Source organism: Sciurus carolinensis, chromosome 5 (assembly GCF_902686445.1).
Source record: "Sciurus carolinensis chromosome 5, mSciCar1.2, whole genome shotgun sequence".
In the NCBI taxonomy this organism is placed as follows: Eukaryota; Metazoa; Chordata; class Mammalia; order Rodentia; family Sciuridae; genus Sciurus; species Sciurus carolinensis.
Genome location: NC_062217.1, coordinates 161,075,918 through 161,652,633, shown reverse-complemented (window position 1 = coordinate 161,652,633; position 576,716 = coordinate 161,075,918). Strand labels below are relative to the sequence as shown.

The window sequence follows — 576,716 nt, the reverse complement described above, 5'->3', positions numbered from 1 at the left end:
CTTTGCCAATTTTTTTTTGTATGGGGGATTGAGCCCAGGAGCATTTAACCACTAAGCCACATGCCCAGCCCTTTTTATATTTTATTTAGAGACAGGTTTTCACTAAATCTCTTAAAATCTTGCTAAATTGCTGAGATTGACTTTGAACTTGAGATCTTCCTCCCTCAGCCTTCTGAGTCACTGAGATTATAGGCGTACACCATCTTGGGGCTCTTTGCCAATTTTATAGAATGAAATAATATTAAAGTATCATACTAATTTGTATTTCCCTGAGTGGGAGTCGAAAGTATTTTCCAAATTTTTTGTTAAAATTTTTCTTCTATCAACTTTTTGTTTATGAACTGTTCTGTTTTCTGTAGGCAGGCTTTTATTTTCATGTTTAATTAGAATACTTAAGATAAAATATCTTCACCCATATGGCATTTCAGATTATCTTATTTGCTTTAAATTTGATTGTTAGTGTTTTGAAATCTCTTTATCATGGAAAATTTAAAAATTTCCAAGGTATGACATCAAATACGCAACTCTAGAGAAAATAGTATAAGGAATCTCCATGTACATTACCCAATTTCAATGATTATGTGGTCCATCTTATGTCTTCTGTGTCCACCTTTTCCCTCTTACTCTCTCAAGTATTTTGAAGCAAATCCCAGACATCAAAAGACCTCATCAGTAAGTATTTCTGTATGCACATAATTTAACACCTAACAGTACTAATATCACACCAAAAAAATCCTATAATAATTCATGATTAAATATCAAATTAGCATTTGTATTTGGTGATATATATATGCATTTAGATATTCAGAAATTATTGGATTGTCAAGTTAGACTCATATAAATCAAAGATTTACCCAGTATCAACTTCACGATATAAGGCTGTCATGAGGCTCAGAAAGGAGTATGGAGTACCTCCAGGGATGAATTTTGAGGCTCAGAAAGGAGTATGGAGTACCTCCAGGGATGGATTTTGGAAACCTGGCAAAGCAATGGTCAACTCGAGGAAAAGTTCAAATGCCTGAGCTACACTGACAGATATTTGAGGAAGGAATGTTAAGGCAGAGGTTGAGGGCAAGTGAGCGTGCTGAAGTGGATATTCATTGTAGGGCTAGAGGATTCCGTCCTTTGATGGCTGGGAGGATGTGCCCTTTCCCAGGCCATTAGAATGTGGTGAGCGGGCGCCTGCACTGCTAATACATTCAGTGGCCTCTCTTTACCACAGAACTGGGCCAATGATAAGAAAAGATGTTTCAGGGTCAGGCTTGTTAGCATCCACAGGGAAGATGGGGCGCTGAAGTAATTGAGGCTAGGTGGTTTAACTACCAGGAGCCAGGGGGCCGTCATTACCTTAATGACTAGCAGTGTAGTCATTCAGTGTTGCACGGGGGTTTGACTGGCAAGGAGTTACGGAGGCAACTAGTAGAACCTGGTATCCCTAGGGACAAAATCCACAGGATGCCAACCGGGGTGGCGCTTGACGTTTAGAACTGAAAAAAAAGGCAAGAATGAAGGAATAATGTATGAAAGTGTCTGTCTCATGTCTTCTCATCAGAACGGACTGTTATGATATTCTTAAAATACTCTGTGCCAGTCACCCTGGTTTATTTTACTAAGGATTATGCAAACAGAGGCCTTCCTGTATAGCAGTTGAACATTACCTGCCTTCTTTTCCTCTGCATTCTGCTGATTCCCATCTTCAACTATTTGTTCTAAATGAACTTTGTTGGCCTCATCCATTTCCCACCCCCACAGTCACACTTTGAGCTGAGGTCTGGGGTCCTGGTAGGCTTCAAACACTGATGGAGCAGTCTCAAACCCCATGCTCTCTTGAAGACCAGACTCAGCACTTATCTCACTTGGTTCCCCCAAAACCCAACTCCAGACCTTTTGGTAAGCTACACAGATTTTGGTCAATGCCTCATATGGCCATCGAAGGGAGGATGACACAGCAAAACTCCATCAGCGTCCCACCTGCATGATCTAGAACCTGCCCACTTACGCTTCTTTGTTATTCTCTGCCTTGAACTGTAATTGTATAGCCACTTGGCAGTTCTTGAAACTTTCTGTGATCTGACTTTCCTACCTTTGCACTTGCTCTTTACTCTTTCTAGAATATTCTTCCTTTCACTTCCCCAAACTGGGTAATTCCTGATGGTCCTTCAGGAGTTACTGTAGCTTTCGCTTCTGAGCAGCCTCCCTCTCCCTCCCAGTCTGGGTTAGGTAGCCTTCCTGTGTGTTCCTCTCATCCTCTCCTCTGCCTACTCCTCATATCAGGCAGGGTTCTCTGGAGGCATGAATGACACACCCAGAGGGCTGAGGAGAGCAGCCAAGGAGCCATTCCATCCCTCAGCCTGATGGAGCAGGGAGACAATGGTATTTCTGACACTCTTTCAAGAGCTAAGGCCGTGGAGGAGGAGGAGCCCAATAGAAGTTACAGCCAGAGAGAGTCATAAGCACTGCCTGACGGAGGCTAGTCAGAACTGATGGTGGGTAAGTTATCTTCACTTTTCTCCCTTCTCAGTCACTCCCCTTCCATCCTTCCTCCAATATCCACCCACAGGCTGTACCTAACCAGAAGCCAAAGGGCAAAAACAGCCCTTGTCAGTCTGCTGGGGCACCAAGTTTGAGAACAAATGGCAAATGGACAATTGCCACCATATTCCTACTGTAACCCTTTGTCACCTGGAGGTATATTTGCTGGTTTGTTTATTTCAGCTCCTTAAGAATAAATGCTGCATTCCTAGGGTTTCATATAATGCCTTGTATGTGCAAATACTCAATAAATAAATATTTAGATCATGTAAATATTTAGATCATGTAAAACATCAGATGATGTTCTACACATCATATTAATCCTCATTGCCTAATGTATGGAGAGAAGAATAGAACTAACATTTCTTAAATAATGAATGAGAGGCTGTGTAGGCCTGGGTGAGAACACAGGCTTTGCAGTCTCATTGTCTAAGATCAGGTGGCTCGAACGTTTCCTGTCTGGATGACCTTGGGGAAGTTGTTTGCCTTTCTATACCTTAACTTCCCAATCTAAAAATGGAGGTAATAATAGACTTCACAGGGCTTTTGTGAGGATTAAATGATCTAAAACATGTGAAATGCTTCGAACAGTATTAGGTACACTGGAAGCATCATCAAATGTAAGGTTCTCACTATTAATGAAATTATAATGTAAAAATGTGAAGTGTTATAATCATTGGTGTTATTATTTATGGCTATGACTGTGATCCATCTGGAAGGTATTGAGGTGCTCCTCAGTCTTTTGCTGATAAAGTGTGGCAATGCACACATATATAATAGTATCTGCTTAACCTTGTCTCAAAAGGAAAGTGTGGTAGAAAATATATGAAAAATGACTTAGTGGTTTCCACATCCAGAGCAAAACTGGAAGCTGTAGGAAATATGTGGAGTTATGACCTTTGGGTTAGACAGACTTATGATTCAAGTTTCATCTCCCCCACTTACTAGATTTGTGATCTTAAGAAACTTTTTACTTCTCCGATCCTCAGTGTCTTCACCTGTTAAAACAGAGAAAATAGCATCATTTTTGTGGAATTATTCAAAAATTAAATGAGGTAAAGCATGTGATAATGCCCAATACCATATTTGGCCCCACTGTAAATATTCAATAAATTATTTTTTCAGAAAATAAATTTAAAGGATACTTTGTAGATAAGAAGAAATAAAACCCAAAAATAATTAGTCAATAACATCTGATTTAGTCAATAAGTAAATATCTACTATCATGGGCTCCAAAGTATGCTGCTGTTGCCTGAGAGCCAGGTCTACCATGTAATAGCAGGGTGACCTTAGATAGGTTATTACACCACTTTGTGTTCCACTTTCCTTATCTGTAAAATAGGGATAATAATAATAACTGTCTTATAGAGTTGTTTTGCAAATTAAATAATTTCTAATGGGAGAAATGCTTAAAGTCATGCCTAGCATCTGTATGTATTTAATAAGTTTAACTTCTCCACTTTTTCCTCTTTGGGGACTATTATTGTTTTTCTGCTATTTGATCAAGGCATTAAAATAAACCCTAGAAGAGATACCAAGATACTTTAAACCGTGCTACTGTCATTAAGAGGATTGTGGCCTTTAACCCAAGAAGCCCCTTTAATGGAACCACATCTGTGCTGTCCTTTCAGGTTGCTAGGAAGATTTTCTTTGACAACCCATAATGATAGGTAAGTGATCAGGATAAACAAAGCCCTGAGATTCCTGAGACGCGGAGGTAGAAAACCTGGTGCTTCCTCTGCACTCTTTGCTGCAGGTGAAGCTCAGGCCCTGGTTAAGAGAAAGACTGATCTTCCAATACCCACAGCCACAGAAGAGAAAAAAGAGTGAAGATTATTCCTGAAGGGGCCACAGAAGGTGCATCCTTACAAACTGCGTAAATGTAACAAATCGGGGATGAACAGCATAGGAAATATGAGCAGAGAAAATGGAAATTACATCTGCAGCAGGATCGCAGCACAGCAGCCCGACTGCACCTTGGCTTTACTGGCATGAGGACGATCAGTGTCACAGAGCCAGCACACCAGTGCCAGCATCATTAATTCATATTGCCGGGGCGTCCAAACTCTGGGGGGTGCTGCAGAGCAAGTTCAATTCCTAGCATTAAAATGAAAATGGGATAGAGAAAAAGGGTCACCATTTTTTTTTTCAAGTTTATTTTCCCCAGGAAGGTGAACCGTAAAGGAGTCATTTACAAGTCTCCTTTTAAGGAAATTAACAATCGTCAAAATAATGATAATTGCAGCTGACATTCATGGAGCTTTTGTCATAGTGGGTCATTTGAGACAGGTGGTTAATCCTCATTCCCTAAAGAGTGGAGAAGGAACAGAGTTAACATGTTCCAAGCACTGTGCTGCGTTCTTTTATACACACCCTCTCATTGAATCGTTAAATAGTCATATTTTCAGCTTTGGAAAAAGAAGTTGAGTTATTTGCTAAGGTAAATGGTAGATCAGTGGTTCAAATTTCGTTTTACCTGACCCCAAAATAGTGGAATCTTGTTTTTAACCATACTGTGTTCTTCTGATAACATTACAGAAACAAGTCCAAAGTTTATACCATTGCTACATAAAGTAGACACTGACATTTTTCCAGAGAATATTTCCTTTCTGCTGAGGAAGGCTCATTCTAGCCCTGTGGGAGCTACACACCTCCCTACCCTCTTCATTATACCATGGCCCTTCCCAAAATGAGGTTTTTCTTAAACTAATGCAATCAGCTGGAATACCCAGATCCAGGGTATTCCAGCTGAATTCCCACTGCAGGTCATGAATTCACTTTTGGAAAATTCTCTTTCTTAGTAAAATAGACATAGCTCTCTTTCCACGATGTAATTGCAATCAGGTGGATCTTGGTGTTTGGAGGCTGAAACCAGTCTCTTCACTCTCTGAAGGCCTTTTCTGAAGGAAGCATGGCTTGACCTTTATAATAAAACAATCTAAGTTTATCAAACTAAGCTAGGGTGGAATATTGCATTCATTTTCCAGGCCAATCATGTTTTGCCCTTCTCATCAACAAAAATTGTTTACTCTAATAGTAAATAACTAGGACTGTAGAAGTGCATGTTGGGAAGGAGGAAGAGTGTTCTACAAATCATGGTGCCTTTGACCTCAAGGAATTTACAGTGTGGACAGGAAGATAAGATACTTAAATATGAAAAGATGTCCACAAGCAAAATTGGTAGCCCCTCCACATCTTATGAGTTGACTGATTGTGTTCTAAAGTCCCTTAGAAAAGGAACGTGTGGAACTTGGAATATTTCTCCAAAGGAAGAATGATATCAGATCCTGCGGTTCCAAGTTTCATTCATGAAAATTTTTTAGCCGTGTAATGTCACAAACTTACACTGATGTCTGCCCTTCTTTCCAGTCTCTTGACTCTCCCCCTTCCTAGGTCCACTGTGCCCTGCTGACCTTCTTTCAGTGCCCAAGGCTCTGCCCTGCCGCAAGCCTTTCCCCCACCTAGTCCACCTTCTGTACTGCTCTCTCCCACCCGTTCCCATCGCACACCTTCACTAAGCCTGAGCCGTCCTTCTGCAGCCAGCCTACACATGACTGGCTCAGGCAGTGTTTTCTGACTCTCAGACCAGATCTTCTCAGACACCACCACAGCACTCCCCAGTGTCCTTTGTCGTTCTTATTGCACTGGCAGGAATGTCCTGTGTCTGTCTCCTCCCTGAGTCTCTTTTGTCTGCTACACACCAGGAGCAAGAAGCAGTTGGGTAGGCTCTAGATGGGGTTGTTCTGTGGGTAGGGGAAAGGGTGCAGGCAAAGAGCATGCGCGCAGTGGCCTCTCCAAGCATGTGACCTCCTGTCCTGGGGAAAAGGACAGAAGATCACACTCGCTCAGAGGCATCTGCTGGAGGCTGCGGCTGAAGCTTCCTCGGTACTGGGAGGTGATGAACCATGTCTGCCTGGTTAAAGCTGATCATTAATGACCCAGGGGCATTTCTTCTGCCCAAGGGTGAGCAGATGTGCACTTATCAGCCCACAGGGCTGATTTGAGTCAGCGAGCCCCAGATTGCTGCTCCAAGTGCTGGATAAATAGTAAGACCCAAAAGCAACCTCTTTAAACCAAAGCCATTACAAACAAGCATAGAACAGGCACATGGTCAGGAGTGCGGTGTAATAACTGGGTGCTGACTCGCTTGGAGATGGATTGGCCACATGGACTTACAATAAACCAGGTCATGTTTGGGTTTACTAGGAAAGAATGAGATGTGGGGGGCATGTCAGATTCCAGCGCGGCCTTAGGTGCCCTAGAATGGTCATTCTGGGAGAACTACTTGGCTAGCCATCCTTGAAATGCTTGGCTCTGTCTCATTCTTCCTGCTGAGGCTCTGCAGGCAATGAGGCACTGTCACAGTGAATTAGTGACTCCATAAACCCAGACTCTGTGGCTGAACGGCTGGGGCAAGATTTTCTGAAATCTCTTACATCTCAGCCGTCTTGTCTGAAATATTTACAGCGGGCAGACAATGTAGCAATTCCCGGGGACTTGGAAATCTGGGACGGAGGTCCAGAACAAGTCTACCACTGACCTGGGTAATCCTGGGCAAATATCAAGTTCCCGGAGTCTCCATCCTCTGGCTATAAAAGGTATCCAGTAAAGCCCTGTCAACCTCAGGGTGACAGAGTCAGGACACAATCCGTGTCTTAGTCACTGGTAAAGTCATAAACCACTGGGATTGTTTTTCAATATTGCTCCAGTTCCTCTTCTTTGCCCTTGAAGCCTTCTGGAAGGCTCTCCAAGAAACTGTGACCTAGCATTCAACTCGCATTTATTTGTTGAGAAGCGTCTGTAAATCAAAGGCACAAAATGGAGCTCTGTTAAAGGAGTCTTTCTGCTCACTGGGAAAGAACTATCTCAGGTCCAGGAAAGGGAGCTGAGAGGCTGAGGAGAACTTTCTGGCGAGTTTACCTCATCAACCCCTCTCTTTGGGTCAGGCACGGTGATTGTTTGAAGTCCCCAAGGTACCCTCCAGGAAATACTCAAGGTCTGGTGGGTCAGCGGTTTGCAATCATTTCTGGGGATTTCTGTTATTTTCGTGTTGGAAAGTTTTCCTTGGTCTCTGTAAGAATGGAATTTCCTATAATAACTGAGATGGGCTTGTAAGAAGTTAATGTCCCTGTTGCTGCTACTGCCAGAAAGATGGATTGACCCGGAAACCCACAAGCAAAGGAAGCTTTTATCTTTCTCTGAAATGGGGTCTTTTATAGAGGTTCCCAAATGCCTGCCTTGCGCCCCTCAAACATCAGAATCACTGGGAGTACGTTCTTAAAATACAGATGCCAGCGCCCCACATGAGATGTATGGAGACCTTGGAAAGGGGCCCAGGAATCTGTGTTTCCAACAAGCCTCTCGGATAATTCAGTTGCCCAGCTAGATCTGAGAGTATCGCATGGTGGCTTTCCCTCAGATGTCTAGTGCTTAAAGGAGAAAGGGTGAGCCGTCTTTGGAGTCTGGTGTAATTCGGGGCAGGACCCACAGAGGTGCTGAGGAGGCGATCCGTTTGACTTCCTTCAAGTCAATATTGTTTATGCGTCCAACACTTACTTAGAGCAGAGACATCTGGTGTTAGGTGGGAAGGCAGTGGAGAATGCTACCTTTGTCTGTTGCCTACTGCCAATCAGTTCTTGCGCTGAACTTGCAAACTTCACTCTATAACCACATATTGCATGATTCCATTTACATGAAAACCCTAGAGAGAGAAATCCATAGAGACAGGAAGTAGATTTTTGGTTGCCAAAGGCGGAGGATTAGGAGTGATGACCAAGGGAAGGTAGGTTTCTTTTGGGGTAGCAGGAATGTTGTCAAATTGTGGGGATGGAGCACAGTTCTGTGAACAAGCTTAAAGGCATTGAACTGCACTTGGAATGGGTGAACAGTATGGCATGTGAGCCGTGCCTTAATAAAACTGTTGAATGTTTCACTCTGCAAAATCCAGAGCCCTGTAGTTAACCATGCCCATTGGGTCTTATGAGGCGATTGAGCAGTTGTATGTTGTTATTGGGGGAACGGAGAATGAATCCATCTTGATTGGGACCCCAAAATAGGTGTTTTGATGTAGGAAGTGAATGGACACGTATTTCAGAACTGCAATAATATGCTCCATTGCAGAGGTGATTTTTCCTGTACCATTGACTTTCTTGAAACATGCTAATGTGCCTATGTGTGTGTGTGCGTGCATGTGCGTGTGTGTGTATGTGTGTGTGTGTGTGTGTGTGTGTGTGTTTCAGCATCCCATACAGATTTATTCACCTTACTTTAGTCTAGCTGTGATATAACCACATTTCAGAGATGAGATCATTTCCCTTCTCTAAAGTGATTTTGGGGCTTACCCAGGGCAAGTCCCAGGGGAAGGAGGTAAAATAGGGATTAACAGTTTCATTGGATTTATTCAAGACAGTTTAAGATGATGCTGGCTTTTCTGAGAGTCTTTGAGGAGACTGTTCCTCCCCAGAGATCAGGTCCCTGTAGGATCACAAGCGATCACCTGGCATTGTGCAGATAGTGAGAGCTTTGGCTACCTGAGTTCAAATTCTGATTCGCCCCTTTAATAACGTCACTTTACCTCTCTTGGCCTCAGTTTCCTTAGCTATACATTTGGAAGGTTGGAGCCTTATTCATAGTATGATTCTAAAGAGTAAAATAATAACCATATGGACCTTGACACAAAAATCTGCTCAGTAAAAATATAGCATATACTACTATTATTTAATTTCTCATGTCCAACATGGTAGAAAAATGGTTTTGGTTTCCTCGTTTGGATCCTAAGCTCACTTGAAGGTCCTTGGATGCCCACCACCTTGTAACACAGTGTCTCACATGCAAAAGCAAGGAGGGCGGGAGGGGAAGAGAGGCTGCCGGGGACACCCATGAACCCCCTGCCCAGGCACCTTTGCTAAGTCCCTTTAATTCTGCCCCCACCGTCATCCGATAGGTTACAGAAGTGAGCTCCCTGGAACTCCATGTGTGACCTCACACCTGCTCACCCCTTGTCCCCAGCCAAAACAGAGCAGACTAGGTAAGTCGCCCAGTCTAAGCTTGGCCAGTGAGGGTTTCTCTTTCTTCTCCTTCTGGGAATTTGTAACTGGGTCCAAGAGATTCTGGTGTGTGTCTTCCAGGGCTCTTAGAAAAATGATATGTAAACCTAATAACAATAGGCAGATATTTTCTGCTAAAAGCATAAATATAAGGCCTGTGGTAAGATGCAGGCATGAAATAGACACACTCTTGTGTCCCCCACAGTTGTTTGCAGTCTATGTAATTCTAGACAGCCATTCATAATACTCCTGAAGACTCTTCTAAAGCACAAGAAAATGTTTATACCATAATGTTAAAATAGGGAGGATAAGTCAAAATTATGTAGCCCTCACAGATTAAAATGTACATATATATGCATAAAAACTTGAAAGAAATTATATTAAAATGTCAATAGTGAAAGAATTATAGATGGTTTTATTTTAGTTTTTAATATTTTGTGACTGTTCAGAAAAAGTCTACATATGGGGGGGAGCGCAATATACATCTTCTTTTCTCCTAAAAATTTAGCTCCACTGGCCTCAGTTTTCTCAGAATCCCGTTTTGATATTTGATAAACTGACTCAGACATAAATGTTAATAACTTGTTAGTTTCCTAAGTGTATTATTATTTGAAAATGGGCTTCAAGCAGCAAGATTACTTCAGATAGTTCTCGATCACTTATCCCTTCCAAAACTAGGCTAAACAGTTCTACTTCTAAAAACCAAACATCCACAGTGATTTCCCAAGCTGTAGGAGAAAACATGATAGAATTATTTAAAACTAAAATTTTCTCCCATAAAATTTCCCTTGGTCTGCTACCAATGGGTTAATTTGAATATCAGAGGGTAAACCTTAGAATTACAGGGGAACTTTAAAATTATGCAAATGCACGTGCTCCATCTTCCAGAAATTCTGATTTAATTGGCCTTTGAACCCCTGGGCAGTGGCCCTTCTGGTGAAAAAGACTGTTTGGAGACATCGCCCTCCAGTGGCCACATTTGGTAACTGTTTAGCTGTCTGGGTTCGTTCTTGCTTCCCATTGTTTCTCTGCTTCAAGCAGGAAGGAGCTTGGAGACTTGCTAGTCAGAGCTTCCAGAGGCATCTGCACCCCTTTCAGCCAATGAGTGACTGGGTGTGAGCCTCCCCTTTGAAAGGTCCCTTGAGCTAGTTGTTCGTTTGCCCTTGTCTGCCATGTCAGCAACAGACTTTGAACCGTAAACCTGGGATGAAGTTTCCAGACTTGTTCTTAATTGTCAGGCGTAACAGTAGCAGATAAAAGCTGCAGAGTATTCTTATCTTATGCTGAGCTAGCTAGAATTATTCCAGTCCCTTTATAGAAACAAAACAAAACAACCCAGTCAATAGTTACAGGATATGGGAAGGAAGAAGAAGAGTGTGTAGACACATAGTCCAAGACTTAGCTTCATTCTGTCCCTTGTGTGGGAAGTCCCAGGTAGGTGAGACACCCTGAGGAAAAGTCTTCCCAGAGTGGACAAGAACAGCAGGCCATACTGAAACCTGGCGCCTGGAGCTAGTGATTGGAGAGACCAGTCTCCGTAAGCAATACCTGATAGTCCCTCAGATCTACTTGGGAAGCTTGTCCAGAAAGCTGCTGTCCAGAACCTGTCCCCATCACTACTAGAGGGCTCTAGGGAGTGGTAGTGGGCCTGCTATTGGTGCAGGGACTGCTGTATACCAGGTGGGATGCTAGGCAATATTCTTTCATTGCATCCTTACGACAACCCTCTGAGATAGACGGGAACACTAATGCTACTCAGGGAGGTAGTGTTAGGCCCCCCATGAAGCCCGGGCTGCAGTGCCACGGTGGCGGAGCTGATCGCAGGAACAAGTCAAATTCCTGAGCCCAGTGCCAAAGGTCAGAGCAGGGCCTGCCATGAGATGGACCTGGTGTGCCAAGTCCATGGAGCTCCTGGGGGGTCCCTCTGTTCTTCCTGAAAAAAAGGGGGATGCAGAGAGGATGCAGTGGGGAGAGGGAGAGGAGGCGGGCCCTGCAACTGGGCAGAAGGCTACAGGAAGTGGGAGTTTAGGAGACAAGAACTGATCGACTTGGGAGGAGTGGGAACTGGGTCTCCCCTGGTCCTCCTTCAGCCTGTTCTTGAGTCCCTTTCTTCCTTCTAGATCTTTTCATGCCTCTCCTTTCTTGCATCTCCCCCGTCCCAGCTTTCTGTTTCTCTTCTTCCTTCCAGGAGAGGGCTTCTCTTCCCTCACAGCATGCCACATACTTCTCCCGGATGCTAAGAAGAAGCAATCAGCCAGTTGAGTAATGGAAAACACCGAGATCAGATTCACCTGCAGTCGAAATCCGCACCCGCTTTGGCCTCGCCTGCCCAAGGCCCTTCTCAGCCCAGCGAGCTGAGCTCATCCCGCTGTGTGGAGCTGCCTGCAATTCCCTGCGGCAATCGCAGTTACCCGTTTCTCATGTTTAATGCAAACAGGCTTCTGAGACAGGAAAGCTTTCAAGATACAGCCTAAGATACACAACTGCTGCCCTTTGCAGAGCAGACACAAGCGTACAAAGCCGACGTGGGTTCCCCTCCTTACAGTAATTGTGTTCTCATCCGCACAGATGTAAGCAAACCATTTCTGTCAGAAGCAGAGAAAAATCCATATACAAGGGCCTTTGTGTCCTAGAGAAGTTTGGATCACCTCCATTTTTTCAGTCTCTTGATAATTTCAAAATGGAGAAATGTCACAATAGGTTAGGTTATAAAAATTGTAGTTCATTGTAAATGTTTATCATTAGCAAGTTCATATTTTTAATACAAAAGAGATAATGTGATCCAATTGTTCTAGCTTCAGCCTAATTACAGGATTCATACAAAGTGATCATTCATAGGGCGTTTAAGTAATGGGACCCAGGTATAAAGCTGCATTTTTAATAAATTATTTCAAACTTGTCAGTATATGACTCTTTTGGAAATAACATAAAAGATCTGAAATGGAAGTCTTTCCTGTGGCCACGTTCAAGCCCAGGACCTTGGTGAATACAGAGGCTTCCCTCTGCTGACAGAGGCCTCTTGTCTCCCAATAAGTTCTTTTTTCCCCATGGCCACCCGTTCTGGATAGTTCTGTTAGCATGTGTCCTCTGGCCTGTGTTAATAATGTGCAGATTCTAAGGATCTTATAAATACCGTATGTTTAGTCCAGCAGTCCTTCCTGGGCTATTTGCATCCAAGGCAGCACGCTGAGTCAATACATTGTGCAGTTCAGTTTCTAAAATAACGCTGCTGCTTCCTAGAGAAATGGCTGATTCTAGGACTGGGACAGGAAATAGACCAAATGAGCCTAGAGTTGCTGCTTGTAGTCCCAAAAAGTAAAGCCATGCTTAAAAGCATGTGTGCGCACACGCACCTATATTTATGAGTGTCAGAGAGCCAACAGAAAGAGTTTCCAATGGACAAAGCTGGAACAATATGAGCAACAAAATCAATGAGGTAGTACTGAATTGTAACCCAAAGTACACAATAAAAATCCCTGAGTCCATATTAATATAAATGATGGATGAGTTGGGAGGGGTCACAGAAAAGTCTCAAATAATTTATGTGGATCCTCCACCCTCAAGAAGGCAGAATGAATGAACTCCACTTCTGAAGCATACCCACAGTGACCTGCTTCCCCAGAGGACAGTACGGAAGGGGTGGGAGGGAAGGAGTTAACGATGACGGAGAAACCTGACAGATGCTGCCTCAGCCAGGGGATCAGGTCAATATCATGCTGAGGATTACTCCCAATGAGGTGATCTTCCTCCCCAAGCCCACAGTCCCAGTGCAATGGGAGAAAACATCACATTCCAGTAGAGGGACATCTGGCAAAACACTTGACAAATGCTCCTCAAAATGGTCAGGATCATCAAATATAAGGAAAGTCTGGGAACTGCCACAGCATGTTGCCCCCAGCAACCCCTCCTCAGAGGCCTGAGCTCCAGCTCTGCAGGCCCCCTTCCTGCCCTTCTAGCGTCTGATGATCTCAGCTTCTTCCCTTGGGAACCCCAGGTTTGGAGGTGGTGCTGCTTCCTGCTGCTGGTAGCTCTGGGTTCCCCTAAGTTCCTCTTTGGCTCATCCAGCCCTCTAACATCAAACTCCCTGGGTCAGTTCCTTCCATTGAACTGCCTTGTGTAGTTTCCATTTTCCTACCTGAACTCTGACTGATAATAGTGCTCGGTACCAGGAAAGCCCCTCAGGGTGGGTTTCAGAAATAGATTTGATTATGCCCTTAGCCTTATGTGCTTGGGCTGAGTCCTTGGTCAGTGGCAAATGCTACCCTAGTGTCTCACTGCATGCAGGAGGACATAGCAATTCAGTCATCACAGTGATGGCCAGGAGGAAATGTCTACTAAGACAGGTGGCTTGGGGACAGTGGAGTTTTCGTATATGCATTGAGAGTGAGAAGGACAATAGGCATAAATTGCTACCATCCCTTGGTTACACTTATCAGTAATCACACAACCCTTGGATAAAACTAGCTCAAGGTTTTAAACTGCTAAATCCAAGTCCCAGAGAACCAGTGACATTCTACAGCAGCCCTAAAATGATCCTTTGCATTTCTTCAGCCACAGGCGGGTCTCACACAGAAACACGACCAATATTTAATTGTGAGGGTCACAGAATTACAATGGAGGTTGAACTCCTAAGCTAGTCTTAACTCTCAAATGAAAACATGATTTGGGAGAGTGGGGCCCTGGGACTTTGGTAGACTCCCATGCAGTTGAACATCTTGAACCCCAGGCTGCCAGGCCAATGGGAAATTTTGGCCTCTGGACCTATGATTAGGGTCAGCTCTCAGCCTGCTCCAGGGGAGGCAAGTCTAATCTGGGAGGAATTAGCTTGGAGGTCAGGCTTTGGAGTAGGGGCTCTGCTATCCTGTTACTGCTGATGCCTTTGGGGGGCCTAATGAGATGGTTCTCAGGGGGTTTAACAAATATGAAGGCTAAAACTAACCATTGCAAACCCATTTCTGAGGTGATACTGACAGAAACAAACTGAAAGGGAATTCCTTCTTCCCTCCTATTTCTCCTTCTCTGTCTGGAAGCCCCCCTGTTGACAAACCTAGGGGAAAACTAGCTAGTGAAGGAAAGATTTTGTTTGGAGAATCCCAGCTCAGCAACACAAAGCAGAGCATAGAAGGGTGAATTTGGAACTGAAGGACAGTAATTTAACCCACAGAAGTTGGTAGAGGAGCCTCCTCCGGTAGAGTCCCCTCTACTTTTAAAAGTAACCCTTAAGGAGATAAGGGCTTTTGAAATTTCCTTTCCTTGCCAGTCATACAGGATTTAGTGTTATGGTGTAGATAAGAGGTGTCCCCCAAAAGCTCATGTGTGAGATGAAGTGAGAAACGATTTCATTTCAGAGGTGAAATGGTCAGATCATGACAGGTGTGACCTAATCAGTGGATTAGTCCACTGATATGGATTAACTCGATGGGAACTGTAGGTCAGTAGGGTGTGGCTGGAGGAAGGAGGACACTGGGGGTTTGTCTTTGGCGTTTATGTTTTGTCCCTGGTGAGAAGAAATCTCTCTGTTTCCTAGTTGTCATGTCCTGAGCTTCTTTCCTCCTCCTTGCCTTTCTGACTTGCTGTTCTGTCTCATTTCAGGTCCAGAGCTATGGAGTCAGCTGACCATGGACTGAGACCTCTGAAACTCTGAGCCTAAAAACTTTTCCTCCTCTACATTGTTCTTGTCAGGTCTTTTGATCACAGTGACACAAAAAATTGACTAAAACATTTAGTAAATATTTGTTGAACACTATGAGTGATGTTATTATACTCTTATGACAATACAATTCATTTTGGATCTCAGACCTCAATATTAATGACAATAGCTTTCAATTATAGTGTTCTATGTATTTAGTTAGAAAGTTCCTTCCAAGCACGATCATTCGGGAAAGTCCTATCAGGAGAGCAGAGCCTGCCCTTGTATAAGTGGAGTAACCTCTGGCTGTCAGTGGCTTGATGAATAGAGGTGCAAAGGCAGCTTAGCTGCTCCTATAAACATTAAAAAAAAAAAAAAAATCACTGGTAAGAGGCAGGGAACAACTTCCATGGCGATGTGAGAATTTCTGGAGTTTGCAGATATACAGTGCAGTGTCTTGAGAATCCTTAGTCTTTCTAAAACCAACCTAGGAATCTGTAGGAAAAACAGCACTTAATACCTATCCAGCATCTTTTTAATCATTTACGGCTGATTTCTGTTTTAAGAAGTTATTGGAAGCTGAGTGATTGATTATACAGATTACTGGAGGGAGGGCCAAAATACAATGATCTAGTATCTTCAGAAAATATAACAATAATAAGATGCAAAATGAGGAAAAAGAACTTTGAATAGCGCAGTGGGTATTATTTTATTATTTTTATTTTTAAAAAATATTTTTAGTTGTAAATGGCACAATACCCTTATTTTTTAAATTTTTATGTGGTGCTGAGAGTTTAACCCAGTGCCTCACATGGGCTAGGCAAGTGCTTTACCACTGAGCTATAACCCCAGCCCAATGAAGCGGGTTTTAAATGGTGTTGATATTTAAATGTTCAGCCCAGAATTATCTATGTCAAATTAATTACACTTCCATAGTCTTTTTCTTTCCATTGAAATAAAAATGATAATAAGCAACACTGCTGTGCAAGATATATATCAGTTTTGTTTCTTTGAAATACTCAGAACTCAATGAATATCAATTATATTGTATGTTATGCATGAAAAGTCTCCAGCCATTAAGAACCATGCAAAATTATTTTTATTTCAATATCAAATTCCAAAGAAAAAAGCCCAGAAGTTGCTATGCCCATTTGTTTTTATAGCTTTGATTTTTAGAATGTGGTTTGGGACTCAAATTCCAATGAGTTGCAAGTGTGCTTCCCAACCATGTTTTCAGGGAATAGTTTACTTGAGTCTGCATCACACTGGATTATTTTATGGAAACAAAAGCCTTTATAATGAAGCTTGCTTATTGTCAAGGAATCCAAAGCACATGGAGTACTGAGATAAAAGTTTAAGTGCAAAAGGACAGCAAGCAGACCTCCATGGATCCAGAGAAGCCTTTATTCTTTTGCGAACCTGGGCACCATTTGGGTACACTTTCCGGAAGGGAAAATGGCCCCCGGTTACAGGGGGGATTCTGGTTTTATAGGGTAGAGGATGATGATGTAATCATTGTGCACGTTCAGTTTTGACCATCAGGGGCTAGTTGTACAGGTTAAAACCAGACCCTGAAGAATGAGTATTCAAATCTTATCCATTGTCATTCAGGACTAGGTTGACATGGGGAAGGACAAGGTTTAGGGCCTGGCGTTCCATATCCACCCCTTTCCTTTAGGGCCCATTGTTATCAGGAATGTTCTGGGAGAGGTTTAATGTTTGACCAATTTCCTTTTGCACTTCCTGAGCCACACCATTCCTCCATTTTCTTGGGGAGTTATCTTATAGAAATATTATTTTCCATAACCCTTTAGTTTATATCCTAAAAGTAGGTTTTTTTCCTTCTCAGCTTTATCTCTGCTGGAACCCCAGACCAATGCAGCTTAAGAAAAAGACTAAAAATTTCTAAAATGGAATGGAAATAAAGATCACAGGATGTTCAAATAATCGAAACAGTCAACAAAGATTACAGAACCATAAAATACCCTGACTTGCCACTTGTTGGTAAGGGCAACAGAATAAAGAGATTTAATCAGAAAAGCATATTTTAAACATGAAAGGAAAATGCTTAAGGAATGGTTAGCTTGTTTCCTTGTAGAAATCTTCAGTTTGTGGTTCTCTTGGGAAAAATCTAATCAATTAAAGTCCTATATGCTGTTCTGCTTGTGAATGGAATGAGGAATACATTTCTCCTGTTATTACATAAATGAAACCCATCCTCAGGGCTTTGAAATATAGCTTTATTCAGACAACACTGAATTTGTGTGTCATCTCATCTTTCTGCATTATAGTAAAATCAATTTTATGATTCCTTTCTCATAAATTATAGTCTTGAGATGCTTTTGCTGTCTTCCCTGATCTCACAGGCTGGGCGTGTTACTTGTTCTTTTCTTCTGAACCCCTTCTAGCTCTTTGGCATGTGGCTGAATCCTGGTTATGGTTCTCAACTTTGGAAAGAGTGGTTGTGCCGTTGGCTGATTTGGATTCTCTAAACTAAGCATTATTCCTGAAACCATTAGCACATCACTGAAATGGAATATTTTGCGAAAAATTAATAGTGCGGTCACTGTGTAAACAATGCATATCACACCATGGGTACCATTAACTAACTCTCATCCTCACCTCCTCATGTGACAGCTGAGAGGCCCACGGTACTCTTCAGATTCCTGGCAGTGTGCTGCTGGTAGGGTCTACTTTCATCGAATGATTTGATTACTCAATGAAGAGAATGCCTTACTGCCTTTCTCTTTGTAAGGAGACTCCCTGTCTGTTCCTTGATACACTGCCTAATCTAAGGAGAGGGAAGAGCAAGGTCATGTGTTGGCTTTTCATCACTGTGACCAATATACCTGACAAGAACAACTTGGAAGAAAGGTTTATTTTGGCTCATGGTTTCAGTTCATGATTGGCTGACCCCATTGCTTTGGGCCTGAGGTGAGGCAGAACATTATGGTGGAAGAGCGTGGCACAGGAATGCTGCTCAGGACGTGGCAGCTCGGAAGCAGAGAACAATGTGCCAGGGACAAGATATAATCCCCAAGGGTATGCCTCCAGTGACCCACTTCCTTCAACCATCTGCCTATATTTGCCATCTAGTATAATCCGTCAAATGGATTAATCTCTGATGAGGTAGAGTGCTTGCCAAGCATGCACAAGACCCTGGAGTTGATCCCCAGCACTGCCTATATATTAATATGTATGTATATAAATTAAGCATTAAATCAATAAAGTAATATATGCTATAATATCCAATCGAGACCTAGACTCAGATCTTCCTTTTAGATAATTTGCAACTACTGAGTCCGATGCCACACCACCTGCATACTATTTCTCTGAGTGTCCACCACATAATGTGCACTGCATTTGTGTAAACACATTGCATTGGCACCAGGACTGTGACTTATTAGGGCTGAGATGGCTTCCATTTATTCCCCCAACACTTTAGCAACTGGTTCATTAAAAGTTCTCAATAAGTTTGTTGAATAAACAATTCTCATTTTATTTTTGGATGAAATACATGCATTATTTCTGGTATATGTTTAGAAATGATACAACATTTTTAGAAATAAAACATTTCAAATCACAATACTCAAACCGTAACAGTAGTTGAGTGTACAGGACGCAGGTATAGGTGGATCTCCCCGAGGTGGCAAACGGGGCCTTACCAAGTAAGGTTAGAACCCAGTCTCCCACGAGGCAGCCCACAGGCAACACCTTCCTTCGTTGGCCCAAAACCAACTAAAACATTGTTTCTTCTGTGCATCCTTCAGCATCAAACTGGTATGAGGTGCTTCTGCTCATTTTAATTTTGGGGAAAAGAGGTATAGCTCTTCCTCCAGCAAAATTTCAACAATTTTATGTGAATTCTTTTGAGTCCCTTGGGATTACTAGTTTTTTAGATAAAACACTGGAAGATATTTAACAGCAATTTGAACCAGGTTTAGGACTGGGAATTCAGTTACATATTCCAAAAAAGCAATTTTCTTTTGAAGTAGCTCAGGGCAAAGAGGATAATTTCAACTCTTGGGTGCCTAAACCCTGCCTCCTTTGTCCCTTCAATCTAGTGTCCTCTATTTTCATTCTGAGACTATTGTGAATAACACTGGCTGAAAAGGTTACTGGTGGTTGAGATTAATAAGTGGCTATTTTTCTTTCTGGTTATGTCATGTGTTACATATTTCCTTCAGTTTCCAATGAAGGGCTTGGGTTCATTCTCAAGAGAATGGAGGAAATCTACAGTCTGATTGTTTTAAACATCAGCTAAAAAGAAAGGTTCTAAGATGTGCTGGAAAATGTTAAGAAATAATATTTAGAACTAGTTGTTTTTCTCAGACTTCCTTTAGAGGAGTGATTGTTAAGGAGGCCACTAGAGGATATATGAGATTTACCCAGGGAAATTGTTGGGTTAGACTGACCTCCTCCATAAATATGGATGTATTTCTTTTTTCCTCTCCCTAGAATCAATACTGCAGTGACCCATTGATTGGTGTGCCCTATCCCTTTGTCAAAGGTGAGAAAAGTTAAAAATCATTGTTTAAGACTTATCAGTAGGTGAAACATTTCCGATTTGAATTCTGCAAAAATGTAAGACAATATTGTTTAAATTACATTATTTATTTATTTTTTGATTATCCCTCTTAGTCCTGCATGCATTGTTAGCACAAAAAGTTGAACTTGATCACAACCTCCTTTGAAGAGAGGGTAGGTACACAATCACCATCTGAAAAGCTTTTCCCTGGATGGCCCACGAAGTCCAGACCTTGATAACACTGTCAGTAACTTACACAACGTAGAAAAATGTACTAAATGTCCTCTGTTTAATGTAAACAAGGCAGGAGGCCAACAGAGTATTACAGTAACACTATTTTACAGGGCCCAGAAGTATGATTATCATGTTTTAACAGATCAAGTGTCACAATGACATGCATGTTCTGACATATTGTACGACCCAAAGTGTAATTACAATTTGTGGTTTTAGCACTTCACCGTAACTTCTTCGGTCAATACCTATGAGCTTCATAATTAAATGGTGAACTGTATAATTCAATCATTTATGGAAATGTTACCATGAATTTATGAAGAAATTCCATAATTTGTGCCCCGTAAAATTAAGTGTAACAATCTTTACACTAGCAACAGTGTAAGCAAGCTAAGGATTTTGGTCCTTATATATATACATTTATATACACACGTATATACACATATACAACACAATGTACAGTTAAACCAAAAAGCTATGAATCCCACTCACAGCTTCCATATTGCACAAACAGATGCATTATGAGAACATTACAGTTATGTGAGTACTACCATGAAATTGGCTAAGACAAATCTGATTCTATCAAGTAAAGAATGTGGCTCATAACCAAAAATAAACCCAACGACTATACTGTTAGAAAGTTAAAAATAAAAAAAGTGCCTACCTATTTATACAAAGATGAAGCAAGGTTAAAATGCAGTTTGGAACTTGGTGGCAATCAATGGCTGAGGTGGCACTTTCCACCCAACACAGTGCATTTTAGTCACTGTTGTGGTAAGTACTGAGTAATAGAAATATTCAGTTTCTGAGAGACAGTGAGAAAAAGACTAGTGTTGTTGTACTACGTTAACAAATCCAACTCACTGTGAGAACTTGTGCTGACTCTAGGTCTGAACTAAATATATATATATAAAGAAAAGAAGAAAAACCTTAAACCTTAGTTGATCACAAATAAAAGTCATCATAACTTAGGAAAATTATATTTTCAGAAGCAGCATATGTACATCAAATATAAGAGTTAAAGCTTTTCTGAGCTTGGTTCATGGATTAGCTATAAGGTCCCATTGTGAAATCAAGGATAAGAACATATTTGGTTTGAGACGTAATATCACTGCTACTATACCTATTAAGCACTATGAAAACATTAAGAAATATCTAATATCTCTTAATGCTTTATTTTAAATACATCTACATCAAAGTAGATTGTAACTACACCTAAAATGGAGATGTTGTTCTTTGAGTAAACTACAATAAATATAGCAAACTGAATGTTTTCCTGTCATTCAAAATCACTGAAAGAAAATCCTGCATGAAGTAACTCTCTGGCTTTTGTTGCTCCACTGTTTTACTTAATGCATTTTTTATGAGCTAAGAAAGATTTGCACCAAATTACAAATTTAGTCTTCTTCATTTGTGTAGCATGAATCAAAACACAGTTTGTAAAAATAAAAACAATTAAAAAAAAAAGAAATTTAGTCCTCTTAACAACGGTGCACATTCTAGAGCTGAGACTATGCATGATCATTTGACAGTTTTTTTCTTAATAATGAAAAGTAATTATAAAGTAAATCAGAAACAGTAATACAACAAAGTGAGCAGATCGGTGTAAAACATGCTTGTAAGCGCAGGGCCATGTGATGTGTATATGCAAACATCCTACATCAAATGGCTTCTCAAGAGGGTAGAGACACGTCTCTCCAGCTGGAACGTGACAGTCTCTCCTCCAAATATTAGCAAGTGGAAAGAGCAGAGGAAAGTGCTGCTGCTTAACATTTCAACTTAAACAAACAAAAAGCTTAAAAGCAACAACTGATAAGCATCACACAGACAGAATGGAAAGACACTAGCAAACATCAAGCTGTCCAGCCCACTGGGCGCGCTGTGCACAGCGCAGCTTGGCTAAGGGAGACACCCCATGTGCGCCCACTCCTGGACACCTCCAGCTCCCAGCTCCCACAATTCTTCAACATGTAAACAGGACATTTAAAAGACGACTTTGTTTAATCTCTTTAGAATCATTTCAGACAAACAAACAAACCAACAAAATGAAAAAAATGTAAACAGTAAGAGGCCATTGGCATTGGATTGCTAAGAGTTATCAGTTGGCTCCCCACCTGGACACTACCATGCACCTCAATAACAAAACCAAGTACAAAGCAATTCCATCAAGCAATTTCCAGAGAGGGAGGGAAAAAAGTTTCTCAACCCAGTCTGTGTTAATTTAATTAGTTTTTAAAAATATTATTTTAGCAAATGCTACCAATGATGAGCATATATATTCAATATTGCTGCAAAAATGACAATTTAAATCAACTGGGACCCAGACATGGAAATCAACCATTAACATGGCTATGTGCACAGAGGAGTAAAAGAATGTTTCTTTAAAAATATATATATATTATATTAATCAAGAATTTATCATATTAAATTGTTATTCTTAGAAAAGCTGAAGAAAGTTAATGTTGCTCTACACATTTTTATCTCCTATAATTAACTTAATTCCTTTGTTGGTTCCTGAATTATATTTTTTTTTCTCATTTACAGTTTTTTTAAAATATTTTTGCTTGATAAGAATCTTAACCTTAAAAAGTTATAAAATTAGTAATTTTTTTTGCTGCTTATGCTTATTAATCCAAAAGAATATAAGCATTTGAGTCCCAGAGAATGTCAAAATGCCTTGCTGCCTAAAAGGATATTAAAAAAACAGAAGTATCATCAAAGTCGTGACATCAGAAATTGTGCAGCTTTCACACAGTTGTTGGAAATGCTTATTTCCTGCAGGTCCCTCGACTGCATCTGGGTCGAACAACTTGCAATTCTAGAGAGAACTACTGTGATAAATAAAGCAACGAAAACAGTGTGCCGCATTTTATTGCGTGTTCACTTGATGGTTCTTAACAGTTCTGTGCAGTTTACAGCAGTTCTTGATTTAAAAAGGCCTTTCGTCCTCTCTTGGCTGGGTGGAACTCAGGCTTTCCTGATGAACTGTACACCATCGTCCAGATCCCTAGTGACTCAGACGCCAGTCATGGTGCGGAGGAAGCGTGGTATTTCACAAATGCGATGGCTGCCAGTTCCTTGCAGAACTCTTCTAACACAATCACACCCTCTAGCAATGTGATGTGGTCAATGCTAGAGAAAGCAGATGACAAATCGACACATCAACAGATCTTTACACTGTGTGAAATATTTGGATTGCTAAGAATGTAAAATCTGGACTTACATAGGGCCTTCAGGTTCCAAACCAAGCAATCGCTTTCTGACCAACAGCAGCTTGGGGGTAAAGTCTTGAATACGTTGAATTCGAACCATAAGGTCACCAACAACCTGCAGCAGAAACAGGGAGCTCCTGAAATCAACTGCATAGGAGTTCTTAGATAAAATCCTCCTTTCTTGTCACTAAATAGAGAACCCCAAATTTCACTACTCTGTAGCCATCTTTGATGAAGGGCCCATATTTGTTCTCTAAAATATTAAATTATATATATTGTTTAAAAGAATAAATTTATCTCCCACCCCCACATTCTGTAACAGTTCAGAATGTATGATAATCACTTTAAATCAATAGATACACAATACTCTTCATTGGGTGTCACTAACTACATACAGTGATATGAAGAGTTAACTGACAGGCTCAGCCATGCCAGAGAACAGAACAGAATGAGACTCACCCTGACGATTACAGAGAAGAGGGATCGACAGCCCGAGGCCAGGTTCACGTAGGGGTCCAAAAGGTACTCGTGTGTATGTGGATGAGGGAAGAGGGAAAGTCTGGACAACACTGAGGTCACCTGCAAGTTCACATCGTATGGCTGTGCAGGACAGAGAGACAGCTGGAGTGACATACAACATACACGCTGTGTACCAACATAGTTTAAGAGGGCATCAAACCCACCAATGTGTCATATAATATTAATTACAAACCACAGAGGACGCATTTAGTCTAAGACCAAAGAGAAGGTATTCATCTTCTTACATCTAGTCATATAATTTCATAAATGATATTCCCCACCTCAGATTATCCAATGATCACCAATTACCAAAAGCATATGTACAGTAAGATAAAGTCACATCACAGAGCCTTGTCAACAGAGTGGAAGTGGATGGGACAGAAATGGCTACTCGACGCCTCCAGGCCCTGAGGAGATTAGAAGTGCTGCCCGCAGATAAGGAGCAGCTCTCCCTGGAACCGTACACCGCCCGTACAGCTCCTCAGACACGGTGTGTACGTGATACACAACTTCACTTGAATTCTGACTGTTAATTTCCTTTTGTTTCTTTGTTTCAGCCAGCCTGAACGTACTTTACAGTGGGTCAACATCAGAGCAAAATGTCTGCTAGACAAAACGAGTTCCTGTTATTTGCTTTGAACTTCCAAAAGAAACCTCTTGACCCTTCCAGTTTTCTTTTTCCAAGGAGCCAAAAGAAACTGATTGGCTGAAACAGAACTGACCTGGATGAGAACCCAGGCCAGTGAAACAGAGATGGCATTTCAGGGAAGGGAAGGATGATTTAGGACCAAGTTTAACATCAGCAATGGGATCTGGATGCTTCATTCTTTGAGTCACTAGGGATCCGGACGATTGTGTACAGGTCATCAGGGTACATACTGTACATATGCATTTGTTACCCTTGATCGTAACAAATACCAATTAGAAGTGAATCTCTGGCATTTAGAGGAGACTCTGGACATGTGTCAGAAGGTATTAGGGACATTCTACTGAACACAGGCTTGAAATCCAATCTTCGTCTTTCTTACCACGAGAGTCTTGAACATGGATGTTTTATAAAAGAAGAAAAATTATCCAAGTCACTCTTTTTCAAAATGTAGCCTTAAGCAAGAAAAATGAAAGGAAATTTGTATTCCTAATAAAGGAGAGTCTGAGGATACTCTACTTGATAATATTTGTGATACAACAGTCTTCTCCAAGACTCACCTCAATAAACAATGAAGCCTCATTAAATTGTATTTTAAAAGGAACTATTAAAAGGAATTATTTATAAAAATCAATTAAAAGATACATTTGGTAAAAAGTGTAGACAAAATAATTTAAAATATAACAAGTCCAGAATTGTACATGATTCTTTATTTCAGGTAGTTAAGATTTTTATGTCACTAAAGTATGCCAATTACAGGTGTTTAAATAATTTGTCTTTAAATTAGGCTCTTTTATGATCTAGATTTTGTAATTTCTCTGTATGGTGCTACTTTGGTTTGTAACTTTATTTGAACAAAAATCTAGGTCTTAAATTCTTTAAGAATTTTAAGGCTGACACTGATTCTTTCCTTCTTTTTTGCAGTGCTTGGAATCGAACTCAGGGCCTTGTTTGAGGAAGTAAGCAAGAAGCACTCTACCACTGAGCAGAATAGAATTGTTTCCCTGTACTCTGAAGTGGTTGCTACTTTGTATTGGTAATAACCTTAAAACAAGTTCATATTTTGGGGGCTGATAGTAGTGTTTCTATCTTTTACTTAGGATCCCTTTTTTTGTGCTTTATACAGTATTCACCTGAAAGGAAAGATAACCAGATTCTCTGATTTGTCAAAAGAACTTGGTCTATTTTTGACTGAGCTCACATTGATTATAAAATCTGATATGTGGGACAATAATCTTTGACTTGAAAGCAGTTAGCCAGGTGCTATGGTGAATGGACTGTAATTCTAGCAACTTGGGAGGCTGAAGCAGGAGGATCACAGCCTTAGCAATTTAGCAAGACCTTATCTTAATGTAAAAATAAAAAGGATTGGGGATGTAACTCAGTGGTAAAGTGCACCTAGGTTCAATCCCCAGTACCAAAAAAAGAAAAAGGAAACGCACATTGCTGTCACCAGCAGTCAACCCTCTACCAAGGGGTAAACATGCAGACAGTCAAAATAAGATTGAAATCATTTCTAAAAATCTCAATTTTTAGTCTATAAATTTCTAAATATACCTGTTCTAAACAACAATTTATATTTTAGAAGCCTTTTAAATGGCTTATTTCATTTAAATTCTTGCAAGCAAATCTGAGGAGGAGGCTGGGACAAGCAGCAACGACCTCATTGTCACAGTAAGGAATGGGGGGGCGGGCAGTCCCGCCCGAGTCACACTCTCCATTCTCGGGGCAGGACAGGACTTGGCTTCCTCATCATCATCATCATCATCATCGTCATTATTGTTGTTGTTATGCTTTACATTCTGTTGTGGATTCAGCATTTTACTGTTTTAAAATCACCACAGCTATAAACAATACTAAATGTTTTTTATAGTTTTTTTAAAAGTTAACATGTGACAACAGGACAGTGTTCTCTGAACCCTGGGGATTCTGTAACTTCTCAGCTCCACTCGAGGACGTTGGTGCTTACTAACTACCCACACTGAACGTTTCGCCAGCTTGGTTACCCTGTGGAAATGCAAGGACACTCCAGTTCTCAGCAGAAAGCATTTAGGAAAGAAAGAAAATGAAACCAAACCAAATACGCTGAGCACCCTGACTCACAGACTGTCTTTGAGATCAGATTGCCATGATCTTACCAAAAAGACTTGGAAAATCAAGTGGTAAAGAACAACAGCGCCGGGCTGGGCTCTAGAGTTCACTGGCTCTAAGTCACATAGCAGACAACAGGGATTCCTTATTTATTTATTTATTTATTTATTTATTTATTTATTTATTTATTTTTGCGGTGCTGGGGATTGAACCCAGGGCCTTAGTGCTTGTGAGGCAAGCACTCTACCAACTGAGCTGTACCTCCAGCCCGGGATTCCTCATTTATGAAAGAGCTCTGGAACTCTGCTTGCTATGACATGGGGCGACAGGAGGAACAGCAGCTCTGGGGAGTGCTAAGTCTCAGGACAGTCTCTCCAGTACCTCCTTCTGTCACTCTCAAACCGGAGGAAGAAGCCCAAGTGTGATAACCACTTGGGGAATTTTTCAAGTCAGAGACTACTGTTTAAAATTTAGATTCTTTTTTTAGTGCTTTCAGTCAAAATATCCAAAGATCACTAACTTGATGCTGATTAATATCTCTTGCTTGTTAGCTTCATCAGATTCAAACTAATCCTGGCAAATTAGAGCAAAACCACAATCAACTGATGAATTCCGGCCACCCAGGAGATTTACACAGCTGGGACCCCAGCCACACTGACAAAGCAGACTTGGGCTGTCAGGCTCAAACAGTGAGACGCTAGAAATAGCACACACGCTATGAAGTGGTTAAAACAAGGACCTGGTCTCTTTTTTGGTAACTGTCGGAAACAGGTGTGACTGACGGTGCTAACCTAGTGAAATACTTCTTAAATTAAAATTTCTCTGACTTTCTGGTCACTGGAGGAAATGTGCTTGTGGAGTAAACTTCCCTTGTGACTCCCAAGGCTAACACAAATATTTAACTACAAGCCAAAAGAACAAGCACTTTGATGAACAAATTTAAAGATGGTTCTAAATTGGTTAACTCAACTTCTATGTGGAGGTGAGTATTGTGCCAGTTCTTTTATTTCAAGAGTGTCTCTATCTCAGTGTGGAAACTCTATTGTCACTGTTTGTCAGATAGGAAGCAGGGAATCTATAACCGGAATTCATTTCTCATGACAGTTGCAAGATACAGGCTGATGGAGATTTCCATCCACTTTTTAAGCAATTTAGTAAATTAACCTTTATTTCCCCTGTCCCTTATGAAAATGAGCATCATTCATAAATTCTTTGTTTGAAGATCCAAATTCATCATTTCACTGGGATCAGAGTGCTCAAGATTCTACTGAAATGACATATGGGGTCTTCTAAACTGAGCTTGACAGGTTTTACTCTCTATTTATACTCATCAGTTGTAACACCTAAAAGGCTAAGTTAGTAATAAAAGAAGTCACCACAACATGAGGAGCAAGATACACAATTCTGCAGGAGGCCAAGTGGTAGCCACTAGGCCATTAGCACACTCAATGCATCAGAAATTCGCCAGCTGTTGGCAATCAATCCACAAGTAAAAGTGATCTAGTAGAAAAACTAAGAGAATAACAGAAGACCTTAGCAGAAAAATCTAAACAAGGACTTGAGCTTGTACCATGGTTAATGCTAACAAAATAATACGAAGATTAATATTTTAAAATGTATTAGCATGGAGGAACTTTGGATGGTGTAGAGGAAAATGGGACGGGAGGGGGTGGGGAAGGAAAGAGAGTAGACTGAGACAGACAGTTTTACCCTAGGTATGTGTATGATTACATGAATGATGTGACTCTACTTTTTGTACAACCATAGAAATGAAAAGTTGTACCCCATTTGTGTACAATGAATCAAAATGCAGTCTGTAAAAGTAAAAATTAAAAAAATATATATATTACCTGGTCAAGAATTCGGCCCATTCTGTCAAATAAAACTTTCAAAAAATGACCTTCAAAGAAAGGTGCTTCTAAATTGCACTTTTCCAATGCTTTCGGAGACCCAGGCCACTCCCATCTTAAGCAGATAGCACAGTAGTCCCGGAACTAGGGGGGGAAAGCATTTGGATCATTAAAGAACTACCCAAAACTAAATTGAGATGAAATATAAGTGACTTCCTCAATTAGGCATATAAAGAACCATTTGAATGCAGAAAGTCACAGCGGGTGAGATGCCCTGGGGAGGAGGGAGAGATGATTCAGGAGACACCCAAGAAGGAGGGGCACAGGGAAGACTCTCACTGGCAGTCATGATGGTAGAAAAGGCAGAGTTTGACATTGATAAGATACTCCCTTTAATAACTGTGCTTATGCTCTTTCTTAAAGGATTTAACCCATTAGTTATTTTCATGGCAGATTTCAGAATTTTTTTTCTTTTAGTGCACCACAGATGTTCATAATAGCGGGTTCACTTTGACATATTCAAAAATGTATACAATAGTTTTCCTCCATTTAATCCTCAGACTACCTCCTCCCCTTACCCTCCTCCCCCGCATCCCTCTTCTCTACTCTATTGATCTTCCTTCTATTTATTTTTTAATTGATGCATTACAGTTATGTATAACTATAATTACGCTGCAAAGTTGTAAGAAGTGTAATATTTTAAATAGGAGGGGGGGCTAAACAAGTTCAGTAAAGTTGGAGATAAGATCAATATATAAAATCAGTTGTTTTCTAAACACTAGCAATGCCAATCAGAAAATGAAATTCACAAAACTATTTCACTTATGATAGCATTAAAAATAATGAAATGCTTAGGAATAGACTTAACCAAGGAAGCACATGACTTGTACACTGAAACCGGGACACACTGCTAAAGAATCTTGAAGAGAACCTGAGTAAATGGAAACGTATCCCTTGCTCCTGAACTGGAAGACTCAATACTGCTGAGGCAGCCCGGCTCCCCAGATGGATCTACAATCATTACAATTAGTGCAATCCTTACAAAATTCAGTGGTCTTTTTTTTTTTTTTTTTTCCAGAAATGGACAAAGTAATCCTAAAACTCATTTGGAAGTACAAGGTACTACAGATAGCTAAAATGATCTTTAAAAAGAATAAAGTTGGAGGACTCAAACTTCTCAATTTCAAAACTATAAAGCTGCAGTAATCAAGACAGTCCTGGGATAGGGACAGAAACAGCAGGACAAAACAGAGTTTTGAAATAAACCAGTGAGAGTCTTCCCTGGGCTGGGAGTGCAGCTCAGTGGGAGAGCACCCCTGCATTTAATTCCCAGCACCAAACAACAACAACAACAAAAAAACAAACCTAACTGTACATGTACAAGCTAAAACTATAAAACTCTTAGAAATTTACAAAAAAATCTGATTTTGGATTAAGAGATGATTTGAAGGCATGAATATTCAATAGAATATTTTTTAGCCACAAAAGAAAGTACTGATGCATGCGGAGACATGAATGAATATTACAAACACTATGCTAAATAAAAGAAGGCAGACATAAAAGGCTACATATAGTACGATTCCACTGAGGAGATGCCAGAAGAGGTAAAGCACAGGAAAAGAAAGCAGACTGGCGCTGCAGAGCGCAGGCGCGGGGTTTGGGGGTGGTGCAGTAGGTGGCACTGGGGGACGCTTAATTCAGTCAGGGTTTCTTTTTGGAATGATGAAAATGTTCTGAGATGAGACAGTGACGCTAGGTACACAACCCTGTGAATACACTAAAGTCACTGAATTGTACATTTCAAAATAGAATGATGGATTTTATTTTAGTACAAAATGTGTTAAAGGGGGAGCATTTCTTACATTTTTCAATGTAAGATGCTATAGAGAAGAAAGAAGAATGAGAGAAGACCATTTAAAAATTAAGAGTAGGTCTTGGAGGAAGTAGTTCTGGAAAGGCAGAAGGAAGGAGTGAGGGTTGGGCAGTGGTGGGCACGAGTGGCAGGCACTGTCTGCAGAGCAGCGTTGCTCAGGGGAAGGGGGTTGACGCTAACAGCCCAGGGCTGGGCGGGGGTGGGGGGTGGAGGGGGTGGGTAGAATTATCGTGCTATCATGTTTTGCATCAATAGGGGAAATGAATCCAGGTGAGATTTAACTTAAAGTGAAACAAACAAAATTAAGAGAGCATAGAGAAATCTTGAAATAGAGACCACAGTCAGTGAAATGCAAAGTAAGGTCACAAGTGGACTCCTCGATTTGGGGTAATCGCTGTGGGCAACCCAGCAATGTGACAAGGTTTGCATGCACACTTAGACCTCATTGCCAAAATTTGTTGTGACACTGACCTGCCTGTGAGCATCTCGGAGGTAGGTATCATATCCAGTGCCCTCAACATGGTAGGATGATTTTGCTTCATCCGGGACCAAACATAGAAAACTTGAATGAAAAAGACCATAATAAATTAATGATAGAAATACTCTCATAATCCAATAATACTTTCACATCTATTAAAGTATCCAATAATATCTTAAATTTATTCAAGTGTTAAAAACAAAAGGCAGCCGGGTGCAGTGGTGCACACCTGTAATCCCAGCATCCTGTGAGGACTGAAGTTCAAAGCCAGTCTTAGCAATGTTGAGGTGCTAAGCAACTTGGTGAGAAATAAAATACAAAACAGGGTTGGGGAAGTGGCTCAGTGGTTGAGTACCCCTGAGTTCAATCCCCAGTACCCCAAAACAGAATAACAACCAAACACAAATGGCAATTACAGGTAACTGGATGGAGTTGGAGAATATCATGCTAAGTGAAATAAGTCAGTCCCAAAAAACAAAAGGTCAAATGTTTTCTGTGATATGAGGGAGCTAATTCACAATAGAGGTGGGGCAGCTAGGGAAGAATCCAGTTATTTTGAATTAGGTAGAGGGGAGTGAAGGGAGGGGAGATGGGGGTAGGAAGGATAGTAAAATGAATCTGACATTATTACCCTAAGTACATATAAGACTACATAACCAGTGTTAGTGTACATCATGTACAACCAGAAGAGAAATTACACTCCATTTATAGTGTGTCAAAATGTACTCTACTGTCATGTTTAACTAATTAGAATAAAAAAATTTAAAAAACAAAAACAAATGGAAACTTAAAAAATAAAATTATATGCTGTCCTTATCTTGAATGAGATTTCCAATTTACTGATTAAATACTCATTCATTATTTAAAGTTTTATTAAACAATGATTAATTCCACTTAAGCTAGAAGTAAGCCTAAAAGGGACTTTTTTTTCTCTTTAGATTACAATGATATCTATTAATTTCAGGAAACTGGCTTTTAAGTAATTGAACTTCAGGTTTTTATGCACCACAATTTTGCATTTAAGCTGCATGCAATTTTTTCCTTAACCTAACTGTCGTACCCAGGCTTATCAGTGAGAGCACTGAAAGAAAGAAAGAAAGAAAAAAAGAAAGAAAGAAAGATTGCCACAGAAAAGGTACTCATAAAAACTCTAAAACCATGAACTAAAAACGAGGAATATCCCTAAGTTGAACACATGCTTAATAAACACAATTGTCAAATTGGCTATTCTCAATGTTTTTATAATTGGAAATTACTTAAAATCAAGTCATTTCCATATAAAAGTCTGGGGTGCTTTGAGGGCTCGTTTAACCACTGCTATTTTTGAACTTATTTTTCTATTAAGCAGAGCTGTTCTCTTGCAGCCACTGTACCCACAGGCTGTCATGTGCTGTACAATAAAGCAAGCAAGCTGACATGCCCTCTAAAGAAGACTGAGTTCTGAACATACTTCTGAAACAATCTAGGAGCAGAGTGAGTATACACCATAAAAACAAATACAAGCGATGCAAGTCAAATTCATACAGCAACTCACCTATTTACAATTTTATGGACTTCAGTTTTCCCATCGTTTCTGGGGTGGTCTGGAGTAGCAGGAGGTGAAGAGCTAAGCCACTCTGAGTTTGACAAAGTATTATCTGGTGGAATGTCAGTAAATAATGGATCTTCTTCCAGATCTCTACGTTTAATTTAATGATGCACAAAAAAATTATTCCATTTTTCTAAACCAAAGGGTTCTTTGCTAAGGTCTAAAAAAAATTACATAATTTTTCTAATACAGAAATTGAGGAATAATGTATTTTATCTTATTTGTTTGGGGGGGGGTGGGTTTTTTTTTTTTTTTTTTTTTGTCTTTTTTTTTGGAACTGGGGGTTGAACCCAGGGCTTTGTAAATGCAAGGCAGATGCTTTGCCACTGAGCTACATCCCAGACCTGGAATAATGTATTTTACAGACAAATTATCATTTTATATTAACAAGATCAAGAATATACTAATTTTGTCATGAGGGTTAATGAATGTCTTATAATTTTAAAGGATGGTGGTATCAGGGCACCTGGATTTTACTTTTAAAACTTGTAAGCTATTAGAGGTACTTTTTAAGCATAGGAAGAGAACTAAGATTCTGGCTCCAAGGTATGCCCAACTCACAGAATCAAACTCATACTTACACTGCTCCTGCTATTAATCCATTCTCTACCACATCTTTATCTTCTGGGCACAAAGGTTTATATTCTGTATAGTTTCTTTCTTCTAGATTCCTTAGAACTAAGTTATAAAGAATGTGCTCATTGGGTTTTTGTAGAAGATGTTCAAACATTCTCAATGTCATTATGCTTATCTGAAACCAAAGTTGATAAAAGCTGACTGAAAAAAATCTTCACACATACATTAAAATCAGTACTTCAAAGAATCCAAGCCCAATACTAAATCATTACACAGCTTACCTCATCAGATATGTGATCACAATGCTCAATTAACCTATGTCTTAAAGGATGTCTGCTAATTTCTGCCAGAGTTTCTGGTTCCCTCTGTTCGCCAAGGATAAAAACCACCATTTCTTGAAGCAACACATCAGAGGTTACTTGCCGAACAATACGATGAAGCAGAGCAGTTGATGTCAGAATACCTATCTCAGAACTGAGAATAAAAGGTTGTTAGTGGGCAGAAACGCCATAAACAGTGAATCTTTTTTTTTTCTTTTTTAAAGATAAGAGAGTACTCACGTTTGCATTAACTGAGGTTCCATAACACCAACGAAAAATCTTTCATGAACAGCTTTGGCAAGAGCAACAGCAGCAGTCTAGAATACAGTATGAGCATAATTATTTTTTAAGGGAAAAGAGATTGATGTGTCATATCAATAAGTCAGTTTGCACTCCCCATCTAAATTATTGTAGAAATAAATAACTTGCCTATCGACCAAAAACCTAGATTGTAAGTTAGTTGATTATTTACATTTTTTAATTTCCAAAAATAAGAGGAACATTATCCTAATAACCTTGGAGTACTGACATTTTCCCAAAAGGAGAACCAGTGGGAGTCACTGTTGTGAAGTTAGTTTGTTTAGCACCGTACTACAACACTGACAGAGACAGAAAAGGATCGACTTGAACTTGGATTGAGTCCAGAATGCAACACACACACACACACACACACACACACACACACACTTTTTAAAATTTTATTTAACTAAATATATTATCCTAAGATAATTAAGATCTATTTGGGATTATAAATTATAGATTCAAATTTTATTTAGTAAACGTACTAAAATGCCAATAAGCAACAAAAAACTTCAAACCTTTTGCGCTTCCTTAATGAGTTGATCACAATAATCAAACCAAGAAAGAAATGAAATTAAGGCTCGTTTTCCGGGGAATGCTGAAGCATCTTCTTTGTGACTGTACGAGTCCAAGCTGTGGGACATGGAAGAAACACAAGCCCAGCATCACCCAAGGGCGGGAGCCCTGTGCAGCACACGAGGGACACACGAAGGGTTAGAAGTGAATGGACTCAGAACACACGTGACGACATGTTCACGGAGGCAACACTGGGTGGCAATCCCAGAGGACTTAGGGCAGAGCCCCAGGTAAGAGAAAACCTTTTAAATCAGAGCTGTAAATGGTTTTCACTCCCAAGTGGGAAGGGAGAGACTAAAGCAGGATGGAGCAGGAGGAAAACCATTTAGACAGCTCCTCGTGCTTCTGCTCTCAGTCTGCCCAAGCCATGTCAGGGGGAGGGTCTCAGCTGCTGGGATGCCAGAAAGGAAGGCAACGGAGGATCTGCAAGAGAAAGGAGCTGCCCAACTGCTCTTCTGGCCTTAAAGTGCAATCCAGTCCCAACATCCGCCTGAAAAGTGGCAGAACATAGTGTGGAAAAGCGCACAAAAAACAAGGAAGGGTCAAACATCTGGAGAAAAATAATAAAAGGTAATCATGTCACAAGAGCAGGCTGTTCATGGGGGGGGTGTTATGCGTAGTTTTACTTATGCTGCTTTTTGCTTGTTAAGAACTTATAACATGCTCTGCAACATCATCTTATGAGAACCAAGTGGAAAGCCAGAAAGGGGGAAGAGGAGTGAAGATTGGAGCAGGAGGTATTCCACGCAAGCGGGCCACAAGGCACACGGGACTGCTGTAGAGGTTGTGCAAGTCACTTATCCAAAAGAGTCCTTATTTCAGATTTTTTTTGTATTTAACAAAGAGAGCCAGGTAAAGATACTGGGTTTGTTTCTTCAGATTTTTGTTTGTGTCCTGGTATTAGGACTTGAATCCTGTAGGGGCTCCACCACTGAGTTCCATCCCCAGCCCTGCTCATTTCTTATTCTGAGACAGGGTCTTGCTAAACTGCCCAGGTTGGCCCTGAACTTGTGAGATTACAGGCTTTGCCACAATTCCAGACCACAGTTCCTGGTCTTAATGTAAACCCTCAAAAACTGATCAGCATAATGGACCAAATAAAAGTATCTCAAATATGTAACAGCTGGACTGTCCCAATACTGACTTGTTACCACTGTTTGATAAATTTAATATGTCTCAAGAAAATACTCCATTTAGAGATCATTAGTTACGATCAAAACTAAATATTTTTATCATTGCAAAATAAGAACTAATCTTTGAATGTAGGTATAAGAAGTCACCTTTAGGGGAAAATACAAAGAATGATGCTTACCCCCAGTTAATTGCTTCCACGGTTTCAATATCTAACGGATCCACCGACTGAGGTAGGGCCTTGTACAGGGAGGCGAGCCTGTCAGTCAGGAGCTCGCACAAGCAAGTGCTCTGAGTAAGGCACTTGGCGGCCGCCGGCTCCGGCAGACTCACCAACAGCATCAAGCCCTCGCATGCCTTCACGGCTATTCGTCCATCCTACGGGAAAAACATACCCCTCCAAGTCGTGAACTAGATACGCATCAAGCTGGAAAAATTCAATATAAAAGGATTTGTGTTTTACATTAAAAGAAGAATAGATTGTTTTCCACTTTATTTATTTTTGTTACTGGGGACTGAACCCAGGGGTGCTTAAACGCTGAGCCACATCCTTAGCCCTTTTTTAATTTTTATTTTGAGACAGGGTCTTGCTAAGTTGCTCAGGGCTTTGCTAAGTTACTGAGGCTGGCTTTGAATTTGAGATCCTCCTGAGTTGCTGGGATTACAGGTCTGCAGCACCATGTCCGGGCGTTTTCTACCTTAAATGCATATTACTGTGATCACGTTAGGGAGAAAAAGTCAGGAGGATGACTCACAGGACTTCTGGTGAGATTTAACAAAGAATTCACTAAATTGTAGTCCTGGTTTGGACGAACAACAGAGGCCTCTGGCAGTGAAGTGACACTGAGGTCATCCAAGCTTGTGGACAGCTCATCCATCTGATGAGGGGGCTCCTCCTCTGACTCCGTGGGCTCCACTCCAGTGGCGCCACACAGCTCCTCTGGCTGACGGGACAGTCCTGTGTCAGCTGACAAGGAATCTTCACCTTTTAATGTGTCTTCTGAAACTACATTTGGTGCTCCTTTGGAAGCCAATGACTTCAACTTGTTCTGAAAAGAAATACATGTTTGATAAGGTTTGAATTACTAAGAACTTTAAAAGCCAGAAATCATACTTCCATGGATTTTTCTATAACTAATATGCCACATGTCTAAATGGCCATAAGTATTACATTAAATGAAAATATCCATTCTTTTTCTTAATTATTTTTAAATTTTTGGTGGTGCTGTGGATTGAACCCAGGGCTTCACACATGCCAGGTAAGTGTTCCACCATTGGACTACATCCCCCGCCCTTGTTATTTTCAGACAGGGTCTCATCAAATTGCCCAGGCTACCCTCCAACTGTGATCCACCTGCTTCAGCCTCCTGAGTAGCCTGGATTACAGGTGTGTGTGCTATTGCAGCTGGCTTGGGACTATAAAGAAACCATGTTTTAGATATAATTTTACAATTTTTGCATAGAAGTTAATGATACTCTTCATACTAACTACAAAATGTTTTACACTGACCTTAAGTAATGAAAAATATTAAAGATAACTATTTGTCCACAACTATAACCAACTAATAATAGTGTATATGTAGGGTTCAATTATAGTTAATTTTTTCCTCATCACTAGGCTATTGTAAATACAGTGTTTCAAGGTCAACTCTAAGATCGTGGGGTGGAAGATAAAAAATTACAAACAAAAATACTGCAAAGTTCAAAAAGTTCAAAGTTAAAAAGTTAGACTTAAGATTTCTACCAAAGTTCTCAAATTTTTCTACTAACTTTTTCCTTATACTTTCTTATCCTTCTGCTCTATAAAAATATTAGAAATCACTCAGATATTTTTATTTATATTTATCTGAGGATAAGAAAAGGTACTTGGAAAGTTGGTGCCCTCTCCACGCCCCCCTGCAAAAAAATCTTAACTGACACAAATTATTAGTTTCAAGGCAAAATATTATTTTCACTTGAATATAAGAGTAAATATCAAATTACACACACAGGTTAAAAGGCAATCACAAACAGCCACAGTGCATATATTAAAAGAAAACAACCCTCTAGAACTCAGTGAATACTCCAAAAATTTTGCCAGTTTCTTACAAATTCAACTGCAAATCATGGTCTTTATGAAAGTAAGACATTTCATTCCACCTAAAATACTAACAATATTGTTGGAAAATTGTATCAAATAAGAACGAGAAGCACAACCCCTCCTTATACCACTGTTTCTCAAAGTGTGACTCAAGGCTGTTAGCACTCTGGTCTTCTGTGGAGCTCGATGAAAAAAAGAAAAAAAAAAAAAAAAAAAAAACCAACAACAACAAAACAAAAAACCAGATTCCTGGGTCCTGACCTGCTAAAACTGTTTAGAGGTGGAATCAAGGAATCTGCATTTAGAAAAGTTCCCTAGGTGATGAGCAACTGTGCCCTGATTCTTGCACTGTGCTTCCACTAAGTGTCCCTTTCTATATAAGGGATCTCACTGGTCCCACAACACTTGTGGGCACATAACTGCTGACCCTCTTAAACCCAGACTCCCTCCTAAATCACGGATTAGCAATATAAGCCACCTGCTCATTATCTCAGGGCATCATGATGGAGTGTCAAGAGGACTCAAAGTATCCAGAACAAAATTACCATCTTTCCCTCAGAATAAGCTCCCGGGGTTCCCTTCTTTCCATGGGCAGCAGCCTGACGAGTTCAGGACCTCAAGCACTGAATCGCCCTTGCTCTGCTTCCCGCACCTTAGCGGTTACACAGCCAGGTAGTGCTTACCTCCAGGCCCCTGAAGTGCTAGGACCCCCTTCACTGCAACCCTCTGCTGCAACTGTTACAGTTCTTTTTAAAAACAAATAAATATTTTTTGTAGTTGTAGATGGGCAGCATGCCTTTATTTTTTTATGCGGTGCTAAGGATCGAACCCAGTGCCTCACACGTGCTAGGCAAGCGCTCTGCCACTGAGCTCCAGCCCCAGCCCTATCAGTTACAGTTCTTAGTGTGTCTTGTCTGGGTTACTCTGGCAGCTTCCAAGTTGGTTTCCCACTTTTCTCTCTCCTACCAAAGGAACCAACTCTACAAAATGCTGCCACCAATTTCTCTCCCTCTCTCTCTTTTTTTTTTTTGGTGTTGGGAATTGAACCCAGGGGTGCTTAACCACTGAGTCACTTCCCCAGTCCATTTTACTTTTTATTTTGAGACAAGGCCTTGCTCAGTTGCTGAGGCTGGCCTATCACTTATGATACTCTGCCTCAGAATCCTGAGTGGCTAGGATTACAGGTGTGTGCCACTGCGCCTGGCCTCAATTTCACTTCTTAAAGCACAGAGACTGTCACGTAATAACATTTTTGCTCAAGAATAATCGATGGTTCCCCAGTGTCCACAAGTAAGCACAAATACCCATCCTGACATTCAAAGTCATTGGCAGGTCCTAGCCTGTCCAGGTTATTCTTAGACATCTTAATTATACTGTTTCCGAACATATTTTTATTCCTTATGTTCACCTAGTTTTACCTAAACACTCATCAAGGCTCATCTCAAAGGTGACCTCTTTTATAAAGTCTTCCCTGGTGACCTAGAACAGATGTAATCTCTTCATCCTGTGAGCACTTAAGGAATTTAATTTGAATCTTTCTTATGATTCTCACCTTATTTCACCATAGATCATAATATATGAACATTGTTCTTCCCCTCTTTATCACACTGTAAACAACTTTGGGTAAAGACTATTTCTAACATACCTACCATATGTACGACTTGGTCCATAGTAGGTGCACGTACTGGCTGATATAAGTGAAAGAGATTTGACTTCAGGGGACACATGCTTGAGAACTGCAAAATATTTTTGCTACCATCTGTACTCAAAGTATAAAACTGCATCTTCCTAAAGATCCATTCATTCAACAAGGGTTAATTAAGCAGTTATTACGCACTGTCCCAGATACTAGAGAAGCCGGGGAGACGGAGTCCTTGTGCTCAAGGAGCTTATTGACCAGCAGGAGAATATGAAATGCACATAAATAACTCTCATGCTAGGAAGGCTGAAACAACTGACATTAAAAGCTCGTGAATAAGCCTATTGTTCAGAAAAGTGGAGACATCTACCACCTCAGGCTTTGGGGAGATATGTGCTGCATATTTCACCTGAAGCAGGTATGTCACCATTCTGAAGGGGTTCTCTGGAGTGAGGTTAAATTGGGTTTCTCTGAAGACGGGAACATAAAGTACATCTCACTGTTACTATGCACAGGCCTGCAAACTTCCTCTGGTTCTGACCTGTGGCTATGTACTTCTGAAACAAGTTTTAGAAATTTTAAAGAAGAAATACATCGAGCTTAAGTTTGGGGGAGAATTCATGCATCTGAAGTACAATCGAAGAAAACATTAGCAAAAATGAACTTTGAGAAGAAAAATCTCATACTCAGTCAAACTGACCTATTTATTATAAATATGTAAAAAACTAAAGGAACTGACAAATATTTAGGAATATGAAATCATAAGACTATTTGAACCATTTTGAAGCAAACTTGTAAAATAATGATGTACAAAATATTATGCCTATCATGAAAAACAGGAATTCACAGTCTTTAACACTACCTACAAATTAAAATTCATGCAATTTTATCCCTAAGTTGCTTACCTACCTTCAGTTAACAGTGCCTACTAGTGTCCTAAATTATTTCTTCAAAATGTGAATAGAAAAAGCCAGGTTCAGTGGCATAACTTGTAATTCCAGTGGCTCAGGAGGCTGAGGCAGGAGGATAGAGAGTTCACAGTCAGCCTCATCAGAAGTGAGGCACTAAGCAACTCAGTGAGACCCTGTCTCTAAATAAAATACAAAATACAGCTGGGGATGTGGCTCAGTGGACAAGTGCTCCTGAGTTTAATCCCCAGTACCAAAGGGAGAAAAAATGTGAATAGAAGGCAAATCCACACACACACAAATACAACAAAAAAACTTGATAACACTCAGTGCTGGGTGAAGACAGGGAACAAAAGGAACTTCCACATATTGTTGGGATGCAAGATGATAAAGCCACTTTGGAGAACACTTCAGCAGTTTCTTACGAAAATAAATATATTCATGTATGTATACAACAAATTAGCAATCCTGCCACTAAGAATATTTCCAAGTGAAATGAAAACCTAAATGCAGACAAAAATGTGTGTGTGAATGTTTGTAGTAGCTTCATTCGTAACTGTCCCAAGCTGGAAACTACCCAAAGTCCCCAACTGACGAACCAACAACTGCTTCACACAGGGACCTACTCACCTGAACAAGGGAACCAGAGTCTGGATGACGCTGGCCACCTGAGTCAAGGGGAAAAGCACGCTCACATGCTTTTGGAAAGAGAACTGTTGGGACAGAGAACAGGCCACGACCGAATGAGGCTGGGAGCGGAGGGGCTGCTGGCCAAGGGCCTGGGGGTCAGGGTCAGGGGTGACCTGGTGCCTAGCCTGTGGTGGTGGTTACACTACTTTAGGTGTTTGTCAGACTTACGGAACTGTACACCAAAAGGAGTAAGTTGGGCTGCATGTAACTTACACCTTACTAAAATCAAAGACAAGGGCTGGGGACATAGCTCAGTTGGTAGAGTGCTTGCCTTGTAGGCACCAGGCCCTGGGGTCAATCCCCAGTACTGCAAAAATAAATAAGTAAATAAATAAATAAATAAAATGAAAGACAGGAGATTAAAAAACAAACTAAAGACAAAACACCGTAGCCGTTTCTTCTAACATGTTCCTAAATGTTTTCACTACTGGAAACAAAGCGATCGCAAGCAGGGAGTGCACAAAACTTATTTTCTACTTTCAGACTGAAAGTGAAATCCAAAATACCAATTGATTTAAGTGAACTATGACGTGTTGGTTGAGGCTTTAAAAAGAGCACAAATTACTAGAGCAAACCCAACTGCCATACGAGGTTGGTGAGGGAACTGGTGATTTAACACAGCTTGTCCAAATCTGCACATGCCCTCCGTGCCCTGTGCCAGATCATCCACCACACGGGGGAGCAAGCCTGGCTGACCTGCCTGATCTGAACTTCGGTGACTTCTCCAACAAGCCACACTCAGGGCCTCAGGTGGTACCTGTCCAGTCCTGGTACTGCCCCACATATCTGGCTCAACCGCATTCTTTGAAAATCTTTTTCCCAGGAGATTTCAAATTTGAATAAACACTGATCTTAGATGAAAAACAATTCTATGAAGTGAAACAAGCATTCTGATAACTTGCGGAGTATAATTCCTCCTTAGATTACTCATGGGACTCAATTTTTATATGGAAGCATATTTGGGGTTCGAGAAGCATACCTCCAGAAAAAAGTTAACCAAGTAGGGATCCTGTTTCAGCTTCGCACACACAATGCAGAGAAACTGAATCTCTTCATTTTCCGTTGGTGTTGCAAGGACTTCACCACAGAGTCGAATTAATTTCTGTCAAAACAATTTTTAAAACTTTGAAAAAGTACACAAATAGCCAGTCATTTACTTTAAGGATATTTAAAATTTTCAAATAATGCAAATATATTGCATTATTTGGGACACTAACAATATTTATAATCACTCACATAAAAATAAACTAGTAGTAAATTTTTCAAGTTTGTTAGTCTAAAAATTTAATGAGGTACATAATAAACAATAATCCTCACAATATCATGGAGGTAAAGTAAAAAAAAAAAAAAAATTAATGGGGTTGGGGTTGGAGCTTAGCCGTAGAGCGCTTGCCTAGTATGTGTGAGGCACCAGGTTTCTCAGCACCACATATAAATAAATAAATAAATAAATAAATAAATATATATATATATATATATCCACTGACAACTAAAAAAAAAGTTTTAAAAGAAATCAATGTATGAAACTTTAAAAGAGAAATAAAGACACGAAATACATGTAATATAACTATATAAGGAAAACTCAAGCATTTGCTAATTTGCTTGTTAATTTTAGAATAATTTCCTTTATTGATTTTATTCTTAGAAAAATGATATAAATTAGCTGGGTGCAGTGGTGCACATCTATAATCCCAGTAGCTCTGGAGGCTGAGGTAGGAGCAAGAGGATCGTAAGTTCAAAACCAGCCTCAGCAAAAGCAAGGGGCTAAGCAGCTCAGCGAGACACTGTCTCTAATAAAATACAAAATAGGGCTGGGGATGTGGCTCAGTGGTCGAGTGCCCCTGTGTTCAATCCCTGGTACAACCTCTCCCAAAAAATAAGAAAAAGAGAAAACTAATATAAAATTATTTCTATACTAAAAGAAATCAAACCAAGTAATTTCATGCAAGGGGAACAACAGACCTGCACCGGCCTGTGCACGTTGATGTGTGGAAGCAGAGGCTGCCGGATTCTTCCCAGGAGCTTAGTGTAGAAAACCAGAACCTGCTGTTTCATTCCTGGGGGGCACTGGTTAGGAAGGAAAGCAAACAGGAAGAGAACAGTAATGCAGACCCTTGAAAGCCTGACACAGAGGGCAGGACGCTTGCGAAGGCGTTCCACCTCCAAAAGACAATGCAGTTGGCCACTGACTTTGTCAGAACAAAATTTTTAATTAATATTAATGCCTGGCATTCTAGAAATAAAATTATACAGTTGAGATCATAATATAGTGCAGGAGACTATAGCTTCATGTGATTACAAACAGCACAGTCAGGCAACGTCAACCCATAAATGCTGGGGTGACATAAAACGACAGGAGCTGACGCCCCGCTGGAGCAAAGGCAGAAGCTTCTGATTTACGCTAATGACAGGTAATCAATAGTGTTCTGTTTTCCTCACATAGGAGCAAGAATGCCTAATTCACATACGAATGTAAAGCGAATCCTATGTACACACTGTTGTAATTTATTCTAACAAGTTTTAAATTTGCTGCAAAAGTATTTACAATATGATAATTATAGGTAAAGAATATTGAATGAAGAAGATTTTGTAACATGCCAGTTATCTTAAGTATTTGCTGAAAAGTAGGTGAACCTAATGATCCCCCACACTATGGACGAAAAGAACATGAATCAGCAGCTTATAGGTTCTATAATTAAGCGGCTGATACTGCCTTCCATTTAAAATATGATCACAAAAAGAGTCTTTGCAAAGAATCATCATAGATGTGCTACCTGGAAATAGTATAAACTATAATCTTAAGAACAATTATTGTTTTGTTTTGTTTTGTTTTTGGTACTGAGGATTGAACCCAGGAGCTGAGCCACTGAGCCACATCCCCAGCCCTTTCTATTTTTTATTTGAGTCAGGGTCTCATTAAGTCGCTCAGGGCCTCACTAAATTGCTGAGGCTGGTCTCCAACATGTGATCTTCCTGCCTCAGCCTCCCGAGCCACTAGGATTACCGGCATGTGCTACCGTACCAGGCTACACAACAATATTTTTTAAGATAACAAGTATCTTGCATTATTCAGGTAAAATGCTGATAGTATTTATAATCATCTATTATCAAAATAAATTTGCTAGTAATATAATTATTCTTTGCTAAAAAATCAAATAATACTTTTCATGTCCCTTTCTCCAAGGACATGAAAAAAAGGCAGGAGGACAATGACTTACAGGTTATTAGGATTTGTGGTTTAGAAGACATAAACTGAATGCAGTTAACTTAAAATTGAAATGCATTATACACTTAGAAGGAAACTGTCTTCAATACTAGTCATAACTCTACTTGGTATTAAAGTGTGTCCACTATTGCTTCAGTTGGCCTTTTCACATATATTATAGAAATTCACGGAACAGAATCAGAGATTTTCAGAGTTAGGGGAGGCCCTTTAGCAATCACTTTCATGTTCTTAAAGAGGAGGAAGATTAACCAAAGAGACTTGCTAAAGGTCACAGGGTGTCAGCGACAAAGCTGGAATGGGAAGCCATCCCTCCTACCAACCCAAGGCTCTTCCTCTTCCCTCACACCACCACGTGGTCTGAAAACTGGTCTAAGTGTAGTTAGTACTGTGTGACTTCATGTCAGTCAAAGATGGGCCACATATATAAGGATGATCCCCATTAGCTTAAAATGAAGCTGAACAATTCCCACCTCCTACTCTTACTGTGCCTTTTCTATGTCCTGATCCCCAGCAGTGTGTTACAGCTGGTGTTGTAACAGGGCAGTAGCATGCTGCACAGTTTTGCAGCCAAAAGCAACAGGCTGGACCACACAGCCTCCCCGTGCAGTAGGCTAGACCATTGAGGCTTGAATGAGTAAACACGAAATCACCCAACAATACATTTCTCAGAACATATCCCTGTCATTAAATGATGCGTGAATATCATTTGGAAGTTTTGTGGCATAAAATGTTATTTACAGGCTAATATTAGCTTTGCAAAGATTTTTCAAAATTCATTAGGCCTAAAATTTTAAATTGGTTCCACTCATTTGTTCATTTAAATGTCAGCATAATCAGTGGCTTTCTCTTCCAGGACTGTGAAAAATAATTTTTGTAACCCAGTTGTCCCATTTGAATTGTCCCACAATTCTTTCCCATTTCCTTTGATTGTGAGCACACGGACTTGAGTTTATTTTCACGAAAATTTTACCTGGAATTCTAAGTGGCCCACGTACCAGCTATAGTCTGCAGCACTTGGGGAGCTTTGCTGTCTCGGAGGACAACACATTTGTACAGGCCACATGACGTTTATGTCCCACAATCTGGATTTAAATCCTACCATGTGCGATGTGGACCTCTATAATTTAACTGGCCACTTCTTTATCTCTAAGACATCACCGTGTGTATTACATGCCCAAGAACACATTGTGGAGCAGGAACTTACATCAGCTTTCCCTAAGGTGTATAACGTTTCCAAGATCTTGTGATGGAGCAAATATTCCATACATGGCCCCGTCTCTCCAGATTCCCGCTCGTTCTCTTCCTGAACCAGTATATCTAACATCTGTTCCAGATGGGACGGAATGTTCGTGTCAGTCACCGGGGCTTTGTCATCTGAACAGTAAAATACAAGCTCATTAAACAAATATTCAAACATTTTAAACTACGTATTTGCACCTAAAATAATCTCTATTTTTCCTTATTCCCATTCACCCTGAGAAAAATCTGAACTACCAACTTACATGTGTATATACATGTCTATATACATGGTGTGACAATCTTTGTGAGAATTAAGATGATGGTGTTCCATATTCTTATTCAACAACTCAATATTCTGAAATAAATTCTATCAGCTAATATTCATCCAATAATAAAGAAATAAGAGTAATTTATGTGGAAAATGGGAATATAATTGGTAAAATATTTGTAACACTAAAACTTTCTATGTACATGTAAATTACCTTTTCTTCCCACTTGGTTTAGAAGATCTGAATTTTAAGTCTCTTTGTGTAAAAACAGGTTGGCCTGGAATATTGAGCTGAGTAACCCAGGACATATGGAGATGACATGTTCTGTTTTTTTTTTTTTTATTGCTACTACATTACTTTGTAGCATTGGGAAGTCGGTCACTTAATGCCCTCAATCCATTTCCATCAAAAGGAAAGCTACTATTAAAATTTCTGACATCTCCTCTCATTAACAATAGCTATTCCCAAAGTTTATTTTTCAAAGTTGCTTCTTGGAATTCTTATTAAAATTACAGATTTACAAAAATAAAAGTTGAATATTTTTAACATATCACAGTTGGACTTGGTTTTATCTACCGTTCCATATTGCATAAGAATTAAATTTATTCTTAGTAAAATACAAAGCTTTATAGACCATTTAATATGAAATATATTAGGAAATGACAAGCTCTTACTTATGCCTGCATTGTCATTTACTTATTCCTTCTATAGTTTGTGCAACACAACCCTGGTAAGCTATGTATCAATATGTTGCTGCATACCTAAATACACATGGGTATGTAAACACAGGTAAATCATAATACTAAGCTGGATGGAGAAAATGGTGGAAAGAGAAGGGTTACCCTCCATTCCCAGGAGAATACATATATATAATTTGATATGGTATGGGGCAATTGTGAAAAGCACTTGGATTCAAATCTTGGCTGTTACTTTTAGCTGGATGACTTGGAAAAGATTATTTATGCCTCAATCACCAACTAAGTTCCATCTGCAAAATGGAACTAAAATGCAACATTATTTGTACATTTTCAGTGAAATAACATATGTCAAGTCCAGTGCCTTAGCATGTAGTAAAAATTCAAGAAGTATTAACTGATTAGGTCCAATTCTGTATTTTTCTAAAATGAGCAGCCTCATGCTAATACAAGATAATTTGTAAGTTTCCTTCTAATTTGCTTTCTAAAAATGTTTTTCCCTATAAATATATAGTATAAGTATACAAATACTCCAGGAAAGAACGAATGTTGAAGCATGATTTGATTATAGTTACTTTCGGGGAGGAAGTGACCAGAAAACCTTTTTCGTAATAAGAGAAATGCAAATCAAAACTACCCTAAGATTCCATCTCACCCCAATTAGAATGGTGATTATCAAGAATACAAGCAACGATAGGTGTTGGCGAGGATGTGGGGAAAAAGGTACACTCATACATTGCTGGTGGGGTTGCAAATTAGTGCAGCCACTCTGGAAAGCAGTGTGGAGATTCCTTAGAAACTTGAAATGGAACCACCATTTGACCCAGCTATCCCACTCCTCGGCCTATACCCAAAGGACTTAAAATCAGCATACTACAGAGATGCAGCCACATCAATGTTCACAGCTGCTCAATTCACAATAGCCAGATTGTGGAACCAACCTAGATGTCCTTCAATTGATGAATGGATAAAGAAACTGTGGTATATATATACAATGGAATATTACTTAGCCATAAAGAATAATAAAATTATGGCATTTGCAGGCAAATGGATGAAATAGGAGAATATCATGCTAAGTGAGATAAGCCAATCTCAAAAAACCAAAGGATGAATGATCTCGCTGATAAGCGGATGATGACACATAATAGGGGGTGGGAGCGGGGCAAGAATGGAGGAAGGAGGGACTGTATAGAGGGAAAAGAAGCGTGGAAGGGGTGGAGGGTGAAGGAAAAAAATAACAGAATGAATCAAACACTATTACCCTATGTAAATGTATGATTACACAAATGGTATGCCTCTACTTCACATACAGAGAAACAAGATGTATCCCATTTGTTTACAATAAAAATAAACTTTAAAAAAAAAGAAATAAATTAACTAAATTTAACATGACAGTATTAAAATCCTAGCTCTTGGGAAGATAAGATCTAGTTTCTGCCATCTAAACTACCAATGTCCGTGTGCCTCTGCACATGTTAACCCCTCGACCTGAAATGCCTTGTCTCTCCTGGCCACCTCACCAACTCCCACTCATCCTTTACGGTCCAGCCTGGTCAGACACTGCCTACTTCTCTTTCTTCCTTCCTCCCTCATTCTCTTTGTGTACCTGACACTCTTTTTGCCTCAGGCTTGTTATTTGTCCCTTACTGTTATATACACACTTATTTCTGCTACTAGATGGGGAAAAAAAACCTTTAAAGCAAGAACCTGTGCATTTCTTTAAAGAACTGGAGAAGGGGGAAAAAAATCACAAGGGCTAAGAAGAGTCATCTGAAAAGGCAGATCTCAAAAAAACACTCCTATAGATCTGTTTGCTAAACATCAAATGAGTTAAAAACTGAATTTTACATTTAAAGGTCTATATATTTTTCCTGTCGAATTTTTACTCATTGCATAAATATGAAGTTGTGCTGTAACACAGGGATGCTCCTTCTTTTCCACTGTACTGACAGCTGCTTTTGCGCTGTGACAGCAGAGCTGAACTCTTGCAAAGGAGACTGGATAGCTGACAAACCCTCAAGTATTCGCTCTCTGGCCCTTTACAAAAAGCTTGCCAATCCTTGACCAAGTTTATTCACATTCCCCATACTGATTCTCCATTCTTCCTACTCAGTGCAAAAACAGAAGTGACCAGAAAGTAACTTGCAGACTCCCTATCCAACCTACCCATGTGCTGCACTGGTCCTAGTTCTGCTTTCTCCCTGGTTTTGGCAGGAACCAGCCAGTGCCTGCTGAAGGCTGAGCATCCATCAGCACGCTAGATCCCACCCTCTTGCTGACTCAAGGTACTGCTCAGAAACCACCTCATCTGGCTCTTGCACCCACCTTGTCCTCTACTAGAATCTTGCCAAAAGTTCAACACTGCAATATCTTACATCTTTATAGAAACATAAAGCCCACCAGGAACAGTGGCGGCACACAGCGGCGCACACTGGTAATCCCAGGGGCTCGGGAGGCTAAGGCAGGAGGATCAAGAGTTCGAAGTCAGCCTCATCAAAAGTGAGGCACTAAGCAACTCAGTGAGACCCTGTCTCCAAATAAAATACAAAATAGGGCTGGGGATGTGGCTCAGTGGTAAGTGCCCCTGAGTTCAATCCCTGGTGCCAAGGGGGGGAAACAAAACAAAACGAAATAAAACAAAAAACCCCACAAACATAAAACCCTCTTTTGCTCCAATCTCCCTCTCACTTTATGTTAACACACCTTGAGAAAGCGGGTTTTCCACCCATTTTCTCAGTCCAACCAGGACTTCTCTTTCCTAGCTGCCATGAAAATAGATTTTATCAAGAACACTAAAGGATTCCATGTGGCTAAATCCAGTGACCCACTTTTCGTCTTCATTAGCCTGCCATCAGCGTCATGTGACAGAATGACTCCTCTTCTTTGAGTGTACCCTGCTCTCATGGCTGTCTTCTACCTCTCTGAGAAAAGCAGTTTGCTTTGCTGTTGTCCTCCCTTTCAAACACTGAGCCCGAAGGTGTCTCTGAATACCTTCTCTTTCATCTCTCCTTCCTCCCTAGATAATCTGCTCACGTGGCTGTAAATCCTACTGATATACTGATGACTCAATTTCCTATCTCTGGTTTAGACCTCCACTCTGAAGCCTAGATTCCTGTTGGAAATTGTCTACTTGATACATTCAACTGGGTATGTGAGGGGCATCTCAAACTTAACAGGCAGAGTGCTCCTCCAAACCTGCTCCTCCTTCAGAGCTCCTATTCTCAGTAAGTGGCACCTCAAATTTTCCAACTGTTTAGGCCCAAAACTTCAGTTACCTCTGACTCTTACATCCTCATACCCAGTATCCATCAACCAACCTTCCTTCAAAATGCATTCAGAATACGGCCAGTTCTTACTGCCTCCACCCAGTCTAAGCCACCATGATCTCTTGCTTGGACAATCCATCCCTGACCCTTCCACCAGCTGTACCCCATTGTCCCTTCATCTAATCTTTCTCACAGGCCAAAGTGATTGGGATCTGCCAAGCAGGCAGCCTGCTCCAGCCCCAGGGTCTGTGAACTTAGTCCTCTGCCTGGAATACTCCCCAGTTATCCAACTGGCTCGGTTTCTCACTCCTTTAAAGCTCAGATCACTTTGGATATTATGGCTTTCTCTAACCTAAAATAGAAAACTGCCCATTGTTACCCCAGGCACATACTTCTAATCCCATGGCTGGCCTCATTCTCCCCTTAATACCATCTAGAACGCTATGAATCTGTCCATTATTGTTTGCCTCCCTGCCAATCAATCCACAGGCCCTATCAGGACAGGGTTGTTGTCTGTCTGATTACTCTATCCCCCAGTACCTACAGCAATGCCTGACACATAGTAGATGCGCGAAAAGGTATTTTAAAGTGAATGAATGAAGATAAAAGATGAAGTAAAGGTAAAATTGTTTAAAGTTAAACAAATGTTGAAATTTTATTTTGAAATATATTTTAGTATTTCATAAATTTTGTTTAATTAATATCAGCATCATTCCTTACCCGAAGTCTCTATGTAGTAATGGGTAATTGCCTTCCAGTGATAAACAAAATCTTCTTGTAAAGGAAGAGAAGGAGCGAGCTATACAAACACAAAGAGACCAAACAATTATGAACATGGCATTAAAAGTTTCCCATAAAGTATAACTCTATGTGTTATGCAAACGCAGCTTAAATAGGGTTGGGCTTTAAATTGACTCAGATGTCAAAGAAACAAAATGAGTTGAATTCAAGAAATCAAAAATGATTTATTAAGAAAGAAGAACGTGGGGATATAGCTCAGTTGGTAGAGTGCTTGCCTCGCAAGCACAAGGTCCTGGGTTCAATCCCCAGCACCATCAAAAAAATAAATAAATAAAAAATAAAAAAAGAAAGAAGAACATCACATTTATTAACGTTATTAAGCCATACTATTTTGCTTTCCCTCCTTCCCCGTACATTTGTGGCTTCAAAAGTAATACGTTAAACCAAAATACACCAATATTCTGTACTGAGGGGTCAGTAAAATGAAACTACTGATAATCAGAGATCTTTGCACCTAGGACTTTGAAATACCCAATGGTAAAAAGCTGCTATGCAATTGTTACACATCACCACTATAAAAACACACAGCAAAATCAATGTCATAATCAGATTAAACTGTTCCCTACTTTCAGTGACATACCGATGCAAATCTTTTCGTTTAAGCCTGGATTAAGCAATGCATATTTTTAGCAAAATAACCACACGAACAAGATGCTACCAATTTAAATTCCACAAAGTCAAAGATGTTTTACATTTTAAGCTTTGAAATTCACTTCAGAAGTTTTTTTTAGACCAAAATTATATCCCTCAGTCATCGGGCTGTGAATGGACAAGCGTGCAGATGTGCACCTTCCCCAACCTCCTTCCTTGGACAGAGGGAGAGGGAGCGCTCGCCCAGCCTACTGCGGTCAGTTCTCGTCAGAAGTTCAGAGTCCATGCAACTTGGTTAAGAACAAGCAGCTTCTACTCTGGAAGCTGCAGGACGGCAGAGGGACCCTCCACTTCCACATGCTTCCTCCACCCAGATGACTAAGGGACTCAGGGGACTCCATACTCCTGCTTGTCCCACTTTGACTTCTTGGTGCCCTCAGCAGTGACCTCAAAGCTGACAACCCTTTCAAAACAATTTCTAAACTACTGTGCAAACTATAATTATTGGTCAAGGACATCTTAGGTATTTCAATCCAGAAGAGAAAACGAAAAAAAAATAGATATGAAAAATGCTCAGTAATCATCAATGCTAGCTCTTCCGCACTGAGCAGAACTGGGTTAAGCGAATGTAAACGTTCACCTCATTCCTCCCTAGAATGCTGTGAAATCTTTGTAAAAAGACTTTCAGAAAGGAGTTAAAGCCTGTGGGAGTACCGCACTTCAAGGGGAACGGGGAGAGAGCGCTTATGGGAAATTGAGAAAAAAACTGTGAAAATGGAATCATCTTTCTGAAACTTGCAGATTAAAAGGAAAAATTCTTTTAATGGACTCCTTGCTTTCACAATCCTCTTCAAAATATAGAACATCTCCCTAGCTTGTTGGACCTAGCTTTTCCAGACTACCATTCTACTGTTAGAATTACAAACAAGCAGAACAAGCAAATGGAATTCACAGTTTCAAGACCTGCATGTAGGTTTTGTTTTTTTGTTTTGTTTCGATAGCAGGAGTGCTTACCCACTGAGCCACATCCCAGCCCATTTTCTTTGTTTGCTTTTTAATTTTTAAAAATTTTGAGACAGGGTCTCCCTAAATTGCTTAGGGCCTTGATAATTTGCTGAGGCTGACCTTGAACTTGCCATACTCCTGCTTCAGCCTCCCCTAGGGATTACAGGCATGCACCACCCCATTCAGCTTAGTTTTTTAAGTGTAAATGTGGTGATGTGCTAAATTTTCCCAAGGAAACCTCTTAGGACTCTATGGAATTATAGCCTCCTTTTCCCAGCATTTCACCAGTGGGACTTGACTGTAAGTCACTAGACCACAGAGGTCTTACTGGATTTGTAAGATCTCTGCTGCAGGATACAGTCAAACTCAAAGCAGGATGGTGTTCAGTTACGTCCTGAACACCCGTCTCCCAGTGGGCAGCGAGCCAAACAGTTCTAAATTGTTAATTACTGAGATTACTAACAACCTTACTCAAACATGAGTATATGAGAATTGCTTGTTTTATCATTGCATTAAAATGTTCACACTCTGAGGCTGGGGATGTGGCTCGGTTGGTAGAGGGCTTGTTTAGTATGCAAGAGGCCCTAAATTCAATCCCACGATAAAAGAAAAGAAAAATCATGCTCTAGATTTTAAAAGAGAAAGAAATGTGTGTGAATCAGCCCCAGGAGATTCTAATTTAACTTTTCGACATACAGAGATTAAATGTTTAAAAATTCATGCACTTACTATCTGAAGCCATGATGGCCATGACCACCTAACTGGACTATGTCCTCCGGGAAGCCTCTCCCTTCGGCATGTAGGTGCCTCCACCACCCCGATGCTCTCTCCCAGGCCTATCCCACCTTCCACTGTTAATTAGCCATCTCCTCCCCTGGACTGAACGCCCCTCAAGGTTGGGATGGTGTCATTATTTTCATCCTTCGACCTCTGGTTTCCAGCTCAGCGATGGCACAGAGTAAGTGTTCAATAACACTGAATTGCACAGTAGTCGCCACCGTTTAATGAGAAGTCACGTGCTGGGCATCGATACAAAGTTTACACACACTATATGGTCTTCAATCCTCGTAGTAAACTCCCATTTCTGCTCAGACTCCTAGAAAGACCCAAATCCAGCTAACTGCCTTGTCCTGGGAAACAGCTTTTAAATAGAAACCCGGACTTTTTCCACAATGTCCAACACACAAAAGAACCTCCACTGATAATTCAGATGGCAATTGGTATTCAAAGGTCACCTTTGCTTTCACTGTCGCAAATCATACACATTCCACTCCCAGATCTTTTTAAATGTGTCTTCCTCCCCCTGCTTTCTTAATAAGCTTCCCTATCTTCTCCATAATCTAGCAAGTCTCAGTCCTCCAAACCTTCTCCAACTGCTCCAAAGTGCTTGTTCCTTTCCTTCTATAGACCTAGCTGGCCTGACCAAACAAATCCAAATAATAATAATGATGGTCAGAATTTATTGAGCACTTACTAGGTGCCAGGCACTGCACTAATAACTTCCTGTACATCTCATTTTAATCTTTTCAACAATTCTACAAAATGGATCTAATTCTTTCCATTTTATAACAAGGAAACTGAAACGTACAATGACTTTGTAACTTGTCCAAGTACAGAAGTATGGGACAGAGGCAAGGATGGCTCTAGGGATTAGGTCACATTCTTGTGCATTCCTTATACTAAGACTTCATTTGTGTATTTGTTTGGTTTCCCAAATCAGACTATGACGTACACCTGGTTTCCCTAGCACTGTGTCACGCTTTAATGGAGGCTCATAAAACATTCGCTGAATGAGAAAAGGATTGAGGTCAGAGGTCATTTGTTGGGCAAGAATACAACCAGAAAACACTACATGTGGCTGGGGATGGATATAGCTTGCTGGTAGATCACTTGCCCAGTATGCTTAAGACCTTGACTTTGAGCCCCAGCACTGAAAGAGAAAACATTATGTGTTTGATTTGAGGTTTAATTCTTAGCACAGAGTAGGTTTTTTATAGAATTGCTAGTCCCCAAAATGATCATCTATATTTATCATCTAAGTAATCATCATCTATAATTTGAAAACACTGCATCTGAATGCTGAAGGATGACCTCCATTGAATTCCTTAAAACAGATAAAACATTCTTCCCTGACGTTGTCCTTTATCCTCTCTGGAATAAATCTGTCCTCGAGGGTGGAATTCCTAGGAATTTAGGAGGAACTAGCCCCTGGCATTTTACCTAGGTAGGACCAGGCCCCCCAGCAAAGACTAAATTGTACTGAATGGAGAGTGTGTCTTTTTATCCTTTGGAAATGTTGTGCTAAAACTATCAACCTGGGAACTAACTTCACCACAGGCCTAACTTCAGACTGAGACATGTGGCAACTGACTAACAGAACATGTCCATTTCACAAGACTCTCCCCAGCCAATCATTTCTAAACTGAGGGAAGAATGTCCTTTCTGAGAAGGGAGACAAGAATCACATTACAGTTCTTGTTTTTGAGCAAGGTATGAATTTCTCTCCTACACTCCAAATGCAGTCTATCAGCTTAGTAACACATTTTCAAACACTAATCTTTGAAAATATCTTCTTTATAGTTTTCCTCTTTGTAAGAAGTTAACAGGAAGTGAGGAAAAACCATTAATTAAACAAGAAGGAGAACTCTTCATCTACCCTCACATGAATATGCATCTGCACAGCCTTGATCAAACTAGTATGAAAACTTAGAAAGTGACGATACAAATGACTGACAAAGCATTATTGCCCAGACTCATACAATGACAACTGAAGAAAAGGTCACATAGGCCTCCAGGTATAGGGTTACCTGCCACCTCCTGATATACAACCCTGATAATTACATTAGCTGAAATATTGCATCAGAAATTAAAAGGAGTACAGAGGAAAGCTAATGAACTGAGGGATGATAAGATTAGTTTTAGAGAGGAAAATATCAAGCAGAAAATACATGGAACTGATTCACTGGAAACTCCTCTTGGTTTATGAAAAACATTTTTCAAATTCCATGAGATGGCTTATCTATCATGACATATGAGTTCGTTCCCAGGAGAAAGTTAAAAGGGGGAAAAAAAAGATACAACAAAACATTTTAACAAGCTGTACCTCCTCTGGAAGTAAACTGGGTGGATGGTATCACAGCTGGAAACACTAGCACAGGGCAAATGAAACATCACCTTTCCAAGCTGATGCCTTACTTTGGAGGGGCAGGGGAACCGTAACCCATTCTAAGTTTTCCTCAGTAACCTGAGCAAAGCGAGAAGTGAGTGTTAAAGAGCCAGACTCACATAATTTATGTGGATAATTTGGTAGATGATGATATATACAATCATAAAAAGATTATGAGGTCAGAGAACACAGGCCTCGGGACAAAAATGAATGTTTACTGCAAGGGTTGGAAAGCCCTCTTTCTATGTGCTTATTTCTGTAAATAGCCTGATAAGGAAAGGATAAAAATCATGGAATAAATTTTACTCCCAAATACCTCAATATTTAGTTCCATTCAGTGTCAAAAGTTAATGGAGGAACTTTGGATCGTGTAGAGGAAAATGAGAGGGAGGAGCAGGTATGAAAAATGGTGGACTGAGACAGACGTCATTACCCTATGTACACGTAGAATTACCCAAATGGTATGAATCTACATCGTGCACAACCATAGAAACAAAAAGATGTACCCCATTTGTGTACAATGAATCAAAATGCAGTCTGTAAAAATTTTTAAAAGATAATAAAAAAAACTCTCAAAATCTATCACTTTCCTTATAAATTTTAAAATCTTTCACACAACTCTGTCTAAGGAAGTAAAACTAAAAGTTATGCCTAAAGTGTCCAACTGTCCTGTCCCTTCTGGGTAGCACTGCTCTTCATCCATGACACCTGCCTTTCTTGGTCTGATCTTTCCCCAAGAGCTTGTCCTAGAACTAATTAAACTCCACTTTTTGTTACCATAAAAATCATTTGCATTTGATTTTTTTATTTTTTAAAAGTCGTGTGCATTTTAAAGTGCTGCATCACATAACCTGAACATCAAAAGACAAAGCCATTTTTTTAAATGGGTGAGGTAATTGTTACCTCACAGAATGCATTATTCAAAAAGAGAAATTCTCCCAGAATAAAGTAAACAACTAAAGCAAAGCAATTGGCCCTTTTATTACTAAAACAGTGGCAAGCTGTTCTCTTGGGTTTCTTCTGGTTGATTTGTCTTTTAGGCTATAGGAATACTGTCCCTCTATGCTGGCGTCTGACTCCTCAGAGGAGGGCACAATTGCAGGATAGACGCAGAGTGTCCAGGAAGCGCATTAGACAAGAAAGGAAACAGATGGTCTCTGCCCGGTGAGCCTGGGCGCAGTGGAAGGCGAGCTCGACTGGACCTTGCCAAAGCCCATTGCAGATCAATCAATAAGGTGCAGCTGCGCTGGGCCGCCGGGCCTGGGCCGGCCACGGCCAGCACGGTTACGAAACTGGGTCTGGCCAGCGGCTTCCTCGCCAGGGTCCCCACGGCCAGACCACACCGCTCCCTTCCCACCCTGCACCCCGCAAACGGAAAAACAAGACCAAACCCAGCCCCGCCGCGTCCGGTCCTTTCTTTTGTCCTGCTCAGCGCTGGCCCCCTTTCCCGGGGGGTTAACGGTCGGGGCGCCCGGAGCCTCCCGGCCGCAGGTGCCGCCCGACTCCCCGGACCCCACCGGCGGGAGGAGCCCGCCAAGCCCGGCGCGGCGGGTCTGCGCTCTGCGGCGGGCAGGGGTCCCCGCCGGCCCGGGGCGCGCAGAGAGGCCGCCCGGGGCCCGGCGCCCGCGACGCCCCGGGCCTCCTCTCCGCGGGCCGCGCCGCGCGCCGAGCCGGGCGGGCGGGGAGCGTAGGCCGCCGCCGTCCGGGCTGCCGCGCGCCGCGGCCGGGCCTTACCGCCTCCACGGCGTGCTGCAGGATGGAGGTGAACTTGGAGAACATCCTGTCCCGGGACTGCAGCAGCCTCTCCCGGGACGACCTGGAGAGCTCCTCGATGCGCCGCCGCCGCCCCTGCTGCGGCTGCCGGGGCCGCTCCAGAGTGAAGGCCGGTGCGGGCGGCGAGCAGAAGCAGAGGCCGCGGCGGGCCCAACCCTGCCGCTTCGGTGTGCGGGCGGCTGCGGCGGCGCGGGGGCGCGGCGGGCGACTCGGGGGGCGTTGGGCGCGGACGCGGGCCCCGCGGATCTGCGGCGGCGGCGGCGGCGGCGGCTCGGACACGGTGGCAGCCCGGCTCGGGTTCCTTCCGCCCGTTCTGCCCGCCGCCGCCTGCAGGGGGCGCCGCCGCGGCCCGGGGAGGCCCCGGCCAGGCCGGCCCTGCGGCGGGGCGCCGGACGCCACAGGGGCGGGCGTGGGCCCTGCTGCCGCCGCCCTCCGCGGGCTGGGCGCGCCCGCACCCCGCGCGCCTGTCTCTGCTCGGCGGCGGCCTTCGGTTTTGTTTCTCTGGTGGAAGTGCAATGCCGACTGTGTAGGGCAGCGAGGCCATTCCCGTTTGTACACAGTGTTCAGAGGTTTGTCTTCTGGGACAGATTTGGAAGCCTGGTAAGAACACACCGTCCGGAAGCCCAACGGACAGGAGGGTCAAAGGCTGAGAATGTGAACAAATCAAGTGATGCAGGTGAAATGGCTTTGCTAACTGTAGCCATCGTTATTATTCATCAGTAAAACAGGAAGGCCCAAGTGGACAAGCGGTAGGATGGTTCAGTTAAATAAATATATTTTTTATTATTGTTATTGTTATTATTTGTAGTGGGAATTGAAGCTACAGGCGCTTTACCACTGAACTACATCCCAGTCCTTCAAAAATTTTATATTTCGAGACAACGTCTTACTAAATAGCCCAGTCTAGCCTCAAACTTGGGATCCTCCTATCGCAGTCTCCCCAGTTGCTGGGATTACAGGTGTGCACCACCGAGCCGGGCAAACATGATTGTTAGTTAGATGCAACAATTCAGTATAGCACTTTCGGTTCATTTGTTAGATCATACTGGAAAACATTAGTGAGGAAAAGAATCAGAAAGGATTCTAGGAAATGCCTAGGACTGATAATGGAAGCTACAATGTAAGCATTTAGGTGGCGGCTTCTCAAAATTCTGTGCCACAGTCTGTTAGTCAAGCTTTGAAGAAACAGTCCAGGCTGGAAAATTTTAGGTTGTGTTGATACAATTTACGAAAACGCCCATATCCTGGAGAGCTTTGTGTGTGCTTTATGCTAGTTTTGGTGTTTTACCAAAAGAAACAGAAAGTTCTTGATAAGGGTGGAGTAAATTTTGCACAACCACTGATGAAAATATGTATTTACAGTTGAGAAAGAGCAGAAAAAGTCTCAGCCATATGGAGGAGGGTTAAGGGGCCAGGCTATGGAGTTGGGTAGCCTGTTTAAAGCCCAACTGTCACTCATCTGGGACAAGTTTCTGCTTTGTTTTCTCATCTGCAGGAAGGGGAGAATTGCACCGACCTCATTGTGGAAGTTAATGAATATAAATCACTTCAGTAGTACCCAGTCCATAGTAAGAGATGCACGACTTTAGTTATTGTTAGTGAGAGTAATTAGGGGCTGGGGAGAGAGCTCAGTCGGTAGAGTGCTTGGGTTTGATCCTCAGCACCCAAAAAACAAAACAAAAAACAAAACAAAACAAAAAAAGTAATTAGCAAAATCGTTGAACCTAAAATCAAGATTTAAGGAAGAGATCTAGTCTTGTCTTCTTTCCCCCTGCTTTTGTTGTCTCACCCCTGCTTCACGCAAGGGCAGGTAAATCTGACCTAAAATTTCTGTAGTGAAGCCCCCAGAATCCTGGAAGGCTTCCTCTGTTGTTTGCTAAACACTGAATTGTTTTCCTTCCCCAATTCTGGCTCCTTGTTCCTGCTTCAACTAAGAGCACATTGTGTTTATTATTATTATTATTATTCACAAAGTTTAAGATGGTTAGTCATATTATTAACCATAATTATTTTCCTGGCCTAATTGTCACGCATTTATATGGCATTTTGTATTTTCATAATTCCTTGCAACCACAAATTGCATGGAGAGGTCTGTTTAAGAGGCTCAGAGTTGTTCCCATCTGATGCCTACCATTGCATTCTTGTTATGAGTGTAATATGTATGTATTATATAGACCTATTTATATGCATACATATGTCTATATTAATGTCAATACTTAGGGTAATGATTCATCTGCTTGATATCTAATTTCCAAGACATACGAGTTGTACTAGAATTGTCACCGAGCAGATATTCCTATTTTTTATTCTCATCCTGCAATGCCTGAGGTGACACTAACCATCATCATTAGCCCCTTTCCAGGGTGCATTCAGACCTACTTCAACCCAGTGTGATTCAAGAAAACACAGAAAGGTTTCCCTTAGCCTCCAAAACACTTAAGTTTGGCTTCCTGAAATTCCTTAATTACAACTTTATCCTTTATTCCTTTAGCATAAGCCAAATAAGAAGTTTAGTCCCTGTTAAAATACTATTGAGAGAGAACCCATTAAACTGTATCATTTATTATCCTGCAGGGTGAATGAATTTATGAAATTCTTTTCTAAAATGAAGTTTAACCAGCGAAGACAAAACCCTACAAAACTGAAGCCCAATTGGGGTGGAGTTGAGAAAAGAGATGAACACAATTAGGTGATACCTGCTTCCAATGTTTAGCAGACTTCTGGTTAAATATGTGGGTGGGGGCGAACGTTTAGCAACGTTCCCTCCCCCAAGCTTCACTAAAATGACAATAAAGAAATTTTTCAAAGGATAAACACAAAAGAACAAATAAATTGGGAGAGGAGATAACAGCAACAGAATTTCGAGAACTGGAGACTAGCTGTAAAGGGATCAACTGATGTGTCTGAACAAAGCTGAATCCTAAGGCAACAATACAGAAAGCCTGGAACCAAAGTAATGTATGGACATGGTCATAATCTCTAATGGCTCAGGATTTGGTGGCATTCAATACCTCTGAAAGCAGAGGTAAAAGTGGGACCAACACTAGCAGGATGGATTGAAAATTTGTTTGAAATTACACACCACCCTACTCTACAAGATTAGCTGACTGCCCCACTACCCCTTTCCTATCGTGGTATATGATCAGAGACTTGCTCTGGAGACAATCAGAAGTTGCATATGGATGGGGTGATAAAGTAAAAGTAAACATTGTGAATGTTGAGAAATATGTCCCCAACCCTCTTCCTCCTCTTGATCCCTCCACATAGAAGACAGGAAAGGTCTCTGGAGAATCTGAGCTAGAAAAGACCTAAATCTACGGAGGGAATCTGCAACAATGCCCCATCCACACACTCAGAGATTCTAATCAGCTTTATAATGCCCTCCTCCTAAACAGGATCCGATACCCTGGGGTCATCAAAAATTTGAGGAAGGCTTATAATATTGATGACAGAGACCAAAAGAAACCAACAGGACAGAGGGGGATGGAATCTGGAAGAAACACTTTTGCTTTCATTAATCTGTTAGGAAGAGATGGGGAATAAAATTTAGAAAAAAACAACAGCACTACCAATGACATTCTCAAAGAGAATTGCAGTCATAAAACAAGAATGGTGTGATATTTCTAAAAAGCAGCATGTAGAGAACAAAAAAGTAACTCTTAGACATCAAGACTATGACAATAAGCTGGGCATGGTGGCGCACGCCTGTAATCCCAGTGACTCAGGAGGATAAGGCACAGGATCACAAGTTAGAGGCCAGTCTAAGCAATTTAGTTACGCCCTAAGTAACTTAGTGAAATCATGTCTCAAAGTAAAAAACAAAAAGGGCTGGGGATGTGGCTCAGTTTTTAAGCACCCCTGGGTTCAATCCCCTGTATCAAAAAAAGAAAAGAAAAAATAATATAAAACAGAGGAAAATAAACAGTGTTTCCCAAAGTCTAACGTAAAAGTGATGAAGATAAGAACAGTGGAGGAAAAGCCATTTTAAAATTATAGGGCCTCTCCAGTGTGTCCAATATCCAAATAATGGGAGAGAATACAGGAAGACAATGTAAGAAATCATTAAAATTGCATGAATTTGAAAGACATAAGTTTCCATATTAAGAGGGTCCGTTAAATAACAGAACAATGAATGAAAACAAACTCACTCTAATGGACATTATTGTAAAACTTCAGAACACTAGGTTCAAAGAAAGATGATACTTCCAATGAGAGAAAACAAAAACAAGTGTATACAAAGAATCAAGAATTACAGTAGCATATCACTTTTCAGCAACAACTTGGAAAGTGAGACGACCTTGGGGCAAGGGCTTCAAAATTCTGGGGTAAAATATCCAACCTACAATTCTATGCTAAGACAACGTTAATCGAGTGCGAGAATAAAATAATTTATTTCAGATGTGCAAGATGTTGGAAGTTTTTCCTACCTTGAACCCTTTCAGGTAAACCACTGGGAGATATGCTGCAAAAAACCTCAGGGAATAAACCAAGGGGGAGGGCCCCCAGCTAGTCCAGGTGAGAGTCGGTAGCAGGGCTCCAGGAGAAGTTTCCTGAAGACAAAACTGGTAAATGGAATATCTAATGTGTCTGAGCAGATTTTTCCAGATAAGGGGAAAGTTTGATGTTGAATTAGGGATGGATACCAAGAAAAGAAAAACCCACACCTAGATCATTATTAACACCAAGAAGAATAAAATGTTTAAAAGAGTTGTGCAGGAACAGGTAATCAGAGTACCTATGGCACAATCATAGGTATCATTTGCACAACCCCTGTAAATAGTGAATACTGATCTGATTAAAGCTATAAAATTGCTATTGCCTCAGGAAGATGAAAAGATGGATATGCAGTGGGAGAGGACTGTGCAAAGCAGAGCTAAATCCTCCTCCTCTGCTTAAAACAGAAATATCAAAAAGTAGCCTAAGCATTTTTGTTTAAAAAGGAAGTAAATGGTATAAGAATGTCTTCCGAGTGTTGAAAGGGGTGGCCTCTATGGAGCAGGAAGTTGGGAGTTTTGGAGGAAGGACAGAAGTTTTCATAACAAACCTTATAAAAGCGATTGACGAAGCCATATGCTGGTATAACCCCAAGTTTGTTTGGCAAGCAGAGAAACTGGAACCAGGAAACTGTTTTTGATGCTTTTGTCGAAGTTCAGACAATAGAGTATAACATGGAGGAGTAACTAACCTGGAGGAGGAGGAAGAAGATGGTAGACTTCTAAGTTGAGGTAAGATCAACCAGATTTTGCAGAAGACGTAAGGCACGAACACAGGATGAGTTGGGGCTGTCTGGAGTTCCTGGATTCATTCAGGTAATAAGTTTGGATTAGGAAGTTTGGATTATAGGAACTCTGAAGAGCGAAAAGAGATCTGGGCTGCTAATAAAGATTTGAGAATCATCTCTTAAAGGTGACAGTTGAAAGCCTGCACATGCCTGTAAATCCCAGAGACTCAGGAAACTGAGACAGGAGGATCCCAAGTTCAAGGCCAGCCTCAATGATTTAGGAAGGCCCTAAGCAACTTAGCGAGATGCCTGTCTCACAGTAAAAAAATATAAAAAGACTGGGGTTGTGACTCAGTGGTATAGCGCCCCTGGGTTCAATCTCAGGTACAAAAAAAAAAAAAAAAAAGTCGGCAATTGAACTACAAGAATAAGATAGTTCGCTTATTGGTACAGTCAAAGAAAAAAAAGAAGACAGAATGGTTACAAACATACAAACTTGAGGACCCCCTGCATCGTAGGACTAGGAAATAGAAGAGAAATTCATTGAAATGAGCCCTCAGAGATGAGAGGTTTCAGAAGTTGAGAAGCTGAACAAGGGTGAATCAGCACAGGCCACGGTTTCAGCTTCTGGATGCAATTCTGCAGTTGCCACAGAGACAAGAAGGAAGCTGGTGGGTCTCAGAAGATTACATAAAAACTATTAAAACTCTGGTGTCCGGTGTCACATTCCCTGATGGCAGCTGCAGTGGGCACTTCTGTGTAAGCTCAGACTCACCTCATGGTGACAGCATCTTACCTCAACCCCACGCTACCGTCGCAGAATTTCTGCCACCGAAAATTCTCCGTGAGAGCCTGCTCATTCTGAAAGTATGATGGAATTAGCCCCCATTGGGGTAATTCTTAGCCAATGCGGGATGGAATGTGGTGGACGAATGCCCAGAGTCCTGCCTTACTGGCGGGCAATTCTGAGAAGCAGTTCTAAGAGGTGCTCTGAACCCATTTCAGGAGGCCCCAACCTACTGACTGCAGCGGGCATCTTTGTCTTCCCTCTTGTCCTCCCCACCTCCTCACTCCTGTGGTCTGAAGTGAACTTCTTACAGTCAGGTCTTTGTCTCCGGCTCTCCTTTCAAGAAGATCTGTGTCTGAGAGCTGGACTGGAAGAAGCTTAGAGGGGAGGCCCAGTGCCACAAATTGACTGTACCCCCTCCCCCTCCCCCAGCTCCAGAAAATGAGCAGCACCTGTTAGGGCCAGCTAAGCAGAAAAATCCAATATTATTGTGGCTTAAAGAAGTGCATTTCTTTTTCAGGAAAAGAAGTTTTGCCTGGTAGGCAGTTAGGAGCAGGATGATGACTTCCGGGAGCCACACCCTTGACTTTCTGCACCACCACCCAGGGCTGCCATGTTCAGGAGCACTTCATGGTCCTATGCAGGTGCTGGAGGTCTAGTTACCAACTGTAGGCAGTAGCAGAAGGAAGCAAGGAAGAGAGAGAGTACTTTTTCTCCTATAACAAATACTTTCTGAAAGTATCACACTTCTGTACATTTAATTGATCAGAATTTATTTGCATAACCACATTTAATAGTTAGAAAAGAAAGCTAGGGAATGAAATGTTTAATTCTGGGTAACCACCAGAAAAATAAAAATGCAAAGTATGACTCAAATTCAGTACAAGAAGAATTTGCTCAATCCAATGGAATGTAGGAAAAAAGAAAAAAGATACTAGAGAGGAAGCATGAAAAATAGAAAACAAAATAGGTTTTTCTGTTATAATAGTTATAGATTTAGTCACCAATTAAAAGATGAATAGATTGGATTTTAAAAATAGCACTATATTTTCTAAAACAGATGCATTTAAAAGGGAAGAGACATACTGAAATAAATGAATAGGAAAAGATCAGAGAAATAGGAATAAAATAATCAGGATAACAATTGTGTCAGACAAAATAGAATTGAAAAAATATCACAAGGGATAAAGAAAGATACAACATACTGGTAAAATAATCATAGATCAAGAAAACAAGGTTTGTGCTCATAAATATACTTATTGGTATAGACACAAAATATGTAAAGCAATAACTGGCAGAACTACAGGGAGAAATAAGTAAATCAACTATTGTACTTGCAGAGTTTACCTCTCACATAATCAAGCTCAGAAAATAAGCAGAGATCTAGGACATTTGAATAATGTGAGTAATAAGCTCCAAGAAAATATAATGGAGAGATTTATACTCATCAAAGAAATCACATTTTCAAACATATGTGGAACATTTACAAAATTTGATTTTGTACCAAGCAACAAAGGAAATCCAAGGAAGTTAATTCTGAAGACTTAACATTCATTCTTTAACCAAAATAATAGCCCAACACACACACACACACACACACACACACACACACACACATATACATGAACACATGATTGTATCCTAGTGAGAAAAACCAATAACAAACATATATGTAATAAAATTTCACATGGTAATAACGCTGTGAACAGGATGCCTGTGGGTAAGGGGATAAAGATGATTTGGGAAGTTTTATTTTAAACTAGGTAGCCAGGGCTCCCTCCAGGTATAGCTCAGTGGTAGAGTACTTGTCTAGCTGGGTTGGATCCCCAGTACCATAAAATAAATATTGTATGTTAAGTGACCAGAGAAATCTCTGGAGAGATACCATATGAATGAATGAAGGGACTTAGCTCTGTGGATAGGAAAGAGGAGAATCTGGCAGGGAGAAGAGCTAGTGCAAGTGTCTTCTCTTGGGAGAGTCTGGCTTATCTGAGGAAGGCCACTCTGGCTGGGTAGGCAGGTGATTAGGAGAAAAAGCAGTTGAGCATGCCCTTAGAGAGAAGGCCAAGGGTCAGGCCACATAGAGCAGTAATTCTGATCCCTCTCAAATCCAAAGGTTCTTTTTTAATCTAAAAGTATAAATGGTAATACATACACCTACTTATCTTAGAAAATGCCTGTAGGCCCTTTGGGGAACACTTGGAAGAAATTTTATAGTATATTCATGTGGAATTGTGGTAGGGTCTTTCCTCAAAAGAGTCTGTCCTCCCCATCAATCAAGAGACCCTGGATCCATGAGTTGCCCAAAGTGTAGATACTCGTTAAGAGGTCAGCCTAGACTGTAGACTCTATTGATGTGCTTTGGTGCAGATCTCCAACCATCAGACCTAGTAAGATTTTACTAGCATATCAATCTAGTGATTCTTCAATAGGCTGTCTGTTGTGGTTTGGATATGAGTGTCCCCCAAAAGTTCACTTGTGGGACAGTGCAAGAATTTTCAGAGGTTAAATGATTAGATTATGAGAGCTGCAATTTAATCAGTGGATTAATCCACTTAAACGGATGAACTGAGTGGTAAATGTAGGTAGGATGTGGTTGGAGGAAGTAGGTCACTCGAGGCATGCCTGTGTGGTTTATGTTGACACTGGTGAGTGGAGTGTGCTCTCTGCTTCCTGGCTATCATGAACTGAGCAGCGTTTCTTTGCCATGCCCTTCTACCATGATGCTTCACCTCAACTCAGGCCCCCAGCTATTGTCTGCCAACCATGTGCCATATATTGCACCTCTGAAACCAAGAGACAGCCTTTTCCTCCTTTAAGTTGTTCTGATCAGGTCTTTTGGTCACAGTGATGCAAAGTTGACTAACACCCTGGTCATCTGTATCATTCCTGCGTACATGATTTGCCAGACCAAGACATCCTGGTTTTACATTGAAGTAACTTCTGTTGCCATCACAGTGATTTCTCCCACCTTGCTTCTGGTGGTTAAGTGCAGCCACTTGGTCTCTATCCCTTCCTTTATCCCATCACTTCCACCAGAATCAGTCATCTGAATGGCACCTTGCGCACTGTTATCCCCCGTGATAGAGCTTTTCAAGGATGCCAGCGATCCCTTTTAAACACCTTTCTCATGGCCTAGTGCACAGATGCCCTCTTAGTTTTCTTGAAGGATGTAGTGGAGGATGGGCAGTGCATGTCATAAATGATAAATGAGCTTCACATTCTTCTTTTTAATCTATGTCTACATTCCTCCATGTCCATGCCAAGAATAGTCGAACTGGTCAATTTTGTGGAACACTGAATCCAAAGTTCAATCAATCAACCAAGCAGTTATAGGACTTCCAATCATACTAGCTCATGCATATGGAATCTTGAATTGCTTATAAATGCATTCATAAAAGTACGTGTGGCCTGATCTAATTTTGACTTGTTTCCTCCTAAGAGTAACACTCAAAAAGTCAACATATTTCCTAGGTTTTTAGTCTCTCTCAGAAAAATCTGGAAATTCATCATGTATGCCATGTCCTCCTGGGCTAAACTTAGCACTCGTATCTTGGAGCATATTGAGATCTGACTCTATGTATGAGTCTAAAGTCATTCGTGGTGGTCTGGGTGGGTCTTGAGGAGGATAGCCATCTCTCTGCAAGACAACTTCCCTGGGCAAGCTTATGCAAGATCTGTAAGCAAATCTAATCTTCTCAGCCATGGGAGGGCAGGCTGTTTTTACTGACAAGAGAGACTCAGAGAGGCCTGGGAGTTCAAAACTCACAACATTGTGCAACTCCACACAGGGGTCCCCATTCTGAGTCTCCGGTTTGCTCCTTCTCAATGTCATAGTACAATATAAAAGACATGGCTAACCTGTGAATTCAATTTATTATTTGGCAACCCAGACAACTAATTTTGTGTATGATTTTCAGTAAGTTTGCAGCTACAAATATCAGCCAATTGTTTTAAGGCTACTACAGATACTACCTAGTTCTTTGTGACTTGAGATCAGAGTTTGAAACTGATTTTATCATTTTCTTTCAGTATTCTGTTCAGTGCTGCTAGAAGCGGCTACTCTAGTCCACAGTTCATTACTACCATAGCAGTCAAGTACAATAGGCACTTCGTCCTCCAAGCTGCTGGTTTCCGTAGGTACTCCACAAGCAAATGTGGGCAATACTCCAAACATGCCTAAATTCCATTTTTGAGGGTCTACTTCCTGGGACCACTGTGACCCAGAACCATGTTGGAAAACAGACACCACATGAGTTTTCTCAGCAGAGAGAATTTAATGCCAGATATGTGTTGCATGGAGTTTGGAGTACTAGAAAAGCAAAAAGCCAACACTGAAGTCCAGAGGTGAAAATGTGCAGCAGGGAACAGAGGGAAGGCATTAGTGTTTTCAGAACTAGAGGCTGGGAGTAGGGCCCTGAGCGGGGGCTACGGCCCAACTGATTCTGAAACCTTAGTAGGGCATCTGAAGGCTAATTTTGAGAGTAGGAAAAAAAAAAAAAAAAAAAAAAAAAAGAACACTGGAGACTGGAGCCAACTGCTGCTACAACCAATGACTTTTTAAGGAAACTACCCAGAGCAGGACACAACAGGAAGAGGCAGTCCCAGCCACCCTCTTCTGCCTCACAATCTTCCTCTAGCACCCCCTGCTGGCAGAACCAAAGAGAGGGAGAGTTACCTGGCAAAAGAGTCCTCCACTCAGACAAAAGAGCAGAGATTAAAAGAGTGAATCTGGAGCTATTTAAGACAATCATGTGTGTTTGGAGCATAATTAGAGACTTAATTACAATAAAGGACATCATGAAATGGTCAGATGTTTATACTCTATGTAGAGTCTGAATGAAAGTGGCAGCTATACACATGTATATTCAGATACATTTACAAAACTGGGGATGCAAATAACCAGAGAAGTTGCCAAGAGTAATGTGATTCTCCAAAGTGGTGAACAACTTTTTGATAATATTCCAAACAAAATAATACATCATCTCCCTTCAGATTACAGAGTAGTGCATTTCTGGAAATTTTATTGCATATTAAATACTCAATTAATGGTAAATATGTCTGTATGAATATCTATCCAGAAATTTGAAAGTTATATAGGATAAGAGATAATTCCTACTTTCATGGAAATACCATTTATATTGCAGTGGGTGTAATACTGTCTCTGAATTCTGTAGCTCTCTACAAATTTTCAAAATACCTGCTAGGATAAGGTAATTATGATAGTATTTTACCATAGGGCAAGGGCATAAAAAGTTTGAATTTCATTCTGAGACTGGAAGCTATCTGAGGGTTTTTGCACAAAAACATCCAATTTGCATTTAAAAAAAAAAATCACTCTAGCTGCTTCTCTGTGGAAACCAGAGTGTGGGGAAGGCAAGAATGGAAGCAGGAAATCCAGGTCTGAGGCTCACATTATTCCAGTAAGAGTCAAGGAGACTTGAGTGGTGGAGGAAGTGGTGATAAGCCGTTGGTTTCTGGATATATTCCAAAGAGTGGACAGGATTTGCTGGAAAATTGCATGAGAATGAGAGAAAGAGCACAATCAAGAAGATGCCAAGTTTTTTTTGGCCTGAATAGCTCTGAGTGGCAGTGCCATTTGTAAATATGGAAAAATACTGGTGAGGAATGGACTTTTGAAGCAATCTGTAAAAGCCTGTAAATCTGTAAGATGCCTGTTAGGTATCCATGAGGAGATGCTGAAGAGGCAGCTGGATATACCAGGATAGGGCTCATGGGAGATGTCAGGGATGGAAGTATAAATTAGAGAGTAAGCAGGGAATTTTATATGCATAAACCTGGATGTGAGCAGAAACTGGGATGAATGTAGGTGGGGAGAAAGGAGTTTCAAATAAGGAGCATGGAGACACTCCAAGATTTAGAGACTGAGAAGAGGCAATGGTGTCAGCAAAGGAGAGTGATATGAAGCTAGATTGTTTTCTAACCATAATGCAATAACAATACCTAATGCCAAGTACTAGCTAAACACTTAATATATACTATTTTGTGTGGTGCTAGGGGTCAAACTCAGGGCATCATACTTACTCAGTGAGCCCTCTACCCCTGAGATACACCCCCAGACCCTGTACTACTATCTTTTAATATTAGTAATTACTACATGAGGTAGGTTATATTGTTGTCTTTGTTTAATGATGAGGAAATTTATGAGGAAATTTACAGTAGAGTTGAACTGATCCTACTAGACATTAAAACCAACTATAAATTTATGGAACTAGATAGAGGTAGGGGTTGCACAAGGCTGGAATATACTAAATACTACTGAATTGTTCTTTTTTTTTTTTTTTTTTTTTTTTTTTTTTTTTTTTTTTTGCGGTGCTGGGGATCGAACCCAGGGCCTTGTGCATGCAAGGCAATCACCCTACCAACTGAGCTATCTCCCCAGCCCGAATTGTTCATTTTAAAATAGATAAATTTATGTTATGTGAACTTCAACTCAAAAAGAAAAGAAAGTGGCAAAATCAAAGCAACAAAACATCCTGGTTATGCAGGAAGAGACTAAAAATCCAGTGGAACAATGCAGACTGCTATATGGGGGAAAAAAATCATGCTTGTTCTCCCCATTATACATATAAGAAATCAAATACCATGTGGCTTAGGACATAAACATGAAAGGCAAATCTGTATAGCTTCAATAACAGAGGAAAATATAGGAGAATACAGAGGGGGAAGATTTTCTTAAAGAAGGATCCAAAAGGTAAACCATTAAGAAAAATATTGAGGGGTTTGAACATATCAAAATTAATAATTTATGCTCAAAAATAGAGATCATATATGAATTAACAGATAAGTAACAACTGTCAGGAGATTTTCAAAGTCTAAAACTGGTCTATTAGTTTCTTTTCGCTGCTACAACCAATTACCACAAATGTAGTGACTCAAAATAATGAAGAAATCTATTTTCCTAATATTTTAGAGGTCCAAGGTCTGAAACAGACGTCACTGGGCTAAAAGTCTGAAAATGCTCTTCTATTCGACTATGAAAAGCATCAGTAGCATTATTAGTCTGACATAGAAATACTACACATGGTTGTTATGGTTTGAATGTGAGGTGTTCCCTAAAAGCTCCTGTCAGTGCAGGAATATTCTGAGGTAAAATGATTGATTGAATTATGACAGTGGAGACCCAATCAGTCCATCCTAGTTTGATGGATTGACTGGGTGGTAACTGTAGGCGGGAGGGGGGTATGCCCTGGAAGGGTGCATCTTCCCTAGGACCCCTTCCCTCCTTGCCCACTCTCTGCTTCCTGACCCTGCCATGAGCTGGGCAGCTTTCCTTCACTGGTTCCTTCTCCCATGATGTGCTGCCTCACCTTGGGCCCAGAACAATGGAGCCTGCTGTTTACAGACTGAAACCTCTGAAACTGTGAACCCCAAATAAACTTTTCCTCCTCTAAGTTCTTGTTGGGTATTTCAGTCATAGAGATGCACAAGTTGACTAAAACAGAAGTTGGTATTGAGAAGTGGGATTGTTGTTGTGACTAACCTGACTGACCATGTGGTTCAGAACCATTTGGAGCTGGTTGGCAGGAGGAAATTTTGAAAAGTTTAGAGTTGCAAGCTGGAAAATCTTCAGTGTGTTACAAACAGAGTTTAGTGGATGATTCCGGTGGGAGCTCAGAAGACCAGAATGCTGATAGGAATGCAGACCATGCTCATGAAAATTCAGAGGGAAATGAGGATTCTCTTGGGAATTGGTCTAGAGGTCACTTGTGTTATATTATGGCAAAGCACTTGGCTACATCTTGTCCTTGTCCTGAGACTTTGTCTGAGGCTAAATTTAAAAGTGATGAACTAATTAATCTGGCAGAAGACTGAAGGCAACACAGCAGGCAGTCAGTGGCATGGGTATTGCTGGCTGCTGTTAACCCGGTTTGCTGTGAGAATTTGGAGCAGAAAGCAGAACTACAGGATTTTTAAAACTTGCAGTTTGGTCAGAAAAGTTCATGTAAAGCTGGAGGAAAGGAAGGTGCATTGAAGACATTATAGCCCTTAAAGGCATTCTAAGTACTTTACACAGAGACAACAGGGAAGGTGCCTCAAGTGCATCTCAAGAATTTGCAAGACCACACCCACTACAGGTTCCAGGGTACAAAAGAGAAAATCCCTTTGATAAGAGATTATGAGTGTACCCAGCAGGTACAGGGGAGCCTATGAAGTTGTTTCATTATGCAGAGCCACCCAGGCACTCAGTGGCCACTGCAGTCATGATACATACATGTACTACTGTACCAACAGGCAACAGGCCTTGGCCTCATCCATGTGCTACTGGTTCTGCAGGAATACAGGATGCTAAAGTGAAGGGGTCATGAGGCTTCCACTGAGATTTCAAAGGAAGGCCTGGGAGGCCAGGCACAGTGTAGTATAGCTGGAATCCCCGTGGACTGCCCCTGAGAGGGCAATGCGTGGAGCCATGAAGTCGAAGTCAAAGCTGGAATGGAGACTCCAGGAATTAAGAGATGCCAGTTACATGAACTGTCTGTCAAGAAAATCTGCTGGCTGCCAAGACAGCCAGGCTAAAAAGAGCCCATGTGCATGGCAACCAGCAAGGTCAACAGGGTGGGGCAACCTAAGCCCTTTGGAAATAACATCATGTCCTAGTTGCTGTACACGGAGTTATGGGCAGCGTGTCAGGACCTGTTTGCCTGGCTGGGTTTTGGTCTTTCTTTGACCCCATCCCTTCTTTCCATGCCATATCCCTCCCTTTTGGAGTGGGACTATTTATACCACTGTGTATTGGATAGGTGTAACTTGCTTTTTATTTTTATAGGGGTTCACATAAGAATTTGCCTTAGCTCTCAGAGGAGACTTTGGACTTGTAAAATGCTAAAACTGTTTGGACTGTGGGAGTCTTGGAGATGATCTAAATGCATTTTATATTGTGAGATGGACATGAGATTTTGGGGGCCAGGGGTGAAATGTTGTGGTTTTGATATGTGGTATCCTCTAAAAGCTCCTATTAATGTGGAATATTCAGTTAAAATGATTGGATTGTAAGCTATAACCTAATCAGCCCATCCTAGTCTGAATGGACTGACTGGGTGGGCAGGTGGGCATGACTGGAGGAGGTGGGTCACAGCGAGGGTGCCCTGGAAGGGTATATCTTCCCTATGACCTTTTTGCCCCTGACTCCCTCCTCCAAGCTTCCTGACCCTGCTCTAAGCCTAGCAGCTTTCCTCCCTTCTCCCTTGATGCCTCACCTTGGGCCCAGAACAGTGGAGTCTGCTGTTTACAGACTGAAACCTCTGAAACTGTGAACCCCAGATAAACTTTTCCTCCTCTAAGTTGTTCTTGTTGCATATTTTGGTCACAGGGATGCAAAATTTGACTAAAAGGATGGTATAGTTTTTTATTCTGTATACCTTATATAGTAGAATATAGCATTATAATGTAAGAGAGATAAAGGAGAAAATATTTGCATTTAATGTCAGTGGATAAAAAAATTCATTACATAGTTAATATTAAAACAGCATATAATCATTTTTTTTGCTTTGTAAATAGTGATAACATTTGTTATAATTTGTTCAACTGTGAGAACTTTAACCTTATATATGAAGGAAACTGTGTGTGTCATTTAGATAAAGTAGGTAAGTTCATAAAGCCAGGTCACAGAGTAGAATATTTAGGAATTTCAGTTTAATCTAACTGTTCTGTCCCCTCCTACTTTCTGGGAGGCCATACATTTGACATGTAATCAATGAGATAATTTGCATTTTTATGCTGTCTTTGAAACTTAGTGTAAAACATGGTGAATATTTATCATTCAGGACTAGCTGGGATTTTAGGAGTTCAATAACCACCTGTGGCTAGTCGCTACTAGATTGGGCAGCACAGTTTTAGTAAGAGAAGGAAGTCGAAATGGGTGAAAGAAGAAGGGAATTACTGCAGGGAAGAGTGGGCCCTGACAGAGTCTTCATCTAATGGATTCTGTTTTCTGTGGGAAGTGAAAGAGCAAATGAAGATTTGTGTGTGTGTGTGTGTGTGTGTGTGTGTGTGTGCAGTTTTGAAGAAAGTGGGGAATATTTGAAATAGTCTTGGTGGAGTGGAGAGTGAGGGAGAGAGAGAGTGAGCAAGCACTGACGGGGAAGCACTTGCTGCCGTGGGGAGCTCTGGAATGTGAGGCCTGTTATGGGATTTTCTTCAGCAGCCTTCAGTAACCTGGTTGTAGGTAATAGAAACGCATAAGGTTGTTACTTGAAATCAGTCAGAATGAGAATTGTTTTCTAGGCAAGTGTGAAAGAAGGACTCTGAGACAAACGCATTGAGGCATCTCTTCAGAAAGTGGTTCCAATGATGGAGCTTAAAGTCTACTTTGAAGTGGAAATAACGGGCAAGTAGAAGTAAGTTGATACAGAAATATTCAATTGAGGTTTCGATTTGTTTTTAACCAGGATTGAACCCGGGCACTTCACTGAGCCACATCCCCAGCCCTTTCTAATATTTTATTTAGAGACATGGTCTTGCTGAGTTGCTTAGGGCCTCGCTAAGTTGCTGAGGCTGGCTTTGAACTTGAGATCCTCCTGCCTCAGCCTTCTGAGCTGCTGGGATTACAGGTGTGTGCCACAGCACAGGGTTTCAATTGAGTTTTCTGGAAATTCCAACCAGGTTTGGGGACCCATCTCTTGGTTAAAAAATAGGAAGACTAGAGAATTATGGTGAGAGAGTGAGGTGACTGAATTCAGTTAATGAAGGTGAATAGCGTTGGTGAGGACAAATCCAGGGTGTGGTGTGTGGGTGGGGTGGGCGAAACGGAGAAGCAGTCAAGGAACTGGAAGACCATGGGCTGGGCTGAGTCACCATGGGGACGTGAAAGTACTAGGTTGATGGCAGGACTTGGAGTGAAAGAGACAACCGTAAGCCAGGGGCCAAGCGACAGGGCGGGGCGGTGGGGTGGCCAGGAATGATGTGACAAAGAGCAGAGTAGTTGGTGCGGCCAAATGGCCGAAAGCTAAGAGGAGTATGACTTTTTACATGAGAGTGGGAAAGCAGGGTCTGGAGGTGGCACCTGGGAGGGAGGAGGGCACCGACCTGAAAGGTCCTGTGGCTCAGAGCCTTCACTTTAGAGATGGAAAACTGAGGAAGAGTGTGGCAACCAGCCTCTGAGATGTCCTCCAGAGCTTCCTGCTTGTGTGTCCACACTCCTGTGTTGTCCCCTTCCACAGAGCATCAGGTTAGTGCACATGAAGGGCAGAATATGGCAGAACCGAGGGCACGTTGCTTCTGAGTTTGGGTTGTAAAGACCACTGCAGCCCCTGTGCGGTTGCTCTCTCTCTAGGGCCACTCACTTTGGGGGAAGCCAGCTGCCATACCAGGAGCAACCCTATGGAAAGGCCCGTGTAGTGGGAAACTGAAACCTCTTACCAACAACCATGTTGGTGAGCAGATCCTCCAGCCCAGTCGAGCCTGCAGCAGGTGAAGTTCCAACTGATATCTCTATTGTAACCTCTTGAGAATCCCTGAGTCACCGGTGAAGACTCTGCTAAACACTCCTACAGAAGCTGCCAGATGATATGTTTATCATTTCAAGCCATTCTGTTTGGAGTAATTTGTCATGCTGCAGTAGATAACACTGAGTTTCTGCAATACACACAAACTCACAAAGCTAGTTAGCAGCCAATTTGAAGTGGGAACACAGGGCTTTTTACTTCTAAGTCAATATTCTGTTAGACCAATGTTCTATGTATTCTAGTGTATCTTGGATTTTTGAAACGGATATAAATGCATTCAGGAGGTGTTAATTATCTGAAAACATTTAATGGGTCATAGTTATTTTATTTTATTTTATTCTCATAGCAAAATAAAGTGAAAACAGGGTCATGCTTTCTCATAGACTATGGACTACAATTCAGGAGGGTAAGTATTTCCTGTGTCCCCACCAGATAGTGACACATAGCATTTCTACAGCATACTTCTGGTTTTTTGCCATGATTTCTGGAAGGATTAAGATTGATTCAAGTTTGTGTAATAGCTTAGTGGTAAACCCAGAAATGTAATTTCTACTTGGTTCCTTTTAACCAATTGACAGGAATGACGTAGTGTACGTGGTATCAGTTATGCCATTAAAATACTGCAGGATAAGCCTGACCTTTCTCTGCAGTTTATCAATGCCAGGGCCCAGCGCCTGCATTTCTGCCTATTACCTCTAAGTGTAATATTAAGAGAAGGGCAGATTGCCAGAAAGGTACTTTGTGACTTCCATTTTCATGCCATAGAGTCTGCAATTTGTGTGTACATGACTATTAGACCAGAGAAAATTTCTGTGACTCTCTGACTTATAATTTGGGTCTCAGGTTTTTTTAAATGTAATTATTCCATACTTAAAATGTTTTCCTTCACTAAGAACATAACTAGAAAAGTATAAGAGTAAGCCTGGGTTTCACCAAGACATGCAGTTTAAAAAAATTAACCTCAACCGAGTTCCTTAAATCTCACAAAAATTCAAATATGCATGCAATTACTCTTCATTATACTCACTAAGTTAATTCACTGTCATGTATTCTCAGCACTAGGGAGAGTCTTGAATGTTTTCCTGTATTTTTTTTTTCTCACTGTACTTGAAAATAATAGATTTGCCATCTATTCCCTAGTATCACTTATACTCCTGAGAGTCCTGAAAGACAATTTTCACTCCCTTGGCATTTTAGCACTTTCCTGGTTATAACCCAGCTAATTAAGTGTGGATTGAGCTTGTCTGAGACAAAATACCATTCCATATTTTATAATAAAAAGGCTAGTGATCAGTACATAGTTGCAATATTGCATTACAAAATTTCAACACTTTTTCATAATCAAATGAGGAAAACATAGACATGTGTCCTCAATTTCTGTTGGTACCAATTTTTCTACTTGCCTCATTCTTCAGAAAACTCAGATGCTCTTAAGGAAACTTAGGTTTGTAAATTCCTTTGATTTTTATAACTCTATAAATGATTTTAGTAGGAATTTATTCATTGAACAAAATTTGAACAGTATTAAGTGCCAGGTACTTTTCTGGTGTTAGGAATATGGAAGTGGATAAAAGTCTTGTTTTCTTGGCCACTCATGCTGTCCTGTGGGAAGAGAGTCAATAAACAAATAAGCAAAGAGATACATAATATTTCAAATGATGAATAAATGATATAATGAAAAAAATAAGATGATAAGAGAAAGACAGACCTAAATGAGCAGAGGATCGAGATATATCTATCTTATCTACATCTACTTCTTCCTAGCTATGTCTCTATCTGCGACAAAAGCACCCCAGAGGAACAGACAGGGGCCCAGGCAATTAAATCACAGTGGGTGAAGAAGCGGCCAGCGGTCTCGTGTGGCTGTGCCCGAGTCAGGAAAGAGGAGATGAGATCTGGAGGGAAGTTGCGTCCCGAGCATCTAATACTTTCTGGTGCTGGTAAGTTCAGTTTCACTTTGATCTCCTCTGGCTGCTGGGTAAAGAGACTGTAGCACTGTAACTGTGGAAGCAAGTAGAAGAATTTGGGGACTGTGTCGGTTCAGTGCCTCCAAGAGGCCAAGATGGGATTAGACATGCATGAGATTTATTAAGAGGAATGCCTCGGGGGAAGGTGCCAGAACAGATCTTGAGAGCCGTCTGGCTGCAGTGCAGGTCTGGGCCTGGTGAACACAGAAGGAAGAAGGCAGGACAGTTGCATGGAAGACTCTTAGACTGAGGTGCAGTTCTCTGAAATTTTGATAAAAACTAATGGGGTGTTATGTCTGATGTGTCAGGATGCATCCTACTGTCATGTGTAACTAATTAGAACAAATAAACAAAATGGAAAAACAAAAAAAAAAAAAAAACAAAAAAAAAAAACAAAAAAACCCAAAAACTAATGGGAATCCTTGAGCCAAAGATTCCAGGATTGGGCCAACTGTGCCCAGTGATTCATTCTTGGGAAACCTGAGTGCGAACACAGTGATGGATTTCAGAATGCAGCAACTGAGGCCACCGGTCACTATGCCCCGCACTGAGAGATTTGAGAGGGGCACTCAGGAGAGGCCATCCAGGAGACTCTTGCCATAGTCTGGGTCAGAGAGATTATGGTGACTTGGGTTAAGGAGGTGGATGGACTTTGGAGGTACGTTGCCATGGATGTATTTGGAAGCTTGAGCTGATCCTATGGCCAAAAGATTTGAAGTGGGCGCGAAAGAAGGAAAAGAGACAAAGGTACCTCCAAGGTTTTTTGTTCCAGGTAGCAAAAGAATGTGGTCACCATTTACTGAGATGGGGAAGACAGTGGAATCTTGAAGGAGGAAAATCTGGAGATCATTTCAGCCATATTTTGTCTGAGATGTTGGTTAGTCCTCCAGGTGGAGGGTTGAGAAGGCAGCTGAATATACGATTCTGGGTTCAAAGGAAAGGTCTACACTGGCAATACGAATGTGAAAATCATCAACATACACTCAGTATTCAAAGTCATAGGTTTGGCTTAGTTTATCTAAGGAGTGTAAATAAATGGAGAGCAGAGAATGAAGGCCTGATGGGGAATAGGAGTGGGGACCACAGAGGACTGAAAGCCAACTGGGAAAATTTTCTGGAATGATCAATTTTCAGTTATCTAATCAACTATTACACTTTCATAGCTATTAAATGAAAGCTGTATAATGTATTATTATCTGGCTAAGTGAACTAAATAATTGAGGAGAAATAAATTTCATAAGAATATTGACCTTTTTCTTAAAAAAAATTTTTTTTTTTGACAGATTCAAAACCTGTCCCCAACATTCACTGTGTGTCCTTGGTCAAATTTCTTAACCTCTACTGCTTTCGATTCCTCATTTCTACAACGGGGATGGTGGAACTGTTGAGAGGATTGGGTTAGGGCTGAAAATGATTGTTCTGACAGGCCCGGCACATGATGTAGTCAACACATGTTATATAGCACTACATAAGACTTCACAATTGAAGATCAATGTCACCGTGTCTCAAATTTTCTGACAGCTGCAAATAGGATGTAGGGTTTAATGTAGATCCTTTCAGATTTCGTTGCTCTAACTGGGATCTTGCTGTTTTTGTTTAATCCTATATTTCTCATCATGTTTCTTTTCTATGTTTTGAAATAAAAGTAGTTTTAAAACTCTGCACATTTCCTTAAAGTTTTTAAGTCAGTTACCAGTAGGGACTTTTAAAGGAGATCATGGTTTGCCAGAAATTTATTTAAATTAATAAAGAGAATTTAATAACAAGGACTCTCAAGCCGTTTTATGTTCTTGATATCCCCTTGAGAATCATATGAAGGCTCTCCTCCTGAAAATTGAACATGTAAACCCTCCCCACCCCACAAAACCTTTGATTAGAATTTTAGGGAGTCTGTGGATTCCTAAAGTTGCCCCTTGAGGCCTGTGAGGTGGCCATGAAGCCAGACCTTGAACTGGCTGCAGAGTTCACATTCTTGTAAGCTTTACTTTCTTCTTGATTCAGTAGCTCCACGTAGCAAGATCTGGATACATCATGAATTTTAAGTCACTCACATAATGCCAGTATGATAAAAATGGAGTTTCCTTAGAGAAATTTCAATTCTAAATCAATTCAGTTAGGGAAGAAACATGCATAATAGAGAATGTAACCTGTGTCGCCAGAGTCCTGCACTCAGAAGGGTCCCACGCTTGGGTGAAGGCTGTACTGTTACCATCCTGAAATAATTTTTGTTTTGTTTTGTTCTGAGGTACTGGGGACAGAAGTTGGGGGTGCTTTACCACTGAGCTACCTCCCCAACCTGTTTTATTTATTTTTTTAATTTTGAGACGGTGTCTCACTAGTTGCTCAGGCTGGTCTGGAACTTTCAATCCTCCTACCTCAGTCTCCCAAGTATCCAACATCACAGGTGTGCGCTCTTTACCCTGACTTTGAAATTCTTAATTTCTGAACAAGAGACTCTACATTTTAATATTACATGAGACCTCAAAAATCATATGGCGAGAATAACATACCCCCGCATACTCATAAATGCATAATTTAAATTCATAGGATCTTTCTCTCATTAACAAATAAGAATGCAAAATTAACTGAAAATAAAATATTTTCCAATGTGATTTTCAATGCAATGTTTTTATATAGGTTGTTTATTCTCACTAGTTGTTTTTTCTCCTTGAGGTAATGTATTACTTAATCTATTATAACTTTGACCAAAAGGTCCAAAGGAGAAATGTAACTATGTAATGAAATTATCATAAACAACTAAGTACATGTATATACTTCCCAAATAGCTGGAATTACAGACAAACCCGATGCTCTATATTCTAGGCCAAACAAACTCCCTAATTGCCACATTTAGAAGCTTGGATCTCTGACAGAGGCCAAAGAGAAACCATTGAAAGGTTTAAGTGCAGAGTATGGTCACCATTATCAGCTCAATTTTTAAGACTTGCTAGATTTAGCAAATAAATCTACAGAATTCCAAGTGAAATTTGAATTTCAGATAATAGTGAATAGTTTTATTATTTAATTTTTTAGATTTTTGAACTGTTAGATAAAATAATTAAAATTGTATGAATAATCTTTTAGTATAGATATGTCCCATGCAATATTTGGTACATAGTTATATTTACAAGGTTTTTTTTTGGGGGGGGTGGGTACTGGGAACCGAACTCAGGGGCAATCAACTACTGAGCCACACACCCAGCTCTATTTTGTATTTTATTTAGAGTCAGGGTCTCACTGAGTTGCTTAGTGTCTTACCGTGGCCGAGCCTGGCTTTGAACTCCAGATCATCCTGCCTCAACCTCCCAAGCTGCTGGGATTACAGGCATGCGCAACCACCACCAGCTCTTTTGTTTTTGATTATTTACGTACTTATTTATTTTGAGATGTGCTCTGGTCGTGTTGCCCAGGCCAGTCCCAAACTCCTGGATTCAACTAAGCTCCCAAGTAGGTGGGACTACAGGTGTGCGCCACCATGTCCTGCATCCTAACCAGTGTTCATTGTTAACTTAAATTCAAATTGATGTATTTTATCCAGCAACCTTACCACTCACTTCTTTATGCAATTCCTCCAAGTAGTGGGTAAATGTTATTTCAGGGCACTCTGCTCTTCTTGTCACCTGTAGGTGGCAGTCTAATCAAATAATTTCCTGGGATCTGGTTGGCAAATTCAAGTGATACTGTACACATTGAATGCTGTTGAATCCATCTACTAATAAGACTTTTAAAAGTATATAAATCAAATTTTCACAAAAGATAAATTTTGAAGGTGCTCCAAACTAAATATAATGCAGTCCTCATCTTTCAAACAGTTCAAATCTGCTTGTGGTCCAGTTCTAATGAGTTACAGTGCCTGTTATGCTTCTAAGATTACTTTGAGATATTTTGTAGTTGTAAATGATGTTGTAAATGGGATCTTTTTGCCTTATGTTTTCTTACATACTACTTCTGCTGAATAAGATAACTATTGATTTTTGTATGCTCTTTTTAGACTACATTCTATTAGTTCAAGTTGTATTACTATAAACACTCAGATTTTCTAATACACAAATTATCTCACAAATATATCTATTTTCAAAGAGCAATAACTTGCTTTCTTTCTACCTTAACTAAATTCTATTTAATGTAAGTATTGAGAAAGGAATATATTATGATTAATGGTCTTAAAAGTTATGTCTATCAATATGAGATTTTATATTCACTCAAAACCATTATCATTATAATTTAATCCTAGAACCCCAAGATACATCTATAATCTTGTTACTGAATTTATACATGAATAGTACAGAATTATTGAAATAGGGGTTCTAGTATCTATTGAATCTACACCTCTGACCCTATTGTACTAAGAATGTTTATTTATTTATTTATTTATTTTTGGTACTGGGGATTGAATTCAGGGAGTGCTACCACTGAGCCACATCCCCATCACTTTTTTTTTTATTTTGAGACAGGGTCTATTAAGTCTGAGGCTGGGCTGCCAAGCTGCTGGTGTTATAGGTGTGCCCAGAGATTGTTTCATCTTATCACAGAGATCTCTCTTCCTACAAAACCAAAGGCTAAAACATCCCCAATAGATTCCACCAATTCTCTACATAAATTATTCCAGTATTGCATACTGTATTCTAGAGAAAAATTATTATAATTCATTTTGAACTTCAATATGAGAACCTTTCACTTTTTATAGAAAAGTCACATCACTTTCTGGTGCCTGCAGTTATTCCTTATCTTTTAAGCTGTGACAGTGTACTTAGCACTATACAAACATGGGACACAGTCCCTACCCATATCTAATGTTGTGAAACCACCTAAGAATTAGAATCTATGAATGCAAGTTTTGAAGATAGCACCTTCAGGTATTTTAGTTCACAGATATTTTAAAGTGTGGATTTATAAGCTTTAAAATGGAATAAAAAGTTAAAATAATTTAGAAGTAAATTTCACGCTAGATGGCGCTGTTTGGTAATATGCTATTTCTGTTGAACTTGATAATGGTATTCTTTCTTACACTGCTGCATTCCAATATTTACTCAGTGATTTAGTCTCAGTGAAAATAATTGGAAAATACATAAAAGTATCAAAAAGAGGATAATCTATAATTTGATTTTTAGGTGGCTTAGAAATATTTATCTCTGTGGTCCAGGGAGCTTTTAATAAAGGATAAGTTGTAGAGTCAAACAACCTAGGCTCAGATCCTGCCCTCTTCACGTGTGTGACTACACTGGGGTAAAACTCTCAATCTCAATGAGTTTTAGTGTTATTTTTAATTTTTTAAAATTTGACTCCCTTTAGCTATTGTCATGCACTTCTTTAGGAAACGTGGGATTGACTTTCCTTTGCTACCCTCATTACTCTCTACTCATTGCAGTCTGGCTTCTGTCCCACCATCCAGAATGACTCTTATTGAGGTTACTGACAACAAGCAGGTTGCCAAACTCAGTGCACATTTCCTGGTCTCTATCTCACGCTCTCTCAGCAGCAGTGCTGTTCTGAGCCCAAAGGTATGGTATTCTCAGATAATTGTGTGAATTTCTTTTCAGGGTCCGTGAAGACAGGGTAGCTTGAAATTGGCCTTGGTGAGAGTATTTACACCATTATAACCAGCAGCTGCTACAAATCAGGGTCTTTCCCTGACAACCTCTTGTTAATTACTTACCTGCATTCGGAGGGACAGAGACAACCCCTGCCACTTCACAGAGCACTGTTTTTTCTTTGTCAGTTCAGTGTCATCTCCTGGTTTTCCTTCCATCTTACCTCCTCTGTCTTCGTTGTTGGTTCTTCCTCCATCCACCACTGATGTTAGCATTCTTCAGAAGTCAGTCCTGGTCCCTCTCCTCTTCCTTTCAAATACCAGTTTTGAAAATAATCTTAGAAATTTCCTTATATTTAAATACTAACCATTATGCTGATCAATTTCAGATTTGTATCTGCTGCCCAGACTTTTCCTCTAAGATGTGAACATGAAACCACTCATTTGAACTTGTACTAGATATTTTGTAGACATTTCAAACTCATGACAAAAAACAGAGTTCCAGACTGAGTTTCATAAACCTTTCCCTTTCTTATTTTCTTCATCCCAACATTTTCCATTTCAGTAACTAGAGCGCCATTCACTCATTACTGAAGCCGAAAACCTGAGCATCATCCACCTTTCCTTCTGTCGCTCATCCAGGTGTAATTCATTCATAAACTCTGTCCATTCAACTACAAATTTTTTTCTTTCTTTCTTTCTTTCTTTCTTTCTTTCTTTCTTTCTTTCTTTCTTTCTTTCTTTCTTTCCTTCCTTCCTTCCTTCCTTCTTTCTTTCTTTCTTTCTTTCTTTCTTTCTTTCTTTCTTTCTTTCTTTTTTCTTTCTCTCTTTCAGAAACAGGGATACAACCTAGGGTCTTGCACATGCTAGGCAAGCGCTCTACCACTGAATTACCTCACTCGTCCTTTTTATCTTTTTATTTCGAGACAGTCTCACTAAATTGCCAGGGCTGGCCCGGAACTTGCGGTCCTCCTTCCTCCATCTCCCACGTAGCTGGGGTTACAGGCATGCACCACCATGCCTGGCCCAGCCTCTCATTTTTATTCTCCATTTCTCTTCCCATCACATTTTGGGCTCCACCATCTCTCACCTCAATGACAGTAAGTAATCTCCAGACTGATTTCTGAACTTCAATTTTTCCTCCCCTCTCGTTCGTTCTCCACCTGTCAGCAAAAGTGATCACAAAACCTACATGAAATCACACTACTTCTCTGTTTAAAGACTTTAAATGGTCTTCCAATACATTTAAAAGAACCAGATTTTTGGTTTTTGACCTAGTCTCTGCTTACCCCTCCAACTTGAAGTGTGGTCGCTCAGCTCTTTATGCTCTGCTCAATCCATGGTGGTTGGCTGTCTAGACCTGGAACGCACCACACTTCCCTGCAACTCCCATCCAAAGGCTCCTGTCTGAAAAGCTCTTTTCCTTGCTGTTTCTGTGGTTAGTTCCTTCTATTTATTTTTTTTAATTTATTCTAATTAGTTGTACATGACAGTAGAATGCATTTATATATTTTGATAGATCATACATAAATGGAGTGTAATTTCTCATTTCTTTAATTACCAAATAAATTTAAATGTACCCGTTCCATTGTTCTTCATTTCATTTCCTTATCTCTTGATGGAATGAATGAGAACTTACCTAATAGGAATAGTAAAAAAAGTATTGAAAAGTTCTTGATGTGAGGCCTAGTGCAGAGTATGTATGGCAGCTTTCATTTTTTGCTACTGTTTTTCAATTAACTTACATTTTTAGCTATTCAGAGCTCTGGAATGAAGACTTGTGTTCCAATGGGGCACTACTGATATTCTCACTGCCTAATTTTACACTTGTAGACATATTTCAGCAGAACACCGCTCATGTTTATGCTTTCACTTACCAGTACGTGCTAGCAAGGGGAAAGCTAATACTGATGATAGGAATCGAAAACTTATGTGATCCAAATAGGATAAGAGAGAAGAGCACCAATAAGACTCTTAAGACATAAATACATTTTATTTTTCTCTGATCAAACTTCATACAGAAAAAGCATTATTTGGATATTGGCAATTTGATTGGTCAGACCATGCTGACAGACTATGCTGGTTATGTGCTTCTAAATTCAGTCACTTAGTTTGGTATTAGAGGGTTCTGCAACTTTAATCTTACATTAAAAATGCAGCAGCCTGTTTAGTGCAGTGGAGAAAGTGCAAAAGTAGAGCTGCATTCATTATTTAAAAAAAGAGGGGGTGGCTCAGGGAGTGAGTTCAACTTACTATACTAGGAAGAGTGCATTCAGGTATGCAAAAGTTAAACAGCATTGGTACTAGCGTGAGATTTTAAAATCATTTAAGGCATTTTTTCAAACATGTGTTGGTTGCTTCTCATAAGAAGTGGCTCCTACGCCCCTAACAGCCAGAAGCTCCCTACCAATGTGATCTTTCTGGAGCCACAAATGATGTTGTGCAGGGACCCCAGACAATTGCATTCTGTATTGACCCAAATTCTCAGTTTTGACCTCTCTGATTCCTGCTTAAGGGAATTAAGCAGAACACTCCTGATTTGCTTGCTCCATGATATTTTAACCTTGAACTGTGCCCTACCCAGTGTGCTCTTTCAGAGCAAGGGGCACCTCTAGACCTTCTGTGCTAGTCAGCTGTGATGGCTGTGACACATACCTGAGAAAAACTTAATAGGAGCAAAGACTTATTTTGGCTCACAGTTTCAGATGTTTCAGTCTAGGATGGTCAGCTGACTCCAAGGCAGAAACATGGCAAAAAGGTATGGGGGAGGGGGAGGGATGGGGGAGGGGGAGAGAAAGGGGAAGGGCTGGGGACAGGATATACGCTTCCAGGACACGCCCCCAGTGACACGCTTCCTTCGACCAGGTCCTACCGCCTGCAGTGTCCACTGCCTCCCAGCAGTCTATTCAGCTTTCAGTGAGGACAGAGCCCCGTGGTCCACTCACTTCCCAAAGCCCCACCTCGGAGCATCGCTGCACTGGGACCAAGCCTCCAACACGCGAGTCTCAGGGAAGACTTCATATCCCTGAAAATGAGCCCCAGCACCTCATTTTGCCAAGCAAGTCACAAAGTACAGAGAGGACAGACTCCAGAGGAAAAAGGTCTCTGACCCACTTCCTTCTTTCCCACAGAAAGTTTTCCTCCTGTTATGGTCTGGATAGGAGGCATCCCCTGAAAGCTCACGTTAGACAACGCAGGAATGTTCAAAGGTGAAATTACGAGGTCATGAGAACTGTGACCTTATCATGGATCGATTCTTCTGCTGGATTAATAATCTGAAGGGACTACTGGATGAAAACTGTGCAGGTGGTGCGAGGCTGAAAGAAATGGGTCATGGGGCTGTGCCCTGGGGATAGATCTTACCCTGACTTCTTGTGTTTTCTCTGTCTCTCTCTCTCTTCCAGATGCCATGGCCTGACAGCTTTCTTCTGCTACACCCTTCTGCCATGATGTCCTGTCCCCACCTTGAGCCCAAAATCATGAAGTAGACCAACCATGGACTGAACCTCTAAAACTGTGAGCCAGAATAAACTTTTCTTCCTCTAAATTGTTCTTGTCAGGTATTTTGGTCACAGCGATGAAAAGCCAACACAGCTTCCCTCTTGTCTACCAACTTCTTTTTTGGAAATCACATTGCATGTTCTCAAGGACACCCCATGTTCTGGGACGTATATCAAAACACCTCTTTCCTGAAAATGTTGGTGGTGAAGAGATAGGCATTGACTTTCCTTTGTATGCTGGAGTCTGAGCAGTGATAACTTTCTGGAAACACTGTAGCTACCGCCCTTTTAATCCGTGACTATCTAAAGAATAAGACTCTCGGCCTCACTGCAGGGCAGCCTGGGAGTCCTACTGGGGGGAAAAAACACAAACTTCATCTCCAAAATTTTATTTCTCAGTATCTTTCCTAGACATCTATTTGCAAAGGAGCATGAGGAGACACATTCAAGGACACTCAGTTCAGGGCTGTGTGTAAACAGTGATGTCAGAATCAAAATAAATGAGCAATAACAAAAATAAGAAATGGTTGACTATAATATACAGTATGGAATAGAGTCATACCATGCTGCATTCACAGAATAAAATGGAAAGATCTTCAAGACAAATCATTAAATGAAAACAGTAATCTATAGAAAAATAAAGCTTAATCCAGTTATGTAATGAGACATCTTTCTTTGTATACGTGTACACATACAAAAATGCATATATCTAAGTGAACAAAGAAAAAGCCTGGAAGGGTATCTATCTGCTATGGTTTGAGTATTAAATGTCCCTCAAAGACCCTTAAGTTAAAGGCTTGTTCCCCAGCTGAGAGCTCCTGGGATGTGGTGTATTTTAGAAGAGGCTAGTGGGAGCTCTTCAGGTAATTGAGGGAGTGCCCCCAAAGGGACTGCAGGACCCTGTCTCTTCCTTGCTCTCCTCCTGTGTCAGCTGTGAGGTGAGCAGTTTTGATCTGCCGCACGTTCTCACTGTGATGTGCCGCCTCGTCCCAGGGCCACAGCGGCAGATGAACTGATCCTGGCCTGAAACAATTTAAAACTGTGAGCCAAGAAGCCTCCATGAGTTGATTGTCTCAGGAATTTGCTGTAGTGATAGAAAACTGACCAACCCGCCATTGAACAGATAGTGATTAACTCCGGGAAGGGAAGTCGGACTTGAGTGGAAGATGGAGTGAAGTTGGCTTTTGCTCTGTTTCTGAAACGTGTTACAATGTGACACACTACTTCTGTAACTAAATATTTAAGAAGGAATGATGGAGGAGGGCCAGCAGTGCAGTGTAATGTGGCGGTTGGGTGCCTGGTCCCCGGGTTCAGGCAGCCTGCCTTCAGGCTGCAGCTGGCCACTTACTTAACCTCTCCTTCTTCAGTTTGTCCCTTTGTAAATCAAGAGTAACAGGCATCCTACCTCTGAAAGTAGTGGGAAGGCAAAGTAAGAAGATATGTTTAAAGTACCTGGCACCTAGTAGGTGTCATGTGTTACCTACCATTATCGATTGAGGAGAGAATAAGTTATTGGTGACTCCACTTTAATCAGAAAAGAATGGTTATTTCCTTCATGTTCTGCCACTAGTGAGACCTCAGGAAATGCACTTTAAAAAATCAAGGCAGAGGGAAATGAGGGGTGGGGGGGAAGGAAAGATAATTGAATGAGACAAACATCATTACCCCATGTACGTGCACGATCATGCAGATGGATCACTCTACTTCATGTACAACCAGAGAAACGATAGTTGTACCCCGTTCGAATACAATGAATCAAAATTTAAAAATCAATGTCAAATATTCATGGCGAGGAGGCTTCCGATGGTCCTGCCGTTGTTGAGTCACTGTGGCACAGCACACGGGAGAGACTACAGGCCCACCAGCATTAGCTGCTGGCCAGTGAGGCACAGCTCCCGCCCTGAAGGGCCCGTTCTGTGTGATGGGTGCGGTGGAGCGAGGAATCGAATCAGTGACCAGGTCATCCCAGCGCAGTGCAGGCCTCGGGATTATGCAGAACTTGGATGAATCTGCAAAGAAGGAGTAGGTGGGTGTAGGGCAAAGAAAAGTTCCAGAAGAGGTGAAGAATCCGAAGGATGAGGAAGGGTGAGCTATGAAAATAAGGAAGGCATGGCATTCCAGCAGAAGAAACAACAATCTATGTGGGGACTACTAGGAGGGGTGTTGTTGAAATGCAGAATGTGTATCCGAGTGTGTGTGTGTGTGTGTGTGTGTGTGTGTGTGTGTGTGTTTAGGTGGCAAATGGGAGGGTGAAAGAGGAGGATGGTCCGAGGAAGTGAAGAGTAACAGGTGTAGACAGGTAGTAACCGCCAATGGTGGCCTTCGTCATGCCACGTCAGTGTAGGAGGAGGAGCGGGAAGCCAGATGGCAGGGAGAGTTTGCTGAAGACAACCTGCCTAACTGAACAGATAAAAGGACTTCACCTGAGAAGTCTCAACCTGGACAGATAACCTTAAAATAAATAAATAAATAAATAAATAAATAAATAAATAAATAAATCCCAGGCTGAGGTCTGACTTCTGCTTCTAAGTGGGACACAGTAGACCCTGGCAGGCTAGTACTCTTGATGCAACAAATAGGGAATAAAGGGAGAAGTGACAGAAAGCAAAGCTTAAAAGAGACACAGAGCTGTGAAAGCAGTGAGCTCTATGTAAAACTCGAGACCAGGGATCTCTGAAATAAAAAGGATTTATTGAGCTGTTAGCAATGCTGGCCAGAAAAGAAGCAGGTTCTGGGATAAGTTTCACAACTACCAGCAGCAGAGATAGATAACAGTTGGAAATAGGTCCACTGGACCTAAGGAGCAAGAGTATTTTTATTATGAAAGTTTGGGAGGAAAAGTATAAATTGCTTGCTCTGAACCTACATATAGATAAGATAATGGGAATTGGAACAGGAGGGCAGTTGATGAGGAAAAAAATCTTATCAGTTCTGGATTGGTTGGGTTAATATTTGGAAAATTCATTACTTGTACTGATGAAAACCAAAGATTAAAAATAGTTAAAAAAAAGGATACTTTACCTTCAAAGGAACAATAATAAGATTAACTAAAGTTTTTTTTTTCTTAAAAAACAGGAACTATGAAAAATACAGTGGAATGAAATCTTTGAACTGAAAAAAAAAAGTATTACTAAATGGATTTGCTGTCTACCATCTCAAACTTGAGACCATTTGTGGGTCCTCTGAAACACTCTTTAGCATCTAGAGGCAACTGCCTCATTCCTTCTCTATATTACAGGTTGAGCATCCTTAACCCCAAATCCCCAAATCCAAATATTTTGAGCCTCTTGAGCACTGATGTGATGTCACTTGTGTTGGGTTGCAGCCCAAAAGTGGGTGCACTAAAAATATTGTATAAAATGACCTTTAGTCTATGAGTAAAAAGTGTATACAAAACATAAATGATTTTTTTGGTTGTTTTGGGTCTTATCCCTGAGATACCTCATTCGGTATATAAAAATATTCCAAAATCTGTGTGTGTGGGGGGAAGCCCCAAATCAAAAACACATGGTCCCAAGCATTTGGTATAATTTGAGGCTTCACAGTTGCACAACGTCAAGATCATCTAGGCCAGGTGAGGTGTGCTGTAGCTTTCTCCTCCTTTAAGGTTGCTCTTCCTCCTGTGTGCACTAGCTTGAATCTGCAATCAGTCATCACATTAATGTATTCCTTTCTGGAGCTGGTATTCCACTGATTATTAGCAAAGGCTCTGTCTATGTTAGGAATAGTATTTGTCTTTAAAAGCTTTTATTATCATTTTTGTAAAATGTAGTGTTTAAGTCTTGGTGATGATAGAATTTTTCAGCCTTTACAAATGTGAGATTTGGAGTTTCGTCACAAACTACATGTCCTTCATGTCTCTTAAGCATCTGCTGCACTGGTCCTGGGAGGCAGATGGAACCATTCAATGATAAAAGCATCCCCGCCACCCTTGGGTTGTGGGCTCCTTTTGGTGTGATTTAACTTATCTAAACTATGACAATGTGTATCATCAATAATCTCACATCCAATGTAAGTGAGGCAGAAAAGTGAGAACTTTCTCTGGTCAGTGTGCCGTTCCTGGTCTGGGTATACTGTTTGAGATGATCATCCAATCATTTCTTTTTTGAATGCTTTGTCTCTTTTGTGGAACTAAAGAGACACTGTCCAGCAGCAGATGAATAGTCCTTGAGGATTAGTAGCAACCAGTTGCCTCTCCTCTACCCTCAAATATTACACTGAACATCCACCCAGGCGACCTCTTTCCAAGCTGTTGGGTCCCCTGCATTTCTTTCTTTTTGTGAGCACTGGGTCCTGCTGGGTGCCTTTGGACTGACTCCCGCCAGGGACTAGAATCTGTTCTTGATTCCCTATGTTGATTTCCTTTGATGACAGAGCCTGCATTGGAACTACTTCATGTTTTTGCACTGCTCTCCCAAACTGCCGCCAGCCCTCGAGTCTAGACCACCATCCCTTCAAGTTCCACGTTCTGGATCTGAACTAGATTGCCTGGTACTGTTATGATGTTGTCTTTCATTTTCAGTATTTTTCTTAAGTGACTAACACCTCTGTACATTTTCTAGCATACTTCAGCCTATAACCCTCTGTTTAAAACTAATAGTTTCTCCATTTTGTACGCCGTCCAAATAAGTATTTATTGTTTTCTAAAGGACAGAATAGAAACCTTGAGAACCTAATTTGCAAAATATGGTATTATCAAACAAAGAAGTATGACTTACCTCCAAAGATTCACAGGAAACATGAAATCACTTACATTTATAAGAGATGGGCACAATGAGGAGGCTGAGATGAGCTGATCATAGGTTCAGAAGAGAAGCAGTGGATAATTAGGTTGGTCTCCTCATGCATTTGTTTAGAAGCTCCTTAGATGAACAATCAGACTCAAATGGGAATACAGAGGGGTGGGATCCACAAGAAGGACTCATTATTACAAATGGATTTCCAATTTTCCCAGCACTACTTGTTGAAGAGGTTGTTCTCCAATGTATGTTTATGGCACCTTTGTCTAGTATGAGATAATTATATTTATGTGGGTTTGTCTCTGTGTCTTCTATTCTGTACTATTGGTCTTCATGTCTGTTTTGGTGTCAATACCATGCCGTTTTTGTTACTATAGCTCTGTAGTATCATTTAAGGTCTAGTATTGTGATGCCTCCTGCTTCACTTTTCTTGCTATGGATTGTTTTGGTTATTCTGGGCCTCTTGTCTTTCCAAATGAATTTCATGACTGCTTTTTCTATCTCTGTGCAGAATGCCATTGGAAACTTAATAGTAATTGCATTAAATCTGTATAGTGCTTTTGGTAGTTTGGCCATTTTGATGATATTAATTCTGCCTCTCCAAGAACATGGGAGATCTTTCCATCTTCTAAGGTCTACTTCAATTTCTTTAGTGTTCTGTAGTTTTCATTGTAGAAGTTTTTCACCTCTTTTGTTAGTTTGAGACTCAATTATTTTATTTTCTTTGAGGCTACTGTGAATGGGATAGTTTTCCTAATTTCTCTTTCAGTTGATTCCTCACTGATGTATAGGAACACAATAGATTTATGGATGTTAATTTTATATCCTGATACTTTGCTGAATTTGTTTATGAGTTCTAGAAGTTTTCTGGTGGAGTTTTTTGGGGCTTCTAAATATAGACTCATGTCATCAGTAAATAGGGATCGTTTGAGTTCTTCTTTTCCTATTTGGGTCCCTTTAATATCTTTCTTTGGTCTAATTGCTCTGGCTAGAGTTTCCAGGACTATGTTGAATAGAAGTGGTAAAAGAGGGCGGGCATTCCTGTCTTGTTTCAGTTTTTAGAGGGAATTTGTTCAATTTAGAACCCTAACTCTCACCCTGCACAAAACTCAACTCAAAGTGGATCAAGGACCTAGGCATTAGACCAGAGACCCTGTGCCAACGGGAAGAAAAAGTTGACCCAAATCTCCATTATGTCAGTTCCTAAACTGAATTCCTCAACAAGACTCCTGAAGCACAAGAAGTAAAATCAAGACTCAATAAAGGGGATGGATTCAAACTAAAAAGCTTCATCACAGCAAAGGAAACAATCAAGAACATAAACAGCCTACAGCATGGGAGAAAATCTTTGCCACCTGCCCCTCAGATACAGCATTAATCTCTAGGATATTTAAAGAGCTCAAAACTCTTAACACCAAAAACAAACAAACAAACAAACAAACAAAAAAACAAAACCCAATCAATAAATGGGCTAAGGATCTGAACAGACACTTCACAGAAGAATATGAATGGTCAACAAATATGTGAAAAAATGTTCAACACCACTAGTAATTAGAGAAATGCAAATAAAAACTACACTGAGATTTTACCTCACTCCAATCAGAATGACAATTATCAAGAATACAAGTAACAATAAATGTTGGTGAGGATGTGGGGGAAAAGGTGCACTCATACATTGCTGGTGGACTGCAAATTGGTACAACCACTCTGGAAAACAGTATGGAGATTCCTCAGAAAACCTGGAATGGAACCACCATTTGACCCATTTATCACACTCCTTGGCATATCTCCAAAGGACTTAAAATCAGCATATTATAGTGATGTGGCCACATCAATGTTCATAGCAGCTCAATTCACAATAATTAAATTATGGAACCAACCTAGGTACCCTTCAACAGATAAATGGACAAAAAAAATGTGGTACATATATACACAATGAAATATTACTCAGCAATAAAGAAGAATGAAATTATGGCATTTGCTGCTAAATGGATGAAACTGGAGGCTATTACACTAAGTGAAATAAGCTAATCCCCCAAAACCAAAGACCTAATCCTTTCTCTGATATGCGGATGCTGACTCACAATAGGCTGGAGAGGTGTGTGGGAGGGATGGATGGAGATTTACCAGATTGTTGGGGGGAGTGAGGGGTAGGGAAAGACAGAATGAATCTGACATAACTTTTCCTATGTTCACATATGAATACATGACCAGTGTAATGCCACATCATGTACAACCACAATAATGTGTATATGATATGTCAAAATACATTCTACTGTCATGTATAACTAAAAAGAAAAAATAAAAAAAATTTTAAAAAGAAAACATAAAAAAGAGGGACTCATTATTAACCAAGTAGATAATTACCATTTGTTCAGTGGTCTATATTTAAAAGTTCTTTCACAAACATTATTATTATTATTATTGCACTTGAAATTTACAGTAACTTTGTATGGTGAATATTATTTTTATTATGTGCATTTTAAACCAAGCAAATTACAGGGAGCTGTTATTGAATATTTGCCATAGGCCAGATGATGGAGATCTATTTAAAATCTGTTATCTCATTTAACCCATAAAAGATTTCAAAGAAAAAGCAACACTTTCTCAGAGGAGGTGCCTGAGGCCCATAGGATCTGTGCCCGAGGATGCAGGAACAGCAGTGAAGATGGTGAGTATTTGAGAACCCCAAGCTCTTGGCAGAGAGTTTGGGGTTACACGAGTTGCCTGAGGTCCCCAGCTGAAGGTTCAAGAGAGGAATTATGATAATTTACTGTTCACTTTTTAAAACAGCTTTGTTCACCTACCACAGAAGTGACCTATTGAAAACATGATTCAACAGCTTCTAGTATATTCAGAGTTGTATTTTAGTCCATTTAGGCTGCTATAACAGAACACCATGGACTGAGTGATTTAACCAACAGAAATTTATTTTCTTATAGTTGTGGAGGCAGGAAGTTCAAGATCAACCTGCCAGCTTGGTTACTCTCTGGAGAGGGCCCTCTTCCTGTCTTGTCAATGACTGACTTCCTGATGTATCCTACGGGACCAGGAGAGAAAGTTGATAAAGCTTTCCGGTCTTTTCTTACAAGGGCACTAATGCCATCAGGAGGGCTGCACCCTCATGACCTCTTATGAACCTTCCAAAGTCCCCATCTCCAAATACCATCACCACATTGGATTTTGGTTGCTTTACCTATGAATTTGCAAGGTATACAATTCAGTGTATATCACCTTATCCCAGGTCAAGGACTTAACACTGCCTAATTAGTGGTTTTTTCCAATCCAAATTCTCTAGAACTGAATTAGCTGGACCTACCTCTGGTCCTCATTCTAGCAGAGACTGCTACCTAATTGAGGTGTTGTATGGTTTAAAGGAGTCTCTTGATTTTTAAAAACAATTTTTCACACAAGTATATATTCCTAAATGATATATTTTTCTAGTTTGTTTTGGTTTAATAATATTATGGTTTGACCACATTGTTGGGTGTAGCTATGGTGCATTGCCATTGGGAATGTCTGGTCTTCTAACATGTAACTATACATACCTTATATACCCCAAGTCTGCTTTTCCTTCCTCAGATGTGTCCAGTCTGGAGATGAGTTTGTTTAAGGGATTCTCTTTGATAGATCTGGCATTTCCACTGACTTGTCTTAGAGTTTACATCTCTTTTCTGAAATCTCCTAACTCTGCCTACGTGTTGTCAACATTTTCCCCTGCTGGGTCTTTTAAAGTATTGTTTACAGTTATTTTAAAATTCTAATAGTTCCAGTCTGCAGGTCAGATCTGTATCTGGTTCTGTTGATTTCATCTGGCATCATTTTCTTTCCTCTTAAAGAACTTTCTTTAGCATTCTCATAGTACAGGTTCCCAAAGTTTGTTGGAAAAGTTCTTAATGTTATTGAAGAACACTTTTGTGGGATATAAAATCCTAGCTTGACATTTTTTTCTTCTTTTAGTACTTAAAAAACTCTTCCTACTGTCTTACTTTATTTTCTGTTGAAATGTCTGTTCTTGTTCTTATCTTTTTGCTGGTGTGCAGTTTATTTTTTATTCTATTGGCCTTTATGATTTTCTCTTTATCACTGTTTTCAGTTGTTTGATTTTGATGTGTCTGGGTACACTTTGTTTTGTAAGTGGTTATATGTGTATCCTGTTCAGGAATCCTTGAATTCTTTGGACTTGTGGCTTTATCATCTTCCTCAAATTTGAAGTATTTCTCCCATTATCTCTTCAAGTACATCTTCTGCTTTTCCCCATTCTAGGGTTCAGATTATAGCTCTTTAGGCTATAATCTGAGAAGAGTTTCTTCTCTCCTTCCTTCTTTCCTTTCTTATTCCACTGATAAGAAGTCATCACTGATAAAGCTTATCTCTTTTCCTCTTATGAGGAATTGTCAAGAGCTGCCTGTTGTCTGATTACTATGATAGTTGTTTATGTACTTTTTTTTTTTTTTTTTTTTTTTGAGATGGGATCTCACTGCATTGCCCAGGCTGGCCTCAGACTTGCAATCCCCCTGCCTCAGCTCCCCAGTAGCTGGGATTATAGGTGTATACCACTATACCTGGCTTGTTCATGTATTTTACTCTAGATGTGGAAAGGCAAGTCCAATTCTTGTTACTTAATCATGGCCAGAACCTTCACCCAGTCTATAATTCTTTAAATCTCTACTCCATCTATGGTTAAATGCCTCTTTTTATTTCTAATATAATTCACTTATTCCTTCTCTTTTTTCCTTAATCAATTTCACTTAAATTTTTCATTTTATTAATCTTTTCAAAGAACCAATTTTTATACTAGTTTACCATTTCAAATGAATCAATAATTGAACGTATCTATAGGTAAACAGTTTTCCTTTCTCCTCATTCTTTCTTCTATCTTACACTTTTTAATGGGGGTAACTTTCCTTTATATAAAAATACTTACATATGTATGTACTTAAATATTGAATGTACAAACAATATAGAAATTACTTTAGTGGTGGACTCAATACATGTTTTAAAATATCTTTCTTTTGCCATCATTTTGATAGATAATTTGCTGTTTGCACAATTGTAGATGGACAGTTACAGGCTAAGAAGGATTCCATCGCCTTCTGCTTTTCATTGTTCTCTTCACATAGTCTGTTGTCAGTATGTTGTGTCTTTCCAGGCTATGACTTTTCTTTTTGGTTTTTAGATCTCTTTCTTTGTCTTTGATCTTGTTCAGGCTTTTGTTTTTTGGTGCCAGGGATTGAAGTCAGGGGTGCTTAACCACTCTGCCACATCCCAAGTGATTTTTAATTTTTAATTTTGAAACAGGGTCTCACTAAGTTGCTTAGGACCTCACTAGTTGCTGAGGCTGACTTTGAACTTGTAATCCTCCTGCCTCAGCCTCCTGGGCTGCTGGGATTACAGGCCAGCACCTCTGTACCCTGCTCTTTAGTTCAGTTTTGATATAATGTACCTAGGTCTAGATTTGTTTTTAATCATTTTTTGATACATATTATATTTTCTTTATCTATTTCTAAATGTAATATTATCAGCTGTTTTTCTTCAAATGTCTTTCTTTCATGTTTTTATTTTCTCTTATAATTGCTGTTATTTACACATTAATAATTTGCACATTCTCGTTCTATCCTCCAACTCTACTTACCTCTCTTTTGTATTATCCATTCCCTGATCTTTCAGAGTTGCATTTCTAACAATTTTAAAAAATATCTACCTTCAAGTTCACTACTTCTTTGTTTGGTTCTATTTTTCTGTTTTATCTATCCATTGAATTTTTAAATTTTGCCAGTATTTGAAAACTTTCTATTTGCTTCTTTTTGGAATTTGCTTGCTCATTTTTAAAATCTCCTGTTGGCTCAGTTTCATGATATGTATCCTTTGTTACTTTATATATTTTATTCCTTACTTCATATTTGTTATATAGGAATTATATCTGAAATATTAGTATCTGTATCTGCTTTTTGCTGTTTCTTCTGGTTCTCATCTAGAGTGGCTTATTTTCTTGTGTATCTGGTGATCTTTGATTATAACCTTAGTTTTGGTTGATCTTAGTCTGTGGAATCCTGGGGGTCAATATTGGTGTTATAAAATGGCCTTTTGGCTTGCTTTTCTTGGGAGTCAGATGCTACTACCCAGGGTCATTTTCATCCCTGTTAGGAACCTGAGCCAACGAAGCACCTCAGGTTTCGTATCCGTACCTTGCATGTTTTCTACATTCTTCCTTTCTGCTTGTTTGCCTCCTCATTGCCTATTATGTGACAGGCATTATAAAGGTATTTGATAAAAAATTAAGTAGCTCACTCTGCTTTTTTTGATTACTTGAAGTTATGCAGAAATAGTTTTCTCATGCTATTTGTGGAAAGTTTAGGTTAAAAATGAGAAGTGATGGTGAGTCAACAGCTGAGAAGTCGTGGGAGTAAGAATCAATACTCACTCATTTTAAAAAATTACTGAAGATAGAAAAAAATGGATGATCTGCACAAACTCTCTTTCTAGTCAAAGTTGAATTTTTGGTAAGAATCAAAAAGTAATTTATCTTTATTCAGACACAGATTAGAATGTTTCTTCCTTTGGGTTTATGTAAATTATTCTTTATAGTATATAGTATAGACTGTACTGTATTTTCTGACCTTAGAAAGTGGTACTTAAGTCTGGTGCAGTGGAACACTCTGCAATCCCACTGGCTGGGAGGCTGAGGCAGGAGGATTGCAAGTTCAAAGTCAGCGTTGGCAACTGAGCAAGGCCCTAAGCAACTTTGAGCGACCCTTTTTCTAAATAAAATATAACAATGTCTGGGGATGCTCATGGGTTAAGCACCCCTGGGTTCAATCCCTGGTACCAAAAGGCAAAAATAAAAGTGGCACTTAATATTTCTCCAGAAATGTCTTGCACTTTGCAGGTTGCTTTTACAATGACTTCTAAAGAATTCTATTATTTCAGATGAGACATTTGTTAGGAGCGTCAAGATACTATCAGGAACTTGGTTGTTATATGGTTGGAAGGATTAGTTTCAGACTTCTATGATTATAGAAAGATATTCTGGAATGATACAATTGATCCTAAAAAGGTATTTCAAAGTATCATCTCCAAAACATAAGCCATTCATATATATTTTAAAATCTGAACTGCTACTTAACCTGAGGAAGAATAAATCTAAGCTCATAAGAAAACTCTTTTATAACCAAAGATGATCTTTGATAATAAACTTACCACTTTCCAACCTATTAGTCAATCAGGTACCGAGAGCAGTTGTCCTTCAGTATCCATGGGGATTGTTTCCAGTACTCCTGAGGGTGGATGCTCAAGTTCCTTATATAAAGTGGCATAGTGACTGGGTATGGTGGCTCAGGCCCATAATTCCGGTCACTTGGAGGCTGAGGCAGGGGCAAGTTCAAGGCCTACCTGGGCAACTTAGTGAGACTCTGTCTCCAAGTAAAATAAAGAAGGACTGGGAATGAAACTCAGTGGTAGAGTGCTTGCCCAGCATGTGCCAGGCCTTGAGTTCAATCCCCAGTACTGCCATAAATAAATAAGTAAATAGTTATATTTGCATATAACCCACACATGTCCTTCTGTGTACTTTATTTTTTTTTTCACTTTCTTTTTTTTTTTATTATAAAATTGTAAACAAATGGGATACATGTTGTTTCTCTGTCTGTACATGGCGTAAAGGCATACGCTTCTGTGTACTTTAAATCATCTCTAAATTACTTATAATATCTAATGCAATGGAAATAGTTGTTATACTGGATTGTGTAGGGAATAATGGCAAGAAAAAAGTCTACATGTTTAGTACAGTTGCAATTATTTTATTTGAATATTTTCAACCCACAGTTGGTTGAATCCACAGATTGGAACCTGAAGATATAGGGAAGGCTGACTACACTTGCTGTGTGCCTAAAATATTGTAAGGTGCCTTACTTCAGACTAATATGTAGGAATATATTTTATAATCATCTGTGCTATTATAGGAATCCTAAGGACAAGAGTCAGAGCTGTCTGTACTTTATCTGAACTTCTAGTATGAGAGTTTAAGGACAGAACTATTGTGGCAGATGGAGAAAATGACAGGATGTTAATTACAAGGATAAAGGTAGCAAGGTACACAGCTCTAGAACCTCTCCCTGTCCCAGTATGGTGCCTAGTATAATATATGCTCTACAATGTACTTCTAGAACAAAGTCATTCAACAAGACTATCCACGTTCTTCGTGTTAAGGAGCTTGCGATAATTTGGGAGGACAGAAAACATACAACAAAATCATCAGGCAGCAACACAAATGGTTGTACTTTAAGCAGTTGTGTATTAAGTAAAAGTAAAAAAAAAAAAGGTTCTGAAAATACTTGCTACAGAAGGTATTGAGAAAAACGAGATCGGTATGAGTTCAAGTATCTGGAGAATATTTCATAAAGAGATGGTACATGAGTTAATTTGGGTGGGGAGGAGGCATTTGCAAGCAATCATGAGAATGAACAAAGGCAGAAGGCAAAATCACATGACATTATTGAGAAACAGAAACATAGTCCGTATACATTAGCGTTTGCTTAGGGAGCAGTCAGAGATGACACTGGGAAGGTAGGAGCGCATAGACTCCAGAGGACCCTAACATTTCAGTACATATAAGCTCCGCACTGACATGGGTCACGTCAGTCTTGTTCACTACTGTAACACTAGTACCTTTCATAGAGACTGGTACATAGTATATATTCAATAAAATATTGTTGGATTAATTAATTGTCTGAATGAAGACACTTTGAAATGTTGAAACCTTTTCTGGAGATCTGTAGGAACCCAGGAGGTTTTGGAGCAGGAATATGTCATGTTATAAATAGGAAAACTCTTCTCCAGGCAGTAAGCAGAATGAGGTAGAAAGGGGTGAAGGATGGGTGCTGGTAGAGCAGCTAACCTATCCCTGTAATCATCCTTTGAGGGAGAAGAATTAATAGTGAACAGGGAAGCGGCAAAGAGAAGTTGCTTTACTGAAGAATCTGAGTTATGATTTATTAGTGAATTTCAGGTCTAAAAGAGAGTGAAAGGAATGTCAAGATGGATAAACAATGAACTGATTGTAGTGGTTGGTATTTGAATTTGAAAATTGCTTTTCTCATTACTTACCTGTTTTTTTTTTTTTTTTCTCTCCCTAGCATTTCCTTCCACACATCATTTAGTTGGGCTTTCTTCCGTGGGGCCCAATTATCCACCAATTATTTTTCTTAGGAGAATTATATTCACCTGTTCTTTGAGTGTTTTCTAAATTCCCAGAGCTATTACACAGTTCCCATCGCATCGGGATAGCTTTGGGAGGTGCCTACATAGCAACGAACCAGACCACCTGCTGTGAGAGTTACAGAGGAAAAGAGAGTTGTGGGAGGCCACCTTTGTAGTTTACAACTCTGGCTTAGGTGGATTTTCTTATGTTGCCTACAAGCATCAAGCTCCAGTGGATAAACTTGCAGGGCATAGGATTTTTTCTTGTATTTTCTCATTTGCACCCTGACATTTAGAAGGCGTGGATTGGTTAGTGTTCACCCTCTTTAGACCAGGGCAGTCCCGACATCCGGAGTCCGTTGGTTCAAGAGCAAGACCTGGAGCTAGGTGGAAGGTCCCTGCGCGCCAGGGCTTCCTTCAAGGATCGAAGCTCTCCTAGGGCTGAGCTGGTTTCGCAGGGAGTCATAGGTCGCCCGCCCGCCGTGGGGACCGCCAAAGTCGCCTTTCCGCTGAGAGCCAAGCCCCACCAGGCGCCCGAGTCTACCCCTCCTGACAAGGGCACCGCCTGCGGGAAGGAACCGAACGGTCCTTTCTTGCATTCCTTCCCTGGGGCCGAGGCAGGAAGTTGGAAAGCCATTCCTAACAGTACCATTATTATTATCATCGAGGACCCAGGTCGGGAGAGGGTAGGACGCAGAGCCGGATCGCACGCCCCACCTCGCTCAGGGACAAAGCTCCGCCTGGCGCCGCAGCAGAGCGGGCGGCGCGTCCCCAGCAGCGGCTGGACCCGGGTGGGCCCGGCCGGCGGCCCCGCCCAGCTGGCCGCGAGCTGTCAACGCCGCCGCGCCCGGCGGGTCCCTGCGGCCGCTGCGTCCCCGCCTGCTGGTCGCGCCGCGCCGAGCCGGCGGGCAGGTGTCCTGCGGAAGGCGTCCCCGCGCGGCCAGCGGAGGCGCCCGGGGCGGCGGGCGCGTGTGCGCCGGGGCGCGCGGCGCGGGGATTTTCCTCCCCACGCCCTGCGCGTTTCTCCCCTGCCTTCCTGCTTCGGTGCCGGCCGCCGACACCATGTCCGCGAGAGGTGAGTGGGACCAGGTGGGCACGGCTGCGGACCCGGGCGCCGGGCCGGCCGGGGCGGGCCGCGCAGGTGCGGGAGGGCGAGGGCTGCGGGAGCCGCGCCGGCCCCGGCCCGGCCTGAAACTTTGGCAGCGGATCCCTGGGCTCTGGACGGCTGCGAGCAAAGGAAGCACTCGCCCTTGACCTTGGTCCCCGGATGTGGGCGAAACCCGGGCCGAGGTCGGTGCCCAGCCCACCTGTACTGGCCGCACGTCCCGGCTGGGCGGGCGTGGGGGATGGGCTGCCGCCGCCCGCCCTCGGGAGCCTTGGCGGGGCTGGTGCGGAGGGAAGAGGAGCTATTTTTTTTTTTTTTCTTCCTTTCTTGTTACCATTTTGCAGCTCGTTTATGGAAGGAATCCAGGGCTTGATGCAGCAAGATTTAAAGCCGCAGTATTTACACTCCATTAAAAAAAAAAAAAAAAAGTAAATTCCCTACCTGGACTCCCCCTTGAGTTAATCTCCCCTTCCTCTCCCCACACGTCTTTTTCTGGAGTAAAACAATTACAGCAGGTGAAATGGGCCGAAGGAAAAAAAATAAATCAGAATTGCTTTTCAGGCAAGAGTGAAGGGAATGTATTTCTTGCCATCTGGAGCAAGCGATGATGCTGGGAGAGTGAGTTAGTCATAGCTCTGTGGCTGCTACTATGAGCGAAATATTAAAGAGATCAAGTCATTGTGCAGCTTGCGAGCAATTAAAATGAAGTGCCTTGGTTGCTTTGCCATAAGCATTTAAGGAAAATATTGATTATTTTTAGAAAGTGTACTTTCAAAGCAATAAGTCCCATCCCTTTTGATACCCTGAAAGCAACTTGTAAGAGGAGTTACAAAGTTGTTTTTTAAACTCTGAAGCTTTAATCCTGCTTTGGTGGTGGGGTGGGGAGGGGGGAGTTTGGGAATTTAATAATTAAATTAATTAAGCGCTGCTTTTCAGAGGTTTATAAGGAACACTGTAACCTCTATCCAGAATGTTTCATTCCTTGTTAAGGAATCTGGTCTTTGTTGATTGTTCTGGTTGATTCCATACCTGGAAATGGGATGCTAAGGACTGGGTGAAATGAAGAATTCACATTGTAGACATGGAGCTACAGAGGTGACATGAGGTCCAGAGATGCTACTTACTACCTAATCATGCCCAATAATTTGGGCATATTAGAGAAATAAAAAGAGAAGATGAGAGGCATCTGATTGTAGGGGACTCAATGAGTCTGAATGGGATTTTCTGAGTGCCCAAGGGATTCCAGCTGTACAATCTCTTTAACTGTGTTTGAAGATCCAGACTTTCAGTTCTGACCATTGTCCAAAGTACAACAAAAAACATGTGGAGAATATCTGTCATAAGTTGTAAAGCTCTCTGGGGTCAGAGTCCACCTCCTATTCAGTTTTATACCACTAAAGCCCTCAGTACAAAACCTTGCACACCGCAGGAGCCAAGTGGCCGTGGGAGCCTTGGTGTGTCCTGGGAAGCAGCAGGTCTGTTAGGTGATGCCATCAGTTTCACTTGGTTTCTGGCCCCTCCTTTTATAGGGGCTTTGGTGTATCTGGGGATATTAAATGAAGTTGACCCAGAGATTCAGAAGGACTATAAGTTCTGAATTGGGGCTGTTTTCTTTAATATTTCTCCCTGAACCTACTTTCAAGCACGATGATCTGGAGTTAAAGACTTTTCACTCAGCTGTCCTGTTTCCCCTTTGAACCCATGTCAGTAACCTGGAATTTAGCAGTTTCAAGTCTGACTCATCTTTGGGAGTGGCAGGGGGCAGAATAATAATAAACATCAGTTATTGAATGCTTATTATGTGTTGGACACTTTGTGTTATGTGGCTTAATCTTCACAATAACTCAAGCAAGTCGATACGGTCTTTATCTCCCCATTTTACAGATGAAGGAATTGAGATTTTGAGAGATTATGTAACTTTCCTGAGTTTAAACAGCTGGTAAGTGGCAGATCCTGATTCTACTCAGTTCAGTTAGACTCTGACAGATCCTGTCTTGCTACCTCTATTCTTAGCCCTTTGAATATTATCTTAGACACCACAATCATTGATTTGCTAAAAAAAAAAGTGGCCTCTATGTGGAATTTAAAGGAAATAGCCTTGGTAAGTAACTGGGAAGCCCAGTACATTTAGGAACACCTTAATGGGTATTTGGGGGTGACAAAGTGAAGAGGCTGCTGATGCTTGATATTGTTATTCTGACATTCCCATTCATTTCCACCTGTTTCAGTTTTGAGGACCAGAAATTCCTAGATATTACCAAAGACTTTTCTTGTGTTTTTAGAAAGCACTTTATTATATGAATTTGAAATAATTCTAAATGTTTAATGGAAGATTGAGTAGAGTAGCTACTAAATTGAGTTTACTTAGAATAATGTCTCTTTTGTCATTTATTTTTTATAAGATGTCACAACTGAGCTTCACTAGTTTATCAATTCTGTGTCTATGCTCTGTGTTTGTACTCCTGAAAGCAGAGATAAACTTTTAGGATCAGAAAGTTAATGTGCCTACTTACATATGGCACTTATAAATAGGAATATCTTTAGACTCCTAGAAAGATAAATCCCAAGGACTTAAAAATTAATCTCTTCTTATTTATAATATCTAGGCTTATAGTTTATGGTAAAAGCAAAACAGTGTTTTAAAAAACTGAAAACATTGAAACCAGTTGGGTCTCATAAGAAAAGCAACTTTATTAAGAACGTTTTAGAAAAATATTCTTTTATTAATCTGTTCTTTAGATACAAACATAGAGTATTAAAATTTGGTTCACTATTCAAACTAACAATATAAAGTTTTTAGTTTTTAATTCCATGTTGGGGGAAGCTATGACATTCCATCTATGCTCTAATTAAATATTCTCATCAAAGACTTCTAGCTTCTAATTTCTACCACTGAGGCCAAAATGAATCCCTCATATCTTGATTTTTGAGTTGCCTGTTAGAGGAAATTATAACACTTAGAATAGTGTTCCCATACCTGGGGAGAATTGTTCAGGAATTCCTTTAAAAATGAAGATTCCCAGACCTCCTTCCAGATCTAGTGGATCATAAAGTCTGAAGGGGAGGGCCCCCAAATCCTTGTGTGAAAAGCTTTCTAGGTAATTCTAAGGATTAATAGACTAGAGTGGTATCCCAAAATTTCAGGATCATAAGAATCATCTGGAGAATTTATCAAGCATATTGATAACAAGACTGTACTTCAGAGCTACCAAATCATATTATTGAGAGTAGACCTGGGAATCTATGTGTAGGCATACCTGGGAACCATTTAATTAGACGTTATTTCTTCCAAAACTGATCATCTGGCAAGTTTTGAAAAAAAGCTGCTTTTTAAGTTATAATAGTAATACATTAAAATCTATTATCAATATATTAATATATTAAAGCTATATTAGCATACAATTTGCATATATTAAGGTTTTTAAATTGTAGTGTACTTAAAATTTAAACATAATAGAAGTGTGTAAAGTTAAAAATGAATGACATGTATGTATAACATGTCAAAATACACCCTACTGTCATGTGTATCTAAAAACAACAAATATAATAAAAAAGAAAGTTTTCTATTTTTATGCCCTGTCAATTTATCAAAGTAAATAATGGCCAATAGTATGTCCTGTACATCTTTCCAGACAGTCTCTATTTGTTAACTTTTAGTTCAATTCAATATATATTAAAAAACCTATTCAATGCAAGATATATGGCAGTTAACAAGCACTATACATAGAAAGGGAGTGCATTAGCTTTTCAGAAGCTTGAATCTTGGAAGAAAAGGTCCAGGAATGGGCAGAGAGTTCCATTGTCCTGGCAGGGAGGTAACTCAAAGCATATATGCTTGGGAAACATAGACTTTTCTATTTTTTTTCAGAACTTTCATAAAACTGGAAGCAAACTGAATGTTAATCCTTAGAGGAACAAGTGACTAAATTATGGTGCATGTATATTTACATATTATGGATGATATATGCAATTATTAGAAAGAATGAGTTCCATCCATGTGTTAGTCTGGAGACACAACCATGACTCATAAAGTGAAAAGAGCGAGTTCTAGAATAGAGTGTATGTGATATGTGATCCCAGTTTTGTAAATTGAGAAAAATCCCCATGTGTGCATATGTGTATGCCATGAGCACAGATCACAGTCATAGGACAGTATATGCCAGCCATTTAAAAGTGGTGACCCTAAGACAAGGGGGAGGGGAGGAAAGATAGCTGGCTTTTCTTTGAATATATCATTTTGGTTTTTGGTAGCAAGTAGGTATAGGTTTAATGATTGAGAGAAAAAATCCAATATAGGAAAAAATGTCCACTTTTTCCTGACTTATTCACTTCATTTGTTAGACTCAGGGACATAGACCTGCTTTCATTTATTCAATGGATATTTATTGAACACCTGTAAAGTGCTAGCAATTGGTTAAAAGAACCCAGTACAAACCTTAAAGGAGCTCTCAGTGTTAGGGAGCGACAAACAAATATTTATTAAAGGATTTGCTGAGTTCAGAGAGAGGCATAAGAGGACAGGGAAGGTGGTGTTCTGATTGGTCAGAACATAGAATGACACCTAACACATTCATGGGTGAGGACCACAAGATCAATTGAAGCTTCTTAAAGGAAACAGAGTTTGTTCTTGGACACTGAGTTGAACTTAGGCAGATGAAAGAGGATGGAATGGAGGGAAGGGCTTTCCAGGAAGGGGGCATGAAGAAGAAACAGCACCATGAGCTTGAGCCCAGGAAGCTTGTGTGGAGTGTGTCAGGGAGGGAGACCCAGACCTTTGTGGAGTCAGGAGGTGGAGTGTGCTCTGTGGGCACAGGGACAAGAGAGGGGTTCCAGAGCACAGAGGAATTATGCCAGTGGTAAGAGATGTGCTGCAGGAGGGAAGCAATGGATGAGAGGGTAGAGGGATGGGGCCTGGATCATTCAGCCTCGAAGAATGCAGGGTGTCAGAGGTGCTGGCTGCTGGCCCCAAACGTCCTAACTTTGGCATGAGGAATTTGGGTTGCTGACCAAGCTGAGAGGACAGGGCAGTTGTGGGCTGGAGGCGGAAGCCCTCTGCCGGACACTGGTTCATTTAGAGTGTCAGAGGCCCAGATTAGGACGCCAGGCAGAGGGATTATGGGAATCCGAGCCACACCCACTTTTTGCTGATTTCCTGGTTTCAGAGTTATAGCTGGCTCCACAAACCTGTGCTTTCTGGTTGGTAAAGGGTAGATTCTTGCTCTGCCTCATCTTTCTTCTCTCTCTTGCTCTGCCTGTAAACCTATGCCTCTTGGACATATCATTGTAGCTTTATGTTTCTTTTGTGGTGATGTGGTAAAGCTTAGTGCACTAAGAGTTATGATTTGGTGTGATGTGAGGGCCATTTTTTTCTGGCCTGTGTCAATAATCATTTTTTTTTCTACTTTAGTTATAGAACTCTCAAGCAGTTCATTAACCTGAAGAAAGGAAAAGATGTCTTTGAAAGCCAAGCATAGCCATTGTTAGTTTTAAAAAGAAAAAAGTTTCTTTTTAAAAGAAATATTAAATTAGCAATACACTACATTTCCTGGAAATCCTTTTTTTCATTTAAAATAAATGTCTTCCGATTCCATATGTAGATTTTTTTTACATGAGTTTTGAACATCAATATCTCACTTGTGGGACTATCATATGTCCCAGCAAAGGTTTGCAAAAGGTTGAATTATCCTCACATTGTGTCTGTGCACAGCACTAAAATGTAAAAAAAAGATATTTTGAATGATAGTTTGCTTGTGTCTGCCATTATCTAGTTAATCACTGGTTTCCAACGTGGTTGAGTAGAGAAAGGAAAAAGAACGGGAGTGGTCAGCATTTCCTCCTGGTTAAAGCAGTAATATCTGGAAATCTCTCTCCATTCATCCCATAGACATCCCATTGAGCTTTCCTGGACTTCATCATCAGACATAGTCATCTAAAATCCAGCTGTCAGCACTTGTTAAGTTTCATAATGTCACAAGGAATTGACAGACGCAGGTTGCCATCTCTGTACCAGTTTTAGCCCCTAAAACTCATAGCTAACCATACATAGCAGCTTGGGCCCAGAAGAACCTGCTTCTTACACCCTGTTCCTTAAGGACCTCTTGGGAGATATTTGGAAGCTCTGTGGTCTTGTACCCCTTCTGCCATCGGGTCCACCCATCTTGGTGACCGTGTGGCAATGCTAAAAAGGATACCTATGCCTCACCCCATGGGTAGGCAAGGCTTATGTTTCCTGCAAACTCCCCCTTTTAGCTTGTTTTCTCCCTGACTAGATAAGGTCTGCTTCTGCATTTGTGAGCTCCGCCTCCTCTAGAGCACAGATGTCATCATTCTGTCACAGACAGCAGCCTGGGGCCAAAACAAACTCAGGGCCCAAACCAGCTCATGTCCTAACTGAAAAGGACAGTGTTTTAAAGGTAGAGAGAGAAAGGAGGAGGGAGAGGGAGAGTGACAGAGAGCAAAGGCAGGGTGGGTGGGAGGAAGGTGGGGAGAGAGAGAGGGCATGAAAGCAATTGAGGAATTGATGTGCATTAAACAAGAATATTAATTTTGCCCCTAAAAATTGAAAATAGAGATCTTAGATTTGACTATAACTGAAATATTTGCTAGTATAAGTTGAATTAGTGCATTTTCTCCTTATTGAGATAGAAGTCAGTATGATTGCAATTCATGTCAGTTATAAAATAGACACCACAATTAAGAAACTATATGCTTTATTCTCTCCCCTGTCCTCAAGAAGAGAACTGACAAACATTTATCTGAAAAATTCTTAACAGCAAGGAAGATGACAATATAATGGACAGTGTTGAACTCTTTAATCTGTCAACCTTTCTCTTTGACAATCAATAAGCTAGTGTTTTTTGAACCTCTCTCCCAGAGTATCCAGATTAAATCCAATCCCAATCATTCCTGGTCTAAGGATGCTAATATGCTCATTAGTGAAGTCATTTAATAAGTATTAATTGAGTTCTCTGGAGTGAGGGCTGTCTTGGTTTGGGGGCACAACAATATGAAAGGGCATTAGAATAGGTGGATGATTGAGGCTGTGACCAGTTAACCAATCAATATCTATTACATTTAAATGTACGTTTTACTACATGGGAGGTTAATGCAGGAAAATCATCAAGTTCTAGGACAGCCCAGGCGACTAAGCGAGATCTGTCTCAAAAATCAGATAGAAATTTCAAGGACTCTGATGTAGCTCAGGGGTAGAGTGCTTGACTAGCATGTTTGAGGCCCTGGGTCCAAGCCCCAGTATCACAAGGACAAAAAATGTATATATATAAAAACATACTGTGTAAGTTATCATTCAAACAGGCCCCAGCTACTTCTGTCTAGGACAATTGCTAAACCTGATGGGACGCTGAGACAACAAGTATAAGCCAGAGTGATTCTAGATAAATCGAGACTGTGGTCTTTCTAACGCATAATGTTTCTAGTCAGCATACATTTTGGTGTTAATGTATTCTTTGACTCAAAAGAAAGAATTCTGGTCAAAAGCTGAATATCTGCTTATAGTATTTTCCACATGGTAGATTATCTACATCAAAATTCAAGTTTAAATTTGAACTTATGCTAGCAAATACTTCAGCTGTATTCAAATTAGGCTATTTCCTCCCTTTCAATCTAGCACACTTCTGGGCCACTTTCTGGAATGGTAAATTGGTATGCTCAAGTATAATTATTATTATAGACTAAAAACATGTAGTGTGAAAACAAACCCAAATAAATATTTGAAATATTTGTTTATTTTTTGGGAAATTCACATGCTGGTTTCCTTATAAGTTGGAGTAAGTTATCTAGAGAAAAACTATTCTGGGAAGGAAATGGTCGGTGCCTTTCGTCCTTCATAGTCATTGTAGGTCAGTGGTTTTATTTCTTCTAGTTAATTGTTTCAAAGCAGTTTTAAAATGTTAGTTTAATTTACCTATAGACTTACAACCTGATTTTCTGCCAATATGGTAGAGATTTATTGTATTATTTTATTGGGAAAATCATCTAACATGCATTTACCACCATTAGGGAATTGTCTATTAAAAAATAATTACTGAGTAGGAAAGTCCTTATTTAGTCGATGAATCTATAAAATTCTTTGTATTTTTGAGCCCTGACATTAAAATAAAAATGAAAGCAGAAATTGTGGGTCAAGCACTCAAAAATTATTTGCTGATTGGAGATCATATGATTTTAGTCTTTTGTTAGGTAATTTTTTAGATTTGCAGAAGGAAGAACTCTGCATGCATAATTATTATTATTCACATGTTCAGTAAATTAAAAGAAATCAGTCCTTTATTCTGTACAGCATGTTCTTTCTCTAGATCTTCAGCATTATTATTTATTAGAGTAATATTTGATGGTAGGCAAATAACTGCATTAGGGTCAATTTTTAGAAAGTTTTTCCTAAAGAAATTGCCCTACAGTATATTTTACTTTTTTTACTTTAGGCTGTGTCCAAGGTCTCAACGGGTGCTTTTCTTTCTCAACTTATTGGGAATTCATTTAAAAACATCCACAACAGGGAAGCCACCAGAGAACTGGATGGCAACAATGAAGGGAAATGAGGACAATGAGGTAAACAGCTATTTCTGGCTTTCAGCTCCAAATAGGAATGAACAGAAGGAGAGGAGTCCCAGAGTCTAGGGAAAGGAGGGGAAGCCATAATTTTTTTTTTAAAGTTAAAAAAAAAAAAAACAAACAAACCCAGCAACAACCAAACAACACACACATACAAATGTGGAAAAGAGATTCAGGTTGGCAATCTCTAATGGATTCCAGGGGGATGTTTTTGTTCTTATTGTTGTGTGTAAGACAAGGGAATCTTTATTTTGAATCATTGAAGCATTTGGGTAATGTGCATGGGCATAGTGAAGGGTTAGTTTTCTTACTGGTTCTTTAGATGTTTTATTTTAGGAGAATTTATTCTATGGTTAGGTGCTTTATATAAATGGTAGAATTGTAGTTAGAAAGAATGTATTCATTTGTCTAGTAATTCACTGTGTGTTTGCTGAACACCTACTAAGTGCTCTTAAGTGTTGAGGGGAGACAGCCACTTGCCAAATAAGCATATGATGGCCAGTGTGAAGAAGAAAGTACTATGAAGAAAATAAAGAAGAGCAGAACGGAGAAGAGAGCGTTGGAGAGATGAGAGGGCAGAAGGTGGCTGATGATGGAGGGCTTGCAGTGACATTTGGGCAGACACCTGAAGGTGTGAAGGAGTCCTGCAGAGATCCAGGAAAGCAAGACAAACAACACCAAGTCCTGGAGTCTGTCCTGCTTGCTTGGTCCAGGCCCAGAGTGGCTGGATGGGAGAAGTCAGGTGGAGAGGCATGGAAAGGTCAGAGAGATTTGAGGTAACAGAGGGTGTCAAGGTGGTCTCTCCTGCAACAGGAAACCCTTGGAAAGTTCTGAGCAGAGTTGGGACATGACTTGATGAAGTTTTAAACTACTGCTCCGTCAGCAACGTGGAGGGGAGCCATCAGGGGCAAGAGTGGCAGTAAGAAGATTATTTAGGAAGCCATCGTGGAGATCGTGAGAAGGGAAATCTGCAGTTTGGACCAGATGGTAGGAAAGCCAGCTGGGGAGAAGACACTGGACTCTGGAAATATGTTAAGAAATTGCTCATAGGCCTTGCTGATGGCTTGGAAGCATGGAGTAAAAGGAAGAGGGGAACCTTGGACACCTCCCATTTTTCTAGCAACTAGGAAGATAGCATGTCATTTCCTGGGATGGGGAAGAGTGTAGAAGGAGAGGGTTTGGCGGGGAGGAAGCAAGCATTTTGGACATATAAGTTTGATATATCTCGTAGCCTATTATGAGGCTATTAAGCCTATTTTATAGATATAAAAAACAAAGCATAGAGAAGTGAAGAGCCTGCCGGAGGTCATCAATAGCTGATACATTGTTGGATCTGAAGTTTCCTTTCAGGTCTTGTTAATACCAGAACATGTTCTCTACCACAATGCTGCCTCTACGCCAAACTGAAATTCAGGCCAGGAAAAGGGTACATCTGGTTTTCTTTTCTTAATTATTTATGATTTCTCATTATGGGATACTTTTCTGCATATTTAAAATATATTTTGGGTTTAAAAAAAAGTAATTATCACATCATTCCAAATTCTACCATTTATTGACATTATTATTGTCAGCTCTGTAAAAACACTGCTAAGACATGAAGAAGTGTGTTCTATGACTTTGGGGTTCAGTCCTTCATTGTAATCACTGGGTGCTTGCTGGGAACCAGGTGTGGGAGAACAAACCGAAGCTGTAGTACTGTGTGGCCAGCAGCATGAGGGTGTTGCATGTCACATGTTGTAGGAGGACAGAGGAAGGACACACGTCCATCCAGATTGAATATGGGGCAAAGGAACACTGGACAGAACAAGTGATATTTGAATGGAACCTTGAAGAATGAGAGAAATGTGCCAAATAGAAAAGTGTCAGAAAAGTATTCCAGGCACAGGAAACAGTATGTTTTTAGGACTTTTAAAATGGTAACTAAACATATTGAATATAAAGAATAAAACATTTGAAGTTAAATGTAACATATAGGAACAATATGAGGAAGATTTAAGTTATTGGAGAGAAAAAGTATGCTGTTGGATAGCAAGACACAATATTGTAAAAATGTTCTTTTTCCCTAAATCGTTCCATAAAAGAAATGAAATTCCGGTTAAAATGCCAAGATCTTTTTTAAGGACGTGGCAAAATGATACCATTACTCCTTTTACAAAATAAAATGTTTAAAATTCTAAAAAAATAAAGTGTAATTATGGGAGATTAGTCTTACCAGAGAGTAAAACATCTATGACAGCACAATAAATAGTTCGGTGTTGGAGAAAAATTAGAGTAGTAGAAAGAATGAAATCATAGTGAGCAAATATATGTATCTTTTTTTAATAGTAAACGTGGCATTTTAAAATCAGTGTGAGGAGAGAGATTATCCAATAAATGATGTTGGGACAAATGGCTAGTTTGAAAAACTATATTTGAATCTTATTCTTATCCATAAGTATCAAATAAATGAAACAATAGAAGTCCTGATGGCTTGGAAGAGTATCTCAGTGATAGAATGTGTGCTTAGCGTGTGTGAGGCCCTGGGTTTGATCTCTAGCCACACACACACACACACACACACATACACACACATACACATACACACACACCAAGTGCTAGAAGAAAATATGGGTGAATTTATAACCTGGCAGCCTTCTGATGTGCTAAATAGGACACAAAGCCCAAAAGTCACAAAAAAAGATAGACACATTTATCTACATGCAAATAAAAGACTTCTCTGTGGTTCAAATGCCACACCTTGCATTCTGGCTTGTAATTCTCAGGCCCCAGCATGGCTGGCTTGAGGGGGGTCACCTCCATCAGAAAAGTTCAGGCAGCACACAACAGGGCAGAGATGAGACAGGTGGGATCCTACCGAGGGTCTTTTGAAAGCTGTGGGATTGCTTGAACAGTTTTAGAGTGTTGTGGCCCACCTGAAGACCTCATTGAAGTTTTCCTCTCTGCACAAAGCAGACAAGTACTGAGGATGGTGTCTGCTCACCCTTTCTGCAAAAATGTATGGAGAGATTTTAATACCAAATGCAAGGGGTACAAATGACTGAGAGTTAGTGTTTGCCTCAAAGCATTTATAGCAGACTCAGGATGGATATCTGGAAGGGGAAGGCCTTGGTCATTCCTACTCTTTCCTACCTTCCAGAACATTTACACCCCTTCAGAAGGGCTGGCTGGAGACTGTATCATCACTTCTCTGGACAATTGTAGAAATGCCACCTAGTTCTGGATGACCAGTCATTTTCTTTCAGTTAACGTGGGCTGGTCCTGTGACACTGCCACAGCATAACCAGAGGAAAAAGCAGAGGCAGTGAGTGCATTTCTCCTGGGAAGGACTTTTGGAAAGAAGGACAAAGAAGCACTTGGGACTGGGCTGGACCTGGCGGGTTTAATTAACTCATTTATCTCAGCATTTTCTCCTTTCATTGCAAAGCTGTCTACAGTGATAAACACTAAAATAAGGATATTTATGTGCTGGTGTTCAGAACATTTGATTTAAGTGAGCATTCTATTAACATTCTTGGAGATTAGCCTGCCCTGTTCTCTGAATCCCTTTGAATAAATCAGGCCCTTGTACTGGAGGTTCTCTTTCTGCCTGATTTCTCTGCTAGCTTTGAACTTGGCCTATAACTCTGTTCTTCCTCTGAGAGCTATACTTCTTCCCTCACCCCTCCACCCCCAAGACTTTTCATCTTAGCAACTAGCACACTGAACTGCAGAGACATGGTTAGATGACTCTGTCTTTGTATAGGCTAATTCTGTGAAGCCAGGGTCCCTTCTAGAGAAATGTTATGTATATACAAGGACACTAAAATAGATTCATTTATCTGCCTATGGAACTAGCTGTGTACTTAAAAAAAACCCACTATTTTTGATTCATGCATACCCATGTTTATAGCAGCACAATTCACAACAGCCAAACTCTGGAACCAACCCAGGTGTCCAACTCTGTATGGATTGAATGCATAAAGAAAATGTGGCTTATATACACAATGGAACTTTATTCAGCCATAAAGAAAAATAAAATTATATCATTTGCAGACAAATGGATGAAACTTGAGAACATTATGTTAAGTGAAATGAGCCAAACTCAGAAGGCCAAGGGTTTTTATGTTTTTTCTCATATGTGGAAGCTAGAAAGGGAAAAGGAAAAGAAAAGTGGGGGTATACTGGGATCCCATGAAAATCAAAGAGAGATCAGTATAGGAAAGGGGACAGGGTAGGAGGAGGTGGGGGGAAGTACTGGGGAGTAATACTGGTCAAATTATATTGTTATAATTTGTGCATGCATGAGTATGTAACAACAAATCCCATCATTATGTACAACTGTGTGTGTGTGTGTGTGTGTGTGTGTGTGTGTGTGTAATGCACCAATTAAAAAACGTGGAATGATAAAAAACACTATTTTGCCTTTTAAATATATATCTTGAGATCTTTCTACAATAGTTCTTGCCAGTATAGTTCATTTAAAAAGACCATGTAGTGGTCAATCATAGGATTGCACCATAACTGATTTAATAGTCTCTTATTAATGGATACTTTTCTTATTTTTTTTTACAAACAGTGCTATATAGTATATCTTTGTGCATATACCTTGACATTTTTAAAGCATAGCCATACATATCGTTCCATAACTTTCACCTGATGCTTCAGAGATAATGGAAAGACAGCAGAGTCCAAACCTTTCCTTAAACACCCTCCGTGATCAACTTGCCCTGGGTTTGCTTCCTGCGCTTCTGCTTCCTGCTTTGACCACACGTATAGTTTCTGCCTTGCTGGGAGTAGCTTATTTCTTCGATACTGTAAAATGTTATAGGTGTTCCTTTTATACCAAGGGACAGACCACTTCTACCCCAGGGAATAAAGAATATTTATTTCCCCTTCACTTCATCTAAAACCAGCCTTATTACTTGATAGAGTATTATTTTTTCCTGAATGACTGACAGCAGAAAATCCATTGCTTTTAGGTCAAGACAATCACAAAAGCTGCCGATCCTGATATATTTTCCAAGGACTTACGTATTATCTTCAGTTAAAAAATGAAACTTGAAAATTAATTTGTTTAGAGGTTGAATCTAAGAGTCCCCATTTAACTATAATGCAAATGGCAGCTGCTCCACAGGAAGTAGGGCATTCTGGAAAAGCTGGACAAGAAGTTAGGAGACCTGAGCTTTAGCCTGAGTGCTTCTCCTCTAGCTGTGGGATCATGTGCACACCCTACAGAAGATCCCCTGTTGGACCCCATTACCTAGTCCCTATTTTCATCTATTCCCTAGATAATCTTGGAAGGCTCTTGTGTTACCAAGTCCTGAAACTGAAAATGAGTTTCCAGATCAGATGACTCAATTTCAGTTTGAGTAAATTCCCGTAATACTTAGTCTTGGCTGGAATTTCCACAGGCAGGAGCAGAGACTGGCAGCATCTTGTGGAATGTCACGGGGGCAAAGGGTTGGGGAAGGTGTTAACTGGCGGTCCAAGCCATGGCACTAACACTCTGGGTCATTTATCACTTTTGTCTTTGCACAATGTGATTAAATACATGTCTGGCTTCCTTGGAGAGCTGATGACATTTCCTTGCAGCCTGAGATGGTTTGGTATTCTCAAGCCAACGAAAAATGAAAATCTGTTTGTGAAAGAGAGCACTTGTAATTAGTGTCCTTCAACTCTTCCCCCGCACTTGACTTGTTTGTTGTCTACCATTGTTAATGATGCTTATAACATTCCCATCAAGGAGCCCAAACATAGAACTAACAGAGAGCTGATTTGCTCTTGGAAAATGTCATGATGTTCATTAAGTTAATTGGATGGATTTATTTAGAAGCATTGACTTATATAAGGCTTAATATAAGACTAGCATGAAACTCATAAAAGGATTCTTAAATGCCATTTTGAAAAAAATATGGAGTAAAAGGACTAGGAAAATGTCAAGATCTTCTTTGTTTTATCCCTTTTTCTCTTGCTGCTGTTTCTGGTTCGAAAACAAACAGAAACAAGTATTTATTTGTCAAAGAGGAAATGCAGATCTGGGGAATGAGGATTACCTACCTGGGTTCACTCAGCAGTTTGCCTTACAGTTCTTTGATTTTGCAGGAAAGCATCAATAACAATGTTTTCCTTTCTCTTCTTTTGATACAAGTGATAGTAAGGCAGATTCTCTACCAGGCACTTCTGTCTTTAGTGTTATGTTAGTCAGATTATAGCACACCATACTCATTTCAGGACAGGAATTACTAATAGGGAAGTCAGGAGAAAAGTCTCTTTCTTGTGCCTGTATTGGCTGTCTTTAAAATAAACAGTGATCTCTACTTTTGTATTATTCATTGTAGGAGAAAATATTTTATGAAATTGATATTGAGATATTAAATGAAATCTATCAAACTATGACTCTAATGCCTGCAAGGATATTTTTTCAAAAAATTATTTTTACTATCTCATTGTTTGACTTGGTCATAAAAAAGGGATGGCACAGCGGAAATATATTTCCTTTGTAGAATACTGGGGAAAAGATGTTTTATAGGAAATTGTCAAATGTAATATACTTTCAGCATTCAGAAGAATGCTTTTGCAGGTCAGGAACACTGACAAATACTGCTGTGCAGAAGGGATGTAACCAGTCACTTTAGGTTTGTTGAGAATATTAACAAAAAATTCTGGCTTTCCTAGCAACCTTTTTCAAATCCGTTTCCCAGTCTTTCTTTGGGTTTTGTGCCCTGGCTAAACAGGCTTATTCATATGCATGCATTTATTATGGGGAGTATTTCTCTAAAAAAGGGTTGTAGTGATTCAGCACATCACCAGACTGATGAAGACCCTTGTGGAGATAAGTTGACAGGTTTGACTTTACTTTGGGGAGCAATGCCCGTGGATACTGTTACCATCTCAATGTCTGATAATGTCTGTCTGCCTGGCACCTAGTACTTTGATTCCATAGGCACTTAGGAAGCACCTGTTCCCTTGGGAGCAGTAGTTACATAAAGCATTAAAAAAAGTTGTTTCCCATAGAGGTTTATGGGTGCTTAACTTTTTAATTATGCTATTTTATTTGTGTAAAAATTATATTTAGGAAATGTAAGTATGTAAAATAGAGCACATCAACTGGTAGGTGCTTGGGAGAAAATGAAGCAGGGACAGGGGATGGAGAGTCTGGGATGCAGGTGATCTTCTTTCCATGAGAAGATGACTGTTAAACAAAGAGGAGAAAGAGCAAGCGGGCCATGGGAGTACCTGGGTGAGAACATTCCAGAGGAATGGACAGCAATGCAAAGGCTCTGAGTGGGTGCACTTGGAGTGGTTAAGGCTCAGTGAGGCCAGTCGGAAGGGAGGTCAGGGAGATGGTGGGGATAGGTGGCCAGTCCTGTGCTGCCTTGTGAACCCAGGACTTTGGCTTTTACTCTGAGTGAGATGGACCCACTCAGCTCACTTGACCTGAACAGAATATGCCTTTAAAGAAAATGCAAGGACCCCTGACCTACAGCCGTGGGCTTGCTTATTTATACAGTGTTGGTCATCTTTGGGTTTCACTCTGTGTGTGTGTGTGTGTCTGTGTATGTGTGTGTGTGTGTGTGTGTGTGTGTGTGGTGCTTATTGTTTTAATTTGTGAATAACTATATGAATAAAACCTAGCTTTGTTAGATTTTGTAGCTAGCAAACAAAGAGTATATCCTGAACCAAGGGTCACTCACATTGTTGAGACAAGAAAGAAGCAAATGCAGCCAATCTGCAACGGGCAGTGATTGCCTCGTGTTAGGCATATAACACCTGATACAGTCTAGAAGAATAACTACCAGAGGAAGGCAAACCCCTTCCTTCTCTGGTTTCAGAGAGGAAAGCTGTGAAACGAGATAACCACCCTGCAGAGGGTGTGACCAAGTTTAGAAACCAAGATCTGGTGATATATCATTAGATTTTCAGTATTCCCCTGAATTTTAGAGTGGTATATCGATTAAATTATTAGGCGTTCTTAATTCTAGCATATTATTTGAGCCAGACAGAACTCCCCTGGGACAGAGATTACGTGCCACTGTGCCTGCTGTCAAGAAAACCTCAGCTGCTGTCCTTGCTTGGTCTTTTGCGACATGAACCAGGATGTTTTCTTTCTTTCTTTTTTTTTTTTTAAAGCGGGCAAAATGGGAGGGAAGAGATGAATTTATTGGACATGCATCCACACCAAATATAGCACAGAGGGACATACATAACAGACAAGACTTCCAAAGGCCTGGGGCTATTAAAATAGGCACTGATAAATGTTTTCATTGTTGTTTTTGTATCTGTCTCTGAATATCTGATAGTAAAAGCGTAATTGCAGAATCGAACTGCACTTTTGTGTAGATGGTATGTTGTAAACTGGCCAACCAGAGATGGTATCTAATTTCATGCCTGTTTCCCAGTATGTCTGCTTTTTCAGAACTGAAACATAATAAAATAGCCCACTTCGCTCAAGCTAGTTCATGATCCCATGAAAATGAGAATTATTCAAGTAGAAGAATCCACATTTACCCCCTTGCACCCCATCTTTTTGGTAGTTTAGCAGTTCAAGTGTGACCATACCATGGTTCCCAATAACTTTTAAGGAATTATACATAATGCATTTCCTAAATTTTGAGAATCCATACAGAAAGCAATTAAAGTGGTGGATGGGGTCATTTGTACGTATGGACAACTATTATCAATATATCCATCTCTCCCCTTTCTGGTCCTTTCCATATATTACTGTCAAATTAATTTTCTACAGCTTGACTAGGTGGCTTCCCTATGTAAAAAAGCTTCTAGGACTCACCATTGCCTCTTGAATTTTTTTTTTTTTTTTTTTTTTTTTTGGTTTGGCTTTTATTTTGATTCCTGTACAGTAGCATTCAAGGCCTCTTGTCATACATACCAGAAAGTTTTAATTTTTGAAAGTGAACAAAATAAGGGTAAAAATGAATTCATTGGACATGAATACTCATTGAGTGGAACAGTCAGGTGCACACAACAGCTACAACTTCTAAATTCGTTTGTTTTCTTCAGTTTGTCCTTGATTGTCAGAACTTTCCATGACCCCTCCACCCTACCCTGGCTTCTTGAATTGCCTTCAGACTCCTCTACCTCGGCATTCAAGGCTCTTCACCGCCATATGACCCACTTCCTTTTCTGTCTTCAAAACTTGCTCAAGTCAAGCTAAGTGGTTTGTCTTTTTCAAACTCAACTATGGTTTTGACTTTGTTTCCCATCTGGAAGGCTCTTTCCATTTTCCTTCATCAACTTCTGACAAAGCAATGTCTATTTTTTACAATTCATCTTATGTGCTATGAGGATCTTTTTCTCCTTTGGGGAGACCTGCTGTTTTGGAGTCCCTCATTTTGAGTAATAATCTTCCTTGTATTATAGAACTTCAGGTACTCATTTTATTGTGTTCTTTGTACTTACAAAGGAAAAGTTTCAGCTACCATTTCTGGAGTCCTCATTGTGTGCTAGGCAATGAGGGGCAGGATCACCTTGCGGTTAGAAGGTAGCTGGCTGGGTTCAAATTCCATTACCATCTCTTACAGCTGGCCACACTGGGTGAATGTCCTTTCCTCTCTGTGCCCATCCTCTGGTACATGAATAGCAAGTACCTCATAAGATTTTGAGAGAATTACAGGAGTTCAAACACAAAGGATTTAGGACAGTGCCTGACATGGAGTTAAACAATTAATATTAGCCAATTACTATTTATAACCATCACAATTCTTCATTCTGACAAAATCCTATGAGATTTATACTGTCCACATTTTAAAGATGGAGCAGAATGTCTCAGGTTAAGCAACTTGCCCAAGTTCATACAGATCGGGTATGGCAGAAACAAGTAGTCACTTAATAGATACTTTTTTGTATAAGAGTTATAAGGCAGCAGGGTAAATGAAAAGAACTTGGGCTTCTGAATTCAGATTTTTGCCTGGCTCCCTTACCAGCTATGTATACTTTAACATTTACTTAAATCCTCCTTGCTTCAGTCTCCCTGCTTTTGTAAAAGGGCTCTGAGAGTGGCAACTATTCCACAGAGTTAGGGGAGCAAACAAGCAGATTAAGTGAGATAACCAGTGTCAACAGTCTGGTGTATAAAAAGTGCTTAACAAATAGCAGTTCTTTTCCTCCCTTGTTATTAATATTTTAAGTTATTACCATTTTATCAGTCAAGTGATGATCTGGCAAGAAGCAAGATTCTGATTAAAACAGTGACTTCAACCTTTCAGAAACCAGTGCTGGCAGTTGTTACTTTAACAATGGTCATGAAACCTCATGTTCTATGTCAGTGAACATGATTTTGAAACTTGAAAATACCCTTTCTTCATTCACTTTGCTATATTGCCTGAAGTTATTGCGATAAAGATTGGGTCAAGTTAACCAGCATCCTATTTCAAAATGCAGTATCATGGAAAGCTCTTATTATATTGTTATGTTGTGTGCATGTATGAACGTGTAACAACAGGTCCCATCAATATGTACAGATGGAAAACCAATAAAAAAAGGTGGGGAAAAAAAGAAGTGACTTAATTTAATCTAATTGTTTATTTTTCTAACTTAGCTTAAGTCAGCCAGCAATGAAAGGGGAGAAGCTTTGCTTTAGGGAGGAACTTGAGGGGAAATCATTCTGAAGCTACAAGGATAGGCCTAAGTAAGAGCTGAAGGGGTGGAGGAGTAGAAATGAGTGAGAATGTACAGTCAAAACCATCCCCAGATCAGATGATGAAACCCTAAAGAACAGTTGACTGCAACACAACTTCTGGAGAAAGAGACAGATAAGCAAACAGGAAGCAAAAAAGATAACAGCAAATAGTGATGGGGGCCATAAAGAAAGTCCACCAGGGTTCTGTGGAAGATGGTGACTGTGTGGATAGGTGTCTTTGTAAGTGTTGGGGAAAACTGGAGAAGGAACCTGCAAGCTGAGATCTGAATGAGAAACAGCAGCAGCCACCTGAAGACTTTGAGAAGTGTGTATGGGACCGAGGGAACAGTGGTCACAAAGGTCCTGAAGCAGAAGGGGGTTTGGTGTGTTCCAGGAACAGAACAAGTTTCCGTGTGGCCCTTGAGTTACCATGAGAGGTAGGTGGAGATCAGGCAGGGTCTTACCTGCTCTACTGACAGTTTGATTTTATTCTGACAGTAATGAAAACCCACAGGAGGGTTTAAGTAATGGCATGATGTGATCCAATTCATATTTTAAAGCTTCACTTTTGCCATTTTTGGTGGAGTTGATAATAGGTAGGCAGGAGAGAAAGCAGAGAGAGCAACTGGGACATTTTTTCCATGACACAGAAGATCACGGATGGGGGTCTGGAGGAGGTGGGGCTCTAGGGGAAGGGCAAGCAAAGTTGTTGCATAATTTAGACGGGGAGCCAACAGGAATTCCTGGTGGGTAGATGGAGGCCTGGGGCAGAAGGCAGGGAGGGGACACTGTTGCTCTATGGCTCTGTCATCTGGCAGAGAGGGAGCTGGAGAGAGCAGGTTTGGGAGTCAAACTAACATCAAGAGTTCTGGATGCATATGCTAATTTGAGATGCCTCTGACATCCAGGAGCAGGTCAGGCAGGCAGCTGGCCACCCCAGGCTCCATCTCAGGGGAGGGTCAGGGGGAAGCTGTTTGGTTTTGGTTTTGGACAGAGTTCCTCCCACCTCTGCTTCCCAAATGGCTGGGACTAAAGGAATGTGCCTCTGTGCCCTGCAAGACAGAAGCTTTAAATTGGGAATTTGTCAGCATAAAGCTTGGGACTCTACCTAGAAAGAGCACATGATGGAGGCACATTCTCTAGTGTGATGCTGCTCAGAGGTGGCCCACAGCTTTGATACTGTGCCACAGCTGCCTGCTACTGTACACGCACCCAGAACTGGATAGTAAGCATTAGAAATGTCTGTAGCAATTAAGACAAATGATCACTTGCATTTTGTATGCCTTCTGATTTCATTGTTTTTGTAATTCATTTTTACTGCATTTTATAGTAGTAGTGGTGTGCAATAGATTGGAGATGAAAGCAGTTCCTGTTCCTTCTCTCCAGGTGACAGAGGAACTGCTCTGAAGTTTAGAGGTTGGGCAGAGGAGGAAGAAACAGATCCTGAGAAAACCTGGACAGAGGGAAAGAAGGAAAACATGACTTTATTTTTATTTTGAAACTGTAACTTGAACCCAGAGTATCTTACTCCGAAGCACAGGTGCTTCTTGCAAGTTTACACTGCTTTCTTCCCTAGGGAGTGACCCCCCGCCCCCCAATGAGGCCTGCGATGTAGCACTGGCAGAGCTGTGGTCCCATGGTGAGACTTTGACTTCTCTGTGCAGGTGATGGCTCTTGGTCTCCCAAGAGGCCAACTCAGGTTGCCAAGAGGGGCTGCGTTCCTGATGGCCCTGAGAAAATGAACATCTTCTTTCTAAATTTTTGTCTCACTTTGTCTTGTGTCCCCAGGGAAGTCCTACTTATGCTTTCTGTTTTTCATGTTTGTGAAAGTCCACCCTGAGAACAGCTTTTTCTTTTTTGTGCCCCTCCTTTTAAATGGAGGCCAGGCCTCGCCCATGTGGCAGCGCTGAGAAGCTCAGCCGTCCTTATCATGTCCCAGCAGCCACCCTCTGTCCTGTGTGTCAGCCCTTACGAATGGGTATCTGTGACAGAGGAACAGGAGGCAGCTGCAGCTGACATCCTGACTCAAGGTTTTCTGCCTTTAAATATTTTATCGACTAACTCAGTAACTTCCCTGGAAACATCTTGAAAGAGGACTGATTTGCTATTTAGAGGTTCAAGGACTCCTCGCGCTTTAGAGAAGAAAAGCACTTAAAGAGAGGACAAAGAAATTTAAAAAAATTATTACCCTCCACTTGGGCTGATTTAAAATTGAGTTTAAAAAGCAAATTATTTCACAGAAAGATCCAAGATGATTCTATTTAATTTATGTAAGAAATTTGGCAGTGTATCTGAGTCTGGCAATTTGAACTTCAAAAAGTACAAGTGGTTCTACCACTGACCTTTCATTTTCCTGAGTTCTAAAATACATGCCACCACTAATAGCTAATTGAGCCACTTACCCTGAGAATTTCCCCATTCAAGTACTCAGGGCACATTGTCTAGAGCCTAACAACATCTGGGTTCCTTTCCCTGCATCAGCACCAATGGAGTATGAACTCCTAGTACTAGAAGCTATTCCAAGTCCTCACTTTCAGGCAAAATTCCCACGAAGTGGCTTTGTCTAGTTGCTCCACTTATACCTTCACACATAACAATTTTAAAAGTATACAGCTTAAAAATAGTAGTAATAATGGTAGTAATTACAAAAACTAACATTTATTAATATACCACATGCTGAGCAATATTCTAAGACTTACACAGTTTAGCTAATTTGGTCCTCACATTAGTCCTTGAGATGGATAAGATTATTTACCCATTAGACAGATGAGGAAACTAAGGCACAGTGACATTAAGTAACTGACTCAAAGTCGCTGAATCAAGATGATGTTTGTTTTCTTATTCAACTTGCTGGTCTGAATGTTCTACTTGAGGCAGTAGGTGGTATGAAGGGGAGAGTTGATGATATTTTTGTCTACCTTTTTCTTGTTCATGGTTAGAAATAAATAATACCATGAAGGGTCACTAAGATCAATTGTATCTCCTCACTTTTTTTCCAAATTGTTATTGGTACATTACTATGGTGCATAATGGTGGGATTTGTGGTTACACACTTATACATGCACACAATATAACAATATATTATGGCCATCAGTATTCCCCAGTACTTCCCCTTTCCCTGCCCTTCCCCCTTCTCCTAGTTCCTTTCCTCTACTCTACTGATCTCCCTTCGATTTTCATGAGATCCACCCACCGTTCTTTTCCTTTTTCCTCATCAACTTCACATATGAGAGAAAACATAACATCCCTTGACTTTCAGAATTGGGCTTATTTAACTTAACAAAATATTTTGAGTTCCATCCACTTGTCTGCAAATGACATAATTTTATTCTTCTTTGTGACTGAATAAAACCCCTTTGTGTATATATACCACATTTTCTTTATCTGTTCATCCATTGATGGACACCTAGCCTGGTTCCATAATTTGGCTATTGTGAAATGTGATTCTATAAACATAGGTGCGCATGTCTCACTGTAGTAAGATGACTTTAATTCTTAAGGATAAATACCAGGAAGTGGTAAGTTTGGGTCACTGGGTGGTTCCATGCCTAGTCTTTTGAGGATCCTCCATCCTGATTTCCATATTGGTTCTCCTGGCTTTATGGTGGACAAATGTCCATAGTTTGTTTGTGGGATTTAATCATTAGAGATACTTTAGCATTTTCCAGTTAAATAACCGATTTTATAATATTTAAAGTGAAACTAGTAGAGAAATTAAAAATACTCAGAAGCTTTCAAAGAATTCTTAGTGAAGACTTTATTTTATAACACAAAATCTAAAAGTAGAGTTCTTCTTGGTTTATCTTAGAGTATTCCTGTTTCATCAGAAGGAAATCAGCTTGAGATTCAAAGTTAGTTTTCTGCCAAAGTTAGAAAATCTATGAGAATTAAGGGTAGAAACTATTCGCTCTGCCCTAACTGTAACTCTGAAAGTTTGTATTAAATATAGAAAGTTCATAAGTTGCGAATAGTGTTATGTGATTAACAAAATAGCAATTATAACTTATATTTTGTTATGGTTTTCTATAAATAACTCTCCATGTCTCTAAAAACTCTGCAGAATTCTTTTTATGAATGTATAGTATTTCTGTGACCAAATGTATGATCGTTTAAAAATACATTACTGTCTGTTTTCCTGAAAGGTTTTATAATTTTGAAATTCCACTAACTGTTTGTAATGGTACCCTTATCACTTCTGGATTTTTAACTTAAAATTATCTCTGTGAAATGTGGGGAACAAAAAGAATCTCTTTTTGATGGGGGAGGTACTGGGGATTGAGCTCAGGAACACTCAACCACTGAGCCACATCCCCAGCCATTTTGTTTTTGTATTTTTTTTGTACATTTCTGGATAGTGTAATTAAATCTCACCTTGCTCTGCTTCATCCCACCTGGAATGTAAATCATTCCTTTGCCCAGTATATCCATGCTTTATGGCTACCTACCCATTAGTCACTTAGTAACTGTTCGGTTATCAGATCAGCTGCCAAGGCATCACAGTGCTTGTGATCAGTAATCCTTGTTTTCATTAATAATGGTCCCAAAACACAAGAGTATCGATGATGGCAATTTGGACATGTCAAAGAGGAACCATAAAATGCTTCCTTTAAGTGAGAAGGCAAAAAGTGCAAAAAGGTATTTTGAGAGCACGAGAAAGAGACCACATTCATGTAACTTTTTTTTTTTTTTTTTTGGTACCAGAGATTGAACTCAGGGGCACTTGACCACTGAGCCCCATTCCCAGCCCTTTTTTGTATTTAATATAGAGACAGGGTCTCACTGAGTTGCTTAGCATCTCACTATTGCTGAGGCCGGCTTTGAACTCGTGGTCCTCCTGCTTCAGCCTCCTGAGCCGCTGGGATTACGGGGATGTGCCACCACGCCCGGCTCACATAACTTTTTGTACAGTGTATTTTTACAATGTATTGGTGCATTGTTCTATTTTATTGTTAATGTACTTGTTAATCTCTTCTCATACCTAATTTATACATTAAACTTTATCACCGATATGTATGTATTAAAAATTATATCTGTGTGTGTGTGTGTGTATGCGTGTGTGTGCGGGGGGATAGTATTTGATGCTTTCTGTGGTTTCAGGTGTCCTTAGGGAGTATTGGAACATATTCCCCATGAATAAGAAGGAACACCTGTACGTCATTTTGTGAGCCGTCTGATTTGGCAGGGAGGAGGAGGGCCAGGGGAATGACCCTCTCTTTCTCTTCTTAAAGATATTCATTATTTTTCTGATGTATGTTGTACACATTCCCGGTTATCAGCAGTGCTTTTGATTTTTGAATCTAGTGCTTGTTCATCACTTCCAAGGACTCATGTCAAGAACAGCCTGTCAGAACTCTTTCTACCACTGATGTTCAGTGGTTTCCACAATGCTTCATTTCCCCTGATTTGCAGTCTATAGATCACCCCTGAAATGCAATTTTTTGCAATTCAAAGGCCTGCTTCCAAGTTACTATCCCAGTTACCATATCTGGTCTATTATATACATGGTCCAGATGACTATTTCTGATAGTGTCCAAGTTACTATATCTAATGGCATATTGGCCGTTTTCCTGTAAATGTGAATTTGGGGCTGCAGTTAATTCCTTTCCCCACAGTTTTCCGTGCCCTAGGAGGATGTGTAGGAGTTGGGATTTAATAATGCCCAGATTTCCTTTGGGTAGAATAAGAACGACTTCCAAGGGAAGTGGCGAAGTCTCCTAGGATTACTTACTTCTACAAAGTCTGCAGCAGCAAAACACTAAAAATTTCCCTTAGAGAGTATAGGGAAGGCGTAAAACATCTGATCAAAATGTCCAGCTGCTCACTTTTGTTGTCGTTCTTGTTTTTATCTATGCAGCATAAGGGAATGAAAGCTTAAAGTGTCTGTTCTTACTAATTACTAACAAAATAGGTGTTATTAAAAATTTGAGTCACATATTAATATGTGCCAAACTTATTTAAGAATCACACAAATGCTTATTAAACTACCTATTATAAGATACACTTTATTTGTAGCCTGGAAACCCTGTTAAATAATTTTGGTGACAATTTTTTCTCTGTCTCTGGTAAGTGTACGTTATATATTCAAATTAACACCTAAAAATCAGTGCTAACAAGTTTGTGATTAAGAGTTGGTTATCCATGTTGTAGTTAAAGACAGGGATGCATCTGTTGTGCTGAAGGCCAGGACATTTATTTCTTCTTCTTACTTTATTTTTACTAATAGGAACAGGTCCCAGCAAGAAGAGCTTGGATGAGCTTCCTTAAGCCTGTGAGGCTATATTCAATTTATTTTCCAGCACTGAAGCAACGACCTAACATTGCCTGAATGCCAATCAAGTTGGCATTTGACCATCTGGATTAAAGTGGGAAATTGTCATATTCAATGGAGTCATGTTTTTGATGGCAAAGATGTCTTTAGTGTGTTCGTTTGTTATGTAATTATTTTGTTGTCTTGATTCTGTGGTTTCAGAAAAATCAAAAAATTATGATAAAAGCATTGCACGTATGGTGTGAATAGAAGTACGGAATGGTATTGAGTGAGAAGAAAGTGCCTTGCCCTAAGAGCTCCGCATCCTGGAAGCCCCACGTTTAAGCATCACTGCTGTTCTGGAGGGTAACACCTCAGCATCCTCACTGCGGTCTTCTCACTCAGTAACTTCAGAAGTCTTGCTATGAACCACACAGCTTCAGCACACGGATTCTGCCTCCCTTAACCCTGTCCCACCTTTTTGTCCAGGCAACTCTAGACACTGTGGCTCTCCAGGGTGTAAGCTGAAGAGCTGGGTGTGTCCCTCATCCTTCTTAGTCTCTTTACTCCCAGCTCTATCCCTCCTTTTTATATGATCAAAACTAGACATTTGCATTCTGATATTATTATAATGAAACTCGCCAAACTTTGTCTCTAGGCTTTTTCTGAACACTGAAAGCTGTGGTTCTCTCAGGAGGACGTTCAAAGTATCCAGAGCAAAGGGATTCTCCTTTCTTCCATTCTCCATTGACTCAATCACATCACCTTTCATCTGTTTCTACCCACATGACCTCTTTGTACTTTCTCTGTCTGTTCCGGAGATTGCAGGCACAATTTTCTTTGATATGGGAAGAAATAGTATTCCTCTGCTTTCTGATCATGCCACATCATTTGAAGGGAATCGCTTTCTCCGTCTTTCAAGGAACAGGTCCTTGCTCATGCTGACCACTCTAAATATGGCAAGTCTCTCTTCCCTCTACCATGCAGTATCCTCTGTGCATGGTGGTTTCCATCTCTTGTACATCCAAGTAAGAGTTTATTCTTGAAGGTATCACTTTATTCTTTTCTTTCTTTCTTTCTTTCTTTTTTTTTTTTTTTTTTGCAGTGCTGGGAATTGAACCCAGGGCCTTGTGCTTGCAAGGTGAGGACTCTACCAACTGAGCTATCTCCCCAGCCCCATTTTATTCTTTTCTGTTTCAAGATAAAATCCAGCTTTGGGAGGCTAAATGAGCTAGAGAAGACCCAGGTCCTTTCATGTGAAGTCACCAAAATCTGTGGGCTCTCTCTTAAACTCTGTTTGGTAGGATCTCTGCATTCTTTTCCTTCTTAATCCTTGAGAGTAAAAGAATTTGGGGGATTATTTTCTCTCCTTAATTGAATAATTGGAGAGGATAAAGTGTGGCTTTGGATGTTGTCCATGTCTCTAGTTTTCCCATGGCTGTCCTGTCTGGCTGTGCTTCTCCAGATGCCTCAAGTTCTCCATCTCCCTTCTAGAAAGCATAAATTCTCTCTTATTAAGATACATATCATAGAATGCTTGCCTTGCATGCACAAGGCCCTGGGTTCAATCCCCAGCACCATGAAAAAAAAAAAGATACATACCATAAAATTCACCATTTTACATTATATGGTTTGTGGACGTTAGTAAGTTTTTAGTAAAAATTGTGATATTTATAAAAGTTGGTGAGCCATTATTTGTGTGAACATGCCCGTGAGAAACCATTGCTCTCTGGCCACTGTCTCTTAAGATGGCAGACATTCGGATCTCTTCGAGTGTTCTCTGTGTTGTATGGCAACAAGTTTAGAGATTTCTTTACCACTGGGCCTTGGACTCAGTCTGTCTTTAGTTTCTTTAGTACATCATCTTGAGGAGTGAAATGAAAGTTCTTGAAAAGGTTTTCAGTGGTATTTGTTGACCATACCAGGTTAGAATCTTCCTTCGTTAGAGTAAGGACTCTTCAGCAGGACGCAAACAGGTCCATTTACGGCGTCAGGATTTGGGCCCTGGAGAATGGCGTGGTGCAGGTTAGGAGGGATTTGGAATTAGACCTGCCATCGTCTTGGAGAAGCGCTGAAGATAACCAGGTCTCAAAGGTCAATAAAAGGGCCTAGAGTTCAGGAGGTCAGAAGAATTCAAAAAGTGCTTCTCCCAAAGCCTCATCAGGGCCTGCTATCTGTCCCCCTTTAAATCCTGAGGATGCTGGCTGCTGTAACCACAGATGGATCTGGAACATGCTCGGCTGTCCTTTTCCTTCTAGAGTTGCTAGAACATTCAGGAACATGTACTTTGAAACCATTTTAGAGAGGTCTGATTTAAAGTTTTCTTGCACAAAGTTGAATTAAAAGCACACAGCTGTGAAGTAATGTTTCTATCTACTTGTTGTTCACTACATTTAAAGACATTCCATATTTTTAGACCCGTCAGGTATATTGCTAATCTCAGTGTGTCTCTGGGTTTGTACTTAGATAGCTGTATCTGGATGTATCTTTTATATTTTTCCTAGCACAAATATCTCCCTTATTATTTTTAACCCATAAATAGTTATTATCATCAGTTTTATTGCTTTTTAAGCAGGGACTGAAATGGCAGCTTAGAATTGTTGTTTTTTAATATACAATCCGGTAAGCCAACACGTTCAACTGATTCTTTGTCTTTATTTGGTTTGGCTTGACAATAAAACCCCGAATTGCAGTGAGGATTAGGCCACTATGGCCCACTTATTACATTCTTATTTATGAGGTCTTTGCTTAGTACAAGCAGTATCTGTGTTTTATCTCAGATCCCAGAGCCAGGCTATTCTTCACAGGTGACAGATGGCATAATGGTGGATCTCAAAACCAGAGCCTCCTGGGAGGCACTTCAGATTATGGAAGTGGTTCTAGAAAAACTCTACCACCTATAAGAATTCCTTTTGCAGAAATTCCAACCCTGTTTGTGGAGGGTATGTTACATGGAAACATCACTTCACCAGAAAGCCTAGATGTCACACTGGTCCACAAATGGCAATGCAGAGAGACCTGCTGGTCCCCCACCAGAAGAAGCAGTTAGTTAGATATTTTGAGAGCAATATAGAAATTAGCAATTACCCATCTGCCTTCTTAGTGATGGAGGCACACCGCTATCTTGTAATTAGTGTTTGGCCATTATATTCCTGTTACAGCTTTGCAAATACAGCTTTGACTTGACTGCAATAAGAATTTTACTAAGGCATTTTCTTTTTTCATTCTAAGACCAGCACATTTATTAATGTAAGCCAAAGAGCCATGGGATTTCCAGTTGGCTCCCAAATCCCTGGAACATATTAAAAGTGGGAACTTTTTTTTTTAAAATCTGTGTTTGAAAGAAATGAAAGACATAGTACTTGATTGACTCTTTTTTTTATTATTTTTTATTTTTACTTTTTATTTTGATTCATTGTGCACAAATGGGGTACAACTAACATTTCTCTGGTCGTACTTGAAATAGAGTCACACCACTTGTGTAATCATACATGTACATAGGGTAATGATGTTTGTCTCATTCTATTATTTTTCCTTACCCCCACCCCCTTCCCATCCTCATTTTCCTCTATACAATCCATCCTTCCTCCATTCATATCTCCCTCCTACCCCCCATTGTTTATCATTATCCACTTATCAGAGAAATCATTTGGTCTTTGGTTTTTTGGATTGGCTTACTTCACTTAGCATGATATTCTTCAGCTCCATCCATTTACATGCAAATGCCATAATTTTATTCTTCTTTATGACTGAATAGTATTCCATTGTGTATGTATACCACAGTTTCTTTATCCTTTCATCAATTGAAGGGCATCTAGGTTGGTTCCACAATCTAGCTATTGTGAATTGAACTGGTATAAGCATTGATGTAGCTGTGTCACTGTAGTATGCTGGTTTTAAGTCCTTTGGGTATAGGCAAGGAGTGGGATGGCTGGGTTAAATTGTGGTTCCAGACCAAGTTTTTCTAAGGAATCTCCATACTGCTTTCCAGAGTGACTGCACCAATTTGCAGCCCCAACAGCAATGTATGAGTGTACCTTTTTCCCTGACTCCCAAAGCACAAGAAATAGAAGCAGGGATCAATAATTGGGATAGGCTCAAACTAAAAAGCTCTTCCTCAGCAAAGGAAACAATCAACAATGTGAAGAAAGAGCCTGTAGAGTGGGAGAAAATCTTTGCCAAACACACTTCAGATAGAGCACTAGTCTCCAGAATCTATAAAGAACTCAAAAAACTCTACACCAAGAATACAAATAACCCAGTCAACAAATGGGCTAAGGAAATGAACAGACACTTCACAGAAGAAGATCTACAAGCAATCAACAAACATATGGAAAAATGTTCAACATCTCTAGTAATAAGAGAAATGCAAATCAAAACTACCCTAAGATTTCATCTCACCCCAATTAGAATGTCTATTGATTGACTCTTAAAGATAACTCAGGAAATCAATGCTCTTCAGACTGAGACCCTTTGGTGTCACCCCAAACACAACCCCTCTCCCTCCCTTCAGGCTATATTTCCACTGAGAATATAACAGTAAGGTTTAGGGGACTTGGGCCAGCATACTCTTGATTAGAAACTGTTGGGGTTGGGATACAAGATTATGTCTCATTTTTGTAAACTGTTGAAGTACCTAGAACTGTATTTTTCACATGAGAGGAAAAAATTCCAGGGTTGTACTTGCTAAGTTGTTGCGTGTCATGTGGTTTTGCAAACCACTTTAAATCCTTTCTGGAACCAGTGTAGGTAGTGTGTCAGCCCATAAAAACCATCCCAGGCAAGAGCTTTCTTAATCTTTTAAGTACATTGGCTTAATTATTAGATATTTGCTTGGCTTTTGCTAAATGGAAGGCATCATGTCAGGCAGGGTGAGAGACATCCAAGAGATCTCACTCTCAAGAAACCTACGTGTTGGTTGGGAAGAGAAGATTTAGCCCTTTTGGAAATTCAGTAATCCATGTAAAAAATTCTAACAAGGATTTGGTGCCATGGTAAGTCATGCCATTGATGGGCAAGCACGTGACACTCATGTGTGCCCCATGGTCAGGGGAGGCCTCCTTCCGCAGCGGTCGAGTGAGGCTCCATGGTGGAAGGATTTGGAAAACGGGTGTGAGGAGGACCCTCCAGAGCAGGAGGGTGGAGGAACAGAGTGTGACAGCTTGGGGAACAGAGGAAGTGTTTGGAGAAGCAGAAGAAGACCAATTTGATTATAATGGAGACTTTGAGAGGTGAGTCACTGGCAGGAAAATTGGAATAGTGGATTAGGACCACACTGCGGAAGGCCATGAGCGTGCTGGAACAGAGCCTTAGGAGGGTGCGGTGGAAGACCATGAGTGTGAGTTGGAGTTCGGGCTGCGGAAACGGAAACCAGTTAAAAAGTTTTAGAGCAAGGGAATGACATCATCTAAATGGTATTTTTGGAAGATTTGATGGGGAACAAGATTCAGGATGGATTAGATTAGTTGGCAAGAGGCAGGGTCAGGGAACTGAGGCAGAAAGACGGATTAGACTTACCGAATCCAATTATTAAAGTCGCGAGGTCCTAAGCCAGGTGTGGTGGTCACACCTGTAGTCATATCACTCCAGAGACTGAGGCAGAGGATCAGCTGAGCCCGGGAGTTGCAGACCAGCCTGGGCCACATAGCGAGACCCCCATGATATGCTCAAAGTCCTGAAAGGGAGTGACAGGTGAAAATGTAAAAGATGAGATACTGAAAACATTTTAGCAGAACAAATCAGCAGCAGAGGGGGTTGTTTCTGATATGGGTGATATTTGGCAGAAATACCTGCTCTGTTCCTTACTGGGAGCAAAAAGAAGATTGAGTTGGGATGTGTGAATCAATTTTCCCAGGCACCGCTTGTGTTCCTAGGGTACAGAAGAAAATGGGGTGTGACATCTCCAAGGGCTTCTCTCAGCAGGTTCCAGTTCAGAACATAAATAAATAACTTCAGCCCAGCATGCTACAAGAAGGCTGACTTTTAAATTGTTTAGTGTGGCTGATTAAATTAATTCCAGAGACTAAACTTTAGATCTTCAAAGGGCATGTTTTCACTTGGGTACAGCATCATAGTGACTGAATAACATATGATCAAGCCACATGAGCGTTGGGTTACAATATTTTTGTTCTAATGGGCAATTTTTTTTTAACCTGCTTTGTATTGCTGACCAGTTCATTTGAAGGATTCAGACCAGTAGCAGTTTCTCCTAGTCTTTAATTGGGGTCTGTTTCTCATTTCTCCCACCCTGGTCCTGTCACCTGTTAGTACCTAATCCACACCACCCCTGGCATCCCACCCCATCTCCTTAAAATACCATTGAGATCATATCAGTTTTTGATCAAAATGCTTCTAAATGGTTTTGTGTTTTGTTTACAGGGGGAGGGAAGACGGGTGAGAGAGGGAAGGTACTGAAGGATGAAATTGACCAATTATATTATATTGTGTGCATGTAAGACAATGTAACAACACATCCCACTATTATGTACAATTATAATGTACCTATAAAAATATTTAAAAGTCCAAACTGTATTACCTTATACTCATGACCCTCCACAATATGATCCTGTCTTTCCAGATGTCGAATCAATGATTCCAGCATCTTTTTAATTATTATATTTATACTAAATGAGCACAGTCTTATATTCTGGAGAAGATAAATATTAAATTGGGTTTATATCACCTGCCATTCAATTGGAGCCCAAACCAGTACAAAAGTTTTACTTTTATATTCTGAATTTTAAGTTTTTAGTTTTATGTTTAAATTTTATTCATCATAGATATTCCTGTATATTAATCAACACAGTGATCCTTTTTGATGACTGACTTTCTAAAAAATTTACTTATTGCTCTCTTGCTTTTCTTAAAAAATTTTAGCTGTCAATGGACCTTTATTTTAATTATTTAGATGTGGTGCTGAGAATTGAACCCAGTGCCTCACACATGTTAGGCCAGTGCTCTACCACTGAGCCACAACCCCAGTCTCACTCTTTTACTTTTTCCTCTCAATAATTCAAGGCAGTTTGTAATGACATATAAAAGATACCAAGGTTGCATAATTAAATATGAGTGAGGTAGAACAAAACATAGGTGTGAGTATTTATGATCCTAAATTAGGCAAAGATTTATTAGATACAATGCCCAAATCGCAAGCAACCAAGGAAAAATAAATGACATGGACTTCATCAAAATTAAAACCTTTCATGCTTCAAAGTATATTATCAAGAAAGTGAAAATAAAGCTGACCGAATGGGAGAAGGTATTTGCAAATCATATATCAGATGTGTCCGTTATTATTCAGAGTATATAAAAAACTTATAACTGAACCAAAAACAAAACAAAACAAAAACAGAACTACAGGTAACCTAATTTAAAAGCATATGAAGAACTTGAGTAGACCTTTCTTCCATGAAGATACACAAACCACCGATAAGTGCATGAAAAGATGCTTGACATCATTAGTCATCAGGGAAATGCAGATCAGAAGCAAAAGTCACTACTTTACACTGGAGGGTGGGTAAAATGAAAAAGACAGTTAACAGCAAGTGTTGGAGAGGCAACTGGAAATCAGAACCCTCAGGCATTGCTGGTGGGACTGTAAAGTGGTGCAGCCTCTTTGGAGAATGGTTTGGCAGTTCCTCAACAACCGAATGTGGAGTGACAGTGTGACTCAGCAGTCCTACTCCAAGCCATGTAGCCAAGAGGTTTGAAGACATACACATCTGTGCAAAAATTTGTACATAAATCTTTATAACAGCATTATTCACAATAGCCCAAAATGTGAACAACTCAGATATTCATAAAGCAATAATTGGATAGACAAAATGTAATGTATCCATGCAATGGTATGTTACTCATCAATAAAAAAGAAAGAGGTACTGATATGTGCTGCAATATGGATGGACCTTGAAAACTTTCCTAATGAAAGAAACCACATTTTGTATGAAATATCTAGAATAGGAAAATCTGTAGAAACAGTAAATAGAAAGTGGGCTAGTAGTCGCCAGAGACTGAAAAGCAAGGGTAGGGGGTGATGGGGAATGATTGCTAATGAATACAGGGTTTCTTTTGGGGATGATGGAAATGTTCTGGAATTAGTAATGACAGTTGCACAACTTTGTGAATATATGAAAAACTACTGAATCAGATACTTTAAAAGCGTGAATTCTGGCATGTATATTATATCAAAGTAGTATGTGTATTAAAAACAAAGTAGATGAGAGAGTTGTAACAGGCATAGAGATATAAAGTTGATTTTGGAATAAAACTATTAAGGTCCATATATTGCTATGGGTTGGTTATGAATGTGTAATTAATGGATCAGTTACATAATCCACAGTGTCATAAGTCCAAAGACTCAGGCTGTCATGGTGACAGAAGACAGCACACTCAGCAATTCCTCTCAAGGTGGAATTCTGTACTTTAGTATAGGAAACAGCACTCCAGCTATTTATAATCCACATTTTCTTTAAGGAATAATTCTTTGCATACATATTATTTTAGAAAAGAAGCATAGCTCACAGCAAAGCAACTTTTGTTTTTGAATGAAGAATGGGAAACCACTGAAATGGGTTGATTTTTTGGATGGAATGAAAGTTTACTGATGTAACAATGCCTCTGTTCTCAAGATGCTTATATTCTAATGAAGTGGGTTAGAGAGTAAGGAAAATTACTTTTTAATTACTAATTGTTTTACCTAATAATTATGCTGATGAACCTGAACAGTAGGCCACAGGCAAATTATCAAAAGGGAGCATTGCCCAGCAAGCTTCTGTTCCATCAAAATGGTGGCTTCTCCCTATTTTCCATGACATGCTGTACAGTCTTATTTTCTCAGGCTTGGGTTTATGAAACACCCTAGATTTATGTCCAGACTCCATTCCTGTGTCCTATGTCCTGAGGGCAGCTCTAGATGTTCATAGTAAAGGATTTAAAAACTCATTTAGCAGTTTCTGTTTCAGTTTGGGATCAGAATGTACAAACTACTACCAGATTTGGTCTCCTTTGAGGACCTTATGCCACAGATAATTGGCTCCGGTCAGGATAGACCAGAAGCCTTAATCTTTTTTAAAAAGCTGTTCATTTTCCTGGAACGCCCCATGCCACCCCCAGAGTTTGACAATGCAGGCAGCTGCAGAACAGGACGGCAGAGCCAGGCTGAATGGAAAGTCCAGTGTGCCTTGCAGCTTGGGGGACATCCGTACAGTGAAGCCTCTGGATGCAGACAGTGAGTGGCGTGGTGGAGTCACCCTGGGCTGACAGTTAGCCTTCCCACCTGCCCACTCTGATGCCTTGTCAGTTCTTTCTCTAAACCTGGTTTTCCTCATTGATAAAATAAGGTACTAAAAGCTTGAGGGTCAAATGAGGATTAAAGGAACGAAAACATGAAAGGCAATTAGCACAGTGCCTGAAAGGGTGTCACACAGAAAATACTACTGTCACCATATCTAGAAAGGTGCCTGAATGTGTTCAATAGGCAATTGTTGAGTGGATGGATGGATGGGTAGATGGATGGATGGATGGATGGATGGATGGATGAACTGACTCCTAATTACAGGTAGAAAACATTACTTCACAAACATTTTTAAATAAGAAATTTTTGGAACATAGAGAAAATAGGAAAAACGCCATGCTATATGGAATTTTACAGTTTTGCCGTATTTGCTTCAAATTTTTTTAAGAAACAAAATGTTACAAATACAGCCAAATTCTCTCACATGGTCCTCCTGAATCTCTTTAATCTCCTTTTACAGGTGGTAATTGATACCCTGAACTTAATGTTGCCACTAGCATGCTTTGGAGTGTCTGTCGCTCTGTGTAAGTGAATAATACACATTGATGTGTATTTTCACTCCTTATATAAAAGCATGCACACCTTGTTTTTTTTTTTTTTTTTTTTTTGCTTGCCATTATGCTTTTGACTTAATTCATGTTGATACATGTTATTATAGTTTATTCTTTTTTTTTTTTTTTTTTTGCGGTACTGGGGATCGAACTCAGGGCCTTGTGCTTGTGAGGCAAGCACTCTACCAGCTGAGCTCTCTCTCAAGCCCACAGTTCATTCTTTTTAATTTTTTTTTTTTTTAATTTAGGAGTCAGTGAGTTTCACTATGTTGTCCAGACAGGCCCTGAAATCCTGGGCTCAGGTGATCCTCCTGCCTCAGCCTTCTGAATAGTGGAAATTAGAGGTGTGGCCCACTGTGCCTAACTTATTCATTCTATACTCATTCATTTTACATAAGTATCAAAGACTTAGAGTTTTTTATGACTATCTCACATTTTAGTCATGTATTCAAAGTGTGATTTCTACTAAATGCAGATTGCTTATGTGTCACTGTAAAGTTGAAACATCATAAGCTGGAGACCATCTGTATGTTTTTCTTTGCTCCTCACAGGGGTTGTGTTTAACAGTTGGAGAAACTGAGGCCCCAGGAAATTAAATAACTTGCTCAAGGACATAAAACTAGTAAGTGGTGGAACTGAGGACTTGGAGTCTCTTGTCACAGGCTCTTGTGGTTGCACAGTAATAATGAAGGTGCAACTTAAATATCATCAATAGTTTTCCAGATGTAAAAAGAGAAAGCTATTTTTTAAAAACCAAAATTTTGAAGTAGGGGCAGTAGCAACTATCAGGCAGTTTTCAGGAAAAGGTAAAAGTCATAATTCTCCTGAGGATACTAATGTTTGCTTTTACTCATTAATCTACGAGAGAACCATGCAAATGTCATAATCAGTTCAAAAGAGAATTTTGAAATACACATTTCAGGCAGGGATGGAGGTGCATGCCTGTAGTCTCAGCGACTCAAGAGGCCAAGGCCAGAGGACTGCAAGTTCAAGGCGCCTGAGTGACTTAGGAAGACCCTATCTTGGAATAAAAAATAAAAAAGGGCTGGGGATGTAGCTCAGTGGTTGAGCACCCCCATTTGAAGAAGAGAGTGGGGGAGGGAGGAAGAAAGACACATGTCTAGATCAGAAATATTGAGATGAATATGTAAATGCAGACAAACTGATTTTTCCACAGGGTGGGAGGAAGATAATTGAATTCCTAGCAGACAAGACAGAGACTGCAGGCTGTCAGTCAGTTTCCTACACGGCAGGGAGGTACAGAAGAGTTCACCGACGATGAACAGCGCTAGTCAGAGGACCCTCTGGTGTCGCAGCATGTAGGCAATGCAGAGTTGCCCCGAACCGCAAGTTCCTTTCTGCACAATTTTTGTTGGCATGACAGACAGGCTGAGAAAGCAGGAGAGGTGTCCCCATGCTAGGGGGTGGTGGGGAAGGGAATGGGCAGGAATCAGCCAAGGATAGAGTGATGGTGTTTGTTCAAGGTTGTACAAAGTTCAGTGTGCACTCTGACCTTTTGCCCTGTCCTTTTGTGCTGGCCAGGCTCAGCCCCCCAGTAGAGCCCCACCCCAGTCTGTCCCCTCCCCCAGGTGATAGCCTGTCCTGTCATTCACTCCTGTTTCAACCATTAAAATTCACCTGCTCTGTATTTCATTTCTCAAGTTCCCAGCTTTTGCCCAGTTACAGATTCCTCTCTCTGACAACCTGAGGATTTCTACAGGGGCCTGTCCCTCTATAATTGTGTCCCTCCTGGCATCCACAGCCCTGGTCCTCTCCTGAGCCTGCCTCTCCTGTGTATTTTTGTGCTTTCTATCTGTCAACTTCTCTTCCTTACCAAAGTCTGGTCAGGCACTTAGAAAGAACTGAATAAGCGAGTCTGCCTCGGCTAGACCTTCCTTTATTTATCCAACCAAGATGTGCTGCGCTGCTCTGTGACCGTGCACAGCGCTGGGCGCTGCAGGTACAACAGCCCAACGGAGTCCCTGGTCTGCTGGTGAGACAGACATGTAAACAACCATTACCGTACAATGTGCCCAGTGCTACAGTTGTATGTACACATCACGCTGTGACTACAGAAGAGGTGGCATTAGTTCTGCTTGAACTGGATCTGGGAGCATGGGTGGAATTTTGCCAGAGAGGAAAGGAGGGCAAGAGCAATCTGGGTGCTGAGTCCTCCTGCCTGCTCAGGCCAGCTGGTGACAGCAACTAGCTGCTCCCCTGGCTCTGCATCTGCCCAGACAAGGACAAAGCATCATCTGCTCAGAGAGGCCTCTTGGCATCGTTGGGATTCCTGTCAGCAGAATAAGTTGGGGCAAAAGAAGTACCAGAAAAACAAATGTTATTCTTCCCTAAATTGTGTGTGTGTGTGTGTGTGTGTGTGTGTGTGTGTGGTGTGTATGTAAATAGTGTGTGTATGTAAATATGAGATAAGACTATGGATAAATAAATACTATTTTTATTTCTTAATTAAGGCTAATGGGTTCATTTAGAAGTTTGGATCTCTGGAATTTTATCAGGAAAAAAATGTGGCTAGACAGTGAACTCTGATTATAAGGCTTAAAAATGATCTGCTCAGGGTTAAGTTATTTCAGGACCTTCTGATCATGCTGGAAGGGTACCTTCTAGACTGATGGGTCTAGGGAGAGCTGGGACACATTGACCAGTCTCCTCAACTGAGGTGCTCAGTGAGCCCTGCTGGCCAGGCTGAGTCCATCGGCCACCATCCTAGGAGCTGTAAAAGTATTTATTACTGGGTTCAAGGTCCTTGTGCTGGCCCACTCCCCAGAGGTGAAGCTCACCTGTCAGGGGGTTACTGTTAACTAGGGAACCTGTTCCAAATGGCATCAAGCCTGTAATGTGCTTGGAAAAAAAACAGTTAATCCTGTAGCATCACCAGGATGGACTTTGAAAAGCTACTTGATCTATTAATAAACAGTGTGGCAATTCTCCTTATCTTAACTGAGCACAATTTCCAGTTGATTCCTTGAACAGGCTTTTATGGAATTATCTGTGATATTTAGTATGACCTAGATTTACCAGGTGGGCTGAGGTTCCTTAAGGAACAAAGAAGGGGCTGATGGGGGTGGTCTCAGATTGGGTTTGGTTTTAAGCACTGTTGGGAGGAAGTCTGTCATTGAGACACACCATTAGTTATCCTTGTTTATTTGCACAGTTGGAGTTGTGAAGGTCAAAGGTACATGGCAAGCCAAGGTTAGACACCGAATGGGAAGGTCAACATTTTATGTGATGTGCAGAAAGCAGATTTGGTTCTTATTTTCTTTAAGAGTAAAGTGTTCATGCTTTCTGCTTTAGATCAGAATGCTCCATTCCTTACCTTGATAGCTCTGTGAGGACTTTTGCTAAGAGGTCAGTAAGGAAGTTTCAGGATGAATAAATGTTATCATTGAAAGGCTACCAGAAATCATTCCTTCCCAAAGATGTCTCTCTGTATTTTCCCATTGGCCAGAGCAATCTGAGTCCTAGAAAACATATTTCTTAAGGAAGGGACATTAGACTTCTTATGTTCACAGATATCTTTTCATGGTTTAATTTGTAGGATTAATGATGGTAATTATTCTGAAGGAATGAGGAGAAAGCCTGTTTGGTTAAAAAATGGAGAGTCTGGAAATACTTAACCATGGGGAGATGAGATTGTTCAGAGGCCACCAGGATGCTAAAGCAGGGAGCCCCAGACTCCATCTGGAGCAGCCAGTGCAAAACTACCAGGTTGGTCCAGCAAATGACAAGAGTGTGCCAAACACATCTGTCAGTCTCTGCTTCTAATTGGCCTCTGACACAGAAACCTGGACACGGGGATGGATGCCCTTGTAACCACACAATAACCAGAGTTGTATGTAATGTGCCTGGTACCAGCCATTAAAGGCCACCAACCTCTTCCAATAGTTTAAGAAGGGGAGGAGTCAGTGGCCTTAATGAGTTGCTCTCACCTCGTGCTCTGAAGGTGGGTGGTGAGGTGTGAGGCTAGGAATGGGCATCAAGCTCAAGACTCACTACTGTGGCCATTTAATCAACTAAGTGACCTTGGCCAAGGTCTGTTAGTTCATATAAGAACTGAGATCCTACCTCTCAGGGTTTTTGTGGGTCTTTTTTTTGAGATTGTTTATGTAAATTGCTTAGTTCAGTATCTTGAAAACATTAGGCAGTAAAACATGTGTGTTTCCCATTTTATGGAGAATGCCTAGATACTTAATTCTCAGACTCCAAAACTACTGACAACATAAATTCTATCATTTAAAGCAGGGTCACCAATGGTCCTGTTTTTAATCCATTAGTTTCTCATTATCTTCCCCTCTTTCCATTATCACCCAGGCCATTCTTGCCAGTCTTCCCATGATGGTTGACCACTATTGTATAATAACATACAAACATGAACAAAAATCAAACAGCACAAGGAGGTGAAGCAGTAAGTATGTAGGCCTCAAGCATACTCCTAGAGGAAGCCATTGTCAATGTGTCTTATGTTCCTTCCAGAAATGTTCCCTCTATTTAAGCACATTCGTGTCTTGTTCTTTTCACAAGTGAAAGCAACCTATAATACTCTTCTGCACTTTGCTTTGTTATTGCTGCTGCTGTGTTTTTTAGTTGGCATCCATTTTGAGTATTACAAACCCACATTATTTGGAAGATCTTGGACAAACATGGGAGCTCAGGTGGCTCAATGCAAAGATGGATTTTGGTTAAGAATCTAGGACTTGAGCACCTTTAAAAACTGCAAGGGATTTAATTATATTCCTTTGGTTTCTAGTCTGAGTCCCCCTGGAAGACCTCTGGGTTAATTATGGGTCCCTGGGACACTTGGCAGACACAGCTGCTGCATTGCTGTTCCACGGAGGTAATTAATCATCTCGCCTGAATCAGGAACGAAAGCTCCATTCCTTGTCCTCATTACCAGTAGTTTTGGGAGAAGGAAATTTTTTTAGCAAAATGGAACCACATGTGATTCTTTTCATAATGTATAGCAGGTGATAATCAAAGATGTTTCCATATTGGGCTTCTCATCATAAAATAGAGGGTAAAAGCATGTGTATGTGGGAGGATCAGTGAATCATTTAATTCTTCAGGGCTGATGCCGGATAATTTGGAAGTTTTATTTGAAGGGACACTATGCATCCTTACTTCCCACTTACCTGTCTTTTTTAATATCACAAAATCCTAGGTTGAACAGATGTTGGTGGTCATCTATATTAATGAGTAATTTTATATACTTCTCAGTTGGAGGCTGTTTTTGTCCCATAGGGGATATTTGACAATGTCCAGAGACATTTTTGTTGATCCTACCTGGGGGAGGGGCTTCTTGCAAAAGCCAGGGATGTTGCCAAAGAGCCCACAGTGCACAGGACAGCCCCTCACAGCAACCAGTTATCCGGCTCAAAATGTTACAGGTGCTGAACTTGAGGAATCCTAGTTGATTGGACTAGTTTAATGATCTCTCTGTGGTTTTGGTTTTATTGTTTTTGTATTTAGGTGATGGGCAGGAATGGCCACCAAGTAACTGGTTATAAAACCAAAATATTTCTTAGGACCTCAGACCTCCCTTCCATCTATAGGAATCTCAGAGTCTCTTCACATCAGTAAAGACATCAGCACAGAGCAATTGACTTGTTCCCAACCAATGGCCATAGTATTTCTCTGGTGCGTCATTAAAAAGTCTATCTTAGGTGCTGTAGTATCCCCAGCCAGAGGTGTGCTAGGGGCTCAGTAGACATCGGGTGGGCGAGTGCCATGAGTGAGATGCTGTGACGCTATGACCTCGATGGAATGGGCTTGCAAGCAGTGGTCTGAGCAGAAGTTTGTAACCGTATATGCTTGTTTTTTTCGGTAAATATAACTTACTCAACAGCTCAGTGTTCATGCAGTGGCTGCCATTAATGGATCTCACCATCTCTCCTGTACTTTCCTGCTGTTTCTGTTGCTAAATAGTTCCAAGCAGCACAAGCAATTATAGAAAATTTTATACACAATTGGCAACTGGCATCTGTAGGAGCAGTTAGCATATAATGAACTCAGTGTTAAAGACCTGCAGAAAACCACTCAGGAGGAGATATCGTTTGTTCTTGGGGGGTTTTTGTGTTGTTTTTGCTTTGCTCTCATTTTTGTTTTGTTTTGTTTCTGAGTGGGGTCTTGCTAGATTGTCCAGGCCGACCTGCAGCTCTTAGGCTCAAGTGATCCTTCTGTCTCAGCCTCCAGAGTAGCTGGGATTCAGTTGTGCACCTTTCTACCCAGCCTGTTCTTGGAGTTTTAAGGGACTTGCTTTTCCCTTGGATTCCCAAATCTTTGCTCTCATTGAGACAGGATGATTTGAACTTGAGAAGTTCATGTGATCTTAACAGATAGTATCTACGTTCAAGATGAGGTTGAGAAAACCTCCCTTCCAAGTTCAGGAGGCAGTGGTCCCCACATGAGAGGGTGTTGGCACCTGTTTTCTTTTGGGGGCTGTGGGCATTTGTAATTTTGTCTCTTTACTGATTTGAGGCCCTTTTCTGTAGACCATTATATCTTTCCTGTTTGTACACATCTTTTTTAGCTGCTGTGGCTGCAGAGAGGCAACCAGAGCTGGAGAACCACTGGCCATAAAAGATAAGAGGATCTAATTTTTCTCACGAGGGGTAACATGTCCATGCCTGGAACGAGGATGGAAGGTTCTACATTCTGTCCATTTCTTTTAGGATAAGTACTTGGCTGACCTGGAGGACTCCAGATGATTGACTGAGACAGTTAACAGTGACTCTTAGGATGGGTGAAAATGCACTTCAAGTACTACCAGAGAGATTTTCTGCCCCATTCTTACATCCTTTGGTGGAAACACTTGGTTGTTTGGGCTGGTAAATAGAAGAAATGGGGATAGGCTGCCCTTCCTCATGGCTCTGTCTGATGGCCTTGAATTTGATTGTTCTGACCTGTGCAATCAACTCAGGTGCTGTCTGTAACATATTGATATTACTTATGTTTGTTTTCACATTATGATTCTGTTAATTTTCATATTTTGGGTGTGCAAATGAAAGTATTCTTGCAAATGAAAGTATGTGATTGAAAATGAGAAATTACTGTTCAGAAGGAATTTTTCTTTTAGACATGTATACTTGCATTTTCAGCTTAAATAACCAAGCACTGTAAGTATTATATGTTCCTATATGTTTCCTATGAAAGGGAGAGGCCATGATGAAGGCCAAGGTTCCAAAGAATGTCCTTGCGCCCTTGACCTCTTCCTTCTCCCTCTGCCCCTTTCTTCCTTGGCCATCTGACCATGGAAGTCAGGCAGTTTTAAGACCTGTGCCCAGGGACGCTGACTCGAGAAGCCTCGTTATCAGGGAGGAGACGTTGTTAGGAAGTACGTGTCTTTTAAGGAATGGAATTTGTTTTTTGTTTGGTTTTACCAAGTGTGTTCTTACTAGGGAAAGAGCAGAAGATTCCCAAATTCCCAGGTTTGTTCTTTCCTAGCAACTGATTTTGCTTGGAAAGAATTGAAGGAAAGGAGGTCGGATACTGATCTTAGGTGTGTTGTGAAATGTAATGGTGTTTGGCTAGCTAATTAGGAGGAAAGGGCACAGTTCCCTGCGTGGAGCAACTAAGACGACTGGAATTTTCGTTCTTGGCTCTCTCTTCTGACCCCCCTGGCCCTCAGCCTGTCTGGGAAATCTTTTTGCTTTTTCTTCCCTGCGTCAAATAAGAAAGTCTGTGCTTATATGAAAATGAGTTTATTAAGAGCAACACATTAAATCTGAGGACCTTTTCAGAGTTTTGAAACTTTAGATGTGGTTTCTGCTTTGGTTTTTGTGTTTTTCTTTTCTTTCTCTTACTTTCCTTTTCTTCTCTCCTCTGTCTGTAAGAGTTGACATTGGAATCACTTCTTGGCACAACAGGAAGTCGGAGGGAAGGAGAGAAGAAGAGAGAAAGGAAGAAACTGGAAGTTGACTTTTTTAAAAATTACAATCCTTCTTCTTTGTATTTTACAGGAACATAATGCAGGGTCAATTTGTTTACTTCTTGTTACAGCACATGGATAATTGTCTTCTAAGTGCTTTCCCTTGGTTTTCTGAATCTATATATAGTTTACGTAAACGATCTACGATTAACCTCTGGGCAGGCCACACAAACCCAAACCAACCTAGCCGCAGTGTGTGTAATCCCAAGATAAACAGAGGAGAGCTTTACATTCCTCCCTGGAGCTGCCTGCTCAGGTTACAGGTTGAAGGACAGCGCAACCTCAGTAGCACATGGTCACCGGACACCTCCAGCTCTGGTTTGGGAATCTTTCGGTAATCTCAGTCACAATAACACCCCATGTCCAGAGTTCCCAAATCTTTCTCAAGAGCAGCTTTCAACTCAAGTTGCCAGGATCACTGGCGTCTTTCGCTGCCCGTTGTTGACAGCCTCTTTTTTGAATGGCTGTGTTTGGCTAGAGACCCAGAAGCGCAGTAGCAGAGCAAGCACTAGATTCCACGTCTAGAGAACCGCATTCTGTTCTCAACTTGATTAGCCTGCTGATCTGCAGCAAGTCACCTAACCGCAGTGAACTTCAGTTTTCTCATCTATAACGTGAGATGTTAGGTCTGAGTCAGTGGGTGGTTGCATGATCTAAGTGAAGTTAATTAAAAAACCAGCTCCAACCCCGTGATTAATAAACAGGAAGCAAAGCTCTCAATTCCAGGCAAAGCAACATGGAAAGACCTCTTCAGAGCATACACAGGATGTTCTAGAAAGTAAAATGTTTGTGAGGGCTGATTACATTTATTGCTGTTCTGCTCTGGGCATCTCTGGGAGATGACTTCCAAGTCCAAGTTGATGTGTTGACCCTGTAAATACTGCACCTTCCCAGGACAGAACACAGTTAATGCAGACCAGGTTGAAGTTGGCTTCTCATTTTGTTCTGTGTTAGTTGTCACCCAATCCACCAAGTAAATCTTTAAAGGAGACTCAGCATGGTATTGATCACATGCTGTTGTTTGCACCTGGAAAAAGATGTATGTGAATTCCTCAGGTTTCTTTATTCTCTTCCTGAAAGGAGTGGGATTTTCTTAAAGGTATGCTGGAGAATGAGGCTGGCAGATTGAAGTGAGAAGCAAGTCACAACTCCCTGAAAGCTCTTCAGTGTTACTAAAATCAGACCAACACAAATGAAAATGTTGTGCTTTCTCTATGTGAATACCAGTGGCAGCAAATGTGGGGTTGGAAGCCTTTTAATTCCCCTCACTGGGTAAGAAAATCACTGAGGATGGCTTTTGGACAATCCATGGTTTTTATTTTCCCTTTCTCTTCATCTAGCACTTAGCTTTGATTTCTCTAGGATGCATAGTTCATTGCCAGATCTTATTACTATGTACTTTAAAGCCATTCTACCCTCCACTGTCTCTTGGTTACGTGGCTCCCCCCAAATGCAGGAGATTTTAGTGGGTTCTTAAAGCCAATTCATCAGAAAGTTGTTGTCCTGTCCTGGTTCCAGAGCAGAGACCTCAGCCTTGCTCTTTGGCCATGATTGGCAAGTACCACACATGCCCCAGGAAGAGGACTATGTGGCAGGAGTTGGCTTCCTGAGGGACTCTCACTCCAGGACAATGTCCCCTTGGCTGCTTTTCTGTTCTTCATTGAATCATGAGTCAGATATCAAAATGTGCTTCCCAGCTTTGATATGGAACTAACTGAGCAAAAAGATGTGTATTTCTTACAGGATGGAACTGTGGGGAGGCAGAGGGAGAGGATCTGATGGTCTGGAGTTTTTTATTTGTAACCAGTGAGAAGTACTTCTAGAAAATCATTGGCAGTTTTGCTGAGCAGGTTCAACATGACCCCCACAGCCCCAAATATTCCTGTGTCAGACAGTCTGCACCAGGGCTGTTCCCCATACCATTCAAAATTTTCACTAATAGCATCAGACTGGGAGCTATCATCCAGGTCTTCCATTTGCTTAGCATGCTTGTCTCATAACATGGTGACAGTTATGAGTAGAAAACTAAACCCAGAAAGCCAGCAGGGCTTTGGAGAGCCTGTGAAACAGAAGGCAGCCTTGGTGGAGTGAGTGTAGCTTATCTGACTGAAGGTATCCCAGAATAGGCTGCAGGGTTTTTTGCTCTTCAGTTTCTTATCTTCTACTTATATTGTGTTGGGTTGAAAACCATCTCTTACCTCTGCATTGCTGAGTTTAGGTCTTGCGAAGGAAATACGAAAGCTTTCAATTCTAGCACTAATGCGCTCCCTGGAGCACATGCTCCCTCTCATCCTGAAGAATCACAGGCAGGACTGATTTCCAGCCGCTGCCCTGCCAGCTCCACTCCAACCCTTTGCCCTGCTCTGTCCTCCTGGGGACTAACCTCCATGACTACAGCAATGGCCTCCTTCACTTCTGCTTCTATGGGGGTTGCTGACCTGAGGGTAAGAGGAGAATATGACTGGGGTCACCGTTGGTTGCCTGTTGATGGCCACAGGGCCTGACAAGTAGCCCTCTGCATTCATCAGATGCTAGTATCTTCTGATCCTTTGCCTCTTTAGGCCTCGAGTTAGCAATGGGTTTCCACTGGAGCTGGCCTCAGGGTGGGACGTGTCCATTGTGGGTTCCACCCCTTTGTCGGTTTCCCCTTTGGTAAACTTTTTCTCAACTTCTCCAGTTTGAATGTTCCATCTGTTTCCAACCAAGACCCTGACTGACATGCTGGTCTTGCCTCAGGGCTGACTACCCCTGGCCTTGGAGAGTCATCTGTGACTTTGAGACATGAGCCTATCACAGCTTTATTCTTGGCTTCCTCAATGGTCTCCTCACTGTCCCCACAAAAATGAACATCAAAAGACAGGGAAGGGCTGTGGTCAGAGAAGCTCTAGAACATACCAGTAGCCTATGGAAGCCCTTGCATAGCCACCAAAGGGCCATGGTAAGTTGAATTTCTAGAGGGAGTCAGGACAGCAGTAGCCCTTGCCTTGCATGTAGCAACCAGAAACAAGGTGACTTTTGCTCCAGTCGTTCCTGGGATTGAGGGAAATACAGGTTCTCAAACAGACAGGTTGTATAGGGGCTCACATCCCAAAAGGAGGAGGAATATCCTGAATATTTTCCTAACTGTGGACTAGCCTCCTTAGACCCAAATATAAGCAGGTATAGTTTATAGATCATCTCTGGGACCCATCAGATGTATTTGGAATTTTGGAATGGTGAGAGGCAAGCAATTGTTCCAGAACCTCACCCGTCCTAGTAATGGAATGAAGTACAAATACTTAATGTGCAACCGTGGACCCTGGTTCTACTTACCAGAAAACCAAAGTATGTGTTGTGTCAAGATTCATGATGATACAATTCTGATAGTTGCCAAAGTCACATTGAGTTGCTAACTTTGGTCTTTGGGGTAACTGAACCTTTAAGAGGAGTGGATGTAATGATCATTGGGTGTCCTTGGCCTGGGTATAGCGTAGATCTTAGAGAATCACGGGTTTTAGTTACACGACCATTTTTCTTGCTCATGTGAGTGTATGCATGTGTGTGTATGCATGTGTGTGCACACAGTAGGGACAGTGGCACGGACAGTTATTATTGCTATTCAGGGAGAGCTAGCTTTTGTGGAGGCTGAAGTTTATATAATCTGTGGAATTCTCTTTAGAAAATGTATGAATAATATTTAGGAAGGTTAAAATCATAACAAATCACAAGGTTTCAAAAGTGACAATCACCAATTATAAAATGCAGAAAAATAGCATTGTGACGTATCTTTTAAATAATACTCTCCCTTCTACATTTTTTTGGGGGGGGAGGTACTAGGGACTGAATTCAGAGGCACTTAACTACTGAACCACATCCTCAGCCCTGTTTTGTATTTTATTTAGAGACAGGGTCTCACTGAGTCACTTAGCACCTTGCTTTTACTAAGTCTGGCTTTGAACTCACGGTCCTCCTGTCTCAGCCTCCCAAACCACTGGGATTACAGGCATGTGCCACTGTGCCTGGCTTCCTTCTATATTTTTGTCAGCATGCTCCTTGATAACTTCTTTATTTGACATTACCTTTGTAATAACATTAATCACTAATTGAAATTTATTTTTTATCGCTGGTAACTGGGATATATAAAACAAGCAATTTACACACATGTGTGCTCACTACTACAGTTTTAGGTCTACAAATATAGGAATTTTGATAATGTCCACTTAACTTAGCCATTAAAATGTATGATGTATTTGTAATTTATCTGTTTCCTTATCAAGCATATTTATGACAGGAGAGAACTTCCACCCTGACAAGGTACGGATGGAAACTGAATCCTCTGCTTCTGATTTTGTATGTCTGATGGCTAGATTTTCCCACAGAGCATCTTTCTGCTTTGTTCACTTGAAACCTTCTTTTTCTTCTGGTGCTCTCGTACTCCAGTGCGGGATGCTATGGCACAACTTCTGATCATGCATGACTTCTGGTCTTGCATATCTGTGTCATGGCTCTAAGTGAGTCAGCATAGGAAAGACTAGGAATGCTCCTGGAAATCAGTTCCACAACATGCATTAATAGCTAATGTTGGGCTGGGGTTATAGCTCAGTTGGTAGAGTGCTTGCCTTGCAAGCACAAGGCCCTGGGTTCAAATCCCCAGCATTGCAAAAAAAAAAAGAAAAAGAAAAAAAAATAGCTAATGTTAACTGCGCATGGAAGGGTCCACAAACCCTCCAAATACGTTCCATGAAACCCCAAGCTAAATAGATCCTTAATGCAACTTCCCCTTAACCAAATTCTTAAAAAGTACCAAAACTCAACAAATACAAAGACCAGTGATAATTCAAAACTGACCTACAACAGGGGAGGTCAAATGGAAAGATCTGAAAGTCTTAAAAGATTATAATTTAAATATCTTATTTGGTACAAATTTTACTGATATATGATCATGCAAGTAAGTAATGGGACTTCTTCTAGGACTTTGAAAAGGATATCTGCAAGTTAGAATCTCTGGAGATTAGCCTGGTTCAGTGGTGCATGCCTGTAAGCCCAGCTACTGGGGGGCAGGGGGGTGAGGCAGGAGAATAGCAAGTTCAAGACCAGCCTGGGCAACTTAGTCTAAAATAAAAGAGAAAGGGGTTGGGAAATGTAACTCAGTGGTGGAGTGGAGTGCTTGCCTAGCACGTGTGAAGCCTGGGTTCAATCCCTAGGACTGTCAAAAACCAAAACAACAACAAAAATCCCTCACCATTGCTGAGGCTGGCTTTGAACTTGTGATCCTGAGCCTTTGGATTTACAGGCGTGTGCCACTGCACCTGGCTGAAATGATAGTATTTTTGATATATAGGGTAAATAAAATAGTTGGCAAAATTAATTTCATCTGTTTCCTTTTACTTATTTAATGTGTTTACTAGAAAACTTTAAATTACATTATGTAGACACATCGTATTTCTGTTGATAATGCTAGTCTATAATATGCTGCTTTATGGGCCTGACAGTCTATTAGTGATACTTTAAAGGCTTCCTGGAAATTTAGGGAGTGGTTTTCATTTTCAACAGTACTGAGCAAGGTTTAAAAACTTTTTTTTCTTTTTTAGTTAGACAAAACTGAAGCATAATGAATCAAAGTAGCAGCTCATTCTCTTTGTCATGAATGAGAGTCAGGATAACGAAACCCCTTGGGGAATATAACAAATCAAGCAACAGAACAAGTTGTCAGCTTTTAGGAAAATATTGCCCCCAAAGGTTATCTTTGGTAACCCTGCTTCCTCTTGCCACAACTCAGCGATTGCGTTGAAGGTCTTCACCGTGAGGCTTTGTGACATGGGTGTCCAAGAGAGGGACCATTCTTTTCCCCCTTTGGACCATAAGCCATACCTGGCTTCCTTTTCCAGGGGAAAAATATTCAGTGCTGGGGTTTGTAATTGCTTATTATTCATGTTCCCAGCATATGAAGTGTTGAGGTCACCTGTATAAATTAAAATGATATTTTAAAATAACTTTTTTTGAAGAGACTACGGCTACATTTTCTTAACCTTTTCTGCTTTATCTGCACTAAATTTTAGAGCTTGCTCTAGTTTTTGTGCCTGTCTTGGTGCTCAGCCCTTCTCACAGGAACTAAGTGAAGTTTTTGTGAAATGAGTAACTTCTTATATTTTCTTCTTACCTCTGTGTTTGCTTTTTCTTAATCCACCACCAACCCCTTTTCCCTTCATCCTTATTCACTCAGTCCAACCTCTACACTGGCTTTCAGAACATTCCTTCCATTTTCTGCTGTTCAAAGTCTGTCTTGGCCTCCTGATTTGCATCCTGCCCGCCGGGAACCCATCCCTCATGCACCACGTCATGATCCCCAGAGTGGCCCGTATTCGACTTTGGAGTATAAAATGAGGTCCCGCCAGTATTGTGGGATTTGTATCTTAACCTTGTGTCTCTGTCAACAAACTACACTTTAGTAACTGCTTTGAAACATGGCTCACGCTAGTTGGTTCTAGGCAAGTCCAAATTCTTGCTACCATTGTGTTTTGGCATTGAAAAGTTCCTACGCTCTTCCCTTAAAGGTTTAGCATAAATTTAAAAAATCCCTATACCTAATATGGCTCAAGGACATTTCTACCTGGAGGTCACGGCCTGGGCCAGGCACTTCTCTGGCTCCCCTTCGAGCTGATTCTGCAGGTACTTAGTCTAAGAACTAAACCAGACATTAGGGAAAAAAGGAGTCCCCTTCTTTGACTTCACCGTGTCATCTAAGGTACTGTCCTGAGTTTGGAAAGTTTTGGCACCACTACTCCATCCTTTGAAAATGTCTGAAGGCTGGTATCCATGAAAGGAATTGTAAAACAGCTTTTCCAGTTCAGCTTATGAACTATTCATGAGTTTGTCTTTGAGAATCAGAATACACTGAACTTGGACTTTGACTATTAGAGTCAATGATCCACTAAATCTTCATCCTCGGGAACAATCTGTGGATTCTCTTTGTAGCCACCCCCTGTAGCAAAGTGGACTTTCACACTGCTGGGCATGCCAGAAAGAAGACTAGGGACCCCACAGCTGCTCAGGAAGGAGAAGCCTCATCTGCTGTGCCCATTTAATCTTTCCTCCCCCCAGAATGACCCAAGACAGGCTTTGGCTGTGGGTCACTTGGTATATGAAATTATATGAAATGTAAGTAAGCTCTAACCAGTTTAAGGGAAGCTTAAAACCAGGCACTAGGAAATCTCTGCCAACATGTGATGCTTGTACTAAATTCTGGCTTAGTGGCTGGCCAAAGCAGATTTATTGATAATCTCCACTTATGAAAATATTCTACTGAGAAGCACTATACAGTTACTTTTTTATAGTTTATGTGGTAACAGTTTAAGCTCTTATTATTTCCAAATACCTTACAGATGCAATATGTGTGTTTGTGTGTGTGTGTGTGTGTGTGTGTGTGTGTAGAGGGAGGGAGGGAGAGAGAGAGAGAGAGAGAGAGAGAGAGAGAGAGAGAGAGAGAGAGAGAGAGAGAGAGAATCATTCCAGTCACTGAATAATTAGAAAAACCAAATCACAGAAATGTCAAATAAATTATGCTGGCAGGTGGCAACCTGAATTTAGGTGTAGAATCCCCATATTATTCCAAAGCTGCTCCTTGCTGATTTAACTACACTGATCAGAAACGATTCTTGTTTCATGATGGTATGAGTCTGATAACGTTTCTCTGGAATCCCATGACATATTAATGTACAAGTTGACACTCTTTCTACAAAGAGAATCCACAGATCTCTTAGCAAGTACATCAAGTTCACTTCTAGGGAGAAGCCATTGAAGTTTTCATGTGAGAAACTGATTCCCCAGTAGAGGGTGGTGGTGGACCATGCCCCCAGGCCTCGTTGGAGACCCTTCTGGGCTCTGTTCAAATGAATAAACTGATGAGTGGTTTTAATTGATTATCCTGTTCTCATAGTACTAATGAAAACTAAGACCAGATTCGACAGCGTTTATAGAGTGCGTAATGTGTGAAACCCAGGCCAGGTGTGTTGGAGACAACAAGGACCCTGGAACTCTGATCTGCTTAGGGGTGCATGATGTCCCCATGATCTTTAGAAGTATGGGCTGGGGAGGTAGACAGCTTGCACCAGGGGGCTTGATACTGCCACTGTAGGTGAAAGGATATCAGGATTATTTCACTTTCTCAGTCTCTGTTTTCTCATCTATTAAATGGGTATGATGATACCTGCCAGTTCTTTCAGCACTACTAAAAACTGTGGACCTGTGGGAAGGTACACCCTCAGACCAGCTCTCCAAGGCAGATGTGCTGCATCAAGCTTAGGTTAACTGCTGAATCAGCAGAGGGCAGACTGGGATTAGAGGGATGCAAGGAGGAAATGGCCTTTGAGTCAAGAGTCAAAGGTGAGCAAAATCCTTTTTGATCCTGGGTGGAAAGGATGTCTGTGAGAGAGGATGCAGGGCATTCAAGCTGAGGGAACACAGATAACTTAATTCAATTTTATTTTATTTCTAAGGTTGCAAAACTCATTCTACAAAACTATTCCACGCACCCTATTACATTTTACCCAGCATAAATTACATATAGGATTTTCATACAGGACTTACAAACATCTGAGTTAGTTCAGCTGGTACTGCCGAAGTTCATGTATTTAAAAACAATATGGTATCTGATAAAATTTCTACTTTTAAATCAACCATATAAAATAATTATTAATTTTTTTCTTCTTAAGAACAAGTGGTTTGGGAACGTCTGAATGTCTCGCAAGTGAAATCGTGTTACAATTTGGAGGAGCTGGTCATAACTACATAAGTGCTTCTAGCCATCTTGCATGCATGCCATTTTAAGAGCGTTTTCTTGTTACCATGTATTAGTTAACATAGCATTACAATAGACTATTGGTTAAAGACAACAAAACATATTGATATTAAAATACAAGTGAATCATTTTCATCACTAAAAATGTTTTAATTCTGCAAATTCTTATTCTCAAGTTGATCCTCACCAGATTTATAAATTTTGCTCATCTTAAAATTCTTCAGAGGTTCATGAGAATATCTGGTATTTCAAAAGCCAATATTGTTAAAGGTAACATATTCATGGGTAGCTACAATTTTTCTTTTTGATTATTTGAAATAAAGTCTTTGCCTTGCCAATATGATATTTAGAAGAAAAGCTTACAGTCAAAAAGAAAGTGAAAATAATAAGCATTAGTTAGGTGAATTTTTTCAGCTCAAAATATTGGAATTCTTAATGTCTGATTGTGTTGCTGTATTACAGTTAAAATTCGTGTACATTTTTACATTGCATGTGTTTGAAGATTTCTATAATAAAAGATAAACAAAACATTCTAATGAACCTCCCCTGCCCATCGAAGTTTCAATAATTATCAGCACTCAGCCATTCTTGTTTTGTAGAAAAATAAATTATTTTAAGGTACAATTGACACACACTGAAAGGTATAAGTCTTGGCTATGGAATTTTTACACTTGGATGCACCCATGTCGTCATCCCTGTCACAATATTGAATGTTTCCTTAACCCCCCAAATGCCCCTGTATCCCTTGACAATGAGTCCCCTCATCCCTGAACCTCCACGGTCCTAATTACATTTGCCTGTTCTCCAACTTCGTATAAATGGACCGGTATGTGTGCTGTGTTGTGTAAGGCTGCTTTTGCTCAGTGTAAGGTGTGTGCAGTGTATCTACACTGTTGTGTACTAGTTTGTTCCTTTTTATTGCTGAGTACTATTCCATTATTAGGTCTATCACAAGTTCATTATCCTTTCTGTCAATGGGCTTTTGAGTTGTTTATATTTTTTTAAAATATGAATAAAACAGCTATGAGCCATTTTGGAAAATCTTTTTGTAGATTTATGTTTCCATTTCTCTTGGATAACTATCTAGATGCAGAATTGCTAGGTCAAAGTGGAGGTATAAATTTAGTCTTATAAGAAAATATGAAAACTTTTTTTGAAACTCTTGTACTATTTTATATTCTCACTAGAAATGAGTTAGGGTTTCAGTTACTTCACATCCTCACCAACATTTGATAATTTTATTTGGTATAATGACATCTTATTATGATTTTAATTTGCATTTACCTGATAACTAATTATTTGAGGATTTTTTTCATATGCTTGATAGTCATTTACATATTAAGCTTCCTTTGTGAAGTATTCAAGTATTTTTCCCCATTTAAAAATTGTTTTTAAAATTAAGTCATAGGAGTTTTTTTTAATGTGTTCTAAATACAAGTTTATGTTTGCCTTATGTTTTGTGAGTGCTTTTTGCCCAACTTGAAGTTAGTCCACTTGTTTTCTTAACAGTGTTGTTTGATATTTAATTTTGATAAACTTTAATTTTTCACTTTTTATCATTTGTGATTTTTCTATCCTAGGAAAGCATTTCCTAACCCCAGGATAACCAAGGTATTCTATTTTTCTTCCTAAAAGCTTTATAGGTTTAGAGCTTACCTTTACATCTGTAGTCTATCTCAAAATAATTTTTGTGAATGGTGTGAGGTAGGAATTGAGGTTGATTTTTTTCCCCCCTTATGAATATCCAGTTGTTCCATCACTAGTTTTTGAAAAGATTCCCTTCCTTATTGAATCTCACTGGGGCATTTGTAAAAAAATCAATTGATAAATTATAAGTACAGATCTATTTCTGGAATTTCTATTTTGTTTCATTAATTAGTTTTCATTGTGCCAGTCCTACACTGTCTTGATTATTATGGTTTTATAGAAAATCTTTATGTCATATCATGTAATACCTTCATCTTTGTTCTTCTTTCTAAGAAATTGTTTTGGCAGGGCCAGGGATGCAGCTCAGTGGCAGAGCACATGTATAGTTTGTGTGAGGCCCAGGGTTTGATTCCCAGTACCAAAAAAAGAGTCTATTTTAAAATCAGTTTGCCAGCTTCTATTTAATAACACGTTCTTAGGATATTACTGGGGCATATTAAATCCATAAATTAATTTCAGGGAAATTAAGAATTTAATATTGAATTTTACAATCCATGGATATGGTATATATATCAGCTTATTTAGGTTTCTTCAGTTTATCTCAGCAATTATTTGTAGTGTTCTACAAAAGCGATCCCTAATGCTCGAATTCATCCTTAATACATAATGAATTAACTTATTACTTATGCATCTAGAACTTTATTAGCTCCATAGAATTCTTTGGTAGAATCAAGAATAGAATCACTAACCTCTTTGCTTAATTCTGTTATGGAACAGAGCAACATCTTGGAGTGCTATGGTGCAATGTCTTGTCCCATATATTGTCATTGACTCAGTCGAGATACCAACCAGTTCTGTCCCCTCAAGGACCCTGGTGTTGACCTTTTATAGCAGACATAAATGTTTTTAAAATTTTATTTTTCACGTCTGATCAGTATTACTGTGATTCTAAACAATATGTGTGTGCTTGTATTTCTTTTAACAATGTCTCTTAAATAGTACTAATTGCTTAAGTTGTATTAGTTAAATCAACTATCGATGTAGAATTACTCCTGTTTCTCTGACTTTCGATGATGTCTCCTGACTCCCTACTGTGGACAAGGGGGAAGTTGCCTCCCTTCCACCCGCCATCCTCCTCTTTTCCTACCCCCTCCCTCTTCTGACCACTGTCAGCTGCACCTTACTTTTTCATTGTCTAGGTTAATCTGTTTTAATCTCCTAAACTTCATGCTTTCTTGTGTGTTACAGGTTGATTTTGAGCTTAAAGGCCAATTGCTATGACTTGGATATGTTCTGAGTATGTCCCCCAAAGGTTTATGTGCTGGAAGCTTGGTCCCCAGTGTAGTGATATTGAGGTAGTGAAACCTTTAAAAGGTAAGACCTAGGGGAAGGTGGTTAGGTCACTGGGGGTACTTACTCTTGGAAGGTACTAGTCAGACCCCTATTAGTTCCCATGAGAGTGGGTTATAAAATAGCATTCCTGGCCCTCGAACCTCTCTGGCCTCCTCTCTTACCATAGCAACTTTTTCATATATGCTCCTGCCACTGTGGCACCATCTGTCATGAAGCTGTCACCAGAGGCTGAACAGATAGTTCCATCTAATCTTGAACTTTAGCCCTCCAAAACTGTACATTAAATAGACTTCTTCCCTTTATAAAGTTCCCAGTCTTGGGTATTTTGTTATAGTCACAGAAAACAGACTAAAACACCACTAGAAAACACTTAAACATTAAGATTATGCAAATATTCTTACTGCAGAAGTTGGTAGGGTGATTGGATATGTAGAGAAGGGATTATTCTGCTCACTAAATCTGTCTTGCTCTCAAAGTATGTACAAACATTATCAAAGCATGACCAAAGGACCCTTTTCTTTTCTTTTCTTTTTTCCCCTCAAAATTATATTACTTTCTAGTTTGCTTTATATTTAGGTCACAATTTTCATATAGAGATTTTTTTTTTGACATTTAAAATGGAAATGCTTTTATTGATAGTTCAGGGCTAAAACAGAAATAAGACAAATCCAAGAAAACACAGTGTGAAATTGCAGCAGCAAGGTTAATACTCTTCACCCTCATCCTTTCCCTCAGCACTATCTGCTCAACCTCCTCGTAATCTTTCTCCAGGGCAGCCATGTCCTCATGGCCTCAGAAAACTCTCCTTCCTCCATCCCCTCACCCACGCACGTGAACAAAGGCACGCTTGGCACACATCAGGTCAAACTTGTGATCCAGGCGAGCCCAGGTCCCAGCAATGGCTGGGGTGTTACCCGACATGCACACAGCTCGCTGAACCTCCCCGGTCTCCCCGGCACTGCAGTGGGAGGCTGGTAATTAATGCCAACCCCGAAGCCAGTGGGGCACCAAGCCACAAACTGGATAGTACGCTTGGTCTTGATGGTGGCAATGGCAGCATTGAAACCTTTGGGGACCACATCGCCACGGTACAAGAGGCAGCAAGCCATGTATTTACCATGGCGGGGGTCACATTTTGTCATCTGGTTGGCTGGCTCAAAGCAAGCATTGGCGATCTCGGCTACAGAAAACTGCTCATGGTAGGCTTTCCCCGCAGAGATGACAGGGGCATATGTGGTCAGCGGGAAGTGGATGCGGGGATTGGCACCAGGTTGGTCAGAATTCTGTCAGGTCAACATTCAGGGCTCCGTCAAATCTGAGGGAAGCAGTGACAGAAGACACAGCCTGGTAATAAGGCGGTAAGGTTAGTGTAGGTTGGACGCTCAGTGTCAAGGTTTCTGCGACAGATGTCACTGATGGCCTCAGTGTCTACCATGAAGGCACAATCAGAGTGCTCCCGGTAGTGTGGGTGGTGAGGATGGAGCTGAGGGCTCAATGCAGCTGTGGAACCGGGGGCTGGGTAAACGGAGGACTGCAGCTTGGCTTCCTGCCGTCATCATCAGAGAGCCGCTCCATCAGCAGGGAGGTGACCCAGAACCAGCCCCCACCAAGGCTGTGGAGAACCAAGGAGCCCTGAAGACTGTGCACTGGCCAGCCAGCTTGCGAGTTCCGTCCAGGACAAGGTCGATGATCTCCTTGCCAATGGCGTAGTGGCCTGGGGCATAGTTACTGGCAGCATCTTCCTTGCCTGTGATGCGCTGCTCAGGGTGGAAGAGCTGACGGTGGGTCCCAGTGCGAACTTCATCAATGACCGTGGCTTCCAGGTCTATAAACACTGCCCCGGGCACGTGCTCGCCAGCACCTGTCTCACAGACAGAGCCATCTCCTCCCCCAGTGCTCTCGTCACTCGGCATCTGTCCATCAGGCTGGATGCCACGTTCCAGGCAGTAGAGTTCCCAGCAGGCGTTTCCAATCTGAAACCAGCCTGGCCAACGTGGATGGAGATACCCTAATGCACGACGGGTTGTTGTAGGATCGCGTGGTGCGGGATGTGGCGAGGAGAGGACGACCAGGAGCTCCCGCTAACAGACTACTGAGGAGTTCGGGGGAGTAGTAATCTAGAGATTTTTAATTTACATAAACTTTTTTTTTTTTTTTGTACTGAACACTGAATCCAGGGACATTTTACCACTGAGCTAGGTCCCCAGCCCTTTTTATATTTTTGACTGTGAGATAGGGTCTTGCTAAGTTGCTGAGGCTGGCCTTGAACTTATGATCCTCCTGCCTCAGCCTCCGGATTTGTGAGGATTATAGGCGTGTGCTACTGTACCTGGTGGCCATAAAACTTCTAATTCTGTTTCTTCCAAGTTAAATGAACATATTAATAGCATCACTAAGAACCTATAGCCTCTTAAGTGTGAGTTGCTGAATGAAATCCACCTTCTTGAAGATGTTTCCTTAACATCCTTTGACCATGTTCAACTTTGGACCTGCTGACTTTTAGATCTGCTGCCTAGCCGCCGTTTCAGGACTCTCCCCACTCGCCTCCATTCCCATTTATCACTAAACTAATGCCACATTTTCTTGGAATCTATAGCTTTCTGTTTGGGGATGAATTTTCTTTGGGTTTGAATCAACATTTGTTTTCAGTAAGGGTATGTGAGAGGTCAATGGAATCCTTGCGTGTTTGAAAATGTTATTTTGACCACTAGGATGAGGGTAGAGATATACAAATTCAAAGCTGCAGTTTTTTTCTTTTAATGCCAGTTTTGAGATAAAATTCATAAACCATTACTATTCATCCATGAAAGTTACAATTTTCAAATTGAAACTGTTCTGAAATGTGTGAAGAAAAAGTTACATCATAATTTCAGTTACTATGCTTGAATTAATAACATACACACTATCAGCTTATGTAAAATACCACTTCAACTGGTCACTACTAAAATGTTAATGGTAGTTACCTAAATCCCTACAAAACGTTCAAAGGAATTTAACAACCTGCCTGAGAGGCTATCCACTCAAACTTAACCTTAACTAAGTACTAACATAAACTATCAAGAGTTAAAAGTCACAAGTTATTTTTAAAGCATTAAGATTTTTAAATACTCCAGATGGGCTATAAATTTTTAAATTTGCAAAGACATGATTTCCACAATGGCACATCTATGGTTATTAACTGGAGGTGATTTTATACTTCAGAAGACCTCTGACAATTAGAAATATTTTTGGTTGTCAAAACTAGGGCTGGGGGTTACTACTGTGATCTAGTATGTAGAGGCCAGGGATACTGTGATATACATAGTATGCATAGGAAAGATCTCCTCACAACAGAATTATCTGTCTCCAAATGGCAATGGTATCAAGGTTGAGAAATCTTATTTCTAAATCGTCTAAAACATGATATAATATAAAATGCCACGGGAACAGAAATTTGATAAGTTATATTTCTAACACATTGGTTGTTGTAATATTTATTCAATAATAACAAGTGAGCAAGAAGGTAGCATGGGTATAGCATTATGTGGGAGTTGAGAGAATTGGCTTTGGTATCAAAGAGACTGAAAATGGAACCCCAACCAATTCTGACAAGTCCAAGCCGAAGTTGTGAACTGTAAAAATAATATATCAGTAATACCTATCTCTTAGACTTGATGTAAGAAATATTAAAAGAAACAATGTTTCTAAAGAGGTTAACAAAGAGGCTAGGGCTCAGTAAAATCATAATCCATAATAAATATAAAAAAGAAAGTTTTTTCCAATATTGAACCCAGTATTAAACAGAAACTGAATTTCTTACAAAATCAGCAATTTACCTTCACTGGCCCCATCTTCTGGACACAAAATAGTTCTGTTATGAAATCTATCTATTCTAGAGTCATGTTCATTATCTCTCTGTGATTTAGAAAGTGTTTTGTCTTCATCTGACAGATCACTTCCACTGGAACTCCATGTTATATCTGTAGGCTCACTGGTATTCTTAGACGTAGTAGTTTTTTTCTTTGGTCTTGGAGCTAATTCAAGGTCCTTTTCTGTAAGAGTCACCTTTCCAGTCGTTAATGACTGAGTCCCAGGAGTGTCCTGAAATCCTTCTCCACACTTAAGCCATGCTTCAGAGAGGGAGGCAGCTGTTCCCACTGTCCTGAGACCTGTAGTGCACTATAGTGGCTTCTGCACTGTAGTGGCTTCTCTTCTGGAAAGGATGGATACTCTATGCCCCCATTCCTTTTTCTCTTGTCACTGTGAATGCAACCACCACGAGGCATCTCCACGCACGCTGCCTCCCTCCCAGTTTTTTTTTTTTTTTCCGGAAAACTTGAGAGGCTTTGCTTTGCTCTTTGGACATCAGAGTGCCTGCCGAGTCTCATGGTGGCCCAGGTCCTTTCCTTCCTGGGTCTGACTTGGTCTCTGGTAACTTCCAGGATCCTGTCTGCATCCTCAGAGTTCTGAATTGCCATGGACTATGACAGCTTTTCTCTTCAACCTGTTCAGCTCTCGGTTTTCTGTTTCCTTCTGAGGACTTGTGCTTTCCTTCAGGCTCAGAGAACTTTCTTTTACTATTTTCTCCCCTTACTTTCTCTCTCTTTTTGGAACTTCTACTGCATGGAAGCTGGGATGCCTCCATTTCACTTCAGTCTCTTTTCATAGTTTCCATCTCTTTATTTTGCTCCACTGACCAGGAAATTTCCTTGACTTTTTTTTTTTTTTTCTGGCCTTTTTATTGAATTTCTTTTTATTTCCATAATCAATTTTGATTTCCCCAAACTTTTTCTTTGCTTTCTCCTTTAATTTTTTTATTTCATAGATACAACGTATTCTAAAATACCTTGGGAGATATGAATTTGAAGTTTTATTAGAATCCTCTTGTTGCCTAAAATTGTTTTCTCTAGAATTGTGTGATTGTGCTTATCTTGGTTCTATTTTGAGTTTTTGTTTCCTTAAATGTCTGAGTGATCTTTACTTATTTCTTCTTCTGTTAATAGGAGGATTAACAAGGAGGTTTCTATCTGGAGATGAATTCCTTCTGTGTTCTGCGGGCCTAATTTTTCTCTGGAGTGTGTTGGTTTGTCTACAGAAGAGATTTGTAAAATATGGTCTTTTGTATATTGAAGGCTATATTGATCTAGAATCATTTTGACTTTAAAGCACTTAGCAGATACCAAATGAATGACTAAATGGTCCTTCAAACTCTCAAGGAAGATAATGGAATTTTATATTAATAGGAAAAGGCTTTGAGAACCAAGCTTAAAAAATGATGATGTAAAGAATAGCTGAATTTCTTAAATTGGAAATTAGGACTATCTAAATGGGGTGTTTATAGTTTTATAGCTTCTTCAGCTTATTAAACTGAATGAGGGGTGCGGGCTCTCTTTTTAATGCAGACCCCACTCTCCTCACCTCTGCCTCAGTGGTGTCAGGGATTAGATGCCCATAAACACAGGCCAAGTCCTTTCATTTTTCTTTTTTTCTGTGAGCATAGAATTTTTAATAAGGACCCTAGAAAATATAGAAGCCATTGGCACCCAGCGCGTGTGGAGCGAGCACCCCGCACGGTCTTGCCAGGCAGTTCCCTCCCGCCTGCGCCTCCTGCAGTGTGGCCTGTGCAGGGCCGCTGGCCCAGGCCCAGGGGCCGGCTGGAGGCTGGCTCTGCCTCCCCACTCTGCCTCCGCTCTGCGGCCGAGCACAGTGCCAGCTCCCGAGGGCGGGTCACGGTCCGAGCTCTGCACAGCAGCCTTTGCCCCGGGGTGAAGGGGACTTGCAGGCCACCAGACGCGGCCTCCATTCCAGTTTGCACTGTTCACGTCTCCGACTCAGACTGTTCTATAAGTGCCACTTGAATATTTTGAAAAAGCCGTCCTCGGAGTGGCCTTACGTAAGCAGCAGTGAGTGGGGAGCAGGGGCCGGTGGGCGGCGCAGGTGTCAGGGGTGAGGCTTGTTTCTCTGACCCCACAGACCAGAAGAGAAAAGGGAGGGGTGGATTTGGGTCTGACCAGGAACCCCGTTCCCTTCCTTCCTCCTTCAGAGAGCTCTGAGTCATGAGCCTGCGACATACCAATTATTCTGAGTTCTCTTTCCTATGGAACCCGCGCTGGACCAGAAAGCCTCTGTGTAGCCCTGGGACTTACTAATAATGGGTGAGAAGTTCATCCTACATTTGGTCTGGGTCAAATTGTGTCCCCCACGTCCACCCCCACCAGATTCATATGTTGAAGGCCTGAGTCCCACTTGCCCAGGATGTGACTGTATTTGGGGATAAGGCTTAGAAAGAGATAATTCAGTTAAAAGGGGGTCATTAGGATAGGCCCTAATCCAGTGTGACTGGTATCATTATAAGAAGAGGACATTTGGACAGACAGACACACACACACACACACACACACACACACACAATTGCAGGCACCAGAACCCTGTAAGCGATTCAGGACCGCCATGATGTGAGAACACACACCAGGGCAGCCATCTGCAAGTCAAGGAAACAGGAACCAAACCCCTGCCAATCCCTTGGCCTCAGACTTGTAGCCTCCAGAATTCTGGAAGAATTAGCTTTTGTTGTGGAAGCCACCCAGTCTGTGGTATTTTGTTGTGGCAGCTTAGCAAACTAATTCTGCTTCTTGGGCCAATTTCTGATTCTTTCCCAGCTACCCTTTGCCAGGAAGGAGGAGGAAGGCATTGACTGGGACCTGGGCAAGAAGCCCTCATTGCTGATTGTAAAACTGTTTCTTTGACTTGCCGTAGGTCCTGGGGCTACGAAGGAACAGTTTGAACTAATCTTGCCAGGTTCTGAATTGTGTGGCTCTCCTGCTTAGGTAGAGTCCGGGGGCTGGAAGTAGGAGACTCTCATAGGTGTGCAAAAGAAATATTGTGTAGGATGTTAGTTGAGTCATGTGGATAAGGACCAGTTGCCATGAGCAATGGCACAGTGCTGATAAAAATCTGGAATTTCTGGTTTGTCAAAGAGTCTGACATCCTAAAATAAGCTTTTGAATTCAGAGATCAAAATCAGAAGCCCCTTGGTTTGGTTGTGCAAAACTGCATGAGTGCAAGCCTTTCTGTCATACGTGGTTCCCCCCAGCCTCTCTGATGCCATTGAATCATCATGGACATTTCTAGCAGCAGAATAATTCAAAACGTATTGAATCTCAATGGACCCAGTTCTGACCCAAGACTCAGGTTAGTGACTTTATTTAGGTCATTCATTCTCTGTATCTCAGTTTTTCTTAGCTAAAAAGGGGGATACTTAGGGTTTCCCCACCTCACAGAGATATATGTTGATGTTGTAGACATGGAATTTGAATTTGTAGAAAGAGCAGAATTCAGAAAGTCCTCTTCTCATTCAACTTGACCTTGGGAAAGTGTCATAGCTTTTCTGAGTCTTTCTTCCCTCATCTATGATAGTAGACAGCAGTGGCTACTCCCAGGGCAGTTGGAGTGTTAACTGAGAGGACAAGGAAGCCCTTTGCATTAATCTTTGCATGTTTTGAGGGCTAAATAAGTGTCAGTCACTGGTGATCATCAAGATGATGAAATTTTTAAGTCATTGATGTTACTAACAAGAGGCATTGGTGGCTTTGGATACCTTCATAAGTAGTGTTCTGTCCCATGAGAGAAGCATCTGCTTCAACACTCCTGTTAGTTAAAACCATCTAGCAGGAGGGCTAATGGAAAGATTTGGTTAATGAATGGAGGTGTAATTGTAGAATGAGATCTTACTCCTTTGACCTACCAATGATCAACTCTCGGTATATACCATGAAGCAGGGTTTTCCAGCTTTACTGCACCTATAATTCCCTGGTCTGACGAAGATGAAGACTCTGATTGAGTCCATGGTTGTGGGTGCTGAGAGTCTGCATTTCTAACAGTGAGCATTACTGCTGCTCTGGGGCTGGGGCTCGGTTTGAGTAGCAAGACCCCAGTGTAGGTGGTTCCGAGATGGTTCTTTGGAAGAAGAGCTGATGGTGATTCAGATTTGTGAATTTTACTGTGCTGAACCAGTTATTATTTTCTATCAATTTACAGTAATGGTCAGAAAAACTTCATTTTCATCTAAAATTGGCTGAATTTTTGCTACTTTTCCACCCCTGCTTTTTTGTCTAATATTTAAATAATAATAACAAGGGAGAACAAAGAATAACAATGATGGCTATTATTTCTGTAAAGCATACTTTGTACCAGAAACTAGTTACTTAAATTCTCACGATACTCCATGAGGTAGGTATTATAATTATTCCCATCTTATAGGTAAGAAAATAGGCAAAAACTTGCTCACATCATTTGACTACTGCATGGCAAACCAGGACCATTTTAGGTGCCCTTTTGTCAAAGCCAAACTGGAATAGTTGGCCTTATCTCTCAGTTTTTGCTACTTCCATTTTGGTTTTCATCATGTTTTACAAAGTGCAGAGCTCACCTTCCAGAAGCCAGCGACTGTGGTGTTTATCCAGGATGTAATATGTGTTCATCAGCTTTGTGTTACTACAATGAAATACCTGAGGTAATGAACTTATAGAGAGAAAGGGTTATTTTGACTCAGAGTTTTGGAAGTTCATGATCAGTGTCCACGATCAATTGGTCCCATTGCTTTGAAACTCAGCTGGGCATCCCATCCCTGTGAGAGTATGTGATGGAGCAAACTATTCCCCAGCCAGGAAGCAAAGGGAGAAAGAGGAACAGCTTGGGGTGTCATCTCCCTGTTATGGGCACACCCCACCGTGCCCTGAGGGCCTCTACCAGGCTACCCCTCCTGAAGCTTCCTTCACCTCCCAATAGCACACCCTGGGGTCCCAGCCTTCAAAACATGAACTTTTAGGGGACATTCAACAGGCGAAGTGTAGAACAGTCCCAACAGACACCATAGGCTAGGTACTTGGTGACGTTTTGTGTGACCAGTAGGGCTGGGTCCACACAGTAAGCTCAGCGGTGGCTTCTTAAATAGCAAAAGTTTAAGAACAAATCCAGGAAGAGTGAAGGAGACAGATCCCAATGAGTGTTCACCTTTCCATCTGCTTCCGTCCTAGTTTCAGTGTGAATTCAGTTTTTATCAACCAAATGTTATTTTCTATTGATTCACCTTAAATTCAGAAATTTTTCTTTTTTTTTTTTTCATCTTACATTGGCGGGGCTTTTGCTACTGTTTGTCCCTAGCCTGTCCAGTACTTTTAAAAAGTTTAAAATAATAGCAATAACAACCACTAGCACCCCGGCCCTTCTTGCAGGGCTGTGCTGGGAAGAACTGTGGTGGACCTGAGCGCTGTGACCAACGGGCACGGACACGTCTGCGTCCGTCAGGGTGCGCCGTGGGGATCTTCGGAGAGCATGTGCAGCGGAGCGCATTGCTCAAGGCCTGTGGCTGCTCCAAAGTGCCTTGGTCATTCGCGTTCACTCTCGAACCTGGGTCGAGTCACTCTCTTTCTTTCTAAAATGAACAGACTGGGCAGGAGGGGAGTTCTTCTAAGTGTGTGTTTATTTTTGGCTATGGAGTCCTTTCTTCAGATGAAGGCTTGTTTGGAAGCCCAGAAAGTAAACCCTGGGGGTTGAAATTCGGCTGGTGTAGAACCCAGAACCCCCCTATCTCTCCAGGCCACTCACCAGTCTGTGAAAAGCCCCCATGTTTGTCCATCAGCTATAAAACAGCCTGCGTGATGGAAGGGCTCACCCTGGAACCTGTCTGTGCTGCTCCAAGGAGTAGCACACGGGTATCTGAAGGCCATGGCCTGGGAGCCATATTTGACGACTGAAGGCAATTTTGTCCTTGACCCCAATGGGCGGTCACTAGGAACCCTAAAAAGAGTCAGCAAGGCTCCCTCAGTGTTGACTTATTTTGAAAGGTTGTGTGTTGTTTTTTTTGCTCTATCATTAAAAATACCTTATCCTGGGCTGGGGATAGCTCAGTCGGTAGAGTGCTTGTGTTGCAAGCACAAGTCCCTGAGTTCGATCCCCAGCACTGCAAAAAACAAAAACAAAAACAAAAACAAAAACAAAAACCTTATCCTTTTGAATTTGTATTTTTTGACTGGTTTCCTCTTGAATTTTTTTTTTTTTAAATTTTTGACTGGTTTGTTGTGAATGGTTTTTGAGAAAGTGTGGAAGTTCACTGCCAGGAACAGTAGAAAGGGGTCTTTTTGTTGTTTTCTTATTTTTTGAATTTTTGACCAGTTCTATAACATCGTGGTGCATAGCTCAGCTCCCTGATGAACCCAGGAAATGTTTGGAAGAGATGGAAGTTGAAAGTAGGCAGAGATAAGAAGACATCAAGAGTTTCTCAAGTCAATAGAAAAGTCTTTGAAATAATCAGTCTGCTTGAGACCATAAGTAAAATGGTTTCTTTTGTCGGAGACTCCTGTGAATGTTTTGCTGTCAAGAAATTGTAAAGAAAACATTAAATTAAATTTAAAGTCCCCTCAGTTAAACTAGAGGATTGAACTGGAGTCCTGTGGTTTGGAATAGCATTCTCAATTCTCACTGAAATGAGGCACAGCTTCTCTTTCCGTGAACTTTGAGTGCAGCTTCCAAAGAGAAGTTTTTGGAGAAGTGTGAAAGGCACAGGAGAGATGGAATGACTTAGCAACATTTTCGGGGCAGGTATGTGTCTTCTGTGTGTTTCTCTGCTGTTTTCAAACCCTCCAACAACAAAAAAGTCCGAATAAAATGTAGCCCTCTGTGTACAGAAGCATCATTAAGTATCCCCTTCCTTCTCTGAGGGTGAAGCGGTGTGTGGAATATTTTGCAATTGCTGTTGTCCTACGCCACTTGTGAGCCAAATGAAAATGGCAATTCACAGGGAAGTTATAGGAATTCATGTTATAAGACGTCATTGTGATTTAACCAAATATTTGTTCCTCCTACAAGGAGACAAAAGTAGAATCCTCTTGTTTGACAGAAACCCTCTTCCTTTAAGATTTCATTATCACCTTTCAAAGGCTCTGGAACCTAGGAATCCCCCAATTTCCCCAGCTCGTTTCTGTCAGGTGAGTCTCTGAAGAGAATTGCCTGTGGCTTTGCGGGGAATGCAGAGTGTTTTGAATATTCCCTAACCAAGCTGCTTGGATGCCAGTGAGCAGCAGGACACAATTGATAATGGGGAGGAGAGAGACATAGAAAGTCCAGCACCGTAAACTTCTTAGCTCCTGGGCAGATGCTGGAAGCACCTTATGGCAGCTGCCAAGGGCATTCTTGCTTCTAGTTCTTTATTCCCCTGTCATATAAAACAGCTCTGACCCGGGGGGTTGGCCCACTTGGGTTCCTTCAGCAGAACTGCATAGAGAAGCTTTGAGAATATTGTGATGGACCCTATATCACATTTCTCTGGGGCACAATGATTAGCGCCTACATACCCAAGTTCAGATTCCAGCTCTTCTATCTACAAGCTGTAACCCTGAAATATATCACTTTCTCTTTAGGCTTAGTTTTCTCAGCTGCTAGAGAGGTATTAACAATGCCTTGACTTCTTAAGATTGTTATGGAGAGTAATTGAGAGAGGTAGGAAATGCTTTGCAGAGCACCTGAGCCAGGAGTAACTGTTTGAAAAAGGTTAGCCCCATTTTGGGGTGAGGGTGGCTGATGTTCCAGGGCAGCTTGAAACAGTGACCCTGGCAAGCATAAGATCCAGTGGAGAGTCTTGTGTCCTTGCTGCTCTTCCTCATCCATGTGGCTTCCCGTTTAGTATGGAGAATGCAGTTTCTGTGTGTTGGAGATTTCATCTCAAGACTTTTTTGACAAATACTAGGAAGAAAGAAAGAAAGGAAAGGGAAAAGAAACAAAAATAGGAATAGAGGAAGGAAGCAAAGGAGAGTTGACAGAGAAGGTGGGTGGACTGTGTCCTCCCCCATCTATTCTGAGGTAGATACACAGGTACTAATGGCCCATTTTGCAGATTTGGAAGACAGTTTGGTGATTTGCCCAGGAACACTGGTGAGCTGGTAGTAGGGCCAGGACGAGAAGGTGGGTCTTCTTCCTCCTCCCAGTGGTCGGTGCTGGATGGCAGCTCCTGCCTGAACTTGGCATCCTGCCCTGGGTGGTGGTCATGAAGGAGGGAGGCAGCATCCTTCCCTCCCTGCAGCCCTGGCAGAGACAGGGACCATCTTTGTAAACAAGATTCATTCTGGATAATCTCATGAAAACAGAATGTGACTCAGGAAAAGGATTTTTTTTATATAAATAATAAGAATCTCCCTACCCCACCCCCATACAGTCTTTAGTATTTCCAGTTTTTGCAAAAAGCATAAATAAACTCTAGGTCTATGTTAACTTCGCGTACTGCCAAACTTGTGCTTTGTATAACCCTATCATTATTTCAGGCATGGGAATGGCTTTGGCATCTTCTCTGATTTAATGACCCTCCTTGAGCTGTTTTAATATTCTTGACAGTTTTAGCATTCTGGGCACTGGCCCTGAATCTAACTGCTTGTCCAAGTCCTTGTTAGTGGAGTGACCTTGGACAACTTCTTCAACTCCTCTGTTTCAGTTGTCTCCTCTTTCAAATGGAGATGACGATGGTACCTGCCTCAGAGGTTTATGAGAAATCTATGTGGGCTGAGGTCGGAGTCACTGCTGGTGTTTAGCATGCATGAGGCCTGGGTTTCATTCCCAGCATCCAAAAACAAAGAAAGAGAAATAAAGGAAGGAAGGAAGGAAGGAAGGAAGGAAGGAAGGGATCTTTGTTCAATGTCTGCAGAGTGAACCCTAAGTCGATGTGATCTATGAATAATAATTAGGCACTTTATGAAGCTGAGATATTTAGTGACCTTAGGTACTAGGAGTTGGTAGTATTTTAGTAAAATCCATAAAATTTATTTTCTAATCACAAAAATAATTTCATGTAATCTTGCTGGAAATCATAAGCAGAAACTGCATCTTTAGCACAGAGATACTTGTGTGCTACAAAGATTGTTTCTAGTTTAAGCTTTCTGTCTTAAGGGTGGGGCAAATTCACAGTCCTTTTAGTTCTTGAAACTAATCTCTCTAACCAAGTCCCATAGCTGAGTTCTAATTGGGGCCCCTTAGCTGGGCTTATAATGGAGTATGATTGGAATACAGGTTCAAGGGAATTGACACATCAGTGCTAAACTTTTCTCCTGAACCTTTCTGGAAGGTCTAGAAGGTTCTTCCTTATTGAATATGACTTTTTAGGAAATTCAATTTGCATTTTCCCCAGTGAAATCATTTTTCTTACAGAATTCAATTTGCTTCAAGTTTCTGTCTCCTCTGCTTTGTTTAAAAGATGAGGACAGGGCCCAGTAAATGCTTCATTACCGTTATCTGCCATTTTTCACTCATGGCCTGTATAAGTTCCTGTAGGCTTCATCTCCTGTTCTGCAATTGCAAAGCAGACCTGGGCCTGGTCTTTGAACATGATCTGTTGTCAGGTATGCTGTTTGCCTGATAACATGGAAGCACCTGTGTTCCCAGGGCACAGTAGCATCACTGTAGCTATACACACCTGCAGACAGAGTCAGGCTTGCTGGGCTAGTATGACCATTCGACTAGGAAAACCTAGCTTGGCTCAGCAGTCTGGCAAGTTCCTAAATTCTTGTGACTTTCAGACTCCTCATCTTTCAAACTGTAATGTAAATTTTCTTTAAAATCCCTTTTAGCATTCTCCTTTCTTAGAGTAGATTTCTCCAAACTGTTTTGTGGTTGACAGTTATGCAAGCTCAGGGTTTCTTTGGCAGAATAAATTTGGGAGAGGTTTCTTGTGGTATTCATCTCTCAGCTACATGGCGTTCCTTCATGTTAATGCATATTGAGTCCATGATTGGGAAATCCATTGAGCAATGGCTAATCAATCCATTATCTCTGGTTCAATTAACAGAAGTCAAATTTGGAAGACTATAAACTCAGAAAAGAATGACTTTATTGGTAATAAAGGTTCAATATTGAATGGCTCTCTCCCAGGTCCTCCTGCCCCAGGAATGGTAAAGAACCAATGCTTTTAAACTAGAACCTATTTTAACCCCAGAAAATAGCTGAAGCATTACAGTAGTACCTTCTTCACCCTTTCATTTAAAATTATAGGAATATAATTAGAGATTTAAGCAAGTAGGAAAAACTGGTCCCGACTACATTTAAGTCAACAGGAATAAAAAGTGCAACTGTGAAATACTTCCGTTCCCCTCTTATGGTAAAAATTCCAAGACACCACCACCAACAAAATAAAATATTCAGGCTGAAATTTGGAGTCACTGTCATGAGAAAGCCAGGCACTGGGCGTAATCAGATTTCCATCAGCGCAACTGGCCTTTTGGCAGCCGCTGACACATGACGGGCTGTGCGGATGCCAAGCATTTTATCAATGAGTGATCCAGTTGTGATCCTTCGCCTGGCGCCTCGTCAGGAGCATGGTTGGCAGAGGCACCGAGTTCCAGGCCGTGGCCTGAAGTGGGGAAAGGGAGCACAGGGGACCCCCGAGTAGGGTTCTCCCGCAGAGTCATTTCTAAACAAAACTCAAAGAGAGGAAGAGAGGAAGCAGGAATCCTCAATCCATCCCATTTCATATTTAACCAGAGGGTTTCAGCTCGTCTTTTCTTTTTGTGGACAGATCATGGGCCTTGCGTTAAATTAACCTCTCAGAATGGGTGCTGTCCCTGCCGGAGGAGTCCATTGTTCTGCCCTCACACTTATAACAGTCGTGCCCGTGTCCTTCTCGGTCAGTACCCGTGGGTGTTTGTCCTGAGTGTCTCTTCCCATGTAGGCTGTGTCTTCCTAGCTTTTCCAGTGTGTGGAATCCCTGGTGTTCAGAAATAACTAGGAGGAGAACTGGATTATGGGTGGTGGGTGATCCAACTCGGCAGCAGGGCATTATAGACTAAAGGAAAAAATTGCCTCTTTCCTGAGCCTTTCTGGATGAGGTCATTGTTTTCAGACAGTGTGTACTTAATATAATATGGCTCAAAGTCCATGGCCTGTCTCATCCCAGTGCTTTGTCAGGGGCAGTTTCCAAATTTGTGATGAATAGTCAGGCTGATAGTAAAAAAAGCCTCTCCACGTTATAGCATTAAAAAAAAAAAATCCCAGTATTTCAAAAAGAGATAGTAATAGAAGCCCATCTGGTTGCGATGATCATTCATTAAGGAAAAAAGAGAAGGCATAAGGCTTGGGAAAATCAATTCTTTTCTTTGTCTCATGTGTTCGAGTTACTGTGAAATGACAGTGACCAAAATCTGGATTCTGGATTCTGCAGAATGGAGGAAAATCCCAGTGACATTCTTGGTGTGTTTTAAGAGCAGTTTCCCAGAAGTGACCAGCCATTTTCGGAGGGTGTGGTGTCAGTGTTCCTTGGAACTGGCAGGAGACGGGGTGGGAGGAGTAGGGGTCAAGGGTCGTGTAGGTGAGGAAGGAGCTGGAATCACAGGGGAAACTCCTCATTCTTCCTGAGCTGGCGCTGGCACACCCACGGAGGCACACCCCTCCCTCCAGTCTGACAGCCCACAAACGCCTGGCGGAGAGCCAGGCCAGGCCTTTCCTCTGAGGAGTGGATGCAGTCCTTCTGTGGGCCAGCCCAGGGGACACAAGCTGAACTCCTACAGCCTAGTGCAGGTTCATCCTGGGACCATCTGAGCTCATGGACTCGCATCACATTGCTGAAGACTGCAAAGGTTTGACCCTCCATTTCATCGGCTCTCTGGGGTGGACCCTGTTTCTAAAGATGACAAAAGATGTGGGAGTTTCCCATTGCACACAGTCATCTTATGCTTATTACAATAGGTTAACACGATAATCTATTTATGTGCACGATACTTATTTATGCAAAATCTGTGTCTTATATATCAACACGTTTGCAGATACCATTAATACAATGGGATGTTAAAATCGACAGGACTGTCTTGTAACAGGAGCCCAGCTCAGTTAACCAACAGCAGGTGGGTAGATCAGTCTGTTGAGCACTTTAAAAGGGATTAGCCTGAGTGACTGCACAAACACCTGAGATTGCATTTCTGGGCGTTTTGCTTGAGTTTGGATGCTGGCCCTAGAATGCTTTTTTACAGTTGTGTTTTAGGAGAGTTCCTTCCCCACTGAGCCTGGCTTCAGAGGTGCAGCGGCTCCTACTGCTCAGCATCCCCTAGGGCTGATAGCCAACCCCATGTTTAGCAGAAAGCCCAGAGGCAGCCTGACACAATCTTGCAGGCTGCTCCATTGAAACAGGGAGACTCGTGGTTGCTGCCGATTCTCTTGGTATCAGAACCCTTAAGATAAGAGAGTGTGACTTATTTTGGTTTCTGGGGAGCAGAGTAATGGGAAGGGGGATGAGCCCTGTCCCCGCTCTTCTTCACCTCCTATAGCTCTGGTCTTCTGTTCTCCCAGCGTCTCTAGTGAGCTGGGCTTTGCCTTCTTGCTGAGGACTTGGAGGCCTGGGGAGCCTGAGTCTGCTCCGCTTCACACGTATACTCCTGTCAAGAGGAGCGGAGGAATTCAAGGTTGGCCCACTCTGGAGATGATGAATAATTCATGGTGGCTTCTTGTGCCATAAAATTTTCTTCTGTAAAATGAACATTATTTTCAAAGACTGTGCTGATTTAAAAGTCTGATACTGTGGTTTTTGCATTCTTTATTGATCCCTCTTAGCTGTTAACTGGGAAGACAAAAGTTGACAAACATCAGAATTATACATACTAAAGCTGACAATGGCCCCATGTTGGCATTAGGCCAAGAGCTCTGTCCCAACTTTTTTCTTCCCTGTTCTTTCTAAAGTGTAACATCACTTGATGTTTACAGAAGATTCTTTGATGCTTTCTCTGTCCTCCTGGAAGATAGAATCTGAATTTTAATAACATTCTGCATATTCACTGGGATTCATTAATATGTTACCAATATCTCGAGTGGAAAACTGGGTTCTCTGATTTTCCTAAGTGAAAGAAGTCATAAAATTAGAATACTTCAATATGTATATGTCTATGTTAAAAATATAGTAAGACATTATTTTAAAATAAATTTAAAGTCCTCTGCTTTTCTTGTACTGTACAAGAAATACAATGGGATCTTCATCCTGATTTACAGGAAAGGTATGTCAGGTTGTAGAAAATCTTGCCTGACAAGAAGATTATAAGTAAACAGAGTAAGCCATACATCTGATTATATTTTTAGGGGTCAAACCAGAAAGGAAAACTATTTCTTTTCTCCATTTTTTTACTACTCTTCTTCTTCCTACCCCAGAGCATATTTTGAAGGTATTTGGAGTCTTTCCACTTGCTGCCAGCTGGAATCTACAGAAAATCTATCTCTAGAACACTCAACAGTTCACTTGAATCTCAGTCATAATTAAATTGGAATTTGGAAAATTATTTTGAGACTTAAAAACAGGCACACCTTATGTTTGAAACATACGGGGTTTCACTATTCTGCATTCGTTAAAAAGAAAATCTACTCTTCCTAGAGAATATTGGCAATACATTTTAATTAACTTTTTCTTTAAATATAGCCTTTGAAAGGATATATAATAAACAAGTCTGACCATGCTTAAAATTTATTTCTTATTCTCAGTAACTGGTTCCCTGTTTTAAGAAAAAAAAAAGATCTGATCTTCCTCCTGCTCGCCCATCCCTCCACTAATAAGGGGAGGTCACCCTGTCTCCCCGTCTGGCACACCTTAAAAGCATTTGCTAGTTAGATGGCTGTTGATTTAAGACTTTGATACAGTGATTCACTACCTTCTGCTCTGAAGGATATACTTTGAGCTAGTGTTTACATACAATTATTAGTAATTTAAGCATCTGAGATATGCTATCTTCTATTTTATACTTAAATCTGACTACTAACATGTAAGTCTCCATCACTAACATACTTTTAAGGTTGGGGCGAGCGCCAGGATAGTAATCAGAATATTGGGATTTAAAAAGACATGGCTAAATGTCATTCATTTCCAAAAGGGGGGAACAAATGTGAGGCGCTCATTCCCACTCCTTTTTTGGTTTCAGGCGAGAGAATGGAAATGCTGGACTGGTTGTTCGGCTGTAGGAGGTGACCCCAGCTGCCACCACAAATGAGTCTGTGACCAGGGGGGTCAATCAGCATGGCACGGCCAGTGGGAGGGGAGCAGGCACAGCTGAGCTGGAGCTCAGGGTTTCTGTGAAACAGCCAACAGTGGACAGGACTCAGAGCTGCTGAGTTTCATCTCCCCCTCAGTGATGGCCACCCACTCCCCAGGCTGGCCAGTGCACCAGGGTGTCCTGAAGACCTTCCGGGGACAAAACTGCACTGCCCGTCTTTTATGACATTTTGCTTGGGAGGAAGACCCCATGCCAACATGTGGATTACAAGATGGTGCAGAATGCACAGCTCTCGGTCAGCTTGCCCGTGGAGTGGGGGGCATCTCTCTGTTGACTATTTTGAAATGACTCGAACGGTCTACTCTCTTCACTTTTCACACCTAAGGCACGCTGGCTACGTGAACACCCGGATGCACAGATTTCTGAATCTAATCAGCTATTTCCCTTTTGAGTATCTCGACTTCACCCACGTCTTTCTTTCTTTTATTTTTTACTTTAAAGTTACTCTCACCATATCCTCTGCCTCTAACTGGTAGTTGCATCAGGAAGGGTTTCTCCCAGTGTGTCATAGCGTTCTCCCAGACCTGGCGTCCGGGCTGTTCATTAACATTCTGTTTGTTATCATTAACTTACCAAGCACCTTTCAGCAGGCGCATGCGCTTTTCTCAGTCCCACTCAGAATGAATCTGTCATTTAGAATTTATCATTTTGGACAGACCACTGGCTTGTATGGGCAACTAACCAACATGAGACAGTATGGAAAGACCACCTGGGCAGGGTGGAGAATGTTCTAGGACAAAAGATACAAGGGACTCAGTGGCATCATGAGGTTAGGATACTGACTGGGGAGAGCTATGGGCTCCTTGGAATTTAGGTGACCCCACTGTTTACCAGGGGCACAATCTGCCCATGGGTCCTTCTCACCATGGCTCCTCTTTGGGTGCCTCTTGGTCCCCAGGGACCCTCTCTGTCCTTCCTTGACGTCAGAACCACAAGGGATTGGGGAGTTCTTTTCCTCTGGCCAACATGAGTGTTATTGGTGCATTTCAAAGTTATTTCTTCTGATGTAAATATGAAGTTGAAGAAGGAAAGCATGATTCTTTTGGATACAAGGTACTTGGTTAAGTACTTGAGCTCTAAAGGTAGAGATTTGGTTCAAATTGGAGCTTCGATACCTACCAACCCTATAAACTTGGGCAAGTTTGAGACGTTCTCTGAGTCCATTTCCACATCTATAAAATGGAAGTAATAATACTATCAGCTTTATAGAGTATGAAAATTAAATAAGAACATCTGTAAAACTCATGGCATAGTGTTTTGCCCACAGTAATGAATGAGTAACATAATTAGCAATTCTAGTTCCATCTAAAAATTCTAATTCTTGCAAATTATTTGGATTGTTGAATAGCCCTTTAAAATTCAAATCTTTACTTTGGTTATTTTTATGTGTGATTGATTGATTGATTGATAAATCATGAAGAATAAACTTTGTGTTAGTCAACTTCTCATTAACATGACCAAATTACCTGACAAGAACAACTTAGAGAAGGAAAAGTTCATGTGGGGTTCACCATTTCAGAGGTCTTAGTACATTATCAGCCACCTCCATTGGTCTGGGCCTGAGGTGAGGCAGAATATTGTGGCCGAAGGGCTTGGCAAAGGCAAGCTTCTCAGCTGATGGCAGCCAGGAAGCAGTGAGAGAGTGTAAGGAACCAGCGACAAGATATGGTCAAAATCCATGCCACAGGTAGCCCGCCTCCTCCCACCACATCCCACCTGCCTACAGTCACCAAGGAGTCCACTCAAATTATTATAATTAAAGAATGAAAAAAGTCAAATGTATTGTAAAATTTATTTTAGAAGTCATCATTTTTTTGACCCTTTCCTCCTCTTTCATAATATCAATGATTTCTCTGTTTTTTAAAAATTTTTTTTATTATACTGGGGATTGAACCCAGAGGCACTCTACCACTTAGCTAATCCCTAACCCTTTTTATTTTTCAATTTTGATACAGGGTCTCACCAACTTGCTTAAGGCCTTGCTCAGTAGCTGAGGTTGGCCTCAAACTCGTGATCCTCCTGCTTCAACCTCCTAAATTGTTAGGATTATAGGCGTGTGCCATCACACCCTGAGAATGGTTTCTTCTGATGCATAACACATTGTGTTTTTAAAAAAGTTTAGAGTGAGTGCTGTTTTTAGACTTTGCATTTAATTATCCACTGTTAAGAGTTTAAAAGTTAAATCCTAACCTTCCTTTGTAGTCATAGGTAATGTCTACTGTAAGAAGAATATCAAGAGATGACCATGTAAGCATTTTATTTGAGAAAGATGAAATTAAGTAGCAGAACATAGCCAAACTAGTTGTAAGCATCTCCTCCTCTCCCTTACTCCATTTACATGCGCTGGGAAAGGGAGTGCAGTGCTTCCAGTGTGGCAAAGCCAGTGCCAGCCAGGATTAGCCTTCTGGCAGAGAGAAGGAAAGGGGAAAGGGGGTCTAAATCTTTTTCGTGAAGACTGCCAACCCAGCCTGTTCACAGTGTGATCCTTCCTTCTGGTCTTCAGCAGCATCTGGCACCTCCAATTCCTGGGCATTCCCTGGCTTGTCCACGGTTGACACCACCCCTCCAGGTTAAGTGTCCTCTTCTTCCTCTTTGGTTACACCATCCATTCACTTTCTAGCTTCCCAAATTATGTTGACAGCTCTTGTCTGCAGCTGCTCCTCCCTGTTCTCTTTGGAGTTTTGGGGAAGGCGCAGAGATAAACACAGGTTCAAAGCACCGTATTCAACCAGCAGTTCACCGTTGCTGCGGCTTTTAGTATTCAGTTGTTGTTTTATACTGTCTCACATTTTATTTCATCTACAACAGCAACATAAGTTCGTGGGAATTTCAGTCCATGATTTTTATACCTTTCAGAAATTTCAGTAATGAGCATGTGGTGTGTGCTTACTAAACTTTTATTGGTTATTTGATTTCTTTATATGACCTAGGGCATGGATATAAGGAGGGGTGATAGATTAGGGTCCCTGATGCCATCTACCCAACCTGCAATGCAGTGGCCTGAATGAACACTTGGGGCTCAATGGAATAAAAGTCTTATGTCCAGTTAACCTGAAAGACTAATTCTTAATTTAAAAAAGTGAAGAAAGGACAATTCTAATCCCCAGGGACCTTTATAACCAAACTCAAGGAATTGATGCACAGATGAAACCAATGAATAGGAGGCATAGAGAACATAGCAGACTTTCTCTCTAAAGGCTAAATATTTTATCCTTTGTGAAATAGCCTCTGTTGCAATAACCCAACTGGGATTGAGGCACACAGATAGCCAAAGATAGTACATATATGAATGCACATAACTGTGTTTCAATAAAACTTTATTTATTTACAGAAACAGGCAGTGAGTATTAGTTTACTAATACTGGCTTAGACTATTGAAAGAAATAGGAAACGGTTAGCCATGAAAGACTTTTTGAAATAGGAGCAATGATTTTGAAGGCAATCAAGATTAGTTTAGCTTAACAAGATATGTTTTAGATATCTTGTTAATCTAAAGAAAAAAATTGTGTGGTTGCTTAATAGGTAAAATTTCCAACAGATTATTGTAGTTCAGTCAGAATGAAGTTGAACTGTTGAAAATGCATCATTTTTCAAAAGTTTTACTTGCTACTAGTTATATCTCCTCTGAAATTCTGGTTGAATGCATGCTTGCCCAAAAATGTTATGTAGCAGGAGAGGAGAGAAAAGAATTTGAAATAAAATGAAAGAAATGCACAGTTAAGGTGATTTGATTTTATACCAGCTTAAAATTTTTATTTGATTGATATGACTTATATAAAGGAACTAAAGGGATTACAAAGAATGCTTCATTTTTAACTATTAAGAAATAAGATGCAGAACTCAAATGGGTATTTTTCTACCTCATTTATATTTCACTTAGATCTTTATTTAGCAACCTTTGCATGCTTCTTTTCTATAGTTGAAGATAGAAGAAAGCCTAGAATACTACCAAAAAAATTAAGATTTTTCCTAGAAATCTCTATTACTTGTTTGCTCAAAGTTAGTTTGTATCTGGTAACCTGTGGTTTGACAGATTTTGCTGATTAAATCCAGATACAGAAAAGCATGGAGTATGGTTTTAGGAAAGTTGTGAAGGAGGAATGCTTCTTAGAAAAGGGTGTTAATTCTATTAATTGTTTTTAAAAGATTTATGTTTTTCTCAGGTGTTTCTTGTTTGTTTGTTCATTTGTTTGTTTTTTTCTCCTGTTGGCAATGTCAAAATCCACACGAAGGGTAAAAATTATGCTGTTTTAGTTCCTTCGTCTCATTGTGATTTCCTGGTCTTCCACTATATACCACTCACTGAAGTAGGACCTGTGGATACACAGTGAAGAAGGTGCGTGATTTTCCCATTTGTGCAGCATACTCACAAAGGCAAATACTTCACAAAAGACAGTGTCCAAAAGGGCCAATAAGCATATGAAAAAAGTCTCACCATCATTAATCATCAGTGCAATGCAAATTAAGACCTCAAGGAGATACCATTATTCATCTATCAGATTGGTTAAAATTAAAAGGACTGACAATATTAAGTATTGGCAAAGATATATAACAACTGGGATCCTTCTTCATTGCCCGCAGGAGTATACACTGAATGAATGACTTTGGAAAACTATTTGGCAGTACCATCAAAACGAAATACACATCTACTGTATGCCTGTACCCTGCATTTGTGTGTGTGTGTGTGTGTGTGTGTGTGTGTGTGTGTATACACATGTACATAATGTTTTAGTCAACTTTTTCATGGCTGTGACCAAAAGTTCTGAGAGGAACAACATAGAGGAGGAAAAGTTTATTTGGGTCTTATGCTTTCAAGGTCTTGGTCCATAGACAGCCAATGTCATTGCTCTGAGCCCAAGGTAGGCAACTCATCATGGGAAAGGGCCCAGGGGTTTAGAAGGCAGAGAGAGGGACTCAGAAAAACAGCCTTTCCAGGGCACAACCTTCCAGTGACCCAACCCCTCCAGTTATACCTGACTATACTTCCCACCCAATCCATTCAAACTAGAAAAGACGGATTAGGTTAAAGCTCTCACAGTTCAGTCATTTCACTTCTGAATATTTCTGCTTTGGAGGGGGGACACCTCATATATAAACCATAATATACACATATGCAATCACATAGAACTGAATACTTGAGGTTTGTGATTTAGCAGTAGGTAAAGTACATTTCAATAAAAATTTAGCCATAAAAATGTAATGGATCTGAAGACCATGGGAGAAAGTTTTGAAAAGCCAAAGTTACAAGTTGCACATGTGATCTGAACTCCATTAAAAATTCATAGGAAAAAAAAGCCAAGAAAATCCACTGAAGAAAGAATAGTGGTTTCTGTATGGGAGATTGTATTTCCATTTCTCTATGGTTTTCAGTGTTTTTCAAATTTTCTCTAAAGAATGTGTATTATTTCTATATCAGAAAAATTGAAATAAGAAAAGTGACAGCTGAGGTGATATGTGATACTATTTGAGAGAATTATAAATCAGGTTGAGCATTTCAGGGATGAAATAGTAATTCAGAGAGGAGTGGCAGAATAAGGGAAGGCGTCCAAGAGAGGAGAGGGGACAGCGTTCAGGGAAGGGTGTGTTTGGAAGCTGCGACGGGGGCTGGTTAATGAACCCTGGGTGATGTTTCCTTGGGCCCTTGTTCCTCAAAAGTTGGCCTGACTCTGTTTCTTGTCTACTTTGAGGTCCTTCTGTGATCTTTCAGGAATGTTAGAGTGTTCTTAAACATGATGATCTCTCACACCATTTATAACTTTTATTCTTAAAAGTTCTTTTTCTAGCCTTTTACATTTTTAGGCATTACCATTTGCTCCATTTTCTATTTTGGGGCTGTCTCTTCTCCCTGGTGGTTCCATATGCCAATGTGAGTTTAAAAATTAATTGTGCCAAGCCATTCTCTCCTCCTGAAAACTAAATACATGAAAGAACCCGAGAAGCACACACACTCACACACTCACACGCACACGAGCTCCAAATGGTCCATCTGTCCTACTGAAGATGTCCACCACCCACTTCATCCTGGTGCAGGCTATTTTTGTTTGCTTTGTCCTGAGAACTTCTATATTGGAAGCCTTTAAAAAACAGTCCTTTGGTTTTCATCAGAAAACAAAAAGCAAAGCACTTTGTTCTCCTGTTTCATGCATATTGCAGGGCCATGCACAAAGAAATGTTCAATAAATGCTAATCAAATTGCCTTTATGAGAATTATAGTTGCTACTATATTTGGATTTTTCCTGTGTACATTTTTACTTATGAGTGCACATTTATAATTATGAAGTGGGTTGTGAGAGGAGAAATACTTAATATTCTTTAGAAGCCTATATTTCTGGGGATCTGTTTTCTACAAATCTGTATCTTCTTAGGTGAGTTTAATTACCAAAATTTCGAATTCTCCATGATATCCAAGGATAATTGAAGTCTTCTATGAGTTTTTTTTTTTTTTTTTTTGTCTGCTTCTCTCCCTTTCTTGACAGAGTAATAACATTATGCTGAGTGACAGGAAATTTTAATCAATAAATGTACACGTCTTCAGTTAGAATTCTAGGAAGTAGTGCTGCTGAGTGGGATCATTTAGTTAATGCAGTAAGCTGAGGGGCTTAAGTGTTTATGTGCAGAGGGTCAGTTTGAGAAGCTTTGAGGCTAGTTGAGCAATTTTAATATTGTCTCCAAGCTAACTTACATGAAGCTTTTATTTGAAGGTCCAAATTCCATAAATATTTGTGAAACATCTCCTCTGAAACAGACACAGAATATGACCAGAGACCAGTTACCTTTGCTCTCAAGAAGTTCACGGTTCAGGGATTTCTCTTCTCCTTCCTTCACCCTGTGGCTCCAGTCCTCACCTCTGGATGCATGGATGCTACCAAACCTACACCTCCATCTTGGACCTCTCTCCTGAGATCCAGAGCAGCATTTTCAGTTACCACTCCATGGCTGTTCTAATGACATCCCCAACCCCCTTATTATATCTGAAATTAGCTCATGGTCACCTCTTTCTACCAAAATTCATTCTTTCTCCTGTGATTCTTATCAAAATGGCTCTACTTCTTGATAATCAACCAGACTGCCATATTTAGGGTTCTCTTGGCTGTCTCTCTTTGCAGTAAAGGCTTATTTCCATCTTAGTAAGCATTTGTATCTCTTCATTCTGGCCCTTTGTCTATTGGAGTTACCTCCTGTCCACAGTGCTGGGCTCGTGAGTCCATGACAGAAAGAAGCAGCTCAGTTGGGTTCTGTATCTCTATGGGAGGATCTGAGAACTAGCCTGCTTTCCTCTTCCACTCATCACCTTGTCTCACTCCACTTGGCCCCTGGTTATCAAACGTCATCTGTCTCTCTTCCTCCTCGTCCTATGCTAAGTACTCTCCTTTCCCTTTCTCTTCCCAAATGCAGATGCACAATTGAACGTTTCCCCATTTCCAGCTTCCTTTTTGATTCTGTAATTTTAGAGATAGTTCTTGAAGTAAACTCCCTACCCCAAGTTCTGCCTCTTCCATTTTGGCATAGCTGAAGTCTACCCAACCCCAAATACTGTCCTCTAGGAAGCACCCCAAATCAATGCCTGCCCCAGTTGGTGACATGGTGTGAAATGGATGCCAAAGGTAAGCATCACACTTGCTCTCACTTCCTAGAGTTCATGGAATGAATGCTGACTGTGTGGAAGTAACACCCAGATTATGATTTATAGAACCTTGGAGAGCTATGATTTTTTACCTTGGGATGAATGTTAGGAGAAACCTTAAAGGAAAGATGGATGCATCTTCAAACATACTGAGAGAAGGAAGCAAAAGACAAAGGGCACGTGTTGGATGGTTCTATTATGTGAAGTTGTAGAATGTGTGAAAAGAGAAAGAAATCAGTGCTGTGGTTCTCTTTGGCGTGGGGTCCGGGTGAACTGGGAAGCAGCAACCAGGCATCCTGGGGTGCTAGCGGTGTTCTGGACTTCGATGGAGATGTGGGTTATGTGGGTGAATGCATTTGTTGAAACTCATCAAAGTGCATATTTAAGATGTATGCTTTTTAGCTTACATATAAATTACGTCTTAATTTTTAAGATCAACTTAAGGGGAAAAAGTACAAAGAAAAACCTATGGTCGTATTCTGCTAGCAGTTAAAGAGGAAAGATTATCTGGGCAGGTATAAACAAAATAAGAAAGTGGGGAAAGGAGAGGGCATGCTCTCGTGTGTATGGCCAGGAAAAGACGGTGAAAGCATGGCCAGTTTTGCTGTGGTTCATAGCAGATTAAAATCTGATTTTAGAAATGAGAGGGGATGAATCTTTTATGTGGAACCTTCCAATGCGTCTAAAAATCTTCCACTCCACTGCCTTCCCCCCAGTACCTGAAACAAGTCACAACTGTTTAACTTCAGCTTGGAGTGTGGCAGGTTTACAGTGGAAGTTTGATAATAGCAAATATGTAGATCCTAGCCTGATAGCCTGAAGGCCACACAGGATTGTGAGTCTTGCTTTGTTTTGTTTTGTTTTGCTTTGTTGGGAGGTGGAGATGTGGACAGTGTTTTGTTTTTATTAATTAGTTGCAAATGTTTGAAACTTGGGTGATTTCACATAAAAATGTGAACATCTGGAAATACCTGGCTTGCATTGCAAAACAACAGTAATTGCCTGGATCTGAGTAGTGACTCCTCCTTTTACAAGATTAAGAACTAATTTACTTTACCTGCCCTGCCACTCACAATTATCTCAGTCCCATGGGTATTTCAGTTTGTAGCCTCTGAGTTTAACATTGATGGAGCCCCTCCTTTGAATCAGGAAACATTGAGGGCTTTAGTGGATACATAGGGAGATTCTGTTATTACATCCATTTTACAGATGAGGTAACCAAGGTTCAAGAGGTGGAGAACTCACCTGAGTTGTCCAGCCCAAAGTTGCAAAGCTGGGGTTTGGACTCAAGTTTCCTCACCCCGGAACCTGTTTACTGACCACATTATTGTCGTTTTTTAAAATTTATCTTAGATTTTGGTTTCATCCACTGTTCTGGTTAATTGAGTTCTTGTTCGTTTCTGTGTGATTTATTTTGATGGTATAATTCCTTTTCTTCAAATTCCTGGTTTTATATCCCTCATAGTAAAAAAGAAAAAAAATTGCATACATATGTATATTATGTACTGATAAATAATACCCTTGTGCTATATTTAGATTATATACATTCCAATTCACACATGTATTTAAAAGTGCTAAAGAATGATATATGAAACCTAGAATTTTCTTTCCACACTGCAGTAGACTATCTTGTAGTTATTGCACACTCTGTTTTGGCAAACAACAGATCAGATGATGCCTGGACAATGATTCTGCCTGAAAGCATTTTCATATCAGAGACTGCCAATTTTGTACCCAATAAGCTGTCCCTTCCTGATAAAGGATGCAGTAAAAAGGTCACTATACCAGCTCAGATTATGGAAAATTCTCCATTGTTAGAACCAGTATTGTCTATCTGTAGCCACATTTAAAACACTGTTCTAAAACCTTCTACAGCTGTGAACTTCAAAATAGCCAAAGGCATCTTTTATTCATATTAAGGCCTTTGGTTTGCTTTTGGGAGTTCAGGTTCTTTTTAGACATCGAATTCTGACGGGGGCTTGAGTTTAGAGGGAAGCACTATTTTCCAGGTCTCTGTCTCTCAGTCCAAGATGTGGGGGCTTCATGCACAGTGGGATCTCTCATCTCCCAGGGTTGCTGCTATGATTAACAAATTTGTGGCTTTAAAGTACTTGGGCAAAAACAAGAGAGGCTGTGAATAATGAATCAGTGTGAAATGTACTTGCGGACACGTGCCAGCAATTTTCCCAGAATCCTAGTACTCTCCAGAGATAGTGGCAGTGATGTGTGTTTTGGAGGCACACTGTGTACTTGCACAAAGCTAAGGCCATATTCTGTCTCCGAGTAGAGTTGTCACATGTGGATGGGTTGGTGCTTCCACCTGAGAGCTCACTCATGTCCCCGGACCTCCCTCCACTGCATCTTTTGAATGAAGTTTTCTTTAGGAACATCCTTCTAGTGGGAACATTCTCTTTTGCCTTCCCTCCAAAATTTCTTGGTAACTTAGCCGTCAAGGCCCAGTCGGAACATCGTGTTCTCCGCAATCTCACCGGCCCCAATCTGACTTAATCTTCTCTTTTCGTGAACTTCCATCAAATCAGAGCATGACACTGAGGGTTAGCAAGGAAACATGTTTGACCCATCCTTTGCCCACTCCTTAGAGGTAAAAATACTTTTTTTGTTCATGTTATTATTGGAAATGGAAAGATGTAAAGCTGTTTGTGTAGCTGTTTGTGACACATAAACCATTATTGCAATCTGAAACATTTTCTCTCACGAAGAGAGAAAATTAATAGGGCCCACTGACCATATCCTCAAATTCTAAACAAACCCTCAACCGTTTACTGCTGGTTCTTCACACTGGGACACTATAGTTAGGCACCTCCATGCCTGGTCTCCTGCTAATCTACATGTTCTCTGAGAGTCCCTGGCTTATTCAGTGATAAGAGCACTAGCACTGTGCAGAGGCTGTAGCTCAGTGGTAGAGTGCTTGCCTGGCATGCTTGAGGTCCCAGGTTCAATTCCCCAGCAAGAATAAACAAAAACCCCCATAAAGACTGCTAACACCTGGCCTGTCACAGTGTAGACTCTCAGTATGCATTTGTAGAATGAAGTTAACTCACAGAAACAAAGGATGGGAGGAAAACAGGCACTGATTTTAAGCAGATCTCCTATTCTAGTCCTTGTCTATCTTATGCAACTCTTATGACCACAATCTATAGGAAGCTCTGTGAAGTCAAAATTTAAACTCAAAGGTAAATGATCTCAAGAAAAGAAGCCAGTGAGCAAGAAGCTCTGATTATAGTGTAGTCAGGAAGTAGATGATCCGGGGTCCTGGACATTGTCTAGTAAATTGACAGTGAACACGAGGTTTGCTGGAGTGAGTTGAAGCTTTTCTGTGTTGAGACAGATGAATTATAAATACTCCAAATTGTGCTATTGGAAACGCTTCCCTCTGCATTTTTCCTTGTGGGAGGGCCACAGAGGGGAAGCCAGCGCAGGCATCTCTGAGCACCTGCTCCCGGGTCAGCACCTCTGTCAGCGGGTGGGCAGGGAGTGCTGATGCTGGAGTTTCTGGGTCTATACTCAGCTACTCATCCCACCAACGAGGATGACCTGGCTCCTGATTACCAGTGCCTGGGACTGCTTCCTAGGACCACAGCTGGCGAGGGCCTCTGGGGCACGTGCCTACCACCTGGTGCCTTCCCATTAAGTGGCACTTAGATAAGCTCTGGCCAGGAGCCTGCAGCTGTACGTGCCACCGTAAGAGTGAAAACGTATAGAATGTGTACATTTCCATTTCCTAGTAAAGCATTAAACCATGGCTTTGATAAAGAGAAAACATATTTTGACCCAAATATTGGATATTCATATTTCACAGTGATTCTCACAGAGAATTGTCAAACTCTGTTCACAAGACATTGAGTACCTGGTATATACAGAGCCCCATACAAAGGAAATAGGATGACAAAGACAAGATTCTTGCCTTCCAGAAGCTTAGCAGCTGGCAGGGAAAATAAGACAGTCCCTAGGTGACCCTGTGACAAGGCAGGATATGATGGATACCATAGTAGAGCTGGTATTTGGGGAAAAAAATGGGAAGAAACTGATGTTAGTAAGAGTGATTTTGGAAGCCTTAATAGAAAAGGTAACTTTTGAGCTGCATTTTAAAGCAAAAATGAATTTTCATAAGATTTCAATGGAAACAAGATTGAGGAGTCTCTGGAAAAGAGAGAGATGTGTGGGAAAGATGGAGTGTTGGAGAGTAACGCCATGTTTTCAGGGTATAGAGAAGGCTGGGCCACTGACAGAGACCCCAGTCTGGTGGACTGCAACGTGTGGCTGCTTGAGAGTCTGGTCTAACATACGGGGCTGGAGCTCTGGAGATGCCTGTGACCCTTCTCCCAGCTGATCTCGTCTGTGGCTGCTTCCTTGAAGGCGTTCCAAGACTGCCTCTCGTTGCTATTTGGAAATCTTGCCTATGGAGAATATTGTCAGAGAGTAATTCGAGATGCTTGATGTCTGTTAAACTAATTATGCTTTGGTCCTCAGAGTACCTTGGTGCTCTCAATCTTGAATGCTCAGCAGATTTTATGTAGTATCTGAATTATTAATGGAGATGATATGGAAGAGGGGGCTTGGCTGCTTGTTCCGTTTTGAGCAGGTCTTGGGCGAGTGACATTACAGGAAGAAAGGCAGCTGCTTGCAGAGCGATGGACGAAGCAGGCCTTCCAGAGGAGTCCTGCCCAGACAGGAGCCTGTGCCAGTATGCCCAGAAAATCACAGCCTGCTTTGGAGGGATGGGTAAGACCCCTGAAACATTGGGCTTTGCCGAGAAGGTTCCCAGGGTTGACGATGCAGATGACCGGAAGGATTCATTTTATTTCTTGCTGGTGGCAGCAGGCAGGAGCAGCTGCTAAAGGGGTAGAACCTCCAATGGGCCAAGATGACATTGGCAAGTCCGATGGCACCCCTTCCAAGCCTTGCCACTTTAAAAAGGGCCTTTCTTTGCTTATTCTTTTCCACCCGCAAAGATCATCCTGATGATTGTGAGCAAAAATGCAGGTGTCTGGGGGAGGCTTGTTGAACAATTTTATTTGCTTATTTTGATTTTTAAAAAAATATCCCCAAACCAGCTGACCCGATTATCATCAATAAAGCCCCGGGCTAACTTCAGAACATTTCCTTGGACAGCCAGATTCCATAGGGATCTTCGTTTTAAGATGCTGTTTGGTCTCTGAAAGTTTTTGTTTGTTTGTTTATTTTTGTTTATTTTTTTTTCCCTTAGCAAGGAGTAGGTAGATCTTAGTAGATGATTTAAAAGGAGAGGAGGTCCCTTGTCTGGGAAAAAAAGACCTAAATCAGCATTACATAGTAAACACAGAGTGGGTAACTGCTATGTGGATTGACCTGTGATTGATGAAAGAGCAATATTTATGGAATCCATCCGAGTGCTGTGCAATCCCCAAACACAGTCCCCTTGGCTCTGGGTTGGATTCATCTCATCAGGTATTTATCAGGCTCCTATAGTGTGCAAAGTCAGAGAGCTCAGGGCTTCTTGGTGCGGCCTAAAGCTCTTTGGTGAATTTTCTGGCCCATGGTCTTTTTTCATAGTTTATCAAATAACAGCTTGTTTAAGGTGCGCTGGGACTGGTTTTAGCAGGATTAGGAACTTCCTAACTGATCGAATATTCAAGCTAGCAAAATCTCGGTTGAGGGTTCAACATTTGTAATCATCATTAGCTTCGTAAGGTGGAGCATGTGGTATCTCGTCACACAAACCCCACTGTGTGCCTCTGTCATTGCCGGGACCTTCACCCTACAGCCCTGTAGCAGGAGCGGTGTTTGTGCAGCAGGGAAGGAACGGGGTGCACTGATGCTTCTGCGGGGTCTTCTCACACTGCTCTCCTGGGGGAAGAGGCCACTGGCGAGCGAGGCTCGGCCTCTGCTGGTTGTTTACCCTGACCTGCGTGGAGGAGATTAAGCTGAAAACTCTAGGCACCTGGGAAGTGGAACGTAGTTCACAGGTACCCTGGTCTCTGCTGGCCCCAAGCCCCAGACAGCCAGCATCTGGACTCTCCCCTCTCTCTATGGACCAAGAACAGCATTGACCTATGTTGTCAGCTTGTCTTTTAAAAGCACACAAAGCCTTGTTGTCATCAGCCCTCTTTAGATCCACCCTTAGTTTACTTTCTACCCTGATGTAAAATTCTTGAAATGCATCAGACTTTACCCATTTAATCCCGTTATTGAGCAAGTTAATTATCTTCTTCTCTGTCTCTCAGACTCTTCTTTCTTTTTTTTTTTTCTTTCTTTAACAGTGCTGGGATGGAACCCAGGGCCTTGTGCATGCTGGGCAACCAGTCTAACTTGGGGCTACACCTCTAGCCCGATAATTACTTCTCAAACTACATATGTGGATCTTTAAACTTATCAGAAAATTTAGGGGTGACCCCAGTATGTATTTGCTGATGTGAGAGCTAAGCGTAGAAGTTAATGCCATGCGATTATTGTGCCAAGTCTGGGAACCGGGAAGGTAGAACAGCTTCGTCATGCAATCGTCCCACTTCTTATTGATCAGGAAGGTGCTGGATTTGTCCAAAGTCTGTGTCATGTGTTGTTAGAGCCTGTGTCTAAATTCACTGCATATTTCACAGAAAGACCATATAAACCCTCAGAAGCAAGTCGCTGCTCAAGTACTCAGTTTGCAAAGAGCAGAGCTGTAGGAAACTGACTGACCACAGCAAGAGGAGCTCGTGGTGAAGAGCACAGTCCCCACACTATGGCATTTACTGGGAAAACACTCTGGAAGAATCTAGTGAGCCTCAGTGGGCCTCAGGAATCTCAATTTTAAACAAAAAAACTGGTCCTGGACCACATTTTGGGAAACATTGAGAGGATATTTTATATTTCATATCTTAAGACTCTTCAGAATAGGCATGCAAGAAATATAACACATACAGATTGTTTTACATGCCTCATAAACGGTTTTTAGAGGAAAATTGAAAGGATTTTCTTTGGGGAGAAGACTGAAATAGGACTTATTTCCAAACTTTTGGGACAGAAATTCCAGGTGTGCCTTCTGTAGCTGCATCACCCATGTTCCCACTGTCCCCAGCTCCACTCCAGGCTGGGAATCCTCAGGACAGTCTCATCCATCCATTCCCACGGTGCTTCTCATCGGGCTAGAGCAATTCAAGCGAATTTGGTTTCTCTGGTTCTTGAATTCTGTTTCCAAATCCTGTAGTAAATATTAGAGACTAGAAACACAGGAAGCAAGGATTTTCTTTCTTCCTTTATTTTCCCAGAACCTTGGTGGAAGGCCCTGACCATACCAGTCACATGTTGGGGACTGGCTCCTCCCAGGCTTTCTAGATTGTCATACAAAAATCCCTCGGTTTCTTTGAGGCTTACCACCCTATTATTAAAGGCTGGAGTACATTAGGGCTTCCCAAATGCTGGTCCTGGTCTGGTGAACTTTTAGAAATAGGAGTTCGTGGGCTCCACCCCAACAGAATCTCACGTGGAGGTCTGGGTGGGTACCCTAGATTTTCTAGTTTGTGAAAATTCCACAGGTGATTCTCATGCTCCGGGAACCACTGAACTAGATTGCCTTGGAAGACTTTTCCACCTTGGTAACCCTATTCTGTTTAAAGTGTGAAAATGGTTTTAATGAAAAGAGAAGTTGATTAGGACCTCAGAGCCCAGTGAAGGAGCAGGGGTGTGGGCTTGTCCACTTGAACTCGTGATTGTTGTGTGGTAACAGACTGTCACACATCACACCTGAATCCCCGTGCAGGTGCTGTCCTTTGTGTATCAGCACCTTCACTGAGTGAGGATCCTGCCAGCGTGTAACAGTGAGAACAGTCCTGAAAACACGGCATCTCTGTCTGTACCTTCTAATTCTGCTGATTCCACAATAACAGAAAAAACAAGAAACAGCTTTAAAACTATTGTTAGCTTTGAGACAGAAGGATTTTGATGGCATGAGGGGGAGGAGTCCCCCTATAGAACACAGAAAGGAAACGATTATTGTGGCCTAGAGCCGGACTTGTCACTAACTGAAGCTGAGGAACTTTAATTGAGGTCCCCGCTCTGTGAGATCCGAAATGCTGGAGAACCTGGAATGTCACCCTGAAGCTTTTTTTTCCTCCCTCGATGTGTATTTTTAGATTCTATACACATGAGTCTACATGCTGGGCCTATTCTTAGTACTCTTCCAGATGATGTGGATGTTCTAGGAATATTTGCAGAAGTCTTTTAGGTATTACAGCCTGTTCTTTCTCTTGCTCTAGATTCAGCATCAGTCTTGTTTTCAAACATGCATTCATGTCTCAGACTGACATAGTCTCGAGTTCCTGGTAGTGGCTGTTTTTATACCTAATCATCTGACTGAGAATATGGAGCCCTAATCTCTTGAAGGGTAATCTCTTAAATACATGTTTCTTAATCTTCTTTTCTGAGCAGTGCAAGAAAGAGATCATAGGGATTCAGGAGAGCTGAGAGAGAGAGAGAGAGAGAGAGAGAGAGAGAGAGAGAGAGAGAGAACGCTGTGGGACAGCACTGTTTCTTGGGCTCCTGGTGTCCATTCTTCACTTCCTTCTCATCCATGCCAAAATGCCTTCCTTCCTTGGCTTCAAGTGTCTGGGGAGACTGTGCATCTCTGAGAAAAGCAAAGTCACTTCATCTGAGAGAAGCAATATCAGGGGCTGTCGCAGAACGGGACCGATTGTCCAGGACCAGAGCGTCCCTGGGATGCCCTACTCTGCTCACAGGCAAGCTTCTGTCACCCATTTGGTTTCTCTGTCTGAGGACCGTGACCCACCTGAGCACGGGTTTAACAGCTGTGATCCTTTTGGTAAGTCAAAGAGCCCACTCTGGACATGGTTTTGTGTTTTGTGATTGACACAAGTAATAAAGTACTCTAAACCATGCTTCCTCAATGTGTTCTTCAAAGGAAACACTATCCTTAATATATAATTAATGGGAGAAATGGAGAATGTAACGTAAGTACAGCTATGGAGCTCAATTCTGAGACTATTTCAGTCCATGATTTTATAATCTCACTAAGAAGTGAATCTCTTTCCAAACTTTTACAAATATTATCAGTAGTAATAGGAAGTGTGATGGAAAAGAAAGCTGTCTATCAATAGATGTTGTTCTTTCATGCGACAAAGGAGGAATGGAAAAGAAATATTGCAGGCAGCTGAGTGACTCTAGGGAGGGGCGACCTAAGTAAAGCTGGGGTTCAAACTGTGTTGCCACCCAGGGAGAACAGTGTTGTGAAATATTCTAAAAGGAAAGAAAAATAGGTTTTCATGTTGAGAGAACTTACTGACGCTTCTTTTCAGTGATGTTCATTAAAAAGTAGCCACTGATCCTTCTTCCAGGGGAAGAAGTGGAGAAAGCCAGGTCTGAGGAGGGAGTTGTCATGGTGCCTTTAGGAACGACAATGACAGCTACCCAACTGCTCACACCCTGCAAAATCAGTCCTTGAGTTAGTCCTGGAGACAGAAGTTTGTGAGACATGGTCCTAACAAATGATTTTAGTTGAGTTAAGAAAGCATAATAATGCCTGGTAATTCTGGGACAGCCGGAGAGAAGGGCATGGTGGCATTAAGTCTGAGTGAGAAAAAGGAATTATCCTATACTAAGCTGTTTTGTTGCAATTAATTTTTAACAGCTATTCACATGTTGTATAATTCACTCATTTAAAGTATGCAATTCTGTGGGTTTTGGTATAATCATTGATAGGTGCAATCATCACCACAGTGAATATTAGAATATTTTCATCACCTTGAAAAGAAACCCTGTACCCTTTAGCCATTCCCTCCCCACCACAACTCTCCCAGCCCCATTCCCCAGCCTTGAGAAACCACAAATCTGCTTCTGTCTCTGTAGATTTCCCTATTCTGAAAATTTCATGGCAATGGAGTCATATGATATATGATCTTTTGGGTCTGACTTCTCTCACGGAGCGTAGTGTTTTCGTAGTTCATCCAACGGACAGCACATAGCAGCACTTCATTCCTTGTTAGGGCGGAGCCACATTGCATGGCATGGATTCACGACATTCTGCTTAGCCCTTCGTCAGTTGATGGATATTGAGGTTGTGCTACCTTTTGGCTGTTACGAACAATGCCAGCATGGACATTGATGTACACATTTCTGTGTGGACGTGTTTTCAGTGACCTTGGGCATATGCCTAGCAGTGGAATTTCTGGGCCCCATGGTAACTCTGTTTGATCTTCTGAAGAACTTCCAGGCTATTTTACAGAGTGTCTGCCCCATTTTATATTTTCGCCAGCAACTATATGCGTTCCAATTTCATATATGGGTTCCACCAGCACTTGTTATCTGACTTTGATTCTAGCCTTCCTCATGATATGACATGATAGGACATCTCACTGAGCTTTGATGGGGACAAGGAGGGGCTGGTGGCCAGCACAGTGCTAAGGCAGGACAGGATCCTGATTCTGACTGATGCCGACAGTGAGAGCCCCTCATGCTGTGACTTTACTAGAGACCAGGAAACCTACTCACCTGCTCACAATCCGTCCTTTCTCTCTCCAACATTCTCCACTTCATACTCCAAGCTCAGCCCTTCCAGGGGAGCCAGGAGTGAGGAGAAACCATGGCGTTTGCCCCCTTACAAGCCACCCCAGAAAGACTTTGCTCAGGACAGCTGACCACACCTCCTGCAGCTTAGGGCACCCCCTCAAATATTGGCCCCACATCCGATGGATGTCTAAAATCTCTTGAGGAAAAAAAACAATTTATTCCGCAAATTAGGATAAAAACAAAGCATGGGAATTTCTGCTGGAGCTAACATTTTATGGTGAATGGCTTCGGTGCTTCTACTGAATACTTCAGCTGAAAGAGATTCAAAGCAGATATTTTCAGAATAAGCTGCGGTTGTTCCTGAAAGAGAAGGTCTGTCAGTAGGAGAAGGCAGGAGGTCAGGGAACAGGTAAAGTGTAGCTGAAGGAGAACATGCTGGACGAGGGCTGGTAGCGGTTCAGTCATGAGAGAATAAGAGAATAAACAGCATCACAAAACCCTGGATGAAGGAAAGGGTTAGCCTCACTGGGGCAGCCCTATCTTAGTGGAGGCAGATAAGGATCTGGGAGACTAGCTGTTGCTGTGCTTTGAGGTTGAACATTCCAGAATTTGAATCCTGGCTCTTCTCCTCTCTAAATGTGTTGCTTTGGGAAGTTAGTGTCTCCAAGTTGCTGTTCCTTCTCTGTAAGATATGTGGAGGAATGTGTGCCGAATTTCAATGCTGCAGATAGGTCCTCCACCATCACACGGGGCCCTGGGCATTTTTTTTCTGTGGGGTCCTTGTCTACGGAAACAATTTCAGTCATCCAACTTCATTCATTGTGTCTATCGCCCAATCTTGTTCAACCATGGACATGAAAGGCCATGCCAGCCTGAGGAAGCGATTGCTTGTTAGGCTTTACTCCTGGAATGGAACCGCCTCTAGGCACCCCAAGAAACTCCACTGGCATGACTCCTAGGACTACTCCAGGCATCTGGTCAACCCTTACCAAGCATGGGAGAGATGGAGAGGATTATCATCACTGGAGAGAACTCTGAGGAGGAACCTGAAATGTCCCACCCTGGCAGCCCTGCTGGTCCCAGGTACCCGAAAGGGACTTAGACATTTTTAAGAAAGTCATGGATAGGGACCTTGCTTGCCCAGGTCAAGAGGCAGTATTGATTATGAAGATTAAATAACAACATGCATATCAAAGTGTCTGTCATTTTGGCACACACAAGCATCCACTAAAACTTATTACAATAGTAATAATAGTTTTGTTTTTTTTTTTAATGATTTCAATGGTTGTCTTCCACCACCATGAAGCAATAGAAGCACAGTTTTTGTGTTGCTGGAGCTCAGGACTATAAATGCAGCACAGGAAGTGGGATTCCCAGGAAGCCAGTGTGTGTGCTCCGCGCATCCTGTTTAGGACAGGTGCTTGGAGGAAGTGTGCCCTCCGGCAGTCCTGCTGGTTCCTGTGCTAGCGGAGCACCAGTGAGCTCAGGAGCAGCTCCTGGCAGAGTATTTGGGAATATTTGGCAAAGGCCTCCTGCAGCTGCCAGAAAGGCCTCAAGATGCTGTCACTTCCTGTTGTTGTCTGGTGCTCAGCCCCTTCTTGGAGCCGTGCAGGACTCCATGCTTCTCCAAGTGTCCCTGTGTGCATCTGTCCTTTGTCATGCTCAAAACAACCCTCGGAAGTTGGTAGGGAAGGAACTGTTTTCCCCACTTGAGAACAGGAAAGGAATTAGGAGGAAGCTGGGACATGTGGACAAAACAAACACATCAGTGAACGTACGAATAACTTTTGCAAGTGGGTATAACCCTCTGTGGATGCACTGTGGTAGGGACTCAACTGTCATTGATTGGGGACCTATTAGGTCTCAAAGGTCACGAAGTAGTTTTAATTTTTCCTTATTTAATATTTGGAATAATTCAAAACCTATTTTCATCCTCATTTTACATATGAGAAAACTGAGACACATGCAGTTAAGAGACCTACCTGAGGTCACATAAGCAGTGAGTTTCCAGCTAAACTTGGACCAGGTCTGCCTGACACCTAACTTCGTAGTCATAGCCATTATTTGGAACTGCCTCAGTCCAAGTAGCATAAAGAAGGGTCATCCCTGAGTTCTGGTGAACACACATAAAGTTAGTAAATAACTTTGTTGTTGAGTCTTATAGCAACCCAAATTTGAGGACTTTCATAAAACAAATTGCTTATGCCAGAAAAATTAACAGAGTTCTCTTCCCTAGTTCATAAATGCAAGTTACCTGCAGGTTTTTCCCCACCTGCACTCTTTGAAATTAAAGTTTCAAATCTGAGTTTCTGTCCTTCTAAGCTCTTAGGTCTAGTATAAAAGAAAAAGCCTATTTAGAGTAAAAACCTTCTTGACAAACAAACAAGAAGAGTCTGGCACTGTTAATCAAAAGCTCTAATGATACCTGGAGAGGGTTCAGTGATTATATAGTCAGCTGAGTCCAAATCCCAAAGCAGAATGTTCTGGACCAGAGGCTGGGACCAAAGTAGATTGGCCACCCTCTCCCTGGAAGAGCAATGCACATCCCTGAAGAGAGGAAGATTCCTCCCTGCTTCCAGCACCTGCTGGGGCCTGCTTGTGTGTTCAGCTGCCTCTGGGGATTGTCTTCCCTGAGGATGGTCTCCCAGGACCCCAGCTCATAACTGAGAGGACCTCATGTGTACATCATTGTTTCTTAAAGTGATATCAACCTGTCTTCAAACAAACCATAGTGTCTAACATTATGATTATTTAACTTTTCATGTCCCCTTCTCACTCCACTCACGGACATCAGAGGAACCTGGGACGGTCTTGGGAGTTGTGGGCCAATGGCCAAAAGGGACTTTGTTGTTCATGGTTTGAAGAGCAGATTCTTCAAGACACTGGGGTTTTTCTGTAGCATCTTTCTGGTGGTATAGAGAAGTCACATTGGGGAAAAGATTTTAATTCCTCACAATCCTTAGACTCAAGTCTGAAGACCCTCACTTAACACTGAGGTAGGTGTTTTGCCTGGCCATGGAAAAAAATGCATCCTGGGAGATTGGAAAGAGGGTGTCTGGTGGCCCCCAGCCCTGCCCTGCTGACCCACAGCTTTGACTGGCTGTTCTGAGACACGAGGTAGTGACAGCCCTCGGCTGCTCACCAGGAGATGGGCTCTGCTGGGCTCCTGTTCCTCCATAGGCCAGGTCTCCACTGCCACGTCTCGTCTGGTCTGTTGAGGAGGCGTGGTCCTCTCTACAGAGCAGTCTTGCTTTGACCTGTAATCTGTTGAGGATGGCAATGGCATGTGGTGGCCAGTTCCTCCTGAGTCTTGGCAGGGCACTGACAGAGAGCCATCTGAGGTTTCACTGTCTGGTAAAGCATTAGATGGTTTGCCTTTTTTTTTTTTTCCTTACTTTCTTTGATTTACAGTTGCCAGTAACCCCTGTTAACGGCCTGCTGCTCTCATTCCATTAGTTTAATCAGATTTCCCGGAATTGTACCCTTCAAGTCCTTGACCGTCAAGCCCAGCCTTCCTGTTGCGGCTCACCGTTAACCCCCACGCACCCAGAGCAGACTCCTCAACACTGAGGTCGGGAGGACTGTTCACACTGGCCTGGCTCTGGACCTGCTGCCCTGCCTGGCTTCTCCTTCCCTGTCCCTCGCCCTGGGGAGCTGCATTCATGCCTCTTGCCTCACCCTCTGCTGTGCTGCCTCGGCATCCTACGCACATCTCTGTTCGAGTGGCCTATTTATAAGCTTCTGTCTTTTAGCACACTGAGACCCTCCTGAGGGCGTCCAGGGAGCCATGTTCATATTTCTTTCCATTATGGTCCCTGGCATGGAAAAAGAGCTGTAGGTATGTAAGTGAATGAATAAACTTTTGCAGAAATAAATCACCACGTTAGGATATAGTGAGGGTAAAATGGTCCCCTGCATTCAAGTGGCTGAGATGAGGAGAAGGAAAAGGAAAATTTCTACTCAGAAAGAGAATAGAAAGAGAAAAAAGACTTTTTAAAAATTTCTTATTTTTATATTTTTATTTATTTTAAGGGCCTGAATCTGCATGGTGCAGTCTTATTTTTGTTTTATTGATTGTTGTTTTTGTTTCTCTGTTTTATTTTAGGCCCAAGAATGTGGGCAAGTTACTACTTTCACATGAAATTTTCCCATTGAAATTACTCTCTGGAGAAACTAAATATGCTGAAATGCCTGATTTGTTTTAATTATATGTATTTAAAAACTAATCTTACTTAAAGTTAGAGGGTAAGATGGTCTGTTTAAGTGTAGTGTTTGGCATCTTTTTTATGCTGGCTTTAAAAATGTTTGGATCTTTCCAAGAGTGGCCTACCTCTGGAGAAACCCCTGCTCTAGCACGATTTGATCCCAATGATGCTGGAACATGGCCCAGTGCTTATGATTAAAGACTCCTGTTAGCTTAGCAAGTCAGCCATGAGTTGTGACGGTGCTGGGCACTGACACAGCTGCCCATGGATAGGTCAAATGGATTATGCTGTTCGTTGGTGTGGCCAGGTATCAGCAGGGAGGTGACACTGTCCCTGGACTGCAAGATGAAGGTGGCCAACAGGAAGGTATCATAGTCAGTAGTCTGTGTGCTGTTCACTGGGGTACAGAGGAGACAGGAGAGTGACGGTTCCCGGCTCAACCTGCAGAGGCACCGCAGTCAGAATGCACTAGAGAAGTCCTTTGGAGAAGCAGATTCCTGGGGCCTTCAAATTTAAATATGTCAAAACTGTAGGTGGGCTGCGATATACTATCACATTTCCCTGCCCGCAGAGAGACACGACACCTGGTTCAAGGCTTTATTGTTAAAAGGAGTCCATCCTACTTCTTCTATTCTCCTTTGTTTTCTTCCTCTCTCTAAGGGCTACAGCAAAGCATATATACACAACATCAGCCAATCAGAGCACTGTCCATGAGGGAAAAGCGTGGACAATAGAGTAAGTTACCTGGGGCACAAGGTGATCATGCACAGAGCATGCATAGTTGCAAACCAATCATAGAAACTTCCGTATATGATGCCATTTGTTTTTCACAATACGAGCCTTACTGGAACCTTACTGGCAACTTGCCAGCCGCCATCTTTAATGAACAGCCTACAAGGGTCTGGGGTCCCGGACACCCTGACAATATGCATTAGAGTTCTAGATGTTTCTTTATTTCTTCCCCACCTCCCCCCGCTGGGGATTGAACCCAGGGACATTTTTACTACTAAGCTACATGTCCACACCTTTTATTTTTTATTTTGAGACAGGTCTTGCCAAGTTGTTGATGACTTTGCTAAGTAACTGAGGTCTTTGAACTTGGATCCTCCTGCCTCAGCCTCCTGCGTCACTGGAATTACATGTGTGCACTACTGTGCTAGGCTCTAGATGATCCTTAAAGATAAAAATAGATCTGATAGCAAAGAAATCAAACATTTGACTTTTATAGAGAACAGGAGAGTGAGCCCCAGAGAAGTAAATGACTTTCTCAGAGTTTTGTTGTTTAATCAGAGGTGTTATCGGATCAAGACCCCCAGACCTCCTTTCTCACTTTTTAATATGGTAGAAGACCTGAGGATTTTCAAATGTGGTTTTAGTTTATTTGCCACCTAGCTCTGGTGGGGATGCTCCTTTTGGGGGCTCTTCTGTATGCCACACAAATGACCATCTGAGCCCCTTTATACTGGCCTCTGTCTGAATGTCTCTTCCTGCCAGGCAGTAAGCTCCTTAGTAGCAAGATAGTTGTGTTAGTGGTTGGTTTCTCCAGTGTATAACACAGTGCTTGGTAAATAAAGGTACTTTGCATATTTTTAATTGAGATATAATTCATGAAATTAGTCATCCTAACGTATGGTTCTATAATTTTAAGTATATCTGCAAAGTTTTGCAACCATCACCACTAATTACACAGAATTTTTATCCCCCCCAAAGGAAAGCCTGTACCCACTAGGAGTCACTTTTATTACTGGCATTACCTGGCTCCTGGCAACTGCTCACTACTGTGGGTGTCTATGCACTTGTCTATTTTGGACATTTCATATAATGGGGGTCCTATGACATGTGACCTTTTGTGTTCGACTCCTTTCACTTAGCATGATATTTTCAAGGTTCATCTATGCAGTCTGTATCAGTACTTCATTCTTTTTATGGCCAAATAATATTCCACTGTATGGATATACCACATTGTCTTGACATATTTACCAGTCATTTGCATGATATCCACTTTAGGGCTATTATGAATAATGCTTCTCTGAACACTGTGTGCCAGACTTTGTGTGTATTTCCAATTCTCTTGAGTATATACCTAGGAGTGAATTACTGGGACACATGACAATCCTATATTGAACTATTTGAGGAACAATGAAACTGTTTTCCACAGTGGCTACATTATTTTGCATTCTTGTCACTGGATACAATTTAAAATTAAATCCAAGTTCTCTCCATTGATGAAATAACCTGTTTTCACTAAAATGGAAAACCCCAGCCAGGTGTGGTGGTGCACAGCAGCTCCAGAGGTAGAGGCAGGAGGATCACAAGTTTGAGGTCAGTTTGAGCAACTTAGCAAGACCCTGAGCAACTTAGCAAGACCCTAAGCAACTTAGTGAGACTGTCTCAAAATAAAAAATTAAAAGGGCTGGGGATGTAGCTTAGTGGTAAAGCACCCCTGGGTTCAATCCCCACTACCAAAAACAAAAACGAAACAAATAAAAACCATGTGCACATTCATGTCTATTTATAGCCTATATCTTTAATCTTCAAAACTGCTTATATCCCTACAGCCTAGAGGTCTGCAAACATGCTGCGTAAGGGAAGGCAGGGTCTTTACTCTGAGACATTATTTAATTGATTTCTTTATTTATGCTGCAAATGCCTTATTATCACCCCAAGATTTGTTTGCTGGCTGTTTAGTAGTCTCTCCTCCTCTGAGTTCCACAGCCATAGACAGCAACTCAAATTTATCAGAGGCCAGGGACATTCTGAATCACAGTGCCCAGAAAAACCCAGTTCCCAAAGGTTTGCATGCAGCCCAAGTAGAGAGGGAGAATTCTCATGACACAGAATAGGACCCTATGGGATACAGATGAACTTGGGATGAAAGGTCAAATTATTGAGGCCACTGCCAGCACCCAGCCTTCTCTCCTCTGTCCATCATGACCCAGATATTTTGTAAGGTCATTTCTGACATCACTAGAATGTTCTGGTCTAGTGGGACAACTTTCAGCTCTGTTTCATATCAGTCTTTTCCCTAAAGTGCTGCCATGTGATTCTAGTGTGCAGCTGGATATGTTCACTCTTATCCTTCCCTCAGGCCAGACTTGTCCTTCAAGGGCACAAACTCTATCATCACTTGGTAGCCAGCAACCCTGCCAGAGTAGCGGCTACTTCATAAGTAAGGAGTTGGCAAGGTCATCAATCTGTCCAGTATTATCCTTGATGGTAATATTATGTGACATTAATTTGTTTAGCAAGACTTCAACTGCACATGATCTAACAGAGACTTAAGACTTTAATGAGGGTGCAAGCAGCTACTTCCAACACACTTCTTGGTTAGCTTTTTTATTAAAAAAAATACCAAGAGTGATCCAGTTCATTTTCTATATGTAGCAGCTGTCAGTACATGCCAGTGGTACAGAATAGAAGACACAGAGACAAACTTACACATCTATAGGCATCTGATTCTTGAAAAAAGTGCCAAAATCATACATGGTGCTGGGAAAATTGGTTGTTCATATGGAGAAGAATAAAACTAGACCCTTATCTCTCACCCTGAACAAAAATCAACTCAAATGGATCAAAGACCTAGAAATTAGATCAGAAGTTATGCAATTCCTAGAAGAAAACATAGGGTCAACACTCTAGCATATAGGTACAGACAATGATGTTCTCAATAGGATACCTAACACTCAGGAAATAATGGCAAGTTAATAAATGGGACAGCATCAGATTAAAAAGCTTCTGCACAGCAAAGAAAACAATTAGGAATGTGAAGAGAGAACTTACAGAATGGGAGGAAATCTTTGCTAGCTACTCTTCTGACAGAGCATTAATGTCTAAAGAACTCAAAAATCTTTACACCAAAAAATCAAATAGCCCAATTAATAAATGGGCAAATTAATTAAATAAATACTTCTCAAAACAAAAAGAAATACAAATGGCCAATAAATATATGAAAAAATGTTCACCATCTTTAGCAATGAGGGAAATGCAAATCAAAACGACATTGAGATTTCATTGCACACCCGTCAGAATGGCAGCTATCAAGAATACAAATAATCACAAATGCTGGAGAGGAAGTGGGTAAAAAGGAACACTTTCACGTGGTAGGATTGTAAATTACTATAATCACTATGGAAACCAGTATGGAAGTTCTTCAAAAAGCTAGGCATGGAGCCACCATGTGACCCAGTTATACCACTCCTCAGAATTTATCCTGAAGAATTAAAGTCATCATACTACAGTGATACATGCACATCCATGTTTACAGCAGCACAATTCACAATAGTCAAACTATGGAACCAGATTGAGTGTCCCTCAGTGGATGAATAAATAAAGAAAATATGATATACATACCCAATGGAGTTTTATTCAGCTATTAAGAAAAATGAAATTATGGCATTTGCATGAAAATGGATGCCAGAGACTCTTATATCATGCAAAATAAGTCAAACTCAGAAAGTTAAGGGACATGTTTTCTCTCATATACAGAAGCTAGACAGGAGAAAGGAAAAGAAAGATGGGGGCAACTCTCGTGAAAACCAAAGGGAGATCAGTATAGGAAAGGGACTTAAGGGGAAGAGGAGGGGAGGGAGGAAGGAAATGCTGGGTACTGACATTGGCCAAAGTATATTGTTGTATTGGGCATTGTGTTCATGTACAAATATGTAACAACAAAGCCCATCAGTACATACAACTATAATGCACCAATAAAAAATGTAGGAAAAAGAAAGAAATATTGCCAAGTTGGCCTATGGCCTAGAGTACTAGCACAATCTGGTTGAACTGCAGATATATGCAGTAGTTTAAATTTTTAAAAAAGAGAGTTTATACATATATGTAAATACAACAGAATAGCATAATAAAATTACACATTTATGTAGAGCTTGATAAATGTCATAAATCATATTGCTTCCCCCTACACGTAACTGCTGGCTGAAAAGACATTTGTTTATGAAGTTTATGAAGTAGTTGTTAGCTCTGACCCCTGTTACTGGAGTTCATCCAAGTAGGCTCATTTACATATTTTACAGGAAGAAGCACTTTAACCCAGTACGTGTACACACAAATTCCATTGTGTTTGTGCAGTAAAATGATCCAATTAATCACTGATTCTCTTGAGAAAAAAAATATTGTTTGATGAACATGCTTGGTTTCTTCAGGGTATTGTTCTCTGTAATCTTAAGTGGTGGACTAATTGAAAGTGACCAGTGAATCAAAGCAAATTTTTTTCCCTTTTTTAGCATAAAAATATGGACAACTTACAGTCCTTTTTCCCATGCTGCTCCAGGACCAGCAGTCTAGATCAGGGGAATGCCCATCTGCCCACCTGTTGAATTTCCTCTGACACTCTGCCACTTAGAACTTCGGCATACACTTGGCTCTGTGATACCTGCCTCTGTTCTGACCCTACTTTTTAAATGCAAGTCCCCACCACTGACTGGCACTTTTATACATATCTCTTACTTTGGATTCTCAGGAATGAAAACTGAATTGGCCCAGTTCATCTTTTTTTTTTTTTTTTTTTTTGGTGCTGGGGATTTGAACCCAGGGCCCTGTGCTTGCAAGGCAAGCACTCTACCAACTGAGCTATATCCCCAACCCTCCAATTCATCTTTTTGAAGACAGAATATATACTGTAAGTCCTTGGCCAACTGATGTATGGATCTCTCTCTGATCCAGTGTCTGCTAAGAATCTGGCTGTATATAACCAAGAGGAAGAGTCATGGCTTGGTGACTTCCCAAAGGATAGGTAGAATGAGGACAGAGGAGGCATGGATAAACAGAGTCTCCCAAGAAATGTTCTTACATGTGGACAATGAACATTGATAAATGAAAATCTGGCCACATTTTCATGGCTATATAGCCTAAATAACTGGAAAGATAAGCTAAAATCCTATGTGAATATCCTTAGAACCAATTCATCTTTGTTTTTATTCATCAGTCTCTAGAGGAAAGATGGTAGGGAAACACTAGGTATAAGTAAATGAGAGACAATTTTGGTTCTTGCACTAAGAATCTGGATCTAATCAGGGAAAGGGGAACAGTATGCTATCTCCCTTTTCTTAAGGAACCCTGAAGATACATTTGCCTTGTGATATAATTTCTTATTAAGTCCAAGAAATGGAACTGAGCCATAAAAGCAGTGATGAGATTTTGCACATCTCTAAGCAAAGATGAGGCAATTGGGTGATGTTATCTGAGATTGTTTCTATGAGATACTTAGGTTCAGATTCACAGGACAGACTGTTGCACGTCATTACTTCCTGTTGGGAAAACAAGGACACAGACACAGCGGTACTCCTCTCTGACCCACCTCCTGGTTTTCATTAGTTATGACATTGTTTTCATGTTGTTCTTTGCTTAAAACATGCTCATTCTCTTCTGTAACCATAGCCTAGCTATGTGGTGTCAGTTTCACTGTAACTGAATTCACTGTTCATTGCTACTCCTCTTTCTACAAGATTGCATTCCTGAGTTTATTGGACTCATCTCTTAATTGACTGGCTATTGTTGGCTCATGGTTTTGGATTGCCAGAGCACGTTTGGGTGTTTGGTGGTCTCCATTGTCTTTATGTCTGAACAGCATTTTGGCTCAGTGTAAGGTTCTTGGGACACACACTTCCCTTCTGCCAAGACTCCCAGGTATAGTTCTTATCATGGTTTGGATATGAGGTGTCCCCCAAAGCCCCTGTGTTAATACAGGAAGGTTTGGAGGAGAAATGATTGGACTGTGAGAGCTGTACCCTCTCAGTCCCTCCTAGTTTTAATGGACTGACTGGGTGGTAACTGTAGGCAGGTGGATTGTGATTGGAAGAAGTGGGTCACTAGAGGCATGACCTGGAAGGGTTCATCTTCCCTGCCACCCCTTCCCCCGACCTCTTTGCTTCCTGGCTGCCATGAACGGAGCAGTGCTTCTCTACCATGCCCTCCGCCATGATGCTCTGCCTCACCTTGGGCCAGAGCAATGCGGTCAGCTAGGGACTGAGACCTCTGAAACTGTGTGCCCCAGATAAAACTTCTCCTCCTCTAAGTTGTCCTTGTCAGATATTTTGGTCACAGAAATGTAAAGCTGACTAAGACATTCCTTTGTCTTTCAAGCATCGGTGTTGCTGTGGAGAAGTCTAAGAGTAGTCTGCATTTTTCTCTTTTCCTAGGTGATAGGTTTTTAAAAATTTTTTGCTTTGGTATCTGGAGAATGATATCATTTGAAGTTCAAAAGCTTAGTGTAGGACTTGGATTAGCATTCCGTATCAACTCTTGCCAAAATATTAAGTCTATACTCTCTAAGTCTGCAAGTTCAAATCTATCTTCATCTTGGAGGGCATTGTTGTATTTAATCATTGAATACATCTTCTACTTCATAGATTCTCTACTTCTCAGACATAAACTTGAAGCCCTCTCTTATCTTACATACCTATTGGCTTTTCTCTCGTTGTTGTAGGATCTTCTGCCTTCACTGAAATCATCTCAAACTCTTTTATGCTAGGAATTGGATATTTTATTGGCATCTGCTCTGTTCTTTGATGTTTCATTTCTTCGTATTGATACTATCCTGGTCCTCAGTTTTCATTTCTTAATTTCTATAATCATTTTCCCCTCTCATTCTATCATACCATCTTCTCAATTGTGAACTTTTTTTCGTTTCATGCATTAATTCAGCAGCCTCTATCTAGGCCCACTTTTCCTCACTTCTTGCTCAGCTGTGACTCAGGTAAGCGCCCACCTCTTACTGGTCACTGACTAGAATGCTCTTTCTGCAGGTACACAGCTGACTTATTCTTCCACCTCCATCAGGTGTTTACTCAGATGGCCATTTCTCAAAGAGGCCTTTCTCCACCACTCTGCTGAAAACCACAGCTCCTTCCCCAACACTACCCTCCTTGATTGTTCTCCATAGCACTGAACACTGCCTGTCAAATAGACATCTAAACTTCACTTCTGTTTTACTGTGCCAACCCCCAACTAGAATGTGAATTCTTCCACAGCACAAATTAGTTTTTGTCGTTTTTTTCACTGTGATATCCTAGCACTTAGAAACATTTTCTGAGACTTACTAAGCACTCAGTAAATACCTGTTGAATGACCAGAGGCTGAGCATACCTTCATCTCCCTGGGAAGATTCCTAGCATCAAAACCATGGTTTTTTTGACCAGTGGCATCACACGGCTTTTACTCATTTGACACCAAAGGTCACATGACAAGGTATTAGAGGGGGTTAAATTCTTCAAGTCAGTACAGGTTGTCTTAGTCAGCTTTTTCGCTGCTATTACTAAAAGATCTGTCCAGCACAATGATAGAGGAGGAAAGGTTTATTTGAGGGCTCACGGTTCCAGAGGTCTTAGTCCATAGAAGGCTAGCTCCATTCCTCGGGGCTCCAGGTGAGGGTGAACATCATGGAGGGAGAGGGTGGAAGACGGAAGCACCTCATATCATGGTGGTCATGAAGCAGAGAGAGCAGACTCCATTCTCCAGATACAAAATATATACCCCAAAGCCACGCCCCAATTCCCACCTCCTCCAGCCACACCCCAACACTTCCATTGATCCCACCAGGGATTAATTCACTGGTTAAGACTCTCACAACCTGATCATTTCTCCTCTGAGCCCTCCTGCATTGTCTCTCGTGTGCCTTTGGGGGACGCCTCACATCCAAACCGTAACACCGTTAAATGCCCAGGTTCACTTTTGACTCATTTTCTAAGAGCTTGTGTCACCCTGGACAGGCTTGCTAGAGGACTTAGTTTTCCTCTTTGGCTCCTGATAGCCTAAAATGGTTTTGGAAACTTGAATTTTGCGACTTTTAAGCTCATCCTATTCTGTTGTACTGTGATGAAGCATGAGAAAGCAACCAATAGCACTTGCTGTGGGTCTTCCCTGCGTCCCTTCTCTGTGCCTGGCAATTTCGTTTCATAAGGAACATCTCTCATCCTCATCCAGCGCCAAGCACAAAGTCCAATGCACATGGAAAACGTGGGGGCTTCTTATTCAAAATGCAGGGGAAAATGTGCCGTTAAAGGCCTAAAATACAAAAATTTTTTTCTTTCTTTTGGACTCTCTCTCAATTTGTAGTGTTTTGGCTGCTGTTCAGTGATGTCATAAAGTGAAATTAAAAATTTAAATGATTAACCTGAATTTCACCTTTCATCTTTGCACAATACAATGTCAATTTTTAAAAGCAAATATAAGAACACTTAATTCATATGTGGAGTCACTGAAGCCTACAAATTTCACAGATTGCAGTTACATATGTATTTCCAGAACAGCGGAAATGCTGGGCAAAACCAACAGAGTGGTTTTTATTTCATTCTTAATACGTGCTCATTCTATGTCACTCCTCCTTTGGTTTACTGATGAGTCAAGAGGGACTGAGAGGGAAGCGGGCAGCGGGCCTGCCTGTGTTCCCCTCTCCGTGCCAGTGGGTTGGCTAATCTGATCAGGCACATAGGCAGGAACAGTAATGATAGGGTTCCCAATGCCTTTCTTCTACCTTCAAAGAAAATGGCTTGTTGACTCCCCGGTTGACTCAGTTGTAGATGTTCCTCGTCCTCACTTTCCGTTCCTGAATTCTCATGCGTCCCGGGTCCACTGGAATTCGGTGCTCACGAGGAAGCAGGAATGGGCGATAAATACACTGCAACTCTGGTGACATGCGTGCTCCACTTTCCCCTTGGACTTCACTTGACCAAATTATTACAAAGTTTAGTGTAACAGCAAAGCACAGGGCCCCGGACACGGCACAGGTCCCAGCCCATGAAGCCAGCCCTGTCCTCACCACCACCTCCCCAATGGAGTGTGTTATTACCATTCACAGATGAGACCGCTGAATCCCACAGAGAGAAAATAAGGTGCCCAGGGTCACTCAGCACGTGGTGGAGCTGGAATTCAAACCCAACCTGTGTTTGATCAGGCTGTCTGTGTGGCCATTGTGGCATAATAGACTCGCCACTGGTAGGAGGCCAGATGTGAGGAGTTCTGACCCATTTTCTAAGCGATCGCCTCTCCCTGGACAGGCTTGCTGCAGGACTTCAGCTTGCCTCTTCCTTAATGCCCATTTAATCGTGCACGCTGTGGATTTTTGCAAACCAGAACCTGGGCTGTACGGTCGCTTCTCTCTGGCTGCTGAGAACTGGCGACATGCTGGAGACAGTGCCGCCCGTCCTGTGCAGCAAATGCAGCATGGCTGTGTGTTTCATGTGTGGTATTTGGCTCGTCCCTCAGGTGATGACTGAAACATCCCAGGGGAATAAGAAAAAGGCTGTTTTCTGGAAGTGTGGCAGGGCACAATTAGGGGAGCCATGAGGAGCATCAAGGAGGCAAATGTGGGTTTTGTAAACCTTGCAAAAATTCTGTAACAAAAAAATTTTTTAAAGTTTTTTTTTTTTTAACGTCTCTTTATGTGAAGCATAAAAATACTGTTCCTTGAGAATGATTAGGGTGGATGATTGTGCTGTATTTTAAAAGACTTAATGCGTGGGTCTGGGTATTCCATCTCTCCCTGTCCTACCAAGGGTGGGCCCGACAGGCCAAGGTTGCCTGCTATTTTCCTGATAGGTCCTATCACACAGAGTCCAAGAACTAAGGAAGGAAAGGGAATTAGGAGAGAGGACTGTTCTATAAAACAAGGGAAAACGTAACAGATTTTCCATTGTGCTGGGTTGTTTGGAAATGCCAGAGGAGTCAATGTGCATTAACGTACGTGTGTGTGTTTGCCCATGTGTGTATGTAAGTGTGAGGGTGAGTATGTGGACAGTCAGGGAGGGGGAGGAAAGGGAAGCCACCGCCACCCAAAAGCAGAGCCCATGGCTTTGAACTCTGACAGACCTGCCTCTTTCCTCACAGGTAAAGCGTAGCAACATGCACTTCCTCCGTGTTATGAGAATGAAATGAGGTGGTCATCATAAAGACACTGGCATGGTGGCTGACCTATTATGTAATAGGTGCTCAGGAAATGACGATGAAATTGGTAGTGAGGTAGGTTATCAAGGAGATGTGGTAAAATGATGACCTGATTAAATTCCTTTTTAGTTTGCTTTCTCTCCTTGGTAATTATTGGTACTTTCAAGCAATTGATAAATCAATTTTTATATAAGACAGTGAATTTACTTTTAATTTATTTGAATTGGATTTGATTATAGAAAATGGGTGCTCATTTAGAATTTTGACTTGCCGTATGGAAAGTTTTTGACATTTATTCCTTAGTGCTATAGTCTGGTTCTAGAATGTCCGCCGAGCCCCTTATGTTAAAGACTTGGTCCCCAGCTTGGCACTGTTGGGAGGTGGTGGAAACTTTAAGAGGTAGGACTAATGGGAGGTCTTCAGTCATCTGCAAGAAACCCAGCCTCTTCCTCCTTTCTTTCATGTATCAGCCATGAGGTGACCTCCTTTTTGCTCTGTCATGTGATCCCCACCAAGGTAGGTGCCTCACCACAGGCCCAAAAGCAATGGGACCAACCAACCATGCACTGAAACTTCCCAAACTGTGAGCCCAAATGAACCTTTTCTCTTTATAAGTTGATTAGCTAAGATATCTGTTACAGTTAGGGAGAGCAGACTAACACAGTATTCATCAAATTTTGGATTCCTACTTTGTGCCTGTTACTATGTGAACATAGATATCATAACATATGACCCCCTCCCTCTGAGAGAGAGTCAACAATCATTTGCAAAAAGTAACATGCAAATCCTTCATTGCACTATAGTCAAGTCCAGAGCATGGGTGGTATTAAGTACTAGAAAGAAGAAAGTGTTGACAGGAAAGGCACACAATTACACCTACTAGAAAGTGACTGTTTTTATATCCCATTAACTGAATTTCTCCCTAGAAAATACTAAGAAAAAAGAGAAAGCTAATAGTATACTGTTTTTTAAAAATGGCCTTTTCACAAGTAATTCAAGGCTATTTCTGTACTTGTGAACTTCTCATGTATCTGAAATTAGGCAAAAATCTGAGAGAATATCAAAAGATCCTTTGAGCCAGGTATGTCTGTCTACCTGTCTCAAAATAAAATAAAATAAATAAATAAATAAAATAAATAGAAATGTTGGGAATGTAGCTCAATGGCAGAATGCCCCTGGATTCAATCCCCAGTAACACACACACACACACACACACACATAAATAAATAAAATACAGAAGAAGAATCCTTTGAATTCTAGTAATAGGTTCCATGACACTTGTAGAAAAATAATGATTTTTGTGTCCATTGTTAGTTATATCATTAGTGGATTGTTTGTAGTTATCTTTAGATAAACCTTAATAATTTTTATTATTTTCTTGGGCTTCAACCTATTCCTTAAGTTCAGACCTGGCTTCTGAAAAGGACTACAGGGAAGTTTGGATAGAAGCATAAAATAATTCCTTTTTAATAATTCAAGGACAAGAGCTTTACTGGGCATTGATTCTGTGAAATTCATATGGAAAAAATGCTAAGCATTGTCAATTGAAGACACAGTTTTAGGATCAAGAGGGCTTAGACACATAGGAATTTGTCTCAGACTGTAGGAAAGTTTGGAATCGCCATTCCAATAAATTTTCATTAAGCTCACAGTGACTGTCAGGCAGATTGTCATTTTAGCCAACTGAGAGCATAAGTATTGCTTGTCAACTGTGATGGCATGTGTGTAGCTATTTGTAAATCCCATGTCCATCCTTCTGTTCAGCAAGCCAGTGTTTTGGGCCAGGGGTCTTCAGTCACTGTAGGAGCTGACTGTACCTAAAGCCGCATCTCTACAGAATTGGAGTCCAGAGACCTGGGGCGGGGGCCAGACATCTGTATTTAAAGCACCCTAAGTAGTTCTGTCCCCAGAAGTCTGCAGGCCGCACAAGTGGGGGTTGAAAAGCATGAAACCTTTGTTGCCTTCCAGGAGAGCACCACGTGGGTGTGCAAAGCCACTACTACCGAAGGATAAGCCAATCCCAATGGGTCACGCTTCTTAAGATGCCGTGTGTCTGGTGGATGTGGCTATCCCTTGATTCCACTTATCAGAGGAATGTGTAAATAAACTAAGAAACACAGATACTTCTGGGGCATCTATTGCATGCCAGTCTGCTAACCACTGGAAATGCACTCACCAACACAATTCAGTTTGGAAGGAGGAGCCAATATGTGTGGGAACAGATCATTGGGAACTTTGAAATTCAGCCAAAACCTTTAGAACTCAATTTGGAAAGAAAGGTAGCTCAGTTGTGAAATACTGGCCATGTGACTTCTAAGGTCTAGCCTCCCTAGAGTGTCATTGAGAGCCATCTGTGCCCACCTCTCACCTGCCTGATCTTGAGCTTCCCCTGCTGCCTATGAGTTGTGAACTACTTGATACCTTCTTGCCCCATACCTTCTGCAGGGAATGACCTTTCCCTCTTTCCTCCCTTGGCTTGCCAGTCCTCTCCTGTTCTTCTGCCTACAGCATGGGGAGTGCTCAGCACTGTCCTGGACTTGGTGTCTCATTCTGTCTAACACCTCCTTAATTTCTCTGGAAATATTTGTGGGTCTGAATCTTCTGCACTAGACTGTAAGCACCTCCAAAGCAGCGGTTTCTCTCCTCTTACTTCTGCATTGCCTGCCTGGGACCCGGCACACTGGAGAGATCCCTTCAGTGTTTGAAGGGAGGTTGATAGGTACAAACACCAAGTAGAGAGCAAATAAGGGATTGTTCTCAAGGTTTCTTTCTGCTGAATTCTGCTGGAAAGGATTTTGAGTGCTTTCTTGCCCAAGGACCCAGAGGTGTTGAGAGATGGTACCTGGGCTCCTGGGCCCATGGAGGGATCCCCAAATTCTTGCACTACATGTGCCTGGGTGGCAGGTTCAGAAGTCTTCCAGGCTGCTTGTTTTCGAGTGGCAACATTTTCCTCTTAATTGGCATTTCTATCGAAATGATACATGCTTGAATTTTTGCCAAGAGTGACTGCATGCTAACAAGCCTTTCTCTTCAACAAAATGGTCTCTGTCTGTTGGTCAGTGGTGGACAATCCTTGCCTCATTCTGCGAGTGAATGAAAAGTAGTGAGTCAGTTTCAGGGTGGAAGGGGGAAATAAAAAAACAAATAAAACCGTGGGCCAGTGTCTGTATTATGAAAACTTATTTCATCTGAGTGGAATGAGACTGAGATAATTTCTTTGAAAAATAAGAATTTTGAAAACCTCTTCTTTCTTATGGACTGGAAATTTCTTTTCTTTTTCTTTTTTTTCTTTCCTCTTGATTTATGTTGCTGCATTTCTTGCAGCTTTAACTGGAAGTAGAAAATATCTCTACTTGGCTTCTCTTCCCAGGCTCTTAAGGATTCTGTCTTGAGGCAAGGAGACAAAACAATTTGGTTTTACTCTCCCACATTCCAAAAATAACTTTAGCAATACCCTCTGGTTATCTAGAAAGTGCAGAGTGGATGCTTTTATCCTAAAGTAGCAGTGTCTGATTGTTGGGGGGACTTTTGCCATATGCCTGTTATTTAGCAGCTAACTGCTGGTGACTCACTCACTTTGACTGTGGTACAGGAAAATTCTTTCCATGGAAAACACGGGGCGGGCAGGGTGGGGGGAGCTCTCTCTGAACCACTATGTAGTATTTTCCTTTAGAAAAGGCTTCTCTGAAAATGAATAGACGCCAGCTGTTACTCTGCTCTCTCTGACTCCCAAGATCCCAGAGATCCTTTCTAGACTCTGTCCCTGTGCAAATTTGTCCCCAAAGATGCCCAGGTACATTCAGAACTAAAATATGAGACTGGGTTGGTTAGTAAACTTAAATCTCAGAATTAAAAACTCATCTTAAGTTAAAGAGAATGGAAGCAATGGCATTTAAAGTTTGGACTACAACCCATGGTGTCCACTGTCACATTTTAGCAGAGAGGTGGGGGTGGGGGCGAGAAGAGAGTGTAGCTTAATTTTTCTTTTTCCCTCTTTTCTCCCCAACCCCCATGCATGTGTTGTACCACGGAGCTACACCCGCAGCCCCACGTCTCCCTTTCCCTGGAGCTGAAAATCATAAGGGCCTTAAAGAGAAAAGTGCCTCAGCGAGGTGCTGATCTATTTATGCAGCAAAAGTACAGCAAAATAAACTCACCTGCTAGGCTCATAGCACGAACTAATTCCAGTTCTCTGCAGCTGATTTTGCTTGTCAACATCTCTTTAAAGGCTCTGAGGGCGATTAGGGGTGGGGCCAAGCAGTTTTAACCATGAAAATTGGGGAATGCAAAGGGCTCATCTCAGATGCTCTTGAACTAGGCCGTCCCTCTGCCCTTTGGGTCGTGTCCCTCTCTTCTTGGCTCTTATTTATGAATGGAGGTTGGAGAAGCCGCTTAAAGGCTCTTCAGTGCTTATACTCCAGCTGGCCGCTGGCACAGGGCAAACATGACGCTGTGGGCTGCGGTGGGGGTGGGGAATAGTGCGGGAGAAGCTTGTCACAGAAAAGACGACCCAGGGGCTGGAGGGGACTTAGCCCTTACTTGCAGACCCAGACACTCAAGCTATTAATAGTAGAGCCCTGAGTCACAGATGCAGGAATGTCACAGCTGCTTGAGCTGTGCTACTGTTACACATCAGAAGGCCAGCCTTAGAGACCTGTCCAAGACGAGAGAGAGAAATGGCCGTTTTCTTCCTTTTCCCCCAGCCACGCCAAACATGATTTATTTAAAGCCATAGCCCTCCTCTGAGTCAAAGCTGAGGCAGGTTGGTTGACTCCATTCCTTTCTGTTCCCCTGGCTCTCTTAGACCCAACACGTTACAATATTTGCAGTAAATACAGTCTAATGCTGGCTGTGCATTCTGGTTTCTGAAAGATGTGTTGGCCATCTGCTGCTCTCCCGGAGTGGTGCAACGTCTGTCTTTTCCTCTTGCTCATCACATTTCTTCCACGTGTATGTGATGTGCAGCGGGGACCCAGTGATCTGGATTGGGGAGACAGGTGCCGGAATGGGGTGGGTGTCGGTTTTGTGAACCAGGAAGTCCTCTGCTCACAGGAGACCTGCCTGTGACATGGTGGGTCAGAAATCAAAAGCCAGGAGCTACACCGTGGGTCAAGCTCACGCTGATGCAGGTTGCAGATGGTACTAGGTCCGGCTACCCTGTAATCATAACTAGGGTTCCTCCCTCAGATACATATCTGAAGAGCTTGTCTTGAAAATTCCAAAGAAGCAGGGAGAAGTGGAAGTCAGAATCCTGCCCAACTGGATAAGTCAGTTGTTTTTTCTTTGATCCTGAATTAGATCCTGGATAAGGAATTGAATCCTGAAAGGTCCTCTTCCCAGGCTCTCTCACTGTCTGAGAGACAGACAGGAGACATTTCACCTTCTCCTACCCCCATTTAGATAAAATGGGGCTGCAGGAGGGAGGGGAATAGGGCAAACCAAACGTCATGATTCATTTTTCATAGGAAAATGAATTTGCCACTAGCATTTTTTTTTCTACTAGGGCCAATTTTCCGTATTCAATTTGCCTGAAAGCAGCTGTAATAGGACTTGAAAGCAGCTGTCATAGGAAACTAATAAGCTAACAATTGACAAGTTTTACTTATGGAAGCAACCAACCCCAGGCTGTGACTCGGACTCCCTCCTCTGGCAATCACTTATCAGACCCTGGAAGGGAGCCAGGGCTCGGGAGCATTTCGTGGCCCGTTTTCCCTGGACTTGGGAGTGAGGAATGCAAGGTGGTGTCAGCGACCAGAGATTAGGACGGTGGAATTTGGCATTTGTTACAGCAGCAGCTGTAGCGAGTGGTTTCAACCCGAGGGCAGAGTCCCCCAGCAGGGCGCGGCCGGCGCTCGGCGGAGAGCTCGGCGGCGCTCGCTGGGCGGGCTTGGGAGCGGGCCCGCCGCGCGGGGGGCGGGATCGTAGGCAGCAGCCGCGTACTTGGACTTCGCGAGTGGGTGTCGGGGGCGTCTCCCCGCAGCCTCTGCAGCACTGAGCTGTCTGCCTAGGCGCTTCCACGCCCAGAGTTCATTCTTGCTGCCTTCTGTCCCGCTCCGCCAAGGACCCGGTTGCCATGGTGAAGGAGAAAGGTAATTATAAATATCGATCACGGTGCACGGTTGCAGAAGTTGGAGTGGCACTGCGGGACTCGGCCACCTAACCGGCAGTGATCAATGGAAAGCCGGGCAGACATGTTTTCGGTGGGAGAATCTCTGTACTGTGAAGTCTGGGTTCCCATCGAACCGTGACTTCATTCAGAACCTTTAATTTTAGCCACAGCGTCTGAGCCTCGTCTTATTTCTGGAGCGTTCGCGCAGCCGAGCTCCTGAGGGTGTGCGTCTCTTTGGATTGTTACCGCATTTTAATCTTTGGTTGTTCCAGACCTACCTTCATTCTCTTCTCGCTTACTGCCCTTCCCCCAAACAGTGGGTTAAGAGATGTGATGGAAGGAAGGGTCCTTCCTACAGTCTTGGGCTGAGCCGGGACCAGCCCAAGTCTAGCCAGAGGCCGAGAGGAGAAGCTGGGCTCTTATTGTACAGCCTTCAGGTGTGCTGTATTTAGAGCCTGCCATTTCGTCACTCCTCCAAACGCTTTCTGAAAAGATGCTGTACATGGCGAAGGTAACGGAATCACACAGTAAAGCAGAATGTGAAAAGGCAGGGTGGGTGTGCCGGGCGCAGGTGTTCGTTCTGCATGCATTGGGCGGGGCCCTGAAATTAAGTCAAATCTTTCAAACTTGAATTGTAGTGAGCAAAAGAACACAGCAAGAGTTTGTTTTTAATTATTGGAGTAATATACAAATTCATCTCCAGTTAAGAAAGTGAAATGTAGAAATAGGAATAAGAGAAAGCTCTTTACTTCTGTCAACGTCAGTTGCTAATGGTTAGTGTATATCTTTCTAGATCCTTCTAAACTGAAATTAGATATACTATGTGAAAAGTATTAAAAATGGGATCATTTTTGCAGGCATGAGGCCCTGGGTTCAATCCCAGCACCAAAAAAAAAAAAAAAAAAAAAAGATCATTCTATCACCATTTTTCTGTGATTCTATTTTTTTTTTTCTCTTAACAATATGTTTTAGAGACCTTCACCAAATGATCTTATAATGTAAAAGGTCACCCCTTAATCTTGCTCTCTGGTAAGCTTGGATTTATGGTCACATTTTCTTACTGTGGGATGTACTTCCCTCCACTCACAGACATCTGCCCTTCTGGGGCTGTCTTGGACCATTTCAATGACTTACGTAAATCTGCTTTCTCTTAAAGCTACTACCGGCAGTACATTTGAGGTGAAAATGCTGCATTCAAGTTGATCCTTCTTGCTGGAAAGGCAATTGGTTTTATTACACTAATGGATGGGTTGAGAGGCAGCCTCATGACAGCTTGTCAGTGTCAGGGCTGCCCCTCAGGACAGGGACATGCGATTCTGCCCTTGCTCTGCACCTGAAGTCTTCAGTACTTGCCTACTCTAGCTTCCGTCTTTCACTGCATAAATGGTAGTCGAGTGAAACAATTTGGTACAAAGTGCTTCTGATAATGTCTCTTCTCTTTCTGGGGTGCTTCCTGGGCCTCTGGGTGCCAGATACAGTTGGAACATTTACGGGCGTTTGGATCTCTTCATTTGTATCTCCCACCCACCTAGAATAACATGGCCCCAATCTCTGATGCTGATGATTCCCAGTGTAAGTAATTTATGAGTGATGGGAGAGGGAACAAGAAAGGCCACTTCTCAGCCTATTCCTGTGGGGCGCAGGGCAGCCCCAGGCCTGCTGTATGTGACATACATTGTAGATTGGGAGACCATGTAGCAACTCTCTTCCTAAGTCCCAGAGCTTAGACTACCTGGGTTCACCTTTGCTTTACAAGGCAGTGGCCACTTTCTAACTGGAACATTTTGGAAAGGCCATGGAGAGGTCGCATACTAGCATTATCTTGACCTTTAGCCACTGATTAAAGGCTGTTCCTTTTTTATTTTGAGGCCTCCCAGCTTTCTGATTACACCTACCTCAGCCAACAGCTGAGAAAGGCAGAGGTTTTTTTTGGCAGTGACACCAGAGCTTCCCTTCCATGGGAAGAAGGGACCTTCATTGTAGCCTGTGAAGTGAGAAGGGCACAGGGGAGCAAGTAGCACCATCTTCATCCTAGAGATGAGAAAACTGGGGATCAGAAGAGGTAAGTAAACTGCTCAAGGTCACACAGCAGATAGTTGGTCCATACTCATCCTCTGTGTCTCATCACATGATCTCTCTCTGTTACACACAGTGAGTCTCAGAAGACAGCTGCATTGTCTCCATCTTCAGACATCCAGTGCAGCTGAGCATCTGCCTGTGGTTGATTCTCCCAACAGCAGACACAGGTTGGACTGTTGTCAGAGTTGGGACAGAACCTGTGGCTTCTCAATCTGGGGACGTGTCCAGTCCTCTCCATTTCTTCTTGCTCCCAGGAAGACCAAGCTCCCTTCTTCCTCCTGGAGCTGACAGGACTCATCTGGCACAGGCACAGACTCAGGTCAGGGTCCTGCAGACTTCAGTTGTGATCACTGCTCGGCACTCACGTTGGTTTCTGCCATTGCTGTCTCTCTAAAATCTCAGATTTAGGGTTGATGCTGGTGGAGGAAAAGCACACTGACCCACCCCACCTCCTCCCCACCCTCCCACCTCCCACCTCCTCTCCCCTTCCCATCCCCTTCCACCTCAGCTGGTGTGGAGTATTCTCTGACATTCTTTGACCCTCATGATCTTTTGTTCTCCTGACCAGTCCCCTCTCACTTCCAGTTGCAGACACTTATTGATCCCAGAATCTTGATGAAGTGGTTATTTCTCTGATGTGTTCAAGGGCACCTTACCCTTGCTGTCTCCCCTAACAAAGAAGCGTGAGAGCCTTTTGTGGGTTTATCGGTCAATATCTGTCTTCCTGAACACACTCATCGACTGCACCCCTGAGGGGCCATTCTCGTTTAGAAGCTGCACATGTCTTCCTGACGTGTGTGCTAGTGCAGTTCTGAAACTTCAAAAGGAAGTTATTGGACCTATTTATTTATTTTTGGTTAGAGAAAACAAGAGTAAGCGGATACTGGAGATAGTTATATAAACACTCATCTAATTTGAATAATAAGGAATGCTTATGATTTGGAACTGATGTAAAAGAATAAGAATTCAGTGGCAAGGGAGACACCGCAGGGTAAATAGAGCCTTACCTTTGGGCATCTCATTTTATTTTTCCCCAGGAAGTTTTCTGCTACCCCTGACTGGCCCAACTTGCTTTTAGAGTTCCAATAAAAAGCATTCCAGTTCTTCAGGAGAGGATGTCCACTCTCCACTTGCTGTTCTAAGTGTGTGGGGACACATACACACACCCACAAGGCAAGTAATTTCTCTAGAGCAGGGCTTCTCAACATGAGCACCATTGATACTTGGACAGATGCTTCTTTGTAATTCTGCCCCTTGTGTTGTAAGATGTTTTGGCAGCGTTCCTGGCCTTCCTTCACTAGATACCAGGTGGCCCTCACCTTTTACTCATGACAACTGAAAATGTCTTCAGACACTTCTTACTGCCCCAGCTGAGAGCCACTGTGATAGAGGATAGCCGGGCTCTCGGATGTCTGGACACAGCCCTCTTTAAGGTGTAGTTGGACAGATTCCCTTGAGTGCAGGGTGGGAGATGTGAAATGTTTGTCCATGAAACCCACCCACCCACCACAGCTTGTTGAAGCCAGGTAGCCGGTGGCAGAAATGGGTGTCTCAGATAATAGAGGAGCACCAGTGTGCCTGGTTTCCCAGCACATTTCAGTTACTGGAAAGGGAATATAACCTTGTTCATCAAAGCAAACACGTTACAGAGATGCCCTAGCTCGGTTCGCTCACTTTCCTTTGAGATCTGATGGCCCCCAGGAAGCCCCTCTTCAGTCTCTATCTCCTGCAGTCTCTTCCTAAGGTAGGGTGCTGAGTACTCGGGAAGGTCTTGCGAAGTTAGAAGACCCAATGGCTGCTCCCATCTATTGAGGAAAGCAAGCTAGGCTCAAAAATGGCTCCCAGGAAGTGGCTGTTTTAAAGAGGCATGGATACAGTGCTCCCGGAGGTCAAACACGGGAGATTTAGCTTCCAAGTGTGCTGACCAGGAAAGGCTTCCTGGAGCAGGTGGCTCTTGAACTAGGCTTTTAAAGATTGGGGACATTCAGATGTGGGATAAATTGGAATGAAAATAATAGATTTGAGAGAATCCAGGATGTTAGACTCAATGACCTGAAACAGTTTGATATATGTAATGAGAGGGGACGAGAAGCCCAGTGGTCTCTCTGGGGCTGCCTGACCAAATACCACAAACTAGGTGGTCTAAACAACAGAAATTCATTGTCTCAGTTCTGGAAGCTCTAAGTCTGAAATCCAGGTGCCCACACACTTTGTTCCTTCTGAGTCCCTGGGGAAGAATCTGTCTTGTGCATCCCTATGACTTCTGGTGGTTTGCTGGCCACCTTTGGTGATCCCTGGCTTGTGGAAGCGTGGCTTCATCTCTGCCTTCCAGCCCACATGGCCTTCACCTGTGTGCATGTGGGCACCAGTTGGTGGATTAGGACCACCCTGATGACCTTATTTAACTTGCTGCCTCTGTAAAGATCATGTCTCTAAGGAAGGCCACATTCTGAGGTATTGGGGTCTTGGGGGAGGGATGCAGTTCAACCTGATATACTCAGGCATGTGTTAGGTGGTAAGGCTTGAGAAGGACTGGGCAGGAGGGGCAGAGTGGGAAATGGGGTGGGATGGGAGAGGAGTTGCTGGTGATGGGAAGGGAGAAAGGAGGGGGATTCAGCTTTATAAACCTGGAAGCAGCAATGGGGATAAGGAACCAGGGGGTCGTCAGAAGTGGGCCGTCCTCTTCATACCTCTTGGCAGGACTCTGAGATTTCTTGGACAGTTGATATAAACACTGCCCCTTGCAGAAGGGAATGTTAGCAACAGACCTGACTTTCTTCTGGAAGCCTCATAGTACTTCAGATATTGGTTTCCCTGGGGAAGCTGACACCACACCTTGCTGGGCACAAGCTGCTGTGTCCAGCATCCCCTGAGGTTTAGAGACAACCCCTTCCTGCCACATCTGAAGGCCATGCAGCCTTACTCTTGGCATCTCCCGAGAACAGTGGTGTGCTGTGTCTCAAATGTGACCTACAGACTGGCACCAAAGTAATCCTCTTAGGACACTGAATCAGCCTATCGTTTCCTGGCTCAAAAACCTACATCAACAACAAGATGAAGTCCAAGCCTCCCTGCTGGCTGTGCAGGGTTCTCCCCAAGTCCTTAAAATACCTCTTTCCCAGCCCCATCTGGGCAAATATCCTTCTAAGCCTATTTTGTTTTATTTTAAAATGTAATGTTATTATTAAATCTGTCAGTGATGGGACACATACCAGATGGCGGACTTTGGCCTGAGAGCTTTACATACCCTGTCTCCAGGCTTTTAGCCCGTTGGGGTCAGTGGCGCTCCTCCCTCCACTAGGAGGAGGCCCTCATGGGAGTCAGGAAACTTGTGAGACCATCCATTTAGCTAGAAGGCAGAAGAGTTGAGTTTTCTACCCAGCCTTCTACCTATCTCAAACCTGTACTCATTGTACTTTTAACGCCCCAAACCTTTTGCTGTTTGACTATCAGGGGAGGGGGTGTTTTCCCCTGCAACCTTGGTCTTACTGCCCTTCCCGTCCTCCCTGCCTTCGTGAGAAATATGTACATCCCTCTCCTCTGCATTATCAATGACCTAACTCAAGTTCTGCTTCCTTATAAAGTTCGCTGAAGGCCTATCCCTTCTGTGAATTCTTCTGGAATGACTCTGTGCACCTAAGTAAACAGACATTAAACAGCAGTCACCTGTGCAACCAGAGCAGGTGTGCGGTTTCTCCTCCAGCGCTGTGGACTCCATACGTGGTGTGGTAAAGCAGCCTGTGAGCTGCGGTGTTGCTGCCTCTAATGGGTCTGCCCCCGTGCTGATCCCACTTCTCCAGCACGCACACCACACAGACACCACCCACCCAGTGCATGCACACTGTCTAATGGACTTGAAATCCACCTCTGTTCCATCCGGGGAAGGCTGAGGATAGCAGGCTTTTCATTGTGGTGGGAAGATTCCTAGTATGGCTGGTGAGCAGAGAGTCATCTTCCAGGCTCCCTCTTTCTAGCTGCCCTGGCTCGGGTCGAGTATCTAAGCTTCCCAGGTTGATGTCCAAGGCCCCACCTCTACTCTGCTCCTGGATTTGTCTTGGTTCTTCATCTTTGCCTGAACTTGAAAAGCTCCAAGCTTTTGAATGGAACACTAAGGACCAGGACATTTTCTGAACGAGGTCTGTAGGGAAGTTGCAGATTATAAGAGACCTTGTAGGCTGCACCTTTCTCCATCAGCTGTCTTGATTGGTGCCCTGTTCACACGGTTCACTTGCGATCTTTGCATCTCTGGGGAAGAAAGCTCCAGTTTGTCTCATCATATTCCACTTGAGAGAGAGAAAAAAATCCAAGCACGAATTATCTTCCTGTTTTATAAATGAAAGAGCTACTCTTCAGAGAAAGTATGACTTTTCTTACCCTCTCTTCAGAAGGTCTCTCTGAATGACGAGATTCCCAAAGCTAAGGGAAAGAACTGCATACAAAAAAAAAAAAAAAAAATCATGACAAATCCCCTGCCTTCCTCCACCTACTCACCAAAGTCTAAAAGATATTAATCCAGAAAGAAAAATGTCATTGCCACAATTAGACATAAGGCTGAATGTGTAAATAAATTGGAGAGAAGGACTTGAATTGATCCAAACTCTTGAGCCATTTTTGACACAGTCAGGAATACATGGGCAGTGGGCACGGGAGCTGGAGGGACCTGCCCTATTGTTAGTGGCTCCCGGGTTCTGGGAGGTGGCCCTGCCTCTTGCCTTTCCCATTGCCTGGTCAAGTGACCAGGAAGGACTAACAACCTGTAATGCATCACCATAATCTTTTTAAAGGAATGGCAAAATGACTTTCCAGATTCTGGCAGAAAAGCCATGCTGTGGGAGACTCACCCCACCAGGAGAAGAATCTTGGCACCTGATTCTCTTTGAGAAGTGGTTCTTCTGAGTCATCATATTCGCAACCCCAAGTGGGGCAAGAAGGAGGAGCCTATTACCTTTGGCTGCTCTTGTGCCAAAGTTGAAATGCTGAGTGTTTTCCTGAACCAGCATTAAAGAGCCAGAGAACTTTTCAGAAGGTGCAGTGATCAGTGGGTGGTGTGGGATTTCTTCCCATTGTGGTTGAGCCTGATTTGGGCAAACCACAGCTGAAACCAGCCCAGCTTCCTATTTCATTGTGTGTTGGGCTGAGGGTGACTCAGACTGAGAGGTATGTTTATCCCAAATTGGCAGGAGCTGTGTATTCAAGGGCACATTTTGTTAACAGTGGGGAAATAGAGTATTTGTTATGCCTGACCTCTTTTCTGAGACATTAGATTTGTGCACAGGCTGACATGATTAATACTGTTATGGTCCAGGGTGCCCTGGGGGGCACCTGAGTTGCCTTTCTGGGTCCCATTGCCACCAACAGGCTGACTTGTTTGAACTTGGATTTAACAAGGAAGATGCTGGCATTTTTAATACTTCCAGGGAAATCAATATCTAGACCAGTGGTTCTCAAACTTCAGCAGGCATCAGAATCTCCTGGAGGCTTGTTAGAGCACAGGTTCTGGGGCCTTGCCCCCAGAGTTTGATATAGCAGGTCTGAGAAAGGGCCTGAGATTTTGCACTTCTAATAATTCTCAGGTGATGTTCCTGTCCAGGGACCTCACTTGGGCACGGTCCAAATAATCCATGAGCTCTCTGGGTAAAATTACCAGCCCTGCAGGTGGGTAAGTCAGAATTTTACATAAGTAGCTTCTTCATTTCCTTTTGAAAACTTTATCTTGCTCATGAGCATGGATGACAGAGAAGGTAAAGAGCGTCATTTTCACCTGACCCTCCTGCAGTACAGAAGGAAGCTGTGTTTCGTAATGACTCAGACCTTCTGTGAGATCCCTGTGGCCAAGAAACTGTCAGTAGGTGATACTGGGTGTGCACAGGGAGGGAGGAAGTTCCTGTGGGGTGAGCTGGGGCTCAGGGTGGCTGCAGGAAGCTGACAGTGGTTTAGAGTGAAGGTACAGGTGTGCTGCTTGCTAGGCGTCCTTCATAGCTCTTGAAGACTTAGGTGAGCATGTTTGCTGGGATCGTAGGACTCTTTGGAGTCCTCAGGTAAAAGATAATTCATTTGCCATATTGGCTCGCAAAGGCTTCTGCTCCCTGTTTAGTCTTTGAAGAGCTAATATATACTATAAAACATGGAAGGGCTGGGGAGATAGCTCTGGTAGAGTACTTGCCTCACCCTGAGTTCGATCCCCAGTACCGCAAAAAAAAAAAAAAAAAAAAAGGTGGTGTTGGCAAAACTGGACTCCACATACCAAAAAAAAAAAAAAAAAAAAAGAAAGAAAAGAAAAAACATGGAGTGTTTCATTCCCTGCTGCTGCATTCTATCTGTATTTGAGTAGCCTATGTTTTTACTTTTATTTCTATTATTTTTCACTATTTTTTTTGTGGGGATGGGTTACTGGGGATTGAACTTGGGGGTCCTTGACCACTAAGCCACAGCCCCAGCCCTATTTTGTATTTTATTTAGAGACACGGTCTCATGAGTTGCTTAGAGCCTCACTTTTGCTGAGCCTGGCTTTGAACTTGTGATCCTCTGGCCTCAGCTTCCTGAGCTGGGATTACAGGTGTACACCACCATACCTGGCTATTATTCACTATTTGAAACACTGTGAGAAGGGAGAAGTTTAAGAAAAACTAAGACCAGGAAATAGGAGGAAAAGGTAGCAAGGTTATTCTTCACTGGGGTGTCTGACAGGAAATGGGAGAGAGGGATGAGTAACTCTCATAAAAATGACCAGGTCCAGGGAGGGTTCCCTAAGTGGCACGTGTGCTAGATGGGTGTCTGCTAGACTACTGTCTATGTGCCACTCATGGGCCCCTTCTAAACAGCCATGGAGGAGCAGAGTGTGGGGGTAGCCAGTGGGATTGGCATCTGCTGGACTGAAGCCTCACAATGCTACGTACCAAGCAGGGAGCGTGGGTCCTTCTGTTCCTCTGTACCTGAAAAACCCTACCACCCCACCACGTGTGAAAGGCCCAGCCTAGACATAGCAACGAACCATAGCAATGGACTTCCAAGACTGGCCTTGACCACACCTCAGTTTTATGATGGTCTATTTTCTGCAGGGCATTTTGGGGTTCATCTGATACATTGATAAGTTCTCACCTTCAGTTGGTTAAAGAGTTCATGTTGGAGGGATATAGACTGAGAATGAACCCAGAAGGCAATAAAAGGGGGATGTGAACAATGTTCTGTGAAGCTTCAAGGGAAGGAAGAATCTCTATCCCAAGGGAATCAGAAAAGGCTTTGTGGAAAAGGGGGCATTTAAGATTGGCCTTGAGAGTCTGTAAGTTTCTCAAGGTCAGGGATGGGATGGTGGTTGATTGAACTTGTGTCCACAGGACAGTGTCTGACCATCGTCATCATTCACTGAAGAATGAATGGACCGATAGGTGAATGAATGACGTGCGGGTCAGGGAGAAGCCTATGCCTATTTGGGAAATGTTTCTTCAGAGCCTAGTATGAGACAAGCCATCTAGATATAGAAACAACTAAAATGCAGTTCTTGACTTGAAAGCACTACATTCTAGCAAGGAACATACACAAATAAGTAATTACCATACTGTGAGAAATGCACTCAAATAGAGAACTGTTAAAGTAATAGGAGCACAGGGCCAAGAGTGATTCACTCTTCTGGGTAGTCATGGCTGATTGGGCATTGAAGGATGTTCAGGAGCACAATCGTGGATAAAGGGGAACTGAGAGAAAGGTGTTTAAATTGGTGAAGCCGAAGCAGCAAGGGCATCTCTGAACTGGTACCGCAGCCAACTCAGTGTGGCAGGGGCCATGTTGGCCACACAGTGTAGTGAAGGTGAGGGAGGGTACCTGGAGGACCTGTGGGCCACACTGAATGAACTGGGGCCATCCATACAAATGCCTCCAAGGACCGGGCAGGTGACTTTCATGAGTGGAGACTGGGAAACTGGAGAGCCAGTTGGTATCCTCCTAAGGAAGGAGTCAGTTGTCACTCATCCTAGGTCCAAGGAAGTAATGTGTACCAAGGTTAGACCTTCCAGTTTCCAAGAACAGCTAGAAATAGGGATTTTAATGTATCTCTGGGTATTTAAATGTTGGCAAATGATTCAACTTTCTCTTTAAAAAATTATGGTGTGGGATACAAAAAATGAAGTAAAAATAAAAATGAAAAATTTGTGGGATAAGAAAAATAAACCTGTGGGCAGAACTCTATAAAAGTGTCTCCAGATTATGGTCAGGGACTTACTTAGCCAGTGCCACCAAACCCACAGACAGAAAGAAATGCATTCCCACCCAGAAAGACCCAGGACACAGGCACATATGCCTACAGATAGCTAAAAGTCACATGAAGCAATCCTACCTTTACTCTCTGCTATATTGTCTTTTGTTTTATAACTCTTCTGGCCATGACCCATTAAATTGAGTTGTGTTCTAATGGGTAAAGATTCCAAAGTTTGAAATTCATTCAATGAGGACATCTGACTAAATCCTCTTTGGGTGAAACAGGACTTCCCTGGGCAGCCACACTTCCATCCTGGGTCCCTTTAGTACGGTGCTGATAGTGCATTTCTGTGAAGTTTGGTATCTTCACTTGAAACTGGAAGACAATTTCTGAATCTTTCATTTATCACTCCATCCTAAACAGAAGTTGACCAGAATTTGAAGTCATCTGTTTGGGCTTAAGAATTGACCAAATGGCTAACTTCGGAGTAAAATGCTATTTGATTGGCATTCAGCAGAAAATCCAAAGGAAACCACCAGTAGGCTACGTCTGCTTCCAGACCTGGTGTTGGTGGCATTACTTTCCTGTGCTTCTGCATTGCCACTTGGCTCTCACCACGTTTGCCTGGTTCTCTTGCTCTTGCACTGTAGCTGGGAGAGGGAATGTTTCCAGGCTTGGACAATCTGTCATGCTGTCCCGCACATCAGTGCCTCAGCTCTTCACCTCTCCTCTGGACATCAGGTGCTATCTAGCATTCATTTTTGCCCTATCAGAGCATTTCCAGACTTTGATTCCTTTAGGACTGCCTGCGAGGGGAGCTGTCCAAGACAGCCTTCCAGGCAGCAGGAAAGGCTGAGCCATTCCTTGGGCTCAGGGCCCATCTGTCATCATGCCTGTCATCACCTCAAAGTACCCTGCCACATACCACAGGCTCAGAAAGAACTGGGACCTTTGCAACATGAGCCCGAGAGTGGTTCCTCACCACTGGAAAGCTGGGTGGAGACAACCCCAGGAAAAGGCCATGCTTCCCACAGAAGCCACAGGACCAAGTGAGGCAACACTCATACGGAGGTTTTGCCTAATAAGTAGCGAAGAAGCCAGTCACTGAACATAACCAGGCAACAATGCCAGTCAGACAGCAGGCGGCTGAGGCCATGCCTTCACGGCTGAAGGACCAGGATTCTGCAAGATGGTGAGATGTTTGAAGATGGGACTGGAAGGCGTCCCATTTACAGGGCCTATGTGTTGCCTCTCCAGAGCACTGTTCTCTTCCTCCTGCAGGAAGGTGGTGCCCTCTGGAGTTGTGCAGTCCACAGCCTGCACATCTTCTGTGCCCAGGGGCAGTGTGCTGCCTGGGAACTGATGCTGGGGTTGGTATCTGACAAATCACATCTCTGTCCCCTTCCAGAGGACGGAGCCAAGCTCTTCACCTGTCTGCCAGCCTGATCTTTCTCCAGTAAAAACAACACTGAGAACACCCACTCTTCTCTCCAGGTGGGGTGTTGTGATAAATTATCTGATAAGTTGAGCATTGGAAAGAATTGCTGGTAGATCAGAACAAAATCCATATAAAACCTGATGGAATGCTCATCAAGAACTGGGCAAATGGGAGAAAAGGACGTGATTAAATCTAAGAGGATAGAATAATTGTGCAAGGAAGGGAATCCTATGCAGGATTATGCTGCAGTCCAGTAGAGCAACACTTGCATTCGCAAAGTGTAAGCAGATTTAGGTGAAATTCACAGTGTAGCCATATTGGTAAGAGCCAAATCCTATCCACAGGAGGAGGGGGTTAGTAGGAGATGGCAGGGTAGTGTGACCATAGTGTTAAGAGAATAGTGACGCAGGACTGCGGTTCGGAGCTCAGTGGTAGAGCACTTGCCTGGCATTGTGGGGCTCTGGGTTGGATCCTCGGCACCATATAAAGATGGGTAAATGGAATAAAAGGTGATGTATCCATCTGCAACTAAAAACAAAGTTAAAACAAAACAAAAAAAAAAAAAAAAGAAAAAAACAAAGTAGTGATGACGGCTAGGAAAAACTCCAAGAGCTGAACACATTTCCCTGTGGGAGTTGGGGAAAGGGGTAGCGATTGCCATGAGGCATTATAGACATATTCGCTTTTCACGTGCATAAGCCTGTTTGGTTTTTAAGCCGATGAAAATCTGAGTGGGAAACACCATACTCTTCACCCCATGCCTCTAGTGTGAGGGTTGATTTAAATGAGCTAATGTGTGTGAAGGCTTCACAGTTGGCATCTGCCATGCAGCAGGGGTCAATAAATGCTAATGAGGTCAGGTGATCTTAGAGTTTATTTAAGTAGCAGGATAGGTTGACTATCCCAAAACCAAAGGAATGGCCCAAGGACCTTTGTAGATAATACAGGACTAAGATAGAGGTGGCAGGGAGAATTTATCTCTGGTTAAATGGACTTCAGCTAAGGTTTTCCCAACCTGAACCTGGGAAACCCTTCCCTGTCTATGTTGCTACCTATGACAGCATTCATTTCTTTTGATATCTTTGTAAACTTATCTCTTAAGCCTTTGATATTTTATGAGTTTTCCTGAAAATAGGTCATAACTGTAAATGGGAGCTCTGCACCAGACTGCCTGGGTTCAGAAACCAACTCTACTTTTACAAATTGTGTGATCTTGGGCAAGTCACCTAACCACCCTCTGCCTCAGTTTCCTCATCAGGGAGTAAGGACAGCAGTGGTTCCAATCCAATAGGGTCATCATGAGAATTAACCCCTCGAATCCACACACAGTGCTTCAAACTACGCCTGGCACCTAGCAAGAGCTCCGGGATTATTTCCTGCCATTGCCACGTCTGTTACCCTTCTTGACCAAGCAAGGTCAGGGGCCATGTGTCCGTGTGGTGGAGTTTAGCAATCAGAGCAGTTTCAGGGCCCAGAAAGGTAAGGAGATAGGTGAGTCCAGGAACCAAGCAGGACCACTATGTCTACTCTCTCTGTAGTTTGCTTCAGGCAGAGCAAGGCTTAACTCCAGGACCACATGAGTGACTTCCTGGGGCTGGTATTTCTTCCTGTTCTGTGGTCGGACCTCGAGAAGGAACTTTACCTGTTGAGTCATGTCCCTTAGACAAGCAGACTAATGGCTCTGGTCCATCTGCGTGTGGCGTGAAGGGAACATCCAGTGATTTGGTGCAGGGGTGTGCTGGCCTTTTAGGAACAGTCATTTTGAAGCATTGGAGGCTGGCAGCCAGGTGCTGAGGATTCTTCCTGGAGGAAGTGTCCGCCTGCTCCGTGGCAGTCCCTGCTGGCTATTCTACATCACCATGTCCTGCTCTGAAACCCTGTAGTTCAGCTTATCCGGGCTCTGGTGCCACCCAGCTCCTCCCCACCGGCTTTCTTGCGTGACTGTCACTGAGAGAGCTTAGCCAGCGCAGGTCTGAGGCTGGTCCGTCAGTTCACCCAACCCTTGTTTTTCCCGAGTCAGGGATTTCAACAAATCTTTCATCTTTTGAATTGACATCATCCAAATTACCTCCTCGATAGATACTGTCAGTGAATCCAAGCTATTTAACTTTCAGTTCCACCTGGAGGCTGTTGCTAAGGAAAAGAGTCAGAAAGTCTGGGCAGTAGTTAATGATGAATATATTGAACTTGGTTCCCGTAACTGTGCTGGACCCTGGGAATACAATGGGACTTGCCTTATGGTGGAGAAAATAGAAGTGGAAAAAAGAAAGAGGATGTTTAGGATGCAGTAAGTATGAAGGAAGGAAGCTGAGCTGGAGGTTTCAGGGAAGCAGGGGAGAGTCTTCGCTTAGGTGGGCGAGGGAGACTCTGGGAGGACATGGTACAGAAGCTAGTTTAGGGCGAGATCAGAAGGCAAAGAAGGAGAAGCCCTGCTAGTAGCTGGGCAGGAGGCTTCTGGAGTGGAGATAGCACATGTATGGAGGTCCTGAAGCGGCAAGAGACTTAGGAGCCTCATGGATTGGAGAGGGAGAGGAGGCTGGAGAGGTGGGCGGGGCCAACAGGACACCTTGGTAGTGCAGTTGTGAGCTAGATGGGGGCTTGTGGAGCAATCCACTCCAATTATGTCCTTTAAAGTTCCTTCTGGTTACTGTGTGGCCAAAGACTGAACAGATGCATTTGAAAGTCCCCATGGTTCCAGAAACAAAATCCTTGCTTTCTTAATAACTGTACCCTAAACCCCAAACCCCTGGCTTGGGTGACTAATGAGTTACCTTTAGGCACAGCCTATTGTTTCTGATCTTCTGGCAAGTCTGGTGCTGACGTTGCTGTTGGCATATCTCTAGGAAAATTATATTTGTGGAAACTCCTACATGAGACTGAACTGTGTCTAATGGCATCACCTTCAAATTTTTTATATCTTTCTGTTTTATGGACTCTTTCCCAAGAGGGAAGCAGAGATGAAATAAAAAGATGGATGTTTGTTGGAGTGGGGATGTGTTGGTGAAAAACATCTAATACCGTAGCACAGAGGACTTCGTGCATCAGTAAGGCGTGAGACAGAAGTTGGGTGATTCCTATCTGTGTATATGCAGTCGTTCCTTCTGATTGCTATCCAAGTGTCGAGAAGCTGACACTAACAGATACTAATCAAATCTGTTGCTTTGTTGAAAATCGACAGAGACAAAAAGTAGATCAGTGGTTGCCTGGGACTGAACAGAGGGAGAAGTGGGGTGTGGCTGCCAATGGGGTTTCTTTTGGGGGTAACGAAAATGTCCTAAAATTAGATTGTGGTGATGACCATACAATTCTGTGAATAGACTAAAAACTATTAATCGCCCACTTCAAAGGATGAATCGTATGATATCTGAATTATATCTCCAGAAAGCTGTAAAAAAACAAACTGTTGCTCAGAGCACTATGAGTAAACTGAAATGGTGACCCCGAGGGCTGTGAGATTCCACTGAAGAGCTGGACATGCCCTGGGTACTGCCCAGCGGGAAGTCCACTGCTGAGAGTCAGAAGGCAAGAGAGCCCAAAATTCAACATACTTGAGTTGGAGGTGCCATGCGTGGGCACCATGATCAAGGACCTTGTTAGAGTTTAGATTTGAGGTGTCCCCTAAAAGCTCCTGTGTTGATATAGGAGTGTTGGGAGGTGAAGTGATCGGGTCGTGAGCGCTATTACCTAAACAGTCCGTCCTAGTTTGAATGCGCTGGGTGGTAACCTAGGCAGGTGGGTCATCGCTGGAGGAGCTACATCACTGGGGTGTGCCTTGGAAGGGTGCATCTTCCCTGCGCTCTCTCGCGCTACTTCTTGACCACCATGAACTGAGTAGCTTTTCTCTGCCATACCCTTCTACCATGATGTTCTGCCTCACCTTGTGTCCAGTGATGGACCCGACTGACCATCTACTGAACCTCTGAAACCACGAGCCAAAATAAACGTTCCCTCTCTAAGTTGTCCGTGTCAGGTATTTTGGCCACGCTGACACAAAGCTGACTGTCACAGACCTTGATCTATGACCCACAGTTTTCCCACACTCAAACACTTCAGAATCGCAGTGGCTTCCGTTTCGAACACTCACCTGTCAGGAAAAGTGCAGAACACTTCCCATGTGTTAACTCATACACCCTCCTGAGCGTCAAAGGAGGATTTATCTTTATTTTATAGAAGAGGAAATTGATAAAGAAGAAGAGTAACTTGCTTGAGGTCGTGGAGCTAAGAGGAGCAGAGCCAAGAATGGCACCAGAACCTGTGCTGTGACCCACTCACGACCAGAAGCCGAGGCCTCCCCATGCCACCCTGTTGGAGCACAGGGCACCAGGGCTGCCACTCTGCCTGCACTGTGAGCTGACAGAAATCCTTAGAAGCAGGTCAGACTATACTCTGGTTGCCTGGCTCATCTCAAGACCTCAGTGCCGGGCCAGATGAGGAACCTTAGTTTGTCCTGCAGGGACGCATGGAGGCGTCCTCTTCCCCGCCTGCATTCCTGTTGCCCTACTCTGTGCTTCAGCCAAATCGGGTTTCCTGATGTTCCCCATCCCACCTTGCTCATTGTCTGAGATGTCCTCCTCTTCCTTCCTTCCTTCCCTCCTGACTTACCCTTCCTTTCGGCCTTCTCTGAAAGGGCACTTCTATCTCGAAGCATCTTTCTGGCTTTTCTCTCCTCCTCCTTTTACTCTTTTCTTCAGACACATGATATTGGCATTATTCATGTTCACATTGTATTCATTCACCCCATTTCTTTCTCCAACCCTCTTCCAACTGCCTCTCCTACGACACGGTAAGCTCTGGAGAGCAGGATCTGGGATCTACAGGAACACCTTGGGGGAAATGCTCCAACTTTCCCCTGGCTTTGTCCTTGTCCACGAAGCCTCTGCTGACCTATGAGACCCAGAAATTCCTGTGCTCTCCCCCTCACTTATGCTGCTCATGCCTCTGCACCGTCCTGCCTGTCACTCCTCCCTTCTGCCTGTCCTGCAGTGTCAAATTCCGCTCCCTTTCCTGTGAAACTGCCCCCAACCTTCTGAACCGTCCAGCTGCATATTCTCCCCTCTGGAAGTCCAAGCGCATGGCCATTGCCTCTCCTGGGCCTGCAGCCTCCCAGGGCAGCTTCGAATGCTGCTTCTCTGTGCAGGGCAGCGTGTGCTGTGCGCATCCCTGGGATCCCTGCCCGCAGAGGTAGGGCTGGTCTGTCTCCAGCGTTCCCACCAGCCTCGTGACAGATGGCACGGCACACCCAGCAGCCACTGTGTCGGAATTTGTCACACTATTCACAAGAAGGTACTTCTGAAGTGTTGGAGGGTCCAGTTGAGGCGTTTTCCTGGAGGTGTTTATTTACAGTCTCCCCTTCGTCCTCAAGTCCCACGTTGGGCTTCCTTTTTATTTTTATTTTTGTCTTGTGAAGGATTAGACTTCATGAAATGCTTTGTTGAACTTCAGGAGAGATCTCTTCCCTTCTATTCAAGCTAATGAATCTCTGAAATTAAATAAGATAATTGAAAAAGCCACCAGAACTAATGCTGTCTGTCACCTGGATGAATAGGTTGCTAGCAAAGTGACAGGTGTAGATTATGAGTGTTTGCCTTTGCTTGCCGAGGTCACACCCGGCAAAGTTACATCATAGCGAAAGCTTGAATGAGCTTGAACTTCAGGTCTGGGAGGAGTCGGGAGCCTAAATATCTAGAGGGCAGTTTTAGAATTGGCGACACGTCTGACTCTGCAGTTCAGAAATTGCACACAGGTCTTGTGGTTTTGTTTCCCAGTGGGTGTGCAGGCGCTGGAGAGACAGGGGAAGGTGAGTCTGTATGTTGATCACAGAGTAGGAGCAGAAACACCTTTTTAAAAAGGGTTCAAATGCTTGTTTCTGAAATTTATAAGGACCTGAATTAAAAGCCTCCCTTTGCTGTTGACCGGCAGGGAGGCCTTGGGCACAGTGGCATGCTGGTGAGTGTTTAACAGCCAACTCCCTGTAGGGTGAGCAAAGGAAAGCCCTAATTGGTAAAGGGTGCCAATTTCTGTGGTGTAAATACCTCCACCATGACCAGATTCAAGCGTCCAGGTGAGGTCACCGGCCACACAGTTGGGTCTTCACAGAGACCCCACTGCTGTTAAGGCAAATCCTTTAAGATCTCTGAAACTCGGTTTGAATATCTATAGAATGCGGCGGATCGGATCTAGGGAGTTACTGTCTTCGAACACTGTTTACAGATTGAAAATGCCATACACATGTTAACCACTTCCATTAGCTTGTCTAAAATGCTATTTTTAACTAGTTGGTGATTCCAAGTGATTCCAGAGACATAAGTAGAAGCAACCAGAAGAAAAGGGCCAAGGCAACTGGGAGGCCTCTGGGCTATTCACAGACAGGTTTTTACCACCCTGGGGAACTTCTCTCAACATCCTGGTTCTTTGGTTTTCGAAGTCCTCTGAGATGTCTGGATTTGGAACTAGGGAGCGGAAGATGGTGGTACCATGCCAAAGTGAAGCCCTGTCTCAGGACCCTTGGCCTCAATGCTGGTAGTCCCTGACCCTTTCTTGACTTGTATTCCATAAGTGGCTCATAGGGGGCCATGGTTCCTCCCCATCTCAGAATCAGGATGGATGTGGCTTCTCACAGTCCATTAGGATGTGGTGCTGTGCCAGCAGGATTCAGACTGTAGCCACTGCCTGCCGTTTAATATGATCCATTTCTAAGTGGAATTGCTTGGGCAGGGGCAATTCGAGATCTCTGGGTGACCTTAAAGGTGTCTATCAAATTTCAGAAGGGGTTTTGTCATACATCACACATTCCTGCTCCTACAAGATAGTGACTCTCTTTCCTGACTCAGCTGACACAGGCCTCTGTGCACCAGGCTGGTGCCCTAGGGGCTCCCAGGAGGAGATGACCTCACATTGCTCTGCTGCCAATCTGGATGTAAGACGCCTGCTATCAGCCCTGTCTTAGGAGGTTGAGGCATGTGACATAAAGGGCAGGGAGTCATGCCTCCCAACTTCCAGCCCAAGGTCCCTTCTAATGGTTGTTGGGGAGAAGAGATGGGACTTGAAAATGAATGACTTAACTCCAAGGTAAAATTACCAACATGATCAGAAAAAGGCCAGGGGACATCAGGGTAGGGTGTTTTCTCAGTGAGTCATGGCCATCAGAGGTGTGTCTAAGAATCTCTCTTATGGGGCGATGATAAGCCACCAAACTGATATAAATACCTCTCTGAGATTAACGCAACCTACTAGAAGGCAGGTGGAGCACGTCAGGGCAAAGACATCAGGTGACTTGGAGGAAGTTGCAGGACCGAATGGTGGTAATCTTGGCACATCCTTGCCTGCGGGAAGTCGGATTACCTGAACCTGAGTCCAGGTTGTCTCCATCATCAGGAGCCCAGTTGAGGAGCTGCTGACGGTGTCTTTTATGTTTGGAAAAACAACAAGGACTGAGGAACATCTCCCAAGTTAAAAGCTGCAAGTGGCAGAGAAGCTAGAACACAGCCCTCTTGCTGGGGCTGTTGGTGCCAAGTAATAATCCTGATTACCAAACTCACACGGTATAAGAAAATGGGGCTGTGGAGGCCAATTCAAGAGGAGGATCATTTGGGACAACTAATGACGGGGTAACCATGTGTGTAGCTTCGAGTAACTACCACTTGCCACAGCAGGAGATGGACTTTGGGGTAAACTGCCAATTAAGCACCCTGTGCATTTATTTAAACTCTGGAGGTTTTTGCTCCCTGGGCCATTCTAGCACAAAGAAAGGGAGTGGGAGGTGGGACAGAGCTCGTCTCTGGGTTGTGTGCTTACATTTCAGTGGGAATTAAGGAGGTAGCAGAGAAAATATTCTAAGTAATGAGGCAGTCTCTGAACATAGAATCCCAAGAGAACAGGATTCCTGTCTGGAGCAGGAACCAACCCAACACAGAGCATCACTTTAGGCCTGCAAATGCAATCTCAACCCCATGCAGATTTCCACGCCAGGCTGCTCATAGCAGGCTACCTTTCCTTGCTGAGCCACCCTTACTGTCTAAGGGTTCTTTTCTCATAAACTGCTGCAGCCCAGAATGATTTCTTTTTATATTGAAGTGTTATTCCCCATCTGCTTAATTAATAGCAAAGGTGTTACCTTGGGATGATGACCCAGCTGTGTGTCCACCACAGGGAGCTGTGTGATCAGTCTGGTGGGCCCCCTGTCCTTGCTCCATTTCCTTCTGTCCCCAAATATGATTTTCATGTGGAAATCTCCAACACACTGCTTCCAAGCATGGTCTCCGGATTCAGGCTATTTCTTAGCTGTGTGGTCTGGGATAAAGTATTTAACTCTTATTAGCCTTGGTTTCCTCCTCTGCAAAACAGGAATAATACAAAAGCACCTCTGTAAGGGAGTTGTAAAGATATCTGTGATTGTATCAATTAATTATCACAGTGCCTGTGATAGTAGATGGTAGATAGTAAGTGATCAATAAATGTCTCCTATTACAGTGTTATAATTGTGTTCTCAGAATTGATATCAGAAGTTCAGGACCCTGTAGCTTCATAGGGGAGATGCCCCAATATTGGTATTGGGTGGTAATCCTATTTTCCCTAATCCAAAAAGTGAACAGAGAACAGAAATGACAATTCATCTTACTCAATATTTGAAATAAAAAGTATTCTGGAAAAGTGGAGAAATTGACCAGGGAGCTTGCAATCTGATCAGATCAGGATTGATGCATTAAAACAAAAGCAAAACAAACCACCAAAAAAAAGTAGAGAAAACGAAGTGCCGGGTGATGGTACAGCTGTTCCAACCTAGAGAATATGAAAATAAGAGGAAAATTATGTCAAAAGTAACATGAAGTTTTTCAAAGTGGAGTCGAGAGGCCATTAGGAAACAGGATGTGAGGTGACTCTAGTTGCTGTCTGTGGTGTGAGCTTTGGTCATTGTCACCCTGTGACTGCAGGCAGCTGGGACAGACAATTACGTGTCCAGACGCTGAAGATGCACAGAAAAGATTATTGGACTCTTATTTTATGGACACTTTTGCTGAGCATATACATTCTTTTCTATTGGTCACATGTCCCCTGCCACACAGTACCTGTTCTAAACTCCAACAGAAGTTTCCCCACAAAAGAATTTTTACTACTTTGTAATAAATCACATAGAAGCTCACACTTTCTCTGCTTTCTACAGAATAATGATTCAGAGTTCCCTGAACCTGTGTCACCCTAACTGCAATTCCTTAGACCCCACTAAAGTCCTTTTTACTTTCTCAGTGCCTGAGTTTGAATTGATTGACAAGGACGTGGAGGGGAGGAAATATTTGATCATCCTAAGTTGCAGTGGTTGCTTCAGAGAAGCGCCAGGTCATGGGCTGGGCTCGGTGGGTGAGGACTGACTCGAATGGGTGAGCAACCAGGAACCATTGCAATACTAAAGTGGAGACCTTGAAGATGCGAGATCAGGAAGTGCCCAATAACCCCAGCTCAAGGGGGATTTGTTTATTAATAAAAATAATAGTAGAGTATTTTAGTGCTCAGTCTCTGGGGTTGGGCTGCCGGTGTTGAGAACTTCTTAGTGCAGTGATAAGTACTTAGCAAGTTTTAGGTCCATCTTAGAGATCTAAAAAGCTAGTGTGGGCCATGTGATTGGAGATTCTCTAAAGTTAGCAGAGAACCTTAGACTTGATACATTATGACCCAGAGAACTATTGGAAACTTTATTTTGTTCTTTTTAATATAAACTTTATTTTTAAAAATACTTTAATATAAGAATTGAGAATAAAATAGAGAGTTCTCATATTCCTGAAACCCAGTTTGCCCAACTGTTGAGCTCTTGCATTAGTATCATGTTTGTTATGATTAATGAACCAATATTGATACATACTAACTAAAACCTATGGTTTGCTCAGCTTGCCTTAGCTTTTGTCTCATGTCCTTTCTGTGTTCCAGGATCCCACGTTGTACTTGGTAGCCCTGTCTCCTTAGGCTCCTCTTGGTTGAGATAGTGTCTCAATTTATTTGCTCCTGATGATCTTGACAGTTGGGAAGGGTACTGGTCCTTATTTTACAGAATCTCAATTTGGGATTCTTCTCATTGGAATGAGGGGGGTTTGGGGTGGAGGGGACATAGGCACAGCACCCACTTTCATCCCTTCACATCAGAGGTCCGTTCTGTCCATGTGGCTCACACTGCGGATACTGGCCTCCATCTCCGGGCTGTGGTGTATTTGTCAGATTCCCCACCAGCCAGTTCTTCTTCTTCTCCTTTTACACTGTACCCTGTGGAAGCAAAGAGCTGAGTCCCCGCTCCCTGTACAGACTACTACTCACAGGTTACATTGGAGTAGGAGACAGCAGGAGTGGAAAGCTCTGGGAAATCTGAGAAAGAGGGGTTGAGGGCCTGGATCAGGTGGTGAGAGACGGTGTGGGGGTCTGGTGGGCGAGGGAGGAGTGGAGGGTGACTGCCATGGTGGGAGCCTTGGTGATTAGGGGCGACTGGGGGATGGCTCTGGATGAGGAGTCTCTCCCTTCATTCACTGACTCCTCTGCTCTCTGGCTGGGTCACCATGGGCGAGTCGGCTGGTCTGTAGGTCTGCTTTGGTAAAAGGGGGTGGACAGAGCCTGTTCTTCCTGCCTCAGAGGGCCCTTGAGAGGGAAATGAGACAGCAGATGTGGAAGCCGCAGAGCACTGTGGGGCTTCACGGGCTGGTTAAGGGAGCCATGGTGCTGTTAAGAGAGGAGGGGACAGGGAGTGGCCATTTGGTACCAAGATATTGAGTATGTCAGCAACTGGGAGCAAGGTACAGCTCATACCAAGTCCTCGTTGTGATCTTTACCTCTAAGAGATTTTCCTATCAAATGTGGCTTCTTGGATGTGCTATTTCTCTAGATCTAGTTCCACGGTCTTTTCCCCAGAGGATGTAGCTTGGGCAAGACTGGTTCTGGATTTGAGGAAAGACTCTGCCTCGGCTTTGCGGCCTTTCTCTAAGGCCTGAAATGACCTCTGCTTGAGGACACTGAAGGTTACTGGCATTTCTTCTGTAGCCTGAATTCCATTCTCTTTCCTGAGATATTTAAAAACAATGCATCAAAAAGGAACTTTTGGTTTCTGTCCTACACTGGAGTTTCAACGATGTGACTAATCCACTTTGCTTGACTATAAAAAATATATATATAAAACTCTTCCACCTTAGGATAGACGGAGTTGTCTGAGATGCCAGCCTCTCTCCAAACTGGACAGCAGGTAATAGAAGAATCTCTTTAGCCTTTCAGGCTAACAGACTCTTGGCTCTTCCTGTGTATCTCCTCATTATTCAGAAAGTGTTCAACCTCACTTTTGTTTTTATTATACTCTTTTTATTTTGGCAACAAAATTAGTGAGCTATGAAAACTTGACCCTAAGTTCTAGGGTGAATCATTGACTAGCTGGTGTGGGAAAAGGGTTGGGAAGTCTGAGGCAAGGTGCACCTCTGAGAATAACTCGCTGGTCACTCTTTAGTACTTTGCTCCTAATTTTCCCCTCAGAAGAATAAGCAGGGACCACTCAGGCTCTGAAAGATGGCGCCATCAAAGAAAAATTAGCAAGGGAGCCATTCAGCAAATGAGAGGAACACAGCATTAACACCATGTCTGCATTGCAACCAACTCGGCATACTTCAGAATTGTAGAACTGAACCAACAAACATACGTTTGGTAATAACCAGATTTTCAAACACAGTTTTATAGAATGAACTTCTGTATTCATCCTTAAAAAGGAAAGAGATACTTTTGTCTACACTGATTTGAGTTGCAATATAAAATATACACAGGTTCTCTTTTGGTCTTTGGATTCTGTCATTACCTAATAAGAAAATCTCATTCCTTTGCAAATGAGGGTTCTACTGTGGGCCGGCCTGGGCTGCTGGGTGAAGGGAAGGAGACTGGACCATCTCTGGGTGAAGGTGAAAGTCATGCTGGGCAGGGAGAGTTTTGCAGTGTAATATATATTTCCAAAGGGAATTGCTTGCAAAATGCAGATGCCGATCCCCATTCTGACCTTCGTGGCTGGTGCCAGCCTTTGCACTGACTCCTTTTTATTCAGACATAGAGAAAGGCCAAGAAGCGAAATGATACTTTTCTTGCCTCATCCTTACTCAGCATGGCTGGCTTGCTCATGGTAAGAGATTCGGTGTTAAGTGAAACCAGTATTTCTTATCCCAAAATGCATCCTGCTGGAAGTTAAGGGATTCACTATATATTCTCCATATTCTCATATCGATCTGAAAAAGATGGTCCTACTACTCTTTGCTGTTCACACCCTTCTCTAGCTGGCCTACTGAAAATGTAAGAATTCTGGAGTTCTTAACCTGGAGTATGTGTAAGAACCTCCCGAGTAGTTTACTAAAAATGGAGATCCCTGACTGTCCTAGGCAAGTGGGAAATCTACATTTTTTTAAAAAGTATTTTTATTTTTAATTGACACATAGTAATTGTACATATTTGGGGGCACAGGGTGTGTGCTTAATACCTATGTAATAGGTAAGGATCAAATCAGGGCAACTGGCATATCTACCACCTCAGACATTTATCATTTCTTTGTATTGGGGGACATTCAAAATACTCTCTCCTGGCTATTTTGAAATATCCAGTTAGTTATTGTCAGCCATCATTATCCTACTATAACATTAGCAGTTATTCCTCATGCCCAGCCACACCCCATACCCTTCACCATCTTCTCTCCACCCTTGCCTACTCCATGCCCATGCTGTGGTAACTACTCCGGTGTCTATTTCTATGAGATCAACTTCTTTAGCTTTCACATGCATTTGAGAACATGTGATGCTGGCTTTTCTGTATCTGACTTATTTCACGTAGCATAATGTCCTCCTATTCCATCTGTGTTGTTGCAAATGACAGAATCTCATTCTTTTTATGGCTAAATAATATTCCATTATGTACATAGACCACATTTTCTTTATCCTAGGTTGATTCTATTCCTTAACTGGTGTGAATAGTACAGCATTGAGCATGCAGGTCAGATGTTTTTTTAACATAATGATTTCATTTCCTTTGGGTGGATACCCAGGAGTTGGAAGGCTAGATCATATGGAAGTTCTATTTCTAATTTTTTGTGGAATCTCTCTATTGGGTACGTTACTTTCCCACCAACAGTATATGAGAGCTTCCCTTCTCCAGCTCCTCACCAGCATTTATTTTCGTCTTTCTGATACTAACAATATTAACTGGGGTGAGACAAAAATCTACCTCTCTAATCCATGGCACAAGGGGTTCTGATTTGGAGATCAGCGTGGTTCCCTTGAGGATTGCCAGTGGGTACCAGGCCCAGCTGGGGAATGCTTATAGCACACAATGTGGGTGTTCCCTTCATAAGCCCAACCCTACTTGCTGCTTTTAGAACTGCACTTGAACTTGGCTAAATAAATTATGGTCTGACTTGTAACAATTTCCTGATTTATACAAATACCCTGGGAGGAGCATGAGAGCCCAGGACTCAGACCAGCCTGGGTGAAGATCTTTGTACTCACCCTTACTCAGCTTTGCTTAGGCTCTATTTCCTCATCCACCAAATGGGAACAACATGGCCCACCTCACCGGGAGAGAAGGGTGGTAAGGATGGAATGGAGGGACCTGGGTGGAAGCACCAGCACCTGCCTGGCATTAGTAGATACCAATAAATGTGACTTTCCCGGGAAGCAGGAGTTAACCTAAAAAGAAAAGCTCACATATTCTCTCCCAGCACCTGAAGTCAATATTAAGGTAAATAGATTTTTGGCCTTGATACACATCACTTTCAAAGTCAGTGATTGTTGAGAGATTTTCATAGCATGTCCTTCCTTAATTCCTTTAGAAAATACCAAGTTCTGTTGTAAATACAGGTTTTCAAGAGAGAACCCAGCAGGTGGATAAGGAAATGCAGGCGAATTGCAAGGTTGGTTCCTGGGCCAGACATTCCCAGGACCCAGTGTGGAGATCAAGTGTTTAATCCAAAGTGATACCTGCTCTTAGTCAAAGTCTCACAAGAGGAACCTTGTTCCTGAGAATTTAGCCAGGAATGGATTATTTGGACTACCTTGTTCAGACATTTTTTCAGGCAAAAATGAGAACATTACAGGGGTCTGAGAGAAACAGTGAACTCTTGTCCTTGCAATGTACAGTGAGCTCCTTTGTGGGGGTCCTCTCTGTCATGTCTTGTGTGGAGGAGGAAAGGGTTAACTGTCGGAGGAGGATGTTGGCGGTTTTTCTATTACCCAAAAAACTTACCTACTCAATAAACACACAAGAGAGGGGGCGTGACGGGTCGGGCCATACCAGCTCAGGCCTCTTACAACAACATGGAGTTGCCCAACTCTCCTTTATTCATAATATACAGGTAAAGGGGGCCAGGACCAGGAGGAGCTTCTTCTGTGAGGAGAGGATAGGGTGGAATTAGGGAAGCCATCCTCTGAGGAGGAAAATTCCAGGAGGAGACAGGGAACCACCCCACGCAGCACCACATGCTTCCCGGCAGTTCCTAGAAGCCAGGCCTCTGCATTCCACTGCTCAACCTAGTCTGATTCTGCTAAATAAGGACGGCTTCCCACATCCTTCCTGTAAGGTGCTTTCTAAATCTCGTGTCAGCAGGACCTGCCCCACACTGCCCTGCCTGATGCAATTTTATCATGAGAGAAAAAATCATGTCTGTTCCTTGTGTTGGTTGATTAAATTTAGGTTCCATCTTCTTATCCCATCTCACCCTCATGTAGGTATTTATGTAGTACATTTTTCTGTATTGCATGGGTTCTAAGGACCTCAATCAGAAAAGGAATTTCATAGCAACAAGGGCCATGTGCATACTCTGGCTGAAGAAACTGAGTTAAGTAAGCCACTTGGTTTGCTGAAAGCCACAGGTGTCCTCTCGTTGCCTTCTGCCATGGCTTTGTGCAAAGCAGAGGCTGTCTGTCCTATTCCCGGGACAGGGCAGTCACAGAAACTTCTGTTCTCTGAAAACCACACTCTGGAAATGGAGAGAATAATCCCTGTAAGCTCCTCCAGGTGATTTTAGGGTCTGAAATCTTCTGGCCTGATTCCTTTGTTTTATGGGAAAGGAAACTAAGGTTTGAAGGAATCCGAATGATTTTTTTGTTTTTGTTTTTTAATTATTGCCCACAGTGTGTGTGTGTCAGGAACTGTGCACATAATGGGAGGGTCCTGTAGCCCTCCAACGGGTTAAATGAGGCGCTGAATTAAGATCAGGAAATACTCTGCAGCAAAACTGTCCATCACATACTAATTAATAGATAAATAAAAACATTTTCTGGGCTCCTTTGAGGCCTGAGCCTTTTGCTACATCCCAAGGAGCTTAGGGAGAAAGGAGAAAGACAACTGGGGAGAAAAAGCCTGAACTCAAGAAATGGTCCCCAGGTTCAAGGAACCTCATGGTCTACAGTGAACTGCTGAAATGTGCTGAGTCAAGGGAAAGACTTACAGCAAAGGCCAAGAATTTTGACCAAACAAGAGTGTGCATTTAATGGTCTGGTTATGTTGTGCTAGAGGAGTTGGGGAGGAAGAGGGAGGAACAGCAGGCTCCACAGAGGAACAAGCCTGGTGTCACCATAAGGGACTGTTAAAGCCACTACTGCAGTTATTTGTGGACCCAATGGTTGTGGCATGGGGGTGAGTACCATGTTTGTTGATTTGACATGTCGCTCATTTGATACTGGGTGGTGGGGACATTTATGCCTTGCTGTGAGGACACTTGTAGGAATGCCACCTTCCTCACCTGGATCTTTTCTTTTTCTTCCAGTGGCCCACCCGCAGGACCCTCACCACCCATCAGAGAAGCCTGTCATTCACTGCCATAAATGTGGGGAGCCGTGCAAGGGCGAGGTACTCCGGGTCCAGACCAGACACTTCCACATCAAATGTTTTACCTGCAAAGGTAGAGTGTCACCAGCGTCCCGACTCAGTGGCATGTCTCCATCAGTGCCGATCCCTGTCTTGCCATCCCAGGCCCCTGGAGGACACGTCAGTGCCCGCAGGTCCCTGAACCACTAGCCTCTAGTGTAAGATTCAGTTAGGCCTGAAGGGGAAGACCAGGTTTTCCCAAGACCAATGGTTCACAGGCCTTTAGGTGTAAGCTGAGGTCCCCGATCCAGGGAGAAGGGACCAGCTCTGTGGAAAAACAATGAAAATGCAGTTTTGTGTTTTGTGCTTTGTTTATTTTTCTTTAGAAAGAGGGACTCCTGCAAAGTAACCTTGTCCCAATATCCATAAGTGATAGGAGGACTGGAAAACTGTACAATTGGTGTGTTATGTCATTGACTTCCGTGTATGTGTGTGTGTGTGTGTGTGTGTGTGTAGAAGTGAGAATTAATAAGGAACTTTTGGGAGGCCTCCAAGCAGAAAACTATCTGTCACCCAAAAATCTACCAATTTGAGGTTGATTTCCAGCCTCTCTCCTGGGGTTCACAAAATGGGCATCGTGGTATAAAATATCACTGGCCTGTTATTCCAGAGCAAGGGCATGGCTGACTGGGAAAAAGGAGGAAGAGAGTGGTTTGTGTGTGTTGATTTGAGATACGAGTTACTTGAGCTGAGGCCGTGTCTGGGTAGTTCAGGATGCAGAGGCAGGATGTAGGGAGAGATAGAAGGGAGAGGCAGAGTCTGAGACTGTTTGTAACTTTCCTATGAACCCCGCCTGTGGTCGCCACCTCCTTCCTGGGACTGGGCTTCATTCTGAGTGTCTTAGGTTACAGAGTCTGGGCAAAGCCATCCTGAACTATCTCTCCACGGCCAGGGAGGCTGTCAATCAAGTGACTCTCAAATATCTGGGAAAAGGGGAAGGGTGCTTTTCTGCAGTCTACAGCTGTTTCTTTCACTAAGTGTACACTTTTCAGAGAGAGCACTTGCATGTGAGGCTGGGGTGAGAAGGGGTGGGGGTAGGAGCTGAGCTCCCTAGTGCTTTGTTCATAATAACAGTTGATGATTGTGTGTTGTACGCATTTCCTTAAAGACTAGATTTTAGCTGCTCGCCACAGAGGGGCAGGGCTAACTATGTGATCTGAGGGAATTCCTTCCACTGTAGTAATCATCTTACTGAATGTGCATCTTATAACATGTACAACCTTAAATATACACAAATTCACTTTTTTTTTTTTTCTTTTGGTGGTGCTGGGGATTTGAACCGCGGCCCTTGTGTGTGCTAGGCAAGCACTCTACAAAATGGACTGTATTTCCTGTACCCACAAATTCACTTTTAAAAAAAATGCTGCCATACGCATTATGTAGAGACTATTGGGTCCTCCCTGAAACCTCTCTGAGTAAATTTAATAAACCCAAGTTTTTAGACAACCCAAGGTGATCATCAGGAAACATTAGGGTTATATCCAGAATGCCGGGGGGTGCTATCATGTATCTTGAGTCCTGCCGTTGCCAGTAAGTAACTCTGTGGTCTCAAGCAAGTTACTTGTCTCTGTGGCTCAGTAGCCTTATTATAAAATAGAGATGAGACCATATGATATTTAAATTAACCCAGGTTGAAGTCTGCAGATTCCAGATTCAGAATACCATGTAGGTGTATATTATAGAGCAAAGAGGTACTGAGGCCACTTTAATATCATGTCAGAGAAAAGGCTGTTTTCTGGTTACATCCAGCTCAGTTAACATAGAGTTGGCTATATATATATATATATTTTTTTTTTTAACTCAAATTTCCTAAAACATAGTTCAAGGGATAAATTTGATATGAAATAAATACATCCCATAAATGAATGCAGCTCTGTATGTGTTTGCTATTTCTAGTGTGAGCGAGCCTCAGATCTGAGCAGTCCCTCATTCAGCATGTTAAGGATTTAGAATACACATCCATCAAACCCTATGGGCTTGAACTCACATCCATCAATGCCTGTGGGGTTATTTTTTTTCTATTCTAGTTTAAATTTAAGGACCACATGTAACTTATTTATGTTTCAAAGATGTACCATGTATTTTGTTTCATACTGTAAATGTGTTCCTGAAAAGTTAAATTTTTCCTTAGATTAAATTCTATTTTGAGTACTTGCTATGTGTGGGAATTATTTTTCAATTTAACAAAATGTTGCTAAAATAAATGAGTCATTTATTCTTATATGTTTTCTTGCATTTAATCTATCAATGTCACCGTCTAGTGTCGTAACTTTTGGAGTTACCCTCTTTTCCTTTTATGTTTTTATTAGTTTGCCTTCTTTAATGACCAAAAAGGGTCATGTAAGTTCCCTAGTCCTTCTACTGTAGGGAATCCATGACTTTCCCCAGGATTCTAGAGGAATATGATGCAAAGCTATGTGTCTAATTGCAAATATTCTAACAGCTACATTAAAGGCAAGAAGGGACAGGGTACAATTAATTTTTATAATATATTTTATTTAACCTCTATATCCAAAATATTTTCAACTTGTAATTAGTATAAAATTATTGTGATATTTGACTTTTTTTTTTTCCCACACTAGTTTAACCCTCTCAGTTTGGAGGAGTCCCATTTTGAGCGGTCAATAGGCACGCGGTTAATGACCACCATGTTGGACAGGGAAGTTCTAAAGATTTCATGGGCTCTGCGTTCTCGTCATCTCCTCCCACTCCAAATTCTTTCTAGTACCAAATTCTTGATCTTCCCCTGTGAGCATTAAGCCTTTTCCATTGCTGCTTCCCACATTGGACATCGTTCCTCTTCCCATTTTCCGAAGTCCCATGAACACCAGCCAGCATTAGACTGAACTTCATTCATGACCGAACATCCGAGGTCCTGGGGGGAGGTTGCACCATGAAGAGCAGAAAAGGCAACAACTGCTCTGATATTCCCACTGTCTGCAGCACAAGAAATTGCTATTGGCCAGGCAGGCCCCACCCACCTCCTTCCTTCATTTTGTTTTTATTTTCTTTAAATAAAATTTTTTTAAAAACTTTAATTTTTAGAGTAATTTTAGGTTTACAGAAAAAAAAAAAGTGTCCACACTAGTTCAGAACATCATCTGCGGCTGTCGTGATAGGGCTTCCTCTCTGTACAGAGACCCTTCCTCCTGCATCACAGTCCGATCGTGACTCATGTGTCCTCCTGGCCCACGTGATCTGACTGCAGCGGAGTCCTAAGACAACAGTTTCATTTTCTTTCTGTTACATCTTAAGTAGAGTCCTGATGTTCAGATAGTAAGTGAACTAGTGTCCTGGGACAGAGGATTTTGAATGGTGAACACACAACGAAACAAGCTTGGGCTCTGGTCAACAGCTGGCTGACCAAGAGGCACGTTCAAGTGCGGACTGAATTCTCCCTGGAATTCTGCCCCCTCCCTCCCGCCCTACTGTCCTTTGCATAGATACCATGTTAACAAAACCTCATGTCTTAAATGGGGCAGATGTGGTTTTCTGTAGTTAAAAAGGAAGTCCTAAAATACAAATACTTCCGGCAATTAAAAGCAAGGATGAGTGATTTTTGTTAAAAATGGGTCTTGAAAGGAAGACACTAGGCATCTTTATGTGAGAGCTAAACAAGCAAGAAAATGGGAAGGGTTGCTATGGAGGAATTAGAGATTACAGCACATACTTAAATCAATTTTTAGTGTCTGTGAATTCACAGAATTGACTGTGGCAGGAGCAAGGTTGGTGAGCAGGAATTTTACTGGTTAACCCATCCCTTTCTGTGGAGTCTGACACATTGGGAGCTGATGGTCCAGGAACTATTCATTCATTTACCAAATGTTCATTGAACATGGACTTCATGCAGGATATTAGGTTAAAAGTAGAGAATAGAAAGAGATAGCACATCAGAGAATATTCAGAGAACCCTGGGACTATTTGGAGAGAAGTCAGTAAGCAACATTGATTATACCAAGTGATGTGAGAGAGAGATATGTGGGATGCAGACTGGAGGCCAGGAGAGCCACAGGGAAGATGTACTGGTAGTCCCGATGGGAATATTGTAAGGTAGCTGCAGGTACGATAGATTAAGAGAAAGATTCAAGATGCACTTAAATTAGAGTTGGTAGGATTGGGTGACTAACTGAATGGGAAGAGTGAAGGATCTAGGTTTCCAGGGGACTGCTTGGGTGGGTGGAAGTGCTGAGGAGAGAGACGGGGAGGATAGTAAGAGGACACATGGAAGCCAAGCACATGTGTTGCATCCAGAGTGCAGTGGGCTAGCACTTGAGAGGGACTGGTCTATGCTGAGAGGAAGGATTTGAAAGTCTAGCATCTGGATGGCGGCAGAAGCAATGTGGTCCTGTGTGAAATTTCCCAGGAACAGTGCAAAAGGCAGGAACTGAATAGTGAAGAATGTCAGCATCTGAAGGAAGGAGAGCCTAATTCCCACTCCTCACCTTGGAAAACCATCTGATAAGGAGATGAAGAAAGCCGTGTAGCTGAGGGATGGACCTGGTAATTAAATGCAAAGGAGATCCCCAGTGCTCCTGCTGTTGTTTATGACATCCCAGTGGGAGCAGAATGCGATTGCAGGGCTCTGCGTGGAACTGTTCTGTCTTCAGGGCTCCCCGCTTTGCTTTTCTTCCTTGCCCATCAGCAACAGCCACCCCACCGACCTAAAGGAGGACCTGTTCATTCTGTGGTGTGGCTCCCGTGACGTATTGTTCTTAATGCATCCCTCGTCTGCATCCCATTTGTATTCTGTGCTCAGAGAGAAGAAGAAACATAAAAACAAATTTGAGATATTTGTGACCATTGGGGTTGGCCATGCTGGTATTTGTGCAGGTTTCTTCTCTGGGTAGAATGGCTTCTAACATGGGAAAAATGTTTTTCCCAAGGATCTCTTTACATGTGAGTTGTATTCATATTGTTAATTCGATTCTTCCTTATTTTGATATATTATTCATTATATTGTTTCTCTTGAGCATTTTTCAGCATAATGCCCTAGATCCATTTTATCTTTCTGCCTCAAGTGTTCTAGAGCATTTAGAAAAGGTCAGGGATCAGAAGGTTGCCGAGAGGACCAAGAGAACTTGTTTAACCAAACCTTCGAGTTCAGTGAGCCTTTTCTGGACTATTTTATTTAAAATCTCAACTATTCCCAATATCACAGCACATCCTTTTTTTCCCCTGGACACCTATAATATTTAGCATATCTTATTCATTTATCTTCACTCCCTGCTAGAAAGGAAGCCCCTTGAAGGCAGAGTTTGTTGTTGTTGTTGTTGTTCACACTGTATACCCAGTGCCTGGTACGCAGCCTGACCTGATAGGTTCTTGATAAGGGAATGAACACCTGACTGAGCAGGAACTACATATTTCTTTGGAATTTGAATATTAGTAAGTGTTTCTGATGGCATTGCTGGTCAACCAGATTTATCAAGTGTCTACTTTGATGTATATTCTCAAGTGATTACTAGATGGTGAGATTATCTGAAAAGAGAGAGTTCAAGTAAAAACATCTGAGCTACCTGTGCCTGGCAGAGGCAGCAGGTAAGATGCTTGTGTCAAAGTCTACTCTCAGCTGTTCTTGTTACTGCTTAGTTTTCACTCTGGTTTAGACCTTTGGCTTTTTAAAAATTTCAGTTAGTTTTCATAAGTGTGGGAAGTAGGGAATGTTTTCTGTGCTTTCCAGAAGCTGTATCATTTCAGTCTCTCTCCTCTTCTTCAGTCCTAATTTCACGAACCTGAAGTTCTTTACAACCAAGAGAGAAGAGTTTTTAAGCCCAGAGAAATGGGATCAAGGCTCAAATTTATGTTGTTTAGTTTTTATTTCAACAGATTCTTTATGTACAGGGAAGTGATGGGGATTTTTTGATAGTGATATACATATGCCTTTAAAAAATAATTGTATTCAATTTAAAAAAACATCAAGGAAATAGAATTAGCAGAGGGAAATCATGGCCGCCATGGTGAAGCTGGCACATGAGGGAACTGGGCACCCTGGAGAGCTCTGGTCCTACGGGCATGCTTGGATTTGCATCTGCACAAAGGGACAGGTTTCCTGAGGTCTTGCCATGGAATTAAAACCGTGACATCTACCAACGACTCGAACAACTGCACTTTTGTAAATGTCATCAAACATTTCAACTGTTAGGGTGGGATTGTTCTGCCACTGATTAGATTGAATTGGTGGAGTCTGGGTTGTAATTTGTAATCATGTAAGAGTTGACTCTGGAGAATTATTTTTTCTTTTTAGTCTGAGAAAGGATTTTGTGTCTAGAGAGGTAGTATAGATTGAGTGAGAGGTAAAAGAAAAAAATAGGATTTCTTGATAAGACCAGGATCTTAAAAACTTTTCATCTACATTTAAACCTAGGCAGGACTTTGGAGAAGCATTTGGGTTTTCTATCTATCAATTAATTTCAGTACTGGGGCTCGAACCCAGGGCCTTGTGCATGCTTGGAAAGCACTCTACCACTGAGCCATATCCAGCCCTGAGCCTGTCTTTAAGTGTCCTTCCATAAGGCAAATGCTCTTCTCCTCAGCCTTTCTCCCAGAGTCCTGCCGTCAACCATGAAAACCAGAAAAGAGTATTTGCATGAACTTGAGAACACGTGGCAGCCTTTAAAACTTAATTTCTCCTTATTCATATTGCAAGTAGCAGAACCTTCATTGAAGTGGGGAGACCCCTGTAGATGTGACGTCCAGGAGATGCCGTGGATGCGGGCTGACCCCTATAGATGTGATGTCCTGGGGATGCGGGCTGACCCCATAGATGTGACGTCCAGGAGACGCTATGCATGCGGGCCGACCCCGTGGATGTGACGTCCAGGAGACGCCATGGATGCGGGCTGACCCCGTAGATGTGACGTCCAGGAGACGCTATGCATGCGGGCCGACCCCGTGGATGTGACGTCCAGGAGACGCTATGCATGCGGGCCGACCCCGTGGATGTGACGTCCAGGAGACGCCATGGATGCGGGCAGACCCCGTAGATGTGACGTCCGGGAGACGCCGTGCCTGGGGGCTGAAAGCTCCCAGGGTGGAGTTGGACTTGCAAGGCTCACAGCAGAATTTCTCAAGTGCAGTCCAGGAAGCACCTACCCCGAGCAGTCCAGAGGCTGCTCAGCATTCCAGTGTCCTGGGCTTAGCCCCGATCTTAGCATCTTCTAGTTGAAGTTGTAGCATTTCCAACCAGCTCCTTAACTAAACATCTGACGCACTGAATTTGAGAATCACTGTTTTGTTGGGTGTGGAGCAGTAAATTTCTATCTGGTGGGGTGGTGGAGAGAAAAAAAAAAAAAAAAAAAAAAGAGACATGCATGAAAAAAATGGAAGAAAGGGCATTTCAGCTGCCTGATAAGCACCATCCTGGCCCTTGGGGCCTAGGAAATTCCTCGGAATTGGGCTTCTCTTCAGAACAGCCTCATTAAATGTAGAATTCAGGTATGCAACACTCGGCTAAGGGGAAGACATATAAATGCATGCCCTAAACATACCTGACCAAGAATACAGAGACAGAAAAAGTCATGGCAACCAGGTATGCCCCATGAATTCTGAATAGGGCAAAAGAAGCAAGGACATAAATTCCCTATTCTGCAGTTGTTCTGGAACAACCTGCTCCTGGCATGTGAGAACTGGAGGTGCTATAAGACCGAAGAGAAGGAGACAGATCTAGGATTGCACAGTGTAACTTATGGGAGTCTTACTGACAGAAGCATGGTCAGGCGACAGCAAGACCAGTTGGATCCCTGCAGTTTGGGTCAGAAAGGGGAGTATGTGTGAGTTAGGACAAGAGTGACTTCATCCAAGCAGGAATACACCTGCTTTACCTTAAATTACTCTCTGGGTGTCAGGCGCTCCTGGCGCCGGGATTCAGTCCTAAAGTTTCACGTACCACTCTAAATGGTTTCGCTTATCGGTAGTTTGCTGGGAAACTGCAGGAAAAACTTACAAGGGTTACCCTGGGGCAATCATGGCAGTTACAATTCAGGATGGCTGCAGACATGTCAAGCTGAATACATTCAACAATTTATCTCTGCATTTATAAGTTCAAGACTGAAACCTGAAATCCAATGATTATCAGTGATAAAAACCTTGGCTAATCTAGGGCCATTGTGTACATTCTATTGATAAACGATATTTGTTTATCGAACAAAAAGTGTTCGAGTCCTCAGGCGCTCAAAAATAAGTTACATATAATTAAGTTATACATTAGAGATCATCTCTGCCTTCATAGGGATATTAATAATTCAACTGACCATATAAATATGACTTACCAACTGTGATGGGTGGAATAAAGGGACAATAAAAAGAGCAACGTGTGCATGCAGCAGAAGGGTCTTTGTGTGTTTGTGGTGGGGGTGGGCAGCAATTAGGAAAGGCTCCCCCCAATACCTCTCCAAGAGAAGTTTGAGCTGATCTATAAAGGATGCAAATGTAACCACCCAATTCCTCCTTGAAATAAAGTCAATTAGAGGGCTGGGGAGATAGCTCAGTCGGTAGAGTGCTTGCCTTATAAGCACAAGGCCCTGGGTTCAAGCGATCCCCAGCACCAAAAAAAAAAAAGTCAATTAGATATTGCAAAGATTTGCTTTCTTTCCAAGAGTCAATTTTTGCATAAATCAATCTGGGGATATTAACTCTTGATAGCCTTCACATCCTTGGCCTTGGAAATGTTTACAGATAATTTGTCATCTGTCCCTTCACTCAGCTGGACTGTGGAGGGTTGGCAGGTAGATGAGACTGTACTACCCCTGAGGGATTGGGGATCTGGCAGAAAGCAAGGGGTTTATGAGTAAAATGAGAACCAGTAGCAGGACAGATGCAGCAAGTCAGAGGCTACCTAGCACTTAGTGGGCTGAGGGTGTTGCCAAGAGAGGACATGATGCAAACATAAAGTATGGATGTTCCAGAAAACGAAATCTTCCCAGGACTAGAGAGGGGAGCGTGCTCCGTGTGGGCAGGGTTCAAGGCAGTGGGTGACCAGGACAGAGGAAGGATGGAGTGGATACCAATCTTGATTGGAGTGTACACTTTTCTACTCGAAACAATTAGAATCATGATGTTCCTATTGCCATTTAAGAGCTGGCACTTTAAACATTACAGTAACTTCGTTTCTTTTCAAACATGGAACTAGTTTTGTATGTTATTTAGAGCCACATCATTTGAAAGAGACTTCTGAACATTGGATGTCTGTGGGAAAAATTTTTTTTAAATATTAGATGTGAGATCTAGTCTACTGTTGCTATAGTTATTATTGCTGATATGAAGCATATAAAATTTGAGCTAAAATGTAACAAAATGTGTACATCGAGTGAAACAGACATTATTACCTCATGTACATAAATGAGTGCATGACTGAGTGATCCTACAATATGTATAATCAGAAATATGAGATTATACTCCATGTATGATCTATCAATGTATAAATGTATTCTACTGTCATGAACAACAAATTGGAGCAAATTTTAAAATTTTTTAAAAATTATTAGATTATGTGTGCTCTTCTCTTGGGGTAGCATTGGCAGAAATCCTCACATAGAATTGTGTTTTAGTAGAGTGTGTTAACACTTATCAACGTGAGTCTTAACTATGTATTGCAGGGTGTGAACATGATATTTCAATAGCTTTTTTGAAGTCCTTTCTTTGGATTATTTGTAATGTTCAGGACATAATCTATTTTTTAAGTGTCTACCAGGTCAATACCATCCCATGTAGGACATGAACACTTACAAAATACAATATTTTTATGGAGCAAAATGGATGTAAATTGGAAGATGGTTTTGTTTTGTTTTGTTTTGTTGTTTTTTCCTGTGAGTTTGGGCTTTTTGTGTTTATTTTTTAAGTAAAATTGTGTTATCTGCTGGATGTTATGGTACACACCATAATCCCAGTGACTCAGGAGGCTAAGGCAGAAAGATTGAAAGTTCAAGGCCAGCCTGGGCAAATTAGTGAGACCCTGTCTCAAATTTTGAAATAATTAATAAATAAAAAGGGCTGTGGGTATAGCTCAGTGTTAAAGCACCCCTGGGTTCAACTCTCCCTCCCCAAATCATATTTTTAAATTTATGTATTTTAAGAACTAATTCTTTAATTTCTGAAATGGAACTGTGGAAAGTGATTAAACCCAATGAATTTGATGTTCTTTCCATTGCAATGTAATCCATGATCTGACCTGGACATACAGGCCAGGAAAGTGACATCACCACATTGTTCAGAAGAATCTCATGAGACTAAAGATGTCAGGTAAGTGGAGTCACTACCTTGGCATGTGGGTGTTTTCAGGAACAAAGACGGATCATAGGCTCAGAGTCATGCCCAGGTGCTCTTTATGCTGTGCCAGGGGAGCCTGGCTCCAGCCACACACTCTATACACCAGCCTGATTTAAAGCAGAATGAAAAATGAGAATGGGCAATAATTTCCAACTCTCTAAGTATCGTGGAAGATATGAGATAACATGAGAAGTGGTTTTGCCTTCAGTGAGCTTGCAGGCCAGGTGAGGAGACGGTCACACAGGCAGTATGTAGAGGACTACAGGAGATTGTATTAACACCCAAATGTCAACGGTCTGTGTCCCAAGAGTGGGGAATGTGTGGGGGCTGGAGAAGGTCCCCAGCTGCCTCAGGAGGCCCAACCTGAGTGGGCCTTGGAGGCTGGGTGGGGCAGACATGGGGCAGGAGCTGGGAGGAGCAGAGCAGGATCTTAGGAGAATCATTTGGAGTAAAACCCTGGTGTCTGGGGTGGCTCAGATGAACGTTGGCAGAGCAGAGCTGAGGAACTACTGGATAAAAGCATTAACCCTAATTTGGAGTTGCTCATTAGGAGGTCTGAGAGACCCTATGCAAACTGCATTCTGTGGTGCAGTTAAAAATGTTTATACCTCTGGGTCTTTTGTCTATTTTCTAACACACGCTTATAACTCTCTGAGACTTTCTCTTTGACTCATGAGAGCTCATAAAAGGCAAAGACATAGCAGCTCCTTTAATACTCGTTTTTGTGTTATGAGTCAAACCTTAGGAGGCAAAAAAAGAAAAAGGTACGTTGAGTAAGTGGTATTATGCTGGGTGATATCTTTGTTTCTTGAGCTATTTGTAATTAGGATTATTTGCACCTGAAATTCCACAACAGGTACTAAAAACAAACTTACTCAGTTGTCAGAGATTTTTTGTAATACATAGAGGCTCCAAAATGGTTCTTTTCCAACCAAGGCTCTTATTGTTACAGATTCAGGCTTTGAATTAACTACGAACCCTCAAATGCCTTGCTTTGGGTCCGTTTTACCATCTGGTTGAGCTTGTAACTATGTTCTTTCCCAGAAATGATCATTGATTTTGATGTGCATTTAGAAGCTAATGTGAAAAACTATTAAAATATGTGTTTTTGAGGTTTCACGTTGGCTTCCAGGATAATGCATTAGCAAGAGTTATTTCTGGTGGAAATCTGCCCCCTCACATTAGAATTGATGAGTTTCTGTTGAGCTATTTTGAGCTCCAGGCTACAGTGGATAGTACTTTTGAGCTTCACTGTGTGGTAGTTTTAAACGCCCTGTTCTGCATTTCAGTACGAAAATGGATTAACTCAGACACGACACTGTAATGGAATTTTTGGTGGCTGGGAGGACATTGTGTCAGTCTACCTTTGTAATCTCTGCGACAAAAGGATTTGAGATCAACAGAATGCATCTTGGATGAAATAAAATTTTTTAAAAAATTTGTTGGGGTGTAGGATGAAGGAAAAGGATGAGAAATATTTAGTATTCACAGTGTAGTCCAGGGGTAAGTGTTGGAGTTCCATACCCTTCCTCTAGCACAGGGCAGCCTAGGAGGAGGAAGGCCTGTGCTGTCACAGGCAGGGTGGGACCAGGTTTGACCTCACCCAGGTTCTTCTAGAGCATGTGGCCCCTGAAAGGAAAGGGACAACCCAGTGCCAAGCTTCCACTCACAGGGCTTCATCCTGTGATGAGCTGAGCCCTGGCAGAATGCCAGACGGTCGGCCCCTGCCTAAAACGGAAGAAAGGACCCACTGAAGGCTGCTGCCCCCCAGTGAAAGTCCTTGGGTTGCTTAAAACTGAATTGAAGACATTGGCCGTGTTTCGCATCGTCCCCTCCCTTTACTCTGAAGTGACCAAGACCCAAGTGAGGGCAGCCACCCAGCAGGGGCATGTGTAGTCCCCTGCTGCGGAGAGAGGGAGAGCTTCCATGTTACCCCCGAACCCACCTTTGGGCAGAGTTTTAAGTATGACCTGTTCTGCCAAATGTTTGGCAGTATGAACTGGTTGACACGCAGATGGAATGTCACTGAGATGGATTTCTTGGAACGTAAGCTGCAAGGCCATTCTTGGACCATTGAAGAAATGGTTGCTATTGAGGCACGCTTCCATTTTCACCCTTATCTGATGCCTCCACACTTTGTTCTCCTCCTCCTCCAGGGTATTTCTACAACCTGGGCAGCTCTTGTGATTCTTTTTTCTAAGATCTCAATTCTTTTTAATATGCCTGTTACTAATTTCACAAGTTTTATATAAAATTTCTCAGATGTACATATAACCACCTAACTAGCAATCAGTTGTAGTCCATGGTTTGCAGAGAATGAATTCAAGAGCAGAATATCAACCCGGCATAGAACTGTTTGTACCAGACTTTGGAGATGGCAAAGCCAGACAGGATTGAGTGGGGCCTTGTGTGAAGAGACTTTTAATAATTGATCATAGAAAAGAAAGCAATTCATTCCTTCCACTGGTAGCCCTATGTTTTAATGAAAGGAATCTATGCTTTTCCCTAGGCTTATGTTAACTTTTATCTACAGCAAAGACAAATGGGAACCCTAAAGTAAGAAATCTAAATGTATCCCACTGAGGTTTGACCTTACTAATTGAGATTTTGTGATCATGTAGGAGGGGAAAATTTTGCTTTGTGCTATCAATTAAAAGTATTTTGCTCAGCTGTTACTATAAAACAGACCAAAACGTTTTTTTAAAAAATTAATGTTCTTCTTTAGGTATTTTGGGTTGAGAAGAATAATGGCTTTGTCAAAGTGCAATTTTCAGGAAGTTTATGACTCTCGCATAAATACAGACTGAGCATGCGTCAGGGATTTATTCCACTCATTAGTGAGGAAGCCAGCAGGATGCTAATGCTGCTTTGAAGGAAAACTAAAGGGGTGTGTTATACAGGCATTCAGGAAGGATGTCGGAATGAGTGCTGGGTAGATGGAGAACTGATTAGTGCCACAGCAGGATGGTAACACCTGGCTTAAATCACCTGCAACTCCCTGGGCAGAGTTAACATTAGCTTCCAAAGTCTGGGCCTTAAATCAAAGGTAAAAAGCTTGCCAAACTCTGATTTAGTCCCCCTGGATAATGAAATAATCCAGTGTGAGCTATTTTTTTGAAGTTCTCTATAATTTAATTAGTGCATATTAATTATACAGAATAGTGGGTTTCCTTGTGTAGTGTTTTTATATGCATACAAAGTAATTTGGTCATTCCCGTCCACCATCACCCACTCCTGCCCACTACTTTCCCTGGTCCCCTATCTCGTCTCTAATAGTCTCCTTGCTATATTCCTGTGGTCTTTTTTTCCCCTTAGATTCCACATATGAGGGAAAATATGAAATATTTGTCTTTCTGAGTCTGGCTGATTTAGCTTAACAAGATGATCTCCAGTTCCATCCATTTTCTTGTAAATAACTTGATTTCATTCTTCTTTATGGCTAAATAATAGTCCTTTGTGTATTTGTGCCACATTTTCTTTATCCATTCATCTGTCAAGTTAGGCTGATTTCCTAGCTTGTCTATTGTGAACTGTGCCTCAATAAACACGCAGGTATCTCTGTAGTATACAGACTTTAATTTTTTTCAGATAGTCACTGAGAAGTGGTATGACTAGATCACATGGTAATTCTAATTTTATTTAGGAACCTCTATGCTACATTCCATAGTGACTGCACCATCTTACATTCCCACTAGCACTGTGCAAGCATTTCCTACCACACCACCACATCCTTGCCAGCATTTATTGTTATTTTTATTCTCGATGGTTGTATTTCTGACTGGGGTGAGATGGATTCTCAGCATAGTTTTGATTTGCATTTCCCTGATGGCTAAAGACATTGAACATTTTTTTTTATAACTATTGACCATTTGTACTACTTCCTATTGAGATGTGTCTGTTCCTGCATGAGCCGTTAAGGAATGCTCCAGAATAACATTGAAAAAATGAGCTTCCTCCCTTCACCTTGTTAAAGGTGTTACTAGGTTGTGGATGATTTTTCTTAACATTTTGTTATTATAGGTGAGCTTTCATTAATATGATATACCTAGAGCAGTCAAATTCATAGAACGAGAATGGAGGTTTCCAGGGTCTAGAGGAGGAAAGAAAAAGGAGTTATTGTTTGATGGGTACAGAGTTCCAGCTTTGCAAGAAGAGGAGGGTTCTGTGGGTGGATGGGGTATTGTAACAGTGTGAATGTGCTCAGTGTCACGGAACTATCTACTTAAAAGTGATTAGGATGGCTGATTTGATGTTATGTATATCATCAGTTAAAAATATTTATAGATGAACTATCATGTAGGCATATGAAGAAAAAGTTAATAATCCTTCATCATCCTGAGAGAACCAACTTAATAACCCTCTGTTTTGTGAACTTTCTTTCCTTGTTCATGATATAGCACAGGGCTCTGGATTTACATGTTGTTCTGATTCCGTTTTGTTTTGTTTTAATGCCAGCTCCTTAGACTCAACATGCCATAATTTATTCAACTATTGGTCTACTGATGGAAATTCAGGTTGAGTTCAGTCTTTTGGTGGTTTTTTTTTTTCTGCCATTGCAAATACCATTATAACAAAATTCAGTGCAGAAGAACCATGTGGAAGGGCAGGGTCTGCCTCCTGACAGCTAAAAGGCAGAAGAGGAAATGGACCCGAGAAACATGTTACTGAAGAACCAGATTAGATTTAGTGGCCAGTTGAAAATATTGGTGTAAGATGGGAGAAGGGCTGCAGCTGCTGATTTATTGCAAGGAAATGGACGAGTAAAAGCGATTTGAGGGTGGAGTAGAGGGGAGCCGAGAGGATAGGACCTGTTTGGAAATGCTGGGCTTGAGACAGGTCGTGCTATGTTGCAGCTGCAGATCCAGGTCTGAGGCCTGCAGGAGGCCCCGCAGACAGAGCTCACTGATTTGAGAATCCTTTGCACAAAATCCCAGCTGCAGTGGTGAGGTCCATTCCCAGGAAGCCTTAAATTTTAGGAAAAGGAGGTAGTGCCCCTGGGGGTTACCTGTATTTAGGGGCGTGGCTGCTGAGACTGAGCAGGAACAGTCAGAGATGAGGAGGAGGAGGAGCCAGGAATGCAAAAAAGGAAAGAACCTGAACTGATGTCACCCCCATTCCAATCTTAGGAAAGTAAAAATAGTATTTCATGCATTGGCCATGTGAACTTTCCCTCTCGCTGCCCCATAAGGACTCAGGCCCTGGTGAGTTTCTCTTTAAACATTGGTTTTCTTGCTGCCCTAAATATCAGGAAAAAGATGATACAGTCTGGTAAGCCAACTTGGGCCACTGCTTTGAATTCAGGGGAGGAGCCACACAATGGGGCGAAGTTTGGCATCTCTTAACAAAGTCTTTTTTTTTTTTTTTTTTTTAAATAAAGGCTCTAGGGGCTGGGGCTATAGCTCAGTTGGTAGAGTGCTTGGCTTGCAAGCACAAAGCCCTGGGTTCAATCCCCAGCACCACCAAAAAAAAAAAATAAAATAAAATAAAAAAATAAATAAAGGCTCTAGTAGGTTCAGAAAAGCCAGGGCTCAATAAAGAAGAATATAGATCAATTTCACAAAATCTTGTGAACCAGGAAAGACAGCAGGGAGAGGGACCCTAGGAAGGCACAAAGAAATTCTACTGCCTTCCATGTTTGCTTTGAAACTGTCTCAACAATGTAATATTAGCATAAAGATGATCCTGTTGCCACCAGATCTTTTTATAAACAATCTGTGAATTTCTATACCCAGACGAGGTGATTGGAGGAGAGAATAAAAAAAAGGACTAGTGATCCAAAGATTGAGAAATAGCCAATTTTGGAAGAGTAGCTGAGTCATCAGAACTGCTAACGTCCCTAAGGAGTGAAACTGGTAGGGCCCTGCCAGGTTTGAGACAGGATTCAATTGAATTTAAACATTGTGTTCCCAGGCTGGGGAGGTAGCCCAGTGATAGAGCACTTGCTCCGCATGTGCGAGGTTTTCTGGGGCAACCCCCCCAACCCCCATTGTTTCTTGTTGCTGGAGGAATTTGTGATCAGAATGAGGCTGTTCCGTCCTTGGGCTCCTGCAGCCAACTTGGTAAGGAAGGAGCAGGTGTGAGATCTGTGGGGCAGGAGGAGATGCTGGCAGGTTAGAGGAGGCAGCAGGTGGTGGACTAGCTATTTTCCAGAGAATATGATCACAGTAGTATTTATAGAGTGGTCAGTTTCAGGCGTGGTGGACTCCAGCCATAATCTTGGGTTACTTAATTATAAATTGCAAAGAAAGTCATAGGGGTGGAGTATTGGTCTAAACAAAGACGGATGAGTCCACAGTGGAAAGCTCGTTTGTGGCTTCTGTGTCACCTTGACTGTCTTTCGGATTGCTAGCTAAGAGTGGGGGAGGAACTACGTCCATCAGAATCTGTGCTCTGCATGAATTCATCAGATGCATTAGTGAGTCATGGGAACTCATCAGAGGAACCCTGTTCTAGCCCCTTGCAGGAATCATTAAGAATGCTGGGTCGTTTGCCTAAGAACCTTAATTATATAGGAGTCACCTAAGCTTGGGGATGGAGATTAAGACTGGAGATTCCCAGCTTTAGCTGTTGCTTCTCAGTCGTTTGTCAGTGGCAAATCCTTACTGTCAAGGGTTTGCTTTAGGCTTTATTTGGGGACAAATTGTCGTGACCTGCTTAGGTCTGGCCTGAACATGCAGACCCAGCCCAAGACCCTGGCATCCCAAGACCTGCTTGTTTGCACCAGCTCCAAATTTCACAGCTGTGCAGTTTTGAAAGAGATGCCAAAATCCAGACACAATAAATTGTTCTCTTTTGTATGGTCTAAGGTCACGAATGACAGTTTTATCCTAGACGTGTCCCCTTTTCTTCTTTTGCCTGTCCATTTTTGTCTTTCTCTTTCTAATACATGAATAGTCAGTCCACTTATCCTATTTACTGCATAAAGAGAAAATTCGGTGTCTCAATTTTTCATAGCTATGGGAAAGTAGTTCCAGAGTCTGAAAAAATAGCTATTGGAAATTGCAGTCACTGCTTTTGGTATAATGGGAATTTATTACTCAACTCAGTAACAATCTTGGCCCAAACCAAGCAGTTGTGTGGGCAAGCATGGGCACGTTTCCTGATAGCACTGCCAGGGACACCTATGTTCATATTTGAGACAACCTAAGCCCAGCATATCTTTCCATCAAAGGCTGCTTGGTTACCTCTAAATCTTAGACATGCCACGAAAGTGGCTGAGACCCAGCCAGTGGATTTTACTTGTATGAGATATTGCATATTGCTCAAGGGGAGGGAGGCAAGAGAGAAAGCAGAGCCCGGCAATAAATAGCTCTTTGTATCTGTCCCCTCCCCTAGCCCCAAACCATTGAAACCACAGTGACCAACCAGCATTCAGTCGAAGGCCACTGATGCCAGCAACTTGGCAGATGATGACCACATGTGAACTTGTCTTTCTACAGTGTGTGGCTGTGACCTGGCCCAAGGGGGCTTCTTCATAAAGAACGGGGAGTATCTCTGCACCCTGGATTACCAGCGGATGTACGGGACACGCTGCCATGGCTGCGGGGAGTTCGTGGAGGGCGAGGTGGTGACTGCCCTGGGCAAGACCTACCATCCCAACTGCTTCGCTTGTACGATCTGCAAGTAAGTGATTATCTGCCCAAGTCTACATCTTCCTCCCACAGAGGAAGCTGGTTTTAGCCAGTAAAGCTTGGGGTGTCTCCTTTGGTCTTGAGTAGTACTTAGTTTTTAGATGTCTCTTTTCTGACATGTCTCTTCCTGTTGGATTTTCAATCTTTAGTCAAAATGTAATTCAGTTGGGAAACTTTATACATGATGTCCTCTACAAAGTAGCAGGACATGACTTTCAGTAGCTTGAAACCAAGGCTAAAGGCAGCTCAAAACAAAACCTCAAAACATTTATACCTTTATATTTATACTTATTTTTATGTGGTGCTGAGGATCAAACCCAGTGCCTCACATGTGCTAGGCAAGCCCTCTACCACTGAGCCACAACCCCAGCCCAAGACCTCAGAACCTTTAGAGTAATGAGAATGTTGGGGGAAATGGATAACTGCCTAGAAGGAAAGAGCTTATTTGGAAGTGGAAGTTCCTATGCAAGTGTGTGTGTCTGGGCTTAAAAGAGTCTCTTTCTGGCTGGGGGTTGGCACACTATGGCCCACAGGCCAAATTAGGCCCAATACCTGTTTTTGTAAATAAAGTTTTATTGGCACACAGCCACACCCATTTTTTTGCATACTGTCTAGGGCTGCTGTGGAGAGTTGAAGACCTGTGACAGAGACCATATGGTCCACAAAGCACATAAAGACATTTTATAATCTTAGGAAAATAGTTTGACAACCCCTGCTCTCTAGGCATCTATCTACCAAGGTTAAAACTTAACTGCACAAACCAGTTTGATTAGAATGATCAGTCTAAGAGAAGAAGGAAACTGTGAAATGTGAGTGGGAAATTTTGTTATTGTTGTGAGGGATACTTGCCGACAAGGGTCAGCTACTGTGTGGAGCAGTTCCGGTTGGTATTCCCAGGTCCTGTGGAGCCGAGCTCCATCTCACTTGACCAGTCTGAAACTACCATTCAGAGGTGGAGTTTTGTTTTGGTTTTTAGTGTTTCACGTTTCTAAGTCAGAGAGAGGTCAACTCTGGAAGGGTAGATGTAATATCGTATAATTAACAAGATGATACGGACAGGTAAAATATTTCCTAACAAAATCAAGTAATTTCATAGCAATTAGCCCATTTCTTTTTATTTTGGGTGCTGGGGATCGGACCCAGGGCCTTGTGCTTACAAGGCAAGCACTCTACCGACTGAGCTATCTCCCAGCCCCTAGCCCATTTCTTAATTATATATTTTAAAGATCATAATTAAGAAATTCTAGATTCATAAGTTGATCATTTTTCTTATTTAATCAAAAGTGAAATTCCATCCTGACTCCTCCCTTTAAGGATCCTGGGCTGGCACCGAGGAGACCCAGGTTCTAGTCCCACTTCCTGGGCTGAGTTGAGACCTATATGATTAGCTTTTTCAAGGCAGTGGTCTCAGTTGTAAAGAAGGGGTTGTGTCCTAGCTGAGAGAGTTTCCCCAAGTCTGGCTGGTCTCTGGAACTCCCTGGGTGGGGTGGGGCTGGAGTCTCTTTTAAAATATCCATTTCTAGCCTGCTTTTCTCCTAAGACTCGCATGCCATTTTAGTAGTTTCTGGAGGGTTCCCAAGTGTGATGTTACCCAGCCCCCTTAGAAGGCCGTGGTCCAGGTAACTCTGAGAGCCCTTCTGTTCCTGATCCTGAGAGACCATTGTTTTAAAATCGTTGTACTAATGACCAAACATTTACCAACCAGCAGATGTGCTTGCTATTGCTACAGGTTGAATATCTCTTATCAAAAATTCTTGGGAGTAGAAGTGTTTGGGATATCAGACTTTTTTCTTCAGATTTTGGAGCATTTGCATAGTAGATATCTTGGGGACCCAAGTCTAAATATGGAATTCATTTGTCTTGTCGGCACCTACACTCATAGTCTGAAGGTAATTTTATACAATATTTTTAGTGCACCTGCATTTGACTGTGACCACTTGAGGATAGCTGTGGAATTTTCCACCACGGCATTTTATTGGCACTCAAATGTTTCAGATTTTGGAACATTTCAGATTTGTGGATTAAGGTTGCTTAGCCTGTATTATAGGACCGTGCTGCTGATTCTTCTAGATGATGACAATTCTACCGGAATCGAGGCCTCCTTTGGGCTTACAGGTTGTGTTCATATAGAATTTAACTTAACCCTCTTGGCAACTCTGTGAAGTCAATCTGCAATTAATAACCCTACTTTCCAGTGACTGAGTCTAGAAGTTTAAGGGACTTTTGTAGGTTAATAGTAGAAGGCTAAGATTTGAACTCAGGTCTAGTCCTCCTCCTCCTATTACAGTCATTCTTTCAAATAACAGAAGGAAGAGAGCCCATAGATCAGAGGACATAGGGAAGGAGGAAAATACCAGAAAGGGTGTTACAAGCTACAAAACTTGAAGTTCAAAAGGTCTGGCCACATGTTGAGCCCTGGTCTCTGGCTTGTGCTATAGAAGATTCGTGTGGGATTCAGGTCTAAAAAAATAAGTGTGAATCAGAAGCGAGGCCTGGACTCAGGTAAGGTAAGCAAGGCTCCTGGAGTGCATGATTTAAAGGGGGCTCTTTCTGGGGGTCGTGAGAGTGCCATTCAGCCCTGAGAGTGGGCACCTCCCAATATGTTGAGCTACAGGTACCTCGATGGCCTCACCCCAGCCCTGGCCCTCCTCAGAGACAGAAGAACCTGTGCTTGTTGAGTTGCTGTGTTGAGGGGCCCTTCAGCTCCTTGTAGAATGGACTCGAGTCCCGTTCAGGTTTAGCTCATCAGTGTGAAGCAATTGGCCCACTGGCATCCACTAGAGCAGTGATTTTGTTTCTTAAAGACCAAGTGAAGGCGCTGGGATTGTGGCTCAGTGGTAGAGCATATATAGAGGCATTGGGTTCGATTCTCAGCACCACATAAAAATAAATAAATAAAAATAAAGGTTCATCCACAACCAAAACATATATATTTAAAAAAAGACAGTTGCCATCTGCAACTATCTAGTCTCCATTACTGGTCAATGCAGGCAAGTCACTTACCCTCTCTGGGGCTTATGTAGATAATGGAAAGTGATAGCACCACAGTAGAGAGGGAACCCCTCTCCTTAGGACTTTTAATAATATGTGAGGGTGTAAGAATATAAAACTTCTTGATCACTGGCACCAGGCACATTTGTGGAGTAAGTCCAAGTTTACCTGTGCATGTTTATTATAGTCAATCACCAGCTGTCAGACCACAGAGAGGTGACTAAAAGAGGAGATAGCAGCTAGGAAAATAAAAACTAATGTCCAGAAGATCTGACTTGCTCTAAATGATTGCTTCTCACTCTGATTCATGATCTCTAGTTGTGAGTTTCACATTTCCTAATTGACAGTGTCACACATTGGAAAATTCATGTTGATGAAGATGGTTGGCAAATTAGCCAATTGCAAGTTAATAGAATGGAAACTGTGTCCTTTGTCTGTTAACTAATGACTTGTTTTTAAAGGCTGTCTCCTGGTGAACTGGGAGGAGAAATTTTAACACATGAAGAAGGCAGTATTTGGAGCAATGTGTTGTTATTGATAAATGTCTAATGTGAAAGGAAAGTGTCTTTCTGAAAAGAAGCTACTATTAATTCTTAAACAGATATTTACAGCCTGTCCAGTTTGTCTTGGCTTAGGAGGGACTGGGTCCCCAGGACTGTGCAACATTCAGATGTCCAGGAAGGACAAAATCTAACTCAGCAGAGTTATCACAGCACTCTGGGTGTGGTCCCATGGAACTGAAAGAGTTCAAGCTTGGCCTGTAACCAGTTTTACTGGGGAGGGGCCCTGAACGTCAGCTGGAATTCATGGCATTTAAAAGGTTTCTTGGTGAAGATTTTCCATTTGGAAATTTACTGTCCTGTGTGCCTGCTGGGTGACTTGTTGGGACATCCCTCCACCAAGGAGTGGAGATAAATCATTCCGTTTTACTATCTAGTCGCCCATAAAAGCCAGTGCATTCTCTTTTCTACTCATAATGAGGTATATTTATTTGTTTGGACCACATCCAGCTGGCCGGCTTGGGCACGACTGCATTTCAGACATTTTTAGTTGGTGCTCCTCCAATAAATAAATGCGCACCAGAGGGCAAGTTGAAGAGGTAAGGAAGAGGAATGAAATTGCTGGACTAACCCTGAGAACTCTCTTTCCACCTCCAGGCGCCCGTTTCCACCTGGAGATCGAGTCACGTTCAATGGGAGAGACTGCCTTTGTCAACTGTGTGCACAGCCCATGTCTTCCAGCCCTAATGAAGTCACCTGCTCCAGCAGTAAGTGCTGTGTTGATCCGATGGCATGAATACCTTTGTAGTTCAAGGGCTAGGGTGGCTTGGGAAGGTTCCTTCCTCCTTGAGAAACCCTGTTAGCTAGAGCCAAGACCAGTCCTTCCAGGGCATTTTCCCTTGTAAAATGTGATGTTTGGTGAAGCCTCCACTCAAATCCAGGCAGAGGGAAGCATCTCTATTACTTCACAAGGCCATAAATAGAGTTGGACATCAAACTGTCATTTCTGACAGTCCATGAATGAGAAATAATTATAAAACCTTGCACTGAAAATGTCCGTCATAGAGGTTGGGATGGGAGAACATTTGGTGGGGATGTGTTGGAATAGCTATCTCCGCTCGCCTAATGTACAAATGCAGCCATTTCTATTTACTCTTGAATAACCCTTTATTCACCTTGAGGACTCTGGCATTTCTTCGTCTGAGAACTTCCTCAGTAATGACACATGTGTTCTCTGAACTGGAGATAGAGGAGCAAAACCACCTCTCCCACCTCAGGAGGCTTGCTTGCTCATGAGAGCACGTAGACAAATGTGTACACAAAAATATCTACTGTGTGAAGAAAATGAAGATAGACAGAAAATTAAAGCAGAGTCAAGGTACTGCATTTCTATGGGCCAATCAGAGAAGGCCTCTCTCAAAAGGTAGCACTCAAGATTTGAAGGAAGTAAGAGAAACAGGCGTTTGACATACGTCAGGGGTTTCATGATTATTTATGACAAGGGCTTGTCTGATGTGTGGGGATCCAAAGAGAACCAGTTTTCGTCTCCCCCAATATGGTGGCCAATTGTACTTTTCTTCTAATAAATCCATCTGAAATAACTCCAGGTAGATCAGCTGATAATTTTACAAGTCAAAATGTATTCTGAACTCTGGGTACCAAATTAAGAAGCTCTACTTCATCTCTTTTCCTGGGGCATTAGGAGACTTTGGGAAACCTGGAATAAATCCTCTTTAAGCTCTGTGAGTCTCAATACATAAGAATGAGATAAATCATCGCCACTCCAGAGGAATTCTGTGCAATTTGTAACAATGATTCCAAATCTTCCCACTGAAATGGAAGATGTATACTTTTAAAAATAAGAATGTTCTTACCAAAGCATTTGCACAGAGATTGGATCTTGACCATTGGAAGGAAAGAAGGAAATCCCTTCAGGTCAAAGGACTAGATCCTAAGCATGTGCATTTGTGTGACCTATGAATAAATGGCAGTAGTCTGGGTAGGTGACACTGCACAGCAAGGCACAATGCTGGGCCCCTAGTGGGGTTTCAAGTCCTTTGCTTTTTACCTGCCCGGTGCCCAAGAGAAGCAGTTAGCCCCAGGTCGTTGGGAAGGTGGCCCCATTAGTCACCCCCACCCCATTATTTAGGAGAGTTTATCATGAAAATTCGCTACTAAAAACTTTGGAGGAATTCTTCCATCTAGTTAAGAAAAGGAGGCTTCTAAGAGTCCTTGGATCTGATGACAGCTGTGGCAGAGAATCGTGGTCATAAGGCCTGCAATAGGGGTGAATGTGTCCTCAGATTGTCCTTTGGCCCACTGTTTAGATAGGTGAGAAAATGGAGGCCAATGGATGTACTCAAGGTTCCAAAGATGAGGTCGGGTCAGATGCTGGTAGGGTCAGTTCTTTGGGCCCTAAATTTTTGCTATTTTGTTCCATCTAATATTTTTTATTAGTTGGCTTAAGAAACAGAAGTAGATTCTTTTTAAAGACCTTCAGTCCTCCCAGGCCATGCAATTTGCACCACCAAAATAATTAATTTTTATTAAAATTTTTGGGTACATCTATAATTTCCAGTTTTATATGACACACATGTTATACACATAAAAATTAAAGTTGTTAAGTGAAAAATGTAACCAAACTTAGATCCATTGCATTTTTAATACTGGTTTTAACCATCATTGCTGATGTGCTGGTGGTTGGGCCCAATTCTACTTTCCTCTTTCCTTCCGTGGGTGAAATCCCACTCCTAGGCAACTGCTTTGGGTCAGAACGCTTTTCTTTTTAAGAAGTACTTATCTATTTAGGTAAGTACTCACAGCCACTTACAGGGTGTGTGGGTGTCTGTGAAGAGGAGGGCTCTTATATATGGATCCACACATGCACAGTACCCTGGAGGCAGGCGCGCACATACTACAGCAACAGGAATTTGTAGTGAGTTTCTGAAATTCCGTGGACCATGTTAGAAAGCATTTGGTTGTTATTTGTGATTTTCCAAGAATTGCCTCGTACATCAAAAATACTCTGGCGTGACTTCAATTCCTACTTTAAAAAAAAATCCAATGACTTTTTAAACTTGGCAAAGGGCTTTCTATATAGAAGCAGAAAATGATCATTTTTTTTTTTTTTTTAGTATAAAACTCTTTTCTTGATAACGTTCACAGAGTCCATGAAATATATCAAAGGGCCGAGATCCTCTTTTTCCTTTAAAATGTTCTCTTTGGAAGTGAGTTTTCTCCTCTGAACCAGGTTTATTTCACACTCTGTGGACGCGTACCCTTGATCACTGGCTAGGAGGTGAAACCCGGGGGAGAGGGACAGAAGCAGGGCAGAGTGGGAAGCAGGAGCTGGCGTGGAGGATGTGAGGAGAATTCACACCAAATACTCTCCCTTTGAGTTTGCTGAATAAAACTCCAGCTTCAGGAGCTCAGTGGCCGCCATGTCTGTGTGTTCTGGTTTAGGAAGACCTCTTCTAGAGCCCTCTGCTCAGGACTTCCTTCTTCCTCAAAACAATTCTTCGAACCTTTGGCCCTATTTTCTACCTCATGGTGTGCCAGCACTCTGGAACGAATTTACATTATTAACTCATTTAATCCTCTCACGCCCTATAGGTACTAACTACATGTTCACAGATGAAGAAACCAAAGGTCATGGCGGTCAAGTAATTTGCCCAACCTCACATCGGCCCATGTCCTGGCCTTCTGGCTCCAGATGCCAGGCCCCCTCCCTGATACTTATTTTACCATGTGGTGTCCCTCTCTGATTCTCAGAAACGGGTTACTGAGCCTCAGAGCTGACCTGATGGGTGTGCAGATGGTCTGAGTGTCCTGATCCCAAGGCTGTGCACTTTCTTCATGCCACACTCGTCTCCCTGTTGCGCCAAAGTTCAGTAAACGGAACCCCTCAGGAGGTTATTCCTAGAAGCAAGCTGATTCAATAAGAGATATTGCCGTGAATTAGTTAAAATGGTTGCTCCCAGCCCAGTGCATTCGATTCCATAAGCAATCAAGGTGATCTCCAGTGGAGACAGTGAAACGTACCTCCTAGGGCTGTGAGGAGCATTAACTTTGCTAGCCGATTCATACTGTTAAAAAACATGCACAGAAGACGTTATCCTCTACCTTTCAGTTAAGGACAGTCCTCTGCAGCTTAATTCCACCTTGTTCTTGGTATATTTACCAGTACCCGAGGGACTGGATTCCCACAGACTGGATCCCCAAGAAGCAGCATGGAAACACGTCAGGCTTGGATTGTTGTTGCCTCCACGGCTCCAGTCTATTTCAGGCACCTGAGCAGGAGTGGGCGTTGTCTACCATCACCCTTCCCCTTTCAGAGGGTGTCTGACTAGTGTCTGACTGCATGTGGGTTTGGCGATTGACATGATGAACACCCACACACAAATACATCCAAGCCCGTCTTTCTCCCTTCCCTCCTCTACATAGACCTCCAGATATAGCATCATCATTATTCTGACTGCAGCTGGATCTCCTACAGGTATCAGGGCAAATGCTGTAGTTGGACCAAATTTAACTCTTTTCAAATAAAGAGTCACGTGTATGTTTTCAACGGGGAGGAAGATGTTTTCAATTATTTCACTTTTCTGTTTGGTGCAACAGCTCTTCACAGTTGCAAGATAATTTTCATTTATCTTTATGTTCTTTCTCAAAACATCATTTGCACATTGAGTAGGAACTGTCTGCTGAAGCACTTAGCCATAGGTGCAGTGGGGAAGTTCTTCCCTGGGCCAGATCCTGGCTTTTCTACTCACGAGCAGTCTCTGTCCTCCATTTTCTCATCTTGAAAATGGGGTGGTCATAGGTTACCTACCTTGTACAATGAAATGAGTAAATGCATTAAAGTGCTGGTTATTTATAACTTAACAGTACTAACCATGACTTATGATTAAGGCATTGTTTCTTAATTTTTGTGAAAGACAGTCCCAGCCCCCCCATTTCTTGTAGATCTGTTTTTTTTCCTTTGCTGCTCCTGATAGCTGCCTTTAATATTTTCCACCAGTGTAAAACCCAATGGAGCCAGGAACACCTCCAGGCTTACAGCCCATGGATTTGACTCGCAGCAATGGGTTTATAGCTGGATCCCCAAAAAGAGATCTTCCCCTTGTGGAGATTAATGAATGAAGTGCTTCAAAGATTCAGGGCACGTTGTAAGCGTGGCTTAGAGCTGGCTGTTGTTCTTTAAGGGAGTTGTGAGGCTGGAGCCTGAACTTGGATTCAGGGGAAGGGCGTAAAGGTTAAGAACGTGGCTCAAATTCCACCCCTGCACTCAGGTCCTAGTCCTGCCCCTTCCGAGCAGTGTGGGCTCCGATCCTCCAGGCCTTTGTCTACCTGGAGGGGTTGTAAGGAGGCCTAGCTGCAGGGCTGCTTGGGAGCAGTCTGCCTGGGAGCATGGGGAACTTAAGAAGCTGGGCAGGGGGACCCAAGGCCGCACTGTTTTGTCTTAAGAAATGAACCTGGAAGGACAGAGCAGGGGCCAGGTGTAGGAAGGCCTTGAGGAGTTTGGCAACATGGAGTTCATGAGGATGGCTTTTAACCTAGAGGAAGACCGGTTGAAAACCGCATTCTGGAATGTTCCAGGGGGTGATGGTGATCGTGGGGTGCAAAATAAAATATTTTGGATTAGGGCTGGGAAGACACTGGTGATTGTGGTTACAGGTACTGCTGTGAGGAAAGTTGATTAGGTCGAATGAAAGGGCCTTGTTAAAGATCTAAGGTGTCCTTCACTCACTCATCAAACACCTCACTGAGCACCTACTAAGTTCCAGGCACTGTGCTAGGCACCAGCAAAATTCTCGCACAGTTACCATGTTGCATTACTGTGACGCACTTCTGCAGCCAAAGCACCATGGGATATCAATCAGTGCATGTGGACTGCATTTTAATTTTTCCATGAGTGGCCACCTCCACTCCCAAGAGAATAAATTCATTGACTGTAAGGATCCTGTTGTCTTTCTTATGCAAAACCTACCACTTATCATTCTAGATAAAAATTCTGGAGATTGAACCAAAAACCTTCTCTACCTTGAAACTAACTCACATCTCCTCTTTTAAAATGATTGGTTGTAAGTGGTTTTTTTTTGGTAAAACAATACAAATAGTACAGGAAGGTGCAAAGAAAGATGAGAAGCACCTAAGTCCCAGCACCAAGAGATCCCCTCTGTGAGCATTTTGGTGAACATTCTGGATATTTCTCTGAGTGCTGTACGTTTGTGTGCACTTGTAAACGTGTACAATTTTATACACATTCTTCCCGTAGCATTTTGTTCATGTGTTGGTTTTTCAAAATTCCATCTTCTGAATGTCACACAAAAGGCTGAAAGCTTTGAATTTGCTTAGGCCCTTGACACAGTGGTCCCCATGTTCCCAAAAAAGCTGTGCCTTAAATGCGTATTATGGCAGTAATTGTCATATACCCCTGTTCTTGGTACATCCATCTCTTCCACCAGGATAGGAACTAGTTAATGGCAAGACTTGCTCTTGCGACAAGCACTGTGCACATGGTAAACACAGGAACGTCCATTTTGTGTGTGAACTGAAAGCTTTTGAGGGAGTAAATCTCTCCTCCCAGGCCCCACTGCGGGGGTCCGGCCCTACTGAAGATGACTTTGTGGTTCGGTACAATTATACACCAGTACACAGGCCCATGAGAACTGAGGTACTCTCGCATATTTAAACTCACTTTTATTTTCTCATTTCACAAGGGGAAATGGTTAGTGATTGCTTGAGATCAATTTGTTGATAACAGAATCACAAGTTTTTAAGGAAAAGTGGAGGTGTCAGGGGAAGCGTCGCCCCACTTTGTGATGGACCAGGGAGGGCCCCTCTCCCAGAGTTCAGAGCAAGGCCTTTGGCCTGGCGTGGCAGTTCCAGTGTGGCTCTCCTGGGTGGGAGAGGAGGTTGGGGGAGCGGAATTCGAAGAGTAGCCTGGGGTTCCTTCCAGAGGGGTGAGGGTGTGTTAAAACTCTACACCAAAAATACAAATAATCCAATCAACAAATGGGCTAAGGATATGAACAAACACTTCACAGAAGAAGATCTACAAGCAATCAACAGATAAATGAAAAAATGTTCAACATCGCTAGTAATAAGAGAAATGCAAATCAAAACTACCCGAAGATTCCATCTCACCCCAATTAGAATGGCGATTATCAAGAACACAAGCAACAATAGGTGTTGGCAAGGATGTGGGGAAAAAGGTACACTCATACATTGCTGGTGGGGTTGCAAATTAGTGCAGTACTCTGGAAAGGAGTATGGAGATTCCTCAGAAAGCTTGGAATGGAACCACCATTTGACCCAGCTATCCCACTCCTTGGCCTATACCCAAAGGGCTTAAAATCAGCATACTACAGAGATACAGCCACATCAATGTTCATAGCTGCTCAATTCACCATAGCCAGATTGTGGAACTAACCTAGATGCCCTTCAGTTGATGAATGGATAAAGAAACTGTGGTGTATATATATACAATGGAATATTACTCCGCAATGAAGAATGATAAAATTATGGCATTTGCAGGCAAATGGATGAAATTGGAGAATATCATGCTAAGTGAGATAAGCCAATCTCAAAAAACCAAAGGACAGATGATCTTGCTGATAAGCAGATGATGACACATAATGGGGGGTGGGAGGGGTTAGTGTTAGGGTTAGGGTAAGGTTTAGGGTTAGGATTAGGGAGGCAGGCAAGAATGGAGGAACAAGGAACTGTACAGAGGGAAAAGAGGGGTGGGAGGGGTGGGGGGGAAGGGAAAAATAACAGAATGAATTAAACAACATTACCCTATGTAAATTTATGATTACACAAATGGTATGCCTTGACTCCATGTACAGAGAAACAACATGTATCCCATTTGTTTACAATAAAAAAAATTATTTTACAAAAAAAAAAAAAAGAACTTTTCATTTTCAGATTTGTCAGGCTGAAATCTCTAAAAGAGATCCCGATGTGACGCCTCTTCTCACTTCACCTGAGTCAGAGTTACATCAGTTGTAAGAAAGGAAGACAAGTTCCTGCTTTTTGTAGGGAACAGGTACCACTCAGGGATTTGTTAAAAAGAACTTTCAGTGAATAGAAAGCTATTGGCATTTTGCCGTTTGCTGTTCTCGTTTCAGTAGATATGTGTCTTACATAATAACTAACTTATCAGCAAAGCTGGAATTTTAATGGTTGGAATAGCAGTCATTTCCTGGTTGAATTTTAATTTTTAAATAGCAGTAAAAAGTCCTTAGTTGTTCATAAAGACTGTATATCCCTATTTATCCCTATAATTGTATATTCCTAGAGATTTTCCTTGAAAGTATATTTGAAAAATTGCTTTTAGTAGCTGTGCCTAGCAAGGAGAGAGGGAAATGGGTAATGCAGGGAAGGAAAATGATTTTTATTATATGAAAAAAAAAATTTACCTTGTGTTTTTATCTGTGTAAAACCAAAGTATCTCAAAAACAAAATAATGTTAATTTTACAAAGTGAAATGAAAGACCTCTCCGGACTGAAGTCTCACGGAAGTCTGTCCTCGCTCTGACCTTCTGCCATGTGTATGCAGTGACTGGTCACATGAGGAATGCGCAGAAGCTGACATTCTACCCCTTTTTTTTTCTTCCTTACTTTGAAATAGAGTAAACGAGCAGCTATTTTCTAATGAGTCCTGAATCTGAGGAGCTCACGTAGAATCAAGTATGGTTTCCCCCTTGGCAAGAACCCATGTGTGCCTGGTGACCAGAGCCAGTTAAAGATTTCTCATAACACTCTTCACCAAGTTAAAGTTTACAACTAAATTAGGGAAATAGGCTTACAAGCAAACCTTCTGGGTATAATATTTTTTAATTGAGGAGAAATTCACAGAGCATGAAATTAACCATCTTAAAGCCACCGTTTGGGGGCCTTCGTGCATTTACAGCATTGTGCAGACACCACCTCTGTCTAGTCCCCAAACCTTCTCATCTCCCTTAAAGAAAGCGCTGTCCTGTGAGCAGTTATTCTCCCTTCTGCTCTCCTCCCAGCTCCTGGCTGCTTTCTGTGTGGATTTACCTATTCCAGATATTTTGTAGAAATGAAATCATGCAGCCGTTTGTGTCTGGCTTCTTAATGTTTCCCAGGTTCCCGCAGTTTGCATTGTTTATCAGTACTTCCTTTTTCCCCATGGCTAACATTGCCACGTACAGCTCTATGGCGTTTGTATCCATTCATCTGCTAATGGGCACGCAGGTCATTTCCATCTTTGGCTTTTGAGTACAGTGCTGTGATGAATATACCTGTACAAGTCTTTGTCTGAATATTTGTCTTTTAAGCCGTGGTGCAGTTTTTAGAGAGGTTTGGTAAGGACTGTCTCAAATCTTAGAAGCAGTGACTGCCAGTTTTCCAAACCTTTCCCAGAAATCTTTGCCCAGTAGTGTGGCAGGCCCTGGCCTGGGTACTATTGAATGGTGTCCGGTGATCGCAGGTAGCAGAGACCACCCGAGTACCCTCTCTTCCTCCCTCCCTCCCTCTCCCCCTCTCTGGTTCTTCTCTTTTTCTCCCCTGTTCTTTCCTTCCTCTGTTTCTGGCTTCAGCAGATGGCCACTGCTCAGTCTATTGGCAGAAATTTGCCCCCCAATTTTCCAGACTCTCCAGAAAAAAGTCTGTCTTAGCCACTTCGGAGGAGTGACCAGGGTGTTTGCTGGGTGTGTCTGGATTACAGATTGTAAGCAGAAAGGGGAGCTGTGTAAGCCCGCACAGGAGACCCAGCATGTGCTCGGTGTCCTTGAGGTTGCCATGTGACCCTTCTTTTTTTTTTTTTTTTTTTGGGTGCTGGGGATCGAACCCAGGGCCTTGTGCTTACAAGGCAAGCACTCTACCGACTGAGCTATCTCCCCAGCCCCGCCATGTGACCCTTCTGTGACTAGGTGCTGTTTGCCTTTGTTTTGCCTTCCCACCTTCCTCTTGCTCTACAGGCAGGAGAGAATGCTGTGTTCTGTTGACGATGTTGGCAACCCAGGGCTGAGCAGCCACACGGGACAGGTGAAGCAGGGACCAGAAAGCAACAGCCTGTCTTCCTCCAGCTGACCTTTTGTAATCACCACTTGGGTATTTTGAAGTTAAGAGTGTACTTATCAGGGTAATGATTTGTTCTGTATGTTTAGTCCTTCCTTTTATTTCTAGCTCCAGAAATATACACGTACACACACACAGACACACACACACACACACACAGTTCCCTTTGCCAAGATCTTAAACCTAGAAATTGAAGCAGGTGACAAAATAGTATTAATGTTTATGCTAATATTTTATGTTACAATTTTTTATTTGTTTGAGAAACGGAAGGATCTCTGTTCAAGAGATTTCGTATGTTACGTAAGGCAATGAACACTGTCTTTAAGCAGACCTCAGAAGTTTTCAGCTCCTAACAGTTTTCAACATCCTTTCCAAAGTACGTGTTTTACTTATTAAATGTAAATAAATGTGTACTACCTAGCACTGACTCTGTAAGACACCTGCATCATTCACTCTGGTCCAAGCAGGCCATGAGAAGTTGAGTCTTCCTAGGCTCATCAGAATGGGACATCAAGTCCAGTCCTGAGTGCAGCGACAGGTTTCTGTGCCATTCAGAGTCATCCTTCAGTGGTAATTAGCAGAAAATCTCAGACTCTGGACTCTAATGCTTTTGGGTATGAGTCTGGGTGGGAATTAAGTCCACAGTAGGTTTTTTTCTATTTCTTAGGTGGTTCTGGAAATGCCTAGCAGTGTTAGCCTGGGGATTCCTGCTTAGTAAATTGTTAATGACTTGAGAGGGAAGGATTCCTGGTCATGAATATAGGAAAGAAACATGCCTAACACTAAAGGGGAAAGCTTTTTACCTTGAGAATCCATTCCCGACAGCATTCTTTGGACATTGGCTTAGGAATTAGAACTGGAAATTGGAAAGATGTAAATGGTTTATATTTATGAAATCTATGACCAAAGTATCTATAACTCCATAAGCACGTGTGATACGGAGCAAAGACAAGAGAGTGTCAAAGACTGGATTTTAGAGGATTTAGAGGGTGGCCGCTGCTGGGCCTCTGTCCTGATGAGGCTGCGGTCTGTTGCTGTCCTGGTCCAGGAAGTCCTGTTTGTTGTGCAGTGTTGTTCTCCAAAGACGACAAGAAGCTCCACTTAAAATAGCGTGTCAGAGGCCACCCTGGCTTGCGATGTTTCCACCATGGCCATCGAGACAGCAAAGCAAGCTACTGACCTCAGCAGAGGCAAGGGTGACTGTGCAAAGTCTAGTTCAAGGTCAGATCCTTTCATAAATCATTCTGGGCCACTTTTAACATGTGAGATGTCAATCATGTATAGCACTGAGACCTCATTTTCCACAGAGTGGGAACACATTGCACCCAGGATTTGTCTTCTGATCTCATGTTGCTTTTCTGGAAAATGGGCAGCCTAGAAATTCAGAAGTTATAAAAACTTTTTAAAAAATTACTCTTGAAAAGTACTCAGCCAAAGAAATTTGCAGTTTCACATTCCGTTTTGGACTTCATTTTTTTTTTTTTTAATTTTTTTTTTGGTGTTGGGCATTGAACCCAGAGCCTTGTGCATAGTAGGCACGTGCTTTCTCTTCCACTGAGTGGCACCTCAGTCCAGCTCTCTCCTTTCTTATGCTGACCCCTTATTCATGGTATTTGCCATGACAGGCTAAAAAAGAAAATTGTGGATTCACTTCAGTGACTTGGTTTAAATAAAAAACATGGACTGTGCCCAGTCAACATTTGTCAACTCATAGGTGTCTAATTTGGGGCCTGGCAACATTCAACAGCCCCAATGAAGACGGAGGTCAACATTCAACAATATCTACTTGATAGACTGACCTCTCATCCCTAGGAATGGCCTTTATGATCAAAGAAAGATTTTCAAATACCCAAATCCTTTATACCTTAATGATGCTAAAACTGTAGGCCAACTCTTATTTTTAAAGTAACATAAGAAAAGTCTGGATTTTTTTAACCCTCTGCCACCCACTCAAGGGCCAATGAAGGCCAGATTGGCAACTTGGATGTTCAGTTCAAGCAGGAGAGCAGGTGAAATGACACTTAGACTCTCTGGAGGGGAGGGAAGGACCCTAACAAACAAGAACTACCTGTCCTGTGTACAGTGGGCAGTCACTTTCCATGAAGGAATCCACATGGCAGAGGCTGAGGTGGCCTGTTGAAAGTTCGGGTCAAAGGCAACTGGGTACCCTAACGGCATCTGTCTGGTTGCTCTCCTGGGTGCCCCCCACCCCTTGGGACAGAGCAAGTATTCTCTCACATCCTATCTTTATAATTATATCTCATAAGATTAGGAAATTCATGTTTAGTAGGAACATTTGGATGACAAGATGTTTTTAAATCAGGACCTCAAGTTAGTGAAACCCTGGAACTTAGGCTCTGTGATTGGCCAGGATAAAGTGCCTCTATTTAGCAGTTCATTGAAAGGATATTTTATAAGGTCTTAAAAGTCTTATTCCACTTTCTATTAATAGCATCCTAAATCTGAAATGATTTGTTACTATTTATTTTTCATCCATGTGTATAGCCATGAATTTATGTGATAATTTTGTTTTGGACAAATGCTGTTCCTTTTTTATTCTTACTGTAAAAAAGGATTCTGGGGAAAGCTTGAATTTTCCAGAACATATCTATAACAGTTTCAATACTGAAAGTTGATTTTTAAAGTAATTCTTATTTTAGAAACTTTCACAATAAAGAAAGAGTATGCTCTGACTGTCTCAAAAATCCCAATAGATATTTTATAATATCTTAGTATCACAGCAAGCATTGATAAGTGACATCTCCCTTGAGACTTTGTTTTTATTTCGGATGTTCAGAACTGAACCCCAATTCAGGCTAAGCATGTTCCTCACCATGGAGCTACACCCCCCATGTTTTTTTTTAATTTTCTTCCAGCAATGTGGATGGAACCCAGGGCTTCACACATGCAAGGCCAGCCCACTACCACCAAGCCATCCAGCCCTCTAGTACCCATCTTTGGAAAATGGACTACTATTGTCTTCATATCTGATGCCTTTGCCCAAAATTCTGCAACACTGGGAAGAGTCCCATTCCATATTCTGAAAGCTTTGATCCTAGATGGACAGATACTCTGAACGATTCTGGGCATGTCCAAAGCATGCAGGCCAGGGAAGGCTGGGACGAGTGGAAACTGAGCTACCACGTGTTTCTCCTTCTTGTGGCTCCACGTCCCCAGCCTTCCTTTCCAGAGAGACATCTTCACAGAATAAGACATATTTTTGTCCCTTACCATCCTGAATGAGGAATTCTAGGAAGGCAGAAAATCATTCTCAAGGAAAACAGGTATCCAGGTGGACAGGACCTTCATGCACCTAAGTGACAACCTCTCTTCTTAGCTTGGGAACACCAGCCTCCTCCCAAGAACCATATGTCTCTTTCTTCAGCTTAAATACTTTGGAAACCCAGGTGTCCATGGGCCTCTGTCCCAAAGAATTAGATAGATTAAGGCAGATAGGCAAGATCCCTATTGTTAAGGATATTTATGGCCTTTGAACAAAATGATAGAACTATGGAACCAGGTGTGTACTTGGATGTTAGTTGAACTTGGCGGTGAGCGGCCAAATCCCTGCTTTGCTCTGGTTTTGGTGCCAAGAGTAGAGCTTGAGGCAAAGTGTTTAAGGCCGTTTGTTCTTATTTATCTTTTTTTCACACTTGGTCATTATTTTTTCCAGGAGGACGCTGGCTGTCACTAGTGGATTTTGTTTCCCTGATGCTGTTTCATATTCACCTATTTCTGACATTGACAATAATTCCAGTGCCAATCACCAGCTTTCTATATTTATCAGCAGCTGCTTCAGTGATGTGGAAACAATTTTCTCAACAGCTGAAAAACATGAAGATAGAGAGTAGGACGTTTTGTTCTTTATAAAGGAGCTCAGTTGGAGCGAGCACAGAAGTGAACCATCGAGCACGGCTCTGTCTCTCCATCTTTTACACTTTGCCCAGCAGACTTCAAGCTCCAGTGGAGACCATAGCTTTGTCCAGAGAAGAATGGGCAGCCTTGGTGGAATATACTGGAAAACTGGGACCAGCTGAGGCAGGGTGGTTTTGTCTTATGTAGGAGGCAGTCTTTGTTGATTTGCTTGTGTTGTGAAGTTCGGGATGGAGGAAGCCTCCCCCAGCCTCTCCTTCCAGCCCAGGTTTGCTGGCTGGCTGGCTGGCTTTAATTTCAGAATTGGATGAATGTTTCTCTATTAAACATTATCAAAATGCCTGCCTTTCTGAGGTTCTTGGCAGGACTCAGAGAGTCCGAGTGGTGTAGACACCACCTGTGAGGTCAAGGGCTTCCAGTCTGCATGCATTTTGACTAGGATTGAGAAGACCAAGTGGTATCGTGTTCACAGAGCCCTTCCTGATCCATAGCAGCCCTCAGGGTAGAATAGCTTGGTGATCCTTATTCTCAAATTGTGTCTTAGCTTCTTGCACAGCTCTGGAATGTCTGGGCACCGAGGTGCTTGACTGGAGTCAAGAAGCCGGGTTTCTTGTCCTAGCTCTGCCCCAATCAAGGAGGGGAAGACCTGTTGCGTGCGTGTGTAGCACTAAGCCTTGTGCTATGCACCAAGATGATCTCATTTCTTCCTCCCAGCAAGTGGCTGCTATTGTCAGCACTTTGCAGATGAAGGAATGACGGTTCAGAGGGACTAAATGACCCAAGTCTTCCCCCACCAAAGCCCACGCCCTCATCCAGCAACCTTCTCCCCATACGTCTCTGCTCGTGCAGGGTAGAGACCTTGAACCGCTCTGCCAGCCCCCCTGAGTCCAACAGTCTCCATTTGTGGAGTTGAAAAACCATCACTCAAGTTTACTTCTGCCTTAAAAAAGTCTGTTACATGGCCTTTTCCTTAGGATTTAAATCTTCACTGCCACCTAGTGGAAATTATCTAATGAGATGCATAAAGAAAATGTTCAGTTCAATTGGACTAAAACTATCCATTTCATCCAGAAAAAGTCAAAACTGTGGAGACAGTAAAAAGTTCAATGGTTGCCACTGGAGGTGGGAGGAAGGGGCGAGTAGGCAGGGCACAGGATGTGCAGGTGAGATTATTCCGTATGATACTGTGATACTGGGTATGGGTCACAAACTTGTCCAAACAGAATGTCCATCTTGTCCCCAAGACTGAATGCTAATAATCTCTGGGTGATAATCATGTGTCAGTATATGCTAAGCAGTTACGACAAGTGTACGGCTCTGGTACAGGGCATGGGGGGGCCATGTTTATGGTGGCAGGTGGAATATAGGAAATCTCTTTATCTTCTGCTCAATTTTGCTGTGAACCTAAAACTGCTCTAAAAATAGTCTATTTACCTAAATAACAATCAATTCATTCTAAATCCATATTGTACTCCTACCCTTTAAAATTGTATTTTTATACAAATATCACGCTCTTCCATTTTTATTGATAATAAACTGCCAGATGTGAGATTCCTTTATAATAATTTTGATGAGATTTGAGGATACAAATAAACTGTAGTTTAAAAAAATACTTTGTACTTTGTGACCATCTAATGTACACTCAGTTTCTAACAAGTCATGCTCTAAGAAATTCTAATCCGTAATATTCAGAATTGACATTTTTAACTTTTTTTTTTAACCGTTCTCATGGTTAAAAAAAATAAAATAAAATAATAATTCGTGCACCATAGAAGGCGTGAAGTAAATTCAGGTCCCTCTCCATAGAGGGAAGTTCTCAAGAAGCTCTTGCTTTTTCCCCCAGGCATGTTCTATTCTGGGTGAGCAACAGACGCTTCTCTTTACTACTTTTCTATGCATGAGCTTATGCTATGAGCACTATTGTACAGATCACTTTCCTCACTTGATCTATTTTGGAAGTTCCACATCTGCACATAAATGTACCTCATTCTTTCTTACAGCCTAAAATACCATTGTTGATTATGCGTTAATTAATTTAGTAGGTCCCTCATTGATGTCAATAGAGATTATGTTAAATTTTTGTTACAAAATGTTATAGGGAATACACACACACACACACAAACACACATTTTTGCAAAAATATTTTTAGAATAAAATCTTAGACCTGAAGTTTCTGGGTCTCAAGGTATGTTAACACTTGCTAACAAGATCACCAGAAACATACCTATAGTTAAAATCAGCATACTACAGAGATACAGCCACATCAATGTTCATTGCTGCTCAATTCGCCATAGCCAGATTGTGGAACCAACCTAGATGCCCTTCAGTTGATGAATGGATAAAGAAACTGTGGCATATATATACAATGGAATATTACTCCACCATGAAGAATGATAAAATTATGGCATTTGTAGGCAAATGGATGAAATTGGAGAATATCATGCTAAGTGAGAAAAGCCAATCTCAAAAAACTAAAGGATGAATGATCTCACTGATAAGCGGATGAGGACATATAATGGGGGGTGGGAGGGGTTAGCATTAGGGTTAGGGTTAGGTTTAGGGTTAGGGATAAGGAGGGTGGTAAGAATGGAGGAAGGAAAGACTGTATAGAGGGAAAAGAGGGGTGGGAGGGGTGGGGGGAGGGAAAAAAAATAACAGTATGAATCAAACAACATTGCCCTATGTAAATTTATGATTACACAAATATGCCTTGACTCCATGTACAAATAGAGAAACAACATGTATCCCATTTGTTTACAATAATAAAAAAAGGAAACAATTCTAAAAAAAAAAAAAAAAAACAAACAAAAAAAAAACAGGTTTATGTAACTCACTGCAGCAAGGATAAAACAGGAATTGTGCACCATGGTTGGAGTTTGGGGAGGAGTTCCCAGGATTTGAACTTGTACGGGGAACCTGTAGTGCAATTCCAGGGAGCAGGAGCAAGCTGGGTTGGGTGTTGTCAAGAAGTAGGGGCAGGTGGGTGCTGGGTATCCTATTTCTCTAGGAGAGAGTTAAGTTGGGCTGGAAGTGTGTTTGGTAAAGGAACAGCAGTCACAGCTGTGGTCAGAAGAGGGGGGTGTTTAGTCACTTGTGTACTGAGGGGCCTTGCCTCTGCCTCATTCCAAATGTGGCCACTAGTGGCCTTCTCTGGTGCCTGCTTTATTCCGTGAGTGTCCTGTACATAAGTGGGGACATCATAGACAACCTGCTGGCCGTAGTTTTCTCAGGTACATGGATTTTGTCTGTGTGTACCCATTTATATTCTTCTGGTTTATTTTTTTTAACACTTCTCTTGACACAATGAAGTATTCCATAATCAAAATAATAATGGTAACTATAATAATAATAGCAAATGTTTACAGGGCCACTTTGAATGTGGCAACCATTGAATCCTCATCAGAGGCTTGATGTGGGTGCCAATAGCATCTCCACTTTCCTGTGGGGAAACAAAGGCTTCAAAAGGGCAAATGGCTCACCTGGGTCATATAGCTAACTGACAAGGAGTGTTGGGGGCAGGACCAGGTGTCCAATGCCGGTGCCCACACTCCACTTTCTCCTCCCTGCTTTTCAGGAGCCTGCCAAGGTCGAGTTGAAGATGAGGAGTTAAGAGCCATTTAATTGATGATCACAAATCATTGAAAGTCTGATTTAAGTGGATAAGGAAGTACCCTCCCCTTTACAAAAGTGAGAGTTATGGGCGTGTTCCAGGAATCCATGCGCCATGTTGATCCACGGTGCTCAGCTATTCCCTTGTGCTCTCAATCAATAAAGGCCTTTGAGGGCTTTCTTCAAATCATAGCCACGACACTATAATTAAATATTCTCTGGGCCAGCTGGAGCTCAGAGGGCACTTAACCCCAGGAAACGAAACAGAGGAAGGGCATCATCCACTTGGATCGGCTGAGGTTCCAGCAGCTGCCTTGCTAGATAAGGACGGGTCCTGTGAGAGGCCCTGGGGAAGACTGTGTGCAGGGGAAGAAGTGAGAAGAGATGGTGCAGACCTGCCCAGCACTAGGGCGTGAGGTGTCCTCTGGGGTCCAGAGGCCTGCGTGCTTGTCTCTGGCCAAGGAAACGTGTGGTGACCGCTGACTGTGCTCTCTTCCAGACTGTGCTGGCTGCGGAAGGGACATCAAAAACGGGCAGGCCCTGTTGGCGCTGGACAAGCAGTGGCACTTGGGGTGCTTTAAATGCAAGTCCTGCGGGAAGGTCCTCACTGGGGAGTACATCAGCAAGTAAGGCTGGGTCAGGGGTGCGCGGGTCCTTGGAGTGGGCATGGGTCATTGTGGTCACTCTACCAAATGAAGTACATTCACATCCTATAGTCATTATGAAAGTTTCCCTCTAAAACGTTAAGAAATAATTTTGTTATTCTGCTTTTGCCATAACCTGGCTGCTGTAAACTTAATGAACTAGCAATTGTCTCATCATTACAAAGGTGACATAAAGGTTCACCTTATGTTATAACCAATTAAGCATCTAGTAATTTCTCTTTTGTTATTTTTTGTCCTTTGTGGGATTAGTAAGCCTTTCTCCCCCTCCAGGTCTTTGAGCATGTGTATAGACTCCCCCAAAGCACACTCAGCCTAGGCCCTGAGCCCTGTAGAGCAGTGTGCAAAACAGCCCAGGGAGCCAGTTCATGTTGGAGTCAGAGGTCTTGTGGATCATAGCCAGGGTTGAGGAAGTAGGTGGAGTTTGGGTGGTGACTTCTAATGTACCCTGGCAACGACAGAACATCCATTCTGTATCTTTAATCTTGAATTTTTGAAAAATTTCCCCAACAGCATGAAATCACCCATTCAGAAAATTTAATGAATGTAGTTGAAAAAATATATTGAAACAAAAAAAGTAGCTTGGGTCTTTTAGCTTAGAAATCTAGTTTCATGGTAGACCTGAGTTCAAGCAGAAACACCCATGTTAGAATAAAGAACTCCAGGGCGATGGTGCTAGACCCCCAAGGAAGACCAGAGAAGGGTGAGCTTCCAAAGTGACATTGCAGGCTGGGCAGGGTAGGCACCTCGGCTATGTAGAGGGTTCTTTTTCACTCTTCCACACTGTATCATGGTGGAAATGACATGTTTGTTATGCTCTGAAGTCAATGGAAGGGGTCCTGGTGCTCAGGCCTCCTGAGAGCTGAGGAAATGGAGTCTGGAGGTTGCTAGGAGGCTCTGTCCGGCCTGTGAGCCCAAGAAGAGGGTGTGGGGAGAGAAGGTGTGCTTGGGTCCCCACTGGGGCAGACAAAGGCTTAGCCCACCTTTAAAGCCAGGGAAAGGGGTTGATCCTGGGTTTTCGGCTAGTTAGTTCTGAAACCATCAGGGGACTGGCAGTGGAACCATGTAGCAGGTGGGCTCTTCTTTCTATGGGGCCGGAGAACTGCAGCTCTCCAGTCTGTGACACTGGTAGTATCTGGCCAGGTCACGAGGCTTATGACAGATGGGCAAGGCATAAACAAGCTCTGGTAAGTTCTACTCCCATTCTGTGGAGAAGGGCTCAGGGCTTTGGCCTTGGTCACCTCTTCTTAGGAGCTGAACACATTTTGTCTTGCAGGGATGGTGCCCCATACTGTGAAAAGGACTACCAGGGCCTCTTTGGGGTGAAATGTGAGGCTTGTCAACAGTTTATCACGGGCAAAGTCCTGGAGGTAAGTGACAGGCGGGCTTCCCTCAAAGTTACCATTTCCTCAGAGCCCTCAGAAACACTAGAGAAAGCCTTTGCCTTCACCTCTGAAGGAAGAAAGTAGTTGCAGGAGACTGTCTTAGAGAATTCATGTGCCGTGCTGCCCTTAGAGACAGCTTCTACCAAATGCTCATGGGAAAATTGGAATGATGGGGAATTTGTAGGGGAAAATAAATAAGAATGATAAAGACTGTTGGGAATTGGGTAGAACACTTATTTTTTCAAGTTAGACGAGGAGATGAACAGGGTGTTAGAGTCATATGTGTACATGTGTGTATCTATGCATGTGTGCATGTAAGTGTAAGTATACAGACCCAGGAAGCTGAGGCTCAGAATCAGAGCTAAGAAAGGAAGGGCGGGTGAGAGTTGAAGGTATTGACTTCCCCACCCTTAGGAACCCACATCCTGTGTGACCCAGAGCGCCCCGTGTCTGGAGCTCAGCGGAAGTCTGTCAAGTTCAGGTGTGGCTGCTTAGAGCCAGAGAGCTGAGTTCCTGCGTTCTCAGCAGCTGCTCACCAGCATCTGCCTCTGGGCCGAGCCAGGCTCCTGTTGGGCCACCACAAGGGCTTCCGGGCCAGAGTTCACAGGCAGTCACTGCCCCACTTCTCACAGGCCTATGGAGTGTCAGCCGGGTCTGATGGACAAGTCAAGATTGCCTCCCTGCCTCCCACATCCTAGGGTGGAGAGTGTGCGCGGCGTGGGGCTGGGTCAGGAAGCCAGCAGGTGGCAGGAGGGTGGGCTGGCCTGCAGCCTGGAACACCCCTCCCTCAGCACTAAGGCCGAATCCACCTAACACACCCAACTCCCAGTAGGGGTGTCTCAGGGACACGGGACACATATCCAGGGAGCCCCTGAGGTTTACCTGGGCTGCTGTCTCCTGACTGTTCACTTTAATGGGGTGTATTTTAGGCCAAGTGAATGTCACCTCAAATTTAAAAAAAAAAAAAATGGCTGAGAAGGGGGACAAGTGAGACTGCTAGAACTCAGGGCCCAGAACTATGGTAGCACTGACAGGAATGCCCCTGGGAAGTGGACCCCCACCCCACACAGCTGTGGAGGGGTCTCTCCAGTGAAGCTTAATGGTTGGCCCAAGGACATTTTGAGACAAGGGATTTGGTTCGGGAAGAGGAACATGCCCTGCAAAGCTATTGGAGAAGGTAGATGTGACTCACCTTCTGGAAGTCCAAGTGGTCCTATCCCAGTACTCAAAGTAGAGTGATTGGTCCTCCCCTGCCTGTCCCCTGCCTGTCCCCTGAGTCTGTCTCTCATCCCTCTCTAGAGCCCCAGAGAGCTCATCTAAGGAGGTGCTTAAGCGAGGCCTCACGGGATCTCCCCTGGGGTTCCTGAGTTTAGTCTCCTGTGTAGGACAGAAATAAACCTGTAGAGTTGGGAGCAGTTGGGAAATTTCATTTTAAAACAACGATAATAAAACCCTAGAACCAGTTCCCAGATGTTTAGCCACAGGAAGAGACAGGAAGACCCCCACGCAGCACAGTGCCTGAATTTGAGGCTGCCGAGTTTGCAAAAAGCATGGATCAAATCAGCCATCTTCAGTTCACACGTGGAAATGTGCTCCCCAGAAAAAGTTGGGAACAAAATGGCTGGGCGTTATGTATCTGTACACATTGTTTGCTTTCGGATTTAATTCAATAGTTGTGGGCAGGAGCATCTAAAATAAAGTTAGATCCAAGAATATGACATTTTGAAGAAATATCTGCTGTTTTCTCCTTCGAGGCCCAAGTAGATCAGTGTTCCCTGGGCTGCAAAGGCCTCTTCCCAGATTGGCTTCAGGTTCCTGTGAAGGCTGCTTTGTGGGTTTAAAGCTTGGAGACTTTCCACAAATGCCTTCAGAGTTCAGCCGTCTGGGAGCAGATTGCACGTTCAGGCTCAGTCTCAGGGTCCACCCAGCAGGCGCTGCTCAGATGGGTGTGTGATCTAGAACCGTGTCCTGCAGGGTTAGCACACAACCATGTGACTTCTTATGAGTCAACTGGGTTTGGTCACAGAGAGAGGGAGCAGGACTAGTGTCCACACACTCCACCTCCCTCCATGCCTTATTCTCTGACCCCGTTGTTGGTAAACCACCGTGATGGTGAATTCGTTGTAAATACCATGGACCTTGCCTCTCTGTTCCATTTATTTTATCCACAGAGATGATCAATGTACGTTTCTTGTGTCTGCTGAAACGATGATGGCTTAAAGCAGTTGGAATTTATTCTCAGTTCTGGAATCTAGACATCCAAAATCAAGGTGTCATAGGGTCACACAGTCTCCGAAGGGCTGGAGAGGGCCCTTCCTTGCTTCCTCCAGCTTCTGGTGGCTTCTGGTATTTCTTGACTTGAGGCTGGATCCTTCAGTCTCACTTCCATCCTCACATGGCTGCTTCTCTGTGTCATCGCCTCTTGGTCACCCCTTCCGGCCTTCTTCTAGAAGGACGCTTGTCATTGGAGTAGGGTCCATCCTGACCACCCAGGATGACTTCTTCTTCTCAAGATCTTTAGCTTAACCTCATTGGTAAAGACCCTTTTCCTAAGTAAATTAGCACTCTCAGGTCCCAGAGATTTGGTGTGGGCGTATTTTTTAGGGGAAAAGGGGTCACCATTCAACCTGCACCAGGAAACCTCGCACTCCACCTAAGCACGGCCCTGTGAGGCCTGCAGCTCAGGTGCACTTTTAGTTTAACAGTCACTAAATATGCGGGGGCCCCTGGGGTCCCTCTGGGTGTGGTCTCACGGAAGCTCCACTGGACACCTGAGGGGGCTTTGAGAAGGGGAAAGGGCACAGGGCCTTGGTGGGGGAGAGAAGCTCCTGGCCTGGCTGTCTTGGTGCAGCTGTATCTCTGAGCCCCAAGTACTTTTGGCAGGTCCTGCAGCCTCTTTGGGATTGTCTTCATCCCACAGGTAGAGGGACTGGCATGTGACTTCAGAAGCTTCATCTTGCTCTCATCTCTGTCACTCATTAATAGTTGTAAAGTCCACACATCTTATCAGCCTGGGGACCTAAGGGCCTGAGGACCGTGTGGCTTCATGAGAAGGGCTTCCCAGTCCTGGGAACCAGAGATCTGCTCTTGGCCCCAGAACTCACCAGCTGGGGGACCTTGTCAATTCTCTCAACTTTTTTGAGCCTCCATTTTCTTTGCCTTGATCACAAACATTAAAATATACATGTTCATCCAAGACTTGTTGCTGCCTGACTCCTAAAGTCTCTTCGGCTCTGAGGATCTGAGTTGTTAATCCTCCTTGTCTTGTGTCTAAGGGTAGGGCCAATTATTCTTTTCTTTTTGGAGATATTTTCTGGAAAGTGGCATCTAACACCCCGCATCAAGACTACTCTCAAATTGTAGCTTTATTATCATTTGCTTTCAGTTTTGTTTTCAGTGGCAAGATTCTCTTTTGAGGGAGATCTTTCTGTAAATGGCACTTCTTTAAAAGCTTTTTGCTAATTAACCTATAAATTCAGGAGCATTCTAAAGTTCTTTACAGCCCGCCTCCTAATTAAGAAGTCCAGAAGCAAATTAGTGCGAGGTACTTGCTGACCGCCTCCTACCTCCATCCCTTCTCTAAACCCTTTGAAAAAGCCTTCCCTCCCCTTCCTTCTCTACCTCCCTTCCCCATCTCCCTTCTGCTTGAGAAACTACTGGTGACTTCAGATTAAGTCACGGATGTCAGTGGACATGGGGGCATCCCTTTAGTACAGATTTCCCTGTCTTTGGTGAATGGCCCTAGGTGACCCTTTACTCCAGCATACTTTCCTGCCTGGGTGCAGATTGTTACCTGCCAGTTTCCCAAAGAAAGAAGCAGCAATCAAATAGATCCAGAACGAAGGCAGAAAAGAAAAAGAAAAAAAAAAAAAAAAAAAAGAAGTCAAACTGAAAACAGAAATCTTAAGAGTAAAGCAAAGTGTTTGTGTCCCTTTCCCAAGTGTGGGGATGTTCCTCCAGCAGCCTGAGGGTGGCTTCGCTTTCTCCATCTCTCCTGGTCTCTTGCATAATCCCACCCCCAGGGGCTTCATGTCACCCAGCAAGATGAAAGCTCCCCACCGCCATTGGCCCCCTCTGCAGAGTGGTGCCTCCCCTCCCCAGTGGCTGCGGGCTGTGGCTTCTGTCTCTTCTGGAGGGACGAAGGACAGAAGGCAGTTGTAGCATCTGCTTTCTTACCAGGAGTGAGGGGGACTCTGCTGCCTTGCCTGGGGAGTCACCGCTAGGACTCAACCCTCCACATCTGGTCTTTCCAGAAGGGCTGGCCGCACCTGTCTTTGTGGTGGGCATTTACTGCGGGGCCCTGCGCTCTCCGGGAGGAATGTGTGCTGGTGTCTACACCTCCCACAGAAGAAAGAGGCCCTCACATGAGGCTGGGAGTCCCCTGGAGAGCCCCTCAGGCCTGTCCATTCATGCCCTAGCCCCCTCTCCTCCCGTCTGTGAGCCTGAACAGGATTTAGCTGCTTCTAGACCCCTCCTGCTGAACTCCTGGAGTGTAGGAAATGGAATCACAACAGGATTCAGCCAGAGCCTTTCCCTTGACTCTCTGAGGGATTAAAAATGGGTGGCTTTATTTTGTTTTGCTTTCTGACTGATTAAAAAAAAAATGCTTTTTCACAAAGCCCCGGGACAAATGTTGATGATGTTCACATTATAAATGGGAGGCCCTGGTTCCCGCCCTCCCTTTGGGTGCAGGTGTTTGAAGCATGTATTTGTTGCAATGGCCCAAACGGTAAGCAGGCCTTATTTGGCCTGGGCTCACTCATTAACTAGAGAGAGGAACAAGGGTGATCTCAGGCATTTGCATGACATACACTCCTCTTTGTCACCATGGAAGATATGGATTGCAAAAGACAGATTGAAATGCTAACTCCCTCCTTTCTTGTTTTGTCTCATACGCATACAGAGCAAGAATCAGAGCCCACACCCCTGCAGAAAATGAGTGTGTTCTCCCATTCTCACTGTGTCAGGCAAATTCACACACTCTCTCACGTAATTGTAGGTGCAAATATTTTTTAAAACAATGGGAGGTGGGTGGGTGCAAGAACCAAGTACTCAGTAGTGTTGTCTGAGATGTTCTGTGCCTCAGTGGACAGGGAACCACCCCGATATCCTGATTTTGTATAATATTCTGAACATTTCTAAGTGATTTCATAAATATTTAATTCTCACAGCAGGCCTGAAAAGTGGTCAAGGCCATTACAACTGACCTCCATTTATAGATGAAGACGTTGAGTACCGGGAATTCTGGAGCTAATTAGTGACAGAACGAAATTAGAAAATAGGTCTCTCGATTCTCAGAAGGTGGGGACACAAGGTAGGGACACGTGCGCATATGCACATGCACACGTGCAGCTTTGGGATCTTCCTGGCAGTAATCCTTGCAGAAAAAATAATTTGCCTCCCAGTGTGACTTGTCGAAGGACCCAAATTTTCCATTCCTGGTGGAAAGGAAAAGCCCCACCTCATTAGTGGTCTGTTACACCTGTTTTCAGGACAATAAACATTTGTTGCTGGGTTGGTTTACTGTTTACTAGTATTAAGATGTCACTGAAGATCAGTGACTTTGCTTGTGGTCACTATGGAGAATTTCTATGGAGTCAGACCTCACTCTTCTTGCTGCCTTTACCCGCTATAGGCTCTGTCAGGGCATTCGGCAGGGTCCTTGGAGAATATTGCTGATGGACGATGACATCTCAGGAGAGACAGCACATTTTCTTCACAGAGCTATATAGTCTAGGACCCTTAACAGCTCCATAGATGGTCAGGAAGATCCTGTGAGGCAGGACTGATATAGAAACACTGTCCACCTTTTCTTGTTTTACACTATCACTGAAAGGTTTGAACTAGAAAATGGTTTCAATTTTATTTAATTTCAGAGACAGGGTCTCTATATTTTACTTAGGCTGGCCTCAAACTTCTGGGCTCATGTAATCCTCCCACCTCAGCCTCCTATGTAGCTGAGACTACAGGCATTCACCATTGCTCTCTGTGGTTTTATTTCAAATATGACTTAAGCAGAAGGTGGTATGTCCATATAATGGAATATCATTCAGCCAGTTAAAGGAATGAAACACTGATTCATGCTGCGTGATGAACCTCAAATCTTTCTGCTAAGCGAAAGAAACCAGACGTAAAGGGTCACATGTCATACAATTAAGTTTGCATGAAATGTCTAGAAGAGGCAAATGTGTAAACAGAAAGATTAATGACTGCCAGGGGTGTGGGGAGGGAGAGAGGGGAATGACTGCTGATAGGTGGGTATGTGTGGGTTATTTTTGTTTTTTGAGTGATAAAAATATTCTAGAACTAGATAGTGATGGTTTCATAACTCTTTAGTATATTAAAAATTGCTGAATTATATACTTTAACAGGTTTTATGATATGTAGATTGTATCTCACAATTTAATTATCTATCTATGCAAAGATACAAGGGGATGGAGAGTGGGGATCCTGTTATAGTCTTTCCTTGTTTGTAAAATAACACTGATCATTGCCTCATAGGGCTGTGGGGCTTAAAAATTGAAAAAGTAAAACCCCTGGCCTGATGAACAGCCAGGTGAGTTCTCTCCCCTTTCCCACCTCCCTTCTAGTCCTTGATAGTTTAACTTACTAGGCATAAGATCAGTGGGGGAAGCACAAAATGAGGAGCCAGGTCAATAATGTCTTAATGCTAGGTTCTTTGTTTTGCGAACAGGTAAACTTTGCCATTGTGCTGGACGGTGCCCTTGATTATAGAGTGTGACTTGATTAAGACATTCCCAGTCCTGGAAAGTGACCTCAGATTTGAACTCAGTATATGGTTTGTGAGGTGTTAGTTGTGCCATCTTATTTGTGAAGAATAACCTTGAGCTAATATTTTGACCTTTCCATGGTCAACAGATTGGGAATTGGCCCTGTTGGGCACAGCGCATTGACACAATAAAACAATTTAAGGGAAATCCAATCCCCCCAAAATTACCCACTTTCTTTTACTTTAACAACAGAGGAAATGTGTTGCCAGAGTAACAGAAGACTTTCACAAGCAGTAAAGAGTTGATATTTCTGGAAAAATCACCCCATTTCCTGTCAGCACAAATGGAAGGGCTTTCTTATCCGGAAATGACAGTTTAAAAAGAATTTGTATTTATCTTGACTTAAAAAGATGTTTTGTTTTTTAGTGTTGTTTAACTTCAGAGAGTTGGATCAGTTGAACTTTTTTCCTACCTTGTTGCTTTGATTTTGAACTTGTGGCTTGGCTTACAGCTTGGTTTCATTCGAGGCTTCTAATAAGGTGTTATTTTCTGCTCCAAATCAATAGGTTTTAAACTTTAAAATTCTTATAAAAACATTTCCACTATAGACTAATATTATTTTAGTTTAATAATGAAGTAAATCGAATTCTGTGGGTTCACCAGGATCCATGCTCCATTTGCAAGAGCATTTCTGTTAATGTACTTGGATCTGCCCACCTGGCCAGCGGAGGCTGAGGAGACGGGGAATGTCATCTACACCCAGGCTCCCCCTGCCTCTTGGGGTCTGCCGGGCACTCTGACTACCACAGTGGCCCCATAGATCCCCTCTGGCTTCTGAGTTCATGATAACTCACATGGAAGGTGGCTTCTCAGGCCATCTCAGCTCTGCTTGCCCTTTGGCTTCTGTCCACCTTGACTCTTTCCACGAGTGTTTAACTTGGGATTCTGTGTTGAAAAGTAGCACCATCCAGAGGTCACCAGCACGGTTTCTATTCTGGGCACACTTTGCTTTGGATGTGATGACAAGAGTTCCAGGAGAAATGGGAGCATTGGGTCCCTGGGACCCGGGCAGCCGGTACTGGCCTCGTACCTCTGGTACTAGGAACCGGGTCCCTCCCCCTCTGTTTTACACCTGAATGTGCTGGCTTCCTGGACCTTGGCCTTCCCACCTTGTGGCGGACAGTGTGCCAGTTCCAGCAGATGGATCTGCTTATGGCTTGCCAGCTAGCCAGGGGGAAGAGTGTTTGGGCTGCAGACCAGCAGAGATGGACTGGTACAGTAATTCCTCCCCCCAAAAAAAAATTTTGGAGTGCCCTCACAAACTGTTGATAAACTACTTTAATGGCTCTGTAGCAAAATGCAAAGCAGCAGGCATCTTGGAAACAGAATCTGGAATTTTGGAGCTTGCTATGGCTTCATGGTAGGGTAGGAGGAAAAGAAGGTTGGTGAATACAAAGTTGGGACAGAGTCAGACATGTTGGGAGTGGTTCCTGGAGCCACTGGGAGCTGAGGCGTCCTCAGCAAGTTGCTCAGACTCTGAGCCTCAACATCCTTGGCTGTAAAAGGGGGACAATTAGACTTACCTCTAACAAGCTTAAATCAGATAGCAAGTGAGTCATCTGAGATTGTGTCTACCATACCAGGCCTCAAAAGACAATTTCCCCCCATTTCCTTCATTTGTAGATGAAGAGACAAGTTTTATCAAAGTTTGAATGAGTTTACAACTTCCTGTGTGGGGGAACGAAGCAGCCTCACCCCTACTTGCTCTCTGATGTGGTTGTATGTGAAGATTTCAAATGCACAAGTTAGCAGTCATGTTGATGCTTTGGTTTGAAAATTCCTCAAGTCACGTCACTTGAGACATTCACGTGCATTGGTGTCCATAAATTAAATCTACCATTGTTCTGCCATTACCTTTCACCAGGCATCCAGCAGCTGCTAAATAAAGATATGTCGATAAGTAATTCTTCTTCCCATTATGAATTTTTACGATGACTTTTAACCCCAAAACATTAAATAGTCACATACTCTTCCATTTTTCTTCTCTCCACTAAATACCTGTTCCTTTCATTCATGTGTGAAATAAATACCATCTGGCTCTTTCCCATCTGTTTATATCTCTATGGCATCCACCCAAGTCATCTGTTTAGGTAGAAATTGCTGGAGGATTAGTGCCATTCTGTCGGATTGTGCTGGATGATGCCAGGCATTATTTGCCAGGACAGGGCCTCTACCAGTGGGCAGGATCAGAAGGAAGAGGACTCTCGGCTCCTGCTCCTCCAAGTCCTTGAACCTTACCCGTAGCACTGAGTCCCTGTTTGGGGCAACTACCACTGAGGTGGGTATCAGCTTTACTTGCATACCCTAAATTTTGCCCATACTGTGTCCATTCTGTGATCTTTGGTAAATTTAGAGTTGTGCATCCATCATCACAACCCAATTTTAGATTACTGCCTGGTTGGTTATTTTTCCTCCACTTTCTTCCCCAAGTCGCCTCTGCACACATGCCCGGGGGAAGGGCAGCTCACTGTTGCTCACCAAAGTCTGTCCCAGCGGCAGTTCCTGGAACCCATTGACTCCATGTGCTGGTGATTGTTCCTAAATGTGGAGATATGCTTGGTAAACTTGAAATGACCCATCTTCTCTCTCCCCATCCCAGAAGTCATAAAGGTTGTTAAATAAATCTGAATGAGGAATTGATAACCCAAATACAGGCTGGTAGGAAAAGCCTGCAGATCGGGGACGATGAGCCCGACTCCAATGCCAGAGTTACTTCCGGCCCAGTTTTCCTTCAGGAGGGATTTCTTCACCCTTCTGACAAACATCTGACTGCCTGCCAATGTCTTAAACAGGAGGCATTGCGATTACAGAGGTCAGAGGTATTGTACTGACCCCCTACTAGGATCCAAGGCTGGGGTTCAAAGCCACCTGGCCTAAGAACCACCTGGATATCCTGTGGGTTTCCAGTGCAGCGTGCGCACTTCTGTGAGGGGGCAGAGGTCATGTTAAGTGTTCCCACCATAATAAAGAGGTACTCGTGCTTTAACATAATAAAGTGCGGGTTCCCAGACTTTACCCCAGAGATTCTGATTTGGGTTGTCCAGGCTGGAGCCTGGGAATCTGCATGAAACATGTCAGCCTGCTTTGGGGGACTCTGGGGTAGAGAAACCCACACATGCTCCTTTGAGAATCTGGCACTGCACAGGTGTAATGAAAGCGCCTGGATGGAGGTTTAAAAAAACAAAAAAATTTCTAGTTGCAGATGGACACAGTGCCTTTATTTTATTTATTTATTTTTATGCAGTGCTGAGGATGGAACCCAGTGCCTCACATGTGCTAGGCAAGTACACTACCACTGAGCCACAACCCCAGCCCAATTTTCTTCTTTCAGAAGAAAGATGCACTAGAAATTTTGTTAACAGCCCTGTAATTACCATAATGTACACCCATTTCCTCTTCCTCTTCATTTTAGAAGTACAGCAAAACCCTCACGTTCCTTCAACAGTGTTCAGGATCACTTCCAAGCCAGCTCAGAGAGATTCCACACACACATAAAAGGATCTTTGGATTAACTGATCTTTATGGGCAAATAATTTCCACAAAAACTTCCCTAAATCAACTTAGTCCTGTGGAAAACGATCATAGTTGTCACAGAATCTTGCCCTCGTTCTAAGAAACAGTACATAAAAAGAGGCCACGTTATCAGAGTAAAAGGTTCTGGCTCCTTCTCTCTTTTCACATACTTCTGTCACCAATGGATCTGAGACTTCTGCAGGATGATTTAACTGAAAACAAGGAAATATGTGTAAGATGCCTGGAGCATGGTATGTGTCCAATATTGTTTTTCCTGCAATAAAAGAGCACAATATAAAGTGTACAAACATATGATTCAAGCTTACTATGTCTTTTTTTTAACCACATTTCCCTCAAATGGTACTACAGAATAATATAAAAATTCTGAAGTAGCAAATGGAAGTTGAACTCAGTTTTACTACACTCTTACAACAAGGGTCCCATAACGTGTGTCCCAAAGGCAGTGCCTTGGGAGGGGAGACTGCCTGCTAGCTGTTGGATTGCTATGCACCTTTCCCTCATTTCAAATTCAGCAAAGAAACTTAAAAAGCTCCAGAATCTAGTCTCCATGCAAACCTCTCCCTCAGACAATTACTGTCAGATTGACAATGCAGATAATTGTGAGCAGATGTAAAAAAAAAAAAAAAAATGGTACTTTCCTCACCTGCATTTTTAAACAGGAATATCTACCCCCCTCCTTTTTTGGGAACATGGACTGGCCCATCGTGGTTGCTGGTGTGTTTAACTAGTAAGTGAAGCGAGCAGAGGAGGCGTTGAGTGAGAGTGCCTGCCGCACACTGTTCTTGTTTCCGGTGTGCGTCTCTGGGGTGATGCACATCGCCTTAGCCTAGCTTTGCAGAGAAGCCTGGGTGTAACCCAGGCAGGCAGGAGCCTCAGTCTGCCGGGCTGAGGTCTGGCATTTACAAAACCTCTTCGCTCTCTGAGTCTGACGCCCAGAGTTCTCTGCTCTGTACAGCTAAGGGACAGAATTGGAAGCAAAGGAGCCCTGGCATAAGGTAAAGTAGACATGGATAAGGCAGATGTCCTGTTTTGTCCCCCCCATCTACTCCCCTGCTTTTTGGGAGACATCAGAGGCCACTGGGATCTTCCACATGTGGTCAGCTGGACGATGGTGACAGAGACTGCTTCTATTGAAATACATTTTACTTAGACTTCTTGTTTTTCTGATGATACAGAATGGACCACAGAGCTTTTATGCACTGTTACATTACTGAAGAGCCGGCAAGACAGGTTATTTTACTGAGAGGCGTAGTATATTGACTTTTTAAACTGGTTTGTGTTCTTCTAACTTTTGTTCTGAAGACTGAAAAGAGAGTGGTTTGCAGACTTTGGGTTTGTTTTGTTTTGCCTGTGGTTTTTTAGAGCTCTTTGGAATTTACTTTTTGAGACTAAATAAAGAGGACTTCAGAGTCACATTTGGGGAATTTGGTAGTGAAAGTGGCCCAGGCATTTAGATTTCTCTGTTACTCTAAATGTGTGAGGTTTTTTTTTTTTTTTTTTTTTTTTTTTTTTTTTTTTTTTTTTTAAGTTCCCTATGAATGAAAATGAGGACGCACAATAGGTTTTCTTCATATTTTGTTGCAGCTACAATTTGAAAGAGCTTGATCGTGGACTCTCTTACCACCTTTGGGTATATAATGAAAGAAATCTAGAGATTCCGGTCTTTATGATGAAAATAGTTTTCCTAAACCTAGTTGCTAATCCAGCCATGCTCTGAAGTTTATTTCTGGCCGGGGAGGGAGGGTGTTTTCAAGTGTGCTGTGCTAGCTAGTACTAAAGAAGAAATGAGACAGAAAATTATCCCAACTGTGAAAGAAATAGATTTATGATTTGCGGAAGGAAAAAAAAATAAGTTTGCTCAAAACGCAGCAGGAGTGTGGCCATTACAGCTGCTTCATCTACCACTTAACTGAGATTAGAGATTTCAAAGAAGTCTAAGTCTGTTTTCTTCCAAGGTCTCATGAGGAATGTTAAGAGGATGTGAAGTTATTTAGATTATACAAACAGGTCTTGACAAGTAAGTGAAAAATAACTAATTAAAACGTAATTGTTGCCCTTCTATAATGGCTCAAAAGGCTTGTTGGGTCATGATGTACTTATAGAGTAAATGAATTCGCCATGGCTCATAACTATAAATTACTTTTGAGAAGACGTTTAAAGCCTAAGCGTGAGACCTTGCCCAGCCTCTTGTGGTAGTGCTATGAATGAAAGTTATGTTCAAATGTTTTCAAGTGGGTCGCATGGGCAATTTACGTGCCAGTGAGTTTAACCCTGGCAGGCACAGGGAATGTCACATCATGGCAAGAGGGCAGAAGGGTTTTCCCTCCCACCTAAACTATCACTTATCTAGAAGGAAAGAGTCGTCAGAACACAGCTCTCACATCCTGGTTCTAGAAGGATACAAGTTCTTTTATAGATTTTTGCCTCCTGTAGACCCAGGTTTCTCAACCTCTGTATTATTGACGTTTTTGGACAGAGTGACTCTTTGTCCTGAAGGATTTTAAGAGCATCCCTGCTCCCCAACTGGCTGTGACCACCGGAAATGTGTCTAGCATTGCCAAAGGTTCCCATGGGGCAAATGGTCCCTGGGTGAGATTCCCTGCTCTAGAGAATCCACCTTCCAGGCCGACAGCAGCCCATGAGGAGCGGAGGGATGGGAGACTTTAGCAGAGTCCAAGGAAAGTAGCAGGACAAATGTTTTGGCCTGACCGTCTTGGTTTTTATTTTGTTCTGCTTTCATTGGCAGTCACATCTCGGGGGCTGGGGCGAGAGGGCGCGAGGAGGACTGTTCTGGATATAGGTTCCTCTCCTTTCCCTCAAGGGCCCTGTTGGCCTTATTTTATAAAGTGCTGTGGTTGTATAGATGTCAGACTTCTCTGAGTTGAATATCTACAGTACATCCTGGGAATGAACTATTTTAAAAAAGAAAAGAAACTCATACATTAAAGCAAATAATTACCCCATAACTTATTCATTCTGCAAATAGCGATTTTTTGATACATGGGTGTGGATTGAGTCTGGGCACATCTGCTCCTCTGTTTTGTTCTGGAATTTACAGATGAATGTTTTTACTTCTTTTTCCCATGCCTGTCCCGCTGGGTCTCAGACTCTCCAGGTTGTTTGGGAATTGGACTTTGTCAATAAAACTAACTATTCGTAACCTTTTTCTGATTCATAATTAACAATGAAATCAGTGGGTGGAATTTTTTCTTTTAAATTTTTTCTTCTACCTTTAGCATATGCTACTGTTTGCTCTTAAAGGCTTACAAATTATGAAATGAAGGAAGTCATAGTAAACAAAAACTAAAACATGAAACAGTCCATTTCATCTAGTTCTACTTTACTTTTTTTTTTTGCAGTCTCATGTTCTAGTATTAGCTATGAATTTTGTGAGCATACATTTATGATCTCATAAAATAGTTGTCTCTGATAAAGAAGTTGTGTGTGTCACTTTTTCATGGGATTTCTCCGTGAACATGGTACCCTGAGCACTATGACTTCAGGAGCTGCCACCTGACCAAGATGAGGCACACTGTTGTAGAGAAGAGACTCGAGCCCCACTGGGGCAGGGAGTTGCCTGAACATATCAGGAAATGCCTTGGCTTGTTGGAGTCCATGCTTAATAATAACGTTGGACTGGCCCCATGGTATTATCGAAGAGTTGTGGTTTCTGCTTTTGATTGCAAAGCAAATCTTCTGTTTACCTGCACTCAGAGTACCAATGTGTCATATACTGTGTGTTCTCTTAGAAACGTTTCCTCATGATTAAAGTTCACCCCTTGTTCCCTAGACTTAAGATCTAGGAGTGTAGAGAACATTAGTATTTTAGCTCCATTTTCGTCAAGGATGCGGCGCAGTGCTTATACATCCCGTAGCTGAGGAATAAACAAATGAGTGTCAGCAATTCCCATGAAAAGACCACCTGGGAGTTTGGTCTACTAGAAGGGCCCACGTGTAGAGGCAGACAGATGTGAGTGGGATCTTCCCTTCTCCAGCCAACACTCCTGTAACAAGACAGGTTGACAAGAGAGAAGCATACCAACTTTATTTCATCAAAGTTTAACATGACACAGATGTCTTCGAAATGAAGACCCAAAGACTCAAGGAAAAATGTCTGTTTTTATGCTTTGGCTTCATGAACAATGGACAGCTGTTCTAATGATCACAGACCCAGGGGGGAACGCAACAAAGCTTCTCTGTTCACATTCTTCTTGGTCTCTTTGTAGCATTCCTTCTCCTGAGTACAGGGCAAGACCCCTCTGGAACAAGGGTATCATGACCTATTATCAGATTTCTTTATGGCCCATTACTAGGCAGAAAGGACGGGGGAGGTTCAGTAACATGCCTAGGTTTTATGGCTTGTTTTAGGGGAGAGGACTTCTAGTTTCTGTAGCTCACTTGTGGGGAGGAGGAGAGGCAACAGGAGGGCAGAGGGTCAGAGAGACTTTACTTCTGAGGCCTTCTAATACCCTTGAGATTAAAATGCTCTGCATGCCAAAAGCCCATACCCTGCGGTATTGCTTCCTGAGCCCTGTCCTCTGAAACCCATGTCCAGTCCATGTCTACGTAGCATGTTTGCTGTCTTTTTTTTTTTTTTTTTTTTTTTTTTTTCAGAAGGTCAAATCAGTTCCCCTCCAGGCAGGTTTCAGTGTTTGAGAGCCTGCCAGGGGTTGCAGGAGAAGGAGAAGTGGGTCTGTGGCTTATAGAATTTGGGAAGGAGGAAAGTTACATACATTTTTCTTCATGAGGCTTAGAAATAAAATTTCCACTATTACTTAAAACACCACAGGCTAATGTTGCCTCCTGGTTCTAATAAGATAAAGAGCATACTAACTAACCCCCCAAAAAAAGCATGCTCACCCAAAAACAAGGTGTTCACAACCTCCTTGTTTTTAAGAAAATTACCTAGCCAAAGGAAAGCGCTTGTGGTCAGAAGTGAGCACACCCCTCGTTTAGTCTCACAGTGTGTCCTGGTATCAAGTCTCAGGTGAGGAGTGTTAGTGCTCCAAAGACCGTGTGTGTTTGAGCCATGTAGGGCAACTGGGGCATGCAGAGGGGGCACATGATTTGAACGTAGCACTTCCCTGGACTCTGTGGGATATAAAGATGCTGTTGTGAGAGGTAAAGAAGTCGAAGATCATCTCAATCTCCTGCTTCAGTTTACAAATTGGTCCCAGCTCATGTCTGTAAGCAAAGCCAGCTCGGACAGCACACGACCCACTAGGCCTTGCTACATAGTATGCCCATCACCAGCACACTGTGATTTGCAAAAGAGTTTATTTGCAGGACAGCCTAATGAGGAGGGGAGGCCAAGCCTCAAGTCCTCTTCCCCGAGGATGGGGTATGGGGATGTTTACGGCATAAAGAAGCAGGGTGATTTAAGGCAGGGGAAGGGCGATGGGGGTGAGGTAATCAGTGGTCTGTGCACACGTAGTCAAACTTCGTAACTCTTCATGGGACGCGTTCAGAAAATGGCCAATGTTAGGGTGATCTGGGGTGGAGTCAGGAGGTCACGCACCAGACATCTACTCAGGCCCAAAGGTGGTTCCAACAAAAACAGCCTTCAAGTCCCTGAAAGGTAACCTAGGTGACTGTTATCATCAAGACTAGTGAGAGACTGATATTATTTTGCTCAGCTGTATGGCCTCCAGAGTTGGTGATTTTTAAAGTCAACTGAAAGCAAGTAACTAAAACCCAAGGAAGGTGGTGGCTTTATTCAGGTTTTCCCTGGGGCTCCAGGCTTCCCTGTGCCTGGAGGTGCAGAAGCTTCAGGTGTGGCCGCTGTGGGGGAGGGACCTCTAATAGAAGAGTGTGCAGACCCTGTTGCTTCCATTGTTTGCCAAACAGAGTGTTTTCAGCAAGTATGTCACTGTGTCCTCCTGGTTCACGTTGGGGTCTTTTTTTTTTTTTTTTTTTTCCTCATAAACATTAGATGAAGCAGAAATAGTTGCTTATGCTTAAGACTGCTTTTATCTTTCCTTAACTGCTAAATAATCATTTTCCGAGACTGTGTTGGTCCTGGGCAGCTGGCTCCTTGCATCCGTGCTCCTATCCGTATACCTTGTCTAAATAAACATACTTGAAAAGATAGAGAAATATGCTTTGGAAAGCTCAGAACATCCTCTAACAGAGTCTAAGCCAGCTTTCTGCTTTGTTTTGGCAGCTTGTTGAGGATGCCAAATGTATCTGCTCTGGCAACAGATGAAAGATATTGATTCTTACATAACAAAGTTTAGGGCCCGAGGGGGAAGGGGCGTAGATGCCAGGTTTCCTTTGTGTTTGCAAAAAGGGTTTTAAAGGGAAAATGTTGCTTGATTGGGATTTTGTTCTGCCTTTGAACCTCAGAATCAAGACTCCTTATCTTGGCTTACGCTACCCTCTGTGGCTGGGTTCCTGGTCACCGCTGTCCCTGGCTGCATTCATTCCTCCCCTGTGGCCTCTTTCTGTCCCTCCTCAGGTGCCTGCTTTTCCCACCTGAGATCTTTGCATTTGCTGCTTCCTCTGCCTGGAACATGCTGCCCCCAGATGTTGGCATCCTTCTCACTCTTCAGCCCTCCGGTCATTCCCTGGGACGTCCCCCCTGATCCCCTACCTGAAGCCACTTCCACCTGCCCAAGCCCCAAGCCATCTTCTGTTTCCCAGCCCTGTTTTATTTTCTTCCCCGCACCTTTCTCCCCCACTATCTGAATTCTTATGTTTCCATACACATGTCTATTGTCCGTCACCTGTTGAAGAAGGTAAGCTTGTGACAGGTGCTGACGTAGCATCAACAGCTAAAGCACACAGGTGGTGGATAGATGGGTGGATGGGAAGAGTGTGTTTCCCGGTAAACTCCCACTCTCCTTTAAATCCCACCAAGTCTTTGCTTAATTCTCTCCCCATACCACGCTTGCCTTAGGATGACACCAGCCATTTTATCCTGCTCTGGTCCCTTGTTCATGCCTGAGTCACCTATTTGCATGGTCTACACCTGAGGACAGGAATCTCTAATAAAGCGTGGTTATGGTTGTAATCGTTATTTTACTCTGTGGCAGTGGTACTTTATTGTCATATCTCATCAAAGTCCTTTAACCAACTCTGTGTACCAAGTATTACTTTCATCTTTGTTTTGCACATAAGTCGACTGAGGCCCAGAGCAGCCTGCCTGAAGGCATCGGGGGTGATTTTGGCAGCGCCAAGGTTTGAATCCAGCTTGTCTGCTTCAAAGTCCCTAAGGCTTATACCAACTAGTGGTAAAACCCCACTGCCACCATAACTAGAAATTTCAAGTAGAAAAGACTAAGAAAAATGTTCAACATGTCAGCATCTTCTAACCAAGTGTGCTGGTGGGCTGCTTCTCTTTGACACCAGTCTTTGTGGTTTGGTTGGCCCTGGCTTGCTCCATTGCTGAGGGCAGCAGCCAAGGTCAGAAGCCATTGCCGACACCTAAACATTGACACACTATGCTGGTCCGAGCTCTGACTCCGTGGAGCCGATGTGAAGGGGATTAAAACTTCCCTCCTTACATGGAGTTAGGTGGGAGTTGCTTATGGGGTCATGCCCCGGGACTTCAGTGTCTGAGTGAGGCCACAGCCCATGCTGGCCTGTCAGGTGGGAACCTCTCAAGCTTGGATTTCCGGTGCATGAGTCCTGAGAACTGTGGCAGAGCGGAGGCACTACCTTGCAAGGCGGGTCTGACCGAGCTTTCCTTGGCACCTATCCAAGTTTCACCCAGGTTTGGGGCTAACCTAGCTGGTTCCCTTGTTCTGGGTGGGAGGTATGATAAGAAGGAAGGTGGGGCCGTGTGCTATTCATGGTTGTCAAAAAAATTCAAAAGGCCCTCCAGCATTGGAGCAGGACCAGTGAGAAGTACTCCGTCTTGGCATGTGTGAAGGAATCTGTGGTGAACAGGAACCATTTAACCCTTTAACCAGCCCTGAGTAAGAGGTTTATTAGTAAGTACATGTCGGCATCCAGTGAGGCCATTGAAGAAGCTGTGTTAAAAAGTCAAAAGTGGAACTTCTCTGCCCCAGGATATACTCACTAATGAATATGCCTGGCAATTTGTGATCTAACCGTGTGGTGAGAACATTAGGCCTTTCCAGTTGATTCATTCACCCAGGCCACCCCAGCCCGAGACACTTGTTTAACTGGGGCCTTGCGTAATCCAAACTCACACCAACGTGGGCTGCAAGCTGGGAAAGGGCCGCAACTCTTAGGGCTGGTTCCCAGGCCACCTTCCAGAAAGATCTCTTCTTTAACTACTTCTTTGTGGTGAAGGTGCTTTCTGCTCAGGGTTCCTGGAAATGTCAAAGCAGGAAAGTTTTGTAGATTTAAGCTAGTCTAACCCTCTGAGAGTCAAGGACACTCAGACCCAGAAAGCACAACTGATGTGCCCAAGAAGACCCCACCCATTGGTCAGCAGACCAGAGGGAGATCTCAGAGGTGGGCCTGGGAGCTTCTCAGTGCCCTGTCCCAAGCAGCCCCTCCAGCTCCTAGTGTGCTTAGGCTACAGACAAATGCAGCTCTCTCCAAAGGTCTCTTGGAGTGTTAAAGCCATCCCTTGCAGGTGTGACGCTGGGGATCCAGTGCCGGTCTGTGCTGAGCATTCAATACGTGTTTGGTTTTGCTCGAACCTTCATTTCATATCTTTGTTTCAGAACACTGTCCCTTTCCAGGGTCAGTAGATCTCCACTCATCCTAAAAACTCCTGAGTCCTCTTTACTTCCAGGAAGATTGCTAATGATTGGCCCAGGGACCTCCCCCAGCCCTGTCCAAGCAGAAACTTCTAAAATTATTTGTTAAAAGTACAATGATTATAAATAAATAAAGGAACATGCATATAAGTGCTTGGTATAGGATCACACAGGGCAGTGGGCAGCAGCCTCCTTCTGAGATGGCCAGAGTATTTCCAGCTTTGTGGACCACTCTCTGTCACACACGCTCAAGTATGCTGTTGCAGAGCCGAAGCTGCACAGACACCATGCCAAGGAACGGACATGGCTCTGTTCCAATAAAGCTTTACTGACAAAAACTAAATTTGGCCAGATTCGGCCCATGAACTGCAATGTGCTGAGCCTGGTGTAAGGTAAAGAGTAGACATTCCCCATTCACTGCCCAACCCCATTCCTCACAGATGGCTCTTGTCAGGAGTTGGGTCTCTGGTCTCCCTGGCCTGTAGAGAAGTCTGTATAAATATGGAGTTTGGCCACACACATTTGATCATACAGAATGTCTAACTAGTTCTTCACCTGGCCTTCCTCCTGTTACCTGTGTGCAAATCCACATGGGAGGGCAGACGCTCTCTTTACACATCTAGGACAACGTCACTCAGGGTGTCCTACAGTTTTCTGTGTTCCCTGGGCAGTGACTCAGTGTTGATGCTTGTAGATTGATGACGTTCTTTTTAATTGTCACATAGTGGTATCGTGCTTTACCTTCCATCAAGAAACCATAACAAATACGGGAATGAGGAAGTAGTGGCAGGCAGAGATGATACCTTGGTTCGCTTCATGTAGTCCCAAGTGGCTGGGTGGCCACTTAACCTGTCCGGTTATCCTGTGTCTACAGGGCAGATTGTTTCCGCTGGACTTTCTGCCAGCACAGTGACACATACAAGCGGTGATCAATAAGTGATTTTGCGTGATGATGAAGGTTTTAGACAAATCTTAGATGTAACGTTGAGGTCTGATGATGAGGCAATTTGGGTGAAATCTTCAAAGTCCTGTGTTTGGTCCTGCTGTGGAAGGAGGGTCACAGTGAACAAGCAGAGTCCCCTCCACATACCTGCGCCTGCCTTCGAGGTCTGCACAGTCTGGTTCCCAGAGCTGTGGTGACAAATGGCCACAAACCCAATGGCTTAAAATGGCAGAAAAGTATTCTCTGACAGTTCTGTAGACCAGGAGTTTGAAATCAAGGTGTCCTCGGGGGCTTCTCCTGGAGGCTCTACAGCAGAACCTTCCAGGCCCCTCTCCCAGCTTGTAGTTGCCAGTCTGTGGTGCTCATTGGTGTGGAGGCCTGTCACTCCAGTCTCTGCCTCTGCCTGCACAGGGGCCCTGCTGCCTTGTTTTCTCTCTTCAGGACTTGTCATTGCACTTGGCATCCACCCTAATCCAGGATGACCCTCTCTGGATCTTTAGCCTTACTTACATCTGCTAAGGGCGGCATGCCTCCCTTTAGACCACAAGCCCTTGGTCTAAAAATCAGGGTGTTCTTTTCCTTCTTGAGATTTTGCTCCCATAGGTGAAGAGAGGGACATGAGCTCGTTCTTGTCATAATAGGCAGCCGTGCTTCTTGAGGAAGAAGGAAGTACCAGGAATGACATCTGCCTTTTGTCATTTGCAAGTCTGAGATAGTCATAGAAGGAGATCAGCCAGAACCACAAGGCTTCTAGGAATTTTCTTCTTGAGTTCTGCAAAGTAAGATGCTAATGAGAAGAGTGTTTGTATATCTGATACTTGAATTGAAAATGAAACAGAAGGAAGAAAAACTTTGTTTTATAATCCTTGGGAGTTTTTGGTTTGCTTATTGCCAGCTATATGGCTGCCCTTCCCTAGAGTTAATCAGCACTAATTGTTGATTTTTTTCCAAGAGCTTCCAAGTTTGTCTAAATCCATGTGAGGCCAGAATAACCAAAGCCATCTATTTGTATAATTCCTCAGGAGAAAGTTACTTTAATGCAGAAATAAAGGATTGTGACTGGGAATGTGATCAGTTTTTAATTGTTTGAGGATATAGCTGTTATTTGTTTTAGAACAAGGAATTTGGATGAAAAACATTTTTAAGATGAAAGAATAATGTCTGTTCACTTCTGATTCTTCAACAATGTCTTTGGTCACAAGTGACACTTGCCTTATAGCAAGGCAAGGTGTGTTTCTTAGGACTGGCATAACACCACACCCCAAACAACAGAAACATACTTTCCAACAGTTCTGGAGGCCAGAAGTCCAAAATCAGCATGTGGGCGGGGTCATGCTCTCTCCAAGGTCCCTGGAGGAGGAACTTCCTTGTCTCTCCAGGTGTTCCTTGGCTTATGGGCAGTGTCACTCCAACCTCAGCCTTCCTTTTTGTGGGGGGTGTCTCTCCTCGTCTGTCTGCCTCTCTCTCCAAGTCTTATTAGGACATTTGTCACATTGGATCAATGACCCAACCTACTCCAATGTCAGCTCAAACTAATTACCTTTGCAGCAGCTCTGTTTCCACATAAGGTCACACTCTGAGGTATTTCAAATTAGGCTTCAATATATCTTTTAGAGGTCACCACTCAGCTGAAGCAAAAAGGAACTCATATTGCCAAGCTGCTGGAGAGGACAGGACCTCAGATGCCATTAGGGTGCTGTCAGTTCTGCTGTCCTATCATGTGCCCTTTATTTGTTCTGCAGCAGTAGGGCAGGGCTGCCGTGGCTCAGGGCTCCTGTATCACAGTGGAAAGGGCTCTTTGGCCCCAGCTCCCATCAGGAAGTCCTGGGGAAGATTCCCTCAAAATATCACGTGCCCCGCATTGAACCGTTCACTATAGCCAGGGGTAAAGTCACAGGACAGAATGGCATCTTCTACTTCTGGAGTTGGGAGAAGATGGAGTTTCCCCAAAGCTTGACTTGGGGCTTGACGTGGCCCCTGGAAAATCGCCCTCTTAGAGTAACTGGTCTAATTCAAGTGAACTTTGGAACAGTGTTGCAGTCGTGTGTCACTTTTGAATGGCCTTGTCTTCCCTGGCTTTCCTGTGATTTTGTGCATTGGGCTCCTCCTCTTCCACCCCCTGCTGCAGTAGCCCTGAGTGACCACTTTCAGGTTCTGGGCCATGTCCTCAGAAGTTTGATCAGATTTTCCACTTGTCTGAAAGGCCAGCACATTTTCCTTTGGGCAGGAACATAGGCAACTATGATTTTGTCTTTACTCCCTAGGGGTGCATGGTGGGTAGATCCCAGGATCAGGCACTTTTTGCCTATTATTTTCATTTTCAAGTTGAAGTGTTCAGACATTCAAACAGGAACACGCCAGTGTTGAAACAGCCTTAAATGCTGCCACGTGGCCCACGGGGAGGGGGCTGCTTGTGTTTCAAATGCCTTCTCGTGTATTTTCATGCACTCTCTGTAAGGAAAGGCAATATTTGGCTTGAACTACAAAAATTCAGGGGAATGGATGCAGAAATTATCAGAATGGCTCATCACTAAAATACTTCACTTCTTAATTATGTTAGCCGCAAGGTATGTGTGTGTATTGTTATTTATTTATTTATTTTAAATTCTCAGTCAACTATGAGCAGCAAAGGGAAAGCCAACTGAGATAACTAAGTAGATGACCTGAAAAGAGATGACCATGGAGCCTGGGCGCCAGATGCAGCTATTTCTTGGATATAGTCACTTAAGCAATGGCATCATGTGACAATTTTCAGGTTTTTGATGACCTTTTTTTGGTACTGGGAATTGAACCCAGGGACACTTAACCACTGATCCACATCCTCAGCTCTTTTTTGTATTTTATTTAGAGACAGGGTCTCACTGAGTTGCTTAGGGCCTCACTAAGTTGCTGAGCCTGGCTTTGAACTCGAAATCCTCCTGCCTTGGGCTCCTGAGCCACTAGAATTACAGGTGTGTGCCACTGATTCTGGCATTCGATGACATTTTCAAGACCATGTCTGTCTTAGAAGTTTATACTACGACCCAAACTTGGCACATTGCAGTAACCAACTACAATATACCAGGGTACAAATCTTTGCTCTCTAATGAAGGATATATTTCTTGGTAGCTTTGGGTTCATCACTTTTCATGGAAAAAAATCAGTTGCTAATGTCTGCTAGCTCTGGGCTAGAGAGAAAGTACTAAGAACTCATTTAGTGGCTCTTTCAGTCCTGGTTAATGAGGGATGACCTTTGCTCTTAACAGTCACCGGAATTAGGGACTTGGAATTCACATCACCCCAGGTGCACCGGCCTGCACACTCAGTTGCGCTTTTATTGTTGGTCATCTGCTCTTGTTAAGGAAGAGGCGAGCTGAAGCGTGTCGACTTGATGGAATCGCCGTGATGTGGTATAAACCAGCTCAGGATAAATTGAGTGTGAAATTGTTACTGCCGGATGTTGCCTGCTGGTGGTGATTCGTTTTGTATTCTTCTTACCTTTTTTTGTGATAATTATTTTTACTTCATTTAAGAGGTGGTAGAATACTGGCTAGTACTGAAATAAAGCTAATTTCCTCCTGTTCTGAGCCTTGATAGCATATGCTGTCGACATTTGAATCACATTTCCCCCCAAGATAGCTGCATTTCTGTCATAAGGAACCAATATTATTTTCTCTTCTCTAGCTTTTCTTTCATTTTTTTCCCCATCTAAACCCATCACATTTATCAGTTAAATGTACAAGAGGTAAGAAATGAACTTTTAGCTGATCATTGTACCTGGAAAATTATTTTTAAAAAAAGTAACTTCAGGTGAAACAATAGCTAGTAATTTCCTCCGAGGTTCAGGTTTTCTGGTTTGGTTTGCTGGGAAAGGGAGGAGGCCTGGACTCCTGCATATGGAGGTCTTCTTGGATGTAATGAGACTGATGGGGGAATTCTTGAGTCTTGTTCTGTACAGTAATAAAAGTGATAGTCTGCTCTCTTTCTAATCTTAGCTCATATGTTCCATCCCTTGTGAAGTCTTCCCTGACCCCTACAGTTAACTACTGTCCCCTCCTCTTGATCCAGGAGCAGGGCTCACTGCACACTTTGTATCTGTACGTGTTGGGGATGCAGAGATGAGTACAGCTCCTGCCTATAGGCTCTGCACCCGTGCAGGCAGCCTTTGGGTCCAAGAGCCCACAGCATGTCACTGATATATACAAGGTATTCAGCCCACGTTGCACTGGATTGTAACACATTTTCTTTACCGAGATCACTGATTTTGGTTCTTATGCACAGGAGAAAAAGTCATTTTGTTCAGGCTCCTGCCTTTAATAGACTCGTTACTTTTGGAATAAGGAGCTTTCCCCGCAAAAGGTTCACCTAAGTCATCTTGTGCTCAGCACGGCTCGCCGGCAGCAAGAGAGCAGTAGCAGCTTTACTGTCCTAATTGGACAGAAGGAAATTGACTTGTCTTAGATGGAGTTTGTCCAGGTCTTTGTGCTCCAGGAAGATGCTGAGAGAGCATCTGTCCACCTGAGATGATCTGGTGATAAGAAAGCGATGCCGCTGCCATCAAGTTTGAGAGAATGGCAGAGGGAGACCTGCTGTGTCCAATAGGAAAGGGAGGTTTTTAAACTACAGGATGCTCCAAGCCATCAAAAGGGAAAATGGAGAATGTAGACAGTTGGTCTTTCTGCTGAGAGTTTGGACTATTCTCTACAGGTGACCCCTTTGTTGCATACGGAAAGAATTAGAATTGCCCTTTGCCAAGGAACACACTGGGAGCAAAATGACAAGAAATGAGACTATTCAAGGAAGAGGTGAGAGGGGTATGTAAAGAATTTTAAACAGAAAAGTGTAGCTTAGAATAGAATCAAATCCAAATGTGGATTCAACAATAGAGTTTTGCTCTTAAAAATTTGTTCTGCATCACTCTGCAGCATTAGAATTTTTCTCAGAAATATGCTTCCAGATTTTTGTTATGGTAGTTTGATGTATAACTGATTCTTTAAGCAAGAACTTTACATCTTGTACTTTAATTATGCTAGCCAATTGCATAATAATAATTATATAGTTATAAAAGGCCCAGTCCCCATCTTAATGGAACTTAAAATTTAGAAGTCATCCAGCAAATATCTATAAATTCATGCACTATATCAGTGGAATAGAAATTTAATATTTATTACCCAGCTAAGATTGATAAGAAGAGATTCCCAGGGAAGGTAGCATTTGAATCAAGCTTGCAGCATTGATATTTAGTATGTAAAATTGAGTGTTTCTTATATAAAAATATCTAATATATACTTGATACCTATTGGACTCTGGAAATATAAAAATGCGTAAGACAGCATCCTTGCTCCCAGGCAGTTAGAGCCTACTGGGGAAAATCTGTTAAGTAGCCAAATTATATTGCCATATAATTATATTGTTATAAATTATTATATTGTAAATTATATTGCAGTGTAATTTGCAGTACAATGTAAATGGTGTGTGCTTTGCATAAATGTATAAAAGTATATATCCAGGTGGAAAATTAAGTTCACATGAAAAAGAGTGCCCAAGTGAGGGGAAGCTGAGGAAGGCTCATTCCAGTCTCAAAGTTTCCAACCTAGGCTGTGCCTTGGAATCCCTTGGGGAGCTTCTTTTAAAGGTTGCTGTCCAAGCTCTTCCTAGACCTCTGCTAATTCTGGATGTGACCCAGGCAACTGTAAATTAGAAACACTTACTCCCTTGATTCTGATGCACAGAGAGGTTTGCAAGTAGCTTCTCTCCACCAATGTAAGACATAGGAAAACAGAGGCATGTTAACAGGCTTGAGGGTGGGCAGAGCCCACGTATCCAGGCTATGGACTGGGTATGTTGATTCTGAAAATATAACAGAGCTGCCCCGGCAGCCTGAGGCCAGATTACAGAGGACGTTGAATGTCATGGTCAGAAAGTTTGACCTGAAAATCTTCTATCCAGATCAAAGTCTTTGATCCATGTAGAAGTTAATAAAAATTAACCTGATGTGCATGAGGCATCCTTTGGAAGATGGGGAGGAGGCAGGGGCTGCCCTCACCGTGTAAGTATGAGATCCTGAGCTGGACCTGGACAGTGCTCCTAGGGCTAGAGTGGAGAGGATGGAGAAGGACGCTGACAGGAAAAAAAGGTGGAGTCTGGAGACTGGTCAGTGGGACAAGGAGAATTGGGCTCCTCCATCACCTTAACAAATGCGCGTTGAGCCCCCACTGCTCGGGGACACAGATGGCCACATAGCACAGTGCCCAGTACCTTGGAGATGGCCAGTGCTCCGCATAGCTGTCTCCACACTGTCCTCCACACACTTTATGAACAAGTCCAGTTATTAAGCCCTGGGCGTCTGAGAGTTTGGGGTTGGTAGTCATCTCTTCCACCAACTCAGAGTTGCTCTGAATGTTCTCCATAAGAATTCATTTCCATTATAGCTTCCCAGTTGCTGAAGACAATTCTCTGAGCCTGGACTTGCTCATCTGTAACATAGGGATAGCCATAGTGCTCCATGTTCTGTCCCGTCCAGCTGGCGTGAGTCATCAATGAGGAGAGACACATGAACATACCTCATAAACCAAAAAGCCCGGGGCAAAAACTCGCAGATGCTACTGGCATCTGTCTGTAGAGTTTCCAATTAAATAACATATTTTATGGCTCAGGGACAGTGTTTAATCACTGTGGTCACCATGTGCGTTATTTTCCTATGTAAGTCTTGTTTAACTTACAGTAACAGTCAAGGAAGATATTGTAGTCATTCTCATTTTACTCTGTTAATGGTGAGGTGTCAGCTTATATCTTCTATTCTCTTTTTAGAATTCCACAGGAATATAGAATTTTGGAGCTGGAAGGTTTCCTAAAGGGCCTCTAGTTCAGCCATCCCCACAAATAAGGAGCCTGAGAAACGGAAAGAATAAGCACCAGCCCCGGGGTCTCACACATCAGAACCCGGGTTTCCTGAGGCCAACCTAGGGCTCTTTAACCCTGTGGGCTCTTTGTCATGGGGACCGTCTCCAGCAGCAGGCTGTTTGTGGTATGTTCATTCCACTCAGGGAGAACTGTAGCATCATGAGGTGCACCAGGCCCAGTGTTGGAACATCCTTGTGGTTCAGTACAGGGTCTCCAAGTCCAGGCTGCTGAGCATGAGGGAAGGACCGACCCAATGGGCCCTGCCTGTGTCTCCTCACAGAGCCTCTACTTTAGCTTGGCTTTGCAATCTGTCTTCTCAGAGGAACTGGCTGACTTTGACCAAGCTCTGCAGACTTCACTGGGGAGTCCTCAGAACTCAGTGGGTCTTCCGCCCCAACGAGCAGACCATCCATTGGCCCTGGGTGCAGTCTAACACGTAGAAGGTTACAGAGCCACATCACCACACAAAATGGAACGCAGATTTCTCTAAAGCACTCATTGACATGTGTGACTTGGACTGTAGTCTGGGTCCCAGTATTCTGCAGTGGTCACTGATTCATCAATGGCAGGTCCCCTGTCTGTGACTGGAACCTGGCATAGCAGGCACAAAGCAGGACGCCTGTCCTCTAGAAGAATTCAGAGGACTTGCCAGCATGCAGGGGTCTGGAATGTGACTCCTGTGTCTCTTGGCAGGAGACAGACAGACTTCAGTGGTCATCCACAGGTGTGAGCCCTGCCTTAAGTGTACATTTATTTGGGATGTCACCAAGCTCTGGGGCCCTGAATCCTATCAGACATCTCCCTTCCTTCTTCAAGTTCCTTCTTCACTGTTTTTCTTCCTTCTGACAACTGGAGCTGATAGTGACTGCTGGAGGCACGCTCCCCGCCGCTCCCAGTGCAACTATGGAATCCCTGCTCCCTGGATTCCAGGCTGGAAGGCGTGGTTGTTTGTTAAAGGGGCCGAAGTCCAGTCACAATGGGAGAGGAAGTCAGACAAGGATGTTTTTAAAAGCGAGCTGTGTTTTTTTGACCGCTCCAGTATTGGTTCCCACCCTGAAGGCTCCTCTGACCCTGGGGAAGAAAAAATATTTTTAGTCTGATAGTATACTGGAGACAGCCCAGAACTGAACCATCTGCAAAACAGTCCTGCTTACTCAGAGGGACGGTCTTCGTGGAGGTAGTTTGTAAGGGATCACCCAAGACTCCAGAGCACCAGCTATAGACTGGACCAGACCTCTGCGATACCCAGCTCCCATGAAGCCTTGCAAGACCTATTTTAGTGTAGAAATACTGAGGAAGGAAAAGGAGAGGGGTCGGAGGGGAGAACGTTTGTCTTTGTGGAGAAGCACGGGTATCCCAGAGCTGGAGTGTCCTTTAGAGATATCAACTTGGCAAAGAAAATCAGTTGACAAATTAGAGTCTGGCCCCAATTATTAGATGGAATTGGAGTAACCTGTTTGCTGCACACTATGTAACATATTTAAATGTTTTTAATTTGAAGCACCTGCCTTTTGTATATTTGGTACAATTTACAAAGCCATGACCGAGATTAAATGGTGGGGACTTGTCCCATTATCTGGTACTGCCATACACCTCCCCGCCCCCTTCCCAGTAAATGCCTCTAATTGTACCATTTGGTCACGGGAGGTTGAGTGCCTGAGAGCAGCTGGTCTGGGAGAGCCTTCGGTTGCTGTGATTGAACATTCCTGACTCTAGCATGTTATTGTGTTGGAAGGGAGACCAGGAGTGAGATCATGAGTAACAAGAAGCCTGAAGTTTTGCTCCTGGCACACGAGACAAAAATGATCCAATTGGGGTTAGATTTCAAGAGTGTTGAACTTAAAGGCAAATATTTACTTTCTGGTGTTAAGAGAGAAAAGGATATAAAACCTTTGACCTTGAGCATAGGGGGAGCACCTGAGTGGGAAGCTCGTTACACGAAGCAGGCGTGACGGGCTTCTCAGCCTTCCTTTCCTGGAACTGTGCGAATGTCCTTTTATCACGGACAGAGCGGCAGCAGCCAACTTGACATCCCACTCAGTGGTCACATAACATTCTCCTGAATTCCAAGTCTCTCCCTCTCTGGCCCAACTTCCGGAAGAGACCCCTTTAAAACACCTTTTGGAGTTAAGTGGAAAGAAAATGGCCCAGAGTCACATTATTCAAAGTGGATTTATAAATAATTAACATTTCCTTTATCTGCACAGCAACCCTGTAAGCTAGGTAGAACTGAGACTTTCGGGGCCTTTTTGCATGATGAAACATTAAACTTTCAGTAGGATAAGATCTTTTCAGAAAGTTCAGTCATTCTGTAAGTTTACAGGGTCCAACCTAACCAATTTCTCAAACCCCCACCCTCTTACCATTCCTGACAGCTCACACACAGACCCTAGCGAAGCCTTACAAAGAGTACAAATGAGCCAAATGACCCCTCTTCAGGAGACCGCAGGGAACGGGACCCTTTTCTTGTCAATGAACTTCAATGATCGCTTTAAGCAGGTTGCTATTTTTCTTTTTCTTTTTTTTTAAATTTATTTATTTTGATTCATTGTAAACAAATGGGGTAAAACTTATCTCTCTGGTTGTACATGAAGTAGAGTCATACCATTTGTGTAATCATACATGTACATAGGGTAATGATGTTTGTCTCAATCTGTTATTTTTCCCTTCCCCTCACCCCTAGGTTGCTGTATTTCAAGGGAGAACCTTATAAAGTCTACTGAGCACTCTTACCTGGGTGGTTAGTTCTCATGCTCCATCTTGATAATTTATGAAAGAAGATAAGAATGCTTATTATTTTTAAGCTGTCCAAGTACCAAAGTAATTTCAAGTTCTTCTAAGCCTTGATATGTAGCAGGTGTGGGGATAACGGAGAATGAACTTAATAAACACCCCTAGATGTGAACACTAGCTCTATAACTTTGGAGACTTGTCTTCATGACTGTAAAGAGGCATAACAATAGTAGGGTACCTCGCAAAGTATTGGGTGGATGAAATATGAACGTGCATTTCTAAGCATTCAACTACAGAACAAATGCAGAGGGTATTATTAATAATACTGATAATTATTAAGGGAGGAAAAACTTCAGCTCAATCATGACAGGAACAATTAGATCCTTTAGAAACCACTGAAATCCTCCAACATCGAAACCCAGTTCTTTTATACTGTTTCAGTGTGGGCTTTGGTCCTGACTTCGAAATGCCACTTCCGAGGCTTCTCGGTGGACACTGATGTGAAGTGACCCAGGTGTTGCCAGCCGCTGCTTGCTGGTTCCAAGTCAACTTAGGAATTAAATATGGGGGTTATTTGCATTCCGTCCGCGTGTCTCCATCCATTCAAAGGACACTAACAACAGCAGGAGGAGGATGAAAGGGGGATCACAGCTGTTCGGTGGCACTCAGCAGGTCCTGGGATAATGGATACCTGATGGGATTAAACTGCAGAGCGTTTATTTAGAGATCATTTTATAAAAAGATCATTCATTTCACAGAGGTTAGAAAAACACTTTGGGAATTCATTTGGCAAAGCACTCATAATATGATTCTTCTTATTTAATTCCTTTAAATTCTTTTTGGATTAAAATGGTAATTCAAGGCAAAACCCTCTTTGGGCAACTGTTTGGCTGTAGCTTCTGAAGCTGAACATGAACATGCACTATGACCTTGACACATACTTTCTACTGTGTGTGTGTGTATTGTGTGTTGTGTGTTGTGTGAATTTTAGCCACAACTGAAATGTGGCTATAATTCACCAAAAGGCATGGCAAGAATTTTCACAGCAAGGCTGCTCAGAACAGCTGGAAATTTTAAGGTCCCCAGATGTTCATCAAGAGTAGGGTGGAAGCAGGAGTGTGTGGTGGTACAGACTGGTAATCCCAGCTATGTGGGAGACTGAGGCAGGAGGGTAGCTAGTTTGAGGCCAGCCTGGGCAACATAGCAAGACCCTGTTGCAAGAATCAAAAACCAAACAAACAAAGCAAATAAAAAATGAGAGTAGAATGGCTAAGTAAAATGTAATATATTTACATAAAGAAATATGCAATCATGAGATTTAGTGAAATATGACTACAGGCAGCCTTGTGGATATTTCTCACAAGTGTCAAGAGAAAGAAGCCAGGCATATTTGCTTTTATGTATGAAAACACTAAAAACAAGCTAAACTAGCAAATGTGTTAGAAGTCAACATAGGGTTTAAGAAGACGTAGTCACTGGATGAGGACACAAGAGTGTCAGGGTATAGATAACAGACTCTTGAGATGTGTACTGGTTACAGGATATGTTGCATTTTTTTGTTTGTTTTGTAGTGCTGGGAATTGAACCTGGGGCCTTGTGCATGTGAGGCAAGCACTCTACCAACTGAGCTATATCCCCAGCCTGGGTATGGTGCATTTATGAAGCTCTACTGAGCTGGATGCTTAGGATTTGTGTTTTATCCTCAGAATGTGCTATACTTCAGTAAAGACTTTTTACTTAAAAGAAAAAAAATAGAGGCACACCTCTTTTCCCTACCAAAGAAGGAAAATCAAAGTGTTTTTAAGACTTTCTTCCTACCTTATAAGGGAGAACAATCTGGTATAATAGCTTCAATGTATGGCCTTTTTTGCTGATGAAGAAAAGAAAAAAGTGAAACTCTTGAGTGGGCTACAAACCAGAACTGCACACCAGGAGCCTCATCTGGGGACACCAAGTTCAGTTGACACCCAAGGAATTCAATAGCACACTCTCCAAACTCTGCCAGGTTTCTTAATAACTTATCAGAAGACAGGGATGAGATGATTACGTTCATGCTGTTTCATCAGGTCCTGCCTCTAGAAAGGATGCTTGGTTTCCAGGAGACGTGACTTGAGTTTGAAAGTGATGGGCAGGCTTCGGCTGCCTGAGATATTGACAAGGATTTGGGATCACAGCATGAAGTTCACCTGTGTCAAGAAAAAACATCAAAAGATGAGGACTAGGCAGAGCACAGAGGGTTTTTAAGGCAGCAAAACTAATCTATGTGACACTGTAATGTTGGATATGTGTCATTATAAATTTGCCCAGACCCATAGAATATATAATAACACCAAGAGTGAACCTGTTTCCATGGTAGACTTGGTAAACTCATGTGTCAGTGTCGTCACCAGTTACAACACACGTGCCGCTCAGGTGAGGGATGTTGATCGTGGGCCAGCTGTACGTGTGCCAGGGATGTGACACGTGGGAATGCTAGTTTCCACTCAGCTTTGCTGTCAGCCTGAAACTGCTCTAACAAATTCTATTAAAGGAAAAAAAATTGAGACAGTTGACTTTAAAAGACTTGGTGTCACTCGTAGTAGAGTGTTGTTTTGTTTATAACATTTGGTAAGGCTCTTTCAATAGTTAGAAGCATAATTTTTATCAAAGACTTAAAGTTTTTCTCTAGCTCTAGCAAAACTATAAAATAAGAAGACCTAATTTTGTGTATTAGGTCCTAATTTTGTGGAACTTTTATGTGTATTCTCAAAAAAGAGTTGAGAGATGACAAATGGCACAGGAGACCTGCCTGGCCAGGGCAGACCTCAGCAGGGACCACCCTCATCAGCCAAGCTGCTGAGGATGGGGGAGCCGCCATGGACCAGTGACTCAACAGTTGGACAGAAGTGGATTCAGGTCCCAGGCCCATCCTGTGCCAGCTCAGATACTTTAAAGATGGATTTCCTCATTTTCCTAAGCTTTGATTTCCTCATCTGTTAAATAGCTGAGTCCCTACTTCACTGTGTTGCTGGGAGAGTCAGAGGGGATGAGGTTAGGGAGGTGCTTAGCACAGTATCCGAAACAAGTAAATACTGAAATTATAGCCGGGGCCAGAAGTTCATCTTTTATTTCTCTTTTGGTCAACATGATTGTTCAGGGAATGGTTGCTAATCCATTTAGAGAATTTTCTGATAGGCGTTTCTGTTGGCCTAATGATTCACTGGACACTTCTAGAGAACTTGCTCTATGGAAAGAGAGAGAGGTCCTAGATTTAGGAAGGGACAGGTGTGGCTCATGTGCAGGTGGTGACACATTCTTTAAGAGATTTATAATCTCATGGGAAACAGTTGGAGAAAGTTCACCTGCCTTGACTGGTTCCAGTTGGTACTTTGCTACAAACTCACCTTTGGTTACTTAATTTTCATAATGATTTCACATGGCAGGTTTTCTTAGGCTGGTTTTTATAGATGAAAAAAATAAGTACAGAAAAGTGTCCAAGGCCCCACCGTCTGCAAGGCCAGAACTCAGACCTGGGATTTCTGGGTTCCAAAGTTCATCTCCCTACTCTGATGCTCAGTCGGGTGGGGCAATGGTCCAGTCTATAATAGAAGGAAAAATTAAACAGCTCTGAGCCCAAGGGAGGTGAGGTTAATTTCAAGTGTAGAGATCTACCTTTACTAGTGTCAGATTTGCTTTTTGCTTTTAATGTAATTATTTACTCTGCTTTGAAATTTGGCAAAAATCCTATTGTAACCAAGGGCAGTGGCACACATCTGTAAGTCCGGCAGCTTGGAAGGCTGAGGTAGGAGGATTGCAATTTCAAGGCCAGCCTCCATAACTTAATAAGGCCCTAAGCAACTTAGCAAGACCCTGTTGCAAAATAAAAAATAAAGGGCAGAGAGGCAGCTGAGGATGTGACTCAGTGGTTAAGTGTCCCTGGGTTCAATCCCTGGTACAAAAAAAAAAAAGAATATCTATCTATCTATCTATCTATCTATCTATCTATCTATCTATCTATCTATCTATCATCTATTCATTCCACTGTAGTGTCTTTTTAACATGTACAGAATTATTTACCTAGGTGTCTAAGACTTGTGAAACATCAAAGGGAGTGATACGGTGGTTTTGGTATAACAAAGTTGAATTTGTGTCCAAAGATTTGGGATGTTTCCTAGTTCTGATGGCTATGACCTTGATCTTGGTGCAGTAGTCATTTGGCCTCTGAACCTCATTTGAGGATCATAAACTAAGAAGAATGATGTTGCCTATTTCAAAGGGTCAGAGAAGAGCCAGTTAAACATCGTATATGAAAGCGCAGAATAGAGGAGCCACCCTGAAGATTCACAGCAGCTACACCAAGGCCCTGATTTTCTTCTCAATTTCTCATATGTTTTGAGCAAGTTACTTCATCTCTCTGAAGTTGACCTTCTCCTCTTGTCCAAATAGTATTTCCTCTGAAGACAGGGAAATGATGATTAGATGAGCAAACTATTTTAAAAATCCCTTTGAAAATGTTTCAAATCTTCAAACGGTGCTGGGGGTATAGTTCAGTGGTAGAATTCTTGCCTAACATGCTCAAGGCCCTGGGTTCAATCCCCAGCATGACAAAAACAATAAATAAAGTCTTCATACGGTTGTTCATAATAGTATACCATATATGCGTATCTAACCATCTATACATGCAGGTATATTTTGCTTTGGAGAAAATAATCCATATTTTTAAACAGCCTCAGGGAGATTCTGGGCCTCCAGGCAGAGTGTACCCTCGTTGGTCCCTGTGGACCGTGCATGGAACAGTGGATTCTGCTTCTAGTTAGGCCTTAGTTGTTCTGTTTTGGTTTTTAATCGTCCTGTCTGTTTATTGAGGAGTAGCACAGATACCTGAAGTGTGCTCATGGTAAGGGTGCCGCTGATCGGGACGTGTCCACAGCTGAGCATCACCCCACCATGCAGTTCGACTGCCCATCTGCAGTCAATCCTCCTGCACCCCATTCTCAGCAACTGCTCATCTACTCTACCCCCCTGTAGTTTGCTCTCTCTAGAAATTTCATATCAACGGAATCACGCCACAGGCAGCCTTTTGTGTTTGGCTTCTTTCACACACAAAATGTTGGGATCCGCCTGCGTCATCGCCTATGTGAGTGGATTGGGAGTGTCCCCTGTATGAGCATCGCACCTGGTGTTCATCTCTTCACCAGTGGGGGTGCGTTTGGATGGCTCCTGGTTTGGGCTGTGGGGACTAGTGCTTCTGTGAACTTTCACGTGCAGGCCTTGGTGCGGACATGTTATCTCCTGGGTTTCTAGAAGTGCTCTGTCACATGGTTTATTTACAGTTTACTCTTTAAATCACTGCCGGAGAGGTTTCCAGAGTAGCCATGCCACTTCCCATCCCAGGAGCAGCGCAGGAGGCTTCTGCTTTCTCCACATCCTCCTCGACACTTGGTAGAGGCAGTTTTCTTAGCGTAGCCATTGTGGCACGTGCATGTGGTATTTCACTGTGGTCTTAATTTTATTTCTCTAATGACTAAAGGTGTTTAAAATATTTTCATGTGCTTATTGTGCATGCACATATCTCTTTGGTGAGAGTCTTTTTTTTTTCTTTTTTTTTGACATGGAGACCAACCCCACAGCTTGGCCAATGCTGTACCACTGAGCTACACTTCCAGACCATTGCTCATTTTGTAATTGGGTTGGTTGGCCTCTTATTGCTGATTGGCAGCCTTCTTTATATAATCTGAAGACAAATCCATTTTCAGATATATGATTTGAAATTTTTTTTTTCCTAATCTATGTCCGGTCTTTCCATTTTCTTTTCTGTGGGTGTGCGTGTTGAGGTACCAGGGATTGGACCCAGGGGTGCTTCACCAGTGAGCTACATTCCCAGCTCTTTTTATTTTTTATTTTGAGACAGGGTCTCGCTAAGTTGCTTAGGGCATTACTAAGTTGCTGAGGCTGCCCTCAAACTTACAATACTCTTGCTTTGGCCTCCCAAATTGTTGGGATAATACGTGTATGCCACTGTGTCCCAATCTGTTTTCTTAATGATATCTTTAAGAGAAAGAAAACTTAATCTTGATAGTATTCAATTTATTGAGTTGTTTTTCTTTTATGGATTATGCTCTCGATATAATAGCTAAGAAACATTTTACTAAAAATTGGTCATGAAGATTTTTTCCTGTATTCTTGTCTACAAGTTTTATGGACATGGCTTTTCTGTTTTGGTCTATGATCCATTTTTTAAAAAAATATTCTTTAGTTGTAGATGGACACAATACCTCTATTTTATTTATTTATTTTTATGTGGTGCTGAGGATTGAACCCAGTGCCTTACACATGCTGGGCAAGCACTCTACCACTGAGCTACAACCCCAGCCCCTATGATCCATTTTTAGTTGAGTTTTGTGTGTGGTGTGAGGTAAGGATTCAATTGGCTATGGACATCCAGTTTTTCCAGCATCACTTGTTAGAAAAACTGTCCTTTCTCCATCAACTTGCCTTAGCACTTTATTGAAAATCAGTTGGCCAAGAACATGTGAAGTTTATTTTGGACTCTCCTTTCCACTATCTCTCAGTCTATCCCAATGCCAAAACTATTCTATCGTGATTACTTATAACTTTATAGTAACTTTTGAAACTAAATAGTTTAAAATCTTCAACCTGGTCTTGTTCCTTTTCACTCTTGGCCCTTTACATTGCCATATAAATGTTAGGATCAGCTTACCAATTTCTACATGGAATCCTGCTGAAAAATTTTTTAAAATTTTTTTCATTTATTTCTTATTTATACAGACTGCATTTTGATTCACTGTACACAAATGGAGTACAACTTTTCATTTCTATGGTTGTGCATGATGTAGATTCACACCATTCATGTAATCATACATGTACATAGGGTAATAATGTCTGTCTCATTCCACCATCTTTCATACCCCCGCCCCCTCCCCCTTCTCATTTCCCTCTACGTAATCTAAAGTAGGGATTGTACTGAATCTATAGAACATTTTAAAAAGACTGGTTGTATCTTTTAGAGATGCATACATTTACAGAACACATTTATTTATTTAAATAACACTGTTATGTGGCAAAGACTGCCTTAAAGTTTTTGCACCTAGTTCCTTGAAAGGAGAAGAGAAAGCAGCAACCATTTGCAGAGAGCCAACATGTATTTGCCCTGGGATGCTTAGCCTTCTTTTATTCTTTACTCCCATTAAAAAAGGGAGTTGCTATTCTCTTAGTTTTGAGCAGGTGGTCAAGGTGAACCAGAGCATTAGAGAGTAATTTTCCCTTTGAACTATTCTATGCATCCTAACTCGGAAAAACAAGCTGCACAGCCTGTAAGCTCAGGGGGGTTGCAGTTGGTAGTGGGGCTGCAGGATGCTCTCATCTGTGCAGGTCAGCTTTGCACAGGCTTGCAAAAGCTGTCTGGGTGGACTGATTGATTCACCTTTGCCCAGGATACAAACTTCAGGCCAAGGCTTGCCCTCATTATCCTGCCTGTTACTGATGCTACATCAGGAAAAGGAGCAGGTGCGTGTTCAGCTTGGAGATCAGGCCAGTCCAGTTGCAGATCGTCCCTCTCCTGATTCAGCCAGGGAAAGTGGCTTCAGGAAAGGCTGAGTCAGCTCAAGCCGGAGCTGAACGGGGCGCTTGCGTGATTCCCCTCTCCCTCCCCACCCATGCACCTGTCACGTAAGCAGCACTCCTTGCTTGCTCATCTGCCTTCAGCTTTGGGGTTTTGATTCCATTCAGACTGGCAGTTTCCAGTTCATGGTGATCTGTATAGATTTATCTGGGTGCTTATAAAATTTTGTTTTAAAAAAAGCTAATCTCTGGGACTTACCTTAGAAATGTTGAACACATTTAAAAAAAGTTCTTGGGGCATTCCTTAGTCCCAATAAAGTTAGAATACTGAGTTTTTGCTGATCCATGAACCAAAACTGTTTAGGAGAGTCTAAGGGACCGGAAAGCCGGAAAGCAGTTTGTTTATTCCTTTGAGGATTCTAAGCTCCATCTCTGAATCAAGTTAGATCTTTAAAAAACTACAAAGCTAGACCTGATTGTGTAACTTCTCCTACGGAAGTGACCTCATGCAATGATCTTTCAGTGCTACACCCTTGGTATTTCTGAAGGGTCTGTGTGAGAAAGAACCTGAACACAGTCTACCATCAGGGAAATTATTGTGGAAGATATTTTTCAATTCCATCATTGAAGGTTCCTGTCTGAGAATCCTTTGGTGCTTTTGGGAGGCAGTGATTAGACACGGAGACCTGGAGTCAAAACCTGGCTTTTCCTTCTGGAAACACTGGGGGCTTTGGTTTAGAGCAAGGCTGTAAAATGTCACCTATGTCATAGAGCTATTGTGAGACAAGTCACTGAAGGTACCTGGCATAGCACCTGGCATGAACAAGTCCTTATAGAACTTCCACCTACTGTGACTGCTGTTATCTTAGAGTCAAGAAAACTTTCCTCTCTGGTGACAATTTTTCACGCAGTGAGACTTTTGTGGTCCATTATTCTCCTTTTTTTGGCTTCATCTACCAAGAGACTCAAATCACAATAAACATATTGGTAGTCTCTGAAGTTTTTTTTAATTAAATTTTTTTATTCTAATTAGTACATGACAGTAGAATGCATTTATACATTTTGATAAATCATACATAAATAAAGTGTAATTTCTCATTTTTCTGATTTTACACATTGTAGGATCACATGGGTCATGCAGTCATACATGTACATGAGGTAATAATGTCTGTTTCACTCTACTATCCTTCCTACCCCCATACCCTTTCCTCTCCCTTTACTTCCCTCAACCTAATCTAAAGTAACTCTATTCTTCCCTAGCATGCCCTACCTTATTGTGAATTAGCATCTGCATATCAGAGAAAACATTCAACCTTTGGTTTTGGGGTTTGGCTTATTTTGCTTAAGCACGATATTCTCCAACTCCATCTATTTACTGGCAAATGTCATAATCTCATTCTTCTTTAAAGCTGAGTAATATTCCATCTCTATATATATATATCACATTTTCTTTATCCATTCATCTGTTGAAGGGCACTAGTTTGGTTCCATAGTTTAGCTATTATGAGTTGAGCTGCTATAAACATTGTTGTGACTGCCTCAGTGTTGTATGCTGATTTGAAGTCCTTTGGTATAAACCGAGGAATGGGATAGCTGTGGCAAATGGTGGTTCCATTCCAAGTTTTCTGAGGAATCTCCATACTGCTTTCCATAATGGTCACACCATTTTGCATTCCCACCAGGAGTGTACCTTTCCTCCCACATTGTCACCAACACTTACTGTTGCTTATATTCTTGAAAATTGCCATTCTGATTGAAGTGAAATGAAATCTTAGAGTGGTTTTGATTTGCATTTCTCTAATTGCTAGAGATGTTGAACTTTTTTTCATATATTTGTTGATTGATTGTATATCTTCTTCTGTGAAGTGTCTGACGTTTTAAGGGTTTGATTAATTGTTCTTCAACCCTGGCTTTCTCCAGTAAGCTTCTACAAGTATTATTTGGAAGAACACAGGCAGAAGCTCTGACTGGATAAAGGTTGATCTCAAGGATTTGAGTGAGGGTAGAGAACTCCAAGAGGAAGCGGGTAAAGAGACACTAAGGACAGCTTGCAGTCAGGAGCTCAGCAGGTTACCCGACAGCTGGATTGTCCAGGGAAGATCTCCATGATTGCAGTTCTCTTTCTCTGCACCCCATAGGCACAGGGCTTAGTTGAGCCCTCAGAATTTGTCCTGGCTATCAGACACTAGGGAATTATTTGTTAAGCTCCACTCCCCACCATCAAAAAATGTCCCTTTCTTTATCCAAATGGCTTTCTGTTAACACCAGCCTGTGAGCGTAGAGCAGTATGTGATTTCATTCAGAAACAGAATTTTATGACTGAATGGGAGTTGAAATGATCTGGTCCAGCACTTCATATATTTCAGATTAGGGTCCTGGAGTTTGGAGACGGTAAGTAGTGACATACCTGAGTCCCTGTGGGTAGCAGGTTAGAGGATAATACCCAGAGCTCCTAATGTACATCATGGAGTCCTTTCCTCATACCTGGTATCCACAAGGAATTCAGAGCTGCTCTCTTCCCTTTCAGACAATAGGTTTCACCAAATATTTGATGTCTTAACACTGAATTTTGCCTTAGAGTAAATGGTGTTTCCCCAGAATTCTATCTTGTGGACTTAAGTTCACACTCGAAATTTAAAATTAACCCAGCAATATAAAAAGCCAGAAACATCTGATTTAATCAGCACTTTAAAGGCAAGCAAGTTTTGCACTTTAAATGTATAGGCAGGTACTTTGTAAAACTCAGCTAAATAGGCAAATCATTTCTGAGTTAAACGTCAGCCAGAATGTGGTCTTTTTCCATATGCATTTAATATGCGGGAATGCAAAAACAATCAGATTGGGAGTTATGAGTGGCAGGATACAAGTAGGACAGAGAATAGGGTTGACCAACTCCGGCAGGTTTTGGCCTCTCAGAACGTAGCTAGAGCTGCAGGTTGTGTGCATGGGGCCAGGTACCAGGTAAACTGTCAGTCACCTGTCACGATAAGGCTCTGCTGTGCTTCACAGGTTAGTCCCCAGGGGCCTCCTCTCTGCAGTGAACCGTGTTTATCATCTCTTCTTATGGGTGCTACTTAATCTTTCATTTTGCTCAGGATCTGAAATACTTTTCCTTCTTCTAAAAATGACACACATTGAAATAACTGATTCAGCTACATCCAGTTTTTGGTTGGTTGGTTTGCGATCCACTGTGCTCAGCTCTTTTTAGCTTTTCCAGACCCTGTGCACAGAGCTTGTCTATGAATCAGCAGGGTGGCTGGTGGAAAGAGAAATGAAGCAGAGGGGGGCTCAGCCATGAGAAGCAGGGGCTCCCTGTCCTAGCCCTGCAGGCCCGCATTCTTCCAGAAGCGGAAAGACTCTCAGATGGTTCCGAAACTGCCTGTGGCTCTGAATTTCTGGATGTGACATGAATTTGTTGATGTGTTCAGCATCTTGGGATAAAGCAAGTGCCTGGGTCAAGACAGAGATCCCTGACAGTGCGATGGTTTTGTTTCTTAGCGGTGTTTGTGCTAATGATTTATAGAGCGAAACCTGCCACAGGGGCCTTGATGTGGCTTCCATCCATCTTGTGAGACAGTTGACCCAGCACACTTACTGTCCTATGCCTGTGTTTGGGAAAGGTGGCATCTGGACAGCCACACTCACAGCCTTCTTCCTGGGAATGGCCCTCTGCACAGAGTGTTATTAGATCGTCATTTCCACCACCACCATCTTCACTATTATTATGTGGGGTACATCACACCACTTTCACAATGTCATTCAGTCCTTCAGCCAGTGACAGTGTGAGGCAGTTACAGCAACAGAGTATTGCCTGGTTATTAGTTGTGGTACTATTTAAGAACCTACCCACGACTCCTAACTGCACGACCACAAACAAGTTGCTAAGCCGCTCCAGGCCCAGCTTCCTCATCTGTCAAGTAGGGATAATCACAGTGCTTGTCTGCCTTAGGTGATTGTGACAGATTCACTAAATATTTATGAAGTATGTAAAACAGTAACCGACACAAAAGAGGCACAATAAAAAGTTCGTTTTTATTAGTATCATCTCTATTCTGAAATAGAAGTTCCAACTCTGTGGTTTGCCCAAGATGGTACGTCCAGTACAGACTGAGGTGAAAACTCAGGCCCAGGTATTGTGACTCTAAGGGTCATGGACTCTGCCTCTTGGTCTTCTTATGTCAGAGTAACATAAAAACACATTCCTGTTGTCAGCAACTGAGGAGGATAAAAAAGACCACTCTGCCCACTCCCATCTCTTCACCAGAGGTAACCACAGCACTCTAACTCATTGACATTCTCCTCTCTTCTCTGGGTCTGGGTACCCATAAAAAAATCATATACACGGAGTATGTCCCCTCTCACATGAAAAATGGCAACACTGCCTGCCTTGTAGGACTAATCAGGAGGCTTAAACAAGTATTTTTCAAGCCCTTAACATGGCGCCAGGAGAGATGTTAGGGTCCTAATAGTCCTCTCCTTGACTCCAGGAGGAGAGTGCAACTCTTCCACTCATTTTATAGATGTGGAAGCTGAAGGCTGTGAGCAGGTCGCCTTCAAATCCTGCGACTGGATTTGGATCCAGTCATACTTCCTCATTCACCATGCTTTTGACCACTACTTTATGTAGGGCTCTATAATAGGCAGTATTTTTGCTGCTTGTTTTTGTTTTTTTTCCCTTTGCATAATTAGTGTGAACTCTAAATAGTATTTGTTTGAACTCTGTCCAAGTGAGTATGTAAAGAGTGTTTATTCTTTTAGTGGTTACATAAGATTCAATATTTTGTTTAACTTCTTCCTTATTTGAGTTGTATTGTATTTCTTTGTTTTTTGCTGTTGTAAATAAGATATTACTAAATATCCTTAGTACCTACACCTTTGGGCACATATGTGGGAAATTATAGGATCTCTTCCTAGAGATGGAATTGTGGTGAGAGCGTGTGCATATTAAATTTTAATAGACATGACCAAGTTGCCTCCCAGGAAGGATTTTGGTCACCAACAGTGTGTGAGAATGTTTACTTCCTCCCACTTTTTTTTTTTTTTTAAATCTTTGCCAATTTGATGAAAAAATTGTTTTCCCAAAACTGTATTTCCCCGATTATTGGTAGGGTTGAACAAATTATTTATTGTTTTTGGATAATCTACATTTTCTCTGAAAATCACCTTATCCCATATTGCCATTTACCTTTTTTTTTTTTTTTGTGGTGCTGGGGATTGAACCCTGGGCCTTGTGCATGTGAGGCAAACACTCTACCAACTCAGTTATATCCCCAGCCTGCCATTTACTTTTTCATTATAAAAAATTTCTAAGTAGTTGTACATGACAGTAGAATGCATTTATACATTTTGATAGATCATACATAAATGGAGTGTACTCTCTCATTTTTCTGATTATACATATTGTAGGATCACATTGGTCATATGGTCATATATGTACATGAGGTAATAATGTCTGTTTCACTCCAAACATTTTTTTCTATTTGTCTGCTAACTTTGTGTATAGAGAGTTTGGAATTTTGTTCATTTATTAGCCAGTATTTGTCTTTATTATTTCTAGGTTTCACCTTGCTTAGGAAAGTCTTTCTATCCCACATTTATTGAAAGAGGCTTCTATATATTCTTCTTATACTTCTATAATTTTGTTTCTACTTTAAGCTTTGTAAGCTCTTTGGAATTCATTTTTGGCACCATGGATTGAACTCAGGGGCACTCGACCACTGAGCCACATCCCCAACCCTATTTTATATCTTATTTAGAGATAGGGTCTCACTGAGTTGCTTAGGATCTCACTAAGTTGCTGAGGCCAACTTTGAACTCAGGATCCTCCTGTCTCAGTCTTCCGAGTCACTGGGATTACAGGCATGTGCCATCATGCCTGACTACAATTTGTTTTTCTGTAGGTTATGAATTAGGATAGCTTTATCTTTCTCTAAGTGGAGAACCAATTGTCTTCATCATTTTTAAATTATTATTTATTGTTATTATTTGGGTGTGCGGGAGATCAAACCCTGAGCTTTACACAGGCTACTCAAGTGCCCTACCACTAAGCTCTTCTCCCAGCTGCTCATCATTTATAGTATAATCTATTTTTTAGAAGTATTTGAAATACCAACTTTAATATAAAATAAATGCTCTTGTATGTATGAGTATAAAATTGGTTTCCCTCCTCTGTTCCATTGATTTTTTTTCCCTAATACTGATATTTAAGTACTGTAATTATTTTAGTCTTAGAAAAAATTTTATATCAGGAAAGGAAAATTCCCTCTCATTGGTGCCCTTTTTTGAAAAAGAAAAAAAAAGTCTATTTTTGTACATTCTTATTCTTCCATATGAACTTACAGAAAAAAGTCATATGTTAAGGAAACATATGACTTTTCCCCCTAAGTTTCCAAAGGAAACTCCTCTGGAAATTTTTATTAGAAATGCATTGCATCAACAGGTTCATTTTAAATAAATCAACATCTTCATAATATTTAATTTTCCCATCCAGAAATATTACATGTTTCTATTTAGGCCTTTTATATCTACGAGTGAAGTTCTATAATATTCTTTATACAGCTCTTACATTGGCGAGTTTATTTGTTGCTATTATATGTTTTTTTTTGTTGTTGTTTTTTGTTTTTGGGGGGTGCTGGGAATCAAACCCAGGGCCTTGTGCTTGCAAGGCAAGCATTTTACCGACTGAGCTATCTCCCGGCCCCCTATTTGTTACTGTTATAAACAGAGACCTGTTTTCCCATTACATTTAATTTTTATTACTAATGAATAGGAAATAATGGTTTTATGATTTTTTTAATACAGTCACTTGACTGAACTCTTACTTTTCTTATCACATTGGTTAGGACCCAAACAATGTGGAAATGATATTGTTGAACTCGTACATCTTTGTCTTGTTTCTGTCTTTAATGGGTGTACTTCTAATATTTCACTAGTAAATATGGTAAATACACTTTATCTGCCCAAAGAAGTTTACTGAGGAGTATACTTTTTACTGCAAACTATACCAGATTTCTATCAAGGAGCCTTTATTCTTTAACTTACATGTCCCTCAGAGTCCAGGGATTGTCCAAACTAACTTGGACCTCACGACTGACGTCCTAGCTGAACCAGAACTAAAGTCTTCTTTGTTCTTCCTTTCACTCACATTTGACACCAGATATCTTAAGGGCAGGAGCCACTTCATTGCTTCTCTTACTTCTCATACCCTCTCCCCACCATTACCCCCGTTTTAATTTTAAAAATAAAAAGCAAGACAAGAACAAGAATACCACTTCTGGGATTTTCTGGCAGGCACCAGTGAAAAGAAGAATTTCTAGCTTTAGTTTAAAGAACTTTCTGGCTCTATCATCTCGAATAGCTGACGACATCTCACGCTCTGGTTGCGAAGGGACTTCTGTAGTTTCTGCAGGAGAGTGTGAGAAAGGAATCTCAACCTGACCTCTAATTTCCTGTTGGGGTTTTGCACAGGTTCAGAAGCAGGAAGCAGCCATTTCTAACTTTCTCAGCACTGCCTTTGCACGTGGTTTAGTGGGGGAAAAAAAAGTTTTTATACTTGATTGATAAAAATGATTTAATGATAAAGTACATTTGATAATTTTAAGATGGTGAAGATTTTGTTGCTGAGCTTGAATGAAAGGATTGTGGTTTTGTTGAGCCTGTATTTGGAGCATGACTTTAATATGACTTGGCACCTGTCTAGAGAATTGTCCCTGTGTCTAGTGACACTTTGCTTCAGGGAAGTCAACACTTACTGTGATGACATCTGTCATATTTAAGAATGTGAAATGCCAGAGAATAATTCCGAGCCACCTCAGTAACATGCTTTCCTCAGAAAATTCTTAACATAAGATCTTGGCAAAAGATTACTTAAAGTAGCACAGGAGATTGGGCTCCTTCTGTGCTAAAAGCAGTGGTTACTGTGTTTTTCTCGCCTTGATGCAAGCTGGGTAGATTTTATTATTTCTCATGTTTAAACTGGGAAAGCAATAACACATTAGGTATGAGGACCACTTATTTTTATTGGTTTCATATAAACCAACATTAACCTCCAACGTGAATTTGGATGTTACTGCTTTTGCGGTGGGATTTTTAGGAGGTGGCATCGACTCGTCTCGGGCATATGGTGTGTAACTGGTAATGATCCAGGAAAGTCCAGGTCAGGAGAGAAATGGAAGCCAAAAACCCTAAGGGGCAAGGCAGTCACATCATGGCAGGAGTAGTTGGTCTATGGACCCTTCCAGTTCCAGTGAGGGTGGCTTTAACACACAGGGCTGTGGCTGTGGGGTGTTTGGTCCATCTGACAATTATTTTTCATGCCTCAGCATCTTCTCTTTTCTTCTAAATCCAAGAGAGAGTCTGGAGCCATGTCAAGTAGCAAGCTAAATGTTCCTGCCTTTTCTCTTGCAGGCAGGTGACAAACATTATCACCCCAGCTGTGCACGATGCAGCAGATGCAACCAGATGTTCACAGAAGGAGAGGAAATGTATCTTCAAGGTAAGATGTACTCTTTCCCACTTGGAGAAAGTCTTATGTGTTTGTTGAATTGTTTTTAGAGAAGGAGGCATTTTATTAGCTGAAAGGCTACCCAAATCCAACGCGAATGCAGCCAGAAGTTACCTCATGGATTAGCTTTAATAGGCCAAGCAATTGAGTGCTGGCTGGGAGCCCCTGGGGCTGTTAACAAATGAGCTCGTGTGTTGCTGCTTGGAAAGAATGATTAAGACTCCAACTTCCACATGAGGGAAGAGTGGCAATCAGCAATTCCTCCCCCCAGTTCTCATCAGGAATATGTTTGGGAAACAGAAGGTCAAAGGAGAGAAAACTTTCTAGAAATTTCTGGAAGTATTGCTTATTTGGTGACTCCTTTTCTCCTTTCACTATCCTGTGAGCAAGTCTCCCAGCTTGCTCTTCTCTGGTTTTCCAGAAGGAAAGCTCCCATTTAGTGCATTACCTCACAGATACATTTCACCCTATTAAAATAGCATAGTTCTCCTCTTGAAACCAGAATGAACAAGAACACACCCAAAGTCCCTGCAAGAGAAATTGAGACATTTCTGATGACAAGGAGGTACTCCTTTGTTGGGAGTCCTTAGAATTTTCTTAATCAAAAATAATTTAATGTTACCAATGTAAAACGATGATCCATTTTTATTTTCTCCTCACTTTCAAAACTTCTAGAGAAGTTTTAGGTGCAGATTCTCTACCCGTCAAACAGCACCATCTGCACAAACATTTTACTATTTTTATCTTTAAAGAGAGCCATTAATTAGACAAGGGTTCATCAGTAAAATTAGCAAGAGCTGTAAGAGTGGTTGCTTATTCAGTTCTGATAATTACTGGGTCTCAGTTGCCTCTGCCTTGTCTCTTTACACATAACACTGTGCGTGTTTTTAATGAATGGTTTGCTTTGCTGTTTTCTTTCTGTGCAGCTAAAAGTCCGTAGGAATGATTTTTGAGTGTTAAAGGAGAGTCTTGGCTATTCTCTCTAAAAATGCTGGCAAGCTGAGATATTGACAGCCCAGTGTCATTTCAGCTTAAGGGTGATCACTCTGAAAAATTGCAGTGCAAAACACCCCTGAATGCAGAAGGGCCTCATGGGAACACAAGTGACAAGCACTGAGTCTGTGGCCTCACCAGGGCTTCACAGGACACGCCTTCCCAAGGACAGGCTGTACATCTACAGTGGCTATAGGCAGGTGTCACTTTGCATTTTTCTGCACAAAGCAGATCGATTCCTCATGTGGTTTCTGGGCCTGCTTTTAGATCTTAGTATGTCAATTACAGCACTCCAAGGACAGACAGGCATACACGTCAACCCGTGTCTACTCAGGTGCAGCTCTGCACGTCCACAGCGGCTCTGGAAGCCGAACACAGAGGGTGGTTTCAAGTTGTGCACAAATATAGCACATTCCCGAGCTGGGCTACCTTCAGAATTCCAGGGATTGTTCTGCTGTGGTACCCTTTGCTTGCCCTCTCAGTTTCATCTTTCTCAGCATCAGATGGTCTGCCCAAGTCACCTTGCTGGTGTGTCAGACCTCTGGAGGACAATGCTCCCATTGTGCACAGACCTGGTGTTCCTGCTGAGCTCCCACTCAGCAGCACCTTCACAGCGAACGAAGGAACCAGTCTTCTCCAGGCCTGGGCCTGACCTCAGCTCTCCACATTAAGAGATTTCCTGTGCTTTGTAGTCGGCCTTTGAGCCAGTGTTGGTACTGAAGGGACTGGTGTGTCTGTCTGGGGTTTGCTTGTTTGGTTTTCTTTCTTTTTTTATTTTTGGCTCTGGGGGAAGCAAGGTGGAGGTGATTTTTAAATAGAGTTTGAGGTTTTCTTCTGATATGAAATATATTTCCTTGTCATTAATTGAATATTATTTTAGCTCAGTGGTATAAAGCACTTTGGGTTATTTTAATTTGGTGACTTTTCAAGTACATGAAGGTTGTGCTTAAAGAGTTCAAGACTGAAACCATGAAATGCAGAAAGATTGATGTTCCTGGTGAGACTCTTAAATGTGTCAGTTTCTCACTACTTTTCACTTAGTAACCAGACTAGCTTGGGGTTTTTAAGTGCTCACTCAGATTCTTCTGCCCCTCCTGACATCTGAACAAACCCTTAGGTACACATAGGACTTGCATAGTCATATAAATGACCCATAGTTATATAAATGACATATAGTATATATATGGCCTATAAAATCATATGCCAGGCACTGAATTCTGGAGATAAGATCTTTCTCTCGTTTTGCTTAATTCTGTGATCTAGGAAAGTGCTTCATAGTCTGAGAGAGAAACTGTTAATCCAGGAACAGGAAATAACACCTAAATAGTTGCTTGGCTAGTTTAAAAGCAAAGCTTTTTTTTTTTTTTTTTTTTTTTTTTTAAGTTAATTAAGAGCTTGAAGGATTGATAATGTAACTTTAACCTGGCTGTCACTTATTTTAATTTCCTGTTTCAGGATAGGCGACTGTAAAATTGGGTCAATGAGAAATTCAGCGAGTTTTACTTCTGGATCTGCTATATCCAAACTATAACCAGAATATTCTGGATATAGACTACCTAGTTTGACTATTTCTCTAACTAAATAGCTTGATTGTTTTAATGTGCTATCAGCATGGCTTATATTTCTGAAATTAAATACAGCTTGTAGCAAGCACTCAGATATTACTTTTAAAGGATCATAATATGATTTTAAAAGAAAAACTAAACAGACCCATCGAGAGCTAAATATCTCTTGCATTAAAACATTCTTGCGATCTAGAACTCTGCCTTTTATGAACAAGGTTGGGCCAGGTGAGGAAACCTCACTTAGGGCTTGGAGTTGTTTGACTTCAGTGTCATAAGCCACCTGGGCATGAGGCCCTAACACTCTCCTATGACAGGGGAAGAAGAATATGAGCCATTCTCAGAAATTGGGTTCAATAGGACTGCGGCTTCTCCCCATTTCCTTTCCTCTGAGCGGTGCCTCGTGTCTTTCCAGGGTCCACCGTCTGGCATCCCGACTGTAAGCAATCTACCAAGACAGAAGAAAAGCTGCGGGTAAGGAAACCATTGGAACCATGATGCCTGGTGCATTTGGAGGCCACAAGTTCCATAGTCGTGAATTCTTGAGGCTAGGGTTTGGGTGAAGTTACTCTTTACTAGTTTGGTTGTTTTTTCTCATAGCAAACCAAGTCCAAAGGCCATTTGGCCAGCTAAGGGGGTTCCCTCCTGCCTTAAATTGATTGTTGTGATTTTTGTTCCAAATACTTGTGTTGGATAAAGTAAGCTTTGCCTTTCTGGTCAGCTTAAGGCATTGAAGCAAAAGTCAATGCAGATGGGGAAAAATAATTTACCCAGTTCTACATTCAACGTCTGGTGACCTTCTTGCAAGATGGCTTGCACTGGGCCCTGATGCACTGCTTCTACCCAAGCTCTGCATCCACTGTTTAGCTCTTGGTACACTTTCCTGACCGCCCAAGTCCAAACTCACTGGAGCAGCCTCCAGCCCCAAAGCTGATGACTTGTCAGATAAAACCTTAGGGGAAAATAATGATGAGCCCAGACATGCAAATTGGTCAATATTCAGAACTCCTCCAGATGGCAGTATTTTATGTTTCAGAACAAATATCATTATCACGTCGAGATTGTAATCTGGAGCCTGATCACATGTCCCTAGTTTTTCATCTAGGCCATAAAGGTTTTCGTTTTGTTTTGTTTGTTGGTTTGTTTTTTTCCCAAAGCAATAATCGAACTGAATCTCGGTCCCTTAGTTTAGCTAACGTGATGGTACTATAGAAACACTGGAGTGTGACTTCACTCCATTTGGTATCGCAAGGAAAAGAATGATCTGGGTTTATTTTGGAGGCCAGACTCCAGTGCATGGAATGCTTTCTTATCTGCCCTGAGCAGGCCTGTGTTATGTGACGTATGTAATTCCAGCAGAGCAGTGGTTCATCCGTGGGACCTGGTCACTGATGTGTGACTTGTGAAGGGCTGACTTGGCTTCTGAGAAGTGGTTCTCAGATTTCAGGTCCCTTTGCCTGCCACCTTAGTAATCACACCTCTTATTTTCTAGTGCCTTTAGTTTGTTCTCGTCATGGAAACAGATGTAGGTAGAGGAGCTTTTTCCCCTTTGCTTTTATTTCTCTTCTTTTTCTTCCTTGAAAAAAAGGAATCTATCTGTATATCAGATAGAGACATTTTGCCATTTGGATATTTTAGAAACATGTCCCTTGCCTGTGACCCTGAACAAAAGTAGTAACTCTTAGAATTCACAATTAATATGAGCAGACTTTAAGTGAGGTTAAAAGAAATATTTGCTCAGAATAATTGAATAGAGATTAGAATGAGGGCTGGGGAGATAGCTCAGTTGGTGCAGTGCTTGTCTTGCAAGCACAGGGCCCTGGGCTCAATCCCCAGCACCGCAAAAAAAAAAAAAAAAAAAAAAAAGAGATAAGAATGAGCAGGAGTGGGACTTGCCCACCAGTGCAAGGATGTTCTGCTGTTTCCTGACACACAACTTCAACTTGAGCACACGTGATTTCTCTCAAACGTCGTCACCAGACTGGCTAGACTGGGACTTTGGAGGAACCATGTATGCTTGGCAAAAGCATTATCTTCATAAAGTAGGAGAACATTAAAGGCAGTATTTACTGTCACTTTTGCCCCAAGAATGTAAAATTCACAACATAGCTGGGGCTGCTGTCCAGAAACCACCCAAGGAGCCAGGGCCTTGGCCCCTCTCTACAGGGTTGCTTTTAGTTTTTTGAATAGTCATTTTTACTTCATCCCTGATGAAGTCTTTGCAGGGAGGGGGAACAAACTGAGGAGTGCTCGTGAGACCAGACTGAATGGAATGTGCCTCTTTTTCCTGTAAGCGTAGTGTGAGTTTGGGACTCATGTTCCTAAAATGATTAAAAAAAAAAAAAAAAATCAAGACTTGCATCTTGATGGAACTCTCTAGAGAAGCATATGAAAACAACTAGTGAAATATTTCATTCTGGCCAAAAGGAGCTCTTGTTTGTTCCCTCAGTGAGCTTTCCAGAGAATTCCAGTGCTCTCGTCCTGAACCCGGCATCCACTACTTGGGAGGCCGGGTCAGTACTCTGGCTTCCCACAACTTGGAAAGCCCAGTAGTGAGGAGGAGGGTGCCCCAGGGAAGTCGTCCTGGGGTGCCCAGAGTCGGGGCCCAGGGGTGTTGGTGGGGCTTAGAGGGGAGTAGGTCTGAAGAGGGGCTGAAGTCTTGCACTCTCTTGAGGGCGTGTCTACACATCACAAATCTCGAGCCAAGGTTCCTAGGCCTTTCGCCATGTGTCACATCAGAGCAGTCTCCATGGCAAAATGAAAATGTTTTAAGGCTCTTTCAGCCATCCTCCCCAGTAATCCACATTCTTGCCATTGAAGACCTCATGGGGTGTTTGTAAGAATGGAATCTAAGAAGGCCTCTCAGCTGGCTTCATGTACCATAAGCATGTCAAGCCAAAATAAATGGAGCAGGAGCTGGATGTAGATAAGTATATCACAAGTTCAGGACCAGTTAGTATGCTTTTAACATGGACCCAAAGCTGACCCCCAAAGGGCACATACATATCAACTGAAGTGATGTCACTTGCTGTTTCCCATCAGCTTTTTTATTTTCTAGTGATTCGAAATGAGGGGATCTTGTTGTTCATTCTCCCCTTTTCTCATGTTTCATGGCAGCCACCCATCATCCACCGCTCTGCCTCTGATTTCTTTTATCCCAAAAGTCTGGTTCGCCGCACAGGACGGGCTCCGTCTCTGCAGGTTGGCGCTGTGTCCGGGCCGAGCTGGGAGCCACTGCCCTGGGCCTAGGCTTCTGTCGCTTCCCCCTGGCTGCCTTCCTCACATAACGTGTCCCCTCCTGCAGAACGTGATGCTTCCCTCACCCGAGTGCGCCTCACGCTGTGACCTGGGCTGTTCTCCTCTCTGATTGGTGCTTTCCTTCGGAGCAGTGGCTAAAGCATTGTCTCCATTAAAGCTTCCGTTTGGTCCTGTGCACCCATGTTTGTTCACGGAGCAAATATTGGTCGCGCACCCCAGGGCAGTGCCAGCCTGGATGCTATACATCTAGCCTCGTAGGGGAGAAAAGACAAATAATGATAAAATGGGACAGAAACATGGCATGGGTCCCAGATCTCAAAGGTCTCGTTCTCTGGGATGTCAGATGAGGGCAAGTTCTCCGGGGACACCTCCTGAGAGATCCAGTCTTTAAGTTGAATTCTGGAGGCTGGAGAAGATTTGAACAGGTAGAGATGAGGAGAAAGGAACAGGCCCACTGAGAACCCAGAAGCTTCGAACAGGAGGAAGACGTGCCAGGAGGCAGTGGTTTGGCTCAAGAATGGATTAGTGAAAGGGAGGGTGGGCGCCCTTCTGTGGAGACTGGGCTATCTACCTACGTTCTCATTTACTCTCCTAATAATTCCTATGAGGTTGCTAATCTCACTCCCATTTTACAGATGAGGAGACTGAGACTGAGGCCTGTCGTAGTTAAATAATTTCTCCAAGTTTCCCCACTGATAGGTAGAAAAGCTAGGATTGGATCTCAGGTTTCTGTGAGCCCATAAGTCATTGTCTTTTCACCCTTCTCCAAGGGACCAGTGAGAGGGAGATGCCAGGTAACCGAGAGCCATAGTGCTGGCAAGGGCCCTGTTGGGGGGCCACTGCTGAGCATGAGGAAGCACAGTGTGGCCTGCCTTGTCCACTCCTGGAGCAGTAAGGGACTCAGCGTCATCTGCCAGAGCAGCAAGGCGTGAGACCGTGTTCGGTGCCCGGACTCACTCTGGGGTCCCTGAGAAGTCAGGCCTGTGACGTTCCAAGTGACTTTCTACTTTTCCTTGCTGGCCCAGACGAGACCCTTTCACAGCCCTGGTGACAGTTTAGGACTCAGCCCAGGGCTCCTGTTGGGACTTTGTCCTGTGCCCTGACACTAAGACCGAACGGCACTGAGGAACAGTTTGGGTTTCTACCTGTTTTTATGGAAATGTCATGTTCTTAGGGAAGCATAGAATTTTATAGTGGAAGGAGACCTTGTAGAGCTGAGGAAGCCGGATGGGGCAGCATGCCCAGGGCTGCGCAGGTGCCCACAGGCCCCCACTGCTGAGACTGCAGGCTCCGGTTCCGACTCCGGCTTCGGGGGCCTCACAGTGCCCATGGTGCCGGTCACTTTCCGACTTGAATCTCCACTCTGTTTTAAGTCTCGGCCTGATGGCCAAGTTCCGCATACAGCAAAACGAGAGTCTTCTGAGCCCGGGGAGCAGCTTATGCTGCACCCCACTGCCATGAATTCTGCTCCACTTAATGCCTCTACTTGGCAGGAAGTGGCGTTGTCAATAGTTTTTTCCCCTATATTATATTCTTAATTCAATTAGCGTCATATTTTCTTGACCTAAGACTATGGCCAAGTGGTACATTTTCACGACTTGAAGAAAACTACCATGAAGTGTGAAATTTTTTTTTTTTTTTGGTTTGTTCTAGACGCTTATGTTTAAGAGAGAACATGAATATCTGTTTTTAATAACTTCTCTCTTCCTGTCCTGCTGTTCAAAAGGAACATCTGATTCCCATTAAGCAGGCGTAAATATCAATGAAGTCAACTTCAGCCCATCACAGAATGTTGTAAACAGCTTGGGACCTGGCAGGGAGAACCTGCTCTGGTCAAGCTTCCCTTCCCCTCTGCCAGGACCTTTAAGAAGCCTGAACACTCCACGCGACATTTTTCTCAAGTCACAGCTGTTTTGATCTTTCAAGTGCTTTGACCTACGCAGCAGCTCATTTTCACCCTTAGTTATTAGATGAGCTTATTCCATCCTTGTAGAGACAGGCAGCCCTCTGTACCCCAGAAATAAGTCCTGGTTTTGTCCCAGAGGGACGTTAAATTTATAAGAAGAAAAGTGGTTTGATTATTTATATTCAGAAATCATTCCTTCCTCTCCTCTGAATTACAGGTAAAAGGAAAAGATGAAAGAACACATTCTCGTTCCACGTCTTTGAAAAATTTCATGTGACTAGCAATGACTTTTGTCTATAGGTAAAACTCAGTTCTGAGCATTTCCAATTCATTGTAGGCAAAGCCCAGGGTACTCCCAGGACCAAGCTGTAATAACCCAGAGCGGGTCACTTGCTTTTGTTCTAAAAAGGAGTTTCTTTGCTGTACTTGGAAGGCTAAAAGCATGAATTGATTGACTTACAAAATGGGCATGAGGTTTTTTTTTTTCCTGTGAAACTAACATTCACCTCTGGCAACGTATGCTTTTGAAAATCTAGAACCAAAACAAATACCTTGTGTATGTTTTTTTAAAAATCATGATATGATTTTTATGATTAGAGACTTTATATACATCTAGGACAAAAAAATAATATTATGGGCTCTCACTGTCCCTGCAATGTCACCACAGCACAAACTACTTTCTTCCCAGGGTCCACATGCATGGGGTTTTATCCCCTCTGGGGGTCATTGCGACACAGACAGTCAGACGCAGAGGTGTTAAGATGTGTGCTGGGAAGACACCCAGGCCTCCCGGCCACGGTAAAGGCTGATGACATTTGTGCAGCTATATCCGAGCCCCTTCCACTTCCTCTCCAGACACTCCAAAGGAGTTAGTTTCACCCTTACTTACATTTGGTGTAGGTAGATGTTAGAAGTGTCCTTTCTTTGGCAGCTGTTGGCACTATCTGTCTGAACACCAACCAAAGCCCAGGGCAGGTACTGTCAGCATCAGCAGTACTGGGATAAGGTGCCAGTCACCTTATATCCGTAGTCATTCCCTAGGCATTCCAAGATAGTTCTGATCTGGCCGCCATTGCCTGTAGTCTGTGTGGCCTTCTTAGACTTCTTAGAGCTTGGCTGTGGACAGGTGTGTTTGGTGGTCATTGCCTCTCTGCTCCTGCTAGACTGGGAGGGCGCAGGGGTAGCAGAGAGCCTCCCAGCACTGTCCCAAGGGCCGGCGGGCATCATGGCCCAACCTGGAAGGTGCATGGAAAATGTCACTTCTCCGCATCCTCAACAGGCAGACTCTGGTGAGTGTTTTGGATGGGCGGCGGCGCGGGAGCGGCTGAGCTGGGCGAAAGCATCAGTGGCTCTCCTCCATTCATCTTCTCCCCGTGACAGTGAGGGTCGCAGTGGTGGTGCCTCCCAAACGGTCAGCTGATGAGCAAAGGCAGAGCTTGGGCTGGGGTGGGGGTGTGGATCAACTCAGGCAGGGAGAGGGCTTTTAAAGGATTTCCTGAAGAAAGCAAAAAGGTGTGCTTTTCCAAGCATCCGGCTACTTGCTGTTGATTAACTGCCCCCCGCCCCACACACCTTCTGTTCCCCTCTCCCTTTAAAATGAACTGCTGGTCTCCCAGTGAGGTCTTTCTTTGTTTTTTTTTTTCTTAATTTTTAAATTTTGCTTTTTGGAAAAATTAAAAATCTCAAGAACAATGAATATGGGAAGGTGTGTTGGGGAAATAAATCGAGAGCAAACAGACCTCATCTTCCTGAGCTTGGTGGGACAGCTCTGTGCACCTAGAAGGTTCTTAGGGAATGCTTCTTCCTTCCTGTTGCCAAGATAGGGATTAAACTGTTTGCCTAATCCATTGGCAAAATACTTGGAGAGATCACAGCCTTGTCCCATCCCCTCTCTAACTCCCTCGTCCTCTCTGTCCTACCCCCAGCCCACCTTTTGTGGGTGTTGATATTGTTGCCAAAGATGGAGTCAAAGAAATAACTGAGCTTTTCCAACTGTACTTTCAAGTTTTGTTTTTTTTTTTCCTACAAGAAAAAAGTGCTTAAAGGAAAGTTAGCAAATTCTATTTGCTTTTTCTTTTTAAATGAACTTGTCAATAATTTCATTTATCTTAATAGTTAACGAGGGAACCAGTCAGCTATAATAACCTGTTCAAATGGAGATTGAACTTCCAGGGACTTATATATTTTTTAATTTATTTTTTATAAGCATATTATAGCTATACATAATACTGGGGTTCATTTTGACATACACATACATGGAATAAACTTATTCCATTTCGGTCCCTATTACCTCCTCCTTCCCCCCTTTCTCCCCAGCCTCCCCCCTATCCATCTATTGTTTTTATAAATCTGTACCTGATAGGAATACGTAAAGTAGAATTCACTGTGGTACACTCATGCATACGCATGGTGGAATTTGGTTAAACTCATTCCACTGTCCCTCTCCTTTCTCACTCTCCTCTCTTTCCCCTCACTCGCTCTTCTCCAGTCCTCTGATTTTCCTTCTGTAAGGAATCCCACAGAAACCACCCGGACATGGGGAATCACATAAGGGAGTTTATTAAGCAAACAGAGTGCCTCCCTGCAGGGTAAGAGAGAAAATGAGAGGAAAAGAGGAAAGAGAAAGGGCGCACAAGAAAGTGTGAAAGCCAGGAGGATAGAGAGAGTGAGGAGGAGAGAGAGAAGGATGAGGAAAGATGGCAGGGTGGCTACAGTAAAGCAATTGAATTCCGCTGGGCTAACAGGGGACCAATATCGGAGAAGGACACTTGCAAGCTGACTGATGAACCAATAGCTAGCTAGGATGTTCACAGACTGACAAGTGGTTGGGAGGCAGGGAAAATGGCTGCAATGGAAAGGGCGGGGGAGCAGCTTTATACATTACACCCTCCACTTTCATGGCACCCCCCGACTGTCCCCCTCTTTTGTTCTAGCGTCCACATTTGAGAGAAAACATTTGACCCTTGAGTTTCTGAGTCTGGCTTATTTCACTTAGTGTGAACTAAACAGATGTTTCTCAAAAGAAGAAATACAAATGGCCAACAAATATATGGGAAAAAAAAGCTCAACTTCCCTAGCAATTGGGGAAATGCAAATCAAAACTACATTGAAATTTCGCCTCACTCTAGTTAGAATGGCAATCATCAAGAATGCAGATATTAATAAATGCTGGTGAGGATGTGGGAGGAAAGGTACACTCGGACACTGCTGGTGGGACTGGAGATTAGTACAACCACTCTGGAAAGCAGAATAGAAAGACTAGGAATGGAACTTGCATATGACACAGCTGTCCCACTCCTTGGTATTTATCCAAAATAACTAAAATCAGCACATCAATGTTTATAGCAGCACAACTCACAATAGCCAAATTATGGAACCAACCCAGGTGCCCTTCAACAGATGAATGGATAAAGAAAATGTGAGATATATACACAATGGAGTTTTACTCAGTTGTAAAGAAAAATGAAATTATGGCATTTGCCAGTAAATGGATGGAACTGGAGAACATCAAGCTAAATGAAATAAGCCAGACTCCATTTGCTTTTAGTAACTTAATCAGAGCTGTGAAACCTTGCTGTTTCCTTTTCTCCATAGAAGTGAACATACCTTTGGGGATGCTGCTTGAAGTCCTCTTCATATTTATTATATGTTTGTAATATAGATTGTATCATTTTGTTCATCATAACTCTTGTCAAGAGTTCCAGAAACAAAGGCTGCTGACCCATTGAGTTAATGATTTCAGTTCATAATTACCCGGTCACTGGGGCTACTCTGAGTTTCTGAATGGGTTGGAATGTGATATAAAATTTTATTGCAGCTTGAAGAGGTGATGCTGGAGTTAGATAAATTAAGAAATAGCCAGTGGGATTTGGGAGAAAGACAGGGTATCAGGATCCTGCGCCTCAGGGTTGAGATGAGTTTCAGTATGTGGATTTGTCTGCTAGGTTGGAGGAGAGGTCTCTGCCTCTTGAAGATTTATTAGTCATAACAGCAAATCATGTGTCCATTAGGGGAAAAGAAAGCATAGCTGGAAGAATAAAAGGGACTCTTCATAATAAATAAGATGTTAATTTAAAGTTCAGCATGTTCAGAATTTTAGGTATTTCCAGTTGAATTCAAAATTCTAAATGTTTAAGATTAAAACTGCAAAGATAATTGTTCAGTTTTTAAAAGTAATTTTTATCATCTCCTTAAAGGCAAGACCTTTAACCTCCACCAGTGAGCAAATGCACTCTGAGAGCCATTAGGGACAGTGGCAGGAAGCAGGGGAGCCACCCTTGAGCACGGTTCAGGAGGCAGCAGATGCAGAAGCGTCCTGGCAGATAAGACAGGCCTGTGCAAGGTCACTGCCAGCCAGCATGGGAAGGGCATTAGTTACTGAAGTGAGACGTAAGCAGGAAGTCAGTCTGCAAGAGGGTGCAGAAGCACTTCACAGGGTTCCCAAGAAGAGGAAGCTACCGTCAGTTCCTGCTGCCATTGGCTGATGAATTACGAACACATCTGTGTTCGAGGGGAAGGAGCCCTAACATGGTAGCACGGGGAACTATAGGTAGCCTTGTCAATGTGGCTCACATTTGAGAATACTATTCTATACTGAGGAAGTAAATACAGGCAGTGCCCTTTGGTATTTGAGACTCACTGGTAAGAAATCAGATCTAAGGCTGACCTCTTGCCTCGTGCCTGGCTGGGAGCTTTAAAGGTATTATCTCATTTAACACCACGAAGCAGCTGTAGCTGGTACTCTCTCCCCTGTTTTGTAAATGAAAAAGTTGAAACTCAAGAAAAGTAAAAGAAAAAAAAAAAAAAGAGAGAGAAAGAAAAAAGAAAATTGTACATAATGTTGCACAGTTAGTAGAACCCGGATTTGAGCTGAATTATTTGACTCCAGAGCCAGACTTTAACTCCACCATATTACACTATGCAGAGTTGTGTTTTATCCCGTTATTTCAATATAGACAGGAAGACAAAGAAGGGCCATTGTAAGGAATAGGAAATAAGAATGTAACTTGACTCATGAACAGGAGGTCTAAGGAAGTAAATTTTAGAGAAAAGTTTGATGGGTCAGAATGGAGCAAAAGTAAACAATGGTGAATGGTAGTTTAAATGCGTGAGTCATTTCTGGAACCCTGACACATCTTCAGTGTTTCCCAAATAACACTAAATAGTCTAAAGATAAAGTGACCAAGAGTCATTCTAAGAGCCTCCGTAGGTTTGGTGACCAGTTGGCTTGACTTTAAAAACTGTCTGACTGTAGAGGTCTAAATTATTTCAGAATCAGAGAAGTCAGGGGAAGGTCTATGCAAATTGGACGTAATTCAGATCTGAAAGCATTTAAAGAAGCAAATGAGACTTCAGGAAAATACAAATTGTTCAATACCCCTTAAAACCTTTAGCCCAACAATATTCATAGTCCAAATAGGATAAATGCCTTGGAGAAAACCTGCATAACTCATAGGATCTGCTAATCCAGTTGAGGAGGAAGGAAGGGAGAAACGGAGCTTGTAGAGGCTGGTTCATCCTGGAGACCTATCTTTCCCTGGCGTTCTTTGTCCTGGAAGAGAACATAGGGCCCCGCCCTACACATGCTCAGTAGGGTCTTCCACGCTGTTCCTGTCAGTGTGGGCAGGACAAGAGTGCACCAAGCACTCTAGAACTGTCCCCAGGTGTGTTGTCACAGGAAATGCAGTATGTCCCTAGCCCACTGCTGGTCAAAACAGGAATGAGTAATGTACAAGAGACCACCCAGCTCAGCATGTGACTTGACTGTTCACTTAATGTCCAGGTGCTTGTTAGGAGCACAGGCTCTGCTCACAGCGACCCCAGTAAGTGAAGAACTGTCACCCCTGCAGCACACCCCCACGTCGCCCTGCAGCCTGGGCGCTCAGGCGTGAGTTCACAGAGCTCAGGGCAATGAGCGCGTTCTCAGTGCGCATTCATTCTTCCCAGCTACTGAGCTCAACGTGTTCCTATATCACTCTCACTCTCTTTGTTCCATGTGTGTGTTGGAAAATACATGAGCACACTCACCTTATGCTATAGACAAAAATCAAGTGCAGGAGCTACCTGGGTTCAACTCCTAACTCATCCCTTTCCTACCTCTGCAGCTTGGACCACTCAGACCTCTTTCTCATCTGTAAAGTGGGGTGAAAACCTATGTCACTGAGCAGATTCGATGTAGCTAAGCTGGCATGTGCTCAGCACAGGCCTGCCTGTAGGAATTGGGCAGTAAACACTGGCCGCTATTGATATTCCTGTGTTGCTGCTTAAGCAAGAGTTTTTATTTTGATACCAAGTTTAGCAAATATTAAATCCTGGCTACTTGAAACTGAAGGACTACCTGTATTTAATTATCCCACAGAGATGGTTATGGCTTCAACTTTTGTTAAAAGGATTTTTTCTTTCGAAGTAGGGTTGTGTTTGGGTAATGCCACTTCTACAGTTTGGTTGAGAAATGGATCTAGAAACTGGACATTCTTTGGATCCTTCCTTTTTCAACATACTCTGATGTGGAATTTTCTCCTGTTGAGATTCACCTGTGATTGGAAAATTGCAGCTTCAATCACAGTTGGAAGAGAGTGCTTGGACATGGCAGGTCTTGGAAGTGCTGAGCCTAGTGACTTTCTCCCCCTACTGTCCATTCAGGTATCGCAGAGATAGCAGAGTGACTGGGCCCAGTGCAACCACTCCTGCCTTGAGTGGCCAGCTGTGTCTGCACTCCTTGTTTTAGGTGTGGATTGGAGATGCTGCCCCTGTGCTGTTAGGAGTTCTTGGGCTCAGTTATGCTCATATTCAAGGTGTCACCTACCAGTAGGAACCGTGCTGAAGGGAAATGTCCTAGTCTATTACAGAATTCTAGTCATCCTCTCCAGGAAATAGCTGCACAGACATGAGTGAATCTCTTGAGACCAGGCCCTTGGTTTTCTGTGGAGAACTTTCTAGAATATGCCAAGCAGAGATGGGAGGTCAGCTACCCTAGTTCATTCATCTCCCTCCTGTCCCGCCTACATAACCAACACTCTCAGGGTTCTCAAGTACATATGATGAGGTCCGGTTTCTTCCACCTTCTCCAAGGCAACCACTAGCTCAGGGTGTTCTGTGTGGTTAGGCTCAAATCATGGAAGTCTTGAGTTGGTGTCTGCAGACTGAGTATGTTTACAAGTAAATTCTAGCTCATTCTCTCCACAAATGCTTATGCCTTCTGTGTTCCTGTGCAAAGTACTGAGTGTGCAGTGGTCACAGCTTTGGGAGGGTGGAGAGCATGACCAAAGTCAAGGGGAGGTAGGCCAGATGCAGCAAGACCCATAAATGTATGATTTTGATTTTTTATTTGCAAAGGAAAAAGTAAGAATGGCACTATGAGAGGTCAGAGTCAGGGGAACTCTGGATTGGAGACCAGACTCTGAATACAGGTGGTATTTCAGACTTTAGGCCTAAAGGAGGAAAAGGGGTCAACCAAGTCCAATTGGGGGTAAGAGCTTTACAGGCTGAGGGAGCAGCCAGGATAAGAACCCCGAGGCAAGGACATGCTCCTGGTTCGGTGAATGATGACAGGTGATGAACGACAAGGCAGGGGTGTGATCTCAGGGCCCTGGGAGTTGCGGTTTTATTCTGAGTTGACGCTGAAGCCAGAAGCAGGATATTGCTAATTCGAATTGTGTTCTTCTTTTAAAAAAGAATCTCACTTTTGAAAGATTCACTGGGCAACAAGTGCATTTGAGGAAATCAAGGGCAAGAGCTGGAAGCCCACAGCCGGGGGCATGTAGTAGTCCAGAGGAGCAGAGGTGGTGACAGGGCTGGGATTTGTGGCCATGGAGATGGGGAGCAGTGTGCTCCAAGATAGAGCCAGAGGTTTCTGTAAGGAGCAAGAGGAGGAAGGGACTGAGAAAGGCCCCCAGTGCACTTTGAATGCCAGGTCGCATAACGAGTCTTCATGCACCTTTCCTCTGAGGTTGTATTTTCCCTTATCTGCAAAGACACCAAACCTTCCCTCCTTTAACTAGTTGTAGTAAAGCTTAGTGCCCCGGCCTTCTTGATTCTGAAACCATGGTCTGAAATCTAACATGTCACCGTTTATTTTACAGCCGACCAGGACCTCTTCAGAAAGTATTTATTCTAGACCAGGTTCCAGCATCCCTGGCTCACCAGGTCACACTATCTATGTAAGTATCTGCTTCCAGAAGGGACATTTGTGGGACAGGTAAGTCTGAGCATTGAAAGAGCAGAATGGACAATCCAGTTTGTTTCTGTTATGAGATCCAGTTTTCATTTTGGTATATCAGTCTTCTCGGTCACGTGTCCCTTCAGGTGATTCAATTTATATGTGGTCATCAAATCAAAAGATGATCTGCAAGATGCAGTCATATGATGCAGGACTTATAAATATACTTTCAGCACTGGGGATCAAACCCAGGATCTTGCACACTGCAAGGAGCGTCACCCCCCAGCCCCGGACTTACAAAATTGTCATACCTAACTTGCATACAGATATGTAGGGATTAATTATGTATTTTATAATGCTGTTGCTGAGTAGTCTTAAATTCTGACACAAAGATATTTAAATATTTAGTTTATTAAATAGGCAGTTCTTGGTTTTAGCCATCTGGGAACTGATTTTCTTGACCATCTGTTTGAGATTTTTTTTCCTTTTCTGTATAAATTTAGAAAAATATCCTTAAGGTTTACACATTTTTATATTTAACAAATTCTGCACATACTTTTTCCTAAGCTTTGGATGATTTAAGGGAAAAAAACCTGAATAATAGATGGTATAAATGGGTAATTTACTGAAACCTGACTGATTTGCAAGGTGTTTTGGTTCGTTTTATAGATCTTCGCATTTTAAACAAGACAATAATTTCTCAAGAAATGAGACTGCAGAGTAACATTTCTCTCTGTTTAACTTTACTAGGCAAAAGTAGACAATGAAATCCTGGATTACAAGGATTTAGCAGCCATTCCCAAGGTCAAGGCAATTTATGACATTGAACGTCCTGATCTCATTACCTATGAGCCTTTCTACACCTCGGGCTATGAGGACAAGCAGGAGAGACAGAGCCTTGGAGAGGTAACAAATTCCTAATGGTGGCAGGGTGTACAGCACTTCACTCTCTTTGTAGTCACACGTACAACAATGGATGTTTGGAATGAAAACAAATCAGTCTTTTCAATTGTCTTCTGTTTGCGGATTTCTATACCAGGTGCTTTGAGGTATTAAAAAACCTGTCACATAATCTCTGTCCTGAGGGAGGTGGGAGAGATGGGAGAACCAGTGAACTGCACATAAACAGCAGAGCCAGAGGCTAGGATGGAAGCTGTAGAGTTGTCAGGGAAGATTAGGGGAAGGAGGGTCTTCTGGGAGTCTGATCTTCAATGAGTTGGAAGTATATTCATGGGGACATGATGAGAGAGAGCATACCTCCGAAATTTTGGTAGCTCCTGTTTTTAACATCCTAACATAATGTTGAATATGCAAAAAAAAAAAAAAAAAAAAGAGATTGGGGTAATGGCAGAGCACAGGAGGATGAGCCAGGATCTGGAATCGAATTACAGGGTCTCATCCCAGAGATCACCACACACTGGTTGTCTGACTTTGCTATGCGATAACCATACCCATTCAATTTCCCTCATCTGGAAAATAGACTGCCTCACAGGGAGTTAGAAAGGTTCAAATAAACTAATCAATGCAAAGCAGTTAACAGAGGGACAGACTTGTAAATGTTCAGCAAATGACTGTTGCTACTGTTATTACCTGTCTTCCTGGGCTTATTAGTGCTTGGCCAATGGATCCATCCACTGCTGGACCACAGCTTCTGCATCCCTTGGGCTCCTCCCTCTGGTCTTTTTCTCCTGGCCTCTTCAACCCATTCTATTTTTTCCCATTTATTTATGTATTTATTGGTGCTGGGGGCTAACCCCAGGGCCTTGAGTGTGCTAAACACATGCTCTACGTCTGAGCTACCGCCCCAGCACCGCTTCCCACTTCAGTTTTTTAAATCAGAATCATCTGTAGAATACTTGAGTCCATTGAGAGAGATGTCACCCAAGTAGTTGCCTCAAATCAGTCATGTAGCCAAAGCTAAACCAGATAGTGGACAATCACGCTGTGTTTTCAGGCTTAAATGAGATGACGAAAAAAAGCATAAAAATAAAGTGAATCTGTTTAATTTGTTGTCAGTTATATACAGATAATATCTATTTTTTATAAGTATATTTATATTCAAATAATATTCCTTTTATTTGTTTATTTTCTGATTGGGGTTTTATTCCAGATCATAACTCTTCATGGAAATGGTCCGTTAAACCAGACGTGACATCCATTTTCAAGTAATGCCACCTAGTGGTTAATTTGCTGTATTGCATCTTTGGCAGCTCTCAAATGCAGTTTGATTGACCTGGGCTGTTGAGTTGCCATTGAATCACAGTGTTGCAAGGTGACCTAGGTGATCGAGGGCATGAGGAAGTTCCTGAAAAAATCACATAGAGGCTGGTCTTAGAGTAAGTGGGTGAGAGTTTACTAATGTTCAGGTCATACAACCAAGGAGGAACTGAGTTTTTTATGGTGGTTTCTAAGTGGACCCATTTTGGGCAGTAAAACAGGCACTCAAGGGTTAAGGTTTTGAAGTGAAATTTTCAACACTTAAAATAAGATTCTGACTGGACACAGTAATGCACATTTATAACCCCAGCTATTCAGGAGGCTGAGACAGGAGAATTGCAAGTTTGAGGCCAACCTGAGCAGCTTGATAAGACTTTATCACAACAAAAAAAATAGGCTGAGGGGTGCAGCCCACTGGTAGAGTACCCCTGGGTTTAATATTTAATCCTCAGTGGCCCCAGAGGGAAATAGAAAAAAAAAAACCCACATAAACAAAAAGAAACGCTGACTCTGGTATTTACTAACCACGTACTTATAAACCATATGACTGAGAAAATTTTATACTTCAGTCTCCTTCCCTGTAAACTCAAGGTAGAAAACAATAATTGCTATTTATCTCTAAAGTCTTTATCAAAGGATTAAGTGAGGTATTTAGATTAGAATAGTAATTCACAAATAAGTGTGCAACAAAAGTTCTGGCTACTCTTATAATCAGCACCATTGCCATCAAAAGCTGGAATGGTCACCTATGGGTTTCTCTATGCACAGAGATGTCTGCTGGAACAGAAATCAGATGTATTGACCTGCTCCCCAACACATGGATCTTTGCAAGGAATAAACTTTACAAGTTTTTCTATTATTTATTCCATCAATTATTAGCACTTCCTTTGTAGAATCCATATATGGACATTTTATTTATCTTATTTTTTAGAAATATTTTTTAGTTGTAGATGGGTATATTTTATTTATTTTTGTGTGGTGCCGAGGATCGAACCCAGTGCCTTGTGCATGTGCAAAGCATGCACGCTACCACTGAGCTACAACCCCAGCCATGTATGGATGTTTTAGAAACACAAGGGTAACTTTAAGTTCTGCATAGCTCTCCACCTGAGGAAGTGGATCCAGAACTGTAACATCAGAGCAGAAGCAGAGCTGGCTTCTCCACAGGGTACCATCCTTGACCAGCAAAGATGCCCTAGAGAGAGGCCATAGCAGCGGACATTACCATGGGGCCTGAGGAAACCCGGAGTGCAAGAGAATCTGCCATGTTATTGTCAATGTGGGGAAAAGAACAAATTCTAAAATAGAAATCCACCCCTGACTGTGGACTTAATTTCTAGTTGAAAGCTTTTTGTATTTTAATTGTAAACATTTTATTTATTCAGAAAATATTCATTGAGCACCAAATATGTGGCAAGAGCTACTTTCAGCACTGGGAATAGATAGTTATAAACAGAGTCCTTACCCTCATAGAGCTTGCAAAGTCAGGTGGAAGACAGGAAACACACAGATATAGAGTTGAATTTTATAGGGAGGTGGTACTATGAAGAAAAATGAAGGAAAGTAAGAAGAAAAAAAGCTGGGGGAGGAGTTGCTGTTTTAAATAGGAGGGTCACAGAGGTGCTGTGTGAAGGTGACTTTGCACTAAGACTTCACTGAAAATGGTGTGTGGGGGGGTAGGTTTGAACCCTGCAGGTGTCTAAAAGAAAATCACTGGTAGTGGAGAAGAGAGCAAGTGAGACAGGACTTGGCCTGTTGATGACCCCAAGGAAGCCTGTGTGCTTGGAAGGTTGGAAGCCAGAGGGTGCATGGTGGTCAAATGGGCGAGGCAGCCTGGTCCTCACGCTCCTACCAAACTATTTTACAGTGATTGCCAAGGTTATAATTTAGTTAAGAAAATGGTTACAAAATTTGGAGTACAAATTGGATATTTGCACTCCAATTTCCCAAAGCTGCCATTACTGATATTTTCATTCATTCACACAGCTAAGTAGCTCGTAGTACAGTGGTAAACTGGGCATAGTTTGAATAAATAGGGGAAAATAATTCCATTTTGTCTGGCTTGACCACTTAAGATATCAATATATTTATTAAAATTAACAATACTACTAACAATATATTTGTTAAAACCATGGTTCTTGGACAAAAATGTGTACCAGAATCTCCCAGGAACTTGGTCAGAGTTTACCACTGGCCCCAGTAGATACTAAATCACAAGATAGGGATGGGCAACAGATGCTGGCATGTGTATTTGGGACAAAGTTTCCAAATAATTCTGATAAGCAAATCTAATTAAAACTGGTAAAAAAAAAAAATTTTAACAACATCGTGACTTTGACTTCTCTTTTATTGTCCTAGTCTCCAAGGACTTTGTCCCCTACTCCGTCAGCAGAAGTAAGTACCATTTTGACCATTTTATTGGGTGGAATTTGCAAGTGGTTTTGGATCTTGCCTAAACTGGAATTTTTTAAAAAGGACGCAACACATAAAGAAACAGAAAAACTGAAATTACAGCGACTGCAGGGATGATGTATATGTCAAATAGACCCTTAAGAAAGCAATACATTTATTTCTAAATGTAGTCTGTGGAGTAAAAGGGGCCTCATGCTAATCTGAACCTGAACCTCCAACTGGCAGATGAATGTCTGCAGGGACTGAGGCCACCATACAGTTTGGGGCTCTCTGCCCTCATCTACACTTAAGTTATCTGAACCCTAATGTACTGGGTTACCTGATGTGGCCAACAGTGCTCACAGTGTAATCCATAAGCAGAACCATCTTCATGGGAAGCTGCTGCTTCTGGTGTAAACTCAATGTTCTGGTCTTAGTGCCAAGCAGCTTTCTGGACACTTTATAAAATTCATCTTAGGGAATCTCTATAATTCAAGATAGTGAAAAGTCTATAATATTTTTATGGCTTGTGGGTAAATGCTGTGAGCAATTTATTTCTAGTACTGATCTAACAATTATAATTGAATTTATGAAGAATTAACTTCAATTATGGATTAGTTATAAGACTGAAGTACATCTTTGGGGGACTTTTGTGTTGTCTTTGTGTTGTTTTATTTATTTCTCTAGCCAAGTAAATCAAACCAAAGTTTCCTTGATATTTGCACTCCAATTTCCCAAAGCTGCCATTACTGATATTTTCATTCATGCATTCATTCATTCATTCTTTTAAGCATTTTTTTTTTATTGTACTAGTAGAAACATCACAGGATGACAACTTCCTAAAACATCAAATACTCTTTGTATGATCCAACATTTTTGGACAGTTTTATATTGCATTTGTGTGTGTCTAATTTATTGTACCTATCACCCTATGTCCTTTTCTGGGTTTGGACATAGGTGACTTCAATGTGCCATTATATTCCATCAAAGTGATATATCATCTTTTCTTAATTATTTTCCAGTTGTTGCACATATATCCTCAATCTTTGTCTTTATGAATTATGTTACTATAAAAATCTTTGAATTATTCCTTTTAAATATCATTTTAAATCCTCTCCTTGGAATGTATCTCCCAAGGTGAAAGGTAGAATTACTGACCTTAAGGCAATCACCAGCCTGTTCTCCAGGTGCATCAACTTAAAATGTCACCAGATAGTGTTACAGCACAGGTCAGTGCCAGAACATGGGACCAGGTTAGCATATGGATGCCTATCTGAAGGGAACTCCCACCTATAGTAACTGTTCACCTGCTCAGTCTCCGATGTTCTTGGAACTTTGTTTTTACATTAGTGGGGAAGGGAGGAGATGCCAGGATCTGCTCTTCCTTACCATTAGGAAGATCTGACATAGATGGACACATTTTGTAAAACTGAAAGGTACAATATAAACATGGTCACTGAAGTTATTACCTTTCCCAACAGCCCTATCACTACTGGAGTTTATAATTTTACATCTGAAATTTTTAGTAATTACAAGGACTGCAGGTTTGAGCAAAATGCATTGGACACAAAATGTTCATGTGCATGTGTATTTATGGAATTTGACCCTAAGAAGCAAACACCAACAGCTAGCCAGGATAGTTCCCCAGCAGTGCTTGCTGTGGACTAGGTTTTGCTTGGAAATGTGCATAGTATCAAAGTGTTTTGCGCTCATTCTTTCCCATGCTTTGTTTCCAGGGCTACCAGGACATTCGGGATCGGGTGATCCACCGGTCCACCAGCCAGGGCTCCATCAACTCCCCTGTGTACAGCCGCCACAGTTACACTCCAACCACTTCGCGCTCTCCCCAGCATTTCCACAGACCTGGTAAGGACCACTGTTCCCGGGATCCACTCCACATGATAAGCTGTGATCTCTGTGGGATGCCCCCGCCATTGATAGCATATTGCAAAATCTGGCTGCTAAATATTTTTAACCCTCTCCCATAACAAAATGAAACTGGTACCCAACTATATTTTGTGTTATATCTTTTTTTGGAATATCAATCATTTTATGGCTATATTCACTTTAATTTATGAACTATTGGAAGCAAAGGAGACTTTTTTTTCAGGTGTGATAGATTGTCATCATTTTGAGACTTATAATGAAGATATCCCAAAAAAAGTACTTTGACATGTTTTTTAGGCATATCAGCATCATGTAAAATCCAGCATTAGCCATCTGTTGACAAGTTTATAATACCCTTATCTAGGCACCTGCTGTTACTAAGCATATGGCTATGTACCGTCTAGAGAAAGGACCCAGGCTTATACTAGATAACTTTTGAGATCCCTTCCAACCCTAAGATTTTGAATCAAACTTGGAAAATACAGAAATCTCAGGGATATACCACAGTAAAAAATGTTACATAGTAGCAGACTTTAGGTTGGCCTTTTTCTGCAGAGAATTTAGTCCCTATGGCTCTCAGTGAGGTCTTATGTGTGTAGCAGAATGGCGACCCCAGGACAGATCCAGGATGCCCCGAGAAAGAGTCACAGGGAAGATTTTGCCCTCCAAACAAACCTGGTGGTGATGACGTTCATTTATGAAGACTTCACAAACCCATTCAAATTCTAACTTTTTAAATAAAATGTACAAGAAATAAAACCAAAGGAGATGAGCAGAATGTAATAGGATTGAAACTACTGGATCTTTCAGTAATATATCAGTTTCTCTAGGCCTATATGTATTTACTTACTGAATTATGTTAAATGAATTATGTTAAATGAAAGTTTTCAGGAAACCTCTCTCTCTCTTTTAATGCACAACTACATTCATTTTATTCATGTCTGGGACAAGGGCCTCCACTTAAGTCTTTGCTCTGTGGGCATGTGAAATCCATCATGCTGTCCCCTGCGTACATACATGTGCCAAGACCCCTGAGAACCCAGCCGTGGCACTTTGCGAACGGCATGGGGGCTGACTAAGCACTGGAAAGTTCATCTCTTCTAATCATGGTTCTGATGCCAGGGCCCTTCAGAACGTTCTTCTTCCCTCCTTTCATAATATATTACAAATATACAATTCCAGGTATTAAGGTTTATGATTTTTTTTTGGTCCTAACCATTTAAAATGAAACCCATAGGGTATTGTGATCTACGTGGAGCACCCCAGTGTAGCCACCCTATAAACTCTGGGTGCGGATGATGACTTACATCACCTAGGTCTGGGTCTAGTTGCAATGGTCCGTTCTTTCTCTGAGGTTCTGCTTCCTGTCCCCAGTGACGCCACCTCTCGGGAACCAGCACCACTCTGCCCCCTGGGGAACATAAGTGGACTTTCCTTCTGTGTAGGCAAATTAACATGTAAAACTGAAAAGGGGGCTAAGTTTGCAGCTTGAAGAAATAACCCAACCCCTACACACAAGCACTTCTTTCCAAGTTTTTTGAAATGACTCATTTTTTACATGCACTTCCGAGGGCTCCGTTTTGTCAGGTGTTTTGATAAACAGCCCTGGTTGAGTCCACATGCTGTGCCCAGTCCTGGCTCCACAATCGCTGGCATCATCCTGCCGGAGAACGTGCTGGGACCCTTCCTCCTCACCAAAGCCATTTATTCTGAGTGACTCTGTCTGCCCTCACCTAACCCTCTGCAGGTCCATCCGTAACCTGTCTTCCTTCCTCCTTTCCAGACTCCTGATTAACACTCTGTCCCCGTTGGAACAGTGCCACCTTCCCTGCTCCTGTGTTAATTTCTGTTCTTCTTTTCTGTTTCCACGGCCCTGTCCCGATCCCCGCTGCACAGAGCTTTTGTCTCCTGGTGTGCAGAGGGTGACCCACCTGCGCACCAGCAGCTTCAGCTCGGCCCACAGCGACTCCCGCCCCAACCCCCCCTTCCGACACCACTTCCTTCCCCATGTCAAAGGTAAGGAGGCAGGCTCTGCGGGGCGCCTGCACCGCCTAGCGGAGTTTATTAGCACCCCCCAAGGCTAATAAGCTGTATCTCCTAGAGTTAGAGCAGCCACCGAGCTTCTGACCTTCAGCATGCCTGCGTGTGTCATGACCGTACCATGGTGGCCTTAGAACTGGCATAGCATCTTGCCTTCGGAGAGATGTGTCATTTCTAAGGGCTCTAGATGAAGAAACAGGAAGTATATTTAAGACCGTATGATTTGTCATCCACCACTTAGAAAAATAGGTATATTATTATTTTGTTTTTGTATGCAGCAAAAGCAAAATATAATATATACTTGGGGCATTTTCCTGTGTTCAATACGTGACATGTCCCAGCAAAACCCAACAGTATGTAGTAACAGGTATCTAAAAGTGTGTCACCTAGTGACGAGCCACTGAACTATACTAACGTGTTTGGGCAGCATAACGTAATCTGTGACAACATGGCTTCTTTCTCTGAGCCAACTCTCAGAGCACTTTGCTTTTGATTTGTCCTCCTTTCCATGGGATGAAGAAGAGGCTTTGCCTTCGGTTTCCTGTCCCTACCTCCCCTTTCTTCCCCATCCTTCATTGTCACTGTGGTTCTGTGGAGTCCTCAGCCATAATTTAAATTAAGCATGAGCTCCCACAGAGTTGTTCTGGAATCTTGACTTGAGCCAAGTGAACAGGAGAAATAGCAGAGGGAAGAGTAGGAGGAGGAAGCAAGCTCCATTGTTATGGTGGGTCTTAGAAGGGTCCCAAAGGACTGCCGCGACCTGCAGGCGCTCACAGCGCTGATGCATCTGCTGACCAAAAATGTTCTAGTTTCCTGAACTTTCATTGTCAGTCTCCTCAAGCTTTTTCTCCTTTTAATTCACTTAGATTTCAGAGCGACTGAATCCTAAAGTATAGATATACGAGTCTTAGCAGCACACAGTTATCTTATAAATTTGCTGTTCCAGCATTTTCCATGCTTTGAAAATAATATTGCTGACATTCTTACTGAAGCCACACCATTGGCCATTAGCATATTTTTTTGGAAGGCACAGCACTTCCTAAAATCCTTGACAGATTATTTAAAAGTATTATTGCTAATTAGCATTTTGCAGAGAAATTTTTATCCATACGTCAAGATGATACTTCAGTGAATGTTTAGAAAACCATAAGGAAATCAGTGTGTATTTTAAAGAGAGTTTAATAAAGCATTGGCCAAATTAAGCCTTAGGTTATTTCTGGTATTCAACAGAAAATACATTTTGATTCATTAAGATGTAGACTTCCTAATTTGGTTATGGTATGTTTCATCTTTCAGAGGGATACTTTCAGTAGAATGAAAAATGTCATTGGCCCTGTAAAATCACACAAAGTTTGTAAAATAACACATGGCAAAATGTCTGTGACTAGCAGTACCCTGCATCCCTAAGTGGCCATATAGAGAGATGGACACTGGAATCAAGGATTTAAATCTTACTCCTGTCACTTGCTGGCTCTGAGACCTTGGGTGTGTACGTGCCCTTTTGAGTTTTGGGTGCCTGGTCTGTACACCAGGAAGATATGAACTGAAGTGGTCCACCGTGGTTGGCATGGTGCTCTGGAACACTGTTGGCTGCCTCATTCCATTCGCCCTTCACAGCCTCCCTGTGAAGTCATTCAGTGGGAAGACCACGGAGCATAGGCCAAGGCTAAGCAACTGGCCAAGGGCTCACACTAGGAACAGGCATCAACCAGCCCAGACCCTAGACCCTTGCATCCCTAGAAGAGCTTGTTCCCATGAGGTGCACATGCTTCCGTATAAATAGGTGTGAAATAAAAATTTCAAAGCAAACGTCTATTTTTCATCTCTTTTAAACCAGAAACATTGGGTTAGAGGGATACTGGGGATTGAACTCAGGGGCACTTAACCACTGAGCCACATCCCTAGCCCTTTTTTGTATTTTTATTTAGAGACAGGTCTCACTAAGTTGCTTAGTGCCTTGCTAAGTTGCTGAGGCTGGTTTTGATCTCATGATCCTCATTTCCTCAGCCTCCCAAGCCACTAGAAAATTGCATTATTATTGAAGCTAAAACAAAGAACCATTTTCAATCATTTAAATTACAAAATTAGCAATTTTTTAACTTTTCAGCAGAAATACCAAACAGCAATTATAATACATCTGTGTGCCCAAGTGGTACAGTGTTAAAAACATAGATACGTATTCTTTTCTGTTTTCAATCTGAATTTGAAGTTTTTGACACAGTCAAATAGTTTAAATTATAAAAAGCACTAGGCCAAGAGGAAATAGCGTGACTCTGAACTTACACTTTTAAAAACATCTAATCATCTGTTTCTTTCTCTCATTTTCTTTTTATTGGATATAGGCCTATATTTTGTTCATATGAAACAATGTATATACTTCAGATAAAAATATGTACATTGTACTTTATGCTTATTTTTTAAATCAGATGAGGTTTTTGCTAACCCAGCAAATAAAACATGGAGAATTTGTATAAAGATATCACTTTAAAAGCCTAACACATTTGAATCGTTAAATCCTTATTCTCCAAGGAATTATTTCTAAGTCATTGTGTCAATTTACATGGAAGGCTTTTTTAGCACCTGAAAATTCCAGATTGACAGACACTTAGAGCAATTTAAGGAACACATCTAAGAGATCTTTCTTAGGGATATGTCTCCCAGGAGTATATTAACTTTTTATCTTGGAACTTGACTTGTGATCATGGAGAGTGATGTTTTAAATGAATGTGAGCTGGGGAGCTTGATTTAAGATAGGGTGTCCATCTCAGGAATGTGTAGCCAGAAGTAGGAGAGGCCCTTGTCACTCTGGCAGCAGGAAACCCAACCTGCCGCTGCCCAGGTCCACTTCCTGGTCCTTGTTTCTGATGCATGTGGCCCTGGCCCCCAGAGTTCACTGACCTGAGGACATGTGCATGGATGAGAAGCTGAGATGCATGTTACAGACCATGTCCTGCTTCCCCAGCTGTTTTCTGTAACATCTATCTGGTTTTATTTCTGTTCTGCAACCTTCCATGCAGCCTCGTTCTGTATTACTATGTCATCGTTGGGCCATTTGGACAACTTCCTGCCTAGAGATCTGGAAAAAAACATTTTTCACTTTGTTTCAAACTTTGTGCAACACTTGTTGAGTTTCTCTTCTTTCCCCTTTGAAATACTGCTAAACGTGACATCCTATGTCCAGGAAGTATAAATTGGATTTGTGAGCAGGAGGGCTGCATAGATTAAGTCTCTGAAAGGAATCCTTCTAGTTTGCCATAGATATGAGTTGCCATGATGCAAATACATATTTGACATTTACTGGGGAAAGTTCTTACTGAAGTTTTAGGCAAGAATTGGCCATCTTGAAATTTATCACACAATTCTAGATCCGCCAATATTAAGGTTCCCTCCAGACGTGCATTTATATTTTGGAATATAAGCATGGAGAGACCTGAAAAGTAGGTAGTGTTCTAGTAGGTTCCACAGCATAATCATGCACCTGTATATCTATTCTCTTGTCCTACAATTAGTTATTCAGGCTCTCCTGGTCCCCCAAAGAAGAACAAAGTTGAATAAAGCATTTGGATTCATAAGTATAGAAAATCCTGCCAGAAAATGGTCTACTAAGGGCTAGAAAATTGACTTGTATGGCTGACAAAGAAAAAGCTTTAAATTAATACCAAGAAAAAAACATATATGAAATAGCTTCTTATTGCAATAGCTAAGTATCACTAAAAACTTAGGATGGCCCAATCCAAGGACTTAGTTAAGAAACAAATCATCTCTGAATGTGATGTATGTGCTATCATGTGAGAGAAAGTGGAACATACACTAGTGCAGTATTTTTAAACAATATCTTATTCCAACTGGTAGATGACAGTGGCAGCGATGATACCAATACCTTCCAAACATGAAGCATCTGATGCTTCATACATTACTTTGCCCAAGTAATGAACTAAGAACCTTGTAAGGTCCTCATCAGTTGTTTCCTGTCAGGGTAGAGTTGAAATGAAATATTTAAAGATAAGGTGTTTACTTTAGAAAAGAAAGAGGCCTCATCTGGAGAATTTTTCTTTTACTTTTAAAAATGCCCCCCATCCCCCAATTTTTCATGCCTTTGGTATTTCAAGGGCTCAGAATTTGGTACTTGGCAACACTATTCAGAAACCTTGTTCCCTGCTGAGCCACTGTGGTGCTTGAAAATTGTATTGTGCAGAATCTCTGAAATAAGCATATTGGTGAATTGCTCTTTACCTGGTGTTTTAGAAGGTCTTGTGAAAAGCTTTAAGTGATCATAGTGTTTATATGACCTATAAACACTTGGCTATACTAGTGTTTTTTAAAGCAACTGAGAAGTTAATGATTGCTGATGATCACATCCAAATAAAGAACTACACCCAACTGTTTCCAACATTCAGCTCCAATCCACCCACTGGGAATGCAGGCAGCTTCTCCAAGAGTTTTGGAATCTTCGACCTTATCCAAGAAGTGATGGGTGTCTGTTGCCACCTGCCAACCTTTACCTGCCAACCTTTTGATAGAAAGATTGTAATACTTCCACAGATACCTGTTTCTAACAACCTGCATATGCAAATATTTTTGTATGTGCATGACACTGGCTAATAATTATCAAAACAGATTTCAAGAAATTTCATCCAATAGGTATTACAACCCAAACCTATGAGAACACAATTCCCCTACAGACACTGGGGTTAGAGGTAAAGGATTAAGGACAAAGAGCAGTGTGACTCAGGACCCAGAAAGAGCCTTCAAAAGACAAATTTAAAATACAGCTAGAAAGTGGAGACCTTCTGTGCCTTCTTCTGAGAAGAGTTCCAAGAATTACTTCATTTTTCAATTATGGATTGTTTTCTAATATTTATAGGATTAAAGAATTTTTCTGCAGAATGATTAAATCAGAGTTATGGGGAATAAACTGCAGTGGGAAAGTTATAAGGGGTACTGTTGCGATCCCACTGCAGAATGCCAGTATCTGTCTGTCTTTCCTTAAGAGATCAAAGAGACAAGATGGCTGATCCCACAGTGGTGCCTGCTAAATTAGTCCAGTGAGCAGCTGTGGGGTGAACGAGTCTCCCACTTCACTAGTCCATTCACTTGTTAAGTACTTACTCCTGGCCCAGCAATGGCGGGGCCCAGGGAGACCCGGTTCTGATTCAGCCGTGGGTTTAACACAGCACTGGCTTCTCAGCAAGAACCACACTATTCCTCTCTCTCTCTCTCCTCTACCTCTATTTTTTACATGCATTTTTTTTTTTTTCAGACATGAGCTAGTTACTGCTCTTTGGGAGAATGAGATTAAATAAAACCACATTTGTAAATTAGCTTTTTTATGAAAATTTTTTTTTTTGCAGTTTTGGGAATTGAGTTCAGGTTCATTCTACCACTGGGCTACAGCCTCAGCCCTTTTTATTTTTTACTTTGAAGCAGTCTGACTAAATTGCCCAGGCTGGCCTTGAACTTGTGATTCTCCTACTTCAGCAGCTAGGATTATAGGTGTGTACCATTCCCAGCAGTACATTAGCTTTTTAATGGATGAGTAGTTTGGGGTGAAGCTTCATAATTTTTAGGAACTAATAAACAAGTCAACATTATAACATTGGGAGCTGGATGTTAAAGTGAGTCAGGGAGAAAAGACGAAGGTATGAAATCCCAGAAGCCTGGGATTCCAACAGCCTCCAATCAAAATTTGAGCCAGTAGCAAATTCAGATCCCATATTTGGAATATCTTACTACCCATTGGGTACAGATCTGGTCTCTAGTTACCTAAAAATGTACACATTCAGGAATTAAAACTATTTGTCATATTTTAAAATTCTGTTTCTTTCATACTTCCCTGGTGAGATTTAGGACAATTTAACATGAAGATACTGGCTAGATATCTATTTTCTGATAATATAATTTACTTAAAAATAGCAACAGTAGATAAGTAGATTGGATTTTATCAAAATCTAAAACTTTTGCTTCAAAGGGCACTAACAAAAAAGTGAAAGACAACCTACAGAATGGGAAAAAAATGTGCAAACTGTATGTCCGATAAGGAGCTTATATCCAGAATATATAAAGAACCCTTTCAAATCAGTGGTAAAAGTAGTTAGCATCAATAATTCATTAACTTTCCATAGCCCTACATCTTCCGGTGTATTCTTGGGACAAGATATTTGTCTATGGATGGGGTAGGAGGAAAAGTCAGGTGGTGGCGAATCTCTTCCTGATTTCACACATTCCATTCATCCCAGAAGTTCTCCCTGTGGTCAGAAAGGGTGACGGTGGACTAGGTGGCACTCGGGGCTTTTGCAGCCAAGCTGCCTCCCTCCATTCCAGCCATACCCCCATTGCTGCCTTGAAGAACACGGTGACTGTCCTGTAGGTTCCACATATTACAGTCCTGCTGCCCCTGCCTTGCTCATGGTGTCCCAGCCCTCCAGAATATGGGCCTTGCCACTCACCTGGGAGCTTCCTCTTTGATACCCAACCCAAGGGAGCTTTCCTGAAGAATGGATGACATCTGCATTTCATTTCCCATCACTTTTCTTGCACCTGAGTAGGAAGTTACATAACGTGTATGTATATATGCATGTATGTGTACATACCTACGTATATACATACCATACATGCACACACACACACACACACACACACACACGCAAATGTTTTTCAGTCAGCCTCAGTAGGTAAAGCAGAGGAACTCTCTCATTCACCTGTTTGTCCTCAGTAGTAGCCCAGGGCCCAGGGAGAGCGGGTGTTCAGTTACTGTGTGAGTGATTGAAACATTAGCCTGGGTGGGACCTCCTCTTCTAAGAGAAGGGGGAGAGAGGTATCGGTGGTCCCCAAGCACCTGGCAGGAAGGGGTCTGACTCCATTTGTGTATTTCAAAGTGAGGAAAACAGAAACATATGCTGCAATGAAGCTGGTTTGCTATTCCTAAGGGAAAGGCCTGGGTACTGCTTGGGCTCCCAGACTTGGCCCTGGTTCAGAGAAATGCGTTCCAATGGCCAGCCTCTGCCATCGTGCCTGGAAGCACGTTACCTCCAGGGTCGGGGGATTGTATATCCCACCGCTCTGGTGCTTGGGATTTACCCATCTGGCAACTGATCATGAATCAGTAGCAAGTGACTTTCCATCCCGCCCGGTGCCCTTGCCATCTGATCAGTTTGCTGCGGCTCTCAGCCTTCACCTGCATGCCATTGGAATGACGCATCGACTGCTATCGCGCTTTCCACCTGGGTCTGCGTGAACTCAGCCTCCCCCTTTGAAAAACTAAACCTGACCCCACCTTTGCCAGCAACTTGATAAACTGATTCTGTTCCCTTCGTTCCTCCTTTCCGATGTACTCCTTGCAGTTTGTTGTGTTGAATTTTGATTACGCTTGCTTGGTTTTCTTTATTGTTCTCCCTTCTCTCATTTTGTTTTCTCCATTCTTCTCATTGGAGGCAATGAGCCGTCCAGCGGCCGGAACTCCCCTCTCCCCTACCGGCCCGACAGCCGCCCTCTAACTCCAACTTACGCTCAGGCCCCTAAACATTTCCATGTTCCAGGTAGGAGCTGACACGGTCTGTCTTGGTGTCCTGTCACAGTGTAGAATGTAGCCTTGTAACCTCGTCTCGTCTCCATTTCTCATGCTCGTTAATTGGGATGCACACAGCTGACAAATCCTAAATTGCAGGATCTAGATGCCTTTCAAAAGTTCTATAAGCGAAGTGCGAGGATCACATTAATTTTACTCAAGTTCTTTTTTTTTTTTTTTTTTTTAATAAAAGACATTGGGGACTGAATCCAGGGCCTCAGTCATGCCAGGCAGGCATTCTACTACTGAGCCCTCAAGTTTTTTTGAAGGAGGGTTGAATTGTTTGTTTTTATTTTGTAAACATTTTAATTCTATCTTCATATTAGTGCCTTCAAAGATGTCACTCTGTGGTTCCTTGTTAAATGATCATGACAGCAGTCTAGATACCTTCTTGTCCTCCAGTTTGAACCACAGTGTCACCTGAGAAGACCTTTATACTTCCTGTTTGTCTCCGGTGTGGAGATTTTTTTCAGAGAGGTGTAGCATCGGATCGGGTGGGTGGTCTCTCTACAGTGCGTAACTGACAAGCCACCCGCCAACCCAACCCACAGAGATATCTTGCAATTTAGGCGTAGTGCTGCCAGCTTTGCTCCAGTAGTCACAAGCATTGTCTGTCACAGCACAAGTAGTAATTTGCCATCAGAAACTGGAAAGACCAGAATCTGTCCCTATCTTACTCGTTAGGGTCGGCTCAATTCCTCAGAGTAGGATTGACCAGCAGAGGTCATGATGATATTTTTCCATCAACAGTATATCATTTTATTCCTTTTAGCTACTGAACATGGTTCAATAAATTACCCAGTATGTTAATGTGAGTACATACTTACAACCTATATTAGTTTTATTTTTTTCTTGCTTTCTAAATTTATCTAAGGAAACAGCGGAAAGTTCAGTGAGATTGACCCACTAAGCTAGGACAGCCCTTTTTTAAATTTCAGTAAATCTTGGAAACCATTGTTCTACATTTGGGGGATTTTGACTTTCCTGGATGGAGAATATCTACTTCAATTAGGAAGCTTCCTGCCTATTTCTGAGCCCATCAAATCATATATCATTCCATTCATAGAAAGAGAGAAGTCAAACAGCCACTCACAAGTATCCAAACACGACTTGCTTTTTCTTTTAAGCATTGAATAATTTAATCAAACACTAAAATAATTTTGATGAGCTAGCAGTTAGTTTGACTAATTAAGACTAGTGGAAAAGAACCACCTAGGAAAATGAATTTGGCTAATTAATTAACGAAGAACACCCCACCATGATACAGTATCCGAAAGAAACTTTTGGAAATTTCCTGAATTTTTGCAGCTAATGTGAAATGGTTGCATAATCATATGGGGTTCTATATGAACACGTGAGTAGTGTTTAGTATCTCCTTCATTTTTCTTTCTTCATTTAAAAAAAAAATTTGGCCTATAAAAATTCAGATTCTTCTGAGCATCCCATCAGTACACCGAGCTAGCCTTGCACATAGAAAGTGTGTCTGTGTTTAAAAAAATACTCTTGATTGTTCTACATTGCTTTTCACTGTTCCACTCATTAATTGAAAAAGTAAATTGAGCCTCTGGTATCTACTGGGAGCTCAATTTCTAGACAGTAGCAATTTGGGGATTTTTTTTCCCCAAACTGGTTATGTCTTCCCCACCATCCAAGTGCTTCCACTGCTTGCGTTTCTTCCTGTTTTAATTCCACTTTCAGTGAAGTATGTATTTGAAATAAATGGCTCATGAATAAGTTACATCTCTCAATATGCTAAGGTGTATTACAAAGGCTTCCAGATCACCTTTCTACAGTAATTCACTCATTTCTGTAATCTTCCAATGAGCGCCATCTTTGTAATACAAACATTAGCTTTCTGGGTTATTTTTGTTCAGGAGTCTTCAGTTTGGTTTGCCCTTTGGTTGATTTGTTTTTCCATCGCTGAACTGGTTCCCATAATCACACACCTTTGCTTTTCATTTTCACAGATCAAGGGATCAACATTTACCGAAAACCACCCATCTACAAACAGCATGGTAAAACTTGCTTTCCTCCGCGTAGTTTTAAGTAGCAGAGTCTGCTGGTCTCCTCTTTGCTGTCTCCTGAAAGGCTTAATTGCTGCTGCTTTTGAGAATCAAACTGGGGCATCCAGCATATTATGACTTTTTGGTACAATAAGATGCAAATACTGTGAAATTGACTTTCCTGGATGGAAAATACTTGGCTGGATTAGGAAGCTTCCCACCTATTTCTGAGCCCATTAGGCCATGTCATTCGAGTCAGAGAGAAGGGAAAGTAGTGGTCACAATGGCCCACAAGCATCCTAACAAGATTTTTTTTTTTTTTTTTTTAGCATCAAATAATATAACCAAACCCTAAAATAATTTTAATGTGCTTTTGGTCAGTTTGACTAATTAAAATTAATGAAAAGAAGACACTTAGAAAAATTAATTTGGCTAAGCCTATGTGGACCTAGTTACCCTAGTCCCCTGACTTTTCTGAGGCATGTCAATGTCTCACCATGCAATGGATGGGACACAAGCTAACGGATGGTGACCCTGCTCCCAGCTCCTATCTACTTGGCTCTGTGATATCATGCCATCCCCCTGTGCTTCAGTTTTCTTATCCATAAGGACCTCTGAGTTGAAACAGTTTGTCTCGGACATTCCTGCAAACTAAGAATTACTAGAGTGGATTTTTAATTGTGTTTTCCTGTACTGAACTATAGCTATTTTTTAACCCCAGAAATCACCTTACTTCCTGTAAATCACATTTTCCTCCACTGTTGTTAGGTCTCTATGCATTTATCTGCCATGAATTCTTGTGAGTAGAGAGAGAGGTGATAGTCAAAACTGGCCTTCTAGTGATTTCGGAAAATTTTACAGAGGTTGTACCTGGAAATTTGAAGGCTGACTTTAGAATCCAGTTGCCATTAATAAGTTGTTAAGAATTAGGATGATATGAAAAGCAAAGTAGAAAATACACTAGGAAAAAATATTAGGCCAAAATTTTGGAGAAAAAAAGACAGTGTGTATTGGGATGGTTCTAGAGCTATGTTTTCTTCCTCATTATTTTTCAAGGTTTTACATCACGTGCTTGCCTTTTAAGTTTGTTAACATTGTTTTTGTTTTTGTTTTTTTATGGTTTAATGTCTTCCACACACTCATTAACATGTGAATGTTTAACTACTGACTTCACCAATTCTAATGAGTAAGTACTGTTTGAAGTCATGCTTTTTTGTTTTAAAGTAAGAATAAGATTCCCAGAATTTGACTTATCAGTGAGATTTAAAAAAAAAAAAAAAAAAATTAGAATCTTTAGACCCTGTCTCTTGGAACAAATAATTAGGATTTAAGGAGATTGGATTAAGTGAGTCTTGATTTGGAAGGAATTGATTGACTTTCTTCAATATTTGCTTTGAAGTACTTTGCTTTTAGTCTGTTGTAATTAATAGTAGCACAGACACAGCAGTGTTTGCCAAAGAAAGGAAAGTCAGCTGTTCAGTGCCAAAGAAATAGATGTCATGCCCCAAACTGCAGTCTGCCCTGACGTTTTGAGGAAAGGCTGGGTCTAAATGAAGTCACACTCTTTGTGTGTGATGCAGAATTTTGATCTTTCCTTTGCTAATATGTTTCGTGTCTCTCAAAAGGGACTTAGTGTGCAGTGTTTCCTGAGGTTAGAGATTCTGAGACACTGCTCCATGCCCTGCCAGATTCTACCCCTTATTGTTGGGTGACTTTGGTCAAGTCATGCAAGTCAGTTGAGACCCAGAAGGTTACTGGAAGGATGGGGATATTGGAGCTGAAGACTCAGAAGGTTATTTCCAGATTTCTAAATATATGAACCCAGGAGGAGCAATTATTTAAGACATTATAATTGTTTTGAAATGTTTAGTAACTCCCAGGCCAGTTTGCAAAATTAGCCAGAATCAGGACCAACCATTTCACCTGGTTTGTTTTGCTCCAACTCTGGGCAGTTTCAGTGCCCTGAGCCTGTGAATCCTCCTTCAAACACAGCCACTAAGGACTCCCAGCTAATGTTGATGCTAGTTTGGCTTTCATTGTTTTCAAGTTGGTTCACTCACTTGTTTGTACAGACCCTCAAACAAAACAGTGAGTGGGGATGGTATACGTAAATCACAATGCTAAATTCCGGCAAGCTGGAAGTGGATTTCTCCATTTCCATTTCTCCCAAGATACAAGGACCCATATGTAGCATATAAGGATGAAGATGAACTGGACCAATATATTTGTGGCTTCTGGCCAAAGCTACCATCCTTCTGAAGATGAATGACTACAGTAAAATGCCATCATCATGCTTTAAACTCTTTAACTTCAAATTTCTAACTCAAATTTCTATTTATCCAAATTTTCTAATTCCAAAAATAATTATTTACTCTCAGAGAATAATTAGGACTGAATTTTCTATGATGGTATAAACATTCTGTATCTATACTGTCCTATACAGTAGCCAGTAATCACATTTGACTACAGAGCACCTGAAATACAAATAATACAACCAAAGAACTGAATTTTAAGTTTGTTAATTTGTTGTTTTAATTTTATTTATTTAGATTTAAATAGAGCAAGCATTGGACAACACAGCTATAGAACAAGGATTTTTGGTTGTAGGACAGACATAGAGTGAATCTTTGCTTCTAACATGAAGTAAGGAAAATGAGTTGAATTGTCATGGTGATAGAACTTTCTGGAATTGAAACTTCTGCCCAATAATGAGAAAACTGTGTCGGTGGGGTTGTGCCACCCCTACCTTACAGACTAATAGCTAAGCAACCCTGGTTCCCATCCAGATGCAGCTGCCTCGGCAGCCCAGAGCAAGTCCTCAGAAGATATCATCAAGTTTTCCAAGTTCCCAGCAGCCCAGGCACCCGACCCCAGCGAGATACCAAAGATTGAGACGGACCACTGGCCTGGTCCCCCCTCACTTGCCGCCGTAGGTATGCAACTAATGCAGCTAAGTCATATTGACAAATTGCTAAGGGAGCCAAACATGAGATGCTTGGAAAGGTACAAGAACATGTGTCCAATCTTAAAGACTTTAAGGAAAGTACAACCCAGAGGCAGAATAGTGAGAAGAACTAATGTGGCATTAGTTTGTGTGCAAGTTGCTTCAGTCACAGAAATGCATCTACCAGGGCATGTCTCTAACCAAACTCACTGAGATCCAGAACTGGTCTAAAACGGATGGTTTGCACAGACAGAGTTATCACTGTAAAATCAACCGTTTTGAGCACGGTTGAGTCAGAGATTCATGGCAAAAGGATTGTTCTGTATAATCAGAGTCTAGTGGGTGGGTTTGCTGAGTGTCCATGGCAGTGTGACTTCTTTTGGTTCCATTTGTTTTAGACTATATCTGGGTTGTAGCTACAGTTCTCTTAACAAGCAGTTGTAATGCTGAAGCACTTTAACTTTCTTGCAAGATCATGTTCTCCATTGCTAAGGAGTGCTGTTACAGAGTAGAAGATGTTCTGAAATAGCGAGTGAGGTGATGTAACTTTACATCTGTCATCTCCATGAATCCTGTGCTAAAATGTCACTTTGGAGCCATTTCATCCTTTTCTTTATGCTTTCCAATCATGTCTGTGTCTTTAATGTTTTGTCAGTAGTGAAATCACTCAGCCCCCAAAGGGATATTAACAAACACAGAAGCGAATACTGAAAATTCAGTGAGTCAGCCTTACAAAGGCATGACTATATCTTATCACATTTCTATTGACAACCTGAAAGGCCTTCAATTTTCCAATATTTCCTAATCTTCTGCATCAGGCTATTTTTATCAAGTTCTTTGAGGTATAAGTTTTACAGGCAATATAATTGGATTTTAAAACAACTGATATTTATAGAAATTGTTGAAGGGAAAATCTACTTAGTTCATTATTCATAAGTATCTTATAGTTACGTTGATGAGATTTGTTTAATTCTTACAAAGTTGAATCTCTTAGTTTTTATTAGAGTAAACTAAAGAGAGAAAATTGACATTGACATTTATGATTTTAAGAACTAAGAATGTGCTAATCTGTGCCCTTCGGGAAGTCTGTGGGGCCATGTGCTTCCTATTCAGTTGTATTGCTGAGCAGGGACTTGAAGGCAGCTAAGCTTTTGCAGAGAAGGAGAATTAAATTTTTATTGTTGAAACTATCATCACTAAATAGTTTAAAGTTCCTTAGGGCTCCAAAATGAGGAAAATGTCTGGTCCATTAATCTGAATGATGAAAACTGAGACTATTAGTTGAGTTTATTTTGATTAGATTAGCAAACTTTCCTGTTTCCTCCCACAGCCAGATTAATCCAAGCAATTTAGGAAAAACAACAATTATCTTAATCTTCCAACCATTCCAACGGATTCCTCCTTTCCATTCCCTGTCTCCCCTTTTCCAGGAAATATAAAAACAGTATGCAATTTTTAAAATACAGTAATTTTTAGCTTTATTGGCACTGCTTTTACATAACTATTGGTAGAAAATTCTTTTATGGTCATTTTTTAAAGCACGAGATACAGAAAAGTTAGAAACCCATTCCTTGAAAGACACAAATACATATGATTTGTAATTAATTTACTAAGGGTAGGTAACAGTGATAGTATTCTGAAAAGTCGAAATCCTCCGAGAAAGAGAAAACCACACGATTTTTAATCTTGTCATAAGACAGAAACTGTCTTATAGATTTGTTGGTATGTAGGTAAATTCAGATTCCTCTTTATTTAAAAATTGACCTCTGGGACATTAGCTGGGGATGCCCCTCCCATTCACTGTGGTGAGCCCTGACCCATGGTTAATCTGATGACTTAGGCTCAGGGAGGTGGCAAACCAGTTCTAATTGAGCAGAGCATTGGTGGGAGTCACCAACACATTGGACTGGCTTGTCAAAGGGGCCCACCTTCCTAGAAAAGCCACCTGGGCTAGTGGATTAGTGGTGGGCATCTTTCCCCCTGTCTTGTCCACTTCAACTTGTTAAGGACCACTGCTCAGCTTGCCAGCCCACCAGTTGAACACAGATGGACTAGTCCGTTAAGATTCTCTTGTCGTGGGGCTGACGTGAGAAGTTGTCTTTGCTGTGGAATTAGGAACTGACATGAGACGCAGATCTAGTGGCAGAGAGGAAGATGAGGAGGAGCTCCTGAGACGCCGGCAGCTTCAAGAAGAGCAGTTAATGAAGGTTTGTCCTTACACTACCTTGCAGCTGTCTTCAATTCTAATTCAATACAATTTGTAACTTTTTCAATAACTACTATGTACAAGCCACTAAGACAGGCAAGAGGTGGTCCCAACCCCTTGAGGCTTATAGCCCAGTGAGACATGACATACGTAAACTTTAATAAGGACTTTGCACTGCCTTTAGAGGCGATGACATGGAGGCTGGAGGTCAGAGGGCTGTGGAAAGGTTGGAGATGTGACTGTGTGGGGTGGGCTGCAGAGCATGTGTAGAAAGGATACAGGAGGGCGGGTAGGTGAGGTGTGCATCTGGAGCCTGCAGGCTCTGCTGGAGGAAGTCTCTTAGGATCGAACATTTCTCCAAGTCTCTCCGCAGAACTCGGGGGATCTTATGCATATCTAGAGCAGGAGAAAAGAAATCAAGGGGACTGCCACCAAAAAGTGCCCGTCATATCCTCCTTCCTCTAGCAAGGGCCTGCCACAAATCAGAAGAAAGGCTGATCATAAACTGCCCCACCAATAAGGGCTGATGCAGCCCTTGAAATGATGTTTTCCAAAGATATGAGAAAAGCACATAGCATGAATTATATGGGGGGAAAGGATATAAAGTATAATCCAAATTTTGTATAAAACATGTATAAAAAATAGATGGATATAAATCAGAAATGGTGTTACCTCTGAACAGCAGATTATGGGTTCATTCTTTCCTTCCAGATTGTCTAGAATATGTACAATAAGCACATACTTATTTTCTTTTTTGCTTTTAAACCAATGCAATTTTTTTTAAGGATTTGTTCCCTATCTCCCCTTCCTATATCAAAAGTCCACCACAGGGTTGGGGATATAGCTCAGTTGGTAGAGTACTTGCCTTGCATACACAAGGACCTGGGTTCAGTCCCCAGCACCACAAAAAAAAAAAAAAAAAAAGGAAAAAAAAGTCCATCACACACTCACGTACACTTCCTGAGGTCACCCACTTTGGGGACGGCAAAGGAAGGAGAACAGCCTTCTGACAGAACCTGGCACAGGGAAAAGGAGCTGTGATATTGGGAAGGCTAAGAGGGGTATAGGATCCAGAACCTGTCCTGCTTTTTGAGGAACTTCCGGGCCCTGGATCTACCTGCATTCAGGCCCTGTAGGGTCAGGAACTTCTTACAAGATCTTCTGCAAAGAAACTAGTTCCATGAAAGTAATCGCAGATTTTGCTTTCATTTTTCTTTTCTTTTTTCTTTTCTTTCTTTTTTTTTTTTTTTTTTTTTTCTGTGCATAGCTTAACTCAGGCCTTGGGCAGTTGATACTGAAGGAAGAGATGGAGAAGGAGAGTCGGGAAAGAGCATCCTTGTTAGCCAGCCGCTATGATTCTCCCATCCACTCAGGTGAGCAGCAGACCCTTCCTTGCATGAGCTGAGAGCTGGTGCCTGCCTGGCCAGTTGCACAAGAGGCAGGACCCCTTATGGTGATCTCCAGAGTTCCTTCTAATCCTGAGATTCTGTTCTATATGAATATGTAGCACCGAACCTCTGTAGATCAAACAATGAAGAACTCAAAAAAAATGTAACACCATGTTCAAAGATGGAGGTGTTAAGTTGCAGAACCAGAATTTAAACTCAGCAGCCTATCAGCCTTCCATGCCCTTGACAGATGGGATACCCTAGACCAGGCCTCCCAGGAGCCCAGTGCCTAGCCAGTAGGTCTTTAAATGGTTGGTTTCCAGGTCAGTTACTGCTGCCATATCACTGGGGCAGGGGCCCTTGTGTTCAGTTATCCCTGGGTTTGAAACCTCATTCAGCTCTGAGTTGAGTGACCTCTGGTGGAATACTTCTCTTCACTCCTATTTCTTCTTTTGTAAAATGGAAATAATAATCATATTATTAGGGCACTGAGGACACAAGGAGATAATGCCTGTCAAGCACTTAGATGGGGGCCAGAAGCACAGCTCCCTTCGGCCCTGCTGGCTCTGTGTCATTCTTTCCCTGCCCTTCCATAATAATGTCACTGTTATGATACCATTCCCTGGGTCCCTCAAATGTGGTGGCATTTTGTGAACATTTGAGCCCAGTATCACTTGAATTGTTTTTGTTAAATCTCTTCTGCAAAGGAAGCGGATACACTGTCAATGTCATTAAAGAACTAGATTTCTGCTATCCTGACGATGGCTTTTTTACCTTTTTCTCACTTAGCGTCATATGCTCCATCATCTAAAACATCATCTCTTCCTGGCTATGGAAAAAATGGGCTTCACCGGGTAAGATTTCTCTCCCATTGGTGGTTTCTTTGTGCATTCCCTCTTCAGTCCTAGTTCAAGTTCTGCCATGTGGTCTGAATACATCTGACTCTTGATCTGAGCGTTGGATTGTAATGAAATCGACGACCTCCATGGTCACCTTGCAAATCACTTTGAGGTCCAGGCAAAGTGCAGTATTTCTCTTGAGAGAAGAAATTGGCTTTAAATACATGAATGGCCTATGGAAATTTAAGGGGAGACTAGATTAGTGTGGCAGACATTGTTACAGTGCAGCAAAGAGTAACTGAGTCTTTTTTGGACCGGGATTGAATCTAAGGGCGCTTAACCACTGAACCACATACCTAGCCCACTTTGAGACAGGACCTTGCTAAATTGCTGCAGCTGGCTTTGAACTCACCATCCTCCTACCGTAGCCTCCTGAGCCACTGGGATTACCAGCCTGTGCATTCCTGCCTGGCTTTGTGTTGTTATTTCTGCTATGAAAAGAAAGTTTCTTGAAATTGTTCTCCCCACAAACCAAAGAGCACTTGTAATTCTGTAACTACCTATGGAGATGTATTTTTATTTATCAACAAGAGCTATTTGCTTAGCAGGGGCCTACTGAGCAATAGCAATAGAAGTACTTCAGCAAAGATTTTATAGTTGCAAGGGAATAAATAGGAGAGATAAAGAATGAGAGTCCAGGAAATGAGCCTGGGAAGGATTCTTAGGATTTTGTAAATCCTGTCTTTCTTTCCACCTGACTCTGAGGTAATCACTGTGAAGTTTTTCTAATGATGCGTTTTGCCTCATTCCAGCCTGTTTCCACGGACTTTGCTCAGTATAACAGCTACGGAGACGTCAGCGGGGGAGTGCGAGGTGAGGCTCTCTCTGCCAGGCTGACATGGCAGCATCTGCCCAGGTGGCCGAGTTCCCTGGAGACTGTGCAGCCTGCAGGCACGGCCTGCCTGTGTGCTGGGCTTCATCCCCCAGTAGGGTCACAGCTCTCTTCTGTGAGCCAGCACAGCAAGTACTAAAATCTAGAGGGTCTCTAATGAAATAAAACCAGGAGAATTCATTCATTTCCTACTGGGTGCTGAGCACTCTGTTAGGTTCCTGGAGATACAGCAATAAGGGAGATACAGCTCCCACCCTCAAAATGCATAGGGCAAGGAAAGAGAAAAGAAGGATGCTTTTACCGATTCCTAAAGCTGGAGTTGGCATTTCCTGCTTCAGGGAAGCCTGCGGTACAGCGTGGGCAGAGTCTAGGAGTAGGAAAACAACATAGTTTGCTGGGGACTATTTTAGGAATTGTAGTAGAATACGGGCTCTCTGGGAAAGGCTCCACGTTTTCCCACGGTCTTTCCCTGATATTTTCTTTTCCTTTGCTTTTCAGACTACCAGGTATGGACCACTTTGCCCTTTGTGAATTGACCACACCTGCAAGGCAGCCATTTCTCAATCCAGACTGCTTGCCCCAGGGGAATGGTTTCTGCTGAGAAGATGTGTAATGTGGTTGAGTTGTCTAATCATTGCTCCATAGCTGTGAAGCTCAGGCATACCTGGTGCCCAGGTCAAACTGTCCCTGCAGGCCATAGGGACGTGGCATGAGCCAGGTCAGGTGTGGAAGGACTCTCTTGCTCTGTCTTGGGAAAATTCTCTCTAAGTTGAGAGCAGACCAACATCAAGGGTCAGCTCATGTGCAGTGTTTTTGTTTTTCTTTTAGTTACAACTAAAAGACACTCAGGTGTTGACCAACAGAAAGGAATGGTTTGCTTTCAGACTATTCCTTTTTCTCTGGAAGTTTTTTTTTTTTTTTTTTAAGTAGGGAAAAGTGGTCCTGGGGATTGAACCCAGAGCCTCATGAATGCCAGGCAGACTCTCTACCACTGAGCTCCGCAGAACAGCCCTAGAACAACAACAACAACAACCACAAAATAGTGCAAGGAAAACTAAGCCTAAACTGAGAAATTAGTCTATAGTTATTAAGCCAGGATCTTGTCCCAACTTGATTTCAGAAGAAATTCCTGCTCTTGTTCACTAAGAATCTCATTCTGAAAAATACATGGTAAGGAATATGACTCATCTATAAAATGGCTAGATGAGACCCCCACCAGGAAGTTTGGGAGCCCACAGAGTCCTCCCTTGAGCTCCCCTATTCTGTGCTCATCCCTGAACTAGCATTTCTGCTGCAGACCCTCCCAGATGGCCACATGCCTGCAATGAGAATGGACCGAGGAGTGTCCATGCCCAACATGTTGGAACCAAAGGCAAGTATGGCTGTTCTGTTTCCTCTCATGCAGGGATGACATGGTTCTAAAAAGATTTGGTTTCCTGTCTTTTCACCATTTTCCAAGTGTAAGGGCAACTTTATTCTAGCCTGGGGTATCTAGGAGAGATGTCGTAAAGCACGGTGTCTTTCCATTTTTGCCGCAGTAAGTTTGCAGGTTTAAGCCCTTACTGCACTCGGTCCTGTGTGTTCTCAGTGAGATACTAGCCCTTCTCTTCCTTGGCCACCCTTGGGATGACTGGTCGCTCTAACTTCAGAACATTCTATGACCAAGGGCTTGTGCTCCCTGTCAGCCTTAACTGGGCTTATTTCAATGTGTCAGTTGCCAGAGCACTGCTTCTTGGCCTGCCTGGCTCCACAGATTCATGAACTAGTCATGGACCAAGATTGCTGAACCCGGCACAAATGTATCCTGCCATCTGACAGCACCACATAAAAGCCAGCATGTGTACCTACAATTTCAATTTTTCTCAGACTTTTGCCTTCATCCCCAATTCAGAGGAAGTTAGTGTTCTTGCGCCCAACCAAGCCCTCCCAAGGTACAGTGCTCTGTGAGACACTGGTGGGGAGTTGGGTTGGTTAAGAATCTGTCCCTGTTCCCTGGAGCTCCTGCTGGTCTTGAGAGATGGATTCCTTCTACTCCAATGCTGTCATGATAATCTCTCAGGAGCTCTACCTTGGAAGTGCTAGATTTTAAGTAGATTCTGCCTGTTACTAAAATGGACAGCAGTGTATTAGAAGAGGTGATTTCTTTCCTTCTCAGATATTTCCGTATGAAATGCTCATGGTGACCAACAGAGGGCGCAACAAAATCCTAAGAGATGTGGACAGAACCCGGCTGGAGGTAAAACAAAATAAAAATCTGGACCCAATTGCAGATTCCTATACATCCCCCCTGCAGCATCCCCAGAGAAATGTTGTTGGTTTTTTTTTAAGTGAAAACAAAAAATCATAAAGATAAATCTCATATTGTAAGTAGAACTAAGAGGTAACTAAAATCTCAGAGAATTTCTAATGAGCTAAAACCACAGAAACAAGTTTGCAAGCCTGTATCCATTGTTCTTATTATGTACTGAGCTATTAGACTTCTGGGGCTACAACAATAAGCCAGACTTGACCCCTGCCCTCAAAATACATATGGCAAGGAGGGATAGAGAAGACTGGGGTTTCTGGTGCCCACTCTAAATCTGGCATCAGGGAGGACAATAGTACAGCCCTTACATTTAAATGTATCTATACTTAGATCAGTATTTTTTAAAAGCCTGGAATGACATTTGGAACAACCCTTGAGACACAGTATGATTTTAGTCATTTTCTTTGGAAATTGGATACTACTATAATGAGAGCTAGGGATGCAGAATGGGTATCTCCATCTCTCTTCACATATCCCAGTTCCTCCTCTTCCCCTGACCCTGGGTTGAGCCCACTGGGAACTGGGAAGGAGCTCTCCGGAAGGAGGTTTATCCTGGACAAGTGTGTTTCGTGGCTGTTTCCGCATTCCTTGTGGAAGGGTTAGCTGGGTGCACATGCCCAAGGCCTCCTTAGATCTGGAGACTGATCTTTGTACTTTTCCATCTGGATGGTTTAGTTAAAAAAAAGTCTGGCTGCCAGTCTTCAGGAAGAATCATTACTGCTGTCTGACAAAAGGCAATGCCTTTGTAGAAGAGGACAGGCTGACCCAGAGAATACCAGCCCCCAGGTCCTAAGGGGACTGTTCTAGAAGCAGTGGCAGACAGGAGGTCTCCCCAGCAGAGCACACGTCTACCTTCTCTCCCATTGATGAGCCAGGAAGAATCCCCAGGGCTCCCAGGGACCACCCTGGACATTTCTTTCTGGTTGGCTTTATGTTGCCATGGTCAACTTTCTCTACATCCCAAGGAACTTACATGGAGTCACCTCCAGCATCAGAAATCACCTTCCCGTGCCCCGTCACTACTCAGTGTGGGTTTTACACTGAATTATAACAGGATCAGTAATGCTCAGCCAGCTCCTCCATCTGGTGGAAAGGGCACCTCACCTGACCTAGTAACGAGTATCAGAAGTTACCTCCTCTCCTGTTGTTTGGCCTTCCTCTTCAAAATGATGACAGTGTTCCTCAGTATCTGCAAGGGATTGGTTCCAGGACCTCCCTGCAGATCCCAAAATCTGTGGGTGCGCAAGTCCCCTATAAGAAATGATATAATATTTACATATTATCTTAACTTCTGCTGTATACTTCAAATCACCTCAGATCATATATAATACCTAATACAATGTACATGGCTGTTATACCATGTTGTTCAGGGTAAATGGCAAGGAAGAAAGTCTACACGTGTTTAGTACAGATGTAATTTCTATGGTTGTCATTTATCTGCAATTGGTTGAACTGAGGATGCGGAACCCACAGATGTGGAGGACCAGCTGTATCTGTGAGCTAGAGAGCAACTCTCCAGCAGGCCACTTGCGTGTCCATCAGGACTGACTACCACTCTGTTCTCTCTCTCCCCAGCGCCATTTAGCCCCAGAAGTGTTTCGGGAAATCTTTGGGATGTCCATACAGGAGTTTGACAAGTTACCTCTTTGGAGACGCAACGACATGAAGAAAAAAGCAAAGCTCTTCTAAGTCCCACACATAAGCGGCAATTAGCAAAAGGACTGGCATTGGGGGCGTGGCCTACCACGTTATACTAAGGCCCAGACTTGATTGGAGAATTTATAAACTGCCATCCCTCAGCAACAGCAAAAAGGGAAATTCTGGTGACAACACCCATGAGCCAAACACTGGGCCAACCAACAGTAACACATGCCAAGCAGCCATGGGTAGAGATTTCTATGTTTCCAAAATCAGCAGTAGTGTCCACATGTGACCTTTTCTCATGACCACGTGTCCACAACAGGAGCTTCTTCCTTTCTCCTTTTATTTTCCTTTAACTGTTGTCCAACATAGTGCTGACTGTAGTGATAAGAGCCAGCAAGTGCCCTTAGGATGTCGCACAGGAAGAAACAGTTGTACTAATTCCAAAGTATGAACATATTTATTACATAGCACTGTGCTAAGCAGGAGTCTGAGGAGCGCAGCCACGTGGTAGCAGCAGTTTTGCACACGCTTTTCCTTGTCGGCCTCTAGCAGCTTTGTCTGAGCTCTGGCAAGAATAGAAATCAGTCAGGGAACCGGGAAGGTCTGATTGAATGGCTGAATATCAGCAAAATAGTGGTTTTGAACAAGCTCCTTGTTCTCTCCTGTTTGCTGGGACCTGGTTGGCAAATTGCTTTGCCATTACTAGAATTTTTTGAAAGAGGAAAGAAAAGGAAAAGGAATGAAGGAAACCCTCCCTGAACTCTTTTTCTGCTTCAAATAGTGTAATGATTCTTCCTTCTCGCCAAGAACAGGAGCTGGCTTGGGCTCCACCTTTACAAAGAAAGGAAAGACGAGAATTGTCTCCCGACTGGCCCAGTTGCATGCAGTGAGGTGATTTTTTGTCCGTGGGTCATATCACTCTTAGCAAAAAAAATCCATGTTTTGCCCCAAATGCAAGTTCTAACACTCAGTGTCCCCTGCTCTCCGTCTGGCATCCTATGAATCAGATCAAGTCCATACTGATTTTATTTTTTAAGGTCTTTTCAATAGTAGGTTAAGCAAAGGCACGTTTCCTCTTAAATATCTGCAACTCCAAAGTAGATTACATCCAATCAATTTAATTTGGCCTTTTCAGCTTTCCTCCTTGTTTAGCACTGTTGACTTAAGTGTGAGTGTGTGCACGTGCGTGCCTGTGCGTGTATGCACGCTTAACTCACCCAGGGAAGTTCTGTGGGTTTGCATGTGCTTTTTTAATTTCTGCTTGAATGTTTGTCACACTGTGCTGCCACTTCTAAGGGACATTTTGTACAAGTGCATGTGACTCAAAGATCAAGAGTGAGGCTAAGCTGTACCCTCCATGTCGCCTCCTTCAGGGGTGAGTGTTGGTGCTTAGAAGCCAGCACACAGGCCTAGGTAGCTCATGGCTGGATCAGGCTGCAGGCCATGCAGGTTGGATGAAGTTGGTTTGGAGCTCAAAGCATCCTGCCAGAGTCCTCATACTCTGCAACTGTCAACTCAAATTGGAGCCTAGCCTCAGCACAATGCTGGCATGTCCTAGCTCTTGCTTTGCCCTGGGAGAGTGTAGGAGAGGGGACTATGGCACATTTGTAGTGTTTCCCTACCACAATCATTAACATGGCGACCAAGTGGGTCCCAGCACTCAGCCGGTGGAGAGGCTAATGGAGACAATAAAGGACCCACCATGTCATTAGTTAATGAGTCATCACCCATGAACACGCAGATCAAATGCCAGTGTGAGAAAAATGAAGGTATTTGGAAACCTGGGCACAATCGGGTGGTTTTTCTAAATTTTCTCTCTTGATCCATGTGAAAGAGGGTTTTGTCATGAAAGATGGAAATTAGACTGGAAGAAGGAACAGTCCTCCTATTTATGTTAGAGACCCAGAGTTAAAGGCCCTATGGTTGCAATAACTTTAAAAAACTGGACCCTAGATTCTGCTCCCAATAATGACACCCAGTTCTTCTTGTGTTTTCTGAACTCAGTTTTGCATCCAACTTGAAAATCAAAAAACTTCTTTTCCTACCAAGCATAGTAGTTCACTTAAACTCTGTATCATTCAAAGATACATTACTGGAAAATAACAGTAGTCTCTTGCCTGCTCTTGGCTACTGGAAACCCTCACATGGAATAGCTCCCCTGCACCATTCCCTAGCAGAAGGTTCCAGCTGGAAGAATGGGTTGAGGACAACCTGGTTCTAACTGCCAGATCTGCTGTAAGGGCTACAATGCCTTATCTGTTTGGTTAAACTGGGTTCAGCATCCTTGACCTTGAAATATCTAGACCACAGCACAACAGATAGATGTTCTCCATTTAACCCTGTGCTGTACTGCATGGGAAAATTCCAATTGCTAACATGAATTAAAGTAACTTGTTCACCTCTAGAAGAAGAATTATATACCTGGCAAGCTTGGTGCATATATTAAGGGCTACTTTTTTGAGCATTTGGCTTGTGACTTTGAAGCGCATACTGATTGCATGAAGTAGCAGGGGACTCTTTGACAATATGAGTCAGTGCTTCCTTTAAAATTTCTTCCAGAGAGCGCAGGCTATCACATAGTCTTCCTGTGTGATTTATTAGGAGATATGAAGAGCATTTGGCTAGCCATGCATCTGTATTTTGGTTTGGGGTTTGCTATTAAATGTTTTTAATGTGACTTCTTCAATAACTCAACATAAACTGCCTATTCTCTGAAATCTCAAAAAGAGAAACTAGAATGAATGAGTGCAGGGGTGGAGTGATTTTCTACCTGTAATCTGTTCTCCCCTGACCCTACTTCCAATGCCTCCAAGCTGAGTCTCCTCTTGAAGCACAGTCTACAGCAGTTGTTTCCGACTCTGGTCTTCTCCATCTCAGCCTGGAAAAACCCAGCTGGTAATATGTCTAAAACTCTCACCTAATTTCTTTACATTTTGAAGCAAACATCTTTTTGTAAGAATTGCTTCTCAGATGATGATATAAAATACATGTGCTTTTGCAAGTTTAAAAGAGTTTAACCACTCTCGACTAAGTACATTTCTCTAACAATCATGTACAGCAAATTTGGTGTGGCGTTCTGGGGTGTGTTGCAGGGGTGGGTGTGGCTCCAGGTTCTGCCCGCACAGAGCCCTGCTTCTGATTGTCATGAAAGATGGCGCACGGGAAATCAACTTTGTCCCATCAACCCTTCTGTGTCCTCTGAAGCAAGCACAGATTTATAAGTCACTTCTTGTGTACTTCTGTTAGCTATTGAATCTGTACTTTTAATGCCAGCCTTGATTTTATTTGATTTTTAAAGTTATTCTTCTTCTGATGAACCAAGTGTTGGTGTGCCCTTAAACTTGCTCTTTCATGGTCACTTTGGAAGAACCTTCCAGAAAAAGAGATCACTTAGGGCTTAAGATTTGCAATGATACCATCTAACAGTGACAATGTACACTAAGTAGATTCCCCACAACCCTGGGTTGGGAGAAAGAGAAAGCTTTAGTTTGGCATTAAAAAAAAAAAAAAAAATCACTATCCTTCCATTTGCTGCCCAGCAAGCAGAGGGAGATGGTAATGGGTATGTTCCGCATGTGGATTGTTAGGTTTTAATTAGGGCAAGTTTAACTTATGGCAAACTTAAAAAGAAAGAGGGAGGTGGTCAGTTTCAATGGAAACTCTCAACAGTGAATGTGTGCACAATAAAAATCAATCCAGAAATTTCTGACGCTTAGTGTAACTGAGTGGTGGTTGTGATCATCAATGGAATTCTCCCACACCTCTCCCAAGAGCACAGTTCCCATGAGTAACTTCCTGAGCCCACTAATCAAAGGTGGAAGGAGAGAACACAGTGTGTTACCATTCAGAAGCAGTGGAAACGCACCACGTCCTGGCTACACTTGTTTCTGTACTTTCGGAGAAGAGACAGTTGCCCACAGACTGATGTTCTTTGGGGGTTTGGTGTACAGTCTTGTCCAATGATATACGTGAGTCGTGTCCGTGTGTGACCAAGGGCCGGGCATTGAGGCTCTTGAGGTTCTTCATTTTAAGTTGGGTTTGTGGCTTTTTATCAACTGGTGAAAGGCACACAGCTCTTCCTGTCCTCCCCTTTGGGAAATAGAAAGCAGATGCTTAGAAGGAACGTCTTGAGATGCTGTGTCGTGTTCCCTGTGAAAGTGAGCCCGGTGTGTGTGTGCGCCCGAGTACCTTGTGCTGTGTGCACAGGAGGGGTGGCCGGCCTGTCTTCCTGTCGCTGAGCTGCACAGTCCCCACCTGCTCGGTGCTCCTGTTGCAAACAACACTTCCACGCTCCCTGGCCACTCCACCCCTCACCCTGCTGTACCACTGCTCGTGAATAAAGCCGTGTGCTTCATTCCTAAGCGCCTCTGTGTCTTTCATTTCTTCTCCCATGCTCCTTTTACCTGGCTGGGTGGCTCCCACCTGTAATCCCAGCAACTAGGGAGGCCGAGGGAGGAGGATGGTAAGTTCAAAGTCAGCCTCAGCAACTTAGCGAGGCCCTGAGCAACTTAGCAAGATCCTGTCTCAAAATTTAAAAAAATAAAAAGGGCTGGGGATGTGGCTCAGTGGTTAAGCACCCCTACTTTCAATTCCTGGTACCAAAAAAAAAAAAGAAAGAAAGAAAGAAAAAAAAAGAAAAAGAAAAAGGAAGTACCATTCCGATTTCCAAGAACCAAAACAAAATCAGAATGAAACGAAAACCCTGGGAATGCATTTCAATTACATAAGTTGGAAGGTAAGCCAATACATGAGAACATTTTCCAGCTCTGTTTATTGAATCATCTAGATATTGACCACACTGATTAGAGAAAGGAAAATACTTAGTCCAACTTTCACACTGTGCCGGTAAAACCGATGCTTGGTTCTGTTTGTGACACAGCAGTGACGGCATCATCCTTTGAACAGTACTGAGAATTTGAAGAGGCTTCAGGACAACGGCCTGTGAGTCACCAGGAGTGTGAGCCATGTTAGTAAAAAACTAAAATGCACCAGGAGAAAAGCATCTTCAAATCTTTGAATTCCCTGAATTACCAAACTGTACATGAAGAAATTCCAGATTTCAGTTTGTTTGATTTTAAGCTTGCCAGAAAATAGTCAAGGCGGCCTGGTCCAGCCACGGCCTTCGTTCTGTGCACCTGCTGAGTCTGTGCAGGGGCCTGTCATGCCAGCATTCACGCCGACCCTAGCCTGGCTGCAGGACACAGTTGTCCTCAAGATAGTTGAGTTTATTCCTGGAGAAACGGGCCAGGAGGCCCTGGCTCCAGGTCTGTGTTCTCACCTCTCTTCCACCAGCACCAACGCTGGTCCATAATCCCTCAGCCAGGAGTTGCTTTAGTCCCTGTTGTGAGTGCCTGTGGCATTTGGCTTTGGTGGCCACCTTTTCATTGGAAGTTGACTCCTGCCTCACTTCATGGCTAGCCCTCACTCAGAGCAAAGCTCACCTGCCTTTGTTGGGAGTCTAAGGACCTTCATGCCCAACCCCTTCCTCACCCCGCACCTGGTTCTCCTCCCTGATGCCCTGCCCTGGAATCTCACCACTGCAGATCCTGCGGACACACCACGCCTCTCCCCACCCACTCAGCTTGGCAGGTGACATCTCCTCTATACAATGCCCAGCTCTTCAAGGAGGAGGCCAGGGAAGAAGATCTGGCCCCAAGGAAAAGAGGTCCTGACCAGTGTTGATTAAAACCAGTTTCCCATCAACTCTTTGGAGCTACCCATGTGAATTTCCCATGGGCTCCATTTGCCCTGAATCAAAGATGAACACACATTCACACCCCTTTCCTGGGCCTGTCTTGATGGCCCAGCCCAACCAGCCCCAGCAAATTCTTTGCATGCTTATGTTTGAACCGCACGTTCTGTGCTTAGCAAGTGTTGTCTGGTACGGTTAGCTCTGCGTGTGTTTCTGCTTTTCAGTCGAACTCTAGGGATATCTCCATGTTGGGTGCCAGGCAGCCCAGCTTTGCCTCATTGTATCCCTCAGGACAATCCCAAAGGCAGAGAATGGTAGCTCTGCCATGGTAGTGAGGAAACCAAAGCTCAGAAGTTAATCGAACGTGCCCTGTCACTCAGCCAGTGAGCAGCAGAGTCCCGAGCATCCAGCCTCTTTCAAATCCCTTCCTCTTTTCCTTCAAGTCCCACTGCCTGTGAATTTCTGAGGAAAAGGACTGTGTCTCCCATTCTAAACCTCCCAGGGTCAATTCCATTCAGCCTGGCCATGAACCCCTTTACTACCACCAAGGGGTAGTTCCGAATGGCGGTTGAGAGGTTACTGGTTGGGTGTGTTAGGGCCAGTCATCTGGTATCACTAAGCCTCAGTTTGCTCCAGATGAGCATCAGAAGAATGTTGCTAAATTATAACATGTTGAGCACTTAGCACAGTACCCAGCACATATTAACTGCTTCAGAAACTTTAGTGACCTTTAAGAAGAACAATTAGTTACTTAGACTTGAAAAACCCCATAAACTCTCTGAGGTTCAGTGTCTTCACAGGTAAATTCTGGCAATGTTATGGAGCATCAATGCAAAGGAGGTAAGTAAGGCACAGTGTTCAGATGCAGGGAAGTGCTATATTACTAGAAGGACATTGAGGGGTTTCTGGTGCTGGGGTAAGGTCTAATATACTATTTTAAATAATTTAGAATTTTAGTTTGTCATTCTTAGCTTTCCCACCTGCCATTTGTACATGAGTATTTGAGCATTAAAACAAGCCCATAAACCTCTTTACGTACTCAATAACAGCACCCTCTTCACCCTGCAGTGGTCCAAGATTGAGATCCCTGAAGATGTGCCAACCAACAGCACTGGGAACTGAGAGCATCACACAGCAGCTGTGTGCAGGGTACAGCACCAAACTGCCTGGGCTGAAGTTCCAGCTCCACCAATCAGCAGCTGCATAACTAATGACAACATGCTTACCTTCCCTAAGCCTCAATTTCCATTTCTATAATGGAATAATAATAATGCCCACCTCAAAGGGTTATTATGAGAATTCCCATAGAACAAGACCTGGCGTGATACAAAATGAGTCCTCAAACATTAGTTTTTATTAATGAAGTGACTGCCAAGTAATAACAACTTACTATTTGCCCAGCCCTGAACCAAGCATATTATGTGATTTCTTTCTTGATTCTTTACATTTGTTCTATTTTGGTGTGAAAGATGGTGGAAAGAGGCAGTCATCATTACCCTATGTACATGTGATTACACGAATAGTGTGAATCTACATCGTGCACAATCATAGAAATAAAAAGTTGTGCCCCATTTGTGTACAATGAATCAAAATGCAGTCTGTAAAAATAAAAAACAAGTAAATAAATTTTTTAAAAAATGACGTAAAGGAACAGACCTAGAGAGGCTAAGTGTCTTATCCAAGATCTGCTGTTGGGGGTTCTGGGGTTCAAACCTTGCCTCTCCAGTACCATGCTGGGTTTCTGGGCATCATGTGCCATAGCCAGCCAGGGTGGCAGACTGCTGGAACGGGAGGTGTGTGAAGGTGCCAGCTTCCTGGGTGAGGAGGACCCTACCCCACTGTAAGGGTGCTTAGAAACACCACCTGCGGAGGAGCTGAGACTCATTCCAATGAGAGATGTCATTGGTACCAGAAAAATCCTTCTGATTGGGTGACTTCAAAGCAACTGAGGACTGCAAAGACGAAGAGAGCTGCCAGCCCATAGAGTATTTGGGGACATGTTCTCAACTCAGAAAAGCTACCAGTCCTGCTCAGCCCCTCCTGCCCATTGCTGGAAAGGGACTCCTCTTCCCTGCAGAGCCAAGCAGCCTGCCTGGGTGTGTCCGCCAGCCCTGCCCTGCTGGATGTGGCCCATTGTGGGCTGGAGAACACTAGGAAGGGTGGAGGCGAGAGGCTGGCAGCTTTGAGAAAGCAAGGGGGCTGGGGAGAACAGTGACCAAAGGACATCTAGACCCCAGCCCTGAGGACCTTCCACACCCTAAATTTCCTTCTCCCTCACTTGAGGCCAGGATTCTGAAAAAATGTCTTTTGTCTCCTGCAGAGCTGGTGTAGGCCACAGCCAGCCAGGGCCAAGGAGGAGGGTATATATGACCACATTTATTTTACTTTCCAATCTCAACGAGATGAAAATGTTCTCTGGGGCCACCATTGTCCTGAGTACAATGGCAGCCCCTGGAGAGGATTTTATGTATTTATTTGTGCTGTCCCCTGCTGCTGCCTCTTAACCTCAGCCCTTCCCATCAGATAAAAAGTTGGCATTGGAAATCCTCCCCTCCAAAGCCAAGGCTGTTTCTGCTGTGTCCCATCCTGGTTTAATGCTGGGCCCTCCCAAAACATCCCCAAGGGGTTGGAGGCAGGGCAGAGCCTAGGACAACTTCCAGACCCAGAGTTGGTAGGATTCGGACTCAGGGGATCCAGGGAATGTGAGTCCAGCCTAGAAAAGAATGGGATGGTGGCAATACTCATGTTTTTTGTGGGCCTCCAGAGTGCCAAGAGCCGGGACAAATCCTCTATTTAATTATTTAAATAATTCAATATTTAATAATTATTTTAATTAATCCAGGATTGAGAGAGGCCCACTAGCCCCCTGCCATCAAGTGCAAATGCCACATTCCTCCTAAGCCAGTCACACCTCTCTGGGGTCTCTGTGTTGTTAGCACATGGTTTTCTATGGAGTGGCCAGTAGGACTGTCCTCGCAAAGACGAACACCAGCCCTCCTCAGCAAGGTGGAGCCTGGCCATGAATAACATTTTGTTCTAAACTGGACGGAAGCTGGCACAGGAAGAATGGGCTCTTTCGTTCCTGTTATTGTCTTAAAACATATGCTTCTTAATGAAAAGTTAGAAAGTGTTGATAGGAGTTACCTTCCCATTAGATAGGAACAAGGGTCCCCTGTGTATAAATCATAATTATTAATACTCCCTTCCCCCACGTAAAAGCAAGGTACTCAGACAACTTAAACGGTGCAGGACTTGCACATTCCTGGGCTCCCACCCTCGCTGCCTGGGTAAGTGCTGTTGCTCTTGGTTCACAAGCATGACTTGCCCAATTGTGGAAACCGATATTTGCACCCAACTCTAACTGCATGCAGGTTTGGGTTTGGTGGGTCTGGGTGGGAAGCTGTCTCCTGCAATGAACTTTAAAAACTCTCAGTCGATCCATGATCAGTCACCCATCTTCTCAGGTCAGCATTAGAGCTGGGCTGTGGCCAACCAACCATCCGCTGCCAGACGTCATCACTCACTGTCACCCTAATTCAAGGAACCAGAAGTCAGATGATGCTCAGGAAGGCTGCCTGTGCTGAGAGGGCTCCAGCCCCAGAGGCCTCCGGGGCCATCACTGGCCTCTTTCCTCAGCACAGCCAGGCTCCCGCCCTCTGCACACCCCTGGGATTCCATCAGCACCTGCTCAGGTGCCACTGCCCTTGCAAGGGGGTTTTCTCCTAAAATGGGCTGAGAAACATGGGCTGAGAGTCACGCACAGTTGCTTGGAGGAAAAGCCACCCAGGGATAGCACATCTCCTTTCCTCCACTCACAGACACTCGGAACACTGGGAACAATCCTGTCCTGACACCAACTTCTTTCCTATTCGGTGTGTCTCCTTTTGCTCTGTTCTGTTGTTTGCTGGACGGCAGGCAGAGCCCTGTCTTAAGTTTGCTATTGAGACATCACTCTGGGGAAATTTAGTAATTGTCATCAGGGCCTGGATGGAGGGAGAGTCAGAGGTTGTGATGACATACTCTTCTTTGTGTGATTTTGACCTTTTACATACCAAAGCACCTATGGTGGGTTGTAATGGTAACTCCCACAGCTCGGCCTACCCAGATGGTTACGTTGTCTGGAATAAGGACCTTTGCAGATGTAATTAAGGAAGGATAGAGATGAGATCACTGTAGATGGGGGTGGGCCTTAAGTCTGAAGAGCAGCGTCCTGAAAGAGACAAAGAGAAAACATGGAGCTACCCTCAGAGAAGAGGCCGTGTGAGTATGAGACAGATGAGACGTTCCACATGTCAGAGAATGCCAGGAGTCTCTGGAAGAGGCAAGAAAGGGTCTTCCCTGGAGGCCCTGCTCACAGCTCGAGTTTGAATTCCTGGCCTCTAGAACAGTGGGACAATAACTTCCTGCTGTTTGAAGCCACCTAGCTCATGGTCTCTTGTTGCAACAGTGCCGGGAAGCCTAGGCTGCATCCTTACTGGGGAAGCGTTTCTAGCTCTTCAGCAGGGAAGCAGGAGGAAGTCTGGGGCAGAATCCTGCAGCAGGCTGACCTTAGGACCTGGCCATCATGAAGCTGCTGCCCAGGTATGGAGAGATAAGGCTACTCCTCAGGATCTGGTTTTCTCTTCCTAGAAGACACACATCTGCCCCGATTGGCCTGCCTGGAAGGTCTCACTGGCCCATCTTATTTGGAATGTTTGCAGCAGGTCAGGGTGATGGAGCCCTCTGGGCAGAAGAGGGTTGGCCATCCTGTAGAAGCAGGTCTTCTCCATCTGCAAGGGACTCTCTGGCTCTTTAGGACTGAACCTGGCTCTGGCCTAAGTTAGAACTCTAGAGGCACCAACTAGCAGCATGACCTGGGCAAGTTAACTTGTGCCTTGGTTTCCTTGTCTGCACAGTGGGGATGATCAGGATGTTACCTTGGAGAGTTGCTGTGAGGGTTAAGTGAGGGCATGTGCTAGATTCCAAACAGTGCCGGGACATGGTGACACTCCATCGAGGTTAGCAAAGTAGCATCAATAGCAGTAGCAGTAGTTAGGTTTGGGTGTTGTCATCATGAGAGGAAAAGATCCTGTCCATTAAGTGATCCTAAAACCTGAATGAACGAGGGGTGGGAGAGGGGAAGTACAGGCAAATGAAATGGAGCAAATTACATCACGTGCATATACGACTATGTCACAATGAGCCCCGCTATGTTGCACAATTATAATGCACTAAAAAAAATAATAAAAAAGAAATGGAAAAAAACTTGAAGATATCTACATCCCAGGTAGTTTGTTAAAAATGCAGACTCCCAGGTCTTGCTATCAAAGTTTGATTCAACAGGTTAGACGGGGACCAGTCATTTCTGTGTGTGTGTGTGTGTGTGTGTTGGGGACAGGGAACACGAGAAAAGCACAGTACACAGTGGGGGTGACAAGGACTGGGAGTAAAGAGGAGTTGTTGGGGACTTCTGGACCAATGATACAAAGCTTCAGTTAGAAAGGAGGATTAAGGTCAAGAAGTCTCTTGCATAACATAGTGACTATAGCTAACTACAGGGTGTTGTATGTTTGATCATCAACAGAGAGTAGATGTTAAGTGTTCTCACCACAAAAAAAAGGTAAGTATGGGAAATAACACATATGTTAACTAACACTGTGGAAAGTCTCTGCCATTACAGTCTTCTGAATATGTACAACTGTCATTTGCAGGTTTAAAAATAAATTTAAAATTAAATTAAATTTAAAAGAAAACACTCTACAAATTTGGTTGCTTCTTGGAAGTATGAAGTAAGTTTGTTTTAATCATTCATTACTAGAAAGGGACAACATTTTCCTTAAAATTAAAACTGCAATTCTGCCTTCTTATTTCCTTTTTCCACAACTGGTTATTTTTAGATAATATCAGATACCAAGGTCATCATTTAATTTTAATGAGTCTTTTCCTGCTCCTAGAAGGTGCCTAAGTTCAAATCACTAAGCTACATGTTCTCCATTTCTCAAAGTTTGCAATTTAAGGGGGAAAAAAAAACCCCACACTATTTAAATGAATTCTATCCATTCAGAGAGAGGAGATAATCTGTCAAAGCTTGGGGATTCTTTAAAATCTTTCCAGAGGTAAGAAAGGGCTCTGTCCTTCTTTAGCCACATTTTCTCTTTGCCCAGTTTGGCAGAAGCACCAGGCAGCATCCACCCAAATACACACAGCACACTGGAGGTCGCTAGGGATGGTTAGGGCTTCTTGACAGGCCACCTTGTCCTCCGAGGATGCCTTTCTTTGTTGCTGACACAAGTCTCCATCCCACACAACACTCTGAAAGCAGGTCTGAAAGTCAGCCTCCGGAACGAATGGGTTTCTACTTGACTCTCTGAATCTGCAGCCCTTCAATGGAGAAAGTCTCCTTCCCTTCTCCCCTAGAAGTCAATTTTACGTGAAGATGCAGCCAGGTTAGGGAGAAGACAGTGCAATCAGAGGGAAATATCCCTGAGAATCCAACCCATGTTGCCTCAGACCTGGCCCTGGCTCAAGGTACAAAGTGTCTGTCTTTTCATTCTTTAGGACTCACACATTATTTCTCTATCCATTGCTATTGGCCACCTGAATGTGGTTCCAGATTTTTAAAAGCACTTTGGTCAGTAGTACAACTCTGCACTAGTGGTTCCTGGGTAGCGTAGCCAACACTGGTAGAAGGAAACACAGAGGAAAATAACGTTCCGGAGTCTGGGCCCATGGGAAGTGTGCCTTGTACACTCAGTGCTTTGTGAACGACTCAAATTGATTTTGCCTAGTTGTGCTAATTTTTCTTAATTTTTAATGGGAGAAGCAATGCCAAGTCTATTTTAATGTCTCATTTTTTAAAAAAATTCAGAACTATAGCCTTCAGTATCTAAAATGAGAAGTAGGATGTTTGATGCTGTAGAAAACATGAACCTGAATCACACACAGAGTGGGACTGGGTGAGGTAGCCAAGTGCCCAAGCCCTGCTCTCAGGGTCATGCAAATACCAACCCCAATAAAACACAACCCTGCCCTCCCTGGGCTTGAAGTTTGGAAGGACAACAGAGACAAACGGTAGATTAGATCAGAGGCCTAAAGCAGATGAGACAGTTCACAGGCTAACAAAGAAGGAAAATGAACCAGAGACAAAAATATATAACCTTAAGCCTATAACATGTCTAGGAGAAAATTTTTACAACCTCAGGTTAGGCCCAGTTCTTAGAAATGACATCAAAACCATGATCCATACAACAAGAAAATTAATACATTGGTATTCATCGAAATTAAGAATGTCTGCTTTTCATTCTTAGAATTAAATAAGCCTCAGATTGGAAAAAAAAAATTGCAAATCACATGTGTGCTCAAGGACTTGTATCTATGGAGAGCCCTCAATGACAAGTGCGGGTGACCCTGCAGAGCAACTGGAACACAGGCCTTGCCCATGGAAATGAGAAACAGTGCTACCACTTTGCAAAACAGCTTGAGATTTTTTTTTTAAGTTAAATATACACTTACCATGTGACCCAGCAAGCCCAATCCTAGGCATTCATGCAAGTAAAACCAAAAGCATTCACACAAAAACCTGCATATGAATGTCTACAATGACTAGTCATAATCACCCCAAACTGGAAACATCCTAGATGATCCTCAGCTGGGGAATGGATCAACAAACTAGTTCATCCTTACAATGGAATATTACTCAGCAATAACAAGGAGTGAACTATTGTAATAACATGGATGAATCTCAAGTGTACTAATGCTACATGAAAGAAAGGTCAGAATCAAAAAGGTACACAGTGGCCAGGCATGGTGGTGCTTACATAGTAGCCACTCAGGAGGTTGAGGCAAGAAGATCCAAAGTTTGAGGCCAACCTGAGCAACCAGACTGGGCAACTAGAAGACCCTAAAATAATTTTTTAAAAGGCTAGGGATGTAGCTCAGTGGCAGAGTACTTCCTGTCATGTGTGAGACCATAGGTTCTGTCTCCAGCACCACAAGAAAAAAAAAAAAAAGAAGCTACATACTGTTATGATTGCATTTTTATGACACTCTGGAAAAGGTAAAGCTATAGAGACAGAAAACCTGTTGGAGGTTCCAGGGACTAGGGTTGAGGGGAGGGAATGATTACAAAGGGGCACAGGTAAATTTGGGGGGTGATGAACCATTCTACTTCTCATTTGTGGTGGTAATTTCATGACTGTATGCATTTGACTAAGCTCACAGGACTGTATATTAAAAAAAGGTGAGTTTTGCTATATGTGAATTATACCTTAATATTTTTTGAAAAAAAAAGTTTAAATCAATAAATTTTCCTTGGTGAGGTTAGTGTACTAGGATCTCTAGTACATTCTAAAGGAAGTGTTATACACATTCTGTTTTGAGAGGCTTACAAGCCTTGCTATAAACCAGGCACTCTGTTAAGCACTCGAGATAAAAGAGTGAGCAAACAGATATTAATCACGTAATCTTACAAATATAAGCCAGTCTACTCACATGAAGGATGAATGGTCTGATTGATTCTGGAATGTCAGCAAAGCCTTCTCTGGGGACTACTTCTCTCTGAGTTGGTCTGCAGACAGTGGAGGATAGAGGAGTCAAGGGAAGTGAGATGGAAGGCTCATGAGTTTCTAGCTTGTGCATCAGGGTGGGTGGTGGAAACTGCAGTGTGTGCTGCAGAAGGAGCAGATCTGGGTGGAGTAGGAAATCATGAGTTCAGCGGAATATGAACAAGAATCCATAGGGGAGCAACCCCTGATGAAGGATAAAACTATGCAAATGACCCAATAGAAATGAAATCTTACATGTGAATGAATGCTCAGAGCATTCAGTAGTAGCCCCAAAGTGGAAACGACACAAATGTCCATCAACTGATGAATGGATACATGAAAGGTGGCATGTCCATGCGATGGAATATTATATAGTGATAAAATGAAGTCTGATAGACACTGCAGTGTGGATGAACCCTGAAAACATTATACCAAGTAAAAGAAACCATCCCAAAAGAGCATGGAATGAAATGGTCTTTTATAATACTGTATGATTTTATATACATGACATTTCCAAAATAGGGAAATCTAGAGTCAGAAGACAAATTAGTGGTTGCCTAAGTCTGGGTAGAGGGAACGAGGAGAATGAAATGAATATTAAAGGGCATAGGTTTCTTTTTAGGGTGATGTTCTAAAATTCATGGCAATGGTAGTTTTATCAAACTGTTATATTAAAAACCACAGGACTGGGGAGGTAGCTCAGTGGTAGAGCATTTGCCTAGCAGGTATGAGGTCCTGGGTTTCAAGCCCAGTACTGCAAAACAAAACCATTAAATTGTACATTTAAAATTATTTAATTTTATTTTTTGTGGTTCTGAGGATTGAACCCAAACCTTCTGAAGAAACTGCTCCTCAGTTACATTAATGAAAAAGAACACTGTCTCTTGCCATCCGGGACCTGCTTATTCTTGGCTCAACCCTTCCTCTTTCAGATCTTCCATGAACATTACTTGAATTAAGCTAAAGATTCTACTCAAGTGACAGAATGGAATCCCCAGACACTAAGTAATTGTAGTGGCCTGGTGTTAAATGTCCTGCCCTGCTAGGGATTCCTCCATGCAATATTCCCAAATGGGGAATTCTCTTAGTTGTCACTGCCAAAAGAAACTGGCTACCTGAGGCTGATTCCAACAGGAAGTTAGGAAGCTGTATCACAATAATTCCTCTCTTTCTCTCTCTCCTCTCTTCCTCCTTCTCCATAAGGATTTTGATCACGAAAGGAAAACAAGTTTAAACAAAGCAAGCTCCTGGTAATGCAGTGTTTAAAATATTCAGAGTGGATTTAACCCCAGGTTACAGGATGAATTCTCCTCGAATATTTTGTTCCAGAATTTTCTAGGGTGAACTTTTGTGGACACTTAATTGTGGACCCCATGGGATGCCAGCATGAGATGCAGCCATTGTCAGAGAAAGCAAAAGGCTGATTCCTATTTGGCTAAGTGTGGGAAAAGGAAGTTTATTGAAAACTGTGTTCCTTAAACTGTGAACCAGCAGCCACGGATCACCTTGAAGCGTAACGGAAGCGCAGACTCTCTATCCAACCCCAGGTCTGCTGAATCAGAATCTGATTTAACATGATTCCCAGGTGATTTCTATAGATGCCAAGGTTTGAGATGCACTGACTTGGGAGATTATGGGTTTCCTGTCCCCCTTGGAGGTCATAAATCCTGTAAAGACTTCATGCAACTTATTATCCAACAAGGCACCTGGCACCATGCTCAGATAGTGGTGGGTCTGTGGGTGGCAGCTGGGTGACATGTAGCACCAATGATTTCCAATACATGGCACCAAGTAGGACTCTTACCACTCAGGAGGTGGCTATTGAAACAGCTGGTAGCCAGTGCTTATCCTGCCTTGGAGGTCTGACTGATTCTTACCAGTTGTCATCCTGGAGGGAGGACTTGCTCACGTGCAGCAATCTTGATAATTATCATACCTAAAATCTGTGTGAACTTGTGTGCTGGACACTGAGCTAAAAATCTTTCCCTATATTGTCCCATGTAATCCTCCTAACCACCTGTGACACGAGTAGAATTTTATTTCCATTTGACAGAGGGGAAAGCTGAGGTGTAGAAATCTAAGTAAGTTTTCCAAGGTCACCCAGCTAGAAAGAAACAGAAGGAAGATTCTAACCTAGACTCTTGAGTCTGTATTCCAGTATTTCTCAGCCTTTTTCCATTATTGCCTCTGCAGTCATTTTTTTCTAATATTTTATCCTAATTACTCCCCCATGAAATTTTAATGCCACAGATATGCTATTTACCTAATCATATGCTTTGTGTGTACACATACACACATACACACATGTGTGTTTATGTAAGATTTTTTTTTCTCACCAAGATCCACTGGGGACAAATCTCCTTTATCTAGAATGGCTCACACACTATAATGTATTAATAAAAACATTTTTAAAAAATCTAAAAAAGAACAGCTCACTCATTCTTTCATTCATTCCATGAACAATACGATTTGTGGGCGTTCTGGGCACAGCCTGTGTGCCAGACTGTAATGGCGAGAAGCCTGGTATCTGGGCTTCTAGAAAGCTTCCTTTCCAGACGACAGGGCCCTGAGCAGAGACCACATTTCCCATCAAGGAGGAGACAGGACCCTAGTTTCCCCTCAGCAAAGTGCCCAGGAGTCCAGCCTCAATTCTGCGATGGCTGATCAGGCGGCTCTGGTAAGTCATCCACCTCTTAGCAACCTCTTTCCGACCTTGAAAATGAGGGCACTGGGGTTGGGGTTGTGGCTCAGTGACACAGCGCTTGCCTCACACGTTTGAGGCACTGGGTTTGAACCTCAAGACCACATAAAAATAAATAAATGGAATAAAGTTATTTAAAAAAATAGATCCTGTTTTAAAAAAAGAAAAAGAAAATGAGGGGAACTGAGCTAAGCTGGTACTTTTAAAGAACTCACCTGGGGGAGTCGGAGGGCAGATAATGGCAAGCTTAGTGAGCCCCGGGGAGGTACTGCGGGGGGATACAAAGTTGCATGTCTGTGCCCTCCAGACTGCCCCTGGGCCACTGCCCTCTGTCACAGGGCTTCTTGGCAGGGCCTCATCATGACCCAGACCTCTTTTTCTTGTATGCTAATCTTGTTTTTGCAAGATTTGGGCCAGTTGATAGTGTCCTCCCGTTTCTACTCCTTATTCCCATCAATGACTTCAGGGAACAGGTGACTCAAATCCCATCCCATCCATCCATCTAACCATGGGAAAAGGGGTCCAAAAGGAATCCACCCAGGAGCTGGAACCATGAGGAAGCAGGCCTGCAGACCAGGGGATGCTGTTCTGAAACCCAGGACTGAGACCATGGAAGTTGGACCATGGTAAGTGGGGCAAGACTAAGCAGCTGAGCTGCTCTGACTGGGCATGGCCCCTAGACAGCCCCAAGAGGCCTGCGGGAAGCCCAGCTGGCTGGCGGCTGGGCTCGGGGAAGCCTCTCCTGCAGAGAAGCGTGTGAATCAGCCTGAGGGCTGCAGGCTTGTGGCAGGTCTGTGGGACAACAGACCCATAAACCTAACCACGGGAGCTTTCCTGACCAACTGGCTACCCAGGATCTACAGGGAGCTTCTGCCTACATGATCCTATAGTTCATGTGGAGGAATAGACCTACAAATATGGTCTTTGTTTTCTGTAATTAAATAAGAAGTGAATATTAACTAAGAGTTATGAGATAGCAAAAATCCTTCCCATCTTTCAATCCTGACAAAAGCTCTAAGGAGCCTGGATGGGGAGGGCCTCCGGGATGGGACCCAAAGGCTCAGACTGCAGGGTCTCTGTCCAGGTGGGAAGGATGCTCTGGGGGACAATGACTCTGCTGTGCCCTTAAGAAAGACCCTGCTTCCAGCCCAAAGGAGTGATCCCTCTCAGGTCCCCAGGTCTAGGGACTCTGAGAACCTGTGCAGCTGACAGTTCCAGTCTGGCCACTTTCCTACCTGCACCTCATCGGAGTAATGATGATCTGAGTGATCACAGGAAGAACGGGGAAATGAATCCCAGGTCCAGACCCTGGCAACTGCTCAGGGACCAGAACTGGCGAATTTCAGCAGGGAGTAGGACCTACTCAGGATGACCCCAGCTTAGGGTCCCCCATCCCCATAGAGAGGGCTGTGGGCCCAGAGGAGAGGTGGGTGAAGGATCACTGCTGCCTGCATAGTGGGGGCTCCTGGGCCAGCCACTGACCAGCACTGGGACCCTCCAGCCAGCACTCTGAGCTCTGGGTTCCCTTGTCCTTAATGTCAAGTAACATGGTTTGACTTGCCATTGGTTCCAAGTTTCCGAACAGCTCTGGAATGGGCTGGAAATCGCAACAGGGAATGGGAGGAAAGGCCCTGGAGGTGGGCTGGGGCGAGTGCTAGGCAAGGACACGAGGGCCACTTTGAGAGAAAAAAGGCAGGACAAGGGTGCCTCTGTCCACTAAGTTACAGAACCTGCCATTTCGGTGGGACAAATCTTTAGGAGTTTGTCCTTTTGCCCGCCAACCCCAGGATCCTGGGGAGAAGGCCCAGTGCAGAGTTTGATGTTAACTCAGAGCAGGTGAGCTAAGCATTGGATGGAGCCCTGGGGAGGAAAGGGAGGAAGCTGGGGGTGGGTGCTCAGTCCTGGATTTGCAAAGCAGAGGGAGCAGCTCAGGGTCTGGGAGTGGAGAGGGCGGGCCCAGCTGGAGCCCATGGCGCTGCATGCCCAGCAGCTGGCCCAGGACACTGGGGTCACAGAAAGGAGACCAAGCTCTGAGCATGAGCTCTTGACACATGGCACTACATGGACAAATATACTCCTGGACATCCCTGGCCTCTGGATGAAATGTGGCTGGAAGTGCACTGTATCTGATACTTCTGAAAATGACATTCTTGGGTCTTTGATCCTTAACTGTGTAGGTCTTTAGAGAGCCCTCTTTCATTTACTCTACTTCATAGGAATATTATAAGGAAAATTAAACAAAATAGCTCCTTTACATAAACTAAATCATTAATAGACTAGGGGTGATTTTCCCCTGGTACCAGAGGAAAGGGGAGGTGTTGTTTAACAGGCAGAGTTTCAATTTGAGACAATGGGAAAGTCCTGGAGATTGATAGTGGTCATGGCATACAACAATGTGAAGGCATTTAATGCCACTGTACATTTGAAAATCATTTAAATGGCAGATTTTACGTTACACATATTTTATGACAATTAAAAAAAGAATGAATTCATCCCTTCAAGGCTTGAGTTCAAATGCTGCCTCCCCCATGAAGCCCTTCCTTCTGCTTCATCCACCCCCCTGCCCAACCAGACCTGACCTTGTCCTTCGTAATTACATTTTATCCAGGTGAACCAGCAGACATTTTGTGGGTTTATTTTCCTTTTCACAGAAATCCCAAGAGGGGAAAAAAAGAAGTAGTCATTCATGTATTCATTCAACAGTGTGACTAAGCATCTACTATGTGCCAGGTGCAATACTCAACAAGGCCACAGGGGATTAATGCAATACAGTGGAAGAGGGCTATCTAGAAAGTAGGACCCTGCTGAGATTTGGGGGTCCTTAGAGGGGTGAGCTAGTCATGAAGGAATGTGAAAGAGTGAAGTAAGGAACAGTGGCAGGAATGGCTTTTTTAAAAATATAGCTCCAAAATAAAAGAGCCTAGTTAAGAAGTCTGGTCAAAGATGCTGCTTCAGTGGGGACTGCCCAGCGAGGGGGAAATAATGCCAGTTGCCCTGGCTACTATGAGCATGACGTAGGATAAAGTTTGTAAAGCAACAGCTTTTTATGGGACACCCTTCCAAAATTTCTCAGCCAGGGAAGCCCCTTTTGTGTTTGAAGAAACATCTTTGCTGAGAATCTGGTTTAGGATTTACAGCAGTAACCCCTTGTCTGCAGATTCACTTTACGAAATTTCATTTTCCCACAGTTGACTGAAAATAGTATATGGAAAATTCCAGAAATGAACAACTTATAAGTTTTAAATTTCATGCCATTCTGAGTAGTGTGATGAAATCTTGAGCTACTCTGTCCCACCCAGGATGCGTCTTATTCCTTTGTCCACCATATCCATGCAGTATATGCTACCCACCTGTTATAGTCAGTCAGTTGTCACTTAACAGTGGGCTTTGTTATCAGATTGAATGTTGGGGTTTCATAGTGTTTGTATATGGGGTTTGGTGCTCTCCATGGTTTCAGGCATCTGGTGGACATACCCCCCACAGTTAAGGAAGGAGTACTGTAATGAACTGCAAGTCTTTCTGGTGTTCAGTCCTCTTCCCCAGGATAGCTTCATCCACCCAGAGAGCCGGAAGTACCACTACCCCAACTAAGTTTGGTTATACTTACACCCTCACTCCAGGGTGGGGTTACATGATTTGAGGACAATTTCAGGACTGTCTACATCAGAATAGCTCATTGGTGATCCTGGGGGCCTGGGGTGGGCTCAATTGTAGCACCCAGAGAGTTGAACTTGAACTGGAAATCAGATCACCTGATCCTAGGGGTCAGAAATAACAACGAATTTGAATATGAATGTGAGTGACCCCTTTGTAGAAGTTGCAAAGCCACCAAAGACAAAGGGCTAAACTGCACCCAGGTATGGAAGAGGAGGTAAATAGCTCTGTGCTTCCAGAAGCCAATTCCTATTGATGGCTTTGGTAGTGTTATTTCAGTTTTGTTCTTGGAAAGGGTGATGACTTCCTATTTTAAATTCACTCGGATGAATTTCTGATAGATTTTTGTTTGTCTAGAGAGGATTTAGGGAAGAAGTCATTAGAGAGGCTGGATCTGGTGAGGGAAAGAGAGAAGAGGCAGTTGAGACAGATATGGAGACACCCCAGCTTGCAGGGAGGGCCTATTTTCAAGAGGGACTTAAAGAGATGGCTACCAAAGGATTTGCTAGGGAACAGCCCCGTCACGTTAGAGCGTGGGAACGCCTGAACTAAGGACAGTGAAAAAGCACAGGATTTAGAATAAGGAAGCCTGACAGTTCTTTTTTTTTTTTTAAGTCCTAACTCCGAACTTGACTTGAGGCTTGGGGCAAGTCCCCCAACTTCTTTGTGTCCTCATTTGTATCCTGGAGATGACAACCCTTGATCTTAAGGACACTAGTCATGCCACCCTGCCCTCAACCCCCTGTGGGAGGGTCAGCTCAAACAGGCTCTGTGGAAACTAGACCAGGTAACCTTGCACAGCTGATCCCAGTGGACTGCCAGAGCTGGCATCTGGTCAAGTAACTGGCGTCCAGAGACTTGAGGCTTTGCACAATCAGATTCTTCTGGAGAATTTCAGAGAAACCCAAGGTCCACTGATGAGTCTACAGACACTGTAGAACAGAGGGTATGTGCACCATGCTGGGCCATTTGCTAGAAGAGGGAAGGGAGGCAGGAAGGAAGAGAGAGGAAGAGAACACAAAAGGGCAAGACCACAATCTGCCCTGTCCGGGTTCCAGGTCCAGCTCACACGCGAGAGGCCAGTTGAGCACGGTTTCCTGTCCTCCATTTCCCTGAGATGTCACCCTTCTCACCACGGCTCCACTTTATTTTCTTAAAACCACACAAGCCGGGCCTTTTAAGGTGGCTGATGCATGTGGATGAACTGGGGCTCTAACTCCCTGGTGGTACTTTAGGTCCTTTACTAGCACCCCCTGTCCCGGCCAACACCCCAACCTCCTGCCACTCCTCTGACCCAGGGCTACTTATCTCCTTGTCTGTTTGTTGGCCTCTGCCCCAGTCCCAAAGCAGCCCCATGACAGCAGGACCTGGTGCCTCTTCCTCATGCTTTCTCTGCAGTACCTGCTAACACCTGACTTGAAACAGGGTCCCAGGTCATATTTGAGGACTGGGTGACACTATCCACATAGTCACTCAAGTTACAGCAAATGGCAAGTCCAACTTGGGTTTTCCCCCCTCTCTCATGTCCTGTGCTCAGGAACCAACTTCCTGAATGGGTTGTGCGGCTGACTTCGCCCCAGCAGGCGATCCACTGCTCCATGGCGTCTTCCTTAGACCTCCTCATTCCACACCCTACTCCATGGGGAGGGATCCCAGAGTGCCCACACTCTGCAGTGCTACTGGGTTTTCTGTGTTCTCAGCTCAGCACTGAGCGCTCAAGCAGTCCTGATAGCCCCTCTCTAGTCTCACCCCCTTTACTCTGGTTTCTGCCCTTTGGCTTCAGCAACAGATCATTTGACCTTGAAATGGTCCCTCCTGCTGTCTCTCCTACCGGGAAGGCTGCACTCACTTGCCTCTGTTGTCACCTCACTAACTCTAACTCAGCTCAGTTACCTCTTCCTAGACTTAGCAGGTGGCTCAGTGTCCTCCCTAGGCTTCCACGACCCTGTGCGTCCCTCATATCTGAGGACCTACCTGGTTGTGTCCTCATTGTTCACTTGTCTGTGCGCTCCACAAGATGGTAATAAATAGCCTGGCATTTCCTATAACCACCCAGAAAGTGTCTAAGTAAGTGCAAACCACGCTGGATGCAACGCTGGCTCTGCTCTTTGCTAGCTGTGCACCCTTCAACAAGTCATTTGCCTTTTAAGCCTCAGTTTCTTCAACTGTACAATAGAGATAATCATACCCAAATCACGGGGATTTGGGGCAAAGGACAGGGCAGTGTATGTGCCGCCCTCGTCCCTGTGGCTGGCTGGTGAGCAGGGCTCCATCCAGGTGAGCTGCCATGGTAGCTAAGAAGAGGATTTCTACAGACCCCTGGGGCAGGTCTCCAAACATCAGCTAACTGCAGTCCTGAGAAAGAATTGAGTCTTTTAAGAAAGCGAAATCTTCCTTAAGCGTTCAAGAAAATTGAGAACTTTGTCAAGAAACCAGACATTTAGTACAAACCACGTTTTACAAAGTGAAACCCCCAAAGTTTAAAGGAAAACATGGATCTCTTTGGCAGGATGGAAGGGGGAGACAGATGTGAAGGAGTGGTAAAGGACTGGACAGAGGAGTGGCAAAAGGGAAAAGATGGAAGTGTGTGTCCTTTGGTGGAGGTGGCGCTGGGTGGAGACTCAGAACCATCACCAAACTTCCTAAGGAATAGGTGCCATTCCTCCAGGGCAGTCAGGTGCCGAGCTGCCCCAGAAAACGGGGGCTCCCCGACTCTTGAAGTGACCTTGAAGTTACCCTTAGACATTCTAAAGCCTTCTCAGGAGAACCTGGCGCACTGATGCCCCTAGGATCCCGGGACCAGGTAGAAGGCAGCAAGTAAATGTTTTGGGGTGCCCCAGTGTGTGTGCGATGGGTGACGACTGCGCAGAGAGGTTGCAGGAGGGTAGGAGAGGTCCCCCAAATAACCCCCATCAGACATCGATTGGGGTCTGAGTTGCCCCACATCTCCCCTCGCTCTTTGAAACGGGCCAAGGGCAAAAGCGCTCAGGTTCGGGGGTCAAGCAGGAGGCGCTCTAGGCACGTCTCCATCTCCGGGTTGGGACCTCAGTCTCCTCCTCCTGGCATTGGGTTTGCGGGCCCCATAGTTGAGAAAACAGATCTTGGAGACCCACTGGAGCTCGCTCCTCTTGCAGCCTCCCCCAGGGTGTGGGAATGTCTCAGCCCCGTTCCCTCCCGCCGCCTCCGGGCCCAGACTTGAAGGAAGTGCTAGGCGGCCGGGGCGGGGAGCCGAGGCCGGGTGCGTACTCACTTGAGCGCTGACTCCGCGCGGGCGGGCTGCGGAGTTCCCCAGCGGGGGCGGCGGCGGCGCGCCCGGGCGGAGAGTCGGTCCAAGGGCCCGGGGCGCGGCTGCAGCTCCAGGAGGTCCGGCCGTGAGCGTGACCTCAGGGGGAGGGGCCAGCGCGGCGGCCTGGGCGCCGAGCCGAGCGCAGAGAGCGCAGCGCCGGAGCGGAGCAGCGAGAGCGCACGCCGAGCCCCGATGGAGCGGTACAAAGGTGAGGGCGCGGGGTCCCAGCGCGGCGAGCACCCATCCCTTCTGCCTAGTGCTGCGAGGGGAAGGAGGGCTAGGGCTCATCCCGCCGGGATTCAGGGGAGCAAAGTCGACCGCCCCCGCCCAGGGGACCTGGGCCGAAGAGGGGGCGACAGAGGTAGGCTCGTGGCAAGCCGCGGCCCGGGCCCTTTGGCCATCGCGGGAGCTGAAGGCGGCAGTCGGCATTGGGGTGGTGGCTCGGCTTCCCACCTGTAGGAGAGAGGGTGCGCCCCGCGTTCCCCACTCCACCCCCAGTCGGCCGCCGGAATAAAGATGCCTAGAGTCGTGGGCAAGTAAGGTCGCAACCGTGCTGCGGTGCCGGGGCGAAGGGGTGAGTTGTTTGTTGGGTTTTCTCGCACGGGCACCGCTGGGATAGGGGGTTTCCTGCAGATCCCAGGAAAGAGCCGACTCGGGAAGAGGGTGCGGGAGGCGCCTGGGGTGGTGGGGTGGGCGCGCTGCTCAAGTCCTGGCAGGTCTAGCCTCCCGTGCTTACGCCCCGCAGCTTGGGTAATCGTTTCTCCCTGAGCCCTTCTCAGATCCGCCACCCCAAGCTGAGCGGGGCGTGGAGGTTGGGGGCCCGCACGAGGTGCCCAGCAGGTGGAGCGCCTGGAGGCGTCCCGGCTAGGGCTTCGCCCAGTTGCACAGCTGAGCGAACTTTGGGTTTGGCCCTGGCTGGGAGGATCTTGGCCAAACCCTGGTTGGCCGGTCGGCCCCGGTGTGCCAGGCGCCCATCTAGTACACGGGGCTTGGACGGTAGAAGCCTTGGTTTGCTGGTCTTTTGAAAAAGGAGCTCTTAAGCGGGACGCTTGCCCCGCCGCCCCTCCCTTTGGAAAAGCCTTTGCTCTCGTGCTGCGCTGGTCCTCCAAACCTGCCAGAGGAAATACTGCTTCTATATTTGTTTTCCCTTGGGAGTGAGTAATAAAGGAGAATGCTCGGCTTCCCAAGGAATCTTACCCTCAGTAGTTTCTTATTTTTGAAACTGACATAAAGGGACCGTTTGGGACCGGCGTTAGTTCCCTAAACCAGTATTGTCTAAAAGTGTTGATTTGCTTTTTCTCACTTGAGTCATTTGGTTACTGGGGAAGGTGAAAGAACCAACTCCTAGACAGCGCTTCACCTGTACCAAGAGGGTCTTTGGCTCAGCACGGAAGCTGGTGGGGGAAGGGGTAACTGGGTTGAATTAGTTGACAATTTCTTCCTGTGATCGCCTCCCTGGGGCCTCTCTCACATTTCTAACAGGGGAGGGGGATGCTCATCTCAAGTTCTGCTGGGATCATGGTCCGTTTTGTGGTGAAATAAGTCCTTAGCAGTCTCAAACACAGAAGAAGTTCACTGACCCTTTGTATTCCTTACTCCCTTTTGGGGGAATCCAGGCTTTTGACCGCCTCCTGACCGGAAGGTGGCTTCTAGAGTCCCTTGGGTTTCCCGAATTGTGAAGCTGAAGGGGTATCTGCCCTAAGATCCAGGGTCCAGGTGGCAAGCTCTGGTCTCATCAGTAAATCAATCCAAGGACCAAGGATAACAGGTGCATTCTTGCCAAATGCCCACTTCTCACCACTGATCATCAGCAGCGTTTGATGTTAATGGCTTCTGACTTGGCTTTTGACCTGATACAGTCCTCTTAGTTTATCTTTCTCTCCAGGGAGCTGAAAATCCTCCCATCCTAGAAGAGGATCAGTTAGGCACTTCTGGCCAACTGAAGAAACTTAGTTTCCAGTTCAGAGTGTTTATGCTTCTGGCAATACATGTATCTGCCTTACCATTTTGCAGTGAATCAGACACAGTGATTAATGGATAATCTTGAGAATTCTTGAGATTACAGAGTAATCTAACTCATCGGTTGAACTCATCTTCCAATGTTGGACTCAAGAGAAAAACCTTTATTTTGGTTCTCAGGGTTGTCATGCTACTCATATTTTTGTTTTACCTTTCACCAAGGAGTTTTGCCCGCAGAATTTTTGTTTTCTTGAGAGGCAGATGGTCTGTGTTTGAACACTCATTGAATGGAAACACTGGTCTCTGCAAAATGAAGAAGGCTGGGCTCCAGATCTGACTGGCCAGTGCCACTTGACTAGAATCAATATTCTCTTGCTGGTCAGAGATTGAGAAATTAAAAAAAAAAAGTCCAAATTGAATATTTGTGGACTAATTAAGTATAGTGGTTAAGTGCATTTCCAAAAATGGAAAAGTAAGGTTTATTTGGACTCTCAGAACCTCTGTAAAATTTATAAAGAAAAATTCTTAAATGTAATACTGTTAAATTTGTTCTTCATTGTTAATTTTTTCCTTAAATACCGCCTATGTTTCTGCATTCTTATTTTTGTTCTCTCCCTCTCCCACAGAGGTAGAATGTCTCATCACTGTCTTCACATTCTCAAAATGTTTTCTCTAATTTATAAATCTTCTACAGCTACTGCTTATAGGAGAAATTGTTTTTCCACGTTCCAGTCTGCATGTTACCCATTATACACCTTCTAAAAATAGCTATCACTTTGAGGCTCTGATTTTCCATTGTAAAGAGAGCCCCAGAACTAAGGAATGATGGAATCATTCTATGTCTAATACAGAAAAAACTTCCAGGCCTCTCTTCCATTCTTTTCCAAGCCCATCTGCTAGATAGCCATGACTTTAAGCAAAAACGGGTGTGGGTGTATAGGGGGTTCTCTTCTCTGAAGGATGGAACTTTCATGAGAGATATCATAAAAAATCATGGCAAAATTACTATGTCTCCTCCTATGTGAATCTCTTTGGTGTTGTATAAGCAGTAAGACCCACACAAGTGTCCAGGATGTAGTGCCAAACCCTACAGTGTGCCTTGAAAAGGTTCCCATCTATGGGTGTTTCCATATTTATGACTCTCCTAAGAGCATCCTGTATCACTGTGCACAAGCCCATTGGCTGAACTCACCCCATGCAGTCAAGGATTCTGGTTCCTATTGCTCTCCCAGCTGGTGAGTGGATTCAGGGCCAAATGTGACTGACCTACTATCTGTGGATTGCACTTGGAACATCATGCTGAAGCTTCCTGAAGTTGCATCACATTTGGATCCAAAGAGGCCTGGTTGAAATATTCAGACTTTGGATCAGAGTATTTGATTGAAATTGTAATCCTTTTCCTGTGTTCTCTGGTTTCTGAGTCTAATCCCCTGCTTCACCACTTAGCTCTAGGGCACTGGAGATGGAAAGGAATGGCAAAGAGTCCAGCCAGGCGAGTACTTGAAAACTTGTCTGGGAATCCTGAAATCTGTGATCAGAGAGGCTGAAAAGGAAAAATGGATGAAGAGAGATGAACAGATTGATAACTTTTAATCCACCATCAGGAATTATTTTCCATGCCTAGGAACTCAGGGCTTTTTCCTCTGGAAGTTCCTCCTAAGGCAATGGAATCATCTAGGGAACTTTAAAAAATATTAATGTGGTGGGGGTAATATGAAAGTACAGGTTCCACCTGACATTCTGGTTAAGTTGTCCAGGACTGTGGCTTGGGCACTGTAGTTTTAAAAGGTCTTCAAGGTGATTCTAATATGCAGTCAAAGTTGAGAGTCATGCTTCCTTTAAAAAAGTGAAATGTCAAAATAGAAAAAAGTACCATAGTCCCTTGGAATCAGGCATTGGTTCCAGGAACCCCCATGGATATCAAAATCCAAGGAGGGTTGAGTTCCTTATATGAAGTGGTCTTGTATATGCATATAACCTGTACATATCATCCCACATACTTTAAAGCATCTCTGGATTGTTTATCATATTAGATACAATGTATATAGTTGTTATACTGTATTATTTAGGAAATAATAACAAGAAAATAGTCTGAACATGTTTAATACAATACCTAACTACACATGAGCAATAGCATAACTTTTTTTTTTTTTTCTCAAAAACTTGGGCTGGGGTTGTGGCTCAGTGGTAGAGCACTCACTTGCCTAGCATGTGTGAGGCCTGAATTCGATTCTCAGCACTGCATATAAATAAATAAAAACTAAAGGTCCATCAACAACTAAAAAAATTTTTTTTAAAAATTTGTGATCTGCTGTTGGTTGAATCCGAGAATGCAGAACCCTGGACTGTGAGGGTTGACTGTAATCATATGTACACTTTCCTCACCTGGAAGACAGAAGAGCCGGTGTGTGTGTGTGGGGGGGATTCCTCCTCCTTACTTACATGTTCTATGACGGAATCTTGTGACACCTGCAGAAGTCTAGTGTAAGTCACCTTCAGCTATGATAGGCTTGAAGAGGCCATGAGAATGCTGTTTAAAACAGGCTCCAACGTGGTGGTACCCTAACCTCACAGTTTGCTCACAGTACTTGACCCTGAACTCTCCTGACTTTGAAGCTCTTTGTGTGGGAGCCCTTGATGCTGTGGCAATGAAATGGTCAGAAACAGAAAGATCGAGAGGTCACCGTTGGTGCTGAAAGGCCCCTGGAGTGGGGGAATTCTGCTCTGGGCCCTTCCCCTCTTCTGAAAGGGTGGGAGCTCTGGGAACTGGCCTGAATCCAGCACAGTTAAAGGGCCATGAGGGGCCATGGCACTTCAAAGCTGAGGAAGCTGTGCCAGTTCTCTTCCAAATCCCTTTAATGACAGGAAATGTTTCTCTAAAGACTTCTGTCTTTCAGGAGAGGAAGACTTGCCCCAAGTCTGGGGGAGAGGATGGTGGCTTGTTCTAACCAGACCCTCGGCAGAGACAGGAGGGAGCACAGTCAGTGACCAGGCGTGTGGGTAGCAGCTCAGGTACCCCAAGACCCATATGCTCCATTTCCTAGGGCGAGTCACTGAGCTCTCCAGGCCTCAGTTTCCCCATCTAGAAAACAGCCTTCAGTGTTCCCCCATGTGACTTTATGACCACTCTTCCATGCTAGTTGCTTTGTGGTCACTGAGGAATCTTCAGAGGGAGGACATGTCTTGGGGAGAGGAGCCAAGTGAGGGAGGGACTGGAGATGGGTCACCCAGCAAGGGTCAGCTTAGGATTGTGATTCTTATAAATAAAACCAATTTCCTGTGGAGAGCTGGAGAGTTACAGACTTAGTGGGAAAGGGAATGCCCTAGACTATGTGAGGAATTCGTTTCTTGAGGACTCGTGTGTGACTCTGTCTCCAGAGATTGTTAAGTCCGGAGCCATGGTCTGAAACAGATTTATTTACTCCCATTAGAGAGACAGGTCAACTGAGCCTACAGAGATTAAGCAACAGTTCAGAGAGTCAGAATCAGGATACACTATCCCTGAGAATTGAATTTCTAAAGGGAGATTTTCCATTCAAGAATTTATTTAGAAAGAAGTGTTGGAAACATTGTCCTATCGGGGACAGAGATTCATTATCAGTATCCCCTCAGCCAGGAAGGGACTAGCTGATGATTTAAACTCTCCTTAGCTTCAGGACCTGCCATGTGTCTTCCACAAATCCTCCCCTAGTTTCACCTGTGTCCCTCACTACTTTTGGTACAGCCTCATAACGCCCCACACACTGTGGTTATTGGACAGATAACTTGTTCAATTAGTCACATGGTCTTGTGATTATGTGAATATATGTTTACCCTGCTAGACTGAGCGCCTTCAAGAAAGGGACTTTGTCTTTCTCCTCCAAAGTGACTCTCCCCAGCCTCTGGCACATTGCCAGGCATAGGTAGGGTCTGGGACATGATTGGTGAGGGAATAAATTCCAGGCGCAGGGCTGGTGTGTACCATTGCTCTGACCCTCAAGAGCACACTGGATCACAAAGGGAAATGAAGAAAAATCTCAAAGTCAAATTTTGGAAGTGGAGAGGAGAGCCCACGGTGGCTGCCTGTGGCTGCCCAACCTGAGCCTTCTTTCTGTCTGTTCCAGCACAGGGCTGCTGCTGTCTGGTGGTGCAGAGAAGGATCCTGCAGGTCTCTGCTTGTGAGTATGAGCCTGACTGTGCCCTCTGCAGCAGCTCACGTGACTGCCGCCAGGCTCCCAAGGGCACAGACCTGGCTCCCTGGCTTGGCCCATGCTCTGGGGATAGCAGAGAGCCAGGAGTCAGCCTGGGCACTCAGGGACTCAGGCTTCTAATCTGGCTTTTGCCACTAACTTGCTGTGTGACCTTGGGCAAGTCAATTACTCTTTCTAGGTCTTGTTTCCTCTTTTGTACAAGTGAGGATAATAGCTACTAATCTGCTTCCCAGGCTGCTTGGAGAAATAACTTGGAAAAGCTCTTGGTAAATACATTGAGAAGGGGAATGTTAAATTAATTCAGGGGAGCAGATACCCCCAAACCTCTGTGATATGGTTCTGCCCAATGGGTGGGAGTCCTCACAGCTACTTTGGGTACCAGCTACATCCATTTTGTGCTTTACACCTTTGGGAGCTCAGAGTTGGGGTAACTCAGCCAGTTCCCAAGCATCCAGAGACAGCACGTGCGGCCCTTCTGTGAAGGCTGGGAGGAGACCTGTGAGGAATTGCTGATTTTCAGCCTTGTGTGGGATTCCACGTCCTTGTCCTGCCTGACTTTTCCCTGATGTCTCAGTAAGTCTATGTAGGCGAGACCCTTCAGTTCTAACAATAAGCTTTGAGCTCCTTACTAACTTTCTGTCACTTGGTTCTCACTTTCCCCCTAGTTAATCTCAAAGCTAACCAAAACCTCCACTGAATGGGGGAGCGGGGAATGGAGAATGCAGAGAAACACGGGAAGAGCCAGCATCCACCTGGATGCATTATGGCCCCCTGGCACCAGCGCAGAATTGGGCAGGGCATGGTGATATCAGAGCTCTTGATGGGAGTTAAGTGTCAGAGACAGAGAGGGGCACCTAGGTCCACAGAGCCCTGCTTGCTGTTTTCTAAATAGACCCCCTCGTTCTCTCGCATGGGCTGCCAGGGCAGCTGTTGCCTGGTGGCGGGTGGTAGGCAGGTATGGAAGCTCAGCCCCGCAGATTGAAAATTAGCCTTCTGATCCTGATTCAACCAAGAAAGGGGAGTCAGCTGTCAGCTGGAGAGGGCACCCTGCTGTGCACCAGAAGGCATCACAGTGGGCACCTGTGCAAGCCTGCTCTGGAGATAGCGTTCCCAAGCTCCATGACCAACTGTCCTGGTTTTCCTGGGCAAACTGAGATGTGGGCCACCCTATTCCCAAACCCTGGCTTTATTAAGTGCCTCTAAATCAAGGATTTGTTTTCTTCCTAGCAAAGGCCGGCTAGAGCCATTCAGTCTCTTAATTAGAAAGTGAAAGTCCCAGGCTTAAAAAAAGAAAATCATAACTAACTGCAGTGATACACAACAGCTAAGCAGAAGAGGCCAGACTCACAAGTCTACACACTGTGATTCTATTTATACAACTTTCTGGAAAAGGCCAAACTACCTATAGGGAAAGAAAACAGACCCAAACTGTAGTTGCTGGGGCTGGGCTGGGGGAAGGGGCATGAGAGACAGTTTGGAAGGACAGAAATGTTCAATATCTTTATTGATTGGTGTTGGTTACACAGCTACGTGTATTTGTCAAAACTCAGAGCCGTGTAGTTAACAAGGCAGTTTTTTTCTATGTATGAATTATACCTCAGTAAAGCTGCCTTTTAAAGACACCTGATCACATTGTGATGCTGTGGTACAAAATGAAGAAGGCTCCATGAAGGGTCAGTTCGATCATTACAGATTGTAAATACCAGCCATCATGGGGAGGTTGTGCTGGAGATAGAGCAGAAGAGGGTGAACGTGGTACAAAACAAGAAGACCAAGGACTCTTGCTTGATAGTATCCTAAATGCCAGAGATTTTCCCAGTAGGCATAGTCAGAGATGGTGGAAGCTTTGTCTTCGTTTAGAAAGAAAAATTCTAAAGAACAGGCAGAAGATGAGCCCAGGATGGCCCTGGAATTCTGGAACATCAGCTCTGGGTTCCAACCGTGGGAGCGCTGCTGCTGTCCACACATGGATCCAATGTATTGACTTTGGCAGTCTTTCTATAAGTCTTTTTTTTTTGCCAGTAAAGTTACTGAATTGGAATGGAGCATCCATGTCTGCACCATAATGATTTCCTGGTTGTCTTTTTTTTTTTTTTGGCAGTCCTGCTTGTCTATGCTATCCGGGATCAATTTCATTTCTCAGAGAGAAGAACCCATGATGTATTAAAATAATACACCTAGTCCCATGTGATGTGAGGCATCAGTACCTTGTTTCCAAGCAAGGAGAAGCCTATGATGCAAGGGCAGACTCATCAGCCCTCACTGCCAGAGGCCAGAGAATGAGCTATGGAATCTTCTGAGAATAAAGGGTGATCACTTTGGTAGTCTTCATGGGATCTTAAAGTCTTGGTGGCTTCCCTTTAAAAAAAAAAAAAATCCAAGTCCACATCGGGCTGCTCTTGGGGTGAATTTTCTTGTGTACCCTGGGGAGCCTGGGTCCTATCTTTGCATCTTCATTAAGTACACTGTGTTGGATGATTGTGAACCATCCATCCATGCAGACTATGTTGGGCCCAGGACATGTTCAGTTGTGAATTACACAGTAGGATTTCAGACATGCAGCTCTTTTTAATCACAAACATGTCCAAACGACAAGTCGCCTACCAAAGCAGTTCTGTTCCACCTGTTCTGGGGTGTTCAATTAGAATAATAGCTGACACCATTCTTAGTTCTAATTGTCTTGCTGTTGTTGGGGGCAGGGTGGAGGTTGGAGAAGCAGAGAGTAATTTTTGTGCATATTTGTAGTGAAACTTCCTTGAGACAGGGTCAGGTCTGGCTGGTCCACCTAAGAAGAACCAAGTTGGGATGGCCCCAGAGCCCACTTCTGGTTTGAGTACAAGAACGGGAGGGCTGCCATATGCAAAGGAACAGATGGATGAGGGAACTGGACACTTCCTTACCTGGACTGCAAACCATGACCATCTCCCAGGGCTCTCCAAGCACACTGACATCCTTTTGGATTTTGATGACTGTCTTAGACTTCCTGTTAGACCAACAAGTGGGAATCTTGCCATTTCCTTCCATCCTCCTTCCATCCTCTGCCCTCTCCCCCAACTCCAGTTTTTACACAACAGAATTTATTCATGTTCGCTGTATTCAAGTCCCCATCTGGGGGCAGAAAAAAAAGATTGTGTTGAATGAGCTTATTGTTCGGAGATTTCACTGACTTCTTTTATTTAATACCCACAGTCCTAGAACATATTGAGCTGATTTACTGAATTTCAAAGTCCTTTTGGGAGGGACTCTGCTAGGGTGCTTCCCGGGCTGAGATCTGTCGTGTGGCAAATTTGCTTGGGGCATCTCGACTTCATCTTGATGCTCTTGGGTCTCCCTGAGGGCGAATATTCTCTCACAGTTCCAGGCTCCTTGTGAGCTAGAGCTGGTCACCAGCCTGCTGACCTTTGCATGTCAGGACTTCTGTGGTATCCCCTACTAGCACATTCTTTGAAGAAATAAAGACGTGTCACCTCTAGGTGCTACAGTGTACAGAAACCCCCTGTGGCTTCTGCTTGATTATTTCTTGCACAAGTGGGAGAAAATGAAGGATGACACAGTGGCAGATGTAGGGCAGAAACACTGAGTGCCATCAGCCTCATCTCTGCTTCCCTAGCAGCTCATGCAGTGCGGCTGGTTCTTGAAGATCACGGCAGAGTTGCCATTCCTCACTTCCTGTCCCCCGGCAGGACAGGGGGACAGTTCTGAAGTTCTTGTGGCTTCCCACCTTGGCTTTTGCAAGTGCCGGTCCATTGGTCTGAAATGCCCTCCCCTCAGGACCACCTGGCAAGTCAACTGTCCAACTCACCTGGCCTCGACACCTTGGTCATAGCATGTTTTAGAGGTGGGGTCCCTACCGTGGGCGTTAATGGACTCATGGCTGAGGATGGTAGGGTGGGAGACCATCAGGTGTGGTTGTCTCAATGGCTGTAGCACAGTGACACTATGACAGTTCCTGGTGTCTGGAGCCCTTGGGCTCTCCTGAGAGAGCCACCACAGGTGCCTGAGCTGGTGAAGCTTGTCTCACTGGAGTCTTTGGAAACCCGTCTGGTTCCAGTCAGTAACATCCCAGACGCTCTGAATGCTGGCCCGGAGCAGAGCTGGTAGGGTTGACCACAAACCTCAGGCCCAGGCCCGGGCTGCCCTCAGGGCGCACAGGCTCAGCCCTGCACTCTGCCCTCCCTTCCTCCTTTCCCTCTCTTGACTGCCTGTCACTTCTCCTCTCTCTTGTCTTCTGCCAGTCTCATTCAGCAGTGGGTCTTGAGTTCAGGAAAGGATTCTCTCTGAGAACCTGAGGCCAGAAAGACCCAGAGAAGAGACAGGGCCTCACCACATCCTCCTGTTCCCACCTCTCTGGTGCTTGGGCTCTCATTTCGAGTAGCCATGGTTAAAATTCCGGGCTTCCCCAGGAGAGGCTGGTGACTGCAGAGGCAGGGAAGGGGCTTGTCCTGTCTGTCTCCCTTGGAAGAGGAGGCCTGTGTGAAAATTTGTTCCTAGTGGCCCCTGCTGCAACTTTGTCAGACCCAGAAGGTGGTTCTGCATGTGGCCTTCTGCAGGGAATGCTCATTCCCAGCCCTGAGGGACCAAGCTGACCCTGAGACCTTGCCAGCCACCTGGCCTAGAGCTGGTCAGCATCAGAGTGACTAGGAACGCGAGCTCGAATGCTCTTCCCAGGGGTCCTTAAGTAGTGCCAGGGCCTGCTGGGGGCGGGACCCACAGCCCCAGCCTCTGCATGGCTCCTCCCACTGCCATTCCATGTTCCCTGGAAACGCGTGTCAGGAGGGGCGGCACCACACACGGGGAGCCTGAGAACGTTGCACTGTTTGGACAAGAGTCCCAAATGCAAAGGCGCAGCACTGCCTAAAATAATTCTTTCCCATTGACCTCCTGGCTTCCAGTGGGCAGGCGCCCATCTCTGTCATCTGATGTTGGTTTGGTGTGTGTGACTGTAAACACTTCGGCCTGGGAGCCGCTCTCCGAGAGTTATGGGATCCAGGTGTCGCCCCGGCCCTCCATGCACTGGTTCCCTGGAGAGTGGAACGGCCTTCTTGTTCTCAGAGGGAAAGTCTGGGCTGTGGGTTTTGGAATTAAATCCTGCAGAAGCGTGACTCACCCCCAGCCCCGCCTGTGGGCCTCTGCTGATGATCGAAAAAGGCTGCGGGACTCCAGCTTATTAGCAAGCCTCTGAGCTGGTGGGGCCTTGTTCTGTGACCCCAGGTAAGGGCACAGATCCCCAAGTGCTCTCAAGTAAGCAGGAGGTAAGACGCTGTTTGTGCAGGGTGAGAGCGAGCCAGCAGCGCGCATTCTCTGTGGGAGGCCCTGGAGCTCACTAAGCAGGGCAGGAGAAAGGGCGCCCTTGGTGGACTGTGGCCATATGCAAGTGGGAGCCCCTTGTCCTAAGCAGAATAGAGGTGGCCGTGGGTACTTAATGACTCCCTGTCCCTCACTATAAAGTTAGGAGTTATCTCAGAGCAAAAGTGGTAGAGGAATTGTGTTGGAAAGTGCTTTCCGTAGGTTGGGGGAATGTAGAGTCTCTGTCTTGGGGGCCTGGCTCCCTCCTGCTCTCCTGTACCCCCACTAAGCATTTGCAGATATCAGGTATGGTTGGTGCACACGTGTGTGCATGCGTGTGTGTTGAAGAAGTGGTGTCAGATGAGAGCCCCATTTTTTTTTTAACCTATTTATCTAATGTCCTTAAAGGACAGACTGTTGTTCTACCAAAAGATTTTCTTGCTGAGGGAAAGTTGAGGCAACTTGGAGGAAAGAAGGTCACGGTGCTCAGAGTCTTGGCTCTTGGAATGGAATGATTTGGGGTTCCTCGGGAAGCCACCTCCATGCATGACTGCAGTGTCTGTGCAAATAGATTTTTTTCTCTGGTAGGAAAAAAATAAAGGCAGTCACAGAGCTTAAAGCAAAATATTTACAAATTACTTTTTTTTTTTCCCCTCTAAGTACCATTATTGAGTGTGAAAATGGTTTAGATTCAGGAGGAAACAGCTGGTTGGCAGTGATCCTGTGGGGTCTTGGGTAAAATTCCGCTGTGTCACTAATGACTTAATTCAGCATATTTCCGGTACCAGTACACTTGGCAGTTGGGGAATCTTATGGCTGAGAACTGAGGCCAAGAATGGAAACTCTTCATTTCTTTCAGAATGATCCAGACCTGTCCAGGGAATGTCTCCTGTCCACCTTGATAGTTGAACTTTGATGCACATAAACCCTTTCCTGTCTAGGATTTTCTGTCTGTGGGTCCAGAGGCAATAACGCATTGCTTCCATAGCTAAGATGGGTCTAGATTTCTTAAGATCCCTGAACCAGGCCTTCTTCCTTGGATATAGATGGTGTCCAGGGTAATTCACCAGTGATCATGGGGAGAACAAGAAGATGTATTGTCCCTCGCTGCACTGGAGAAAGTCTGATACTTGGCTTCGATACCTGGCTCATTCCTACTTGCCCCGCCTGTCACTGCACACTGAGCCCCAACCTTGCTCAACTCCTGGTAGTTGGCCCTCTTGGCTTTTCCATGTGCTGCTCTATTGGTCTGAAACGCCCTCCCTCGGGACTGCCTGACAAGCTTATTTATCAAGGCTCACTCAGCCCTGGCATGTTGACCTTGAACAGTCACCCCAACTCCAGAACTTAACCTCGCCTGCTCCTCACACAGCCCTCATGGCCATGGTCACTGTGTCAATGCTGTAGTTATACTGTATTTCCAGTAGGCTGTGTGCTCTGTGGGGTCAAAGATATTCTCTGTGGCCAAGAACCTAACCCCAGGTGTGATATATGAGGGCTCCAGAAACAGGAATTGAATTATCAAGAAATGGTCATGGCCCTCAGGTTTTCTGAGAGTGGGATTTCGTCAAAGTTAAGGACTCTGTTCACAGGTGGACACCCTGAGCCATAACAGGCAGCTGGCACAAGGGCAGGGGCATTACAATGTCTAAAACCTTTAAAGTTTAGGATACACAAGGGACTCCTGCACATCAGCCAATAAAAGACAAGACCTCACTAGAAAAGGGCGGATATGAATAGGTGAGGAAGACAGGAAAGCTACCAATCATCTGAAGAAACGCTTGAGTCCCTGTGGTAACCGGAGGTACCCCACAGAAACAAGCACCCGCTAGGCTGGCAGAACCGTGAAGGCCACAGATGCCCAATGATATGATATTCTCAGGGATGTTGGGATGGACAGCCCTCGTGCCCTGCTGAGGGAGCATAGGCTAATGCCATGTCTGGAGAGCAGCCAGGTTTCTTGGGTCATGCTGAACCTTCCTTCACTTACCATATGACCCAGCAGTTCCCAAGGAAATATCTGTGCAGGTCCCTGGGGCTGGGCTTGAGGAAGATCTCTGTGCATTATTTGTTGTGATGGAGAGAGGGAGGCAGTCTGGGTGCTAGGTGCTGTCCAAGTCTCTGTGTCACTGGGCGAGGGGATGGGGAACTGGTGGCTGAATATCATAGAGAATTCTGCAGCAGAGGAAGCAAGGGGTCAGATACCTGTCCAGCAGCTTAGACACTAGTGCTGACCGAGGAGCCAGAGGCAGAATAGGACATTAGACAATAGATTTACAGCCATTAAAAATTCATAAAGCAGAAACCGTATAACAGAAAACTGCCTATTTGAAAAGCCACTGGGAAGAGGGGAAGAATGGGTCTAGGGAAGAATGGTCCAGAAGCCTACAAGTAGTTCTGGCTTGAAGCCGCATTTGGCATGGGAGGGCAACACCAGAAGCTGAAGTAGTGTGTTGTGGGAACAGAGGGGAGGAGACTGCACCCTCCCCAAGGAGGAGCCAGCCCCTTCCCGTGGATGGGTAGACCGTCCAAGGCCCTTTTCCCAGGAGGCTGCCAGAGCACACTGCCCTTAAGATTGACTTCAGAATTCACACTTGGCCATCAGAGCTTCAGTGGAGGACAGTAGTCTGCCCTTATCACAGAGGGGACAGGATGCTCCTGCCCAACCTCCATCAAGCCTAAGGTGGGTGTTCTGGCTTTTAATAGTTGTGCATTTTTCATCTGCCCTCAATCACTCTGAGTGCCTGTTCTCTTAGTCATCTGTGGGTCTGCACTGCCAAGTACAGGTCATGGTCAAGAGCCAGCATCCAAGTGCTTATCAGATGAGTAGGAAGGAATAGAATTGGATTTTTCCAGCACCTGATTGATTAGATGCAGGATCACTAGACTCTGTAATTTAGGGGTCCACTTTGTCCCTTCCACCTGGGGATTGAAATATTCACCCAATTTCTCTTCTGCCCCTCACCCCCAGTTTTGTACTGAGAATTGAACCCAGTACCACTGAGCTATATCTCTGATCCTTTTTTTTTTTTTTTTTTTTTTGAGACAGTGTCTCACTAAGTTGCTGAGGCTGGCCTACATTTGTGATCCTCCTGCCTCAGCCTCCCAAGTCACTGGGATTACAGGTGTGTGCCACTACTTCCAGCCAAAATATTCACTCAGAATCCATCCAAATGTTCCTTATCTATCCCAGGTCTGGGTTGACCCCTGATCTTTTTTTATTCCATCACCTCTATTTCTACTTGAATTGATAATTGTTTTGTCTTTTTTGTTTTTAAAGTCTTTTTTTGAGATTCAAAGTTGTGTGTGGCAAAGAGCCATTCGGACCACTTGCTTTGCCCAATGATGTTCTCTACCTGGGCCCAGGAGGCAGGACCTGGAGCTGCTGGGGTCTCGGAGCATGGATAGGAGAAGAGCTAATCCTTTGGGTGTGGACCCTGTGGGTGGGCAGTAAATCCAATGATGGTTAAAGTCAAGAACTAAAAAAAGAGTTTTCAGGAAATGGAGACAACCCTAAGGTTGCCTCTGGGGGCTTCACTATCTTGCCATCATTGTTCTTGGGTGGATGTCGTCTGTCCTCCTCTTTCTTCTGCTGTTCTGCCTTCGACCTGCCCATTTGCTGGCAGTGTCACTCTTCTGTCCCATGCTCTGGACCTGCCCGATTCCCAGGTCCTCTGGAGTGTTGACTGCTCAAGTGATGGGACAGTGAAGACCATCGTAACTGTTTTCTTAGGTTCCTTTCTGGTTCAGAGGATTTGGTATGTTGTAATGAACTTGCTGATGTCCTTGAAGAACCCCTACCGTGTACGAATTTCCAAGTTTTCACACAACAGGCCTTTTTGGAGCCTTCTCTGTGCCAAGCTTTGTTTAGGTGCTGCGGTGAGCCTGGCCCAGTGTTGGCGGGGCCCCTGTCCTGGTGGAGCTTATGTCCTAGTGGAGGAAAACAGATCAGAAACAAGTCAACACGGTTCTAAAGAAGGATAATTGCAGATTGTAGTAACTAACATTAAGAAAGAACATAGGATGTTGTGAGAGCAATTTGGTGGTGACTGGGCGTGAGGGAGCGTCCAGCACCAGCAGGGCGGCCATGGAGAGTCTCTGAGAAGAGGAGACATTGGAGTTGAGACCTAAATGGGGATGAAGAGCCTGCTACCTGGACAACCAAGGTTGTGAGTTCCAGGCAGAGGCAACAGTAAAGTTCTGAGGCCACCTCATGCCAAAGTGGTGTGTGTGTGTGTGTGAGGATGGGGGCGGGTGGAGGTGCAGGGGAGTTCCTCAGTGAGCTGGGCCATGCCAGGAGCCTGCGTCTTACTTTGAGAGCCCTGTGCACAGTGATTCCACCTGCGGACTCAAAAATTTGGATTCAAAACATTTTTTTATTCTGCAGGAAAAATCCAGGCACTTCCTGAAAGAGTATCTTCATTCATACTTTACAAAGTGGTGAAGGCGCTCCAAACCTATTACAGTTCACATTTTACCAAAGGGGACCAAGGGAGCTAAGGGACATGGAGGAAGCCCTCTGGCCTCCAGAGCATTGGTGGAAAGAGTAGGACAATTGCCTGAGATCCTTGAATGATGGTCCCTGTAGGAAAGCAGCTATTTGACTTCAGAACCATCTATGGTTTCCCAGTTGCCTCTAAGAAGCATTGAGCCGGGTATGGTGGCACACACCCATAATTCCAGCAATTTGGGAGTCTGAAGCAGGAGGATCACATGCTCAAGGCTAGGCTCAGCAAGTGAGGCCCTTAGCAACTTAGCAAGGTCTTGTCTCAAAATAAAAAAGAAAAAGGTTTGGGAATGTAGCTCAGAGGTAAAGTACCCCTGGGTTCAATTCCCAGTACAAAATAAAAACATAACAAACCTGAATGCTTCGTTCTCTGCTGCACAGATTGTCTGAGGTCTGTGTTTAGTTGTAGGAAATACAAAATACAATGATGTTCAAAGTTGCAGGGTTTGGTTTCATGCAGACCTGGTTCATATCAACCTCAGACACTTGCAGCCTTAGGCAATTACTGTTTCTGAGACTCAATTTCTTCATCAGACAGGGTCTGATATCATCTTCCTTGAGGATTGGTAAGGATTGAATGAGATTTTGTGCTTAAAGAGTTTGGTGGTGATACTTGTAGCACAAGGTCAGAGCCTCAGAATACTGGTTTTTGGTGAGATAAGACATTGGGCTGAATTTGCCATGGATCTGCCCTGACCATTTCTGATGTCAGCAACCTTTGCTGTCCATAATACTGCACTGGGCTGTGGCGTGGGAGGAGGAGGCGGCTGATTCATTCATTAAGGAGGGCCGTTTCCTGCTTCCGAACCCATCAGATGAACATAAGTGTACCTCATTAGTCTTTTATTGCCTGAGCCTCAGTTTTCCCCATCTGTAGTAATTAGTGCTCTTCTTTCTTCACAGGCTTTTTGGGAAGATCAGTGAAAAACTATGCACAGAAGTGTTTTGAAAATGAAAAGCACGAGGCTAATATAGAGGGGACTGTTTCCATGTCATGCTGGGAATTGCAATTCCAGGCTTAGGGGAGTCTTTAGTGACACCACAGCAAAGCTAAACCTCTCCTGACTCATGCTCCGCCCTGGAGTAGTTATGGCTACTGGTCATGGAGACCCAGGAGTGGGCGCAGTCTCATTTGAAATTAGTTGACTAGATGAACAGTTAGATAAAGGATAATGATGGAAAGGAATTAGAAGACTCAGTAAGAGATTCAGTTAGGACAGCGAAGTGCGTTTCTGTCTCAGCAACACCCTTCCATGCCCACACGCCTGTCTGCAGTGCAAGTGTCCTCATTTTGGAAGGCACAGAGATAGAAAGCCCTGTGCCACTGCAGGGCAGGTGTCCACGTGACCTCAGCCCTTGTTGCAGCTCCCGAAGGACCTCTCCCTGGGGACACACTGTTGCTGGGTGTACTTTGTTCGATGACTCTCTGGATGGTGCTTCCTTGGCTTGGCCGTGGGATCCCACCGGGCCCGAGGAACATCTCTTCTGGAAGCTACTACGGGCAGTTACAGCACTGGCGGCTGCCTGGGCAGGGTGGGGCTGATTCACATTCACGATGGCACTTCATCTCCCTGCTTGCCCCTTCTAGCACTATCTCTGCCAGGGGGAGAGTCCCCCTCTTGTCTGCTCTGACTCTTTATCTTCCTATTATTCTGCAACTACTGCTGCCTTCTTGATATTAAATGGAGATCAAGGTCAAGAGTGACTATTCAAAATAATAACCAATACCAATACCTTTTGCTTTTTATTTCAAAATATGTTCCATCGCTTTCCTTCACAATATCCCAGGCTGGTATGTCAGAAGTCCCATGATGGCCATTTTCTCTGTGGGGTGACTAAGGGCTAGTGGGTTTAACTTAACTATCAATTAGCTACTGACTAGGAAGCTATTGCTGCTGGAAGGTGCATCTCAGCCTCGTTGCCCTCATCTAACACTGACCCTGTTCTGGATCATCATCCACATCCTCCCCTGGAGTTTTCTGCTCTTGTTCTCCTTTCCTCCCTGGAGACTCCTGAGAGGTGGGGGTAAGAACCTGAACTCCCTCCCCTCCCCCAGGTACGTGTACCTCCCAGGGTTGGCTGAATACTCACAGGGCTCCAGATAGGGACAACTCTCAGAGGTTTTCATACACATTCTTGGCATTGCTAGCTAGGGAAGAAGTCCCCTGGAATGCAGGGGCTTGCTCGCCTGAGCTAGGCTGAGCTAAGAATGTTAATAAAAGGCTTCCCAAAGCTTTTCTATCAAACACTTTCATCTTATTCCAAACAGGCAGAATCAGTGCTGGGTGTGGGGGTGGGGGCCAGGGATCCAACAGTAAATATTGTTATCCTTAGTCTGGGGATGGAGGAAATTGAGGCCAGACATAGAGGCCAGAGGCAACCCAAGAAAAAACTCACAGCCAGCCCGGCAGGATCCTAACCCAGCTCCATCTGCCCCTAAAGCACATTCAGCTGACTGGTCTAGTCTGATCAAACTGCACTTGATCTGCAACCCGGCTTCAAACCTGGGCTGCTGTTGTTAAGTGGGGCGTCAAGTCCACCAGCCGCAGTCCAGCCACCTTGTTGGATCTTTGGGATGGGAAGTGGATTCCCAGCTGAGACTGGGACTTGGAGGAAGTCTGAGAACAGAACCCCGCCTGACGAAATAGCCTTCCCTAACAGGAGGCTTCTCTGTGTGCCTGGCTTCCAGGTGTCCCGTCTCTCTGTCCTGTTGGCAGCTGCTGCAGCCAGGCCTTTGCTCGTGCTGTTCTTATGACAGGGAGCATGCTCTCATCCCCCTGTCACCCACTGCGCCCTCCTCCCAGAAGCCTCCCTCTGTCACATCTGGCCCCAGCTGCTCATTCTCCACATAGAACCCGATCAGCACTTCACTCTGCTGGCATAAGTGGGTCCATTCCCAGTGACCCTGCCTCATCCCCATGGCTAGTTTTTTAACCCCTAAAATGTGCTGTGAAGTGTGTAGCACAGTGATGGGCTCTCACTGCTTCTGCCGATTCCCAAGAGCTTCTGTTAAGGTCCCATCTTCCCCTTTCAAACAGGCGTGGGGCTTTTGGAGGTTCCTGGTAAGTGAGGGGGCCCAGCCCTGCTGTGGGCACACGGGGGGACACAAGAAGCCTGGTCACTGGGGTGTGACTCTGAGTTAGACGATGACCTGGGGCCCCTCTAGTAGACCTGGAGGTGGGTGTGTAATGGGGGCTGACGGGTTCCTGTGGCACCTCCTGTGCTCTGGGACTAGGCGATGAACGTGGACTCTGGTTTGGCAGGGGAATGTGAGCATTTTTTGTGTTTCCTACAATTAAGAAGAAAAGATAAGTGAGGATGTTCTCACATGAAAAATAAATCTCACCAGAGGCAACGTTCGGCCACACGCCATTGGAGCCTAACAGCTGTCTCTCATTTGTTGGCAAATGTTCCCAGTGATGAATGTCCCCCGTCCACGCTCACAGCCGGCCCTAAATGGAGGCTTTGGACAAGTGTGGGGGAACAATGGCCCTTCTCAGAGTGCCCTCAGCAGACACTCCCAATGAAGTTGGTTCATCTCTCAGAGTGGGGGCAGGACCAGAGACAAGACGCCATTGATTCCACAGGGAAGGCCTGAGCAGCCATGGAAAGAGCTTGCCTGGAGACAGAGCCCAGCCAGGGATGGAATTCGTGGCTGCTGAGAAAGGCCCTGAGGATCAGAGTGAAGGGTTCCACCTCTCAGATGCTGTCTTCTAGAAGCCGACTTGCAGGATGGTGACATTTGCAAAGCCCTCTGCAGTCATCACTGGAGCATGGAGGGTCCCGTCTAGGGCAGCACATGTTGCCACATCCTCTGTGATTGACTAAGTGAGGACACCAGCTCAGAAAGATGGAAAGCGAGGGCCAGCACCCCACCTTAGGCCCTTGCTCCGAGCCAGAATTGGTCTGCTTCCTTCTTCCTGTAACCAGGTTGGAGGAGGAGGGGCTGAGGAGGGAGAGATGAGCTGGGGATTCACGGGGAACCAGGGCTCTGACCTAGAACTTGACTGGAGCTGGGAGTGGTACCTGGGCCCCTGCAGCCTCCAGTTCAGGTGTCCACAACCTCCCCCTCCACGAAGTTCTGCTTCCTTTGCCTTCTACACCCCAACCCCAGGAAAAGGCAAAAGGTGCAGTTTCCAAGAACATTCAGTTTTTCTTCTTTTCTTTCTGTTATTTTTTTTTTCTTGAGATAGAGTTATCTTTTTTTTTTTTTTTTTTTTTTTTTTGACACTGGGGATTGAACTCGGGGACACTTGACCACTGAGCCTCACCTCCAGGCTTATTTTATATTTTATTGAGAGACAGGGTCTCACTGAGTTGCTTAGCACCTTGCTTTTGTGGAGGCTAGCTTTGAACTCACAATCTTCCTGCCTCAGTCTCCCGAGCTGCTGGGATTACAGGCATGTAATTTAAAATAGTGTGAACAACAGTTTCACATTCAAAAGGCTACTTCATCCTGTAAGGAGTTCAGCATAGTAATTTCACATCTGAATCTTTATGCCAATGTACTTTTACATCTATATTTTTTAATTTGTTTACATCTGTATCTCAAAGCAAAAGTCATACTGCTTACTACAGCTTATGCTTGTGCAGTAAAAATTTGTAACCTGGAATGTGAAAACCCATAGGATTCTACCAACAGTGATATCGTCTCTGATACAAAGTTTTAAAAAAGCAAAAGCGTACAGCAGAAAGCAAACTCCACCCCTGTTCAGTCACCTTTCCCTGCCCCAGTCCAGTGCATATCCTTCAAACACCTGCGCACCTGAGCAGCCACAGTGTGTATATTTTCCTCTTTGCCCCACACGGAGCACACAGCCGTCCCCCTTTGTCAGACTGAGGATGGGCCTAGGAGCTCAATCCTGACGAGCTGCCTTAAGGGTTCCTTGTTTGGCTGCTCAGCATTTCCTCTGTGTGGTGATCACACCTTGTATATACTCATTGGGCATTTCCGTTTTTCCTTCAGTGTCCCTGTAACAAACAATGTCACCATGAGTACCCTCTCTCCCATAGGTCACTTCAGACGCAAGGAGGATATCTGTACCATCATATCCCGGGATAGAATGGATGGGTCGAATGGTGTGTCGTTATGATTTGTATGGAGATTGCCAAGTGGCACTCTTGGGAGGCCCTGTTTCTTTTTTCTTTCTTTCCTTTGTTTCTTTTTTGAGATGGGGTCTCACTGTGTTGCTCAGGCTGGGCTTGAACTCCAGAGTTCAGCCCATCCTCCTGAGTGGCTGGTACTGCAGGTGGTGACACCATGCCTGGACTAGTTGGGTCCCTTTTTACTGTCATAAAGCAAAGTACCTCATGAGCAAAGAGGGCCTGTTGCCACTCACCTAATTTCAGTATTCTCAAATTTTGTCATGCTCGTTCCTCAGAATGGGCAAAGATATCTCTTCACGGTGCCCCTTCTAGATTTAACTTGTGGGTCTTTATTGGAAGTGACATTGAACATACTTTCCTATATTAGGAACTGTCATATGCATGTAGGTGTGTGTGTGTGTGTGTGTGTGTGTGTGTGTGTGTGCGTGTGTTTTGTTTGTATGAATTACTCATTTTTCTGTTGAATTGTTGATTTTTTAAAATTAAATTTGTAGGAGTTTGCTGTGTGTCAAGAAAATTAACCTTTGGATATGAGCTGCAAATATTTCCCCCACTTACTTTCTTTTATCTTGCTTTTATGTTTACTTTTACAAAGTAGGATTTTTTTTCCCTGAAATGCTTTTTGATCAAATTTATCCAAATTTATCTCCTTTCATGATTCTAGTTTTCCCCTAAAACTATACTTTAAAAATCTCCAGTTTTCTTTTTTCAGCTTTATTGAAATATCCTTCAGTACTGTACAACATTTCAGGTGTACAGTTCACTGATACTCACAACCAGGTCCACAGCCAATTTTGGAACATTTTTATTCCCTCAAAGAGAAACCCCTTCCCTTTTAGTAATCACACACTCACTCACCTCTCCCCAGCCTGGGCAACCGCTCATCTGCTTTGCGTCTCTGTAGATGGAAAATTCATATAAATGGAATTATATCATATGTGGACTCCTCTTTTCACTTGGCCTAATGTTGTCAAGGTTCATTCCAAGTTGAAGAGTATGTCAGTCCTTCACTCATTTTTATGGCTAAATATTATTGTGCCGGGTACATATACATGAATGTTACCCATCTGGTTACTCCACTCATCTGTAGGTGGAGATTAGGGTTGTTTCTAACTTTTGACTATTTTTGAATATTGCTGCTATGACCATTTGTACACAAGTTGTGTTTGTGGACACATGTTCTCATTTCTCTGGGGCACCTCCCTAGCTCTCTCTAGATATCTAAGTGTAGAATTGTCAGGTCTAGGTTTTTAACTCTAGGTTTCATCATTTGAGTAACGATGGCCACATCATTTTACATTCCCACCAGCTATATCTTGTCTGTACTTTTGTGATTATATTTTTTATGTTTTAAATATTTGAACCATTTGAAATTCTTCATAAGATATGACATAGGGTCCAAATTAACATTTTTCAGTTGGTTACCCACATTGTGCCAACCATGTTTTGGGCTTATTTCTTTCCCAGTGTCTTTCTCATAAACTAAGTCACTGTGTATGTTATAGCTATACTCTTGTGTCTTTTTCATTGATCTGTTTGTCCATCATGTGCCATCAATGTACTGCTCTAATTATTAGAGTATAACTTTGTGACAAGTTCCCTCTTTTTAAAAGACCCACTCATCGTAAGCATTCATTAGACCTTTACACATAGGGCAGAGCTACAGATTGTGCAAACCAATCCAACACTATTCCTGCTGCCTAGAAGCTTGTGGTAAGTTCTGCTTCCATGTCCTCTAATAAATGCAGTACACAGATTACCTTATTTAATACTTGCAAGTCTGTGAGGGTAGGTAAAGTTTTTATTCCCAGTATAGACATGAAGAAACCAGGGTTTGAGACAGATCTAGAGACAGAAACCCACATGATTATATTTCAAAAAGCACAGGGCCAGGTGTCCTTGGGTGCCTTGTCAGTGGCCAGAGGTCCAGGGCAGAGTGGTGGGAAGTTCTGCTTAGCAGTTTCTCTACAGCAGATATCTGCTCCTGGGTGGCAGAATAGCTGGGATGGGTGAGTCTTGTGGGAAGAGCCCCCACACCTTGGCATGGAAACCTTTGGATATAAATGTATTTATCACTCTATGTTGCCACCAAGGACCTATACCGTGGGCAAGCTGGGTGGCCTGTAGGCTCCGTTCTCTTCACAGATTGTGTGATTCAAGATCCCTGGAAGGGATGGAGTTTGGTTTTCCCATTCCCCCCCTTTGCAAAGGGATAGGAAAAGCACTTGCCATGTAAAACACACAAAGTCCATAAAGTCCCAGTCAATGAAATCATCTCTTCCCGGGCATCTCTTCCCAGTCTTTGACCTTGACTTGTTTCCACTCCCCAGGGAATTGTAAGGCAAGGGAACTGGTTTGCTCTAGGAAGAGATCTCCTGAATTTTCAAATCTCAGACTTCATCAAACACTTGGAGTTTGGGGTTATGGGATTAAGAACATCACATGACTCCCTGGAAGCCTTTGCTTCTAGGAATGTGGAGTAAACCCAGGCAGCACAAGAAACCTCCAAAGGATTTTTCCTGGAAATGGCTTTTAAAAATGCAATTCAGTTGCCTCAATATTTCAGAGCTTCTTCTAAAGGGGAAGATGTCTACCTGTCCCTTCCTGTCCCCCAAGACTATTCCTCTCTAGGAACAAGTATTTCCCATGTTTTAACTTTTCCGCTGGGTGGTGGGTGTGTTGTCCTTTATTTTCTCATCATGGGAAGGCAGTTGGGATATTTAGGCCAGGTCACTGTGAAGTGGTTTTGGGGACCTTGCTGACTTTGTTTCAGGCGTCACTATTGCAGAGGAGCTCCTCTAGAGAGTCACTTCTTTGGTGTGTGGCCTGAGCCAGGACTGGGTGCTTCCTCTTGCTTCAGTGGTCCAGAGCATTCCTTTCTTTTCCTTTCCTTTTCTTTCCCTTCCTCCCTCCCTTCCTTCCTTCTTTTACTTTTATACTAGGGATTAAAACCAGGGGCACTCTACTATTGAGCTACATCCCAAGCCCTTCTTGTTTAGTTTTTGAGACAGGGTTATTGCTAAGTTGCTGAGGCTGGCCTTGAACTTGCAACCCTCCTACCTCAACCTCTCAAGTTGGTGGAAATACAGGTGTTCATCACTGTGTCTGACTGATCAGGACATTACTGCAACCCTGAAGTCCACGTTCCTTCCCTCATGGGCGTCTCTGGGGACTTCTTGAACTGTCTTGGGCACCTAGAAGATAGGGACATTGCATCTCTTCTCCAGGCCCTTACCTTAGTTTTGGTCTTTTGGGGGCCAGTTAATTTAATTTCAGGTACCGCCTTAGATGTACAGGTTTCTGACAGTCTGGAAGATTACATCTTCAGGAGAAAAAACATTCTTTCATAGACGGAAGTTCTCATGTAGAATTTATAGTCCATTGTACTAGAAGATACTTATTTACATTCTAAATCTCCTTGTCTCTGAGGGATATAATGAAGACAATGGCAACATTTTAAACATTCATTCATAGAAAGCTTACCAGTTTGTCCTAGAAAGGGCTCTTTGGTATGTGTTCAGCCTTTTCTGAATTCCATTCAAAAGTCTAAAAGATATTCATTGGAAAGGGTTAATAGAGTAATAGCTATAAGCTGCAATAGCATGAGGCCAGAAATTGCCCCAGCCAATTTCCTGTGTCAACGCAAAGCTAATGCTTATTTTAGAAGTAAGCTTTAGCATTGAAGCAGTAAAGAATTGTAAGCATCCATCTTGTGAATTCCATGAATAATGTAAACCAGGATGCATCTTCTGGATCCAGTGAAGCAGAGCAGTCCATTTGCTGGTGGCAGAACACCTGGTTGTTGGGAGCCCACCTTGAAGGCCCTTTCTCTTGGCTGGGTTCTATTTTTGCTGTGGCAGCCCTCCTTGCCTGAGAGGCTTCCTGGCAAATAGGGCCAAGCCCATTGAAGGTGTGGCATTAGTGCAGACCCAGAAGATCCATGATTCAGTTTCTTGGGAAGCAGTGCTAAGAAATGTTGGCAGGAAACACATGTGAGCCCTCGCCAGAATCTCTCAGACACACAGGGGACGCTAGGGTCCCTTTGACATGACGCCACCTATGTCACTCTCTCTTTAAGCACCTCAGGCCTGTAGGCCCAGCCTCCTCTGTGTTTCCCCAGCGTGGTTCATGGCTATCTTGCTGAATGGAAGTAAGAGCATGTGAGGGTAGAAATGCATCTTGATTGGGTTTTTTTTTTTTGAAATCCATAAAAGTACAAAGCTCAATGAATGATTATTGAATAATCTTTTCATCACACTAGAGAAAACCATTCACCTTTCTATCCCATCGACTGCTATTTTGACAACTTTAGTTCCATAGACAACATTGTCCACCGGTGGGGTGAGTTATATACCCTTGATGAAATCCATGTGGCATGTGGCACACTGTGACATAACAAATAGCAGCAAATGTTTGTGTCCTCTCTACCCACTTACCACACCACAGCGATAACTTCCTTCCCAAAGGCCCATCATTGCCTTTGGTTGGACTTTACCCAGAACGAGCTGGCTTATGAATCGTGCTCATTGTCACATTCAATCCTGGCCCTGGGACTGACTTTAGAGTCTTAGAGGAAAGTCTTGGGCTTTTCAGATAACAAAATGTTCCTTCTGTTAACTTGGTAACTCTTCACCTGCCAGTTGAGATGGGGCTTGTAGCTTCTCCCTTTTGGCTCTTCAGGGGCATTCTTTGACTCGGGAAACCTGGGAGAGTGAGGGAGGGTAAGTGTGAATCAGTAGACTCTGGACTGAAGGGGAGGTTTTGTGTGTAGTATGTCCTTGACGTGTGTAGTACCCTCTGGTGATATTTGAAAATAAACACCAAGTCGAGTGCCCTTCTTGGCAACCCTGGGTAGGCAGGTGAGGATGTGCCCAGCCCAGTCCCCTGGGATCACTGAACCATCTCGCTCCCATCCCTCCTAGCTCATGGCTCTGTGGGTGGTGACTTCTAGGGAGGCCTGAAAACTCCAATGGTTTCTTGGTCTCTGGCTCCTTCTGCTTGGGTGGTCTATTATTCTTCCCATGGTTCTCTATTCTTAAGTCTTCTGTATTTCTATCCCTTGGATAGTGTTAAAGTTGTTGTGTGTGTTTTTAATTGAGTGTCGACAGTTCTGGATATGACAGATTCAGCAACCGTATTATCAGGGTCTGAATTTGCAGAGTCATTTCATTGCAAAATGCCCTTCTTTGTGGTTTTTGAGGTGGGTCCGTGCTATAATCCTCTTCCAAGGGAAGCAGTGATTGTGGAGGTTCTTCAGTTCTAAGTAACAGAAATGGAATACCCTGTGTCCCAAGTTTAAAAATTTGCATTTATGAGATCCAGCGAAGACTGTGCTGCTTTGATGCTCTCTCAGTGCTCCTGATACTGATCAGAGCTTAGTTCTGTAATTTAACTGCTGTTTATTCCTTCTCCTCTGCTCTACGTGGAAAGCCCTAAGTGCAGATAAAATTTCACACTTCTTTGTATGCACGTGCACCCACCCCACCTCCAGCAACTCCAGACACCGCCCTGGCTCACAGTTGAGGCTCCATATCTGTTAGTTTATTTCACAAGTCAGAAGATTTGTACAGCAGTGAATCAAGATGACCCTTCCCTCAGAAGATCTGTCGGCTGAACAAGGTTTAGTGTATGTCCTTCCCTTAAGGGGGTGATGTTGGGAGGGGGATGGGGAGACGACACAGCTTTCTGTATAATACTTTGTTGTCTCAATTGGATTTAAAATTTTTATATTTATTCCCAATTAGACTCTTAGGGGACTAAACTATGAAAATTTTAACATCAAAGTTACTTTCTGTCTTGGAGCAGGAGTTGGCAGACTATGGCCCATAGGACAATGATTTCAAAATAAGAATGGTGTTTACAAATAAACATTTGCAATCAATTTGATGATAGGGATATCAAGTTAGATCTCCAATTAAGCAAAGTGTTATCCTGACTAAAGGAAGATTTCTGTGGTCATTAGTGGACCTTAATACAAAGCATTATTAATTAGGATTATGTGTTTAATAAATTTAATTTATGAGTGTATGTTTAACTTTATCAATAAACATTTGTGTTTTCTTTTGCTATACTAGTACCTATATAATATTCTTGATTTTGTCTGTTGGTCTTTCCTGGAATAGGGCCAACAATCTTTTTTGTGAAGGGACAGACAATAAATATTCTGCGATTTGTGGCCATCTGGTCTGTATAGCAGTGACTCCACTCTGGCATTATAGTATGTAAACAACCATAGAAGAAAACAAATATGTGACTGCATTTCAGTAACACTTTATTTATGGGAATGGAAATTTGAGTTTTATATATATGTATATATACACACACATAAATATACACGTGTGTGCTTATGTATGCATATATATATATATTTTTTTCTTTTTAATAATACTGGGAAGTGAACCCAGGGACAGTCTACCATTGAAGTGCATCTCCAGCCCTTTTTATTTTTGAGATGGTTTTGCACGAGCGGCTCAAGATGGCCTCTGTTATGGTTTGGATGTGAGGTGTCCCCCAAAAGCTCACATGTGAGACAATGCAGGAAGGTTCAGAAGAGAAATGATTAGATTTTTCAGAGTCTTAACCCAATCCCTGATGGGATTGATCCCTGATGGGATTAATTGAAGTGGTAGGGTGTGGCTGGAGGAGGTGGGAATTGTGGCGTGGCTTTGGGGGTCTATATTTTGTATCTGGAGAGTGGAGACTCTCTCTCTCTCTCTCTCTCTCTCTCTCTCTCTCTCTCTCTCTCTCTCTTTCTTTCTGCTTCCTGATGATGTGAGCTGTTTCCCTCTGCCACTCTCTCCCTCCATGATGTTCTGCCTCACCTCGAGCCCCGAGGAATAGAGCCAACCTTCTATGGACTAAGACCTCTGAAACTGAGCCCTCAAATAAACCTTTGCTCCTCTGTGATTGTGCTGGGCAGATCATTTAGTCACAGCAGAGAAATAGCTGACTAAAACAGCCTCTAACTTGGGATCTTTCTCCTTCAACTTTCCAAGGAGCTGGGATTACAGGTGTGTACCACCACGCTGGTGAATTTCATATACTTTTCATGTATCACTAATATTATTCTCTTGATTTTCTTTCACCATTTAAAGTTGTAAAACATTTGTATGACTTGAGGGCCGTACAAAAACAGGTGAGGGGCTTGATTTGGACCAGGGGCTATAGTTTGCTAACCCGTGTTGAAGGCCCCAGGAACGCCTTACATGATGAGATCTGCTCTGACACTCTAGAGAACCTGGAATATAACACAGGGATGTAATGTCTGGGCTAGTGACAAACTCCCTTGTCACTGTAGCCTGTTCCCCACTTGGCTCCAAGGGACTGAAACCAGACTCTCCCCACCCTCCAGACCCCGGCAGGCCTAGTTCTCTAACATCTGTCTAGGAAAGAGTTTCTTCAGGATGCAACATCAGCCCTGAACCCCTTCCAGCTTCTAGTTGGAAGTGCTTTCCAAGGACAGAAAAGCTGAAACAGCTGTATTTTTTTTCTTTTCTTTTCTTCTAGAATCATCCAGCAAGGGGGTGAGTTCAGGACTCTGGCAGCTCCTGTGTAAAACTAAGCAGCTCAAGACAGGGAACAAACCTGAAGCAAACACTGCTGTTCCCAAGCCAGGGCTTGAAGCATCTGCTTTTATTTCTAAGGCCAGGACCAAGGGTCTTTGAAGGGCTCCCTCTTGCTTAGCTGGGTATCTGAGAAGACCCTCCAGGGAAGAATGCACATCTGCAGCTCCTTATATGACAGCACAGCCCTGACCATCAGGCCATTGCCCCTGGCGGGATGGTTCTGCGCCAGAGGCTTAGCCAGCTGTGCTGTTTGTCTCATGGAGAACATTTCCAGAAACACTTTTTCCCTTTCTGCTTGAATGACCAAGTTTCAGAAAAATTCAATGATAATGTGCAGGCGTTTCAATTCTGTAGTCTTAGCTGGGATGTTTGGGGTCACGTTGCCTGGGAGACTGAAGGGGTGAGCTCGTTGAGGTCCGTGAAATAACTGACAACATGTCCTTTGCAAGCCCAGGACTCTGGCACAGCCAAGGAGCGAGAGGATTGGTGGGCTTATGTGAGGTGGTTATGGCTGATGGGACTGTGTTGTGTGACTCTTTGACACTGCAGGTAAGCTCCATGAGGGCAGGAGCCCCTGCTTTTTTGGTTCTCTGCCACCACTAGGCAGGTGCGGTATGGGGTCTTGACTTTGGTCCTAGTTAGCATGTTCTGTCCACTGTAGAACAGGCTTGCTGCTCACCTGGCACAGAAGAGGCAGGATCGTACCACCTGGAGTGGATAGGGGAACGGGGCAGTGGGGGCAAGTAACCAGGGTGACAGAGGCCTGGAGACTCCGAGGGGGACAGCAGGGTAGAGGCAGAGCTCTAGGGTCATGGTCTTTCTCTTTGCTGCTCACCAATTGAACATCCTAGTATCATTATTTAAAGGACTAAAGGAGGTGCTGGGATTAAAAGTTTAAAAGAGAGAGGGAGGAAGGGCTTTCCCTCATTAACATGCATTTCCTGTAATGCAAGTTTTGTAAATGAGAATTATTTAGTGTTTTATAAACAAAGACATTGAAAAACACACATTGCATGCATTGAGTGAAATACCACGTAGCTATTAAAAAGAATGAGGCGCGTTTGGTATGTTGCCTTCAAGGGCAACGGACAGATTGCTATATATGGTGTGTGCTTACATGAATCAAAGAGCTTTGTCTGTATTTTTAATGAATATTTTATATACAGAATATTATGCATTGGAAATTCCTTGAAGGATCCACAGTGCATTGATAATAATTGCCTTGAAGGGGGCTGAAGCTGGGGAATCTAAGATGGATGGGAAACTTTATTACCTACTTTGTTGTGCACACACACACTCACACACACACACACTCACACTCACACTCACACCCCTACACATACCTACCTTCCATTTTTCCAATAAAAGTTTAAATTAGTTTAAAAAAGAAGAAAACATACAAAAGAAGTCATTGAGAAAGTATTTGGCACCACGAAAGCTTCCGGAGCTGGCCACCCTCAGCCTGTTCTGGACATTGAGATATGGAGAATAAAGCGAAAGAAAATAGTGGGTTATTTCACTCACGGGCAACCCCTGTCCCTCCCACTCCACCCAGCCCCGTGCAGCTTCCCTTATCTGAACCATAAATTCTGGAACAAACAATGACAAGTCAGCCCAGAGCTGGGCTTGGTGTTGACAGAAGGAAAATCTGGGAACCCATTGGAATGCAGGATGGCGCCTGAAGCTCCTGGGTGAGGAGGGACTCCCAAGACTGCACCAGGGCCTGCCCAGGTGACTGTCCAGGGACTAAGGGACAAGACCAGTTGTCATTCTGGGATTAAACTCCAGCCATCCGGAGAGTCCACAAAACAACTCTGACAGCATCGGTCCTCCAGCCAGAGAGATACTTTAGTTTGGAACAAATTAGTCAAGAATTTTGCTGTTTCATCCAAGTTAAGGGAAAGAAATCTTTTTGTTGCTGCCGTCTCTACAGGATGTGACTTGCCAGGGAGAAGTTAATGTAGGGGTTCCCTTGGGGAGAGGCATACTGTTTTATTTTCTCTGAATATGGGGATTCACCCATATTACCCCCACATACTGAAATCCTATTTAATTCAGTAGGTTTATGAGCTATACAGTGGCCTTCCCCCCCCCAAATAATATTCTCCCCTCTGCTTTTGTGCTGTTAAAAAAAAAAAAAAAAGAAAAGAAAAGAAAGATGTAAACAGAGAAGTTTCCACGGTCCCAATTCAGACCTTGGAAATCATCTTTTTGTTGTTGCTCTGATGAGGGGCTTTGCCCTTCCCGTCTGCTTTCTTCAACTCAGCATTCACAGCCACCCACACCAGAAACCTTATTTTCTGCCAATTGCCTGTTCCCAGCCGGACTGTCTTTCTTCCTTCAAGATGGTGGCCAAATCCTGGCCCGTCTCATCCCATTCACTTCCTTAGCACGAGCCTACCTGGCTGTCTCCTTTGAGAACTGAACATGTCAGCAGCCAGACTGAGAAAAGTTTGCAGTGTTATGTAGCTGCTCTGTCCAGGAACCCATGAGAGAGATGAGGGGGAAAGCGCAATCTCAGTTTGGCCCCCACCAACCAATGGCCAGGCTGTGTCATGGGCCATGTGAGAGGCCTGGCAGCCTGTCCAAGTGAGACGTGTGTGTTGTTCCTGTGTGTTCCATGCTCATGGACACCTCAAGCGCAGCTCCATACTGCCTTACAGTTGCCTAAGTTCTAGTGGCTGAAGGTGGCTTTTGGAGGAAGCAGGACTTGAACTAGGCTATCACAAATGGACAGGAGTTATGCAGAGGGAAAAGGGGAATTCCAGATGGAGAGAAATAATTCAAGTAAAATTTTAGATGTAGGGAAATAACCATTCTGGGGTGCTTTTGGAAAACATGGGTGACCTCCAATGGTATGATATATACAAAGGATCTGCAGGTCTGCTCCCCACAATTTCACTCCCAATTAATGCTAAAATGAAAACAGTTCTCAGACCAAACTCAGTTGTACCCAAACATCTAGCAAGCAGGCCCCAAATCAACAGTTTTAGTTTGATCTGTGGGGCTGATGAAGCTACAACTCTCTAGCATTTAGGTGTTGACTAACTAATCCCTCTCTTAGGCAAATGCAAGAAAATTCTAGTGGCAGCATTTAGCAACCCAAGCAGATCAGGCAATAGAATCTCTACATAGTAGGTGAACAGTGCACTGTGTTTTGCTTTGAGCCTAAGACGCAACTGGAAATGATATAGATGGCCGGCTTTACCCAGATTTTTATATCCTGGTCATTTGAGAGCAGAGGTGGTGGGACAATATTTCCAGCCACACCATCTCTCCTGAATGCCACTAATTTCAGCACAGAAACATTTTTAGCATCCACAAAAATAGCCAAAGCCTAGAGTAGCTGCTTCTGGGCTATGGACTTCTGATTGGAGTTTTTCAACTAACCAGCCATCTCTGGGGTGTGCAATTTGATTAGGATATTTTAAACAGTAGCTCTCTGTCTTTGGGGTATGGATTTAAATTAACCTATATGCACACATATATTGCTCTGTTCAAAGAGGTGTATTAATATGAGTTATAGGCAGTATTTGGAGTGACCAGAGTTTGGATAAAACTTGAGAGACTAGCCTTTCTGATTTTCTATTAGTGGTGAAGAAACTGAGGGTCTGGAAGCTTGGTCAGCTGACCTGGGGTCACCCTGCTTGATGGTGGCAAAAGAGAACTGGGTATCTCAGCTCTGGGGGAGGAGTTTTCCCATCCCTGTCCTTCTTATCCTGTGTTTGGACAGGAGGTGTCCCCCAAAAGTGAAAAACATAATCTGGGCATATTAATTTTGTTAGGCATGATTGTTGATTTCAAATTAATGTAAAAAGGTTTTATCTGATAGAAGTGGATTGAAATATTTATGTGATATAGGCAGGAGTGGGGGACAGAGATGAAACCAGAATTTGTAAAATATTTATAACTAATGAAGCCCAGTAATAGCTTTACCTGGCTTCCTGGGGGTTCATTTCACTCTCCTCTACTTGGTGTATGTGAAAGTTTTCATAACAAAAAGTTCTTAAAAGTCAGAAGTGATTTTTTCCCCATACACAGGCAAGGAAACCCTTGTTCCAAGGAGCAATGAGGGATCCCCCGTCGTCGTGAAATCCGTCATGAGAGACAGGATCTTATTTCTGCCCTACTTGTGTGGTAGTGATTGAACAGGGAGCGGCCAGCTTCTTGAGGACAGGGGCAGGCTTCCTGCCACAAGCATTATTGAGGCATCATTGACAAAAGCTTGTCTGTACATGAGGATTTGACGTATGCGTTCACTGTGAAGCAGCTGCCAGAGTCGCGCTAATCGGCACAGCCGTCTTCTCACTCTTCTCACGTGAGTTACCACTGAGGGGCGTGTGAGAGTTTGCGAGACCTACGTTGTAGCAAATTCACATATACCACAGGTTACCATTAACTCCCATCACCACATGGTGCACGAGATCACCAGAACGCATCCATCTTATAACAAAGTTCACACTCACGGCCAACATCTCCCTACTTCCCTCCCCTCCACTTCCCCCTGCCTTTGGTCACTGTTACTCTACACTCTGCTTCAACTTTTTTAGATTCCCTGTATCCATGAGGTCATACAGTACTTATCTTTCTGGGTCTGGCTTATTTCACTGACCATAATGTCCTCCAGGTCTATCCATGTTGTCACAGATGGCAGAGTTTCCTTTTTATGGCCAACTAATATTCCATGGTGTGTATAGGCCACATCTCCTTTATCCATTCATTTGCCTTCCGTGTTCTCTGGTCTCCTCTGCCAAGTAGGACGTTGTTGCGCCAGCTCACTCTTGGCAGTCCTTTGCGAAATCTCACTCCTGGTGATTCATGCTTCTTATCTCTGCTCCCTGTCTGTGTGTGGTGCTCATTAACGTGTCGATGCAATAGATTATCCCACATGCCATGCTTCAGCCTGGTCTGCAAGGCCGGCAAGGATAAGCAGACGTTCTGTTTGTATTGAATCTGTGCACCTTCCCGTAGCCAGCAGCTGCTGCTGTCCATGTTGCACAACATTATCCCACAGTGAGGCAAGGCTGGAGAGCAGTCCATCTCCCGCCCCTTCTGCCCTCCTCCGCCTCCTTGCCAAGGAGCCCGGGAAGACTTTGGAATAACCTGAAATAAACTTGCAAGTTCAAGCACAGCCTTCATTCCTCTCTCCCTTGCAATTATCAGTGATTTACTGGGGGCTGCATTCAAACCTGGCCTCTGTCCTCCTGTTATCAGCTGCTTTGGGGACTGGGCTCATTATTGGTCAGTTCCTTGCTGCTCTGCAAACAACCCTTTTCACGTTTAGCTCTTGCCCACAACCACATCCTGTCCCTTGGGCATCGCATGGCGTCGGGCCGCTCTGTGTTGAGGTGGGGGAGGGTGGGCCGTGAAGACAGCACCACAGACGGGTGGACCAGCTCACTGGGCAGAGTACTTCCTGGATTTTAGGGATGGAATGCACCCCCAAACTTCACCCTCTGTCACAAGTTCTCAGAGAACATGAGGTTCGCCTGATGCAAATCTAAACCCCCGAGTGTCTGTCTGCACATAGCTTATGGTGCTTTGCCCCGGCACAGACAGGGTGTTCTCAGAAGGCTTTGTCTTCTCGCCTTTTGTCAAGAAGGCTCCTGTTACATAGAAGAGATGGGAAGTCTCCCAAAGCTCTGTTTTCCTTTTAGCTTAGCCAGTAAACGATGTGTGGGCTGTCACCTCCCGCACTGGGCCTTGCTCATGGGTGTGGTGTGGCCCGGCCATCTTAGCTGACCAGCTTGGCCCTGATGCTTATTGTTCATATGGAAAAGCACCAAGGGGAGCCCTGATCTGTCAAATAGGAAGGGATTCCTCTTATAACCCAGGGTCAGGGAAATGCCGGTAACTCCTGAAGAACAAGCAGCTTTCTGTTTGATAAAAATAACGACGTCCCTCCTTTACCTTCCCCCTCTGACCACCTTGAAAGGCGGAGCTCAGTTTTGTATTCTTCACCTTTCCTGTGGCTCGGGTTTTGGTCTCTGTTCCCATTTTCAGAAATCCTTTAGGATTTGTATGTGGCACAAATAAATGGCCTGATCAAAGGTAGTGGATTGTGCACACCACCCCGACCAATCCCCAGAGCTGCCTCACCTGCATTTTTCACAAGTATCTGAGAATCCTCCCTTTTTGCTAAAAACTGGCATCTTTACTGGGAATTAAGACATGGGTTACTTCCCTGTAATTAATGAATTTGCTCACTAGACATTCCTCCTAGGAACACAGAAAACTCTGCCATCAATCTCAGCCCTAAAGATGTGGTTACAAATACATAATGAGAATCTGGAATATCAAGGAAGGTCAAAGACAGACTGTCCCTTAGACCAATTGTGAAATGGGATATGGATGGACTCTTGTTGGAAAGGTATTAGTGAGGATTGTGAGTCCTGTAGTGACCCCAGGAAGATGGGGATCAGTTTGTTGGAGGCTACTGCAGATGGTTTCCTAGGTAGGATAAAGATTGTTTCTCAAACTGAGCCCTAAATGATAATTGTTTCTGTTTGAGTTCTCTGTGAGGGTTTAAAATTTTGTATCTTCATATTAATAATAATTTTAAAAATCATTTCAGATGTGTTCTGGGTCATCTGGATGACCACCTGTGACTGAGAGTTTGGTGCCTAATTTACATTTACTGTTAACGTGGTGCTTGGAATCACCAAAAATAAAAATACTAATTGGATTCCCTGGATGGCCCACAGTGTTTGGGGGTTCCTGAGTTATATGTTGGCTTGGGAATGAAGAGCACAAGATGCATCTCTGGACGCTTCTGCACATGGTTTGTTGAACATTGTATTGTTGTGTTACTGAGAGTCAAGCAAGGCTTGGAGAACTTAGCCACTCTCTTTGCCAAAGTGATCTCAATGATTAATAAGTATGTGTACTGAGAAAGGGAGGAGGGAATTCCTTCCTATTGAAACTCCAAGGAATTTCAGGCTGTTGTCCTTGGAAAATAGGTCTTGCTGGGGTTTCTGGACAGTGTGTAGGTCTCGCCAGACAGCCCTAACGTATAGCTTTGTCAGTGTTGTGAACTTGACTTTGTGGCTGGACCAAAGCAACGATAGGCTTCAGATTGCCACCTCCTCTCTGCTACGTCACCCTGTGCTCCACAGCCAGCTAACTCTAACACAATTCCGTGTTCGTTGTGACCTCTCTGCTCCAAGCATCCCTGACTTCTCATGGCCACCTAGATGGCTTCCCCAGGGAGGAAGGGAAGGCTGTCCTGCCTGGCTGGCCATGTTGTTGTTGTTTCACTGCTGGGCACCTGGAGTCTGCTCCAGCCACCCTTCCCTGTCAGCTGTCCTCTTACCATCTTCTCGAACACTCCCTGGCCGTCTCCACTGATCCAGACCCGCCCAGCCCAGACACCATTCTGCTGTCTCTGATCACATAGGAAGTTGCCATCACCTCCCCACCCCCACCATAGAATAGCCATCATGTGGACGTGACCTGTGGATGCCTGAGCTGTGGGGTGGTGAGTTGGGTGGGTCATGCACTCTTGGACGAGTGGCAGGGCTCCTGCTAGGCTTTGCCTTCTTCCAGAGTGCCCTCCACAGGACCCTCATCCATCCACCCACTCCTTTTTGCTTACTTTCTCACCCATTCAACAGACTTGTCTTGAGCAGCCACTGTGCGCCACTCCCCGAATACAGCACCGCGACCAAGTGGTGCTCTAGGCAGACACAAAGGAACGCCCTCATGAAACTGATGGGCCGGTGGGGGTGGGGAGTGGGCGAGGAGAGCCTACCCATCAGCCCTGACTGCTCGGGAGGGTCACAGCCCATGGAGTTGGGGAAACCCTGGCATGTTTACGGGGGAGCAGTGGCTGCCTGTGACTTACCCTCTCTCTTGAACCGATGGCTTTGAGGTCTAGTGCTCCAGAACTCTGGTTCTTAATCCTGTCTTGTCATTTGAATCAACTGGGGAGCCTCTAGGTGCTTGGACTCCCCAAGATTGACTCTCATTTATTTATTTGATCTGGAGCCTAAATATCAAAACAAACTTCACGGCCCATTGAGGGGCAGGTAGACCCAGTGAGGTCCCCATCGGCCCTTCTGTAGCCAGCCTGGTACGTCAGTTCAGCCCCTTGTAGCTGAGGAGGGAGGGCCTTGCTTAATGTCAGGGAGATAGGTAAGAGGGCTCAAAGAAGATTTGTTTGAGCTCCCATGTCCCTGTTGTGGATTGAATTGTGTCCTCCACATGATTTGTTCAAGTTTTAAACCCTGGGGTGTGACTTTATTTGGAAATAGGCTCTTTATAGATACCATCAAGTTGAGATGAGGTCACATGGGATTATGTTGGCCCTTATCAGATGACTGGTGTTGGGACAAGAAGCAGGAAATCTGGACACACAGGTACATAGGGAGAAGACACAGGAAGACAGGGGCAGAGGCTGGAGTGACGTGGCTACAAGCCAAGGCACGCTGAGATTGCGAGCAAAGAGGAGGCAAGGAAGGTTCTTGCCGATACTTCAGAGGGAATGGCCCCTGTTGACACGCAGTTTTGCTTCCAGCCAGCAGAACTGTGCGAGAATGGCTCTCTGTTGCTTTAAGCTGCCACTCTTAACTTTGTTACAGCAGCCCAGGGACAAGCATGCAGGTCCCCGGGGTCTTGGCCACATGAAGTGTGTTTGCCAGGCCAATAGCTGGAGCCCAGGAGCAAACCCTCTGCAGCTGTCACAGCTGTGATTTGACTGGAGTTGTAGTGAAGCAGCAACCTGCACTGGAGAGTATCTGCTTCGGAAAAGGGACTCAAACAGCAAATGTGAAGGACAACTCGGCTCTCAGCCCCTTAGCAAAACTGGCCCCATGACAACAGCTGCTGCTCAGAGATGCCTTTGTGGTCCAGTTACGGCACCCCCATGGCCTTGAGGAAAGGACCTGAGCCTTGGCACCCTAGTTTAAATCCTGTTCCGTGCCACATAGCTCCACAGATGTAGGCAAGTCCCTTTCAAAGCCCTCACTTTCGCCATCTGTAAAATGGGGACAGTACTTTAGGTCACTGTAAGGTTAAAAATAATAACATGAGGAGGACCCCTGGGCACAGCAGGCCTTGCTCAATCGCACTGTCCTTGTCATGGTAGGAACAGAACAGCTCAGTGTCAGGGGACAAAACCAAATGGACTGGTCAGGGAAGGCCTCTGGGAGATGGGGATGAGCAGTGGACCCAGGCCAAGGATCCAGGCCTCGATTTTAGCTCTGCCATTTTTTTTTTTTTTTTTTTTTTTTACCTCTATAACCCCAAGAAAGTTACTTAACTCATGTCCTTTAAGATTTGTTAAAATCTATTCTTAAAAGGTTGTGAATGATAAAACGAAATTTAACAAAATTCCGCCAGTGCCTGTGCATTCAGGGAGCGCCCGTTGGTGTCCTGGGGGACAGGAAGGAGCAGGAGTCGGCAGCAGAGAGCAGGGCTCTCGTCCTCCCCGCCCGGAGTGCCAGGGCCAGTATACTGACCCTCTAGAATGGCACAGTGGGTATCTGGCCTGCTTCTGGGCCAGCGAAGCTCTGCCCAGTGGCACGCGTGGTAAACATGGCGGGCTGGTGTGCTGTGGGGGGCCCGTGGGCGCAAGGACCTTAAAAAAGACAACTTGGAACTTCTGAGTCAGTCGTTCCCAGAGTTGCCTCTCCCCAACTCCCAGAAACCCGTTTCCCCAATTTGCTGCTGATGTGTCCAGAACCTACTCCCACAAGTTGATTGGACCACATGAGAGGCCTGTCACCAAGCAGGGACCAGAGCCTGGCACAGGATGACCTGTGCCCCGCCTCCCCATCCGCCTCCTGCAGCTGTCCTGCAGCACCTGTCGGGCTCCTGTGTGGAAGCCCAGGCTCACCACTTGCTCGGCTTTCCGTGAAAGTTGTTCATGATGATTTGTGGCCAAAATGGAGGGCCTTGTTTCACCAGAATGAATATTTTCAAATTGCAAAGTTTTGGTCCTGATTTTGAACCTGATCAGATGCTCATAATCTGATGGAAGAGCAGACCTTTCCCAACCAGCTTCATCCTATGGAAGGCCCCTTTCTTTCTAGGTACAAATATTTCGCCCTCTGTGACTCAATGAGGGAGGGTGGTTAAGTTTATTCTGTCTCAGTTCTCAAGGCCTGAAGTCCAAAATCAAGGTCTCAGCAGGACCATGCCCTCTAATGATAGAGGAGAGCCCTTCCAGCCTCTTCCAGCTTTCCGCGAGGACCACCTTGCCCTGTTCCTCGGCTCTGGCAGCAGCCCTCCAGCCCCTGCATGGGTTCATTTGGCCTGTTCTCCTGTCTCCCTCTCCTTTCTTTTATAATGATGCTCGTCCTTGGGTATAGTGCTTTCCCCATTCCCATTAATCTCATCCTGAGATTCTTATCTTTTACATCTGCAAAGACTCAATTGCAAATAAGGTCACATTCACAAGTACCAGGGATTAGGACTTGGAGGCATCTTCTGGGGCAGTGCAACTCACCCATTATAAGGGGTTGAATACAAAATAACATTTATCAAATAATGCTTTGTGTTTTCCTATGTCATCTCATTTAATCCTCACACCACCCTCCAAAATAGATGGGATTTCCCCCCCACATTTCTTTTGGTGGAAAAACTCAGGCTCACAGATATGATAAAACTTGAAGTGCACAAAGCTTGTTAGTGTAGCCATAGAATTTCAGTCCAGCTTGCTCTATACACTGGGTCACATTCACCATAAGAAAGAAGAAATTTAATAGCTGTCATGATAAAAGAGCTGTAGGAAAAAAACCAGGTTTTTCTGCCACCCATTCATGCATGGAAAATCACAGAAGAATACTAGGATGGTAAGAATATCAGGGATTTTGAAATTGACCAGATTACTAGATGCATGTATAAATATGTCACAGTGAATCCCACTCTAATGTGTAATTATGTACCAATTGAAAATTAATTTTTGAAAAAGTAGCAGGGATTTTATATTGATGTTCATCTAAATGGTGCTGAAAAGCCAACATAACTATAGCAAGAGAACTTTGAGGTCACATAGATGTGACCTCTGAGGGGGGTCACACCCTTTTAATTCAGTGGCTGAATCTCATGACCTGACACATATTAAATGTTCCATAAATGTGGTGAAGATATGAGTGAATGAAGAAATGAATCTGTGAGAAGCACTGTGACACGGTTGGCTTGAGAAAGTGCCTCCCGTTAGGATGTGACCTCCCAGTTGCCAAAGAGGAGTCAAGGAGGTCCCGTTGCTTCCCAGACTTAGCTCCTGAGTTGTCCTGTGCTCTCAGTTCTGATTCCACACATCAGGTGGGAGTGTGGTCCTGAGTGAATACTGTCCCTAGACCTTCAGTTTAATGTCTGGAGGATTTCCTGTAGGGTACAAGTCTGTATTAAAAGTCAGGTGCTAGGAATGCTACACAACTCCACACCCATCCAGACAGAAACTTGCCGGTATTTTCTGCCTATGTTCCTTTCAGACACCTGGGCACCCCATGATCCAGGCAAGTCGATGAATTCAGTTAATCATCATTCTGTGTCCATGACAAATGTCCACCCTGAGCTCTAGTAAGGTGGCAGTGTCATAGGCATGACCCTCTTTGGTGTCCTTGGTAAAGTTACACTTGGTCGAAACAGAATTGGAGAAACCGTGACAGAAATCCAGAAGAGAGCTTGGTGAGGTGGGATGTTTTCTGGCCACCTCTGCCCCTTGTCCTGATGTGTTAGTGCTCATTTTTTTTTAAATGAATGAAAGAAAAGATGGATGAGACCCATAATTACGATGCAGGAAGAACTACCCGGGTTTCTTGGACCAGATCTACACTAAACCAAGAGATCACATGTTTGAAACCTGTTCCTAGTAGCCAGAGGTGGGCTTTCCTTCAAACATCACGTGCAGCCAGTCTTTACCTCTCCACCAACAGGCATAGGTGGCCACAAAGCCACTCCGGCGAGCACAAGGCAAAGCAGGCACACTTCCAGACGGCCCAGTGAATCCCACCAGCAGCACTGGTCTGGGGGCTCACTCTTCCTCCTTCCTGCCATTTGCCCTTCCCAGCTGCTATGATGAGCAGCACAGGGTAGTTTTGCACTTGGGACTCACAAAATACATGTGAGTGGCAGATATTTTTATTAGCCAACTTGGTTAGAAGTCATTTAGTCCTTTTTAATACCAAAAAGCCATTGTGAACCCAGTAGTAAAGTGAATGTGCTTTGCAGTTTGGCTACCCAAGCTTAGCAAATATCATATGAGCAAAATAATTACCCTGCAAGATTTGCTGATAGACTTGTCAAGTGTTTGAACAAGTCAATGGCACATACCAGAAACCTTAATAGCAGGGCTCTCGGCACCTGTCATAATGTGCTTCCTGAGTCTTTTCCCATTTTCTTTTGTTATTTTACCATTCTTGGAGGATATAATTTAGTCACTGGCAACTTGTATTGATAAACAAGATTGAAGTGGACTTGCAGAATTCTTCTGTATTTATGCACAAATCTAAGCAAACACTATTCCCTCAGATACTTACTCTAGGCTCATCTTCAGATGATTTTGAATTACTTTATTTTACTCTTCATACATAAAAGAAGCAATCACAAGGGAGGCCAGCTGAGGCAATGCTGGGAAGGGTCAAAGTGATTTGACTTCAGGTCTGGATCTATTAACCATGTGACTGGGAGAGTTGACTTTCCCAAGTCTGTTTCTTTAAGGGATGATTCTATAACCATATAGGTTTATTATAGGGCTGAGCACTGTGAGATAACCCTTGTATCATTATTTGACTATTATTAATGGAAGTAGTTGTCCTCTTTTGAGTTGTGTTCATCTATCTCTTTTAGACTTGCTTTCAGTAGCATTTTGTGTTATTAACTATAATTCTATCTGCCTTGTTTTAGCAGAAAATTGTCCATCATTAATCTTGTTGCAGAATTTAGAGCTCGCTGTATTTCTGCTTGACTTTATGCTAGACTACATGCACAGCATTGGAAGACAAAAGGAAGCTCCTTTATTCCAAGGGTTTTAAAACTCAGCTTCATTTCTAAGTAAGCGACTTCTCAATGAAGTTTGGGATTCTGAGTTAAGATTGTCCTAGGGATGCTGAACTCCAAGACTGGATACTTATATTGTAGAAATCTGGCTCAAGGCTTGAGACATATACCATGTTAGCATTTGAGGACTTAAAGTCAAGTAGTCCATGATCAAAAGAAACTTAGCACATTGCCAGTTGTCCCTCATGAGAGAGTAGAAATGACCGGTGGGGAGAAGCGCTGGTGGAGAATGCTTGGTTCTAAGACACGCTGATTATAAGAAGTAGCCTCAACGTGTAGCACTTTATTTGAGAGGAGGGAGCGTTGCTGTAGTTCATGCCAGCAGAATTGCAGCGTGCGTTCTTTTACAATTTCCAGACGCAGAGCAGGGGGCTCAGCCTGTTCGCCTTTCCCGTAGCGTTGCTCAGCACAGTCCTGGCAGAGAGTAGGTGCTCAGTTCATCTCTGAACAGACCCCTGGGTGTCCAGTTGCCACCTGGGAAGCATTTGTTCAGCAGTTGTTAGGAAATGTGTCCAACAGGTGTGGCGGGTAGACCAGGCGGGAGGCAGGGACTGTTGGTTGTTGAAAGGGTGACAATTCCTTGGGGTGATAATGCCTCAATCTGCTTTCATGGCAAGAGGACTGTAGTTCCCAGAGAGTGTTGTAGGGCGGCGGGTGCATCAGAAAATATGGTTACACCAGAGAAAAGTGGCCAAAGACCATTTGGGGTGTTCGAGGCTGGCGGCCACCATGTTGGAGGAACTGGAACAGGGGTGGAGGCAGGGAGGGGAGAGAGGGAGTGTCAAGGCCCCTTTGAGAGCGACCAGAGGAAGAAAGGGAGATTTGAATAAGGAGCCAGATGGGAACATAAAATGTTCCCCCAAATGAAATGCACTGCAAGAGACTAAACTTGTACCTCAGCAATTTCTTTTGACAATTTTTGGCTGAAACATTAAACAAAAACAACAATCTGACCCCAAACTGATACCTTTAAGTTGTTTAGATAACAGGGCTTCAAGGGTTTAATTGAGAATATTTCTGGGATGAATAGCTGGCACTTGTTCATGTAAACAAAGTAGAGCCAGCACCAAGTGACCAGATCTTCTTCATCCAGGTCCTGGCCGCTTTCCTGAGGAGCAGGCGGCCTCCCTCAGCCCCTGACCCGCCGACTCCTGACCAGCATGTTGAGGGCGCTCCCCAAGCCCTCCCGCTGCTCCCGTATGTCGCCCTTCACACGAAGCCCCTCTGTCTCCCTCTGCTCCCTAGGGCATGGGGCTCCTTGAAAGTGGTTGAGAACGCCGTGGGCAGGGATGGGAGCTGGAATTTTCTACAGACTCACTTGCTGTGTGACTTGGGTGAAGTCCCCTTCCCCCTCTGAACATTGTTTTGTTTCATCAGAAGGACAATTTTGTTTTCATGCTTTTAAATGCTCTGCCTAAAGCCTGGGGTGCAGTTCAGAGGTAGAGCCCGGGTTAGCACATGAGGCCCCTGGTTCCATCTCCAGCACCAGAAACGAGCGAAACCCTCTGCCTATCATGGATGCTTTAGACCCGTGCCGTCACAACATGTATCACTTCAAATTAGATATAAAATGTTTAACTCATAAAAGAGGCTCAATAAATTTTAAAAAATATATTTTCTTCAACTCAGTACTTCCAAAACACCATCATTTCAACATGTAATTGATATAATAATTGTTTATTTTGCATGGTTTTTGATTTTTTTGATGCTGAGCCTTCAAAATTTTTTTACACTTACAGCACATCTTAATCAAAGCAGCCATATCTTATATTCACTTTTTGTTCCTTTTTTATTGTTTGTTCTATTTAGTTATATATGACAGCAGAACACATTTTGATTTATTGTACACAAATGGAGTACAACTTTTAATTTCTCTGATTGTACACGATGTAGTCTCACAAGTCGTATAACATATAGGTACATAGGGTAATGATGTCTGTCTCATTCCATCTTTCCTTCCCCTGGCCCCTCCCCTCATTTCCCTCTACACAATCCAGTGTTTCTCCATTCTTCCCTTTCCCTTCCCCCACACCCTCATTATGTATCAGCAACCACTCGTCAGAGAAAAAAACATTTGGCCTTTGGGTTTTTGGGATTGGCTTATTTCACTTAGCAGGATATTCTCCAACTCTATTGATTTATCTGCAAATGCCATAATTTTATTCTTTATGGCTAATAGTCCATTGTGTATATATACCACATTTTCTTTATCCATTCATCTTTTGAAGGACATCTAGGTTGGTTCCACAATCTAGCTATTGTGAATTGAGCTGCTATAAACATTGATGTGACTGTGTCACTGTAGTATGCTGATTTTAAGTCCTTTGGGTATAGACCAAGGAGTGGATAGCTGGGTCAAATGGTGTATCCATTCAAAGTTTTCTGCAGAATCTCCATACTGTTTTCCAGAGTAACTGCATCAATTTGCAATCCCACCAGCAATGTCTGAGTGTACCTTTTTCCCCACATCCTCACCAACACCTATTGTTGCTTGTATTCTTGATGATAGCCAATCTAATTGGAGTGAGATGAAATCTTAGAGTAGTTTTGATTTGCATTTCTCTAATTACTAGAGAAGTTGAACATTTTTCATATAGTTGTTGATTGATTGTATATCTTCTTCTGTGAAGTATCTGTCCAATTCCTTAGCCCATTTATTAATTGGGCTATTTGTACTTTTGGTGTTAAGTTTTTTGAGTTCTTTATAAATTCTAGAGATTAGTGCTCTATCAGTTATGCTCTATCTGAAATGCTTATGGAAAATATTTTCTCCCACTCTGTAGGCTCTCTCTTCACATTATTGATTGTATCCTTTGCTGAGAAGAAGCTTTTTAATTTGAATCCGTCCCATTTATTGATTCTTGCTTTTATTTCTTGCACTTTGGGAGTCCTGCCCACAGCCCTTTTAATTTCTTAGGTCTTACTGTTAATCTATCGAAAACCTAGTATGGAACCGGATACGGTGGCACATACCTGTCATCCCAGTGGCTCGGGAGACTCAGGAGGATGGCAAGTTCAAATCAGCAACTTAGCAAGGCCCTGTGCAACTTAGCAAGACTCTGTTTCAAAATTAAAAAAAAAATTTAAAAAGGGCCGATGATGTTGCTCAGTGGTTAGGCACCTCTGGGTTCAATACCTGGTACCAAAAAGTAAAAGGAAGAAAACCTGTGTGGAATCCCTCCATAGGGCTATATCCCATCTCCTCAATTCCTGAATTCCCAAACTTGAAAAAGTAGAAGTCCTTTGGAAGGCTGGCCCAAACTAATTTGGAGACAAACCCTGCCCTGAATTGATGTGAGGTAATTTATGATCTGTATATCCTAACTGGTATTCATAGTTACATATTTTGCTATAGAAATCTTAATGTGTTTTATTCCTGAGTGTTTTCCAGAACCCTGCTGGATTGTGTACCACATAACATTTCTAAAATCTGAATTCTCCTAAATCTCAAAACACCTCTGACTTTGGGGATTTTAGGTAAGAGATCATGGACATGTGGTAGTGTTTCTCAAACCTTTTGATTGTAACCATAATCCAAATGTGTTTCAGATTGTGTCTGAGGACACATGTACCCACGAGTACACACCCACAGCTCAAAACTAAGATTTATGAAATCCTGCACTCCTTTACCAAATGCTGTGCTTTCTGATATTTTCTACCACTTTTTAAGATGTGCTTTATGTTTTAGAACAATGTTAGGTTTGCAGCTAAAGTGAGCAGAGCTAACTACAGTTTTTTCTAAGCTGTGAGCATGGCCCACTAACGGGTCATGTCCACAGTTTCCATAGAGGATGGCACAGAGGCATGGGCACCAGTCAGGAAAAGAGAGAGGAGGTGGGCTCCTGCAGGGGGGCACTGGTCCCTAGGCCTGCTCTTCTCTGCTGTGGTAAACAGCTCTGCTGACACACCCCTCAGGGTGTGTTGGACATCATTAGCGGTGTGGTCACCGCGTGGTTCTTCCGGAGTGACTACCTGTTTAGAGGGTGAAGAGGGAAATTAAAGTTACTATTGGACCATTCTGTGGCTCTGACAAACTGAGATATGCCTTATTACAAAGGGAGTGGTTGACGTGGAGCCACCCTTTGTTCATCTTTCGCTTCTGTATTTTGGTCACTGGTGACTAACAGCTGGCTTCTGTGAATGAGGCCTCTCCTCTAATGACCACTTTGCTCTCCTCAAGCACTGGCTTCAGCCTCAGGTTGAAAGGCTAAGACTCTTCCACAGCTCCAGGGACACATCCTGATGGCTTAAAGTCCAAGGAGAAGGTCCTCTTTCTCCCAAAGCCATCTGGCAAATCCCAGGGAGAATTCTGGGGTTGCTTGAATCCATCATCATGGTAGAAAAGATGGCTACACCTTGATTACATCCTGTCTCATGGTGGAGGTGGGGTCAGCCACATGGCCACGGGGTGGAATAAATCCTTTACCCAAAGGAGGAGAAAGAATGCTTCGAGGACCCGGAGAATTCATTTCTACTTGTTCTAGATTCCTAACTTCTTCAAGACTGCTCAGGGCCTTTTCTCCTCCACTCTTCCTCATATGAAGGACCACCATGGGCTGACCCTTTTCTTGTCTCTTCCCTAACTTAACCGTCTTGATCCACCCATTTCCATCAGCTGTTTGGTCTCTGAGTTCTGGTCCCTGACCCTGGGACAGGTGTGGAGGTAGGGGCTGCCCATCTTTCCATTGCCCGTGTGCTCCAGGAGGCAGGAATGGTAGCCTCGCCCTTGTTTCTGACATCCGGCTGCCTCACATGGCTGACTGGAAATCCGTCAGCATTCCCTGGAATGAGTGAAGGTCTTCCTTCACATCCTTCCCTTTCCTGGGAGGCCTCCTGCTGGGCTTCTCCCTGCTAGGCTGAGGAATTCCTCTTCAGTTTCTGCCCTTTACTCCTAGGGCCAGTGGGATTTGTCTTCACTGTTTTCCTCTCACTTGTTCCCAGTCCCCTAATCCCAGGTTCTGGTGACATTATAGCCCAGGCTTCTCAAGTGCTTTGAGTGGTGGTGGTGGGTTGCTGGTGATCAGACCCAGGGCCTCCTGCATGCTGAGCATGTGCTTCACCACTGAGCTACATTCTCAGCCCCCATACAGTCTGTTTTAAGAAGCAAATCTTTCCCCATGTAAGTAAGGCTCAGATTAATGGAATAAACTTGGGTCAAGAAAGCCCTGTGGATTCTCTGATACTGAGTCTGTGGCCCTGGTGAAACCATGTAGCTTCTTTTGGTTTCGGATCTGGGAATGATAATGCCTATCTCACAGGATGAACTGGAATTGTATGTGTAAATTGCCTGGCCCAGATTTCAGGGTCAAAAATGTGCTGTGGTATTCCACTACTGAAGGAAACCCAACCCAATCTGCCTTAAAGGAAAAATGGGATGTCTGAACACAGTAAGAGTGGTGGAGGGGAACAGCTAGCTGGAGGCGCAGTTGCATTGGGAGCTGTCGGGGATCTCCAGGGTCTGTTTTCCTCCTCAGGTAGGCTGTTCCTGGAGATGGCGACTGCCATCCCACGCTGACATTTTAGCAGCTCAACATCTGAGGAAAGAGAGGCCCACTTCCTAGCAGTTCCAGGAAGAGTCCCATAGCTGATGCTCATTGGCTCGACTCTGGTCACATGTCCTTCCCTAAGCCAATCACTGTGGCTGGTAGAATGAAGTGCTCTGATTGGTTAGGTCCAAGGTCATGCCACTGCCTGTGGCATGTAGGATGGATTCTAATTCCATCCAAACCACAAATACCGATGGACAGTGGGTAAATGGAGGTTTCTCAAAGGAAAATGAGCTGCAAAGGTGGGTGAATGGATGGATGCTGGGGAGAGGGGAGAGCAAGTGTCCACTGCATATGCTCGTGAATCATCCCTCTGGGGTGGTGATGTTCATAGCGTTGGGCTCTTTGCTGGAAGAAACTTCGCCGGTGATATCCATGAAGGCAGACATGTGCCCTGGGGACAGGTACGAAAGACCTGGTAGCCTCCTCCAGTCACAGCCTGGCACCGACTCTTGTTCTTCCTATTTCTGGTGTTGGTTTTAATGTCAGCTGAGCTGCAGGAAGCTTGAAAATCTTCCCGTGTCTGTTCTCCTCACTGTTTGTCTCTGTGAAGATGTTCTCTGGGGGGCTTAACCCAAATCTTACCTCTACCATCCTGTTGCCCTCTGTAGGGACATAGCTTAGCCATCCCACAAAATCAAGCAGGGACATCTCCAACTTCTTTTTGAAGTTGTCCAATTAAAATTATAATATGGATGTGCAAATTTAAAAAGTAATATAGGGAGTTTTTATATCTGTCTTAGAGACATAATTAGGATTTTATTTAGTGGCAAAAATTTACCTTAAGCACTGTATGGAATTATTTTTCAACCTTCACATCAATCTCCTGAAGTAGGTATTATCATTAACCCTATTTTATACATGAGGAAACTGACACAGAAAGGTTAATTAGGAGTCCTGAACAAGAAGCCAAGGTCCTCACCAGCACATGGGTTCAATGGCATTTTATGACTTTGGCCAAATTCTGGAAAGAAGCAGTAGATCCAGACCATACAATGATTTTTTTCTCACCATCCATCTTTAGTGTGTATCCTTTTCTCTGATGCAAGTATCAAGTGACCAGGGACAAGCCTAAATTTACAACCCAAAGTGAAAGTGCAGGGGCCACTGTGGCAGTTCCTTCTCTCCATGTAGTAGCCCCATGCTTCTGCGTGAAGGAGCAGGGGACAGTGTAAGCAAGGAATGACAGCTTTCCAGTACTCCTCCCTCCAAGAGATAACTGCTTCTGTCATTTTCTAACCATCTTTTTTTTCTTTTCTCTGTGCACAGTATATTCTACACAGTCTAGACTCAGTATTACCCAAGCTTCCAATGTGGACTTGAATGATCCCCCCCACCATAGCCTCTTGTGAGACTGAAGTGGTTCGTGCCCTTTGAGTGATCTGCCACGCGGGGAGATATCCAGCTAAACCTTTGTGCCTCCCACCCGCATTACTGGCCCCCGCTGACTCTGAATGAAGCCACTCTTCTGGCAGATTGCATGTAAGGAATGTCCTAACTGGGCTGGAAACAAAGGCCCCCCTGGGCCCCAGAGTCTCTTTGTCTGGCCTGGACCGTGGTGGCCACAGGAACCTGAAGTGTCTCAAACCTGCCCTCTTGTGACCTCTGAACTGCTGGAGAAGGGTCTGGGTTCCTAGTCCCTAGGGGAGCAGTCTCCTCCACACTCTCTCCCCTCAGACCCTTGAGAAAGTTCCTCCCCAGAGTGCCATCCAGGAGTGAGATACCTTGTGCCCTTTCAACCCCATCAGCCACCAGGGGATGCCTCTGAGTGCTCCTTTCAGTGATGTCAAGTGGCCCGCTGGAATTGTGGTCAGGGACTGTAAGCCTCGGCCTACTGGCCTGTGCTGTCCATACCTTTTAATAGAAGGAGCTTTCATGAGGCTGTGTGTGTGTGTGTGTGTCCATGTGTCTGGAAGCATCGTGTTCAGCAAGGATTTCCTAAGCCTTGTCTAGGCACAGTGAGGGAAACCAAACCCGAAGATGTGGTCCTACCCACACACAGCTTTCAGTTTCACTGGGAACAAAGACCTTCCATTCCTGGGGCAAACAGGAAACAACGCAAATCACCAAGTAACAACCTCATGCTGTGGGGCTGTGTGGACAGGCCATGCTTCTGGGCGGTGGGGCACAGTGGAGGTGTCCTCTGCAGGCCTGGGGTCTTTTCTGCCTTGCCAGACTTGGTTTGATGTTTTCCGCTGTTACTGTGTGAATTTCTGAAGGGCCCTATCTGAGGGCTCTGGTTCCAGCTGGCTCCTTAGCCGGGGTTGGAATTCTGCTCTTGGGGAGGTTTGTTCCATTTGAGAGGTCAGCGGTGAGCAGCTCGAGTTGTTTTTCCAGTCGTGCAGGCCACCGCAAAGCATCTGTCCCATCTCCTCTGTTCACATAGCTGATCTGGGAATGCAGAGGGCAGGCTGTTCCTGGGGAAAGTGTTTTAAGTGATGAGACTCAAAGATAGGTGAGAAAAACCAGATCTTGCAAAAATGATGGCCGGGTGACCCTTGAAGGCCAGGCACAGCAGGGAGCAGAGCGTGCACGTTGCTAATAAATGTAGCAGAACCCTTCCCCCCTTACTGTTTCTTGGACATGGCGATAAAGAACAATTCCTGGAGCATTTATTCTGGAGAAAGTTATTTACATTTCTGGCTCAGTCTCCTGGGGTCCAAGTCTGCTGATGGGGAGTCTGTGAATCTTTTGGGTACTGGTCAGCAGTGCTAAGAATTTCCACTTGCTTAAGCAGGCAAAGAACTGAGCTCAGCAACATGTGGACATCCTGGTCCTGGTTTTCTGTACCCTTACTGTTCAGCAGGAAAGGAAAACTATTTTCAAGTGCATCTGACTTCATGAAACAGGCATGAACGTAAAAAGTTCTACATATAAATCAGAATTGAGTCCCATAGAAGTACTATGGGAGCTTGAAGGAATGATATAAATATTTTTATAAAGTGCAAAGACTTCATAAAGCAATTCATCAAACCCGTATCTAGCTCAATGGTCTTTTACCTTGGTGCTACTTTAGAATCAGCTGGGAAGCCTTTAAATCTCAGGAGATCCCAGGTCACACCCAGAACAATGGGGCTGTGTGTTGGGCGGGGGGGTGGACCCAGGCACAGGGATTTGTCAAAGCTTCTCCCCACTGTTTTTGCCTTTTGTGTGCATGTCCCTGAGTGGCATGTGCTAAGTGGACTTCACACAGAGCATGTTTTTGAAAGTCAGCAGCAAGATGCTACTAGTACACACTGGTATGGAGAAGTAAGAACCTCCAGAGTTTCTGCAGAGGTGCCCAGTAGAGAAGCTGTATGAACATTGCTCTCCAACCATGCAACGGGATGATCTTAGCAAGGGAAAGGGACATCCTTCTTGTCCACAGGATGCGACTGGTTCTCTGCCTTTTAAGAAGTCAGTGGAGTCAGACTCCACAGGCTGTGGGTGCCATACCAGGCAGTGGTAATGGAAGTGGCTGCCTACAAAAGGGCACAGATACTTTTTAGGGTGATGGACATATTCTATAGCTTGATTGTGGTGTGGTGACTACCACAGCTGCAACAGAACCGCATAGTAAAAACAGGATTTTTTTAAGGTCTGTAAATTGTGTCCCAATAGAAAAACATTTTCTATTAAAAAAATTCCCACACCAATAATAAATGGATAAAGAGAATCTAGTATATCCACATAATGAAATTGCATTTGCTGTGAGGAGGAATGAACTCTTGGTACATGCTACAATATCCATGAACCTCAACGAGAATGCTGAGTGAAAGAAGCCAGACCCCACAGTGCACATAGTGTATGATTCTATTTCTATGAAATATCCAGAATAGGCAAATTCAGGGAGACAGAAAGCAGATTCGTGGTTGCTAGCGGTTGGGGGAAGAGGAGGCAGGGAGTAACTGTCTGATGAGTTTCCATCCGAGGTAGTAACGAAAGTTCTGAAACTAGATAGCAGTGATGGCACCCAGCAGGAAGTTCTTAATGCCACAGAACTATAAAATGATGAACTTGGTAGGTGCTATGTGTGTTTTACTACCAAAAAAAAAGAACAAGTCCCACTTCCTACTAGTATGCGGGTCACACAGGAGGTGCCTGGCAGAGGCTGACTCGATTTGGGGCACTATTGAAGAAAGGGTGTGATTGGTCTGTTAGTCTCCCTTCTCTGATGGAGTGAAGGGACTTGTTTCCCAAAAGCCCACCTTGAGAACTTGAGGACCCTCTGATCAGGAGGAACCATCCAGCATTTTCTGTCCCTCTGCCGCATCTATGTGAAGCTGCCACTTCTTACAGGAGCTTTCGCCAGCTTCATGACTGGCTGGTCCCAGCAGTGGGGTTTTTGAGGATAATGTGCCCAGTGGCTTGATCTCAGGAGGGTTTGGGAAATGGGGAGGGGGCGCGTGTCTTCACACATAAGAATGGGTCCGCTTGGTTTGATGTTTGGGAGGAAGCTCCATCATGGGCCATCAGCAGATGCAGCTGAATAAATAAAAATGTGTGCACCAGGCAGCAGGGGAACTGGGAAACGCAGCTTTCTCGGAGTGTTGGGAAGATGTTTATGGTTGGGAACCTAGTGACCAAAAAGGGAGACGGCCCCAAGATGAGGAAAGCCGGGGGAGGAGGTCATCTGGAGGCGGGGCTCCGCCAAGACCAGGCAATGAATCGTGCAGTTGAACCGTCCAGCTCTGCGTGGGCCTTGGAAGCCCTGAACAAGAATCTTATTGATGATTTGTCAGACCCTGAGCAGACAACCCTGAACTTTAACAGAGCCAGGATGGAAAGCCTGCACAAGGGCCTACAGTTTCCAGAATGAACAACAGGCTTATTTTCCCCTCCCTCCACTGGAGGACCAGGAAGAGACAGAAATGAAAAGTGTGGGGGACAGTGGGGGAGGAGGAGAAGTGATGAGCACGTTCTGGAGCCTCAATGGAACAGCCACATTCCTCTGAGGGGTGGCCCACCCCTCCGAGCCCTGAGGGTTGAAAAATGTCACTGGGGTTGGCGCAAATTGGAGCCTTGCCCCTGTTGATTGTTATTTCCAAGCATCCATAGCTGGACCCCAACAGGACACATCTGTGCAGGGATCACTGACAGCCTGTAGCATGTGGGCACCTTGTTAGATGCTCAGACCTACCAGGACTGACCTTGACCAGGAAGGACTTACATCTAGACTTGATATGTGCTGAGATGACCAGGAGCAGTTGACTTTGAGAGAAAGGAAGCTAGGGAGGCAGAGCTGGCAAGGGACCTGACTGCTGCTGGTCTTGGGCAGCTGCCCAGAGAGGGACTCTGGGTGGATCTTGAAGAACCATGTGGATCCAGAGAGAAAGGGAAATGACTTCTCTGGTTCCTGGAATCTTACTCTGGTCACTTCTCCAGGGCTTCTTTAATCTTGGTGCTTACCCTTCATCTGAAACAACTATCCTAGAAGAAGAAGAAAGTGTGGGACTGTCCTGAGCAGTGAGCACCCCAGGTACCATTGTCCCCACCCGTCTGCCTAGCCCATCAGCTCCCTAGTGGCAGGAACCACGGCTGCCAGGTTCACCATGGTATCCCCAGCCCGTACGTCAAATGACTTACTGCATCTCTCAGCCACCCAGGCAGCTTCCCTCGTAGTCCCTGATCTCACTGAATGATCACCAAGTCCTGATGGCTGCACCTGTCACATAGCTCCCTCAACCCCTCCTCTCTGTCTCCTGCACCCAACCCCTGCCTTGCAGTATATGGTGGACCAGGAAGCAGAGGCCATGACTCAGACAGACCTCTCCAGCTCCTGGGGAATCACAACAGCCAGCACACTGCAGACAGCAAATCCTTTGAACTTGGACATACTCGTGTTTGAACCCCGGTGCTGCTCTTCACTGGGGATGCAACCAAGTTAGGTTGTGATTCAGCCTCAGTAGCTCATTCCACAGCTGTGCTCTTGCAGGGTGGTTGTGAGAGTAGGAAACAGTAGGGGTACAGCTGATGGCATGGCGCCCAGCTGCCCCGATGAGGTCATAGCACCATTATTTCTTCTGCACAAATGTAGGCATCTAGTTGGCCTCCCGGCATCCCCTCCCAGCTGTCCTCCCCACTGTCTTTGGAGCGTTTCCATCTCCAGCCTGCCCTGCCCATTACATGGCCACAGGTCCTGCAGGACTCTGTGCTGACTCCTAAGCAAGGCAAAGGAAGCTGTCACCCTCTACTCCACTACCCAACCCACAGTCCTGGCCTCAGCCCACCTTCTGCCCCTTGCAGTCCAGCCCCACCGGCCCCTGTGCTTCATAGGCCCTTGATGCCAGAGCCACTGGTGCTCCCTGGTGAGCTCCAGGGGTTCCTCAATGACCAGCTTACAAGTCCTCTCGCTGCTAACCCCAGAGTTTGCCTTTCTTTCCTCGGCACATTCCTGGTCCTTGCAGACATTCCTGAATTAATCCCGTTCTCGCCCTGTGTGTCCGCAGGATGCCCTGTCCACAGATAGGAGGCCTCCGGAAGGGTCGAGGATCTCCCTGGGTCACCTTTGTCTCCCAAGAGCCAGGCACACACTTCCCATCTTTTGCTCACATGAAACATAAACAAAGGCTGTTTTCCAGGAATCGGGCAACTTTGGGGAAAAGCTGAGGATGTGGAAGTCATGTGACGCTTTCACTTTTCATGCTTTCCCCTCCATCCTGTCAGTCGGGAGTCTGCAGAGGCACAGCCCAGAGGAGTTCACGGGGCCAGGGGACCGTGGCAGAGACCCAGCTGCCTCGTGGGGCCCTTTCGCTTTTCTGGGTCCTGCTGGAGCAGAGTCTGCAGCTCCAAGTCGCGTTCCTCGTGTTCTTCCTCTGTTTTCCCTGGTTTGACTTCTCTAAACTCCCTGCTGAAGCCTGTGGAGACCCTGCAGCCTACAGGAAACCCGGGAATAGCTGTTAAAAACAAAGCGAGACCCAACCTAAGGCCTCTCCATTTGGGGACCTCGTTTTATTTTCTTTTAAAATCTTCTCTGGGGCCAGCTTAGGGGGACCCTGAATAAACTCTTGACGACTTAAGAGCAGTAGAGATTTGTTCATAGAGGTCGGATTTATAAAGCTGGGTGATAAGTCCTCCTGACTATTTCAGGAGAGTTGTAGCTTTGCAGTCATCTCTCTCCCTCTGTTCCTGTGTTTAATTCTGTTCTCCAGTTCAGTACCACCCCTAGGGCTTCTCCACCTCAGCTCAGTTGTCCAAACGCAGCAGCAACCATCAGGTTGGACCAGAGCAGGGTGATTGGCAGTGTGGCTCCTGGTTCTTGGTGAGCCGTTCTGGTTATAGCAGGGCCTGGGGCTGAGGTGGGGGCTCCAGCCGAAAAGCCCTGCTGGCTCAGATGGTGGACACCCTTGCCCATGAAGAGGATAAGATGCTAGGTGCATCCTCTAGCAATACCCATGGTGCCTGGGCTTCCTTGATACTTCTCTGTCTTCTTATAAACCAGAGAAGCCATTTCCCTTTCTCTCTGGATCCACAGAGAGATGGATCTTCAAGATCCACCCAGAGCCCCTTCGTGGCACCTCCTCTTTGGGCAAACATTTGACCTCCTGGAAGAGCCTGGTCTCTGCCATGTCCTCTGGTGTGCCCAGCGCTGCCTGCCTCCCTCCCTCTGGCTATTTATAAACCTCAGTGTGGTTACAGGTCTGACCAGCAATGCCAGGAAGACAGGGTGGGGGGTGAACAACGTAATGTGGAGTTGCAGCATTGTGCCTTTTTCTGCCCAGCTTTGATTGGCTTCCAGAGGGACACTGTCAAAGACTGTCCAGATGGAGAAGGAGCTCAGTCTGGTCTGAGACAAGGAGCTGTGATAAAAGCAGGGCCACCAGAGGTTCCAGATGGTGGCAAGTTGCTGGGAACCAAATTTGAAAAGCTCGTCCACATGGAAACTTCAGGGTTGGTTTCATTTAGACCAATTGGGGGAATGATTATTTGGGTTCTCAGTGTTGTTCCTGTTCTCTGTAAACTAGAAAAGTAAGCTGAGATATTTTTTAAAACACTTGTCTGTTCTAATGTTTTAGCTAGGTAGGATGTCCTGGATTTTGGATTTTCAGTGGATTCCTTTTCAGCCTAATCCAGGCCAGAATTATTTTTCTTGTACACTGCCATGGAGTGATTTGGGTGCACAATAAGGAGATGGGTTAGCTTTGCTTTCATTCATTCAGTTAGTCAATAAATATTGGACATTATTCCAGGTCCTGGAAATGTAAGCTAGACATAGAGCTTGTCCTTGGAGCTTATAGTTAAATGGGTACACAGAAAGTTACATTATAGCACAGTCAGAGGTTGGAGAGGGTATATGTTTCTTATTGCTGCTGTAACAAATTACCAAGCTTAGGTGACTCAAAGCAACACAAGATCATTAGCTTTTAGTTTTGGAGATCAGAATTTAGCATCCACAAGGCTCTGTTCCTTCTGGGGCCTCCCATAGGGACCAGTAGCAAAGGGATTATCTGTCAAAGGAGCCCTCACTGTTCCAGAGGCTCAGGGAAGGCATCCCAGGAGGAATGTTATCTAGACCAAGACCTGAGGGATGAGTAAGATCTGCCAGGGGAGGAGACCATAGCATGGGAGCACCGGAGGAGCACAGTGGCTGGGCTGCAGAGGGAGGTGATGGGTGTGGGGCTGATATTGTGGCAGTCTGGAGGGTGTCAGGGGAACCAGGAGAGGCTTTTAATGGTGGGTGTCTGTGATCAGATTTGTGCTTTAGAAAGTCATGTAGCCAAATCAAGATCAGGCTCAGAGCCACAGGATTTCAGAGCTGGAAGGAACTTCATGAAGTATTTATGAAATGACCTGAGAGGTTTAAATAATAGTTTCAAAGTCTCCTGGAGAGAGTCAAGATGCAAGTGACCCTGATCATAACCACACCTCTGAGAGCAGAAGGCCGCGGCTGGCAGTGCTTCTTGAGGCTGGGTTTTGTTTCCCCACAGGAACCCCGCCAGGGCAGGCATTTACAGTGGAAGGCATTCCCTCAGGATGTGGGCTAACCTGGCCACTGTCACTCCTCCAGCAAAGGGCAGACCTGTGACTGCAGCCGAGGACATCCGTCTAAAGTCAAGGGCCTATTTCTCTCCCACTGTGACCCTAGAACTAAGAATGCCACCTCCTGACTGGGTACCCCAAGTGCCACCAGGCCTCACCCCAAACCCTTCTTCCTGGGACCAGAGGGATCATGGTGGGATGCTGCGGGATGCAGAGGTGTGTCCACAGCGGGCCGCTGGGGAGAAGGCGCCACTGAGAGGTGTCTCCTGTTTTTGGTCTCCAGCCCTAGAGCAACTCCTGGCAGAGCTGGACCACTTCCTCAAGATCTTGGACCAGGAGAACCTGAGCAGCACCGCCGTGGTGAAGAAGAGCGGCCTGGCCGAGCTCCTCCGGCTTTACACCAAGAGCAGCAGTAAGTGTGGCCCAGGGGCCATCGAGAGGCCCCACGGAGATGGAGGGATGGCTCGCTAGTCGTCTCAGGCCACCATGACAAAATGCCATAGACAGGCGGCTTAAATGACAGACGTTTATTTTCTCACACCTCTGGAGGCCAGAAACCTGGGGTCAAGGAGTCAGCAGGGCGGGCTCTTTCCTTGGCTTGCCAGTGAGCATCTGTCCCCACGTGTCTTCCCTCTGCATGTGTCTATGTCCTGATTAGGGCCCGACTTTGTGACTTCGTCCTAAGTTAGTTCCCCCTTTAAAGACCCACATTCAACTACAGTCAAACAGAGGCCCAATTCAGTCATAATAATGGTTGCAGGAGGGACCCGAGTGGGAGCCCCAGAAATCTCTGAGAACTCAGCCCAAGTGAAGTTTTAAACAAAGTATTTTCAAAAGACGTTTCCTTCCTGGTTGGAAGTGGATAAGGGGTAATGAACTATTGTAACAACACCTGACACTGAACTGAGTCCCCTCCCCTACACATATGAACTTGTTTCATCTTTTGGATGCCCCTGTGGGGTTGGTGCTGCAGTTACAGAGGAGGAAACTGAGGCCAAAGAGTTGAAATAACTTTTCCAGTATTATACAATCTAAGAGGAAAAGAAGAAAACATCTTTAAGACTCTGTAACTCAGAATTTTAAGTTTATCATTTTCTCATCTTTTTTTAATTTAATTTTTAAATTTGTCCTAATTTGTTTCACATGACAGTAGAAAGCATTTATTCATTTTGATAAATCATACATACATGGAGTATAATTTTATTGTGGTAGTTTACTTGTAATATGGTGTGCCCATCTTAAGTACAACTCCATGAGTTTTAGTAACTCTCTAGACCTGTGTACCTACCACCCAAAACATGACATAGAATATTTCTGTCATCCAGAAGGTTCTGACTGGCCCCATCTCAGTTAATTCCCTTCCCACCCCAACCCAAGTGACCCATTGCCCTGATTTCTCTCACCACAGAATGGCAGCCTTTGAGTTTTGTACCAATGGAATCATGTGCATGTGTGTGCTCCACGTCTGGCTTTGTCTATGCTGTCAGACATGCCAGTATTTTATTGAGGACAGTTTCGTTCTGTGAACACACCACAATCTGCTTATCCATTTATTTACTGAAGGACATTTGAATTGTTCTCTGATTTGTGCTTCAAGGCTACTATGAGCATTCTGTTCCTGTCTTCTTGTGGACATATGGTTTCATTTCTAGCAAATATGGATTTTTTTTTTTTAAAAAAAGAAAACCTTGTGAAGCCATAGAGTTGAGTTGAATTTTGTCAGGTGTTGGAGAACGGGAGATGTGTTTGGGGACAGTAAGGGCATCTAATCCATCTGCCTCTTGGTAGGAGCAGCTCAAGTCGTGCCAGGGAAGGGAAGTCTCCACCTGCTCCAGTCCGGAAATGCTCCCTGCATCCAACCTGAATCTGCCAGGCAGCATTTAAAGGCTCCTTCCCCCTCTTTTGTTCTCAGGAAAATGTGTTTCTATTCTTTGAATGACAGAGACAAGTAAAGCTGAAGCCTGTTGCTGGTTGCCCATCACCCTTCCCTCTTGGGGGAGCTCTCATCCGGGGTGCTCTACCTGGAGCCCCTCCTCGCCTCCTCCAGGCCACCCCACAGTTCCCAGGCTCCTCCTGGCTTTGTAGCAGCGTCTGCAGGAATACACATCAAAGACGCGCTCCGTGAGAAAGGCAGAGGGGAAACCCATAGAACAAAGCAGGAACGCCAGTGAGGGCTGATTCACTCTGCAGAAGGAGTCACACTCCCCAGACCTTTCAAGATGTGCTGGGACTTGAGAACATCAATTATAAAGACCGCCTCTGTCAGGAGTTGGAACACACCTCTTTATTATGGGTCAGACGCATAGTTCTCGGTGTGAATGTACTGCAGTGCCTCCTGTATTGGGTCACTTTTTGGTTTAACGTGCTGCGTAGCTTCTCTAGGGGACCTTTGTTCTGCCCTGACTTACCCTTATAAAGTCAGCCCTGCCCTACCCTGGTCTCTGCAGCTTGTGATAGTGGAAGGCTGCTCACTGGTCAGGGGCTCCCCAGTGCCTATCACTTGGAGTGGCCCCAGATTGCTGGTAATTGTGTCTGGCCTTTCTGAGGCTGTAGCCATGGCTTACATTTTCAGGGGTGATGCCCACTTATTGATAGTCGCTGTTTGACAGAGAACTTCTTTTTTGGTCCTATTTGTACCCCTTAGACTGCAGAGAAGGTAGAACAGCAAGTAATATTGACTCCATACTGTGTCCTGGCACAGCACTTAATATATTTAGTGACATAAACTATGTCATTTAATCCTCATCCCAAATCTGTGATGGAGTCAGTATCCCCATCTTACCAACAAGGGAACAAGGACTTAGAAAGTCACTTGCCCAAGGCTCATGACTGTGAGTGATGGAGCCAGTGCAGGTAGAACTAACCATTGTACTCCCCTACCTCCCCAGCCTCAGTTGCACCAGATTATCTGTTGTGTTGCCTGGGACCAAATCCTAAATACCCTCCACCCACCCTGAAGGTAAAGCATCCGTCTTCCTCAGGGCTGTCAGGCCTGCCTCACTGTATTTACTAAAAACGTGGCTCATTCTGGGTCTTGCAGATGGGGCCTGCTGGTCATTTCAAGATGGCCTGTGGTCCACATGGGCCGAACTGCCATTTGCACGTGCAGGGCAGGGTGTGAGCGAGTGCGTGTATCAATGTGCATTTGTGCTTTCAAGCAGAATTGTCCATTTGGGTTTCTGAGCTTTTCATTTTCTTGGCATAACACAAATTCTCTACCCCGTCCGCTTTTTGTCCCGGTAATGAGGTCAAGGCACACATTGGAGGTCGGTCTGTCCGGGCCTTGGCCGCCTGTGGCCTGGTCATTCCCTTGCCAACAAGAGCCACACCCTCACTCCCCTGCTCGGAGGCACCCGAGTTTCAGTGACTGCCCCTCTGTTGAGTACTCCAAATGCTTTTGTCTACCCAACCCAAAGAGCTTTGTGCCCACCTCTCCCCAACCCCAGTTCTGTGAGGAAAACCTCCCTCTGCAGACAAGGGCAGATCTCCTAAGAAGGCCGCACTTGCTCTGAGCTTTACTGGCTCATTTTCCATCACCATCTATGGCTGCCCTCATTTCCTACCTGCCGTGTAACTCTTTAGTCAGGGTCTCTCTCCTCCACCAGATTGGGGGTTCTCTGCTGTATCCCCAGCTCCTGGTACACTGCTGATGCTCAACATGCTTCTAAAAATGAATGAGTGAGCCAGGGGTAGTGTCGCACACCCGCGATCCCAGTGGCTTGGGAGGCTGAGGCAGGAGGATCGCTAGTTCAAAACCAGACAGCAAAAGTGAGGTGCTAAGCAACTCCGTGAGATCCTGTCTCTAAATAAAATACAAAAAAGAGCTGGGGATGTGACTCAGTGTTCCAGTGCCCTAAGTTCAATCCCCGATACCAAAAAAAAAAAAAAAAAAAAAAATGAATGAGTGAATGATAGAAGGTCCTCCAGACCTAGGCTACCACTACCTGAGACTACTGTGGGCCAGGTTTATACTTTTTGCACAATTACATAGATTTTGGGAGCCTTCTACAACCAGCCTGGGTAGTTCTGGGTTAGTAATCCTTTGGGAATCAAAGCCGTGTCAATCACAGGCCTATGGAGTGCTCAGTGAGGGAGCATACAGCCTCATGGGGTGGTGAGTTTTCTCTGTAATGTTCGAATCATCTTGGAGAGAAAGCACCTGCTCAGAATCTAATAGTTAAGACAGTCACAACAATGTCTTGCCTTCTATTTTTTTCACACAAAAGTATGAACTTGATCAGTGATATAAAAAAAGAAATGAACATGAAATGACACTATTTATGGACTTCCAGTTCCTTTTTCTGATTTTTATCAATGTCAGATCTGAGTATTTTTGTATAGTTATGGTTTGCCTCTCTGTTTCTGCTTTACATTATATTTAGACTTGCTAGATGTATACATTTCCACGTGTCAGCAGTTTACATACATTTATTTTTTGCTACACTGAAACTTGATAGTTTACCTCTTGAATCATGACTATCTTTGCAAATAACAGACTTAGAGCAACCTTGTTGTTATTTTTTTGCAGGTGTGTAGTATCCATGGAGAGATAAGCTCTAATGTTCAACTAACTCTATTTTGATGGGCATTTAAGTTGTATTTTCTGGAAAAAAAGTTTTTTCATACAATATTGCAATGAACATTGTCAAAATTTTGTTTATGTGCTGGAGGATAAATTTTTGGCAGTGGAAATGCTGAGATAAAGAATACAAATGTGTAAAATTAAATTGTCCTCCAAAATCACCTTCAAAGCTATTGTGGAAATTTAGCACTCTCTCCAGTTTTCCATTTATTTATTTATTTATTTTGGGGAGCAGTTACTAGGGATTGAACTCAGGGGCACTCAAACACTGAGCCATATCCCCAGCCCTATTTTGTATTTTATTTAGAGACAGGGTCTCACTGAGTTGCTTAGCACCTCACTTTTGCTGAGGCTGGCTTTGAACTCATGGTCCTCATGCCTCAGTCTCCAAAGCCACTGGGATTACAGGCGTGTGCCACCACACCTGGTAATCCATTTATTTTTTAAAGGTGACCAGCGATTCTGTATGCTGATGTGCCATGGTTTATTTTACCATTTTCCTGTTGTTGAGCCTTTGGGTCATTTGCCATGTTTCAGGCTATCATTTTTAATACTGGTTAACCCTAAGCTTAGTTTACTTTTCCAGATTCCCTACTACTTAACATTTGTATGCTTGAAAACTTCCCAGTTAGGTAGAAACATCATGATTGTTTTCTACACTATGAAGACAAAGATCTGAGTTGTAAGGGATAGATGGTTTGCCCAGAAATATGCTACCTGCTGCTTCCCCCTGCTGAGGACTTGTCCCCTGAGCTGCACTCTGGAGAAGGTGTCTCAGCTTGTGGAAAAGTGTACTTTGGCACCTGATGACTTCCTTCCATAAACAGCTGCAGTTCTCAGCATAGGGTGACATCGCCCCTGGTCCTGGCAGGGTTGGGCACTGTGGTGTTAGTCCTGTGGGTTGATGGCTGAGGACCATCCAGTCTCCTCCTGGATTCTCCTTGGTCTCAGGCTTGTTTAGTAGGCCTTTGGCTGGAGTCTAGACGGTCTGTGGTCGTGGAACAGACCAACCCCCAACTACCTCCTTTGCCAAGGATTTGAATTGGGTCTCTTGGCTTAGGATCGCTCTTGAACCACTGGAATTTATCAGCCACAAGTTTCTAGGAAATGTAAATTGAGGGCTGCAAAAGAACTTTGGGAGGGCTTAGAAGAGGAGAAATGTCAGGATGAACTCTTCCTTGGCATCTGAAGAACTCACCTGGGATTAGAAATTGAGTACCTGGTCAGAGGCTAGCTCTCCTCTGCCTGTGGGCACTGGAAGGTGGCGCTCCTGCACAGAGGCATTCTGAAGGAGGAGACCAGTTGTGCTACTGCAGCACACAATCTACGGGGTAGATTGGACTCCTCGGTTCTCCTTCCCAACCCTCTCTTCTGTCACCTAGAACTCATGACTTGGCTCTCAGCACCTCACCCACCCACTAGGAGCCAATGATACCCACCTAAGGTCTAGGTGACAGCTTCCTGGTCCTCAGAGTGTGCTACCTTATCTAGACATCCCTCTGATTAATTCATCTAAGTACTTCAGACCAGGATGGGAATGGCAGGTAGGGAACATTCTACAGTGTAAATGAAATACTAAGACTTCTGCACCTGGTGGAACACACGGCAGATCTTTGAGGTATGGGTGTCTTCAACTTCCGATTATCATTCCCAAAGCTGTCCTTCTGTACCCTGCCCTTCCCCTCTCCCCACACCACTCCAAGCTAGAAAACTAGCAGCCAGCAGTTTGCAATTTCTTGTTTGGAAACCTGTCAACTCTCTATGATGGACTCATAACCAACCTGAAATGCTGAGTGCTTTTACTGGAACCCAAGCAGATGAAAGCCATCTTGCGGGTACTGTTTCTCCCTGGAAGTCACACAAAGCCCACATCTTCAATTCTTCTCCTGCAGATTCTGATGAGGAGTACATTTACATGAACAAAGTGACAGTCAACAGGCAACAGAATGCCGAGTCTCAGGACAAAGGTACGGGGCTGGGTGGGCTGCTGGATGCTGGCAACAGCTGGCTCACAGGAGGTGCGGGAGGCACGAGGCTCAGCTCCCTGACTCCCCCTTCCTCCCAGCCAGCTCGCAGACAGGCCTGGAGGAGTTATTTTTAGAAGACACATTTTGGTTGATGGTATTTTGGGTTGATGTATTTTTGGGTTTTCAGCCGGCCGCCACCTCCTTGCCCATTGAGGAAGGAATCTGTCCCGCAATCTCCTTTTCCTAGCATCATCCCAAGAACAGGAAGTCATAATTCAGATGTGCTGGGAGCACAGCTGTGTGTAGTGCTGATCCCACGGTTCCAGCCTTGTCTTTTGATAGAAGTCTGTGCAGGAAGGAGGGAGGAGACGCGCCATCGGCAACCATTTCAATATTCAAAGATGACGATGCACCAAGGGCTCTTGGGAGCAGAACATTTTTTCTTCTACTGGAGAGGTGTATGGCGTCCTCCCTGGCCCCTGGCTCTTCTGCTCACTGCTTTTCCTTCTCAGTCTCTGAGTGGTCTGTCAGGACCCTGGGGGGCCCAGGGATGTGCACAGCTACCCAGTGGTAGAAGAGGGGCATCAGAAGCTTCACCTCCCAAGTCCCAAGCCTGCCACTCAGATGGCAAGGTTTAGAGAGAGGTGTGAACATGGCTGTGGAGCGCTGAGCCCTGGGAAGGCTTGGGAACAGCAGCCACCAGAGCCCCAAGGTCAGACCTGCGAGCTGTCTATCTGGAGCTGGCTGCATTAGCCAAGAGAGTGGGGCCCAGAAGAGCCTTGGGACCCCATCGCAAGGACCCAGAGGGGTGATGGCCTAATTTCCAGCCCCTCCTTCATCCCCCACCTCCAAGCCTGCGACTGCAGAACTCAGTCCGATGACAGCTCCCACTCTGCCCAGGATCTTTCACCTTCAGGGTCAACTGTGGGAGGAAAGAGCCATAATCACAGGGTCGGTGCTGAGAGCAGCTCAATATAGTGCCTGCCAGGCAGCCGCTTCTCTCGCTGCAGCTCTGTGGCTGGGCCATTTTTGACACGGGGTAGGTGGGTGGGGGCCACAGAGCCTGCCAGAAACCCCAAGCTGTTTCCTTCCGAGGAATCTGCCCATGACTGGGGCACTCTTGCACCCTATTCTTGGAGGTGAAACAACTTTGGGACAGCCTGCCTGGGTAATTAGCACCTGCTCAAATAGAAGGCATGTGACAGATAGGATGAGTGACCAGACATTCCTGGGTAATGAGACCCAGCCACGAGGCCGGGCACCCCTCACCAAAGCCTTCTCTTGCTGCCCACAGCGCCTGAGGAGCAGGGCCCGCTGAGCAATGGGGGGCCTGGCCAGCACACCTTGGCCCCTCAGAAGAGCCTTCCAGACCTTCCACCACCCAAGACGGTAAGTGTCCATCCAGGGCCCCTGGTATTCATGACTTAGGCCCTGAGAACTTCCGCTTGTCCTCAGCCATGTTGTCCACCAAGTCTCTGGCATTTTCCGAGTATCCTCTGTGTGCAGGGCATGAGGCAAGGGAGACAGAGCAAAAGCAGCTCCACAGGTGACTTGTCATTTGCTCACGGCCACCATATTCCCAACGCTAAGGGTGATGGACATGGGGAGACTGTGTCAAGTGTCCCTGTGTATCTAACACCTTATTAGTCCCTTGAGAGGGTCCATGTATGGCTGTGGTCCCCAGCTCAGGACACTATGATCTTTTGAAACTGTAAATCTTATCACTCTTCACTTCCTGCTTGAAATCTCCCAGTGGTTCTCATTAACCTAGAGACAGATGTTCCTTGACGCGGTCCAGGTCCTGCGTGTCCAGCCCAGCTCCTGCCCAGCCTCCTCACGTGGCTTTCAGCTGGCCTTCCTCCGGCTCCTGGGTTATGCCACTGCCCTGGGACCTGCTTCAGGGATTCTCTATTTCCTCTGCCACTGGGTCTCCTGTGGCTGTTGCTGCCTTATCTCCCGGACGCCCTTGGACTTTCCCTAGCCAGGCTGCGTGGGGCATTCCACTCCTGCTCTGCCCGTTACTACTGCCCCCACCCCTTCACCTCTCCATGGCACCTGCCACTGTTGACAAGATCTTTTTATTATTTGTCTCCTCCACCAGATAAAAGCGCCCCAGGACAGGGACCATGTCTTTCGCTTGCTGCTTCATGTCCAGTGTGGGGACACAGTAGGCCATACACAGAGTTGTTCATTTGGATGAGTGGATAGGTGGATCGATAGGCGAGTTGATTACAGAAACATGCAGACATGGGTTCAGATGCCGGGCTGCCAGCCACTTGCCCTTGGACCTTGAGAAAGTTATTTAAGATCCTGAGCCCTTTGTTTCCTGATGTTGGAGTTGAAGGGATGTTGGCATCTGTCTCATCGATGCTGATCACTGGGCAGCATGCCGCTGGCATTCAGTGAGGTGGGCAGCAGTGTCCCTGTTTTATGGGTGAGGAGCCTAACATCTCACAGGGGCAGAATCAAGATTTGAACCCAGCCATTTGTCCCAAGGGTGTAGTTGGGGCCAGTTTCTTAGAGAAGGTATAGGGCCACAGCAGGAAGGACTTATGTAGGAAGCAGCTGGCCCTGGGGTCCACCTCAGCAGGAAACTGAATCCTTGGTCACTCTGTGCTCCAGTCAAATGACCCACTGCTGATCTGCAGGCTTACGTCACTGTTGAAGTGGTCCTGACCCCAGAACGGCTCTGGACCCCCTTCCCTCATGCCTACCTGAGGCAGCAGGCTCCTCACACTGGAATATGACTTTACTACGTAGATGGAGGGTCGTTCTGGAGTGCCTGGGACACTTCCCCATTGCATGGGGGTCCTCAAGCTGTGACAGCTGGTGGGACTCTGTCTTGGGATAGGTGAACCTTCATGGACTGCTCTTTAGTCCCTGGGTGACCCATGGTGCTGACGATGCCAGCAACTGCCCACCCTGAGCTTCCACCCACTCCAGGAGCACAGATACCATCCCCCACCCCCTAAGGGGTGGCTGTTTTCGTTGTGGTTTTTCATGTGAAGAAACAAGCCTAGAGGCTAGACCCACAACCAGGGCCCACGGCTGGAGCCACATGGCTGGCAGTCAGAGTGGCTCCCCTCATCTTGACCCCCCCAAACTTTGGGGCGCTGGAGAAGTACCGCCCTTCCGCTCCCTCACACACTTGCTGAGTGCTTTGACCGGTTGAGAGAAGCTGTGGTTCTCTGACGGAAGGATTTCTGGCATGTTCTAGGCTCGCTCTCTCGCTGGGTGGTAGGGCCGGAAACATGGCACCTCAGGACCAGGGCTAGAACTTTCCTGTCCTGAATCTGGCATCTGATTCTGACCCAGGCATCTTAGGCATCTGCTGAATGGAAGTGCCCCGTCGGCCACACTAGCACCTGGTGGGTGAGGGTGTTTACCAGACAGTCTCTCTGGTACTGAGGGCTGAGCCTTCTAGAAATCGGTAGTTTGTCATCCCCAGCACCACCCCTCAGTTACATCCCCAGCCCTTTTTATTTTAAAAAAGTATTTTTTAGTTGTAGATGTACACAGTATCTTTATTTATTTATTTATTTTTATGTGGTGCGGAGGTTCGAACCCAGTGCCTCACACCTGCGAGGCAAGCGCTCCACCTCTGAGCCCCAGCCCCAGCCCCAGCTCCAGCCCCTCATTTTTATGTTTTGAGACAGGGCCTGGCTACGTTGCCCAGGCTGGCTTCAAACTTGTGATCCTCCTACCTCAGCGGGACGACGAACCTGCGCCCCTGGGCCCAGTTAAAATAAGTGTTTTACAAAGTGGGACCAGAATACAGCTTTAAACTAATTAGGCGTGGTGAGGCTGGCAACCTCCGGGGCGCTGGCACGGTTTTTACTACTCCTTTGGTGCCTCCTGTACCAACTGCATGGCATTAAGGGCCTCTGGAGGAGGCGAGGGGCAGGGAGAGGACAGGGAGGCACGTGGCCCCCTCCAGAGAGACTTCCTGTGGTGTCTTTGACTGAGGGCTGCTTGACCAGAGAAGCTTGTGGCCATATGGGAGACACCTGGGGTCAGAGTTGGGCTCCCTCCACGCCATGAGGACTTCCCGTGCTAGGACTCCCTCCAGCTAGGGGTGTGGACTGCAGCTCTCTTATCTAGGTCCCTCCTTGTTCTGCCCTAGGCACCCAGCGCCAACCTCAGGGTTCCAGGCATGGCGTGAGCAAGGGCAGCGTGGAGCAGCCGGGCTTCTCCCTCCTGCCCACACGCGTGTGCAGGTGTGCACACACCTGGCTCCCTCAGGCCTCTCCCGTCAGGTCTGAGCTAAAGCAGCTGTAGCTCCTAGTCCAAGGGCCCCAGAGGAGTGGGGTTAGGAGCAGCCAGAACCAGGATGAGAACCAGAGGCGCAGCTGCCTCATTGAGGGACTGTGGCAGCTCCACCCCAGGATCTGGACCCAGAGTGACCTTGTGGCCTGCCCTCCTCAGAAAGCCCCTCCTTCCTACCCTGACCCTGACCCCGTAGCATCCGGGTGCCATGGGCTCGTCCACCTGAGTGCTGGACCTCTCACCGCTGCCACCCATGGGGGCTACAGAGGAGGCCAGATGTCTGCCCAGAGTCCTCAGTGCCACTGGCCAGGCCAGGATTTTGGCCTCTGTCCCAGGGTCAGGATGCTTGTTAGCCATAAGCCAGGACTTTCTGCATGATGGCCCGGGCCCTGGTTCCAACCCCCACAGACTCAGTGGAGAGCAGGCCTTTCCAGCAACAGAAGGGCAGCCAGAGGTCTGGAGCAACCTCGTGGGTGTGGACAGTGACTCAGGCAGCTGTGGCCTTTCCAGGCTGCTGTCTGCCCAGCCAGGTGCTGTGGTCACTGCAGGAGAAACAGATGTTGCTGGCCACTGTTTCCCTCTTGGCCAGCACAGCCATCTCCACCCATCTCCCCTCGGAGGCCTGAGCATGCGTTGGTGCGGGTCTCAAGTGAGCTGCCCTGTGGGAGAAGCAGCCAACCCCATAAAGGGGCATTGCCGTGGTCAGTGTGGGCACTGGGTGGCCTGTCCACTTACCCCACCGAGAACTTCCTGCAGTGCATGTACTCCGAGCAGGCTGCTTAGAGCTACAGAGGTGCCTCACGTCACCTGGGCCCCTCTCTTGGTCAGCTGTCAGTCTCATCGTGGTCAGGGTGGGCACTGTCCCTCTGGCCAGTCTCCCTGCCACTGCTTTAGTTGAGCGGAGTTTTCTGCAGCACAGCAGTGCGGTTCAGCAGGCATCGTGACTGGGCTCTTGTGCTGCGCTACAACTGCAGAGTTGAACATCTGAGCTGAGAGACTCCAAGGGGCCCACAAATCCCCCAAGTATTTGCTCCTTGGCCCCTTATGAAAAAAATCTGTGGACCTCTGCTAAATCCTGTGGAGCAGGGTGACTTTCTTCCCGTCTCTTCCTCTGAACAGTCAGAAAGTTATTTCCAGAATTGAAGTCATCTTCATTTAATATTCACCGTCTTCACCATCATAAAGATGTTGATCCTTCAAATAGTGACCCTTTTTCCAGATCCCTGGGGAGGTTAGGGTCCCTCTCCTTTGACATCTGGTTACAGGTCATTCATGCGCCTGCACTTATAGGACTGTCTTCTGAGTTCTTATGAAAATCATTTTCTCCTTTAACTTGACTTTAGTGCTTTTGCCCCAGGAGCCTGGGGACGTGGGGCTCTGACCTGCTGTCTTCAGCAAGGTGGGGCAGAACTTGGCATACACCAGGTCAGGCCCAAACAGTCTCCTTTGTATCCTTCTAGAATACATTGATTTGTCCTCTGCCAAACTGTATGCATGAACTTCTCCATTTGATATTTTTTACATTTTGTTTTCTTAGGTTAATAAAAACTAATATTTATTGAGTGCTTAGTGTTGCTGAGCCCAGTTTTATCCCTACAGCAATCCCATGTGACAGATATTTCTACTCTGTTTTGCACTGAAGCCCAGAGGTCAAGTTGGTTGTTCAGAGTCATGCAGCTAGGATATCAGGATTTGAGTTGACAGGAAGTTGAATTCCTCGCCACTCTCTACACTTCCTCTCTGGACTAATGCGTTTACAGTAGATTTTTCAGGGAGACTTTTGGGAGACTCATGAAATGTTGCTTGGTTCTGTGCTTCTAGACAGGATAGTCAGCCCCTAGTGACAGACCCTGGTGATAAAGACCTCCAGGGGGCTTTTGCAGAAGGATCATTCTTTGCTCTGTCCTCTTCTAATTGTGGCATCTTGGTTCAGAGCCAGATCTTAGGTTCCTCGAGCTTCTCTCCATAGGGGACCCACCTCCTCACACCCGCTCAGGATTGTCCACACCACCTGCTATGAGTGGGCTTCTCAGAGGCTACAACAGGAGCCCTGGACAGCCCAGGATGCAGGAGAAGAGGGCTCTCTGAGGAGACCCTGTGGCTGCTGAGGGAAGGGGCCACTTTCCCCTTGGACTCTGGGAAACTGGCTGGGCCTCTCAGGTGACCCTTTCTCAGGCTGCTGGCTAGGGACAGCTGAGAGGGCAGAGACCTCTCCCGAGGCTAACTCAGCAAGCTGAAGGTCATCTGCTAGCAGTTCTCAGTTGTGTGCCCACTGTATACGAGGCCTGGCCCTCAGGAAGGAGCTAGCCTGAGGGCCCTTCATACCCGAGCCCAGCAGTACCTTGGTGGATTAGGAGATGCCCAGATGTTCCTGTTGCTTCCTGTGTGAGGAGGTGCACCCTCAGGGGAGGGTCGCTCTGGCTGGGGCCGAAGGCCTTAGAGCCACCTCTGGGCTTGCTCTGTTGCCTGAGGCCAGGAGGGGCACAGAGGTCCAGTGCTGCAGCTGCCCACCTCTGCCAACCCTCTGCAGGGAGACCAGTCTCAGCTGGCAGGACGGCAGTTCAGTGATTTGGCTTCTGTCATTATCAACTGTCCTCTCTGCCCCACCTACGGACACCTGGGTTGTGGACCACCCCCCACAGTGACAACTGTTGTCTCCTTGTAGTTAGTGTGGCCAGGCCCTGTGGGGAAACGTTTTGTCTCATCAAATTCTCCAAAGGGCCCTGAGAGGATTCTCATCTCGCAGAGAAGGGAAGGGGGCACGGAGAGGCCTTTGTACCTGTGGTCGGATCCCGGGGTGTCCACGCTGTCATGTCCCATCCCCCACATTAAACTTCAGGCAGGCATTCTTTCCTTCTAGACGTCTTCCTTCCACAAAAAGGGTTAAATCCAAGTGACTCCCGGAGGGCCATATCCGAAGATGTTTGTTTTATTTGATCGTGCCACAGATTCCAGAACGGAAACAGCCTGCTGTTCCAAAGATCGAGTCCCCGGAGGGTTACTATGAAGAAGCTGAGCCATACGACACGTCCGTCAACGGTAAGTCCCAGCGCCTGGGGCCTGGAGCGGCCTAACTGCTCTAACCCAGAGGTTGGCCCACTCACCTGGTGGTGACCAACTCACTCATCCCTGACTGGAAGGCAGAGGGGCTGCCATTCCCAGAGAAAATGGTCCAAACTGAGCACTGGTCAGAGCATTCGGCCTTTGGTCTTCAATGTGGTGCCAAGACCCACAGCGACCCAGCCAGCCTGCGCGAGGGGCTAGGATGGTACACGATGAGTGAGGGGCTAGGATGGTACACGATGAGTCTGGGTTGTCAGTGTTCCCACCTGGGTGTCACTGCCTTCATCCCAGAAAGGTGATGGAGGAGGATCTATTGGGCAAGGGGCACAAGGCCCTGGGAAGCCATGGAAACGGAGGCCAGGCTGAGTCTGAGCTCAGACTCCATGTTTTTTGATGACTCTCAGTTGTGCTCCCACCGTGTGCCTGGGGCAAGAGCACTCAGGCTCGCCGGAAAGAAGATAGATACAAGATAGATACAGATAAACCCAGAATATATTGGGTAGTGATAAGGGTTCGGATGGAAAACAGAACCGGGCTAGATTGTGGCAGGAGAGGAGTGCTACTCTCTGATGGCATGAGCTTGGGCAGATTCCTGAATGTTGTAGGGAATGGATCAGACAAATATCTGTAGAAAGAACTTTCTAGACAGAGTACAGTATATGCAAAAACCCTGGGGAAGAGGCCAGCATGGCAGGAACAGGTGAAGTAGGAGAAGATGAGGAGGTAGAGGGCTGCAGGCCATGGTGAGGGCTTTGGTTCTTTGAATAAACCTGCAGGCCTTTGGACGGGGTCCCTTAGTAAATGACCTCACCTAAGTCCTGCACCCCGTATGAATGGGCTATGCAGGTTGGATCAATGCTGGAACCAGCCATTCTTGGCCGGGGTTCTCAGCCTGTAGAAGTTGGAGCAGAGCTTAGCTTTCCCTTACTATAATGAAATATCTGAGATAAATAACTTATAAAGAGAAAGGGGCGATTTGGCTCATAGTTTTGGAGGTTCCCATGCAAGACTGGACAGGTCCATTGCCTGAGTCTCTGGTGGACAGCCGGAAGGCAGTGCAAGCTGCTCACCTCACGGCCAAGAAGCAGTAGAGCACAGGCTGAGAGGCTGGGGTCCCGTAATGCCCTGTGAGAGCACACCCCAAGGCCTCCGGACCTCCCACAGGGCCCTACTTCTAGAGGTTCACAGCACCTCCCAACGGCACCACACTGGGGACCGTCCTCAAGGCGGATCTTTGCAGGAGAGTCAGCATCCAAACTTGGGCACCTTCTTCCTTCTTTCTCTTTCCTTCCTTTGTAAGTGGAAGGATTTTGAAAGCACAATGTGATTTGAAGATATACACAGTGTAGGTCCCTGCTGGTGGGAATGAAGTTGGCTAAAGGGGACATTGTGGTTCCACCAACAACAGGACCCAGGGTGCGACGGGACCAGAGACTTGGAGCCACCTCAGATTCTCCTCTTCCTTCACACTGTGCCTTCTGCCTTCGGTCCTGGGAATGTGTGGGAGGCGAGGGCCTGTTCACACTGAGGATAGTCTGAGAGGCTGGCACTGTGGGCAGACGTCTCTTAGCTCCAACCACTGAGCATGTGTGACGTTGCCAAATCACCTGCCCGGCTGTGATTTCAGACTGAAGCTGAGGGTGCAGGGCTGCTGTCTGGGCACATCTCGAAGGTCGAGACGGTGACTCACGCGGTGAGCACCTTTCTGCATCTTAAGCCTGGCTCTCTCATGGGTGTGGCCTGTGCCAGCCAGGGCCTGCCTCCCAGACACGCCCCAGACTGTTTGTGGGGCAGACACTTTATCTTGACACAAACAAGTGGTCAGGAAGACCTGGCTTCTTGGTGTTTGTCTCACCTGCAAGTCCCCCTCGGGTTGAAACCAGGACCAGAGGTTATCACAAGGACAGCCTGAACTCACCCTGGGGAGGGGGTCGGACGCCCTGAGGTGGAGGAAATCCAGATGTGGAAATTCATAGCAAGGTGGACAGGAACAGCACTTGTCCCTCCTGCCAGACAAGGTCTGGGGATGACCTGAGGAGAAGTGGCCACACTTGTTTCAGAGGAGGCTGCATGACAAACTGGCCTGCCCTCACTTCCTGCCTGCTGTCCTCACACCTGCTTGGGCAGCAGGGTGTGCAGGTTGCAGCAGGAGGAAGGAGCACTGGGCTCCAGCCCCTTCCTCTGGTTGGTTGGCCAGCTGCCATTTTGCTGACTTCCTGCCACAGGACCAGCCTCTTGGATTCTTGTCCTGCTTTATCAGCAGTGTCCCAACACTATTCTGCTGGATCAGGGTCCTCTCTCCAAGCAAACAGGTAGTGTGTGTCCCGATGGCTTGTGCTGGAGACGTTGGGGTCTCTCCTTGCCCAGGACATTGGGTTCATTCATTCATTCATGATGTCTCCTGCCGGGGGCATGCCAGCTGCTGTCACAAATAGCTCCCCAGCGTCGGTTTGCAGGGACGGGACACAAATCTGCTTCTTAGTCACAGAGCAGTTCACTAGATATTTCTGGTTCCATATAGTTTAGGAACCCAGGCTCCTTCCGTGTTTAGCTGTCCTCTCTCTGGGCACTGCAGAGAGAGCAGAGAACCCCTACGTGATCCCTTAACGCACCAGCCAGCAGTGACACACATCACTGGGCCCACATTCCATTGTCACCTCAGGATGTGGCAAGAGCTGGGAAGTGACGTCCTTGGCTGTGCTGTGGCCTCCCCTGAGGAGTCCACACCTTAGAGGGGCAAGTGCTAACCTCTGTGGACAGGCAGCCATGTGGCCACATCTGGGTCTCTGTACTTGGGTATGTCCCTCTCTTCATCTCGTCACTCTCTTCTTGCCTTTGTGCTTCTGGACGTCATGCAGGCCATTCTGGCAGATTTCTCCCTGCTGGACTCCCCAGATGGGTGCAGGTGCCTGAAGGAGTCATTTACGCCACGATCACCTTGGGTACTGCTTGTCCCCAGAACTGGAATGCCCGAGATGCCTTGCCTGATGCCTGGCTCCGCGAGATGGGTGCATGCCCGAGCACGGCCGCCGCCCGCTTCCCGTCCTGGTGCATGGGTCCTGCGTGTGCATGCCACGTGCTGTCTTGCCAGAGGCGAGACTTGCTCCGTTTCCCACAGACCCCTGCCTGTGGCATTCGGAAATATGTTTGAAAGATTCTAAGTGAGCCTGCATGGTTGCTCTGCCCTGGGTTCCTGAGGACTTTCGGCAGGACACGGTGGGGCCCAGTCCTGATGGAATCACCCAAACATCCTGCCTTTCCTTCCTGCTCACCCTGCACCCCTGGAAGCCAAAAATCTGTTTCAAGAAAATCCTGCATTTATGGTGTGCCGGGATGCCTTGTAGGGTTAAATAAAGTCGTTAATGCATTTGCCCTAAATTTTCTCCCAGCTGCTCACATGCTGTGATTGGCTGTCACTTCTCAGTTAGCGTCCTGTTACCCCAAGGAGGAGGCCTGGCAGGTGTCAGAATTCTTCACAAAACATGCAGGGCCACTGCAGGAGCCCAAACTGGGGCTTTATCCAACTTGACGCTGCCCTCTGGAACTTCCCTCTGTTAATGTTTGTTCCTGGAGAAAGAATTCCAATGATATTGTGTCACTTTTAAAATTTCGCTTTTTGTGTAGATGATGTCATATTGACAACGAGGAGACTTTTTTTTAAAAACACCCCATTTCCACCTCCCTATCAAATCAACTGTTTTGCACCCTCTGAGCTACATTTCAGTCCTGGTCTATTGGCATAGAGAATTATAATTGTGCTTTCTCCCCATTGTCACATCTTGGAGAGTTTAGTGAGTTACAGACTAGTTTTCAGACATGTAATTGATTATGGGTGCTTTGGTGCTCCTAAATGGATGACGTCAGACTTTTCTTACCCAGGGCCCTTTGCTGACAGATAAATAGCACTGAAATAAATATATTGATGCAGGTAACATTCCTCCTTCTTCTTTTTCATTTTTCTTTATTTATTGTGGTGCCAGGGATCCAACCAGGGATCATGCCCATGGTGGGCAAATGCTCTACCACTGAGCTATGCCCTCAGTCCCTCTTCTTCTTCTTGGAAATTTCCTCGGATAAACTGTGGACTTCTTCTAATTTCCTCGGATAAACTGTGGACTGAGATTATTGGATCAAAGAGTATAGGTGTTTTTATGGCTCTTGAAACAATAGGCTGTCCAATTATTTTCTGAGAGACTTGTGTAATTTATGTTGCCACCAACACAGGGTCCCCTTGCTGGGTAGTGTTGATTTTCCATCTTTGCTTATTTAATTGGTATCAAATTATAAAGTGTGCAGGGTTGTTTTTATTAAGCTAGAAAGAGGAGGAGTACCACACTATTTTTAAAAATTGATATTAAAATGCTTAGTGTTTTTAGAAATATTAAAACAAAATATATTTTCATTGGCACTGTACCCGGAATAACTTTTGCAGTGGCCGGTTCCGTTTTCCTGTATTCTAATTCAAATGTGGTCTGTATTCTCAGTATGCAGGAACCCAGCTATCAGGTAGGACAAGAGCTTCTGGAGTCTTCTGGGAAGAATTAGCTGTGCCTGGGCTCTCCTTCTGAAGAGTGTCAGGGGAGGGAAGCCGGGTGTCACTCGGCCTGACTTGGGGGCACAACAGGGACCGCCACTCAGAGGTCACAGGGAACTAGACCTTGGGCCCTCTTTCTGAATGGAAGAGTGTCCAGCAATCAGGGGGAGCAAGATCCCTGTCCTTGGGAACTTGAGGCTGAGCATCAAAGGTTATGACACATGGGAGTTCTGTGCTGAGCCAGGGGTTGGGCTGGGGATCCTGGAGTCGCTTTTCCCCAGGGGCCGCTGTTCATGATTGACAGATAGAGTGAAGGATTGGTGGGTCGATTTTCTTCGAATGTTCTTGGTGGCCTTGAATGCCGGGGCAAGGCCTGGAGAGGGCAGTGGGAGTGGAACCAGACGCCAGGGCAGGTGGAGTGCGTCTAGAACGGCGCGTGCTCGATGCTGCATTGAGTTTGGGATTCTTTCAAAGGACAGAAATGTGAGGCGACTCAGGGCTGCCACGAGTCAGGAAGCAGGCAGGGAGGGAGGGAGCAGAGTCGGGAGGGTAAGGGTGGATGTGCTGAGAAGGGCCGTGACCAGGATAGCATGCTGAGGGGTGGAAGTCCCCTCTTCCCAGAAAGCTGTTTCCTGCTATGGTTTACGTGGCCTTTTCTCCCACCTGGGACAGATCCAGGTCCAGGCTAGAGACCTACAAACACATAGCTGGGGCCTTTTCTTCCTGCTGACCCCTGAGGATGACAGAGTACCAGGCCCAGAGGATCCTGAAAACACCTCGCCTTGCTGGCTTCGTCCTTCCCTAGAGGAAACAGGCGGCAGGGGAGGCCTGGCTTCCGGGAGTGCACAGTTGGTCAGCGGGGCAGCGTGTCTTTGGGGGGATCCAAGGAGTCTGAGAAGACAGAAAGGCAGAGACCTCCGCTTTAGGTCCCTTGTGTTTTGTGGCCCAAGGCAGCTTGTGAGAAGCTTCTCCAAGGAGGTTGGGGACAAAAAGTCAGCCATGCTCTCGCTTGGTGGCTGTGGGGCTATTTCAAGGGCATGAGGGAAAGGAGGGTGGTGTTCTGGGGACACTGGCTCCTCGCCTGCTGCCCTCCCTGAGGTCACTTGTGTAGGGGGACGGCCTTCCTGCAGGGCCCTGACTGAGTGCGTCTTCCTTGCAGAGGACGGCGAGGCCGTGAGCAGCTCGTATGAGTCCTACGATGAAGAGGAGAGCAGGGGCAAGGCCGCCCTCTACCAGTGGCCCTCCCCGGAGGCCAGCATCGAGCTGATGCGAGACGCCCGCATCTGTGCCTTCCTGTGGCGCAAGAAGTGGCTGGGCCAGTGGGCCAAGCAGCTCTGCGTGATCAGGGACACCAGGCTCCTGGTCAGTTGCCGTCTTCTCTCCTCGGGGGGTGGGGGAGGAGGAAGATGCTCCCTGGTGTGGCCCCAGGGACTTAGAGCCTGTTGATGTCAGCAGATGGTCACTTCTCCCCAATCTGAAATCATGTGCAGGATTTTGTGAGTGTGGAAGAATGTGCTTTTTCTAGACTAGAAAGATCTAGTAGTTTCCATCAGGCTCTTTTTTTTTTTTTTTTTTTTGTGGTGCTGGGGTTTGAACCCAGGGCCTTGTGCTTGCAAGGCAAGCACTCTACTAACTGAGCTATGTCCCCAGCCCTCCATCAGGCTCTTGAAGGGGGCCATGGTGATCACCACCTCCTGCCTCCATCCCATTCTGTGCACCTGTTTTTGAGAAAGACATCTTTCCATCCTCTGGTCCTTAATCACCTCTTGACCAGCAGAACACAGTGGCTTCCTGAGTCCAGCCCCCAGCCCCAGTTCTGGCTACTGCTGTGGTCCGAGCAGCTTGAGAATTGTAGCTGTCTTCTCAGAAATCATAACATTTTGAACTACTAATTATAAGTCAGGACCTATAAAGGAACCAGAGATATTACCTTGAGGACAGTCTTGTTTCCTGTTATTCTAAATTAAAATTCACAGTTCTGAGCTGGCTGTGGTAGCTGTGCATCTGCAGTTCCAGCTATTAGGGAAACTGAGGCAAGTTCAAGGTCAGCCTGGGTAGCATAGGCCCCTTCTCAAAAAAAAAAAAATAATAATCAGCTTTATGTTCTGACTTGAATTCTGTGGAATTATTCTGAACATCTTTTCTTCTTTGGTCATGACGTGCCCTGCTTTGTGTAAATGTTATTCAAGGTGATCCTGTCAAACAACCCTATGAGGTCCCCATTTTACAATGAGAAACCACAGGGCAAATCTTTACTCCAGTGGAGGAAGAAGATTCCTTTCTTTCTTGGCTAACACATCTTCCTGGTGAGTCAGGTAATAAGCTTAGTTTTTTATACCTGACGGATCCTTTACTGCAGAAGCCAAGCAAGAAATGTGAATACGGAGAAGTGGGAAAAGTTCGTTCCACCTTGGAGAAGTGAGTTGTCTGCAGGGGACATAAGATCATGTGCTGCTTAATGATGGCATACATCTGAGAAATGCGTCACCCGGCAATTCCACTGCTGTGTGAGCATCATGGTGCGCATTTACACAAACCAAGGCAGTGAGCTTACTGGGCAATTTTATCTCATGATGGGGTCACCGTCCATCGTGGCAATCCATCACGGATTAAGACATCATCAAGTGGGTGCCTGATTGTATTTTGGGGACCCCCTCCCCCAGACTCAGAGCATCTTTGAGCCATTTGGATGTGCACGGTCCTGGAGCACCCGTGGTTGAGACTGGGGAGAAGGAGACAGTCTGATGTTGGGAATAGGATTGCTGGTATTTGAGGTGGAGGCTCTGGACCTGCCTTAGGGGGTCCAACCTTCTGGTTTTGGGGGTAAAATCAGGCTCTCAGGGGGTCTTTGCGTCCCAGGGCTCCTGCTTTGCAGGATCCAACGAGGCCACTGCCCCCAGCAATGTAGCATCTTTTCTCTTCCAGTGCTACAAATCCTCCAAGGACCACAGCCCCCAGCTAGACGTGAACTTGCTGGGCAGCAGCGTCATTCACAAGGAGAAGCAAGTGCGGAAGAAGGAGCACAAGCTGAAGATCATGCCCATGAACGCCGACGTGATCGTGCTGGGCCTGCAGAGCAAGGACCAAGCAGAGCAGTGGCTCCGGGTGAGCAAGGCGCCAGGCTGCTGTGACTGGCCACTGCCGCTAGGCCTCGCCCTGAGGGCCCCTGGAGTTCTGCTCCTGGCTTTTTCTAAAGGGACGGCTGATGCCATCAAGCGCCAGGGGCTTTCTGTGTTCTAGGTCCGTGTCAGGGGAACGGATCCAGGGCTCTGCTGCTGCTCCTTCTGAATCCTTCTTGGAAGCTGGGACTGGGGCAGTGGTCGGAAGCCACTCGCCTTTCTGTCCCCAGTGAGGTAGCAGAAGCTTTCTTATTAGAGAAGAGCCTCTATTACTGCATCCATGACGTATTTACCTTGGGCTGTGGACTTTGAGCCAACTTAACTAACCCTGGGGTGACTGGGCATGATAATGCTCCCATTTTACAGGAGTAAAGATAAGGCACAGAGGGCAGAGGTGACTGACCAAAGCCACCTGGCAAGTGAGTGGCGGCACTGGATTTCAGACCCAGGACTGTCTTACCACAGCCTGGGTTTTACGCCACCACAAATGCACCTGGTACTCTGCTGTCACTCCCTCCAGGGGCATGATGCTGACCAAGCACCGGGAGGGGGTCTTGCTGCCCCATGTTAAAGATGAGCTTGACGGTTCCAGAAGCTCGAAGGTTTGTACCAAGAAGGGACCCAGAGTTCCAGAGAGGTCTCAAAACCCACTGGGGACCCTGGTGAAGCCAGCGAGGGCCAGAGCCACCCTCTCCCTCCTTTTGGCTGCCCAGTCCACTATCACAGCCGCATTGACGCATTACTGTCATTATTTCCCTGCTGTCCCCTGCCACCTGGCTAAATATAAGCACCATGGGGAGCCTGTCAGAGGCTGGGCCACTCGATTAAAGTGCGGCTGAAAATGGTACCCGCCCCAAGCCCTGGCCACCCCAAGTGCTGAGTACCCCAGTTTTGAAGCAGGTGAGCTGTTTTCGTGAAACCACTAAATGTTTTGAGAAACCACTAACTGTTTCGAGAATTCTGGCCAGACCAAGTTCTAGAAGGAGCAGTTACCTCAACCCTTATTGCAACATTTCCAGGTGGTCAAAGGCAGTCAGACTGAATAAGAAGGGCCACTACATGGTCAGGCTGTGGTTTGTGGGGTTCTTGCGAGGGTGAGCCCTGAAAGGCCAAGGCTGGCATTCAAGAGCAAGGGCTCTGACTTCAAATCCCAGCTTCCACCCTTTGTAGCTGAGTGATCTTGGGTTGTTTTCTTAATGCCTGCAAAGTGCTTAGCACTGTGCTGGATCTGGCAGAGTACACGAAACGTGAGCAGCACAGATGAGACCACTGAGGCCCAGAGAGTACAAGGGGCTGATCTTGGGCTGCAGAGCTGATTGGGACCCAGGGCTTGGAGCTGCTGGTTTAGTTATGAACTTCCTCATCTTGCCAGGTCTCCCCATCCTCGCCCTCACCCGTTACATGCATGGGTGCTTGCGTGTGCACACACACACACATACACGCACATGTGTACACGCACATTTCCCTTACTCCCAGTTCCCTGTGCTGTTCCCTGCCTGCCAGACCCCCCTCTCCCTTCCCTGACCTCCCTCCCCAGTCTCTCACGCCCTCCTCCTAAGACCCCTGGCCCCCACAGCCCCTGCTGGTGGCTCCAAAGACAAAAGTGCTTTCAGAAGGCACAGCCTGTCTGTGTGCAGTCTTCACAGAGAGACCGCTCCTCCCTGGTCAGACGAGTGCAGAGGTGACCTGGCTGTAAGTGCCTGACTCCAGAAGTCACAGCCTCTTGCAGTGTGTCAGGGCTGCTTAGCCTGCCCGCAGGGCTCCCCACCAGCTGCCTGCGCTTTGTAGAACCCGCCCACCTTCCCTGGGCCTCCTGCTTCTGCAGCATCATACTTGACATATTAAGGACAGGGGTGAATGTGCCTGCCCTGTGCTGAGTACCAGACACCCTGCAGAGGTGCCCCAAATTACAGATCTGTGCTGGGGCTTGGGCCCAAGGTCACAAGGCTAGTCCGCTGACTCCAGCACCTGCCCTCTTCCTATGACACTCTGTCATATATTCTTTGTAGACCAAAGACCCTAACTGGAGTCAGTGTCAAAAGTGAGAATTGTCTTGTTTCCATAACTGTTCTTCCTTTTGTTCTTTGGCTCTTGTGATGTTAAACCTATTTCCACAAATTGCTCTAGGAAAAGATTGAAAAAGAAGGGGCCTTGAAATTGCTCTAATTCTGTACCTCCAAAGGGCTTTGCAGTTTCGTGTGTGTGTGTGGCCTGCCGGCCTGGGCCGTGCCCCTCTGGGACTCCCCACGAAGTGGATACATCGCTGCTTAGTGAAGTCAGACCCACCTCTGACCTTTGTGTGTCCCCAGCCCAGCCCTGGGTGCCAGTGAAAAGGCTTTTTCCCAGGGGAGGCTGGGAGGGATGGCGGCCGACAAATTTGGAGAGTTGGTAGTCAGACCAAGGCAATCAGCAGGCCTGCTCCCAAGTGGCCTGGAGGCTCCATAGCCAGCCCGTGGCCCCCACAGCCCGAGGACCACCTGGCCAATGGGACTGTTTATCTCGCCCACAACAGAACAGAACCCAGCCTGGAATGCTGGCAGGAAGGTGCTCAGGGAGCTGAAGGCCGGCTGCTCTGGCCATCCTTGGGCTCTGCTGCACAGGCCGCTGACTCCCAGGTGGCTCAGGCCCTTGGCAGCCCTGGGCCACTGCAGCCTCCACAACTGCGTCCCCAGACCCCATGCAGCCTGGGGCAGGGGCAGACGTGCTTCTCTGTTCCTTCCGGTCCTGGGCCTTCTCTCCCACCCCCCCACTCTCCTGACCCTGAGGGTCCCCTCTTTGGCCTGGCTATGTGTGCAGACGGGAAAGGCCTCACAGGGACCCTGGCCTCATTGAGGGTGTTCTTGCTTCAGGTCATCCAGGAGGTGAGTGGCCTGCCTTCGGAAGGAGCCTCTGAGGGGAACCAGTACACCCCAGATGCCCAGCGCCTGAGCTGTCAGCGGGTAAGGCTCTGCCCACCTGGAGGCCGGGTGTAGTCTGTCCTTCCTCCATACAAATTTCAAGTGTAAAATTGGGAGCTTTGTTTTTGTATTTCAACTCAATTAATAAGAAACATGCACTGCTTGGATAAGGGCAGTGACTTTAGCTTGGCAGGAAGACGGATGAAATGGATACAGAGCTAAAATATTTTCTTGTTAGGGCGGGGGCAGTGTTTTTAGAGCAAAAGTCACTTCGCCCTGCATTCTTCGGCGGGAGATTTATTTTATGAGGCTCTTCCTTCCCGCTGTTCCCCTGCAGAGCCTCTGGGCGGGGCATCTCAGTGCCGATCCCCCTCCCCCAGAGTGCTCAGTGTGCCTTTGCCAGGAGCCTTGGGCCTAAGAGTCAAGGGCAAGGAAATCAGGTAGAGGACTGTCACCTGCAGGGTAGCCCTTTAGGTCCCTGAGTATCTGCAGGTGGTACCCTGAAGCCTGGGCCGTCCAGAGAGCAACCAGAGGGTCCCTGCCCTGCCAGGGGATGGAAGCAAGAGGACCACAGAGGGCTCAGGTCCCTGGAGAAGTGCCACAGCCCTGCCACAGGAACTTGCGAGGGGCTGGTGCTTCCGTGGTCTCGCTCATTCCTTGGCAGAGTAAATTCGTGTGCCCTTCCTGTTGGGGTAAGAACTGAGGACCTCTCTGCGGTATTTCCCTGGCCAGGTGCCGCTGTCTCTGGGTCCTGCCGTAGGCCAGGCCCATTGGTTGGGTCCAGCAGCTGCTTCCTAGTGTAGGTAGCTGAGTGGGACATTTGACCAGCAGCAGCTAGTCCCCCAGCCCTGAGTGCAGAAGGAGCTTCATTCCTGTCTACACCTGAGATTCACCTCTTCTCCTTTAAATTGAAGTTCTCAAAGTAACCATTCCCAACCAGTGGTTCCCATTCATCTCTCTCTCTCTTTCTCTCTCTCTCTCTCTCCCTCTTTTCCCTGTAGCCAGATATAGCTGAGAAGTACCTTTCTGCTGCGGAGTATGGAAGCTCCACAGACAGCCACCCTGAGGTCCCTGAGACCAAAGACGGTAATACTGCTATGGCTGGCAGCCTCGTGGTTGGGAGGGTGACACTATTCCAGGGTGAGGCTTGGCCATCTGGCTCAACCCTCGTGGGTTGTAACCGCAGATTCTAACATACCTTCTGACTTAAAAGCCATTTGGAAATACTCCATCTGATAGACCCTGGAAAATGGGAGGGGTGGCCAGATTGAAGCTAAGTTTCACGAAGGGCTAAGGATGGAGTATTCCGTCTCTTCTTGTTGCCAACCCTATTTCAAATCCCTCTGAGCCAAAGTCTGTAAAGAGTCTCAAGTGCCTCTGTGTTCTTATGAGAAGGCCATGTACCCCCTTGATGGTATGACTTTGGAGACAGCCAGTTCTGGCCTGCAAATTCTGGTTTGGGGAGCAGTTGTGTGTGTGTGTGTGTGTGTGTGTGTGTGTGTGTGTGTGTGTGTGTACGCGCAGGCAGGGAGGAATGGGGGCTCTGGAGGTGATGAATTTCGCATGTGGGTGGGCTGGTGCAACACTGATTGCTTTCTCTCTCATCTTGACAGTCAAGAAGAAATGTTCTGCTGGCCTCAAACTGAGCAACCTAATGAACCTGGGCAGGAAGAAATCCACCTCACTGGAGCCCCCAGAAAGGTCCCTCGAGACATCTAGTAAGACTCACAGCTGCCTCCAGGACCCAGGGCTCATTCGCTAGGCTGGAGCCTGTCTCCAGGAAGCCGAGCCCAGACCCCGAAGGCCGGGGACTCCAGGGCCGGTTTAAACCGCTCTAGGGATGGCAAGCTCGCAGTTCCCTGGTTTCAGTGAGTCTTCACTTCGGGTCCCTTGTGCTGAGCCAGAGTCGGTCTTGCTGCATTGTTGGATCCTTTGTGAAAGTGAGGGGAACTAATGGGTGTCCCAAGTGTTCTTTCAAGAATATGCTCAGTTGATCAGTGGGGAGATGGGGCACGGCAGGCACATGTCAGGACAAGGGGAAGGCACAGTCTTAAGACCTTTGGCCCAAGGAAGAGGATGGCTTCTTTCCCCTAAGTATGCACTGGACCACCCTTGTGGCTAATGGACTCAGGGACATGAAGAATCTTTTCTGCTCTGTGGTCAGACCTGAGCCTTAAAGGCAGGTGGGAGCTGAGTAGGCTGGACCCACCTGTGAGTAGCAGCAAAGACTCGGATGGAACAGGCAGACCCAAGGAAAGTGAGACCATGTGACTGGGCCAGAGAGCATTATGGGTGCTGGCAGGTACTTAGACGTCATCACCATTGCCCTCCCTCAGGAAACCGAGGTCAGAGGGGCAAAGATGCTGGTGTGAGGGATGTCAATCCCCAAGCTGGGGTTCATGGCTGCAGCCCTCCCTGGGGCCTGGAGGCCATTACTGCCCACCTTTGGACCCTTTCCCCTTCCTCACGGGATGATGTCCTGCTCCCAGGCTCTTTTCTGAGACCCAGTTAAGTTCTGTGTTACTTGAGGCTGGTAGGATGGTGGGTGGAATAGGAAAGAAGTGGAGGGGCGGGTACGGTGGCACACACCTGCAATCCCAGCAGCTCGGGAGGCTGAGGCAGGAGGATCACAAGTTCAAAGCCAACCTTAGCAACTTAGTGAGGCCCTAACCAACTTAGTGAGACCCTCTCTTTGGAGATATGGCTCAGTGATTAAGTGCCCCTGGGACCAAAAAAAAAGAAGAAGAAGAAAAGGAGTGGTCTCCTGCTTCTCTGGCCGGGGTGCTAGATAGTGCCAGGGTCTGTCTGCCCCTGAAGCCTAGGAGCTTGGTCCCTGTGCGTCACTGTCTGGGAGATATGGTTGGGTTATTGCTGGAAGTCTGCTCCCTCAGCCAAGTATGCTCCTGTCCCCTGGGGGCAGGCCAGAGAGAACACAGTGGCTCTCCTCCCCAGAACTCGGGTGCTTGAGATCTGAACTCCCTCTTCTCTTGACCCAAATTGTACTTTGTAAGCCAGTGTGTCTGAGAAGGTGAGGAGCAAAGAGCTGTCCACTCACTGCACACAGCTGGAAGGAGGGTCCCAAGGTGTATTTTACCCGGATGGATAGTATCAGCTCAGTAAACATTTATCTGATGTGAGAAAAGGCTTGCCTTCTCCTTGGGAAGCTGAACACGCCCACGCGACCATTTGAGAACAAAAGATGGCATGGCGGGTGCTGGTGCTGGCAGCCTCTGTGTGCCTAGAGGAAATGGGGTCCCTGGTGGAGAAGACACAGACCTTGGGCATTAGAGAGGACACAGTGCAGTTCTTGCCCTTGGGAAGCACATGTGTCCAGGTGGGGAGGCTGACATGGAAGCAGAGAGTGTCACTGGCCCAGGATCCGGATGTTCTGATAGAAGGCAGAATAAGGAGATGAGAACCAGGGAGGCTTCTATATCTGGAGAGGGGAAGAGGAATTGGGTGCTGCAGGCTGAGTCCGAACAACCCAAGGGTGGATGAGCTGTCGGGGACCAAGAAAACTGCAGCTGCAGAGGCAACAGGGTTGAACCAGCAGCTGGGAAATGGGGTGGGCAGGCTTCCTGCCAGTGACCCGGATGACCTGGGTAGGGAGCGGGTGCTGCCGAGGGTCCGGCTGCTTTGACACAGAAAGAAAAATATGGACTTTGAGATCCACAAGCTTCCATGAGATAAGAAAGGCCGAACAGTTCTGAAAACCATACCCGAGGAGACTCTCAGGAGGCCCAGGGGACCTCCTTCGGCCATGTCCTCTCCTGCAAGTGTGTGGCCTCGGCTCCTTCTCAGCCTCATCCCACCACGTGTCCCCCCCAGGTTACCTGAATGTGCTGGTGAACAGCCAGTGGAAGTCACGCTGGTGCTCCGTCAGGGACAGCCACCTGTACTTCTACCAGGACCGGAACCGCAGCAAGGTGGCCCAGCAGCCCCTCAGCCTGGTGGGCTGTGAGGTGGTTCCAGACCCCAGCCCCGACCACCTCTACTCCTTCCGCATCCTCCACGGCGGGGAGGAGCTGGCCAAGCTTGAGGTACCCTGGCCCTGGGAGGAGGGGGCAGCAGGACCAGCCAGGGCTGTGATCCTGCTGAGGGAGGCTCCACCCAGCCTCATGCCAGCTTTAGTTCCCTCGCCTGTGATTGTTGGCCCATTCCTGTTCCGACCTCAGGGTGGTTGTGTCACAGAGCAGAGCAATGAGCTACTTCCTGCACTTAGGCAGGCAGAGTGTTTATAACTCCCAGAGCTGCCAGAAAGGCTTCTGGGATTCAAATGGGTGCTAGTTTGTGTGGGTCACCAACCTGGAAGGCCTCCAGGCCCGGTTCTTAAAAATGAGGATTGTCAGAGCTTATCTGGGGGACAAGACTCCCCACCCTCTGATGTGATGCTACATTTATAACAATAAGGAGGTGACATAATGCCTCACTGGGAGCCCGGCCGGCGGAGCTCATTGCACACACTTGCCCATTAGCTCCTGTTCACTTGAGTCCTTTATCCCGGGTCTTCCTGCAAATTTTGCTCTAACACTGCCCCCTGGTGGCGGAAACACCCACATCCTAATCACCTCCCAAAGACGAGCTTGCATGGGTTGGGTCATTCACTTGACAGTTGGCAAAAATCGACTCAGAACCATAGAGTGGCAGACAAAAGAGACAGGCGCCCCCTGCACTCATGGAACTTATATACTCATTTGCCAATGTGAGGATATTTGACTAATTACCCCATTAATGGCTTAGTTTACATTTGCTGCAAACAAGTGAGGCAAGTGTCAGTCATGTTGGATGAGGCCAGGGCTGGCCGGTGACGAGCCTGGGCAGAGTGGGCAGGGCTCGATCCTAGGAGCAGGGGGACCCCTTCCCTGGGCTTCAAAGGAGGTGGCAGGCTCAGATATAGATTTTAAGATGCTTCCTCCAGTTACTAGGTGGGGGATGGACCCAAAGGAGACAAAGGGACAAAATGAGACCTGTCAGGAAGCTGCTGCCGTTGCCCAGAGCAGAGATGGTGGTAGCCTGAACTTGGGGACCCCTGTGAAAAGCAGTATCAAGAAATTCAGTTGAAAATTCATGGGAGAAGGAATCCCACTAACCATCCAGTTGGCTTAGAGCTGCCTCTCGACTTAAGAAAAACTTGCAGTGAATGTGGTGTAGCTGGTTTTCCTCAGGAACACAAACCTGTAGCTTTTATAGAATTCCCAGATTTTCGCATTATAAAGGCAAGAGACAATGCTGGCATTGTAATAGAAGTGTCCAGTGTCTGCGTTTGATTAGACTGCATTGTACCCCTGGGGGGGGCACCATGTTCACTGAATTCAGTTGATAATTTAGTAGAGCTTCTTGACTTGCTGTCGGGCCTTTAAGATGCCCTCACTTGATTGAAGCCATAAGAAAAAGTAAATTTGAACATTATTTTTTAGCAAAGATCCAGGCAGCCTTGGATGTATGGATTAGAATGTTAAACTGTGATCTGACTGTCGGGAAATACAAGTGTCGACCTACAGTACAGACAATTTTTAATTTTAGAAACTGTCAGTAGATGATAACTAACCATAGTTCTAGAAGCACAGGCATATAAATTACAAGTGATATTTTGGACTCATATCCAAGGCCTCATGGAAGTGACATCAGGCTGTCACAGATGGGAAATGGGGTCTCCGAGGGTGGGATATGCTGCTGAAGATCAAGCCTGCTGTTTCAGGGGCTTGACCGGCAGGACTGGGATCAGGCCATGGCATTGTCATGGCGGTGGGGGAGCCTGGCTCATGTCTCTCGGCCTCCTTCCAGGCCAAGTCTTCCGAGGAGATGGGCCACTGGCTAGGCCTCCTGCTCTCCGAGTCAGGCTCCAAGACAGACCCAGAAGAGTTCACCTACGACTACGTGGACGCCGAGAGAGTTTCCTGCATTGTGAGCGCGGCCAAAACCTCTCTCCTGTGAGTCCGAAGGGCCTCCTGTTATGCCCTCTCCCGCTCCCAGCCCTGCTTCTAGACCCTGGGCCTGGACCAGCCTCTGGTGCACAGCTGGAGCAGAGTGGCCACTAACAGTATGGGGCTCAACCCTGCCCTATCCAGCAGAAGGAAGATGCAAAGTCCTAGGCCGAGGGGCAGCCCTGGGGATCTGCAAGCTGAGCCAGCCCTGGGACGGCTTGGGCTCTACACTCCCCAGCTCCCTCGTGTAGAGTGTGTACCTTTCCTTTGTCCTTCCCACCAATTCTGTACTTGCGCTGAATCCCCAGTACATTCTGGAATAAGCAGGACAAGGGGTTTGATTTATACTTTCCAGATAAGCAAACAGGGCTCCAGGACAGGGAGGTGGAGCTGGTACTGGTAGAAGCCAACCGAGCCACTGAAGCAGTATCTATTTCCTTACGCACAAAACAGGATGGCGTCTAGTGTGTACTGCCCAGGTGTACTGCCAAGAGCCAGTGGGAAGGGACCTGTGGCAGCAGTGGGAAGGTCCTGAAAGGGAGGGGTCAGGGAGTATTTTTCTGGGAGGGAAATCTGGACCCAAGAGTTCCAGGCTGAAGGCTCTGGGAAGAGAGAGAAGAGATGCCCCCAAACGCTTGGAGGCAGGCCTTTGTCCCCACATCTCCATGCAGCCAAAGTCTTGCATTCTGGTGAGTCTCCCCCTCTGTCCTGGTGCTTAGTGCTCACCATGTCTGGCCGTCTCTTCCAGACTGATGCAGAGGAAGTTCTCTGAGCCCAACACTTACATCGACGGGCTGCCCAGCCAGGACCGCCAGGAGGAGCTGTATGATGACGTGGAGATGTCAGAGCTGACGGCAGCGGTAAGGACCTGGAGGGCCGCATCTCCAGTCCTCCTGCCAGACCTGTGCACGCCGACACTGGAGGTGTCTCCAAGATGAATGGATTTTAAGTCACCTATAGGTCATTGGTGCAGACCCCAGATGCAGCCGACTCAGTTCTGTGCATGGGGTGTGCATGGCCTGGCTTGGGGACCCGTGGTCAGTGCTGAGGGAGGGGTGGCACCATTCGCCATCGAGGTCCACACTGAGAACAGAGGTGGGTGCCAAAGCCAATGGCAGGTTCTGCAGGGAGGGAGAGGGAGAGGGAGAGGGAACCTTCCGGCTGCGGGGAGGCACAGTTGGTTCCCTCTGTACAGATGAGGAAGTAAGGGTCAGAGAAGGTGAACACGGGGTCCTGGGTCTTCTGCCTCTGGAGTGGCACAACCAGGTCTCACAGGAGGCTCCCTGGGGAGGGAGGGAGGTCTCTGGGAACTCCAGGGTGGGGACAGGAGGTCTGAGGCAGGGCTGCGTCCAGGAATGGAGTCGTGATGAATGCCACCCGACTGTCCTTTGCAGGTGGACCCCGTGGAGGAAGCCACCCCTGCCGTAGATGGCCCATGTGAGAGTGAGCTTGACCGAGTGTACCTGGACCTCACGCCCGTCAAGTCCTTCCTGTACAGCCCCAACGGAGGACAGACCCAGGCCCCCTGCCCCACGTCGCCACTCCTCAAGGATCCAGCCGAGGCCCTCCCTGCAGACCCAGGCCCGGCCCCAGAGGAGCCCTGTACAAAGTCTGCAGAGAACCCAGAGCAGCAGGTACAGGTCAGTTCCAGTGGAGGGCTGACCACCTTCCTGTGCCCTTCATCTGGCTGAATTATGTTTTCTCTCCACACAGAGGCAGCTAGAGAGCCGGGAGCCCGAGGAGCCTTCCCTGAGAATCGCCACAGTCAAATTCCAGCCTGAGCAGCAGAGAATCTCCTTCCCACCAAACTGCCCCGATACTGTGGCCATCAGCCCGGCTAGCGCCAGCCCACCTGTAAAGGACAGGTTGCGGGTGACCAGTGCAGGTACCTGTGCTAGATCAGAGCTTAGCATTTTGGACATGGCTCAAAGAAGTTAGCCCTATTCCTTCCCTTTCAGATGAGGAGAGAGGTGAAGTAACTTGCCCAAAGCCACACAGCAAGAAGTGTGGGCCCCACTTCTTTCATGTCCCTAATGGCTTGACCTGGTGTCCAGCTCTGGTCTTCTGCCCCAGCCCTGGATCCTGAGCCTGGGGAGGTGGTTGGGGACAGCCCTAACAATCCAGCTCAACTAACTTGGAACATCCCTCTCTGGGTCTATAGAAATCAAACTCGGCAAGAACCGGACAGAGGCCGAGGTGAAGCGGTACACAGAGGAGAAGGAAAGACTTGAGAGGAAGAAGGAAGAGATCCGGGGGCACCTGGCTCAGCTCCGGAAAGAGAAACGGGAGCTGAAGGAGGCCCTGTTAAAATGTGCAGGTAAGGGGCTCCAGGTGGGGAGGGCCCTCAGCTTAGGGGACATGTGGGCTTGGTAGTGGTAGGACCTGGATCTGTCTCGCTGGCTTCCAGACCTGTGGACCTGAACCCCCTCACCTGTGGCACACCCTTCTCCCCTTGGCCCTGTCTGAAAGCTGCCATCCTACAGGGGGACCCCTGATCCAGGTCAATCAGACCAGCAGGTAGCTGGCCTGGTTTAAGGTGGAAATCTTTAAAACTGTTATGTTTAGGCCTGCAATGTTTTGTTTTCACTTAAAACAAATGTACATTCTTGGGCCCATCTTTTGATGCCATGCCAAGGCCTTGTTTAGAGATGTGGGTCCGCTGATGGGTGTCCACCACGCCGGCCAAGCGTCAGCCTCGACCGGCAGGCTTCACTTCTTTAAAGTGAATCCAAGTTTAAGATACTTGTAAAGGAAAGCTGAGGCCTTCCAGATTGTCTTCCAAATCATCCTCTTATCATGTGACAACTGTTTTCTAGCAACTTATCTCTTATAACACCTACTCCGACCTTGACTTTGTTACAGTCGCTTTGTGCTAATTTAGTATTTAAATTGCAGAGTTGCATGAACAAGCACAGCAGGCGTAGTAGGTTTGGGGACAAACGTAGCTGATTCCTGGGAAGCTTTTGACTGCTAAAGGAAGGTCTGGGGGGTAGTCACCCATTTTTTAAATACTGGCTTTATTGAGATAATCACATCATGCAGTTGACCCACTTCAAGTTCAAGTCAGTGGGCTTTCGTATATTTACAGTTATGCAGCCATTACCACAATAAGTTTTTGGACCCCAAAGCCCGTATCCGTCACTCTCCTACTTTCTTACCCCTAATCTACCATCTGTCACTCTGTGTAGGCACCCGCTGCTTGTAGGATGTTCCTGGCGGGGCTTCCTTTTACTCAGCTGAGACTGGAGAGCTGGGACATGAGCTGATGTGGGTGGCCCAGGCTCATCCGTGACAGTCCTTTGAAACCCCTGAAAGTCCCACGCTGTAGTATGAGACAGGGGCTCCCCACTTTTTCTCCTGCATAGATACTTCAGGTGGGAGAAGAGAAAATTTTCACTGTGGTTTATTTTCCTGGCAAATAAGCCCTTTAGATTCAAATGGTAAAGTGATTCTCCAAGTATTGATACTGACCACCGCCAAATAGCAACTATATTGTTAAATTTCAGTACCGAAAACATCATTTCTGATGTTCTCAACTTAGTTTTTCTCTATGAATTTTCCCTACACAACGGCCCCTTTCACTGCTTGTCCTTGGACCGAGGCCAACAGGTGATCACTTACCACAAAGCCTGGAAACAGCACATAATGTTTTCTGGTGGCCGTTGACTCATGCTTGGGACTGTGCTGACCCCACGTGGTGCCATCCTTTCCTCCAGCAATGGGCCCCTGCAGCCCGCAGGTCATTTCTTAGCCCCCAGGGATAAGATACATAAAGCAAGACTGAGGTCAGGCCTCAGGAAGCTCCGAGGACCAGGGCATGGAGGGAACTGTGGGGTAACCAGAGAACCCAGTCGGCCCAAGGCCACGGGTAGAACTTCTCTCACACTTTGGCTGTAAGGAGAGCAAGATGTCAGAACCACTGGGAGCCTACCAGAAGAGACTTAGCCTTCCAGTGACGCCTTCCCAGCCTTACTAGGACGCGAACACAAGACCTAGACCTGGAGGCGGCCCTGGGCACACACACAGGGCCATCTGCGCCCTGAGCGTCACACCAGGGTTCCTCCTTCTGCAGGGGTGTGCGCAGACTCCCACTCAGCGTGCTCCCTGGCCTCAGCTGGGATGCCATTTTCTGCAGCTGGCTTAATTCTCCCCCCAGACAAGGGAGTCCTGGCCAACCTGGAGCAGAAGCTGAAGGAGATTGACGAGGAGTGCCGGATAGAGGAGAGCAGGCGCGTGGACCTTGAGCTCAACATCATGGAGGTGAAGGACAACCTGAAGAAGGCTGAGGCCGGGCCCGTGACCCTGGGCACCACCGTAGACACCACCCACCTGGACAGCATGAGCCCTCGCGTGAGTGCCCGCTCCTCTGAGCTCTTACTGGCTCTCCTGGACACGGGCTGGGGGAAGCGGGTCATGTCTCCTTCCACCCACCCAACCCTTGCTCTCCTCCTTAACCACAGCCCAAAGCTGCCTCCTCCACCTCTACCCCAGACTGTACCCCAGTCAACTCCGCGACCGCCCTCAAGAACAGGCCGCTTTCTGTCATGGTCACAGGCAAGGGCACCGTCCTCCAGAAAGCCAAGGTAAGAGGTCACTCCTAGCCTCCCTCAGGACTAGCAGAACTGTTACTAGGATGTGGCTCCTCTTCCTGGCTGTGGGAGCCAGCACTGGGTGAGGGCTTAGCTCTCAACAGTCAGTCAGTGACTCTGGCTTCACTGTGCTTTGATTGACCAGAAGGAGATGGCACTTGATTCAAGTACTCTTATCAGTGAGCCCAAGGACACTTTGTCCTTGACCTATGTACCCACCACTCAATTATGAGTGGAATACATATGGGGCAGCTGCAGCCAGGGACAGATTAGTTTTCAGACCAAAAAATCAGTGCCTCCAAAGGTCTTCTACCATTAAAACTAAAGAAACAAATTCTGACAGGTGATGTGGTTTGTCCAAGGTCACCCAGCAATGGATGGATCCTGTGACTGGGTTTCTCCACGGGGGCTAGACAAAGTATTAGTCTTAACCTCAGTTGCACAATAAAAAAGGTGCCTGGAGCTGCCTTTGGTTTTGGCACAGTACTCTTTGTTCCTGTCCTGCTTGCCTGATGGCAATAGTTGAAGGCACCCACCCGATGGCCAACCATTCAATCCATTAAAGCACGTGACTTCTGTCCCTCACAACCATGGCAGACATCTCTAATCTCTTGCAGCACTCTGCCACAGCCTGGCCATCTCTTAATAGGTGCTCCACGCCAGGATGATGAGCACACAGGGTTGGAAACATACTTGCCCTCCCTATTTGTAACTGCTTCTGTGCTTTAAATTTTTACATTTTTCTATGAATATAAAGGTTGCTACAGAGAATAACTTTCTTTTTTTTGTGGGGTGTGTTTGTGTGTGCTGGCACTTGGTGCTTCAGGAATGGGAGAAGAAAGGAGCAAGTTAGGAAATGAACATCATCTAAAGACTCTTGTGTCAATGGGGACCGTGGTGACAATCCTGCTTTGGTAAAGTCTTCATTGAAAGAGCGACTCTGAGAAAGGGTGAGTCTGTGTAGAAGAAAAAGCCAGGACTAAGGTACTGTGAATGGAAAGCTTGGCTAAGAGCTGGCTCTGTCCCTTTTTGAGCCCAAGGAAACAAAACCCCCAAAAAAGGCTTCTTTAGAGACCAGAGTCTATTGGCTGTAAACAAGACATTGTATTTAGGGATGTTCTGTTTCCTGTTTGAGGTTTTTATCAAGTGTTTCTAGTGAAAAGCTTCTGATGATTCAACCTTGGTAGAAGTGAAATTGAGGTATCAGAACCCTGTCCCACTGGCGTTTGGTGACTAAGAAGACCTAAACTCCTGATGGCCAGCTCCTGTCCAATGCCAGCAGAGTCGGGGGTTAAACCGCCCTTGCCTTCAAGTTTGTTCTCCAGTGTGATTAGTGGGCCCAGCTCAGTCTCTAGTGATTTTAAACAGCATCAATACCACCTTCAACACGAATTTTAAAGAAACAGTAGCTGAGAGAAATATTTGGGACCCAGCTGAGGCACTGATCCTACTAAGGATCTTCATTCCAGTCCAAGGCAGCCCTGAATCAACTGCCTTTAAATAAAATTGTGATACTGTATTGTATAGAAATGTTTAAAATCCCGTCATTTAGAACAGTGAAAAATGTCTTTTGAGATCTAATTTTTACATGACTATAGAAAAAAAAGATCACCCTGTGTTTACAGATTCAGTCCTATAGTCAGGCCATTTTAAACAGGAGAATTATTTAATATAATGCTCTCTTTGTTCCTGTGTTGAAGTTCTGTTTTAATTTCTAGTTCCCTTGTAAGAAAAAAAAAAAAGTGATGAATTTTGGTTAGTATAGTGTCCTCTTCTCTTAAATTGGCACTGCTCTTCCTTGTGCTGTGATGTCATTGTTAACACAGGTTGAAACATTTCATCTGTCGCCCTGCCTCGGTTCTCTAACAATGGTTCCTGAGAGCTAAAGGTCTTTTAAAAAAAAATGTATTGTCTTTCTAATTCCAGGGCATTTATTTCCCATGTCATAAGCACTTGGTGACCTTTACCAAGTGGTGAGTTAGTTTTGTTTTGTTTTGTTTTGTTTTTTAATAAAATGGTCATTGTATTTCAGGTTTTCCTTGTATTTCATGGAATAACTTGGGGGCAGGGCCTGGTGAACTTTTCAGGGGCAAACATCTTTAAAGTACCTGTAGAAACTGGTAGAACCATAAGGTGCATTCCCAGCAAGAGATTTCAAAGTTGTCTTAAGTCACCAGCTAAGGCTAAAGGAGGATTATTATAGTATAAATCGTATAATTAGCAATGTACCAAATTCTCAGGAAACAGCTGCAGAAACTGTTTACAGGAAATTGAAAATCAATATGTCTAGAAGTTCAATAGACACCTAAATAGTAATGAAAGATGTTCATGGCATAAATGTTTATTTACAAAATGATAAAACCACATTCTGGTTCATTGAAAAGACTAATGCAATCAAAAAACATCCTAAAGCTGTATGGAATAGCATAATTGAAATTGACAAAAACATCTAAGAACAGTTACAAGAAAATGCTATGAACCTGTCAATCTGAGAACTATGGGTTTTCCATGACAGTCATCCCAAATTCTATACATATTGCAAAAGAAAAACCAAATCTCACTTTTGGATATTGATGGAAAAAAATTTTGAAATTCAGCAATGTTGAACAAACAGAGTTTAGGAATAATAATAAAAAAAAGGTTGAATAGCTGAAAGTATACAAATGTGTCATTTATCACATTAACAGATTCAATGTGAAAAAAAATGGCTCCTTCAAGTGGGAAAAGCATACCATAAATCTCAAGGCTCATAACGAACATTCTTATTCATCAAGAGCTATGAACAAGCATCCTTCACCTAATAAAGTGACCTATGGGAAACAAACAGAAATTAGCACTATAAGGGTGACCATCCTTTTAGTCAAGAGCCGGTTATGGATCAGTGTTATTCCCACTACTTTTAAAAACATTCTGGGGACCCTGGAGAAGGCAAATGACAAGAAAAAGTAGTATATAACTTCAAAAGGAAGAGACAAGACTTATCATTTGTAGATGATGTTTCCCTGGACACTGGTGTGGTCAGGAGGGTAGCTGGCACCAGCCTCCTTCAGGAAATAAAAAGATGTATGATCTATCTGCAAGGCTTTAATTTATGCAAAGAAAAAATATATATTACATATAATTAAAGCTAGAAATTAATTTGAAATGAAAGAAAAGGGCTTGGCTGGGTAGGCAATGAGAGCAAGTCCCTTTTCTTTTTTCAGTGCTACTGGGACAATTTTAAAAGGTCCATCTAGCCAGTGGCCCATTCACTAGAAAATTCAAGCCAGGTGTGGTGATTCACACTCATAGCCCTAGGTACTCAGGAGGCCAAGGCAGGTGGATCACAAGTCTCAAGCCAGCCTGGGCAACACAGCGACCCTGTCTCTCAAAAAAGTTTCAAGGGCAGGACCCCCAGCCTAAAAAGAAACAGTAAAGACTTAAAGAACACAGTGGACTTACATATTAAAGTCCAAGTAATCCAGATGAGACATTCAAATAGCCCTGAACCAAAGAGCCTACGTGATAAAATGATTATGCTATTAAAGAAAATGAATTAAAATAACTTCTACAACTGATTGGCATTCCCTGGATGAGCATGTGGTCCTGTCTTGGTGTTGCCTTCTGAGAAGAACAGTAATAACAGAAAACTGATTATCAATAAAAATGTCCCTCGAACACAAATGACCCAGTGCTTGGGACACCAGACTTTTAATTTTTAATGTCTAATGATACCATGGTGATATCTCTTTAAACACTTTTCAAACATCAGAAATCCTGAATTTCTTAAAGTGATATTTAAATCAAAGTAGCTTTGAACTTTTACACGTAAAACAAAATATTTATATTAAAAACAAAAACTATCTCCAGCACCACAAAGAACAAAAGAAAACACTATGATAAAGTCTCTGGATTTATGTCAGAGCTTAAAAAGGTTTCTACTAAAAACCCAACTCTAGACAATAGGACCAAAGGGAAGAACTGATTCCGAAGTACTGTAGGGGTTAAGTACTTAGTTTGCCAGGAAAAAAAAAAAAATTGCCAATATTCCTGTTAAATAAATAACCAACACCGCCTCTTGAAATATTCCTTTAAAAACTAGGTATAAAAAAGCAAAACTCCCTGTAAGTTTCTTTAACTTTTATTTGTTGATTTTAAGAATTCTACTCCTCTTTGCCCCAATAAAAGGGAAAAGGAAGTTTTCAATAAACACCCCATAATTAACCTCTCCTAAGTAAAATCTTTTAAAAGGAAGCCCCCACCAAGGAGCTATCACCCAGACCCAGACCACAGATGGCCCCTTCAGACCTGGGCCATTTGCACAGTTGATCCCTCCCCTGTAGCTAACCAAGTTCCTTAATTGGTCAAATTCCAGTCTGGGACTTTTCCAGCTCTCTCCCTGACACAGAAGTCACAAACACCCTATAAGTCCCCAAACTAAAAGCAAATGCACAGAAGAGATCTTTCAGGAAGTGAAAAAGTCTACACTTCTCCCATTTGGAAATGCCATTGCTTCATGGTCCAAATGATATGCTAGTAAATACCTTCTGTCAGGCATCACCACCTCACCACATCCTGTCTAGCATTTGTGGGGAGCAAAATGAACCTCAGACAGCCCTCAGATTTCCCGGAGTCTCCAGGATCTCTGGTTTCTCCTCAGGGTAAAAGTGGCAGATGATGTACCTCAACGAAGTGCAACCAGGTGCAAAAGTACATATTTACCGACATACCTAGGGTTTGACATCAGCTAGACTACTGCCCCAAACAGCGGCATCTGCGGCCAGGGCACCCTTCACCTGGCAGAGGCTCGTGGGCACTGCACGGAGCTGGAGGCAGACACTCAAAGAACCCAAAAGGACACACTCCAAAGGGCAGCACTCAGCTCCCAGGCCTCTGTAGTCGCTGGGTGGGGTGCGGCTGCTGTCCTCCTACAGGTTCTTGGTGGGAGCCATGTGCCTTGGGGGCATCTCCTCTCAAGACCCCTGGGGAAGGAAAAGATCTCTGAGGACATGAGTTTCTGAGTCCTCTCCTCAACCAGTCAGCAGCCCTTTCTTTTACTCCGCAACCCAATTGTCCAAGTAGAAGATTCCAGATTCCAGTCTGCCCTGCATACCCACAACTCAGCCACTGGAAGCCAACCCGTGCCTGTGACTGAATACCCCCGGCTCCCACTCGAGTTGCCTGCTAGTTTCTGGCTGAACTAAGCTCAGGAACAGGAGCCCCAGGTGGGCCTGGAACGCAGCCTGACGTCCTCCTGTACGTCTCAATCCGCTCCCTTCTCCACAAGCACCTCTCTGTCCTCACTCTCGGTGGATGGCAGTTCTTCCCACATCACTGAGCAAACGGACACTCAGAAAAGAGCTCCCAGTAAGTGCCAGCACATACCCACCTGCCTGCCCCCTCTCCTCATGCCCATTACCATGCTACCAGAGGTCTCCCTTCTAGTTGTCCTGTATTTTTTCCCAGTGTGCTTAGCTCTATCTAGCATCCATGTTGTACGTACTGCTTTATTATCCGTCTCCACACTAGAATGGAAGCTCCACCAGGGCAGTTTTATTCTATATACTGCCGTATTCCTGACACCCAGAACAATGCCTGGGATGCCAGCTCCTCCTAATGTCTCGTGGATGAATCAATAAATGACCGAACCATAGAACCTGTCTTCGGCTGCGTTTGTGGGACTTGGCAGGATTCAGAAGACCACCCCCAGGTCAGCAGGCGGAGCAGAGCCCACTCACGGTTCTCACAGTGCGGGCCCTCCCAGCCGCCCCGGCACGCGCAGTGGTAGCTCCCGTTCCGCAGGACACAGGTGCCCTCGTTCATGCATGGGCTGGGTTTGCAGAGGTTAACCGGCCGCTTGGCTTCTGCAAGAGAGAACGTGCCCACCAGGTCAGTCTGGATCAGAAGCAAAGATCCCCACTCCTAAGTCCGGTTCAAGCGCAAGGCCACTGCAGTAGGGTCTCACACCTTAGTGTCTTTGCTGGTCCTAAAGCAACAGCTTGGCACAGGGCTGGTGCTCTATCCTACCTTGCCACCCGAGTAGGACCCAGTGTGCACCCAGCCTTCCTACAGGTGATGGAGACTCTCTCAGAGGTGCTATGTACATGGCACTTTCACTAGTATTATCATTGCCACATACTTTTTAAAAGTCGCTGACAAAATGAAGGCTTGGAGTCAGGCTGGCCTGGCCTCCTTGGTACCTAGCCTGTCATTTACTACCTAGGTCAGTGTCAACATACGGTCCTTACAGGGCTGAGAGTTTCCTTGAGGTGTCATCTGTTTAAAAGGAATGCATTAATCTCAAATTGAAAAGGAGGTGCCTGGGTTAAATACTCTGCCACCTCAGTGTCACGGGGGGGTTTTACGTGAGTGGGATTTCCCACATAGCGGGGCACACAGCAAGTGAGCGCTCTGGAGCTCGGAAGCTGCTTTCCTTGTACTGATGCAGGTGTAGGCCCACGTGGAGGGCCCGTCCTGGGTGCAGCCCTGCGGGGCGTGGATGCTCCCACTCACCTCCACATATCCACTCGATAAGCATGTCCCTGTGGTACTGCAGGTCGCTGTAGGCTGCTGCGTGGATCAGGGAGTCCCGAGGACCAGCCAGCCTCCTCAGTGCCTCCCTCAGGACAGGCCCCACGCCCACCACCAAGACGGAGATGCCGTTGTTTCTCAGCTTCTGGGCAGGGACGGCTGCATCCTCTGCCCCTCTCCCACCTGTGAGCATCACTACGGCCTTGGGGACCCCAGGCCGTGCACCCCTCTGGACAGTCATCACCTTGTCATGGATGTGCAGCAAGGCTGTGCCAGCTGAGCCCACGCCCCCCAGGTAGGGGGCCTGACTCACGGCCCGCAGCACAGCAGCACGGGTAAGGTGGGCCTCTAGCCCGAAGGCTGTCTGCACCTGGCTACCGTACACCACCAGGCCAACCTGTGTCACATCAGGGTTCACATCGAACTGGAGGGCACAGCTCCTCACAAAGCTCTGCATCTGAGCGAAGTTCTCGGGTCCCACTGAGGCAGAGGCATCCAACAGGAAGACCAGGTCCAGGGACTGAGCCTGGCAGCCTGCAGGGACAAGCAGAGGGGCCCCTTGTCTAGACCTGGCCAGGACAGTGAGGCTGCAGAGTCCAAGTGACCGGTCTGTTGTCTGTCCATGCAGTACCCACCCTCCTCCTCATGGCCATAGGACACCTGTCCCCAGCACACGGGCAGGCATGTGAATGCCCAACTAGACCATGTTCCCAACTCCCTGGTAGCCAAGTGTGGCCATGGGTCTGAGCTCCACCTGATGTGATCTGAAATTATCATGCAATTTCCAAGTTTATATTTGCAAACTAAGACTTATGCAAGTGAGATCTGCTGGTCTTCCACTTCCCTTCTCCCCCTGCTTGCTGACCGAGAAATGGTGACCTTAGACCTCAAGATGGAAGCCACCAGATGGCCAACTCACTCTACTGGCCTGGCCCACTCAGATCTGAATGGTATGTGAGAGGAAAGTGCTTCTATCACGTGTTAGTCATTGAACTCTGGGGACTCTGACAGCGTCTGCACCTCCCACCACTCCATGCACTGTACCCAGGGCACAATGGACCGAAGTCTGCTCTTGGGGGCTGTCTATGGGGGCATGGACAGGAAATAAACATAGAACTACAAATGGAGTGAGCAGTGAGGACAAGTGCCGGGAACTGTGGGCAACATGATGAGCCTGGGAGAGGGGTCAAGGCTTCTCTGGGGAGGTGACACTTAAGCTAGAACTGAAGGGTAAGTCAGGGTGAAGCGGTGGGACAGGGTGCCTCTGAGCAGGGAGAAGGCCTCTCCCATCCTGCAGGGAGCAGACCTGGGAGCTCTCAGCACCAGCTGAAGGGATTTGGGTTTATAATTGAGAAACTGTCACAACCACAAAGAGTGTAAAGAGACCTACCAAATGTCCTATGGGGACCTGGCTGGTATTCTGAAATAGATGAACATTAGGTAAAAAAATAAGGAAGTCTGACTAAAGTATGGACTGTAATAAATAATACGTGTTGACATCAATTCATTAATGATAATAATGTTCCTGACTAATGAAGGTATTAACAAAAGGGGAAACAGGTTGTGGGGTATGTGGGAACTCTCCACTACTGTCCTGTTTTTCCTGTAAATCTACAACCATTCCTAAAAGAAAAACTACAAAGCTGGCTGCCATGGAAGAGAGGGGAGGGAGCGGGGCAGGCCAGTCCTTGTCCTCCCCTAGAGGAAGGAGGGGTCCCTGCCGCTGGGAAGAGCTGAGAATCCAAGTCCAGGGTGCAGCTTCCCACCGCCCACCTCCCAGGGAAGCGGCAGGCACTGGGTCAAGGGTGTGTTGCAGCTCCCACATTCCCCAGCAGCCCGGCCCTGCCACTGGGTGGCAACAGCCCCTCCCGCGGTACCCATCCCCAGGGCGCCCTCCGAGAGCAGGCCTTGAAATTGACTTCATGGGATATGAAACAAAACAAAAATGTGAGCACGTGTCTTGCGTCCCAGGGAGCGGGAATGAGTCCCGTTTGGTGGAACGCTGGTTTCAGCCGGGTTTGCACGTGTGTGCACCGTTCAGCAGCCTGGGATGCACTGGGGGTGCTGCTCCTGAGTGTGCTTGGTGGACTCAGCCCCTTGGTAACAATAATTAAGAAGAATAAGCAGCAACACCGAAAGCTTGCCGCATGCTTAGCACGCACACGGCTCAGCTAATCCTCACAAAAATCCCTCGAAGAGCGCTATCATCAGTCCCATTTTTTGACAAACTGAGAAGCTACTGGTCATGTGGCTGGTACATAAAAGATCAGAGATGAGGTTCTGGCCCAGCACGGGGAGAGGGTAATGGCGAAGCGGTGCCCGACAGAAGGAAGGACCTGCCCACTGACCCGCGGCCTGAGTCAGGCACCGGCCTTACCTGGCAGGGGCCGGCTGCACAGCTTCCCCCGCAGCTCCGGGATCTGGTTGAACAGGTCCTGGGCTTCTGCATAGACTAGCACGAGCTTGGGGCTGCCAGTGACCTCCTCCAGCTCCGCCCGCACGGCCTCGCTGCCCACACCCAGCAGGAGCAGCTCTCGGGCCCTTGCACGACGCGCTGGGCCAGCCACCTCGTCCTGGGAGTGGGACTCGGTGAGCAGGACCACCACTCTGCGCGGCCGGTCCTGGCCTGTCCTGGTGGCGCTCCCAAAGCCACGCTCCGCCACCTGCTGCAAGGCACTGCCCGTCAGGGTGGGGCCACCGCTGAACACAAGGCTGTCGAGGCTCCTGACCAGGTCTGGCACGTCCTGGTACTCGCCCACGGGCACTACCACCACCAGCTCCCGGCTGTACCCAGCCACGCCCACGCGGGCCCGGGAGTCCTCGCTCAGCACCGCCTGCAGGAACCGCTTCACGAAGGCCTTGGCCCGCAGGAAGCCCTCCAGGGTGGTGCCTGCAGAGCTGTCCAGCAGGAAGAGGAGGTCGATTCTGCACTCGAGACTCAGCTTCGGGGCTGCTGGAATCACAGCGACACCCACTGCCACATTGTGGTCAGTGCAGGGTGCAGATCGGCCCCACCCGAGACACCCACACACTGCTGGGAGCCAGAGACACCAGGTGACCAGTGCCTGCCACAGGGTTAGACACAGCTGTGGAAAATCTTTGCCTCGAGATCATGAAGATCTGCCCCTGTGTTTTCTTTTAGAAGCTTGTTTTGCCGCTTACGTTTAGGTCTAACCTGGGAGTGGGTTGTGAGGTACAGGGTCAACGTTTATTTTTTCCCTGTGGGTCTCCAGTGGACCCAACACCACACCGTTAAAATTTAAGCCACTCTTTAACTAGCCTTACTGTGTCAAGCAGGTTATGTCATCTTGTTTAAAATTCTCAACCACCCTGTGAACTAAAGCTTCTGGAGCCTTTATTTTACATCTTCAAAACCAAAAGGGGAGCTGGGGCCGGGGCTCAGTGGTAGAGCGCTTGCCTAGCACGTGTGAGGCACTGGGTTCAATCCTCAGCACCGCATAGAAATAAATAAAGGTATTGTGTCCACCTACAACTAAAAAATATTTTTTTAAAAATGTGGGGGAGGAGTTGAGGGTTCTTTGTTTCTCTTTGGTGGAGAAAGAAGAAAAGATTCTGCCCAGAACCAGACCACAGAGTTGGGCTGGCTCAGTGATGCTCAAACATCAGCCAGAGCTCCGCCACCAGAATGAGTTATTTGTGAAGCACTTATTATTTATTCAGACACCATGAGAGGCATCAGATCGGTGGAGTTTTGGGAAAGTAGGTGGCTCTACAATTCAACGACTGATTCTATTCAGTAGCTACGGCGGTGGGAGGTGAGAGGGGAGTCCAGGCTCTACCTGCTCCCCAGTGGTCAGTCCTGAGTCCCACACATACATACCGCAGTTGGCCTCCCCTCCAAAGGCCAGCGGGCAGAGGCAGTGGTATCTGCCCAGTCCTTCTGGAATGCACGTGCCTCCATTCTGGCAGGGCTGGGAGTCACAAGGGCCTATCAGAGAGACACCAGTTAAGAGCCATGCACACTGGCACAGGAGTGAAGAGGGCTGGTCAGCCAGGGGCTGAGTCCTGCAGGGCCCAGCCTCTCTCCTCCCCACTGCCCAGTAGGAATTGCAGGCCCACTCAGGGACATGTCCATGGGACCAGGAACACAATAACCACAGCTGCTGAGGAGGCCTAGAGGAGCCGGGGGCAGCAATAATGAGTAGCTCTGCACCCAGCTTGCCAGGGGTGAAGAACTCGGTATCATCAAGCTGACAGCGTGGGAGCCTTAAGACTCAGGGAATGCTGGGAGCTGACAGGGCCCCTTCTTAAGTTCTGCCTGTTCTGAAGGGCTCTACAACCTGGCACTGCAGAACAGTGAGCCTTCGCATCCCCCAACCAGGCAGCTTGGTGATCAGTGTGGCCACCGTCCCTTCCTTGGGCACCTGGATTCAGCTCTTCACGCTTGCCTACCTTCACCTAGAAAGGGCGCCCATGACAGCGCCCTATTCCACAGTGTTACTACGTGCACGGGATGAATGAATCTGTGGAAAGTCTTAGCCCCGAGCCAACACTCCCCAAAAAGTGACACAGCACTTGCTTTTGGATGCCAAGTGCAAATTATGAGTAACGCCTCAGAGTTGATATTTTACACAGGAAAGCACCACCTGTGTCAAAATCGGGCCCACTCTGAAGGTCTGACTGATGATACATACCCTGGGGTCACTATCCCAGCCCCTGATCAATGCGCTCACCAATAATTGTTACAGAAGAGAAAGCCCCAAGAGAACACGCGGGAGCTTCCTACGCTCATGTATTCAGAAGGCTTGGTGAGCAGCTAGTGCATCGTGATAGGATTGGGGATCTGTGTCCTTTTTACTTCAGAATATTGACATTTTACTTGGTGGCCACATCGCTGGCATTAAAAAGCAGACTTTCCAAAGCCAGAAGTCACTGAGGCCCACTCTGGGCATTTTGCCAGGCATTTTGTCCTGGCAGCTGGATCCTGGGGGACATTCCTGGTGGCTCATGAACTGCAGCAACGGCGGCCATCCGTTGAGCACCCGCTGTGGGCCTGCTAACTGCTGGATGTGGCCTCGTTTCATTGTGACAATCCCATGAGGCAGGAACTGTGAACATTCCCATTTTACAGATGTGGAAGCTGCAGCTCAGTGAGTGGCAGTCACGTGTGGAAGGTCAGATGGCTGGCAAGGGGCGGGGTGGGGGCTCAGACCCAGTCGTCCTGGTTCCCAAACCGTCAATCCTCCAACTCTAACTTCTGAAAGCAACAGCCCCATTCTCTGTCCCCCCGTGTTCCAGAGGCCAGTCAGGTGGGAACTTCGACCCTTTGAAAGGGAGGCCCAGGGGATCGCCCAATACTGGAAGGCTGTCTGCCTACATGTGAACCACTGGCTCTGCCTCCAGAGACAGGCTGCTGCCCCATCAGGAATAGCAAGCTCACACAAGGATGGGCACCAACACACACCGGGACGATGTCAGCTCCCAAGTCAGCAGGATGCACCCGACCCCCAGGGGAGGAGCAGAGAGGATGCACCAGGAACCAAGCTCAATGGTGCGCAGAAGAGTTGCTAATTCCTCATGTTGGCTTGGATGAAGCATTTCCATGGGATTACCTATTGCCCTGGGTATGGGAACCTCGGATTATGTAGAGGGGGAAGAGGGACTCAGACACTGGGCAGAGTACACCATTTTTATAAAGGAGGGAACCAACTGGGTATCTTGCCCTGAGTTTGGCACTGGGTGTGATCCGTCTATACAGCTGGTGCTCAGTGGGAGTCTCTCTCTGCCTCTCACCAATGCAAGGAGTGAAGGATAAGGGGCTGAATTCTAAAGTCGTCACTCCATTATCAGGGCAAAATCACCCTGAGCAGATGAAGAAAGAACACAACACAAGCATGCTCCGCTAACTCTGGAAGGCCCCATCCTTCTGCCCAGAGCCCATCCCAACCCTGTCCTCTGCCCCAGAGCCCATTCCAACTCCGCCCTCTGCCCCAGTACCATCAATGCCCCTTTACAAACCAGTCTGTGCCCAAGGCCCAGAAGGAGCCGGTAAATCCAAGAGGCACACCATACCTGGGCAGGTTGTCCTGTAGCAGGTGGCGGGGTGTGTGAGGAGCACTCTCTTCCAGCTGCAACCACAGAAACACGGTTGTAGAGAGATCGAAGGTTTTCGTGATGACTATTTTTAACACAAAACCGACATAAGATTCTAATGCAGAAGTCAAGAATGGCTTCCTTGTTTTCTTTCTGGATTCTGCCCTCATTTGACCATCACAGGGAGGAGGGAACACTTCAAACTACTCAGAGACAATTTTTAAAAATGAGGATCATGCAAACTTGCGATCACATTGAAGTTGGAGATGTCTGTGTGCAAAATTCTGAACTATGGGAGCAGTTTTTATGACAAGTTGCTTTCTGAGGCCCACAGTGCAGGGAGTGAGGGGCATACTGAGAACTGAGCCACCAGATTCAGGCTGTGTGACCCAGGTGTGTTAGTTTCCTTCTCTGGTTCAGTTCCTCTTCTATGCAGTAATACTATGTGGAGTTTTGAGTTGCTTTCCTTGGTGCTTTGATGATGAGGGAAGGGGACCCAGTGGCCAAGTTGCCAGGCCTCTCCTGAGAGCCTCAGCCTTTCCCTTCACCCCAGATGTGCTGCTTGCATTTGGTCTGCCTCAGAGTTCAGGCAGATTTGCAACCCACTTGACTCAGTGACATCTCGGGTCTGCTTCAGCACTAGCATCCTGTGATAACACAATAGCCCCCTGCTGGAGTGGCTTCCACAGGCCAGGTGTCCCCATTGCTACTCTGAATCCACAGCTACCTGAGATGGCGATTTCCATCTTGTAGGAGGGGAAATGGGTTTAGAGGGCTGAACTAGGCTGACCAAAGTCACGTGGTTACTGGGCCACAGCAGGGCTGAGATCCAAACTGTGACCATCGGACTCCAAAGCCGACATACTTTGCCTGCAGGGACTCACCCCTAGCCCTCCAGATTCTCTGTGGTCATGAGCCTGCTATAACAGGAGCACTTCCTCATCTGGTGGGCAGAGTCCCCCTCTGTTAGAGGCAGCACCAGGTCCAGCCTCACCTAAGCAGGCTCTTGGGCCTTGGCAAAAAGTTATCTAAAGTTCTCCAACAGGGCTTCATCCCAGAAGCCCTGGGCAGCCCTTCTGGAGGAGGCTGCAGGGCTGACCTCTAGGGCAGGGTCTGTTCTGAGGTAAGACGGGGTAAGAGCCAAGTGTCAAGTAAGAACCCAGGGAGTTGTTGAACTAAAGCGTCTGCCCAGCTGCAAGCTCATTAGAGAGAAATCTTCTTCCCTCCAGGTCTGCTCCTGGTGACCACATTGACACACAAATCCTAGCCCAGAAAGTTCTGTGGGCCCCACCCCTCCCCCAGCTTTTGTTGGGGCAGAAACTGCTGACAGGGACTTGGCCTCAACAGCCATCTGTACAAGGCTTGCCCCCACCTCCCTTAGGTGACCCAATGCCACGTTCCTGGCAAGGACCTCCACATCCTCCTCAAGGACTCTGTTTCAAATTGCAGCCCTGTCCCCAGCCACGTGAGGCAGCTGGGCTGTGTTCCTAAGGCTGACAGACTGCCGCTGGGAGCTGGGCCCTCTCTGTTCCCCAGCACTCTGTCCCAACTCCCTCCTTCCCCCGTCACAGGCTCTGTGTCTCCAGGCGCCTGGTCTCCGAGCGCTGCTCGCCCGGCAGCTTCGAGGGCCTCCACTCCCACCCAGGTCCTGCACTGTCTCTGCCCCCAGACCACATGGACGAACCTGTAGAAGGGACACCGCAAGGCCAGCACAGCGTCAGCCCGCCGCGACCCTCTCCAGCACAGAGCGTTGTCCGCGAGCTCCCTGACGGTCTCCAGGGTCTTGCGCTCGCAGGGATGAGCCTCCACTCTGCAGTCTGTGTCCCACACATGTGGCAAAGAAGACCCAGTAAGACAGGGTGAGGCCTCCACCTCACCCCTGCTCCCCAGAGGGTTGTTCCCAGGGTCCCGCCTGCCCCGGGGCCTGACACTTCTGGCCTCTCTCAGGGCAGAGAACCAGGCCAGGGGCAGGCTCTGAGCATCTCCTCTGCGTGGCTGCTCCATGTGGCTTTTACAGAATGTCACTCGTGTGCCTTCTACCTAATGAGTGCCACTCTAGCTCGGGAATGGACGTGACGAGGATGCCGAGCCCCACGCTTCCCACGCTCCTCTGTGCTGACCACGGCAGGGGGAGCAGATGTGGCGCCTTCTCCAGAGCAGGGGAACAGCCCCAGCAGGTCTGCACCCCAAACCCTGAGCCCCTTTTCCCCCACCCCCAGAGCCAAGCTCAGAGCTCTGGCTGAGAAGCCCAGAGGATGGGACAAAGAGCCCAGGGCAGAGGCTGGCTGTTTTCTTGCCCTCAGGAACCTGCCCCACCAGACACCCTGTTCCACATGGGCAATGCCACTGGCTCCCAGGCTGGACCGTCCTACCTGGAGCAGCAGTGCTACAGAGCCCAGAGCTGCTGAGCGTGCTCAGAAGGCCATTGGTGGCGTCCTCCGTCTGCTCAGCCGACAGCACGTGCTGCTCTGTGGGCTCGCTGGCCAGAGTGTGCAGCTCCTCCCACCTGCACCAAGAAGTCCCAGCTGTGTGTGGGCCCATGCCCACTCTCCTCCTGCCCACCACCTCCTGGGCCATGGGCTCTTTGTGGACAGCAGCACCACCCCACTGACCCAGAGGCCACTCTACAGCAACCTCATCCACCTAGGGTACAGGTGAGCCTGAGAAGTGAACCACGGGAAGCCCAGCCAGGGGTCACCGTGCGCACATGTTCATGGAGCTCCTCAGAACCATCAGCTCTTATTTGAAGCACGGTCCTAACAGATTGAGCTGTCGGATTTGCAAAACCCATAGCTGATGAGAAAAGCAAGTGACCACAAGGGAAAAGTAAACAAAGACAGCTGGTGATAGGAAAAACGCTGACATGTCCTAAATGGCGGACACAAGAACCCTACAATGTGAGGCCATCCCGGGAAGCAGCTCGCGTCTGAGGGCATCATCGTCAGAGCCCAGACCAAAAATGATGCATGGGAGGAGGACACTAGGACCTGAAGAAAGGATTAAATGACACTGAGAAGCTTCTTTGTAAGATGACAGGTCAGCAATGCATAGAGAAGAATCATACCATTGAAAATCCATCAAAGTAGACCTGGCTTTGGCAATAGGACCAAACTTCATTTATCTCCGAAGTCACTAATGTGGAACTCCCAACTCTTGTCTGAATTCATGTAAAGCAGAGATTTCTCCCAGTGCCCAGCTCGGGGCCTGACACACAGAGAGGGGATTCTCAGTGGGGAGCTCATATTAGTGTCCTGGGGTGGCACTACCTGGCCCACCCTCAGTTCTCCTGGCCTAGGCTGTCGCAGAAGCTGCCCAAGGAGTTCCGATGCCAGCCAGAGTGGAGAACTGTCAGGGAAGGCTTTGATAATACTAGAAGGGGGAAAGAGACTCAAACAGTATGTTTTTAAATCTCACAGAGTATCAGACCAAATCAGCAGGGGCTTTAAACTTGGGTTGGCATCAGTCATGGAGGGCCTGATCAACTACAGGTAGAGGCGTCCAGAGAAGGCTGATCCTGCTGTCCAGGGAACACTTTGAGAACCACTGGCCAACAGTGACCCAGCCTTTCACCAGGAGCAGGAAGGGTCAGGGAATTCCTGTGTGGCAGGTCGGCCACCCACTTTCCTGACAATGGGCGTCTAGATTTCTCCAGGCTGGAAGTTGACCCGTGGGTAGCACAGGTCCCCAAACTGTTTAACGCCAGGGCAGAGCTCAGCAAGCACAGACACGAAGAGCAAGCATTGGAAACTCAACGTACAGTGGCTAGACAGAGTCACTTGAATCTGCTGAATCAACAGTTGAGCATATATTTTTGCCTTTTTATTTCTTTTTTCTGCTATCTTTATGGTATTTTTAAAAATGTATTGTGGATTAGGAAAAACAAAACAATAAGTCCATCACTGCAAATACTTTGAGAAGCACTTTTCTAGCTGTTGGTTGGAGAAGAAAGCCCAGGAAGGAGACATGTGTCCCTTCCAAGTGACAGATTGCATCCTTAGTGACAAACCTTTGGGCAACTGCTATCTTCAGGGCACTCTGTGCAGCACTGCTGGGGGCTAGGCAGAGAGTCAGGAAGAATGCCCTCCTCGCCTCTCATGGGATTTATATTCCTTATACTTGAGAATATGGAAGGAGCCCATGAAGGATAAGGCAGCCTGTGTTCAACACCAGCTTGCTGGCAACAGGGACAAGGACAATCCATCATCACCTCCAAGACAGGCAGGACCCTGGCTTTCCCCGCCCTCCTGGCTGCTGGTCAGTCTGCTGCACTCTCTCCTTCCCCTTTCTGGCCTGCAGGTGCTGGTCCTTGGTCAGCTCTGCTCTCTGCACTTGCTCCTTAGGTAGGCTTTAAAACCCTCCCAAATGTCACTCTCCAAGCCTGACCTCTCCTCTGTGCTCCAGGTCCTTACAGTCAGTCACCAGCTTAGCTTCTTTCCTGAGACAGCCAGCCTGCTTCTCAACTGAACCTGGCTGAAATGGCACTCAATCTGCCTTGTCCTTCCCCCTCTTCCCCACATGCGTGAACGGTGCCACGATTTGCTCTGTTCAGGCGCAGATCCTCCGTGCACACAAATGACCGGCCACTCCACCACTCTAGCCTGACATCCCTGGGCAGGGCCACAACTTCCCCCTGCTTTGAGCACAGTTATCTCTTGTGCAAGCTGCTCCAAAGGCCTCCTTCCTAGTTCAGCTTTCCCCAATCCGTCTATTTTGTACATGACAGCCAGTGTGATCTTCTAAAAAAGTAGTTTCCCTGCTCAAAACCCTCCGCAAAGTTCCCATCCTACTCACGGCAAACTGAAGTCTCGGGCTGGAGCTGGGGCTCAGTGTCAGAGTACTTGCCTAGCATGACTGAGGCCCCGGGTTTGATCCCCAGCATTTCAAACAAACAAAAAGCCCAAAGTCTCCACCATTGTGCACAAACAAGGTCCATGATTCCGTTCATCTCATCTACCTGCTTTTTTGTGATTCTACCCTGGTTTGCTGGTCTCCAGCTCCTCCCCAGGTGCTTTGCTGTTCCTGTAACACACCAAGCGGGCCACTACCACAGGGCCTTTGTACTTGTCATCGGCTGCCTGCCTTGCCTGCTCTTTGAAAGCCTTGATGTTCTCATTCCTCAAGTTTCTGCTCAAAAATCCACTCCTGCCACCAGGCACAGTGGTACACACTGGTAATTTCAGCTACTGGGGAGGCTGAGGCAGTGAGGCAGGAGGATTGCAAATTTGAGGCCAGACTCAACAAATTGGGGAGAGCTTGTCTTAAAATAATACAGGCTGGGGATGTTGCTCAGTGGTACAGTACCCCTGGGTTCAATCCCTGGTCTCCCACTATCTCCTGCAAAAATAAAATAAAATTAAAGAATAAATCAATTCCTCCAAGAAGCCTTGAGAGAACTCCCTGCCTAGAACAGCTACCTTCTCCATTCCCCATCAGTCTTTAAACTTTTACCCTATTTTCTTTTTCTCCTTTGCATTTTATTTCCAACCGAAAATGTTTCTTATTAATTCACTTGTTTGTTATCTAGTTCTTTCCTAGAGCACCAAGAAAGTAAGGATTTTATATTGTTGTTTCTGTTTCCCAAGAACCTAGAAGAGTGTCTGGCATGAGGAAGAAAACTTTATTAATTGATACAGTAATGCACAAAAACTAATGGAGACATTTCTAAGTGCAGACGCAGGGCCCAGAGTCATGTCACTTAATACTCAACGAACAGAAGCCCAAGGACTGGGTGTCATGTCCATTTTCAGGGTTGAGAACCTTAAGGGCCTGTGCACTCTCTTCTAGGAAGGCAGACTGGCCCAGCATCTGAACAAATGTGACAGTAGAGAGGACAGCCAGCCACCGCCTCCTCTCCCCTGGCACCAGGAGCCGGCTGACTCAGGCCAGCCAGAGCTGGGTTACCTGGAACTGGAGGAGCGGTCTCTCCAGGGTGCAGCTGTGAAGGCGTGAGCTGGGGGCTCCCCGCAGCCCCAGGGCCAGCTTCCTGACTGAGAGGAGAGGCCACCAGGCAGAGAGGGCAGCAGAGACCCGCAAGGGACGGAGAGAATCTTCATGGCACTGAAGCTCCTGCCTACCTGAGGGACTGACACCCACCCAGAGGAGATGACGCCACAGATCTCCACTGCTGCCCAAATAAGCTCCAGGCGAGTTCCTGCCACATGCAACCACATGCTCAGACAACCGGGGACAATGACACTCAGCTTCCAAAGTCGGGACGCCCTGTGCGCTGGAGCCACAACCAGCCACGTGAGGAAAAGAGACCCCAGCGAGGAGCAGAGCACTCCCAGCTCTCCTGCCACCGCTATGAAGGCTCTCAGCCAGGTCGTGGTCCCCCAGCCCGCCACCCGAGGGCGGACCCAGAACCCCTGAGGCACTTACCTGGGAAACCGGACCCCCACGGCAAACACAGTGACACCGCTTTCCTTCAGCTGCTTGGCCGGCAGCGCCACGTGCCCCTGGGACTTGCCATCGGTGACGACAATGAGGAGCTGGGGCACAGAGCCATTTCTGCCCCCAGGGAACCCTCTGCCCAGAAGGTACTTCAGAGCAAGGCCTGTCTCTGTGTGTCCTCCTCTGGGGGCACCGGGAGGAAAAAAGGAAGAGGAGAAGTCACCAAGGAAGGAAGGCGAAGTGGGAGGGACAGCAGGGGGCCAAGGGCTCCTGGCCTCAGGGAACAGCCACCGACTCCTAACCAAGACTCCAAGTGACAGTGCCACTCTCAAAAGCACAGCGCTGGGCGGAGGCTGCCTTTCTCCAGGGCCTTGGGATTGACCTTGGACTCCTGTACTCCCCCGTAAGAGTGGCGTTTTGTTTTCTGCCCACCCCCAGTAAGGACCCTGGCTGCTGATTCTCATTTCTATTTGGTCTGACGCCCACCCGCCATCTCCCTTTCCCCTTCTTGAAACGGCTCAGCATCCTCTGGGGCTGGGAAAACAAATAACTTAGCTCAGGCAAACTGTGGTAAGAATCCCTAAGAGTGATAGACGGGGCTTTGCGCAAGACCCTGGGGAGTTTCTTCCCATGATCCGGGACTGGGTGGGCCCTGCCCAGGTGTGGGGTTGGGTGCCGGAAGGTCAAGCTGTCTGAGCACCTGCAGATCAGGCTACAGTGGACTAAGGCCAGGGTGCCTCTATTTGGCTAAGCTGTCAGAGTTTGTCTTACACTCACAGTCTCATCTGGGGGACTGTGAACTGGTCCTGGAACCTTGGCAGGGTTTCTGCTGAATCTTCAACCAGGAGGCTCGTATGGGTGTCCCCTTTGGAAAGAAGACTGCTGACTTTGAGAGTCAGCTGGGTAGAAAATGTAACTCACTAAAGTGGATTTTAGGCCCCTGAGTTGTCCCACTGTAGCCAAGCCTTTCAGCGGATGGTAGCATGTCCAAACATGAGCAACAATGTCACTACAGTAATTAAGAGAACACCTGCTGGGTGCCATTCAGGTGCTGTCTACAGATGAGAGAGGAACATACACATTTTATACTCAGGTGACGCTCTATGGGCACAGACGACACCTATCTTTAACTCAGCCCTTTCAGGAGCCTATGGTCACTCTCACAATGTGAAGACATAACTGACACAGAACAGGCCAGGCATTGCGTCGGGCATTGCGTGCATGTGCCTTGTCCTGCTTTAACCTAACACTAAATGCAGCCATTGCCCGTGCAAATCTGCTGCGGGCCTCTCTGCCTGGGCCTCTCTCCTGGCTGCCTCCCCTCCAAGCAGCTACTCAGGAATCCAGACTCCTTCACGTTGTGGTTCCACCTTCCTCTCAGTCCTCAAAGTCCTCTCTAGTCAGCAGAGAGATGTGGAAAGAGAAGGAAAGCTGAGTCGGGGAAGGATTTACAGAGCACACCCAGAATGGTCCCCACTTTCATCTCGGTCTGTCTTCTGCCAGCTTGTCAAGGGCCATTCTCTTTGTGGAGCTGCCTTAAGTTAATAAGTGTCCACGAGAATGGCCAACTCCTAGGACTAAGACTTCAACCTAAAAGATGTAGTGGCAGCACCATGAATTTAAAGAACACTTTTTTCAACCCCCTAGTATTTACTGTGGACCTCTAGAGGGAAGATAGTGAAATGGAAACCAAGAAGTGCAGAACCTGACCCCACCCCTCAATCAACTTCCAGTCCAGGGGAGGAGATTCCAATGCAAGCATGCAACTCTGAACCAGAGTCACGAGGAGGGGATCATTGTGGGGGGCAGTGGTCAGGAAACAGGCTTCAGAGGGGAAGGACGGTTCAAATGGGGCCTTGGCAAACCAGCTGACTTGGAAGGGGGACGGCCTTTCCCATCAGGAAAGTTCTTCCCACAAGTTCAAAACTTTAGGACCAAAAGAAAAAGCACTCGTTCTCCATGATCCCATTCTTGTGTTTCATACAGACCTGCCCTTGACCCCCTTCAGTCGGAGTCAGACTGTTTTCCTTTTCATTCACCACCTGCAGGGGAAGCCTTGGGTTAAACCCAGATTTTTTTTTTTTTTTTTTTTTTTTTTTTTTTTTTTTAAGAGGGAAAGGCACACATGAACTTGACCACATGCCTAAGGCATGGGAGTCTTCGACTCTCAGTCCAGATTTCCTGAGTGGGACTGGGTCTCCCTCTTCACAGCGACTAGCCTGTGGTTAGAGAAAAGTTAAATTCCAAGGACAAGAGCCCAGGCCACCCACTGCATGGGCCTGATGGGGCCCACCTTTCATGCTACCCACCTCCTCCTCTTCTGCACCCACTGGGCCTCTCCCACGAGAACACTGTCTGCTAGCTTCCAACCAAGGTCAGGGGAGATTCCTAATGGCTCTGACCTCTGGGAAACCAGAAGAAATCCCACTCCTTCCTCCATGAAACATTTCTATCTCCACATTTGAGTTCAGGGGCTGGTTCCAGACAGAAAGGTCTGAGGCCAGCGCACCAAGAGTTTCCTCATTTCTCTCAAATGGGACTAACGTAGGTTCCAAGTTGAAGACTCCCAGGTGGGCTACGTGTTTGCCACGCATAAGCTTTTGTTGTTTTGAAGGTGGGGTGGAATCTAGGAGTTTGTTATCAGTGTAGCCAAGTGATTAAGAACAGGGTTCATGAATCAGGGGCTGAAAGACTAGTACTGTGACCGCTTAGCCAGGTCAGCTTGGAAAAGTGACTTAACCCGATCCTCAGCTTCTCTCCTGGTTAGAGCAGGAGAGGGATGGGGCTGCTTGAGGTTGAAATGCCGTGTCCAGTCCCCCCAGGCTCTCGGGCTCCATGCGGCAATCAGCAGCCCCCTAGAAGCAGCTCATCTTCAGAGCTTAGTCCCAAATTCTAGCGTGCGTAAAAATCCCTTCGGAGATTTAACACCCTAGCTTCTCACCTCCCAGTCCCATCGAGTTCAAATTGGTAGGTGTGTCACGAGGCCCAAGAATCTACATTTCCAACCAGCTCTGCCCACTCCCAAGTGATTCAGATGCAAGCGAACCAGCCGTGGAACAGACGGAAAAATACTCCAGAAGAAAACTCACTGTAAGTACGGGGAAGCTGAATTCGGCTTTGTTTTTCCTTTTTAAATAGACAAAAATCCTAAAATCAGCCCAAATATCTCGTTTTGGGGGAATGATAAATGATTAATTACATGGTGGGAGCTGAATTCTCTGGATTATCATATAATTGTTAAAAAGGATCAACATGGGAAATAATTCAGCTTTAAGCAGAAGTACATATCGAATAATATTAAGTAAAAATGTTTTGTTATTCTAGTTATTCTAAAAGCTATGTTTAAATATTACTCAGCTAAAGAAGGCTCTGAAAGATTTCACGCTAAGGTAAAGTGGTGATCGTCACAGAGTCCTGACAAAGTTATGGAGAACTGGAAGCCACGCGGTCACAGGAAACCCAGGGTTGTGTTCTTGAGAATAGTGAAATGAGCAGAGAAGCCATGCTGGCCAACTGGCCAGGCGTTCTGACACTCGGGAACCAATGGCCAGCTGTTTTGTCTGATGTGACATCATGGTGGGGTGCCATATTGGGAGGTTTGACTGTAATAACTTCTTGCAAATAGTATTAAGGTAGTTGTCAGGGTGGTTTTTTAACCACCCCAAACATGCTTTTAGGGGCTCACGTTGGTCTGGAAAAGCAAGGGGGTCTTGGGGTTAGTAGAGCCATTTGATCAGCCCAGCATTTGAAATTCCCCAGCAGATAAAGGGCGTGGAGCTGCGGGGAGGCCATCCCTCGTCCAGCCGGGATTCTCAGATGCACAGGAGTGCGTCTTCCTTTTCCACGTCCTCAGTGACCCCACAACTGTGGCCAAAAATGAGTCACTGCCTCCCTGCCTTGTTTGGGGCCTCTTACAGTTGTGCGAAGAGACCTAAGTACTACCGTGCACATTCCCAAAAGAAGAGCTGCATTTGTTCAGATCCGTAAGAGGCGTCCCCCTCCTCCCAAGAATCTTCACCGGCACAGTCTTAGTGTGTCTCCAGGTCTTGTGTCATGAATAATACACGCAAGTTCTTAGTTATGACTCAATACAACTGAAAAGAGGCTCAACTAATTTGGGAGGGTGGGGGGAGGACAGCAAGGCAGGGCCCAATATCCTCCTCTGTAAAATAGGGAGTTGAAATAGATTCTAGATGATCTCTACTTCACGTTTTGTACCAATTCTTTGAAATTCACTTGGTCTTTCAGATGACTCATTAGACTCAAAGTCACCCAAATGGTCTTTGACTTTCATTCCTAATTTTAAACAATTAGTCATTTTTCCCCAGCAAATGCACATTATATGCAGTGTGCATATAATAGGTACGAAGTGTTTTTATGACATTATTAAGATAATTCATATATCATAAAATTCACCCTTTTAAAATACACATGTCAGTGACTTTTAGTATAGCCACAGAGTTGTTCTAGCATCTTCACAAAGTCCCAAATATTTTTCAGTCTAAAAAGAAGCCCTATACCCATGAGTAGTCATTCCTCTTTCCTTCAGCTCCTGGCAGTGATGAAATCTCCTTTCCACCTCCATATATTTGCCTGTTCTAGACATTTCATAAAAATGGAATCAAGGGCTGGTGGTGTAGCTCAGAGGTAAAAGTGCTTGTCTAGTGCATGCAAGGCCCTGCATTCTACCTGAAGCACCACAGGAAAAAAAGGAGTCATACAATGGTGACCTTTGGTTTCTAGCTCCTTTCACCTAACATGATTTCAAGATTTATCCATGATCTAGCATGAATCAGTACTTCTTTCAGTTCTATGGCTGAATAAGATTAATTGTATGGCTATACCATAGTTCGCTTATCCAAACATTAATTGCACATGAGAGATTACAAATAGTACATGTTTTTGTGGGGACATATATTTTCAATTCTCTTGAAGTCGAATTACTGGGTCATATGATAACTCTATATTTAACATTTTGAGGGACTACCAAACTGATTTCGAAATGACAGCATGACTTTAAAATCCTACCAGCAAGGTAGGAGGGTCCCAATCTGTCCACATCCTTGTCAACTCTTGTTATTATCTGTTCTATTTGAGCCTTCCCAGTAGGGGTGACATGGTACCTCATTACAGCTCCCAGTCTGAAATTCAAGGTCCCTTTCTCCATGCCACAGACAGCTACACATAATAATATTTTTTTAAACTGGCATTTAAATCACACCTGGGACATTTTTATGTAATAAGGAGGGACAACTCTGAGAAGGGAATTTTCATTCCACATTATGCCCTGCTGGGGTGACCTCACACACTATGCCCTGCTGGGGTGACAGGGCTCACGTGGCTCTCAGTGAGGCCAAGAGCAGGGCCGAACCTTCAAGGGGAGCATTTTAAGAGCAGCCGGCTTCATCCTAACCAAGGCAGTATCTGATCGTACATACTTGAAAACCATCCTCTTGATTTTGGCCTTCACTTCCTGTTGAGTTGGAAAGGCATCCAAGGGGAATTCCAGATGAGGAGTGGAACCGAACTGCAATGCTCCCACTCTGACCTGCAGCGGGAGACAGGGGCCCGAAACTGGGGTCAAATTATAAACATTCCAGAGAGAAAAAAAGGGACAAGAAAGGTCAACAGCCTTGCCTCCTGGCCACTCAATGAACACCAACCAGTGCCAGAGTTCTTGCCACTGTCCCCAAAAGAAGGTTCCAAAGACCAGCTAGAGAGTCTGGTCAAATCTGCCTGCAGCCCGCACTAGGCTTCCCGACCCACAGCCCCCAAAGGCAGCGGCACGCCCTGGCAGCGTTCGGCTGAGCTGTGAGCAGCCCGAGGCCAGAGCTTCACTCACACTCGGCAACTGTTTCCCGGGGCAGGCACTGTTGTGGACAGTCCCATAGTGCCTCAGTTAGCCACAGAGGCAAGATTGATGAATGCCCACATTACTGTTGGAGAAAAACTCTGCAGAGGACAAAGATCTGGCCGAGGCAAAGGCTCACCTGCCTATGGCTAGCAAGGATGATCCTTAGCTCTCTGGTCTTCCCTGTGGCTCCATTACACTGCTTGCTTCTCAGCAGCCAACACCTGCTGACCAACCCAGGGGTCCGTGGAAGCTACAGTCCCCATCAGGCGTGGGTCATCGCTACCACAACTATAGCCCATGTCTTCTGATGGTTAGCCAACCAGCCCTTCCGACCTGCTCCTGCCAAGCTAGACCCGAGTCAGACAGGGGGCAATCAGCCCCCAAAACTGACATGAGCAACACGGGAGCTGAAGCTAGTGAGAATACTGGTGAAGGTTCTGGGTACTAACTGAGGCCACCGGTGCCTTGAAGAACCAGAGAAGGGAAAGATCGAGTCATTCTGTGGCTTTAGTCACGAGTGCAATTGTGAATATTTATTGAAAATTAAAAATGCAAAGGGCTATTGGGAATTTATCCTAGAGCTACCCTTCCACACAGATGAAACAACATTTATAGAATCACAGAACATTTGCAATAGTGAATATCCATCAATAGGAGTTGGCTAATTAGACTGTGGTACACCCTTATGCTGGGAAGTTAAAATAAACCTGTATACAGATGTGGACAGATTTCCAAGACAAAGTGATGATAATAAGACAGGAGCCAGAACACCAAGGAGGAACGGGGGGAAACAAGGACAGGTATTCACAGTTGCTTGTGTTTGTAGGAAGCGATTCTGGAATATTCAAGAAAACTGGCAGTGCACTTAGTAAATGGAAAACAGGTGGGCAGAAGACTTTCCTCTGTACATCTTTTTATTGAAACATATGAATGAATTAGTTTTAAAAGGTAGGGGGAAAAAAAAAACTCCCTTGAGAACAACAGCTGGGTCTATTAACTCGGGTTAAAACAGGAAGGATCTGACTTCAAAACAAAACATGCAGGAAATAGCCTAAGTTAGTAGTTACGGCATTTAATTTAATTGGTGGTTTGGGAGCAAGAGAACCGCCTTTTATCTTCAGTTTACTGTACTCAGAAGCGGACCCGCCCAGATTTCTCACCACACTGCAGTCGCTCTGCCACCATTATACTATTAGAGCCAGGAAGTCAACTTCCCGCTTTTAAGTGTTGAGAGGAAGACTTCAAACACCTTAAATCCACCCCAACAACAGAGCATTCATAAAAGACCTTAACTTAAAGCTACTTGAGAAGCTCTTCCTAAAAACTAGAGAAAGCGAAACTAGGTGCCAGTCAAATTCCTTGGACAGGGAGACAAGAGGGGACACAAAAAGCCAGCAACATAAAGCAAAGTCTGAAGCCACAGATCACATGGATCCATCTTACATCCCTTCAACAGCACAGTGGTCTGTTCACGCACCCTGAAGGTCAAGGCACTCGCTCATGCAGTTAGACACCAATTCTTTTGCTCCCCAAGCCTTGCTACAAGAAAATCTTTCTCAAGTTAAGCCCAGATTTAACTCCCTACACACCCAGATTCTGTTCTCTTAAAAGAACAGAGTCAGAGCCAGATGTAGTGGTCCATGCCTATAATCCTAGTGACTCAGGAGGCTGAGGCAGGAGGATCATAAGTTTGAGGCCAGTCTCAGTAACTTAGTGAGACTCCATTTCAGAATAAAAAATTAAAAGGTCTGAGGATGTAGCTCAGTGGTAAAGTGCCCCTTGGTTCGATCCCCAGTACCACAAACAAAACAAAATGGCCATTCTGCACTCTCCTGTGAAAATGATAATCAGGGTCCTCCAAATAAGGATGTTTCCTCTCACTATCCTGGCCATCTTGGGCTCTGTGTGTTTTGCCAATATCAAACCTAAAAGAATCGCTAGAACTTCATGCCACATTCTCAGTGTGGTCCAGCAACATCGAGGTTAAGGTCCCCAAACTCAGGGTCTGGTCCTACCAGCATCGGTAGTTTTTTGTCATGCTTTTCTTATCCTCTCCCCATACCTTCCTCTCCCCACTGCCAGACTGCTGGCTGTCCCTCTGCTGTGTGAAAGTGGGGTGTGGACTGAGTGTCACCATCCTAGCCCAGAGGCTGCCCATGGGGATACAGATGGCCCAGGGAGCCAATCCTGGGCTGAGAGTCAAGAGCCCCAGTTCCTCCACACATAGCTCTCTTGAGATTGCTCTGTGACCCCAGGAAGTTGCTTTGCCTCTCTGAACCTGTTTCTTCCTCTGCAAAACATGTGCTAATAATCCGTACCACTTTCCTTGCCCAGTTTTCTGTCTTCTGGGGTCTCAAGGCCGCTCATTTCAGAACACACCACATCGATCCCAAAGTCAACAGCCTTTGATCGTTACATCACTTCTTCCAGGAGGAACTAGTGAAATTCCACAGAGAAGCATTTGAACAGAAGCACCTGCCTGGGGCAGGAGAGAGGTTCAGCAGTCCTCTGCCCGGGCTCACATCCCAGTTAGAACTTGCAGGCTGCTCGTGCCTGCATGGGATGCAGTCCGCTGTGGTGCCTGCCGATGACCGTGTGAGACTGCACACACTCCCGAAGTGACGTGCCATTCTGGATAAAATCTGGCCCTCATTAAAAGCCATGCTTGATCCTAAATCCTAGAGGTTTTACTAGGATTAACCCAGGAATGTCATCCTGGAAAATCACTTCCTTCCTCAACCTGTATGTGACCATGTAATTCAAAGAATTATGACTTCCCAGACCAAAATGCTCTTCTGAATTTTTATTTGATTTTTGGGTAGGTTCACATAGTTCAAAATCCAAAAAGTATAAAAACAAGTCTGTTGCTGGGTCTCTCTGGGGCTTGTACTCCAACAGTTCAGTTCCCACTCCCTCCCCAGCGGGAACCCCTGTCCTTAGCATCTTACAAAGCCCTCTCTCTATTCTTTATGCATATGTGAGCAAACACAGAATTTTATTCTTTCACTTTCATTTTACATAAAATGGTATTCTACATTTTTTTTCTAAGTTTGCACCCTTACTTTTTACCTTAATTTGTCCTGTGTCTTTCCATATGAGAGAGCTTCTTTGCTCTTTCGGCAGCTGCCTGGTGTTTCATCATATGAATGCACCACCGTGGATCTATCTGTCCCCGATCAGTGGACATTTGGGTTGCTAGACTCTTTTATAATTCCAAGTATCAATGAGTAACTGTACGAGCATGGCTGCAGGTGGCCACAGAGCCCCCGGTGGAATTGCGAGGTCAAAGGTTCCAAGCTTTTGTCATCGGGATGGATACCTTTGGATTGCCCCATGAGGTTGCACCAGGTGACATTCCCACCAGCAGTGTGCAGGAACACCAGTTTCTTAAAGATGTGCTCATGGGGCCGGCCGCTGATCTTGGGATTTTTCCTAATCCAGTGAGCGAAGAGCAGCATGTCAGTCAGAGATACGTTACTGCACTGAGTGAAGCTGGGCATCTTTCACATACCTACAGGCCGTCTGTGTTTTGTTTTCCCAAATTATGTTTATTGCCAATTTTTCTATTGGATTATTTTTTAAAAATGCCCTTTTTAGAAATGAGAGCCATGGCCACCACACTCTGCTGATATTTAAGACTGACTATTTGAAGCCAGGAAGAACAAGAAAAGAAAATAACTATCTGGACTAACTCTCAGGGGACCTTCCCAAGCCAACAGAGAGGGTAGGAGCTGGGCTTCATGTCAAGACTCCAGTCTGCTCAGTGTGCCCTCCTTCCCCATCGTTCTGCAAATACCAACTCTCTTCTAGTGGCAAAAATTCACATGTCCCTCTCGGCCTAAAAATGGCAAGACACTCTTTCCCCTGACCACTGAGGTTGACCAAGGGATTACCATGTCAGCTACGCCTGTCCACCTGGAGCCCTCCTGGGGATTCTGCCTGATCTACAAGGAAAGATGTCCACTTTCTTCTTTCCTGGGGTCACTAGCTTGAAGGATAACAACTCTGCTGTAGAAAAAAAATCCTGGGAAGGAGGTCAACCAAAGAAAGCAAGAGTGAAGAGAGAGAGAAGGATGCTTGACAGCCTCGACTGAGCCCTAGCCTCCGCTGTGCTGGAACCATAACTGGGATTCACCCTTTCAGTCTTCCCAGTTCCACAAACCAGTGAATTCCCTCTTCTGCTTAACCCGTTAGATACCAAATTTTCAAGTCTGTGTATATTTCCATGAAATTGACATGGGTGCCTTAAAATAGGTTGGAAATCATGATCTAGAGCTTATATACATTTTATAGTATCATTATAATATTATATCACTATATTCTTTATTATACAATTACATATTATATATCATATTACATTTTTATAGATCTGAAACAATGAGACAAAATGGGATAAGTTTGGACTTGTGTCACTTGCAACCAAAGACACCCTAATACAAAGATGGACAAGGCTTGTACTCACCCTCTCGGGGCTGATGTCCAGAGCATCACATACCGTGACGGCAAAGTGCTTGGACCTTTCAAAGCTCCCTTTCCCGACGCTGTGAGAGCCATCTAACAGAAACAGGACGTCCACCGCAGCCGAGCACCACATCACTGTGGAGGGCGGAACAGACGGGTGTAGCCGAACTAGATTTTCCATAGCACAGACTTTCATCAAGTACCTGATTGTGAACACTACGTAACCATGACAATTGAGCTTTGTGAGGAACGGCTCCTGGGCCAGCTCTTGGTCCCAGCCCTTGGTGCCACAGTCTAGACCAGGACATGGTCAGGCACCCTGATAGGTGAGGCCACGTTACTCAAGAGTTCAAGCAGCAATAGAGGCAGTGCAGGCTGTGCCTCCCCTCTATGCCAGCTCTTCTGGAGACACTACATATGTCTAATTCATTTAATTCTCATGACTACCCTGAGACAGATGACTATTTTATTTCTTTGAAAGTTTTACTGAGAACTCATTCCCACAGTACACAAAATCACCCAATTAAAGTGTACAATTCAATATATATTTCTAGTATATTCTATCATCACCAATTTTAGAGCATTTCCCATCACCTCAGAAAAAAGTCCTGCACCTTTTAGCTCTCACCCCCCAGATCCCCACCCCACAACCCTAAGGTGATTTGCTATTTTTGGTCTCATTGGTCAGATGAAGAAAGCAGAGCACAGGGTATTTCAGTAACCTTCCTAGGGTCAAAGTACCAGGAAGAGGCGGAGCCAGGATGAATCCCAGGCTGTCTGGCTCCTCCAACTTAAGCAAGAGGGTGAAGGGAACCAGAGTCAGAGAAGCACAGCAGAGATGGCGCCCCTGAGAGGGCAGTACTGGAACTGCAAGCAGAGGAGGGGTTTCACCAGAGAGGAACGGGGACATGCAGGGTCACTGGGAACATCCTGGTGTGGCTTCAGCATACGGAAGGATGCTGACAGAGTGGGAGGAGGAGAATCATGGGAGGACAGGAGGGTGGTTGGATAGATGGTGGTCAAGTGACAAAAGGCCTTGAGGCGCAGACCGAGAAGCTCAGCAACGTAGATTTACTGAGGTTATTTTTGCTGTTGTTCTTTGTCTTGTGTTTTAACCAAGGAGAGTGACTTGGTCAGGTCCCTGTTTGGGGAAAATGATTCTGGTCACAAAGTGAAAGGAAGCCAGGAATGGGGTGGAACCCAGGAGGAACATGGCTTCCTGGGGCCTGTCTCACCGAGATCTGAATGGGTGTTTGGGGTATGAAATGTGGGCTTACTTTTGCTGGCCGCTGCAATCTTCCCAATGGTCTCTCTGCTCACCTGGACTTCCTGGAGAGGGAGGGATGGTGGCACTAGGAGAGAAGACACCAGGACAGAGAGAGCCTTCATCTCCATGCATGTGACCAGGACAAAGAGGTAACATGGAGAAAACAGAACATGGGGGAGCCTATGATACCTGCATTGCACAAGGTACCACGTGAAGGGCTGGGCTTGCAGCTCGGTGGGTGAGGCCCAGGTTGAATCCCCAGCACATGCACGCAATTACCACGTGGAGAGCATTAACCAAACGTCCCTCTCCTATGAGTTATATTTGTATTTAGATTTGGGTATTTTGAAAAGAAAAGTTTAAAATACCTAAGAGGGGCTAGGGAGGGCCTATGATTCTGAAGATTCTGTTGCTGGTTAGGTGTCCTACCTTTGTCCCCCTCTGGGTACAGGTCCTTGCACTGTATCTAGGTATGTCCTTGGAAGCCCCCCAGAACACTGTCAAGAACTTCAGACAAAGCATCTTACCTCCATAAAAATTAACCTTGGATGTGAACAGAATTTATAGAAACAGATTCACAGAAAAACACAAGGAAAAATGGTCAGACAGGTGACAAAATGCTGTAATTCAAACAATTTTAAATGTGAAAACCTAAATAAAATTCTAATTTAAATATTAGGAAAAAAATTTCCAATGGTGATAATGTAAGTCAGCACAAGCCTTCTAAAAAAACAATTTGGTTAATTGGATTAAGAATCATAAAAATGCTGACACCCACTGACCCTATAGTATACTGCAACTAGAAATTGATTCAAGGGAAATAGAATTTTACATCTGGGAAAAGGTACATCGAACCCTTCCCCTTCAATGTCATTTGTGCTAGAGAAAACAAAAACCCAGAGAAGTCTATGAGCAAATGTTGACAACATTTGGTCAATACAATTAATATGAACAAGGGCTAAAAGTTTTGGGGTAGGAAGTTCATGAATAATTTTTTTATTCTTTTTGACACACAAGTAAAATAATAATCATGGTAGATGAGCAATCAGTAATAATTAAAAAAAAAAACATGGGGCTGAGGGTGCAGCTCAGTAGTAGAACTTCTGTCTAGCATGCACAGGGCACCGGTTGAATCCCCAGCCCCAAAAAATTAAATTTTAAAAATAAACTTTAAAGGCAGGGGTAACATGCCAAGGAATCCCCAGGATAACTGAATGATGAATGTCCTGAAGACACTGAGGCCACAGTGGGGGTCTCTGGAGAAGGCTGTGCCACTGCACACGTGCCCCACACAGGTGTCCCGGGCAGAAGCGTCAGGTAGCTGCTTGATGGACATCAATGTCTGTGAGTGGGCACAGAGGACACAAAGCCCAGGGGCAAGCCCAGGAGCAGGCCGAGCAGGGGCAGATGAGGCATATGAGTGAGCAGGAGGGGTGGCTGGGGAGGACGGGGGAGGCAGCGGGTGGGAGGGAGGAAGGGATCACAACGCAGGGCACTGGGCTCGGGGGCGGGCGACTGCCAGGAGAGGGATCCCAGGGCACACCAGACCAGCAGGCTGGGTTCGGCGTAGGGTGGGGCTGGAACACCAGTGACCGATGCTCCTGGTCCACCTGCTCCCTCAGCATCGCCCCCCGCCCGGCTGGTCCCGCCTTCCCAGCTCCTTTCCACTCACCGGCCTCAGTGCAAACTAAACCAGTCCGTAGTTTCCACCACACATTTGAGCAGGCTGTTCCTGCCCACTAATGTGTCCTCCCGTCTCTATTCATGGGGACTAGGTCGCTATGCGGAACCAGCAATTAACTCCACAGTTGAGAGCAGTTGGACCTGAGGTCCTGGACAGCTGTCCTGCTGCTCTGCTACCAGGGGCAGAAACAAGACAAAGTACAGGTGAAGACAGTGGATGGAATTAAAGGGGTAACGTCTTCCACAGAGGCAGGGGCAGCCCTCCAACACCGGAGGCTGCTGCCTCAATGCGCTCCGAGATCGTGTAGGGCCAGCCAAACGGGGGCCCTGCAGCCCATCCTGTCAGGGTGGCCGCTCAGGGTCCTTCGCCCAGGCTCTCAGGAAGCTCCTAGAGGCAGGTACACTTCACGCCCCTGACCTCAGAGCCTAGCCCAGCTCTCTACATGCCACACGTGGGCACCGAGGTTCCAGAAATGAGTCCAAGAATTATTGGCAAAGGGTGCAGTAACTGAGGAATCCCCAAGACCCTGCAAATAACAGAAAAATATGATTTCTTTTTAAACGACTTAGCAGGAAACTGGCCAACCATATCAGGACAGGAGGTCAGGGGAGTTCATGACCAGAGGCCACTCACTAAAGATGTCACTCAGCTAAGCGGGCCCCTCTGCACCATGTGCTCAGGGGTTAAGGCAGGTGCCAGTCTTTGGGAGAGCCCATCCTGAGCCTGGGTGACATCTAATGCTGTGAAACAATCTTGGGACTCTGAAGAGGCTCCCCTGGAAAGGGGAGCTGCCTAATGCACAGTGGCTACTGTTCCTGCTAACCAAGTCTGAGTCTCCTCATGTGCACTCCGTGACTTGGGGAACAGGTGGACTGAGCAGCCAGGCTGGAGCAACAGCCTCCTACTTCCAGCCCTTCGGATCTGCCCTGGCTCTGGAGGACAGGTGGGGGTGACAGCAGCCTATCAGAAGACATAGATACCTGTCACCAAAATACATCAGGGAGGACAGCAAAACAGAATCTCGGTTTCAAAGCCACCACGGTGGTTTTATAGAAGAGGATCCTGAGCTAGTCTTGTGTCAGGTGCTGAAGAGCAGAGGCTATGGGAGGTCTGAAAGCGGGGTCTGACCTGATCTGAGGGTCCAAGAGGAACTGTGCAGGGTATTGAAGGACAGCTAGGAGTTTGCCAGGGTGGCAACGTTTGGCTCAGGGGGTGACCAGGCTGGGGGGTAACGAGAGAGCAAGGGTGCCAGGCGGGACTGGAAGGGGTGTGGAGTGTGGGAGAGAAGGGGTACCACAGGGGAACCGAGACAAGAGGATCACAAGAACCTGTTAAGAGCAATGAAAGGTCACTTAGAAGTCTAGGCAGGGCTGGAGAAGGGTCCAGTCATGACCAGATTTGCATTGTGAAATGGCTGCTGTATGGAAAATGGCTTGGAGGAGAATGCAGGGAATCCAGCAGACTCATCAGAAGGCTACTGCAGCCGTCCAAGCACAAGATGATGGGGCTTCAACCAGGGAGGTGAACATGAAGTGGAAATGGAACTGAGACACCTCTAAAAGTTAAAACCGACAGTATCTGAAGCAAATCAGATGTCAAATGCCTTACCCCCTCCACTAAAAAAGAAAAAAAAAAAGAATCTTACCTCTGGAAAACAGGAAAATACAGATGGCTTCCAGCAAGAGGAAAGAGGGCATGTTGATGTAACTACAGAGAAAGGAAAAGAAAGGGAGCGTCAGTAATTAGTCCTGTGAGCTGTTCAAGTCACGCCATCAAGGAGGTGACAACTACTTAGCTTTTTCAGGTCACAAATAGGACCCTGGTGACCGCTCTTTGCCACCTCTAGAGTCACCTGGAGAAGACATACATTCCCTAAAGGTCACTTTACTCCAACGACTGTGACTTTACACAGCCTCTTCCTCAGAACACCAGGCCCGCCCCGCCCACGCCAGCTCCTCACAGCCTCGGGAGGGCTCTGCACGGTCAACAGTCCTGGGCTCAGCCCTGCTTGGCCGCAGTGCTTGGGTAAAATGACCTCCTCTTGGGGTCTGCATTTCTTCACCAAGAGTTAGAAGCTGACAAGTTGAAGATTGGAGCTCAATGTCCTTATTTTCTGAAACCTAGCAAGTCACCAAAGTCACTTTCCCTAGCTAAGACCATGAAGAAAGCCTGCGTTATATGTAAACAGTAATCTAGCTGAAGGAATAAAAGTATTTTTTAAAGTTTTTGTTACTTAATAATTGTCCTAGCATGGGTAAAATTCAATACCATGCCCCATCATGTCTTGAGGATGGTAGAAAGAAAGAATGCTTTTAATAAGAATCAACAGACCAAGAGGGAAGCGATTCCAGAGGGCGCACACCTGAGACTTACTTCTAACTTTAGCTGTGAGGTCATCCCGGCAGCTCCCGGGCTCCCCCAACCTGCACTACACCCAGTGAATTCTGCCCCTTGTCTGACACGCTCCACCACTTCTGGGGCATAAATGCAAGTCTCCTGGCTGCAAGAACAAAACAGCTCTCAGATTCTGCATTCGCAGGATTGGCAGGGCAGGTTAAGAGCTGCCCTACAAACTAGAGTCACCCAGGAAATGTTGCTGCTTCAGATTTACAGAAGAGCTTAAAATAACTCAAGTCATGTTCCTAAAGGTGCTATGCTGGGCCTTTCTTGGAATTGCAGGAAGTCTGGGTATGCAGTGCATGTGTGGCAGGGAGGAGTGTGATTTCAGGGGATGCGGCTCACCCTTGGGCTTCATCCCCACCCTTGGGGAGCAGAGAGGGGGGAATGACAGGTGACAGTATGATGGGAAAGGATAAAGGGGACTGAACAAGCTACACACAGGGATAGACTGAAGGTGGCTGAGAACCCAAAGGGGAGGGGACCCGGGAGGTCAAGCAGAGAGGTCTCCAGCTCCGGAACCGCTTGCTTCCCTCTAACCACGGGGTCAGGTCAACTCAGGGGAGCTGAACCACCTCTCGTGAGAACTCCGCCCACACTAAGGTGGCCCACCTGTAAATCATTACACGGCAGATAGCCGGCTCCATCGCTCAGGCAGGGGCCACACCAGCCCCGTGGTGGCAGAGAACCTGCAACGTGAACCCCGGGACCCTAGTTCTCACCCTGATGCCCTGGGGTTCCTCATTTACAAAACGAGGGGGCTGGACAGATGCTAAGTGTCTTCTGGTTTTAAAAATCCCATTCGCCCTCCACCATGGGCCTAGACTGGTAAGCCTTACTCCACGTCCATCCGGCCCCTGGGATTTCAGGACTTTACTGAAACAAATTAAATCAGCCGTCGCGACCAGCTGAGTCTTTGTTCAGAATCTCTCTGCTTCAAATGACTAAGAGGTTCCAGTCTTAACCTAAGCAGAAACTGGATATCCGACGTCACAAGAGTGAGCACTTCAGGTGCCCTCGGCTGCCATGGAAGGGACCAGAAGGATGTGGGCCTGCCGAGGGGCTCCGGTTTCCTGTCAGCTTCCAGCCCAGGGGCACGCCAGCAAGGCAACTTGGGACTTTCTCCCAAGCGCACATGTTCCCTGCTGGCCCACAGCAGAGGCAGGACGCCGGGCAGTGGGATGAGGGGCAGTGTAGGGCAGGGAGAGGGTTTCTCCGAGCCGTCCGGGCCTTAGGTTCAGGGCAATTTTCTGGCCTCACGGCTTCCAGCCTTGGGCACGTGCGGGAGACTGGGGCTCAGACCTGTGATCATTTGTAAAACGAGGATTAGCACTGCCACCTCCTCAGCTTGCCACCAGGACACAGGGGACGCGAGTGGAGGTGAACAGGCTCACTCCCTCCGCCATGATGCCATCCTAAGCGACTTCACCTTGCCCCGTCACGTGCCTCTGCCTGCCCAGCCAGATGCTGTGAGTCTCCCCAGTTACTGCTCCTTAAAACAAAGTTTTTGTTGGCAATCTGCAAACGATGCAGCATGTCACATGTCCCCTAGCAAGTGTTGGGTTCAGATGGCATGGCTTGGCAGCCTTGGTGGCAGCCCTTCTTTTGTCCCCTCTAACCCTAAGCCCTTGGTCATGCACAGAAACTGCCCCATGACACACTTGTTTGACTGCCAGGTGGCAAATGCCTAAGAGTAAGGATTGTGTCTTAGTCTGTGCTGGAACCTGGTGACCCATATGTGACTCGTGCACAAAGGGCGAGGCACAGGCTTGCTGGCCACACAAAGCACTACAATGTCCCCTGCAGAGGGACAGGGGATCTCGTAGGTGCATCTTTATGCCCAGTGCATTTAATTTTGGGGGGGATGGGATGCTGGAGGTTGAGCCCAGCATTGCTTTACCACTGAGCTACACCCCCCGTCAGTCCTTTTTATTTTTGAGACAGAATCTCACTAAGTTATTGAGGCTGGCCTTAGATTTGTGATCCTCCTGCTTCAGCCTCCAGAGTCACAGGGATTACAGGCATGTGCCCCAGCTTACTGCATTCTTTTTAATAACAAGATAAAAGAAACAAATGCTATTTCAATGCGAGCACTTTTTGAACTCTTCCCACCCAATCAACTCTTTTTTTGTTTTTTTGTCGTTGTTTTGAGAGAGGATTTCACTGTGTTGCCAGACTGGCCTTGAACTCCTGGATTCAAGTGATCCTCCTGCTTCAGCCTCCCAAGTAGCTGGGACCACAGACAGGTGCCGCCATGCCCACCTTAGAAAAGAGTTCTAAAACAAGGGTGAATTCCACAGCAAAAAAGTCAACAATAACTACCACCTAGTGAGCACTTACTGCATACCTGCCAGCAAGTTCCATAAGCCCATGTCTTTTCTCCTAACCCTCATAACCAGCCAGTGAGGGTGTATTATCCCCATTTTACAGATGAGAAAACTGAGGCCCAGAGAAGGATTTTTTTTCTTTTCTTTTTTTTTTTTTTTTTGTCCCATGTGGCACAGTTAATCAGTGGCTCAAATTCCAAGCTGGACTCCCAGTGATCTGTTCAATCCATCACCTTCTGACTTCCAGATTCTGAGGAGAAATGTTGGAGCTGGGGGTGGGAGGGGACACCATGGCAGAAGTCCAGGCTCAGATAACAGGCTATGGGCAGCAATAGGAACAGAAGCCTAATTAGACACCTGGCACCCTGAATCCTGCCCTTCAGCTGTTTTCCACCAGCTAATACCCGCCAGCAACTCCCACGATGGTGCACGCAGCAGGAGCTTTCCAGGGCCCTCCACGTTCCTGTGCGAAGTAGTGGAGAGTGATCTGCAGGCCAGGGACGGGCGGGCCCTGGTTCCCAGGGGCACCTTGTCAAGCCTTTCCATTACAAAACGCCTTGCTCATCGCCTGCGCCTGCGTTCCTTGCCGTTCCATTACTCAAGCTGATCCCTCGTGTTATTCCCAGTGGCCGGGCTTCTCCCAGATGGAGTTAGAAGTGCCTCATTCCCAATATTCTCATCAGAGAGTTGTTTTGGGGTCCTGGTTCCAAACAGTCCCAGCAGCCTTTGGAACAGTGGATGAGTGAAGTTTGCTGCAGGATGCCACACACACACACACACACACACACACACACAGACACACACACCACCCTGCACTAAGCAGGGCTCACATTTCCTATGATGCTGCAAGAAGCAAAGGCCAAAAAAAGGCTGCTTTTAAAACAAGGGCTGGATCTGTGAGAGCCGAAGGCCGTGTCCAGGACAATGCCCACCTTCTCCTCAGGGATAAGCAACCCAGTGAGTGTAGGGTGAAAAAGGAAGCCACTTCCGCCCCCTTGGAAAATGCAACTGTAACCCCAAATATTAAGATTAGCCCTTGGCAGATTTCAGGATGGAAATCTGAGCCCTTACCAAGAGCACTCCAAACCTGAACAGGAAGACTAGAATGGGAGGCAAAAGTCTCCAGCCAAGCAGTCCTCGCTGTCTTTTGCTGTAACGATCACCTTCTTCATTTGGTAGAATATTTGACTCGGGCCTTGAAGTCAAGGGAAATGGAGGACACGTTTCTAGTTTGAAATGACAGGGAGAGTATTTGTGTTTTGTTTGTTTGTTTTTTTTTTTTTTTTTTTTTTTTTTCTGGAGACAGGGCTCCAGAGAGACTACAATGCCCAGGATGGCCCTGATCTCCTGGGCTCCCGTGATCCTCCTGCCTCAGCTTCCCAAGGAGCTGGGACTGCAGGCATGACCACCACGCCCAGTTAGGGAGAGCATTTTAAAAACTGCCCAGGAAAAGTCACACTCTCCTAGAAGAATCAGTAAATTCTCAGAACATAACATTCTGACCACCAAAAGGCATCACCAAGGGTGAATGATATGCCATTTTGGATTTTGGGGGCATTAATCCAGGGCCTCTCACGTTCCCTGCACCTACTAAGAGGCAGTTTTAGACAATGGATTTTCATGTTTGTTTGGCTGGTATCTGAAATGCTTTACATTGTTTAGAATCCAAAGTCCCTATAGTGGAACTCTGGAGAATTCTGAGTTATGGGAGAACGCACACACACAGGACTGGAAGTACAGAGAAAGAGTTCCAGCCCAGTTGGGTGACTCTGCAAGTAACAACCTCCCCCGCCTCAGTATTCATCTGTCCAATGGGGAGAATCCGAGTTTCACAAACTCTGTGATAAAGACCCCGTGAGGCAGTGTGGGAAAGTCCTTGCTAAATGGTAGCTGCTTCTTTTCTAAACTGATGATGTTAAAAGGTTATTACATTTAACATATTTCACTGAACAAAATCCTTAACCCTGTAAGGTAGATATTATCACTTCCATTTCAATAGATGAGGAAAACAGTCTTGGAGAAGGTAGGGCTTAAGGCCATAGAGCTAGCAAACCACACACGAGGAGTCCAGGCCAGATCTCAGCCCTAAGAAGGGCGCGGTACCCTGATGGAGTAGAAGGAGCAGTGATCAGACATGATAACCGTGCATGAACTTTTCTGGTTAATTCCTTCACTCAGTCTCTCGATTTCCTTCTGTAAAATGGGGGCAACACCACCCACTTCTTTACCTGGGAAGGTTGTTGCCAGAATTCCATGACACCCCAAACTGAAGGCCCTTTGGACAAGAACCAAGTTTCCTAATTTGAGATCTCAGAAATCCAGGCCAAGAGCAGAGCTGAGCATGTTTGTGGCAGCATAATTCACAACAGCAAACTATGGAACCAAGCTAGGTGTCCATCAATGGATGAAAGGATAAAGAAAATGTGGCATATATACACAACGAAGTTTTATTCAGTCATAAAGAATGAAATTATGTCATTTGCAGGAAAAGGGATGGAATTTGAGACCACTGTGTTAAGCAAAATAAGCCAAACTCAGAAGATCAAGGGTCATATGTTTTCTCTCATGTGGAAGCAAGAGAGGCAAAAGGGAAAGAAAGGTGGTGGGGTTGTGGGGTGGGAAGTACAGAGAAAGAGTTCCAGCCCAGCTGGGTGACTCTGCAAGTAACAACCATTGTAAATTTTCAGTACAATGAAAATTGAAGGGAGATTAGTAGAGGAAAGGACCTGGGGGAGGGAAAGGGGAAATACTGGGGAGTCATATTGGCCAAAATATATTGTTACATTGTGAGCATATACAAATGTATACAACAAATCCCACCAATAAAAAATAAATAAGAATAAAAGGGCAAGGCTAAGGAGAGGAAGATTAGTGATGATAATTACACCCAGGGAAAGCCAGCAGATAATTCTGTGGAAGAAGAGGAAAAGCAGCAGACCAGAGTCACTTAGATGAAAGGGCAAACTGAGTGGGGAGACTTTAGCTGTCCCAAGGGCTGCTTTGGGTGATGCTGAAACAGGAGGGAAAGAACATGCAGAGCCCTCAATAGCCTTGTAGATGGTGGGAGGGATTTTTTTTTAAATAGCCTTACTGGATAAAATAAAAATTAGCAACTGCATTATAGCCCTCCCAATTAAAAGGATTTTTTAAAAAATTCACTGATGTGTGGAATGCAAAAGTTTGAGGACCAGTGTTTTAAATAATGCCTCATTGTATTGCTGATAGACTTGATAAAATTATAAGAAATTTCATTTATCCACTGAAAATCATTAAGCATCCACCCAGTGCCCAGCACACTTCTAGGTATTGGGGACGCGATGGAAATGCTTTGGAACTGTCAGACACCCACAAGGCAGTGGCCTCATTAACAAAAGGTACTTTCATCAGGAGCTTATCCCAATGTCCCACTGTCAATTAAGGACTGTGGCTGGGTGCGGTAGCACAGGCCTGTAATCCTAGCAGCTCAGGAGGCTGAGGCAGGAGGATCATGAATTCAAAGCAGCCTTAGTGAGGCCCTAAGCAACTCAGCAAGACCCTGTCTCTAAATAAAATACAAAAAAAGGCTGGGGATATGTCTTAGTAGTGAAGCACCCCTGGGTTCAATCCCAGGTATAAAAAAAATTAATGATTGTGCTGTTTATGAAGCTTATTTAAAAGCCCAGAGTAGGGCTGGGGATATAGTTTAGAGATAGAGCACTTGCCTAGCACAGTCAAAGCCCTGGTGTTTGATCCCCAGCACTAACTCCCCACCCCATCTCCCCCCAAAAAACCCAAAAAACCAAAGAAGCAGCCAGAGGTAGAAACTTAAAACATCAATGTGTATCACTAGGTGAAAGAAGTCAATCAGAAAAACAAACAGTATGATTCCAACTATATGACATTCTGGAAAATGAAAACTATGGAGATAAAAAATTCAATTATTGCCAGTGGCTGGGGAGGAAGGATGAGTAGGCAGAGCACAAAAGATTTTAAGGCAGTGAAAATATTCTGTGTGATATTGTCATGGTGAATACATGTCAAATCCATAAGATGTGCAACATCAAGAATAAATGCTAAACTATGGACTTTATGATGTGTCACTGTAGTGTAAAATATGCACCATTCTGGTGGGAGACCAGAGTATAATGGGGACAGGGGATATGGGAACTCTCTTCTGCTCAACCTTGATATGAACCTAAAACTCTAAAACTGGATGTCCTTGTCTATGAAAATCTGACTATGATTCATGCCAAGGGTCTCCAGTCCACTACAGGGAGAGGAAATGATGACAAGTTCTGGATCGTGGGCCAAGAAACAACTTTAAGGACAAAGGTATCATTGATGGCTTTCAGACACACAAGGAATGATGAAGGAAGGAATACTCCTCTGCCCTGGGATTTTCCTGGAAAGCTAGTCTGTGAAATTCTTATACCCCCAGGATGTGGCTCTGAGCTGGATGTTTACAGAGGAAGAGTCACACAGAGAGTGGTTTCAAGTTGCTGGAAGCAAGTGACCCTCCTGGGGCCTTTGCCAAATATAGTACCTGAGTTTCCTTCTGAAAACTGTCCCTGTCTTTTCTCAATCTACCTTTCTTAATACAATAATGTCACGTTGGGAGCAAAGTAGACCTTGAATTTTTAGGCCTTAATCTATAAAACACTTAGAGGTTCTATAGTTGGTCTGTTTAATTTGTCAATTGAAAAATAACTCCAAAATGTAAAAAAGGATTATTTTAAGCCACCTGAATGACCCTGTCCATAGAACACAAACTCAACATGAGCTCAGGTCATCAGGTAGGAGAACTGCAAAAAGGTGAGGAAAACTTCCACAAGACTCAGATGTTGTTTTCAATAAGGCGGGGAAGTTTCCTCAGGATTCAGGTGCCATCTTAGCCCCAGTGTTGAGATTATCCAGCTTAGTCCACGTGTATCCAGGGGTCACACAAATGGTGTCAACACAGAGGCTGATGACAAATAACTGTCAAAAAGGCCCCAAACTGCCCAGCTCTGACTTCCCAGCCTACACCACTGCATCTTTCCACAAGGCTCCGATTAGTGAAATTCAAACAACCTGGAAGCTCTCAAGTACAAATATGGTACTTTTCTCTGGAGAAACTTTGGTTCACAATTAAAGGTGCTTATTATTTGAAAAATAATACAGGTTCTAATTATTCAGATAGCTCTCCAAGACATCCAACATGTCGCCTACTGTCCACATTCAAAGGCTCACTCTTGTCCCAATCAAAGGCAGCAAGGTGCCCTTCCCTCTTCCGCTGCTGTCCACAATTCTGAAATCAAAGTTCCCACGGTAGGGTTTGGAGGCCCTCCCTTTTTCTGTCTCACAGGGCAGGTGGCCAAGAGCGGGCCTTGGGTGGGAGAAGCACAGAAAGCAGGGCTGAGCCAGAGGAGGGTAGGGATCAGGGTGCGGGGCTGCGGGGTGTGTCTGTGGTGTGAAGGTGGGGGAGCTGGTGATGGAGATAAGTTTCCCCCCAGACCAGAAGTGTGTTTTTATGTGCACAGGTAGGGGCGCGAACGCGCAGGCACGGCGACACAGACGGCGGAGCGTGTGACAGATTTCTCCCGCCTGTAAAGTCACCAAGGAGGACAAATTCCCTGAACTTCCCATGGCCCAAGGTGAGTCTCTCAGGCAGCGGGCCCCTCTCTGGTTTTGCTTGCAGAGATTCTGCTGGGGTCACCAGGCTGCCTGGGAAAACCGCAGTCACCATAACACCTGTATACATCCTGTAACTGGGGGGAGGGCATGTTCCCAGGGCCTTCATGCAAAAGGCGAGTCCCCTTCCGCAGCCACCAGTGAAGGGCGCGCCGTGACCGTGCCAGGCAGCTCGGGTTCCATACGACATTCTCTCCTCCACCCAGACACTGAGCCCCTACACTTACCTGCGTGCCGCGCCCCTCGGCTCGGCGCGCGTGTCCCGGCCCACGACCTCCGCGGCTCAGCCCGGGCGGACCGCGGGGCAAGAGCGAGGCGCACGCCAGGTGCGCTCCTGCGCGGACGCCGACTTCCAGGCAAGGCCGCGCTCAGGTGGGCGCAGACAAAGCCGAACAAAGCCCGCAACGCCCGCGCGGGCCGGCGAGCCTCCACGGTCCGGGTAGGGGCGGCTGGGTCGCGGCGGGCTCCCCTCCCAGGAGCGCGAACCGTCGGCCGCCGCCCCTGCCCAGGCTGCTAGCGGGGCTTGCGGGCAGCGGCAGCGCGGAGCCAACTCGGGCGGTGACTCACCGGGCGGAGCGCGGCGGGGAGCGCACGCCGCCTAGGCCCCTCTGCTGACAGGCGCGGGCTCGGCTCGGGCCAGGGGGCGCTGCGGACCCGCGCAGGGACGCCCCGGGGGGCGGCAGCCACGTGAGACACCTGTTGGTCTCTCCTGGGAGAGGCGAGCAGAGCCGCGCCCTCCTAAGTGAGGGTGGTGTGTCGGGCGCCTCTGGGATCGGCGCTGGCCTCGCCCCTCGCGTTTTTTAACAAGGTGTTGGCCAAGTTGGCAAGTTAGCAAAGTACGTCTCTGCGGGCCTCTCAGCCTCTGAGCTCAGCAGTGAGCAATGTGCCATCCATCGCTGTCTGCTCCGCAAGCTTTACTGCTCCGACTCATGAGAAAACCTTGACTTCGGCTTCGTTTGTTTGTATGGCAATTGCCTTTTGTTAACTTGCCTCTCCCATTATTGCAGTCGGGTGATAAAAAGTCGACCTTCTGACCAGCATCCTTGTTCAAGTCTAGAGGGTGCCTGATTTTTTAAAATCAAATGCCACCGAACAAAACAGCACAATGTCTGGCAGGACGCTTTGTACATAGTAAGCTGTTAATGAATGTTGGCTCTTACCTACAGTTTTCATACTTCATCAAAAAAGTAGCCTTGCATAATGTATGCTCATTGCAAAACAACAACAACAAAAAAAAGAAACCTGTAAGGAAAGCACGTTGTAAAACCACTGATCCACTGCAGACCGAGATCATCTGTTAATGTTGTGGTCCCTCCTTCCAATATTATTCTACTTACATAAAAATCTGCATATTTTATTCATCCCATTCATACTGTACCATACTCTACATTAATTTCTCACTTCCTTTTTTGAACATCTGTATTTTTAGGAACTACATGATATTCTAAATGTGCTTTATCTGTCTTTTTTTTTTTTTTTTTTTTTTTTTTTTTTTTTTTTTTTAAGGCAGTGAGACGGTCTTACTAAATTACCCAGGCTGGCCTTGAACTTGCCATCCTCCTGCCTCAAACTCTGGAGTGGCTGGGATGACTAGCATGTGCCACCCTGTCCAGCTTATCTGCTATTGTTGAACATTCAACTTTGAATTTTAATCATGTGCTTTGTGCTTTTGCCCAATTACTTCTTTGCAAGAAAGTAAACTTCTAGGCTACAGGGTATGTGCAATTTGGGAAATTTTATGCGTCTTATCAAATTGCCTTCTAGGAAGTTGACTTGTTTCCTCTTCTCCAAGCCCTTCCCCATTATTCCTGTGTTGATCAGATAGGCGAATAGCAATTTTATTTTTACAAATTTCCTTTATAAAAATTAGAAGAGCATTGCATTTTCATCTACAGTTCTCAGTTGATCTTCAACCCTCCAGACATTGACAGCCTTCAGTGAAACTGATTCCTGGTAACTTTAGAGTTGCAAACCTTGCTGAAGAGGAGGAAAAAAAGACTCATTTTCCACATAATTCATTCTTCTCAATAACGTCTAATGAGCATGGTGCGGGGGGACCAGCAACAATGACAACAAACAGGGCCACTTCAAGCAGCATACGCCACGTGCCAGTATGTCATCTTGGAAGAGAACATGGGTAAATGCAAGGTAAGGGTGGTTGCTGCCTCTAGATCAGCAAGTGTTGTTTATGAGAAATGCAATGCAAGACACCCGTGGAATGCTTTAGTGGCCTCATTGAAAAGTGAAACAGGTAAACTACGTTTTAGTAAGAAACTCAGAGATGCAAAACATTATACAAACATGTAATCAATAGAGATTTTATACTGTCTTCAAAATTCTATTGTATTTGCACATATAGCACCTCTTAGTTTGGACTGGCCACATTGAGTGCTCAATAGCCACATGTGGTGAGTGACCTGTGTTGCTCCAGGTATATGGCAGACCCTGGAGTCCTGGACCGTCCACCACTAACTCCTCCTCTCCCCAACCCATGCTGGTTGTTCAACATTTCTCTGTAAACTTTTGCCTAATGAGTTTAGAGAATCTGTTTCAATCCTGGGCATTCCTGACATTTTTGACCTGCCTTTAATTGGGGGCATTTCACATTTGCATTCCCTGAAGAGCTAGAAGTATAAATACTGGTAGAGATAACAGTTGCTGTGAACTTCTCATCAAAGCATCAGCAAAGCCCAGTCTGCCTTAGATACCTTTCAGGTCTTAACAGGTATTCACCAGGGAAGGTGGCTCATGCTCTGCAGAGCAGGGAGTGGGTCACTTGCAGGGGTGAAGCTCCTTTGTCACCCACAACAACCCTTCCTTTGAAGATTTATGGAAATTTTAACATTGAGTTATGGAAGGGCCACCATCCTGAAGGGTGAAGGGTCAAGAGCTCCTTGCTTTTCAGGACTTTTGCCTTATTCATCTCTTCAGCCCCAATGCCTGGTAATTTATATGTAAATATCCTTTTAAAATGTGAATTATGTCAACATTCTGTTCACCATATTTCAAGGCATGGAGATGATTTTGAGATCCATGCAGAGATAAATGAGGACTTCAACATTCAGTGACAGGCACCAGGAGGCGCCTAGTGTAATAGAAGGACCACAGCTTTGGAGATGAAGTGGTCTAGGGTTCTCCAACTAGGTCCCCTGCCTCTTGGCTTTGTAACAGAAAAAATGCTTTGATTTCTCAGTTTCCTGACGTATGAAGTACAATGGGTAGGGCGATTCCGACCCTGTGGAACCCCTACTCGAATTCCTTGAATCCAGTCCTCAAAATGAGGAAAGCACCCATGAAAGGAACAGATGCAAAGGATGCCACAGACCTGCGAAGTTCCTCATTCCCCCTGAACCACAGCCAGCCACCAACCAGAGCCTCGTTGAGAAATCAAACAGGACACAATGCCCACTAAATGGCAAAGCAGCCGTCCTGGAGGAAACAAAAGGCCCGGTTCCCAAGTGCTTCATAGGCAGCATAAGTTGTGGTGGGGGCAGGAGGAGAGAAATGCTGCCATCTCCCTGAGGCCCCCTGGGCTTGGAATAGACACGAACTGTTGTAAAAGTGATAGCATACTTCCCAGCTTCTCCTTAAAACAGAAGAATCTTGCAAAAAATAGTGCTGGATTTGGTTTTAGGGAGTGTGATGCTTTCCTTTTTTGATGTTTTTGATTTCGTTTTCTTTATTGTGGTGAATCCAATTTAAATTATAGTACAAAATGCTTAACAAACATCAGAGATCTGTACTAACATTTAAGACTAATTTTTGTGAAGGAAATAATATGGTAATTTTAAAACACTTAAACCTTTTGCCTCTAAGAGATACATAAATAAGCAGACAACCTTCAAGGAGATCGGTACTGTGCAGACTTTTTAAACCTACTAATGGGTAACCTGTAGCATAGAACTGATGAAATACTGCAGCAGAAACGGTAAATAACAAAGTGGTAACTCTCACACACAGTTATCACAATCCCCATCCTAAACACCATTCGGATACAGCAACTATTTTCTAAGAAAATGGGCTGCTTTTCCTCACTAGGATGCTTCAAAATGTGTCTTTCCAAACTAAAATGCCTTTCCAACACTGGTACTTTTAAAACCAGTAGAACTTCTGGTTATACAAATCAGGCTTAATAAATACTCCTTTCAGAAACAATTTTAAAGAGAGAACACTTTATTTCTTCTAATTAGTGATACATGACAGAATGCATTTTGACACATCATACACAGGAGTACAACTTCTCATCCTTCTGGTTGTATATGAGAGTTACATGGGTTGTGTAATCATGTATGCACTCAGGGTCATAATGTCTGATTCATTCTATCATTTCTACCCCTATACCCCCTTTCCCACCCTGTTTAAATCAGAGTGCCTCTATTCTTCCCGAGCATGCCCCCCAACACACATTGTGAATTGGCATCCACATATCAGAGAAAACATTTGGCCTTTGGTTCTTTGGGGTTGGCTTATTTCACTTAGCATAGTATTCTCCAGTTCCATCCATTTGCTGGCAAATGCCATAATTTCATTCTTCTTTAAAGCTGAGTAATATTCCATTGTGCATATGTGCCAGTTTCTTTATTCATCTGTTGAAGGACACCTAGGTTTATTCCATAGTTTAGCTATTGTGAATTGAGGTGCTATAAACATTGATGTGGCTGCATCACTACAGTAGGCTGATTTGAAGTCCTTTGGGTATAAACCAAGGAGTGGGATAACTGGGTCAAATGGTGGGTCCATTCCAAGTTTTCTTAGGAATTTCCATACTTCTTTCCAGAGTGGTTGTACCAATTTGCAGTCCTGAATGTGATGCTTTCTGAATCAAGTAAACATGAAGTTTCTACAAGGGCAAAGTCTTGGTAACGGTCATTCAACCAACATTCCAAAATGCCCAGTGCTCTATGTTACACTGTCAATACTTTCCTGCGATTACCATTTCCTTTCCCAATCTGTTGAGTTTCGACACACATGTATGCCTTAAGTATTCACTGAATGAATTTTGGAAAGGATCTGTGAGGGTGGGCAGTAATCTCACTGCCAACCCATCACTTTAATCCCAGGAAGCAAAATCATCTCCCAATTCCATCTACAAGTCTACAACTAGAGACTGCCTTCCAATTCTTTTTATCTAGAAAAACAAAAACCTCTAAGAACCTTCCTCATGTGTTTGTTGAGAACTGCTTGTGTGTAACTTGGGCTACAGAACCATGTTTACTGCTGAGGAACCTGGATGTCCTCTTTGACTAGTCCCAGGGCTCCACTTGCTACTTGCCTCTAGACCAGGTCACTAGAAACACTAATATCAGCTGGTCATCTCAAAAAAGATTTAAATTCTCTCTGGGAATCAGGCAGCATAGGTCCTGCTGGAAAGGATTTTCATGTGTTAGTTTCTAGAGCATTTATTATATAGCAAGAGTTCAATTTCAGAATATGAATTGTCCTTATTCACAATTTTAAGAGTTTTTTATTTCTTGCTGCTGTGGCAAAACAATTCTAGAAAAACAAAAGACATGGGAATATGGCCTTTCCCCCTTAGTCCCTGGGAGTTCAATTTAATCCAAATGACAGAAAGTTCTTCCACACAAATGAGATATGATTTATGTCAGTACCTATAAGGCCTCTACCCAGGAATAAACTTTATTGGGTATATGGTCTCAGCTCTATTATACTTATGACAAAACTAGATATTTTGCAGGGAATCAAAGACTAGAATTGGCACTGGTGGTTAGCAGGACCATAAGTAGGGCCTACTAAACAATGAATCCAGCATCTACCACAATGTCAGGAACATAGTTGGAGCTCAGAAAGTATTTGTTGAATGAAACATATACCTGGCATATTAAGAAACCTAGTAAGTTTCTCAAATGAACCAGGAGATGTTCAGTCCACACCTCTATAGGGCTAGTGCTATAGGTGATATTTGTCCTTTTTGGGAACAAGGTATATAATTCAATCACCAAATGATATAAAACTCTCTTCAAGCCAGGTGCAGTAGTGCACACCTATAATCCCAGCAACTCTGGAAGCTGAGGCAGGAGAAAAGCAAGTTCAAGGCCAGCCTCAGCAACTTAGACCCTGTCTCAAAATAAAAAACAAAAAAGGGCTGGGATGTGGCTCAGTGGTCAAGTGACCCTAGGTTCAATCCCCAGTACCAAAACCAAACCAAACCAAACCAAAAATTCTCTTTAAATAACTTCTATTCAAATGTCTAGTACCGTATCATATAGCACTGGGATCTGAAGAAAAGAACTTTGACTCACATTTTTGTGTTCTTCCGGTAGCTTCCCTAGCTTTCCATAGTCAAACAGTGTGGGGACTGCCCAGTGCCATGTGCACTTCCACCCTGGAGTGGAGCGCACAGTATGAACAAGCCGAATACTCAGTGCTCTGGTGTAAGTAAGGAAGAGAACATGAGCAACATGCCAGCAACGAGGAAGAAAAGGAAAGCTGGTTGACAATGAAGGATTTTATTGGGCAAAGCAGCACAATCTTATCAAAAATAGAAGCACATCAATGTCTGAACAACTTTTTATATAAGAAAATTCCACTTAAATCTAGCAGAACAACTGACACACATTACCAGTAAATGCAAAAACAACAAAAAAACAGACCTTTGTAATTGGTGACAACACACGAAGTTGTCCTAGTTTGATAGATACATCATGGGAAAATTCCCAAGTCAGCTTGCCCATAATTATACAATGTGAATTTAGGAGAATTTAATATCATGTGCTTCAAGAAAAATATATACTGTTTTTAAACTTAAATTGATAACTATATTTGTCCTTCAGAAAGCAGTAAATTCTTTCTCTAGTAAAAAATCTCACTGGGTACAGATTTGGAAGGGGATAGATGGCAGGAAAAGTAAAAGTCCCGTCCCAGTGGACCTGAGCTCAGGGACAGACTCCACGCCTCGAGGCTAGAAGAAAAGCAATCTGATCGATGATGGTGAGAAGCAGCTGAAGCCCTCACAGAATGGACAGGAAAAGAGCAGACGGTAAAGGTGCAAGGAACCAAAGAACATTTATTATGTGGAAGAGGCAAATGATGACAGGGAGCACAGAGAATATTAGGAAACATCTCAAACACATGAAAATAACAAAGCTCGTATGTCTACCCTTTAGATTTATCCAATGTTAACACAGAATCATATTTTCTTTCTTCAGTTCTTCTAAGTAATAAAAAGTTATAGGGCTGGGGATGTGGCTTAGTGGTAGAGCACTTGCCTAGCATGCGTGAGGCCCTGGGTTCAATCCCAAGCACAGAAAATGGAAAAAAAAAAAAAAAAAAAGTTATATATACAGTGGAAAGCCCTACATATCCTTTCCAGGCATTCCCATGAATTTTCTATGACTCTTCTTTCCAAGACTTATTTGGTGGAAAGAAAAGGTGGGGAGCTAGCAACCTAACAGAACAATGGTAAGCAAGCAAAAATGGAGGCAAAAAAGATCATTAAAGGAAAAGCAAAGGTTCCATTAAAACACATGAGATGCAATGCTTTTTCTCAAGTCTAGTTTTCATCGTTTCCTTCATGTTTATTTCCAAAAGACACTGTTCCTGAAAGAAAAATCAACCATTATTACACCTTACATAAATGCTCAATCTCTACACTTCTTAATTTCTATTTTAAGTACAAACAAACCAACATTCACCTTCAACTGAAATTACACTTTAAAATCAAATCTGTGAGTTAAAAAAGCTCACCACTAGCATAAGTATAGCTGTTCATACCACCTTTCACAAAAAACAGCTGTTGGCACTTTCCTTCAAACAAAGTGTTTGATATTAATTTGTATGTTAAAGTATCACTTTTGAGCAATATATTTCAAAAGGTTTATGCTCTGATTGCCTACCACAGCACCCCTATTTTGGCAATTTACAATTAAATTATCAACTAATAAATTCCTCCAGAGATGATGTAATACTTACACTTTTAAGCATTTTCTCTACTTCTAGGAAGACTAATATAGAGGGAAGAGTGAATATTCAACTGCATTTGCTTAAGTAAGCATTATGCAATTTTTTCTAACATAACTCCTTAAAAGTTTATGTCCTATAACTGATGTAATCTATAAAGATGCTGTAGCACAGCACACAGATTGCAGTCAAGGGCAGTAGAGAGAACTCAGCTTCTAGTCATAAGCACTAATCTTCAGTCTATGTATGAGATCTTGTGCAGCTGGGAACCTCAGCTTCCTCATCCTTAAAATGAGGTCTACTTTCTTTTGAAGGGTATTGTAAAGATTAAGCATGTAACTTCATGTACACAAAACAGCAGCCAACACTAAAGCTTAATGTATTAGAGGAAGGACTGAAAGCTGTAAATGCAACTGTTAAATCAGCCCTTACTAGAAACAATCTAAAATTTGCAAAGGAAATAAATTGTGAGAATCAAAACTGTTGTTCCTGCATTAATGACAATGTGCTTAGAATGCAACTGTACTTTCTTAAAAACAAACATAGCAAGTATATTACCACATGGAAAATATTTTAACACTGTTGGTTCCTACCTGGAGCAACCATACCCACAAGACAATCACAAAGAGCAGCCGCTTGAGCAATCTCCAAATGGCTGACAAAAATTACACTTGGATTAAGTAAAGCAAAGATATGAAGTGAATGAAGTTCCTTTGCTCTTGTTACATCAATTGTTCAATTATAAGGAGGACAATTCCATTTTGATCATAAGTTCTAGTTACTATTTATCACAGAGTCATTTCTGATGGCAATCTTAAGACAAAAGATCCCAGACAATCAAAAAGTGGGGCAACTACTGGTTTAGAGTCACCCACAGCCCAAAGAGGAAGCAAGGTTCCATTCTGAAAGGAATCTGTCTCTGCTGACAGCATTCCATTTCACATCCTTCAGGTTCTCTTCCAAAAGGTGCCAATCTTCTTTGTAGTGATATGTACTGTGAGATCTGAGATGATTCGATTCTGGACGTGAGGACTCTGAAGCTAAGCCTCACCTAGAACAATCTTTACAATCCTTCCACATACCAATAACACCCACACTCTCAAAATCAAACAGGAACAGGGAAAGGCCATGGCAACCCACACTCGTGGAGCATCAGAGAAAACCATCAGATCAGACCTCGGGAGACAGCAAAAGCATCCCAGCCAAATTCAGATCATTACATCTAAAGTAAGGCACAGCTGGCACAGGGGTCACTCCATCAGCTACCCTTGACAGCACAGCCTCTAACTGGCAATTACAGAAGTGCAAAAACAAACTTAACTTACTTAACTTTTTAGCAGTTTTTTCATTTCAATAAATTTATTTTGATTAGTTGGATTGTTTAAGAGGAAGAGAAGAATTTGCTCATGTTTTTCAACCTATGGATGAGAAAGAAAACAGTACAATTTAATTTCTAAACCTGTTAGGAACATACATCTACTTAAAGGAAATTGTACCCACTTGTTTCTGCAACTGTGTACAGCAGCAATTCATCCTATGCATCTTTTCTAAAAGAAAAAAGAACGTCATTAGGTAACATCCAACATGAATACCAAGAAAAACTTGGATCTGAAAAAATATATGTGACCACCCACATCCCAAGGGTCACAGCCTATCGCCACCTGTAGGGGACCTCTTTTTGGTAAGGGTAGGTCTGCCAAACACTGTATGAAATACCAGGAAGAGCCAATCTCAAAACTGTGAGTCCTCGTTTTGCATAGGATCAAAGGTGAACCTGAAGCAGGGCCTGGGCAGCATGCGTGACATTTCAACGCTTAAGAGCAGTTCTGCTGTGCTGCCTACAGACTCCCTGGAGCAGGGCTGCTCCCTCCAAGGCGGCGACAGGGCCCTTCCACAGGATTTACGGAGGAGGAGGTGGCAGCAACTATGGCCACAAAGAACAGAAGATCAGGTTGACTAAAGTGACCACCTCTGCTCCTGGCTACACTTACATCTGGTATTAATTGCACCAGAAGAAAATACCTTTATTTAAAGCACTTTGCTTTTTAGACGTGATGCTTTTTGCCAGGCCGTACATCACCAGCTTATCAGCCACATTGATGGTACCATTCTCAGAACACTTCTCCACCGACACTGTATGAACATTCTTGATAACTCCTTTCACAGAAAGCATTACATTCTGATTCAACATGAAATTTTTTAATAGCTCTATCATTAATTGAGAACAGCTCCCATTCAACTCCATCAGTCCTGGAAAAAATTGAAGATTATGATTACCTTTTTTTTTTGCACCAGGGATTGAAATTAGGGGTGCTTAACTACTGAGTCACATCCAGCCTTTCTATTCTGAAACAGGGTCTAAGTTACTTAGGACCTAAGTTGCTGAAGCTGGCCTCAAACTTGTGATCCTCCTGCCTCAGCCTCCCCAGCCACTGGGATTACAGGTGTGTGCTATCACACCCAATAATTTTCAAATCCCTTTTCAAAAGATTATACTTAAATTAGCTAAGGATAATAAGTTTTCTGACTTGGCTGGCTTAGCAATATTTTGAGGCAATATTGCTATTGCATTAGAAAAATCAAATTTACTAAACAAAGATTTACTGATGACCCACATAAGGTACCAAACACTAATCTAGGCTTAGGGGGCACAAAACAGGGACAACATTTGCTCCCAATGTTCTAATGGGGAAATCTAGTAATGATAAAGAATTTTCCAACTCTTGAGCAAAACTAAAGCAGACTATAAGTCATCAGTGTGGTATTATCCATGAGAGTTGCTGAGTAGAGAGATCAGGTAAGAGTAAAAAGCTACCGTAAGCATTTCAGTTCACTTTATTCAAATTCCAATTGGAGTTGGAATGTAGTGACCATAGTAAGATGGTCAGAAATGGGGTCATTTAGATGCCTCTGGTCCCTCAGGAGAGCTGTGATGAGGCAGCAAGACCCCGGATGAGATGTCAGACCACCGTGGTTCATTCGGCCCCAGCCACTTCTAGAGCTTTGCCACAGGGGCAAAACCTCCTCTGAAACCTGATGCTCTGAAAACTAGCCATAAAACAAAAGCAGGCCGTCTGAGTATAGTTTTTGTGAGAGTTAAAGAATAAAGGATATAAATTTATTTGAAAACTCTTGACATTTAGAAATTTGGGCAGTTACTTAAAATATCCATTAATTCAGACTCAGAGCTATGAAATATAAAAAGGAAAAAAATCTCATAAGACACACAAAGTGGAAACTGATGTATCTACCTTCAAGTGAACACTTAATGATTTGGAAAGGGAGCTCCAGGTGGCTGGTGGCAATGGGCTGCACTCTGGAAAGAGGCAGGGTCTCGATGTTCCCATAGTCTGCATAGAGCACTCTCACATCAGAGTCCGATATCCCCAGAACAACTGCGCGATACCAGAAATCATCATCTGGAAACAGAACACCCGAAGCTTAGCTGAGAAGTTACCATCAGCAATTCCTCCTACCTCAGATGGCAAGTTTTAATTCACATCATTTAACATTTGTGCCAAGATTTGTGGTTAGTCCAGCTTTACCTCTATGCCTTCCAAATCCTACTAAAAAGACAATAGGATTTTTGTTTTTAATCATAAGGTCAGTGACCAAGAGAGAAAGCCATGTATTATCAGAAGGTTGGAAAACAGATATATGAATAGAAATGATTTAGCATATCCATGGTAGTTCAGTCAAAGCTGGCAGTGGGGAATCAGGCAGTAGCTCAGTTTGCACCTCAAATCCCCAGACCCCAAGGCTCAATAACTTGTGCTACTCATTCCAAAGCAGGAGTAAAGATGTAGCTGAAAATGAGGACTGGGTAAAGGAAGCAGAATTCCTTCCTAAGATGTAAGCACAGACTTTAGTTTACATACATCATATCATCTATTTTTCAAGTTAATAAAGAGGATAGTGAGCTTTATGTTCACATATTGCAATACAGCTTAACATGCCTTTCTGAGCAGTATGGATTTCTCAGAAAACTTGGAAATGGAAACATCATTTGGCCCAGTTATCCCACTCCTTGGTTTATACCCAAAGGACTTCAAATCAGCATACGGTAGTGATGCAGTCACATCAATATTTATAGCAGTTTAATTCACAATAGCTAAACTATGGAACCAACCTAGATGCCCTTCAACAAATGAATGGATAAAGAAATTGTGGTAAATATATACAATAGAATATTACTCAGCCTTAAAGAAGAATGAAATTATGGCATTTGCTAGCATATGGATGGAACTGGAGAATATCATGCTAAGTGAAATAAGCCAATCCCAAAGAACCAAAGGCCAAATGTTTTCTCTGATATGTGGATGCTAATTCACAATAAAGGAGTGGGTAGAATAGAGGTGTTTTGAACTAGACAGTGGGGAGTGTAGGGAGGGGAGGGAGTCTGGGGGTAGGAATAATAGTAGAATGAATCAGACATTATTCCCCTATGTGCACATATGATTACATGACCTGTGTAATTCTACATCATGTACAACCAATTGATTGAGAGGTTATACTCCATTTATGTATGCTGTGTCAAGATGCATTCTACTGTCATGTATAACTAATTAGAACAAATGAAAGATTCATTTTTAAAAAAATGCCTTCTGAAACAGTTCCAGGTAACTGCTCCTACCTAAGGGCAGAAAAGTAGAGATTCCTTCTCCAGAGAGTCCAGGTATGGGGACTGTGAGGCCGAGTGGAGGGGAAGAGGGTGCCGTGAACTGGAGCGCTCCAGGGCTGCCCAGGAGACAGCACTTACAGCTGCCAACCCGGCGGGGCCCAGTGAAATGGCAGAGCCAGATCAGCCTGGACCAGCTCCGCCTGTTCAGAAAGAAACTTCCAAAGAACTTTGCAGTTCCATCTTAGACATGTGAACAGCAAAGGATCACCAGAGTTGAAGAAAGCCTCTAAGGTGCCAGAAGAGAGCAAAACAAACAGAACAGGACCTTGGAGAAACAATGAAAATTAAAAGAACTAAGTTATATCTTTGGAGAAATGACATTTCTTAGCCAGGCTCTAAGCAACTTGGTGAGACCCTCTCTCTAAATAAAATACAAATAGAGCTGAGGATGTGGCTCAGTGGTCCAGTGCCCCTGAGTTCAATCCCCAGTACCACCACCACCACCACCACAAAAAAAAAAAAAAAAAAAAAAAAAAAAAAAAAAAAAAAAAAAAAAAAAAAAAGAAATGACATTCCTTCCTTGAAACAAGAATAGGACAGTATTAAAACACATGAACACACACCTGAAAAATCAAAAGGCGGCACTAAAACTAAATATGTGGTATCAGAGATGAAAACCTCAATGAGAAAAGCTGGAAGGTGAAACTGAGGAGCTCTCTTGAAAAAGGCAACAAAACTATGAAAGAAAAAATAGAATTGAGCAGAAGAGTTCAAGTCCAACATTAGAAGGCAGTTCCTAAGAGAAAAAAAGAAAACAAAGCAAGGGAATAAAAGCATTAATTCAGGAAAACTTATAAAAACTGAAGCCTGTGAATTTCTAGACTTAAGGTTCCACTCACTGAGTTCCCAGCGCAAGGGTACAACACCACACCAAGGTGCACTGTGCATTTGAAATAAAAGATGAAGAGAATGGTTCCAGAGATGATTAAAACTATGCACAAAGTTGGGAAAGTCTGAGATGATGTCTATCTTTTGATCAGAAACCCCAAAAGCTAAAATACAATAAAAGCAATGCCTTCAAAATTTTAAGGGGAAAATATCTTCCAATCTAGGCAAGCTATTGATCAACTGTTAAAACAGAATAAAAACTTTTTCAAACATAGTAGATAATAAAAAATTTATCTTACATACACCTTTTCTCAGATTCTAGAAGATAAGATCCACCTAAATACTCGAGTAAAATCAAAAGGGAAGTAAGATGAAAGTAATCAAGGTGAGCTGAGGGAGGGAGAAATCCAGTTCACAGAGGAGGGAACTGCTGAGATAGTCTTCAAAGCTCAATGGGGAAGGAAAATCCCAAGAGAAGAGCCCTAGGCTAGAGGACAAGCAGCCTGAATGGGAGCAGGCTGAAGACACCTTGAGTATGATAAAAGTTGATCAAGTACATAAGAGTTCTTGGAGGGAATTTATGCTAATGCTGAGAATTGGAGATAGTCAAAGTCTGTAACACAGTAACAACAGAAGTGGCAAAGAGAAACAGAATCGGACTATAGCACAGCTCAGTCTTTATGAAGTGTCATAAAGTAATCCACAATACTTATGTAAGTAAAAATCACAACTTACTTCTACTGGAAAACAAAAGAGGGGAAGAGGAGAGGTACAGATCTAGTTGTCATACAAAAGAAAACCAAAACTAGGGAGTGACTTCAGCAAGGTGAAGGAGGTTCCCAGTGGTGTCCTTCCCCACCAAAACAACAATTTGGCACCATCTGAGGAAATAAGCTCCCTGGGATCCAGGCAGGTGATTTTAAAACCCCAGAGGCCTAAGACAGAGGAGAGTTGCTTTGGGAAGGCTGACCTGGGCCCCAGGGGCCAACTCACTGAACTCAGTCCTTGCTACTGATCAGGAGCAGCCCTGTTACCCTGTGAACTCAGCTCCAGCCCTGCTGGGATGCCACCAGCCCCGTCTTCCTGAAAAATGGCAGGAGTCATGTGCACCCATGCCCCAGTAACAGACCTTCCACCAGACCCTAAAAGGTTTGGCAAACTGGCTGCAGCCAGCCCCACTTCACCTCACTGCTGGAAGCAAACCAGAATATTCACTGCAAAAGTTATTTGCTAGCAATGAAAATCTGTTAACATGAAATGCTAAACAGGATAGTATTAAAGTAGACCACAATCAACAAATCTGACTTCCGGAGGTCATTCATTCTTTTTCCAGTAAATTCACACACTGTAAATTCACAGTCATATAAATATAGAAGAACTGTTTATTCTTAATGTTACTGATCCACCACAGTAGAGTACTGTAAGTACTGACAGATTTGTGTAGTCTACCTATGATAGTGACCAAAAATAATCTACAGAGCATAGAAAAGCTGAATGACTAACATAGGAATTAAATTCACAATTGCCTTTCTTCTCTAACCAAATGAAGCATGCATCTAAAATACCAAAATCTACATAATCTCACAAAAAGGGAAAAGACTAAACATTTTTCCTTTAATATTCTACCTAAAAGAAACTTACTTGTATATTTGGCACAGCATGCATCTCCAATTCTTGGTCTGTAGGACAGACGACTTTTCTGAGCATTGCAATATTCTAACAATTCAGCTGTCAATATACACAGTTTTTCTTGATTTTCTAAAAGAAATAGGAGCAATCCTTTGTGAAAAACTTTCCAATGCTACTACTAATAGTACATAAAATACAAAAATCTAAAAAAATCCTTTGTATATTAAAAGATACCATATATAAATATATAATAAACACACATATATTACACAAAAATATATGTGTATGGAGGGGTGGTACCGAGACTTGAACCCAGTAATGCTCTACTATTGGGCTAAATCCCCCACTCTTTTGAGACAGGTTCTTGATAAATTGCCCAGGCTGACCTTGAACTTACGATTCTCCTGCCTCTGCCTTCTGAGCAGCTGGTATTGCAGGTGTGTAGCACCATGCCTGTCTACACTGTATTTTCAAAATAAATATATCCACTATTGGTTGCCTTTTGCAGAAGGGATGCACAACTAGGAGGGGGCATGAAGGGACCCTCTGGAGGGCCCCATTTCTGGATCAGGTGGTTACACTTGTGTGTTCACTCTATGAAATCTTGTTAAGCTGGGTCTTTATGACACTAGGTGTTATTTTTCAGCATGATGTACTTGATAAAATCATCCTAAAAGCTATTTCCAATTCATCATACTATATGTGGTCAGGATCAAATAACCCTAAGTCCCTGCTTTTTATAGTATGGATTAAAGATGATTTTTGTAATACCAGAGTTAAATTTAAGAACAGTTATTGGTATTACCACAATTTTAGGTCTGCCAATTTGAAACAAAGGTTCATTTTTAAATTATTTCAGCTGCAAATTATTTTAATAGACACCACCAACTTGAACCCAATTCACCTTCAGCTACTAAAAGGATAATTTTGCTTACATTTAGAGATTTCTTAACTGTAAACTTCCATGAAACAACAAAAAAAGGAAAATTAAAAATCACTTCTTCATGATTATCTCCAGTATATTTCTAAGTTTCTAAGATATGACAAAATATGATTACAAGTTGATTACTAAGTCTTTCAATAAATTTGAAGTGGTCTGGGTTCAAACTCAAAGACAGTAGGAAGTTAGCTCAGTACATAGAATTCAATATAGATAACATGCTATTAAATAGGAAATTATGTGATAATTAAGGGCACTGGTTTTAGTATAGAAAGTTGTAGCTTATCAGGGCCAGGCAACTGAGTGGGCACTGGATGCAGGGTGCTCCCTTTCTGTTCCCATTTATAGTTTTGGAATTATACTTGCCCTAAGTGTTATGATCAATTCTTCCTTAAAAATCATCACCCACCTCTTCTTCCCTTCACTTCCTGAGGAGTTCATGATGATCACTTTCACTGCACAGCTTAAAAGAGAATAAACATGTGTCGGTCCATTTGGTTCCTTACCTGGCATCTCATCTGGGATGGCATAAAACAGGTTTGGGTTTATGATTTCTAGTATGCTTGCTTGCACAGTTTTATTTACTGGCAATTCTATCGTCTTCCAGTGCTCTGAAGAGATGGCTGAAGATATAAAACACAGGTCTTGCGTTAGATGTGTAAAATTTACTCTTCTTTCACAATAATTTATTAATTCAAATCAATCTGCTCATCAACTGCTGATTATCAGCACTCCAAAATTCCCAAAATTAAAAATCTGGATCTCACAAAATCATCTATTCAATTTGAGGAATTATATGGGCACTAGAAAAAAAAAAAAAGTTTTGTCTACAATGAGAATCCTTGAACTATAACACTCCTGCAGGACATTTCTGTAGTATATTATATTTAATATAATTCTCCTACTTTAAGGGATACTACCTGTATGATACGCATCTACCTGATAACTAAAAAATGAGTAAAATGTTTGCTCAATTAAAAATATTTCAATAAATATTGAGCTTAATAAGCAATTATTAATTTATACCCACAAAGTGAATCTCTACAGGAAAATTGTGTAATTTAAGATAAAAGAATTTTCATAGCCTATAAAAGCAAAGGCTAATACAAATTTAAATAACAAATAATTTAAAAGGGGACACTGAGAAATGAAAATCAACCAAATTAAGTGCATGTAAGAATATACCAAAATGAATCCCACTTTAATGTACAAAACCAGCTAAAGTAAATAAATAAATGGATCAGAAGACAAAAGAGGGGAGGGGAGGGGTAGCACTAAGGAATGAAATAGAGCAAATTGTGTTGTGTGAATATATGAATACATCACAATAATCTCAACTATAATTTTTAAGAAAAGGAAAAAGTGTTACCTTGAAGCCCCTGGATGCCAATTTGATGATTACGTTTATTAACAGGTCTATTATTTGGCAAGTCCTTATGTGGGGAACCAGCTTTTGAAACCAGATGTTCATTAATCAGAACATCACTAATTATTCTGGGATAAGAAGTGGAAAGATCAGTGAGTTCAACTCCCGCCCCTTTTTCAGTGATTTCAACCACTCTGGCTTGGAGTTTTATCCCTGCAACACATATCTGAAATCTTGCTATGGTTTCTTTAGTCCAGTGTTTGTTTCTAGGCTGTATATCTGGAAAAAAAAAAGAGCAGCAATGAAAAGAATCCAATACACAAGCTGAATTTTTGCTTCAATAGTACCCAGGGAATGGGTCCTTGCCAAGTTTGTTGTTCAATTCAGCAATTCTGAGTAACCGCTTACAATGTTCAATTATCTATCTACATGCTCCATGGTTGAATTACAGATTATGATCTGCTGATACAGTCTACGGCTTCAAGGGGCTCAGGACCTTTCCATACTTTCTCCACTTGACATATCGTTACCTGGCATTTTTACAATAGGCAAAAACAGGGTATTTTTCTTTTCGAATCCACTATCATGTTCTATTACATATACAGTGATGAGTTACCAAATGATAACAAATACACTTTCAATTTGTGGAGAAATTTGTAATGATCATTCCAAAAATTTCATTTAAAATTAATTATTTATCTTAGATAATTTTGGTTTACACTCTTATTTTCTTTTTTGGAGATGGGGTCTGCTCTGTTGCCCAGGCTGGTCTGGAACTCCTGGGCTCAAACAGTCCTCCTGCCTCAGTTTCCTGAGGAGCTAGGATAACAGACTTATACCCTACTTTCTTAATGGTGATTTTCAACTTTACATGTGCATCTGCTTAGAAGGCTTGTTAAAAACAGATTTCTGGCCAGGCATGGGGACACACACTGTAATCCCAGTAGCTGGGGAGGCTGAGGCAGAAGGATCACAAGTTCAAAGTCAGCCTCAACAACTTAGCAAAAGACACCATCTTGAAATAAAACATAAAAAGGGCTAGGGATGTGACTCAGTGGTTAAGTGCCCCTGGGTTCAATCCCCAGTAGGAGAGAGGAGAGGAGAGAGAAAGAGGAGGAGGGAGGAAGGGGGAGAGAGATTGATTTATTTCTGGGTCCTGTCCTGAAGTTTCTAATTTAATAGGTCTGGAGTAGGGACTGAAATCCTGCATTTTTTTTTCTTAACAAGTTCCCATGTTGATGCTGCTAGATTATTTTGTGGTCAAATTTTAAGAAGCACTGACATAAAAACATGATAATTAAAAATAATCTGAAATATATTCATTGTAAAAAAAATATGCTTATTGCATACAAAAGAAAACAGATGGTTTAAAAAAAAAAGATGATGATCATCATCATCATCTATGGTTCCCAACATAAAAACTATTACATTTTGAAATCCAAAGTAACTGGGACTTTAGGTGTGCACCACTGTGCCTAGCTGCTTCCAGTTTTTATGGGTAGATGGAAAACCATGTGTGTTCACACACTAAGAGACATATTCTCTAAGAAATGTCTACAAATCAGACATATGGTGGTTCACATCTATAATCCCAGTTACTTGGGAGGCTCAGGAGGACTGAATATTTAAGGCAAGTTTGGCCAATTTAGTGAGACTGTCTCAAAATAAAAAGGGCTGGGCCTGTAGCTCAGTGGTAGAATATTTGTCTAGCTAGCTCTTGTAAAGTCAGGGGTTCACTCCTCAACAATGAAAAAATAAAAGGTTTATAATAACAGTGAATGCAAGTATAATGCCAAGCACTATTAAGAACTTTATAATTTTTATTTCTTTTTTTCTGAGTAATTCTGAGGAAGGCACTATTTTCTGGACAAGGAAATGAAAGCACAGAAAGTTTAAATAATTTGCATAAATGTCACAGTCAGTAAGCAACAGAGATGGCTCCAGAGTTTGTTCACTGCATCACATTGCTGTCCTGCATCTTTTCTAACTTGCTTTCTTCACTTACATCATTATTTTCCTGATAACATCTCATTTTTATCACAGAATGACTGCAAATGCATTAAGTAGAACTGAGTGTCAGACCTGCTTTAAATACTAATCTATATTCACAACAGCCCTATGAAATAAGATCACTAACCATTTTACAGATCATCACTGAGCCAACCTACTACTGATGTTGTTTTGCTATCACTAAAACAGCAGTGTAATGTATTTCCTTGAAACTGAACTTTGTGCCATTCCCAATCACTTTGGGATAAATTACTAGGAGTAAAGTTGCTAAGTCGAAGGTCTAAACATTTGAGGTTCTTAAGGAATTCTGCAAAATGGCTTCAGGAGGCTCTTGTGTTTTCACTCCCATCACTAGAAAGCAGAAGCTGCTACCTTTGTCTGACACCAATCCAGACATTACATAAAATGTTACAATTACAGGTATCAGTACTTAGAATATTATATATCCTAAGTATTAGAAAACAGTTGATAAAAATTTTACTCTATACATACCTGCTAACCAGCACTGTACCCCTTGAAATGGAAGTTGTAAAAATTTTGATGGTAACACTTGGAGTTCATCTGTAGTAACTTCCTCAACATTTCCATAATCCACAAAGTGCACTTTGACATTTCCACTTGGCAAGATTTCCTTGACCAAAGCACGATACCAGTTACCATCACCTGGATTCAACACAAAGTTGGTGACATGGAACACGTCCCTTCTGTTAATGTCTGAAGGTTTTATCTTGTGGGGGAAATTCCTTTATGTAAAGTACTAATAAATCTGCTCCCTTCCTCAGATCATGATTTAGTTTTTCACTAAAAAAATTCCCTCGACTCAGGCTTTCCAAATCCATTTTTAGAGTATCTTCAAAACTTTTGTGGTATCACACTTTTGTATCTGAGATAAAGATTTAATGCATAAGCTAGCCAAAAAGCGGAACTGTGAAAGCAGAAGACTCCAACATTCTTGTCATTCTTAAAGGCTTATAATACTTACTACTAATGGCTTAGACCGTTTTACCTGTTACTCAGTTAAATATAAAAAATACACAGAAAAACTCTTGCAATCAAACTTGTGAAAACTCTTGCAAGGTATTTCAACACAGACTTTTCAAAATTAACAACAGGTGGACCAGAACAAACCACCACATTGTAGTGAAGAGCTCTTCCACTATCTAACTTAATTTAATATCAGAAATTCTGGAAAGAAAAGCAAGAATGTGTCCTTTGGAGTTTCCTTGTTACAAAAAGAAAAAACACATGACGTCTGAAGCAGCCATTTAATTTTGGCTATGAGAAACATGTGCTTAAATACTGGGAAGAAAATGCACACTAAAAATGAAAGTTGAAAGTCAAGAAACAAAAGGTTTTAATAGTCAAAATGACGGTTTACCTGTAAAAAAAGCACAGCAAGGTTGTCCTATTTCTGCCTTGAAACCATTAGGCAACTTCTGCTGGCAATATTCTGCTAATGATTTATTCAAATCATTGAGCTTCTTTAAAGCTGAAAATAAAATACATGTATAGCATTCAATATTAAAAATACTAACAAACTTTCCTTTAAAGTCAGAAAATTATTGGATCACAAAAACCTGTCATATCTCAAAACAACTATTAAGTGCACCAAATACCAGCAAGTGGCTCTTATGTAACAAAGGCTCAAAGAAATGGAAATTATAACAAGTTTAGAATTTTCACCAAGATATTCCTGAGCAAAGAGCTATTAATACTCTCAACCCAATACCAAGGACTTACTGGGCACAGACACAATCCTACAGCATTATTATCAGTGTATTAGACATGAGTTCTGTGGTTAGACAGGAAACATGACATAAACCCATATATAAAGTTATATAAAAGTTGTCCTGAAAGAGTAAACATAGTTATTAAGTGGACAGCAGAGATAACAGATACTAAGGAAATTCAAGAACTCAAAAGGTCTTCCTGCTGGAGGTTTTACAGAGAGGTAAAGAGAAGGAAAGAGTGTTCCAAAAGCAGCAGTAGTTCTGAGACACAGTACTGAATTACAGAATTAGGCAACCAAAAACCATTTGATGAGCAGCAGCTTGGCAAAGCAGAGAAGTAGAAAGGGGAGCCACCACAGAGCAGCAGCAGCTTGAAGACACAGACCATGCAGTGCTTTAGAATGTACAGTAAAGCAGCAGCAAAGGGCCAGCAAGCGGCTCTTATGTAACGACGACGCAAAGAAATGAAAATTTCATTATAACAGTTTCAGGTTAGTCAAAATTAAGAAGCCAAGGACTCTATGTTGACAGGGTTTAGAACAAGGCACTCTGCTGCTGTTCCAGGGCTCCTGGCCAGTCACACTGCCTTTGACCTAATGATCACAATTTTCAGAATCTGTCCCAAGGACATACTATCAGTAAAATCACAGAATACAAGGAACATTTTTAGTAATAAAAACCTGGAAACACTAATCCTTCATCCACATCTAGGTTAATTAAACTAGGATAAATCCATGTGATGAAGATGTGACCCTAACAAAGAACGAAATGCAGACTAAACAGCAAAGTGGTGTCCTGGGCTGGACCTGGACTAGAGCAACGACACAAGAGGAAACCTAGCAAAACACAAATGACATCTGGAGTTCAGCTCCGGGTGCCAAATGCTCGGTTGTAACAAATGCATCACAATCATGCAGCGTGTTAGTAAGTGAGGGGTGGGCAGGATCACACCACCTCTGCCCAAGTCTCGGTAAATATAAAATCATTCCAAAATTAAAAAAAAAAAAAATGCATCAAAAATAAAGTTAATAGAGAAATCACTATGTGAACTGCCAAGATATATGGAAAGAAAAGTAAAGTGCAAAAGTGATTTACAGTATTTTATCAGTTAGGAATAAAGAAGGAATATTTCAAATAAGCATGAATACAGTACTTCTGAAAAGACATTTAGAAAACTCAGAAGAGGAAGTGGAACATTCACTTTCTACTCTATACTCTTTTCTAAGTACTGAATTTGGTATCAACATGCTTAATAAAATCATCTATAAAAATAAAAGGAAAAAATTTTAGTTTTTCAGTTTTATCCTTTATGGAATAGTGGCCCCATCAACCAGGCAATTCTGAATTGAAACGATGAAAAAACTCAGAAACCTCAGAAAGGGATTTAAGTTATCTAGTTTAATGTCCAAATTTGACAAAGTGATTTAGAAAAGTTAAAATCAAACTTTGGAGATTAGTGCTCTGTCTGAAGTGTGTGTGGAAAAGATTTTCTCCCACTCTGTAGGCTCTTTTCACATTATTGATTGTTTCCTGGGCTGAGAAAAAAACGTTTTAGCTTGAATCTATCCCATTTATTGATTCTTGCTTTTATTTCTTGCGTTATGGGTGTCTTGTTAAGGAAGTCTGGTCCTAAGCCGGTGTGACAGAGATGCGGCCCTACTTTTTATTCTCTTTAGTGAAGGGTCTTGGGCCTAATTCCTAGATCCTTGATCCATTCTGAGTTGAGTTTTGTACAGGGTGAGATAGGGGTTTAATTTCATTTTACAGCATATGGATTTCCAGTTTTGCCAGCACCATTGTTGAAGAGGTTATCTTTTCTCCATTGTATGTTTTTGGTACCTGTGTCTAGTAATGAGATAACTGAACTTATGTGGGTATGTCTCTGTCTTCTATCCTGTACCACTGGTCTACCCATTTTGGTGCCAATACCATGCCACTTTTGTTACTATTGCTCTGTAGTAGAGTTTAAAGGTCTGGTACTGTGATACCTCCTGCATCACTCTTCCTGCCCAGGATGGCTTTGACCACTATGGGTCTTTTCTTCCAGATGAATTTCATAATTGCTTTTTAAAAACTTTACACCCAAAATACAAAAAACCCAATCAATAAGCGGGCTAAGGAAATGGGCAGAGACCTCACAGAAGAAGATATACAGGTGATCAACAAATGTATGAAAAAGTTCTTGTCATCCCTAGTAATTAGAGAAATGCAAATTAAAACCACCCTAAGATTTCATCTAACTCTAATTAGAATGGCTATTATCAAGAACACAAGCAATAATAAGTGTAGCCATGGATGTGGGGAAAGGTGGAGTTGCAAATTGGTGCAGCCACTATGGAAAGCAGTATGAAGATTCCTCAGAAAGTTTTTTGACACACCATTTGACCCAGCTATCCCACTAATTGGTTTATTCCCAAAGGACTTAAAATCAGCATAATACAGTGATGCAGCCACATCAATATTCATAGCAGCTCAATTCACAATAGCTAAATTGTGGAACCAATCTAGATGCCCTTCGATTGAATGGATAAAGAAACGGTGATATATATATGTGTATATATATATATATATACATATATACACACACACACACACACACACACACACACACACTGGAATATTACTCAGCCATAAAGAACAATAATATTATGGAATTTGCAGATATATGGATGGAATTGGAGAATATCACACAGGCTTTTTAGAGACCTACAGTTATGTATGTAATGTGTCAGTAACATCAACAATTAAATTTAATTTCCAAAAATGAATTTAGGAGACATTCTATGAAATCTAAACTGGTTTAAATATAAAAAGAGGTTGCTAAAATTAGAAACAATAGCTTAAGACAAATAAAAGCCAACTAAGTATAACCAAATCTCTTAGAAATACCAATTCTCATTTGGACCTTCTTAGAGAGTACTTTTATCACTCAGTAACAAACTCATCATAAGTTATCAAGTTATCATATATGCCAATGTATTTGTAAAAAGACAAACAAGAACAGTCAACTTACCATCCTCTTTAAGGACATGGCAATAAAATTCTCCAGGATTATACATCATGCAGACCACAACATCTACTGTTTGGTCAACAGCAAGCTCAACCCATGTCCACTCCAATGGATTTACTTCTTCCACACCCAAGGGAACTACAAAAATAATTAAAGATTTTGCACAAGAAATGGACAGAGTTAGGGGAGGCTGTGGCAGGGAGTGGGTTGCCAAGAAATCTGGTGTTGAAGAATTAAACTAATTCCACTAATATTATGAGTGACTTTACAGGAACATTATCTTTAAAAGTCAATTTTACAGCTGGGCACAGTGCCACACACTTGTAATCTTAGAAACCTGAGGATGAGGCAGGAGGATCACAAGTTAAAAATTGGTTTGGGCAATTTAGCAAAAACCATGTCTCAAAATAATAAATAAAGGGCTGGGGAAGTAGCTCGGTGGTAGAGTGTGACCTTGTGTTCAATTCCCAGTACCAAAAAAAAAAAAAGAGAAAGAGAACGGGCACTCAAAACCAATTTTTAAAAACGAGAACTGGTCCTTCCGCAGAACCACCTGAACTCTAGCAGACATTAAACCTTGCAGACATATTACTTACCACTGGCTTTTTTCATGCCACTGGGTTGATCTGTCGCACTCTCCTTTTCCTCCACAGCAAAGCCTGCGTCTATGAGAACTCTGGTAACGCTGACACTGGGTGTCAAGGACTCATCTGTAAGCTCCACCAGGGAGCTATTTTCCAACTTGTCCACCACTTTCACAGTGACCATTTTGTTCTGCACAATTTTTTTCATGAGACAAATAGCTTCTGGAGTCCAAATTCCTAATGATGGCTTTACTCCTAACAAAGGAATTTTTAAAGGTTAAAATAACTTCTGAAACCAGCATTTCAACATTTCTTATTTTCCCAATTTAAATTTAAATCTATGGCAAGAATTGGAACTAAACAGTACAATACTAAGCAAAAGGATCTTCTAAATATGAAAATGATAGAATTGAGAAAAATCTTGAAAAAGCTTCTATATTTCCATATAAAAAAATTTCATAACTCCCATTGATACAAAATGTCCAGAAAATCAAATTCTACCAAGACATAAAATAGAGTAGCTGTTGCCCGGGAAGCAAGCATTAGCTGTAAAACAGGCACATCAGAGATCTCACCAGGGCTATGGAAATGTTCTAAAACTGTATCATGGATCGTGCTGATAGCTTCATAACTTGGTCAAGTTACTAAAATTTAAAATTATTGAATTCTATAGTATATAAATCATACCTAAATGAAGTTAAGAAAGTCATAAACAAAAATGTAAAACAATCCCAAACAAACACTGATCTCTTATATTAACATATGCAACATCTATAGCACAAGTCAGTACTGAAATGGGGCTTACAAATCAACACTTGTGAAGTTCTACCTAAGTCAATCATAAAATACAAGAGCCAAGCCATTTACAAAGAGTTCACCTTCTGGTAATGAAGCAAGCTGAAATGTTCTAGTTTTTACATTATCAGAATTAGCAAAGGTGATGTCATACAGATCTTTCTGTGGTGCATGAACGTGCTTTTCTGAAGGTTCTGTAGACTACCTCAACCCTTCCTGGAGGAAGATGCACTGCATTTTGACAAACATGAAAAGCTGCACACTCACTGACACTCCCATTCCCCAGGTTAGAGCTCGGTCTAAAGAAGCATTTGCAATATAATTACATTGTGCAACATAGCTTAAGGAAATGATCATCGATATATTGCAAAATGTAACCAAAAGAACATTGTTAACAACAAACGCTTGGAAGACCTGATATTGTATACTAGCTAAAATGTATACTTGAGTAAAGTTGCTGAAGACAACTTATTGATATGGAAAGAAACCCCTAATCCCAGTGGGACAAATAGCATGTTAAATTTCTGAGCATGCAATCACAATGTTCTTATTGTTTTGATAAGTAGCCTTTTCCTGTCTTATGTTTCAATTTTCATCTTTAGGGCTTAATATTTTAAGAAACACCATAAAATGTCATACCTGCCAGCACACACTTTATAGCTTGCATTGGCAATTCCAACAACTTTGGAATTATGGGACAAAGTCTTGTTAAACTAAGGATTTCAAAGTTTCCATAATCGACATAGCCGACCAGTACAGATTCTTCAGAAGCATAGGCCAGAACAGAGGCACGGTACCACTGGTCATCCTCTGAAACAAAGAGACTCAATGTCAAATAATTTTCTGATGAAGATAAAAACTCCCCAGATTTGTAGGTTTTACTTTAACAGAATAACAAGCTTAACTGAACAATGTATGCTTACTGAACATTGTCAGTTTTGCTTAAGTCTGCAATTCCTAAAATGTAACCTTTATTTTTAGCTTTCTAATTAGTTATATGCTGTCATTATTACATGCCTTGGCTCTTCAGTGGACAGCTCAGTAGGACAGAGAACATGTTCTGGTCATATGAATCCCCAAGATTTGCTAAGGCATCCAACAGAGTTATTTCTAGAACACCTGCAGTATAAGTCAACTGGACTCCACCAGCCAAACAACTGATGTTCTGGGGTCTGCCTCGTTCTTGTCTCTCTCCTTCCAAGAAGTAGGAGGGACTCCCTCGGTGAGAGCAAAAGAACTAAGCTATCCCAAGGCAGGGTTGGTGCAGCTGCAGAGGCTGTACCATAACAGCTTTAGGCTTCCAGGCCCTTGTGCTACTTCAAATAAAACTGGCAAAGATGTGTGTGTGTGTGTCAGGGGAGGTTGGGTCCCTACCTCCCCAAATTTATGTAAATGGAACTATCTATAACAATCTCCAAACACTAAAGGGCTGAAAAATAATAACCTCCTTTCCTACTCATATCTTTGATGCTCAGAGGCTCGCTGCCCTCACATCTATTATACCTCATTCCTTTGATCCAATTTAACTGAACAAATTTAAAAATGTAAGTGGCACACTTTAATACTTAAGCTTCAAATACAGCTATTCAGTGCAAACCATAGTTGGTTTCAATCATTTTACTCAACTATAAGTAAAACATTCAATAATGCTATTTCCTTACCTGAAAACCGAGCACAACATATATCACCAATGGTCGGATAAAAATCAGAGCGTGGAGACACTTGACCACAGTGCTCACTGAGTGCCGCCTGAAGTTCAGCAAGCTTATCTGCAGATACAGATTACATCTTAAACAAAAGGAAGACAGAGCACATCTTCAACAACAGATAAGGTACAGTTTAACTTTATTTTTGCATGTTGAGTCTCTTGAAGTTTGTTATTATGCTACAACAGATTAAGACAATTTACTTACGGCCACTTTGTAGTTGTTGACAAAAGAAGTCTTCTGGTGTTTGAATGTGGGCAACCACACCACAGAACTCATCACCTACATTCACAGTTAGCACTTTGGGGATTAGGTCACTTCTGTCTACAACAATTTTATTTTCAGCTGTCATTTTTCCAACATCTTCAGGATCACCTTATCAGAAAATACAAAAATAGGTCATTTTGGTTTCATTAAAAGTTTCAAAAAAAAAAATGCACACTTCAATCATTTTAAAATGAGAAAATGAGTAGGATTGGACAAGGTTTAAGATGAGAGCCCATGGTGTTTCTTCCTTCAAAAGATAAATGGAAAAAGTCAGTTTCCAATGTCAACCAGTTAGACTAGGCCCCCAAAAATCAGTGGCATAAAAAGAAAATTCATCAGGGGGGCTGGAGTTGTAGCTCAGTAGTAGAGTGCTTGCCTACCATTTGTGAGGAACTGGGTTCAATTCTCAGCACCACATGTAAATAAATAAAATAAAGGTCCATTGACAACTAAAAAAAAATTTAAAAAATAAGAATATCAAAAAAAGAAAATTCAGGGCTGGGGAGATAGCTCAGTTGGTAGAGTGCTTGCCTTACAAGCACAAGGCCCTGGGTTTGATCCCCAGCACCACAAAAAAAAAAAAAAAAAAAAAAAATTCAGATTTAATTGAAAGGTTCTCTAAATAGAATCCTCATATTCTCTTAGAATGAAATAGGCTCACATGATGCTGAGGTAGAAACACCTGAGTACAATCCATTCTACAATGAAATGATAAATAACATAGGAAGCAATTTATTATAAAATAAACTTAAGAATGAAAAGATGTTTAAAATGCACTAAACAGTTCAAAAGATGAACATGTAACATACATACCAAGTCAAGAGAAAATATATCAGAGCTGACTAAAAAAGTGGAAGGATAAAAGGCATTGAGCACCAGAAAAAGAACTTAGAACATAAGAAAATTATCAGGAATGAAAAAAAAAAGCACATGGCCTACAAAATTCCAGGTTCTCAAGGAATGTGTTTTCAGGATCAAGACTCAAACATCATGACACCAACATACCAGAATCCTGAAAAACAAAACTAACTACTGCTTTAAGGAGCCAGAGAGAAGACACTATTCAGATCAAACTATGGTCAAGTTCATTGTTTTAACTCAGAAATAAGAGGAAACAGGCTACCTAGAGTAATACAGAACTATCAAGGAAAATGAATGTTGCCAGGCAGCTAAGCAGTCTGACTCTGAAGACCACGGGGAAATGACCACAGACCAGAGAAGTGGGGGGACTTGATGCCTGGGAATGAGCTCGTACTGCATTACAATACATGAGAAATCCCTTTGAAATGGATAATTGGCCCCAAAGAGTACCCAAGATAAATTCAGTAACCTCAACTGTAAGAGGTAAGAAAGTCAAAAACATTTTTCAGAAACATGTTCCAGAAAAATCAAAACATAAGGGAGAAGGCAACAGCAAAACTCAGCAGCAGGAAGAACGAACCACTGAACCACTGCCCATTGATTCACAGGAAGATGGACAGTATGAGGGAAAAGCACTACCCTGGGGCGAGGGGCCTACACTCTAGTTCTTTGTCCTCCCATCGTAGGGTAACCTGCTGCATCTTTGTCCTCAGTCAACAGGTGGAGGGGAGGAATCCTCTCCATGGTCTCGTTCAGCTGTGTGAGTCCATCAAAAGGTCCTTTCAGGGTGTTTGGTGGGTGTTGAAGTTATATATTCAACATGAAGGACACCATGCTAAGCAATGGGTAGAGGTAGTTAATTAAGTAAAAGGCTGGTCCATGCTCCTTGGAAGTTCTAGGTCTTGTAGGACACCGATGATGTTCACATCAGGAGTGACAACGTGATCAATACCACAAAGGAAGGGAGGCTGTCCAAGGGCTGTTCAATCACAAACACAGACACCCTAAGTGGAGCCGGGAGCAAGAGCACTTCAGCAGGAGGGAGACCAACGCACATGGAGTCCTCTGACCTGGTCACTCTTTTGACTCTGTGGTGATGGGGAAAGAGAGGAGGTTGCAAAGCTACTCAACTGGGCCAGGCACAAAGTGGCAGAGCAAAGTAGAGGTTGGATTCTGTGCTGGGATCGCAGTCAGATTCTTAAGAAAACTCAAAATCTTAAGGTTTGTCAATTATCTCCTCTCTTCCTCTTATCTATTACAATTAATACTGTGAACTGATCCCATGGTCTTGCTAAGTTCCTTAGTCTGGCTTTGAACTTGTGGCCCTCCTACCTCAGCCTTCCAAGCTGCTGGGACCACTGCACCCAGCTCAGCTTAGCTTGTCTAAGTCTTTCCACTCCCCCCATACTCACAAACACTGCTGGAGTTCAGAGGGGTTGTGACTCCAGATGCCTCTTACCCTTCCATTCCCCACCCCCTGTGCACTGCTCCCAAGACAGTCTACTCTAGCTAACCTCCTAGCCTCTGCTCCCTTATACTATAGCCAGTTCTTCAATGGTGGAGTATAAACAGTATAGCCATACCTATTTCTCATTTTTTTAGGCCAGTACACTTATATCTTGAGGCCTTTACACATGTGTACTTTCTTCTGGGAACAGTCTTCACCACCAGCACCTGGTGTTTCCTTATCAGCATGGCAGCACTTTAAGGTTTCTCTCCAAGTCTTCGTGAGGCAGCCTTCCCAGGGGCTCCCACTGTACCCAGCACTTCCTCTAACTCACGGTTACATAATCTTCTCTGTCTCTCTGTACTGACCACAGAACATCCTTTGTGAAGGCACCTCCACTGCACCTTAGTGAAGCAAATATCTGTCACTCGATTTCTTTGCTCCTTCCAGTGGATGCCTTTGAAGTATTTGATAAAGCAGAGGACTCACCTCTCCCAGAAGCATTTACCTTCTGTTCCTCTGGCACACTTTTCCCATTCTCTTCCCACCTTTTCCACCACAGCTTCTCACTATGTGGACCCCAGATTAACCTTCTCCATTATTTTTCCTCACTCTGCACCACCAACTCTTACAGTCTCAATCATTACTACCACTATATCATTGTTTGGTTTTCTTCTCTAGATGGCAAAGAACTACTGAAACCTTTTTGGCAGAGCTGTTGCCCTGAGATTTATGTCTTAGGGATACCATACAGGCAAATGCCAAGAGAACAGATAGGGAGACAAAAGACATTATTAGAAGGCTGTTTCAACTACCCACTAATGAGGGGGATTCCTGATCAAAGGAAATGGAAGTAGCAAAAGAAAGGGGGGAAAAAAGACATTTGGATAGAAAAATCAACAAAGACTTGGCAACCAACTAGACAGGGCAAGGGATGGAAGACTAAGGGGAAGGTAGACTTCAGGATGAGTCAGGTTTGTCTATTTGAAGGATGTGTCCAATCATGCATCATGAATCTGGCATTACCTCTGGATGCAATAGCAAGAGGCAATGAATCATGTCTACACCCAAAGTAATTGGTAAAAGAACAAAGTAAAGGAAAAACAGACTATAAAAAACATGTATGCCTAGGCAATGAAAAAATAAAATTCTGAGATTAAAATTTCTTGATCTCTGTTTAAATGAAAACACACACATATACAAGTAAAAAATAAACACTGTCCTACCAGAACAGAATTAATTTTAAAGACCTACCTATTATTGGTATAATACCCATATAAAGAAGAGTACCAAATTAAACTAAGGAAATGTGAGCTAAAAAGCCCTCAACCTATATGTCATATTTAATACTTTATAATATCTGATAATTATCATGTTAAGGATTAATCTAGACACAGGGAAGGAGATAGGCATGGAAGACTGAGATTAGAAATATTACTAAATGAAAAACACCATCCTCCTTATAGTTTATATAATGGCTGTCATCATTACTATTCAGTTTGGACAGTGCTACAGTCCCACCTTTTTGATTTAGCAGAGAAGATGCTCTTCTGTAACTGAAGTCACTACACTGTTTATATTCATCTGCATACTCACTTTGATCTGTGCTTTGCTTCTTAGAATTTTGTCCTTTGGGTTTCAAACCATATCCCATTTCTACAAGCACATGGTCTAAGAGTTTTCCTAAAAAATGATTAAGAACATATATCTCCATTGAGATACTGTACAAAGCATTAAAAATAAACAGGTCAATAACATGATGCAGATATTACAACTATTAACATACTGGTATATGTTTTACCAGGTCAGTTACTATGGGCAAGACAGTTTAGTAATGTCCAGTTTTAAAAACTGAGCCAAAATTCCCATAGTTGCATTATGGTACATTGACTGAAAAGATTTCTCTTCAGAATTCTGAATATTAAAGATTCAGTTACTACCCCAGAGCATGCTTAGAATAACCACTGTTTATGGGAAGAAATTAAGACTTCTTTTTCTTATACCGACATTATGGCTCAAACAGGCTTGTCAGCACCGACAATAATATCTAAGAGCTGGAATCATAACATGAAATATACACAGCAAGAAACAAAAGATTTTATACTAAATTTCAATAGATTAACTGCATTTTCTACCAAGTCACCCTTGTCATAGTCCATAAAAGCAGAGGGAAAACCAAGAGGCAACTGCATGTGGACCGTAAGAGCCATCAAACTGTTATATGATGCCAGCATGCAAAGACAGAATTCCACAGTGTCTCCTTACCACAGCTCACACTGCACACTAGCAGAATGCAGGTCTGGGGGCAGATGAGGGTAAATGGATTCATGGAGAAATTCAGGAATTAAAATGATGAAGTAGAAATCAGGAGTGTATATTATAGTGGCTCCACTAATAGGCTAATAATAACATCTCTATTACCATGTTATCCAATCTGGCCTTTTAAACCACCTAATTCAACAAATTTGTGCCATAACTTTGACAAACTGCCTATCACTGCCACCATTTTTCAGTCACAATCTGAATGACTCCAGAGAGGAGTTTACTTGGCTTCACCTTCACGGTTATATTTCCTCACCAAGTGACAAGTGGGGACTGAATAAAATATTAAATCCTCAATTTAAAAAGAAAATTCAGATCTTACCTGAACTTTGTAGCATAACATCTACAGCATAGGTAACCACTTCTTCTTTCAAGATGTCGACAATCTTTATAGAACAGAACTGCTCCATAAACAGTGTTTTAATAGTTCTGATACAATCGTTGCTCCAATTCTCCTCTACTGGTACAACACCAGTCACAAAGCACTTTATGGCCTAAAAAAATGTGTGCAAATTATTTGTAAGAATGAACCTTTTTAAATAAATTTTCTAGTTGATTTTGAAATATTTTATAAGAACAATATATTTCATGATAAAAACTTGGCAAAAGTTTTTGAACACTAACCAGATAAGCAATTTTAGGCATGACTGTATTTGTCTCTCTTGGTACTTCTGTTCTCAATGCTAACTTTTTGTAACTGAAGCTTGAGAAATTTATGCAAGAATAATAATTATACCTCAATTATAAAAAAATTCTGGCTATGATAAACAGAAATGAAAGTTTGTAAACACCAGATTGATAGATGTGTCTAAAAGTTTTTCTCCTGAGGCGCTGCTTAATTAAATGAGGGATAACAGAAGTGGAACCAAGGGGTGTTCATATACACAGTATGTATTCCAGTAAGTGTGAGACTGTGGCACAACAGAAGCAAGCATTAAACACTGAAGAAACAGCTCCTTGGGGACGCTGATGGGAGTTCAGAAAGTAAAAGACTCACACAAGGAGGAAACAAGTCAATGTTTCTGTTTAGTTGGTGAATTCTGTTTACTGGAATTATTTCTTCATTTCCGTAATCAATATACAAGACGTGCACCTTCTTCTGTGGCACATCAACATCTTGTATTATCACTCTGTTCCAGGTCTGGAAAGGAAATATCATGATAATTTGCTTCCAAATAGCGTTTCACATTCTTAAAGAACCTCTATACTAATCTACAGACCATGTAAACAAAAGGCTCCTGTTCTGTTCAAAGGCACTCAATTAAAAATGCAACTTTAATATCTACGAATCTCGCTAAGAAATCACTAAAATTGTCTAAATAGGACACCTTAATAACCACAAGTATACCTAAGCCCAGCAGACTGTACACTGATGCCTGAGCCACACAAATAACCACAAATTCTAAGACCAGTAACCAGTCTAAAACTAGCCATTTAGGAACCAATGAACAGAAGAGAAGGTTAGGGCAGGAGGGAAGTATAGGGAACAGTAAGGAAGAGAGACAAGAGTGTGCCTGAGTCTAGCTGTGAGCCATCTCATTCTTCATTAAAAGTTCTGGTGTAGACAAGTTGGGATGATGGAGGTAAGTAATTGTTCACTTCATCAGAGGTTACCTGATCAACGGTATACTTGGCAACACAAACTTCCCCCTTAACTGGAATATAATCTTCATCATGCACCATATTTGCATATGTTTCTTTTAAACTTGCAGAGAGTTGGTTCATATATTCTAAAACTTCTGAAGAATATAACTGGACATAAAAGTCACCTGGGTGTCTGAATTCAGTAACTGTACCCTTTTAAAGACAAAAAAGATAATAATTTACCATGAACAAAAGCAAATGTGAATTTCTTAAAGCTTTATAACTAAGATACAAAAAGTGCTGCAGACAGATAGTTTAATTAGATATTCCTTATCTACCTTATGAACTCAAAAATAAGAAATGAGAAAATAAAAATCTATAGTTCTAGATCAGCAATTAAAGAAAAAAATACCTTTATTTCCATGGTTTTCTTGAGTTGCAGACTTCTCAAGTCAGAAAACATAATTTTCTCAGCACCAGTGGTTATTTCTTTAGTCACCCCAAGTGGACAGTCACTCTGGTTTGAAAAACACAGTTATTTACAAGCACATTTGTTAATGACATTGTGGCCACTAACAGCTGAACTCACAGTCATAAAAGTCTAACTCTTAGGTTTAAGTAACAGAAGACAGAGAAGGCCTCCAAGAGCTGCTGAAACTCACTTTCCACAGCACAGAGGTCACCCAAGAACAAGGGCACCATGGGGAAGACAATGCTGAATTCATTTAAAAAAAAAAAAAAAAAAAGCAGGGAAGCGCAACTTTTAGTTGTAAATTAAATGTATAGTTTTTAAATTACAAATATGTACTTGTTAATGTTTTTGTAAGAATGAATATTTGAGGAGGTCTTTTTTTTTTTTTTTTTTTTTTTTAAGTAGAGGCTAGGGGCAGCTAAAGAAATCTAAAATTTATCTTTAAATGAGTTGGACACAAGCTTTTCAAATGATAAATGATTTAGCTCCTATAGTTATTTAAACAGGAGATGGCTAGTAAGAGGAAGGAAATTCTCCTCACACATAAAGGCCCTGCAGGGTGCACTACACAGTTGGAGCCCATTTGTGGGGGCTCCTCTACTAATCCAAGTGATTTTGCACAGACACAGTCAAATTTTGGGAAAAAAAGACTGGAAATAAATAATTCTTAAATGCACCTCACCCCCAAATTCATCAAATCCCATCATTAGAGTCAATGGATTTAACAGGAAATTTGTTTTCAAATATTAGTAGAAATGTAGAAATAAGTCTGAATTTTCTTGTTTTGTTTTTTGAGGTTCTGGGAAATCAACTCAGGGACTCATGCATACTAGGTACATCCAACTACATCCCCAGACCTAAAATATTTTATTTGGTTTAAGTATTTATTCAATAAAGGGGAGTCACTTAAAATTTCCTATGAAGACAAAGAATACCATACCTCATTTTTCACTTCCATGTTCTTTGTTTCAAAAGGTGATTTATTATCTTCAAGTTTATGGAAACTGAAATAAAGCAGCTTATTACAATACTTAAACTATGGGGCATTTAATAATGGAGACCATAAATCACAATTATGTTCAATTCTCAGTGAACAATATCTATAAAGAGCCAGTCAGCTTCCTCCAGGGAGAATCACAGCAGTAGTCCATGCAGGAGTCCACCCTATGTGTGCAAGGCTTACTTCCCCCAAAGTCACTGGATGAAAGGGAGAGAGTCACAGTCTCTAAGCCTGTTTTCTTATTAGCAAAATGGAAATAGTCCCTACATTACATCCATGCAAAGTTATGAGGACAAAATGAGGTTCTATGTGAAACTTCTGTAAACTGGTAAATGACATGCAAAAAGACTTATGCATTTAAAAATCGCAACTCAAGAGGCACTATGCAAGTTACAACTTACCAAAATTCAGGAAATCAAACATGATTGAAAGTAAGGCATTCTAAAACTAACCATTAAAAAAATTATTTAAGGTTCTAAATCATAATATGTACTATCTAATGAAAGTATTCATGAAAACTAAGTTTGTACAGCAATTTGCTTCAGATTTGTATGCTTCATTGTACCCCGATAAATACTGGAATGTAACAACTTCTACACAGTTTTGTTTAATGGATTAGATCCTTATTCTACCAGGAAAACCTTTCTCAATACTACCCAATGAATCAAAGAACATGAACACTGACCTTTGCTGGACAGGCTTGCACACGATGCTGTGGGCAGACCAATCTTTCCTCTGACAGGCCGTGGAGCAATAGTATGTCTGCTTGCACTGAGAGCACCTCAGCGACCCTGAGGGACACAACCAGGACATCACTGGTGGTACACGCCAGACGTGTGCTGTAGAGATCAAGATGTTGCCAAAGACCAGACACACCAAACATCACTGTCAATCACCTCAAGAAGACCATTTGAAGGGAATTGTGCTATTTATGGTTAGGTATTAAGATTGCACTTCTAGCTGCAATCCCAGCTACTAGGAGGCTGAGACAGGAAGATCACAAGTTCAAAGTCAGCCTGGGCAACTGTCTCAAAAATAAAACAAATTTCAAGATAGAAAATTGGTTGGGATGTAGCTCAGTGGTAGAGCACAACTGGATTCAATTTCCTGTATTGAAGGAAAAAAAAAAAAAGACTAGATAAAAATATTTACCGACTCTACTCACAATAGCTCAAAGCTTGACACAATCAAAGTGTTCATCAATAGAAAAACAGATAAATTATATCAAAACATGGTCAGGGTGAATACATACAATTCTATTTAAAATAAATTGAAAAATAAATTGTAACGTAATCATATGATGGAATACTACTTAGCAATAAACAAAAAGTGATACATTCAATGCCAATTAATCTCAAAAATATTATCCAAAATGAAATAAGTTTATCCAAATGAACTTGTACTAGATCAACTTATATATATATAATTCTGTGACAGGAAAAATTAATTTATAGTGGGAAAAAATGGTGGTTTTCTTGGGGGTATAGTGATGGGAAAGGGACATGAGAGGAACTTTTTATTAAATTTTTTAGTTGTAGATGAACACAATATCTTCATTCTAGTCATTTATTTTTATGTGGTGCTGAGGATCAACCTAGTGCCTCAACACTTGCCAGGGAAGCGTTCTAACACTGAGCTACAGCCATGACCCCAGAGAACTTTCTTTGAAGATAATATTCTGCATCTTGATAGGTGTCTAAGCTTGTGAATTTCAGTGCATGTATGCTTTCCTTAAAAAAAAAAAAAAAAAAAAAAAAAAAAAAAAAAAAAAACTAATCAATGAGGAAGCAAAAAAAAAAAAAGCAGAAGTATAGATGAAGATCAAATTTAGGACATTAATACATACTGCAGATGAATGATGGGTACCTGACATATATACACACAGATATATACACACATATACTATTTTGTTTATAATCTATATGCTTAAAATTTGCCATAGTAAAGATATTTTTCAGATATGTAGACTTCTCCATGACCATCTAAGAGCAAGTTGCTTACCAAACAGACCACAGCGATGGCAAGTTGTTGACCGAAGAGGAGGTCCTAAGGAGTTGAAGAGTGCTGGATTACTTATGGACAAGGAATTCTCAACCAACTTGTGTGATTTTTTTGACTGTGCAGGAGACACACTATTGCTGGGCTTCTATTAAGAACAAAGAAATGCAAAATTAGAACTTGATAATAGCTTCTTTAAATACTAGATTTGGGACTGCCTGTTTTGGTAAGATAGAATAGATGCATTCTCCTCCATTCCTCCCAAGTATAACTAAAACCCCTAAACTTACACAGAAAACAAACATAAGATGACCCTGTAAGGGAAGAGAGGAGTCTACACTATACTCAAATTGAAAAATAATGATGATGCCAGTAAGTTTTGTATCTATAATGTAAAATCTATAGCAACCACTGGGAAAGTTATACAAAGAGATATGTACTGAAAAACACTACAGACAAATCAAAATGTAGTTACAAAAAGTGTTCAAGCAACCCACAAGATGACAGGAAAAACAGAAGTGAAAAACAAATGGCAGACTTGTGCCCTCAAATATCAATAATTACATTAAATATAAATGGCCTAAATACACCAGTTGAAAAATAGATTGAATAGATTCAATCTATTCAATTAAATGGATTTAAATCAAATTCATTAAATCAAATGAATAATCAAATGGATTAAGAGATGTTACTCAACTATATGCTACCTATAAGAAACTCATTTCAAGTATAATGCTATAAACAGCTCTAAGTAAAAAGATGGAAGTGTACCTCATAAATGTTAAAAGAAAATAGATATGGCTGTATTAATATCAAAGATTACAGAGGAAAGAAAATTATAGTGGGATGATGACAAAAAAGTCATTCAAATAAGAATGTGGCAATCCTAAATGTGTTTGTAGCAGAACTGAAAACTGTAAAGCAAAATGAACTGAAAAAACAAATAGAGTTAGCTATGTCAATACTTCTTCTCAACAATAGATACAACTAGATAGAAAATTGGCAAGTATACAGAAGAACTCAACATCACAACAATCAAAAGACCTATTAGGAATTTATAGATGATTTGAACCAGCATTTTAAACTGCAGAATGCACATTATTTTCAAGCACCAACAGAACATTTACTAAGACTATAACCAGACTCATTAAACAAACCTCAAGGTCTGGGGAAGTGGTTGAGTGATAGAGCACTTGCCTAGCATGTACAAGTCCCTGGGTTTGATCCCCAATACCATGGCGAAAAGTAAACAAACAAACAAAAAACCCTCAACAAATTTTAAAAACTGAGGGTTGGGGATGTGGCCCTGTGGTGGAGCAGATGCTCAGCAAGAATGAGGGAGGGAGGGAGAATTTAATCATACAGAGTTTGTTCTCTGACTACAACAGACTCAAACTTGAAATCAGTAGCAGAAACAGATTCACTATTTCCAAACACTTAGAGACTAGATACCCGAAGGGAAAAAAAAAAAAAAGGAAAACCTATCACTACTACACTGATCAAAACAGTAAGCATATTTGACAAAATTCAACACCTATTCATGATAAAAACTATAAAAAGTCAGGAATTAGAGAAAATTTCATCAAAATAAAAAAAAAAAAAAACTACAGAAACAAAGCTAACATTCTACTTAATGCACAAGACTGAAGTTTTCCCCCTAAATTTGGAAACAAGGCTGTCCACTGTCACCGTTTTTCACATAGTGTTGAAAATTCTTGCCAGTACAATAATTGAAGAAAAGGAAATAAAAACATACATATTGGAAGGAAAAAATAAAAGTGTCTTATATAGAGGATATGGTTATCTAAGTAGAAAACTGAAGGGGATCTAAAAGAGTCCTTTCGTAAGTGACTTCAGCAAGGTCACAGAATGTAATATCCCAAACTCAATCATATTTCTATATATTAGGAATGAACATGAGGGAGAACACACAAAATATTTACGAACACAAAAAAGTGAAATACTTAAGTATACATCTAATAAAACATGCATAGAACTTGTAAACTGAAAATTATAAAGTGAAGAAAATCAGAGATCTACAAAAATGAAAAGATGTATGTCCACAGATGAAATAGTCAATACAGCAATTATGTTAATAATTCTAGGTTCAGGTTTAATGCAATATCAAAATTCCAGAAAGACCACTTCATGGATATGGATGAGATTATTATGAATAGTACATGTGAAGGGAACGGAACTACAATAGCTCAAACAATTTTGAAAAACATGTAGTAGAATGAATCACTCTACCTAATTTCGAAACTTATTATATACTGTAATAGTCAATACTCTGTGATGCTGGTGGAGGCGTAGATACATAGATTAATGGGAAACAACAGAAAGCCCATAATAGAACAGTGAAACCCAGAAATACACATATATACCCAGTTGATTTTTGACAAAAGTGCAAAAGCAATTCAGAAAAGGAACCTACTATTTTCAACAAACGACAATGTAGCAAGTGAACTTCCACAGGCAAAATAAAATCTCAGCCTAAGTTTCTTAAAATTAAGTCGAAATGAGTAAAAAATGTACAACTATGGGGTAGGGGATGTGGCTCAGTGGTAGCACAATGCCCAGCGTGTGTGAGGCCCTAGGTTCAATCCTCAGCACCACCAAAACAAAAGTAAAACTATGTAACTTAAAAAAAAAAAAAAAAAATTGGGGGGGGAATCTACAGCAAAGAGACCTTAAGATTTGATACCTAAAAGCATAATCCACATGAGGCAAAACTGATCAAACCGAACTTTATTAAAATGAAAAACTTCTCTTTTGCTAAAGTCCTTAATAGGAGACTGAAAGTATAAGCTCCAGACTAGGATAAAATACCTGCACATCACTGCTTAACAAAGGACTGGTATCTGAAATACATTAAAAAAAAAAAAACCTTTTAAAACCACATGGTATGAATCTACATCATGTACAACCACAGAAACAAAATGACATACCCCATTTGTGTACAATGAATCAAAATGCAGTCTGTAAGAAATTTAAAAATAAATAATTTTTAAAAATACTCAATAGTAAGGGGCTAGGGTTGTAGCTCAGTGGTAGAGCACTTGCCTACAATGTATGAGGCACTGGGTTTGACCCTCAGTACCACATAAAAATAAATAACACTATTTTAAAAAGAACTCAACAGTAAAAAACCAGACACTCCAATTAGAAAATGAACAAGACACAAAGAAATATTTCATCAAAGAGGATACACAGATGACAAACAAGTGGATGAAAAGATGCTTAATATCATTAGCCATGAGGAAACTGCAAATTAAAACCAGAGAGGTATTGTTCAACACCTGTAAGGATGGGTAAAATAAAACATGAACTCCAATAAGTTCTGGTAATAGAGGAGACTGGACCACTCACACATTCTGTGATGTGGTATAGTCATTCCAGAAAACAGTTTGGACTACTCCTACTACTACTCTACGACCTAAAACTGTATCCCTAGGCATTTATCTTAAAGTAGGAAAAGCTTGGAAACAGCAGTTTTAGTTTCAAAAGCCAAAAACTAAAGCCAGATGCATTCAGTGTGTGAATGGTTAAACAAGCTATCCATCCACAGAAGACTACTCTGCAAGCAATAAAAAAAACTCAGACTACTGCTACATACAACCACCTAGCTCAATCTCCAGAGAACTACTGAGTGAAAACAGCCACTCCCAAAAGGTCACATACTGTCTAATTCCACTCACACAATATTCTTGAAATGACAAAATTGCATAAATTTGAATTATATTACTGGCTTCCAGAAGGATGGTAGATATGGCCGATAAAAGGGCACATAAGGGAGCCCTGTAATGATGAAAATGTTCTGTCTTGACCATCAATGATGATATCCCAGGTGTGCTGCATGTACTACAGAACTGCAGCATGGCACCACCAGGAACTCCCTCTACTTCTAACTGTTCATCAATCTACATAATTACTCACAAAGAAAAGAGTTTTTATTTTATTTAAGGTAGTAGGTTTTAAAAAAAGTAAATTTGACTTCAAATGAGACATACAAATCAAATACTTCTTTATTAACGCAATATAAAAATGCTAGACACTTTTATCTGAAAATGCAAAATAGGGGGAAAAACTTACAGTTTTTATTTCTTTGGGTGGTGAATTATTTCCAACGCTTAATGGTGACACTGAGTTTCCTGGAGAGTAAAAACACAATTCCTAATAAAAGTCAAATACTACTTTTTATTTCAATAATGTTAAATAGCATAATTAGGTGATATTCAAATAACAGGGCAACTGCATAATGGCCTTATAGCTACACCATAAATAAGCAACATCCTACGCTTCCTAATGGAAAAAAGAACTTGTCTCAAATGTTGACTATTGTTCCTGTCACTGTAGATTTTTCCCTATTCAGTGGAGCAGCAATTCTCAAACTTTTTGAACTCAGAAACCTTTTACCCTCATAAAATTATTGAGAACCCTAAAGAACTTTTGTTTACATGGTTTATGTCTATCAATACATACTATAATAGAAATTAAAACTAAATTTTAAGATATTCATTTAAAAATAAATGCATTACAGGCAACATTGTTTAAAAAACTATTTTTCAGAATAGAAAAATGTTCTGCATATCTCTTTAATGTTTGGTTTAACAGAAGACTGGTGGATTCACATATATGCTTTTGCATTCAATCTGTCATGATATGCTGCTTTGCTAGTTATCTGAAGAAAATCTGGCCTCACCCATAGAGATAGCTGCAAAGAGGAGGAGCATTTAATGGCCTTCTCAAATAACTGAGTTTTCCTTTAACACCATACAAAAGCTCAAGTGGTGGTCTAAGTGTCAGCTGCAACACAGAGTCAAAAATCACATCAGAGAACTTTTCATGCTGTCACATCAGAACCCACTGATTTATCCTTTGCACAGTATTTACCCACCAGAAAATGTGGCTGAGTTATGCCCAGTTGTCAAATGTCAAAACATTCCATTACACAATATCAAAAATTATGTGTCAGTTGGGCATGGTGGCACACACCTGAAATTTCACCTGCCAGGGAGGTGTTTGAACCTAGCAACAAAGTGGCCCTGTCCCCCTCCCAGCAAAAATGTGTTAATATCAACATGCATCTCACCAGAATTCTTTAAAGTACAAAGGAGCTCTTAAATCAGAGTAGCAGACACAAAAATTCTGAAATCCTAATCTACTTGAAAGTTAGACTTTTATCTTGATAATAAAATATCATCAGATGTTGTCCTTGAAGTGACAAGTTCACTTTGTTGATTTGAGAAAATGCTTGACAAATATTTAAGTCAGAACAAAGTTTGTCCTTCAAGTAAAAAGAATGTTCAAAGAAAAAAAAAATCTTTTCAGCTCACAGCCCAGTCACATGCATACTTTTTCACGCTTCAGCAAAGCTACAAGTAATTCTTATTCCATTACACAAAGTACTAGAAATACCTACACAGAAGGGTCAAGATTTAATAAAATTAATAATTTTTACTGCTCCATGAAGGATTTTAATTGATGCTGGCATTTTTGTTTAATTGCAAGAATATGACAGTGAAAAACTCAATGACCACTGGCCCAGGATGGGGCTGGAGATTACATAGAGCTTAAAGGGCTAGTGCAATTCACCCATTCTTGCTTTTGCACCATTAGTATAAAATCAGCACAGCAAAAAATGTCTTTAGGAAGATGGTTTTGACCTCCTGAGGAACCCTAGAGGTCCAACCATCGCATTCTGAGAATTACATCAACATAATGCTAATAGCTCACTCTCAGATACATTCAAAGAGGTTACAGTTCGCTAAGGCCTACCCTCCTTAAAAAGCAGGTTTTCAGTATCAGGACCAAACAAATGATAAAACAAATCACATGAAACTGGTTACTATCTTAAATACATCTTTGTGAGCTACTACCTGCATAAAATTTGCATGCTTTTTTTAAAGTATAGCCAATCTTTGAAAAAAACAAATAATCCAATGCACTTCCTTTCCACATTCCTAGTATATTTCTCTGATTGTAGAGTGGGGGCACTTCTCTGAAGCCATTTTCTTCCGAGTAATCTTTTCTGTGGATTAATCAAGCTAAAGGTAGTCACTTGATACTTGTCCCTTCTAAACTGATAATTAAATGCAAACACTTGTCATTTGGCAATTATTAGCCCACTGGTGTAGTTAAACATATCTGTGGTAAGTCAGAGAAACCACCAACATCTACAAGCCTTGGGTTTTTACTCACCTGCTGGTAAGGTCTTCCTGTCTCCTTTGGATCCAACTACTTCTCCATTGATGCCATTAGGGTTTGAAGATACTGAACTGTCTTCCTGACTCGCTAAATACTGTTTGGTTTGCTCACAAAGCAAAAAATTGTTCTTTTTGTTTCCATTCTCTGGGCTTTTCAACCTGAAATTAGGATGGTTATGATGTGCTCCAGGACTTCTTAAGGAATCGTGTGGTGGAAGCTTGCTTTCATTTTTTTCAAAACTAAATGATTCGGTCATTTTACAAGTCGATGCTTCTAAATTATTTCTTGACATCATATTAGGCGGTAACTTAACATTCATAGGAGTCTAAGGAATGAAATATATTTAAAAGGTGACTTTTAATTGCAAAAGTAGAACTGCAGGTCCAGATGATTTTTTTCAAATATTTAATGGATAATTCCCACAAATAATTCAAAAGCAGACTTCACCTTTACATCAAAACCTGGCCTACAAGGCATAAGAAAAGAACAGTTCTATATGGGTAAATACAAACTCCAAGTTTAACAGAATTCAGTTACAGACCAACCAAAGATCAACTCAAAGACATTGAGAGTAATCTCAGAGTTCCACACCATTCCTCACTTTTCAAAGTTTTTGAAATACGAGAGATGGAGAAGGTCTTTCATGCTTTAAAAGAAATATTTCCAATCTACACCTCACTACGCCTACACCTCACAGGTGTAATGCCACAGATGCTCTTATTTAAATCTGGTCATGACCTACCTTTCTACCTTCTCAGAATCCCTCTACTCTCTCCTACCTTACAATGCACCAAGTCCTCAAATGAGCTGACCGATACCCAGAATGCCCTGGTTCGCCCACCTGCCGACCGTCCTGGCCATCCTTCACAACCCATCTCAACTGATCCCTGTTCCTCCTAGTTTTCCCAAGCACGCTGCTTTGATAATCTCCAGCTGAACTTCATACATTGTAACCTGTACCAATTTCTTTCCAGGAACTATCAGTGTACCTTTCTCTAAAAATGTTAGAAATATTATAAAATTTCCAAGTTTCATTTGTTGCAAAGTGCCTCAAAGATATGATGCTGGCGTGTCATTTTCCTATTACTCTTAAAGATGCCAAGTGCCGGCAAGCTGAAGCGGTGGCTCCTCTTGGAGAGCACTCACCTAGCATACGCAAAAGATGCCAAGTGCCTGTCCAGGGGAAGCACCTAAAGTAGAAACAATTCTTTTTGAAGTAGTGATCAGGCTTTTCTTTAACCGTAGGCAAAAGTTTTGTTTATTCTCCTAAAACTGTTCAGATGGGGGAAAAAAGTTACCAATGAATAAAACTAATGAGTAATACCTCAACTGCTGTTTAACTTTGTTTTTGAGCAAAAAATAAATGGGCAAGAAAATCCTCCCTCTTGGTGACCTAAAACTTCCATCTCGTTTCTTGTTTTATAAATTAGATCGACCCCAATTCAGAGACAACACATAGTAGTGCAATTTATGAAAGAAATACACAGGTGCACTCAAAAGTGACCCAGATTCCAGGAAGATCCCTAACAGAAGGACTCAAGGTGGGCAGCTATGGTGGGAGATGCTGCAGCTGCCAGGGAAAGCAGAGCTGTACCAAAAAAAAACTTCCTACAGTAGAGGAACACACTGAGAACCCCAACACTGGCTACAACAAGAAGAGAGAGCAATATGTCAAATTACAAAAGGAAAATAACCTCCAGAGGAAAACTGGCTGGTGGGGATATGAATGCTTGGGAAAGTAAGTGGTACAAGAAATATAAAATACAGTGTAACTACAGTAGAAGTAGAATGCATAAGTTTAAAAATCAAAGAAAAACATTTTAATCAAACAGGAAAAAATTCAAGCATGGTAAATAGAAAATATCAAATAATATGACAGAACTATGTTCAAGTAATGCAAGTATTAAAAGGTTAGTTACAATTAGAAGAGAAAGAGACTCAAGGAGAAAAACATCCAGTCAGACATTATAAATAAAAAGTACACATAACACAGAAATTATACAGCAAGGCTAAAAATAAAAGGACTAAAAATGTGTTATGCAAATAATCAAAATAAAAGTGGAATGTATTAACAGTAGATAAAACAGAACTCAACATAGAAAACATTTAGACAATGAAAGATATTTTACTAAAAGAAACACTGAAGAAAGAGAGTAGCCAGGAATCACTGAGTCATAGTAATATCAGTGTGAGATGAATTAGGCAAAACCTGACTGGAAGCTGGGCATGGTGACACACACCTGTAACCCCAGCTACTAGGGAGTCTGAGGCAGAAGGATTTCAAGTTTGAGATCAGTCTGGGCAACTTGGCAAGGCTCTCTCAAAAATAAAAGGGCTGGAGCCCAGTGGTAGAAAAACCCTGGGTTTATTGCCCAGTACTATTAAAAGACTGGGGAAGAAATTCCATCCATAATGACACACTTCCCTTATACAATTACTATTCAAAACACAGAAAACAAGCAATAATTAGGAATATTTTAGTAATATGAAAAACCTGATCTAACAGGGACCAATACAACCAACAAAATTCCCCTTTCTAACACTGCTCATATACTGGGCTACAGAGACCACATTAACTGCAAAAACCCCAGCATCATGCCAGACACGTCCCTCTTCACAGTGTACACCAACCCAGGGAAAGGCTTTGGTCTTTGCTGCTGTTATGTAAGAATGGTAAAATATCACAAAGGAAATGACAGTAAATGTGACTACATGAACAATTAAATTTAAAAATATGTTAAATAGGCCAGGAAATAAGTATTACCACACAGATGGTAAGTTTGATACTTTCTCAAAAGTGAGATAAATTTAAAAAATCCAGACACTGTCAGGCACGGTGTCACACACCTGTAATTCCAGTGGCTTCAAAGGCTGAGGCAGGAAGATCTCAAGTTCAAAACAACCTCAAGAGACCCCGTCTCAAAATAAAAAATTAAATAAATAAAAGGCTGGGAACGTGGCTCAGTGTTTAAGCACCTCTGGGTTCAATCCCTGGTACCAAAAAAAAAAAAAAAAAATGCAGACACTACAAGCAAATACTATAACCCATCCAAATGCCACCATCAATCTCTGACCTGCCAGCTATAGTTTAGTGACAATATTGGCAGTAGTCAAAGTTCTCGAGTGTTTCTCAGGGTTTCCGAGGAAGCTCTGCCCTTTCCTAA

The 576,716-nt window shown here is 43.7% G+C and overlaps 6 protein-coding genes, 2 long non-coding RNA genes and 1 pseudogene across 38 annotated transcripts; 3 read left to right on the top strand and 6 right to left on the bottom strand.

The window, feature by feature from the left end:
- Window positions 1-18,687: 18,687 nt before the first annotated feature.
- Window positions 18,688-56,984, bottom strand: Fhip2a (FHF complex subunit HOOK interacting protein 2A). The gene is given in 18 exon segments (XM_047553319.1): window positions 18,688-23,012; window positions 23,014-23,098; window positions 23,190-23,293; window positions 23,638-23,778; window positions 28,285-28,428; window positions 30,629-30,719; window positions 32,170-32,313; window positions 32,805-32,974; window positions 33,081-33,273; window positions 33,360-33,436; window positions 33,938-34,052; window positions 35,308-35,504; window positions 35,882-36,175; window positions 41,423-41,545; window positions 42,406-42,510; window positions 44,874-45,043; window positions 49,859-49,937; window positions 56,436-56,984. Coding segments are annotated over 18 exon segments (2,316 nt in total). The 5' UTR covers window positions 56,481-56,984; the 3' UTR covers window positions 18,688-22,973.
- LOC124985011 (uncharacterized) lies at window positions 56,442-84,741 on the top strand. Its single transcript, XM_047553320.1, has 3 exons — window positions 56,442-57,074; window positions 75,712-75,887; window positions 84,576-84,741. The coding sequence occupies exons 1-3, from the start codon at window positions 56,458-56,460 to the stop codon at window positions 84,617-84,619; spliced, it is 837 nt and encodes a 278-aa protein (XP_047409276.1). The 5' UTR covers window positions 56,442-56,457; the 3' UTR covers window positions 84,620-84,741.
- Window positions 84,742-99,574: 14,833 nt separating this feature from the next.
- On the top strand, window positions 99,575-377,052 carry Ablim1 (actin binding LIM protein 1). Of its 18 annotated transcripts, none has more exons than XM_047553301.1 (25): window positions 99,575-99,956; window positions 239,808-239,942; window positions 257,611-257,794; window positions 261,951-262,060; window positions 279,325-279,451; window positions 280,764-280,857; window positions 326,397-326,484; window positions 329,464-329,522; window positions 332,166-332,249; window positions 342,294-342,371; window positions 343,121-343,276; window positions 346,946-346,981; window positions 348,715-348,844; window positions 350,762-350,881; window positions 358,336-358,440; window positions 360,437-360,484; window positions 363,259-363,405; window positions 365,532-365,623; window positions 366,890-366,995; window positions 367,800-367,864; window positions 368,662-368,722; window positions 369,240-369,247; window positions 370,039-370,113; window positions 370,897-370,977; window positions 372,622-377,052. In XM_047553301.1, the coding sequence occupies exons 1-25, from the start codon at window positions 99,944-99,946 to the stop codon at window positions 372,733-372,735; spliced, it is 2,316 nt and encodes a 771-aa protein (XP_047409257.1). In that variant the 5' UTR covers window positions 99,575-99,943; the 3' UTR covers window positions 372,736-377,052. The 18 variants fall into 18 exon arrangements, with proteins under 18 accessions (XP_047409257.1, XP_047409256.1, XP_047409258.1 ...); XM_047553300.1 differs by lacking the exon at window positions 99,575-99,956 and adding an exon at window positions 212,028-212,328; XM_047553302.1 differs by lacking the exon at window positions 99,575-99,956 and adding an exon at window positions 212,029-212,328 and having other exon boundaries at window positions 363,265-363,405.
- LOC124985012 (tubulin alpha-1C chain-like) lies at window positions 155,683-156,990 on the bottom strand (annotated as a pseudogene).
- LOC124985014 (uncharacterized) lies at window positions 209,389-210,696 on the bottom strand. The gene is made up of 2 exons (XR_007108772.1): window positions 210,397-210,696; window positions 209,389-209,626 (listed from the first exon to the last, which is right to left on the bottom strand). It is a non-coding gene; the product is annotated as an uncharacterized LOC124985014 (long non-coding RNA).
- Window positions 377,053-379,714: 2,662 nt separating the features above from the next.
- On the bottom strand, window positions 379,715-396,633 carry LOC124985013 (uncharacterized). Of its 2 annotated transcripts, none has more exons than XR_007108770.1 (3): window positions 396,510-396,633; window positions 383,299-383,474; window positions 379,715-382,592 (listed from the first exon to the last, which is right to left on the bottom strand). It is a non-coding gene; the product is annotated as an uncharacterized LOC124985013 (long non-coding RNA). The 2 variants fall into 2 exon arrangements; XR_007108769.1 differs by lacking the exon at window positions 396,510-396,633 and adding an exon at window positions 386,852-386,930.
- Window positions 396,512-489,631, top strand: Afap1l2 (actin filament associated protein 1 like 2). 6 transcript variants are annotated; one of them, XM_047553290.1, is made up of 21 exons: window positions 396,512-396,753; window positions 402,608-402,661; window positions 452,948-453,076; window positions 459,139-459,213; window positions 460,508-460,602; window positions 466,428-466,518; window positions 469,401-469,484; window positions 472,236-472,438; window positions 474,002-474,181; window positions 477,045-477,134; window positions 478,094-478,178; window positions 478,706-478,810; window positions 480,921-481,132; window positions 482,877-483,022; window positions 483,765-483,876; window positions 484,411-484,656; window positions 484,730-484,901; window positions 485,178-485,333; window positions 487,173-487,366; window positions 487,477-487,599; window positions 488,432-489,631. In XM_047553290.1, exons 1-21 carry the CDS (start codon window positions 396,738-396,740, stop codon window positions 488,456-488,458), a joined length of 2,595 nt encoding a protein of 864 aa, XP_047409246.1. In that variant the 5' UTR covers window positions 396,512-396,737; the 3' UTR covers window positions 488,459-489,631. The 6 variants fall into 6 exon arrangements, with proteins under 6 accessions (XP_047409246.1, XP_047409248.1, XP_047409247.1 ...); XM_047553291.1 differs by having other exon boundaries at window positions 396,513-396,753; window positions 484,411-484,650; XM_047553292.1 differs by lacking the exon at window positions 402,608-402,661.
- A 275-nt stretch (window positions 489,632-489,906) lies between these two features.
- Window positions 489,907-530,931, bottom strand: Vwa2 (von Willebrand factor A domain containing 2). Of its 4 annotated transcripts, none has more exons than XM_047553296.1 (14): window positions 530,426-530,931; window positions 521,471-521,532; window positions 518,152-518,226; window positions 516,876-517,009; window positions 511,998-512,107; window positions 506,548-506,742; window positions 502,542-502,675; window positions 501,854-501,986; window positions 500,149-500,204; window positions 497,957-498,064; window positions 496,493-497,068; window positions 494,098-494,649; window positions 493,323-493,448; window positions 489,907-492,566 (listed from the first exon to the last, which is right to left on the bottom strand). In XM_047553296.1, exons 2-14 carry the CDS (start codon window positions 521,520-521,522, stop codon window positions 492,463-492,465), a joined length of 2,355 nt encoding a protein of 784 aa, XP_047409252.1. In that variant the 5' UTR covers window positions 521,523-521,532; window positions 530,426-530,931; the 3' UTR covers window positions 489,907-492,462. The 4 variants fall into 4 exon arrangements, with proteins under 4 accessions (XP_047409252.1, XP_047409254.1, XP_047409253.1 ...); XM_047553298.1 differs by having other exon boundaries at window positions 496,493-497,065; XM_047553297.1 differs by having other exon boundaries at window positions 530,766-530,931.
- Window positions 530,932-539,440: 8,509 nt separating this feature from the next.
- Tdrd1 (tudor domain containing 1) lies at window positions 539,441-573,871 on the bottom strand. 5 transcript variants are annotated; one of them, XM_047553502.1, is made up of 24 exons: window positions 573,547-573,871; window positions 571,438-571,496; window positions 567,349-567,493; window positions 566,033-566,138; window positions 565,288-565,351; window positions 564,288-564,392; window positions 563,906-564,088; window positions 563,289-563,432; window positions 562,614-562,785; window positions 561,566-561,652; window positions 557,602-557,769; window positions 557,350-557,457; window positions 556,328-556,498; window positions 554,906-555,148; window positions 554,313-554,447; window positions 550,948-551,058; window positions 550,062-550,232; window positions 547,563-547,838; window positions 546,700-546,816; window positions 545,266-545,382; window positions 541,367-541,534; window positions 540,138-540,365; window positions 539,616-539,662; window positions 539,441-539,533 (listed from the first exon to the last, which is right to left on the bottom strand). In XM_047553502.1, exons 1-24 carry the CDS (start codon window positions 573,869-573,871, stop codon window positions 539,441-539,443), a joined length of 3,543 nt encoding a protein of 1,180 aa, XP_047409458.1. The 5 variants fall into 5 exon arrangements, with proteins under 5 accessions (XP_047409458.1, XP_047409460.1, XP_047409459.1 ...); XM_047553504.1 differs by lacking the exon at window positions 540,138-540,365; XM_047553503.1 differs by lacking the exon at window positions 556,328-556,498.
- Window positions 573,872-576,716: the final 2,845 nt, after the last annotated feature.

Bases quoted from the DNA above. Each gene is read 5' to 3' on its own strand.
- LOC124985011 (XM_047553320.1), top strand. From the start codon at position 56,458: ATGGAGGTGAACTTGGAGAACATCCTGTCCCGGGACTGCAGCAGCCTC. The intron at 57,075-75,711 runs GTAAGAACACAC...ACTTCTTCCTAG, and splicing joins GGGACAGATTTGGAAGCCTG to CTATGTCTCTATCTGCGACA. The intron at 75,888-84,575 runs GTAAGTTCAGTT...TCTTTCCCACAG, and splicing joins TCTAATACTTTCTGGTGCTG to AAAGTTTTCCTCCTGTTATG.
- Ablim1 (XM_047553300.1), top strand. The intron at 326,485-329,463 runs GTAAGATGTACT...GTGTCTTTCCAG, and splicing joins AGAGGAAATGTATCTTCAAG to GGTCCACCGTCTGGCATCCC. The intron at 332,250-342,293 runs GTTGGCGCTGTG...TTTATTTTACAG, and splicing joins GACGGGCTCCGTCTCTGCAG to CCGACCAGGACCTCTTCAGA.
- Afap1l2 (XM_047553290.1), top strand. The intron at 460,603-466,427 runs GTAAGTGTCCAT...ATCGTGCCACAG, and splicing joins ACCTTCCACCACCCAAGACG to ATTCCAGAACGGAAACAGCC. The intron at 485,334-487,172 runs GTAAGGGGCTCC...TTCTCCCCCCAG, and splicing joins GGCCCTGTTAAAATGTGCAG to ACAAGGGAGTCCTGGCCAAC.
- Vwa2 (XM_047553296.1), bottom strand. From the start codon at position 521,522: ATGCCCTCTTTCCTCTTGCTGGAAGCCATCTGTATTTTCCTGTTTTCC. The intron at 517,010-518,151 runs GTAAGCCCACAT...CGCCCTCCACAG, and splicing joins GATTGCAGCGGCCAGCAAAA to TGATGTGGTGCTCGGCTGCG. The intron at 512,108-516,875 runs GTGAGTACAAGC...CTCCCGCTGCAG, and splicing joins TGGACATCAGCCCCGAGAGG to GTCAGAGTGGGAGCATTGCA.
- Tdrd1 (XM_047553502.1), bottom strand. From the start codon at position 573,871: ATGAATGTTAAGTTACCGCCTAATATGATGTCAAGAAATAATTTAGAA. The intron at 564,393-565,287 runs GTATGGTATTCT...TTTTCAAACCAG, and splicing joins ACATGGAAGTGAAAAATGAG to AGTGACTGTCCACTTGGGGT. The intron at 563,433-563,905 runs GTAACCTCTGAT...TTTCCTTTCCAG, and splicing joins CCAAGTATACCGTTGATCAG to ACCTGGAACAGAGTGATAAT.